Here is a 474,938-nt window from a genome sequence, read left to right as displayed (position 1 = left end):
TTTGTTTTCATTCATTCATAAACACCCACACACACACACACACACACACACACACACACACACACACACACACACACACTTTGGGAACCACTGGGTTAATCTAAGGTGTCTGCAGTGAAAGTAAGAGGAACTGCTGTTTGAAAAGAGATTGTTGTTGGTTTAACCAAACTCTGAGGCGGGTGCATAGTCCTCTAACCCCACCAGGCTGCATCCAGCTTGCTCGTTTGAAACAAACCAAGCAAAGAAAACTTGAGTCCCTTGACTCACCTCTAGAGATTGGCCCCAAAGCGAGTCCACCTCCATTGACACCATGTTTACTTGTCCAACTTTGCAGCAGAAACAAACATGTTGACAGCCTGGTTCAAATGAAAGGTGGTCTCTCTATAACTAGATTTCAAATCTATGACACCTGGATGGTGAAGGGAAGTTTCATGTACGTCATAAGGTGAAACTGTATAAATCTTCAAAATTGTACGTAATTATGGCAGTGTTGTTTTATTTGATTGCCGGCTGTGGTTAATGGCTGGCTGTCATCACTTTAGCACTTAGCACTTAGCACTGTATTTATTTAACTTCTGAGCTGTGATTAAAGCTCTGACAGTGCAGAGTCACTTTTATTTTAAAGGGGACCTATTATGAAAAACAGGTTTTTTCTTGCTTTAACATATATAAAGTGGTCTCCCCTCAGCCTGCCAACTCAGAGAAGGAGGAAAGCAACCAAATTCTGCAGTGTCTGTACAGCCGCCCGGATGAGCCGTCCAGTGTGATGTGGATCTACGAGCCGTTCAGATTCTGCTCCCTTTCGTTACGTAACCAAAATGCGATTTACATAGGTTGGCCTCCGATGTGTGAAACAACGCCCACAACTAACTCCGCCGGCCGGAGCCTCCACCATTTTTTCAAGCGGTGTATCGCATCATTCAGGCAGCCAATCAGCACAGAGCCTCATTATCATAGCCCCGCCCACTCAGAATCCCTCATAGATAATGAGGTTAGAGAATGGGAAGATAAAGACATGGCTCAGAGGCTGAATTTCTAATTTATGTAGCAAAAACAATCAAAAGCCTGTTTTTAAGACATACAAGACCTGTTTAAAATAGGTATTAGATGCCATAATAGGTCCCCTAAAGAGAATATGATTTGTTTTTCTGTTAATTGTACTAACAGACCCCCACGACTGACTGCAAGTTGGCCTGGAAAGGTCTGAGGACGACACTTAGCTTAGCTAAGCAGCGTTCACAGCTATACGATGCTACATGGCCTGCACCCTTTTGGACCGACTGCTTTGCAAAAACTAATTTCAAGGAAACTCGTCTTACTATTATTTTTCTAGTTTTCAGAATTCCAGTTAAGACATTTTTTTCTTACCCCATTGCCAGTTAGTTTTGCCTAATATAAGACAGTTAAACTAGATTTTAGGAATATGAAGCTTATTTCTCGAGGCTGTCTTTGCGGTCTGAAGAGCCCCAAGGACCAGAGTCAATTAGCCGCGCTGCAGCTCGTGAAGGGTCACGCTGCTACTCCATCAAAGCTCCCTCAGTTCTCCTCTCAGCTCTGGCAGTACTTGTTTCCAATATCATTTCCTGAGTAACAACAGAAATGAGGATGTTTGGACAGAATGAATGTGAGATAACGTTGATTAGCAACAAAGGTTGGCGTGAGCTAGCCAGCCGAGCAGAAATAAGTAACTTGTGGTAACCGAGCTGAGGTCAGCGTAGGTAAAGCAGCATTTCTGCATTAACCAGGGTTGTGTGGTGTCAGTCCCTGCCAGTATTATGAAAGTGGGGTGTTGTCCAGTTCTTTTTTACAATCTGCACTGTAACGACGACCAAGCTGCACTGGTTCCTGATAAAAATCAATCTGTAGTTTGTTATTCACACACAAAGTGTAACTCCATTAAGTAAATGCATGTACAGCCACGTAACAAGTGCAGTAGGAGATCATTAACATGACCTTTCTATCCACTGAGCATTAATCTGACTCTCTCAGTTTATGTGTAGCCCTTCAACATCTGCAGTGCCGCATTTTGATTTGCTTATCTTTAAATTACCCTGCTGTTTGAATAGATTGTCTCACTTCTGTAGGTTATGTAATCCAAGGAAGATGTACCTTTGGGATGAAAGGAATATTAGTCTGCTAACTAGTTGAGACCATCACAGCTTAAAGGCATAGTGGTCCGTTTGAGGCTACATGTGTTGTAATAAGCCTGATTTTTGATGCGTGCTTTGTTCTTATGTGGTTCAAACTTGGAAATGGAAATCACCTGCCTCAAATAATGCGGCACAAATGAGGCCTCAGTCAGGAATAGTTGGAGAGGAAAAGAGAAAAACTAGTCGCTATGAAGGAGGTTGAACATGGAGCATGAATTATCATGTGTACTGAATGGTAAAATGAGAAACACCCAAACTCACAGCAAAGAGAAAGAATTGTGGCTCATGTTAAAGAGAAACTGTCTGATCTTAAGATGTAAGAGAAACAAAAACACAAATATGCCATATGTGTATTTTCTTGCACATTCAAATGATAACTCCTCACAATCTGAAACATCCCAACAAAGTCATCCAGAAAATCATTTCCATCAGGTCTAGACTTTGTCTTTGAAATGGGATGATCTCCACTTTGGACACAGTTTTCTTTTTTTTTTTTAAGGAACTTAAACGTATCTGGATGTTCAAGTTGTCTAAATCAGATACTCTGGCTTTTAGATTAACTGAGAAACTCCCGGACAGGATCCAAAAAAGCTGACGAAAATCTCCAGAATTTGACTTTTTCTTTAAAAATTCTGGTTCTGTTGGCTATAAAAAAGATTTTCTGCACAATTTTACTTCATAATATTGAAATAACTCGAGTTAATGTACAGTATGAAGTCTGTCTTTGTTCAGTCGTCCAGTACGAAAAACCTTTGAGTGTCAAAAGCGTTCAAGGTAGAACAATTACACCCACCTTCATGCGTAAATTACTGTGAATCCTTGTGTGAATTCTTTGAAAGAATTTGGCCGCGGCAGCATTTTTGAAGGATTACAAGAGTCGATTATCTTCACCACATCAAGCTGAGTCATCAGAGTATGTAAACACGGTTTTACGAACCATGTTTACCAAATCATTTTAAATGTTTTCCCAACAAACTCTTGAGTAAATCCCATGTAAAACGTCAAACAAGTATAGATTTGAAGGTTGGGGGAGTGTAAGTCATTTGGGGGGGGGTGCAGTGTAAGACACTACACCCCCCCCCCCCCCCCCCCCCCTTTTCTTCCTGACATCTTGGTTCATATCTCTTTTGAACTATGTATGATGCCATTATTTACTTTTTACCTCCATTACTCTCATTGTTGGGTTTGATTAAGACCTGATGAGAAGTATTTGGTTTCACCAGTTCCCATGACTCTCTGGGGGTTTTGTTGACTGAAGAACCCCACCGAAGGAAGACATACTTTCACGGGATTTTTCTCTGGTTGTTCTCACGGTGCAGGTAGGAACACCAAAGCTGCTGAATAACTAGTTGATAATTGATGGACAAGTTGTAACTCCTCCCTTGTGTAAAATCTCGGCAATCCCCAGCTGTAGCATTTCTGCTGCCAGCCAAAAAAAACCCGTCACTTTTACTTAATTATTTATTTTCACAGATGGTTCCCATCATCATTGGAAAGCGTGAATTTTGGTGTAGGAGTTCAGTGAACTACGATCTCCCAGAATTCCTGCCGCGCAGATACGAACCAACGAGGGAAATTGTCTGTAGCAACTATGAAAACATTCCTGCTGTCTGAAAGCGCCTCTACGTTCAACTTAAAGACTTGAAATGCACTCTTAAGCGCAGCAGGTGATGCATGGAAAATTTGCAGTACGAGGTGAATTTTGAGAGTTACAACCAAAAATGTCATCCTTTTGTAATCTCGGCCAGAAATCGTGTATCCAGAACACGTGAGCAAACACTAGCAGCCACACTGCAAAAACTCTTTTCTAAGAAAGTAAAAACTCCTTGTTTCAAGAAATTTGGACAACAATCTTACTATTTTACTAATTTTAACAATTCTGGTCAATAATACATTTCATGTGTCATTAGCACAAATTTTTGCTTAAAAATAAGACAGTTTTAGGGATATTAGTCTTATTTCTAGAGGAGCTGTTTTTGCAGCGTATCAGGTACACAGGTTTGATATGGTGTCGCCCATAGACATATAAACGTAGACGCCGCACCGAGTGGTTTTGCCCGCTGCTGCGATACGTCAACGTCGCCGCCATATTGGATGTGGCAAGACTGCCCTGTAAACTAATACAAGTAAATTGACTTATTTTCATAAAGCGCCTTTCTACAAAGAAATGTACGTTTTACGTCTCATTTATTCATTCACACACGCACTAATATACTTGGGAAACAGTTAGGCACGAAGTATAATATATTTAATTTTCTGAGATGGCAAAAATAAGAATTTTATTGATCCCACATAGGAGTAATTCATGTTATATCAGCTTTAGAGAACAAGGTAGTGCCGAAAAACAATATATATCCCTCCTCACAAAAATAAGAAAAATAGAGAAACATATTTTCTCATCGACAAAACATATTTGAAATTTTTCAAGTAACAAAATAACATATTTTAACCCTTTTTCGGCCAATAAAATAACATTGTAACCATTTTTGAGACAACAAATAACATTCTTATTTTTGTGATGGGGGATATATATAGTTTTTCGGCACTACCTTGTTCTCTAAAGCTGATATAACATGAATTACTCCTATGTGGGATCAATAAAATTCTTAATTTTGCCATCTGAGAAAATAAAATATATTATATTTTGTGCCTAACTGTTTCCCAAGTATATTAGTGCACGTGTGAATGAATAAATGAGACGTAAAACGTACATTTCTTTGTAGAAAAGCGCTTTATGAAAATAAGTCCATTTACCTGTATTAGTTTACAGCGCAGTCTTGCCACATCCAATATGGCGGCGTCGTTGACGTACGGCTCAGCGCTCGATGGGGCGTCTACGTATATATGTCTATGGTGTCGCCTTCAATAATATCTGATGTTAGCTGAGTGGCTAGCTGTTGCAGTGATGAAGATAATTGTCCTTTTATATTGTCGTCAACGCCCCCTGAACCATATGTAATATGTGAAAAGATAGGAGGACATTTACCTGTCCGGCAGAAATACGGCCACCAGACGGGACATTGTCCGTCGGTCCCGTCTGTTTCCTGAACCAATGACACGTCACACCAGGATCAAATGTCAACTGTATCCAAGAAAAGAACATACAGACTTTTATTTCCCACCCAAAGTGGGTTTTGGGCGGTGGGTTTATGATATGTTGTGTTTTCCAGAAAAGTAAAATGTCAACTCTGGTGAAGAAGGTCTCATCTCATCATTATATAAAAAATGTCCAAAGATAACAAATCTCCAGGACCTTTCACGTGCCAACAGCTGCCCCTCAAATGGTTTACTCAGATCTTCAGTGCTTGGCCTTTGACATGTTTGTTATTAAATGCTGTTGTGACAGCCTCTGCCTGATCTATTTTTCATGCGGTGTGATTTAGTTTCAACATTGTACTTGTTCTTGCATCGCAATGTTTATTCCTTCCAAAAGCTTTGGTGGGTCTTTGACTAAGCTGTTTCAAGCCCGAGGGCGTGTTTCACCACGGTTTGAAAAGCGTAGTGTGATTCACCAGCACACACACACACACACACACCCATCCGGGTTGTTATGTTTTTGCCTGTGCCCAGCATTGTAATTCACTGTTGATTAGCTTAGATTTACTCTTGTTTGAGTTGCAGATTAGCCACAACTCTCTGCTCCGATCCATTCAGTATGAGAAGGAGTAATTGCACCAGCCCTCCCAGTAATCTCCCAGCCAGAGAATGTGGAGGGCTCTTTTGTAAAGATCCTCAATAGAAGGTGTTTTTTTTCTTGTCTTTTCTTTTTTCTGTCAGCGAGGTTGCCTAAGAATCTACTAAAATGAGTCCCCAGTGAATCCGTGATGACAGCTTCTTGCCCCGTGGGTGGCCTTTTCTTCTGTCTTCCAGATCGAAGGCATTTCTCCGGATGGGAAACAGGGATCCAAGTTCATATAAACAAGGCCTGTTTGCTGTTACTCTGAACAATTAAGCACATGCATTTTTTACTAAGCCTCTTAAACGCTAAGAGTTCATGTGCTGTTGGTTTTTCACACACAAAAGACGATGCGATGTACTTGTGCGGAAGAAAGGCTCGGTGCGATACATAAAAAACGTACATTCTCCCAGCTACAGTGCACTGACAGATTAAACGTAAGCATCGACTCATCCGGTCTACGGTTGCATCTTCCCTTTCTTCAGTCAAAGGAAGTTTGCTCATTCTTAAAAGCCAAAGTGTAAAAGTGATAATTTGTTGAATGGAGGCAGATGTTCCAGACTGGTTTTTGGTTTCAAGCAAAAGCTTCCAGGTGTCTCTGCAGGGTGTCTGGCAATCAGTCAGAGCCAAGAATAAATGTGCAGCAGTATCATACATTTATATAATTGTCTCCCCTCCTGTTTCCAGTCTTTTGGGTGAATCATCAGCAGGCTTCAGATTTGAAACCTTTTATCAGAGTTAAAAGGAGAGATGAGAGCTGGCATTAAAGGTTAATAGAAAAACAAACCAGCGTCGTTTGAACATTGTTAAAGGTTTTTATTTGTTAAAAAAAAAAACACCACAAAGACCCATCAAATCATAAAATTGACAATTTTGTTGTTATGGATATAAAATGAGTGTCCCAGAGAGACTGAGGGTTAGGGTTTTACAAGTAACAGTTCAACATTTAAGAAATACGAACATAATGTATAATACTACAGGATTCAGACACTCCAGTTAAATCTTTTTTCACCATACACAAATGAAGACCAGTATGGAACTGTTTTGATCTTTTTCAGACGGTGCTTCATTAAATGTATTGGAAACCACGGTACGGGCTCAGGACCACGTCTGAAAAACATCACTGTTTGTTACTGCATTTAAAAAAAAAGACAAAGCAAAAGTCAACCATGCAAAGGAGAAAAAGAACAAGCATCGCTCCTATTTACACCTGGTATTTAAGGCTGTTCTGAGTGACCTAGTCAGGCGCTGACAGCTCTCGGCACATCTCTTTACATCTGGTATTAACATGTCTCTGCTTATGTCTTGATTGACAACTCGTGCTCTGATCTCGCTCCCCCGCCATGTATCCGAATAAGCAAGTATATGATTTCCAGATGCATTGTTCAATGCAATAAAACCACGCCTTATCAGCCAGAACAAGAACACGCGTCCCGTCTGCCAAAAATTAATAGAAGACGAAGAACTTAAAGGGAAAATCAAACCAACACAGATCGTCACCGACAAGTCTTGGCGGTGAACTGTTGTTGGTTGTTGTCGCTTCCACTTTCATTATTACCGTTGTTGCATGAATGACTACGTCTTCCAGCTACACAGAAGATTTCATTTATGTAGCTGGTCCTTCAGTGTGGCCAACTCCTGCGAATGGGGTTTGAGTGATTGGACCTCAATCCATCCTCAGATGTGTTCACACCTTTACTTCAGGACTTCCACTTGTGTGATGGGTTCACTCAGGACTGATGTTCAACGGGGCCGAAGACCACATACATAAACACTTCCAGCTTCTTAAAGCCAAAACCTCTGCTGTATGAACTGATGTGAAGTTTAAACGGTGTATTTTAGTCCTGTGAAATAAACAGAAACTACACTCACCAGCCACTTTCTGAGGTATACCTCAGCTAAAACAGTATTATACAAGTTTTAGAGAAATGCAAACTGCCATCCCTAAATTTCATGGAAAGTCTGGATTATGTCAGCAAGACGATGCCAGATCACATTCTTCTATTCTTCTCCGGTGTGATTAGGAAGAATATGGCTGCCTACATTTCAGACTGTCACCTGAAAACGTATAACTGGTTATAACACCACAGGAAGCCATGGACCGGTAATCCTGCGGGATACTTTGGGAGCTATGAAAGGACATGGCGTTGGGCCCTCCGGGCCCAGGATGGCTTCACCTCCTAGTGCAAGATACAAGCCAGATTCAGATAAACGTCACACTTAACAAAACAGCTGAATCCCATTCTTTCTAGCTGGTTGTTCAGATAAACCAGACAGTTTTAGAAATATTCCATAAACATATGTTTTTTGCTAAAAGCACTGTACAGGAACTGCTCACTTTTCTTCCCAAAAGGGAAGTTGGATGAGGGAAAGGTGAGCGAGACTGCGTCTGTGTATGAGGCAGACCTCATTAGTGAACAAGCTATCTGCTGGCATATATATATATATATATATATACACAGACAGACAGTTAGCTAAGAGGGGAATATATTCAAGGAAAGTTGGTTGTAAATTATTCTCAATATAGATAGAAGTTGCAGTTGATTATGGCTAGGTAGCTAATGCTAACACAATGGTTTGGATACACCTTGTTAACAAAATAAATAAAAACTGGATGAGTAACAGTCAGCCCCTTCTCTTTCTTTCTGTTGTGTCTTTTTTTTTATTTCCAGACGTTTTCTTAGATGACACATTTAAACTTGACTGTGTTTTTCTGATGTCCTGTTGTGTTGGCTAGGAGCAGTGGATGAATGAAAATGTGGCGAACATCCTCATAATATTACCAGAATACAGAAATAACTTTAATTCATTTGGCAGATACAGTTACCCTTACTATGTCATTGGAATAATAGTACAAATGTGTTTTAAAATAAATTACAAACTGGTAAACACAACCATCGCTTTATTTTTTGTCTCATTCAAATAAATTGAGGATCCATTTGTTCTAAAGCTATTCCAACATTTTTCAATTATGTTGACTGTACGATGTACAAATACATTCACTAAAAATGAAACAGTATGAGTGTTTATTATTCAAATGATTTAAAAATCATTGCACTCTGCACTTGTTTGCATTTTTCCCAGCATGCATTATACTGTTCCTCTACGCTGTGTTTCAGTGCCTCATCAGTGGCTGAGGCTTTTTCTGCTACATCACACACTAACCACCCTGCTGCTAATGACGCTGGTGAACAGAGGAGAGGAACTAATCAGAGTAGATGAAGCAATATAACAAGCGTGGCATCGTCCAATTTCGAGCACCACCTGTTTCTGGAATAAGAACTCCTGCTGAAATTCCTGTCACTGTCCAACGTTCATCCACTTAACTGAGGTTTAAAATTAAATTAGACATTTTTTTTAATTTTTTTTTTTTTTTTAATGGGTAATTTGGTTATTCATCATTTTGGCTGACAAAGATGCCCAGATGAATTTCCTGATTGAAGTGAAATGTAATTGACTCCATTCCAACAGCGTGCCCTCCTCACCGTCAAGCCAAGTTTCCAGTTGTAGAAGCAGCAGGACCTTTGTGTGCTTGCTGAGAGACTGATTGGTCTGAGGGCACAGGCTCCCATCCCCCCGTCCTCACCGGCCCGGAACAGGATTTAGGCTTTGGAGCACTTTAGAAGAGGTGGTGGCAGGCTGGAGAACAATACAACTTGGGAAAAGCTTATGGCTCATCTAGCTCATAATCTGCTGCAGAGCGCTGCCCGTCGAAGCCGAGTGGCTGCACGGGGGAAATATTGTTGAGAAGGATATAATCAATATCTACTCACTAAAGATAATTTGACCTCAGAATTTGATAGTGTGGAAACAACTGCTGAGGTCTCATCTCCACAGAACACAAGGACTTTATATACACTCACCGTCTCATCGTCTTCACCATGACAACTGGCGCTAATCTCGGGATTTTAAGTGCAGATGAATGACAGGACTCGTGTGTGTGTGTGTGTGTGTGTGTGTGTGTGTGTGTGTGTGTGTGTGTGTGTGTGTGAGCCAGCAGCCTGCAGGCTTCATTCAGCTCAAATACAGGGATGCAGGCTTTGTTTACACCACAACAGCTACATTTCAAAAGGTAAAACTTTTATAACAGTTGGACCACACAGCTGTTGGGATCTACTGTGGATGGGCAACACTGAAAGGATTTTAAAATGAATTTGTAAGCTGTTTTCAACACCATATAATACACTTATGACACATACTAGTTTGGTTCAAATGTAGCAGGCCGAGTGAAGGATGCGATGCAGTTGGACAGTCTGCAGTATTTCAGAAATGTCTGGATGATGTGCCACTTTTAGGGGAAATTTCTAGCATCTAACTGACCAGTCTATGGCTGTTTTTAAATCCAAATACTACACTCACAGTGTAGTATACTGTATGTACTGCATACTGGTTCAGCCGTCATTGTTAGTACGTTGTATCCAACCATAAAAACAAACATAAAGCTGGTCGCCTGACGCTTCTGACCAGTTCCCACTACGGTGGTTTATTACATTATGGGATATAGTATGATATAGAGTATAATATGGGATATAGTTGACGGGTCATTTGCAGACTGACAAATCTTGCAGAAGTAGTAAACCATCTGAGTACTTTCCCCGTACTGCAGGTTAAGCCACTGTTCACAGTTACAGCGCATGATACATTTTGAGCAAATCGGTGCCCACTCGCAGTGAAGTGTGTAGTTTTGAAAATGCCTCATCACTCTCTCTGGCTGCGTCCAAAATTCCATACTTCTACCCTAATGAGTTTGCAAAAACAGTATGTGAGATTTTTTAGTGTGTCCGAACCATTAGTACGTACACAATAGTACGAGCTATCCATACTCGTTCCGGACTAAATGTATTAGTGTGGATTGATGGACACTAAATAAGCAGAAACTTCCCACAATGCAATGCAGCGGTGTTTGGTTGCTAAGTGCTGCGCAGATACGTATATGTCATAAGTATAATATTAAGTATAATAATATTATGATATAATATTAATATTATAATATTCGTATATAACAATATTATATAATGTCCTCTTGTTTGGGCCAGCTTAAACAGAAAGAGCGGAGCGGTGCTGCTACTGCTGCTGTGACAGGAGTTGTTACCATGGTAACAACTCCCCCTCCCAACGGCAGGAAGTGCCGTGTGGCTCTGAGTAGTACGTCCGAATTAATGCACACTACTGATATTTACTCAAAAGTTTGCCGAACTAAAGTATACTTTTTGAGTATATACTGCACCGTCTTTCTTATTGTTTTCCATGGCGGAAGTTGTCATAGTGGTCACTTGACAGACTTTGATGTTTACGGTGACATTTGATACCAATGATGACCGCTAGACCAGCATACATTATATGCTGTATTGTTTGTATGGTATGCAGTGTGCAAATTCAAAAACAGTCACAGTTTGCTCTTCTGGGTCACTACGAATCGTTATCTCATTCACCTTACCGCATTATTTAATTCAGTCTACAAGATATGGCCTTTACTGGAAGATAACAAACATGGAAGAGCCTTATCAATTGTGTAACTAGGGCACTAAAAAGATACAATTGTCCTTGATATCAGCTGTTATACAACTACATTTAGGATTTAATGGTGTGGTACGATATTCTATGTGACTTATAACCCAGAAAACTTTTCGTCACCTTCCTCACCCTCCGTTTACTGCCCATGTTATGAGTACACTGTAAAAAAGGAAACGGTGTGTTCATACCATAAAATGTAAAAAAAAAAAAAAAAACAATGGACAAAGCATTAGGTCCAATGACTCACTGGTTTATGAAGCCGACGGGAACACGCCTACCCCATGTCAATCAAAGTCAGCTTTGGATCACAGCTCCCTCAGCGGATCCTCACCGAAATATCTGCAGAGCTGTCGTCGGATGTTACAGCGTAGTATACTGGTTAACATGTTCTCGGCAGTGACATCAGTGTCATTTGTGCTACCGTTGGGTTAGCACAAACAGCTGGCTGCTTTGCTAAGCACAATAGCCTGAAGAATATGGATGAGGAAGTGATAAGTGGTTATCTTTGATTACATTTCTGACCAGTATCAAACAGTAGCTGTGAGAACTACTTGAAACTAAATACAGAGAATTATTTTATCACCCCTGAAAGCAGAATCTCTGAAATAAAGCAGCACCTCGGGCATTATGGTCATCTGCCCAGCCAAGCCTCAGAAACCTGCCTGTGTCTTATCTTTTTGTGTCTAATTTGTGAAGCAGTTTGTGGCTTTTAACCTATAGAAAAGTACTATATAAATACATTTTACTTACTTATTTTAAATAAATTCTTCTGGCACGGTACACAAAAAAAAAAAAAAAATCACCCCTCTCAGACAATTGAGATGAAAACACTTTTTTTGAACCAGGCTGTAAATATGTTTATTTCTGTAGTAAAGATGGACATTTTGACATGAAGATCAATGGACTGTGACTCACTTTTGCAATCGGTCTCTAGTGGCCATTCAAGGAACTGCAACAAATCCTAATCCTGCATGAGCTTCAACCAGGACGTGATATGGCTGGCGCTTGGTTCATACCAACCCTGTAAACTGGGAGTCCCAGCTAGATTTTTCGGGGGCCGGATCGTTGCCACGTATCTCCATTACCAGGAACAACCTTGTAAAAGTGGCCTTCAGAGAATCTTCCATTGTTTACGTGTTTCTTCTTCTCTTTCCTCTTTTGCTGCATTCTTCTTTTCCGTCTCCTTTTATGCTGCTGGCCGTTTGTGAAAAGTAAAATATTCGTATTACCGCCACCGCCACAGCCCACAAGCTTGTTTATCTCTAAAGAGAGTCATAAGTTTTCATTGGCAGGAAGGTTATGTTGTGTTTGGACAGAATCAAGCTAGCTGTTTCTGTTTCAACACTGCGGTCTCTCCAATGGTCAGATTACAATCCTGAAAGGTTTATTTCCCGATCGCATCTCTAATTGTCTGGCTGACTTTGATGCTTGACTTTAGTAGAAAACCTCCATTTGTATTGCGTCAGCTCTGTTCAGTCTAGTTGTTCACACTAAAGCCCGCTCAAGGACTGGAACACTGGAGCATGTGATCTCAGTTCAGTAAGAGTACGTCATGCTTCCTCTTAAATGTTAATTTCTATAAATCCCTAAAATCATTTTGAGCAGAGGAAATCTGTGCAAAGACCAACTATATTTCATAACAAATAAAAAAAACATTGGTTTCTAAGAGTCCTCAAAAGGAGCGCAGGTACATAATATCATTTTAAAAAATTGCTTTTATTTGTCGGCATAAAGATTAATCGATAATTGATCAATTTAGCCCACGACCTTTTGACTTTGAGAAGGAACCCTTATCTGTAATGATATGAGTCTGGTCAAGGGACATTTGAATACATCAATTTTCCAAACAGAAACAGCCCGTGAAAGTGCTCGAGCTAAAGACACTCCTGGGTTTTCACATCAGGATAAAATGGGGAACGCTGGAGAAAAACCCCCCACGGAGAAGTCTCCTCAGCTTCTCATGTGATGCCACAGTTCTGTTGAGCCTCGCTTCAAGGCCTCTTCTGTCAGGAAGGGTAAATATCTGAACATACTCTTTTGTCAAGCTTTGAATATGTAAAATAGTCCCTTCCAGCCTTCTGTTTTCACAGGGGCAGGGACTGTAACAGATACATAACATGATTACCCAGGATTAACTATTTGCATAAAGCTATGTGATCAACAACAAATGCAAACCTGAGTTTGCCAGGGGCTTACTAACGTGATCGCATTCTGCTGAAATTTAATGAATAGAAAGGCCAATTTGTGACATTTGAGGATGCAACAAAATAAAATATGAAAGAATGCATTAGAGTCACAAAACTGACGATAAAACTTTATTCTTAAGTTTCTGTATCTATTTGAAAGTGTCTTTTACAAATGCTTCATGATAGTGGTATGACTGCTGTTTGACTAATTGGGTCAAAGCTCACATTTGTCCCAAATAACACGCTTTAGACAAATTTAGAACAAGCAGTAAAATATGTCACTGCTTTCATATTTGATCTAATTTTTTTGTCAAGGGAGGGGCATAAATCTATTAATCTAGCCTGACCATCCATACAAATTATTTTCCTCTTCGATACCAAGAATTTGTCTGGTTCCTCTGGATTTGATTTCCATGAAACAATAAAAGGAATGCAGAAGAAACTGCCTCTGGACAACGTTGAATAAGTACACAACCAATCAGAGTAACGGAGCACGTGACAGCATTCTGGTTGTTTTGAATAGCAGTTTTTTGACGCACCAGAATGACTCCTTGCAAAACGCCCGTCCAGCTGGTTCGGTACGACCTGGACAAGTGGTGTGGTATCAGTTCAAAATGTATTGCGAATCTGAGAAATCAAAATCCATTATCTGAGAACCAGAACCCCGATTCTGTAACCGGGAAATCAAAATCTCTAACCAAGAGTGCAATCATCTTCCACTTTTCTTTTCCCGCCATCAGGTCTAAAACCATCGCCGTTTTAGACCCGTTAGACTCATATGGCGCTTTTACAGTAGTACCTACTCAGCACGACTCGACTCGTCTCACCTCCACTCCCCTTGCCCTCGTTTGTTTTTAAACACCCAGATGAGAAGTGGAAGCAAATGTGAACATGTGAGCATGTGAAGTTGGAGCAAAGCTGCTGTGACGTATTTGATTGTGTGATCTAAACGGAGAAGACACTAAAGATGTAGAACCTGGAGGAGATGATATATGTGCTGCTTGGTCTGTGACTTGTATTCGATATCAAGTTAAAAAATGAGAGTGAAAGAAGCTTCAAGCGGCAACGCTTTTTTTTTGTTTGTTTGTGTCGGCGCTGCTGAGAAATCAGCTGGTAGCACCGACCAATCGGTGGCGTGTAGTATGATGACGTCAGATCCAGGGCCGACTCCGCACGCTTAGAACCTCGGCAGAATAGGTACAGAAAAAGTATCTGCTCGGTACAATTCCACCCGCCTCCACCCGCCTCCACGCCTAGTGGGAAAAGCGCAAAACGGGGGCGTGGCAGGTAGAGGTGCGCTGAGTAGGTACTAGTGGAAAAGCGCCAATAGTGTCAAATCAGCCGCGCATCAGTCAGAGGGGAGGAAGGACATAGCTGACATTTATCGTATGTGATAAAGCAGAGACGGATGGTAACTTCAAGATGGAAACAAGCAAGGTTTTGAGGCTCTGACGTTGATGCATGAACTTCTACATCTCAGCCAAGTCCAGCCTCCCCGCTGTAGTTTGACGCGGCGCTGATTTGACACTCCTTTCAGAATTCCAACAGCAAAAAGAAAAAGAGAAACTGAAAAAGGATTTTGATTCTCAGATTTTGGGTTTTGATTCACAGTACATTTGGCATTGATTTGAGGCCATACTGCAGAAACTGCAACCGTTTCAGGAGAGAGGATTTTCACAAGAGAGTGAGTATGGTCAGGCTAGCTAGAGTCATGTGCTGAAGTCAAATGAACACGTCTTTAACCAGATGTTAAACGTTCTTGGTTCTTATCATGTTTAAGGAAAGTAATTTCTCACACCCTCTCCCTTAGGCACTAATAACAGGTGACCCTCACTGCTGTTTTCCATGCATTTCCTTGTTCATCTCAGTCTCCAGCAACAAGACCTCCTCATTCTCTACTCCCCTGAAGACATGAACTCAATGGTTCAGGCAAGAGTGAGCTGTTAACTCCACACCCAATCCTTTGCAAAACTGACATTTTTAATCAACTGAATATGCTTTTTATGTTTTGCAGTGTGATTATTGGCAGCAATAAAACAGTAAACTACTATTTCCTATCCATTGTGGGATGAAAACTGACTTCAGACACCTGTTTGAAATGGAAGAGGGTTATCTCGTATGTCGGGACTGAGTCTGCAATGTTTACTGAAGTGCCAACTTCTAGGACTTGAAAATGGAAGTCGGCATACATATACATATACATATATATATATATATATATATATATATATATATATATATATATATATATATATATATATATATATATATTAGTGGCGGGGAAAAAATCGATATTGCAATATATTGTTGCGCTCTCTGTCACAATAAATCATCGATAAACTGATGGCAAATATCAATATTTTATTATAACAGACATAATGGATTTATGCGGTTGTCACCGCACTATTGTTCATGAGCTTGAATTTGTCCAGCTGTACAGTGTTTACATTTACAAGACTAGGAGGCAGTGAGGTACTATGCAGAATTAAGTTGCTTACTGACTTTTCAGTATTAGAAACAAAGCAGTGCACTGTCCTGGTTTATAAAAAACATGTTATTAATGTTCATGCACTTTAATTTGTCCAGCTGTACGGTGTTTACATTTACAAGCCTAGGAAGTGGTGAGGCTCTATATAAATGCACTTTCTTTGTACATTGTATGACGTTTTGGCATTGAATAAATGCATAACTACAGACGTTTTCCTTTTTATGGGTATTTTTTCTTTTTCAGTCACATATATCGTGATATATCATTGATGAAATTTCTTACAATATATCAAATATCGTAGATATCGTGATATTATTGTTATCGTGGGCCACATATCGCTACAGTATTGAATCGTGAGTTACCCGTATCGTCCCACTCCCAATATATATATAGCTAATATAGCTCATTTTCCGTTCATTTTTGGGCTGAATTCAACGAATGCGGGTTACGTTAAGAATATGCGAGCTTCAGTAAGAAGTTAGCATCATGCCTGCATAGTTGCATGATGTACTGTGAGTTTAAGTCAGATCCATCCATTACATGTCACTACGTCCGACAATAACCCAATATGATTACAGCCAAGGGACAAGCTAAAGGTTTCAAAGTGATCACCCTCAAACCCGTAAATGAAGTATTTTTGGATTTACTCAAACACGTTAATGTAATTGCGTAGCTAAGCAGGAGTGGTTTGTAAGAAAACTTTCAAACGTTTCTAATGGGAATCCCATTAGTTATTTGTGTATTTGATCAGAAACCCAAGTATTGGTCAAATTAAAGATTCAGACATCATGACTGTGTTAATAACTTGAGGGATTGCCAGACTTCACCCTTTAAGGATCATTAATATTTGCGAAAAAATTTCCAGGATTTCCACCCAACAATTGATTGCTTCTGAGTAATTTTCAGTATAGGCGACACGACTTGGAGCAGTCACAGATGAATGATGACCATCATTAACGAATCAGGGGCCATATCTTTCATTTTAGCACCAAATTGGATGTCCTCCATCATACAGTGTGAGCATTTTGACAACAGTCATGTCATAAGTCCTCCAACAAAAAATGGAAAAACCAGTGAGAGTCAGAAACCTTTTAAACACAATTAAAAACATGAACTCATTCCTTTAACCCTGCCTGCGAAGCCACACCTCTAAAGTATGCAAACGTGCAGTGGCTGTTCATTGCAGAAAAGGTGAGTTTGAAAAAAACAATGATTGGCTAGTGTGTTTAGAGGTCTATCACTTTTATGGTGAGTGATATTTTTGACTTTGACATAAGAGCTTTTAGCTGTTTTCTATTGTTGTGTAGAGAGAATTATAGATATTATAGCAAAAAAGAAAAAAAGCTTTAGAAAAATATCTCCTTTCCATCCTTTCAGACAGCTGGATTCAAGAGATCAAGTTCACAAAGAAAAAAAAAATGTTTCCAACCTCCAAACTTTGTGTTTGAGGTTGAAAAATCTTCCGCATCTTTGTGGTCCTAAAAATATGTAGTACCTTTTAGCCGAGTAAAGCTCCTAATTTCCTTTTCAATACAACAAATAAACATGTTTCCTCTGGATTTGACGTTGATTTCTGGGAGAAAGTACCAACAGAATAATCTGCCTCTGGACACCACTGGATTGGTACCAGTCAGAGGAACAAAGCATTTGACCTAGGCAAAGACGTAGCCCGACTAAAGTCAAGAAATGGCATCCAAAATGGTTTTGGTTCGGTAGGAGAACCAGTGAATGGTTCTTGTTGGTTTTGCAGTAAAGACTTGTTGATCCAAAATCTTTATCTTTTATCTATTAGCAATTCTGCATCCATCTTCATTGTCCGGGGTAGTGGCTCTTGGACGCTCCTGTATAAGTTGTTTTATAAAGTCTGCCCAGTTACAAATGGCTCACTATGATCTGTAATTGGATTCCCGACTCATTTCTTGAGAGAGAATGTTCACAAAGGAATCAGTATGGCTGGTACTTCTATTGTTAACCTGGAGACTGAACCACACCTCCTCCAATGGAGTCGCCTGAGCTCTGACTCTGGAAACAAAGCACAAAGACAGCAAAATGAAGACGGAATACTGTTGTCCTAATTGGCTTTGGTGAGATTTTTGATTTTACCAACTGGACACATTCTGTTGGTGTCACTGGTTGAAATTTAAACACAAAAGATGGTAACTGGAAGATGATTTACTGTGTCACAGAGCAAGTGCACTTCTTTATAATACTTGCCCTTTTCTCACACTATTTTAACAAATTTGAACATCTAACACTAAGGTACCGAACGTCATACTCATTTATATCATTTAAAATTCCAACTTTTTTACTGAAAACTGATATTTCTTCCTATTTTTCTTTCTCCTTAGGTAACCTGAACCTGAACAAACTGAACAATAATGAAAGAAAGAAAGAAAACCGCAGACTTCATAAAGACTGAAAACGGATGAACATCAGGCAACTCGTTCTGTTTCCACCAACCTCCAAACGTAGGCATGTTTTCTGCTTCATAGAGCAAGATATCGTTGCTTCTGAGAAACCTTGACTTTATTAGTATCCTTGGTTTGAAGAAACAGAAAATGAAAACATTTTACACTGGAGATTGTTGTAGGTTGTAGCTGAAAGTAGCATAGTAATACAATAAAGTGAGAAAAATGGATGTATCCTCTGAGGATAATGAATGTCAATTTCATTGCAGAACATTTCAGTCTCAGCGGTGTGGTGAATAAAATTAGACAACACAAAGAGAAAAGTCACTCATGTACTGTTCAGTAAAATTCTACTGTATCTCATTCTTCTGTAGCATATCAGAGTCTAGGGAAATACATTTTTTCTGCCATTTAGAAATGTGCTACAAGGTTGTCACTTGACACATTTTTCGAAAAGTGCTAAAGATTAAGTCTCTTTAATATATTCTTCAGGGGTTTACAGTTTATTTTATGGAGTAATGGAAAGATGATCACATGAATCGAGCCAGCCCCTCTTGTGATTCCACATGGCTGGCTGATTAGCCCTTTTTTTCACTGATGGAAAACACATGGCATCCACACAGCTTGTTCGTTTCAGGATGGTGGATGGATGCTGTGACGTTCCTACTTGGTTTCGAGCCGCAGCCTTGAAGGGCAGCCATAGTCGGATATCTGTCCCCTCCAGTCCCCACCGGCTGCTGACTGTTATTTAGCTTTCCAATGAAGGCTGGCTGTTCCCTTGGGAAAGCTAGAGTGTGCCTGCCAGCAGGAATGCATCGGAGGCAATAGAAGAAGATGGAGGATGGTGAGTAGCCGCTGCTGCTGCGTTTCCCTCTGTGTGAAAATGAGTCCATTAATTCAACCCCCTCCCCTGCGTCTCCCCGAGCCCTTCCTGTGCCTGTTGTCTCTGTTTGTTAGCGAGATGATTCCTTCTGTCATGTCAAAGGCAACATTATCATATTCTTGTTGCCTGGGAAACCAGTGCAGAGTGAGACGACTTAAAGCCTTCGCTGTGTTTGAAGCTGGTAAACATGAAAGGTTATCTGTGGAGCTGTGAGAGTTGGGATTGTGATCTGAAAAGGTCTTATTGCTGGAATCTTTTATTATCATTTTTTTTTAATGGCACATTGCTCTCTGATAAATTACCCTTTGGTTGTTTGTTCACAGATTCAGTCAAATCAGAGCTTGGCTTATGCATTTGCAGAGATAAGATGTCCAATTTGCTTTAGACATAAAGATTGAGTTTTGACCTTTACATTGATTTTCTTTTGTGACAGAGTTTCTGACCAGCTGCACATTTATTTTCTAGTTTTTAGAACCAAATGTGATTACATGCATCATGAGGTGTTTACAAGAGACTAGTTTAATGTGGCCAATTTCCAAGAACATGTTGTGTACACGAGCTTAGCAAACTGCAATCGGTTGTGAAATAAAGGATGTCAAGATTTTTGATAATTGATAATCCACTGTTATAAGCAATGATTGGGTTGCCAGGTTATGAAAGATCCATTTGATTGGTGTTTAACCTCCTCTGACATGACATGGCTTTTTTCATTTTAGATAAGCTCTTTAGGTCATTGGGTTGAGTGCTCCAACTGACTGTTCAACCACTTATCTTCTAAAAAGATCAGCAAGATGAAAAACAGGATCGAGACCATTCCAGACTTTGGGTTCAACACTGCAGATGTATCTTTGTTAGCTTAGCTGTTGGGTTTTAAAGTATCCACTGATCTCACATCCTCCGTCCAGGTCCCCAAACATCTGATGTGGACTTTTTTTAACCAGGAGATTTCCAACATTTCCAAGCTGCCAAATATGAAATAGCTGTGAAGACCTGGCCTACGACATAGAGACTAATGCACTTATAGCCAAATTATTGATCAAAAACATCAACTAAACATTTTTAATCCCAAATATATCAAAAGCAGCCTTATTACAGAGCTTAAAATAAATGTTTTCACTGATCCTAATTGTGCACTAACACAAAACTGATGCGGACACGCTTGATGGTAGATGTTTCTTACATGCCTTCCATATATCAATAAACAACCAATCAAACCTCTCCCCACTAGATAAACAAGACAGCCGGTTGCCTTGGCGCAGTCCTGCTCTCATGTACAATTACATCAGCCACAGTTTGATTGGCTGAAAGTTGTGTCGTGGGCTAAAATGTTGGACCTTTATCAAATTCGGTAAACCATACAAACACATATGATGCCCAGAGATATGCAGCTTAGTGACGGAAATACCGTTTAGAACGGACAGATGTAGGAAAGATGTAGGAAAGATGTAGGGTTCGGAGAATGGTCCGGAGAATGGTCAATCATTTTCAAACTATCTGATGAAAAACTGATTGAGAAAGCAAATAGTATATGATTAAATGGAATGTAATTTTGCTAACATATTGTTGTTTCAGTGAGTATAAAAGGTTATCTCCCACATTATTTTCCCACAATCAATTCAACACCAGACCTGTCAGTGAGTTCTGCCCCTTTAGTTACTTTTGCAAACCAAGACAATTAATCAGTGGTGTTTATGGTCTTACAGTGGTGGTGACTGCTGGTGTGAAAACCTTGTCCTAAGATGTTTTAGACACAAGACACAAAGGGACAATCTTTTATCGAGGAGCGTTCAAATTGGACTTAAAAATGCAATGGACAGATATGTACATAATATGAAAAATAAATCTGACTGGTAATAAGATTAAATTGGAGGTAAGGGTTTGCATCTCACAGAGCAAGCCTGAAAAGCCTCACAGCTGTCAAAATAACAGATGACAACATCCAGGATCCACACTGTTCATGCACTGCAGCGAAAAGGCATAACTTCAGACACACTGTTAGCTATCTTAGATCTGAACTTATGAAGACATGGTACTACCAGCTAACACTAGACTTACATTTAAATTATGTCTGGTGCCCTGTAGCTCCATTATCTGAAGTAAACACACAATGCTATGATGATATTACTCTCTCTACAAGGATAGACTTTGGAGCATTTTTAATGAGCTCCAACAGATGGTAGCTAGACATACCTGCAAAGCAAATTTAAATTTGCCATTGGTACGCCTGAATTTCTAGGTTAATAAACTGCACAAAACAAATGAAAATTTGAAAACTTCCGATCCCTCTCAGCAAAATTACACTGAAAAAACAACAACAAAACACCTAAAAAACAACTATGCAGTTGTCTAAATAACATTATGATTTGGTTGAAAAGTGAAAGGTGGAAAACCATAATTTTCAACATGTCAGGAGACTAAACACAGATATTAGATATTATTATTGTTAATATTGTGAAACAATGACAGATATCCTGTACATGAGTCTAAACCAGGATATGCACCAGCATCTACAATGTAATTTTCTGAAGGGGGTGGGTGACTTCATGAGCTCATAACTATAATATGACTCAGGAAGGGTTATCATATCAGAATATCATCTACAGACATGGATCTTTTCAAAAATTATAAGCAAGTTTGTCACCTTGAGTGGTACTGATATGTGGTCTGGCCCATGGACTATACAGACGGTTGTGTAACTGGGCAGGATCGTACTCAGGAATTTTAGAAATGCTGAGGGCGCATCCCCATTTTTTTTTGTAGTTAAGTTTTTTTTTTGTTTTGAATTTAAAAACTCAACCAACTCAAATAATTAAATCAAGAGTTTAATTGAACTTATAGCTAACGTGGCCATATTTTTGGGGGCTAAATGTAGTCTACCTGTCAAAGATGTTCAACACTGTTCGGTCTTATACTGTTGAGATTCAGCCCAAAAAAAGGCATTCAAAATTGGTATTTCTTTTGCTGAAGGGGGGTGGGTAACTTCATGAGCTGATAACTATGATACAGCTGCCACTCAGGAAGGGTTATCATACCAAAATATAATCTATAGACATGGATCTTTTCAAAAGTAAGTTTTGTCACCTTGAGTGGTACTTACAAGTTAAATTTTGGGCTCTGGCCCATGGACTAGCTCGCTTTAAATCACAGTCCACCAGAGGTGTCAAGTAACAAAGTACAAATACTTTGTTACCTTACTTAAGTAGAAATTTTGGTTATCTATACTTCACTGGAGTAGTTATTTTTCAGACGACTTTTTACTTTTACTCCTTACATTGTCACGCAATTATCTGTACTTTTTACTCCTTACATTTTAAAAACAGCCTCGTTACTCTATTTCATTTCGGCCTTTAAAAAAAACTATCCAGTTAAATTGCTCCATCCGGATAGAGTGAATTTGGTTGTGGTTGTGGCACAGATGTTCTTGTCCAGTTTTGTTCTTACATCAGATTCCTGCAACTAAACTTGGATGTACATTCCTATAAAGGTTAGGATAAATGATAACATGCCTCTGAAGTTTGACTTTTTGCACCATTACAATACTTATAGGCAACTAGTCATCATATCTCCTGCTCTCTGAAACACATGTTAATGCTCAATAGTACACATATATGGTTCTTTAATATATTTGCATTATACTAAGATGCATTCATTTTCAATGCCTTTTGTCCTTAATGGCTTTTTTCCCCTTACATTACTTTTACTTTTATACTTTAAGTAGTTTTGAAACCAGTACTTTTATACTTTTACTTGAGTAAAAAACTTAAGTTGATACTTCAACTTCTACAGGAGTATTTTTAGTAGTAGTAGTAGTAGTAGTAGTAGTAGTGTTTATTTCGAATATGAATCATATAAAAAAGAAAGAAATAAGACAATCGTCTTAACATGAGACATAACAAAGTACATATTCGAAAGGGAGTGAGAAGAAGTAAAACTTATAAACTCTCACCCCCTCTCCTTAAATATGACTAGCTAACACATGCAAACATAACATTATGCAAACATAATAAAAAAAAAAATAAAAATAAAAAAACAAAAACAATCAAAACAAGACAATAAAAACATTGTAGCAACATAAGCTACTGACTAGTGTAAGAAAATAAGGATAAAAATAAATAAATAAAAAATAAACACTGTATCATTGCACCCAAGCATTTTGCTCATCCCTGTACCTCTGAAAAATAATATCTTTGTATTTTATTTTAAATGGTTTAATATTTGGACATTGCTTTAATTCCATTGAAAACTTGTCCCATAGCCTCACCCCGCTGACTGAAACACAAAAACCTTTCCTGTTTGTGCGTATTAATGTGACATTAAAATTACTTTTGCCCCTTAAACCATATCTTCCCTCATGAATACTAAATCATTTCTGTATATTTGTTGGTAACAGATCATTTTTTGCTTTGAACATTATTTGCGCTGTTTGATAGCCCACAATATCCAATACATTTGAGTATTTTGGACTTCAGGAATAATGGGTTTGTGTGTTCCTTGTAGTCAGCATTGTGGATTATTCTTATTGCTCTTAAAACTCTAGTATCTATACTTCTACCTGAGTAATAAATGTGAATACTTTTGACACCTCTGCTGACAAGTTAAATTTTGGGCTCTGGCCCATGGACTAGCTCGCTTTAAATCCCAGTCCACTAATCCAGCTCCGCGTTTTCCTTTGCTCGGGCGCTTTGAGGTGTATAAACCGGTCCAGTCCGGATCCGGACCGGGGTTTCCCGGCAGCTCCCGCTGCTGCTGCTGCTGGACTACATTGTATCAGTTCCCACACGAAGAACCCGCACGGCGCTCGTCCAGCACACGGAGAACACGGAGGAATTACCCTCGATGGGAAGCTACTCGCTGTGGGATTAATTGCGCTAAGGTCGCGGGAGAGCATCGGAGACTCTTGTCGGCCCTTGATAGCAGCAGCGACTGAGAGAATGCTCGGGGGACTGGTGTGCGGTGTTCTCGGACGGTGCGTGTGTGAGTGACGGCGGCGCTGGTCCGGTGAGCGGCTGGCCTCCCCTCTCCTCTGGTGCTGGATGTCTCCGGGGGGGGGTCGCTCTCTACAGGCACACGCTTTAACCCGCATTTAACTGCGCCTCGCTGATTTTTATTATTTTTTTAATTTTTTGCTGCATATTTTGCGGAGCGCCATGGACAGACGACGGTTCGGAATAGGAGTGTCGAGGTGAGTGTTGTTGTTAACGGTAGCCTGCGTTGGCCGCGGGAGCGCGCCGCGGCGAGCAGGCGGCCCGGTGTTCTGCCGATCCTCGCTCCCTGCTACTTTGTGGTTCTGCGCATGCGCACAGTCGATTTTCAAAGTTTGATTGCCACGCCAATCATTTCTTGCACGATGTAAAAAATGGATAATGTGGGATGTTGAGTAATTTGATCCTTCAAAATACACTACCCATGACATGAATTGCATTACACTTTGTGAACATTATATGATTAAGACAATTCTATGGCTTTATTTGATATTCATTCAGTCATTGGCCTTTTATTTAACCAGGCAGGTCATTAAGAACACGTTCTTATTTACAATAACGGCCTGGCAAGCTACAAGGACCACTTTAGGGGTGGGCTAGGGAGTAAACAGTAAAATTGTAGCTCTACAAAAGGTAGAAAACCATTAGGGAGCATTTTTTTTGGCAAAGCAGCAGAAATTGGCAGGACACCGGCGGCGGCGAGCAGCGGCTCAAGGCTGATTTATGGTCCCGCGTTACACCAACGCAGAGCCTACGGCGTAGGGTACGCGGCGACGCGCACCGTTACGGCGCGCGTCGCCGCGTACCCTACGGCGTAAGCACTGCGTCAATTTTACGCAGAACCATAAATCAGGCTTCATTGTCTCGCTGTAGCCCCGCTAGCTCCCAGCTAGCGCCTAGCTAGCGCTAGCTCCGTCAACTTCCAGCCTCAAAAACATGTCGACGACATGTCGACCGTTGACTGTAGTCGTCTAATTGGATGGACGTGACGGGTGACCGGGGGGTGGGGGAGGCAATAACAGTTATAGGAGGAAGAAAAGGGGAGAAAACAAAAACAAAACACGTGCCCCTCCGTGCTAACGAGCCTCCAAGAAAGTGTGTGAAACACGGTGTTATTGAGCAAAACCAGTGGTTAAAGACGCGTTTCTCGGGCTGGGAGCCGTGGACCAACACGGGGGGGATGACTTTAAAACACTCCAGGACTTGGAGAGACTGGAAATGAAACGTCTGGGAAACAAAGGGGGAATAAACGAATCCAGTCTCGGCACACGCAGTTAATGTCTGTTTCTCTCTTAAACACCAGAGGTGTTTAACTGTGTTACACTCATCAAGTAAAGTCTGCTCTGATTAAAGTTTAAATGTCACAAAATGGTGGATCGTGGCCAAATGAGTGTCTAGTTTGGGGTTTTTCTGACTTGAGCACATTGGGACACTTCTCTTTTCGTTTGTTGATGTTGTTGAGGTTAGTGAAGTGAGTCGTTTGGTTAAAGATCCCCTTTTCTTGTTTTCCTTTCTTTTTTCACATAAAGAACAGCGTCTGAGCTGTTCTGCTGAGTCTGACAGTAATACATTATGGGCTGTTCAAGTACTTCTTGGCAGCAGGTTAAAGTAGTCAGCACACTAATTGCTCAATATCTTACAATTTTGCTTTTTTTATGGCCAGAGTTGATGAGCTGGCAGAATGTAATAATTATGAACCAAACGTGTAGCATAGGGTTTCTTCAAACTATTCCCAATTATCCAATTGCCACGTGATGCCATTGAATTGGAGGAAGCAGGAAATATCAGTCCATATTTGTTGTGTCCTGCAAATATAGACAGACGAGGACAAAGGCAAAATATGAGGTTTTTGTCATATTTGTTTTAAGACATCCATGTAACATAAGCTTGTCACGTGGGTTGCACAACCTGGCTCATTGTTTACACTTCTAGTCAAATCTATGATTGAATGCTTGTATTTGTGTTGCATGTCTCTCTGATTTCCATGAATCTTTAAAGAATTTCCATATTGAATTACAAGAGTACACTCTTGCACCATTGTTGTATGTCCCATGCTTTGGATTGATGGTGGCCTCCTTCAAAATGTAGCTACTGCGACAAGAGTGAGTACCGTATTTTCGCGACCATAAGGCGCACATATACATTTATTTTTTTCTAAAATGTGCCACGCGCCCTATGAAACGGTGCGCCGTTTCTATTACCTGTATTACGGTAATGTGAGGCGGAGCCACCATGAGAACGGTAAAGGGAGAAGGGGGCGTGTGAAGCACCCGTGAGTTGCGGCTGAGTCCGACTGAAAGCAGTAGCGCTGGCGGAAGAAATGAAAATTGAACATTTTCATGGAGGTCCGTCCTGGTGCTTTCGCTTCGTGAAACGGTGCCAGCGCAGCAGCAGCGCCCGGCGGATTATATGGAAAAGATGGAGAGCTTCCGCTCATTCTGCAGCCGACACGTCCCCGACATGGACGAGGTGCCGCTCATGTTCCACATCCCGGAATCACACGGTGGAGTTAACGGGGACCAGCGCGGGGGAGCGGCCCGGGACCAGCGCCGGGGAGCGGCCCGGGACCACCGCGGGGGAGCGGCCCGGGACCACCGCGGGGGAGCGGCCCGGGACCACCGTGGGGGAGCGGCCCTGGTCCAGCGCGGGGGGAGCGGCCCTGGTCCAGCGCGGGGGGAGCGGCCCTGGTCCAGCGCGGGGGAGCGGCCCTGGTCCAGCGCGGGGGGAGCGGCCCGGGACCACCGTGGGGGAGCGGCACGGGTCCAGCGCGGGGGGAGCCGACCGGGTCCAGGGCGGGGGAGCGGACGGGGAGCGGACCCGGTCCAGCGCGGTCGGGATCCGCAGAACGGGGTTTGAGAAGTCGTCATTTACTGTTGTGCTTGCCTGTCACGCTGATGGACAGAAACTGCCGCCTATGGTGATTTTTAAAAGAAAAACGTTGCCTAAAGAGACGTTTCCAGCCGGAGTCATTATAAAGGCAAATGAAAAGGGCTGGATGGATGACGAGATGATCGAGTGGCTGAGGCAGGTCTATGTGCAGCGACCCGGTGTTTTTTTTTTAATTCTTTAATGCGGAAACAGAAGATGAAGACTTTGAAGGGTTTGATTGATGTGAAAAGTGAAATAAAATATCAAACTAAGTTTTGGTCCCGCTCTATTTTTAAATAATCACACTGCTTGTGTGTGTGTGTTCTGCAGCGCGCGTGTGTGCAGCTCCGTCTGTGTAGACTGCGCCTTTTGGGTCAGTGCGCTGTATGTGTGTTTTAAATCCAAAAATTACACACAAAACTGAGGGTGAGCCTTTTCACACGGTGCGCCGAATGGTCGTGAAAATACGGTAGTTTGTAGCAGCAGGTTTCAGCCCAAGTATTAGGTTTTTAGTAGTTCGAAATACTGCTTAAGCTCCTCTTTTCGCCTACAAGTTGCCACCCTTTCCGCACAGCGGCAGAAAGAGGGTTCATCCAGCTTTCTACTGTTTTGGTCATTCATACGGGCCAAAAAGGGATGCAGCAGAATTGGTTGACTGACAAGAACAATGCAACGTCGCTCAACGTCCTATTTCCGTGTTTGGCTATGGGAATTCAGTTTCCCAGTTTAGAGGTGTGCTTAAACTTGAATTCCCTATTTAAAAAAACATACATTCAGGGTGCTGGTGAGCGGTGAAAGGTACATGGGTCCCGCCTTGAACGTCTGTAGTGGATTTGCTTATAGTTTTATAGGAATCCATTGGTACCTGCTGTTCTGGCGGTGTTATTGAAGAACTTGGATGTGTTGGTGCTGTTCTAAGAATTTATGCAGATGATTAAAGCACTTGTGTACGTGGCCAGTACTTCCGTTAGTCTATGCAGAAATGAGACACAATCTTTAATGCAGGGACATTGTGTTTCCAGCTTTATCTTGTCAGAACATATTTGAGAAAATAATGGATGTAAAATAATAAGTCTAGCTCATCTCCCATGTGTAATATCTACTTGCACAAATGTATAGCTTTTTATATTCAATTGTTTTAGTGATAACAATGGAGTTAAGAAATTTCAAATTACAGAATGCAGATTAGTTTTATATTGGCTTTCTTGTTCTGAATATAGGCAGCTGCACTTTTATTAAATACTGACTTTGACCACACAGCAGCTGATAATAAGGACAACATGTCATCAGGGCGCCACATTGTTGTTTACACTGTCATTGAGGCGTGTTAATGTGTTATCTTCAGGTTATTATCATATGATATTAGCTTAGTAAGTTTGTGAAGGGTACACAGTGACCCAGCAGACCAAATCATGAAGGAAACATATACAATTTCTTTGTTTTTGGTAGACTTCAATAGTTCAATTAACAAATTGAAACAGGGTTTGCGGCAGATGAAACTGGATATCAGGTGTACTCACAATGTTTTACATTTTAAAGCGAACATGGAATAATAGACAGAGCCTTAGAACTCAAACAAGGAATTGCATTTTTGTTTTATGAATGCAAAATCTGTTACCGTTAAATGTTTCTTTGGGTAATGGGTGCATGTCTTTTTGCTTGAAAACAACACGGTGGAAAAGAGATCAGCATTTTATTGCTCTGATTTCACTGCTTTTGTCTCACAATCATAGCTCTCTTTTGATTCTGAGGATTGCTTGAGTTCACAGTTGATTGAAATGCATTACTAAGTTGAAATGCTTTTACAAACCGAAATAATTATTGATGTAACAGATTTTATGAGGTCTTGCGGGTGTTAAACCTGAGATAGAAAGCTGGAAATAAAAAGCTGGGAGTTTGCAATGCTGCAGGCCATAATCAGAGGGTTCCAGGTAATCTCTAAAGCACTGAAACGGTCTAAATGTAGTGGCCAAAGCAATAGACCACAGAAAAAATGTGAGGCGGGCGGCCACCTTGGTCAAAGTCCATGCTGCCTCAACCTTCCGAGATCAAAATTTCATTTTTCCATGCACACAAAATGGTGTTTGGAGATACCAGGTTGACATTTGAAACGGAAAATTCAAAATTTGATGTTTCAAACTGCAATTTCAGCTTTCTGCCTCTGCGGCAAAGTACTGGTGCAAAGACTGCAATCCAAACATCATGTAAAGTTGCTTAAAGAAAACAAATGCGGGCCCAATGAATGTGTCTGATGGCTGGGGATGGGCGGTATGGACTAAAAAATTAATCGCGATAATTTCTGATATTTATCCCGATAACGATAAAAATGACGATAAAAAAAATACCAATTCAACTCCATCTTTTTAACTATAAATCTATCACCACACCAATTATTACACCACTCTGGTGGAGACCTCAGCAGCAGCTGTTATATATAGTAATATGTTATATATAATAATATATAATGTAAAATATATAATAAATTACTTGTATTGCCATCGTTTGCATTCACTGTTTTTTTGCAGACTCTGCATATAATAGATGTTTGCTCCTCGTCACTCTTTTTAAATCCAAACCAGTTCTAGATAATGGAGCTGGAGCCTCGTTTAACAACGAGCTCCTCGCTCTCAGATCTGCCTTCCGCCATGTTTGATAAGGCTGATTTATGGTTCTGCGTTAAATCGACACAGAGCCTACGGCATAGGTTACACGCACCGTACGTTGCACGTTGCCACGTACCCTTTGCCGTAGGCTCTGCGTCGATTTAACGCAGAACCATAAATCAGGCTTTACACAAAAACCTAATCAACGGGAATTTATAGTTTTTACCGCGAGATGACAAATTCTTACCGTGGGGAATTTGTTTGAGGGAATTATCGTGAACGGTAAAATATCGCCCATTCCTACTGATGGCACTCTGACTTTGAGACCTCTTCAAATAGATAAATATAGAAGTTTAAGGCGGAATTATTGCCGTTTTCCGACTGATATCAAAGTTTTAAAAGCCATGTATACACCTTAGTTGAGCTGAACTGGAATTTGAGCTATTAAAGCCAAATAATGCAGCTCTAATTCAAGCTATTCCGGCATGTACACACAAACCAGGGTTAGCAGAGCTATTGACTGGCCTGGGACTTCCCCTTCCGGAAATGACGAGACCTTGGAAGTGGCAATAACAGTCACGGCATAACAACAATACAGTAGCAGAAGAACAAGAGGAAGACTTTGTGTGTGTCTTAGGTGCAACGCGACCAGGTGTAGTGTGTACGAAATGTCCAGAGCTGCTGCATCGTTGGCGTTGATATTTTTGCTTGTTGTTGTCCCTCCTATTGGCGCTTTTCCAGTAGTACCCACTCTGCTCTACTCATCTCAGCTCGGCTTGACCCAACTTGGCCTAGTTTTGTTTCCATTACAATCCAGTACCCAGAGCAGAAGTTGGAGCAAAACTGCTTTGACGTTTGGAGTGTGTGACACAAACAAAGAAAAAGAAAACACCAAAGATGTAGAACCTGTAGGAGATGGTATATGTGCTGCTTGGCCTGTGACTTGTCTTCATTATCCAGTTAGAAAATAAGAGTGAGAGAAACCTTCAAACGGCGAGGCTTTTTAACAATTTTTTTTAGCTGTTCTCTGCTCTGTTGAAAAGTCCGTTGGTAGCCGTAAGCAGCTATGGATCGACAAGGCTTCCGGTAGATCTTTTCCCTCCATATCGTCTCGTCTAGATCCCTTTTGAATTCTCTCCTCAGCCACCAGGTTTAGAAAAGTCTGCATCTCAGAGTTACCCTGGATTCACACTGAAAGCGTCACGGGCGTCATAGGCGTGCGGCTGCCATTCATTTTCTATGAAAGCGCGCTGCGAGACGTGTCGGAGGCAGAGTGTCAATTTGAAGTTTAAAAATCTCAACTTTATGCAAATGAGCAGCGGCGAGGCCGAGGCAACGTCCAATCACAGACTGGGATTCCCGAAGCAAGAAGTCTCAATGCACATTGTACTTTCATGTACACACAAACGTACACTCATGCACACATGAGCATAGCTGTGCACTAAAAAACCAATTTTATCAGGAATTCATATATTTCATCCAGCAAACTGACATTTTTGCTGTTTTTTTTTTTACCTGAACTCTGCTCATGTGAAACACGTATCTGATGGTTGAGGGGCTGTATGGTCCTAACGATTTTATTTGCTGCATCAATCCAACGCGAAATAATTAAAACCCGTGCTTATTAATCACAAAACACAGTTTAAACAATATGACCAAATCTGCTACGACCCGGTGTGTCAGTGCTGCTCACAGCAGACAGACTGCAGCTTCACCGGGAGCAACGGCTCTGATGGTTGCTGTGATTTGCGGACCGACCATGTTAAAGAGAGCATTAAACTCATTCGTATCTACGCGGAGATACCGCTAAAATATAAAGAAGGCTTCCCAAAGTGTGATCCATGGTGAAATAGGAAACTGAAGATGTGCACGCTTTATATAGGTATATGTAGACTACATGCACTTTGTTCCCTCCAGTTCTGCAGCGCAGCTTGAAAGCCCCCCCACTGCAGGCGTCAACAGACTTTCAGTGTGAATCTACCAAGCAGCGCGATGCAGGCGTCAGGCGATTTTTTACGCTTTCAGTGTGAATTCACCATTAGAGTATGAAAAAGACTGTTGTGTTGCCATTGCTTGTCGAATGGAATGAACAATAATTCGCCATCAGTCGCTTTTCAAACTGTGTCCACATCCTGACTCAGGCATCTGACTGGCCAAAGCCCTGACCGTGGCATGTACGGGGGTGATATCAGATTCAGCCCACTTAGAACCTCGGCAGAGTAGTTAAAGAAAAGTATCTACTCTGCACGGTTACACCCCTAGTGGAAATGCAACAAAACCAAGTTGAGGCAAGCTTGTATACTAATTGTTCAAACTAATCGGAAAAATGCCACGTGAAAGACCGTGTAGGGCCAGCTAGCATTGTGGAACACACCACACTCAATAATTCAATTCTCTTCCTGCGCATGGATACTTGGATTTCTTGGAAACTCCAGTTAAATCCTTAGCTCAATTATTGCCAATAGCTTGATTTTTATTTATTTTTTTATATATATATATTTTTTTTTTTAGATGTGCATGTAACTGTACTGACTGAATGAAAAATTGTGTTGCTTAAAAAAAAAATCAGTTAATTTGTCAGAAATTAAAGTATGATTCAATCGCAAGTTGAGACTCAGCCTGATTGAGGATCAGAGAAAGATATGAGTAGATTATGGAAGATTAGTGCATTGAAACTTAAGTTTAGTCCATGTAACTTATGTTTTATTCGGCTTTTCAGACATTAAAATAAAAACACATAAAAAAAACAGTGTGAATACATTCAGCTGGCTAGTGCACTATGAGGGTATGATTTGTAACATACCCCAAAAGCATTTCCTCTACATGCTGCAGGCACACGCACACATTTTTTTGTCATCTACCAGTTATAGGCTGGATGTTATAAATTACACGACACAACTATTTGCAATGAAGCAGTGGAGGAAAAGGGAAAAAAACAAAACAATCAGAAGCTAGGCTAAAGCGTTTTTACTTTCATCTGTTTTCAAATGAAAAATACAAAGCTGAGATGCTGGGAATCTGGATATGACCTTTGTTTGTGGATGTTTATAACAAAAATATCTATTTTTGTTTATAAAAAAAAAAAATTGTGACCACTACTAGAAGTGTTGTGTATCTTATACACCCAAACCTTGAACGGAGGTTATAGCTGTGCATTCCTTTGGGAAAGACTGACCATTTTTTCGTCAGTTTTAGTTGGTCAGTAAGGGCCGTTTATGTGCATAAAAGCACCATGGGAAATGCATGAGAAGCCAAAACGGAAAGGTAAACATTTGAATTGTTCCCAAAGAGCTGTGAGCATTCCTGGCTAATGGTGCAGTTACTTTTTTACAACAATTTGGTTAATTGTCTGGCTTGTAGAAAACATTTGATCATCCACTCTGGTCTGGTGTGTTACAGAATACATGTGGCTAATATGTAACAAACGTATTCAGTGTTTGGCAGTTTTAATGTATATTGTTCATTCAGCGTTTGGTTTGTCAAAAAGGTCAACAGAAATCTTGGTCAGGGTTGCTCAACGCTAGGGCTTGATGTGCAGCCACCTTTTGTTGACAAGACAGAAAATGGTTCAACACCTGAAGGGTTTCTTACAAAGTTGACTCCGCAGTTGTACATGATCATAAGCATATAAATATGCAAGTAAGTTGGGTGTCTTAAGATGGGTCAACAAAAAGTATGGGAAATGTAAAGCACAAACCTTTATTCAGCCACACAAGTGAAAGTTTTTAATCGGAGGAGCAGCAAGACCAGCCATCTAACAGTGTCTGTAATTTGTCTGTAGAACTTGTAAATGATTCAAGCATTTGAGCTGTGCCTTAAGACCACTGAACTGTATGCATTCTTTACTGACTTCTATTGCATTGATTTTTACTCATTGCAAGGGTGTTTTATCTTTTAGAGTCATTACCCTTTCTTTTCATGTGCTTGTCATACTAAAATCAATACAAAAGATGGTAATATAACAATGTCAGGCTCGGAGGACTTGCTCTAGCATTGAATTCATGCACATAGAAGAACTGTGGCTGCTGTTCACGGTGCCTCTTTAGAGCAAACACTGTCTAGCTTTTCTAGAGACATTTACCCTTTTCACTGAGATGAAAAGAGCTGCTTCCTTTCCAGCTGACCACCTGTTAAAAGGCAATTCCTTTTAATCTGATTACATTTTTAGTAGTAATTTGTTCTAGTGATTGTAAGGATATTGGCTTTGTTGTAACCCACCAGACACATGTGAAGTGATCTGACTTGAGCAGTGAAATTTAAGACTGGTGGACACTAGAGCAATGCCACTTGAGGTAATTCCCATTTCATTGTTCAGCAGCTTGTTTATGATAAACGGGCTGCTGGCAGGTAACGGTACACTTTTACATTGGCGGAAACCTTGTGTTTAATACTGAAATCTATCGTGTTGCCTGTCTTTTTTACATTGACTAACACAGGGTGGCATGTCGAGCCGGCCCCACCACTAACTCGCCTCTGAGGGCACACTTAATCGTGGGTCAGGGCTAACTTAAACAGAACTGACGCAGGGTGGCGGTTCATGGGTGGGATTTGTTGATGGCAAGATTAGGAAGTCTACGAGCTCCTTGTCCTCAGAGCCGTGGGCTTCATAAATCAGCCTTTTACACAACCATAGTTTGCAAATGGCTATTAAAATGACAGACAGTGGATTTGCAAGACATGAAGCTCGGGTCATTAACAAACCGAAGAGCCTCAGAAATAAGTTATTTGCGGTCAATGAACGCGGCAGTAGCAGGAGTGGCAGAGGGAGACTGCTGTTCATATATGTGCAACAAAATTTGGGCGTAGTCGTTACGTAAATCCCGTTGTTGTTCAGCATGGATCCACCACCCGCTCCATTTCTTGCGTCAGCCAGCTCTTCTGATGTTGGTGAAGCCAGAGAAGCCGACCAGACAGACATGGGCTGTCTTGTTGCATACTATCACTTGGTAACACCTTCTGAGTCGTCTTACCTCCCATCAAATCGGCTTCAGGGACCGGGGAGGCCATAAAACATGCCTTGCGTTTACATTCCCCAGCGCACGTTCTTCATCCAGGGATATTAGCGGTGTGTAATCTAAAAATGCCTAAGTAATTAGTTTATAAATTAGCTCTGAGGCACTCTCTAAAGTTTTTAATCAGGTAAATCTCACCATTCAGAGGCTTAAAAAAGTAAAGAAATTAAAGCCTTTTGTGGTAATTTTGACCAACATTTCATTATTTAAGATTAGTTCTGCACTAGATTGCATATAAAAGAAACATTGTAGAAGGAGAGTTTAACAGTGTTTGTTTAGAGGTCCAAGACATTAGATTAGTCCAGGACAAGGGGATTATGTGGGCTTTGTAAGGCTGCTGTCATCTCATGGCGGCACACCAGCTGAGAGTAAGCTAAGAAAGGATTTGGCCAGTATACTCAAATGTAGCTGGTCACCTCAAGTCTTCAAGGTATTTTCAAATCCCATGAATGAAGCCTTTTACTTGAACAGTGCTTTCATATGAAATAATGCTCCCCAGTTTTTTTATTTTGGTAAAGAAATAAATAAATGCTGGATAAAAAGCACTTTCTTGCTAAGGCAGCACAATATATTAAATATTTAGCACTACTACAATATCTGTCGTTAAAAACAAAATATATTGCACCATATGGTAGTGTTTTTCAAGTGCAATGCACTTGCTCTCTAAATATCTGATACATTTGGCCAATCCAATGTAACATTTCTGCCAAAGATGTCACTTTAGACGATGATTTACCAATTTTTTCCCCCTGCTCACTTTATTTACTACCAGTAGACAAATTTGAGCTCCAGAGCTAAAATATTTTAACCCTAAACAATGAAGTATTGGCTCATATATAGCATTGTAATTGTCATTGTATATTTATATTTTCCTAATATCTTGCACCATTAATGCCTGCCTGAAGTTACAGAGTCTGTGTTCAGTCTCGTAATTCACGAGTGGTATTAGACAGATTGAGCGTCTTTGTAGTTTGAAAACATCATACGGTGTCTCCTGAAGGTTAAGATTTATTTGAGGAGATCCTCTCTGGCAGGGACGGGGAGGGGGGCTTGTTTGAACATGGGAAGCTCCAACTCCCAACACTCGAGCATCTGCAGAAAAAGCAGCATTGAAAGCATAACTCACTTCCAAATTGCACTCAGTGACTGTATATTTCACTCACGTTTTAATATTTGATCATTTATAAATCTGCACATTTTGTAAGATTTTACAACAAACTGGACAAAACGTTGAGCCTCAAATGCAGCTTGCAGTTAATGGCAATTCTTGAGCTGAATACACATGACACAAACACAATCGGTTTACATGCACATCAAGTCAAGCTATTGGCAACAATCTAGCTAAGGATTTAACTGGAGTTTCTGAGAAATCCAGGTATACATGTGCAAGAAGACAAATCGATTATTGCATGATGGGTTCGACTCTTTATACTATGTCTCTCGGCTGGCCTGGGAACGCCTCGGACTCTCCTCGGAAGAGCTGGAGGAAGTGTCTGGGGTGAAGGAAATCTGGGCATCTCTGTTGAGACTGCTGCCCCCGCGACCCGGGAATGGATAAACGGCGGACCATGGATGGATGGATGGGTTCGACTCTGCGATGATAGGTGGCGCCACACGCACTTTTGCGTTGGCGTTCTTCTGCGTTCCTTCTTTGTTGGTCGTCGTCTTCTTCTCCTACTGGGTTGATATTCTGGCTTTGGCGGTGTCGTCACTTCTGGAAGGGGGAGTCCCTGGGCATTCACTAACTCAGCTAAGCGTGGGTACATGTCGGAATAACTTGAATTAGGGCCGCGTTATCTGACACTAATAGCTCAATCTCAAGAGCTTCAGTTCGGTTCGACTACAGCCCAACTAAAGTGTATACATGGCTTTTAAAAATTTGATATTGGGTGGATTAAGGCAACAATTCGACTTTGTTAGTGCATGTTAAACGTACTGAGTGAAATTTAAGGAACAGGTTTAATCTTGAAAAAAATGCAGTGGGGAAATTTTATCTTAAAAAAAAAAAAGTTTATTTCAAAATTTTGTAAATGTCCTTTTTCATGTCCTGAGGATACTATTTACTTTAAAGGGTGACACCGCAGTATATGACAGTTGCTGTTTGCTGCAAAGTCTTATTATAGCCAATGAATATGCAACTCTGCACCAGCTTTTACAGCATTGATTTGATCTGACTCGTGAATAGCCAGCTATGGCAGAAAAGAACACTCTCAATGCTTGTTATACAGTTGCAGCTTTGCCAGAAATTGGTGATCCATCTTTTCTCTCGGGATGTGAGCCCAGTTTGTACTCAGCTCTCCCCCACACAAGTCATAAAGATATTGTCAGCTTTTGTAGTGCAGCACAATCTTGACCGTTCCAGAAATGCTGTCTCATTTGCGTTTGCTTTAAAGAGTCACTCTTTGTGCTTTTGTATATGTAAGCCACAATATAATTGCTGGGTTCAAGCTGAGTTTTTCCTCTTTCTTTGTAGTATTAATGACACCCTGTCATTTTGCATTCTTGTGTTTAACACACTATTGTTTCCTGTACTGTCTTCATTCAGCCATTCAAAAGCAACATGACCTCATTCGTCAATCGTGCTTCACTTGCTCCTGACACTGGTGATCTTTTCACTACAGCTCAAACATGGCAATTACCCACTTGGAATAATTTGATTGATATTCCAGTTCTCTAATGTAGGCTTTCTCAACCTAATAAAAAGCCTTTGGGTTTGCCCAAAGAAGGCTGTTAAGCTCAGACAGTGATACTGTAGCAATGCATAATCTTTTACGAATATACATATTTAAGTTCAGATTAATGTAGAATAAAAGAGGTCTTTGAAGAATGATGTGCAAGAAATCCTCTGAGCACATCAGTTGTGCGTCATGGTGTTGCAGTGTGGGAGGATCTGTCCCCGTTGTCCTAATGAGAGCACAGAATCCACCAACATAAGTGGAATCAAAGAGAAACTGTTGTTTCTCAGATGACACCAGCCTCGCTTGTGATATTGATGAGTAAATGAAAGAACTTCCAAACATTGCGTAATTGCTGCAAACTAAAGCAGAAACAGATTATCAGTTTGAGCTGCAATAACTATGCAATTACTGAGCAGTGTCTTGTCCTTTTATTCTGAGCTTTATCAACAGAATCGTATCTAGCAGCCATGACAATGGATTAATGGTGGTTAAAAACATTCAGATTGATCTATAATTCTATCAAAATGGTCTATAGAATACTGAAGGGTATTGTTTGAGCATGATGGTCATGTCCAGCATCTTAGTGTGCTTGTGTCCTAAATTTACTGGGATCAAAGCTTGTAGTAATTTAATTTTCATCAGTTCTCTCTCTTCATATATAGCGTGATGACTGTATTTACATATTTTGACATTGATAAACAGAGACTTTCTTATAGTGAGGCTTGGACGTTTGAGCACCAGTGGTAATTTTTAGTTTATATGTTGTAGTGATTTCAGCAATAGTTTAGTTCTCATACTAGGAAGACTTCAGGAAATGTCAACTTGAGCCCTCAGGGTTTCACAGTAATTGCTGGCCAGTTGCCCTTGACAACCACATTTGGACCAGTTTCAACTTTCTTGTGAAAAATTGTTGCAGCAGTTTTTGATAACTCACCAAACTGATGGTGCTGTCTTTTTTTTTTTTAATTAGCCGTTTAAAGCAAATAAGAGTGACGCTGATTTAATAATGTAAATGGGCTATTTTTTTTATTTAATAACAGTCATAATCTGACTAAAAATATAGTTTTGTGGTGCACTGTGGATTGTGAGTCCTTGTGGAGCAGGAGGAACCTCAGAAGTCTTCCATCTTTTAAAACACCAGTATGGGAGCACTTTGGCTTGCCTGTCAGCAACTACACGCGTCATGCCAAGGCATAGTTGGATAGCTGGTGTTTTCCACATTAGGCCATGGCAGTAGGCAGTGGTTACACTGTGACATCCCCATCTTTGGTGGACATATGTCTTAAGCTTGAGTTATGGTTCTGCGTCAAAACGACGCCGTGCCTACGGCGTGTGGTACGCGTCGACGCAGACCACACGCCGTCACTGACGCCGTCACTGACGCCGTCACTGACGCCGTCACTGACGTCGTCACTGACGCCGTCACTGACGCCGTCACTGACGTCGTCACTGACGCCGTCACTGACGCCGTCACTGACGTGCACCTCCCGAAAATTGTAATTACAGACAGAGAGGGCTGTGATTGGTTCGCTTGGAAGCAACGCCTTTCCGGTTTGAAGCAGTCGTGAACTTTCAGCGATCTTTTCTTCGTGTATGTGTGATTTTTTTCTGTTTTTTTGCACAATAGTTGTCCTTTGATTTACTGTGACCGGAAAAAGTCAGATAAACCATTCAGGAAAAGATCGCTAACTAGCGGTCGCGGGGGGTAGCGGGGCGCGACGAAATGGAGTGTCGGAGAAGTCCGAAGGGTTCAGGACGGCGTCACGGCGACGGCGTGTGCTCTGCGTTGGTTCGACGCAGAACCATAATTCAGGCTTTATGGCCCTTTTCCACTAGTACCTACTCAGCACGCCCCGGCTCGGGACGCCTCGTCCCGCCTCATCCCGCCTCGTCCCGCCTCATCCCGCCTCGTCCCGCCTCATCCCGCCTCGTCCCGCCTCGTCCCGCCTCCACCCGCTTTGTCCTCGTTTGTTTTTCGACACCAAGATGAGAAGTGGGCGGGTTGGAGCGAAGCTGCTGCGACGTATTTGATTGTGTGATCTAAACAGAGAAGACAACAACACTAAAGATGTAGAACCTGGAGGAGATGATATATGTGCTCCTGGGTCTGTGGCTTGTGTTCGATATTAGTTAAAAAGTTAAAAAATGAGAGTGAAAGAAGCTTCAAGCGGCAACGTTTTTTTATTTATTTTTATTTTGTTCATCGGCGCTGATGAGAGCCTGAATTATGTTTCCGCGTTAAATCGACGGCGTAGGCTCTGCGTTGGTGTAACGCGGAACCATAAATCAGCCTTTAGCTGAGAGCCGCGAGCAACTATGAAGTGACCGAGTGCCTGGTAGATCTGGTCGTTCCTTATCGCCCGTCTAGATCCCTTTTTAATTCTCTCCTCAGCCACCAGGTTTAGGAACATCTGCACCTCAGAGTTGGATCACGAAACAGACTTTTGCGCTGCCATTGCCTGTCGGATAAAATGAGGAAGCCGTGGGCTGCTCTCGCACTGACTCCCCGCTTCCTGATTCAAACGTCTGACGGTGGCGTGTATTGTGATGACGTCAGATACAGGGCCGACTCAGCACGCTTAGAACCTCGGCAGTACAGGTACAGAAAAAGTACCTACTCAGCACGCCTCTACCCGTCTCGGCCCGTAGTGGAAAAGCGCAAGACTGGGGCGTGGCGAGTAGAGTAGGGCTGCAACTAACGACTATTTTAATAGTCGACTAGTCACCGACTATTGAAACGATTAGTCGACTAATCGGATAATTAGTAATTTTTTCTTAAATTTAGTATATCGCTTTAATTATGTGGCAAATGATAATAAACACGATAAAGATGGGTACTTCAATGAAAAATACAGGACTGTCTCAGAAAATTAGAATATTGTGATAAAGTCCTTTATTTTCTGTAATGCAAAAATGTCACACATTCTGGATTCATTACAAATCAACTGAAATATTGCAAGCCTTTTATTATTTTAATATTGCTGATCATGGCTTACACCTTAAGAAAACTCAAATATCCTATCTGAAAAAAATTGAATATTCTGGGAATCTTGAGCTGTAAGCCGTAATCAGCAATATTAAAATAATAAAAGGCTTGCAATATTTCAGTTGATTTGTTATGAATCCAGAATGTATGACATTTTTGTTGTTTTAATTGCATTACAGAAAATAAAGAACTTTGTCACAATATTCTAATTTTCTGAGACAGTCCTGTAGATATTTTATTCAACTTTGCCCCTGTTCATACCAAAAATTAATAAAATGTCCTATTTAAAACCAAGGACAGGCAGTGATCAGTCAGACATAAATCCATGAATAAATAAACCTCTGTCCATTATTTTTCATTTTTTAAGAACAGGCAAATGTGTTATATAAAAAATAAAATAAAACGTGTCATATTTTTTCTGTATCAAGTGGGTGAAATCGGTTCTGGATGGCAGGACGTTCTCTGGGTTGAACTGGTGTATCATTTGTTGAAACTCGTCACCCAGACCCGACGTGCTTTCTCTTCAAATGCTCGTGCATTACCAACGTGCTCCCGTGATAAGCAAGGTCGGCTTTGCAAACCTTGCAAGTCTTCTTTTTATTTACCGTATCGAGGCTAAAAGGCTCCAAAACTTTAGAAGTTTTGTTACATGCAGCTGCTACAGGACGGGACGCCGTCATTTCTGTTTACCCGCTACCGCTCGGCAGAGACGCTATCGCGCATGCCCGACTCTCGGCAGAGAACGTATTGAAGTGAGATGCCTCACTCCGTTGGAAAAACACGTCTGGCGACAATTGTCGACAATGGAATTCATTGTCGACAATTTTGATTATCGATTTTTGTCGACAACGTCGACGAATCGTTGCAGCCCTAGAGTAGCGGTGTGCAGAGTAGGTACTAGTGGAAAAGGGCCATTAGTGGTGACACCATGATCATGTTATGTTGACATTGCCACACAATGAAAGCATATGAACCTAGCAACATGATCATGGTGACACAGATTAAACATCACACTATGTTGTTAATAGAAGAAAAGCCTTTGAAACTGACTTCAATTTAATAAAGATTGTTTTTTTTAAATGTAGGGTTCTGATTTAATTTAAGAAAAAAATCCCAGGTTTATTGAATAGGTCTTTTTAGAAAGCAAAGGAGCTATTGAATAGCTGTGTGCAGTTTTTGTCTTGAATTGATTTAGTTCCGTTTAAATGAAGACAAATTCTTTGTTGTGAAAATTTTCAGATTTTAGCAGCTTTTTTCCCCTATATATTTGCACTTTTAAGATGGCATTGTTTTGTTACATAATTATTTGAACATTCAACCTGTTGAATGTTGTTTTTTGTGTTAAATATTTCATCGATCAGACTGAACAGTTGTAGGAAAAAATACATGTTTAAATTATATTTATGAACCAAAACATAAAACCAAATTTTGCGGACCATTAGGCACACCGTATTATAAGGCGCAATATCAATGAACGGGTCTGTTGTCATACATAAAGCGCACCAGGTTATAAAGCACATGATAAAACATATCTCAACATATCTTAATTCAACTCATTCACAATAACTCAGAATATCAGTTGTAACTATTACAGAAAATACACTTGCATTTTAAATTATTCGTCTTCCACGAATCCACAAATAAAAAGTGACGGAGGTAAGCGTCGTACTGCGTCCTGTATTCTGATTGGTTTATCGTTGCCAGCGAAAGCGGACGCCTGAAGTTAGTGTGAGGTTGGATTATGATACAGATTCGAAAATTGTGTTTACTCTAAAAACCTAACGTTGGCATGACATCTAATTATAGTAAGGTAACGTTGACTAGATGTTGGATGATGGTTGCTTGCCAGCACTACGTAATTAGTTGTAGAGCCTATACCTGTAGCGATGGGCAACAAGCGTATCTTTCAAGTTTGACGCGTAGGTGTCCACAAAATTAAATGGACAGAGTTATAGTTTTTTGGGATATGCCAATCCATTTACTTGCATATAAAGTCCAAAAATATCTATAATACTTCACAAAACACTACGCCACGATGCAGTCAAACTTTTGCCTTTTGCTCATTGCCCACACCTCGCTTTCATCACTGCCAGGTATAAATCAGCTACCATGGCAACAATTCTAATTTGACCTGACATCATAACATGGCCATTCTATTTCACATAAGTAAATAAAGAAAATAAAAATAAAACATGTATTTGGCTCCAACATTAGTCATCAAAGGTTGTCTGACGTTGCAACCCGTATTCAACCAAGGACTGACTTGACAGACTAAAAAATTGACAGATTTTTGAGCAAAGTGTACCATAAAATTGGTTTGCGGTCATTAAGCACAACAGAATTCATACATAAGGCGCACCAGATTATAGGGCGTGCTGATGTTTTTTGAGAAAAATTAAGGATTTTAAGTGCACTTTTTATAGTGCGGAAAATAAGGTACCTGAAAGCACGTCTGGCGACAATTGTCGACATTGGAATTCATAGTCGACAATTTTGATTATCGATTATCGAAATCGTCGCAGCCCTACTGAGGATGATGACACAGATGGCAGCTTCGTTAGGGTTTCAGTCACCGTAACATAACTTTTATTTATTTACCTCTGCTGTAACGCTGCTGTGCGCATGCACAGATCACCACAAACAACTTTATTGAGCTCACTTTATGTGACACAGCCCACACCCAGCACCCCCACCTCCTCCATAGCTTTCCTCATATTAGCAGCGTTGTCGCGCAACATTACGTGGACCCATTGTGTGTTGATGCACCAGTTGTTTAGCGTTTCTTCCATCGTTTGTTTGATCCGCTGATCAAAATAATGAGAATACAATGTATGTCCAATCGCTGATCGGGACGTCCGATTTCGATCAAGTCTGAAAGAACGTGATCTGCACCGATTGCCGATTACGTGATCGGATCGGGACATCCCTAGTAATGGGAATAGAATCTTTTATTTGGAGAAGAAATGTTCGTCATGACCTGATATACCAGTCCAGAGTGGTGAACACCTACAAGCAAATTAAGGAACACATGGGGGAAAAAAAATCAGTTCTGGCTTTATCTCACTGTGTGGCTGCAGAGAGTTTGTTGTTTTCTTTTGGCTTCAGTGCCATCGCCATGACGTTTGTTGCCCATGATTACACATTTGCATCGGGGGCATTTGTCTGAACAGCTACAGAAGTCATTATGTGTCTTTAACATGAGCGGTTTAGACTGTCCTGACCGGTTTTGGGGGGGAGGTCACATCATAATGCCTGTTATGTTTCATACAGCAGCTTAGGGCAGATTTGTGCCTTTTGTGTTGGGATGTAGTGGCATCTATTTTCAGGGTAACAGACAACAACAGTTGTAACTGAGCTGCTGGCTTTCTTTTGTATGTTCTACATTGTGATGTGTAATCTATCAGAAGGAAGTCAACGTGTATAGTGTGTTCAGACCGCACCTAGCTGTGTAACAAAGGTGAGCCTTCTGCCTAGGAAGTGTCATAAATGCACATTTTGGCTTGAAAAGGTATGATGCATGTATTTAGTAGCAGTATCGTGACAGTTAAAATACTCAGTTGAACTATAAATAAGCTCCCGCACAGTAGGAATCCATTACAGGAGCAGAGAAACAACGTAGAGAAGCATACATTCAGCTTTAGTGTTATTAGTTGTAAAGTGAAATAATGGAATGCCCCAATGTGAATATGTCAGACTTAACATGCCCCTTCTCAGCAGTACCATATGGGCCACTGTCTGCACTTCGAATGAATAGTTTTGGTTGCCGTTGTACTGCAACATAATCAGCTCAAAAAAAATTGGCTGTTGACATAAGAAGATTTAGGCGTCTCAAAGGTTATGCGTTTGTTTTGTATTTTAGCTTGACAGGCACCACAAAAGAACATTAAGGATATTGAAGAAAAGAAAAGCTAACATAGCTTTAAATTTGGAGAGGTAGATGAACAACTGAGGGAAAAGTGTTTGTTTGTTTTAGTGACAGTCTGAGGGTAAAGCAAACAAACCTGTGCTCTTTATGTTTTCTGGGTCACAGTGCATTTAAGCACAAGCATAGATGACTTGCAGTTTTCGCGGTGTTTGCATAGTTACCGTTATGGGTTACTTAGTGGTAATAGTGGAAGATTATATTTATATTTATGTTCATGTTCTGGATCTCTGGAAAGCGTCTAGAGACAACATCTGTTGTATTAGACGCTATATAAATAAAATTGAATTGAAAAGAACAAATCAGGAAAAGATATTTTAGCTAACACTTTGTGTTGTTCTTAGTGCAAGGATGTGTTAAAGATATTTCTTAAATGTTTTGCAGCAATGGTTGTTTAAGAAAGTGTAGCTCCAGGTGTTCCAAATAGTCTCTGTGAGACGGTTTGGGCTGCCAAAAAATGATAGAAAACTGTTTAACGAGTAAAAAAAACTAATTCTGTTAGATTGGATATATATTCTGTGTATCTCAGCAGCTGATTCTCCTCCAGGTTGCTGCTGTTGGCATCCTCTGTCCTCTCTATTTAATTGCTCCATGTGCTGCAATTTGGCCCAGAGGCCTTCTATAAAACTATTGCTAGTCTCTGAGTCACTTCTTGATAATCTTTTTTTTTTTTTTTTTTTTTTTTTTTGATGTCTTGTGTACAAGTGTGGTGTTCAGCATTTGAGTGATGTTTCTTCTTGGTAATTCAGATAGGTCATTTTATCCCAGCACCCACTGTTTGTCCAACATTTTGTACTTGATCCTCATTGGCCCTGTTTATAATTATGTAGCCAAAAAGTCACTCTTACAGCTATTCTTACCATGCTTTGTTTGTAGGTGTAATGCTAAGTAAAGCGGCAAATTGGGGGTTTGAAGTTGATGTACCACTGATACACATCTGAGTTTAGATGTTATTGAGCCCATTTGGCAAGTGTGTTCGGGTGGCTTCAGACTAAAGGCTGATTTATGGTTCCGCGTTAAATCAACGCAGAGCCTAAGCCGTAGGGTACGCGGCTACACAGGAGGCTCTCCGTAGCCTACATCGTAGCCTGACGTGCACCTCCCAAAAAATGTAACTACGTGTCGAGGCGACGCAGACCCAATGCACACCCAGAGGGCTGTGATTAGTTTGCTTGGTAGCAACGCATTTCCGGTTTGTCAAATGAACGCAGGGTACGCGTGGCGGCCATGATGCCAACGCGTACGCGACCTGAACAGCAAGTATATTTCCGGTCTTAAGTGGCTTGCTGTCTTGATGTCATTGTGTTGTTCACACTACGTGACTAACCTGCAAGAGGGGCTCACACGCTATATGTTTTGACAGTGACTTGGTCACTGAGGTACTCTTTCTGGTTTATATATCCATGTTTTATCATTGGACGATGTCAGAAATGACACAGGAAATGACGCAGCCTTGTGCTAAAGAAGAGTTGGTAATTTGAAAATGGACAATGGTAAGGAGTGACTGCCATTAGCTGTTTGTGTTCTGGGTCCAAACTCTTAGTTGTGTTCTTGCTCTTTATTGTCATTTCTTAAAGTTCTGCAGCATTCTGTCTCTTTTTTTGCCTTTATTTAAACAATACAAAGATGTAGTTTGGCTGCTTTTACCCTTTGAGATTTAGCAGATTGCTGGCTGCTCAATTGACACAACTTTGTTTGGTTTTTAATCGGGAGTGTTGAGGTCATTTTGCTGTTCAGATTTAGTGACTCATTGCCGACAGAGAGTCACTCGCTACATGATCTGACAGTACATTCACGTGCGGTAACAAAGTCGAATTATTGCCTTATTCCGATTGATATCAAAGTTTTAAAAGCCGTGTATACACCTTAGTCGGGTTGTAGTCAAAACCAACTGGAGCTATTGAAATCAAACTATTAGTGCCAGTCAGATAATACAGTTCTAATTCGAGCTATTCCGGCATGTATACGCAAACCAGGGTTAGCCGAGCTACTGATTGGCCTGGGACTCCCTCTTCAGGAAGTGGCGAGACCGCAGAAGCAGGATTTATAACAGTCACGGCATGATGACATCACAGTAGCAGAAAAGGAAGACTTTGCAGGCATCTTACATGCAACACCAGGGAGACACACGCATTTCAACAAGCTCACACGCCACACACGGCATTTCTCACGCCAAGAAATTACCAACTTCACCGCACAGAAATCCCAACAGCCTATTTTACAACAGAGTCAAAGGCAGACTATGCCACTGAGTGCTCATACAGCTCAGAACGGCTGTCTGGAGTTATCAATCTGTCAGCCAATCAGAAAATAGAAGTTTTGTTGCCGGATGAGGTCTGACTTTCAGCTTCAAGCACTTCATTGCCTGATAAACAACCCTGCTCTCCCTTAGCACACGCAGGTAGCAGACATCGTCTATGCTCCTGATGGTTCGTACTAAATAAGTGTCCTTGTAAATATAAACTTGCGTGCAAGATTTTCCCTTCAGGTTTTTCTACTTCATCTGACCTTAACTGATACCTTGCTGTTTTATTGGCTGTAGCTCAAAAGGGCATTCTCCTGACAGCTCCAGAAGTCTTTGAGTTGTTCACACATGATAAGAAATTAATCAAAACTTACTTTCAGAACCTATCACTGAGGTAAACTTGCCCCATATAAGTTATAATCATGTTTTTTTTAAATTCTATTATTAGTGTCGAGATATTTAGCATGCTACGTATCTTTCTGCCTTTTGAGATGACTTAGCTGTGTCTCGCCTAGCATTTTTGTTGAACCTCTGAGTAATAATGACAAAGATTGAACAGGAACCTCTCATTGATTGTCCTCTGAGTTTTTCCATTGAGCTCGGTGACTTGCTTATCTTAGATTGTGTGGTGTAAATGTAGCTTAAGTTGAATCTGCACAGCTCAGCGCTACGTTTTTAGCAAAGGCTTGCTATGTTGAAGCATACATTGATAAAGCAGTGCTAAATGACCTCTGTGTAGTCGGTGTCCGATTTCACATTAGTCCATACTGAGTATAACTGGGAAAGGCCATTTTATCATCACTAAATTGCAGCTTGCTGTCCTCTGCTCTGACTTACATTTTCTAGCGTTTCAAATGCCAGCAGTGATTGAGTGTGTACACATGTCAGCACTTAATGTCAGCAGCCTTTACTGCCTACTACATTTTAAAACTTTTATGTCCAATATTTCATTAAAAAAAATAAAATGGCTTGAGTAAAGGGCTGAAATATTTAAAAAAATCAGCTTCAACTTACTGTGCTGTCAAAGTTAATATTCTGGTCACTGGTAAACAGTTTAAATTATTGCTTAGTCCTGGTAGTTGTCATATTTTAGATGTGACACTTGTGCCTCTGAGGAACAAATCACTGTTGGATTGATTATGGAAAGCTGCCGTGTCAGAGTGATGATGTCCGTTAAAGCCCTGCTTGTTGATCTGGCCTCTGTTATGCAGCTGCTGGGAGGGAGGCAGGCATTTCTGTGTTAATGGTTGTCCACGCATTTTCGCCAGGCAGACATTCACATGGCAACATCTCTGCAGTCCAGGCTTCAAACAGTAGAGCTGTGCATTAGCCAGCGAGCAGCAGTCTGTTTTCTTCTCCATGTCTGCCTCTGCAGTAGCAATTACCCCACTGCTGTTTGTGGTTCTTTTGTGACTTTATTTTAGATTTCTGATGGGCAGTCTATTCATAGAAAATTTCATAATGATTTAACAAGGTTTACACTGAAATTGCCTTAGCTTTTCTATGTAGACGCCATTTGCCTGGCTGAGTGCACTGTGCACTGGTGGGTATTTTGGTTTTTCTGGAAGAATTTGTTGGAATCCTGCCTGGCAAGCTGCCTGTGCAGGAATGCATGTAATAAACAGTTCACAAAAGACTGGGGGAAAAAAAAAATTGACTTTATCTTTGTCTGTTTTGTGCGTACAACCTCACAGCAGTGTTTATCAAGGGACTGACTGCTCCTTTTCAACAGTCCTTTCACAGCTCTTTGTTCCTGTTTGTGAGTCAGTGGTGAGGATGATAAAATGCGCTTATTTTACCCGGCTCATTTATTGAACTACTTTAAATTCTAGATGGAGATGAAAACTGGTCTGCATTAACAATTAACTGATGGAGAGAAATATTCCCCACAGCCATATGAAAAACAGTTTTTATTCAGATGTGTTGCAAGTATGGGCATGACATATATAAATATATATTTTTTTTTACGTTTTTTTTTTTTTTTTTTTTTTTTTTTTGTGTGGCTCTAGTGGCCTTTTATTCAAGTTGTAGACAGGAAGGGGGTAGAGAGAGAGAATGGGGTCGACATGCAGCTTGCTTAAACCACTGTGCCAACCAGCGGCCCATATACAAATATTTCTGACTGCTTTTCTTTAATTAGTATACAAGCTCAATTTTAATGTCCCTCATAGACCTGGATTTAGAGTTAAAGGAAAAAGAAAAGCAATAGCTTTAACTGTAAAGTGGCATCTTGAAACACCTCTTAACAGTTCTCCATTGGGAATTTGAAAACAAATTACCAAAACCGTCTAAGTTATGGCTTAGATGGTTTTGAAGAAAATTGAATGTGATGTCTTTGGTGCATTTTTATCAGTAGTGTTTCAGTTTGTGTCACAGCGGGACTCCTGCAGTTTGTGTGTAAAATGTGACCAGTATAGAACTGGCTGTACCCAACAATAATGTGTGCCGGTCAAGACAGAAACCAGTTGCCTCTGGTCTCTGGAGGATCCATCAGCACATTTGCAGTTAATAGTCTTGGAGTCTAACTAAAGTAGCGCTAACTGAAGGCAGTCAGGCATGACGGTCACGCTCATAATTCTGAAACGAGGAAGAGTTTGAGCCCGCCTGTTTTACTTAACACAGCCGGGCTCTGACCCCCTGCCGATTTCTCTTGTCTGATAAGATCAAACTTCCTTGTAAACTGAGTCGAGCTCCATATTTATTTTTAACATGTCAGTGAATTGAGTTTGAGACTATCCCAGGAAAAACGGCCAGTGAAGTGCTGAAAAGCCAGTTCAACCGAAATGATCATATCCCATCATGTTAAAGTGAGTTAGCACAATTTTATTTGTGTTATTAGGACTATTTAAATTAAATAGACTTAACATATTGTTCTGGTAATGAAGCGTTTGTACTGTTACAGATTCTTGATACGTGACCCGAAGGCTGAGAAATCAAGTGGTGTTAAACAGAATTTGTACATTCATGTTTAGAACCTTAAAATGAGTTAATTCTTACAAGCAAACTTTCTGTTAAGCTATATTTGATAGTAGAACATCCTCTAAAAAAGAAATAAGAAGGGAAAAATGACCACTTAAAGTGATATACCTGTTTTTCCAATGCTGATGCAATTTCCTGAGGTTTTGGTCAAAATACTTCATGGATACAGTACAAGAACGCAATGTTCAGACATGACTTTAAAGCTCTGTTTAAAGTGTCTGGTTTAAGCGGGTTCTGTTTCTGCAATATAGGTAGCTAAACTGGATAATTCTGCTGTGACCTGGGTCTGTGATGTCGCTGTTTGCTGCAGTTCTGAAAAATTCTGACTTATTGAGTAAAACTGAGCCATCCATAACTAACAGGACTGTTGTCCGGTAAAATCGGTTGGCAAAATTCCAAATTCACAAAGAAATAAACTAATCAATTTGACAATTTCTTTTAAATCTTTTGTAACAAGTTTTAGGGCTCAAGTTGTTAATCAAATGTTTTTCCTCGTGGTAATGCATAAACAATAAATTGACAGCAAAATGAGAGATTGTCAAGATGAGATAATAAGTTAACCCTTTACATACCAGCCTATTCTCAGGCTTCAGCTCTTAAAGGGAAAGTTCGGTTTTTTACAACCTGGACCTTATTTCTGGCATTTTTTTATGGTCGTATACTCACCCAGGCAAGTTTGGTGTCATTTGGAGTCCTTCGGAAGATATTAGGGGATTTTTTGCGAGCCGCTTCTCCATATAACTGTAGTGAACGGGGCACAGCGGGATACAGACGATGCAGCGTCTAAATAACACATGATTGCCGCGAAACTCTTCATTTCTTTTATGAATCACTAGATCTGCTTCCAGGACCTGTTGTCTACATCTGGGGCTTTGTGTGTAACAAATAAATCAGTTTATAAACAAGACCTCTGAACTCATGACGTCATCTCTGTGCACGCACTCTGTCCTCCGTTCAGTGAGCTCTTCAGCCGTATACTCTGGCTCAAAACAGTAAGGACGTCCATCATATTCAAAGTCGTCGTCCACAACCTCAGAATTTGACAAATATTCAGACATGTTTCAAATAACTAAAAGTAAACTAACAGTAGCGAACTCCAGCTGTACACAGAGCTGTGTCTGCGATGCGCGCACAGAGATGACGTCATGAGTTCAGAGGTCTTGTTTACAAACTGATTTATTTGTTACACACAAAGCCCCGGATGTAGAAAAAAGGTCCTGGAAGCAGATCTAGTGATTCATAAAAGAAATGAAGAGTTTCGCGGCAATCATGTGTTATTTAGACGCTGCATCGTCTGTGTCCCGCTGTGCCCCGTCCGCTACCGTTATATGGAGAAGCGGCTCGCAAAAAAACCCCTAATATCTTCCGAAGGACTCCAAATGACACCAAACTTGCCTGGGTGAGTATACGACCATAAAAAATGCCAGAAATAAGGTCCAGGTTGTAAAAAACCAAACTTTCCCTTTAAATGACATGTGCCCCCTTTACAGGGGACCCTGGTTTAAGCAAATCGGGAAATACTTGAAAATTTTAGTTACACGGACGCTAAACATTTGTTTTTGAAGGGAATATGTTGTTTGGCATTAGAATCGATGTATAGCTCTTCTGGAGGTCGCTTATTTCCATTTATAGGTCTTTGAGATTTGTTTTCCAGGGTTGCTTAGGCGTAGATTAAATTAAATTGAGAAATGAACAGAACTGTTTATATTACTGACCCATTATTTACATTACACTTTCATATATGGTGCAGGTTTTGTAAACATTTATTTAACCATCCCCTTCTGCTGACCATTTGCTGTATAATTATTCTACGCAGGATTGTAAATGGTGTGGTAGAATTTTTTTTAAGCTTATTGTTTCATGTTTGCGCACCCATGAGAACAAAAAAAAAAATCTAAGCTGCTGTGATGTAAACAACCATTTCAGTAGCACTGCCTAAAATATAAGAACAAACAGTACTGGCTTATTAAATCATAATTTGTTCTGTGTAAGGCACCACAATACTTCATAAACGGTAAACAACTTTTCTATGACCCTGGCATGGTTCATTTGAAACAAAAACGCACATTACTTCCACGTTGCAAATTTGTGTGCAATCAGTATGTTACACTTTACATGACTCAAACTTGAAGGCCTTTGGTCAGTTGCTGTATGGGAGGAAAAAGGGGATAAAGATGCTCGTAATCCAAACATTGAGCATATGAATTCAGTAAATCAAATGCACCAATATGTAGGGGTGTAACAATATATTGTGCCACGAAATTTCGCGATACAAAAACGTCACGATATGTGTCGTGGAGGTGACAAACTGTATCGCGATATTGGGTTATTAATATGAATCTATTGTGTTGACTAGTAACGCGCATCCGACCGCGCGTGCCGACCGCGCCTCGACCCGCGGACCAAAATCTGACTACGCTCAGAAGAAACTAGTACCGTTTTGAGGTCCCGATCACTGAACTCTTGGGGGGGTTTTGAGCTCTGAACTTTTACTTATGTAAGGCTGGTGTAGAGTTAAGCCTTAACTTATTAAATTAAACCTTTTTCGGGTCGTGAGTAGGATAAACACGGGGACAACTTCTGCTGAGTTCAAATGTACTTTAATGTCCACTCAACAGTGTAGGATTTTAGAACATCAACACAGCACCTAGTGCCGTACTGTGGTGTATCACTCCGCCCAATCTAAGGCTGCTTTCACACCTGTGGCCCGTTTGTTTGTTTCGATTCAGAGGCTAAATCGATACAGTTGTTTCGTTTCTCGTTTGTGGGGTTTGTGTTCACAAGGCAAACGTCTGTACCGTTTCAAAGCTGATAACAAATGCCATGCGCGAACCAGCTGCTCTCTGATTGGTCAAATGAACGCGGAAGGAGTTTCCTCTTCCGCACCCCGGGATAAACAACACGCCCCTTTCAGCGCAGCGCAGGACGCAGCCGCCGGCTTTAGGCTGATTTATGGTTCTGTGTTACACCAACGCAGAGCCTACGGCGTAGGATACGGCGTAGGCTCTGCGTCGATTTAACGCGGAACCATAATTCAGGCTTTACCCGTTCATTTATGTGCTACCGGCGCAGAGCGGAGCTTAGCGGCGGGGGAGAGGGCGCCCGCAAACCCTGCCCGAATTGAACATTTTTTAATTTCACCGTGCCGCGCTGGGACGACATCTCGGCACGTCCAATAGGAGAGAAGGCGCCGCGGTCGCACATATACAATGGAGTTGTATCGGTTGCTGTGTTGATTATGTTCTCACTACAAATAAAAAAAAATGAACCGCTTCACGTCTCGAATGGAATCTCGCTGGTTTTGTGCCGTTTCAGAGCGCGATTGATGTGTTCACATATACCAAACGTTCCGACCTTTAGGAACGTTCCAGAACGTTCCCTGTTCCGGAACAACTGCTCCAAACGGGACAGGTGTGAAAGCACCCTAAAACATACTGTGTGAAAGCACCCTAAAACATACTAATCACTACAGATAAACTGACTAGTGTAATTATAGTCCCTGATTTACATCAGAATATAAAGAATATATTTATAAAATAATGAACCCTGAATTACCAAAATAACCTTCCTAACAAAAATAAATCTAAAGAAAGGGTTTATCTGCAAATAAAAAAATCATATGCAAGTATTTCTGCGTAACAAAATAATATATCTATTCAACAACGTGCATGAGGATGAGATGGTTATTTGTATTGTTAGTCAAATGTATAATAAAAGCACTGACTTATGTCAATCATAAAAAAGAATAGAGAGATCCTCAACAAAGACTTTATAAAATGATCACCAATTCCATTATTGTAGTTTTTTTATTTATTTTTTTGGTTAAAAAAAAAAAAAAAATGTCTGCAGTTTTTAAATGTCTGCTGAATGGGAACATCTACACTCCGTGTTTTTGTTTTTAGTTTTAGCGCTATTAGCAGCTGCTTCATATTTTAATGCAGCTTCACCAAGATCAAAACTTGTCATATGAGATACATCTGGCTGTGTTAAATTCCCGTCCTCATCTTTTCTCATCTCGAAATCTTTGCTGAACATGATTTATAAACAGCAATACTGTCATTGTCATCCGCCGCAACCCAGGAAAATTACAAAACTTGCGCTTTGGCTGTGGTATTGTACTGTTCAGCACTTATTTCCAGTCAGGCAGACATGGGGCCATGCTGGGGTCCTGCCAGGAAGGGGCTGCAGATGACGGGAACTATTTTAGAAGGCGCTACCCACCATTTTACGATCAATGTCACCATTTCCATTAATTATTGAATCCATTTATTTTGTTTACAGTGTCATCTTCCTCTCATATGGATTGATAATTTATCTTGCATCCTAATTAACATCATCACTGGGTCTGTTTAGAAATCACCTGATCTGTTGTTTTGCTTATTAAATGAGCCCCATGCATTAAAGTAGCCCTTGACTGTTAATTTAGTTATGTAGTTCTCTGTGTCCAGGTGTAAAGACGCCTTCACTTTCCCATCGGTCAAACCTGTTTCTAAATGTATGATGGAGAGATGCTCCACAAGGGAAAATTTTAAGCTTTTTTCGAAGTGGGCAGGCAAAGCATGCTTTCTAGGGCCAAAGTTGGTTTATTTTTCCGTGTGGGTCGTCTTCATTTCGGTCTGATGCATATGTTGGCTGAAGTTTGTTTGATAATATCTCTTTTAAAAGTGTGTACGAATTTCCAGCACAAGTGATAAATTGGAAAGATTCTGTGAAATTGTGTAGTAACCACAGTTCGACACCTGAAGTGGAGCCCTCTCCCTTACAGAGATCAGACTGTTCTGAGTCTCGAGCCAGCTTCTTTTTTTTTTTTTTTTTTAGCCATCAAATCACTTATTCATATTCAAAACAAGTTTAATACTTAACATTTAATTATTTTGCAGATGACACAAATTTTAAAGAGCTTCATCAAGAGCATTTTCAGAACCCATGGCAGAGGAATATAAATGAAGTGATGCAATGATTCTGGTTTTTTATGCATCAACAGTTAGCTCTCCTCTGACATTAAGCGTACAAGTTTAGTGAGGCTCTTTTAAACTCTCTAAAAGTGCAAATAGATGTGCTGCATTGGGTACTTTAGTTGTTTCTACATCAACTTGCATGGAAACCAAGTACCTCAATTATAGACTGGCAAGAGCAGAGATAATTATAAGTGTGCTGAGAATCTTAGGCAGTGGCTTTTGTAATTCAGAAATCATGATCGAGTGGAATGGCTCAGCATGCTAATGGAGCTGTTCTTGTTTCTGCTCGATGTCTTTCAACACAGGAAAAATCATTGTGGCACCTTGTCTTATTTTCAGATGGGAGCTGCTTCTTAAGATTGGAGCATGGTTTGTGTATGCGTGTTCTTTCCATATTAACCACGATTGAATTATTTGTTTATACTCATGGCTGAATTCAATTAGCAATTTCGACTGGTCACCACTTTCTAAGCTTAGCAGAATTATTATGGCCTAGGGGCTGTTTTTCCTTTTTTATGCCCCATTCTCTGCAGATAATTTTACAGGATTAAAACCTTTAAATTGTGTTTTCTTGTGGAATGGGTTTTGATAAACAAATGACAGTAAGTGCTCTTGATGTACCTTTTTACTCATGATTAAAAATTTGACTTCAGATGGGGAAGACATCCGAAGCTTATTTGATTTACAAATCCCTGAGCATCCTTCGTCTATCTACCACTTAAACCCTGAGAGCAAACTTTTTACTGCCTTTAAATCCATTGACATTACCGTCAAATTTTTTTAACTTATTTACCATGCCATTTTAATATTTTTAAAATGTGGTTTTAGAAGTGCAGGACCGTCATCTCAAGTAAACAACACAACTACAAACAACATCACTAATTTGGGTTAATACGATGTTAATTACTCGCGATAGCGCAGCCTTGAAAGGGACATCAGTCAGGTACCAGGTGTCCTCTTGGAGAACAGGGCAGCGTCATCCCGGGGAAAGGTAGATTTATCAGCTTAAGATAACTCGTGATAGATTTTACAAGTTAAATAGACAGACAAAATGAGAAAAAACCTTGAGGAAAACACTGACTTTTTTTTTTACATGTAATCTTTTTCAGCAAAGGTAGGAGTAGGGCATGAATCGTCTGACATGAACAAGAACAAAAATCTCGAAAAAAAAAATGTTGCAAAAACCTTTTTACACTTTTTGTTTTTCAGACATGCACAGTGTAGCGCAAAGGTGTAATGGAAACACCTTCCGCATTTGTATGTCTCTGGGATTCCTAGATGTGCGTTGTCAGTCGTATGACCAGACCAAATGACAATCTGATCATCCGCTGTCTTTGTCTTCTGTTGACGATGTTGAAACTAAAGATGTTTCAGTACATCTTCAAAGTCGAGATCTTCTTTGTTTTGAATAGAAGTCTAGCGTCTTTTCAGGTATTCAATTCAGTAATTCCACTCATTTCCAAAACTGGTGGAAACACTAGTCCTCCCGCAGCGGTAGCTAGTCACAATTTCATAATTGTTGATTTGAATATCAATTGGTGGATATAGGTGGATTTCGTTTTGGAAATCCACCTATATTATGCTATAATTCAGCGTTTAATGAAGTTGAACAAGTTGAACATCCATCCAATGCAGAGTGCGTTATATTACCATTGTAGATTGTAAATGGTCAGATTTTCAACGGCGTAGATTTTGAATACAATGTACTTCTGTTTTCCCATGAGTACAAGGTCCTTTCTGATAGTTTAATTCAAGGTCACAGTATCTAAATATGCTAACAAGAAGCAGAACATCCGTGTTGCGTGGCAACACATTTAAATGAATATTCAATGAACATGGGTTGCTAGTGTAGCTGTCAAGTCTGTCTGTTAATTTTTGATTAAAACCATATCATCACCCTCTTAAAATAAAGGCATAAGTTCTCAAGCTTTTCAAAAAGTGGAAAAAAACAGCCTAACATTGGGTCCAGTTATGTCTTTGTTTCAAAAATTGATAAAAAAATATACATTTTAAGGTAACCATTAGATGCCATACCATCTCCTTTCTCTGTTCTTCATTCTCTCTGTCTGTTCTCTCTTTTCCTGCTCTGCCCAGATCCCCTCCGGCAGGAGGGTCCCCTCTTATGATCCAGGTTCTGCTCAAGGTTTCTTCCCTCCTAAAGGAGAGTTTTTCCTTGACACTGTTTGGCTTAAGGTTTTTCTCCCACTAGGGGAGTTTTTTAACTGCCAGTGTTTGTTATGTTTATGTAATAATTGGGGTCATGTTCTGGGTCTCTGGAAAGCGCCGAGAGACAACTTCTGTTGTAATAGACGATATATAAACAATATTGAATTGAATAGATGCTAATTCCCAGCAATTTTTGTTTTAATTTTGGCACCTCTGAAGTTTCTCTGCACATAAATAAACTCCAACAGGCCAAAATGATTTCAGACTGCAGACAGCAATCGTGAGTTGAAAGACTACAAAAAGATGGGATTCTACCACAGTCAGAGCTCAGCTAGGTAGCAGAGTTAAATGTCATAAGTGTATCATGTTTGGTTGAATTGTGTGAGAACATTCATTTCCTGTGGACCATGACCTTATAAGGAAGTTCTCCTTATCTAGTGTTAAACAGAGCCACCGTTCTTTCAGTCTAGGGTTCGGAGACTTCCATCCATCCCTCCATCTTCTATTCCCGTTTTATCCTTTGCAAGGTCATGGGTGTCTGCTGGAGCATATCCCGGCTCATTACAGGCGACAGAGAGGGGTTCACCCTGGACAGGTCGCCAGTCCATCACAGGGCAGTTCAGGAGACTTCACAATTTCAATTTCTTGTACACTTTGTAAAATGAAAAAAGAAAAAAAAAAAAAAAAGTCAAATATGAACTCTACATGCTGTATCAAACTGTTTTTCTTTCTTTGCACAAATTGTACTTAAGATATTTAAACTGACACTTTTCCGAAGAACTGAAAATCACTTTGATTCAATTTTGAACAGATTTGTTTGAAATCTTAGAATTTCAATTAAATTGTGATCTCAAATCAGCATTAGTTGATCAAACACACGATTCTCAGCTCAAGGATTTGTGTGTTGGTTTTATATGGGGAAATGAAGACTTCTGAACTGATCAGATCTCTTGGAGCAAACTCTACATGTTGTCTGGAACAAACTGTTTTTTTGTTGTTTTTTTTATGTCCACCTTAGTGTGGATGCAGTAATGGTACAAAAGAGATGATTCACTTTTTTCACTTGAGCCTGTTTTTCTGTACACCTTATGGCAGGGCTGTGTAAAGGCTTTGTCTTTTTGTCGCATAGCAACACTTTATCTTGGACATTAAGTGCTAATTAGCCGGAAAGAAAATTGCACATTTTACACTTCTGTGTGCCATTGCGTTAAGTCCTACTGCTGCCAGTGGAAGATGTGCAGAAAGCTTATTCAGTGAAGAATCAGTCTTAATCTGAGCCTAAATGTAACATAATCATCGAGTTTTTAGGAGTATTAGTTGTTTGACGCATTAGTTTGCTGAAAAGCTAAAAGTGTGTGGGTATTGTTAACGAAACTGTCTCTGTAATGCATGCTTATCTAGGCCATTCATTTGAGCTCATCTTTGCTGGGAACTCTAAATTCTTGTTGTTGACGTATTAACTGATAAAGATACTGGCTGACTCCCAGACTTCTGATTCCCATCACCTGGATTGGCTAGATGCATTTCTATTTTGGTAATCAGCTCAAGCACACAATCCAATTACACGGAGGTTACTGTGGAGCCCTCCGGATGGGGAGCTTGTCTTTGAATAACCTGCGGGGAAAAAGATGTTCTTTGCATGTTTTTTTTTCCTCGTCTCTGCTTCTGCTGTTGCCATTTTCTTTTTCATGTGGGTTCAACTCATATTTTTGCATGATTGCCCAACCAGTACTGGATTGTTCTTTTTTTTTTTTTTTTTTTTTTTTTTTTTCTCGATATGTAAAGGGAAAATTGAGGGAAGATGGTGATGATATTGGGTCAAAGATAGAAATTTTTCGGGATAAAAAATCTTACCTACGATAAAATGAAAAAACGAGGCCATCACAAAAATGTCCATCTTCATGTCTGAACGTGTTGAATTAAAGCTTTCATAAAGCTTTAAATGTGGATTGAACTGATTTCTTTTTTCTTTTCTAATCGCTTGTTTTCTTTACATAATTTGTATATTGTTAAGTTATTTAAAATGTTTTAAATAGAAGTTACTGACCCAAACAGTATGTCATATAGCCACAGATTTTCAGTTTAAAAGAATATGATATTGTCAGAAGATAAACAAGCTCTTTCAGTGCTTTTGCCCTTTGGTTTATTGTTTCAGCAATTTGTGGGTTGTTGGCCCAGCCCCAGCGCTCCTGGATATCCTTCACTATTCAACCAGTCTGTGCCTGTTTAATGCACAATGCAGCAGCTATGCTGCATGTGTGTAGTTGAGATTGTAGATATGTCACAATCTCTCCAGCTTTTGTAAACCAGACTTCGCCTTCTTCTGTGATAAACACTTTAACTTCGGAGCCTCCCGGTCTTGAATAAGATTCTGAGCTCTAGGTAGGAGTAGAGGGGAGGCATTGATCATTAAGAATAGATCTGAACTGCAATAGAGAAGAAAACAGAAAGTGCACCATGTTGTAAGTGTTTGATTGTAACAACACCAGGGACTCCAAACATGAAAGGGTCTGACTCAATGGTATAGTTTCCAAATATACACCTAACAACTGAACTGTGATATTCTGAATGAATGTTTTTGGTATTAAAACATCTTGCAGTGAGTTTTCTGAAATTGGTATTTATTGTGCAAGTCGTATCTACAAATAGTTCTGGCCAAGATACTTGGACATTTTCCTGTGTTCTCATATGCCTTCAGTTATTTTTCTGCTTTTGCAAGTTGAAACAAAAAAAAAAAAAATCTATTTAGAAATGCTCCGATCCACTTTTTTCAGTTCTCATCTGATTCTAATGTAAACCTGCTGATGACTGAAGCTTATTCTGATATCAGAGCTTTTTTTTTTTTAAATATAATTTTTCTGATTGTTTTTTATGTGTATTGCTTAATGAAGATTTGGTGAACAATTTAAGAGTAAAACGTATACACTAGTTTGTAAAATTTAAATAAAAAATATTATTCAGAGTTAGCAGTAACATTTGTAGGGTTTCAACACTTCAAATCAGTTAAAAACTACAATATTTTGTCTGAACATGGGTAAATTAAACGGCAGACCTAACTCAATGCTTCAAATGAAAGTGAAAGAACTGTAAAGAGAAAATCAACATTATTAGTGTTAAATAATAATGAGGCAGTGCCTTTTTCAACCATTATGATGTCTGATATCCAGTATCAGCTCGTTATTATTTTTGATGCCTCTTTTGCACCGCTTCTAGATCTGCAGCCCTGTCATATTTAAACAGGCTAAAATTGAAAACGAAAAAGACTCTAGTATGTCGTAGCAACTGCATTATGGTATGCCTAATTTAACTGTACTCCATGTGAATCGAGCAGAAATGTCTATCCCCCTGTATTTCTGCTCTCTCAAGGCAAAGTCACCCTTACGGTGCATCACAAACAGCAGAGCGAAACTGGATCTGTGAAAAAAGGACAAGTATTCTAGGATCTGCACAGCCTGCATGCCTTTCGCTCAATGGGGGCCACTCACTTGGACATTTCCTCTGTGGAGCCTTTTCAAAAGAGGCTTGTGCTGCAGTTCTTACGAAGGGCAGTACAGTGGGTCAACTGCCAATAGAGTTACAACCTCTCTTTTGTGGAGGTGTTGGACAAATTAGACCTCACAACTGTTTACCCAGTCATACAGAGACAGCTGCGCCTCTCCGACCTCCAAAACCTGTCGCTGACTGTTGTTCCTTTAGGGAGCCATCTGTGAGGAGTAAGCAGCTACAGTGATCGAATGATTGTTCAACAGTTTTATCTCCATCACTGCGGGGGTGATGCAGAACACTGAATTAGCACTTTGCAATCTGGGATCCAGCTGCAATTTTGGACTGATAGCTGAGTAGTTGTAGCTGAAAATGATGGATTTTTCTTTCTGTCCAGAAAACAGTACAACTGGGTGTTGTACTGTATGTCATAACCGAAAATCTCTGTAGCAGAAATTTCTATGAGGTTATTAATTAAAGAGAGAGAAGCTGCCAACAGTAACAGAGCCAGAAATATGCCAATGCAGTATCTTTTGAAAATGTCACAGGTTTATGGAAAAGTATCAGGATTTAGTTTGATAAGCCAGTCAGAACAATCCATTTATGGTATGGTAATTTTTGAAATATTTCACATTCTTGATATCAGAGTAGCAGAGCTGAAACAGCTGGCTGAGCACTATTTTCATCATATTTACCCTTTACCTGCGAAACAGCTGATGGAGGAGAAACCCTCCACTTGAAAAGGAAAATATGGTTTGATTGGTAAGCAAAGGTCAGATCAGGCCCCACCTGCCAATCTGCATTCAAAATATGCATTGCATTTTCAAAATTGTGACATGTGGGGAGTTTTTAATAATTTAAATACATTTTCAGAGCATTGGAACTGTTGTAATAAGTACTATAGTTTTGTCTATGGGTTGTATTTAAAAACAAGCAAAAACAAAACGCGTCTGCAATGTTCCAGGAAAGAATAATCTTGTAGATCTAATAAGAGGCAATGCAGAAATATCCGTTTTGTAAGCATGCTGACCCATTTGTCAGTCTTGTCGATATCTCCAGAAAAAAAGAATTGTAAGATTGATCAATTAAATTGCACAGAACATACCAAATGCATCATCAAAACTATTAATCCAACATTAGAATGTAAATAAATAGTTTGCTGAATGGCTCTTTTCACAGCTACACTCTGGTTCTGTCCCCCCCCCCCTTTTTTTTTTCTTTTAAGACAGGCATTTTCAGTTCAAAGAAAATCATTTGAAATTCATGGCTCGTTGTAGACTTATTGATCTCATCACCCTCCTGCATCTTCAGAGTCTTTCATACTCTGACTACTTATCCCGCATGTTGTTAGTGCACAGCAAGAACAGAACAATAGATGTTTTTTACAATTTTTTGAAAGTGTAAGGGCTGATAGAAATGCACCAGTTTGGCTGGTAATTGGAGTCATTTTGTGGCTGCCATCTTTGATTGGTGATCAGCGAAGTATTCAAATCCAGTTTTTATTTCTAATTAAATCATTTATTATTATTATTATTATTATTATTATTATTATTATTATTACTATTACTACTACTACTACTACTACTGCTACTACTACTACTACTACTTTGAAGTTTCAGTAAAGGCTTTAAGTACATTGGTCGTCAATCACGATGATGCCATCACCTAGATGGACATCTTCCATGTGGAGGTGTTTCCTCTGACTGCAGGTCAACCAAAGATGGACATTTCTGCACCATGCAAAGTAAATATAACCTGTCAAGGAACAACCACCAAAAGATTCAGAACCATAAACTTAATCCAAACATATAAAGGCATTTGTCTGAAGCTCACAAAGGCCAAGAGCTTAGAAATGAAGTTAGTAGAACACACTACCAGCAGCCTCTGTTGTTTTTCCCTGGTGTGTTATGTTACTGTATGGAGTTTAATTTTTGTTCGTAGAAAAAGAAAAATCTGAATTGGCCACAATCAAAGTTGTCGGATCAGACTTTTAAGAAATGGAAAGAGCCATCTGCCAAGGAAATGGTGATTGGTGCATCTTTTACTTTGTGGAACAAAAGTAGTTCTCTGTTATCCAGTTTTCAAAGCCTGCTTCTTTACATCTTCTGTGGGGGTAAACTACTACAAGATTTCAAGGGTTCAAGCTTCAATACGGGGGCAGTTGAATTAAAATTTTACCAAAAGTACTGTTACATAGGGATCGGTATCGATTCAGATGTCAAGAATCGATTATCAGGATTTGATCGGATAGTGTTATTAAAATTTCTTTTTTTTAGCTGTTGCCTGAATTATGACTGTAGTTTGCAACATATGACTACTAGTATTATATTGAGATTCAACAGCAAATATTGGCAACTAATGAGGGCTCGCAGTATGCTGATATAATTACTTTCAGAAACATTGTGTGGGGCAGAATTACCAAATGGATCCAGGGCAGTTTTCTGTGTTTTTCTGTTTTTGATTTTTGAGAATTTGGATTTTAGCATTTAATGCAAATTTAAGAACAACACTTACAGAGTGAAAAACATAAACCTTACAACACAGAGGCTGACGATCATGTACTTTAATGGCGACGTCTGTAATAGGTGGAATCGTAATTTTATATTACAGTACGACGCACTCTCCTTGTGTGGAGCGGGAACGAGGTCCGTTTACAACGCAGCTGGTTGTCTGGGTGAACGGACGGGAACGCAGGCTCAAACGGCAAGTCCCGGGGAAGCTGCTCTGCCCTGTACCTGGAAGTAAACCGGTTTCTGTTGTAGCTTCTGAGCTGCTTTCTCAGGCGGCCACTTCGACATGTTTGTTTTGTTCACGAGGGCAGCGGGGGCAGAGAAGCGCACAGTTTAAAAACCAGCGTTTAACGCTGCAGCTACTCCTCGACGCCATGTTCATTGTTTGATTGTTTCAAACCACGCCTACGTGTGTGAATTAAATGACGTGACTACTGGGATTAAAGTTCACCGGGCGAAAATGTAATGAAGAAAAAAAATCGATCTTTAGACTTACGAATCGATTTTTAGGAATTTTTAGGAATTAATGACAATCGATTTTAGAATAGGAAAATCGTTTGTTTTTTTCAACACAGGCCTACTGTTACATATATCATTATTTAAGTGAAATCTAAGAAAATTTTAGTTTTTTTTCCTTTTTTCTCAGAGACCTGTACAGTTTGATCCTATTGAGAAGAGCTTTTAGTTCTGTTAATGCAACTCTAGGCAGCAAGTCATTGCTATATTTTTACAGTAATTTACAAATATTTAGATAAAACAAAAAGGCTCTTTAGTCTTTTAAACCCATGTTAAAGTTCTGCGTTAAAGACCAGAATAAACATTACTCTTTTACCCTTCATTTTGATGTATGGTACATCTAAAATCGCACACGGCTGCCCATCTGTATGAGCACTGATTCACTAAAACCTAAAACATGTCCTTTTGTGTGGTTTTGTGTAAGCAATTGCAACAACCTGGTTTTCTCCTCCAACATAACATTTGGTTCATGTTTTCGAGCCCTTCTGTTGATGCAAGATTACTATTGTGCTCTTGAGTTGAAAGGGCATGGCTCCATAAACCATGCAGGGCTTTGTGAGTCTGGTTTCTTCTTATTTATCAGCAGTGACACTATCAGCACTGCCTTGTGAAAAGAGAGCCAGTCATTCAGAACAGTGGGGCCACCTTGGCTGTCAAAGGAGGATTTAAGCTACATTTCCCATGGTTGCCATGACGACTGTGGGAAGTGATTATGAAGAGGGTTTCGGAGCAGTGTTGTCACACCAGTGGGTATTACCGTAGTGGTTTGCACAGAGATCATCAGAGAATTACTGGCTCACGATCAAACCTTTTTATTTCTTCTTGTGATGTCTAAAATAAAAAGCTGTGTTGTGTTCTGTGATTGCAGAAATATAGAGCTATGATTCTCTGTCTGAAGTATTGAATTAATGATTTTTTTTTTCTCTTTCTTTCTAGGGCAAAATGTGGTTAAATGGGACTGGAACGAGTAGACCGTGAAGATTCTCTAACCCTAGCCCTTGAGTCCCAACCGTCTGAGAGGGTGTCGGACCTCACTGAGGCAATCCTGGGCCGTTGGCACTAAAATGTCCCTAAGTGGTGGCACTGCAGGCGGGAAAGGTGTGGACTCTAATGCGGTGGACACTTACGACAGCGGGGATGAGTGGGATATCGGTGTTGGAAATCTAATCATTGACCTTGACGCTGACTTAGAGAAGGACAAACTTGAGATGTCTGGCACCAAGGACGGCATGGCGGCACCACCCAGTGCAGTGGCAGCATTGCCTGACAACATACGGTTTGTTAGTCCAGTGTCTGGCTCTCAAGGCAAAGAGAGCAAATCCAAATACAAGCGCAGTAAGAATTCGAAGGACAATAGTAGCAAAGCTTCAGCTGGAGATGTGGGTAAAAAAGAAACTACGGGACGGACTCAAGGGGAGCCAACAGGCACAGCAGCGAGTGCAGTCGCTGCTGGCAACAATTCCACCTCTGGGAAGAACATGGAAAAAGGGGGCAAAGCCCCCAGAGGTGTTCTCAGTGGTAAAAAAGACAAAGAAGGGGCTAGTGGGAAAAGTAAGAAAGACAAAACAGATGGCGCCCCGGTTGTGGCAATTGGTGTCACGGAGAAGGATGTGTCTCAAGCCCAAGTCGCTTTGGGGAATAGCCGTAATGCAGCCTTTGAGAACACACAATCAACAGACTTGGCAGATGCCAATCAAATGGGGAATATTGCACTTGAATCTGTTGGGATAGTACCCGCGTTGACCACAAAATCTGAACCAGAAGAGGTGGAAAATGGTAACGGTGAATGCAAGACATTGAAGAAGGTCAAAAATGAAAAGGTATGTATCTCTTTTTACTCTTTTGATATTAGATGGGTTTTTTTTTTTCCGTTAATGTTGTTTTTAAACAGCCTAAATAGGGACCATCATTGTGTTTTGTAAAAGCAAATCCTTTTATTTGTTGAGAACATATAAATCAGATGGATTTTGTAACGAACCTGATATTCTGATTATCTTCAAATAACCTTACCTGTTCAGAGGTGCTATTTTGCCCAAACTAGGAATTCATAGTATCAACATTTCTACCCTGAATACTTGATTTGAAGAACAAGAATATTGAAATGCTTGCAAGTAACAAGAACACTCACCTCACTCAGAAGTGTCTTTTTCCACACCCCTGAGAAATCTATCTTTGAAACAGTGCTGGCTTTCATCGATTTTAATTTAATACTGTCTGACCCAGTGCTTTAGACTTCTCGAGTTTGTGCTTGTGACAGCCTGTTGCTTATAGCGTTCATGGAGATGCACCGCGTTCCCTAAAGCAATCTGACATGTGATGCATAAAAAAAAAGACCTATTTCTGTTTTATTACGATACAAGGAATAAGGACACCCTTGACAATTTAATGCTAAGAGCAGCTACGGAAATGGCCCAAACAGTGGTGGGGATATTTTTCCTTCTTGACAGTAGAGATTTGAATCATTTCATTTTCAGAATGGACTGATGGTTTTGTATTTTAAGCGTTTTTTTTCATGCCATGTTAAGAATTGAAACTATTCATTGTTTGCGGTCATTTATGAATGTTTTATTTTGTACATTAACCAGCCAAGAATCGAACAGATACTGTCATCCTTGTACTGCACTGAGCAGGATGCCTCTGAACTGAAGCAAATGTCAAATCGTGTTCCACTTCTTTTCCTCGAACAATTTCAACAGTGACACAGTCATACAAGAGTAGTATAAAGATCTGTGTAGCTATTCACCCACACTTATCTTGTTCACTCACATCTGATCTATCATTGTGTCTATTGTGTGCCTCATAGCAGCCTTTTTATGCTCTTGCGGTATGAAAGACAGCAGTGCAGGGAGGTGCTAAGGACTGTTTTTGTCTGTCATCGTGTTCCATTCTTAATCCCACAAGCCCCAGCAATGCCTGGTGGAGCAGCGTGTGGGGGAGGGAGCTGGTGCACAGCACGCCTTCCTCGTTTTTCCTGCTGCTCTGAAAGTGGCGTGGGGGATGGGCGGCAAGGAAGCCTGTTTGATTCCTTAAAGCAAGGACACCCAGTCACGAACACAAGCTGTAGAGCCTCCTTGGTCTGACTATCAAAGGAATTTCACCAAAGTCCTTGTAATCATAATGTATTTACAATGAAAAGGGGAAAAACCAGTTGACAGGCAGCAATGAATAAGGGAGAAAGGTCACGACTGCTTCCACACTGCTAGCTGGTGAAATGTATCCCTGAAAGCATGGTGCTGTGGGGGCTGGGTTTCTGTTTGAATGCTGCATTCATCAATTTTGATTTAAAATCCAGCTTTTAGATCAGTAAAGAAGAAAATGTATCAAGAAGCATTTATCTCTTGTAGCGAGTTTATCATGCTCACTTTAACCTTGACACACTGGAATGTGTCACTGAGAGAGATCAGGTGCAGCATTTATATAGATACATTTAAACACGGTGCTGAAAGCACTTGGACTGATTTTTGTCATGCGCAATGTAAACCTTTGAATATCTGTAGCTATGGGATATTTAATGCTGAGGTTTTTCACACCACAGCACATTTTTTGTTCTAAGAGCTTCTGTTAGTTATTAGCAAACCAATCCATCCACTTACTATGCCCTGATTTAAAGACTGCAGCGCCTTTTGTCTTTCTTAAAATAACCTCTTATCGTGCACTGAGTCAGGACTCACTGAAACATAATGTCACGTCAGATGTTTCTGAATTTTTAATGTTTGGTGAGAGACAATAGTTTTATTTTTAGTAATACTAATCTACATTTTTAGGACATTTAAAATTTTGTGAAGTTCTGATCTACTGATTTTAAATCTCTGAAACATCTAAAACTATAGTTGACAACATACAAGAGATATTTGTTTCTTTCTCTTTTTTGTGTAATTGAACATTTAGCTGTGTTACCAGTAAAACTGACCGTAAACAAGTTTTAGATTATTGTCCAACGTCCCAGTAGCTTCTCTCCAGCACTGGAGATCCAATAATGGTGTTTCAAGCATCCAGTAAGAGCTACTGGTGTACATAAAAACACACTGAAAACCAAATATTTCCAGACTTTAATAGAATTAACCTTGACCTTTTTAAATAAGCAACTATTAGCAGGATCAAATCTTTGAAGCATTTGTGTAAGCTTTGTTGAATAAAGCAACAAAAGATCAATGTATGTAACTTAAAGTTGGTAATTCACCAACAGAATTTTTGGTAGGAATGAAAATGAACTTATCTCCATTTTCTTAAAGGCAGTTTTGCTGTTACGACCAATATTTTAAACCAAAATATCAGAATCAGAACTTTGTCACTGTACTGACATACTGTACAATGAAATTTACCTCCACTCTGTACTAAAATAAGATAATATGTAGATGGATATCTACCTGTAAAATAAAAAAAAGTGCAGACAGCAGCAGTAAAGTGTTCCAAAACAAGCAGCTAAATTGGGAAAAAAAAGCCCACTATATTGCACAATATAGCACATAAAGGTAGTGTGTGTGGGAGGAAGGAGTGCTCTTCAGGGAGGGTTTATCATTACAACAGGATACAATATGTCTAAACAGTCAGTCTAACGTATATCTTAACAGCATGTCTGTTAACTTGGTAAAGCACATTTAACACATTTTTTGGTACAATGGTTGATTTTTGTCAGTTAAAACTTGTTGATGTACATTGCTTGCGTGGGCAGTTTACAACATGGCATGTTTTTAGATTTTTCTAACTGTTTACATTAGAGGTAAAACATCACAAATCATACAGCTAATGTTGTTTTTCACTCTGCCGTGATTGCACATTAGTCACGTGAGCATTTCATTCACTGTCCGCTGGCTAATTTTGATTATTTCATTCTGCAGAAATTGCAGTGGTGTAATATCCATAGCTATTAACTTTGTCCTTAAAGCTCCCTAAAGGACTGGTTCTCAGATGCTGAATAAATCATTTCTACTTCCTTTGTACAAGTGCTAACCAACTCTGAGCGTGTCTCACTCTCCCACCTCTCATTATACAAATCTTGAGGAGTGAGGCATTCGTCAGCTTTCTCGACATGCCTCTGGCCTTGATAAATGGAGCAGCTCTGATGGAAAATTACATCGGCCGTGTTCCTTTCAAAAGGAGGAGAGAAAGGAAAGGCTGCACTTGAATGAAAGAGCACTGCCGCCACTCTGCTGCTGATGTCCAGCTTGGGGAGTGTAGAGCTCATGAGGGCTAGCTTGAGTTCTTTCTATTTGCCTGTGCCTGACTGCCTGCTATTGTGTTACAGCTCATTCCTTTTAACTTTAGAGGAATGCCAGAGATTTTAGAGCCTCTGGAATAGAAGAGAGACTGACTTGTATTGAGAACGGGTGCAAACTGCAACAAGCTCTCTTCAAAGCAAGTCTGTTAGCTGTTTGTGCTCTAGTAAAGGTAACCTTTCATTGTGAAGCAGTGTTGATACCTTATATCTAAACAATTAAACTTGAATAATTAACGCATCTGACATTAGTGAAAATGTGAAAAAAAAAAAAAAAGGTAATTGAAGAGCTTGTATAAACACTCAAATACTGCTTCGTTGGCAGTTAGATGTGCACCCTTTGCAGGTTCCTCAAGTTTTCTCTGTAGAGTTTGGCAGTGTGACGTCAATCAGGGAGACTTTCATTTTCAGTTTATTGTTCAAGTTCACCGTTGTCATCACACATGGACTTGACTTACCTCTATGGTATGTGTAAGCAATGGGATTATGGACTTGTTAGGTTGTAGGTTAGCGACCATAAAACATACGTTTTCTTGTGTGAAAGCGGGATCAAGTGTCAGATGTAACAAAGGAAGATGATACTTTCAGATGTCAGTACCTAGACGGGCACACGTCCCCTTTTACATCATTTTTTAATTGTTGACTTTGTACTTGAGACATTTTCTTGCAGGTGAATTTTAAGTCGTCGTGTTAGCATTGAAATGAACTCGAGTTGAAGGACCATTAATCCTACTTAAGCCGTACAGGCACTTGAGGCACACAGAAGATATTCAACACAAAGTGAGCATTTTTTTCTCTTTATTTTTTGGCATTTTATAAGGATTGATCTTTATGACAATCTTATTTTTTTCAGTCCCTCTGTTAATTTCCAGAGGAGATGGATTGAGCTGAGTATTGTTTGGTATTTTATCACATAATTCACGCTCATTTGTTTCATAATCTACATCACATTTTACAACGTTGCCATCTTTTGTGCTGCTTATTGAACAAAGGACCAGTAGTCAGTCATCGACGTGTATAAGATCAAATTAGCCTCTGCTAAATTTGAAGGGCTCTCATACCATCATATAAATGCTACACACTGTCACATTTACTGAAGATACAAAAAAAAAGACAGCTGAAGGAACTAACAAAGCTCGAAGGTGGTCTATTGGAATGCCTTTAAAATGCTACGGTCCAGCTCATAACTCGGTAACCTCACTAGTATGGTTAACCGTAGTCTTGTAAGATGTGTTAAGTCTGAAACAAAGCAGTGTTGAGCGTGTTGTGACCGGATGATGCACTAACAATAGAAATGGTAACCACAACGAAATCTAGGAACTGCTGGCTGCTTGTGCTGAGGATGAAATTTTTCAGCAGATTAGTCACACTGTATGGGGTGATGGCATCCATAAGAAAATTGTTTTTAAATGCCCCACGATGGAGGCGAGGTGATTAATACACTGAAATAACAGCGGCTAGAAATCTCAGGACATTAGAAATAATCATTGGCAGAGTCGCAGAGGGCGAGCAAGTTCCTGATGGAGCTACAGGACTCTTATATGGAGCCGGGGATGTAAGAGACGGGGGACAAGGTTAGCCAGTCGACTGCTAAAAGAAGACGAGGTTGCAGGTTCTGCACAAATAAGTCTAAATGTTGGCTTGCGTTATTTTTTTTTTTCTATTTAAAGGCTGGCTGAATGTTCACATTTTCTCTCTCCTGCTGTGCTGCAAACAGGCAAATAAACAGCGTTTGAGTCTGAGAGCTGTAATTGATTCAGTGTGTGTGTGTGTGTGTGTGTGTGTGTGTGTGTGTGTGTGTGTGTGTGTGTTTACATTAAGAAGGGAAGCGCCAGTGTAGCTTGTAAAAGCTGGGATGGAACTGAAATGCTTTGCTGCACAGAGTTCTGCAGCTGTACATTTCAGTGTTGCATTGTAAGAAGAGGAAACAAAAGTGAATGGATCACTACACGATGACCATGCAGGAAATTGAACAGCTCTTCTTTCAAAACATTTTAAACTCTAGTAAATTGTGTGACAGGCAGGCCAAATGTGAACAGCAGCTTCTGTTGGTTCATTATGATTCTTAATGACAGTGGAGCATTCTGAAAGTGCCTTTTCTCCTTTAGTTGGCCAGCAGTATATCTTAATTTACTTAACTTAATTCCACACCAAGAATGCCCTCCAGAACCTGAAAACTTAATTCCTATAAATCGTACGAACTGCTTCTTTTTATGGCTGACTTGAATTTTAGACGTATCCAGGGAGTCGTTGCATCTCAAGTCCGTGCAGTGCTTAACGGTATGACTGAAGTCATAAAAACTTGAAAATGATAAATTACATGTTCAGTGTAGTGAAAAGTGAACAAGTCAAATTGCTTTTAATCAGATCCTGCTTGAAGTCATTCATCTGAAACATTTTTTTCCACACAGCACGCTCATGTGATCAATGTTTGAAACTGCTGAACAGTTGATGGTATGCAGTCTACTGCTAAATTACCTCGCCTGGTTTATCGCTGCTGTGATTTCTGCGTTGTTGATATTTGAGGCATTCACCCTCGGGGAATCCTTCACTACCACAGGAAGAAAATATGTGACACTAATCATTTTCCACATCTGCCATTAGCTGCTGGTTTCACAATGACATAAATTGCTCTGAGCTTGTAGGCAAAACAAAACACCATGCAAAGAACAAAAATCAAAGATGCTCATTATGGAAACGTAGGATATTGAATCGTTTTACTAAAACCGCTGCTGCAGTTGTCGTTGATACAATTGTAAGCTTTACTCAAAGTTGCATTTGTGTGTGTGTATGTGTGTGTGCGCGCATTTCTAAAAAATGTGTGTCCCGGTAATGCTTTTTTTGGCAGCGGAATGTGACACATAGCACGCATACCACACGTCTTCAGCCTTCCCCACGCCCTTTCCCTCACAGACATGCTGGTGCAAATCAAGAAAACCTTAGAATCAGTCTAAATCAAAATGGCATGTGAACCATGATGAAAGGGCAACTACAGAAAACCACATAGTTTGAAAAGGCACAAATCTATGCGTGTTATACAACTGCTTGTCTTACATATAATAACATTGCGTCAAAGAATTTATCCCTAAAATGTTTATCTAATCCTATCAGTATACCTTTTTTGTATTTTGTTTTTCCTGGGTAGTTGCTTTTCCATAGAAGGATGGAGGCTTATCAGATAAATTCATGTTTTTATTTTTTGGTTAGCTTCGGGGAAAGCCAGTGTTCTCACTGGCTGCTGTGAACGTCACCTGCAATAATACTCCAGCTGTTTTTGACTTTGTTTTATACACACTAGCTTCCATCAAGTGCACCTCTTTTCCACGTATCAATAAATAGTTCACTTTCACGCTCTGTTCGTTTGGTCATGAGGACACGGGTGCCACAGAAGCACTCCACTAAGTCTGGGGGGAAAAAAACAACCAACCAAAAACTAAAACATTAACTACTCATAATCTTTGTCCAATAAAGTTCTGGAGCCCATAAAACAGTATTCTGCCAGCTCTGTTGTCTTATAGAGAAATTGATGGGCAGATTCAGTTAAAAAATTCTCTTATGTTGCCACAAATCATCTATTCACCTTCCTACCGGTAGTCAAAATTCCTCTTTATTTGACACAAAACCCATTAAATGCACGTGACCTTCAGAGTCTTTTCACACGTGGACTTTAAAGCCAAAAGCATCACATCGTTAATACTGTTTGAGGTTTTAGATTTATCCCAAGAACTTAAGTTTTTTTTTTTTTTCTCAAAAACCTCCTTGAATTAATTTCAGTAGCTTATTTCTGAGATTAATAAGCATCTGTAGCATGTTTCTGGAAAGCACTCCGTTTGAGTAGTCGATCATTGTGTGTTGCACTCTGCCAGCAGCTCGGTTTCACAGCTGTATAGACCACTCATCAAGCTTAATTATAGGAAACCATATAGAGAAGTGTTACATAACCAGCAATTATACAAGATTCCTCAGGCACCAGCAGGACACAAATCTATCTACTGATTTAGTGAAAATACTCTTACACATGGGATTTTAGTTGAGAAATATCTCATAGTTGAACCACCCCTTCCAAGTGGTGACGCTGTCTTCAGAAGCAGCTCAGAAATTGCAAATCAGAAAACTGAGAAATCAAATCAACGAATGCATCATAATGATAGTCCCTTGGAAGAGTGTTCAAGTTCTACCTCTGTGACAATGTTTTTTTTTTCTTAGAATAAAAAGCATAAATAGAAGTGGAAGCCAAGAAAATTACAATGGATGCATCTGTAACGATAACGTGATAAAGTGGTGCATTTACGGGAGATAGTTGGATGATGGTGGGTTTACATTTGTTGCAGCTTCAGAGCTGCATTGTATATGTGGTTGCTGTGCTAAATCGTTGCCAGAGTTGCACACTTGTAGTTTCAAGTATCACATTAGGTCATTCGCTGACATTTAGCGTTTTGTGCATTTTGTTTCATTTTGAATACATTTGGCATTATAATAATAATAATAAATAATCACTTTATTCGTCAGTATACATGGAAACGCACTGAAATTTGTCCTCTGCTTTTTAACCCACCACTAGTTAGACTAGTACCAGTGGGCTGCCTTTCTTTATTCTGGCGCCCTGGGAGCAATTAGGGTTAAGGTCCTTGCTCATGGGCCCAAAGTGGTATATTTTTGGTTGCATTAGCTCACATCTAAGGGTTGTCTTGACTGCAGAACCAAATACGAACACAAGTCAAACGTAATTGATTAGGGGTGTAACGATACACTAATGTCACGATACGGTACGATACACGATATTGAGGTCACGATTACGGTACGATACCTTGAATGAGGAACATATGACTGGAAAAAATTGTCTTTTATTTGAAAGACACAAAATACAAAACAATGGTGTGCATTTGCCCTATGTTACAGTTTGTAATGCTTTATAATTGTTAAGTTTTAAAGAGAAAGCCAGGCCAACCATTTTCCACAAACTGAACTAAAAGTAAATGTCAGGTTTGCATTATGCATCTTCAGTTTCATACAAGTAAAAATATTTAGTTTCTCTCATGTATGATTTGACTTTTTTCTTTTCCAGAAATGTAACAACTAAAATTGAATAAATAAATAAAAGTAAATAAATACATACAATTTTACATCATAAAAAAGATTGATTCATGCTCACCTTATAAGTGTAAGAGGAGATTTATTTTTGTTAAGAAGGTTATTTTGGTAATTCAGGGTTCATTATTTTATAAATATATTCTTTGTATTCTGATGTAAATCAGGGACTATAATGACACTAGTCAGTTTATCTGTAGTGCTTAGTATGTTTTAGATTTGGGTAGAGTGATACGCCACGGTACGGCACTAGGTGCTGTGTTGATGTTCTAAAATCCTACACTGTTGAGGGACATTAAAGTACACTCGAACTCAGCAGAAGTTGTCCCTGTGTTTATCCTACTCACGACCCGAAAAAGGTTTAATTTAATAAGGTAAGGCTTAACTCTACACCAGACTTAAAAGTTCAGAGCTCAAAACCCTGTAAGAGCCCCGTGATGGGGACCGCAAAACGGTACTAGTTTCTTCTGAGCGGAGTAAGATTTTGGTCCGCGGGTCGAGGCGCGGTCGGCACGCGCGGTTGGATGCGCGTTACTAGTCAACACAATAGATTAATATTAATAACACAATATCGCAATACACTTTGTCACCTCCACGACACGTATCGTTACGTTTTTGTATCGTGAAATTTCGTGGCACGATATATTGTTACACCCCTGTAATTGATGGACTTCGTCAACTTCGTCAACATTGAACAGTTGAGATGAAAACACTTTTTTATTTATTTATTTATTTTTTTGAGAGTGGAACTGTTGTGGACCTTTCAGGACAACCAGTCCCACTTTGAGGATCGTACTATGGTACCAACCAGCCAGAAGAGTTATTAAATGTCCATCCCTGAAATGAAATGACCAATATTAGATTTTTCTGGGTTTGGGTTCTCACATGCTCTTTTATTTTTAAACATGATTTCCACTTGACCTAGGGCTACCAATACTTGTCTTCTAAAAGCTCAGAGCAAAATTTATATATAAGATGATTCAACTACAGAAGTGTTGATCAAGGGTTTTGATCATGCTTTCTGAAAGCTTAATACATGTATATGAAAATGCGGAATTGGAAATACCATGTTGCTTATTTTAGAATAGCAGCTTAAGACACCCCCTTAAATTAGGCTTCTTTTTGGTCATAAGGAGGGATTTTTGTATTTTCTATCACGTTAAGCTAAAATACAGGAGGATATAATCAAACACAAGCTCTGAAGCTCCATTTGGAGTTAATGTGAAGGCTTGTTGCAAGAAAACAAAATATGATGGGCTTCTTTTTCCAAAAAGCAATCAGTGACGCGTCAAACAAATCCCCTGATGCAGTTTGTCTTTTCCTCCATATCTTTCTCTCGAAGCCTTCAAGGAGGACTGTTGTGCCTTGTCTGGCTCTGCTGCAGGGAGGGAGGTATGTGTGGGAGGGGGATGGGAGCTAAGGCGCGTACAACTAATTCAGCTCATGAAAGACTTATGCAGCAAGAGCAGCTGTCTTCCATTGTCAGCCTGCGAACTTCCAACGTGCCTCATTTCGCCTCTTAATGCGTGAGTAGCAAGAGAGCCGGGAAAGGGGAGAACCGAGAGGAAACGGACCAAAGATGAGGAAGAAAAAAACAAGCGAGGAAAGAGGAAGGCAGATAGAAAACTTTCGCAGCACGGACTCGATGTAGGCTTACTTCTGGTTTTCTATTTAAAACTGTGGTGGGTGTGTGGTTGGACGGTGGTCTAATAATAAACTGTGAACCTATTCAAACCCTGTGTGCAGTACGTAGACAGATTAAAAAGCCTCTGCTATGGTGAGAAGGGACAAGAGGGCACATGAGGGGTAAGATGAGGGGGAGGGGAACGTGGGGGGGGGAACTGCCTGAGATTTGGAGGTGGGGGGTGAACAGTGTTATGAATGGATAGAGTCTTTAACCCCCCAACACACTGAATAGTTTGTCACAGGCTGCTGCGGCTATATGTGGAATGAGAAGAGTTGGCTGAGAGCTCTTGGATTCCTGAATCCTTGAGGCATGTGGTCTGATTAGCAGAACAAAACCCACACAGTGGGGAGGAGCAGACGTTGCCCCCCCCCCTCCCGGGAATCTTCTCCCAGCAATGGTTCAAACTTTGTATTGACTTGCTATGGTAGTAAAAGAGCTTGTGGACTCTGTTTGGGGATTTCTCACTTTTCTTTCTGAAGGCTTTGTCTCTGCATGGACTCCATTTCTCTGGCCATGTGAAAACAATTTTCTCTTAATTCTTTGCTCATGCTAGTTCAACCCTTAAATTCGGATGTTATGTGGTGCAGGTTAAAGTAATTGTCAGTATGCAAACACTGGGGAAAAAAATCATTGTAGTCCGAGAGCTTAGTCCGTAGAAGGTTTTTGGTTTAACAAAGGGGAAGTTAACAGCAAGGCAGTGTTTGAACAACAGTGATATAGAGGATTACTTGCTTCCCGCCCTCCCCCCTTAATACTCCTCTAAAGGGATTGTTTGCAGCCAGTTTGTTGAGTGGAACAAGTTTAGGTACTTGCTCACGTTTCTGCTGTGAAATACAAAGTGGTTTGCAGGAAAATGATACCTGAGTTTGTTTTGTGTTCTTCATGAAGAGCTTTCAGATTTCAAAAGTTTCATTTCAAACCTAACATCCTCTGAATTAGTAGCGTCTTGGTTTGATGCACCACGTCTTTGATCAGTGAAGTGTCCCCTGCTTCTCGAGGCTTAATTCACGTCAAATTTAGTTTGACTATGTAGAGGTTTAAAAAGGGACTCATTTGTTTTGGATAGTACTGGCAGTTTGTCTTGTTCCTCCTATCTTTTGTCAGTTATGGTTTTAGATGATATGTTTTCTGACAGTCAGCCTGTTGGCTTAAAGTAACAGCCCACTGCTACAGAACATTTATTTCATAAACATGATGGTAATGATCCAAAACATTTTTTTTTCTTTCATTCATTTAAAAAAAGAATATATACTAAAAACTTTGCAGAATTCACTTGCGAGTGGCTGTATAGATGGCTCAGTTTCTTGGCAGAATTCAGTACACAAACTCCCACTGTGTGCTTATCTATAATTACCCTAAAAATACAGCTCAACTGGTTGTTTAAGTTTTTTGGGACAAGTTTACACATCTGTGTGTGGCGTGTTTTTAGTTTTCAAGTTCTGGGTGCTGGAACAGCAGTTTTTACCAGAGTGTATCCTCTTAGGTCATGCTGGACCAAAATTTAGTGAAGGTGAAATATCTATTGTTAGTATGAACAAAGAAAAGCATTTCTGTTTTGTTTTTTGCATCTGTGTTTGTGACTGGGTGTGAAGCTGGTTTTAATCTTAAAGAAGCTGGTTTTAATCTTAACTAAGTGTTAAAGTTTAAAAAGATATTGTTTCAGTATGTGAAATAAAGGCTTTTTTTGTTTTGCTTATTTGGTTAGAATGAAGACTTTAAGGCTTGTTCTTTTCTGTGTCTATTTTAATGCAGTTTGTCTTTTCAGGTTAGTTGTACTCCCCAAAGCTAGTCATATTTTACTCTGGTTTCTGTCATGTTGTATTGTTTAGGGGTGTTTTTTCCAGGCCGAGGAGTTTCTCTTGACGTTATCTTCCGTTTTCATTTTGCTGCATGTCAACAAGGTGTCTGGCTAAATTAGTGCGGCAGTCAGCATTTGAACATGAGAACTCGGGGAAGGAAGTACGATCTTGTGCATGTCCTCCTGGGTTCAATCTTGCGAAACTGAAAGGTCAGCCTCGACCGCAAAACTTCTACGAGTCACTGTCGTTCAGCGTTTGAACATGAAATCTCAATGGTAGTATCTTATGTTTAAATATAAAAAAACCTTAAAAAAGAGTTAACATAGAGGTCTTGAGAGTTCTTTTAGGAGAAGCGTGCATTAGAGCGTTGTGCATGTGAGAGTGTGTGCATGCTTCCAAGCTTGGAAGTGCAGATCTGAGATGAAAGGATTTTCTTTCCCATTCTAATCCACACAGACAGCTAGGCCCTTGTGATTATTCCCGCCCCCCTCTCTCCACTCATCTCTTTGAATACTGGGCCTTTCTAATTCTCCCTAAAAAGGGTTTCAAAAGGGGATTATACTGCTGATAGAAATTAAAGGGAGAACACGTCTGTCCTCTGGGACCAATGTCAAACATTTATGAGTGAACGATTCACATGCACCATATAGAAGCAAACTGATAGTCATATACGCTTTGATGTGATTGTTTACTGGTCAGAATCCAGTTTAATTTCTTGTTGTTTTGTGCAAACTGCTCTTTACGAGAAATATATATATTTTTTTTTTCATCCGTTCAAGTAAAGAAATTGTAATTATTTTAAAGCATTATTCAAATAATTTGAAATCTTTTTTTTTTTTGAACAAAGGTGTTTCTATAACCAGATTAACCACACACTTAAGGGGTGTGATGAATAAAATTTGTAATTATAGGGAGATATTACATTCCCTCAGTTTAAATTCAGAGGCTAATTTGAGTGATTAACAACTAATCAGTTTCCATACATGCGCTGCAGTCCTGAAATTCTCTACATTTTCTGGAGGAGCTGCATGTGAAAATGCAAATACCCAAGTTATCCAGCCTGCTTCCCCAGTCCAGTCTCTGCAAATGAGTGCATAAATGACGACGATGAGTATTACCTTACAATTTGAGGAGTATATTAAGAAAAAGTATGATACAAAATAACTAGGAATTATTTTATCATATTTTATATTTTCATGTGGCTTTGTACATATTTAGCATCTGTGCACATAGGACTGTTGAAACCTGTCTGTTGTTGTTGTTTTCTTTTATTATGGCAGTTGCTAATCAGCTTGGTGTCCTTGAAAGCGAGATTGGGACATGACTATTCAAAAATGATTTCTCATTATTTAATTGTGAATTTCACATCCACCTTGGGATTCCTGCAGATAAATAAGATAAAAATCATCAAGCAGGGCTACGGACTGCGTTCATTTAGTTGCATTTAACCACGGCTGCGACAACCGACCGTTTTTGCAGTTGATGGAGTTTATTTTTACGGCCCATCATCTAGTCAATGATTGATCACAATGCTGCTGTGACATGACAGTGTTCATCACAGCTCAACCGTGGTATAGTACTAGCGTTTGGACTATGGAGGATCTGGACAGATGATGGCTGACGTAGGTGACTATGGCAAGGTCTCGGTGGCATCCACACTGGCACACTGGATGCTAAGCAGCAGGAGTTATGTCTGTAGCGATGCCTGGTTTCCATCGCCACCTTTTTGTCCTGGTGTTCTTTTGTTAGCTACATGCTAGTTAGCTGTAGTGTGGTTCAATAACAATTACCATTTCTTTGAGTGACAAACGCCTGTTTCTGTGACATGAAAGTGGTTTTATACAACACTAAACATTACTCCCGATTTACTTTTTTTTCCAAAATTTGTTGCAGCCATAAACTTTTAAAACATTCTGTTGAAGCAGCTATTCAAATTTACAATTAGATGCACCGTTGAGGATTTGTAACACGTTAAACCTCCCCACAGACTACAAACAGTAAACCCGAGACTAATTACCAAAACAACGGTAGTAAGGTCAAAGGTCTGTCAGGTTATCTTCTAGTTCTGTGTGCTCCATAAGCACCCTGTTGTCGCTCTTGTTTCCTAGCCAAGCTTAAAGGCTCTGAATTGTTTCATTTTTCAAAATTAAAGATTTAGATCCTCATACAGCACAGTCTCGTGAGAATGCTTGCTGACTTTACCTCATGTTTTATGCCCAACATTTATCAGAATAACGGTTGCTGATTCGCATGTATACGTTAATCTTTCATCCGTAAATAAAGCACAAAACTAATGGAATACAATAATGGAATTTATGAATTGGCACTGGCCAAGAATCTTGGGTCATATTTAGTCATTTGGTGGCATTAAAGAAAGTCTGACTGAAATGACACAGTGGCCTCTGAAATCAGATTATTGAAACTGGCATTGATTTGTCAACCCGTTAGCCCAATTAGTCGACATGCAACTCAACCCATTAACATTTATGAGATATTCATTTACTAGTGTTGCATGGAAATGGCTCAGGTTAGAAATGTTCATACAAAAAGATATAGATATTCTTGATTGAATTAAAGAAAGGATTGGTTTGCTTGTTCAAAATGTTAAAAATGTGATCATTTGAGGGTGAGGTGCAGCATCTTGCGACCTCGGCCTCAGTCCAACAACTTAAGACTTCATTACTGCTGAATCCCTTAAATCCTCATTCCAATCTACTGCTCTTTAAGGAGGTTTAAATACACCATATGTGCCTAGTATGCAAACATTGTTGGGTTGTGCTCTTCTCCTGCCGTAACTGAACTGAGTCCTAAACCTTATCACAAGTGGTTTTTGGACTTTAGGCCTAAAGGAGTCAAACTATTGACATGAGACTTTAAATCTATGTAGCTGGCGGAGGCTTTTTGACCAGGGCCAAACTTGGTCTACAGGGGGAAAGGAGCATTAAAATTACAACATAAAAGGAGTTATTAAGCTATTATCAGCATAGCAACCAATTAAAGCACATACACATGGCAGTTGACTTAGCTAAATATTAACTTTAAAGTGTACTTTCAGTTTAGGAGTAACTTAATGCCATATGAGTTATTATATACAGAAGATATCTTAATAACAGACCCCAGTAAAGTGTAAATTGGATGGGGGACTGTATAAAAGCTTTTATGGGCAAAATGTTAAAATATATTGAATTTGACACTTTGCCCGAGACTTTCCCCCCCTTTGAACATTGTCCATTTATTGTTGGCCTCACTCAAAAAAAATCAAGTCTTTTAAATACTGCACTCATAATCTAGACGTTTGAACCCCTTGTCTTGTAAACTACTTGATTTAGTACACCAAAAACCTTAAATGTCACAGCGGATAATGCCGGTTGTTCTTTGTTTATGCGCTCTTCAGATATTGGCTGTGTCCCAATGATTTTTATAGTCTCCAGTGTATGAAGGTTTGATTTTTGTCCTTCTCCTTCCTTTTCTTAAATGAGAGTTCCACATGCATCAAAGTCACCTCTTTCACAGAAGAGCCCTCTTCTGAATGCTGATATGCACATGAGGCTGCACCAGTGTCCTTGAAAACAGAAGGATAACATTATCTATTTATGAAAAAGAGTCCCTGGTTAAAACGTTGTTTGTTTCATCAAGATGTGCACTTTGTCCTGTTTTTGTCCCCAATCCCTTTGGCCTGAAAACGTTTCAGGCTAATTTGTTTATTGTGTATAAAGGAGGGTGACAACAAAAAGGCGTTATGATGTGTAATTATTTGTTTTTTTAGCAACCATTATTAAGAAATAGATTATGGCAATAGCCAGACTCAGTTTCTCCTCCACCATCTTTAAATGAGCTGTTAAAGTCCAACCCTCTTCTTTATTTTGACCGATGTCAAACCTCTTTTCAATTGAAAACACATGAACACAACAAGGAGAAACGTCTATAAGCTCATCTATGCTGAACTTCAAATGAGACAGCAATCCACATGTGGGCCTATATCCAACTTGTTAACTTTATCGATAGTGTCACTATAGGCTGTTTTGCTCAGTCAGGTACAATAGTTTGATTTATAGCAGCCAGATGTTGCAACTCCATGGTAAAGACAAATCAAAGAGACAAACAATTGTACATTCAGTCTTGGGTATTCATTAAAACTTTCTTGGAGATGGGATGTTTTCCAAGATTTCCAACCACTGTGTAGTGTGCTGCAGGAGATTGTCAGATGTGCAGTGGAAAATTTTTCTTAAAATAGAAAAAAAAACATTAGTTAATGCAAATAATTTGCCAGTACTTGTACTTAAAATATGGTAGCAGGAGAGATTGTTGGACCCAACTGGCTACAAGGCTCCACAGTTCAGTGCATGAACAAAATCAAGCTAAGAGTGTGATGTCAGCATTCAAAGCCTGTTAATTAGGCACGGATAAGGGATGGAATGGTTTTAGAATGGGAATAAAAAGAAATGGGCATTCAGCAGCCCTTGGGTATTGGTGCAAAGTACTAAAGGCAGCCTGATGACTTGGCAAGCTAAGGCCACGTTTACACGTAGCCGGGTATTTACAAAAACGGATATTTTCCCCTCTACGTTTTCAAAAAAATCCTCGTTTACACGGACCCGCATGAAAACGCTCTTAACGTCATGCAAGCCAATCAGAATCCTGGAAAAACATCAACAAATGACACGTGTGTAACTTCCAGTTAAGGGCTGATTTATGGTTCCGCGTTACATTAACGCAGAGCCTACGGCGTAGGGTACGCGGCGACGTGCACGTACCTTGCGCGTCGCCGCGTACCCTACGCCGTCGATTTAACGCGGAACCATAATTCAGGCTTCATGCTGCTGGCTGACGCGCTCACAGGCTTGAATGAGCAGGAGGCTGGACGGGGGGGGGGAGTTACTTTTAAGTGTGACTTTAGAATATTAAACAGGTAAAATACAAGAAAATATTGACGGTGGCCAAACTAATTGTAAACACAGGTCGCACACATGACGCTGGTGAGTTTCTGGTGCATAATGTGACGTTCTGAAGCTTAAATCTCCGTTTTCCTCCGTTTAGACGCAAACGGGAAAACGGAGTTTTTGAAAATCTCCACTTTGGCCGGAGTTTTCAGAAATGATCGTTTTTGGTGACTTTGACCTCCGTTTCCGTGTAAACGGACGGCCAAAACGCATGAAAACGCCTCCGTTTTTGTAAATACCCGGCTACGTGTAAACGGGGCCTAAGAGTTCGTATGATTCCCCTCTAACAGCATGGCTTTCTTCCTGAATAATAGCTGCTGAGAATCGCTGCATTTAACTCTCTCGGTAAAGAGCGGACTCCAAACAAGTGCGCACGGTTGTGGTTGTGATGTGTTCTCAAATACTTGATAATTTCCAAATATCTTAAAAGAACTCCCCCAAAACAAAAAAAGTGTGGTTTGTGTTAGGAGTAGTGGATGCATTAGAGGATCAATAAAGGCGAAGTTAATATGGAAATGAGCTCCTGTTTGTTGTGGAGGCTGGGGAGTTGTTTAGTCCTTGGCAATAAGCTGAGCTCCCACATTCAATTATGTTTGTAAGAGGGGCTTCTGTGTCCATCTGGAAAACTAAATTATTTTTAATCACATCCATTTGGTTTATGTATCCCTTGAAGAATGAGACATTTAGCTCTTCGATCAATTTAAGAGTTATGCATCACAATTATTATTGTAATTTTGTTAATAATATGGCTGAAGGTATTATTCTAGAGCGTCAGGGACTTTAGTCTTTGGTGAATATGAATATGTTTGATATAACTGAAAAATATCATGCAGACTTTTTTTTTATTACTTAGTTTAGTTTTAGCTTAGTTAGTTTAAAACATACTACGTATCTAACTGTTGTCTGCAAAGCTTTGTTTTTCCATAGAAATCCTATGTAAGCGAGGAAAAACACATTAGTGACTTGTAGAAGGGAGTTTATTCATGAATGATACTCTTCTCAAATGTAGAGTTGAGTAGGAATTAACAAACATGCAAAGTAATTAAAAATGTACAGAAAAAAGGCAACATAGAAAATAATGTAATACTCTGTGTCCTGTTTCTAATATTTAAAGTAGTTCTGTAGTTGTAATAAAATGCTAACTCAAAGTATATTCCATACACAGATACATGACATACAGAAGACACCCCATCTTAAAGGGAATTTATCTTTAGCCAGCCATGCGTGATGCAGACCCCCCCCCACACCCACTGCTCTTCAAACTGTCAGTTTCACTCTTAAGTCCTCAGGATAAATAAAGATGGAGGTATCATCTGTGTTTATGGAGGGCAGCTGCAGACGAGGAGGAGGGGGGACTACAATGACTGCACTCACTGTTTATTTTTATCAGAGCATTAACAGATTAGGCACTCAAACTAACAAGGTCATCAAACTCTGATGGCTGAGAGCAGCAGACCTCTGCTAAGCGCCAAGCCAAGAGGATAGATTTGGTGTGATATAGTTGGGTTTCACTTGCCTCCTGCTTTCTCCATATCACCACCGTCTGACTCTGCTAGTGTTTTTAAGAATCAGATAGTTTTTTTTTGTTGCCATTTTCTACTTGTAATCTTTTCCATTACACTTGCACAAAAGATAAAAGTAGCGCTGAAGGGGGTCTGTGTTTTCATTGAACGCTGTTTTTCAAATAAGCGTAATTCTCGTAACTCTCCATCTTGTCCTAGAAGGCTTCTCTTCAAAACAACGAAAAAGAAAATCTATGTTGAAGAAAATGGACTAAAACATTTTTAGTCTTTAACAATAATGAGTAAGTAGTGCTACAGAACAACTACATTGTATTAATGCGCCCAAAAACAGCTGGAAACGAGATTTTGATGACTTTTTATTGACCGTCACATCCAACTGCCAGAGACATGGGAATTCGCAAAAAGGGTTTTCATTACACTTTTGCGAATAAGTGGAATATCGAATCGCCTTAAAAAGCACCTGCTGGAAGTGTAAAAAGGTGTGTTCAAAATTTGGGAGTTTTTTCTAATCAGTAGTGTATTTGATTTTGTGCAAATGTAGGGGTAATGGTAACACTCCTAGTGGGTTTAGTTTCTCAGCTTGATCTTTTCTCACATCGCCATGTTATTTAAAGCAAAAAAATTTTTTTTTTTTTTTTTTTTGTTTTTTAGAAGATTAAAATGTCATTTTCATTTGAAAGGATATTTGATCATTTTTGGGGAGAGTCAACTATCTCTCATGTTCTGTTATTGGCAAAACGACCCAAAGTTTCTTTGGACCCCTGTCCCTTGTTTCTCGCGACAACTGTGAATAACCTTATGGTAATATGTCCCGTATCAACAATAAAATGAGCTAACAAAGCTACCCTGGACATCGTGGCAGATGTGACTCAGGCCACGTTTACACGTAGCCGGGTATTTACAAAAACGGATATTTTCCCCTCTACGTTTTCAAAAAAATCCTCGTTTACACGGACCCGCATGAAAACGCTCTTAACGTCATGCAAGCCAATCAGAATCCTGGAAAAACATCAACAAATGACACGTGTGTAACTTCCAGTTAAGGCTGATTTATGGTTCCGCGTTACATTAACGCAGAGCCTACGGCGTAGGGTACGCGGCGACGCGCACGTACCTTGCGCGTCGCCGCGTACCCTACGCCGTCGATTTAACGCGGAACCATAATTCAGGCTTCATGCTGCTGGCTGACGCGCTCACAGGCTTGAATGAGCAGGAGGCTGGACGGGGGGGGGGGGGGTTACTTTTAAGTGTGACTTTAGAATATTAAACAGGTAAAATACAAGAAAATATTGACGGTGGCCAAACTAATTGTAAACACAGGTCGCACACATGACGCTGGTGAGTTTCTGGTGCATAATGTGACGTTCTGAAGCTTAAATCTCCGTTTTCCTCCGTTTAGACGCAAACGGGAAAACGGAGTTTTTGAAAATCTCCACTTTGGCCGGAGTTTTCAGAAATGATCGTTTTTGGTGACTTTGACCTCCGTTTCCGTGTAAACGGACGGCCAAAACGCATGAAAACGCCTCCGTTTTTGTAAATACCCGGCTACGTGTAAACGGGGCCTAAGACACTAATAATGGAGAAGGACACGAGTGAGTGAACCACAGTTATAGTAGTTTTATAGTCTATTAAGTGCATCACTAGTTTTAGTTTAGTTTTAGTCTTAGTTTTACAACAACAGAAATCTAGGATGAAAGAATCCTGTCAACAGTGCATATACAAAACAAGACTTTTATACTTTTGAGTAATTAGAAGTAGAAAAGAAAATTAGAAAAATAAAGCTGCAAACATTTTTAAAAAGCAATTTTTTTCGTTTCAGTTGGTTTTGTTTAGTTTTATAAAAATCTTAAGTTTTTGTTTTTATAGTTAAAGGGATCGTTTTTTTTCCACTGTTAGTTTAATTTTGTTAGTTTCAGTTTGTCTTAGTTTTAGTTACTATAATATCGTAGAAACTGGAAAAGGTAGATATCAGACAGTTATGTAAAAATATCTGTCTCCACACATAGGAGGGCCATCTGGGCCACAATTCACAAAAGTTCCTTTATCATTTTAAAGCCACGTTTTGTAACAATACAACTTGAGGTTGAATGGGAGAAGTACATCATGAGAGAGTTCATGTGTCGGCTCCTGGTGAAGGACGCAATCAAGTGCACCTCAAGTAGGATAAAGTGGTATTAGAAGGTTTGCCAAACAGTCCCCACTCATCAGCGCACAGTATTTTCATCGGCTGTTTCGTCAGCGAACATTAAACTTTTGTGGATCCCAAGCCTTTATTGTTATGCCAAAGTGCATCTAGTAGACAGCTTTAAGTAGAGCTCTGAATTTTTAGGTATCACACAGTTCAGTATCTACACAAGTTCACATTGGGTAAATGGTCCCTTTTCCCAATAAGAGGGGGAAGGGATCCAAGAAGTATACAAGAAACCACCACTATGGACATGTTATGTGAATCACTAAACAAATTGTGTTCTAGATCAGTCTGCTGCACAGCAATACTGACCTGCCGCTTCTCGTATTTCTTTTTTCTTCTCCTTTCACCTGGCACAGGGTGGAAATGTCATGTGGTATGAGCTGCAACAGTCATCACCCCAAGGTACATAAGGTGTACAAGTCTATAGGGGTTTGGAGGCTATAGTGCAGAAACTACTGGCACTCTGTAATAGTGCACATCACCAGTCATTACGATAGACACGGTTCAATGAGACAGGCAACAGCAGAGGTCAATCAGAGTAGCAAGCCCTGGATAAAGAAGCAGCTTGAGGGACAGAGCAGCGATTGCAGCTCGAGGGCCATTTGAGAACAAAGCTCAGTTCAGTCCTCCATATGTACAGACGTATATCTCTATCTTTACACCCATGGGGTTAACCTCCACTCATTTATCATCTCCTGCTTTATCTGAACAGCTTAAAACTTGAGTATTTTTCCAAAGAAGAGACACCATATGTGGATGTTGGAAGATGATTAAAGGGTTTCCTGATAGTTACCTACTGATTATCTAAGTATATTTAGTATTTTTGCCACTGTGTGATTACTAGAGTTGCCAAATCAAATAATACATGTCTGGCAGGCTTCCTCTAGTAGTGAGTAGTTAGTCCCGTTCTTGGCATATTATTCATTGCTTTCAAGTAACACAAGACAATAGATATTTGCCATAACTGTCTTTTCAGAAAAGTGTTTATAAATGTGTGGCTAGGGACTGTCTTTTTCTAGTTTTATATGGAGGCACCACCCACATTAGAGTGTTAACATAAGGGAAACAGACTTAACAGAACATCTATAAATAGTTTGAGGTTGGGGGCTCTGGGGGAATCTCATAGCCTGAATAACAACTTGTTTTCCTTGTATGTGATGCAGTACTAGTAAAATGTCTTCAGTTACTTAGCTGGTAAGGTTTCTGGGTAGTATGTCTCAAAGTAGTTGCTAATCCCCAACCTAATTTAAATTGCTTTGGGCTTTTGAATTCTGGGAGACTCATACAATAAACTGGCTTTTTGGTCATGGCTGTCAGTATTAAACTGTATCATGAATTCATAAACCACACAGTCAATTTTTCCCCCCCGGGCCAAATCCCTCAGACTTGTAAGAAGACTGAATCACTGGTATTTGGGTGGGAATCTAGGTGACTGAGCTGTTGACAGCCTCTCAGTTTCTTGTCAGGTTTCCCTTTACTGTGAGATAAGATTTATGACTATGGAGAGTCCTGGCGAGAGAGAAATCCTTGTGGGCTCAGCTTAGCTTATCTGGATTTCTGCTCCCAGCACAGCTTCTCTCTCCGTCGGACGCAAGTGGGTGACCTTGACAAGAATGTGGTTTATTGTTGTAATAGATACTGTTGTTGTCAACTGACCTATGGTCAGAGCAGGAGGATGAGAAATGTGAGAAGAGCAGCCCAAATCAACGTGTAGATGGGATTAAGTTAAAATAGATAACACTTGTTTTACTGTCTCTAACAGATTTTCAGCATTACAACAGAAATAATCTTTCTTACTGCAATCTTGTACAATGTTCAACCACAAAAAACATGTTAGATGAAATCTACCTAGAGATTTAATGAATTTGACATAATCGATTATTTTATTTTTAATTTTTTTTGAGTTCCGTGTAAAAACCCCATAAATGTCAAGCAAATGACAAGCAGAATAATTATGATAAAATCTCACTTGTCCATATGTGCTGATCAATTCCTTTACCCTTATTCTTTGCTCGGTGAGTTATCCAGAACATGGGCAAATCCACCCTTGGTGCAATTTTCAAATAATAATTGATGTTTTGCCTCATTTCCTGCATTTGTTGATAGAATGTTGTTTTAGAGTAAAGTCAGGCGACTCAGTTGCTGTCAAATTGCATATATGTGACCCTCGATTGTCGAATCGCCAAGACTCCTGTTTAGAAGACTGCAAATCTTGATATCTGAACAGACCAACAACAATCCATCTCTGAAAGTCAAATAGTCTGGAGCTAGCTTAACGTAACTCATTTGCATCCAGGTATTACAAGTTTTTAAGAACCTTTATAATTTGTTTACCCTATAACAAACTCCACCTTTTAACATTTTGAAAAGTTGTATATTTAATTGTTGAGAAATCACACCCAGCTTCAAATACCAAGGTACACTCTTACACATCAGTCAGAAAAAACAAATGAAAAGCACAAAACACTTTTGTTCATTGTTTGTAGCACAAGCACAGAGGCATTATATTCAGACCGTCCCTCATATATATACCCTCAACACATTTTGTCTGCAGTAAACATACAAAGATGTCCAGGCTGCCTTGCCTCTGCATGGAGAGCTTTCACTGCTAATGATAGCAAACAGCCTGCCCCTGCACAGTTTCCACCCAACCCCCACCCCGTCAGCCAACAAACAATACCAGGCCTAGTTTCAGAGCAGCCATCTGAGCCGGAGAAGAGAGGAAGGAATTAGGTTGACAAGGTCAAGCTGAACCAAGACAAGAGGAAAGTGCACCACTCCTCCACTTGCTCTGTTAGCCAGTCAACCAAGATGGCATTCTGCCTGCCTGCCAAATACCTCATCTAAGAAGCGCAAATGCTGCCAACTATTTTTAGTGAGTAGTTTACCATGTGTACTTGCCACTGGAATTGCCTTCAGCTGTAAAGATAATGTAGCTTCTCCATCTGCTTTTTAGCCTAAGATGATATTCGGAGCGTAGCCTGAGGTAATGATGAAAGGTGGATGCATTAGCTCAGCCTACATAATACACTCATCTCATTTCCTTCTTTAGTTGTGCAGGTGTTTAATGAGCTGGATCCTATACTCTGTAGTTTTTGCATTGGTAAATTATCTTAATGTGCAGTCGTCATACTTGCACAAGTAATTTGTGTTATGTAGATGAAATGTGATTAAAGTAAATTCTGATAGTTCCAGTTTTCTCAAGTAGCCCAACAGCACTGACAGATTTTAACAATTTCTAGTTGGTCATTTTAAGTTCCCTGGAAAAAGGGTCCAACAGGGTTTAATTACCCACTTCACATGGCATCTTTTTGAGGATTTTATTTATTCGATTTTGTTATTTTTAAATTGAATATCTCAATGACTATTAAATGGACTTTAATTTCCTCATCACAGGATTGATTTACACTTTTTTTTTTCAACCAGTACTATTCACTTCTTAATGTAACAAGTCACTTTACATAGAAAATTCTCAAAATGTATAAATTTGAATATAGTTCAATAAACACAATCCAATTAAACCCAAATTATATTCCAGGAAGGAACCTAACAGATATATGTATTGAATCTTTCCTTGGGTTTCATACCCATCATGAGCAAGCACGAAGTGACAGTGGAGAGAAAATCCCTGGTTAACTGGGCTCTCCATTTATGATTGTGACTAATCAACATTGTCACAATCGATCTCTGTATGGCACAGTACCTTTTAATCTTATGCCTTTTATAAAATTAAAATATTTTAATATTAAAAGGACATTTCTTTCACGGTTTTCATTGTTTTCTTCAGTGCCAAAGTGATAATCTATTCTATCCTTGCCTCTAGCTCACATGTATGTTTTAAATGCGTCTGAAATTGTTTCGGCTCACCTGTGTAGCAAGTGGGGAGAAATTTAATTGGTCCAGTTTAACAAAGGCATGTAAGCTACACAACATGTAGGCTTTGTAATTGGGAGAATACTGGGTTTTCTAGTTTAGTTCAAATATCCAACACCATTTAAGTAAAGTTAAATTGAGTTCAGATTTGTATCATTATTTGAAAATAACTGATGTTGAGCAAATTACGTTTTTTTTATTTGAAAATGTATTTACCAGCGGGTTAAAGCTTATCAAGATCCTTCCAGTTTTTGGCTGTGTCACATTTTTACCAGCAGCCAAAATAATACAAGCAGTATTGTAAACAAACTGCTAGTTCTGAGCTGAATGCTTAGTTTTTGCAGTTTGATCATCTTATTGAAAGAAAATTCCTTTTCCTCTGTGTGACTTGACTTGGTAAATTAGGCCAATGCTCGATAAGTGAGCAAATTGTTAAGCTCCACTTATCTTGGCTCAGTTCTCTGCCCCGCAGCCCCTTGTGCCTTCTGTCTTTTTATATCACTTTAACTTCCCATCATGTAGCTGGTAGCTGCAGGAGTGCTCTCCTAATATATGCTGTCCTTTCATCATCAAGTCTCTACAGGTCGAGCTTCTCATGTTCACATGAGGGGTTTGTCTTTGTCAAACTTGTGTGCCTTTTTACTGTTTTACCCTGAAAGGAATTGGTTGAATAGTGGCTCTGATTTTCAGCACACAGCTTTAATGCATCATCCTGAAGCAACATGAAATTTTATCTGCTGAAATCTTAATGTGAAAACATTGTGTACTTTTTGTAAAAGCTCAACTGTAAGTCCCAACTGCTCCTCAGGACGGAGGGGGTTTGAAATGTTCTGTATTACTGTTACTTAAGGACACACTTTTTTCTTTATTTCTATAATGAAACAAAGCAGTGGTTGTGTTTTAGCATAAAATACAAGCTGTAATTTGTCAAGTGAAAAAATGTGCACTTGACCATTTACAAATTACATGTTGTGTAAAGCTTGTTTTGAAATGTGTTTTACCCTCAGCTTTCATCCAACTGCATTTTTAGACGAGAGTGACAGTTGCATGTCCTGTGGCAAAAGGCTTCTTTGTCAGATAACTGTTTAGAATATTTAGATCCTGTTTTACTGCTTACAGCACAAGAGCTTGTAGGCCATGAACTGATGTCATCACAGCTTAGTTTCCTTTCTGTGATATTTCTGTGCTTACTCTTTCCTGAAAGCATAATTAGCAGCTGAAACTGAGAGGAGTTGCCTAGAAACTGAGTGCCTTTTGTCAGCTGCTGGTCTACAATGGATGTCAGGTGTTCCTGTTTGTATTTTCACTCTGCGTCTGTGATTTCTCTGAGCTTCAAAGAGAATGACAATGTGGTTTTAGAAAAGGAAGTGTGCAATGTTTGAAAGCAGTTGCATTGGCTTTCATGACTTGAAAGGCTAATGTAGTTCTTTTTTGTTTTTTTGGGTCCTCAGACTGATTTGAACATTTAAGCTTTCATTAGATGAGGCTTGTGCATTTGTTTTTAATTATAGCTTAATACAGCTCAGTAATGTAGCAGCCTAGTGATTCTATGCCAATAATCTGCATCTTAGTTGTCCAAAGTGGTTATAACTTAAATACAGCTATTGTTATATTCAGTAACTGAACTCCCGCATTGTGCAGCAGAACTGAGATTTCTTTTCATCTCAATTTTTCTTAGCTGTGTCAGTTTTGTAGAAAGAAGCACTGAGCAGCTTCTCGACTGGCCTTCATTTTTGGTAACTCACAGGAGATGTACACAGGGTTTGCCAATAGAGTCAAACAGAATTATATAATTGAACTTAGCCAGCTAAAGGCACTAAATCCAGAGTTATTTTGTTTTCTTTCTTTGATGATGGCTTGTCAGAAACAATTACATTTTCTTTGTTCACTGCAGATGTTTTCGTTCTTTTGATGTTAAAAAACGAAGTTGAGTTTAAACCTTTTAATGGTTAAACACTAAACACAAGTCAGATTACATTAGTTATGGTCCTGTTGGAATTTGTCAGATTTTGGTGTGGTTGGAAAACTTGACACGTCACAGGTCTAATGATTAGTTGGACTTCTGTTTACTATAATTGGAACATAAAATACACTTTCGGATCTCTTTCTTGCTGTTTCACACATTTGCATAGTATTTTTGGGCATGAAAAAATGTCAGAAAATAGCCTATTAATAGTCATTCTTTAACTTTTGTAGGTAGTATATTATACACACTTATTCTGAAAGGTAGGTCATTTAATGAATACGCAATGAATGACACGGTGTGAGAAAATAAAACAGGTTTGCAAAGAGAGAGAACGTAGTGTCACTGGTGATTTCACTCATGATTGCTTCACTAATCAACAGAAATATGTAAAGTTGGCCACATGTTCTTGTGCCCCAAAGTGAGCTTATAGGTGTTGACATGACATTAGGACATAGTTGCTCTCAAAATATTTACATTTTATCCACTTTTAACCACCTACTGCATTTTTTTGAACTGATGTTGGAAGCTGTAGCTCTGCCTTTGTACAGTACATGCTTCCATTTCAGTCTAGACGATAGTGTTGCAAAATGTTTTCATTTATTTAATCATTTTTGTACAGAAATAAAAGAAACATCCCGTATCTGCTTTCAGTCCAAATGATTCTGTTTTCATAAATCTGATTTTAAGGGTATTACTTCTCTTGAATGGCATTGTGGCAAACTATCAAACTGCTATTAAAAAAAAAAAAAAACTGGGCGCACAAAATATTGAGTGTACTTGAGGAAGAAACTGCTTATTGTGTTTATTTTATGGAAGATACTAATGCAGAAGAAGAACCACAAAAAATGTGATTGCGTGGTTATGCAGCGATGTGCCTTAGTTTTATCAGTGAAACTGGCTGTAATATTACTAAAATGTGCTCTTTGAAATATATTTAAAGAAACTATTTCCTAACATTTTGGTAAGAGATCCGTCCATAGACTAGTGATGGCACAGCCCCTTTGTCTGTTGAACACTGAATGTGGCCATTTGTTTTGCAAATCCAGAGTTGTTTCACACTGGCACCATTTATGTCGGCCTAAAACAACTGTGGGCATGAGTGCGACTCATTTCGGTCAGTGTAAACACAGCAGTTGCTCTCCGTTTTTTTCCAAAATAGCCTTACTGCAACTTCTTTAAAGATGTGGCCTTGACACAGCAATCTGGGGGGTTCGTTTGTGATTCATAAGCTCCATGACCTCAACCCAACTACGGGGTGTACTCCACCTGTTTTAGCTAAAGAGGCTTTTGGTCAGATTTGTCCATTTACGTGCTCCTTCACACCCACAATGCACTGCCAAAGAAAGTAATGCTAGCAGTCGTAGTTGCACTTCACTCTAGGCAAACTGTATAGTACAAACTAAAAATATAGATACCATTGGCCAATGCAGGGGTCAAAACATAGTTATGGAGATATGATGCACTGACTGATATTGATCTGTGATGGGATTGATCATTGTCAGGTGGCTTGTGGTCCAGCGTTTGGGCTAAAATGAAAACGCTTGTGAACACAAACTGAACTAATTGAAAATTAAAACGATGTTGAAGCTGCGCTAAAGGCCTGTATTTCACAATACCACTTAATTTCTAAACCTCTGTTCAATTTACAATTATCGTAATTATCTAAATAAATATTACATTTTTTTCTCGTTGAAATTTCCTTGGCTTCGTTAGATGTATAGTGGCTTACAAATAGTACACTAATTACCAATAATGACCAAGTTTTAGATCTACAGAAACGTTTCCTTTTTTTTTAAATTCTGAACTTTTAGCCGTCATGACTTTATGGATGTGAAGATGTAGTGATGTATTGATTGTAATGTTCGGAATTTTGTCACTTAATAAGACATGTCCGCGTGAAGCTGTAAAAAAATTATGAAAAATTGACCAGTGTATAAATGATGACTGTCACTCATCTGTTTGACAAGATTTTTAGAATTGATTCTGCTGCTGAAATTACAAGGTATACAAAAATAAATGATTCTTGTTTTAACTTATTGACATCACATTCGTTTGCCTGGTGTATGTGCTTTCAGTGGACCTGATAAGATAAGATAGTCCTTTATTGATCCCCACAGGGGAAATTCAGGGGATAGGACAGTAAAAGTTTTTAGGTCGCATTTCTCATGTTATACACACCAGTGTTTTCTGACATTTCTGACACAACTTGTTCAATGCAGAGTCAGTCAATTCTTCATGTACTATGTTATGTAAAAAATGTTTCCTGTGTCTTAGTTTTACCGTAATCTTCTTGCAAGAAACATTGTCTAAGCTAAGGGCACACAGGTCCATAGTGTTGACTCTTGGTATGTTTGGTTCTGTTGAAGCTCGGCTCGAGTCTCGGCTCAGTTCCAAGTGGACCAAACCATCTATCTCATTCATTGTGACCTTTTCCACATCTCTAGATTTGCATCTTTCGGTATGTCCAATGTTGAAAGGCCAATGTGAACACAAAATAAATCAGGGTTTTCTACCAGCAAACCAAGCTAAATTCTGTTTCCATTTAGGCCGGTAGCACTTAACAGAAGGTGTGAAACACCCAACAATATCCAGTATCTGTGAGAGTGAGGGGGTATATTACTCCTGTCACACACTGTCATAGCTGTATGCTACATATCTCCATCTAATGTTACAAGAAAGCCTTTTTCTACCTTTAGTACCTTCTTATGTTTCTTCCAATGTTATTTTTAAAACACCTTGCAGATATTACTTGAGATGCACCAACTGCAATTTCCTTTTTAACATCTGACTTGCTGATACAGTGTTTAGTCTATTCAGATTGTCTTTCTTACAACTATAATAAACTGTATACAGTCATTTTATCGAAAGTGAAATATAGCAGAGGCTGCAGATTGTGTGCTTGATTAGATTTAACACAAAACCTAAGACAATACAATTAACAAATTTAACAATGAACAAACATTAAAGCAGCACTGTCACTTTTCCACCTTAATATCATATTTCCAGAGTCATTGTGATGGTACATCAACTTACAACAGGTTTAATGACACCTCTGTCATGGTCTGAGGGGTCTGTATCGCCTTCACTGGCACTATGTAACTTCGAGGTGCATGGTAAGAACCCTGCCACACTAAAAAACTACAAATTTTTACGGCTTTGACTGCTTTACGGCATACGTCACTTCCCCCTCCTTCCCGATTCGTAGTCGAGACGAAAGCTGGGCGGGGCGTGGAGCGCAGAGCTCAGGTTGGTGGTGAGCCAAAGCAGCGAAGAAAACAAAGAAAATAAAAGTTTTTTCGGAGGAGGCGAAAAAAAGAAAGTGGGAGAGTAACAAGCTAAATGCCCGGACAAAAAAAAATGTAAAAAGATTTAAAAAAAATGCCCGGACAAGAATAAACATTGGCCCGGCGTTCACTCGCTGGCGTGAAATGAAGGACGAGGAGGGATGTCTGACAAGAGAGACAGAATTGTTATGATACAAATGTAAATGTAGAGTTCTATGTTCAATAAGAATCAAAATTAGAATTGTTTTCACATACAGGGGATTCGTCTTGGGTTCTAGTATTTTTCCTGAGAACTTTAAAATTGTGCAGGGCTGATCTGCAAAATATAAGGAATGGGCATTCAGTTATTCACAGGTTATAAAGTATTTTTTTATTTTGTCAGTAAGTATGTTGGACTAGCGTATGAGTTTGTAGGGCGCATTATCTCGCTGAAACAGGACAGGGGGGCGGGGGTGACTTCACTAATAAAACCATGTTGAACTTAGTGATTTTCAACATCGTCATATTATATTGTTTAGCCAAAAATAGATACATTACCTCTTTGCTATCCATCCTGCAAACGACCGCTGAAAACAGAAAAGTAGTTTTGAAAGTCCTTCCCGTCTTCTCTCGTTCATTATCAAAACAAATGCACGCGACGGGAACAGGATCTTTCCGGCAGTACGCGCTGGTGCTCATGGGAATGTAGTGTTCTTTCTGGTAAAGCACTACCGCTTTTGTCCAAAGGAGCCACCAAACTCAACAAAAGCTGAAAGTTACATTGTGCTGCTTTTAAGGAAAATCTTTTTAATAAAGAGCAGTTTCATTTGTGCATTTCTGACACAGTGAAATCCAACATTTTTAATGACGAACAGGGGCTGGTCACCTAGAACAATAAATTCCATAGTTTTGTCCATTGAAGTGGTTTCAGTCTGGAAACCACAGCCTTACATAATGAGCATGTTGTAGTTTTTCTGAGTGGATTTTACAGCTTCAGGAATGCGGTATTCAAAATGTAATGCTAGATTTCTAGCTCAGTCCAACAATTCACATGGGACTGCTTCCCCACCTGGGGACTCAAACCAGGAATTTCCAAGACAGTACTGATTTAACTTCCTGTTTTGTTTTTTAGAGCAATAAGGAAGATTTGAGACTGTTCATAAGAATTACATGGTATCGGACATTGCATAAATACAAATATTCATTGATATGATTATTTTTTGCAGTATCTTGGATTATTTCCAATATTGTCATCAGTATTAAAGCAAATCCACTGTTCGTATGATACAATTTCTGAGAAAACGAAGGTCTGAGGCCTCAAGAATCAGCCAAAACCAGTTAGAACAAAAATTGGCCTTAATTGGACTTCTATCACCAACCGATCAATCGATGCACTTCAAGATATCACAGATTGGGATGTTTAAGATTGTCCAAACTGTTAAAACTAAGGTACCAAAGATTTGTTAGTGCTAGTTTCTGGTCGTCGTTGTGATGCGTGATGCGTTCATTTTGACCCAGGGACAAAAAAATACAACCCAACAACTTCTGCTAGCCATCAGCCGATGCTGTTCACCAACTCAACAAATGGCGTAGCACTATTTAAAAAGAATACTTTCATCAGATCATCTCCCACTGATAACTGGGATCCATATCTTCATATGAAATATACAACTCTTGTAGTAACTAATAATTATAACTATGACACTTGGCAAAGTCTTCACAAGATGAACATGGTCGGGTCTAAAATAGTGACAACATGAATTGGTCAGTCGTTTATGGTTCTGCACCAACCACATACATAGACACAAGACAGCTGTCTCAATGTGACACACTGGTCCAATCAGTTTTCTAATCCCCCATGTCAGTGCTGTTTCTTAATCCCAATTCTAATAAACACATTCAAACTGAAGTTTATGTCTCCAGTTAAAAGTACAGCACTCGAGGAGTTGATCATTATTGTTCCTCAGTGAGGCTTGCTATTGAAGTTCATTTGGAGTTTCAGTTAAGCAAACAATGGTGAGACACTGAGGCATTGTGGGTTTCAAAATCCATTGGGAGGAAATCAGAGATTTTGGCATCAACTGAACGTTGAGTAAGGCGTTGTAATCTGACTGGTTCTGTAGTTGTGTTGTTATTTTTCCAAATGCCAGAAAAGCTGCCAAGTATTTTTTTTGTGTGTGTGTGTACACTCCATGCCTAGGGTGAAAGTCCTTTTGTTCACTTATCCATGGACACAACTTGAAACTACTATGGCATTGTTTGTACACAATGTAAACGTGTCCTTGCCTTTTGTTGTTCTAATATTTTGAAAAATGTATTTGAATGGTTGCAGTAGGGCTGGGTGATATGACCTCAAATCACTGTCACGATAAATTGGGCAGTTTTACCTTGATAACGATAAATGCATGATAACCGCATTCAAGGAACGCTTGAAACTGAAACTCAGACCAAGCACCACATATACCATCTCCTCCATGTTCTACATCTTTAGTGTTGTTTTTTTCTTCTTTGTTTTTTGTCACACAATCAAGTACGACACAGCAGCTTCGCTCCAACCCCGCCTACTTCTGCTCCGAATACAAAAGAAACTTGGGCCACTCGGTGGCGCAGTGGGTTAAGCGGCGGCTCATATACTGAGGCTACAGTCCTCCTCCTGCAGCAGTCGCGGGTTCGAATCCAGCCCGCGCACCTTTGCTGCGTGTCTTCCCCGTTCTCTCTCTACCCCTTTCCAGTCTGCATCTCAATAAAGGGCCACTAGAGCCCAAAAAAAAAAAAAGAAGAAACTTGAAGTTGAGTCAAGCCGAGTTGAGATGAGTCAAATAGGTACTAGTGGAAAAGCGCCATTAGATTTCCTCTGCTACGCATTCATGGAACACTTGAAGCTGAAACTCTGACATTAGTGGTAACAAAAAAATGTTATTTTCTGATTGGCTGAAAGGTTGGTAGCTCCAGACAGCTGCTCTGAGCTGAGAGCTCACAGTAGCGTACCGTGACTCGTTTGTAAAATCGACTGTTTGAGTTACTGTGCGGTGAATTTAATTTCTCAGTGTGAGAAATGCCATGTGTGGCATGAGAGCGTGTGAACTTGTTGAAATCCGTGAGTCTCACAACCCTGTCATGTCAGCCGCTTCTTCGTTTGAACCATGAGCCATTTTCTTGGGTTTCGCTTCTCGTTCAGACTGGATGGATGAAGTCAAGTGATTACATACACGGGAATGAAAATAGCCTATCAGCACACAGTCAAAACAGACAAAAAGACATTTTTTTTCTTTTATCCAAACACCGAATTTATGGACGTGGGAAAATTGACGGTTACCGCAGTGAGTTTTTCGGTTTATCGTCATGGGCTAGGTTGCTCTAACCTATCAAATTGATTTAATTTATTTCCTTTTATTCCCTGTAACACAAATTAAGTGGGGAAAGTCCATTCAGACAAAGTTGTAGATGATCTGAAATTTTAAGACATCATGAAATACATCAGACATAATTAATCTCAGGAATCTGAATGACGTTCCTCTAAGGATCACTCTTTATTCAGTGATTTTGATTCAGAGAATTTGTGCTGTATAATTATTTGAAAAGCTTCTGATGTGTACTATATAGGGTTGCACGGTATACCGGTACCAGTATAGTACCGCGGTACTAGAGTTTTGAAAACGGTACTATACCAGCTTTTAAAAACAAACGGTACTTTTATATATTTTTTGTATGCAAACGAATTGGTAAATTGGAGCCTGTCTCTTTAAGCACGGCGAGGTCCGCGAGTGTGACGTAGTTGCAGAAGCAGAAGCAGAGCCACTCCCACTCGCATGTTTAGACGGAGGAAAAAAGAGAGAAACGAGAAGTCGCGTGTTAGACAGACAGAGCGGGTTGAAATAAAGTTGAAATAAATAGAGATGGCAGCTGCAGAAAAGCCCGTACTTGTGGACAAAATGGGGGCCCGAAGTACGGTGTGGAAATATTTCGGGTTCAAACCGAGCAATAAGGGCGAGCCACTGAACCAGACGCACCGCAGTGCAAGCGGTGCGACAAAGTGTGTCTCGCAAAAGGAGGCAACACTTCAAACTTGTCCAAACGTTTAAAGGACAACCACGCGGACTTGTAGCACGACTTCAGTCAAGAACGACAGCTGATAACTTTGTTCACGAGTTCACTGCACTGTCATGTCAATGAAAGAAGTACAGAGCCTCTCCCAGCCCCGTAGTAAACCTATAGGTTTACAGCAGCCTACATACAGAGTTAAAACATGTCCATGGTTAATAAATGCAATTTTTAAAATATTAAAAAAGTAAAATTACATTCTTAAAATATTTAAATACATTCCACAGACTAGTATATAACTTAAATATATTTTTATATATTTTAATATTATTTAATGTTTAATATATATTATAAACCATTAAGGCAATGAATTATTATCATATTGAAACACACTTTGGTAAAACATTCCATTAGCCCACAATATCTAAACCTATCCTACCTCTGTCTCAGAAAATTAGAATATTGTGATAAAGTTCATTTTCTGTAATGCAATTTAAAAAAAAAAAAAATAAATAAATGTCTTACATTCTGGATTCATTACAAATCAACTGAAATATTTCAAGCCTTTTATTATTTTAATATTGCTGATTATAGCTTACAGTTTAAGATTAGATTCCCAGAATATATTTGAATTTTCTTATACCATGCCAATTATTTATTTTATTCATTGTTGTTATTGTTCCCAAAGTCTGCTCTAAAATAAAGGAAAATATTAACATTTGAGAGTGTTCCACCTTTTTACAAAAAGTATCGAAAAGTATCGAAAAGTATCGAAATAGATATTGGTATCGGTATCGAAACAGAAATTTGGTATCGTGACAACCCTAGTACTATATATTTAGAAAATCCGGGGATCCTTAAACTGCTTTCTCCCTTGACTCTTAATCTCTTTTTTCCCACAGTTGTCGGCTCTTATTAGCTTCTCGTCATTTAAAGTCAGAGAAGACTGACACTGTTGGGTCAATAATCAAATGGTACAAAAAAGAAATCAACATGAGAAGTCATGAGATGGTATAACTGAAAATGCTGAATGAAGTAAACTCTTATTTGGAACCAGTTCGACAACAGAAATGAAAGCCTACAAAGTTCAACTGCAACAAACCTACCAACCAAATCCTCCAAATGGAAACAAATGTGACCTTTGTCAGGGAAACTTGTGGATGATTGACCCTGATAACCATCTAAACAACAGTCAGCATAATCCGTTTGAGCGTAAGAATCTGAGGGCCTTTAGAAGAGAATGAACCTGTTTGCACCGTTCACCATCACTCTGAAAGGAGGTTTGTGGATTATTGTCTGCAGCTGTATCTCCACGAGGTTCAGAAACAGTGCGTGGTGACAGCTTGGGTGATTACCGATCGTGCCTCATTCACTCAACCGCCCCGAGGCCGGGCCACGTCTGCATCAAAAACTGATACGCACTGATTATGAGGCCATTAGCCCCAACTCCCCCTGAGCTGAAGAAGAAATGGGCCGTCCACACTAGTATCAGTAAACCATGACATTTAACGCTTCTTTGATGACAAGCCTTGAGCTATTACATTTCATCCACGGCAAGTGTTTGGTTTTCAAAGCACTTATTTCATCACAGTTTCAGATTTCTTATTCTGTGATAAATGCACACTGCACTGGAAAATTCACGGTGTCGTTCTATAAGTAAATGTTACAGGGTTTTTTTTTAGTTTTTTTTAAGTCATCTCCATTTTCAAGACATCAAAATTCCAATCAACTTTATTTCAAGCCAGGAAAAAAGGACCCAATGTAGCAGGAACAGAACACCCAGATTAATTACTTTAAGTAATTAATGCAAATAATTTCAAGTAAGATTTTACAGCCCAGCCGATGTCTCAGCTGGACAGCAGCACAGCAGTGACAATGCTAAGATGATTTCAGCTTGTAAATCATTTATTTCAGCATAATATTTAATCATTAGCTCCAAATATATCATTATGATCCAGCTGGAAGAATTGTCCTGTTCAGACCGGCTGCCAGCACAGTTATTAGGATTTTCTCAGTGATTAGGTTAATTTGTTACAGAAATTCAGCTGTTTGCTTCTGCGCCACAGAGGTGGACTGAGTGACGTGTCTACATTTCAAACTTGAGTATTTGCTGCAGTAAGTGTTTGTAGTTCACTACATCAACGTAAGTAGATTAGAGCAATCATTTAGAGGCTCTACAGGCTGATAATCCAATGTGTCAGTTGTTGTTTTGCCTTCTGAGCCTAATTGGATCCAGCATTGGTAGCATATTCCAGAGCACTGAGTGCTTTATGCCCAATTAATAAATGTGTGTTGTTGGCTGCAGCGTTGCATTCCTCCCGCAGTTCAGTGCTAATGATTTGGAGCGCTTTAGTGTCGACTGCCTTGAATGAAAAAGCCCTAAACCCGTTGTCACTGTGGTCCTTAAATCAGGATCAGTCGTTCTCTCTCCTTTTCCTCTTAAACATTTCCCTACCCCCTGTTCTCTACTCTGTTGCTCCCTTTGTTTCGCTCTCTCGCAGTTCTTTTCATTTTCGTTTTCCACACGGGCCCACTGACTCCACATGGCTGTCACAGTTTGTCAGAACAGGTGAAATCAATTACTGACCCTCCGTGGCCTGCTCCCTTACCACAACTAGCTCTTTAATTGAGGAAATTAATGAGTGATCAGTCTGTGAGATGATTTGGTGTCATGAATCTCACTTTGCTGTGTGCCAGAGAGGAAAAGCGAGGGAGGGATTGTTTGGCCGACCCCGCATATCTAATTCTGTCCTTCCACAGAGGCAGTCAAGGCAGTTCACATTCCCTCTCTCTGCCTTCCCTGGCTGCTAATCACTTCGAAGGTTGAGGAGAAAGGTTGGGGAAAGACACATTGCAGCATTAACAGCTGCATTGCTCTTTCTCTGCTGAGGATAGCTTTCAAGGGCCACTGAAATAGCAGAATGTCTCCCATGCGTTCAGCACTTTGTTCACTTCCTCTCTTTGTGGCATCCGTTGGCTGAATCTCAACATTGGGTCTGTATGTGTTTACAGAGGGGTTCTGAAGTGTTTCATGTGTTTCTTTCTCTCTCAACCTCCTCTTCTTCCTTTTACAGATGGAATCTCCTGTCTCCACACCAGCCCCTCCCCCCCTCCACCTCCTGGCCACAGTAGGCAACAGTGAAATTGCCTCGCCATGTGAGCAGATAATGGTGCGCACACGCTCTGTAGCGGTAAACACATCCGATGTTTCCCTGGCAACTGAACCCGAGTGCTTGGGGCCCTGCGAACCTGGTACCAGTGTCAATCTTGAAGGCATTGTATGGCAAGAAACTGAAGACGGTAAGAAAAATTGTTTAATATGCTGTTTAGTGACTCTTTTCTTTGTCAAACAAGCAAGCCCTGGATATTTTCCAGGATGGAAATAAATCAAAACATATGAGATTGTTGTTTTTCTTAAATGTCCATAGTGTGGTTAAGACATCAAAGAAGTACTATAGTTTTTGAGGCCTTGAAAGCAGCAATCCTGTGTTAATTTTAAAATGGTATCTTGTCATCATTACCATACATAATTTACCTGCTTAAAGGCTGTTTGACATGCCCAGATTGTCCCCGGAAACGGTGCTTACACCAATTTGTGCTTAAACAGTATGTATGCTGCATCATAATCTTGCAGAAAAGAAAAGCGCTGGCAGCTAGTTCTCAGTTAGCCTTGACCTGGTTTTGTTTTTTTTTTGCTTGTGAGCCTTGAGACGGGTTGTTTTTAGTTTTGTTTTCTGTTGGGTTTTTTTTGGGGGGGGGGTTATCTACTCAACATCATCATCCCCTATAACAAAGCACTTGTTTTCCTTCTTCAAACCTGCCAGCTGGGAATTGAGCTGGCTCATTTAATGCAGTGCGGTCCAAATGAAATTGTCTGCAATCAGTTTTTTTTTCTCTCTGATGGGAAAACTCCATCCTGCTTTTTGTAATTTAAGGTGCATCACTATCAGGTTCTCCTGGATCTGAAAAACTCCCCCATTCTTTCTGATGTGTGGTGTGAAATAATGCAAACACAGAATCTTCAAAGCAGCTCTCGCTCAGTCGCACTGCGGGCATGCTGAGTACAAATCGCCCACACATCCACAGAGCTGCTTGGTGGTTCATTTTAAGGAGCCAAACAGAAACAAGGTCCCTGCCTCATCAACATTCCCACAGCACAGTCACAGCCATTGATTGGCTTCTCCCTCTATCTTTCTTTTCTGATTTTTGCTCTGGCTCTGAGCTGTGTCAGCCCACCCCCCCCTTTCCACCCCACCCACCCTGTTCTCTTCTCTGTTGCAGCTCTTTTCTGTTACCAAGCATCCGGCCAGTCACCCCTTGACTCTGTTTCCAGGCAAACTGGGGGAGAGTGAGTGCATGGCGAGGGGTAGAGGCAGGGGGTGGAGGGCTGGCTTGCAGTAGACAAGGCCACTTCTGTTAGTGACACAAACATGGCTCGGAGCCAAAACCAGTACTGTGTTGTGCTGCCTCTTTCTCTGCCTCCCACAGAGTGACTGAGCCTCCCTCTTGCCCTGCCCCCTTCCCTTTCCCCGACCAAGTCTGTCCTCTGCTTGCACTCGCGCTCTCAAAGCTGGTATTTTGGCTGAAAGAGGTAGTGCTTTGGTCTGGTAGAGCTGTGTTTTCCTCTGATCCTCCTCTGTCTGGCTCAGTGGGGAGGAGGGTGGTGAGAGCTTTTTCGTGGTTTTAAAAGTGGAGGGGTAGGGGGTAGGGGTACCCCCTGCAGGTGTAACGTACAGGTTGTTGTGGCTGTCAAAGCTGCAGAAACTAGGGGTAATATAACAACCGTGTTCTCTGAGAAAGCCCTTTTTTTTTTTTTTTTTTTCTTTAAAAAAAATCTCAGATAAAATACTTGTCAAGCAGATATAAGTCAGTTCCACCTACATTTTATAGGGCTGGCCTGAATAACATTTTATGGGCTCCAGAGCTTCGGTAGTAAATTACAACGAATATTTGACACCTCTGCATATAATGCGAGGAACCCCTGTGGCCCACACAAGCTCAGCTTTGAACCAGTGAAGTCTGCACCCCCGTAACCAAACGATGAGCAATTTAGTTATTAATGTATGCAGGACCAATTTAGGAGTGTACAGCAGAATTTCTTAATGATTAAAAAAAAAAATAGGAATAATGAATAATGTGATGGGGAGGCGTTTAAGTAAGCGTGTGACTAACCATCTTTGACCGCAAGAACTAAAGCAATACTGTACAGCATTACAGCATTACAGAAAAGAAAAAAAAACAGATATTTTAATTGAAATCCTGATGTGCTCAAAATGGATGAATATCCAGACGCGCGTTGCGTCCAGGCCTATATAGTTACACTTGCTCTGAAATTAGGTTTTATAAAATGTTAGTGTAAAAGGCTAACTTTGGATAAATTTACCAAATTTTACGTTAGTACGCACGAGAGGTGTATATATCCCTTAGAAAGAGTTGATGTGGAAAAATGGAAGATGGAAATTGTTTCTGTAAATTCAGGCACAATTATACATATTTTTTTTGAAAGCTCAGACTAGAGTCCACAGTGTGGCTACTGGTAGTAATTATTACATTATATTTAATTTGCAGACAAACTGCAGGTTTAACACAATTTTTCTGGTGGTTTTATTGTCACTTGCTAAATTCATTGAAGATTGAAAATACCATGCATAGTATTAGCATAGTTGAAACTTGTGAACCTGGCAGATGGTCACATGTCAAATGACTGGTGTCTCAGTCTGATTAAATGTCCTCTGAAAACAACGAATAAAAGTTCCTGTTGATGTTTGATAATGATGGTTTACTATCTGTTACTTTAATGCCTGTTTTGTTTTTTTGCGTCAATATTTGTATATTATGGGGGTGGGGCGGGTTGACTATTGATTTTGCGGGTGTTTACCATGGCAACAGGATAAGCTTTAATGTAATTGGGTCAACCCTAATCACAATTTGCCTCACTATGTTGTTGTCACTGTGTATGTGACCAATGTGTTCAGTGTTCTTTGTTAGGTTTGGCTGTGTCTTTTCTGCTTCTTAGGCTACATCCACACCCAAATCTCCATTTCAAAACCAAACTGATCTGCATCCACATTAGTGTTTCAGCCGTGTCAGAAAAGATGTCTGTCCTCTTCACGCCTCTTACTCACAAGGCGTACATGCACATGCTGAAAACTCTGCTGGAGGTAACTTCAGTTGCAAATTGCTCGTGTAATGACCTTCCTCTTTTGCATTTAAGGGAGTTGCAATTTCTTTCAGTACAGAGTTTGGCTGCATGACAGCTGATACGAGGGACGACAGAGTCAGCAGCATTTGCTGCTCTGTCTCCACGCTGTTGTTGACTCATCTTTAAGGTGTGTCTGAGTGTTATCTTCTGGTGATGATCATATGATATGGGTTCAGCCATTCATGCAGGATTATGTTTGACCAAGAAGAGTAAATAGTGAAGTGAAATGGAGCAACTGCAATGTTTCCCAGTGTTTATTGTTTTACCTGTCCACATTAAACTGCAACATTTTGATTTACAAACTGAAATGCTCTAGCAGATCAAAATGTTTCAATTTTTTAGGGTGGCATTTGCTGGAGTAGTTTAGATGCCAGATATAACCGCAACAAAGGTTTCACGTAACAAATTGACGACTCATGTGACCGTCGCCTGCATGAAGACTTTAGCTGTATAACAGCTGATACCAAGGAAAATTAAGTTAGCTGTGCCTGTTGCTCTGTCAACACATTGTTGTTTACACCGTTTTGTCAAGCCGTAGCTTTATCTTTTGGTGGTGTTCACATAATATATAGGCCTGGTGAATCAGGAAAGGTTGCATTGTCACCCGAGAAGACAAATCATGAAGTGAATCTGAGCGGTTGCATCATCATCTCCAAATGGTTTTGGTTTCATCCATCCATTTTATACTAAAACAGTCTGCAGTGGATCGAAATTTTCCCTTTTTCAAGGGAATAATGTGGAAGTGTAACTTAAGTCAAATTTCACAGGAAAACATACTTGTGTGGGCACAGCCTTTACTGTTTTCTTTCTGGGTATCGATTGCTGCGTCGCTGCTGGGCGATATATCGAGATTTTAATATATATCGATATATTTTCAAACGCGATATGGTACGAGACAATATCGTTTATACCGATTATTTAAAAAAAAAAAAAAAAAATCTTTTTTTTAATGATTTTGATATAGCTTATTTTGTGACAAATTGACTTGAATGTTTTATTTGAGATTTGCACAAATGTTTTATTTGCACAACTGTCAACCTCAGTGGAAAAGTCTGCCTGTTACTGTCTACATTGTATTAATTGCACAGTGTATTTTAATTTAATTGTTATGCAGGAAAGGGATATTTGTTTTATTTTATTCAAGAAGCATTTTTATTCTATATATGCAGGCAGTTTATTTTTATTTCATTTGTTTTATACATTTTGATATTGTGCAGACCTCTGTTAATAAAGGAACCTGTGTGACATTTAGCACGAGGCTTTGTATTAAAACTGATTGTTTTTTTAAGGGTTTGCTTCAGAAAAAAACGAAGCTAACAGAGATGCTATGCTATAACGCTTTGGGGGAAACCCCAATTATGGCACAGAAAAAATATCGAGATATATATCGAGTATCGCCATTCAGCTAGAAAATATCGAGATATGACTTTTGGTCCATATCGCCCAGCCCTACTGCGTCGCCTAGTCTTTTAAAGAAATGAACATCTTCACCTGTACCACCTCCTTTTAATGACACTGTTCAACTATGGCTGATAAAAAAGATGGCCATTTCACTTAATACAAATATTCTGTCATCTGAAATGGGCCTGGTACCTCTCCATTCACAGCTGTCCACCTGTCTGAACGCACCAAAGCCAAAGGGTTAGGTGAAGGCTTACTGTATGCCCTCTTTAAGTGATAACTTAACGTCCAACAGGCATGGCTGGAATGGCTAGGAATACCTTCAATCAGCAAATTCTTATGTCAAAACCAACAGCCATTCACTACCATTCCCACTCCATTTTGGATGTGTTTATTTGGTTGTCACTCTGCCTATGTCCCATGCTTAGTTTCTCTGCTTGGTTGTATGCCCACCACGTCCAGAGGCAGATTCTTTTATATCCACTTACTGCCTCCTTGGAATCAAAGTGGAATCTAGAGGAACCAGACTAATTCTTTATATCCGACAGGAAAAGAACTGGCATGGCTGACCAGACTGCTTAAGCTTCCATATATTCCCTTTAGTATTTTAGTCATTTTTTTCTCAGCAGCTCATTTGCTGCTGACGGAAATCATGAAAAGTAATGCCATCATTTTCTCTCCATTGTGCCATCTCTGAGTTTTGACAAGGGTTTAATTGTTTGTTTTTAGGTGTTGTATCAACAGTAACACTTGTTGCCGAGATACAAGACTGCATCAGTGCTGTCTTTTTCAGCGAGTCCATTCTCAATACCCTTCATTGTATTGCATTTTGCACACCGCAATCAACAACACAAAGATGTGTACTGTCTTCTTCCTCCATCATTTTAATGGCACAAGCTCCGAAAAAAACCCACTGGCTGATTTTAAAATGAGACTGCGTAGCTGTAAATATCCCATTGTACTTCCATTCAGTTTCTGTTTCTTAACATATCTATGAATGTAGATTTCTCACATTGGGTGACAACTGAACAAATGAGAACCAACTCAAGCAAATCCACTCAGAGGAAGAGAGAAGAGAAACACAGGCCCCAAAGACATAGTGGAGGCATCCTGATTAGCAGTGAAGTTAACCAGTCCCCCACCTCTCTTCATGACAAGTCTCATACAGAGCTGTTTAGGCATTTAAGCATTGTGTGTGTGCGTGTTTCATTTAGCATGCCAACCAACAGCTGCTTCATCACCTCCGCCTTTTGGCCTTGTGGGAGTAAATGAACAACAGGCTCCCAGTAATTGTCTGTGTCAGACAGACAAACAGACGAGGAGGAAGCAAGCAATACGCAACAAAAATGATCACAGCAGCAGCACCTTTGGTCAGAGCTGACAAGAATCTTGGTTAATGAGGATGAATAATTTTTCTCATCTTGTGTAATATGAGGCTTTGAGAACAGATGTAGCCAAATCTGGACATGACAAGATTGGATCAGACGCCTAAATGGATTGCTGAATGAACAAAATAAACCCACGCAGCACACATTTAGACTTGCGCAGGAGGAAAAAAATGGATAATGTGAGAGAAACCTCTGTGCCACCGTTGTCACTCAGGGGACGAGTGAAGCATACACGGTAGGAGGAGGAGGGAGGTCAGATCTGTGGTATTTTAAGGCCCGGCACCGACACAAATCCCCCCAGTGAAGACAAGGCAGTGGCAGCTCCCAGGGTCGTTTCAGCAGAGCAATGGGCCAACCCCACCCAGGCTTAGCATGCTGATACCTCCAAATGCCATCTCTGAAATGCAGGAGAGGTTTATTTCTCTTGAAACGCAGCCCAGAACGCCTTGGCTCCTGCTCCAGGGCAGAGGGAACACAGAGGGGGCCCCTTTAGCCAAACACTGCAGCTTCATGCCAGTGGTGTATACACACCCACACACACCAGTTCACAGCATGCTTTTCCCCAAGCAGGCCCTACAGCTTCTTAAGCTCCCTAATAGATAAATAATACAGGCTGTTTGTGATAAATGTTTGTCTCATGGATTATTTATATAACACACATCACTGCAGCATTGCAAGCACCGGCTTTACTGCAGGAGTTTAAAGCTATTTGGCATCTGCATAGAAGAGAGGTCAGTGTGAAATGGATATTCCTGTGCAAACATTTGAGTTTTTCCCTCTTCATCACTGCAACCCCGTCACGAGAAATAGATATACTGTATAAAAAATGAGGACTCAGCTCTGAAGCTCACTTGCTGACTATGTTTCTTTGCTCCTTTTGAAGACCACCTGTCAGTGGCCTCATTGAAATGTTTTTATAGAGGCTGCTTTCAGTGATCTTGCTGTAGAAACCGTCCTTGAAATTAAATTGAGAATTGTCAGGAGACCTGTAGTAGTCTGCCAGACCAATGAGCAAAGAGGAGATGGATTGAAAAATCAATCGCAGAAGACCAATTCCTGTTAACAGAAAAGAGGGAATGATCCAGAAGAAAAGAGCCAAAGTAATGCCACCGTCTGTCTCCAACCCTCACAGTAGATTACAATTTGCCACTTACTTTGCTGTTTTTTTGTACAGTTTGCTAAGCCAGTCTTTACACTCATCGGTGCTTTTGCGTGAAGTGTTGGTTTTGGATTTAGAAAACATAACTACACTGAAACTGCTTTAGTTAAATCTAAAAATGGCTTATTTTCTCTGAGTGGTATTTCTCTGTACTGGTTCTTTTGGATCTCATTTGACACCACTGATCACAACCTTTTTTAATTTGAAAGAGATAGGCACTTTATTAGGATCCCAGCTACTGTTCTTTACTGATTTAAGTCATATTTCTGAATTAATTAATTTTCTAAATATAGATGATATGGTATTCCACTGAGTTCTGGACTTGGACCAGTTTTGTTTCTTATAAAAATTCTAAAAATTCCAATTAATTATGATTACATTGTTCCTTTAGGTATTATCGGATATGATGGCATTAATTTAGCTTTGTTGATCTATAAAGCCCCATGATGCTAAATGATTACTAGATTTAATTTTCCGCTTTTGAATTACTGACATCCAGAAACTATATTGTACTTTCTCATACCAATCCAGTACCCTTTAGATGCCATGTCTGAGGTACAGATGTCTGCCGTAAAGCTGACTGATGCACTTCTTTTAGCTTATATGAAATATGTTCATTCACATTCAATCACATCAGGAAGAGCAGTTTCAGTGACATATTTGCGACCCTCCCAGCTGTACTATGACTCCAAGTGTTCATTTAAGTGTTAAAATCGCATGTATTCAATGACCAATAAGGGCTGTTCACCTGGGACAATGAATTCCACAGTTTTACCCATTATTGCTGGCTTTCTGCCTTTCTTTGGGAAATGTCTTTCATTTTCCTGAAAGGCTAATTCCAGAGTTGGCTGCTGCAGTTTCCATCCTCAGCTTTGACTTAATCTCCTTATGCCCTTTTACCTCATTGCTCATGAAATAATTAAGGTTACTTCTTTTACATTTGGCAACATTTGTGTCACATCTGGAAACGACTGCCTTGTATAATGAGTATTCCAGCATAAAATTAACACCATATTGCCAACACGATTGAATTCAAGCAAAACTGAAATAATTGTCCCAAAAAATAAAAAAGATTCACCTTACAGCAATTTCATTGCTCTTTCATTGCCCCCACCCCCACTCTACTCACCACAGTTTTACAGTGAAAAACCAATCCTTTTTCATATGGAGACTGGACTACTGGAATGTCATTATAGCTGGATGTCCAAATAAATACTCAGAAAATGCTTCAGTTGATCCATAGTACTGCTGGAGGAGTTCTGACTGGTACTGCCAAGAGAGATCACATCTCCTGGACTCTATGTTGGCTGCCTGTTCAATTTTGAATGCAATTCAAGATTATTCTTATGACATAAAGAACCCTAATAAAGAGACTTGCTCTGTTTTATCTTTAAAATTTTATGGTTCCTTTTCAACCTCCAGAAAATACTTTTTTTTTGGTTTGTTTTTTGATTTAATGTTTTACTTTGTTTTATTTTTCATCTACTACTGTTTTGGTGTTTATTTTATAATTTAAAGCTCTTGGAGCTGCATTTGTGTTTGAAAAGGGCTCTGTAAGTATGAAATTAAAGCAAAGAGTGGAAGTAGCCAGTTTCCAAGGAAAGAATAAACACTCCCATGGTGTTTTCCTAAATATGCGGTTGAAACGGCACTCTAGGAACTTCAGATACTGATGGAACATTGTTCCTGACAGAAGGAGCTCGATTTTGATTTTTAGCAACGCTGTTAGGCGTCAGCAAGATAGCACCTGAATTAGCGCAAATCCCAGAAGAGCCGTTGGTTCCCTTTCTTGTTAACTGAGAACTACATTTTTCAAACTTTTAAGACCTTCTAAACTATAAATCATATGACCGGAGGAATCGAAACCTTTGCCAATGGTTAACACAAGATATCATGTTTTCTGTATTCATGTCAAGGACAGGCTGAGTAATGTTCCTTTGGCAGGCCCATGTATTTATCTCACCACCATCTCCTTTAAAGAAAAACACTAAAGGGGTCGTTTGAACAAGAGATTGTAGATTTATCCAGATGGCATTTAAGGAAACTGCTTCCTGCCTATGTTTGAATTATTTACAGGAATAAGTACATATAAAGCTGCTAGATATGTCAAATATTTATCTTGTGGGCAGCGGGCTGCCGTTTTTTTTTTTTCCCCCTTTTACTTTTTTTTCTTTGGTGAATAGAGAAACTGCTGCGTGCAGCTGATAATGTGGAACGATGTGGGAAGCATACTAATGCTCCCCTCTGTTGCCTCTCAGCGGTATGAGAGAATTGACCTTCTCGCGGGCTGTTTATTCTCGCCAGAGAGGCTGACTGCACACTTAATGTTTATGAACCAGAATGCAGCCCATACTTTTCAGGTACTGCTCACTTAAGCCCTTTAAAATCTTAAATGAAATCATCAACCACAACCTTGTCAGATCTGCCAGTGATCTGTAACATCTTTGTTCCTCTTTTAGATTGTCTGTAATTTTTTTTTTCTTCCTCTACATTTCTGTTCCTTTACTTTATTACTACAGACTGGAAGTGAAATACTCTGTACTGTGGCTGCATTTAACAGTTGTAGTTGTTAGAGATTAATCTGTAAAATGCTCTTGTCGGTTTATCTTGCGTAACGGCAGTTGTAACAGTATCACTTGCTGCACTTGCCAATGACCTTTCTGCAGTACGAAAGTGTTGGTAGTCAGTTTTTCAGCCGTTGAGCTTCCTGTTTATGGTGAAAGTTAGAATCTTCTTTACACTGACAGTTGTATCCACTTTGGGACGACATTAAAGCAAATATAATGGTTATATAACGCTTTCAGGTCTGCCAGAAATGTATGGCAATGAGATCATTTCTGACACACTCCTCCTGAATTAACTGGTTGCTTATATGAAACTGACAGCTTGTTTTTATTTTGCAATAAATAAATAAAATAAAAAAACACTGTAGACATTGTCTGAGCGTGTCATGTTGAGACCAGTTCAATCATGGTAATAAATGGGTACCAGCTAATAAGGTTTAAGTATTGGCTAGAAGAAATTAATATTGTCTGGTTTGTTAAGCAACTGAATATAAAGAATATAGTTAATGTAAACTAGTAGTGTATTGATTGGTTGCCAATGTCAAGTGATTTTTTTTTTTTTTCAGATTAGCCAGCTATTACCAATGACTTTATCTCTCTCCATTCAAAATACCCCAGCACGTGCATGACGACACAGCCAGCCATAATTAGGACTCGTCAAAACTAAAACTACCAAGTTGGATTATGTGTAAAGGGAAAATGTGACTCTTGGACGGGCTCACCTTCACGTACACGCACATGGAAGGTTCCTGGAAGTCGCTGTCCGTTCACCTTGAATGGAGTGATGTCAACCATTACCGACCTAGCTTTCGTGCATCACAGAGAAAGTGTTACTTCTGTAAAAAGTTGGGGAAATTCAACTTTTGCTACTTCAACACCACCGTTAGCCAATCAAATTGCAGCTACACAGTGAGCTCTTTCCACATTACCCGTGTGCCACTAGCTACAACCAACAGCGATTTTGGTAGTTAACAGTCTAAAACAGCGCCTAAAAAAACCCAAAACGACCCTTTTTAGGTATACCGCATTATAAGGTGCAATATCAATGAACGGGTCTATATTCATACATAAGGCGCACCATGTTGTGAGGGTCATGGTAAAACACATCTCAAGTGAAACAAAACAGTTGGATTAGTCTAACTTTATTCAACTCATTCACAATAAATCAGAATATCGTTCAGTTGTAACAAATACAGAAAAATGCACTCACGTTTTAAATCATTCGTCTTCCCACGAAGCCACAAATAAAAAGTGGAGGCGTCGTACTACGTCCTGTTTTCTGATTGGATTATAGTTGATAGCGGACACCTGAAGTTAGTGTGAGGTTGAAATAGTGCTGGGCGGTATGACCAAAAATTTATATCACGGTATTTTTCAAAATTATATCGGTTTCACGGTATATCACGGTATTTTTTTTTTCATGCACAACTGGGTGTTAACCACATTTTCTAATGATTTGGAAAGGAATTGCTGCAGTAAATTGGCTTAGAATGGCCTATTTTACTGTCATGAGGATGCATAAATAAAATTAATTTGATTTAGGCATGCTTTTCAAAGAAAAAAATCTTTTACAAAATTACAAAGTAGAAAATATTTATTGAACAAAAAAAAACTGAACATTTTTTAATTTCCCAGCATTATGTTGTTTTGGTTCCACTTCCTGGTGAATGTTAGGTAAAATTCTTATGTGGTTACTTTTTGGTTGGCCAACGATTTATGTTTGTGGTGCGCAACCGGTACGGGAGCGGCCAGTCCATTTCCTTATATTACAACGCCATTATTAATTGTTCAGTTTTTTTCCCACTTATTCCACTGAGCACCGAAAGTGTTTTTTTGCCATTTTCGGCCAAACAATTTCGGTTACCGAACAATCGGTGCATCACTACTGCTAAACAGTCCCCTCACAAACGGTGTCCAGCGGCGCTACGTTCCGCCGCGCCGCGTTCCCAACGTTGTGTACGCTACTGTACATACTCACCGGTATTACGGTATATGAAAAATTCATATCATAAGAAAAATAAACACCGGTATTCGGTATGAACCGGTATACCGCCCAGCACTAGGTTGAAACAACATTGTATTCCAACTTTTGATTATAATTGGATTATGATATAGATTTAAAAATTGGGTTTACAATCAAAATCTAACGTTGGCTTGATGTGTAATTACAGCAAGGTAAGATGTTGGATGATGGTTTTTTGCCAGCAACTATATAATTAGTTATCCAACGTTGTTGCCGTATCCAACCAGGGCCCAACTTTAATTCAACGTCCCGACAATGGTCCAACAATCAATCAAGTGGAGCGGCTTCGTCACTTACCAAAGTCGCACTAAAACATTTTGATGGATTTTTGAGCGCAGTGTACCACATAAAATTGGTTCGAGGTCAGTAAGCACAACAAAATTCATACATAAGCTGCGCCTGATTTATAGAGCACACTGCTGATTTTTGAGAAAAATGAAGGATTTTAAATGCTTCTTATAGTGTGAAAGATACGGTAATTTATACTGCTCCCTGCACTTTCTGTAGTGCATCACATTAACAGATGAATTTCCCACTCTGATCTGTAAAGGTTTTCAACAACAATAATGTGGTTCTTTAAGATCTTCCAAATCAAATATTGATCTAAATTGTTTTGACTTATTGTTTAAGCTCTACTGTTTATTGGTTAGCAGCAATAAATATATGAAGAAATAAAAAACAGTAACAGCAGTATGGATTATAACAGATCATATACTCTAGAAAAAAACTAATTAAAATTGTCCTCTATAATTATTATATACTACACGGAGTGCAGTGTAAAACACTCTCAGAAACAGCCGCATCGGCAGGAAATTGATTAGATTCCTTCCACTGGGGAGTCCAGCCATTTTCCACAGTTGAAATGTTGAAGCTTCAGAAATGTAATAATGTCATCTCAGCTCAAAATACTGAGGTTGTGATGTTGTTACCAGACTGTTTCCCATTTCATATAGATTTTACTCGTATTACAGTAGCACTAATAGTACTTTCAGTGGTACAAATACCCATGTCCAGGAATTTGGAACTTTTATGTTGCTCAGACTCAGAGACAAAATCTTGTACTCTTGTGCATTTATGGTGACACTTTAAGTTATTTAAAATCAGTCTTTAATTTAAATATTTTTAAATGCTTGATCCCTTAAAGAGTGAAGCCAGAAGTAAAAAAAAAAAAAAAAAGGAAGCAAACCACTAGGACTGCACAAAACCTAAATGTCACAAAGAAAAAGCTGTAATGGTCTCAGCCACACCTGTAATGGTTTTGTAGCCACACGTAGATTTGGAAAAAACTGTCAAATATTGTGGTTTTTCAGATGTGTTTAATCCCGTTTGATGCAAAAGTGTAATGAAAACACTCGAATTTGCATGTCTCTGGCAGCACTGGTGGCTATGTAATCAGTTAATCTGAAGTCATCAAAATCTACTTACCTGCTGTTTTTGGCCTCATTTGATTTAATTGTGCTATAACACTACTAAATCACTATGCATTACTGCATTACATAAGGGATTTGTCTTTGAACAATCATTTGAATGATCCACCGCAGCCTTTTTCATCTGAATATTTTCGTAACAGCGGTAGGGCAGTCCCAATAATATGTCCAAAACTAAAGATGTTTTCATCGCTGTTCTTCAAAGTCAAGATCTTCTTCGTCTTTGATTTGAAGCGAGGTCTTGCAGGATGAAATACGTAGAGTTACAGAGAGAGGCCTGTCCGCTCATAAAAGAAAAAGTTGGTTGAATTGAAACACTGACCCTCGCAGCGGTACCTTTGTCGCAATTTCAGAATTGTCCCTTTTTTTGTGTAATAGAAAGCCTTATTGTTAAAAGTTAAGTTGGGGAAACATTCAACATAATTTCTTCAATTTATTTTTTTTTTAGCTGGGCACTTTATCAGGACTTAAAAATATGGATTAATTTCTAGCTTAAAGAAAAAGCTGGTAATTCTGAGAAGTTTTTGCTGTTTCTTCAAAGTCTGTCGTTAAAAATGAAAAAACATTGACTTTAGTCATATATATGTTTGTGAAGCTTACCAGCCATTCAGGCAGGATTATCGTTTGTTCCAACAGAAGTTTTCAGACGGGAGCCCTCAACCCCTCGGGGTGAAGTAAAATTCTGCCAGTGCTAGATTCCACCACAACCACCACATCCAGTGATGTAATTTGCTCATACAGTTCGTCCTAAATAGCTGTCTGCACAGCATTTAAGATAAAGGTCAGTCTGAGGACTTTGTGTTTGACACTGACATGACCGGACAAGCTTGACATTGTTTTATGCAGCACAGAGGAGAATAACACGGTTAAAATGGAAACCTGCTCAACACTTGAGTGCTCGAACGCTTCATTTGTCAGTGTTACAGTTATTGCTCATGGCAGTGGCCGGCTATTTTTTATCTGCTGAAATGAATACTGACACTGTTTTTCTCATTGTTCTACATTCACTGTCTTGTCTACGCGCAGCCTCGATGATTTCTGCATTTATATGGAATGGAAGTGAAAGAGAGCTGTTTTTAGCAAGTTCTGTCAATTATTACACTGTCTCTAGCGGTTATTAAAGGTGATAATTGCTGATAATTGTTCTTAAAGTAAAACTCCTCCTCCCTCAAGGTTTGTCTATAATGTGATTTTTTTTTTTTTTTTTTTTTTTCTCTCTCAAATTTAAACAACTACACAACTAGAAAGCTTGTGAAGCAATGTCTCACACGGTGATCCCAGAGACATGATCTCCCATTTTCAAAGATAACAAAGACATTTTGACAGGGTCACTTGGTGAAAGTGCCATTAACCCCTCTAGATTCCTGTTGAGTTGGATCAGAGCGGGGGTCAGCCAATGAACTCGTGGCCCTCAGAGATTTTAGCGGCAACAAGAGGAGCTGATATTTTGGTCCCACTGCAACCTGATTAAATCAGCTAAGCAGGGAGTTGGGGAGGCTGAGGGCAGGACATGGCACTCACCAATGCAGCAAACAATTTGACACTTGATTTTTTATTTTTATTTTTTTTTTCCGTTTCAGGTAATGTCGTTTAAATATACGGTGGAGTTCAGAGCATAAGTAGGGCAGCCATTTGTTGTTCAACAGCACTGGAAGGAATTGAGTGTTAAAATTAAAGGCCAATCCCTCTCATTAACGTGGGCTTCGCTGGGTGACCCTATTAAGGCTGACACAAGGGGGGAAGGGCAGAGTGCAGGCAACTGGGTTTGCTTCAAATCACTGTGACCCTTTTCTCTCACCACACTGCGAGCCTCCTCTAGCAAACAAATCCCAAGTGAGCTGCAGCTCCACAGAGCAAGGTTTATTTTTTGATCTTTGAACTCCAATCTGTTTCTCCACCTGAAACAAATCCAGTGAGTTGAGAGAGATCACGGCCCACACAAATACTCTGATGCAACCTTGTGTGTGAACAGATGAATATGTGTGTAAAGTCATTTTAAGCCTTTTTCAAACTAGATAGAAGTGCGCTAACATCTGGTTCTGTCTTCAGAGGAGGAGAGAGTTTAATCAGCATTCATTCCTGGGCTTGGTGAACTTGGAGATGACCTTTTATGCGAAAGTAGCATACTTTTTGGGGGGTTTTCTTTTTTAAAAGTGTGTACAAAAGAGCAGATTAAATCTTTTCCTGAAACCAGTAGTAGCATGTTTATATTCAAGCTCCCACTGGGGCTGTACAGACCTGCCTCAGAGGACAAGCCTGCAAGCTCTGGCAACGCAAAGGGGAAGCATTACATTGTTTCTGACACTCTGTGTGAGACAGTTTCTGATAATCTTGACTTCTTCAGATAATGAGGCTAGGTTGTTTTTTTGTTTTTCTTGGTTGTAGTTTTTTACAGAAACTCGGAGATGTCGGTTAGATGGTCTGTCAGTGAGCTACAAGCTGTCTAGCTGACAGGTGAATTGATCAATATACTATTTTTGTCCATGAAATCTTGTCAGTTTCAGGGACTGTGAGACATTACAGCTGGTAAAAGGGTGGTTGTGTTAAGAACATGGGCGCTTCCCCCATTCTAGCAGCCCTGAGTGCACCGTTGAAAAATGGGATGTACACCAGTTGTTCCCACCAATGTTGATTTTCGTCTATTAATGCCTACAGAGTTCTGCAGGACTAAACCCAAACAATCTTTTTTTTCTTTCCTTTTTAAATTGATTACACCTCTGTTAATACAAGGAGACTGAATCCTTTCTGGTGGACCAAGGTTTCTGATAAGAATAACCTTACAAGTACAACAGTTCGTAGACTTGTAGAACAAATCCATCTTTTTCTCTTTATCCGAGTGTTGGTGCTTGACAGGTTCAGAGACTTGATGAAAAATGATGATGTCGGTAAACCCGTGTTAAGATATTCTGGGCAGTGATAACTCTTCTTGTAGCTCTGAGCATTGCACTCAATTAAAGTTGGCATGTCCATCCAGGTGTTGCCTCTACACCACTGCCCACCAGAGCTGGAGTCGATAAACACAACTGCAGCTGAGTTATTTGACACGGGATTAAATGCTGAGTTTACCTTTTTAGCTTGGAAAAACACCCAGATGTAGAAGAAGAAGTAGCATTTTTTTTTTCCCCCATCTCAAACCAGCGTTCCATCTTTATTGAAGCTCCACTCAGGCATCGTTCAATTGGTTTCAAGAGACAAGTAGAAGACAAAAACCGTAGCTGTTTTAACTGTCATTTTAACATAACATATATTGCTTTCTACAAAAACTGAGAAAAAACAACCTGCCATTTTCAGCAGGTTCCCTGGTGTCTAAAAGAAAAAACACCCTACACATTACTTTTAATGTAAAAATCAATATGTATAATTTATGCAAGATGTGTTAAGGTTGTTTTATTATACTATGTAGTCTTTTAGGAAAAACTGGGATTATAGGTTGTTATTGTGTCTTTGGTGAAGGGAATATGGCTGGAAAGAAGCCACTTGAAGGAAAAATGTATGACAGTGAAGGATATGATCTGAAGGATATTTGGTAGCAAACGTGAATTCTTTGTGCATTTTTCCATGACTACATGACACCATGTATCGGTAGTCAAAGCAATGGAATTTTCAAAACATGTTTTCATATAGTTTTTACTTTTAATGTGCACAGTGGTTTAGTTACTTTTGCACCCTTTTGCTCCTGACAGCACAAAGTATCTCTAGCCAATGAATCAGCAACCCATTTAGAGTAGAACTGTTCAATAAGATTGATTGCAGCACCTCTTCTAATAAGCCATCATCCTCTTTTGTTGTTATTAAGTTAAGCATATGCAACCCTACACTGTGAGCTGCTCTTCACTTCCAGACAGTGAGTTATAGTTGAGGGAAATGCAGGGAAATTCCTCTGGAAAACCCAACACAAAGCACATGCGATGTCAGATTGTGGAGAAGATTTATCTTGCAGCAGAGCAGTGATCCTCAACGCACAGCCAAATACAGCATGGAATTTTCTCAGAACAAGATGGTGAATGTCCTCGATAACTGCACCCCGGTTCAGACCTGAGTCATGATGGAAAATCCTGCTTGTGACTTGAAAATGGTCACATGTGATACTCCACATTCAACCTGATTGAGCTTAAGGAAAATCTCTGCGCCAAGTTAGTAGCGTTCTATCCAATCTGAGCCAAGGATTTTTCAGGATCGACTTGTTATTGTGGATAAACACTGTCAAAAAGTAATTACTCAGAATTTACATTCATGAGCATTTCTAGTATCCAATACCCAGTCTTTGTAACATGTTTTTACTAAAACTCTGTAACACATTCATACATTTTCCCAGGTACATAAAGTCAGTCCAATATAAATACTGAATGCTAATTCAAAACCATTAAAGACTAAACCCAGAGTATAAATTCTACCTTCTCAACAGATAGCACAGGGAAAGCTATATCCTGCACATCATGAAAAGCTAGTCATTAATGTGCATTGCCTTGATTTACATCCTGCCTCAACCAGCTGCCAGAGACATTTTGTGTGGAGTGTTTGGAGAGCTTAGGGGGCGGGCTGTTGGAGGCGTTTTAGAAAAGGTCTGGATTCTTTTAATGTGACAGAAATCCAAACTCAAGGACCTCTCCACGAGCCTGTGAACACACAATCCTAATTTTGCGGTTGAATTTAGCCTTGATCAAGTGCTTGTGTTTTGAAGCCATAGATTAAGGGAAGATACAGCCAGCCTAGTGTTGGTAGCTTCCTTTAAAATGTATATATATATATTTAAATGCCATTTAAACTTGCTACTTTATGTCAAAGGTGCAAGAGAACAATGAGGTCTTAACTGTGACTTTTGTGTGTGGGAGGGAAAAAAAGATTGTATGCCAGGGATGGTTATAGCATTGAAAAGAGGAAATGAGGGTGAGGGTGAAGGAGAGAGGGAAAATGGGGTGAGCAAGAGAGGTTTCCTAAGCTAATAAAATGCTCGGGAGGATGGAAGCTGCCAGCCAGCATTCCTGTGCCATTAGATAAGTTAGCTCACTGCAGCCTCCAGTTTCTCTGCAGTGCTGAAGTGGCAAGCTGAGGTCACCACTGGGAAGATAGGGGGATGGTCTGGGCAATGAATTTGCAACGTTGTTGTTCAGTCATTACTCCTAAACCTCAGCAGATCCTTAGTTGATTATTGATTCCAAATTCAAATATTTTCAAATGCCAAAATCTACACACCATCATCCACAAGCCTCAGTTGTACTATTTACTGAAAACAGTCTCCACAGGAGCCATACAGTGGTGTGCTTTGTACTTTGGCATGAATATATATTACTTGCATTTAATGTCTGAAGTACAGGAGTTGATTGATTTTTTTGTGTGCATCTGCATAATTAATGATAATCCTCAAGCTTTTCCTAACCTGATCTTATTTGGTTTCCTGGTGAGAATATAAACGGAGGATGAGAGGCTCCTCTGGAACTTTTTTAGGTTCTTAATGTGAGATCAGGTATCTCACTTTGCACAGGGCAGGTTGTGTGATTCACAGAGAGCCTCCAGATCCACAAAAGCGTTTTATTGTGACTGATTGCAGCAATACCATTGAAGTCAAGAGGTTTTTCTTGCACACAGTCTGTAAGCTGAACCGTTAACGTTGAATTGGTTGAACCCAGAAGCATGCTGCTTATTTTTTAGGAGCTGTAGTAGTCATACTGTCCCCAAGGCAGTAGATTTCTCAGCAGCAGAGAAAGATAGTGTTGCGAAGAAATATTTTCCTACAAGTGATTCTCCTTCAGGGTTGTCTCTTGTGCTGATGACTTATTTAAATGGAAAGGGTGTTCATTTATTCTCCAGTAACCTCGACGTTCATTCTTAGAAAGATCCTCTACCATGTCGTTTTTACAATGGTTGCTGCTGTTGAGTCTGTTCCACATCATTTAAAGGATATCAGTCAGTATTGTGCCTATGGCTTTATCTTGTGAAGAAAAGGTTAAAAAGCATCCTTTGCATCTTTTCCCTTTAGCAAACATTAACTCATTGATGCAGCAGCCTCATTGGATGCTTTGCTCACTATACTAACACTTAATAGTTTTGTGACAATAGGGCTGCAGCTATCGAATATTTTAGTAATCGAGTATTCTACTGAAAATTCCATCGATTAATCGGATAAAACATATATTTGTTTAGTTAAAGAGCAATTATAAATATACATAAGATGTTAGATGTTAATTGACATCAAGACTAAATTATATAATACAGTAGGTTCATGTCTGTGCATTTAAAAACCCTGAACTTACACCAGTTGACCAAATTCACTGCCTTCACTCAAAAAACTAAGGATCTTACCAAGAAATGTTCTTATTTCTAACCTAAAAATGCCATTACACCTGATATCAGACATAACTTAAAATGTTAGGTGTTTTCCCACGTGTTTCAATTGAACTTTCATTTGTGTCAAGCAAATTTTAAGTTGTAGTTAAGTTTTAAGTTAGAGTTTTGGCAGTGTTCAAAATAAAATTATGACACCTGCTGTATTGGAGCACATTAGACACCAGTGCTGCTTGTTTTATCCATGAATGACTACGGAGATAAAATGAAATGAAAACTACCCAGTTAGCTTTATTACGTTTTTATTTTTCTGACATTTTCTGCCTTTTTTTTTTGTTATAACTGTAGCGGGAACAGAGGTTTATATACTGGGTAAAGGCTGATTTATGGTTCCGCGTTACAACAACGCAGAATGGTGCGCGTCGCTGCGTACCCTACGCCGTAGGCTACGGCGTAGCCGTGGAGAGCCTGCACGGCAGCGCAGCATCGCCAGCCGGACCGGCGCTCTCCGCCCTCGCCGGAGAGCACCGTAGGCTCTGCGTCGATTTAACGCGGAACAATAATTTTGGCTTTAGAGGGGGAAAATAGGAGAACGGACCAGAAGAATATAGCGTGGATTAAAAATAAAAGTTAAGCACTGAACTCCCGTCTGGGCCATTGCAGACTGCCTGAGCACGGCATGTTACTAAAACCAAACATACCCGCCGCCTCTTTCTCCCCCCTTTAACGTGCAAAGCGCATGGATGTACGGCGCAGCGTGTGTCGCATTAAATGTGGTCCGGGCGTAATACGAGGCTTTGAGCTGGTGAAATTAAACGAAAAAATAAATAAATAAATAAATTAAACGAATTCCTCGAGGCAGAGAAAATTCCTCGATCATTTTTTGTAATCGAATTACTCGAATTATTCGAGGAATCGTTTCAGCCCTAGACAATTGACAGGTTTCATAGTGTTCTGTAAATAAATGTGGTACTAGTCAATCATTGTAAAATGTTTAAATGTGTGATTTCTTGTCTCGCAGGCATGCTGGTGGTCAACGTTACTTGGAGAAATAAGACCTACGTCGGCACCCTGTTGGACTGTACACGACACGACTGGGCTCCCCCTAGGTAAGAGCATCCCACCGCTCGGCTCATTCCAAGCTAAGAAAGCTTAGCATGATATCAAATTTATTCATGGGAGTTGTAAATGTCATGGTAGAAAAGAGTTCACAGTTGCCACAACTCACTGGTGAATACTCTCCATCTGTACTATTGGTACAAAGGCTCATAACCTTTTCATATTCCGTATGATACAAATCTGCTGTAGCAGCGTCAGCTCAAGCATACACAGCCTAATGCACTGACTGGCTTGTGAGCCACTGGACCATTGAGTGCATGTTAGTCTTTATATTGAGCCTGGAGAAACGGGATTCATTGGCAAGCAGCTGATGTCCCAAGAGGTAGCAGTGGAAATAGAAAGCTACTCTAACAAGTCAGATTGCAGAATCCAATTATTGGACCGAGAGCTTTTTTCTTCAACACTGGATAACATTCTCTGTCACAAAGGCTTCGTTTTCTTAGATCAGTCTCATGGCGATAACGTGAGGTGTACGTGGAGAAAGCAGAGGATTTGTAAAGTACATACACAAGCCCTTGCTTAAATCAAAATTATAGCACTGCGGGTGGAAAACGAGTTGCTACTGTATCATTGCAATGCTCACTACGTAAGATGTGAACATGCACCAAAAATGTCTGCCATTTTGCAACATGACTACATTATGGACACATCCTGAATAATTCAAAAACCTTTCAACAGACTGAAACCTTCGGTTTGTAATCAGTCTGAATTCCCGTGCCCCGTCAGATCAGGGATGTTTCACATCCTCTTCTGGGGCTGAAATCGTTTGGAGAGATTTTTAGAGAAATCTGTAAGTCTCATCAACCCTGCATCTGATTATTATTTTTTTCCCCCTCCGATTCCCAGTCTACTAATCTTTACTACATGGGAAAGAAAGATGATGACATTATTACTTTTGGACAGACAAAGGCCAGACTTCTATCTTGCATATCTGAATAACCTCATGCATGGTTCATTAGAAGAAAGCTTGTGAATATTTGTGGCTTTTCAATTGATGTTTTCATGTCTATATTTTAGAGAGTCATGTGGCTTTAACAAACTCACTTGCAGGAAATATCAGATTGATATTAGGGCTGAAAAATTTACGGATTTTAATAGACATCACAATTTAAATTGAATTGATATAAATTGATCCAATTAGTAACTCACAAAGGCTATTACTTAACGTGATTATGTGGAGTATTTTACTCCTCTGAAGCAACCCAATGAGCACGTGGCAACGTTTGAAAAAACACCATAAACAGTACAATTGATATGCAGCAAAGTACGCACTCTGAAGTGCTGCTCATCAACACAAAGTAATATTTCAGTCATTATTAAAGTATTATAGACTGCATAATGAACTGCTGCCTGGCTTTCAATTATTGTAACATAAATGAAAATCGGAATCGCAATATCTGTTAGAAATATTGATTAGCCAACCAATATTGTCATCGTGAACATATCATGTAATTTGGCATACCAGCAGAAACAATAACACTTGTGTAATGTAAACCAGTGTCAGCTTGTATTGCAACAATCTGCTTGTGATTAGTGTTAAGCTACAAATAGAAATATCTCTACCAAACTAGAAGAAAACTGACCTTTTTTATTGATTAGATGTTTTGGTGATGGGCTTGTAATGAATGAGTCCATAATGGGGTCACATTTGTGTAGTTAAAATGCTAACCCTTAGTTACACAGTGGTTGTCTCATTTACAGAGTTGATTGCTACACTGATAAGATTTATTGGTAATTTTTCATGAAAAATTGTTCATGTCCAAATAGCCAATCAGATTGGGAGTAATTTAAAGCTTTAAAACAATACAATCACAAAGCTTAATAAAATAGTATTTATTTATTTAACAGCGTTCTTTTCAATTCAACAAATCAAAATCTGAATCTTAACAAAAATAGTCTTCTGAAACGCAGCATTAGTACATTTACAGGACTAACTCTCGGATGTTTCTTCAACACTGCTACAGGTTTTGTGAATCACCTACAAGTGATCTGGAAATGAGGAATGGTCGTGGTCGAGGAAAGCGAATGAGACCGAACAGCAACACCCCCATGAATGACAACAGCAACTCATCAGACAATAAGGGCACCACCACCAACAAGACCCGTGCCGCCTCTAACAGCAAGGGCCGGAGGGGCAGCCAAACACCATCGGAGCGTCGTACCCCTCCAAACAGCAACACAGAGGACATCAAGGCCAGTCCATCTTCGGCTGGAAAACGCAAAGCCAAACCAGCCTCAGACATGGAGCCTAATTCCAGCTCGGAGGACACCAAAGGCAACAAACGCATGAGAACAAACTCCAACAGTGGAGGCGTGGGGCCGACAGGTCTCCCTATCCCCTCTGTTAAGGCTGAGCCACTTCCACCTCCCCTCGATCGCAGCTGCCCTTCCCCGGTTCTCATTGACTGTCCACATCCTAACTGCAACAAGAAGTACAAGCACATCAATGGTCTTAAGTACCACCAAGCCCGTGCCCACAATGATGATGACATAAAGTTGGAATTGGATGGAGACTGTGAATACGGAGAGGACTCGACTCTCCACCCTGAACCAGGAAACTGTAATGGAGCGTCCATCTCCCAGAAAGGCTGCTTATCTCCAGCACGCTCAGTTACTCCAAAAGGCAGGAACTTTGACGCTCAAGGTTCTTCCCCATCTCCTGGCAAGTTTGGTTCAAAGAGTAAAAAGAAAATGGCTGAAACAGATCCAGAAACAGGAGGCACGCCAATGGATGGCTGCGAGGATGGGCCATGTCTTACTGATGAGACCAGTAACGACGGTATAGACGATAAGAGAGGATCAGATAAATCTAAAAAGGCCAGTGCTGGCACGAAGGCAGATAAACTGGCCCAGAAAAACTTGAAATCACCTCGTCCTCTTGGCCCTGGCCCGGCAGCATCCCAACAGATGTATTCATTTCCTCCTCAAAATCCCTCCCCAGGGCTAACACCAATGATACAAGGAATCCCCAAGAGTCCCCAGATGAAAGGCGCTCAGCCTAAACCCCCTCCTATTGGTGATCCCACTTCAGGTAGCTCCAAAGACAAGAAGAAGAAAGACAAAAAGAAAAAAGATGGTGGGAAGGATGCTGACAGCCCCAAGCCTCCAGGAAAGGGTGGGAAACTCGAGGAAGGAAAGCTTCAATATTCTGAACCTTGTGATCAAGGGAATAAGGGGGATGGCCTCCTCAATGGTTCCTCAGATCCTCATCAGAGTCGCTTGGCCAGCATCAAGGCCGAGGCCGACAAAATATACAACTTTTCGGACAACGCCCCAAGTCCATCCATTGGCGTTGCCAGTCGAATGGATGGCAGCGGAATGCCACAGCCGCTCACACCACTTCACGTGGTGAACCAGAATGGTGCTGACAACTCTTCAGTAAAAACAAATAGCCCGGCATATTCAGACATTTCAGATGCCGGTGAAGATGGTGAAGGGAAACTAGAAAGCGTTAAAGTCAGGACGGAGGACCAAGCCATCAGGGAAAGTGTTAAAAAAGCGCTCTTTCCAAACCAGACACCCAGCAAAGATTCCCCGTACTATCCCGGTTATGAGACGTACTACTCCCCCAATTACGTCAACCCCAGTCCCAGCGGGCCAAACCCAGGTGCACCAGTGGCCGAAGGGCCGGCCAAGATCAAAAGGGACGACGAACAGGACCAAGTCGAAGAAAAAGTAAAGGTTGAAGTTCATGAAGATCGCAAACCTGACATTGCTCCCGTTCCACAGCAGCAACAGCAGCAGCAGCAGCAGCAACAACAGCAACAACAACAGCAACAGCAGCAACAACAACAACAACAGCAGCAACAGCAACAGCAGCAGCAGCAGCAGCAGCAACAACAACAACAACAACAGCAGCAACAGCAACAACAACCACCCCCTCCACCACAGCCATCAGTTATCCAACAGCGATCAAACATGTACATGCAGCCTCTCTACTACAACCAATACGCTTATGTGTCACCTTATGCATACAGTCCCGACCAAGCCTACCACTTGATGAACACCAACCCGGCCTACAGGCAGCAGTACGAGGAGCGGCAGCGTCAGATGGCCGAGCAGCATCGCGCTGCCGAAAAGAAGTCCGAAGTCGTCATGAAAGAAAGAGAAGCCTCCATAAAGGAGGAGTGGAAACAAAAGAACCCAATGCCCCCTAGCCTTTCCAAAGCCCCAAGTCAGTCAGACCTTGGAAAGCTGCAGCAGCCTCAAAGCAAATCCAGGGACTCGCCCTCTGAACCTTCCTCAAAATCCATGGGAAACATAAAGGGGGATGACCCCAAGTCCCAGCAAGCTGAGGGGTTAAAAATGAAGCTGACTGAAGGGGGTCACCATGGAAAGGAAGAGTCCATGCAAGTGCTGGAGTCCAGAGGACAGGGGGGAATGGAGCAGGCCATTTGGTACAGACAGGTACGTACTCATCCAGATTTAACGGTGCTTCTAAACCCGTGTTGAGAATGCTTTTGAGTAGGGCTGGGCGATATATCGAGATTTTAATATATATCGATATATTTTCAAACACGATATGGTACGAGACAATATCGTTAATATCGATTTTAAAAAAAAAAAAAAAAAAAAAAAAAAAAAAATTACATTTTTTTTTAATGATTTTGATATAGCTTATTTTGTGACAAATTGACTTGAATGTTTTATTTGAGATTTGCACAAATGTTTTGTTATTTGGACAACTGTCAACCTCAGTGGAAAAGTCTGCCCGTTACTGTCTACATTGTATTAATTGCACAGTGTATTTTAATTTAATTGTTATGCAGGAAAGGGATATTTGTTTTATTTTATTCAAGAAGCATTTTTATTCTATATATGCAGGCAGTTTATTTTTATTTCATTTGTTTTATACATTTTGATATTGTGCAGACCTCTGTTAATAAAGGAACCTGTGTGACATTTTGCACGAGGCTTTGTAATAAATTATTATTATTACTTTGCTTTTACGGGTTTGCCTCAGAAAAAAATGAAGCTAACAGAGATGCTATGCTATAATGCTTTGGGGGAAACCCCAATTAAGGCACAGAAAAAATATCGAGATATATATCGAGTATCGCCATTCAGCTAGAAAATATCGAGATATGACTTTTGGTCCATATCGCCCAGCCCTACTTTTGAGCTAATGATTTATTTAATTAGGGTAGATTTGAATTTGTGATCACCTCCTTTCTCGTGCTTTGCAGTATCCTGAGAGTCAGAAGCCCCAAGCAGAAGATGAACACCAGCAACAACAACTTAGAAGGAAAGATGAAAGGGACCGGGAGCGTAAGCTAAAGGAGGATAGGCCCAGGCCAAAGGACAGTCAGAGTGGACCTAAGGAGGACGGCAAAGAGGGTAGTGATCCCAGAATTATTTCTGAGGAGCATCGAGCCATGAGCAAAGACTCTCGTTCAAACCCCCACATGCAGTTCACGTCACCACTACCGCAACACCAAGGCTACATGCCCTACATGCACGGTTATCCCTACGGACAAGGCTATGACCCCAACCACCCCGGGTACAGGGGCATGCCCTCGGTCATGATGCAGAATTATGCAGGTATGACATAAGACTTAATACAAAAATAAACGGATAGATGTGATTTGAAAATGTGTGTACTAGTTTTAAAGTTCAGGTTGTCCCGTTTCCTTTGACCCGTGAATTTAATCATCAGTCTGGTCAGTGTGGTTTCTCCTGGCCAAACACGCTGGAGTAACTTTAACAATATTTATACTAATAATGACAACACTGGCTGAAGGGTGTGGAGTCCTTTACTTCTCTCATGCCTTGCTTTTTACAAGCACTATGGTTCCTAAGACCTGTTAGTAAAACTGTAGATTGTGTCATCACTTCATATATCAGCGTAAACTAGATCTCCAGAGGATGATGTGAAGATTTTCAATCTGAAAGGCTTGAATTGTCCCCATAAAAGTGTGCCATTTGGAGATATTCTTGTGGTATTTGAAAGCAATAAAAATGAACTGCAATTCTTTGGTGGAGCTTTTTGGAGGTACAGTATGGAAGTAATCTGCAGTGAAGTTGGATAGCTTAAGTCAATCAAGGACTACTGCGGTTTGAGCTCACTTGGAATATTGTAGGTAGAAAAGGATGTGTGAATATCAGGAATTTCCCTTTTTGTAAGAGATATTTAAGGGTGTTATGTTAATGCACACCTTTTTGGATAGTCTCGTGTATATAAATAATACTGTCTGAAAATGTAGTAATTAACAGTATATATAAAACTCCATGTCGAAACTCTTCCTCATCACTCTTAGGTTCTTATCTACCCGGAGGTTATCCGTTTTCTCCATATGGGAGTAAAATGGGTGGAGGAGAGGAAGGCAGCGAGAAGTCTCGGGCTAGCCCTACTGTGACCAAGACGGCAACCGACTCCAAAGCCCTGGATATCCTGCATCAGCACGCCAGCCAGTACAAGAGTAAATCCCCAACGGTGGGCGACAAACCTCCCCACGACAGGGAGAGGGAGCAGGAGCGGGGACCTGCTGGAGACAGAGACCGGGAAAGGGAGCGAGAACGGGACAGAGAGAGAGACGTAGACCGGCCGCGCTCCTCGCCCTCCCAGCGCATCATGCCCTCTCACCACCACCTGGGATACCCCCTGCTCTCAGGGCAGTATGACCTGTCTTACGCTACAGGTCAGTCCTCTATAATTAATATTATAATATTCGTATATAATAATATTATATAATGTCATCTTGTTTCGGCCAGAATAAACGGGAAATAGCGGAGCTACTGCTACCGCTGCTGTGACACGTCACTTCCTCCCAACGGCAGGAAGTGACGTGTGCGCTCTTAATAGTACGTCCAAATTAATGCATACTACTGATATTTACTCAAAAGTGTGCCGAACTTAAGTATACTTTTTAGTATGGCATTTCAGACGCACCGAGGGTTATCCCTGTTTACATGGTAATTAATCATTTGGGATATCTGGATCAAACTAGCAACGCGCGGAGAACATCATGACGCAATTCCCGTCATTTCCGCTTCTTCTTCCTGTATCCAAATTCAAAACAAATACTGCTTCGCGCAACTTTTCGCTCACCTTGTAAAAATCGCTATCCCGGTACTTTGTTCCGTCTACAAATGCCAAAATGTTCATATCCTTCATTACATTTATGAAGTGATTAGTCTCCTCCTCACTCCAAAAGTGTGGCGTGGTCTTGCGTTTCTCCGTGTTTAGAAGAACTTCCTGGACTCAAAATACCAAGATTCCTTGTGAACAGAGCATGTGCAGAAAACAAATTCATGTTCCGTTTGATGGGGATATCCCGTTTGGCGTTTACATGACCGAATATTCAGGTTTTAAAAGGAGTAACCCAGGGGTAATATTCGGGTTTTTAAAAACCGGAATAGTAAGCAAATTCCGGTTATTCAAAGGGGTTATTGGTGTTTATATAGCTGTGCAAATTTGAGTTATTGCCAATATTCCGGTTTTAAAAGGGTTATTGACTGCATGTAAACGCAGTCAGTGTGGACATTTTCCAGCTCAGAAAGGGCTTCCTAATGTGGCAGCAAATGATGCAAAAACTGAAACATGAGTCTCTTGAGTGTTTGCAAACCAGACAAATGCAGGTGGCAGAAAGATACTTAACATAAACACACACCCTGTATGATAAAAATAGCATTGGTTGTGAGTTGTGACACAAATGTAAATCCTTAAGGGGGGAAAAAAACTAAATCAAGTGGAAGTGCAAAGAGCCCCCTGCTGTACTCTTTGATTGCATTTATGTTGTAGACATAGCAACCTGCAAAGAAACTAAATCATGTCCAAACAAAGCCCTGGTTTCTCTGCTGCAGTATAACACAATATGCAGTGCAGCTTTTAGCCCCTCAGCTCATCCATCCTAAGTAGGTCCTCTGAGGACAAGTGGATCACAGTGTTGATAATGGAGACGTTGAATGAGCCGCCAAGACACGAAGCCTCTGCAGCCTGCAGCGACATCTAGTGGAAATGAAGGTTGTGCATCTGCTGCAAAGAGCCCTACATTTATGTAACTTACTGCTTTCAAATAATTCTGGTAGTTTCAGCAGAGATCTGAGGAGATTTTGAAGTGGCATTTGTTTTTATTATTTTGTCTGCGACCTTTATGGTCTAGATATAATTAGTGCTGCATTTAAAAAATGCCCATGCAGCATATGTGTAATGTATGCATATAGGACATGCAGCGGGGGTTGGCGGCAAACCTTTTCCTTGGTTTGGTTTTTAGAGAATAACAGAACAAACGGAAAGAAAGACAAGAAAAAAATAACGACCGTCTGAAAGAGGCAGAAACGAGCCCACCAGATACGCAACACTCAAATAAAGAGAAAAATAGCTGAAGATAAAGTACAGCGAAGGAAGAGGGAATTCCAATGAGACTTGAGGATAAAAGATAAAACCAACTCAAAATAAACAGGTTAAAATAGAGATACATTTAAATAACATCTGAAAACTCCAGTTTAAGAATATACAGACCAAAAACCAGAAGAAAGGCGACACTTCTGTTATTAATGGTATTCACCGATTTGCATTTAAGCTCTTTATTTCTGTCGTGGTGAAAACGCCTGGATTTACTCCTGTTAGCAAAGCTTTCCAGGGATAAGAAAAAGACGACTTCTGAATTTATGTTCAGAATTTTCGTTTTAGAAAAAAAGCTTAAAAAATGTATACAACCTATTAAATAACTTGGAGGGGTAAAGAAAGTGGTAAATGAGTTAAATACGTGTTACTTTAGTCTTTTTCTGCTTCCTTTCACAATGAAGACAAGTAACCTGTTGGTAAATGCCTTTTTCCTTTGTGTTTCTTGCAGGGAAACCTGACCGTCACACCTCAACCCTGCAAAGATTCATGTGACTGGCTCACATGAGAACAAGATCTCCTGGTTGTTACCTTTTAGACATCAGTTGAATGGTGTTTCTATAGTTATTTTTTAGTTCCTGTGCCCCACGGCTAGGCAGACTGTTTTTTTTTTTTTCCTTTCTCTCATAAAAGACCCCAAATTCTCCATCTGTGGACTGTAACAGGACTGACAGGAACCCAGGTTCAAAGCCATGACTCTGCCCCATCACGCAGAGGAAACACCGACCCGCTGATTATCTAGTCTTTGCACTGTCAACAAACACAATGCAAAAAGAGACTATTGGACTGCCAGAACAGCTTTTGTGGTTGTTTTTTTGTTTTGTTTTCCTTTTTCCTGACTGCATTGTTTTTTGTCACGCAGAAAGAAATTGGCAGGGGACTTTGGGAAGTTAGGTGGCTGATGGGGGGAAGAAGAGTCGTACAAAACTAAAGACTGGCTTATTGTATGTCGTGAAACAACAGTATATCCTTAACTTGACAAATGTTTGGCTATATTTTGTGGGGAGAGGGAATATGGCAGCAGCTGCTTTCTTCAGAGACTAAAAAGCCTGAGACAGAAGTTTTTCATCTTCCATCGTCATCAGTTCCCATCCTCTTTGAACCCTCACGTCTTGTTTCAGGGATGTTGTCATGTTTTGCGAAGGGACCGCACACACCTCAAAGGAGAATAAACACTATTCATGTTTTCTTTTCTCAGCAGTGCTTACGTTCTCTTTCATATCATCTCTGAATGTGTCTGATGCTGGTTTTTGGTCCTGTTTTTCCTCACAATGAAAGGGTCACATCTGTCTCCACACTCAAATAGTGAAGCCACATCAGCAAGCAACGAGTTCACGGGGCATTGTCATTGTTGCATCGGGCCACCTGTGTGGGTTTTGGTGTTTTACTTTGATTGTGCTTCTTTGGCTTTGATTGTTTCCTGTAAACAATGTGAAATTTCTCTCATGTATTTTTCTGCTGTAATATAGACCTTTATCTTACCTTTATGTGCATAAATGTTTATATTTATCCAAGCATGCAACTGTTTGAAAGACTGTTTAAATAGCTTTCAGCCTTCACAGCATTTACCGGTATGTGGTCAGATTATTACTGTTACTGTTGAGTCCCTGGACGTCTTGTGTACTTTTTATTTGCTTCATAGATTTACTCGTCTTGCCTCTGATATTTTTTTTTTTTCCCCCCTAATTTACTTGTACACGAGCTTGATTTGCATCTGCGTTCATCCCGACATGCTGTGTGTATTTAGACTGGCTCCACACCGCTCAGTTACTGCCCATTCAGTCAGATGAAGGGAAACGCAATAGATCAGTGATTTTCAGGATAATGTTCCCAGACGATATTTTTCTCGGCCCTTCACTTGCTTATGTGGCTTCACCATAATACACAGGCACCTCAGACAATTGTTAGCATTATTCTGTTTTTTTTAAATCAGCCACTACCTTTTTGTTTTTGTTTTTTCCTTTTATTGAGATGTTGCCTGTGCAGTAACATCAGCTTGCTCGTGCACGTGATGGCCCAGCTGTTGCGACTTCTCAACAAACACGAACCAGCCAGATGTTGACAGCTGAATCTAAATACAAAAAGAAGTGCGAGCCAGTGAAAATGTAACGGGAAGCAACCTGAACACAGCAAATGGAGTGAAATAGGACCTGGAACACGCACACATGACTGAAGTAGGAAGCCTTAAAGTTGTCCAATGAGCTGAAAAGCAGCAAATCGCTGCAGGCTTTCCTCTGAATGCCAAACAGGTGGTCGTACTCTGTAAATTCAGTCTGGTTAACTTTAAATCGACACAAAAGGCCTCTGTCAGCAGGGCCTGTTCAACCAGAGGCCCCTCTTGGCTTTAAATTAGCCGAGGCTTTAAGTGAAATTCTATCCAGATGATATCCGCATTGATTTCAGAGGGTTCCTGTTTGACGGTGTGAGGACGGGAAAAAAAAAAGAGACATTCTCTGCTCTGGGCTGGACGTGTTATGGCGGGTCATTCAAGAGAGGACATTGTTAAAAGTGTGAGGTCACACCTTGCTGTCGTGGGTTGTGACTAGTCTTAAAGGGTTTTAATAGGAGAAGAAAGTTGACCATGTTGTCATCAAATTTAATTTTCCAGATTTTTGGTTTTACAAACACTTTTATTGTTCCCATGGTTGTAGTTTTTATTTTCCCCCTCACGGAGTCCCCGAACCGCCGGTTAACCTCTCGTCCAACACCATCTGAAGCTGGTTGTTAGCTCTTTGCTGAGACACTTCTCATGTTTAAGAAACTGCAGCTCCTCATTTTGAGATTCTTGGACATTCCAAGTGACCGAGTTTGCCAGTTTCTCGTCCCATGAAAGTTTGCAAGATGGTATATATTTTGACTTAGCACTCATTTTAAAGAATGGCTGACATGAATAAGCTGAATGTGGTGGTGTGTGACTTGTACTTAATCTGTAAGGGTAATCTAGGCAGCTGTGATGTTGTCAATAAAGTCAGTGGGTTTTAGTACCAGCAGACTGCATACAGTACATATAGTTTTATCAGACAATGGTTGTGACAAGTGCATTTGTTCTCTCTCTGAGAGTAGTAATGTTATCTCAGTAGTAAGCAAAGCCCAGTGAAAGTCATTTATCCTAAAGTGTATGAAAAGCCAGAAAAGTAACGTTTGCTATCAACATATTGGAAAGTGCTTGGCTCTTGTATTTTGCAGGACTGTATTTGTTTCATGGTGAAGAGTATATTTATTGGCCAGCAGTTGTCTCAATTGGTGCCTAGTCGAACATTCTTCTGTGAAAACACAGAGACACTTGCTCGTTTGTCCTTCCCTAACCCGCCTCCTGACAAGCACCCCCCGCCCGCCCGTTACCCGTTACCCTCCCCGCGCCGCGCCCCCGCGTCCCCGCTCCCTCCACCCACACACCTTCCCCGAGCACCAGCACCGGTGCTTGCAAGGATGTTTACAATGTCTTCATTTTCTTTCTGTGTGAGAAATTCAGAACTCTTCTCCCTCTCCTCTTTCCCTTCAGGAGTTTGTGTAAAGTGTACATTACCATGGTTCTTTTTTATACAATACTCTGTAACTTGCCTTTGTAAATTTGGGCTGGAAAAAAAAATAAATCTTTTTATGAGACAATCTGTCCCGAGAGCTGCTCAGTGACTTCTGCTGTCAGGATAATACTGTTACGTGATCACGCATCGACTCTGTTTACAACTGTGTGTTTCTGTTCTGGTGTGTTTGTGCAGCTGTTGTCTTCGTGCTGTCAACCTTGAAAATCAAGTCACGGTGGAGGACCGATTTCACTTTAACGGAAGACTTTTTTTTTTTCTTTTTTTCCTCTGAGCGTCGGTAACTGACATGTTTATCCGAAAACAATATGATTGTGATCACATCCCAGTAAACCTGGACCCCCCCCCTCTCCTGGAGCAGGGTGTACTGTTGCATGTGACCACAGGAGAGCAGTGTCTCTAAAAGAGGCCTCCGTCAGTCTCAGGTTTCAGCCTGGCTCACAAAGTTCATTGACAAATACCTGAGGAGTACAACATTTATGCCTTTTGACAGCATCTGTATGATGCTGTTGTTGGGACAAGACTTGTATCTAAAAAGAAATGTGTAGAGGAGATATTCAATGAAGGAAGTCAGAAGTTCAAATTAAAGTTTTGCTTTTTCGTTCAACCAAAGTTCCATAAACGTTGGATGCTGTAAAATTTAACATCTGATGCAAGTGCAATAATTTGCAAATAAACCCATGTTTTATTCACACCTGGGGTGAACCATGAAAAAAATGTTTTGGAATTTGATGGAAGCAATGTCTTTAAAAAAAAAAAAAAAAAAAAAAGGTTTGGACAGGGAGATTATTTTTACCCCTGTGTATCGTCCCATCGTCTTATATTTCTGGGCCCTGAGGCCGCCAGTTGCTGGACGTTTGGACGACTGTTGTCCCGTTCTTCACTGGTACCGGCTTGAGTTGCTCAACAGTCCTGACTCTTTGTCGGACTTTCCATTTTCCCAATGTGCAGTGTTTTCTGGTGGTGAGAGTTCCCCTGGACTCTTCTGATGCAGAGCTCTGCTTTTATAATGGACCCAGAATGCATTTCAGCTTTGTCTTACTGAAAGACGCGAGGCCTTGCCGAGACGGTTCCTGAATGGGAGCCTGCGTTGCTCTCAGGCCTGTCAGCATTGATGTTTTCCAGTTGGACAGGCAACAATACTTCCTGCAGCATCAGAGATGCAGCCATTTAAACTTGAGTGCTGACAGCAAGTGGTCCCGCCGTTGTTCGGTCTGGAGCGTGTGGCCTTCGTGGTTTCCAAGCGGAAATGGAAATTTCAGTACGCCTGACCACAAAACCGTTTTCCAAGTTACCGCTGAAACAACTGAAAGGTGCTTAGAATCAGAGATGGTGGTTTTTTCTGGATCAGGTTGACATATAATTTCTTCTTACATGGTGGAGTTTGATCCTGCGTTTTCTGCGTTCATAGACGCTGATTTCTGGAGGGTTTCTGTTGCCCAGGCGGTGATTTCTATCCCAGAATCGTACCCGTTTTTGATGTTGCGCTGTCAAATGGCCCAAAGACTGAGGCCATCAGAACTGATTTTTACTCTTTTACTGTGCGCACAAAGATTTCTCCAGATTTTCTGAATGTTTGGATATTTTGTATTGTAGGTGATGACATATTCAAGGTCGTCACAGTTTTACGCTGAGGACCATTACTCATAAAATGTTCTGCCTCTCTAAAATGCTGTTTTTCATACCCAGTCATGTCACTGAACTATTGAGAGTTAACCTCATTGGTTACAAGATGTTTCTCCAGGTCCTTTTTTTTTTGTGCCACCTATTTCTTCTCCCTTTCACCCTTATTTTTGAGACATGTTACCGCTAAAGTGCTAAATGAGCTAATATTTTGATGACCTGATACATGTTTAATTTTTATAATATATTTTCTATGTTCTCCTGTGAATAAATATGGGCCGGTGTGGTTTGGAAGTCATTGCATTCTGTTTTTATTTAGATTTTATGCATCATCCCATTCTTTTATTTAAATTGGGTTTCCATTTGTTTGATACGGCAGGGCCACTTTCACAAACAAACTGTATATATATATCTTAATTTTAACTTTAATCCAGCAGGAAGACTGCTGAACCACAGTTTACACTTTTTATTGTTTTAATTTAAATTATTCATAGTTTTGTCTTTTAAACACGCTCTAAGGATCATGAAAAAAGAAAAAAATCAGCAAAAGCTTTTCCAATTGTATGGACTATTTTTCAGCTCGGATTTCCACCTTCAAAAAATGTCAAATTTGACCGCCTCTAATTAACACGGATGTGAAAAGTGAATATTGGTTTGAAACCCTGGCGGTGTGTTGAAGCAGCTGTTAACAGCCGACTCCCTCAACGTTCACTCTGTTACAACTTTTATCGTTCTTATGTGGCATTTACTCATGTGTGAGGCTGCTGGGATATTTTTAACTGCCCCTAATGCCCCCGAACTGACTCAGCTCGGTGCATTAGCATAATGCAACATCACTGACAGGGAGTGATTACGCTGGGGATGGTTTTGGTGAGTGGAAATGTGAAATCTGATTATCCTCTGTGCTCTCAGCAACGGCAGAGGGAGGAGGACCGGGGAGGCAGAGGGGAGTGATGCTGGCTGGAGGAGAGATTCAGAGGGAGGGAGGAGTTAAGATACCAATGTGCTGAGCCAATGGCTTTTCCACAGAGCAGCTGGCTGGCATCAGGACGGGACAGGCCGCTCGCAGGAAGGATACCTGCAGGACGGCTCTCGCTTCGCTCGCCGTAGGACACCACGGACGGTGACTTCCAGGAGGTGTTCATGGGATGCACTATCTACGCAGCCAGCCCTAAGGCCCTGCCCGCCGACGAGGCCTCGGGCCAGGACACATACTGCCAGCCCCCCCACTACCACCACCCTCATGGTAACTGCAGTCAGAGGATAGCAGCCTGCAGAGCCAGGTCAGTGCACAGCTCACTGCAAGGGATTTAAACGCTCCACAAACCAGATCAAACGGCAAGCAGAGGGTCTGAATCAGCACAATATCCATCACTGTATCCAGTTATTTACATCTAAAGTAGTGTCAGCTTTTACATTGGAGGGAGGATTACCGGCAGTTTGTTTGCAAATGAAGTGGTTTTAATTACTGGGAGTCACGTTGGAGAGCGACGGCGGATAACCGACGCTGCAAAGGTGGTTGACTTGTGGGTGATCTGTTACCTGGCACCTGAGGCTGTCACAGCTGCTTTGCTGCGCTGCACAATGTTCCCCTTTGCATGTTAAATCCTTCTGCTAAATCTGCTACAACTGCAGCGTGGACCATCAACAGTTGGCAATTTGCCTATCCATAGAAAATAAATTCAACTATTTACATTTATTTCACTAATGGAAAAAGCACGGAGGTACTCAAACACTAGCATTTAGTTTTCTGTTAAACTGTGTCTGCAGATGAGGAAAATGTCTTTCCACTCGTGTAACAGACGGGCTGTGACTAGTAAATACCAGACTACCCACTGAATTTAACTAAAGTTACAGCTCATTTCTCATGACTGTCAACATTACAGAGCCAGGCTCTCAATGCTCTTGAAAGACTGTTATTCCTTCAACCCTGACAAAACGTTGGACAATGTGTAAAATCCAAATAAACATGGACTGCCATAGTTATTCCCCCAAAAAAGTTCACACTTAAAAAAAAAAAGGCATTTAAACTGGGCAACTTGTGAATTAAGACTTTTTTCCCCTTTATTATAAATGAATGTTGAACGCTGCACGTTTCCAACACATCAGGTCAGGAGCATGTTTACCACTGTGCTCAGGGTTATTTTCTTTATTTCTTCCATAATGTGATTGCTAAAACATTTGTTAGCCGTTGTTATTTGCCCAATGTTTCAATTGCACATCTGGACTTCAGCAGCCATGGATTCTGGTATCTGAACTGTGCACCGACAGGACGGAAGGTCCTTCCCCCGGGCAGAAAATACAAGAATTAAAGCTGACATATTATGACCTTTTTTTTTTTCTTTGTCTTTTTCAAAAGGTAACACAATTTCCTGAGGTCTTGATGCAACATCTGTGACATAGTTTAGTCAAAATAGTACTAAAGCTCCCTCCTCAGTCGTCTTTGCTGTTTTGTGTATAGCAGCTGGTTTGAGGAGGACTTCGCTCCAAGCTGTTGATCTGCAGGAAGCATCTCTTTTGACATTGGTGTAAAACCTTAGTGTTGAGCAGGGCTCGCCTCAATCTATTTCACAGGCTCCAAAGCTTCAGCAAAAACCTCCACTGAATAATCTAAGCCTCATTTTCTGAGGTTGTATGATGCACCTAGAGATTCCCCGACACTGAACGATTGTTGCCCATGTTACTGAACAAACATGGTTCACATGTGCAACATCGAACCATTTAAAGGGGACCTATTATGAAAAACACGTTTTTTCTTGCTTTAACATACATAAAGTGGTCTCCCCTCAGCCTGCCAACTCAGAGAAGGAGGAAAGCAACCAAATTCTGCAGTGTCTGTACAGCCGCCCGGATGATCCATCCAGTGTGATGTGGCTTCTACGAGCCGTTCAGATTCTGCTGATTTTCGTCACGTAACCAAAATGTAAACCACGCTCACAACTATAAAGCCGTGTAACTGCATGCGAGCGTCCGACTATCGCGTCGCACTGCGTGACATCGGACGCTCTCTGTCCATCTCCCTCCAGCAGCTGCCACTTTATTGAGGTTTTTGTAGTGAAATGAGGAGGAATCATAGAGATAACTTCTCATTTCAACTAACTGGATCAGCCGTTCCTCATCCATGACCATTTCCTACAGCGCTTTCAACCGGCTTTCAACGGGAGTGACAGGAAGAAAATAAGCAGGGCGTCCGACAAATGTTCAGCTCAAAACGGCGCGCTGCGTCGTGCTGCGTAGCTGCGGCCAGTTAGGACAGTCCAATAGAAAAATAAAGCAAATGGATGGATGGAATTGATTTTGTTGCTGACGCTCACTCGCATCGCATGCAGTTATCACATGGTGTTAGGACACGGACACGCTGGCCGGAGCTTCCACCATTTTTTCGTAGCGGTGTATCGCGTCATTTGGGTAGATAAAGACATGGCTCAGAGGCTGAATTTCTAATTTATTTAGCAAAAACAATCAAAAGCTTGTTTTTAAGACATTTAAGGCCTGTTTAAAATAGGTATTAGATGCCATAATAGGTCCCCTTTAAGTCTACAAGCGTGAGTGAAAACACTGCACACATCCTACCCCTAATGTGTGTAGCGACTGTGTCACTGCCGCTGTCCATGATACAACACAAATTATAAAGATCATTTAAATTTTCCGTCAAACAAGGTGTGTTTTCACCCTAGCAAAACATCTTGGGAAGGCTTGCGCACCTTATTATACATTCAGTTATTACTTTCATAATCTTGTATAAAAGCACCAGCTATCAAACTTCCACATTGAGGCTCATGCAGCGCTAAGGTTCGTTCTAATTCCTCGTCTGACCACTAGAGTGGCTGCAAAAGCAGAAATTAACATATTTACAGACCAGTTCAAAAAGTTGTTTGACGTCACACTCATGACAAGGGGGGTGAAATTGTTTGTACCATGCCAGGAGAGTTTATAAAAAGCGATACATTTATTTTTATTATTAGCGATTGACAGTCAAAGGCTAGCCATTGCTAGCTGTTATCACTTCCTCATCCGTAATCGTTGTGTTACCGCGCTTAGCAAAGCAACCACCAGTTTGTCTGAACCCAGCCTTGGCTAAACACAATTATCTTTTTGATTTTGCCATCAAGTCAACAAGTTAAACGGTATATTCCGCTGTAAACGCCGGCGGGGTTCACCTGAAGGAGCTAACTTTGATTGATTGCGGTGGGTGTGTTCCTATCGGCTTCTCAAGCACCACGGCAGCACTCTCCACGAAGAAAATCGGGTTCAAAACTAGTGATGTGTGGATCAATACTGAAATATAGATGCTTCCGATATCAGATCTGTATGCTCTAAAATCAATAAATGAAAATATCGATACTTTTGATACTTCAGTCATTTGTGGTAATGTATATCATTAACAGGAATACGGTGGAAGGTAACTAAACTATTAATTTTTGTCTAAATGACACGCTGCTGGTAGGAACTAGGAACTTAGTTCTTATTTTTGTTTATTATTCTCTTATTTATTTGAATGGTTTTAGTGATGGAAACTCCTTTTTCAAACACTGTTTTTTCTGTTGTCTTAATAGCTCGGCTGTATTGTGAATGAGGCCGCTACCTCAGTATACTTCAGACTTTAAAATAAATAGCTAAATAAGTGACTCTGATGTCTTGTATTCTTTACTGCACATTAGGTGTATTTGAACAATGTATCGGTATCGAAATCGGGATCGCCGATACCAGCCTGAATTTGACTCAATATCGGATCGTAAAGGAACCGGGTGATTCAAAACCGGTCTTTAGAAACCAATGGATCATGTGACCAAATGCTCATTCATTGGTTTATACAGTCTTTGATTTAATAAGATATTTTAATACTTCATAAACCATTGGATTATTTTATTTTGCATTATGTTTGCTATTAAGTTTATTTGGAAATGGGGTTGTAGATTTGAGATAGGGACTTAAGTATGTAATCTAGTATTAGTGTCAGGGGCGCCTCCAAAACTGTTTCCTAGGGGGGGCCAGATCATTACAGGATTTTATTATACTGTTGTAGTATACAGGCTCAGAAATCTTTTTTTTTTTTTTTTTTTTTACTTTCTAACTTGTCTGCATATATATTAATGGTTAATACCATGTTGGTAAAAACCGTATGTATGTATGTATTTATGTATGTATGTATATATATATATATGCATTCTTAATATATATATATATATATATATGTGTGTGTGTGTGTGTGTGTGTGTGTGTATGTGTGTGTATATATATATGTATATATATATATATATATATATATTTATTTATATAGCGTCTAATACAACAGATGTTGTATTATATACAATATATAGTGGTAATAGCCGTTAATTTATACAATTTCCATTTAAATCGTTTATGTTCACCTATATATTTTAATACATATACATGGTGCTCAACATAATTCAAGTAACCAAGAGTTTTCTGTTAAAATAAATGTCAGATAAGTTTTTTGTTTTTTTTTCTTTTTTCCCCAGTCACACTTTTCACCTAACATTACAGATGTAGTGATGTATCTCCGTGTTGTTCTGGGCGTCTCTGGGAGAATATCCCTCTGTAATCCCAGCCCAGGCTGGTAGGTAAACTCAAACCTGAGTTATGGTTCCGCGTTAAAAGACGGCGTAGCCTACAGCGTACGGTGCGCGCTACCGCGTACCCTACGCCGTAGGCCCTGCGTGGGTGTAACGCAGAAGCATAAATGAGCCTTGAGCCCCGGGCTGGTAGGTAAACTCAGCCCACAGCAGTCACACACGCTGCTCAGGAGCTGCAGCGCAGCGGGACTGCCAGCTCCGCACAACATCACTCACGGGGGAACCGGGACTTTTTTCCTCTGTTTTTCTCCTACTAAACGCATTAAAATGATCTAACAGAGCAATGCGACGCACACCAGAGGACTTAATTGCAGTTTCAAGGGCGACAACACAACGGAAAAAAAGTCGGCAGTCAGTTACAGGTAGGAGACGGCGGTCAAGCCCTGGGAGGAAAAGTGGCACTTCCGGCCGGGTTTTCAAAATATTGTTCTCTTGAAAGAGTTGGCGAATAACGGGTGGAAACTTTGCCAAATAAACTACATTCCTTATAGTTAGTATTGTAACATTACCTACTAACCAGTGGGATAAAACATATTTTAAAATACACTACAATGTTTACCATTTTTGTCAAAAAAGGGCTGTGAAACATGTAAAACTATTGTAATAAGTTTTATGTGAATATGAACTGTTATTCTCGAGAGGTTATTTTCATTTTTCAGTTTTTGTTTTACAACCGAAAGTCTCCTTTCCAAAAATAAATTATTCCAGGCTTTTATTCTGAAGAGCCCGGTTTGCTTCGGGTCTGATCTTCTTGTCACTAACTTTGTATTTTTGTGTTTTCTAACAGTAAGAGGCAGCTTTTATATCAAAACACAAGAGTGCAGATACATTTCAGACTTTCAGGAACACATCTCGTGTTTGTGCGTTTGTAAAACAAGCCATTTAAATGTTATTATGTTATTACTGATAATAAACTGGACTGGGCTCCGAACACTGATGCCCTTTACAAAAAAGGCCAGAGCCGCCTCTACTTGAGGCTCAGGTCATGCAGTCTGCTGAACTATGCTGAGAATGTTTCCTGAGTCTGTGGTCTCTGGTGTGATCTGGTTTGCTGTGGCAGCAGAACGAGGGTCGCAGACTCGCACAGGCTCAAGAAACCGATACAAAAAGCTGCATGGCGATGTTGTTGGGGTGAAGCTGGACTCTTTAGAGACAGTGATGGAGAGACAGATGGTTCAGAAACTACGAAGCATCCTGGGTAAAACCACCACCCCATCCACCTGCTCCTGGTCCAACACAGGAGCACGCAGACTAAAACACTCACACCACCCACCTCAAAAAAGCTGAGCCCCTCTCACTGGGAAACCACTGTTATACCATATACAGCCACTTCAATTTTAACGGGTGCGCAATCTATTTTACAGTTTATCGATTCTTTTCACACTGCTAAATTTGCACTATGTTTATAGCCTGTTCTTTTTTGTATTTATTTTATTTATCTTAGTGTTGGTTGAATGGAGCACTGTTATAAATATAATTCCCCTTGGGGATAAATAACGTCATCTTATTCTGATTTCAGGAGAAAAATGAGTTTTTATTTGTTTTATTTCATTTCATACTGTAGTTTTTTTTTTTATCTTGTTTTCTGTGTGTGTGTGTGTGTGTGTGTGTGTGTGTGTGTGTGTGTGTGTGTGTGTGTGTGTGTGTGTGTGTGTGTGTGTGTGTGTGTGTGTGTGTGTGTGTGTGTGTGTGTGTGTGTGTGTGTGTGTGTGTGTGTGTGTGTGTGTGTGTGTGTGTGTGTGTGTATACAGTAATAGATAGATATCCCTTACAAATATAAACATTCATTATCATGGTGCACTTCATCTTCAGACAGATGAACATTTGGAGCCGTGTGCTGACTTAAAACACACCTCTGTCATCAAAGACTGTTTTGAGGTGCTCTCACAATGGGGAGGTTATTTCAGGAGGCTTCAAGCAGTGCAGATAGAGTATCTCAGAGTCCAAAGGCTGGACTTCTATTGCACTTTCATAGACTATTTGTGTCCTTGAGATACCAGAAGGCCAGATAAAGTTAATATGCAGCAATGGGGAAAAATGGTGAGGAAAAAAAACCCTGCTGCTGGCAAGTGAAGCAACAAATTTGTTAAAAAAGATTTACATGAGATGCAAACGTAGCAAATGATCTTATCCTACTTTGCATTTACTTTGGTTGTTGTTTTTATAGGAAGCCTTTGTTTCCAAAAGCTTCTGAGACATGATCAACCCTTGTTTTTCTGCTTGAGCCTCCTTAATAAAGTAAAAAACATTTGTCCTCTAGAGTAAATGTTCTAGTGTATTTTGTGCGTTAATATCCAGGACTGAGTCGGCTTATTTCACTGTTGTGATACACACAGTCTGTCTGTATGTAAATGTGTTTATTTAGGATGAGCTAAAACTCCAGGTTGTACAGTAAAAAGCTACAGTCGGTGCAAATCAGGATAGCAGTGTGGCTTTAATATCTACTTTAGAGTCTAAAGTTTTAAATCATTTGCATAGAATAACAACTACAACTTGGTTTGCAGAGAGAACTGAGTGTCTGGAGGCAGAGAGAGCGTGCAGCCATTCTTCACCACCAATCTCAGTGACTAACAACCTTAATGCGATTACAGTTTATTGGATTGGAGGATGTCTTGTGACAGTGCAAAATGTTTGTCCTGAGAGACAAAGGTGGACATGGTGGTGAAGGGACGGGGGCTTGAGTCAATGGCTAGAGCACATCTGAAGGCTGGAAAAGCATACATTTATTGACTAGTCATTCATCTATGATTTTGTGCCAACATCTCTTCATCTTTTAACAGCTTACCTGACATAAGTGCTTCATGCAGGGGAAAGAGAAGAACGCCCTTGCAGGTAGTGGCTGCAGTGTGTAATCTCACAAGCAGATTATCACTTGAAACCTCTGTCTCTCAAGTATCATTGATTATTTGGACAGGAAGGCACAGAGAGGGAAATTAAACTGCACTTGACCATTATAGGAAATGGTTTCAAAAGTTATTCATTATAACTATAAAGTCAATTGGAGATATTATATATCTCCATTGACTTTCACGTTAAAATGTCCTTCATTGGAGCAGAAGTAAACACATTCACAGCCTGGTTCAATAAACAGTTTTGATCTGTGTAGGTGGGTTTCACATCCATAACAACCTTGCAGGGGTTGGACAGACCAGTCGCCTACACCGCCAGGCTTGATTGACCGGTTGGTGGCTCCAGTGGATCTTCCACCAGCATATCCAAGCCATTCATGGGTAGCCGAGCAACCACGGCTCCCAGTGGAGCTCCAGTAGTACTCCTTCTTTCAGACCACATCGGTTTGATCAGAATGAACGTGTGGCAGCATTAGTTGGCATCATAGGTTAAAGGAGCTTGAGGCTCCTTTTAAGAAATGAGACTCATTAGCGCCACCCTTCACCACGACGGCCATCGGGGGTACTGCAGCCAACAGTGAAGCCGGCACGGGAGAACGGGGAGAACGGGGAGAACGCACATGCAGCGTCATGTGACGTCACATCCGCAGCCCAGCGCGGGAATTCGGGACCGAATTGCAGTATATTTTGCAGCACACAGCCCGTTCAAGGCAACGGAGAGATATACTAGAGGGCTCATTCTTTTGGGTTTGGAACGCTTCATCTGACATTATTACTAGAAAACTTAAAACGTATACAAATATTTTTCATAAATCCTGCCTCAATCCTGCCTCAAGCTCCTTTAAGTTAAGCTAAGCCAACCAAGCTAACAAGGGTATCTTGTAAGGTGCGTGTGTTCCAACCAGCTTCCAGACCTGCTTGGTCCAGCCATTGGTCGTAATGGACCGATTCATTGTTCAGTTCCTACCAACACGGTGTAGTGCAGTGAGATGAAAAAGAGGCTTCAAAAGGGCTCTTCAGAAAACCTCTGGGTGACATGGCAGGGGCTTTGTACAGTTGTCTTTATAGTCTCTGGACTTGTTTGTGGTGTACGTAGTCTATGGTCTGAAGATGTTTCTTGGGAAAAAATGGAAAAGAAAATAGCTCGTAACAACCAAAAGTAAACTTTGTGGCCCCTTTGCATAAGTTCATTGACGCGTTGTCCCATGTCGTCAATACAAAAAAAAAAATGGTATCCAAATGGTGAATTTGTTTCTGTGGCAGGGTGGAGGTGCAGCCACTCAGGTGATTGGGAACAGGTGTTCCCAATCAACCTCTCCACCCTGCCTGCCTTCATAAGAAGTGGCTGCACAGCAGCAAGAGGGCTGCTGACTGAAGCCGAAAGCACGTGTGTTGGTGTGTTGTGAATAAAGGTGTTCGTGCACTAAAACCCCGTGTTCTCTCTGTCCTGTCGGTCGGGCCCCGTAGCACTCGCTGTGCTACAGTTTCCTAAACAGTTCTGTGACCCGCTATAGCAGAACAAAACCATGATCCAAACAGACCTCGTCCACAACCTCAAAACAACAGCAAAATGGCAGCATCAGATACGCGCCGTCAACCTCTCATTCTCTAGTGAAATCTAAAAAGAACTAGATTATTTTACATCATGCAGCTCCGAAAGCGACATTCAAACCCACTTTGGCACTTTCAGGTAGAAAAACCTTTGAGCATTATGACATTTTAAACAGCAAATCACCTCATTTCTCAGTTCCTGCCTTCGGATTACCGTATTTTCGCGACCATTAGGCGCATATAAACGTCTTATTTTTTTTTTTTCAAAATGTGCCGCGCGCCCAATGACGCAGTGCGCCGAATGTGTGTTGTCGGGGGCTCTCACCGCGGCTCCCTCGCAGGAGCGCTTTGAGAAACACTGCGTTCCGGAGGAACCGCCGCCCGAGCGGCAGCCGATGCTTCCCCGCGGGCGGGGAGGTCGGCCTGCCCGGCGGCGGGCTCCGTCTTTTACTGTTGTGCTTGGCTGCCACGCTAGGATGGAGACCACAGTTTCACAAAGAGTGGAAGGAAGCGCCGGGCAAGTTACGCCACAGTTTGCGGATGGATTGTAGATGCCTGGGCTAACGTGTCTGCTGGGACTTTTGTTGAGATTTCGCAAAAGCCGGCATCATTTCCGAGGTGCCGCACGGCACGGAAAGTGACTGACAGCGAAGAAAGTGGAACAGTTGTCAGGACTCAGCCCGTCGGGCTTCATCCGCAGCCCGATCGCGCTGATCGGGTCAAATCTACTTTGACCCCTGGATACTGTTAATATTAGGGGTGGGTATTGGGAAGGACCTCACGATACGATACGCATCACGATACTTGAGCCACGATACGATACAAATTGCGATATCCCGATTATGCGATATATCCCGATATATCGCGATATTCTACATAGTTCACCGAAAAATTTAAAAATGCATTACACATCTTAAAATCCAAGTTGTATATATGTACATCAGATGTTAGTGATAATGCATTGGACAGACTGAGTCAAAACAATGTAATTCAAACTTTCCATTTTAATTATGCAACATATTTGCATGAAAAAACACACTGAAACACAATGAAAAGTGCAGTGTGTGCATTATTCTTAGATACAAAATACTCAAAATAAAATGCAGTGTCTCACCCACACTGAAATTGAAATCACAAAAATACTGTACAGCTACTTGCCCCTGACTTAAAATGACAAAAATAAAATGCAGCGTCTCACCCACACTGAAATCACAAAATAAAGTGCAGCTAGGGGTGGGCAAAAATATTGATACGGCAATATATCGCGATACATACATTGAATATCGATATCGTATCGGGAGACTATGTATCGCGATATATTGCCGTATCGATATTTTTGCCCACCCCTAGTTAACATAATATATAATGAATTACTCATAAATGCAGTTAAAGGGTTCTTCTGTGAGGTGGGACTTTAAAAAAATGTTTGGTGTTAAACCTTTGCCCTAGCTACTTGTAGAGTACAGCAAATACAGGATGATGTGGGCATAAATATGCAGATGAAGGTGTATATAATGGTCTGATCTGAGATAGTGATATCACAGTCCCCCAACCTACCCCCACATTAAACCACCCCAATAAATGATCTCAAACACAGAAAAGGTATTTTCTAAATAATATGACCCCTTTAAACAAGATTATTTGATAAGGACGGCATTTCACTCATCATGTCAGTTGAAATTGCAGATGTATGTTCTTCTGGTTGTTTAAATCTAAAAGGATTGCACACTAACTGATGTCCAAAACATCCTCGTGGCCACATTCACACAGATTCATAAAGATGGTTTATCACAAGGTTCATTGTGCCATTGATTTTGGGACATTTTAGACGGAGAGTAAACATTTTGTGGATGAGTTAACCAAAGAGCCAAAGTCTGTTCCCTCAGATTTAAAAAAACAAAGAGGAAAAAATGTCTTTCCTCTTAGATAATTTCAGATGTTTTCTTTTTGTTTGTTTGCCTTTATATATATATATATATATATATATATATATATATATATATATATATATATATATACATGATCTCAAAATAACACAAGCTCACTCTCTCAAGTCTGTGTTTGCAAGATGGTTTTCCTACTTAAGCAAACAAAGGTGATCTAAAGGTTATTTTCTGCTGTGCTGAGGTTTCATTTTACCTTAAGGCCACGTCTGGGGACACACTGAATCGCTTGAGCGCAGAGCTCTGGTGAGAATACCCCACAGCTCCCATCTTTATCTATTACGTTGAGGCTTTCACTTGCATTCAGTCCTCTGTGACCACAGATAAAAGTCAGGCCCGACCTCAGGCGTCAGAAAACCTCTGTTGTTTGAACAGGTCAGCGGCTGACGTAAAGCTTGTGTTCAATTAGAGGTAATATACTGGAAAGTGCATGCAGGTGCTTACTTCCATCAGCACCTGTAATTATACCAGAGCAGGTGGTAACAACTTCCCCTCTCCCAGAGGAGTTTACAGCACAGGTTGTCATGTGTTGTGTGCATGAGAGAGAGAGGGAGAGAGAACAAATGATTGTTTTAAGCCTTCCAGAGCTTGAACTGCAACATGATGACATGTCAGGTAAAGGCTAAAACATGATTTTTCCTTTAACATTATACAAATCTGTAATTACTTGGGGTATTTGTGCACTTATTTTTATTTGTGCTAACAGGGAATTTGTGCACTTTTAGTTCATGTTCTGGGTCTCTGGAAAGTGCCTAGAGACAACTTCTGTTGTAATAGACGCTATATAAATAAAATTTAATTGAATTGAACTTAGATTTTAGACTGTAACGGGTCTAGCAGCAGTCCTAGCTGTTCATCAAATACATCATATTAATTCAACATCAAAGAATGAGACACTTCTATTAAAGCAGAAGTTTTGGCACTTTGCTCGTCTTTCACAGCGGGAACATGTTCAAGACAGCTGTGAATGTTTCCCAGGGGTGGACATCCCAGCAGGTTCACTCACAAGTTGAGCTGTGCAGTGCTTAAAGAAAATTGTAAGCAGTAGAACAAGATGTTGGACTTTCCAACCATGAGTCAATATGTCAAGTTCATGTCAGCATCATTAGAAAAAGGCTAAAAAAGTATGACTATTTGGAAGAGTTGCAAGTAAAAAATCTCTTTCTCTAAAAAGAACATGGGATCATGTTTTTGTTGTTTTTTTTAAGCCATGATGAGAACAATCTTCATTCAGTTGTTGAGACCAAAGTGAAGCATTTGGCCACACCAAACACAGTGGTGAAGGGGTGATGGCACGGGCTTGTTTTGCAGTCACAAGACCGGGTCATTTTGTGGTCATTAGCCCCTTTTACTTTGCCGGATACCCTGTGTTTACATCCCCAATTTAACGCCTCACCTGTCCCTCTTACATTAACTGATACGGGTCAAGCTCGCCAGCCTCGATGATACACCCCTAAGGATGAACTTAAAGGAGACGTATTATGAAAAACACATTTTCTCTTGCTTTAACATATATAAAGTGGTCTCCCCTCAGCCTGCCAACTCGGAGAAGGAGGAAAGCAACCAAATTCTGCAGTGTCTGTACAGCCGCCCGGATGAGCCGTCCAGTGTGATGTGGCTTCTACAAGCCGTTCAGATTCTGCTCCTGTCGTTACGTAACAAAAATGTGATTTACATAGGTTGGCCTCCAGTGCGTGAAACCACGCCCACAACTAACTCCACCGGCCGGAACTTCCGCCATTTTTTCGTAGCGGTGTATCGCATTATTCAGGCAGCCAATCAGCACAGTGCCTCATTATCATAGCCCCGCCCACTCAGAATCCCGCATAGATAATGAGGTTAGAGAATGGGAAGATAAAGACATGGCTCAGAGGTTGAATTTCTAATTTATTTAGCAAAAACAATCAAAAGCTTGTTTTTAAGACATTCAAGGCCTGTTTAAAATAGGTATTAGATGCCATAATAGGTCCCCTTTAAACACGGGTACGCTCTGATGTGAATTGCGAGGGAGGGTGTGGGGAGTCCACGAGGTCTTCAGCCTGAGAGCCGAGGACAAAAACAAACAGGAACAATCAGAGATGGTCCATAGTTGGTGCAACCGGCTACTTAGACTGCAGCTAAAAAAGGAAACTCAGGCCATTAACAAACTGAGCAGCTTCAGAAAGAGGCCAACAACCGGTGGCAGGAGTGGCAGAGGAAGGCTGAACCGGACATGATTCAATTCGCGCTACACGATTGGGAGGTAGCCACTATTTAAATCCCATTGCTACTTAGGGTACCACAGACCCGGCACCAGCTCCATCTCCTGCACCCAGCGCTGAATCAGCCAGCCCCCCTGTTGTTGGTAAAGTCGGCTAGGACCACCAAACACACAACACACCATCGTGTTACGCAGCACCACTGGATAATGCCTCCTGACACCTCTTCCCTCGCTGCAACTTGGCTTCAGCAACCGGGGAGGCAATAAAACGCATTTACGCTGCCAATCTGCGTTTAACACGAGTTCTTCATCCAGGGAAAGTAGCAGGGTCTAATCTAAAACCGCTGATTGAGTCCAGCTCCTCAATGGTACCTCCTCTCGTCAAATGTGAGGACATGTCTGTCTGTCATATCATGCAACGATCCCAAACACACCAGCAAATTTACAACAAAATGACCAAAGAACCAAGTTGCAATGGCCCAAAGTCCAAAGCTCAACCCAATCTAAATGCTTTGGTGGGACCTTAAAAAGAGTGGGCTGCTGTTCCTTAAATGAGTGATGGCTTAAAACCATCTTTATCTGAACTTACCTGTATTTTTCAGCTAATATTTGTTGTTTCCGAAATGTGAGCATTTGAATTTTAAGCTTTTATTTTTACTAATCTCTTCAAGGAAAAATCCACATGTGAGTTATAATGGAAACTCCTCCAGATGTTTCACATGTTTCACATCCATAAAACTTTATTAGGCTGTCTGTACATCTGCAGGACGGTGGCTTAGTGGTTAGCACTTTTGCCTCACAGCAAGAAGGTTCGACTCCCAGGCCCAGCAGGACCTTTCTGTGTGGAGTTTGCATGTTCTCCCCGTGCTTGCGTGGGTTTCCTCCCACAGTCCAAAAACATGCATGCTAGGTTAATTGATCATTCTAAATTGCCCGTGAGTGTGTCTGGTTGTTTGTTGGAATTGCGGGTGGAAACTAGCATTTCTGCTAAACCTGGTGTATTCACACTGCTTAATGTAGTGTTTATGAATATAGATTGTCCCGTCTAAATAAACTTTGAACTATACATTTTTTATGAAATTGTCCACAAGCCTCATTTTCACTCTCTTATTTAGCCAAGCATAGTCGCAAACACTCTACTAAATTACAATGTGTCTAAAAAAATGTAATTAACTTGATAATTAGAGCAGCCTGACTCGCTCATCCCTGGTAGTTGAAACACAGAAGGACAGGAGTCCTCTGCTCTATCAGCGATTAAAAACAATTGCTAACGCCGTAATATGTAATGGATAAACTTCTTAACTGTTTAAATGACATAGATGTTGGTGGTAAGTTGAGTAGCTAGCAGCGGTTAAGGGGATATCAAAGTCTCCAGTTTCAAAGATTGTGACGTATTAAGTTGTGCAGAAGGTTTTTCCATATCCACATCAGTCCTCAATGTTTCTGTCCTTTTCTGATCTCGTTGCAGGTGGAGGTTACAAGGCTCGTCCCCACTCCACGACAAACCATTTCCAGCTGCATGCAAAGCAACTTCACCAAGGTGTTTATAAATGACTGGAGCTGCATAAATCCATCACAGTGAACGTGGAGCTGATTCTTTTTCCATCTTTTTATCATGCCGGTGCTCTGCTTGTAAACAGAAGAACACATTTGAACACCTCAGCTAATGGTTATATCCAAGGTGTGTGTGTGTGTGTGTGTGTGTGTGTGTGTGTGTGTGTGTGTGTGTGTGTGTGTGTGTGTGTGTGTGTGTGTGTGTGTGTGTGTGTGTGTGTGTGTGTGTGTGTGTGTGTGTGTGTGTGTGTGTGTGTGTGTGTGTGTGTGTGTGTGTGTGTGCCAGCTGATGGTGAATCTCACATTTGGTGCTAAAGTGTATTTTTCAAAATATTGGAGTCCTCTCACAGCAGCACGTCAGGTCAGCCATCTGCACAACCTCTGAGGTGCTCTCCCTCTTTGTAGACATCTGCGTACGGGAACACTCTGAACCCATTTACAAAAGCACAGAAACGCAGCTTTATTTTGCTAAGTAGATATTTTTTAATGTAGTGTAAGCAGGCTCAGTCAGACTTTGAGTGTTGCATCATTGCGGTGTTGATTTTTAAGGCAGAGTTCACTTGTTTGCCCCATAACCCACTTGTGAAGCCAAAGCCTCTTTGAAGCCAAACCTGGAGACAAAAACAAACATTTTTCACAGGCGAACACAGAGATGGAGCTGCGAGGTGCCTGCTGTTAACCCAGAGCCGTGTGTTTGTGTATTCAGGGCCAGGAGCATGACTGAGAAGCAGGAGCAGGCTGAAGAAACGGGCCTCATCTCCACACAGGACCTGGACCCGTCCAAGGACGACGACACACACGGCCACTTCAGGCAAATGTTGCACACTCAAAAACGCACACAAACACAAAACACTTGCTGTCTTAGCTCGTGTGTTTTAATTTTTGTTTTCTTCACACACCATCTGTATCCTGTACGTGGTCAGGGGTTACAGCCCGAGGAGATTTATTTTCACAGCACGTATACTGTTCTCTATTTGAAGTCAAACAATGGTCAGACACACACGTGCACATGCATACAAAGAGACTGCAAACAGAGGTTTACAAAGGATGTTTTTATTTTCCTCGCTCAACTCCCAAAAAGATATAGAGCCTGTCTTTATTTATAGTGATAAAACCGTTTTTGCACATCGTAACGTTTTAGTTTTTTCTTTCACATGCAAATTTCTTAATGTGTTTACCAACTAGTTTTTGGTTATATAAGAAGGGTTTAAGCCAGGAGCTGGATAATCTGTCCTGGATGGGGTGTTGTGCTGCTGGAGCATGATTTGTTGGTAAACTTGTTGAATGAGAAGGAATCGCACATGTCAGATTTGAACTTGTGGTCCTCACCGATCCTCTGTCGGTGCTGAACTCCAGTATGAACATAGTAAGCCGATTTTCTTCATAAGAAACTACCATGTAGATCCCAAACAAGATGTTATTCCAAATAAATGATAATTGCATTAAGTAGTTGAGTATTCTGATCATAGCCGCATCACAACAGCCGGTTCATTCAGGCTCTGTAGTGCCGGTATTTCGCCCTGCTGCGTGAAAAGCACAGAGGAGGAACACCATAGCATTTCTTTTTGTTGCTCTTACACCTGTGCACTTCCTCTGGAGGTAGTAAGAAGGGAGAAATGAGTGCTGTGAGAAGGAGCATTGCAGAAAGGTGTGAGGGGGGCGAACAGGAGATGAAATCAGTGCGTCACAGGCCGTGAGAGACGGCCTGGCAGCACTCAGGCTTACCATCAGAGCATCTAAGCAAGCTGAAGACACAGTAAGGGAAAAAAAACAACTGGTTTTCAAGCACAGTGGTCAGAGAGGCCGAGACCGGCTGGACTGGCCTTTGTCATGTGACTTTGGGCACTTGCTGCTCATCATATCCTCTTGCCTTGCTTAGCAACCTGCAGGATCCTCTCGAAGCCGGACTATCGTCCTCCTGCAGTCGACGTAACGCCCCAAAGCAGCACCAGCAGCAGGAGACCCAGACCCAGACCAGCAAAGTTGTCTGTCCCACAAGAACAACCAGGAAGGAACTTTCCTGTTTCATATTTTTTATTGATGCAAAAGTAACAAAGGCACTTACATATGCCAGGGCACATTGGTGACAGCAATGAACATGGTTGTATGCACCAGTGAATTTAAATTTACATACTTTTTAAGAACAAATAACGATAACACAAAACAAGACTAGATAAACAATACAATAAAATAGACATAATCTGTATGAAATAATTAACTGGATACATAAACATAAGGATAGACAAAAATAAAAAAGTAAAAATCTTTGGAAAAAAAAAAAAAAAAAAAACCCCAAGTAAAAAATAAATAAATAAAAAGGGTGTGTGTGGGGGGTTACGTTGTCGCAAAAAAGTCCATAAACAGTTGCCATTTATTGTACAATTTGTTCAAGTTTCCCCTTCTTGAGTATCTAATTTTCTCTACTTTTAAAAATGACATAACCTTGTTAATCCACTGTGTACTGGAAGGAGCTGTCGTGGATTTCCAGTTAAGAAGGAGGTGGCGTTTAGCAATTACGTAAGTAAACTTGCCAAAAGTTTGTCAGGGCTGGACAAGAGAAAAACATCTGCGTAAGACTGCAAGGTGAGCCTGCACATCTGTCGCAAACATCTAACATATTTGGGAAAATCCTTGCCAACCTTGTCTTTGAATAATGACATCTAAATACAACTTTAAATTGTATCAAGGTCAAACGGGCACAAATGGATGTCTTGTGAATGACCTTCAGTGCGGCTTCCCACCAATATTGATCAAAAGCTAATCCTAGTTCCCGCTCCCAAGTCTCTTTTGTGCTAGTGGTCAAATAACCATCATATGACTGAATAGGACTATACATTTTTGAAATTAAAGACCTTTGTAAAGGATTAATTTGCAAAAGGTCACCCCATGGCTGCTCAGGTGGAAGGTGAGGGAAGTTAGTGAACAGGGAACCAGGAAGGAACTTTATTTTTTTTATTTGCATTCATTGGGGGCGGTGTTTGATTCAGCACCAAATGAATGCAGCAGAAACCAGAAGCGTCGAGGATCTGCTGACTGTGGACTACAACGGGACCATCTTCAGATTGCAGAGTGCCATAATGCGTTGCCACAGCACACATAGACGTGCATCTCGAAGCTACGCTATGTAGTAATAGAACTTTCTGACCACAAGGGGGCAGCATGTGGCCAGAAGGTTCATGTGTCCACCCCGGGCGTAAGACAATGGAGGTGGGACAAGGTACAAGTACAAGACTTGTCGGACCATCTCTACTCCACTCAGTATTATCAGTGGCCCTTTGGCAACACCGTAGATGTAAGCACCCCCATGTGGTCAGATGTGGTATTCCACTTTCCAGTTCGACCATCAATCCTGGCACTCGTAGATTGTGTTTGAACAGAGAAAATTCAAAACCATTGTTTCTCTTCCCCACGAGTGGTCTATTTGGAGAGCATCACTGAAACCTTGTTTTCAGAGGAATCAAGCAGCTCCTGGTGAACTGACCATGTCTTGAGTCTGTTGAGATACTGCACTCTGAGGAGCCGTGTGTTTTCTTGCCACGTTTCCAAGCAAACCATATTTGTTTTTGCAAGGAAGTTTGTCACTGTCAATTATCGTGAGGCTACCCCTCATTCACCAACCCGTCCACTGCCACCTCCTCCCAAATCATCTGTGTCAGCAAACAGCGTCTTTGAAGCGTTCACAAACACTAATGGCTGACAACCAGCCTGCCTACAATCTGGGGCATTTGTTGGCGCCATCAGAATTTGTCTGCAACATGAAAATTGGGCTTAAACCCAGGGTAACCTCAAAACATAACACCTTTGTGCTGGTTTGCTAAACCAAATGACGTATGTACACGGCAGTTGTGAAATGATTGAGGTTTCGAGAAGTGCAAATCAAACATGGTTGCCAGAGGAACCAGCTACACTTTTGCGAAATCAGGCACCTCAGTACACGGTGGGATGTGAGGGATGTGCCACTCATTGACATATCTAAGGGATGTGCCATTAATTGGGCTATGCTCTCTTCCATGTGAAATGTCAAGTGCCAAAGCTGACATGTGCTGTACCAACGGAGGTAGGAGAAACTCACTAGACACGCAACAAATCAGAGAAAGGAAGCACGTAACGCAGGCAGAGCAACAACCAGACTAGCATAAACAAAGAATAGGTACAGCAGTGAGTGACTGTTGTCGGTTTTGCAGTTGGAAAAATTAAAATTAAAAAAAACGTCTCCATTGTTATGAACAATTGTTCTGACATCTTCCTGTTTGAATAGTGGCTGTGTGAGTCATCAGATAAAGCCTGACCCCGGCCTGCTGGGACTGGCTCGGTACGTTCTGTACCGATGGAAATGGCTTCGAATGGGAGAAAGATTTCGTGAAATGTCGTCTTGGTAATAAAAAAGCACGATATCACAAGACACCAACAAGGCGGGTCTTCATCTATCTGCATCTACTCTTATTGGATCCTTCTAAAGTTTAAAAGAGTGAGCATTATTATTGACAGACAGACAGACAGACAGACAGACAGACAGACAGACAGACAGACAGACAGACAGACAGACAGACAGACAGACAGACAGACAGACAGACAGACAGATAGATGGGTAGATGTTGCACAATCTGATTTGAATGTTAAAATAAAAAACAGGTGCAATAAAAAATGGCTCAAAAAAAGTTGTGAAATATCTTCCAATCATGATCGGCTTCTACTATATGATTTAGCTCTTTAATTTACGTATTTTACAATAGCAATGTGTTCAGTGGTTGCTGTTTTTTAAAGCGATTTATAAAGAAAGTTGGCTTAGCTATTTTGTTTACATTGCTAGACTTGTCAATAATACTTATAAAACACATCAAATGTACTCAAATGTATGTATCCCCCCCCCTGATGGTCCCTGTATAGCCCCAGTTTCTCCTCCTCCCCTGAAATGACTCCACCAGCGCTCTGGCCACCGATGGGAGGTGTTCGCTTTCTAATTTGGGATTCAATTTAGGATTCTTTGAGCTTGTAATTAGTTTCAGTATTCCGCCTCACAGCCAAGGGCGCTGTCTAACTGGGGCTAAAGCGCATGCGTGAACACACAAACACACTTTCAGCGGGCCACGTTCTGCTTTGCTCACAGGGGAACGAGCTGATTCACAGGTTTGCTTTCAGTGCTGCTTTTGAAACCATGCTCTGCATCAAAGAGAGCTCTTCTCTCTCTGTAAGGGTGTGTGTGTGTGTGTGTGTGTGTGTGTGTGTGTGTGTGTGTGTGTGTGTGTGTGTGTGTGTGTGTGTGTGTGTGTGTGTGTGTGTGTGTGTGTGTGTGTGTGTGTGTGTGTGTGTGTGTGTGTGTGTGTGTGTGTGTGTGTGTGTGTGTGTGTGTGTGTGTGTGTGTCATTGAGCCTCATTATCCCTTTTCTGTGGGACTTAGTTGAAATGCATGACATGATCCAGTGTCATTTGAGCTGTCCTAACACTCAGAGAAGCAACATTTTTTAACTCTGTGTGAAAATGTCAAAAGGCCTGCAGTGCTGGAACCGTTTTCAGGATTAGAGGATTTCCTTTTGGGTCTGCGAATTTCAATTTTCTAAACTTCATTTTGTGGAAATGAAACCATCCATGAATGCATTGCCACATCTTTGTTTATTGTGTTAATAGTGAATGGCATTCTTTACCAAGGGGACCTATTATGAAAAACACGTTTTTTCTTGCTTTAACATATATAAAGTGGTCTCCCCTCAGCCTGCCAACTCAGAGAAGGAGGAAAGCAACCAAATTCTGCAGTGTCTGTACAGCCGCCCGGATGAGCCGTCCAGTGTGATGTGGCTTCTACGAGCCGTTCAGATTCTGCTCCCGTCGTCACGTAACGACGGAGCGATTTACAGAGGTTGGCCTCCGGTACGTGAAACCACGCCCACAACTAACTTTGGCCGGAACAACAACTCCGTCGGCCGGAGCTTCCGCCATTTTTCCCCGCCCACTCAGAATCCCGCATAGAGAAGGAGGTTAGAGAATGGGAAGATAAAGACATGGCTCAGAGACTGAATTTCTAATTTATTTAGCAAGAACAATCAAAAGCTTGTTTTTAAGACATTCAAGGCCTGTTTAAAATAGGTATTAGATGCCATAATAGGCCCCCTTTAACACACCACATTCCCAGCTCTCCTAAAGGAGTCACCCAAATGTACCAGCAGGATCTTCAGACCTGGATCTTGAGTAAAAGAGAGAGAGATGGAGAGTGAGAGCGTAGACTAGAGAGCTAGAGAGCCAGTTAGTTCCCACAGGGCCGCCTGTGTTTTTAATAATCACCCTCTTCTCTCCACCCGAGAGCGTAGAGCTACTGTGCAGCCTATTTATAGGTGAACGCCAGCAGGACGAGAAGCACACATGCACCGTTGTTCACAACATGGTCACAAGACCAAGGGAAGTGTTTTCCGAGAAGAGGATTTCACATCTGGGTCAAGCCACATAAAATAATTAAATGTTGGAGAGGTTAAAGAATGGATAGTTTTTAAATCCTCTAATGACCCGTTTATAGCTCCAAATTACTTTAATTGTGGATGTCTTAGTACTTTTTCTGGTCTCAAATGCTTAAACTGTTTCGTAAGAAGTCTTAGCTTCACATGCGCAACATTTTAGACAGTACTTCTTTTTATTTAGAGTCACAATGAGAACCGGGTTAAACAGAGGAGCAAATGAAGCAAAAATGTAGTTCTGAGTCTTTAAAAATAGCATTTATCTTTAAGTTGAAAGGGAAGTTTAAGACATTTGAGGGTTACCTGTTAACTTGAGGATCAGTATGAATGTAGGTCTTACTATAACCAGAAGGGAATCTACCAGCTTTTAATCTTCACAGCATATGTTTGCTGAAACAGTTGTTGATGGTCATCAGGTGGGAAACGGTTATAACAAGTTTAGACTCCTCCCGTATAGACTCGTATAGATAGAAAATTCGAAACCATCCTTACTCTTCCCCTGGAGTGGTTTTCCAATAAAAAAAATAATTTCAAAAGCAAGGCAGTAAGCAGTAAGATGTCACTGAGGCGGTGCTGGAGTATGAATCAAGTAGCTCCTGGTGAACTGATCTGGCTGTTTCTCTCCGGGTAATCTCTCTTGGCTCTGTCGCGATGTTGCCCACTGAAAACGTCAAGGAGACATGTGTCTTCTTGACACATTGTTCAGTTTTGCTCACAGTCCAAGCGGACCATACTTTTTGTTTTAAACAGGCTCTCTTGCACTCTCATTTGTTGTGAGGCATCCCCCTCCTCCACCAACTCCTCCACCGCCTCCTCCTCTAAATTATCTTCGTGTCAGCGAGCCTCAAAAATGGCATCTCTGAAGCGTTCACACATGACAATGGATGACCACCGACCTGCCAACAAATGGGATCTGGGACATTCGTTGGTGTCCTCAAAATGTTTCTGCATCATGAAGACTGGGATTCAACCCAAAGTGACTTCTAAACATCCACCAAACACTCTCCCATTGATTAATGTTCATCAACGCAACAATGAACAACAGAAGTCCATGGCAGAGCTATAAGAAAGCTAGTGTACTAAACAGAGATCCAAATCAGGCCAGATAAACTTCAGAATTTTATTTAATTTATTGTTTTGCAGATACTTTTCCACAGAAGTTTTCATTTAAAGGCATATTTATGTGTACAAAGTTAAAACGACATTAAAAACTTGGACGCTGGTAAATCCTGACTTTGAACAGCAATGATCTGAAAACACGTCAATCACAGAGATGTTCAGATTTACAGGGTACTGTGACACCACAGACTGAGATCAAAGCAAAATTACCCAGCTGCCCCATCTTTTCCTCCACCCAACTTCACATAATCCAGCATTCACTTCTCTTTCAAAGCGGGTCTTGCAAACCTATAACACCAATTTCAAAAGAAGCACTCGCACCACAGAGAGGAGACGCACCAGGGTATGACGCACCTAAAAAGCTGGCTGCCATAAAATGTGCTGTAAAAACATGTTAAAAATTGAACTGTTGCCCGAAACACTTTGCAGATTTTCCATTGAGACCACAGGAAATGGTGTCAACTTTTAATTAAAGGGTGTGATACGTCTTTGAATGGGAAGCAAAGAGGAAAACATCCAGAGGAAAACAAATGGCTCCAAGGACTCCCCGAGGGCTATGTGGACTAGGGATGAAATGAAAAGGCAGGGTTGGTCATTATGTTAAACTACCATATTCTGGAAGTTCTGTAGAGGTTTGATTGCGCAAGCTGGAAGGCCGGCTACGACAGCATTGCCATAATCAAGGAGGGATATGACCATGGTCTGTGCCAGGACTGGAGCTGCATATTGAGTCAGGCAGTGTTGTTCTTTGAATGTTGCAGAAAGCAAAGTGTCACGACCGAGACACTGACGCAACATGGACAGAGAAGGTTGACTTGACATCCAACATGACACCCAGGTTCTTTGTAAACTTTGTGGGAGTGACAGTAGTAGAACCAATATATATGTCAATATTGAGGCTGAAGGAATGATGGACAGGGATAACCAGGCATTTAGTCTTAGATGGATGGTGATCCTTTATCCATGCAGATATAGGTCAGAGAGGCATGCTGAGATTCGTGCAGAGATTACAGGGTGTCTGGCGGGAATGAAGGGTAGAGTTGTGTATCGTCATAGCACGAGAAGCTGATATGAGAAGCTGTGTGAATGAATAATCTGGCCCAGAGAGGCAGTGTATATGGCAAAGAGAAAGGGTCCAAGTGCTGAGCCTTGGTGCACACCTGTGGAATGGTGATGTAATGAATATACAGTATCTCTGCCAATGGGGTGAAAAAAACATTTTTGACTATAATTCTTATAACTAGCAAAATAGTCCAAAACAATCCTTTTATTTTCATGAATAATTTTCACTTTCTTAGAAATTAGTTTTTGCAGTGTATCTCCTCGTGTAAACTCCATAAATCCTGGGTTTCATGGTCACTCCATTTCTCTGTTCCAATTAGTTTTTTAAGGGCTGTTGTGGACAACTGTAGTTTATACTTGACATGAATTACTTTTAAACCCTTACAAGGCACTAAGGGATGGGCACGCCCTCTGGGGAACTGAGGGCCTTTGCTCTGGCTTGGTAATTTGACCCAAGCCTTGGTGAGGTTAATGATGTTTACAAGTTTTATGTTCCTTTTTTTTGCAGTGGTGAGTTCTGGTGTTGCACCATCACATTCGGCCAATTGTGGTATATTTATGTCACCTAGACCCATCAGTGCAGAGGTATGGCCCCTGACCATACAGTAATGCCACAGATGGTTTGATGTATGCTAATATACTCTGCAAAATACCGCTGCAAAAAAATAAAAGAAACTTCAAGAACAGCAGTCAGCTGTTGCACAAAAAAAGTAAAGTGAAGTTCCTCAGATTCATGTGGTTTAGTGGTGGTTGTGTCACAGTTCAGATCTGTTGTGTTGTGCTTGGATTGTGGTGGCTCGTTTTCACTGGACCCAAACTGGGTCATACTGTAGGACAACAACCCAAACACACATGGAATTGTTAAAGAAGAAGGAGGATGTTTCAGAAAGTTTGAGTCAAAGTCCTGAGCTCAATCCCATTTAAAACGCTGAGGAAGACCTCAAATGAGCAGGTCGTGTGAGTAAAAACACCAACACCACAGTTGAATGAGTCGCAGATATTGCAGCAAAGCTCTCTGAAAATATGTCACGTTAGAGTCAGTGAAGGTATTTTTTACTGACTGGAATTTTTTGCTTTTCATCTACTTGCAGACCTTAAGTGGAAATCTGCACAAGTAGAGTAGTCCACAGCCTTCACTGTCAGTCATGACAGCCTAATATATGATGCACTAAATGTAAATTAGTTGAAGTGACTACAAATATTATGCAGGAGAGCTGGCAGCGCTGTCACAACTGCATCGACACGCAGTAAACAACAAGCCAAGTGTGTCTCACACACAGCAGCCAATCCCTGCTGCTCTTTGACACTTAAACCCTGCTTAGATCTTTTTCTAGGCTGAGCTGTGGATCACTCTCACTGTACAGTCACAACAGACGCAATGGGATTCAACAAACGAGAGCGAGCCAAAGAAGTGCTTGATAACAGCCCCAGAAAACCAAAAAACCCACTATTAGTCAGAGGATTCTTTGTATAATGTTAATAAATGACTTGGACTATCTCGTCAGATTTTGTATTGTAGTTTTTGTTCTTGCATTAACTCACATGTTTAACAATTGTACTGTGCACTCTGTCAGAAAAATCAACATATCCCTGACATTACAATGCTGGCATCACTGTGACATTCCCGGCAGTCAGAGGTAGTCACTATGACAAGAGGAAGAGAGGCAGCCAAGAGCTGTTAAAGGAAAGAGGTCAAAGCCACAAGAGGACACTGACAGTCCTGCTGCTACGAGAGGACGATTTTAACATAATGACCGGCCATGCCATTTCATCTCAAAAGTTCTCTCTCTTGTGACTGATAGCTCTCCGTTCACAGACATTTCCACCGGTTCAGAACGTGTCCAACGAGTCATACAGGTGCATTCAACTATTAAAAAAAAAAAAAAATCTATTTGCTAAAACTGACAACAGTCACCAGTGTTCTTACTCCATGTCACGACGTCTTGGATGTCTGTCTCAATAGTAGACTGGATGTCGCTCTCTGATTGGTTGTACGTTTATCTGTTTGGGTCCTGAACCAGTTTCTTCTGCGCTCTTTGGTGTAGGTTCCTGGAAATAAAAGTTGAATCCAGAGAAGCTAGACTAATTATTAGGGCCCGAGCACTGACAGCGCGAAGGCCCTATTGTATCTGTAGGAATTTTTTTCCTTGTTTTTTTTTTTTTTTTTCCGACGAAATGAGGGCCTTTTTGCCCCCCTAAACGTGCCGCAAAAGTCACAAAATTTTGCGCACAAACCAGGCCTGGCGAAAAATGTGATATTTAATGGTTTGCATTAATGGGCGTGGCCTAATGGCTCAACAGCGCCCCCTAGAAAAATTTGTACATCAAGTCCCACAATACGGTTTGACGTACATGCACGAAAATCGGTACAGACCTGTATCATGTCGCAACTTAAAGAAAAGTCTCTTGGCCGAAACCGAACAGGAAGTCGGCCATTTTGAATTTATTGTGTAATTTTGGCGCAATTTATGCCATTACTTCGGCAGTTAATGCGCCCCCCCCTTCATCTGATTGGTCCATATTTGATAGTTCCTACCTAAAGAGTCATGGGTGGTGTCATCTGACTTAGTTTTGAGTTCTTTACTTTTATTGGTGAAAATTGCACGTGCGAGGGCCCTTTCATCGCTGCTTGCAGCTTTAATTTGTATTGTTTCCTCCCCGACCCCAAAAACATCTATTCGGGTTTAATTGGCAAATGTAAATGGGCCTAAGCAGTGACAGTGTGGTTGTTGGTCTCTGTTATGTCTCTGACAACCTGTCCAGGGTGAACCCCATCTTTTGCCCAAAGACAGCTGGGATAGACACCAGTCAACCCCTTGACCCTGAATAGGAAGTGGCAGATATGAATATGGGATGGATGGATTTTGTACCTGGACAAAACCCACACAAGCACAAACTTGAAACTTCACACAGAAAAGCCCCAGCCAGGGTTCAAACCAGGAACCAGTGATCACCACCACCGGCCTCACTGGCCCGTCTGTTGTATTTGTGTTTATTTGCTGAAGGGTTGAAGAAATTAACAAATTACATCTAGGTTTTTGTTGTTTTTTTTTTAGAATAAAAGTCTTATTGTTGGAGTAAAGGACTCCAGCTGTGGTGATGTGAGAGAAGTGTGTAGCTGTTTAGTGTATCACAACATTATCTGGTTATTGTTCAAATTTCTTTAACTGTATTTTTTGACCTGACATTTTGAGAGAAGTGGCTGCGATGACGAGGATGAGTCGGTGGGTTTGGTAAACAGAACAGTCTCCTCGTCCTCAGCTGGACACCGTAACGATATCAAGCCTCACATTTGATAACATTCTTTTATGCAAAATACTGGAACTAGCTTCCACTGAATGAGATCGTTCATCACTGTGCATGTGGAGCTGCAGTTTGCCAGTGTGAGCGTTTTATCGGTCTCTCCCAGCAGCAGCCTTTTCATATCAGCATCGTGTTACATCTCACTGTGCTCACTTTCCATCACCTGGCACCCCCAGAGTGACACTGGAAGAAAGGACACTCTGTCACCTTCCTTCAAAACACCTTTACACTCTGTCTTTTTTGTTGCGCGCATGCCGTCCTTCTCAAAGCATCTTCTTTTCCTGGCATCTAGGTCCGATTAGAGTGAGTTTTATCCAGCTGGTTGATTGTGTCTGTCTTAGCAAGTATCACGCTGTGACATCTGCTGCACTGCTCTGCCTAATCATCCGGAGGCGAGCCTGATGCTGCTGATGTGAGTGCGCTCATGTGCTATCAAAAGGGCGACTGATAATCTCCTGGCGCGGTCACCACTGTGTCCGCACAGCTCTCTGTTTCTCTTTTATTGGGCGTTTTGTGACAACTTTCGACTCCGGGCACATGGAGTTGATTAATTGGTCACGTGGAAGTGTCGACCCAGCTGGGATTTCCATTCAGCTGCACATGCATCCACGCGTACTGTACATGTGCACGAATGCTAGCCCCCTGTCTTATCACGACCAGATGGAGGTTCAAACCAGGGGAAACAATAGTGTGGTTGATGGATGTCTATTGTAATAGATGCTATATAAATAAAATTGAATTGAAATTGAATGGATGCTATTGTTTAAATTAAGTTTATGTTCTTCTTACATCACAGGTTTCAGCTGATTGAAGACCTGTCCTATGAAGATGTGAAGAAATGTTACAGGGGCTCGGTGAGTTTTGGACCCTCTTTGGTCACTTGAACCTTTTTTAAAAAGCACATTTCCTGTTTACACATGTTGGAGACTGACAATGTACTTTGAGAATCTGAAATTCTTACCAAAGGAGTTGTTGTTGAGGCACTATGCAGATGCCTAATCTTTTGAATCTCATAAACCATAAACATTTTATTCACAACAAAACATTAAAAAAGCTTTTCTGAAAACATATTTGCTCAATCTGAATTTGGTGGCAGCATCGCATCTCAAAAAGGTTTGGACACGCTTAGCAAGACAGTAAAAAGGATGTGATTCTACAGAGAAACATCTGGATGAACATCTGTCAACTAATTATGTGAAGCTGGGAATAGGTCAGAAACATGATTGGGTATTTTTTTTAATTTATTTTAAAAAGAAAATAATCCTCGAGTCTTGTACATTTAAAAAATGGACAGAGGTTAAATAATCTGTGAAAAATTGTTTCTACAATTTATGAAACAATTTCAGAATAACATTTCTCAGGATAAAGTCGTGAAGACTTTGAATATCTCATCACCTACAGGACGTAAAATCATCAAAGGAACACAAGAATCTGAAGGAATCTCTGTGTGCTGGGGAGAAGGTCAAAAATCTAAACTGGATGCCATCCTCAGACCGTCATGCAGCACTCCGTTAAAAACAGACATGACTCTGTCACAGAAACACAGAGTCAGGAAAACTTCTGGGAATCATTGTCTGAGATGTGCTTCAACATCCACGAATGCAGCTTAAAAATCTACCATGTAAAGAAGAAGCGTATGTGAGCATGACCACGGAAAGTCACAGTTTTCTCTGGGCCAAAGTTCAATAGAAATGTGCCGGAAGCAAAATGGAACAACTGTTTAACAGTTGTTTAACATTCAATATGTTTCCTATGTTCTGTTGTGAATGGGTTTATGAGATTTGCTAAACTTTCCAAACGCAGTGTTCCAACATTTTTTGAATACCAATTGAAATAAAACAATTACTCCACAACTAATCAGATAATACAATTTCACAATGAACTCCGTCAGCACTGCAGGCAGTCTTATATGAGCATCAACTCAGTGGTGGATGAGCTCTATCTGTTACTGTAAAATCCTGTAAACTCTCTAGTCCTGACAGCAGGAGCGCTCTCTCTGGCATGAGCTATAAATAGAAAAAAACAAAACCCGATCTGGCACAGAACAACAGACTTAGCAGATCCGAGTTAAAGCAGTGATGGATGAGATACAGAGGAGGGCAGAAAAACAGGGAAAGATGCTGCTGGAACAGAGGCATCGGAGGATGGAGGATGGGGAATGAGAGAGAGAGACATCTTGTGCATGAAGGGATGGAAATCTAAGATTATTTTCTCAAAAGCGAGACATTTAGAGAGGAGAGGGAGTCAGGCAAAGGAAGGACTTCGAGTGAGGAGTACCTGTGTGTGAGCCTTTTCTTTTTTCAGCTGCTAGCGACGAAGGGCAGCGTGTGTGTATGTGTGTTGAAGGAAGGACGTGAAGAGGGAGGGAGTCAGCGAGGAGCCACAAACTGTAGAGTCACTGTAGGTGGATTTGAGACAGAAAGAGAATCTTTGCTGCTGAGAAAGAGCTCGGCGGCTGTAACTGATGCGTTTGCTGCTCTGTCGTGCTTGTGTGTAGTAGGCGTACGCATTAGAGCTAGGTGTGTGCGCCCGTGCTCGTAGCTGCAGGTAGACTAGAGGTAGATGTGGAAGTCCTCCAGTACTGATCGTCGGCAGGGGAACAGTGTGTGTCTTGCAGCGGTTTGCTCCAGGCCTTGGATGTGCGCGAGTGTGTGTGTGAGTACGGTGCCACGGTGCTGAGCCTGGTGCAGAGCTCCCGGCCGCTGAGGGAGAGGGTGGCGCCGAGCGGAGCCGGAGTGGCCGGAGTGGCTGGAGGTGGCGGAGGAGCCGGTGGGGCTGGTGCTGTGCAGGCAGGCCGCTCCACCAAGGAGCTGCTCATGACTCTGCCCTGTCCCTCTGCACAGACTGTCAGCAAGTACAACTCGCAATACCACAAACTGTTCCCATGCGTGCCCAAGGATGAAATTCTCATGAAAGGTACTGTGTTTCCTGCTCTTCTTTCTTTGACTTGCTGTCAACTACTTTTATTCTCTGTTTATGTCTTCGTCAAAAGCTGCTAATATGTAAGTACAACATTAAACATTTCTGAGAAATGTGGACTGTTGGTTCTGTTTAGTGGCGAAGTTTGCATGTTGACAGATCAATCATTATTGAAGTACTTGAAGTTAATGGGGACCTATTATGGCATAATACCTATTTTAAACAGGCCTTGAATGTCTTAAAAACAAGCTTTTGATTGTTTTTGCTAAATAAATTAGAAATTCAGCCTCTGAGCCATGTCTTTATCTTCCCATTCTCTAACCTCATTATTTATGCGGGATTCTGAGTGGGCGGGGCTATGATAATGAGGCACTGTGCTGATTGGCTGCCTGAATGACACGATACACCGCTATGAAAAAATGGCGGAAGCTCCGGCCGGCGGAGTTAGTTGTGGGCGTGGTTTCATGCATGACAGGCCAACCTATGTAAATCGCTCCCGTCGTTACGTACCGACGGGAGCAGAATCTGAACGGCTCGTAGAAGCCACATCAGACTGGACGGATCATCCAGGCGGCAGAATTTGGTTGCTTTCCTCCTTCTCTGAGTTGGCAGGCTGAGGGGAGACCACTTTATATATGTTAAAGCAAGAAAAAAAGTGTTTTTCATAATAGGTCCCCTTTAATGTTTCAGTTTTTTTTACCTGATTATTTTTCATGTTATCAGGTAAATGTGTGAAGACAGGTTCCCTTTGTCACCCTCAAACACCCAGAAATGGTCACAAATATTCCTGAAAAACAGAAAAGAAATGTTAGACAGAAAAAAGAGACTTTTATTTTATAACCCTCTGCAGTGTTTATTTTATGTCACATTATTACAGGTTTTTACCTCACTGAATATTCTGTCTTTCTAGACATGTTTCATTGATAAGATGCTTCCAGCTATCTGTTATCTACATCTGTTTATTCATATTCGATCCTATTGCGGTAATAAGAAACAAATTTTTAAGTATACAAATATATTTTTTCACGTTTCATTTCTCTCGTTCTTCACTCACATTAGCAGCACTGAGATGCTACGACCACGAAGTGAAACCTGAACTTTTACAGAAATAACCAACTTTTTTTATTTCCCAAACTTAAACAATCTCTTAACACATGATTTGATAAAGTTCATTTTGTCCATGGCTTTACAATTTAATTTGCTAATTATTTTTGTCTGATGAATACGAAAGGAATCGCCGAAACATGTCAGGTATTTAAAAAACCTAAATATTCTTGTCCAACAAAAAGAATTAGCAAATTAAATCTCTAACACAGTTTCAGTGCAATTTAAGATCAATTGATTGTGGCCAGTTTGCTTGGTAAAACAAGGCAGAAGATAAAATACTGGAGATGTGGGACGCAGCAGCAAGAGCATGCTAATAAGCTCATTAGCGGTTGAGGCATCGGTTTGTTTATCTCGGCAGGCAAAACACTTGTAAATATAGTTTGCTGGTGCTGCTTGTAATCTTAAACAATAAAATGACCTGGTTTCATAACATGGCCATGAGCTAAATCAAGGTTTTACACATTACTAACCTGAAACTAGAAAGGAGGTGGTGTCACTGATGGATATGATGAGTCACGATAACATCTGTGCGACTGCTTCAGGGTACATTTCTGAGCAGATTGTGGCTGTTTATCAATAGCAATAATATCTAGTTTAGGGTCGGGTAGTTCAACTCAGGAGGATGCAAGCTGGATGCAGCTTCACTGGCAGGAACACACAATGAATGTAGGTGAAGTAGAAGCTGCAGATCGTGGGCCTCATTCTGTCAGTGTATTGATGCTTTTCCTCAGAGCTCCACACAGCACTACTGCTACGTTATCAGCCGGTGGAGTAAAAGTTAATGACTATAACAAAACCCAGAGTCTGCCTCTGTAGTCTTGAAATCGTGAAAGAAACGACACAAAATGTAATCCAGGGTGTTTTTTTTTCCTTAAGTATTCTCAGCAAAAGATCAGGCATAATTTAAGGTGAAGAAGAAAGAGGGAAGCCTTGCGTTCACGTCCGTCACCACAGTCGTAATTTTCAAAGACGTCTGGCTTGCACTAACAGGGACTATGTGAAACAGCAGATGCAAATGCACCCATCCTGTCTATACCTTGAATTAAACATGTGGATGAGGCCTGAAGCGGATCTGAAAATATACAAATCCATGCGATTTATTACTGAACACAAGTCCACCGGTCACATCCAATCACTGCCAGGAAAACAAAAGAAAAACAGAATTGGGTGTCTTGAACCCTGCAGTGTGGATATCTGTCGCCTCTACCACGATGTGCAGCATCCGTCTGCGAGCCATCTTATAACCATCAATGATTATCACTAATGTGTGACACAGTACCATGAACACAGCAGTCACGAGAGACTGAGAGTCATGAGAGAATGTGGTACACATTATGTAGAATGCGTACCATTGTAGCATGCAACATAAATGAGGAATTGGATGGGTCCTATTTCAGGGATATTTCTAGTGTGTGCTGCACCAGTCTACCTCACAGGGTATATCCCACAATGCAATGCACCAGCAATGTGCAGAATAAGCTGTATCTGTACGGTTACTGTGCACTGTGTTATACTGGCTTAAAAAAAGAGTCACAACTGCCAGTTTAAGTAAAAATGGTATGGGGGTATTATTGTTCCAATATTATTTGTGTGTGCGTAAAAAGGATGTGTCCATGTTATAACGATTCGTATTCGTAATGATAAACATTTGTATGTAAATAAAAAAGTTGTACCCAAAATTCTGCTGTCACACACATGATTGATACATTATTAGGGTTAGGATTGTTTTTATGTGAGTATGAATCTAAAAGCTGTGAGTGCAAAGTCTTGTGAATACAACTCTAATTTCTACGACTACGAGTTTTCACTGTGAACACGAATTCAAGTTTATGGGTACGAGTCGAAAAACTGTTGTAATGACGTCACAGGCAGGTCACAGCATAGACATATATACGTAGACGCCCCATCGAGTGCGTCTGCGAGTGAGCCAACTGCCACATCCAATATGGCGTCAAAGTCGCCGCCATATTGGATGTGGCAAGACTGCGCTGTAAACTAATACAAGTAAATGGACTTATTTTAATAAAGCGCCTTTCTACAAAGAAATTTACTTTTTACGTCTCATTTATTCATTCACACACGCACTAATATACTTGGGAAACAGTTAGGCACCAAATATAATATATTTAATTTTCTCAGATGGCAAAAATAAGAACTTTATTGATCCCACATAGGAGTAATTCATGTTGTATCAGCTATAGAGAACAAGGTAGTGCCGAAAAACAATATAATAATAATAATAATAATAATGATGACTTGGATTTATATAGCGCCCTTCAAGGCACCCAGAGCGCTTTACATAGATCATTATTCATTCATACACATTCTCTCTGGTGGTGGTAAGCTACAATTTGTAGCCACAGCTGCCCTGGGGCAGACTGACGGAAGCGTGGCTGCCATATCGCACCAAACGGCCCCTCCGACCACCACCAACATTCATACACATTCAAACGCATTCACACGGGGCAAGGTGGGTAAGGTGTCTTGCCCAAGGACACTACGACAGCAAACTGGGACAGAGCGGGATTCGAACCGCCGACCTTCCGATCATTGGACGACCCGCTCTGCCACCTGAGCTACTGCCGCCCCCAAATATATATATCCCCCCTCACAAAAATAAAATAAATAAATAAATAAAATGGAGCCTAACTGAGTTAATTTTTAACTTCATTAGTCGTGTTTCAATGACACTTTGTCACAAAAGAAAAGCAAAGCTCTGAATTTACGATAAAGGAAGCGCTGCTAGGTGTTTCCATTGAAATGTGTTTTTATCTGCGTGAGCGTACTGTAACTCTGGTCCTGCGAGAAACTTTGAAGAAGATGGACAAAAACATCTTTAGTCTTTGACAAATTATTGCAACTGCTATTGAGAAAATAGTCCGATGATGAATGCAGCAGATGATCATTCAAATGATTACTTGGAGGCAAAGCCCTTATGTAATGCAGTAATGATTAATGTGTTAAAGCACAACTACATCGCATTAATGAGCCCAAAAACAGCTGGAAACTAGATTTTGAAAGCGTTTCCATTACACTTTTGTGATGAACAGGATCATTGAAATGTCTGAAAAAAACCAGCTTGTGAAAGTGTAAAAAAGGTTTATACGACATTTGGGAGTCTTTTCGAATTACAGAAAATTATTTTCTTTTTTGATATTAGGGTTTTGGGCAAATGTAGGGGTAATGTACCTGACTGTTTACTTGAATAAGCAGTTGATTGTTGATAAAACAGCAAAACTACAAACAGTGGTGTAACCTGTACTTATGTGACTCGTGTAACTTCAAACATCCACTTCTAGAAAGTGTTTCCTGGAAATCCCGACCGCAGCGTCAACACTCCCTAAAGGGTGACACCACAGCTGAGCCAAAATTCACTCCTCGTTCACTCATTCACACCTTCCTCCAGGATGGAGAGATTCTTGTTAATCTCCATATCTGTCAGCTGTCGAGTTACGTGCCGATTATTTTGTTGCATGTAAAGGGAAGCAAATGGGATGGTGGGACTGTAAAACACACCTTTCTGCACAGTGTTTGCAGTTATTGAGGTCTGTGTTGCCTCTTCTTCCTCAGTGTACTCCTGCGCCCTTCTCAGAGACATCCTTCTACAAGGCCGCCTGTACATTTCCAGAAACTGGTTGTGTTTCTATGCCAACCTCTTCGGCAAGGACATCAAGGTAAGAGCGACTGACGGACAGATTTGTAAAGTCAAACTGACTGAGGAGCTTGAACCGAGTGAATTACGGTCACAGTCTGACATCTCATATCCCAACTTGACAAATTATTTTACCGGAAGTCCGTCAGGATTATGAGCTGACTTCAAGTTTCCCCGTCTTAAACCTTCCCTTGTGTAAATGCCGTTTCACAAATATTTACTGTGAAATATTATCCCGAGAGCTCGTTGGCTTACTCGACCTTTAACTTTAAACCGCCGATGGGATTTTTCTCTTTGATGTCGGGCACTGTACCTTTTCCTTCATTTCCTTGAAACCAGACCTCTCCTGAGATCTCGGTGACAATAAGCTTCTTATTCAGACTGCATTCTTCACATTCTGTCTCAACGAGACACTTTACATGTTCCCAACTGGCTTTCACCAGGAGCTTTTCTTAGGCCTGCCACCACGTTCTCATGTCATGATGGTTTTTACAGCTTATTTTCTTTTTATATTGTTTTTATATTGTCATACTGTCCCTATGAATGTTATTTTCATGCCTATTTTGTGTGTTTCTTCCTGCTCAGGTGGCGATCCCTGTTGTTTCTGTGAGGCTCGTGAAGAAACACAAAACAGCTGGCCTTGTGCCCAACGGTTTGGCAATCACCACAGACACCGGCCAGAAGGTACACACCGTTATCACGCTCCCTCCAAACTGGAACACTCGTTCTGAGTGGCGCAGCGTGGATGTATGATCCCGGAGAGCTGCGATGGTGCAAAAAATAAAAAACTATAAAAGCAGAGCAAAGTAGAAAATGTCAGTGATGGGTATTTTTTATTTATTTATTTATTTATTATTTACTACTTAACTCACACCAGTTTCTCATGAAGTGACAGATTTTAATTTTACGATGTCCAATAAGCAACATTAGCATGGATTTATATCTGGGTAAATGAACCATTTCTATGCTTAGGAGAAAAGGGGGAGGGGGGGGGGGGGGGGGGTCATTCATTTTCAAGGATGATTTGGCAAATAAGGGAGATTTTATTTACAGGAAAAAAATTAATTAAACTGGGAGTTTTGAAAAACCTAGTAGATGTCTCAAAGTTCTGCAGAAGTCATTCAGAGGACAACAGTACGTGTGTTTTCCTGGTGCACAGTCGTACTGAACCGGAGCAACATCAAACATTAAAGTCTACGATATATTTAACGTATACTTTACATAATTGGGATATTTGCAGGTGACCTGATGATTTTTCTCGTTATATCCGGTAACACTCTATCACACAAATGATTCTTTTTTTTTTTTTTTTTTTTTTTTTTTTTTTATGCCTTGTCTGCACACATATTAATGATTGATACCATGAAGGTAGAAACCAAAGGTATATATATGTGCATTATTACTATATTTAATATCTATACATATATATACGCATACATATGCGTACACATACATAAATATACACATACAAACCCAGTGATTTTTTTTTTTTTGGGGTGGGGGGGGTGACGACATCCACTGCCAATCCAGGAAGCAGGAACACACGGAGACACACGTCAAGCACTGGAAATCTGCAACAAAAAAACCACAAACAAAACACGAAATGACACACAAATGATTCTTAAGAAAATGAAGAAATCCTCTCTTCCAGCATCGCTGTGAAGATCTAGAGTAGTTAATGGCTTGCACTTCCTGCAGAACCTGGATTAATACTGACACCTTTGTCAGCCCTTTCTACAACTGCTCAGGTGATCTTCCTCTCAAGAAGATCCACTAGAAGGTGATGTTAGAATGGGTCGACCCAGAAACATTGCATGCAGAGTTAGGTGAGATAATCTGTGGCACATCATATTTCAGGCATCAAGGGGTCAACTAATCTAAAAACCTTCCTGCTTCTAAAACATTTGATTGAAGTGTCTCTAACATCACAACCACACAGCTTATTCAGCTGCAGCTACCTGTAAGCCCTTTCCATGGATCTGAGAGCTCATAGGAGCCCTTAGTGCAGCACAACATGGTATGAACATCCTGCAGTATGAGCAGGTCTCCTGTTTCTTTGTAACAGCTTTAGGAATTCTCTGAATGACTTTCACTCTTTTAGGCAGTATTGGTCTGCCCTCAGCAGAGATAACACACCCCCACGAAATGTGACTTGTTGCTGCACAAACTGACCTCTGCAGCCAAGTGTTTTAAAAGCGTTATTGTGTCAGCCTCACACTGGTCACGTGTAGGGCACGCCAGCAGCACGTCATCTGTGCAGTACCAGGGGTCAACACCAGAGGGCCTTTTTTTTTTTCAAAGCAGCGTTATATATCGTAGGTGGCTCACAGTAACCTTGACAGAGATGAGTGAAAGTCCAAGGTTCAGCTTTGAATTAAAAGCAAACCTAAACGGACTAGCAGGATCTACAGGCACACTGAAAAAAGTATTTGCAAAGACCACTACAGAAGAAACATTTAGCTGAATTAGGAATCTGTGTCACAATTGTGTACAGATTAGAAGGGTACGCGCCAGAATAGCTTTACGAGGCCGCTTGCAAATCTTGAATGAATCGCCACTCTGTTGGTTAGCTTTTATCACGTGGTCTTTCACAGGAAATATAGGTGTGTAAACAGGAGTATTTGGACATTTTCTGTTGCATCTGAAACACATCTGGCCTTCATTACAACAAAACACAGTCACTGTTAATTTAGAAGAAATCATCCTCTCAAACTGCACAACCACAGAGACAAAAACGAATCAATATTTGCTGCCAGCCAATCATCAAATGATCAAAACAACAAATAATACCTCCTTTCCACCTCAGTTTAGGTTTATTCTAATATGATTCAACTCACGTTAAGTAATTTAAATTCACTTTTTTTTTTTTATTTATTTATTTATTTATTTCGTGCATGGTGGTCAATCTACACACCCATGACCGAAAAGGAGCGGGACGAAGACAAGTCTTATTTTACCTGCCCCTTATTAAATACCAAAACAAAAAGAACAGTCAATGTAACCAATATTTACAAAAATATACACTTAAATCGAACCAACCACAGATATTAATAATACTGCTTAAGTCCCAGTCTATTCATGATCATACAACTTAAATATTTTATCTTTATACATTTTTTTGAACCTAAGTAAATGTGTGCATTCCTTTAAATCATTCTGTAGAGAGTTCCACAGTTTTACTCCCACAACCGATGTACACATCTGCTTAAGAGTGGTCCTTGCATGCTGATGTTTGAAATTATATTTCCTTCTATGTTCTATATCTTCTGGATTTGAAAAAACAAACAACTGCTGTAGATTACTTGGTAATACTTTTCTTTTTTCCCTATGCATAACTAATAATGTCTGTAACTCAACTATTTCTTTAAATTTAACTTTACCTTAATGTTTATAAGCATAGACAGTTCATTTTCCTCTACTAAAACCTAAAATAGTGGTTTCCACCAGTTATGGTTCTCTAAATATAGTCATGCCCAGGGATTTGCCAGGTCTTAACTCGGCGTTGCCGTGACAGGTCAAGTGATCTTGAACAGGTCAGGTGATCTTAGCCCTAATGATCCAAAATAAGCTGGATTGAGGCCACTTATTAACATCACTGCAGAAGGAACTTTCCGGATCGGTTTTAACTCAGGCTTCAGCGGTTTAACTCCTCTATATACTATGTGTATGTACTATGTTGCCAGCAGGACAGACTCTCTTCTGAAGGAGCAGTTTTAGCCCCAGACACAGGGACATGTGAGACGTGTAGTAACAGTCTCTCTCGGCTCATACTGCGCAGCGCCACGTTGCAAATGGGAGGAATGAGCAGGTCTGGAAAGCTCCTGGAATAACGTGATGACAGGCGGCTGCAGGCTATGCCTGCCGTCAATCAAAAGACCACTCCCCAGGAATTTAAAATGTGGTCCAAAATGATCCACTCCCCGCGCAGTTGCCATGGATGTTACATCGACTTATTTACACCAAAACTGTTTTTAGCACGTTAGTTTGTGCTGTGAAGTTTTGACCAGGGGGATCAGGGGAGACTAGCTCCTGGCAGGCGGTGTTGGGGAGGTGCATTTTATTTTAACTTCTGGATTGGACTCAACCTGGAAAACCTTTGATGAACAGAACTGGTCAAAAACTACTGGTACTGTTTGCACGATAGATCCTTTATGAGCACCTCCTGAAACACAGCAGCATGCATGAAGGTCAGAATTATATCTGCAACCTGTCACTGACCTACCTTCTATAATTTAGTATGAAGGGATAAACTGGAACAAACACGTAATTCAACAAAATCCGCTTGTGTGTTCCAGATTAAAGCTTTTTGATTTCCTAAAACGATTGGGTTTTTTACCAGAAAACTCTTGTTTTTTTGTTTTTTTTTTTTGTTGCCCCTTTATCTTGATGTTGTGCTGCACACAGACATTCATATATTCATCTGCATCTTTAAATGTGGTGAATGGATGCGGCACCGATGCAAATCTTATGGATCCTTGTGTGATCCATGGAGAGACGATGCTGAGGTTTATAACCCCGATACGTTGGATGTTTGCAGATCTGGGTTAAGATTGAAAACAGAAAATGTTTTGCCTTTCATATCCACTCATCTTGTTCCTGTTTTTAACTGAAACCCTTTAAATCTGTGTGAATAATGAGAAAGTCATCCCATTTACAGGATTTCTGTTTCTCTCTTCTATGTCCTCAGTATGTATTTGTGTCTCTGCTGTCAAGAGACAGCGTGTATGATGTCCTCCGCAGGATCTGCACGCACCTGCAGGTCAGCAAGCACCCACGTCACGCTTAAATCTTGTTTGTTCATGCACTGGGTGTCGTATGTGTCGGTTACAGAGGTGCTTTCTCTGTCCAGGTCAACGGGAAGAGTCTGAGCTTGAAGCAGTTCATGGAGGAGCCGACTTTATCACTGGTGAGTGAGAACAGATCGAGGGCCTTTTATCAGCCACAGGGTTACAACCCGGCTCGTTGGGCTGCGACACAAAAAGGGAAAAGTCAAAGTATTTATTATTAAAAATGAATAACAACAGTTAAGAAACGTGAAGGACACGGTGTCATCAGTAACGTGTCAAACAGCAGCCAGATTGGTGAGTCTGGTGTGATTCGCGCCATGGAATTACATCCACACCCTCGCAGGTGCAGACATGAGGCAACTACTCCCATCACAGTAGCTGCGCTGCTGCTGCAGAGATGCAGGGGGGCGCAGCAGAGTTTACACATTTAACATATTCAGGTTAATGGAACTTAAACGTGTCGGGTGAAGAGAGGACAGCAAAGGTCGACTTCAGACCAGCGGGCAGAGTCATCGATCATTCTTTCACAGCCGCAGCCTTGCAGAGAAATATTTCCAGAGTCGGCAAGATGCTATCGAAGGGCTTCCTGAAGTCACCTTGTGTGTGTGTGTGTGTGTGTGTGTGTGTGTGTGTGTGTGTGTGTGTGTGTGTGTGTGTGTGTGTGTGTGTGTGTGTGTGTGTGTGTGTGTGTGTGTGTGTGTGTGTGTGTGTGTGTGTGTGTGTGTGTGTGTGTGTGTGTGTGTGTGTGTGTGTGTGTGTGTGTGTGTGTGTGTGTGTGTGTGTGCGTGCGCGCGCGCGCGCGCGCGTGCGTGCGTGCGCGTGCGTGCGTGTGCGTGTGTGAGGTACAAGCTGCTCTGCTTCAGAACAGCTTTCTTTTTTTTTAAATGAATAATTAGGTTTTCGCTGCTTTTCACTGACCACGCTCCAACCCAGAAAGATAATATTTAAACAAAGACAGAGGTTGTTTGTTATGTCGCTGCTGAAATATGATGAGGCTTTTACGGAGCTTTAGTTTTTTTCACCGCTGCCACATTGTGATTGGTTTGGTACCGGTGGGAATGGCGGTACCCGACCCGTTTCACAAGATAAACTTAGTGAAATGATTGAATGTCTCTGGCCAGGCCAGAGATGAGATGAGATGAGATGAGTTATGTTCCTTCCTGTCATATTGAGGGATAAAAAAAGTCATAATTTCTTCCTTAAAACAAGCTGTTTTATTTTTTATTTTTGTAATTGTAATAACCTTTTTAAGTTTAGTTTCAGTACAGGCTTCTAGATGATAAGCAGCTCTCTGAAGTGTGAAGATGAACTGGACGCCCCGTAACCATAAGCTTCACTGACTAGTAACTCCATCAATAGATAACAAACATTTGCCAATTCATTATATTTATTGATTATGGAGCTTGTTTGCATTGATAACATAGACTTGATTGTCTATTAAAGGGTGACAAACCACAAACAGAAATAATTTACATCAACAATGTAAACAAAAATTAATGGCAAATCCTTCTCTTAGCAACTCCAACATGGATCGTATTAACTTCACATAACTGAGAGTTTTAACACTTCCTTAACGTTGACAGCTTGTCCATTGCAGTCACACTTCCCTTTCCCCTCTTCTCTCCTGCACATCAGGATGAGTTCCCGCCTCCAGACGAGTTCCCCGTGGTTGATGAATTCCCATCAGTGTTAAAGTGGCGAAGGAAACCCTCCGTGGTGTCCGTGTCCTCCTCCCTTCCCGACCTCCTGGGGAACTCCACCAGCGCGTTGGGTCCGCCAGACACGTCCTTCAAGTCAGAGCAGCCGTTGGAAGGTGAGGATACGATGATCATGGTGATGCAGTTGGTTACAGAATCGGGAAAAATACCTTTCTGTGACCTGGAAATACAAAAACATGAAACAATGTCCATTCATTGAGTTGACTGGTTGTATATGTTTCTACTTTTTTTCGTATTTTGTGTATCAGTAACCTGCCTTTGGACAATTCTCTTACGCAACAAGAGGTTAAAGCTTCAAATGGAGATTAAATCACATGGTGGATTATATTAAAAGGCTTTGATGGGATGCAGATTAAATGTGGATTATAACAATGAGTGCAGTGAGAGTTGTTTGAGGTCAGCTTCATGCAGAGATGTGGGATCATCGCACCAACCCAACGCACCAGCATCACTGATGCTCCACTTTAGATTACAGCTCATCAAGTTCTGTTTCTTATCTTCACTGCTTACATGAAGCTGAGCAGTGATCTAATTACAAGTTCATTCTTGGAGTAACCCGAGTACGTATGAAGATTGTATCAGCTCTTAAGGAAGTATTCATTTAGACGGTGATAACCGGCATACGGCCTTGCTGCTCTGAATCCACCCAAACCCACCTCAGTTAAATACAGTCCAGTTCAATCCAATTGTAGCTCAGTTCCTCCAGATCTTTCTGTTTCATCTAGTGGTCACAGGAGATGGACCCTTTGTCCACTGACTCTGGGTACTCCCTCCGCAGTACAGGAGCCGTTTTAGTGTATACTATTGGATCTACAGTGGAGAGGAAGCACTCTCCTCTTTGTCACAGTGAGGATACAGGAAAACGGGCAGAGAGAGAACGGTTGAGCAGTAAATGGTAAAGACTACCTAAAGCTTCTGCACATGGAGCACTGGCTCCTTGTGAACTGGAGAAACCCCCAGACCTCCAGCAGAAGCAGACGCGGGGAGGAGGCCTATCTGCCGTGAATGGTTGGCTGGGGGTGAGAGGGCGGGACGGAGACACAAACAAAAACAAAAGCACTACAAGGAAAGAGGATCCGCCTCCTCGCTGGTGTTGAGTCTCAGGCATTCAGGTCGGGCTGACGCTCAAAGGCTTGGACTTCCTTTTCTTCGTTCTTAAAAGAACTGCTTTAGACAGAGAGGCTTCCTTTTCTTCATTCTTGAAAGTTCTCGTTTCAAGCCTCTACCTGAACCCTCCCTGTTGCACAACAGCCAAGAACACACAAATGAGGCTGAAAGCCACTTTGAAGCGAGTCTTCCCGGTTATTTTGTTCTATTTTTGTGGCTGCCAGAATCTCTCCTACAGTTTGGTTGCAAGCATTGCGCTGCAATGTTCAAGTTCACCACTAGATGTCACTGAATCCTCTGCACCAGAAAATCTGTGTCACCAGACTGTTCAGGCCAAGTCACTCACCGAGCTGTAGTTGTGGGAAAAACAGCAAAAGATGCACACATGGAAAATATGTTTTAATCTTTGAGAAAGCAGGATGTCAACGTTGATAGGTTACAGCTGATCGCTGTGAGTTCAGCTTTGATATACAGTTTTCAAGCTCCCTCTGACAGTTCATCTGTTTACCTGACAGACAGGTTTGAGGATTTATTCATGAGTCCAAATGCATTTGGATTCACACAATGGGGCGGACGAGCAGCAGTGGTATTAGAAGTGAAATATGCAGCACAGTCAAGTAATGTTAATGTCTTTGTGTCATTGTGTGTGCGTGACTCAGAGCGAGGTCTGCAGACAGACAGAGGTCTCTTATCAGAGCCCGTGACGGAGCTGGGCCAGATGGAGTACCAGCTGCTCAAGTTCTTCACCCTGCTGTGAGTACACAAAGGGGCACAACACACACACACACACACACACACACACACACACACACACACACACACACACACAAACACACACACACACACACACACACACACACACACACACACACACACACACACACACACACACACACACACACAAACACACTCACACACACACACACACACACACACACACACACACACACACACACACACACACACTGCGCTGTCGTCACCTCCTCCAACAGCTGACTCACAGCTCCACACACACTGTGACCATTAACATGGAGATATAAATAGTGGGTGAATCAGCGGTGCTGAAATACCTTTAATTTTTTGGTACAGTGTTGTTCCTGTCATGCCAAAAATACCATTAGAATAAAATCACATTCAAAAAAATGTATTACATCAAATGATTTGTCACAGTGTGAATGGTGTGTTTCCTACTCCGCCTGCGCTATATCTTAGAAGGTTGATGAGGTGATCAGGGAGATGTGGACCTTCTCCTGAAGTGTCCTCCAGTCACGAGTCTCTGTGTTCAAGCTTTGTCACATTTCTAAAGCTGGTCGCTGTCAGAGAGCATCGTCTCTGGTGGAAAACACATTACTTTCATTTATAAGGCAGGACGTATATGTTTAAAGAACAAACAAAACAAATATACAATCCTTACCATGTCTTAAAATTAAATAAATGTGATCTCAGATGATCAACAATAGATGATATTTTACATTTTCTCAACAAAAACAACCTAAAATGCAGAAGTAGCATTTCTTTAAGGTTAACGTCTGGTCCTTCGTTTTTGTTACAGATTTGCTTTTGTGCTTTGGATTGTTGCTTTACAGAATGTCAGCGGTGCTTCAGAAGTCAGACTGAGAGCCTCGTGTTTCACTCCAGAGTACTTTTTGGAAACTTTAAAGGCTGTCACACCTCCACCTTCATGCCTCATACCCGGCATGTTTCCACTGAAGCATTAAAATGACACCGTGTGCATCATTGCCAAACTTTTTTATTTTGGTCTTGTCTGTTTAAATCCCGCAGCCAGATTTTTCTGACAGAAGCTGCCCTCTCTTACAACCTTCCCTTAAATAGCCATCCTTGTGCAGTTACATTGTCGGGAAACATGAGTATTTAACACGTTAAATGAGGTCTTTTAAAGCTGAGGTGCAGCTTTTGGCCTTTTGCAGTTTCTCTGACCATTGCGTGGTTTAACATAGAAAAAAGCTAACAAAGAACAACAACAACCAAAAAGCTTGTTTATTTAGTCATTTTTTTTGTAGCAGGAAGTCTTGAAAGTGAAAAATAATAAGCAACTGGGTTTGTCCAGGAGCTTGATGTTGACAGAGAGTCAAATGTCGCCTCCTGGTGTTCATCTAAAGACATCACGCTCTCTCCGTCTGCGTCACCATCTGATGTCACTAATTGAAGGAAACCGTTTCTGATTTAACTAACACGTATGTCTCCTCTTATGTTGTCAGCATCATTCTGCTCATCCTGTCATCCTGCTACCTGGCCTTTCGTGTGTGCAGTCTGGAGCAGCAGCTTTCTTTCCTCAGTAATCCCAATCTACCCCTCCGAGAGAGGTGACATTTACTTTACTGTGGATGTGAAACAGCACAGTCCTACTCATCAGATTTACCTCTAACCGGGTCGTTCCCTCCTCTTCCAGGTAACCACTGCTCTCCACTTTGACCCGCCGGACTGGCCGCTGATTACTCTCCTCACGCTCGGGAGTCCATGATGCCTCCCAGCTTAGAGTCAGATCTAGGACCAGCTTAGAGCCCAGAATAGATCAGAGCGGCTGCAGCAACACGACCGGAGGAATCCAGGAAACCGTCCCAACGTGGAGCGACTTCCTGCTCACTGATCACTTCCAGACTATGCAAACAGACTGTATATTTATTCCTGAGTCTAAAGTATCTTTTCTTTTAGAGTTTGATTGTCTGAAAGGGTCTTTCCCTCTCACTGACATATAATTTATTAACAAATAAGTCTTCAGTGTAAAGACAACCTTAATCGTAGAGCAAACTGAATCTGCTGTTTGTGACACTGACGATGGTCGGAAGTGGCGACGGACGATGAAGGTGTTTTACATGTGGAATAACAACACACAGATGCTTGAATGGACTGAGAGTCGAGGTATTTCAGGTGTGTTGTGGTCGTTGCAGAGTCGACTCATCCGCTGGTAGGCTGAGACAAACGTCTCATTTTCAGTAGAAAAGTTCAAATTAGTTGCAACAATTTCATGTAGCATAATAGATCTATTTTTGCTTTATTAAAAAGGTACTAAACAGTCCTTTTTGAAGGTATTTATGGAAGAAGGTGAAGCTGTGAGCACAGAGGTTTCTCTGAATCATGCTGGAGTGATAACAAGAGAGATAATAAGAAAATATGAAATGATTTGATTTCTTGTAAAAATGTTCATCTTTCATTTCATTCCTTGTTTTCTCTGTAAAAGGAGCGCCGGGGTTGTTTATACATTTCAAAGGCCGACTTAAATCAAGGGCTTCCAATGACACGTCGGCACTCAGTGTTCATGTTATATCCTTGTCGTAAGATGTTTGATGGCATTTTTTTTTATTTATTGTTTTGGTGGACGTGGGTAACGTAGTCCTGTAGTCGTAGTTCGTAGAAGACTGTGTGATTTCTTACCCACAACACTTTTTGTCATATTCCCTCACCATCCACCAGCTCTCCATCTCATGAATCCTCTGTGAAAGAAAAGAAAAGCAATGTGGAAACAGTGGGTGGAGCCAGCCTTCCCCCCACAAACCCATAAAAGACGTTTCCCCAGCGTTGCCTCCGTGTGCCTGCGGGTCTGCACTTGTGTTATTGTGAAACTAATAATGGAGGGGAAAAGAGTAAAAGAGAAAGTTACAACTTCCTTTTTGGTGTGATGTGCAGTTTAACAATGTTTTCATGCAAAAAGATCATTTGTCTAACTTCAATTTTGATACGCTTTCAGCTTACTTAATTTGTTTTTTCCTTTTCACCTGAGCCTGAAGTTTATTCACGACGCGGCTGAAATACAAAAGCATGAATGACATCACATTAAAAGAGTCTGTGCACCAGTTTGTGATGTCATCAAGTTCAACAACATCCTCCAAACATTTGTTATTAAAAACGAGTATTTTTCCAGGGAGATCTGGAGGGAGGAGGAGCTAGCTCTGTGTTTTATTGATGACATCATCCTGAAATCGATTACCCTCCCTTTAAAATGACAAGAGTTCGTAATTTTTATTTTGGAAAAACTTTACTGGCAAGTATTTTATCCTGCCATAGTAGAGCAACACACATGACCAGAAAAAAAGGCTTGAGTACCACAGATTTATGAGTTTCAGTTCGGCCTAAATCATAAAGCAGCAGAATGATGTTGATAGAAGGTCTCCGTGCTTAATGAGCTGCACATGCGGCGCTGGCTGAACTCCACTGACACCGGCCTTGTTTTCAGTGGCTCTGTTTAAATTTAACACCTTGTCACCGTTTTAATGGCGGTTCAGCCTCGAATTTCTGATTCCTACCTGGAACACACGTCCCCCTCAAACTGAAGCTGGAGAGAGCCTGAGGTCCTCAGGCCACAGCCACAGTTTCCAGCTTCACTACATGTCATCAAATAGGTTTTTTTATACATGGAGAAGAATGAGGCCTAAAGATGAGGCTCGTCTTAATTCAGTTAAATGCACTTGTTACAGAAACAGGCCGAGGCTTTCTCACCGTCAATAAACCAGATATGATGGATTTCCATCCCGATTCCCTTCTTTTGCTTAACTCATCAGATTTTGAGTAAAATCAAAAATGCCTCTCCTCTCCTGATAGTACACATAACTCTGCATCAGCTTGTTCAAATGTTTCTTTAAAGGTATATTAAATCATCACTGGTTAAACATTGAAGTGAGGACTGAATACTTCATCTCATCATCAGTGGAGAGTAAATACATCATGTTTTCCACCCACTTGAAGTTGAAAACGTTGGACGCCATAATTAATGTATTCATTCAATGCACATGAGCATTAGTTTGTATGAAATAAAGAATATAACTTTAAATGAGGCAAAATGAAAGTCTTATGAAATGCCTTATTGCCATGTTTTTTAATTTGAAGTATTTTCAGTCTGCTTAGATTTTTGCATTAAAAAGTTTGTCCAAGTTAGCATGTACAGCATCGTTCAGCAACGTGGCTTCAGGCAGAATTAAAGTGGCCGCATTCTGGAAACTGATGCTGCAACACAGAAATCTATTAGAAGAAATACAGGTAACTGAACAGTGAGATTTCCTACTCAAACTAAAAATAATTCTAGTTACAGTTTTCTGGCTGCAGTTTCCGTCTCCCTGTAAAAGGTGAATATATGAGCATCCCTGACAGTCACGTCCTGGGACAGTGCTTACAGCAGTCCCAGGTTGTCTTCATCAACCCTCAAAGCGTTTCCATTTTACGTGCCAGTGATCTCATGCTCTCCTTTATCTGTTTTACTCCTATTCAACCTTCTCAACATCTTTACCTCAACCCATCTGGATTTAAGTATAACCTCAGCTTTAAAAAGCTCAGTGAGCTGCACCCTTGTGTAAACAACTTTCCCATTCTGATTGTTACTCATCATCACAGATGTTGAAACATACCAGCATTACCGAATGAAGGCCTTCAAGCTGCAAGCATCCAAACCAGCATAGTATTTTCCAAAGTAATTTCAAAATAATGGAAATAAAAACAAATCTCACAATGTTGAAAAGAAAACCCCAATATGACCAGATCTATTGCTAAAGATTCCCACTAGTGGGTTTCCATTTTATTTTATTGTGACTAAGTTCATCTCTCCTCTGAAAAATGACATTATAAAACTTCCCAGATTGATAGAGAGCAACAGTTGCTTCTCTAAGATAATTGCTGATATGGTTCGTCCTTGGCATTGTGTTAAATCACAGCTAAATGCTCCAGACCAGCAAACTGTCAAAACTTCTGCTTTTATGGAGATGGTCCTATGCTGATTATATAATGAAGTACACTGAATTAGCAGCACCTGGCTGTGACTTTCATTTTTGTAACTGTTACTAAAGTAGCAATCGTTTAAGCAATAGTTTTTCACAGTTTCAAACTAATGACTAATGTCCATATGAATGCAGTTGTGGTAATTAGCACAAATACAAGTAATAGTAAACATTAAAACAACATTTTCCTCAGTATTTTCATCTTAAGTCATGAAACCAACCTCCAGAGCCTTTTGTTCAATCTTAAAAAGATGTTGGCTGACCTTCAGCTCTGGGACCTGCGTCAGTTCAGTTCCCAGGTAGGGATGCAAACCTAATTTTCTCTGAATAATAAGAAGATGCAAAGATGGTTATGTACGTATGCACAGTTGTGTACTGCGTGGACTGTAACAACATGTCCCTCAGTATATCTGGATTTTATCACCTGCGTCACAATGTTATCTACCCACTGTATCTCAGTATCTCAAATGAAGCCGTTTCCTTCAACGGGTTTGTGGTTCAGTCATGTATGTGAAACTTTTACTGCTGTTAAAACCTTCCTGATAACACCGGCTGGACTGAAACTGAGGAGTTGTTGCTGCTTTGGCAACTTCATGCCAGTCTTGTTGCCTTTTATGGTTGAGTATCTGGTGGAAACATGTATATTCTAACTATTAGCTCATGCAGAATTTAGTTCATCAGTCTCTGTTGGAGCCTCCCGGAGACCTCGTGCAGCACGAGGGCCAGGGGCCAGCACTGTAGCTCTTTGTGCATGTGGGTGTGCATTTAGCAGCAGAGTAATGGGGGCAGGTCGAAGCAGATGGCCAGACAAGCTGCAGCTCCGTCCATTCCTCCAGGGAGTCGTATCGTCTGTCCTGGAATGCTCCTCGGGTGACCTGTGACCCCTGCAGTGTGAGCAAGAATGCTGACTGTAACTTCATGCATCGCGCACAGAAAAATCATTCCACACATGGGGCATAGCTGGAGGTTTCCCAAAAAAGCATATTATTACCTCAGTGCCGCATTAAATGTGCCCAGCTAAATGTGCTTCGCGAGCACAATCCAAGTGCATTACAACTGATCCATGTGGGGGGGGCGAGGGGGGCTGCGTTTTCACTGGAAGACAGAGAAACTATTGCATCCCCCTCTGAGGAGACTTGGGGTTTTAAAATGCAGTTGCATAGGGCATATATATCTCATGGATATATTCTCCAAATCAACAAAAATGACAGCATATGCAGTTTTCTGGCAGTTACATAAGTGTGTTGCATAAGACACAAATAAGACCTGGTTCAGGGAATTAGTCCATGCATTGTGTAAAAGAAATACAATAAAAAATTGCTTTGTTGCAAGTTGTACGTAGCTGAAAACGTAGCTGATTACATAAATGTCTCACTCGTAAAAAAGATTAAACATTTAATTTATCTCCTACCAGGCGACCTCGGAGGAACAGCATGCGATCCAGCCACATGTTAAACTGTGTTTGGATTAACGGAGGTTGGCTGGACCACAGACACACCCCAGAGTTCACAAACAGTTGGACAGCTTCACTATATTTATGAGGCTTTGTGCCCACCATTGACTGAGAGGAACACGTTCACACCCACTCCCTGGAGAGCTGGAAATAGTCGGAGTACATCTAACATATTTTTACTAATTCTTTACTCCAACGTACATCATTTCAGCACAAATAACAGCAGTGACAGGCTTAATGTTAATAGCGTCATATTTTTATGTATGATGAAAAATATGTAAAATGTAATATGTAAAAAAGGTTTAATAATTTGGGGAGATTTTTTTTATGTTAGGTTGAACTTCAGCTCCTGATATTAACCCATGAAGGATTAATCTTTACAGCTGAATTAGAAATGAATATGCAACATAATTATGCTTTTTATCAATTTCTTTACCCCCATAGTTTTGTCTGCTGTACTCTCAGTGGTACTCTCCTGTTGTGGCCAGTTGTTGTGGTTTTTAACTCTTTGCAAGCCAAATACTGTTGGTTAGCATGTGGCTAATCAGCTAGCTTTTACAAGGTTATTTATAAACCACAACATGTCAAGTTTAGGCTGTAGATGTGCTTAATGTTGAGCATTAGCTAATTCATAGTTAAACTCTGGAAAGCCTGAGCAAAGTTGTTGTTAGTTTATAGTTTCTCTTCAGCCCAAATTTCACCGGCTACCAACTTCAGGTTCATGAAGTCTGCTTCAGTTTCAACATCCTTTGGAGTCAGTAGAGCCCACATTAATGTAATACATTTTAAAATCTGTATTTCTAAAATCTTATGACCTCATGAGCCTACAATATTGACAAAATCAGTCACAAGCAACTCTTGTCATAACCTACCTGATCAAATCAAACACGCAGAAAACACATTAAGTGGTTGATGTTATTTTTATTCATGCATTTTTTTTCCAATTGGAAAAAGTAGCTGAGATCAAGCTAACCTTCAGTTGCAGGTTAAACTATAGGTTTAAGACATCAGGTTCTACATCTCTCAGTTATTTCTATGAAAACATAAAACTGGCAGTTGCCAGAAGAAATACCATTACAGCAATAATTAGCTATCACCAAGATATCTAACCTCTTAAATTGTCTCTGAACTAGGCTATGAACCAACTGGAGTGCTTTTTTGAGTACGCTTTAGGATGTTACATGGAAGTGTGCAAATGAATACTATCCCAATCTAAAACTGATTATAGTGAGTTTTCTCCTTCAGCTGCTTAACCCAGATTAAGGTCATGATCTGACTTTTTGTTGATCGTAAATTTAAAAAAAAAAAGAAAAAAAAGTGGAACAAATTTGATTGTGTTGGTCTAATCTCTCCTCCACTAAGTGAGTAAAGTCACTTTAACTTTGGGGCAAAAGACAGACTGGTGTCCTCTTTTTGACTAAAACTGTGACAAATGAGTGCCCGACCCAATGGGCTACGTCACCCTATCGAGGTGGATGCCATCCAAGAAGCAGTTCCTCATCTGACCACTGGGGGCGGCATCAAACGTGAGTCAATTTACTGTTAAACCTCCATGTTAAAATGTCCGACAGAAATACATATATTTACAGTCTGGTCTAAAAACAGTTGTGGACTCTATACGCCAGATTTCACATCCATGACAACTGAAAGGAGGTGGCATTTTTAAATACCTCGTTAGTGGGAACAATAACATGGTTGTTGTGCTGTTAGTTGTACTGACTCGGCCGGATTCAGCACCCCTGGGTTCAGCTGGATGCTACTTCAGTTTCCTGCTCCTAGAGAGTGAACTTCACAGCCGCATCATTCAAGGCTAACTTGTGAGGGTCTTGGTTGCAGTTTGCCATTGAATGGTGGAGCATGGAGCTCCAACAGTCCTCATTTCAGCTGTGGTTGTCTTCGTTTTGGATGTCGTTTCGGTAGCGACATCTGAAACAAGGACAGACTCGGTCACAATGAATGAGATGTAATGCTAGTTAGCATAACAGGATAACGTGAGCTAAGCAATAAGCCGCTTGTGGAAACTGAAGCCCCGTTTACACGTAGCAAAAACGGTGGTGTTTTCATGCGTTTTGGCAATTTGTTTACACGAAAACGAAGCTCAAAGTCACCAAAAACGATAATTTCTGAAAACTCCGGCCAAAGTGGAGATTTGCAAAAACTCCGTCTTAACGTTTGCTTGTAAATGGAGGGAAACGGACATTTAGGCTTCAGAACGTCACATTATGCGACAGAAACGTCATGTGTTTGCGACCTGTGTTTACAATTTGTTTGGCCACTGTAGTTACTCGTGTCATTTTTTGGTGATTTTTTCCAGGATTCCGATTGGCTAGCATGACTTTATGCTTCTCGTTGCACTGCCACTTGTAGGTTTGGCTGCTCATAGCACCTTAACAGCGTATTTATGAGGGTTTGTGTAAATGAAGAGATTTTGAAAACGATATGATGTTCCATAATAATGATGGTATTTTTCAAAACGTAGAGGGGGAAATATCCGTTTTTTTAAATACTATGTGTAAACGTGGCCTGAGTGAAGTTGGGCGTGTCGCTGAGCTAAGTGTAAGTGCACAAGTGAGCGATTTGGAGGTCTGCCCAGATTAAACTTGTGGCATCAGCTGAGCGAGAGACACTGTACCTGGTCCTGGACGTACTGTATGTACTACTTCTCTTAGTTTTACATTGGTTATATACACACTTATATACACTGTTTTAGCCGAGTGTATTCTGTTAAGTTTTGTTTCATGTAACGTTTGAGTGTCAAACCTTGGTTTTGGATTCATGATATACAATGTTAATTCCTTCCTCTTCATGCCGCTACCTGGTAGTTTGCATTTGTGTCCTCGTTGACAGATACCAGTCTCATGTTTGCATAAAATGCAAAGCTGCCGATGGCGATTGCCTAGTTCAAACAAATGCTGCAAACGGGATCAACGGCTCGAGTCTGTCTGACACTTTGAAAACCCTCAAAGCAGCCGCTCTCAGGTTCATTCATTTGAGCGTCCGTCTTGTTTTTTGTGAGACAAAAGCATGAAAAGGGGAATAAATAATTTCTGCTGACTCAGCTAATGCTTCTCTAAAAGCTGAAATCAAAACATGTGGAGCTTCTGGCATTGTTTTATATCAGCCCATAGTTCATTTAGCAGAGTCCTCTAGAAAAGATTCAGTTACATTTCACTGGCTTCCAAGAGATGCTGATAAAAGTCAAACATTATTCACACCACATTGACTGTTCAGCATTTCAAATGTGTTTTTAATTGTCTGGCTGTTTCGCATCAGATTCTGGGATTAATAAAAATGCCTCGCATGCTGAAGCAGGAACTTCCTCTTACTTTACTGTCTTTGCTTGGTGGATATGAGAAATGTAATTTCCATAACAATTTTGGGTTCATTCAGGGACTGGTCTTCGTGACACCTGATCCAGGAAAGTGAGATGGATGTATGTCTTGATTTGTTTTAAAAAGAAGCATAGATGGGAGATTCGACTCTTGGATGCAAGTGAGCATCTAATTGTTGCCTTCTGTTTTCGTCTCTGATATTGTGATGTGGACCTGACCTACTTAGACATCCTGGAGAAGCTATTGTACCACTAAAAACAGACACCTGGAAACAGGGCTGTCCAGGATAAACACTGTGAAAACAGCCTCTCTGGAAATAAGCCTAATATATTTTGCTAGTTTTATGAATTCCTACATGTAGTTCCTAAATCACTTTCCATACATGTTGCTGTCCATGAAGGAAAACATGGTTCCAAGTCTTTGTTGTTGGATGGAGGCGCGTTGTGACAGCGTGTGATGTACAAGGACCCACAACCCAGAATAGGTTTTATGTGATGCAGTCAGACAGTTGGATCAGCATGGTTTATGTACAGGATTATGTGTGCGTTTGTGTGCACACATGGACGTACTGCAGGCCTGAGAAACTCAGTCTGATGGGTAAATGTGAACCACCTGGATGTCCTAGAGGGAAACGCTGGCTGCTGCTCCTGACATCAATTACACACATCGCTGATGAGGAACAGCGAGGAGTGAGTTCACCAACGGAGCTCTGCATCTAAACAGCCTACGTCAAGCTACGGCTCTCGTCATAAATTTAAACCAGTCATATATTGTTTTGGATATTTATGCTTTCAAGTCAACCACTGGGAAAAAAGTCCCAACAGATATACTTTTGATGTTGCAGTGAGCAGATGAGTAAGTTAACTCTGAAGTTCTCACAGTCGTCAAGTATCACAGCAGACAACATTTTAAAATGTTTAAAGTACTCTCAGCCTGTTGGCTCAGAGGAACAAATTTAAACAAATTAGACTATACAACAACATGACATATGTTATCGTTACTTAATACAAATTAAATCATAACGCAGAAACAGAATTAGAAGAACTAGTTTAGCAGCAAGTTGCTTCTTATCGAATTAATTTGTTTAACTAATCATCTGAAGTGTGACCACCTCTATAAAGACAGAGGCTTTAACAGTTTAGTGGTCTGGAGCTTTCTAGCATATTTTAACACAATGCCAAGGAGGAAGGACATCAGCAAGGATAGTAGAGATATTGGTGCTAACAATCAATCGGGGAAGGGTTACATTTCTAAACAATTTGCAGTCCACTATTCAACGACTTCACGGGCATGGTTTGTCTGGAACGGTTGCTAGGAGAAGGTCTCTACACTCTTGAGAGAACATCACTGAGGTTTATAAGGTAGTGAACCTGAACAAACCACAAGACATCTGGACCAATGTGTTTGGATCGACGAGACCAAAGTCAAGGTGCTAGACTTTATACTCAGTTCCAAGAAAACCCAACACTGCGTATCAGCACACAGAAGGAATACCAGGTGTCCAGCACGGTGGTGGAGGGTTGATGATCGGGGCATGTTTTGAAGCCACAGGACCTGAGCACCCTGCAGTCACTGGGTCAGCCATGAACGCCTCTGTGAGCTCATCTGACCTGTAGTTAAAGCTTAGCTGAATTTGGGTCATCCAACCAGATAATAATCCTAAGAAAACCCAAGCGTTTTTTAACAGAAGAGCTGAAATAGGAAAGAACCAAGATGAAGCAATGGCCCAATCAAGATTTGGACCTCAAACAATGATGTGGCACATTGGTGATGTGCTTAAACAACCTCAATCAACTGAAACAACATTGTTGAGTAGAAAAGAAGAACCTGGAATGCTTCATTTTGTTTTAAATGATGACTCAAACTCTTGGTGTGCTGCATTAACAGTCAAATTCTGCTTAATTGTAAGAACTCACAGAGGAGACTTGATAAATTGGCCATTTCAAGTCAAGTCTGTGTAAATCATTGTGCCGTCCCTTGTTCACTTTGTTTCACTAGCATTGTTGTTGGCGGGTTGGGAAAGCCCAGCTTTGTAGCATTTTATGAGGACATGAGTAAACCCTTACAGCTCGTCTGACTGGTTACTCTGGGTGAAACATGTCTGCTGCATGTAAATAAGCCCCTGATGCCAGGAAGACGACGGCGGAGAATGTGATTGTTAAAAGTAGAGCAGTCTGCCAGAACATGAGGTGGCAATGTTCTTTTGCCTGTCGAACTGTTTCTGATGAGCGCTAATTACTTTATTATCCAGCATGTGGCTGACCGACTTTACAGAGTTTTAGTCCACCTTTGCTTTTTAACAGTTTTAAGAGGCTGATTGCTCTTCAACAACAGGCCGCTGTCAGAAACTGGAGGGAAAATTTAATCACAATGACAGACACACTTGACTCACTCAAGCTGATTGTAAATCACACAATTGTAAATTCTTGTGTCTTTTATGAACACATAAACAGTGGCAGTGCCGGAGGAGAAAAACACCTCGGAGCTGATACCTGTGTGGACCTCCCTTAACAGCGATGGCGTTGAGCTTTCAGCTGCTCTGGATCAGACTTTGTGGGACTTCAGGTGTGAACAGCTCTCGTGAGCTTCGGTTTCCGCCCTGACTGGGCCGCCAAAAGAAGCCATTCTGTCGTGGATTTACCTCGACGTTTCGTCTTTTCCCTGCTGCATCAACCAACTCCGACCAAGCTTCAATGACTGACACTAAAGTGTAGCATATTTTGGAAAATCTGGAAATGTATTTTTCCCTTGATGATGGGGCAGCACGGTGGCTTGGTGGTTAGCACTGTTGCCTCACAGCGAGAAGGTTCCCGGTTCAACTCCCTGGCCCGGCGGGGTCTTTCTGTGTGGAGTTTGCATGTTCTCCCCGTGCTTGGCTGGGTTCCCTCCGGTTACTTCCTCCCACAGTCCAGAAACATGCATAGGTTAATTGATGTTTCAAAATTGCCCGTAGGTGTGAGTGTGAGTACACACGGTTGTCTGCATATCTATGTGGATAGACTGCGATAGACTGGTGCTCTGTCCAGGGTGAACACCTGCCTCTCGCCTGAAATTAGTTGGGATAGACATAAGTACTATCATAGACATAGACTATGTTTACATGCAGTCAAAATTCGGGTTATTACTAATATTCCGGTTACTGAAACATTGGGAATATTCTGTTTACATGCGTGAGCAAACAGGGTTATCCCTGTATACATGGTGATTAATCATTTGGGATATCCCGATCAAACCAGCGACGCGCGGAAAACGTCATGACGCAATTAGCGTCATTTCCAGTTCCTCTTTCTGTATCCAAATTCAAAACAAATGCTGCTTCACGCAACTTTTCGCTCACCGTCTTGTAAATCTCGCTATCCCGGTACTTTCTACCATCTACAAATGCCAAAATGTTCATATCCTTCATTACATTTATGAAGTGATTAGTCTCCTCTTCACTCCAAAAGTGTGGTCTTGCGTTTCTCCGTGTTTATAAGAACTTCCTGGACTCAAAAGACCAGGATTCCTTGTGAACAGAGCATGCGCAGAAAACAAATTCCTGTTCCGTTTGATGGGGATATTTTGTTTGGTGTTCACATGACCGAATATTCGGGTTTTAAAAGGAGTAACCCAGGGGTCACATTCAGGTTTTTAAAAACCGGAATATGAGCAAATTCGGGTTATTCAAAGGAGTTATTAGTGTTTACATGGCCGTGCAAATTCGGGTTATTGCCAATATTCGGGTTTTAAAAGGGTTATTGAGAGCATGTAAACGCAGTCATAGATAGGTCTATATGCTTGTTGTTGGTGTGAAATGTATTGTTTGTTGATATGAATACTTGTTTGGTTGGGGGATGTATATACATTCCTGTGTTGCTGAGGGGTAATGAGAGCGTGTCACTGCTAGTGGATCGGATAGGGTTTGTGTGTGGTAGGGAGGAGTTATGTTTACTGTTGCTTTCTAAATATTGTATCTATGACATCTATTTGTTTTTATTGTAATTTGTTGCTTTTATTACCACGCCTTGTGTTCCTTCTGGCTGGGGGACTGCCAATGGAAATTAGCCTTTTGGATTCTTTTTTTTCCTTTTGGGTGCATTTACATTTTTAAAATTTACATTTTAAAATGTTCATTAATGTACACATAACATAATGTAATATATGTTATATATATATAATGTAATGTAACATAAACATAATGTACACACACACAATGTATACATAACAAATAAATGAGAAATGAAAATGAAAATGAGACTCCAGCAGACCCCCGTGACCCTTCAAAGGATAAAGCGGGTATAGAAAATGGATGGATGGATATCAAGTGGTCCAGACCATGATACTCTGTCCACCATGCTTCACCATTGATATCGCTCTGATGTCGATGAGACGCGCCCTTTTTGTAACATAAATACAGTGGCGGTGTGTATGACTCCAGGGTTTTTGCAGCTTGCTCGCTGTTAAAGTCCAGGTGTAGCGTCCTCTGTGCTGCCCTGCTGTTGACAGCCTGCCTCTTCAATGTCTTGTGTAGCATGACTCTACACTTTTTTTTTTGTCTTTGTAATTCCTTTCCAGCCTTTAAGTGGATCAGGCGTCTTCAGAGATTTCATTTATGTGAGTCACGGTTCACACTCGGTAAACGTCCTGCCATATATTTATAGCTCCGTTGTAACCTTGTCCAGGTTCTACAGAGCGCTTTGCACCGCGTTTCTCCTTCATCCGGTGCTCTGTTATAGCCATTATATATTCACTCAGCAGCACTTTTGTTTTGTGCAACGATGAGCATGCCGGGGGATGTGTCCTGCCCAAGGACACGCTGGAGGACGACCCACTCTTCCTCTGAGCCACGGCTGCCTCACATCAGCAGATGTTTCATCTGATCAGCAAACTTAAATGATCAATCTAATTTCATTAGCTTCACTCCCAGTGTGAAAACTACTGGTTCTGATTAACTTCTGTTGAAATAATTAGTTTAAAGGTCTCTTGTTTTTTTCCCTCCAGCACTGCAAACGCTCAAAAGGTGTCTTCACTATAGAGGCATGCAATTACAAAAAAGAGGGTTAACTGCTCGAGTACATTTTGTTTGTCAGTTATTGTAGACGACGATCATATTTTATGGTAACCAAATGCAGAAGACAGAGTTAATATCCAGGCGATCACACACTTTTCTAGAAACTGAGGAGTTTTGTTTGCACAGATATATGTTGAAGGCCACGGTGAGTCTGGAGAAAGTAACGCTGGTGATAGAAAGTTTACACTTCCTCACGTTTTTACTCAAAGAACGATGCTGGTGGTTATTTTCTTCAATGACACCTCACACCTTGTGTAACAGATAGTGATATTATTTTAGATCTCAGAAGTGAAAGACGGGGTGCAGCGTTTCTGCAACACTTTAGCAGAGTTCCAGCTTTTAGACTACAGTCATGTTTACACTCGCCCCAGTCTTTTGTTGTTTTTTTTTTAACTTTATTTTGCTGAAACAGCCCTCCATCCATCACCGTAGTGAAGTGGAAGACATCGAAGGTCTAGACAAAAGCAGTTCCTGCCAGGTGATATTTCCTTGGACATAAATTTTCAACGTATTTTAACTGCTGAACTTTTTTGCAGCACAGAAAACGCATGACCTCAAAACACAAAAACATACATGCAAAGAAAAAAAATAAAAATAATAATGCAGCCCATGAAGATGGACTGAGGCGAAAGAGAAACCTGCCCCAGGGTTTTACGAAGCAAAAACGCAGAGAGAGCAGGGTTTGTATGTGGATGGATTACTGCAGCATGAGATTTACAGGTTTAGAAGTAAGAGGAGCTGCCAACCGCATGAAATATTTTCTCACTTATTTGAGCAAGACGATGCCAAACCACATTTTACACGTACGACAGAAACACGACTCCGTTGCGAAAGCGCTGGGGTGCCAAACTTGTCTGTCTGGAGTCCAGGTCTGAAAACATTTGGCATAATATGAAATGGGAAATATGTACTTCTTAAATGTTTTGCATTTCAAAAGAACAAGGAGGGATCTCGTTGGTTCTCAAAGGTGGGGTTCGTGACTACCAGATCAGTTAGTTCTGAACAACCTGAAAATTAGTTATTTTTTAATTTCGTGAAGTCTGATTTACTTTATTTTAGGTTAAAGCTTAATTATCACCACTTTGTTGAGTTTTTAACATTTTTTTTGTTCCATATTAACAAAAGCACTATATTATACCATTACAGATATCTAAAATGTGTCATAAATATGATTTAAAACTGAAAAACAATTTAGCTGGTTCCATTCGTTCTGCAGCCAAACAACAAACGTTTAATCGAGCAGTTGACACACAAACAATGAAAAGAAGACAGCTGCGATTTGAAAAACCCCCCAAACGATTTTCTTTTTTTACTCCATAAACGTGTGACAACAGCCACATTTATTTGATCATCATTGACTCTGACACATCTGCAAGAACATAACATACATTCCAGCATTCAACGTCGCCTTTTGTCCCAGAAGCATGCGGCGCTCATCCTCTCACCACAAAACTCTTCTGTTGCGAAACTAAAGTACTTGTAGATAAAACAGCTTTTCAAAAGAAACAAAACAAAAGACCAGAACTGGTGAGAAATAAAAGTAGGAGCCCATTTAAGGGTTAATGTGCACATTCTTATTGTCAATTCATTAAAAATGACCCTGAGCAATAATCTGTGTAAACATTTCAAAATTTGCTCCAAACTAGTAAAATGGACAAAAGAAGAAAAGTCAGTTCTTCCTTTTCCACATGACGTACTTTCCATTCTCACTGAGCACGTATGTGGGTTTTGTAGGCATGCTGGTGTTCCTCTTTACATACTTTTTGTGCATAAACAAGAGATAAACATGACACCAACTCTTCTCAGAAGCATCATAGGTTCCTATCATTGCTTTATTTCTTTTTTAAATACTATTATGGAGTATGATAGAGACTGTAATAGAGATAAACTTCATGTGTATTTATTTAGTGTGTACAAGGAGTGCATTCAGATTCTCCAGCAGTAGATATGTGGGGCTGACGGTTGCTCTTGTGCTAAGGGAAGGACCGGGAGCAGCAGAGGTCGTTCTCAGCCAGACTCTGGATCAGTCTGCACCACTCAGCCCTTTTCTGTGTGATGTAGGTTGGGGTAATGATTGGCACGGGAAGGCGCGGTGAGCCCTCCACTCTGGTCTTCTCACACAAGGCCTCGGCGATGCAGACGACGTACATGCCGCAGTCATAGCTGTTCTGCTGTGACGGGCAGGGCTCCTCCACAAACAGCGCTTTCCTCCCCGCACCCAGGAAAGGCTCTAACTTGCTGGCGATGCGCCGTGCGTGCAGCGAATTGCTGCCATTTTGAGAGTCGTAGTGCGCAAAGTGGTTGGAGTTGTGGTGGTAGAGCAAGAGGCTCCAGTGCGAGCCTCCGGCCGTCTGGCTGGAGTTGTCGTTAACGGCCAGGAAGACCCATCGACGAGAAGCCAGATCCAGGGGCTCCAGGAAGAGGGCCAGCTCATCCGGAGAGGAGACACACTTGATGAACTGGGTGACCTCTGGGCTGATGAAGACGATGGCACTGCCCAGGACTCTGAAGCGCTCAGCGGCGAAATATTCAAAGGCAAATCCAATGACTTGGTCATTGAGCCAGAAAGGTCCTTCCAGGAGGGAGACGTCAGAGCGCCGCAGCAGGCTGTCCTGGTAGCTCAGAACCACAGGATCCATCCTGCAGCAGTTACAATATATACATATATGTAAAAGCAAGTTTTATCACTGATGTTTCACTGATTGATCAGTCATTCACCAGATGTATCAAAGACAGTTTTGATAATCAGTTAATTTGGCTCTATTTCAATAAATGACATCTGAAAACTCAGAGACTTTACATTCTCCTGACTATGCTTTCGATTTTTGAAAAAAAACAACAAAAAATAAATAAGATAAATAAGAAAATGCATTGATTGGGCAGGACATTCATATTGTATATATAGTTTCCTCAGTTTTGTCTTTTTGAGTTAAGCTCAATTAAAAGTTCAGTTTTAACCCTTTAATGCCTGATGTATAAAATAATCCACAGAAAATCAAGTGTTTTATTATATATTGAAATTAAAAACGCCCACAATTTTGTCTTTACGTTTTCGAAATCGCATTGTTTATATTATTATGTGTCAATATATATATATATATATATATATAAAGAAATAAATAAAATAACACCACATTCACGTTTGTGTATACACCCAAAACCGCGTGTTAAATTAATTGTTATCATATTTCTATTATTTTATTTTATTTGAAGCGGGTTTACGTTAGCACGAGCAAGCCGATCGCTATTTTCACCACATCACGAAGTTAAATAATTCATCTCGGACTGGTAATGGTACACGTTCCACCTTTGAATGAATATATACGTGGTTGGTTTAAAGAGCATACCTGAGAAAGACACATTCAGACAGTAGAAAGCAGGAAAACTGCAGTGTTGTCCCTCATCGCGCCGTAAAGCGCTCCCTCACAGGACCGTAAACACTTTACGACAGCGGGGCGGGAGCAAGCGGAGCAAGCCCCTCTCCTCTGATTGGCTGCTCACATCCGGGTCATCGTGATGGGGCTAAACTACACGGGTAACCTTTTTTGACATTACGTGCAAGGGCTGGAAAGTTGTCAGTGCTTACGTTTTAGAGGCTTAACGTTCATAAATAAAGCACATATGCGCACCATAGATCAAATCCTTTAATAAAATGATTCCCATACTCAAAATTTACGTCTGTATTCAATACATAGATAATCTGAAAAACACGGAGCGTCGCGGTTCAATCTCGCTGCCATATTGTTTTTGCCCCACTTCCTGTTATCCCTCCGCCGGGGCGGGGCTTGTCCGCTCCTCCCCCTCCGGCCGCGGCTCCGCCCACCAGCAGCGTGGACGCGCAGCAGCAGCAGCGCACTCCAGAGAGCGGCCGCACTGATTAGGAAGCAAAGAGGAGTTTTCTGTTCCAGACCAAGCTGCGCAGGACTGCCCTTCTTTCTTTCCGTCATTTTAATTGATTGCATTCAAACTATGAACACGCTCGGATTACAGACGGTGCAGGACTGCTCGCCGCCGACCTGAATTCCGGAGGAGTTTGTTCGGATGTGAGCGGACACAGGAGGAAAAAAAAATATTCAGTGGGAATGCAGGGAATTAAAATATAGACTAGGCATTTTTTCTTGGTTTTCAAGTGCGTGTGGTTCTGCAGGCCGTCCTGACAGGAGGAGGAGGAAAAAAAACAAACCCAAAAACCTTCACTTTTACTTCAGCCCAGGTCTGGAGGTAAGAGGGGGGGCTGTTCACCAGTGGGACGACTGAAGGCTGGTTTATGGTTCTGCGTTAAACCGACGGCGTAGGCTACGCGGCGAAGCACACCGTACGGTGTGCGTCGCCGCGTACTCTACGCCGTCTTTTTAACGCAGAACCATAAATCAGCCTTTACATGCACAAGTCACTTTTAGTCCCTGTAAGGAACTTGGTCATTTATGATATTGTTTTCAATCACAATGCCTGTCGGGTGTGTGTGAGTGAGTGGTCGCTGTTAAAGTCTGTGCGTGAGATGAGAGAAAGAAAGGGTGGAAAATAAAAAAGTTGTGGCTGCAGCTCCCTCCTAGGCATTACACACTACTTTGAGCTTCCTTTATATCTAAGCTACAGATCTTTGAAATGGACGTTATTAATATACACAAGTGAAAGCATCGATAGTTTTTGCAATTTCCATACAAATGTGTCAGATGTTGCTGGAATGTTAATGACAAGGTTGTCATCTTTGTGCTTCAGGAGAAGATGACATAAAAAACCCAAATCAGTGCACGTATAGGATGATTAATCATAGCCATAACCTGGAACCAGATTACACAACTAAACAAAGCCGTGCTCTTTGCCAGCATGTAAACATTAAAGTGTTGCATGTATTCAGTGTGATTAAGGAAAGGAAGGAAGGAGTGTGTGCTGGGCTGAGTGCTTGGCTGCAGAAGGGTGGGGTGAATGTTTACATGTATTATTTAGTGGAGGTCAGACTGTACAGCTTATGATGCAGTGAAAGCAGCTCGAATCAGACGGAGAGGTCTGGTGAGGTGAAGAAGATGCTGAATCACCGAGCCAGCATCAAACACACTTTCACCACGGGACATCCTGGGACTGAGCTCTCTGTGTGGCATTAATGCACCTAAATGTATTCTATTTTTATCTCACACAGAGCTGTTTCGGTATTCATGAAGCTATTTTGGCCTGCAGTTTTTGTGCCTTATTCATTGTGATTAGTGCATGTTGTTTTTGCTTGTTCCATGAACTCATATAGACATTTTAAACATTATTATGACTGTCTAATGGTTACATAATGCTCAAATTAGATCTTTACCATCATTTGTTTACTTATTGATGCCTGAAAGAGCTACTTGGCTTTGTTTTTTGTGTGTTTTTGCTCTGATGAAACACACTGATTTGACAATGAAAGCTGCCCCAGGCCCTCCGGACAAGCACAGGTGATGAGAGTGGAGTGGCTCTGTCCTGCAGGAATGTGATGCCTGAGAAGAGACAGCTGCTGTGAGCACGAGAGGCGGTTTGGGATGAGACTCTGGCAACTGGTCCCCGTTGACATCTGACACCCCACAGGCCTCCCGTCTGCTATTTCTAAAAGACTGGCCTCAGTTTCGCGTCACAGTGGGGTGTACTGAGTGATACCATCGAGACCGGTGCCGTGGTTTGAATAATTGGAAAGCTCAGATATACAGGACTGTGTCCGAAAATTAGAATATTGTGATTTTCTGTAATGCAATTACAAAAACAAAAATGTCATACATTCTGGATTCATTAGAAATCAACTGAAATATTGCAAGGCTTTTATTATTTTAATATTGCTGATCATGGCTTACAGCTTAAGAAAACTCAAATATCCTATCTCAAAAAATTAGAATATTCTGGGAATCTTAATCTTAAACTGTAAACCATAATCAGCAATATTAAAATAATAAAAGGCTTGCAATATTTCAGTTGATTTGTAATGAATCCAGAATGTATGACATTTTTGTTTTTGTAATTGCATTACAGAAAATAAAGAACTTTATCTCAATATTCTAATTTTCTGAGACAGTCCTGTAAGTCCTTGCCAGCAATGATTGTTGCTGTTGTCTTTCTTGGAGGGAAACATCAGAAAATCACTGAATATTTCTTGTAACGAAGCATCTAAGAATCGTTACGGGTTCTTCTGTAATGAAACGATGAATGACTTCAGGTTTTGCCAAACCTTTACATGCCATGACTCTTTGACCTCACAGTTGAAGCACAATCCTGGTGTTTTTGGAGTCGAGATCGACTGACAACGTAAAATGTTACAGATTGTTTCATAGCACCTGATTCAGGAGATAACTTCTTGCATGTTTGGCAACATTCTCACATATTTTTATGCAGTTTTGACCTTAGAATATTTCTGACGTTTGAGAAGAGGCATTTTGTTGCCTATTTTACAGTTTTAAAAAACATTGTGAGCTGATGACAACAGCACCAGAAACCCAGAGTTTTCCGCTGCCACTGAATGCAGCATTAAAAACAAGAAGGTTTTCAAAGAAGAGAAAGAGAGATCTTTCTCTTCCTCTTTCGGGTTTCCCTTCAGGGGTCACTACAGTGGACCATTCAAAGGATTGGAAGAGGTGACACGCCATTTACGGCATTGATTCTCAGCGGTTACGGTCTAAAGCCCGAACAAACGCATCCACACACAGCCTCATGGAAAGATAATGCATGGGTCAATGTCATGTGAAAGACCACGCTCAGTCTACAAAGAGTATGTTTGTATGTGTGCGTGATTTTGAACCATTTGCTATGTTTTAAAGTGCTCATCCCATCACGCAAAACAAGGAATATACAAGCCGAAGGACAATCACAAAGACGACTAAGCTGGAATAATAACTGAGAGGCATTTTTTGGTAGGAATCTGTGCTCTGGTTTTTTGGACTGTCGGGTATTTCATCGAATCAAGTGCTGCATTTGCATCCGGGACAGTATTTGAACTCCCATTGCAGTCCTCGAGGGCTGGTGTCCTGCATGTCTTAGCATGTTCTCTGCTCCAGCACACCTGATTCAATTGAGTCGATCATTAACAGACTTGTGCACACCCTGATGATGAGCTCATGGTGTGGTGGTCATTTAAATCAGGTGTGTTGGAGCAGAACAACATCCAAGACATGCAGGGGAGTGGCTGAGGACCAGAACGGGAGAACGCCGTTATTATGGGACAGCAACCTTCTTTGTTGCCACTAATTCATAGCGGTGACCCCATTCTCGTCCCCCAACCTGCCACCGAGTTGCATCTCCTGTCTCAGGGGAGGAGGGCGCGAGTGACGTGCTGCAGGCTCACATGATGGGGATGTCACTGAACTGTGTTGTGGCTCCATGATGGGATTGTATGGCGTAAGTGATTGGCATGCACATGAAGTCATTAAAGAGGAACCTGCTTGTGTTGCAGCGAACAAAGCTCCCCTTTCTTTAGCAGGCCTATTATATGAGCGAGGCTTTGGCCTCACAGGCTCAGCTTCCCCACGTTTTGCATTTCCCTTCATTAACTCACTGCGGCTGCTAACAGTAGCTGGAGTGAGATGCAGAGAGGACACTGCATTGTTTTGTTATTGGTGAGTTTGTTTATTTGAAATAAGCCTTTTTTAATTTGTTTTAAAGATTAACCCATTAAAATGGAACATAAATAACTAATCATGTTTGTATCCCTTCAATACATTTCTTTCCTTACTTTTTTTTGGACATTGAGTCAAATTTTGAATTATTTTAGCTTTTTTCTTCTTCAATCAAATGATGTCATAGATGCTCATTTGCCCTTTTATTTGTCTCTTGAGTGTCAGAAAGGATATTTGAGCAGGAGGAATATTTCAGATATTCTCCTTAATGTGGTAACACGACACTGAGAAAGTCTAACAAAAGATGATACTTATAAAAAGGAACATTAACTTTATGAGGAACAGCTGTTCATAACGGTATACAGTGTAAAAGTCAGAAACTTCTGGATATTAAACCTTAAAATCATGAAAGTCAGCCTGCATTTTGCTGGATTTGGTGTGTTGTGACACATCCGTGACAAAGGCTCCTGGCCCCCTGCAGGCTCGCGGTACAGGAAGGACAGGGACCGCTGTTAATCCCCAGGCATGCGCCGTTGTGTAATGGTACACAATACTTTGCAGAACGGTCCTCCGCTGAAACCACTTCCACTATCAGCCCAAAGTGTGATTACCATATCGAAACCTTCACACGATGGCACTGACCCCGTTTGATTTTACCGGCGTCAGGAAAACATTACAGCGTTCATTTGCATATGTACGCAAAAATGTTTTGCATGCATTTTCTTTTCATAGCTGAGGCGATATGAAAACCGCAGGAAAAGTGACCCGACGACTTTCAGTTCTGGGATGTAGGCGAGTGGAGAGGACGGGGAGGAAGACGGTTTGGAGGTTTGCCTCGACACTGTGCTGCCGCGCTTATCTGAGAGAAATTCTGGCAGCTTACAGTAGTCTGTTCACTGTCAAGACGAGGCAAAGGGGGAGGAAGAGTGGAGATAGCGCAGAGTAACTGACAACAAACAGGCTGTGATAAGGTGGGTTTGAATTCAGCCTGAGACGTGCTCGCTAATAGCAGGGATTCCTCTCCCGTCTAATCCGTACTAGAGTTATCAGCGTAGTAAACGAGTAGATGATGTGGGCTACTTACAGATTACTCTTAAGTCTTGCCATTAGCAGGGGCATCATGGGCAGAAGTCAAGATTCTGCTGATGGGGAAAATAAAACTCTGCATCAGCCCAATAGTTCTGACCCTGCAGGGCTTCCAGATGCAGTCCTCGCGTCACAAACATCACAAAGAGTTTTCTAATCCATCTAAAGGAAGTACCAGTAGAAAGAAAACGCATGTAAGAATTTAAAGATGCACACAGAATGTGTCAAAATCCTCTCCATCTGCAGGCTGGGATGAAACGGAGATGGACGCACCTCGACAAGACGGTGATGCGCGTAGATGTTTGTCTCATGGAGCAAAACGCTTTAGAGTTATAAAGAAATATGTTTGCGGAGAAATGGATTTAAGGTTAGTCCAGAGGGAAAGGGCCGTTTTAAACCTCTGACATGACCCAAAAATGCTCCTCCACTTGAGTGATGGTGTGGATCGGGTCCCTGCAGACCAACCCAGCTCATTCAATTTCAAGGAACTAGATCAGTACGAGTCTCAGTGGCCTGAACTCCCCTCCTCGTTCTGTCTACTCACAGTAGTATATCTGACGTGGGTCGTCAATTGGTGCGGAGTTAAGATGGTGGCGGGGAGAACAGAAGGAGTTTTTGTGCTCTCACAAGGTTAAAAGGACCTCGGTTTGTCTCTAAGGACCATATCCACTTTGACTTAAATTGAATTGCACTTTTGAGTCTTATCAGAGGTTTAAAATGACACTTCATTCTGCGGCTGCTACTTTGCCTCTGGGCTAACCTTAAACCCATCGTGCTGCAGACTCGTACTCCATCACAACTCATAACTGCTTAAGTTCATGTTGTTCTGCTCCCCAACAAAGGCTTACACTCGGCACCATCTAGTAATGGACCTATTATTGATTCAACTGTGGAATATTCCTTTAGGTAAAGAAAAGAAAAGCTTCTCAGTACCATGTGTGCACACATGGTACTGAGAAGCTTAAACAAACAATTAGCTTAAACTTAAAGGTTAAACAATTAGCTAAATAATTACAATGTTCTGGAGTATTTAAATAATAAATTGTATCTGATGCCTGATAAATGAATCTAACATGGCAAAATGAACATAGAGGCCCCTCAAAAGCAGTATGCCAAATCAAAATGTTTGTGTATCAGAGAAAACTTGCTGTTCAACTCAACTTAATTTATATAGTTCACTCCTTCCAAATGTTTCCATTCAATAAAAGCCAATAAAATAACAATAATAGTAATAATTATTATTACCCTGTTAAGGAAACCTGTCTGTGGTCAGGATTCTGCTGGAGGACGAAACGGTTATAGATTTAAATGAACTAGCATTAAATCTTATAGATTTCTTCTTCTTTCTTCTCTATTCTGAAAGTTTTTGTTGCATCCTTTCAGACTAACTTTCAGCTTTGCTTGGTTCTTGCCGTACTTTCCTGTTAGCTCTTATGCAGCTCTGGCCTCAATGTCCAGTTTATTATCACTGTCTTTCCATCCACGTGCACCTTCATCCACATGCTGATTACAGACCACAGACCACAGCACTGACTCGGTAGTCTGGCTGCGTTATACGGCACCACGCAGGTTCAGGTCCCCCACGGCGCGTGAGAAGGCTCTGTGTCACAGGGAAGTGGATATTTTGGCTCAGCTGGAGCTGGAACAGGTGAGCTGCGGACGCGGACCGGAGTGCCAGTCGTCCTACTTGTGGAGATGGAGCGTTCAGGCCAGTAAGAGCTCAACGAGGGTTCACATGGAGGGCTGGACTGTTCTGACCTTCTCAGCTGAGACAATGGGGGTATTGTTCAGCTGCTGGGACTAAGTAGTTTCTTTGTGATGCCTTTTTTTCCCCCTGTGGATTTGTGGTGTGTTGTGGTGCAATAATTTCATGAAAATGTAACCTGCAGATCTGTATTGTTTGATCGATGTTGACTGTAACATCTTTCATGTAAGACCTTTAGAGAGCCACGTCTGACGACCGGAGCGTGAGCGGTGGATCCCTCTGGTCGGAGGACTTTAGTGGGCTGGGAGTTATCCAGCACATTCTGAGGATCTTTGATCGGATTGTGATGTTGGGATTTAAAAGCTGGAGCAATATCTGGTGCTCTTTGTACTTGTCCTGAGTAATTTTTGGCACCTTTTGAGGGTGTGTGCTATTCTGCTTAGGGAAGGTGCTTGGTTTGCAGCAATGTTTAGGTACTTGTTTACGTAACCTTAGATCATATCAAGTGGTATGACATTAGAAATGTTGTGTCCTGTCTTGTTTACAGACGCTTGTTTTAGTTATCGCTAACGTACAACAGAAACTGGGATGACTAAAACAAGACCATGCATGTGTCTTAGAGTTAACAGAGGGCATTATGGGACATGTAGTCCTCCAGGAGGAGCCTGCAAAGAAGAGTTCAATGTTTGAACTCCTCAGAAGGAATTACAAAATGTTGCTGCACTTCATCGCCGTCTATGCGCTGAAGGCATACAATAAACCACGAGGCCACAACATTATACGTTGCCTCTCCAATGTCTTGCCAACGTCTTCCGTCATCCTCTTGAAGCCAGCAACCAAACTTGCTTTATCATCACACGGCAGCTCTTTGCAGTCTCTCCTGGCAGCGTCTCCGGCTGCACCACCGGGCTCGGATTTCAAACATCCTGTGATTTGCTGAAGGCAGAAAGACGGCAAGCGTCCCCCCATCCTCAGAGAAGACAGCGAGAGCCTCCGTAGCACTGCCCTGTAATTACAGGTCGTGTTTTTTCTCCTAATACGCTAAACAGATGTGCTTTAGGATTATTCTTAATGTTCAGAGCCGGAGTTAGACCTGATGACCCGTCATTTACATCAGCTGTCAGAGGTGCAGTCCGTTTGAAGTGCCTCGGTGATTTGGATGAGAGAGTCTCGGTATTGCTGTCACGCTCTCTGTGACAAAAGATTTGCAGCTTCAACCAGGGTCTTCTCAACTAGTCTGTCTTGTTTTCTTTTTTTTTTTTGTTGCTTTTTTGCTTATTAGGAAGGTTTCTAGCTGAGTGAAATGACCCGGATGTTTCTATGAGACAGCCATGATAAGAGCTGCTCAGACTCTCTGAATGCTACGAGGATGTCCAGTGCTTCCTCAAGTATTTCCTTCGGTGTAGGAAGCTCCAGACAATCCTTTCTGAAAGGAAAAGGAGTGAATTCTGGGAGAAAATCCTTCTGGCCTGAACGGTTTGAAGCGATGCTCAGCTGTTTTCATCTAATCTTACTCACTGAGATTCTTGCGAACGTGTGCGAGGGCAGGAGGGCGAGTGTGAGCAGCATGTGCCCGCAGTCTGCAAAAACAACTTTGACTTCGCAGCTTTTTCTCATGCGTGGGTGTGCATGAGTTATTTACTTACTTAATTATATGGGTGGCTGCAACAGCAGCAATATATATATACGCTGGTACGCTGGACACATTTAAAAAAAACTTTTTGAGGACTTAAAGATAAAAAACTCACACTGACTTTACACTTATCAATTTTAAAAGAGGTTGCAGATAAATCTCCACAGTTGGGAGAAAATCCTGAAGGGTCCTGCTTTATTTGGGTGGGCTCCTGTTATCCCCGCCGAAAGCCGGTATTCGAAGTTATTTTTAATACCACAACTTTTTAGTTTTGTTTCATGCAAAATGTGTTGTTCCATGATGCGTTTTGTGTCAACAATCATTTCAAATATTGACTCTGCAGGATCCCCATTCTTAACTCTACGACGGAAGTAGACCAGATGTAGGAGGCTGTCAATTAAAAATCTTAAGTTTTTGCCAAGTCGTCTGGTGTATAATCAGCAAAGTAAATGACACCCTGTCACATCTAAGGACTTGGGGTCCCGGTCTAAAGATTTCACAAAAGATTGGGGATCTTGCCGGATCACTGTTATCTTAAAGCACATCCCTTTCTGAAACAAAGCGCCTCCTGTTGACACTAATTATGTCAGGGAAAAGCAATACAAGAATTTACAGGAAGCCAGGTAAAGATTTGCAAAATTAAACATGTTTGATTTTTGCGTAATGGCAAAATATGGAAAAAACGAAACAAACTGTTATTCCAACCAACACCGGAGGTCCTGTTCACGCCTGTGGCCCAAATCTGATGTTTAGGATACGCGATCAGAATCTGGTCTTTCTGAATGTTACCATTCCTTATAGATCATATCTGATTTGTTCGTCCCCTAAGCCATGGGTTGCTATGTTAACCTACATGCATAGAACGGATAGCAACAAACCAAAAGGATGGTGAACCGACTCACAAATGTTACGTTGAGTTTCGGTGCAAATGTTCTGCACGTTACAAGAAAATGTCAGAGATGGAGGTCGCTAACTGATGGTAGCTCACTGCCACCACTTTTTTTAGATGCAGTGGTCGTTTGTGTTGCGTTGCAAATGACACAAAACGTAATTGGAAATCTTAACCGAGCGCCCGGATCTGCTCATATTGAGACGCATCTGTGAAAATCCAGTTGCAAATCCTTTTCAAGCCCCCACCGATATGTGGTTGGAGTCCAATTTGGGAAAAATTATAACCTTGGCCATTTGGACTGGCAGAAAAAGAAAAGAGGAGCAATTGTCTTGCACGACAATGATTTTCTTCTGACTGTAGAAACTTCTGTGCAAACGTGAATATAATATCCAAACTCTTTGTCCCATCTTAATCTGTGGTGTCTGATATTCGATCCGGGAATTACATCATCTGCCTTCGATACTGATACTGGTGTGTGTGTGTGTGTGTGTGTGTGAGTGTCATCTGCAGGGACTTATTTTCTTTCTCTACTTTATGTTGTGTTTTGTCACAATTCACATTTAAACAGAAGCTTTAACTGTTAATTGCTCAGCTAAAGGAGGTTAGACTGCTGAAAGGCTGCACTGTTTCACACTAGGATGTCAGAATAGTCCGGTTTTATGGCGTTGATCTAAATATCTGTAAACTGAATATAAAACCATACAATTTACATACACAACTAAAATGATTATTTTGTAACATTTCCCCTTTGATCACAGATGCCTACTCACGTATTACATGATTCACTGTGATGTTAAATTAATTAGCTGTGTTTATGAGTGTTCAATGCCCTGAAGGATCTTTTGTGTGCACCATCATGCAGCGCTTCACAAAATAAACCTTTGTTGATTTGATTTAATTGACCATGAAGATGACGCATCCACGCACATTACCTGAGGTTACACCTTGTATTTTCAAACGTCTTTTGTCTGTGTTGTTGTCTTGGCCTCGGGTATTTAAATTAACCGCGTTGATCTCTTCACGCACGTCTGTGTTCGCCACGATGAGGCGTCTCTGCACGGCGCCGTGTGAGCAGCTACATTCATCGCTGCTTTTCTCCATTCATCCGTGGAAGACACGATGAGTCTTTTTGGCATCTCCAGCATGTATCTGTATTGGTCTGCGTAGAGAAGAAAAAAAAAGAGACCCTGATCCCCTTCAGCCTGCCACGCATTGTGTGAGCACCGAGGTCTGGCATGTTTTCACACAATCCTCCATGGCCGTTGGTTTTGCTGGCTTTTGCGTGCCGGTTGTTTCTGGAGGAAGCGTGCTGGTGTCCTGGCCGTTCCTCGGCGCTGTCTTCCCTGAGGCCAGGGCTGCTGAATGGATCCGTTTGGCTCGGGAGATTCCCTTTCAGAAGGGGAAATGGAGTATGCCTAATACGGGCCAATGATACCTCGTAGTCCATCACTGTCTTCTTCCTCTTCTCCTCCCTCCTCATTTGTTATCGCCTCTCTTTGCTTCTGCTGATAGATTACATCTTATTATGTAATACCTGCTGTAAATTTTGGTTATCGTTTTTAGAACACTACAAAGTTTTTGCAGATGATCCCAATTAGAGATGCAGATGCTGCAATTTTCTTTGCAGATTCTGATAACGAAATATCTTGAAGCTCGGATAAGCCGATTCCGGTTTAGCCCAATTGCAGTTTTCTGTGTAATAACTGTGGCTGGTCTGAAACCATCTTATGGGCTCTGGAGAGATTACAACAAATATTTGAAGCTTTATTTTAGTGTGGAACCACTGCGCTCCTACTACACGTGACCAAGCGAATGTGGTTAACACAGACAGAACTTAATGAATGAGGTCCATACAAGTGGAGTGAGAGGGGTGCACAAGTGCAACGCTGATCGAGAACAGTGCACGTGCCTGAGGCCCCGTTTACACGTAGCCGGGTATTTACAAAAACGGAGGCGTTTTCATGCGTTTTGGCCGTTCGTTTACACGGAAACGGAGGTCAAAGTCACCAAAAACGATCATTTCTGAAAACTCCGGCCAAAGTGGAGATTTTCAAAAACTCCGTTTTCCCGTTTGCGTCTAAACGGAGGAAAACGGAGGAAAACGGAGATTTAAGCTTCAGAACGTCACATTATGCACCAGAAACTCACCAGCGTCATGTGTGCGACCTGTGTTTACAATTAGTTTGGCCACCGTCAACATTTTCTTGTATTTTACCTGTTTAATATTCTAAAGTCACACTTAAAAGTAACTCCCCCCCCGTCCAGCCTCCTGCTCATTCAAGCCTGTGAGCGCGTCAGCCAGCAGCATGAAGCCTGAATTATGGTTCCGCGTTAAATCGACGGCGTAGGGTACGCGGCGACGCGCAAGGTACGTGCGCGTCGCCGCGTACCCTACGCCGTAGGCTCTGCGTTGGTGTAACGCGGAACCATAAATCAGCCTTAACTGGAAGTTACACACGTGTCATTTGTTGATGTTTTTCCAGGATTCTGATTGGCTTGCATGACGTTAAGAGCGTTTTCATGCGGGTCCGTGTAAACGAGGATTTTTTTGAAAACGTAGAGGGGAAAATATCCGTTTTTGTAAATACCCGGCTACGTGTAAACGTGGCCTGAGACCGAAAAGAGCGAGAAAGCGAGCGAGATGTGAATATGTGAGGAGTTCGCAACAGAAGTGCGACACGTGTAAAGGAACTTGTATACATACATCTGAGGAAAAAAACAAGCTCCTTTCCTGGGCTTAGCGGTTAGCACTGTTGCCTCACAGCAAGAAGGTTCCTGGTTGGACTGCCAGGCCCGGCTGGAGTCCCTGTACTTGCTTACGTGCCCAAACTGGCCGTAGGTGTGATGGTGTGTGGTTGTCTGTGGCGACCTTACTCCGGCCTTACACCTGTAATGAGCTGGGAAAGGCTCCAGCAGAACCCCGGGACCCTGGATAGGATTTAGTGTGGATTGACTATGAATGAATGAAAAAGAAACACTCAATTGAAAGCGTACTGCACCACTCAGGTCTCTCTTTGATGGCTATGATGAAGTGAAGCATTACTGCAGTTGATGTTCACCATCAAGACCAAAAAAAATAAAAATTCAAAGAGGAATTTGAATGACATATCTTCAGTGAGTTGCTAAGCTGATGACATTAGTTTATTAGGCGCTTCAGACGCTCTCTTGTTCAAACAGCATGTGGACACAAGTGTCCCAGGCTTCCTTCAAATGCATCCTAGGGCTGAACCATTTTTGAAAATAATCTAATTGCGATTTTTTTTCCTCTATTGCGATTGCGATTTAATATGCGATTATTTTTTCAAGGTCCTGTTCTCATGTATTTTTCAACTACACAAGCAATAAATCTGTCTGTTTTATAATAAACAATGTCAGATTTATTTAAAGCACAGATTACAACAATAAAGAAAACAAATCTGTGGCTTTACCTCTTTAACACGTCTACACACGTCTGTACACACGAGTGTTATGGGTCGTTCTCTCTGAACCCAATCACACGACACCAAACCGGGTTAAACTTTAGCCAAAACGAGGCGTAGTTTAATAGAAAAACGCAAAAAAAACTCCCACAGGGAACAAAAAAACCTTCCTCACAGGGAACTCGGAACTCAAAAATCACAGGGAGAAAAAAACCACCAGCAAACTAACAAACAAACCAACAAAGCTCAGAGTACGAACCAGCAATGAACAACTGGCAGCCCCGCTCTTTAACTTCTCCTCCTGATGGTGACTTGATGACATTTTTTCCCTGCCGGCTCTGCTCTTCCCGCTCTGCTCACTCGCACATTACGTGACCAGATCACGTGCCTGGTCAAATCGCAGCCTTTGCGGTTAGAAAATCTCGCTTTATCACATCGCGATATTATCGTAAATGTAATTAATCGTTCAGCCCTTATCTTGAGTGATCAGATCTGAATCCGTCCTCGGATGTGTTGAGACCGTGTATCGGTTATTGTGATCGGTTTTTCCTAGGGCGCTTTTTAGGTCTGAATGGGGTCACAGCTGTACTTTCATATCAGCCTCTTCCTTGCATCTTATAAGCAGTGAAGAGGTGGAATACTTCACTAACGCTCATCGTCAGAGAGCAGGTTATGGAGATAGCCTGAAGGTCTCAGGTAGCTGCACCAAGAACTACAAGCACCAGTGCGGCTTCAGAAATGTAAAAACTATGAAACTTCAAAGTATGCAGATACAGTTTATGTCAAACTCATTTGTGGTTGCTGTTTGGACGTGAACCGGCCAGATTCTGAGGTCAGCCATGGAGTTAGATGCTGGGTGAGCGCTTCAAAAGAACCCCTTCTTTATGGGATTTCAGAAAATTGTTCTGAGGTTTTTCCGTTCCTTACTCTCTGCTGATGACCTATTTATTCTTTTAGAAATGTTTTAAAAACAGTCCCTATCAATTTAGGTTAATTTTTGTACCATTGAGGAACACAAACTGTTTAGTTTCCACACAGTTTTAGCATGACTTCCTCAGAACTTTTAAACCTAAAAAGCTTTCAAACAGCAGCTGTTGATGATGTGCCTGGCGGTTGCTGGCTCGCTTTATTGCAGGGTGGTGTACTTTTCCTTCTCCGTCGGCCAAATGACTGCTCTATGTCATATTGATATTTCCAGAGCTATAATGGAGACTGAAAGGAAAAACATTTTTCCACTCTCTAAAACAATAAAACACGAAGGTAGGGTCAGTCCAAGAGCGAGTGTAATACTCAACATATCAGCCCAGAGCTCACTGGCCTTCCCATCGCATACCAATTTTTCACCCTCAGAGGATTAAATAAACCGTAATCTCACTACGAAAGAATATTGATTACCAGGGAGCACAGAGTTGTTCATGTAAACAGAAAAGGGTACATTTAAGACAACGTGATCTGGTGTTTTTCTGAATGTGCGTCAGATTTATACGGAAGATTACTGCCTTTCCTTCTAACTTGTGTTTTATTTTAATGGAACTCACCAGTTTCCATACAGAATCCTTTGTACAGCTGGTTCCAGGAAACAACAAACCCGTGAAACATTACTATCACTGCTTCATGAGCGTAGGTAACACTGATCTATATTCAGTGTCTAATCAGGCAGCACGTAAGAGTAATATGACTCAAAACAGTCACATCAACAGACGGAGGAAACGCCTCAGAGTCCAAAGCATTCAGCTCATGCTAAGTAGGAAGGAATGATAAGTTAGTTTACATGTGCCTCAGACAGAGTCCAGACTGTTAGCGACGTGGAGCTGGAGATAGGCGGCAGGTTTTGAAGCAGGTGTTTTCAGGATCAACCGTCACCGCCATCTCCTCTGCTGCCTGAGCACGCAGGATGAAACGCATCATCTCATGGTTTTCTGTAATTGCTGGACTGGTTTACTGTTTTTATTGAACAGCACAACAATCCCACTTAGGGGTGGGTATTGGGAAGGACCTCACGATACGATACGCATCACGATACTTGAGCCACGATACGATACACATCACGATATCCCGATTATGCGATATCCCGATTATTATATTCTACATAGTTCACCGAAAAATTTAAAAATGCATTACACATCTTAAAATCCAAGTTGTATATATGTACATCAGATGATAGTGATGGATCTTAAAATCCGAGTTGCACGTTCATCAGATTATAGTGACAATTCATGGGACAAACTGAGTCAAAACAATGTTTTATTATAACTATACAAGCTAAAGTTACAACTTATTTGTATATGTTTTTCATATTATTTACATCATATGAAATTAACATTAAATTTAGTATGAGGTTGCTTTAATTATGTGGCAAATGATAATAAACACAAGAAAGATGGGTACTAAAACCAAGGACAGGTACAGTGATCAGTCAGTATAGATATAAATCCATGAATAAATAAACCTCTGTCCATTATTTTTAATTTTTTAAGGACAGGCAATTGTGTTATATAAAAAATAATTATAAAGTGAAATAAAACCTGAGCTCAGTGCAGGGCCCTCCCAGGGTTGGTAGAGAGTGGCAATGCCCAGGACTGTCACTTAGGTAGGAGCACTGGGTGATATAATGGGAAAAAAATCGGGGATAAAAAAAAAAAAAAAAAAATCGATATTCAAATTTTTAATATTGATATTGAATCGGCTGGAAAAATATCGCGATATATTGCCATATCGATATTTTTGCCCACCCCTAATCCCACTCAGCATGTATCAATAAGCATTAGTGGTAAAAACATGGCGCTCCGATCACCTTCGCCTCACTCGTCTTCATAGCTGTCCGTCTGAAATGTCACATGACTGATGATGTTGCATCGTGGAAAGCAAAACCTCTCCTTGATGCTTATGTGTCTGTGATACGCATCGACTGACCCGTCTGAACAAGCCTGAAATGGAAAACAACATTTATGTGGCACTCTCTGTCTTCATTTATCGAATGTGCTGCACTGTTTCACACAAGGAAGTGATCAGTTAATCAAACCCGTCTAACAGTGAATGGCTGGTGTGACATATTACATGCATCACAGAAAGTATTCACATTGGATGTTGATGGGTGTTGTTGTTTTGTGCAGCCTCCCTGTGCTGCACTTCCTGTCTCCCTCGGAGCGACTGCTATTGAGCAGGGAGTGGACACAGGAAGTGGAATTATCTATACCGACCACAGAGGAGTGGTGCTTTTTATTCTCCCTGTTCCTGGTGTTCTCTCATGGAAAACCACTTGGTGCCTTTTCTGAGCGCAGTCCTCTGCAGCAGCCTGAATCGGAGCACACTTTATAGGTTTAAAGGAGTTTCTTTGATTATAGTTATCAAGATTACGTGATTTTTGCGCACAACATTTACTGCAGAGTGCATCTGGACTCAGGAGTGAGATAGAAGGCTTGCTGGACGAGTAAAAGTCCATTTAGATTCAGTGTGTGAGTCAAACCACGTCTTTCTCTCTGAGTCTTTTTTACAAGGCTCCAGTAAAATAAATCCACCAGTCCTTTACAAGCTTTTAACTTAACCTTGCACCTTGAAGTTGTCGCTCTTCCATCGAAGCTGGTTGGATTAACTGAATCTTCTTCTGTGCATTTCTTTTTATTAAACTTCTTTTGTTTGTTTGTTGCAAAAGTCAAGATACTGACCAGCAAGACTACGCCATTAAAAATAAAAGAATGACTCAAGTTCTGGGTGCAGAATGTGCCGAGTGTGAATTTGAGAGTACACAGTAGCGCTCTCTTTCCCTTTCAGCCTTCTTGGGACTTCTGCTGTCGCCGGAGTTAATTTCCTTCCTCTGGTTTCTCCCTCCACTCTCTTTGGGTGCTCCTGTTTGAGCAGCAACTATGGGATAATGGGACCTTCACAGCTAAGCCTGCCTCTTAATTTAACTCATGGCACGTCCTCAAGTGTCGTATTTTCGTGCTGGTTGTGTCACCTGTTGGTGTTCAGCCTCAGGAATGTGGAGGGAGTCGGTGCTGCTGGGTAGACGCTTCATTCAGAGTGACTTTCCTCGGCCGTCGGCTGCTGTTAGCGCACCAGGAGGCCTTCAGTCATTTTTAATTGCAGTGCAGTCAGTGATTCCTGCCTGTCGATGGCCACGCTCACCGCAGCGTCATTGTGAGACGTTTGTGTGACCTAAAATACCATCGGCAGCGAGGGCAACCTGTTGCTTGTCATTTAATGACTTCATTTCATTATGTGAAGCTTTTCTTGAGCCTTAACCCTTTAATGCTTCATCTCATATGAGATACAAATGTTTCCGAGTCCTCTGGACCGCCCTCATAATCAGAGCAAAACAAAACGGTTTTATATGATTTAAAACAATTTCTAAAAGATAAATAATTTCAATACAAATAAAGTTAATGGATTGTGTTCATAGTGATTCAAAAATATCAAATAGATAGACAAAATTGAGGGTGGTGTTAATGTCAGTTTATATTTGACACTTCTACTATTCTTTTATGTTGGGCATTAAAGCCTTTTTTTTCTTGGATAACGTCAACAACAGTAGATTATTTACGACGGAGTATTAGGGCCAAACTAAGATGAAAAAAATTGGAAATTACGAGAATAAAGTCATAATATAATGAGAATAAAGTCGTAAAATTACGAGAATAAAGTCGTAATAGAATAAAGTCGTAATATTATGAGAATAAAGTCGTAACATTACGAGAATAAAGTCGTAATATTACGAGAATAAAGTCGTAACATTACGAGAATAAAGTCGTAACATTACGAGAATAAAGTCGTAACATTACGAGAATAAAGTCGTAACATTACGAGAATAAAGTCGTAACATTACGAGAATAAAGTCGTAACGTTACGAGAATAAAGTCGTAATATTATGAGAATATAATTTATGAGAACTCTAACAGGAAGAGCTTCTTCTCCCTGTGTTAAAATGAGGAATATTGAGCATCTTGTGAAGTTATATTTATGTATTTATAATATATTACGACTTTATTCTCGTAATTTTACGACTTTATTCTCCTAATATTATGACTTTATTCTCGTAATTTTACGACTTTATTCTCGTAATATTAGCCTATGACTCGTAATTTCCTTTTTTTGTTTTTTTGTTTGGCCCTAAAACTCCGTCGTAATTATTAAAGGGGTCAGATTAGTAAAAATAAATAAATAAAAGAGCATATATGGAGAGCATATATTTGAGTGAGTCCCAAATCAGAAATTCCAAAACTAGACGATCCTTTCACTTAGACTGAAAATATGTGTCAATCTGAAGAGTGATGTTAAACCACAGACCCTGACCAGAGTAGAGCGGTCCAGCTTTGTCTTCATCACCAACTGACGTTAGATCACGCTGCATTAGCTGCATGTTGGAAGTAGGTTGTGTAAAGTTGTAATGATGGCACCCATGAGTGTTGCAGCAGAAGTTGACGGTGTTTGTATCTGATGCCTTTGTCCTAGTAATAATCAACTATCAAGTTTCCTCCTGCTAGATGCACAATACATCCAGATGTGTTTGACTCAGTCCTTCTATGATAATTGGTGGATTATGTTCAGTGACGGTGGTCATCAATGTTTTGCATCGGCGACGTGCTACCTGTTGTTTTGGGATTGATTCTGTTCACCGTACACGGGGGCATCGATGGAGCTCTCTGATACTTACAAACTCTAGCTGCCAGTTACTGTCCAGTATAGAAAAGTAACGTCTGTCGTGAACCACACGGGTTCAGTGGAAACCAGATTCACCCACCTCTGCCACTTCTCTCCAGGCTTTCATTCTGAGTTCTTTGAATTACCTTGTGTTGAATTTTGCTATACAAATAAACTTGCCTTGCCTTGTTAAGATCTGATTACATTAAGACAAAACATTAAGATCTGAAAAATTCAAATTCTCTGAACTCCTGGTGCGAGCAAAGCCTCCAAAGTGATACGAGCCCCCACAATTCACCTCTGCAATGCTTGATATCATAGCACAGCAAAGCCGTTGAAGCCTCAGGCGCGTGCGAGCTCGTCGTAACACTGAATCCAGTGACTGCACCCCCTAAAGCCGGCTGCTGTGCACAGAGGTGTAAAGAATGTCTTTTACATAATGTTGTGGTTGCTTAATTCGTTACTTCAAGTGTTGCATGATTTACTTAAAGGGGACCTATTATGGCATCTAATACCTATTTTAAACAGGCCTTGAATGTCTTAAAAACAAGCTTTTGATTGTTTTTGCTAAATAAATTAGAAATTCAGCCTCTGAGCCATGTCTTTATCTTCCCATTCTCTAACCTCATTATCTATGCTGGATTCTGAGTGGGCGGGGCTATGATAATGAGGCATGTGCTGATTGGCTGCCTGAATGACGCGATACACCGCTACGAAAAAATGGCGGAAGCTCCGGCCGGCAGAGTTAGTTGTGGGCGTGGTTTCACACATCGGATGCCAACCTATGTAAATCACATTTCCGTTACGTAACGACGGGAGCAGAATCTGAACGGCTCGTAGATCCACATCACACTGGATGGCTCATCCGGGCGGCTGTACAGACACTGCAGAATCTGGTTGCTTTCCTCCTTCTCTGAGTTGGCAGGCTGAGGGGAGACCACTTTATATATGTTAAAGCCAGAGAGCATAATAGGTCCCCTTTAAAGTTGCATGAAAAATACAAGTAAAAGTGAAGCAGAGTTTTTCAAATAAATTGTGAGATGCTTTGAGTAATGTGGGTTAAAAGTAAAAGTCCAGCATACTTATTAAAAAAATAGAAAAAAAAAACAAAGTAGCAATTCCAATATCATAATATGTAATTTAGTGGATGCTTGGTGGAAAGATTAGATTTAATAATATCAGTCCTAGTAACGTGGCGTGGTAAAAGGTTTAAAGCGACTTGTTACCATGGTAATGTGACTTCTGAGGCTGGATTCATTTACCCTGACTGAAGCATGTTTTTGTTGTCCTGATCACTATCTGTCAAATTGTGTTCGCCAAGTGATTGTCCTGTAAGTTCAGCAATGAGCCACAAAATGCAGGGGAAGTGGATAACATCAGTCGTCTCCCTGTAATGGGAGGCTTTTGTGAGGGAACCTGGACGTAGGGAATATTTCGACACATGCCACCCGCTGAAGTGACCTCCCAGCAGGATCTCACGGCCCGTAGCTGGGCTCTGTAGCACCCACATAGTCTCAGGTTGGGGGTGTTTGTGCTTGCTACTTGGTGTTTGATGTGATTTCACGTAGGACTTGAAACCCTGAAGAACTCATAGTTGTGCTTGAATATGCTCAAGGTTTTATCAAGTTTTTATCTCAGAAGAACCCATAATGATTTAAGAATGGAGGGAGAAATAAAGAAGCACGTGCTTTGAGTTTAAGAGAGATTGCTGCTGTTAAAGTCTCCGCTGTTATTGAGATGGAGGGACTAACTTTCTGATTACTCAACAGTACCAACAGTGAGTATCTGTGCAGCATCGTCTGTCCACGTTGATGCTGAGCTGGCTAGAAGAGCTGCTCCCCATTTCAGTCCTCCCTCTCCTTTCTCTCACATTTCCAGAAGTCAGATTTTTGGGAAGCCAACATCTTCTTTCTTAGTCTTTGTCATGCCCGATGGTTCCTCTGAATCTGATTTAATCATTTTCACAGTTCAGTCTGTGGCTGAGTCTTTTTTATTTTCTTATTGTTCACTGTTTTCTCTCATTCCCTCTCTTTCTCGGTAAGAGCTCATATTCCAGGCTCCAGCCATTACTTCCTGTTCATTAGTAGTTATGGAGACAGCCCCGGAGACCTGAGAGTCGTGTGAGTGCACGGCATCGCAGAGTCTGCCTTTAGTGTGGGTGGGACCTCTCCACATTTTGGTCTGCTAAACATCTTCAAATTGAATTATGTTAAAAGCAGACATGATTTGGGTTGACTCAAGGGGATAATAACCATGTTTCACAAGGCAGAAAGCAAAAATTGTCAAGCCACGTGGATGCAGAGGCTGCAGGATGAGCACCATCCCGTGAGGCTTTCAGGTTCTGAGTGCTGACCTGTGCCTCAAGAGTCACTGCAATTACCCACGCGAAAGACGTGCAAACGTGTATTTGGAGTGCATTTGCAGCCTTTCATAATGACCAGCGTAGAATAACGCCATGATGTCAGCACAATGCTAACACTCGATAGCCAGCCAGCCGCTCGTGTCCCACCTCTTCTCCATCTGTCCACTCAAAACAGGAAGCTGCAAGGCAGTATTATGCAATTTCCTGGGTTTTCCTTCAGAGCAATGAAGAAGTGAGGCGGTACCGTACGGTGAACAGCCATGAATACTCAGATCCAGATACACCGACTTATTTATGGTATTTCCACAACTTGGAATCTTGCAGCATTGGAGGTTAAGTTTTTTTTTAAAACAATTTCACAAACAATAGGTTTGCAAATGAAATTGATTAAAAGTCAGCATTTAAAATATGTGTAAAAAAAAATGTGTTCCTCTGTGATCTGCAGTAATTACAGTAAAATACAGAAATATCACAACTTAGAAAAATATAAAAAAAATATCGGCATGTTTTCGATACCTTCACTAATAAATGTGTACGTCTAGATGATCAAAGTTAATTTGACTGAAAGCTGTTGGTGGAGAGCTTCCGGTTGCAATAGCTACAATTTTTAAAAAGATAACACACATAGTTTTCAGCCATCTTTGTTTTCCACTTACCGAGTGGAGCCGGGTCTTTCACCAGGGAGCTAAATACAGGCGGGAGGAGATCGCGCTACAGTCAGTTGAGCACACAGTCACCAAAACGTAACCTCTGTCAACTATTCACTTCTGGCGTGCCTCACTGGTACAGTCCCAACATGGTTTGTGCACTTTTCCAAAAGAAATAAAGCGGAGCAGCACACGGCTACATGAGATGTGGCTCTGCTGCTGCAGATGCAGGAACAGCTCTGGGATGACCAGCGAGCTTTATCTTCTCACTATTTGTCCAGGTTCTTTTGACGCCACACTGCTGCACATTTCCTGTTTCCAAAAGCCAACAACTCCAGCAGACATTTAAAATACTTGATTAACTTGTTTTTAAATGGATTTCATGAGTAAATTTGACTTTGACCTTAATTCGATGTGAACAGATAAACTTAACTTTACGAAGCAGCTGCATTTTTGCAGCGCTCACAAGATCTTGACAGTACATCTACAACACTAGAGCCTTTTTGTTTATTTCTTTGGAGATGTTTTTGCGTGTCTCGGGTTCTGGACTCGGCAGGAGTTTGAGTTTACCAGCCGCTCCCACCCCGTCCATCTGATTGGTTGAATATAGCACAGTCACAACATTAGATGGTTCAATTCAATCATTTGGCAGATATTTATCTTGAGGTTTTTGTCTTTTTTTTTGTCTTTTTAACACTGCAGCATTCACTCTCCAGATGGGTCTGTGTTTTAAAAGATAAAATTGTCAGGTTATGGCTGTATAAGAAGAGCTGGACAAGCTCCCTGTAACTTCACCTGCAGGTTTTCTGTGCTTTTAAAGCTTCTCTTTCCTCGTGCTGTTCGATGTTGTTAGTGGTGGAACGAGCCGCCTGGCTCCAACACGTCCTCCTTATTTCAGTCACACATCCATTTTAGCTCAACTAGCTTACATTAATTCTGATCAAAGCCCTCCAAACATCCTCATTTCAAGTTTAGCCAGCTAAATGCGATCTGAAGCGAGGTTTACCAGAGCTAATACGAGGACCCGCAGAGCTCTACAGGGACCCGTGGTCCCTCGGGTCACCCCTGGCGCTGAGGACTGATTGACTGCAGGTGCCAGGAGAAGTTCTGCTTGTAAGTGTCCTGAAATAATCGGCCGTGGATCCCGACTCCTTCAGCAGATCCACAGCGGAGGAGCTATGGAGCTGCCGGTGAACATTTTCAACAGATCTGTTGCATAGTAGGGCTGTGCGATTAATCAATTTTAAATCTAAATCGGATTTATTAATCAAGACGATGTTAAAAAAAGGAAAATCGGAAAATCGATTTTCCTTTTTTGCAGCTGTCTGCATTACAGACAGATCTCGTCTAGTCATCTTTGGTCAAGAAAATTGTAAATGTTGTCACTTTACTAAACTCAAAGAGGATTTACAGTATCTTTCAATTGCACTTCATTCCCAATAGGGGAATTTGTTTGCTATTTTTCTTTAAAAATAAAGATAAAATATTTGAAACAATTTATTCCATTGTCTTTTGTAGTTTTACCAAAAAAAATCGAAATCGAAAATCGGGTTTTCAGAGAAAAAAATCGGATTTTTGTCCAAAATCCCACAGCCCTATTGCATAGTTTATTTGGTGGCATTTGGCTGATGCACAGTTAGCACAAGCTGTGTGCTGCTTTGCTAAACTTTCAGACCAACCCACAGCCAGTTATGTTTGGTTGCTACTAAAATAACGGCACAACAAAACATAGAGGCACCTACTTTGACCGTTTTTAGAGACTGAGAGGACAGAACAGATTCACCCTCTCAGGTGGGGTGTAACCTTGACGAGTCGACAGTCCATCACAGGGACAAACAAGACAACCATTTATGCTCACACTCTTTCCTTTGAACGAGTCAGACTACCAAGAGAAAACCCTCACTGGCGCCAGGAGGACATGCAGAAAGACCTCAGCTGGGACTTGACCAGAAACGTCTCGGAGCTGAGCAACGATTCTGTTCGTTGTGTTCTTCTACTTTCCCGTCTTTCCTCCTGCAAGAGCATGTGATTCTGACAATTGTGCAACTGATGCCTGAATGAGTTTGGACTTAACTGTTGCAGTTGCACCATGTAATTGGAAGCTACTGATACTGCAACTCTTTTGTGTGATAAAGTTGAAGCATTTCTCTGAAACCCAGACTGTTTCGTCAGAGCTGGACGTCCAGAGGAGGAGTTGTTACTCACTGATACATTTCAGTTCAAGCAGTGGTGACCTTTTACTTATATGTTTGTTCAGCATGTTGGTGCTTGCAGGGCAGCTCCGCTGCCACATCAGTCCCCTGACCGTACCTGTCTGACAGGTAAGGTCAGGGGACTTAAGCTGGGCTTATTTCTTATTTAACTGTCCACTGATTTATAGTTGATTCATCAAATGCCTGGGAAGCAAAATGCAGCTAATCAAGGTTCTTTCCTTCAACTCTCTCTTCTCTCTTGATCACTTTCCTTCCGTAGCGTCGAGTTGATGAAACGGGTAGATTCAATGGTTCACAATGCAAATATGTAATTTTTTTCCCTTTTCTTTTTTTGTCAGTGATGTTGAACCAAAAAACAAGAGATCAATTTCTGTTGAATTAGATTTATTAGGAATAGCTTTAAAGACAACCAAATTATTATTATTATTTTTTAATAACATTTGTCGGATGTCTCAAATTCTTTAGGGAAATCTTACCTTTATGAGCTTAAAAAACTTGTCAAAACATCTTCAACATCAGTTCACTGTCCAGAAAACCTCACCCTGAGGAGCTGAGGCCACATTTTCATTTTCTTCACTGCCACCTCTCCTTTCCACGGGCTCGGGTCCGCCCCTTTGCTTTTCAGATGTTTTTATGACTGGTTGTTTTATGTGCAGTTTCCTCTGCCTGTGACATTGGGAGTAACAGGGGGTGGGGCCTGTTTTTGAAGGTTGTGTCGCTCTATTATAAGAAATGGGTTTCTCTGTGGTATGTGAGCTGCATAACACACACCGGCTCACCAGACTTTATCTGTGTCTAATTGTTGGTGTTATCCAATGACATAATTAGTACCTTCTTTTGATACAGTTAGACGCCGATAAACCAAAGACACGCTTGCATCCTCTTTAAAGAATGCCCTTTCGCGCAAGAGTATTATTACACTTTGCTTTCCAAATAATACGAAAAGGTATTTGGTAAATAACAGAACAACACAGTCAGCAGTTTAGAGGACACTCTACTGGGAAAGCCCATTTTCCCAGTTGTAATAAATCAACAGAATGTCCTTGAACAGGATGGAGTAGGTATAGAATGTAGATAAATAAACATTCAGTTGTAAAAGAACTTTCTTTTTTTTTTTTCATCATTTTTTCCAAACCAGCAGCAAGACACAGTTTCACCCATCGAGTCTTTGGATTCAGATATTTGTACAAAACAGCAAAGAATCAGATTATAAATCCTCTTTTTTTATTGAAACATAGAAATAACACTTCAGAAGGTTGCATTTGTCCATTTGGAAGCAACTTGGGTAAAGTAATACGGACGCCAGTGAAGATGTCCAGGCGTCTCTTGAGTCTGGATTCCAGCAGGTTGCGTTTTGTGGCAGGAAGTAACATTGAAAGGTTCTGTGACAGGATGTAAGCGATGTGTATACTGGGCAGGCTGACACATCAGGCTCTCCATGTAGCTGAAGTGGCCGGACACTTGTTATGATTTCAGTCCAAAAGAGGACAGGGGTCCGTCACGCAGCTTTAATCGCTCATAAAAAGGGAAGACGAAACACGTGGAAGAAGGAAAACTGGGTTTATTATAGTTTGGACGTTAAAATGGACGAAAAGTCTATTCTTGGCGGTAATGTAAGAGCTCAAAAGGATTTTCATGTTGGGACAGAAGTTGAATTTCGCCAGACATGTGAAAGGACACCATTTGGAGTTCAGTTTATTTTAGCTTCTTTAACAGTGTGTTGCTGTTTCGGATTTTGGATGAAAGGTGTTTTTCCAAATTTGTAGATTTTTGTTCTTCCATGGCTGTATGTTTACATTTATTAAAAAGCTTAAGTGTATAGTTAGCTTTGAAATAATGGTTACTACATTATTCTGCAACAAGGTTATTAGCTGTGCTAGCTTTGGTTGTTGAAGCCAAAGTGGACAAACTGCTCCACCGAAAGAAGAAAGAAAAAAAGGAAATTGTAGGTTTTACACAAATATGAAAGTGCGGTGGGACAAAAAGTAAATATTTGTTGCTCTTTGCTGATCTAAACTCTAACTGACAAAATGTTTAAAAAATGGTGGTAATCTTGTGGCATGTAGCTGGAAAACACAAATTTGACATCATGAAGTTGTCAGATTCACAAATGAATGAACCCTAAATGTGGAAGTTGACAATTCACTGCCACCTCCAACACCCCCGTACACCACATCCAGCTGTTAAATGTTTAATGTAGAAGCGCTGCAGCATTTTGAGGCCTGAACGCACCATTTCAGCACAGATAACGGTTGCATGTTCAGCTTTTCAGAATGAAGACTTTTCACTGTAGTTGTTGATCCTCGGGCTCATGTTACTGAACCTGGGCTTGGTTTCCTGTCAGGTGACACCTCCAACAAGGAATCTGTCTTAGAAAATCTTCTATTTTCAGTCCCATAAAAATATCAGTATATCGTTGAATATAAAAGTGTTCTCAGCACAGACATCCAGAGAATGAATTAGAAATTATTATATTGTTCTTGATTAAATCTCCTGCACTTCACAAGTTTGGGACTCCGTGTATGTTTTTGTGACCGTAAGGCGCTTTTGGACCAAACTTGGGGCTTCAGTGTGGTTCCAGGCTTAGCTCGTGTGTTGAACCAACCAACGCAAACTTGCATCATTTGGATAATTCCCTGTGCAGATGTGTCCTGTTGTGTTGGGGGCCTAACTACTCTGAGGCAGGAGCTATTAAAGCTTGTTGTTTCATAAGCTTCAGTTGTTGCTAACTGCGCTGCACACATTTAAAAAAAAAAACAGAGGGGATACTTGCTTCAACAGTTATAGGAAGCGTTTAAACAGTTCCTGCAGTCTGACAGTGGCTCTCGTTTCCATGGTTTGGTCACGGTACATGTTGCGTTAACCCACTGATCCAAGTACAGATAAAGTTCATCACCTAGTCTAAGTTTCACTTCCACTAATAACTCAAACTTTGTGTGGGTTACCTGAGCAGAATTTGCTTTGTTCAAATTCCAGCCTTGCTCCTCTCTGCTATTTTAGCTGAGATTACATCTGCATTGATCGACTGTGTCTCTGGAAAATTCTCATACAGATTTCAGGTCAGATTACTCGTGTGTGGTGCCTTGACCCCGACCATTCACGTGTCATAACCAGATCAGTTTCTGGTTCAGTTGTCTGAGAAGAGCCGAGACCAGAGGAGACCACTGCAGGTGTCCTCTAACTGCACAACACTCAATCTTACCTACATCAGGCCTTTTAAAGGTTGTTTGTTTGACCCTGTTTAGTTTTTTCTGTCTCGGTAGTTTTGCTAATATGATCATTTATATATAGCTTTAAGTTAACAGAAGTCCAACAGCGTTGATTATTTCAACTTTTTTAACTTTCTTAGCTTCAAAGCTGACCTTTTTTTTTTTTTAAAAGGCACCTTTTTTACAGTCTCAAGCACAAATGAGTTATGAACGGATGAAATGAGGTCCGCTTGAGGTGAGATTGCGAAATGTAAACACCTGTTGCACCTTCGCCCTGTCATTACAGTTGATTGTTTAGCCAACCCACCACCATGGTTGCTTTTATGGCTCCCTAGAGGCCATTCTACCAAAAGTTGGCGCAGGTCCCCCGTCAGAATAAAATAACTGCTGTTTTTCTTCTCCATTTTTAAAGTGGAATAAAGCTGTAAAAGTGAAAAGAAAAAAAAAAAAAAAAACTCACTGAGCTGCTTCATTTACAACTTCTTCCTTGTAAAAACGAATCTGCCAAATATTCTAAAACCAATAAAACAGATGACCGTTTTATTTTTCTTCCGGGTGATTTGTCTTCATGGTAAGTCAGATCGGCTTCAAACCGTGACGGCACGAAACAGTGGCAAGGCAGGATGACACAAGTCACGGCCAGCTAATTATTATGGTACATTGTTTTTACTGTTTTATACAAATGAAAACCTCAGATGTTTCGTGAGAAGTCTGTGCGAGACCTGGTTAACGATAATGTAATTTACTGAAATGTAAGTGTTCCTGGATCCAATTTTGTATTTCTTATTTATAGAACACAAATCTGTGTCTTCCAAAAGAATAACAGCTGTGTTTTTTTATATAGTTTGTCTTAATCTTGCTTTAAAATCAGAATAATATATTGCTGTTTTCTTTATTACAATTAACTTATGTTGCCACTGAAATTCAATCATTCCTGTTTTTTTCACTGACAAATTATAAATGGCATTTCCTTTACTGATCATTAAAGTGGACATGTGCTAATCTTCAGACATTACATTTTAAACTCTCTTAACTCTAGAGGCCATTTGCAATGAGCACAATTTGAAAAGCCTGTTATGTTTTTTCAGAACCTCAGAAACTGGATCACAAGGAGAGGGTCAAAAAAGTGTAGAGGTAGCCCGACTTTGTGTTGATTGGTTGAATTCCTGGAGACTTGCTGATCATGAACACACACCCCCCATCACTGGTCAAACACACATCTTTCTTTCGACGAGACTTTAAAACTTCCTGCAGTTGACCTCAACATCTCATGTCTTTGTGCAGTTTTTTTACCTAGAATTGGGTTCAGTTTATCAACGCGAACAGCACGATTAACTGTCTACAGCACGATCGATACATACAATACATACTTGATCAGTCTGTATGTACGTTTTCCCGCGTATACCTGCATAAAGATAAAATTAAACTGTTACAAAATGTCTTGTGCCAAGTAACAGAAAAGCCAATAATGCTGTCACTAAATTGCTTTTGACTCCAAAGTTGACACGTTTGTGTCGTTGTCTTTACGGGATAATCATTAAAACTGGTTGCATTTTTGCATCAGATAGGCTACATTGAAGTGAATTTTGATTTTATCATTATTTTTCTCGTTGGCGTGACACGGAGCATGAAAATGGGACATTTGGTAACTATAATCACTGTGACCATGATGTTCACGCTCAAACTCAGGCACATGCCGGTTGCCACAACGCGGGCTGTTTCCTTACTGCTTGAGGTTCACACTCGCAACAATGCAGAGTTCAGCTTTAGTCTCTCTGCAAATCCAGTGGCGTACTGGGCTTTGTCCATAAAACAGTCCTCCGTGAAGTGTTGCGAAAAAACAAATACATTTGCTTCGTTACAGGCCCGGAAAAACAAACTGCGTCCACTGAGCCGTGGTTGGCCGGCTTTCCCTCACAACCAAGAACACATTTCTGTGGAGGCGTCTTGGAAATAAAAGCAAACTGCTTAGTAACTTACTGCTTGTGAATGCGCACCGCCTGGAGAATATGACCGTACAAGGAAATTCCACCCTACAACATATGTTTACCTCATGTTTTGTGGCTCTAGTGGCCTTTTAATGAAAGTGTCATGACAGGAAATGGGGCCAGAGAGACGGGCAAGACCACAGGCTGGGAGTCAAACCTGGGCTGCCTGCACGTCCACTGTAGCCTCTGTGCATGGGACGCCTTTTAAGCCCTCAGTCAGACCTAAGATTATAATTCATCATAATAACACTCTAGATAGGTCAGTACATGAGCGGTCAATAAAGAAAATCACCATCATGTCCTCCGGTTTGAGGATTTGATCTGATTCCTGGTCAGTTCTGTGCTTAATGCATTTAGTCTGTAAATCTTTGATGGGAATAAAGACACTGGTGGATGTTTTGTGAGTGAAAATCCATCAGTTAATTGTCATCATGTGATGGTGAACAGAGAGATAGCCAGCATGGCCTTGGGCTGTCGGGCACTAACGCAACCCTAAATCCCTCCCTCCCTATCCTTTAAGCAGGGAGCTGACCATCTGTTCTGGACACCATAACTTGACACGCACACACTCGCACACACGCTCAAACATGCAGACACAGTCCAGACACACGGGCAAGGAAGCAGGCGTTCACAGCAGTGATGCAGGGCTTGTGTTGAAATGCAGCTCCATGCAGTTTGATCAAGTGTTTGGCTTGAGGTAAAAAGGTTACTGTGTGTTTTCCTGTTTTTACTCATATGCGAGTGTGTGCGCGCCTCCTTTGGGAAAGGGGCGAGGTCTCGTGTGCACGGCTCTTGTCAGAGTTGCCGAGGTAACACATGGCAGGTTGGACACGGGGCAACAGGAAATGATCGGGCCTGGGTGCAGCGTTGTATCATTTCCCTGCTGGAGTCCTTTATGTACTCGTCTCTTTGCACCAACAATATGTTTGTCCTCGTTTCACTTCCTGCGTTCACTTGTTTCCTGACATGGTCGTGACCCCCTCGCAGGTAGCTGGGGAAGAAACTTTTTGGATGTCACAATCCATTCATGTGAAAATCCAAGAGAAATTGGGTTTATAATAATAATGCCTGTAAAGACAACTGGTTGTAAAAGCAGTGATTTATAATAGTAGGGTGCGTTAAGTCTCAGATTTTGTTGAGTGAAATTTTTATGCCTTTTAGTGATAGAAATGTGTTCAACCTTCATATAGATACCTGGATATATATATATTATACTTCTGAAATAAGGTTCATAGAGCAAGAAGAGATACCTCATCCATTACTTGACAATCTATACCTCCGTCTGCAGGGTCACCGGGGGTCTACCTTAGGCTAAACTGGACAAACCTCCTTGCTCATAGGTTTTCTGAATCCTCTTTCCCTTTCATATTCTGTGGTGTCACGTTGTAAGTGGCTGAACGAGGATGTTAATGTGTTTTTTCTGCTACAAAGTTTGGCGTTTTAACTTGGGGGTCAACTGAGATGGAGTTGCTTTTGGGATGGTGGTCAGCTGAGGATCTGCATGTTGTCTCACTTAAACCTGGGTAGACCAGATCTTGCCCCTTGGGGTCTACTGGAGCTTATCCCAGCTTTCTTTTTGGTGTAATTTGGGGATAAACCTTGGACAGGTCGCCAGTTCATTGCAGGATGCCGATATTCTCATTTCTGTCATTCAAGAGAAAAGTTTTTGAAGGAAAAGCTACGTCCCCAACATGAGCCAGGTATTAGGGGGGTCTAAATTGCCACAATACATCATTCCTTTCTCTACCAGCATGAATAAACCACAGCTGATAACAAGTTGAAGCCCATTCCTGTTTGCTTTGAAAATCAGTATCTAAAGATGCGAGATGTGCTCAAAGAGTGCTGGTTTACCACACAAAGGTAAATTGCAGTGCCTCTCATAATGACTCCTGGAATGCACTGAACATTAAATTTTTTCAGTCTGATGATACACAAGACTGAAATGTCGTCTAGGTAAGATCAAAGATAGAACTCGCTGGTCTCAGGTGATCAAAAGAAGGGTTTGAAAGTGCATTTAGTCTGCGTCAGCATCAATCAAAGCATCGACTACAGGAGAAAAAATCATTATATTCCAACAGAAATATGGTGCTTAGCTGGCTGATAGCCAGACTGAGCAGTAAGCTAAAAGCGATTTTAATCCCCACATCTGTCCCCTGATGTGCCAACTGTTAGTGGTTAGAGTTGATTATTTCCATTGAGAAATGTCTGTCTGTTGTAGGAAAGTACCTCCTAAATCCAGCTACACTCATCTGATGTCGTATCTCACGTTTATTTGTGACAGAGCCGTCCGAAGCCCAAAGATCACAAAGAAATCACTGAGTAAGAGTGTTTTTGTAGCAGCAGGGTCATTTAATCCACCACCATTTCTTGTCTTTCATTCTCGGTGGCCCCCGCTCTCCCCATGATGTCTCTCCGCTGTGCATTAAAGAGGAAAACTTCTGAATGGCGTGATTGTGTGTTGAGAAAAGAGGATGGCAGCTGCTGGTCTCGGGGCTGGCGAGAGCTTATGTCTGTGCTCGGGAGTGGGTTTGTGTGCTCGCGGTAATCCTGTCGATCCAGATGACTTATCCCTCATCCTGTATGAGTATGCATGTCGGGCTTCAGCAAAATAATTTGGCCCTTTGGCAGATTACGTAAACAGCACATGAGGCGACAAATGGCAAATTTCGTAATCTGCTGGATTGGAGAGGGATGTGCAGAAATCTGTGCTCGTGTATCTGTTAGAAAATGTGCTCATTCAGTGAGATGTTGGGAGTGGTATGAATTTCATCTGCTTTTTAAAGAGGTCCTTTATAAAATACATATAAAACATGTTGTAAATGTGTACAAAATATATTTTGCTTAATCGGGAACTAGTCTTCTTGAATTGTCAATCTCCAGAGTGTTGATCCTTTTGTGATCTTCTCTTTTACAGTGGTTATGTCTTGAGGTGGCGGCCCTTCCATCCCAGTAAAGGACGTGCCAGTGCCGAGCCGCTGCTAATGGGAACTCCTGCTCCGCCATGAGTGCTCGTGATGGCGTCGGTGGTCTCAGTGGCATGGGCACCCTGGGCCGGCGGCAGCGCTTCGAGAACTCAGAGTTCACCGTGCGCATCTACCCGGGCGACCTGGTCGAGGGGACCATCTACTGCCCCATCAGCGCCCGCAAGACCACCACGGCCGCGGAGGCCATTGAGCGCGTCATCGAACGGCTGCAGCTGGACCGCACCAAGTGTTACGTTCTCGCCGAGGTGAAGGAGTTTGGCGGGGAAGAATGGATTCTGAACCCCAGCGACTGTCCGGTGCAGAGGATGATGCTGTGGCCCCGCGTGGCTCTGGAGCACCGCCCTTTGTCCGGCGGCGAGGATTACCGCTTCCTGCTTCGGCAGAAGAACCTGGACGGCTCCATTCACTATGGCGGCAGCCTCCAGATGTGGCTGCAGGTCACGGAGGAGCGCCGGCGCATGGTGGAACGTGGACTGCTGCCGCAGCCCGAGTCTCAGGGGGACCACGCAGACATGTGCTGCCTGCCGGAGCTCACCGAGCGCTCGCTGCTGGACAACCTGCGCTCGCGCTTCCACCAGGAGAAGATCTACACTTACGTTGGAAGTATCCTCATCGTCATTAACCCTTTCAAGTTCCTGCCAATCTACAACCCCAAGTATGTGAAGATGTATGATAATCATTCACTGGGACATTTGGAGCCTCATATTTACGCCGTGGCGGATGTGGCTTATCACGCCATGCTGCAGAGACAGAGGAATCAGTGTATTGTTATATCTGGGGAGAGCGGCTCTGGGAAGACGCAAAGCACAAACTTTCTCATTCATCATCTGACTGCTCTTAGTCAGAAGGGTTTCGCCAGCGGAGTGGAGCAGATAATCTTGGGGGCGGGGCCAGTATTAGAGGTAAGTACAACACATCTATTGTAACTGTGCTGTTCGCAAGATTCCCATCTGTGTTTGAGAAGTGTGCCGGCATGAGTTTGACTTAAAGATGACAACTCGAGGATGTCAGTTTAACTTCCTAATGGCCCTTTTCCATTAGAAAGAGTAGCAGAGCTCAATTTGACCCTTGGGTTTGTCATTGCTGTTAGATACATTCAACACTTCTTAGTTTGAGTTGAAATATATTGCAATGAGAAAAACCCTAAAGACCAGTGATTTGTCAGAGAGATCCAATCCGTCCCATATAGTCCCTCTGCCGGTGGTGGGCCTACAAGAGGCTGGATTCCCATCATTTGTTCAGTCTGGTCACTAAGTGCTCTCAAATGAGTCACTCTCAAGCCCGGCTCTGGGGACCCCTGTAACCCATGCCTGGGCAAGGGGCACCGTCCTCCTTGTTTTTTCGTCTTTATGCATCTGATAGAATTACCCTCGGTTTGGCCCGTCCCCCAGGACCTTGGGAGAACCTTTCAGCGACAGTCCTAGGATCATTTAGTCAAGCAAAACCCTCCACTATGAGAAATGTAGCAATTCAGGGAGGGGCTATTGGTCTATCTCTGGTACAAGTATAGTTTTTTTTGTTTTTACACCCTTCTGTAGATGTTGCAGAGGCTCATCCAAAGGTTGTGAAGGAAACGGGTTGTTTTTATATCAGTCAAGACATTCCACTCATATTCTTTCTCTCCTTCGGGGATCTGACAGTATAATACACACCAGTCATGAGTCTTTGACAGGTTCACAACTGCACATTGTTTTCTCATTTGGCCAGCTGAATTCCTGAGAATTGCACAACTCCCCTCACGTGTATGCAGAGTGCACATAGTCGGAGAAGAAAATACATGTTGAATGTTGTCAGGATTGTTGCTGTATTCTATAAGCTACTAATTCGCTCAATGTCACATCACCTGATCGCCAGATATATACTTCTGGACCTCTTAGAGTAAGCAGGGCCACACTCACAGATGACCATACTGTTCTTTGTTAGTGTAGTATAACCAGAGATGAGTGGATGCACTCATGATTGAAACAGTCTGCCAGCCGAAAGCATTCAACATGTCTCGTGTTTATGTGCTCTACTGAGGTGGAGGCATTACTCTCCTCATATACTGATTTATTTCCCTTTAATCCTGTTTTAAAACACTAAAAAGTGACTGTTTTTTTAGCATCCGTGTTAAATTGAAAGTCACAGCCGAGTCCAGAGGGAAGAAGCAAGGCGACAAGTCACTCCGACTTGGTATTTCTCTGCTCTTAGATCGGCAAACACAGTTCTGGGGAATGCCATTCATTTGTGCGTCTCTCGGGTTAATGTGTGAGCATGTTGTGTTAGTTCTGAACACGCCAACACGAGTGAGTAGTTTTGAGTGCAGAGGAGCAGCCCGTAATTGTTTGTACAGTAAGATTGCATATCTGCCCGCTGGTGATTGATTCGCAGACTGGAACTGCTGCGCTACTGGAGCGACGGATACATGAGAGGAGTGGAGGAGCAGCAGCCAAAATTACCTCAAAGGAATCGTTTATCTTCATTTCTTTGAAGCCTTTCATGCAGGAACGTAGAAAAGCTGCAGGTTGATTTAGAGTTGTCACATTAATGTATCGTATAAGATGATTTTGTTTTTTTTTGTTTTAGGTGTTCTTCGTAGGGGGATTTTGTCACTAACAGATCCAATGCCATTGTTGTAGTAACGTTTTCTTTCTTTTTTGTTTTTACTGGAGTTAATGTTCCATCGGTTTAACGTAAATGGCTCTGAATTCCTGATCTCTAACTTTAACACAGACCACTGGTTTTGAAAGAACTCGTTGGTTGTTCATCTACACATATTTTATAGTCACAGTCTCTTTCAGTAGAAAAACATCCCAGTTTTAACATCATCTAATAATATCAGCCTCTCATCATAATGTTCTGTGATGGGAAGAAAAAATGAAAACTTATAATTACTGTTCATTAGTAGTTATTAAGGTAAATGTTCAAATGATTGTGATGAATGTATTTAAATTGAGGAAAGTCTTGTAGTGAGAATCAGTACAGTTTCCGACATTCGTGCAAGAGAAGAGGCTGACAGGAACGAACGGGAATAATATTTCACCCACTTTTTTTTGTCAAAATGTATCATTATTATCACATCACAATTAAATGTCTCATTTTATTTAAAAGGAAGGATCGTAGACTGTATATAACAATGGGTACCCAGATAGCAAAAGATGTTAAATAAATGTTAAATTATGGTCTAAAAGGTTTTTTTTTTTTTTTTTTTTTTTTGGTTACGTTCTACAATTGATGGTGGATCAACCATCAATCAATCACCCATTCTAATGCCAATGTGTAATCAACGTTGAATCAACGTATTCTGTTTGTCGCGGACCAGCCTTCAAAATGGATTCAATGTTTCTGCCTAATCATATTTCAACGTTGATTCACTCATATAATTTGCTATCAGGACAAAGCATTTGGTTTCTGAAGACCGATTTTTGAAGTCCGTTTTCCTCAGTATAGGGTGCAGCCCTGTGGGTTAGCAAGACGACGGGAACACGCCCGTTGCATGTCAATCAAAGTTAGCTTTGCTCCTTCAGCCGAAACCCAACTGAATACTTGCAGAGGTGCCGACAAATGTTTCCAGCGGGATATACCCTTAACATGTTGATTCAACGGCGATATGAGATATGACCGTCATGTTTAAACAACGCTGGGTTAATACAAAGCGCTGCTTGCTTCGCTGAGCGAGAGCGAGAGCGTTGACGATTATGGATGAGGAAGTGACAACAGCCAGTGATTGGGCTCAACCGACTGGAACTCATTATTAGAAATAAATGTATTGCTTGATATAAACTCTCTTGGCGTGGTACAAAAACATTCACCCCCTCAGAGTTGTCATGGGTGTGAAATCAAACAATTGAGACCAAAATGTGTTTATGAACCAGGCTATAAATATGTTTATTTCTGCTCTAAAGTTGGACATTTTAACATGGGAGTCGATGGAGTTTTGCAGCCAGCCTCTAGCGGTCGGTCAAGGAACTGCAACCAAACTTAGCATGAGCGTCCATACAGAAGTGAGATCATGTGCTTAGGAAGGATATGTGGCGTGAACAGTGCAGCCTGTCCTGACGTAACGAGCTGCCAGGTGCTGCAGTGATTTGTGTACGCTTCCTGCTGCTACGCTTTGATTACAAATGGTGTGCGGTCACGTTGGGTCTATGCCGCCCAGAAAGATTCCTACTGGTCAAAGAAGCTGAAGACATGCCCAGGCCCAAAGCAAGTCAGAGCTCACAGAACAAGTCCCTAAACCCACAACCTGCTAAGTGACTTTACAAAGTGAACAAGCCCAAAGTTGGTCATAACTTTGGGCTTGCGGCATCCCTGCAAACTGTCCCGACAGAAACAACAGAACGACGACAGCACGCAGGCAAAGACTGATGAGAGATTTTGAGTTGATGTAGGAGGAAGATTTGTTGTTGTGGAAAAAAGAGTTGTGGCACCAACGTCCGCACCGGCGGAAAAGCGGGGGTGGCCTCTGCTTCTCAGCATTAACCACACCCACTTCACATTTCTGACCAATCACACAACAGTTCTCAGGCACCTTACAAGAAAAAAGTTCTGCCCAGACGATGTGTCGAGAACAAGGTGTGAGAACCCAAACCAGAGCCGTGAGAAAGAAATTCTTTATTCTCGCAGCTCTGGGGGCGGGAACAAATTCCTCTGGTACTTGTGGATGTAACGGCCTTAACAGATGCAGTTTCACATCATGCAAGTGGACTGCAAAATATATTGGTTGGAGTTAAATCATGAAGTTTTCACTTCATGTTTTCTGATGTAACCTTAATTTTGTCAAGTGACGAGGAAATGCGTAGATGATGGCAGAAAAGAGTCCAAATCATGTTTGTTCTCATTCAAACGCCAAGAAAGTTATAGTTTTACTTAATCGTCCTTACTTGTGTTTTGGAGCACCAATATGATCATTTTTACATTTCAAGTTCAGTTGTTAACACATAAGTTTGTAAAGCATCACTCATTACATGGCTGTAAAATTCCATCGTAGATTTGCAGAGAATTCAGTGTTCACGCCGTGAAATACCTTCTAAGTTAATCATAGTCCGTGTTTGCCACAGTGGCACTTTTTTGTCATGTGAAGTCTTCTTTAAAAGCCTGAAGTTGACTTGACCCGGTCGTAAAAACCTGTGTCATGTATGGAGCGCATCTCAGGCCCTTCAAGGGTTAATGTTTGATCAGGTCATCTCTCCAACTCGACCGAAAACAGCGAAATGGGCAAACGCGGTCAGTTGGGGGACAAATACTGTATATCCTGAGAGAAATGGGTTTAATTAGGAAAGAGTTGTGTGAGCGGTTCAATTAAAAAGCCTCAGAAAAAGATGAAAACAAGCTTTGTAAGGACATGTGCTGATTAAACCCAGTAAGTTCAGCATCTCAGATGGAGGTGTTTTCAGTCCCGATGAAGGTTGTTAGAAGCATGACAGGCTTCCACTATAGGTTGGACTTTAAAGCGTAATAAAATATTTTACTCGTGCGCTCAGCTGCTGTGGACTTCAGTTGACCCTGCAGATGTAAAGATGAATACAAACATAGGTGAAGAATCTCAAGTACTTCACGCAGTTATGCTTTAAAGCTTATCTGCTGTCTGTCATTCCTGACGTTGTTTACCTTCAACATTTAACTTGACATTCTTTTGACTGCGCGCTTGTACGGGGGAATTCACAGTTCGGCATTGTTTGGGTTTTCTTTATCATCTTTTGTCTCCATGGGGATCACTCTTTGTGGTACGTAGGTTTGGACTCATTCTCTTGAATGCAGTACGCGCAGTCTGTGTTTAATAATAAGACTCGTTCACACTTGAACACTTTAGTTTCCAGTAACACTGTAGGTGTTTGATGACATTTTAAAGGAAGTGAGTTCATTAAGGTGTTTTCTGACAAATCGATGATATGGTTATCAAAGAAAGAGCGTCACTTTTGCAATGTGATTGTGTCCCTGTGTGTAACAATGAAAATCAGTAATGAGAGGCTGGACTGCAGACTGGGGCAACGGTTGGGTCGCCAGGTGGTTCATAATAATCCTTGTTGTTCGCATTTCTGTGCTGCCATTTGTTGAGATTGTCATGGTAAATGATAATTGGTCCTCAATTGACTTACCTGGATAAATATAGGTCACAAAAAATTAGTGGTGCACCGATTATTCGGTAACCGAAATTGTTCGGCCGAAAATGGCAAAAAAACACTTTCGGTGTTCGGTGGAATAAGTGGGGAAAAAAAACGAACAATTAATAACGGCGTTGTAAAATAAGGAAATAGACTGGCCGCTCCGTCACGTAACGTTGCGCACTACATAAATCGTTGGCCAACCAAAAACTAACCCCATAAGAATTTTACGTAACATTCACCAGGAGGTGGAACCAAAACAACATAATGCTGGGAAATTAAAAAAAAATCATTTTTTTTATGTTCAATAAATATTTTCTACCTTGTAATTTTGTAAAAGATTTTTTTCTTTGAAAAGCATGCCTAAATCAAATGTATTTGATTTATACAATGGTGAAAAAATTGGCAAAATAAATGAAAAACTGCGAAGAACCATGTTCGGTATTGTTCGGTATTCGGCCAAGTGTTTATTATTATTTTCGGTTTCGGTTTCGGCCACAAATTTTCATTTCGGTGCATCACTACAAAAAATAAATGCATTTCCCTTTCCCTTGTTTAAAAAAATTATTTAAAATCAGCGCCGCTTCAATCTACATCGGGTAGGCGGGACATAGCCAAGATCTAATAGCTCCCTAGGTAGTGAATGATTCAGTGCCTTGCGTCAATGTGAAAAAAGCCAAAAGCTCACGTGTCTTGGTCACGGAGAAGCAGCAAGTGGAGGCAAGTTGTTCAATGTCGGCCCCTTCTTTATCATATATGAACAATTTGTCTCTGTCAATGTCGACATAAGGCGCTGCTGAGTCATTCAGTTGCCAATGAGCTCCTAGACCTCGATGTCTCGCCTCCCAACTGTAGATAGACGCAACACCGGTTTGACTCGCTTCAGAATTGAGACCGCAAAAAGAAAAAGTGCAACTGAGAAAAACGCTTGGACAACGGAGTTGGTTTCAGAGCTGATGGTGATAAAAGAGCAGCGTAACTGAGAAAGATGATCCGTAATACATTTGTCTTGAATTGAGGCCTCAGACATAGCTGGTAAAAGGAGGGGTACCAGACCCATACTTGTTTTGTTCCTTTGTGGCAATCTTCATAGTCTTCATTCACTAGACATGGGCCTCCTCTGAATTTATATGACAGCTTGTCGAAGTTTTCAGGAAGTTACTCAACATTTAATAATAATTGAACACATAGTGGAGCACTGAATGCCAGTTGTGCTTAAATTCCTACAGTATGAGGCATCCTGGTGACCTGATAGTTAGGTAGCAGAGCACATAACCACATATTTGGATGTATTCTGGTCCAGTACCTCTGTACTCTTTCCAGATGTTTTTTCTCCCCCTCTGGATGGTCTAGTATTTAACGTGAGAGCAAGACTTGCTCTAAAATTTAAATTTAAATCAGTACAATAATTTAATATGTAAATGTTGATTTATTATAAAAATGCAGAAAGCAGCAGTAGTCAATGTTTGATGTGGATTAAAACATTTCACCAAAGGTGTCCTAAGACAGGAATGAATATTGTTCAAAATTCTTGCATAAGGTGTGTTTTTGATCCTCTTCAGAAGTTGTCTACCGTAGTTATAGGAACCGTTACAAGGAATTACAATCATTAGAAGTCCCGCCCCCCCCCCCCCCCCCCCGGTCTGAACATGCAAAAAGTTCTAAGAACTTCAGTAAGTACTCATGGTATGAAATGCCCTGTAGATGGCTCGATGGATGTAGTTTATTGATCTCAACTGTGAATTTCCGGTGTCACAACATCGTGGTTAGACATAAAAGGTTAACCATGTACACAAAACTATAAAAAATATATATAAAACAACAACAATACAGTATAAGACTATAAAAGATTCTGGGTACAAAGGTTAATCTTCATATAAAACTATCAGTTACCACATGCTAAGAGATTCAGAGCTCCAGAGTGTGGGACAGAGGTAAGTTGTTGTAGAGTGTGATGGTATGAGGTTGGAAAGACTTCCTGTACCGGCCGCTACGACAGCAGCGCTGTAGCAGCCTCTCTGGTCAGAGTTTTGTGAGGGTCATCCGGGCTACATTATCCGGGATGGATAGCGGTTTGTTCAATATCCTCTTCTCCACCCCAGCTTCAAAAGTTGTTTCAGCGTCTTCCCATGCACAATGCGCGTGACATATTTTACTATCTACACTCTCCATGAGGGTCTTCTGGGATCTGTTTGCAGCTGATGGTGTGCAACAAATTGTAACCACTTAGACCGAGCACAGGGATTTATGCATGCACCTCTTCTTCAGAGAAAAAACAAGACGATGAAAGAGCAACATAGGTCGTTAAAAACGTTTGTTTTGAGGAGACTTTGAGGCAGACGGCTGTCCTCCCTGAGTGTGGTTCAGCTGCACGTTCTTCTCGTAAATCAGGGAGTTTTTCTTCTCTACTGTCGCCTTGTACTTGCTCAGGATAGGGATTGTATCAAAGTAAAGATTCATTACCATCTATCGGGTTCCATAAATAGGATATTTTTTCTTCGATTGTCACGATATGACTATTTATGGGTTTGTTGAACTTGTTTGCTTTCTGTATGAAGTTCATTGAGATGACTGTTTTGGATTGGAGCTCTGCAACTTAAGTGAATTGAGGTGAATTACAGCTTTTCAGGAGGATTACCATAAAAATGTACTGTAAATTGGTAAGGAATGTCCTCCCCATGCTGGTCTTGGTCCGTTGCCTGTAGCTCAACCGGGCAGTCGCCTCACAGCTTCAAATATTTATCATGCTAGCTCTGTCAGTCATCTGTAATAGCTCAATGATGCATCAGTGAGCAGCTTTGCGTCTTTGAGTTGCTCCCACATAACAACTGGCTGACTGGCAACCACCGACTTGCCTCCAACTTCAAATCATGTGGCGCCTTTACGTGACAGTGCAGGGAATGTTCAACACAGCTGAACCAACACTAAAGAAAAGCTCATTTTAACCATTTGTGGAATATGCACAATGACAAAAAAAACAAAACAATATTTGGTTAGTAAACCAACGTAAGGGCCTCTACGATCTCGATTTGTACATGAGCTATTGATCAGAGAATTACAGATATTTAAAATTATAAAGATGGTCTCAATATGATTTTTTTTTTTTTTTTTTTTTTTTTTTTTTTTTTTTAAAGACGTAATTAACCCCAAAAGGGTAAATTAGTCCTCTGCTTTTGAACCCATTGCTAGTTAGACTAGGAGCAGTCCCAGGACTTTAACCTGGGTCCTCCAGACCCAAGTCCACCTCTGTAACCACTAGGCTATCACTCCCCCATTTCGCCAATTATCTCTTCCAAATACATCTAAATGTATCCAAATATTCATTGTTATATTGATTTTTACATTCAATATATTCAATATATTTGTCATTTAACAAACTGTCCTATTTGTTTTCAGTTCATCTGACATTTGTTCACTTGAATTAGCATTTTAGTTCATCTTCTTCCAATGTTCCAAAATGTAAAAAACTGCAAACGCACGTAAATTCCAAAGGGGGAAAAACCATTAACGTCCTTTTCACATACCTCTTGGAGACTATGGAGGTTCCCATGGGAATGAATGGTCTTCCGGTTGACTCCCATATCATCATACACACGCAGAAGCGGGGTTTAATGGTGTGTATATTAGCAGAGGGTTTCGAGCGGCTGATCTGCAAAACTCTGTTGCTGTTTTGCCAGATCTCAATGGCCCAGCAAGTGCTGGGGGCTCCTGTTGTGCTCTGCTGAGTTCCTGGCCAACACAAATAACCCGTTGTGAGTCATCCCAGGTCAGCAGTTTCACTGCTCAGCTTCTCCTCAGCTGCTACCTCAGTACACTCCTGCACTCACACAGAGATGAGCACATTTGCACATTTAATACAATCTTCCAAGAGACCCCACACACCCTGAACAGATTAGTATGTATTACAATTCCTCCCCAGCTTAGGTGGAGTCAGGAAAAATGACTTTGCTCTGAAAGTGTTGTTTTCATTCAGCTGAGATGGGAAAGAAGGACAAGATGAAAGGGAATTATTGAGCACTTCGTCATGTGTTGCATCAATCACATGAGTGTAAGTTTGCAGAACCGTGTGTGTTATTGAGGTTAAGGAAGGGTAGGGTGTGGAGTTACTGTAAATACTTTCATATTTAGCTGAGTTTATACTTCATGTCCACGTATTTTTTTTACTTTGCCTGTTCTTTCATATTCAAGCATGGTCACCCCTGAATCAGTATTGAGTTGCTTTCAAAATTCCATTCACATGGAAACTTGTAAATGAAAATTGAATTGATTCCAGGAAGTTGATAATGACATCCACTGTTGAAATGTTCATCCTAAAAATTACAGCAAGAAAATCCAAGTTGCATGTGAGCTGTTGGAGGGGAAACTCATAACCCCCAAGGGCTAGAAACAAGGCAACTGCACTTCCTTTGCTTTTGACATGGGACATTTGAGATTCAAAAGGAAAGGAGATCCAAAGGAAAAAGAGAAGCTGACATTTGAGTTTCGAAAGAAAAGGAAGTCCAGTTCCCTTGTTTCTAGCCTTTTGAGAGTTACCATGACCTGGATGACTGAAAAGCTACACCAGAGAAACAGCTGAGGCAGCCAATGTTTGTACTGTATGTGGGGTTCATCTGATATAAATGGCTGAAAAATGGGCCACACAATAATTGTTCAAGGTCTCCATGTTGGCTCCATGAGAACTGCTCACGTACATGGGTGATGAATGTGTAGGTCCCAAATAGGTGTCTTACCCAGGTCCACTTGGGCCAATCACGTAAGCAAACCCATGTGAGCAATTCACCTGGAGCCAGTGAACGTTTCACACCATATCGGACAACAGTTTCCAGCCCTTTTATATCTCAGATGCTCTCGCAACCGAATGTTGGTTGGATGAGTGATGGTTTGGAGTAAAAATATTCAAGGAAAGAAACGTTTATTCATAGGGAAGGATATTTAAAGAGCGATGGAAGTAAAAACATGTTTTCTAGAAGTTTTCTCTAATTTTGGACATTGGCAGTGCCCAAAGGACACAGTTGACATTGGAGTTTCAATAGTAAACAAGGAGATAAGTATGCTAACTTGACTTAAAAAAAAAATATCTACAGCAAATGTTGCAGCCAAACCTGATGTAGTTGAGTAACTAGCCTTGAAATCTGGCCACTGATTGAACTGATTGAGGGAGCACCTCCTGACGTGAAAGCACAATAATGCTCCACATGTGGAAACTCTCTATTTGTCCATCAGTCTAAGTGCCATCGATGCTTTTAAGAACAAACTTAAAACCCACCTGTTTCTCCAAGCTTTTAAACATTAGTAGTGAGAGGGTTGTTTTATGACCACCATGTTGATTGTATTTACTTTATTCTAGGAGCTTTTATCGGTATTGTCTTGTTTTTATCGTATTTCTACTTTTATTGTGGTTTTTTATTTGTGTTATTATTGATGTTTTATTTTTTGTGAAGCACCTTGTGACATTCCGTTGTCTGTGAAAGGTGCTATATAAATAAAATGTACTTAAGTGCAGAGCTGATGCTGACGTGGCCCAGGATGAAATGCATCCCTGCAGTAGAGTATTGAGCCGACCTCAGTACCATTTCATTTGCTCAGAGCTTTTGTAGAACATTACAACAGCCATTCAGAGTTCAGGGATGGGTTTTATTGGTTTATGAGCACCTTTCCTTCTCACCATGGTGTGATAACGTAGATATGGTGTCTATTTTCAAGATTGACCTATATATTTCAGGGATGAGGGTTGACTTGTGTCACCATCCATAAAGTCCTAACCTGAGAGTTTTATCAGTGCCGTCATCCCTCTGTAGTTTTCTGTTGTTGGTTGAATGAGCTACGGGGAGGCCAGAAGTCATGCCCACTCATTTGTACGAGTTTGTCTTCTTTAACTCAAATACACTAATGGAGGGAGTACAGCTGTGGGTCGGGACAGTCCAGCATGAAGCAAGCATCCTCCATAACAACACAATCACTTTTTTTGTAAAACTTTTACTGTATAATCATGACATTTCTCAACACTCGTATAGTAATTTCCCGTCTTTTTTTAGCTCTCGTCTCTGTTTGTTAAAATCCCCAGCAGCGTTTAGTTTTTCAGTCCACCAGCAACAAGACTTCCTTCTTTTGATAAGCCCTAATGTTCAATCCTGGGTCCATTTCTTTGAAAATCCTCTAAATGAAAAATGCTAAAGAAAAATTAACTTCCTCACAACACAACAGGTGTTCTGCCAAAAGGTTGTATTTCTCGTGTAAAGATCTGTCGTTTTTACTTGTTTTGATTGTTCTTACTTCTCCCACTGTGATCATCCGCCAGTTCCCAATAAATCTGTTTCCTTGGGTTGTATTTTAATTTACAAAATAATAAAAGCTGATAGATTACCCGTGGATGACTTTTGCTCCCTATCTCCTTCAGATGGTCATGTCATTCCTCTGATCTTTATAGGCCTGGAAATCGTCATCACTCACGCTCATAAAGACAGGCTTCAGGAAATGAATCCAAAAGCTTTTCTCTTGACCTTCATACATTCAAACATTTGTTTATCTTTTTAAATAAGGCAATCAGTCGTAAAGTAGCACCAGAGAATATTGAATTTATACTATTTGGGTTAAAGTAAAATGTTTCCAGAATAGTGTATATAGAATACACCTTCCTGTATTTATGTATTTTAAAGACATTTCCCATTTAGATTTTTTTTAAATTTTAATTAACTTTTGATTAATTTGTTCTAGAAAGCATGATTAAACTTCAGAGTGTTGGTTTGTAATATCCTCATTTTAAATGAATTATTCAGTTCTTTGTACAGGGTCACGTAGCACCTCACATGATCAGCGTTTCCCAAGTGAAAAGAAAAGATCCAGATTGGCGCAGCGGCGTGGCTTTAACGTGATATATATGTGTATATATATGTATATGTATATATATATATATATATATATATATATATATATATATATATATATGGCAAGCAGTATTATCGAACATGCAGCGAAGCTTAAAAGACGTATTTCAAGTCTTTGCAGTATGGCCACATTTTGACTTCCTGTTGATGAGGATCCGCATCGAACCAATGGGGTGTACGTACATCTGGCAGCACCTGTCACCTTTTATCTGATTATGCTTTATTTAAAGGTTGACAAAACGGTCACGGTACGTCAGCATTTTAAATGTAGGCAACTGATTTGATTTAAAGAACAGTTAAGTTGTCCAACTGGTTTACACAAAGCAGGCACAGTGTCTCTTCACTGCAGTTTTTTGAGCGTTGCCGTTTTATTTTCTTCTTGGATGAATATTTTGATTTAAAGGAAGACTTACACCTACTTTTGAAAACATTCAGATTTAAGCAGGTATCATCCCTGATGCGTCATCTGCATTTTTCTTTTTTCAAAATGGCATTATTTTGTTTAGTAAGTTTAGTCGAGCATTTGAATGTTTTTCTTTGCTTGTTTACTGTAGTCTTTTATCTCCAACTGGAAAATGGAAAGTAAAGTAACATTTACCTCCTACTTTCTTTTTCTGAAATTTGGCAGTCCTAAAAAACAGTCCGATCTGGTTTATGCTTCAGGGGTGAAATTATACCGCATCTGATCTAAAAGCGTGATTCGATCTAAAATCGTGATACGATCTAAAACCGTGATACGCTCTAAAAACGTGATACGCTCTAAAACCTTGATACGATCTGAAATGTGAGTTATTTGATCCGTCACAGCCTTAGTTTATTTAGCAGTGACTGTAAAGGGGAAAAAAAGAAATCCCATCAGTCATGGAACCATGAAATATTATTATCTATAAGCAATTACAGATGTAATCTTCGCTAAATAAATTCAACTTGCTTAATTAGGATTTATTTCAAAGCCATGTACAAACTGTATTGCTATAATTTACTGTGAATAAAATGTTTCTTTAATTGGTTTAACTCGGTGAAAGAGACAGAGACTGCTGACTTTGTAACAGCAGAGTTTCACTTTGGTATTTTGCTCGGATGATAAAGAATTCTTGCCGCTCCAGCTGTTACTTTTCACTGAAAGTTTATCTCGCCACCCTGGTGCCAGGCTCTTCTTTTCCCCCAGAAACTGTATACAAGAGCGCTGGTACTAGTGGCTGTGGAAGCAGAGTACATACTGTTCCTGCTTTGTCATCCCATCTGTGCAAAAAGATACAGCTTCTGGCTCTGCAGCAGCTTGAGGCCAGAGGTCACTGAGAGGTCTCACGGGGGTCTGCAGCACTGTTTTCTTTGGCTTCTTGTGGAGGCTGAACGCAATCCGGATTGGTGAAGGAAGTTGAGACAGTTGTGACTTCGACAAATCCTAAAATCATTCATCATTTGGGGTGTGGCGCACCCAAACATGGTGAAGTTATTTATAGTTGTAGTTTGTATTCAGAATGGTAGATGAAACCTGCCGCAGCTGCGCAGTGGCATCAATTCAGTCGAAGCTAAGGTATGGCAAGGTTACGAGTCACAGAACTTAACTAGAGTATCAATCAACACGTCCAGCAAATACTCATCACAGAAGTCTGCTATGGAGCTTATCTGTGTGGTCAAGAAAATTTGAACTTTTTCAAATGCAGTCTCGCTCACTGCAAAAACTCAAAATCTTACCAGGAATATTTGTCTTATTTCTAGTTAAAATGTCTAATTTTTAGTCAAAAAATCTCATTACACTTAAAACAAGAGTCATTACCAGAAAAATAACTTGTTATTTGACCATTTTCACCTGTTTCAAGTAAATTTTCACTTGAAATAAGTAGAAAAATCTGCCAGTGGAACAAGATTTATCTTCTGATTACAAGCAAAACAATCTTGTTCCATTGGCAGATTTTTCTACTTATTTTAAGTGAAAATCTACTTGAAACACGTGAAAATGGTTGTTTTTGAGTCTTGTCTTAAATGTAATGAGATTTAAAAAAAAAAGAGACTAGAAATTAGACATTTTAACTAGAAATAAGACAAATATTCTTGTTAAGATTTTGAATTTTTGCAGTGTATAATAACTAGTGAAATCGATCATGTTGTTCTTATTTGCATTTGTAGTTATTCCATAAATGTATTTAAAAAAATAAACATTTTCATTTAACCCTTGAAGCAAAGGTGTGGCGGCTGCCATACCTTGCCATACCCAATTGACGCCCCTGCAGCTGCGAAGAGCTGAGACGGTCAATCTGTCAACTGATAAATAAGCTTCAACATCTGTGCAGATGCATATCGTCAGCGGATTTTCATAATTGATAAAGAAGGTTTTCTTAGAAGTCTTGTGGCCCCGTGTCGTATATTTCTTGTTAATTTCTTTAGCCATCTATTCAGTCGTCAGCAGCAGATGTTGGCTGCAGTCTGACAAAGCGCCTGCTTGTATCTCCTCACAGGCTCTTCATTTATGCTGTCTGCAGGTGCATCTCTCTTTCACACACACACACACACACACCACAGATCAGTCAGCACCTGCTGTCAGACTTGAGCAGCTGTCCTGATGTACTGACTACACCTGCGGCAGTGCATCAGAAACAGGACGGACAGAAAGAGCTTTCTTCCAAACGAAGTAGAAGCCACGAAGCCGAGCGCAATCACAGAAGACCTGCTGTCTGGAGTCACTGCGGTCTGAATAACGGCGACCGAAGAAGTGTTTCTGTGCTCCTACAGTTGTGGTATAAATGTGTCAGTGGGGAGTCTTTCTCATTTTTACTAAACGTTGTGATGCTAAACAGAGTGATTGTCAGTACTTATTTTAATTATCCATCAATGGCTATTAGCCATTGAATGCCAAATATCAGTTTGCAGCTGCTCGTGGTGACATTAGTTTCTTTGTAACGTGATAGTAAGCTGCTCGTTTGTACCAGTTGTACGAATCCACTTTGTCTAAATTCTCTCTTATGAAAGGGGTCTCGTTCCCCTCCCGTTCACAGCGATTTCCACCGAACCAATCACAACAGAGTGGAGCTTTATGTGGTGACTCATACAGGAGCGTGAATGAGAATCGCATTAAATACGTTGTTTTTACCGCGCCAGAGACAACAGTCAGTCACCAGCATCCCTACACCACTACACGCCACCCTGCTACATGCTGCTGGTGTCGCGTGTCGTTTCTCCGATCGATTGTTTGCCAATGACCTTCGGAGCCAGGTTCTTCTGCATCTGTTGGCACCGCCTCCTGGGAGTCAAAGGAACCAGACTAAATCTCAAGAGGAAAATAACACTGATATCTGGCTGTGCTTTACTTTTGGGTTTTCAGGCTGTCTGTGGATGAAGGAATATTGGCGAACCCGGGATAATGGACTTAAAATGTTACCGTATGGGTAAAAATTAGGGCCGGCAAGAATATCATTCTTTAGACTCTCTGCAGCTTTGGTAAAAGATTACAAAAGATATATGGAGCTCAAAACCAGGTGTTCACCCAACAAACGAATCTTCAAATATTTGGGTCCAACAGTGTTGAAATTTGCCAAATGTGTTACACCCACTGAGATTTGCAGTCTATGCACTCATCTTTGTTGCTGTAATGTGGTCTCTCTTCAGCTGGCTGGATGATGTTTTTCCAGTGTCATCCATCACTGACAGATTTTGAGCTGCAGGAGCAGATTGAGCTCATGTTTGAAGACGCCTGCCTGGATGCTCAGTCATGTCCTCCCTCACTCTCACCTTTTTTTTTTAAATTCTTTTACAGAAACTGTGCTTAATTTGCTCCTTATAAGACAAAAATATCTTCTTTTTCATCGTCTCCCTCTCTTATTGGACTTATGGTAGCTTCCCTGAGACGCCAGCTTCATTCATGTCATTCAGTCCATTTTCCATCCTCATGATTTTAAGTCTGTTACATAAATGCTCAACACACGCCCTGCACTCCCCGCTTGGGTTACATAAACCTTTGCAGGTGATCTCTGCGCCGAAAGCTTCTCATGTGGTGTGTGAGGTTTGTGGTCATCTTGTGCTTTCCACATGTCCAGATGTGGTGTAATAAAACATGTGTGAAAAGCACACACATCTGGAATGGAGCAGAAAACATGAGATGTCACCCCGGAGCTAAACACGCATGGAAATATCATCCCAGCTGCTCATGTGCTGCACTGTAGATTTTTCCGGTAGTTTGTCTTGGATTAGTTGATGCCAAGTTGAGGAAAGGGCGATTTTCTTCTTTTTTTCTTTTTTTTTTTTTTTCTTTTTGTCTCATCTCTCCCATGGCACATTTAAGGCTGAGCATGAACATTGTAGCAGGAATCAGATCGGACTTTTGCATTAATGATAAATTATCATTGTTTCATCATCATCAACTTTATTCGCTGCATCTCCGTTCCTTTCCCCCCTAACTCCCCAACTAATCTTTTGGAAGATGAAGAGCAATCACAAACAGGCTGAAAATAAGTTTTCATGCTTAGTAAAAAATAGTGGTAATGTGACAAACTCTGCGACTGTAAACTGATGGTGGGTTCAGAAAGTGTGGTGATGCGATTCCCTTCTATCATAAACATCTAACAGCTGCTGTCTCCCAGACATGACGACTTCTGCTCAGTAAACACTGAGCTCAGGGTTGCGTCAGGACCGAGGCAGGAGCTGGAATTTTCTTCCGTGCCGTGGTTCATCAGTACCAGAGGTCATTAATGCACAAATTTGCACATCGTTGCGTGCCCCCTCAACTGATGTTTCCAACCACATGGTTCCTTTGGTGTACTAGAATGTGGTTGTCTGTCTTTGTGGTTCTATATGTTGCCTGATTCTGGTGTATTTTGAGGGAACTTTGAGGGGGTTTTGAGAAAGTTTCAGAAACAAGGTCTGCAGAATATAAAAAAGTTACATTTTTAATGGTCAAGGTCACTGGTGACATAAAAGTTTTGCTTTTAAAAACCGAAACAACGTATTAATGTAGCGATAGTCTGGGATTCACGCAACTGGACTTGAGTCAGGATGATTCTCAGGAGCATTTCGTACATTACCTGGGGCAATTTTTTTTTCTAATCTGCTTTCCTTGGGTCTTTTATGAAGCAAAGCCATTTTGGCTACCTGAGATGTAATGATGTCTTCCTGATGTCTCCACCTGCAGAAAGGAGAACAGATGAAGACTGACAGCTATTGTGAGGACAGGTCTCAAATGTCAACCTAAAGATATGATACGTGAAACATGCCAGGAGGTCATGTTTAGAGATCTTATTTAGCTCTGCAGTTCACAAAGGTCAAACATTGGGCAAGTCCAGCTTTTTGGATTAGGCGGTGGGTTATTTCCCCCCACTGCATACCATAGAGTTTGAATGTGCATCCTCTTCAGTCATTTACTTTTTGACTCCTGAAAGTGATAAAAAGTGCTGGTTTTCCACGCCTGTGTGTGAGGTAGCACAGAAGATTGGGCGGTAGATCAGCTCTCTTGGACAGGGCTGCATCCCAATGTTTGTCTTGCAGAATTAACTAATTGGATTGACCTCCTTTCTGGTCTGACCACATTGCTCAGCTTTAGCGTCGTGGTTGTGCCAAGTCACTCACCTCACCTGGTTGCATTGCAGTGGAGCTCAGCGTTAGCCTAGCGCTGGCCGGCTAATGCCTGACATGTGGCTCGCATATGGCCGCGCCGGGATAAAACCACCTGTCCCGACTGTGCTCCGACATGGCTGGCTGTGCGGACAGAGGCCCTGCTAATATGACGTAGGCATTGGCTAATGACGGAGAGGTCACCGGCGCACATGCTCGAGGGTACAACCCTCACCCACCCACTCACAAACATCATTCTGTTAGCTGAAGTTAGAGATTAACAGAAGCTTATATTAATCACAGCCTTTCTATCTAGTTATTGCTGACAGCCTGCACGGGTGACGGTCTCATAAGCTTTTACTCTTCTTCTCATTTTAAATAATAAATCGAAAATTCCAGTCTTTTTGAATATGGAAAGTTACAGACACGTCCAAAAATTATTAGAACCTTTTATGTGTACTTTGTTGCATCACATGTCAAAAAACTTGAACCGTGTAGTTAAAGAGAAAAGATAAAGATTAATATATACTTTGATTGATCCCTCAGGGGGAAATTCTAGTCTCACAGCCGCATACAACAGAATAGACAACAATGAAAGGGAGGGAGATCAGAAAAAGTCCATCCTGAGTAGGGAGAGGTTAATTCCAGCTGTTATTATGAAGTCTGATGGCTGTTGGTATGAAGGAGCGTCTGAGTCGTTCAGTCCCGGAACCTGGCTGAATGAGCCGCCCCTCAGCCACAGCTCGTTGGACAGAATGGGGGGGAAGGATTGTCCAGGATTGAACAGATTTTGTCCAGGATTGAACAGATTTTGTCCAGGATTGAACAGATTTTGTCCCTTGACCTCCAGGCTGTCCAGCTCCTGTCCCACCACAGAACGGGCTTTCCTCACCAGATTATTAATTTAAATTATTGTTCTTTTCGAAACAGTGCAACTTAGTTGATGTTTTTAGCATAAAGAAAAAAGCACAACCTCCACATCACTAAATGTAACAGTTAAGAGGATCTTGTTTGCGTGTGCAATGGTGGGTAAAAAGAGTTTGGTAAACGTTTTGGGATTATATCAGAGTACGTGCAAAAGTCCAGTTCAAAAAATCTTCAGATTTAGATCACTAATTTAAAATTAGTTGCATTTGTTGCTGAATAGTCAGATTTAATAAATAAAAATTAAGGGGAAAAAAAAGAATATCGGTCTGTATCCATGAGGGCCGGCCTGAATACCATTTCATTGCCTTTGGAGCGTCGGTAGGAGATTGCAACGAATATTCAGTGCTTGGTAGTCATGAGGGGAGTTGTCAGACACGTGTAACTGGTGTGGCCCATGTTCAGTCGCGGTATTGAATGAATCAAGTCCATATGCACATGACTGAATAAGTAAAGTGCATACACCCGAGACTAAAAGGAGTGTGAGAGCGACCAAACCATTAATGTGTGCGAGGTCAGCTGAGGAGTGCACGACAGAAGAGCAATACTTGAAATGTAACTATTTGCCAGGAGGAAAAACAAAAGACAAAAACTGCGGGTACTTCTCTTTAGCGTGTTAGTTTGCAGTCCCGAGCTTCCTTTTGTTTACCCTCTACATGTATCTCAGACATACAGACGTACTCACTTATGTGAGCTGGAGCTGATGACTGTGGAGCATCAATAATCTTAACTGATAATGCAGGAATCAATCTTTCTACCCGGTTGCAAAAGCACAAAGAAGTAGTTGTAGCGTAAAATACAAAGATGCAGAAGAAAGTTGATGGTGTTTCTTTGCTAAGACGTCGACGCGCCGTAATTTCACAGTTGAAGCATCAACCAGGCTTTGAAGGGTTTGTCGGACGCACAGCTGAGGTCTCCCACATGGTAAAATGAAGTGAAGCATTGCTGCAGCCGATGTGCTGCCAGTCAGGGTGGAGAAAAAGAGCTGAAGTCTGGATGTTCACGTAATGAGCAAGTAGCTCGGAGTGTTTTGGTCCAGCCTTGGCATAGGTGTTTGATACTCCTGCAGATGCTGCTATCTACAATCTAAAGCAAGACATAAAGAAATCTAAATATATGAAAAGATTGAAGTTTTAAGTTTATTGCAGTTTTTCAGTAATTTTTCTCCTGGTTTGTCAACGCAATAAGACAAAGACCTAAGTTGCACTAGTAAGTAGGAGGACTGTACCTGTTTAACTAATTTAAATGAAACTGAAGTTATAGGTGTTTTTCAAAGGAATACAATAAGGGAGGATATCCTAGACTGGTACAGGTTCATGCAATACTAAAGCTGGACTCAGAGAAATGACGCTGATAACTCTCCGTCACTCTGAGATGAATCATATCCATTTAACTGCATCAGGTTGGCTCATCTGTGTTCTTATTTTTAACCTCGATGAGGACGTTTTTTTCTCCATTTTAAGTAATAAATGTACATTTTATTTGATGCTTAATATATTCTTTGCTCTTAAAAAAATGATATAAGATTGATCCAGAGCCCCCACTGTACCCTCCCCACAGCTTTACGTACTCTGAGCACAGAACCGGGTTTAAAATCACAGAGATATGTCTAATGAGTACAATTATAAGCTAAATATGATGACAAATCAGTTTAGAAAAGTCTCATCCTGCTCTGCAGACAATGCATCTGTGTTTCTAGTGTTTGATGGAGCTCATCTGCTGCTCAGAGTTGAACAAAGGTGAACTCTGACCTGCATCTCCGCTGGAGCCAGCTGGACATGGCAGGAAACACATGCTTGGATTTCTCTGTTGTTTTTTTGCTGTTAATATAAATGAGGGATGGAGAGTAAATCTCTGTAGGACTGATGGATGAGGGCGCTATCCCCCAAAACAAGGAGAAAAGAAAAAAAGGGTCAGTTCATGAGGACATTATCTGGTGTTACTTCCAACGTTTGTCCCGCCCTGTTGTGTCCTCTTCCACTCTGGATAACATAAAAGTTTCTCTCAGATACCTCAGAGCCTGAAGTTGGCTGCACTGCTGGAATTGTAGACAACACTGTTGTCGTTAGTCACAACACTTTCATAGTTTCTGTTGCTTCCTGCCCGTTCCTGTGTCTGAACACTGTGAATCGGGACGTGACTCCATGTTTTCCAGGACATTATGCCCCCGCCAGTCACTCCCTCACCATTACATTCCAGTTGAGTGTATGGCGGCCAGATTTGGGAAGCTTCTTTCTGCACCTCATGCATTTCCTCTCTTTCTGCTGATGTCTGGACTGTAAGTGTCTCCAGGTTTTATGAGGCCACTATTGAGAGTGGCTTTTAGCTATTTATTTATTTTTTTAGCGGCTGTATAGAGTTACAGCCAACACAGCGATGTTGCACATGATGAAAATAACTAGTACTGTATGTGGTTATTTTGGGTTCTGTGTGTATGGCATTTTTGCATACTTTAAGGCGCTGGTGGTCACAGACTGACAAGACTTCACAGTCTCCTTCCACTGTGCACTGGTGTTTTCTAAAAGCTGCTATAGTTTGTCTAAATACAGCCAGAATGTAAAGTTGGATTAAGGTTTCTCCTCTACCTCGGTCGTCTGTCACCACTCAATAAATCCACCCGGGCTTCCTGGCACACCTCGACAGAAAGCAAGCAATGAAGCCAGGCACACGCACAGAAGCATGTGTGTGTGCAGATGCAAACATAGATGATTTAATGTGGGGGGGCCTCTCTGTTGTCACTCCCAGAAGTGTGAAGCAGTGGCCTGGCCAGCATAGCCTCTCACTTTGTGAAAATTCTCCTGTCAAGTGTGTCCGGTGCCCTTCCCATTCACAGCCACTGGTACAGAATATACCGGACCAATCACGATGGGGTGATGGGGTTTATGTGATGGTTCATACTTAAGCATCCAAGAGAATTTTTAACACCTCGAATGACTAAGTTTTTACTGCAAAACCGGCATTCCTCCATCACAGCATGCCACCTTTTGTTGCTACTAGCCTGGCTGTCGCTCTGCCTCATTCACCCGCTTTGTTTCTCTGAAAGCGTCTCCAATGTTGTCCAGTTTCTTTTGCATCTGTTAATACTGTCACCTGGAAACCAAGCTGAAACCAGCAGAGTCGGATTAAGTCTTTGTATTGAAGCAGAAAATAATTAGCATGGCTGGCCAGGCTATTCATGTAGCTCAGCTCATCTTCTCTTTTATGTTCGTAAGTGACTCTGTTCAGCATCAAATGTCACTGTTTTTGGGACCAGTACACTAAAATTGCGAATAATTGGTTCACACTTTCCTCCTCAATCCTTACAGGGTGTTTTAGGTATTGGTGTTGATGTTAAGGAATGGCAGTCTCAGTAACAGAATATCAGATGGTGATAAAACTGACACCAATACCACAATCTCCTGCTGCCAGTAGCTTGATTTATGAAACAGGTACTGGCATTTCCTGATAACCCTCTTTTTGATCATTTTTTAAAAATTAGACTTTTAATTGTAACTAACGGTGATGCTAAGTCAGTTAACTTCATGTAGGTGACTATGTGAAAAATACCTCAACCAGATTTATAATAATTAATATCAATTCTGTTTCCTAAATCTTTGTGTGAATACCGTGGACAGCAGTTTCCTTCAACCCCACGCAGGTAGACACAATAGCCCTTTGTTGCTTCTTCTACATTAAATTAAGAAAGATAAAAAGATATACAAGGGACGATTGTGCACCTTGAAGCAATTATTGAGAAAATTAGAAAATAAATTCTGTTCCATTAAATTTGATGGCTGCTATTTCCAAGATATGACTTTTTTTAATTGATAAAAAGACATAGAAATCCATCCTCTTCACTGCTCATACAGAGAATATAGGTTTCTGCACTTTAGACAGTTTCACAAAGAGTCATGTTGGTCTTGACCAACCCGTTTCCTCGATGCTGAGCAGTAATGGTTTTGTGAATGTTTTTATTTTGAAATTGTGACAATTGGAGTAGTCATCTTTTCCATTCACAAACTACGTGCTTTTTACCTCCTTATCAACACCTCAGAACTCTCTCTCTCTCTTGACTGGTTGTAATTGAATCATTGTATAAAAAGCCAGATGTGGATCCTGATGTTTTAGATATTGTCAAACCTTTACTTTCCACTTTATCAAAACTAATGAACACATCAGTTGCCTGGTTTGCAGAATAATGGCCTATAAGAACAGTTGATTAGCTTAGGATCTTTTTGTGATGGTTCTGATTGATTCTAATGGATGGACACCACTGAACTTGACATTTTATTGCTAAGGCTTGACAGTTATGGTGCACTTCATTGGGCTGGTTTAAGTGGTATTTATCTGCTAGAATTGAGTTTTCTTATATGAATTATGCATCATTCATAGATATCTATACACCAGAGCTACCTATGGTGTTCCACAATGGTTCTGGTCTTAGACCGGTTCTGTTTTCTTTATACCTGTGTTATGATCAATATCCTCAGGATTATAGAAGTGCTGGCTTCCAATACTATTGTAAGGACCATTGGAGTCATTTCCGAAATGATCTTCATCTAGTCTATTCATCTGAGTAAATCACTAAAAATAAGGTGCGTCCTATCCCAAGATGACAGTGAAAACATGTTTATACATTTATCACCTCCAGGTTGGACCATTTTAGCCGGGGGCTGTTTTTAACCTCTTTACATTGGATTATTGTAAATTTTAAGATTTTTAATCAATCTCTATCTGAAGCCCTCAAAAGCCAAATTTTGTCCTATATTCAAAAATGTCATTATTATTCTTGCTCCACATGCAGTGTTCAGTCTCAGAAATGTAGGCTTCCTTGTCCTCCATACTAGTTCCAGGACTTGATATGCAAAGCAAAGCTTTTTGCTTCCACTCTCCTCTCTTTTGAAACCAGTTGTCAGTTTGGGTTCATCAAGTTCATCAAGTTCATGGAGCCCTGTGGGGCCACCAGGACGGCTGTTGTCTGGTAAATAGCAAGGTCTCAGACGTGGTTTGACTGCTGGAAGCCCATCTTTGAATAGAACCTGTCGCAGTCAATGTTTTACAATGGCTGACAGGGAAAAGGATGAAAGTCCCAGGAGGCGGAAGACTTCCTAGCCCCTCAGGAGACCCTGCACTTGAACCCCAGAGGGGAGAAGGGAGCATCTGCAACCAAAGAAAGGAGGCCAATGACCATAGTAAAGTAAATAGGCTGATCAATACCAGGATTTGTGGTTACCATCACAGCCTTAACTTTGGGTAGTGGAAACTACATTTGAAAAGAACACTTTATGTGTGAGACCTTCAGTATCTGAATATAATTGTTACTGTTCCTAGAAGCCGATGGGAACACGCCCACCATATGTCAATCAGAGTTAGCAGTGGTGACCTGCCCTTTAGCCAATCTCCATCGAAAGAGCTGCCGGGAAACATTCACAGCAGAATATGCCATTTCAGATGTTAAAGGGGACCTATTGTGGCATCTAATACCTATTTTAAACAGGCCTTGAATATCTTAAAAACAAGCTTTTGATTGTTTTTGCTAAATAAATTAGAAATTCAGCCTCTGAGCCATGTCTTTATCTTCCCATTCTCTAACCTCATTATCTATGCGTCATTCTGAGTGGGCGGGGCTATGATAATGAGGCTCTGTGCTGATTGGCTGCCTGAATGACGTGATACACCGCTACGGAAAAATGGCGGTTTTGGTTACGTAACGAAAGTGTGCAGAATCTGAACGGCTCATAAAAGCCACATCACACTGGGCAGCTGTACAGGCACTGCAGAATTTGGTTGCTTTCCTCCTTCTCTGAGTTGGCAGGCTGAGGGGAGACCACTTTATGTATGTTAAAGCAAGAAAAAACTTGTTTTTCATAACAGTTCTCCTTTAATTTGATGACAAAATCAAAAATGACTGCTGCATTTAGCCTACACAGGGTTGGTACAAACTGCTGGCTGCTTCGCTAAGTGCGGTAGCATGACGATTACGGATGAATAGGTTATTATGGCTAGCCATTGGCTGATCCAACTGTCACTCAATCATATTAGAAATACATTTATTGCTTTATATGAATTCTCCTAATGTGGTACAAAAATTGTACCTGGAGAATTTTCATGGAGTTGTCATGGCTGTAAAATCAAACTATTGAAACCAAAACCGTCTTTTGAACCAGGGTGTAAATATGTTTATTTCTGCCCTAAAGTTGGACATTTTAACATGGGAGTCAATGGAGATTGGCCTGCTTTTGGAGCGAGCCTGTAGCGGCCAGTTGGGGAACTGGAGAAAGTCTATTTTGCCGATGTTACATTAGGGTTTTTAAAGTAGGGAATGGCATTGTGTGCTCAGTTTTTGTTGTACATTTGCTTATACAAAGATTCCCAGTTCTTTTCCTAAATTAAATAAGTAAAAATAAGCTCCCTGCTGTTCGACAGTGGAAGCAGAGAGAGATTGCTTCTCTTGCTGCAGCAGGTTATTCAAGCAGATTGCTGGCACCGAGAAATCACATATTGACACACGCTTCTGGAGTGAGTGGGATTAGTGTTTGTTCTAAAAGATAGGCCTGTTTTCCTAATGGCTGAGCACATTTACTTAGCACTTGTCAAACACTTCCTGTGCAGGCCGGCAAATTGACTGGGATCACTCAGCCCTCTGTCATCATCAAAGCAGAGTGCTGACTGGAATGTCTCAAAATGTGCTACATTACATGCACACATTTTTGTTCCTCCAGGTTTATTTTACTCTGTGGCACTTGAGTTAATCCACATTTTAGAGAGAGTAGCAACAGCTTCACTGTGTGAGGCTGCACTAGTCTACTATGCAATTGTCCGTTTCAAGTAAAATAAAATACTTTTTTTCTTGAGACACTTATTGAGAAAGGAATACATTGCTTTGGATGTTCAAAAAGCAGGACTTGTTTGGAGTGCTCGGATATCCGGATGTTTATTAGTTAGGTGAGCATCTGACTTTGTACCACATTAGGAGAATTCATACAAAGCAATACGTTTATTTCTAATATGATTGATTGAGAGTCTGCTCAGCCAACACAGCTAGTTGTTATCACCTCTATATCTATAATTTTCATGCTACCAAGCTAATCAAAGTAATCAGCAGTTATTACTAACCCACTATCGGCTAAAGGCAGCAGAAATTTCTGATTTCTCCATCATATTTAGGTGTAAACGTCCGCCGGCAGATCTGCAGCTATTTTGGTTTGAGATCGGCTGAAGGAGCTCGTAGCCACAGCTAACTTTAAATGACATACGGTGGTGGTTTTAGTTTTGACTTCCCTGACAACATGATGACTTGATATTTCCCCTCTAATTTGCCGCATTTTATTGCAAACTATTTAAAAAAGAAAAAAAACCTCTTTAATTCCAAGTAGCCACAATATTATTTTTAGATTGCATAAATATTTTGTCCTCATCTTTCCCCCATCTTTGTTTTCTCCCATGCTCGAAATAATGAACAAAATGTACACATTTTTTCTGACTGCACCTTTTTTTTCCCTTTTATGTCTTTAAATTGCTTTGGCATTCCTCTAAGCACAGCAGTTGGATTTTAATCACTTTTACAATCTGTTAATGTAAACTGATTTAGTTTAGTTATCTGTAAGATTATGACCTATTTGCTGAATATTGAGTAAGTCCCGCTTTTTAAAAGTGTTTTTTGTCCCAAAACAGCCCTGGCCGGTCTGTTGAAAGAGGCTTTAGTGAGGCCACACCCACGTCTGCAGTGCTGCAGTGTGTTGGCAAACGTTCAACCTGAGATCTCTGACTCTGTGAGAGTGAAATCTGTGTGTGTGTGTGTGTGTGTGCGCGCGTGCGCGTGTGCGCGTGTGCGTGGATCAATACATGTGATGCTGGCCTGGCTGTCCAGTCAGCCTGTCTCGCAGTGTTCGCCAGCTCAGGTTATTTTCTGGTTCATTGTTTAGACGGGTTGTACTCATCACAGCTGGACATGATTTACGTAAAGAAACTGCACCTCTCTGCTGAACACTCTCCAAATCATAATGGTTTTGAATAATAGTTTTATTGCACTGTCTAGAACATGTTGGAACGTTGTAAAAAGACTCTCAGCGCAAATGCATTTTGTTGCCAAGAAGTCAGCTAATGGATTAGTTGAATTATCTTTTCAACTCTGGTTCTGATGAATTTCTCCTGAGATTCTTTACATGACTGCTGATCGTAGTGGGTTCAGTGGTCAGCGTGATATTTAACACAACAATCAGGTCTTGTTCCTTCGCATGTTGGTGGAGTGACTCAGCGGTGAACTTGTGGGCGGAGTGGAAGGAATGACAACATTTCATCAGACATCCAGTCACCCAACTCAGGCAGAAGAGCTGGCCTGTGTTCATACCGCTGCTCCATAGTTACATCTTTTAATCAGCCATTGATAAGTCCAACCATAAATCACATTCTTTTTTTTAGTTATGTTCACCTGTAAGGGTTCATATTTCTCTAAGTTTCCCCTTTTTACCACAGACCAGTTTTGGAAGTCCAACATTTAGATTAATCCCATCCTGGGATGACAGAGTACTATTGTTCACTTCTTGGGATAAAATCTTATACAATTATGTCCTCTGTAATTTTCTAACAATCTCACTGCAGTTAAAATATCTATTTAGTCTCGTTTCCACTTCCTTCAATGCGTTTATGGGACATTGACATTGTGTTAGCATTCGGTGCAAGCTGAAAGCACACCACAGATAACTCGGAGGATCCTGAAAAACAAGACTTCTGTCAGTTTTAAGACTATGTAGCTACATTTTACATGCTAAAAGGGTTGGTTTTTAGAAACTATAGAATACGTTTCTCTTCCACAGCAGGAAGACAATGACGTTTATTTAACCCTGACACCAGACAACGTGAGCCATATTTCAGAGGGATTGATGGAAGGCAACTGGGAATGATCATGTCTCGCACTTTAAATGAGTCAAATCGAGCTGCTTCTGCAGAAAACTGTCAAATCCAAAGATTGTGCAAATATGTGCTTTCATAGAAGTCGGGACTGACTTCTTTTCTTTGTTGCAATTTAATATTGATGACTGACCTGATGTAACGGAGATCTTCCACAGCAACATTCTCAGAAGCCGGTTGTTTCCTAAAGTGGACATCAGACACTGCAGAACAAATTGTAATTACTTTATAATGGTAAATAAAACTATTGTGTCTTTCTTAAACAAGATTACGTTGTCTGAAGTGTTTTCTGATTTCTTCAAGCTTTCTGTGAAAGCGGAGATACTTCATGAACAACTCCTGTTCAGGTCAGGGAAAGATTTGTTAAAAGAAATGCAGTTAAAAGTGGAAAATGTTACTATTGCATCCTTATAAAAAAGGATATTACTGAGACAAAGACAGCACAAACTGCACGTTCCTTGGTGCGTTTTGACAAACTTTTGCTGGTGACATCTTCACACAGCCAGACGTTGTTCTGTTCATGAACAACTCGCACAGCCCTTTCAGTCATGGTTGAATCTGACCAATCAAGACCATTTCAAATCACAACACTTAGATACATTTAAAATAACACATAAAACCATACCATGTCAACTTTAGGTTTTTGGAGACTTTGGAGCACATCCTGGTGCTTCTTTAACCATTTAAAACCATACTTTTTTCTCCCACCCTTGATGCCCCTAATAAAATTATTTAAAATACTTAATTTGAAGTAATGTTTTGAGTCTGAAAAACACAATATGCATTTAACCAGTTTCACTGGTGCTTATCTAAGTATTTAAGAAAACAGGACACTATTATGAATAGGTAATGTGACATCACAGGAACAGTACTGTTTATACTTGCAATGATGTTCTCCATATTTTAATGGTCAAAATGAACATTGGGAAATTGTTCTTTTTCCCTTTTTGTTTACAAAATTGTCTGTGGGCTTCAAACTGATATGATCTGAGCATGTTTAAATATTAACTAAGCATATAAATGGAAAATAACAGCTATCTTTCCAGTGTACCTTAAAGACGCAGTAAAGCTGGAGGTTCCACCTTCTCTGCACGTAGAAGGAAACATCTTCAACCTCAAACAAGCTCCAAAGTTCCTTGGGTTCCTTAGATCTCTCTTTTTTTCTCATCTACTTCTTCTGCCTCTCTGCTCCCTCATATTTTATCCCTTTTTGTGCCTCTCATTTAGCTCATCTCATTACTGTGAGAAAACACTGCACCATTGTTTATCCGCGAGTGTCCCTGTGAAGTTGGTGCTGAAACCTGAAGCTCTCAGGTCCTGTTTGCTCTGCCGCTCTTTGGGCCTCTTTAGGTTGGAGGAAATTAGTTCCTGTGGATTTTTTCTTTCTACATTAACCCTCTTCTCCTAGAAAACCGAAAAAAGAACCCAGACGGAAAACAAATCAAACAAATTGAACTTTCTAAACTAAGACGGAGTCAAAAGTTCAATTAAGTCTTTTCGTTTGAAGCGGTCACCTGGTGGAGGGAGCAAGAATAATGACCCGACTGAAGAACAGAACGGACTCTGTTTAGATTGAGAAGTCACACTGCATCAAAGGCATCTTGACAGTGTTTGTAAAATAAACCCTGTAAGGCAGGACTCACACACATCCGTTACGCGGTTTAACTCCGTCAGCTCTTTCACTGCTGAGATGTCCTACGTTTATGAATTGAACCGTGGGTCCATTGTTTTGCTTTGAAAGGTTGTGGTGGAAATATAAGAACAGTTGAGCTTTGCAAAGTACAATTTGGGCGTTAGCCAATATGATCACCCGACTGATGGTGTCTCTGGCCTTGTAATTGTTGCTACAATCCCAAATATCTGGCAACAAGCTTTAGCACTCTGTGTGAATCTTGGGTAAGGTGGAGAAACAAAAGCGGCCTCCACTGTAAACATTACTGGATGCACAGCTGAATGTGAGTCATCTAGTTATGCTGGAAAAGAATGTGGTCCACCTTCTTTTTGTAAGATAATAAAAGCTCACACCTGCCTTGTAAAGTGGACTTTTTTTTTGGGGGGGGGGGTCTTTATTTGTGTTTTCCAAGTGACTGCTAACTCGAAATACCCCCAATAACACAACTTTGTCACTTTACTCAGAGCTGACCTGGCCTGAAAATATGTAATTCAGTGAGCCATTCAGTCTTATGGTTCTGTGACATCATGGAGCCAGACCATCTTTTATCTCCAGCCAACGTCACATCATGCTGCATTCACTGTAAGTCAGGTCTAGGAAGCACAAAAAGCTCTCATCGAGCACATCCCGTGGAAGAGTGTGGTGGAGTCGAGTATTGTTTAACTCCTCCAGAAACCAGCCGTGATGAACGGAGCTGTAAAGACATGGTTGAGAAGGGAGCAGTCGTACCACGTCTCAGTTAACAGGACATGGGGCCTTATTTATAAGCTTGCGTGCGCACAAAACAGGGCTTGAAAGATGCGCACGCCACTTTCTACGCAAAGGTTGGGATTTAAAAAAAAAAAAACTAACGGGAAAATGTGCGTATCTTTACGCAAACTTTGATCCTAGCGCACAAACATTTTGAAGATATGGGGAACTGGCGACTCAGACGGTGAGGTGGTGAAATGAAGCCAGATTCATGTCATACTTTTAATGTCATCACATATCAGACTTGTAATATAATAGCGCTGATCGTGTCCCTCTGTGTTTGAAGCACAGCATCAGCGCTTGGATCTCTGGTGCTGCTGGTGCTGCAGCCGCGGTGCAGGACACGCCGGGCCGGTGTCGCGGCAAAAAGTGATTGCCTGCCAGAATCTGATTTCTCCCATGAAAATGGGTCTTTTTACCTGCCAAAAATTGATTGAAGGCCAAATACAGTTGATGAAAGGTTGTTTCTGCCTAAACATGATTTGATCTCATTCTTGAGCTTCATAATCTGAAAGATCTGAAAGATCTGTCCGTGGCACTCACAGCGTTTACAGCAGCAACGACGTGCTGCCACTCACTCGCTTTATTTTTGTTAGTGATGCCACTACTGTGACCATCAAATAATGTAATTTTCCTGGCCTCCACCTCATCCACAACATTTTGATCTCAGTCTCCGTGAAATTTAGTGGCACGGTTGCCTGGCTCGACACGTCTCATTCATCCTGACACGCAGCAGAAACAGGCTGCAGGAAGCCGCAGCGCATGCTCAGCAGGCTCATTCATATGCAAATACAGTCATGAACTACTTTGCATTGCCCATTTATGGTATAAAGTGGGCGTGTAGAGGGCGGGATATGTGGCAAATTCACGTGCGCAACCTTCCAGCTGGACTGTGATTTATAAAGCGAACATTGCGTGCAAGTGTTCGTGCACACGGTTTTATAAATCAGGATTTTTTTGTGCGCACGCCATTTTCGGCTTTTGAGCGCACGTACACTTTTAGTATGAATCCTACACACTCTTTTATAAATGAGGCCCCAGGTCCTGTTTGTAAATGAGAATTTGTTTTTAAAACTTTTACCTGGGAAAATAAAGTTGGAATGAAATAAATAAAACAGTGTTTACTTAAATTGAAAATTCTTGAAAATTTTAAGATTTTGTGATTATTACTCTTCTGAATTTGCATGTAGAATATGCAGAGAGACGTCTGAATGTTTAAAAATGGAGAGAACTGAATACATCAAGTCCTGTCATTGTGTATAAGATGTTATCTAACGTGTTCGTCTCCTCTCTGTCTGTGTTTGTCAGTTCTCTGTGCAGGAACTATGTCAGTATGTGGTTTGAAATATATGAAATTGTGTCTTGACCAATAATATCTGTGCATTGGTGTGTTACGTCAGCTTGTGTCAGTGATTTTGAGAGTACGTTTGAAAGGGTAGAATGAGTAAAAAGACGGACAAAGCTGGGATCAGGTGCCAGGACGAGGCTGTCAAAGTTGACTGATCTCAATTGTGGGTTTGTTGACTGCAATCACTTACTCCAGATAAGGAAGGACCGGGCAGCTAATTGTGCTGACCCTCTGCTCAAGAAAACCACAAGAATAAACATCCTGCCAACCGTAAAGGGAGAGAGCAGTTGTTCATGCAGTGAGCAGCTTTTTCTCCAGGTTTTTGTCAAATTGGAAGAAAGCTGAGCCAAACTGGATCATGATGTGGTCTCTTCACCCTTCTTGTATCAGTGTGCCGTAAAGGTCCAATTCTGTGAAAGCTAAACATTGGTCGTGTTTCCTGGGAGATACTGGGTGGTTGATGGCCACAGCTCCTAGTTTTGATTCCACCTTCTTCCTCCAGTTTTCTGTTGTTACTACTACAGTCTAGTTTAGTCATTTCAGCCAGGTCATGGAGATAAACATGATGTGGCTGGGTTTACTTTAATCCCCCCTCAGTCTTATGACTTTTAAAAAGTTAAATTCAAGTTTCCTGGGTAACCGGATGTAGACATAGCTAGTTTGTTAAAGCAGAAGGTCCTGTTGTATTGCATTCAGGTAAAAAACACATATTTATATATATTGTTATTTTGTCTGGAGTGGCAGTAATTTGCTTTGTGATTAAAATGTTTTGTTGTTTCTCGTTTTATGAGTTATTTGCAAAGCCGTGTTCTAAAACAAACAAAAAATGAGGCTCGTCTCTGTATTCTTAGACAAAGCACTGCTAATTAGCATTGCACTGTCTCAAACAACAACTACTGCAGACGTTAACATCTTCTCCTTTAGGCTAAAGGCTCAGTTTATTTTGGTTTAAGACTGTCTATACATTCCAGATATTATCATTAAATACATTCAGATATGCATATCCTGAAGTATTTGCTTTTTTGTTTAGTGTTTTTGTTGCTCCTCTGCCCGCACAATTTCCTGGACAATATAGTCTCACTTTTCAAACAAAGTAAAGTGGTTTAGAGCTTCTTACATGTCCCCGGGAAGAAAAAAAACAACAAAAAACGGTCTTCTTCGAGGACATGCACCCACAAGTCTGCGACGTATGGGACAACACAGGAAATTAATTTGTTAATTTAGAGTTGGAGTAAAGGTTTTCCTACTCATCTCTCTGAGGGAGGTTTTGATTTAGGAATGCAGCTATTTTCCACTCATCAACTCTAAATCAGAGAGGTTTATGTTATATGAGAGCCGTCTCTGATAGCTGAGGAGTGCAAGAGATCCATGATTATTTTTCTATTAGGCCTGGCTTTCATCTCCCTCGCTGTGACTGATGTTTACTTCCTTTTTACTAACACAGGAGGCCTTTCTGATTGAGCCTCATACTTTAGTCGAGCTTTGCAGCGATCAGGCAGTCACTGCATTTATTATTGGGTTTTCTCTGGTTTTTTTCCTTCATGTTTTCATTCTCTCACGCTTTGCCTTTATTATATTCCAGATTATTCTTACTTTGTCTTTCTCATTGTTGGTAAAGCATTTGCTTTTTAGTTGCGTTGGATGTGAATATTAATATGACCTTCATATCTGTGATTTACCGGTGTATTGCTGGGCTCTGGGCCATCGTGCTAAGCTAAAACAAACAGAGTTGGCTGTTACCTCAAAATATATTCTGATTATCTGTTTTTATAAGATGAAAATTATCAGGCAATCGGTGACCTTATTTTATTAAATTTTTAACTGGAATGTGAACTTGTGTGACTGAACTGATTCCAGGCGTTTTTATCTGTTTTTTATTATGTTTTCACCTTTATTCTCTAATTTCTAATTGGCCAATCATGATATAAATAATGGCACGTTGTAACATTGCTATATAAACAGAGAGCGCCTGTATAAACTGATATGAGTGCAGCATCAACAAGATTTGAAGCTGAAGTTCAAACTCCAAACAAACAACATCAGAGGTTTTTGGCAGTTAAGTGGAGCTGGAGTTGTTCAACCTGCGGGCCTGACGTCGTCCCGGGGCTGTCAGGTTTGCCCTCAGCTGTGTTTGAGGAAGAGCAACGGGGAGATTTCATAGAGATATGTTTGTGGCAGAAGTGCAGTTTATTTACATTTTTTCTTTCTTTTGAAACCAAGCATAAAACTGGAGTTCCTGTTTTTAAATGTTGAATCCCTTTTCTTCAGTTCCGGTCAATTCATTGCATCGCTTCAATTCACAAAATAAACCATCTTAAGACTCTTAAGGCAGAAGTGAACCGGTTCATTGCGGTCCAGTTCCGTACCGTCCAGTTCAGTGCGGTTACAATTCAATTATATTTCAAGGAAATCCAATTTTGTGTCATGTGGTGGTTAGAAACAATTTTGCAAGAGAGAATGCTTCCTGCTCCTCGAAATCCCAACTGTTTAGAGATTTTGATGTCATTTAAAAAAAAAAAATCAATTTTAGGAAGAAAATTTCAATGTCATGCTTAGTTCAGATTTGGATCAAACATTTTGAAAACTGAATATCCACCTAACATACGAATATCTGAGTGTTCCGGTTCAGCCTAATTTTTCCTGACATGACTGACAGGAAACTGTGTGAGCTCGACGATACTTCCTTAAAGTAAAGTTGCTGTAGAGTAGTGGAAATGGGGTGTGCTAGGCAGAGTTATTATAGTTCACGAAAACGAACGAAATAACGAAAACTAAAATTGAAAAAACTATTTCGTTAACTGAACTAAATAAAAACGAAAATTAAAAGACAAAAACGATAACTAACTGAAACTATATTGTGTGTTTAGAAAACTAACTAAAACGAACTGAAATTATAGATATAATTTCCTCCGTTTTCGTCCCTGTCAATATAAGCCTCTTGTTATGATCAATTTATTCTGCTCTGGCCGTTTATCTCCAACTGGCAGCTACGGCACCTGAATGCCTCACGGTCCGTGACGTCAAAACTAAAACTAAAACTAATAAAAACTAAACTAAAACTAAGCATTTTTGAAAATATAAAAACTAGCAAACCCACACTAAAAACGAATTAAAACTAACTGAATTGAAGGAGAAAAAGTCAAAACGAAATAAAACTAAACTAAAATGAAAAATTCAAAACTATTATAACCCTGGTGGAAGGTGATTACATCCTAGTTACTGTACTTTGTGCTCAGAATGGAAAAAAAAGTAGATTTTCATATGTTTGTTGCACTTGTTGCTAGCAGAGGAAACAAACGCTTCTGAATTGTTTTCAAAAGGCTGTGACCTAAACCTGTACACATCCCGCCTCAAACACATTTCTGAGAGCTGTTTTGACAGGAGCAGCCGCTGCCAGAACCCACATCCCACTGTGCTCCCACTTCAGCTGGGACTCGTGAGCGCAACTCCCCCCTGCGATTAAACAACCACAGCCACCACAGTCCGGCCCGGGCCCCGCTGGGCCTCAGGTGTGAGATCACACGGGGGGCACGGTTGTGAATTAGCCCCAGGAGAATGTTATCTGCCCACACACGCAGTGAAATAGCCGCCGCGCACGCCGGGCCGAGCCGGGCCGCTCCTTTTACTCTGCTGTTGACATCCTGTCCGCATACTGTGGTGGATGAGTCAGCGTGGTAGTGGGCTCCAGAGGATGTGAATCGGCACAGGTCAAATGAGCAATACTTCATTGAGTCACACAGAGCCAATTTGTCGGAGTAATTTTCACCGCCGCTACTGCAGGACAGGAAATGTTGAGAGTTGGGCGACTTGCTCCAGAAAGCTGTTTTTATCTTATAGGCCATTTGTTCGAGGCCATTCGGTGCTCAAACAAGGCAGTTCTCTGTGCAGCTCACATGACCTCAAAAGACAACGCAGCATGGAAATCCATTTGTGTGCCCCAAGCTATTTATGACTTGCTAAAACATAATCCCTTTTGTACGTAAAATCAAACAGCCTTTATGTCTGCTTCATCTGAGCGCCTCTCTCCTCTTTTTTTTTTTTCTCCAGAAGCTAATGAAGTCATCCTCACATGATTAAAGGCCATGTGATAAATTGTGTTTAAAAACACACTACTCACTCCAGACAGGCCTTAAATGACTTTGAATAGCTGTGCCTGAAGTGTTGACTGAAATCTAATTAATAAAAAGAAAGAAGCATCCTCCTTTTATTAGCGCTTTCCTGTTGATGATAGCGCCCCAGTGTCATCTTGAGCTTTTGACAAAATAGAAGCACTATTTTTAATGCTGACTTTATATGCGTTACTAATATTGGGATGGAGATTCAATGAGCTGTGTCGGCTTCTCTGAAATAAGCAGTTTACATGAACATATTTATATAATACACATTATAACTACACAGTTCTAACAGCATACTTTTATAGTACTTTTTATAGTTCTTAAGAAGTGGGATAAGCAGTTCGTAATGTTCGAAATGACCATATAAATAATGGACAAATCTTGTCTCTGGAGGTTAGATTAGTAAAAGTCCAATAATGTAACTTCTTTGCTCAAGTTTGGATGTTCAGTTTTATATCAGGTTGCTAAATAATTTAATTTAGAAAATGGCAGAGCTGTAGAACATGTTGGATTTAAAAAAGAGAGCACTGAAAGCCGCTGACTTAGAGAGCACTTAATTTTAAATTGGAAACCAAGTGCTGGATCATAATTGGAACAGTTGCTGCTTTTGGATCAACAAGTGTTACTGTCGCTTCCTGAGGCAAAACCAGAGTTAATTTCAAAGTTACACAAGCGTGTAGTTGGGAAGGTTTTCTCACAGCGAAACCGAGCAGCGTACGGATACATGAAAGCTTAGTTTATGAACATACGACAACTTCCAAGTGGTGGCTTCTCGGTCTCTGCTCCTCTGGACGACTCTGACAGAGTTTTTATTGGGAAACCCTACACCCAGAACACACTGGCACCGTCTCAAGTCTGGCACTGGGTCGCCATTGGCCCGTCTGTGGTCTGAAGCCAAGAATAATGTAGTTGACCCACTGGAGTAGCTGAAGTCACGCGAGTCATGTCTGTACAAACAGTGTTGGTGCTGGTGTCCGTCTGGCTCTTCAGCACTTGAAACGGGAGGAGGACGAGGTTTGCATTGGCATTGTTGTGGCACATTTGTGCTTGAGATCAGAACTGGTCTTGTTACGGCTCTGTGTTCAGGTCCGTTTGGGGAATCTGGGGATCAAACCTTTTGTAATAGATCCGCTGCTATTAGAGCCGTTAAAGGGCGGACAGTTTCCATTCAATTTCCATAAACCTTCTAGAAACGTCCATAAATTTATAGAACTTCTAAGTGCAGCCAAGGAGAGGAGGGCGTGCAGTCCTCGGGATTTATGATTTTTTTCCTTTTAAGATGATGAGTGTGAAATGGCAGCAGCTCCAAAACTGAGACTGCGGCTCTCAGTTTGAAAAAGGGTGGAATCCCGTCCTCGGGTTTGAAATGAGGAGCTGCCAACGGAGGAGGAGTTGAAGTGTCGCTGGGTTGTTTGATCGCTTGTTTATGGTGCGATGAAGTCACGTCAAGGATTACCATGGTGCCGCTGCGTGAACCCCCGGCTAGAGATGGCGGTGAGAAGGTCTGCCATTCAGGGGGCAATGGGAGTAATGTCACATCTCCTCCACGTTGAGAGGAGCCAGTTGGTCAGCACCCACATGATGCCTCGGTATTATCCCAGATAGGGCTGGGCGATATGGACCAAAAGTCATATCTCGATATTTTCTAGCTGAATGGCGATACTCGTTATATATCTCAATATTTTTTCTGTGCCATAATTGGGGTTTCCCCCAAAGCATTATAGCATAGCATCTCTGTTAGCATCTCTGTTAGCTTCATTTTTTCTGAGGCAAACCCTTAAAAAAACAGTCAGTTTTAATACAAAGCCTCGTGCCAAATGTCACACAGGTTCCTTTATTAACAGAGGTCTGCACAATATCAAAATGTATAAAACAAATGAAATAAAAATAAACTGCCTGCATATATAGAATAAAAATGCTTCTTGAATAAAATAAAACAAATATCCCTTTCCTGCATAACAATTAAATTAAAATACACTGTGCAATTAATACAGTGTAGACAGTAACAGGCAGACTTTTCCACTGAGGTTGACAGTTGTGCAAATAACAAAACATTTGTGCAAATCTCAAATAAAACATTCAAGTCAATTTGTCACAAAATAAGCTATATCAAAATCATTAAAAAAAAATGTATTTTTTTTTTTTTTAAATCTATATAAACGATATTGGCTCGTACCATATCGTGTTTGAAAATATATCGATATATATTAAAATCTCGATATATCGCCCAGCCCTAATCCCAGAGGACCAAGAGGAGCTGGTCAGCAGAGGTCTGGCCATCTTCTGAGGCCTTTGCCATCTGGATGGGAACTTGGATAAGTGGACATTTAGTGGATGGAAGGAAAAATGGGGAATTGTGGAAATATTTTAAATTTTAGAGTTAGCTGTAGTCGAATTTCAACTGAATTTGCTTTAAATGTGTGTTGTTCTGAATGTAAATTGCACACTAACATGTAGTTTGACAAGTTTCCAGTCTTCAGTCTCATCAATTCCCATCAAAATATCCAACTTCAGCAATTCCTGGAATCATTAAGCCTTTTGTTTTTAAATCGCTTCTCTGTTGTTCTTCAGCAGAAGTTCTTCTTTATCCGAGACAGTAAGACTGAAAATATCATCTTACTTCCCAGAAACTGAAATGTGACATTTCTGAGAAACTGATTATACGTGTTCATGTTCCTGATATGAAGCTCCGGCCCTCCAGAGATTAGCTTTGGATATCTCTGATCCCGTCAGAGGATTTAGGTTTTATTGCCACTGACGTGGAGCTAGCCAAGTTTAGAAGGAATACAAACCGTCCGCTATAAAAGTGTCTTTTTAAACTATGCATTTCTTTTATACGTAGCAGGTGGATGAACACGGGGTTCTCGAACATAAATCAAGTTTCAGTGTTTTACTTTTTCCACATCCTGCTTCCTGCTGGCCCCATACAAAATGTTGAATGTTAACAAAACGTTACTGACAGGACCGGTATCTAAGGTCTCCGCTCCGAGAGCCGCCTGAGCGCTCCGGTGCCTGGTTTGTATTGGCTGTCTATCGAGGAAGTTCCTAGCATGTAGTGAGGGATGTTGACTGATGTTGGTTTGTCCTCGTCTGACCTGCACTTCCTGAGCGAGGCAGGTTAGCCGGTTCAGACGCAGACGGAGCTGTGAGCAGAACGCCAGCTCCTCCTGGAATATCAGATGCATCAGGCGTCACATTTGGAAACCCACATTCTTGGATGTGCAACGATATCATCGCTGTTTTGAACTTATGTGCTCCGTCTTTGTCCAGACAGCAGAGCTAAAAAATGGTTTTCCCCTGTGTCTGCCTGTTTCAGTGATTTGTTCGGCCTCGTGAGTCATGATTTAAGGCCAACTTTATGGCTTAGCTTTATATATATATATATATATATATATATATATATATATATATATAGATAGATGTGTGTGTGTGTGTATGTGTATAATATATATCTTTTTAAATATGCTCTGCTGTGCCAAGTGTATAAAGGCTTCGGTCCTCGTGCTCCGTGATTCCCAAGCATTTTCATGATACGATGCCCACAGACCTTTAAGTGTAAACATGCTTTTGGCCAAGAGCGCTGTCCTGATAATCGGAGATCGTTCGGTTTCTGTTGAACATTTGTCCATGTATTCTTGCAAAAAGCTTTAATTATCAAAAGGTGTTTTGAGATGCAAACAAAATCAAAGTACACGCACTGAGAGGAAACTCTGAAATGTGAAGCTTTTCTTTTAAAAAGGGAACAGCCCATGTGATACCGTTTCTTCTTTTTGCAGCAACTATATGACAGAAATAAGTGAAATCGGGGCATTCCAGTGAGTTTGCATCAGCTGTCGACCAGTTTTTATTGCGTGTTGGTAAGCAGCATTGTGAAGGGTGGGGTCAGGGAGGGGTGTTGTCCTTTTTCACAGACGCAGGGTTTGGGACGGCTCTAAGTGCTTCACAGAGGAATTTGTTTACTTGTGGTGGAGCTACAAATAACTGCAGGGTTTATATAGGAAAAAAAAAAAAGATACTTCCCCTCCAGGCAGCCATACAACATAAACAAAGTTGTGAGGGGAAATACTGGCCCATCTTATTAAAGCCCAACCACTACACATGTTCCACACGGCCACATGGATCCCATTACTCATTGAAGAACCTTTTTTTTTTTCCATTAGGCCTGCTGGTATTGGCTCTCTCATCCTCACTCAGGCAATTAGTCTGACTCCCACTTTAATAGATCCTTAAAGCATGTCGTTAGTCGGCCTCAGGCTGACGCTGTTTGAAAGTATGTGAGAGGAAAAAACCATCGGGGCTGGCAGTGTTTTAGACACCATGTTGGGGATGAGGCCGGAGAGTGTCTATGTATTGACCCACGGGCAGATTATCCGCACCTGTAAGGCAGAACGTGACCTCGAATGTCTGGCACCTACTCGTGTGTGAGATATGTAACACAAATCACAGCATCTCCCTCTTTCACCCACAGGCATTTGGGAACGCAAAGACGGCACATAACAACAACTCCAGTCGTTTTGGCAAGTTTATTCAGGTGAACTACCAGGAGAGTGGCACTGTGAGAGGGTAAGGAGGCACAGACAATACTCATTTATCTCCTAAAACAAATCATTTTTACATTGTTCTGAAAACTGTTTTTTGTTTTTGTTTTCTTTACAGCGCTTATGTGGAGAAGTATCTCCTGGAGAAGTCGAGGTTGGTCTATCAAGAGCACAATGAGCGGTGAGTACCTCTCAGACAGAGTAAACACAACATTTATTGAGCAGGAATTGTTGTGATCTGCATGTAACGCTGACATTTGGACCAATCTACACGCAAGTTTTCATAGTGGGCCGCATGTGTTTGACATATTCTTCTTCTGCATGCACATTTTACGTGAACGTGAAGCCGACACAGATGCTTTTGATCGCCGTCCTGTGCAGGTTTGATTAAAAACAGTGGAAGAAGCCTTCACCCACCCCAGATCATGACTTTAGTGATCAGCTGACATTAATTTAGGCCTACTACCAAATCCAGGTTTCTATTTTGGTTGAACACTTAGAATGAGATAACGCCTTGAGCATACAATTGTTTTTTTCTTTGTGGCTGAAATAAATACCAACCTTTACATGCTAAATACTTATTTGTTATATGAATATGCTAGATTTGAAAAAAGTTTTTAATAATCCATTTTAACATATTCCAATGCATTTGGGACACTGTAAAACATGAATAAAAACTGAATGCACTGATGTGGTAATTTCATAAACTTCATGGCAAATATAACATTAAAAAAAGGGTTTTCTATGTTGCATTATAAAAAAAATTTAGAATTTTAATGATAAATATTAGCTCAGTTTGAATTTGACCCCAGCAATATGTAAAGAGAAGTTGGGAAATGACCAGCAAATGTCTTTAAAAGTAAGTAGTTCTCAAGAGAAACACGTGGAGGGAAAATGTCTCAGAGAAGCAGATTCTTTCTGAAGCAAATGTAGATGTTCTGTGAAGAACAGTCTACAAATTGTGAAACAATTTTAGTGTAAATCGACTTGGTATAATGCATGAGCCCCTTGGTTCAGGAGCACTTCTTGAAACAACTTAAAGCGCCATCATGTAAACAAGAGGACGTACGTGAGCGTGATCCAGAATTGCCCCGTCTTCCCCGGTCCAAGCTTATTTACAGTATAATGCAGTGCAGGAAATTGGAGAATCATCCTGCATCGAACAAATCAAAATTTGTAGATTATTTTGAAAACCATTAACTCTGTATGTCTGTATGTTTATGTTTATTGGATGTATCCCCATTAGCTGTCGCCTTGGCGCCCACTAATCTTCCTGGGGTCCATAAAGTTTATAAAATATATGTATAAGCTGCATACAGGTCTTACGGCAGGGAGGGCATGGCAACAATCAGCAAGGCGATGCTAAACTTCGCTCTGCATCCACGGCAAAACTATGGCTTCAAAGTAGAACAGTCTGTCCGGACTTAGTCCAGACCTTTGACCAAATTAAAATGCTTGGTGCATCATAAAATGAAAAACACAATAAAGAAAATCCAGGACTTTGAAGCTTTATCGAATCCTACATCTAACAATAATGGGACGGCCCTGCTCTCTTAAAACTTCAGTACCCACCTCCTCTGTTCCCAGATGTACAGTAAAGCTTACATGTCTTTGAAGGCCCTCTTTTTGTGCTTGATGATTTACTTTGGACCAACACGAGCTGCTCCCAGATGATGTAATACTCAGGGATTGAACGCTGCCTTGCAAAAAAAAAAAGTAATGCATTTTGGTGAACTACACTTGGCTTTGATTACAGCACACATTTGCTGTAGCATCGTTTCAATAATATTACGCAATGCAATAAAAATTTTATTTCCCTCCAGAGTTGCATTTATTTTTATTTGGTCCTCTATTGATGATGGAACCTCGCAGTCAATCCTGGCCAATCCTGGCATTGTTGTCTTGGAATGTATCCGTGATAGTAGGAAAGAAAAAAACCTGTTTGAGTTGAGACTTTTTCATTTAGTATGTCACGGTCATTCACTGACCTCATTTTGGTCACATAATTAAAAAAGAAAATCAAACTTTATAAAACGTCAAAGGGAAATGAATGTAACAGGCTTAACTTGGATGTGAGAAATGAAGCTACACCGTATCAGGACCTGCTCCGACAGGCTTGTACAGTAGACACAAGGCATGATGAGTGCGTTATTTCATCCACTGCTTTTCACGAGTGATGCCCCCACCCGTCTGCAAAAATAATGGATAAATCTGGACTCATCAGACCTCATGACCTCCTTCCGTTGCTTTAGAGTCCAATCTTTATGCTCCCATGCAAATTGAAGCCTTTTATTGATTAGCCTCATTGTAAAGTGGTTTTAAGCCTTCACAGCTGTTTAGTGCCAAAACGTTGAGTTCTCTCCCCACTTTGTGTGGAAATGCTCTTAGCGCCACCATTACGTGTCATGGGGAGTTTTGCTGTCAAATTTGTTTGGGTTATATGTCATGAAACATTTATGTGATCTATGATCAGTCAAAATGTTTTGTGCGATTATGGTTGTTTACAAAATGAGTAACTACTCAAAGAATCAGTCAGGGTTAAATAACTTGGTTCCCACTGTAACGTATTGCAGCGCCGGGAGGTGTGTTGCAGCAAAACAGCACACAATCACAGTCTTTAAGAGACTGAGTGCTGAACTTATCTGCCTGCAGTCCACGCCTGTACCATATTAAAACCATTTGCTGAAAAAATGAAAAAATGCATCAAAGACAGCGCTGATCTTTTTTGAGAACCTGAACTTATGTATTGAGCAACAATGGGCAAAGCTGAGCCTACGTTCCCAGACTGGTATTAATAAAAGTTTATGCGATGCAGCACACTAGCAAACCACGCCCCCTACTCCTATTTTTATTGAATGTGCTTATAGCGTAAAATTCAAAATGAGGACAGTAAAAATGAACGCTGGCCAAAAACTGAGTCACTACAAGAAGTATGCAAGTCAGGGTATTTGTGCTGAAGGTTAATATGGTAACTGATGATGTGGTAAACACGTTTTCTAGTCTGGTTCTGCCAGAGGTTTCTCCTGTTAAAGACAAGTTTTTCCTTTTCACAGTCGCTTGGTGCTTCCTCGGGATGGGGGGTTGTATTGAAGACAGGTTTTGATGCAATCTGTGGGTTTCCCAGGCAAAGCAATTGTTATTCATAGTATTTTATTGGTCTTGTATTAATTGGACTCATTCGGAATGAGTTGAACATTATTGTTGAAGACTTGAAGTGCCTTGAGATGACATGTCTCATGAACTGGGCCGATATAAATAAAGCTGAATCTTTTGCTAAGCACTGAATAGGATTGGTAACTCCTACAGGTTTGCTGTTAGCCTGTTCATGCTAAAGGTTAATATTCCATCTGATGGTAAATTTATGGTAAATTTTCACTGGTTCTTAAAATAAATCTATTATTACTTGCACAGCACTCTGACAAAGACAGCTTTGTGAGTGTAATTTTATTTATTTATATTTTGGGACTTATGATTGCAAGTGACTAATAAAAATTCAAAAGACATTTAAAAAAAAAATCTTATTGTGCTATAGAGGGTGTACATTGACGTCACTTTCCCACTTACTCAGTGGCAAAAATGGCTGCAACTAGTTGGGGAAACTGTGGAGAAGACAGGATAATTTAAGCCGATTATCGGCTTAAATTAAAGGCAGTTGGACTTGATAGTGACACGTACAGTTAACCCAAGAACCCAAGGTCCATGGACATTAATATTTCTCCACAAATAGTTTCCTGATATTTATATGAACTTAATTTCTACGCCGGGTAAATACACGAAGCTAAGTTTGAAGGCATACAAAAGTCTTGACGCTTGGTCCTACTTCAAGGCAGGATTTGTTGGCGAAATTAAAGTGATGAGGACACCAAACTATAATTTAACCGTTTAAAATTGGCTACCCAAAAATCCAACATTACCTGATACAAAATGGGAACCGCAAATCCACGTTTTGGTGCCTGGAATCCAGTTGTTTCTGTGAATTGCAGCGATGCATTTGTCTCTCTTAAGCTTATTTTTCAGCAGTCTGTAAAACGATAACTCCGATTTCTTGCTAAATCTATGGGTACAGTTGATCGCACAACACCTCTTTCCCATTTTAGATGTTTTCCAGTTGCTCAAACTGAAAGTTTACGCTGCCACTCAGTCTTTCTGCCACTCAGTCTTTCTGACACTCAGTCTTTCTGACAATCAGTCTTTCTGCCACTCAGTCTTTCTGACAATCAGTCTTTGTGCCACTCAGTCTTTCTGACAATCAGTCTTTGTGCCACTCAGTCTTTCTGCCACTCAGTGGGCGAAACCCGCTGTGAAGTTGCATCTGTGACGTCATGCGCATTCCCTCTATTAGTTATAGTTTTTTTTAAATACATAATCATTGCTTTTTAACCTGTTGTTTTTTATATATAAAAAAGGATCCTCACATAAGTCTATATTGAACTACTTGTATCTGTTTTGTCTCTTTTTTTTCTTAGAAACTACCACGTTTTTTACTACCTGCTGGCAGGAACGAGTGAAGAAGAGAGAACAGCCTTTCACCTCATGAAGCCTGAAGAATATCATTACCTCAGTCAGGTGGGACCTTCAGCATCAGGCATATTTAATGGGTCTTTTATAAAATGACAAATGATACCAAAAATTAATCCTGTCTGTGTATACTGTATGTGGTAATATGTTTTGTGAATGTGTACAGTTGTGAATGTCGACATTTCTGCCTTCAACATGCCATTCTCCATGTCCGGAAACAGGAAAGCGAGAACTTGGGACACAAAGGAAACAGTGTTGGTGGATTTCAACACCTGCCACATATTTGCTCCTCCCCTCAGAAACACACTAGACCAGTATCAGATAATTCCCCCCAACTGTTTGAGTTACACGGTCTTTTTTTGTACTGTCTTGTGTGTCTGTCTGTTTGATTGAAGACGTTCACAAAGGCCAGAACAAGACGAAAAAAGAGCATTTGTGGCTTTTCTCTCTTAATTCTGTAGCACAAAGGGGAAACAGGTTTCATATAACCACCACGCAAAGCCACAATAAGCACAAACACACGATCCACGTATGGAATGTGGATTATTTGTAAACGTCGTTGCGTCTCCGCCTCTGGGCTTTCAAAGTCACGCCACGACAACCAAGGACCTGGTCCCCTCCTCCTAAATCCTTCCGCCTACAGAGACGAGAGCGGGGAATTCCTCCCATTCCTGCCGGCCACTGATGTGCACATCCTAACACACTAGCACATGTGCATTTGCATATTGTACACACATTGTTCACTCTTCTCTTGTCACTCTTTTCTCTCTCTCTATTCTGACTGTTGCACCAGCTCTCTGCACAACTTCTTCACAGTAACATTGTTTTGTTTACAAGTACTACAGTTTTTATTTTACACTTTCTGTTACTGCCATAACTCATTCTGAGCTCGTCTTTGAGAACAGCACATCGTTTTAATGTTTAAATTAACTCCATTTCACTGATGTTCAATGCAAACCATATGTTTTAGTTATTAGGAGTAGAATTATAGAGTCTTTTTGAGACAAAAATTGGCTTCTACTGCATTTTAATAACAGCTGAAAATTTAAGATCTGTCATTTCAAACCTTCTTCAGATTGTAAAAGTCTGGAGAATCATCTTCTGCGTTAATTTTCTCCAAAGTTACGTTAATATTGCAGGATAATGCAGTTGAAAGAAACAAATCTTTTCAAAACTAGTGTGCTTAAACCCACTCTGGCTGATCTGCCACAAAGCTTTGCAGTGACAAGACTGCAGAAACCCCCGAGGAGGCTCAGATGAGCAGATAGGATGTTTGATCCTTTTCAGAGATAAAGGATCTCGTGAATCTTTGCAACGGATCTTGCAGGCAGACCCGGAGAGTCATTTGAAAATGTTTCCGCTTACAATATGTGACACCGTGTCATAAACGAACATAAGGGAGAATCAATAAACGTCACATGTTTTATACAGTACGTATAAAAGCTGAATACTGCCTTGTAAAGCAAAACCAATTAATTATTCCGATCTTTCAAAGAGCATGTGTTTTGCGTATCTGCAGCTTTCTTTCCTCCGCCTGACCCTTCCGCGCTTTGATCTGTTTCATCGTAACACTGACTGCTTTTTTCTGCGCCTGCATCTCTGTGAGCTCCAGATTTTTATCTGTAACTGTAATAAACAAAGCCGCTCAGCCTTTTTTCATATATTACCATCTTGTCATGCTGCTGCTGCTGCTGCTGTTCAGCAGTCTCTGTTTGCGTTCATGGTGTATTGTATGTTGTCATTTGATTGCTGCTGTCTAACCCTGACCTCGCCGCCTGTGAACTCTGCCCTAACATTTCCAGATGACAAAGAAACCCCGACAGCTGCACTGGGACAATTACTGTGACAGTGAACCGGTCAGTATGTGATCCTCGGCTGAGTATGTACTGTCCGCGTGTCTGCACATCCTGGAGAAAAAGTAGATTACGTCACACTTTCTCTCCGCATTTGCACACTCCCTCCTTGCACCTTCCTCCGCTCATTGTGGTGCTTTTTTGGGTATTTCCTGGTTTGGTTTGGGTCAGTGTTGCTTTCTCCTGTTGTGCCTGCTCTCTGAGTTACGGTGTTCTGTCTCGTCACACCCCTGCCACAGTATGTGCTCTTTTGGTTGTTTCTACTTTATGTACATGGATTATTTTTGATCATTGACTTGTGCAGCATTTCAGATTCTGGTCCCCTTATTCTGAAAACGAGGACGAGTAGTTTCAAGATCACGTCCTCTTACGCTTGAAAGCAAAAATCATTTAACTAAAGACGTGTCCTCACCTTTCGATCAGTGAGTTGGTCTAACATCATGCTCTGCTGCAGAAATGCTGGACTGACTGATGTCGATGATCAAAAAGATCTTGGGATTTGTGGGGGGATGAAACATGGACCTTTACTCTCTAGATGCATTTAAAAAGTTGTTTTCCATGAATTTCTCCTCCTAAATACTGCTAATGGTGTGTGATAAGTTTTAGTTTATAAAATGCACTCCACTGATTTAATGTATTTTAAATGATTATTTTGCTCAACTTCCACAACACAGCTGGAAAACTAAAAACACCTTTAGATTAAATGTGGATTTTCTTACACTAAAAGTTAAAATACATCACTCTGAGATAAAGTAAGACCACATTAGTTGAACCATTTGTCTCCATGAGGCTTCGGTATGCCGTAATGTTGACCGCTAGAGAGGAATGGATCCAAAAAGCAAAAGCAGCACTTGCAACATAGATGATATAGATTTGTGTAGACTTTGTAGCTGCTTCAGCGTTTGTGGACCTGGTTGTAGAAAAGCCCTTCTTCCCTTCTGACCTTCACAAATGTTCACATATTGAGCAAAGCTTTCTTTTGGATATGTCCACTTATGCTATATAAGTACATTTCAGATATTATATACAGTATATACATTAAAAAAACAAAGCCTCTGTCTCCTTACTGCTATTATATTTTATCATCCACCACTCAGACACAAGCAAAGCCATAAATTGCCGCTCTGCTCTGCTCCGGTCGCAGCTTGCCAGGTTTCTGTGGACTGGTTTAAATGGGAAGCCAGGCCAGATTTTCCACTACATGAGCAGAACTTGCACACGCTGCTTGTTACGAGTCTTTCTTCACATAAGACCAGAGTGTTGCTTTTTTTTTTTATTTTCTCCTTTTCTGACCCCAAGATTTTTAATGATAGCCTAGTTAGCATGAGTCATTCATTTTGTCCGCTGCAGCCAACTTTTGCTGTATTTTGTTTCATCTACAAAGTAAACTAAAACTCTATTTTAGGCATCTTCTCTAGACGGTCTGTAAACACTGAAAACATTAAGGCGCTGCGTATGTCAACAGGGTTTACCGAGTCCTTCTAAACCTCATAGAAACTTGCCATTTAGCTCTTTTGGCTTCCAGGCCGCTGTGTCGCAACGGTCGCTGCAGGATTGATAACACGTGGGCTTTTATTTTGTAGGACTGCTTCACCGTTGAAGGAGAAGACCTGAAGCATGACTTTGAGAGGCTTCAGCTGGCCATGGAGATGGTGGGCTTTCTTCCCGCCACGCGTAAACAGTGAGTGACAGACACACTCTGCATTTGCCGTGTGATACAGGCCCGGGTCTACGAGGGTGCAAAAGCATGCATTGCACCCTCAGTTTATGTGTTTGCATGCTCAGTTGAAAAGACGAAAAGAAAACTGACAAATGCGTGCACGTCAGCCTGATTTATGGTTCCGCGCTAAATCGGCGGCGTAGCCTACGGCGTAGGATATGCGGCGACGCACACCATACGTTCGCGTCACCGCGTATCCTACGGCGTAAGCTCTGCGTTGGTGCAACGTGGAACCATAAATCAGCCAGTGCTGCTCTCTGCTGCTCCGTTAACACAAAGTAACGATGGATATTCAGAAGTGGTTCAAACACAACGACGCAAGCAAGTTTACAGGACTGTCTCAGAAAATTTGAATATTGTGATAAAGTCCTTTATTTTTCTGTAATGCAGAATAATGCAATTTAAAAAAAAAAAAAAAAAAAAAAAGGTCATACATTCTGGATTCATTACAAATCAACTGAAATATTGCAAGCCTTTTATTATTTTAATATTGCTGATTATGGCTTACAGTTTAAGATTAAGATTCCCAGAATATTCAAATTTTTTGAGATAGGATATTTGAGTTTTCTTAAGCATGATCAGCAATATTAAAATAATAAAAGGCTTGCAATATTTCAGTTGATTTGTAATGAATCCAGAATGTATGACATTTTTGCATTACAGAAAATAAAGGACTTTATCACAATATTCTAATTTTCTGTGACAGTCTTGTATATTTATGGTTAGATTTTTTTTTTTTTGCTGTTTTATTTTCTGTTGCTATATTGTCTGATGGGTGAGGTAGTCCAGACTAAATGTAGCATTTTCTTTGTTCTGCAGCGATATTGCTGCAAAAATGCACTTGAAATACACTTATCAAATATTCTTGTTTTGCTATTATTATTCTGCTTGAAATTATGGGAAGATGCATAATTTAGTGTTGAATAACGTGCCAGGCATGTGCACCCCCTCCGATCTGAAATGCACCCCTAGTCATCATTTTCTAGAACCGGCCCTGGTGTGATAAGATAAACGTGGATAGTCCCCAGTTACAGGTGTGGTTCATAAATAAGAGGGCGGTGATGCGATACAACTGCATCCACATAATTACCCACACGTGGATGATATAGTTGGCTTCCACTGACGTATCTCTCCAACGCTCCTGTTTAGGATCTTTTCTCTGCTGTCGGCCATCCTTCACCTGGGCAACATCGGCTACAAGAGGAAAACCTACAGAGACGACTCCATCGACATCTGCAACCCGGAGATGCTGCCTGTGGTCTCGGAGCTGCTGGAGGTGCCGCACGCTATTACTATTATCTATTACCGCACTGCTATTACTCTACTTCACTCACACACTTCCTTATGTTGTGTTTTCGTCCAACGAGAATGCAACAACTCAAGAAAACAGGAATCAGCCAGCATTAAATTGTTTAATAAACTGATGCATGATTTAAGGCAGCTGTTAGACATAAAAGTCCAAGGTTTGTTTTGAATGAGCTGGAGCTCTTAACGTGTTCAGGATCCGTTTCACTGTCATCTCCAGGTCAAAGAAGAAACGCTGTTTGAAGCTCTGACAACAAGGAAAACAGTCACTGTGGGAGAGAGGCTGATTGTTCCCTACAAACTGTCTGAGGTGAGACTGCAGCTGCTCTTTGCTTTTCCTGAGCCGTAAACAAAAACAGCTGTGCGTTACAGATGCAAAAGCTGCAGTTTTCTGAATGTCAGGCCGAGTCTTTACGTAGGAACTGTTGAGACGAGAGGTTCCTGAGGTTTCTTCAGGGTGAGTAGGAACTTTGCAGTGTAATAATAGTTGGTCAGAAGTAGCTGGACGAGGAGAGAGAAGAAGAGCTGGACAAGCGCCCTGTGTTGTCGCCCAGGTTTTTCCTGAAGCCTCATTTTTCTCATGGTACCATGTTGGAAATAGGCGAAAACTGTCTGGAACACGCCCACTTTACAACTTCTATTCTAATATGTCCAAACATTCATTTCAAGCAGTTGAAATCTAAAGTCCACGCCCCTTATTATACATACATTTTTCAATTAAAAAAAAAACAACAACCTGAACCTGAAATCTAGCTATAGAAACCAAAGCCATTGTGTTTTGTTTTTTTAAACCAGGCTATAAATACATTGATTTCTGCTGCGCAGTTGGCCATTTTAACCGGGAAAGCCCGAGGAGATTGGCGTGGTTCCTCAGTCGACAGTCGATAAACTTTTTCTCACAGAAGCTGGAATGTTGGCACCTGTGGATGAATCAAAGTCGCTGGGAATTTTGTGTTTCACAAATTTCCACCAAAGCGGTTGCAGTTGCCTTGGTGGAAGAGGTCCTTTTTTTTTTTTGAGTTTTTTTTTTTTTTTTAAGTTTTTTTTCTCCAACATTTTTTCTCTTTCAACATTCCCACTCGGGGCCTAGGAGACCTGCTGGTCTGGCAACACCAACTCTGCTGCAACATTGAGAGAGAGTGAAGAACTGCACATGACAGATGCTGGTAACGGGGTCATGAAGACCAACCAGACACCGTTTATAAATGCAGACTTGTGATATTAAAACACTGGTTTACAATAAAAACAAGGCAAAGATTGTGATCTGGGTAAATGCGCTGCCAGACTATCTCAGACACCAGCACAACATTCAGAAACGGACCTTAAATCACTGCTAAAACATGTCTATAAATACTGTTCATTCTTTTCAAACCCGCAGATTAGTCTCCTCCCTTAGATGAAAACAACTGATGTAAAAGTTCTCTGGGGAGCATCGATGGTTTTCTCCGTTACCTGGCCTGAGCGTGGACACAAGCACACGCTGTCTTGATGGGAAAAATACTTGACTGTCAGTTTCATTCTCACAGACTGTGATGGTCCTCGTCTGCATTTTAGTGCACAATGTTGTCACAAGTAGGAAGAGCCAGTCAGACCTGTAAAAATGTTGCAATCAGTCATTTGTGACGTAGGCCTGATCAACTCTGGGCTTCACTCTTAAACCATCCATCTGGGTATTCATTGGAGTTTCCGAGTTCATCGTCACTTCAGACACCCAAATAAATGCTCAGCATTTCATAACATTGCCACTTCACAGACACACAAGTATCGACGTCCAGTTTTAGTATGTCTGAGAATTTTTCTCATGTGACCAAAGGCACTCGGCCGACTCCCCGAGCATAGCTGTGGCTCCTCGGCCTGACCCGGCCGTGTTTACAGGACAGCCTGCACCAGCTCCAGCTCTCCTCCCACCGGCTCTCTCTCTGTGCAGCTCCCCACGTCTGTGGCCGCACACACTAACAAACACACACTCACCAAGTCCTCCAGTGTGTTTAGAGAGAAAGGAAGGCATTTCAAGCCCCCTTACAGTTTTCATTGGGACCTCCTCTCTGAAAACAAACACAGGTCACGGTCTGCAGATGAGAGGCCTCAGAAAGAGAAGAGGAAGCAACATGGACACATGGGGTTAAATTCCAGCCCAAAGAAATTGTGATGCATGCAAGTTTCATCAGCTTGAAACTCACCCTCATGGCCCGTTTTTTTATTGTACAAACGCTTCTGATGTTTTCTACAGGATAGTGTTTAATAGAGAACAGTCATAGTAGCACTTTACTTAAGACTCTCCCAGAAAGTAGCCTCGTCTTGTCCCTCCGAACCTCATCGTGACCTGCTGGACGTTAAAGGAGTCATTTTATGTGAACAAACAGTGGTTGTTGTCGTAGTACGCTGGGTGGTCTCTAAATATTGCTTTAACAGTCTCAACAATCTTATCGCCCCTAAACTGAGATTCTGCACGTGAAAACTTAAAAGAAATCAGAGATTAAAAAAGAAAAAGAGTCAGGGTATTCAGGCAGCTGAATGGCTTAAATCCAACTTTCATATAGACAGTGTTTGTGTGGTTTCAGAGTAATATCGGTCCTGATGCAGGGAAGGGTGATTTGGTGTGATGGGGTGAGGATGCTGAAAATATCCTGGTTAAAAATTTGATGATTGGGGATTTTCAACTCAGGGTAGCTGCTGAGTAAATGGTTTGGTTTCTGAAGAGGGTGGGGCTTATTTCTTGCAAAAAGGTAAAATCTTCACAGGGGATTCAGGAACTACACGGTTTCTCTCAAAGCGCTGACAAGGAAGCTTTAGTTGTTTAAAGAACGTCTGTGTTTATTAAACCAAACAAGATAAGGGGAGAAAAAAGTTTATCCCTAACTTCGAAATTGTTTGACTGCAAGTGTTAAAAAGTAAAATGGGTTTTTTCATGTTCTGTTTACCTTACGAAAGTATTTTTTTTTTCAAATTGCAATCATACAGGAGTAGACGACTATCTATGTGATTATTATGTCATATATTATCATCGACCATTTCCGCTTAATCCCTCTGAGCAGAGACACAGTGAATCAAAGTCCGCACATCGATTGGCCCCGTTTTACAACAGATGCATTTCCTGATGCAACCCCCTGAGCCTGTGGAGAGACGAACAACCGTTCACGCTTACACACAAACACACACTTATTTACTTATTCGCACACAATTTAGGGTTTTCAGTCCACCTAGACATATATGTTTCTGTGCTGTGGGCAGAAGCTGGAGTACCTGGAATAAACCCATGCAAAGAGAACATGCAAACTCCACATAGAAACAGTCCCATCGGAGTCGAACCAGGAAACTTCTTGCTGTGAGCAACATTGCTAACCACTTAGTTACCGTGTCATGTATTATGTATTATATTTTTAGCTTTTTACATTTTTTGATATCCTATCTTGTGTTTTCCATCGAAGCACCGAGCACTTGGGCTACAGGGGATGACCAACAGGACTTTGGAGATGCGATTTTTTTTTTTGTCAGGTCAAGACGCCTTAAAAGAGATGTTTTTGAAGTAGAAATGCAACTGGCTGCACATACTGACTTAGAAGGAAAAAAAAAAAATGTCCAAACCGTGCCAGTTCGGCCTGAATTTCCCATTCTACCTTGATATAAATCAGGGTTATTGCCTGTATTGAAATGAATCCATTTGTCGTTTCTCATGCTGGAACTGCGGAAAAGAAGAACATTACAAGGCTGGGTATTCAAGACCAGGCTCTAATGTGTTGAACAGATGTGTGGGACACGGAGCTTGAGGAGGTGACTCAGGAGTAATGTCAGCAGGAGTGCAGAGCTTCAGCTGGCACGTCAATGGGCCCAATGGACACACCAACTTTGCTGTTTAAGCTCATTTATTCTTTGTCTCTGTGGTGCATCCTTAATAAGAGACTTTGCAAACATCTGCACCCCAGTTAATATTTTTCACACCCATTCTCATGTGAAGATTTTTTTTTAAATAAATCACTGAAATAATCACCTTGATTCATGTGTCAGTACCCACTAGAAGTGTGTGGTGGTAAACTTCTTGCAGTGACAGTGCCTCGGCTTGTATTTTTACAGTATCTGAACTAATTGTGTTAATGATGGTTTGTGTGTCTTTGTGCATGCACGCGCATGCATACACACACAGGTAGGGTGCTGCAGGGTCTTTAGCTAAATTTACAACAATGCAGCACTTTTCTTCCAGGGTTTCTTGGAGTTTTGTAAATGGGTCGACATATCTGTTGTCATTGATATTCCTCTGTTCTGTACACTGCTGTGGGTGGATGTTTTTGAAGGTTTAGATAATCTAAAACAGTTATTTTTTTTAAACCAGCGGTACTTAACCGTTACTGATACTGTATTTCTCCCTGCAGGCTAGTACGGTGCGAGACTCCATGGCCAAGTCCCTGTATAGTGCTCTGTTTGACTGGATCGTCTTCAGGATCAACCACGCCCTGCTCAACATGAAGGACCTGGAGGAGACCACCAAGGTAAGATGACAGAAAAACATGTAAGACGTGAAATCACACAAGCATCACTCATGTTTGTTGTCTGTAGAGCATCACATATTTTAGGCCACTATTAGGCTATGCAACTGTCAGAGTCGTTAAACTGCTGGGCGGCTCAAATTACATGACTCATTATTTTGTAATCCTAGTCTTGAAGTCATTTTGCTGTTCACATTAGCTGATTGAGCAGGTCTCCCACTAAGTGATCTGACAATGACTCCATCACTCGACTGGTCTCCTAACCGCATTTGTCAACAAAGCACTTGTGGAAAATGAGGCATAACCATTGACAAAACAGGAGCTGAGTGTTTGAAAATGTTCCCAGGGAGGAAATGAGCACTGCAAGCTATTTATGCTATGATTTGTTCAGAAATACAAATGGAGAAAAAAAAGACAAAAACACAGATAAAGTCATGGATTAGCACACGTGGGAAGTGCAGATTGTCTATCTCACGAAGGCGTCTTAGCCTCGCTTCATGGGCTTTGCTTTTTGAAACTTGGATGAAAGCTGAATTGTTTTGTATTATATGCGTGTGTCTTCCTCAGACCTTGTCCATCGGTGTGCTCGACATCTTCGGTTTTGAGGATTATGAGAACAACAGCTTTGAACAGTTCTGCATCAACTTCGCCAACGAGCGTCTTCAGCATTACTTCAACCAGCACATCTTCAAACTTGAGCAAGTGAGTCATTCGTTAACTGGACGAGGAGATGTTTTTTTATTTTCCCAAAGTCTGCAGACATAAAGGTGAATTCTCAGTTCCCAGCTTCCTGCTGGAGGCCCTGAGCAACAGTTAAGCTGCTGTCGTACTGCAGCTATTATTGCCCAACACTGAAAAATCTGCTGGCTTACAATACTCTTGAGGCCGTGTGTGAGGAAATCTTTCATGTTTGTTCATCACGTAGTGCACATACATTACAATGACACCGGAACAATGGATGAGGCCTTGATCACGCTAAGCAACGGGGTTGGACGAGAAACTCTGAGGGCTGTGTGACTCAGCCTTCCTTGTGGCCACCTGGTTGTAGATCCATATCCTCATAAGTGAGCAGATTAACTTCAAAGGGCCTTTTAAAGTCACGCTCTGCAAGATTTACCTGCAAGTTAAACAATTTTGTTTACCTTGAGACGGACTGAATCAGCGGCCTGCGCTGACATGTTTGGGACTCTGGAGTTGTTTGAAAGCCTCCAAGGAGTTTTGGTAATGACACCGAGATGCAACAGTTTGTGCCTTCAGCCATTCTTGTATATACATAAGCAGCTGCTCACAAATCACCCAAGAATTATAGGTTTGAAGATTTATAAAAAAAGAAAACAAACAGGATCTCAAACCAGCTTGTGTTCATGCAGCCGAGGCAGAGATGCATTGCAGCCAGCCTCCTTTACACAACATTAACTGTCATAGTTGATATCTGTCTTTGTTTTAAAACTCTGACATGTCTGTTTTGACTGTTGAATCTCCCGCTCTTCTGGTTACCAGCGAGTCCCAATCTGACCACTGTAACCTTGCCTTCAGTCCTGATCTAAATACAGCATTTTGTAATGCATCGTCCTGTTTGTGTGGGTATTGTAAAGAGAAAGATGATTGTCTAGTAATAATGAAGCACGTGGGTTGTTTTTTTCTTTGTCCTCTATCAGGTTTCTCTGTAATCTTGACATCATCAGTTCAACATTCCTTCCCTTTATTAAACTGTAACTTAACCCTGCATTGACTTGAATATACCTCCTTCACAGATTAACGTGGGATTGGTTTATGCCTGGAGGATGCAGGGTGAAATGTGCTGTAGACTAGAAGCATTTGTGGATACTGAGGCATATTTTCTTTGCTCCAACTCCTTCACAAGTCTTTTTTATTTTTTAAATAGATTTGGGCATTGTTTTTGGCTACCAGACACACAAAAGTGTCGTACCAGCCATATATCCTCTCTGCCAGAAGGAACAAGAGTCTTTTGAAGCCGATACCGATCAGACATGGACATTGGTGGTTCTGGGCTTAAAAGCTTAAAACTTCTGAGTCGTCTTCCAGTCTCAGAAGTGTCGGCTCGTGTCCATCAGTGGGTTCACAGCAGGTTTTACTGGGAGAGGAATGGTTGCCAATCTCACCTTAAATAATTATTCAGCTCTCCAGTAAAGACCCATCTTTGTCACGAGCGGCTTTAAAACCAGGGGTCCAGTCAATGCATCTTACTGCTACCTCAAGTTTAAGTCCTTCTTTTTTCTTTATCAAACATTTGGGTTTGATCAGACCATAGCATAACTTCTACATTTCTGGTAATATTTCAGCTGGTTCTGTTCAGTGAAATTGACCATGGTTGTAATGCAATAACGGCTGATTAAATCTGTACTAAAGCCTTGAACAGGGAAACTGGAGCTCTTCATAACAGGGCGGGAATGGCAGTGCTAGCTGACTGTGGGAAAATCAATGAGCATCAGTGAGACAGTCCGACAACCTCTGAAAACCACTTCGACCAGAAGAAGTTGCCCAAAAGCTTGCATGCGTTTCTATTTCTGCAGAAGCCAATACATGATATTTCCATTAATCTGACGACCACAAAGACTGGAATCAAGCGGAGACAGATACTCACTTTAAAGGTGGACAGTGACTAATATTTATCTCGGTCTACATTTCAGTCTTTCCAACAGTCTCTCGGCAGCGGTTATCCAACTTTTCAATCGGTTTCTCTGATGAGAAGATATGAGAAAAAAGATGGATGTTAGTAACAACATACAGTAATCCTGCCATTGCTCATCTGTGGCCACAGAAAAGATACAACTGCCTACTCTAATTCCCAGATTGCTCAACCACACGATACACAATTTGCCACACATAAAGTCAATTGTAGACATCTCTTAATCTGACTTAGCAGCGCCCTGATGACTAATATATAACAGAAATGACTGTAGTCTTACCATAAGACCTGGTGCACTTAGTTTTGTTTTCCATCAGTCTGAAGTCTAAACTGAAACCCATTACTGAAAAAGATGTTGTCATGTTTATAAAACACATGGTTAATGTATGATCTACCCTTCATTATTTAAATGCAACATACATTTTAGTCAGACAAATCTTCAAGTCCCCAAGAAAGAGCAACTTCCCCGACTCTCCTGTTGTTAGAGGGATAAACGAGTATTTAACTTCAGCACTGCTGACAGTGACACACTAAACCCATAATAGTATCCATACTATCGTGTGGATACTATCCTGTACACAAGTTGAAGCCCCCACTTTTATTTATTGATTTGTTTATTTTTTCCTGCTGTCCCACCACTTATTTAAAGGGATTGTGACATGAAAAACACATTTTTCTTGATTTTTTGTGTTTTGTTGGGTGTCTTGACATCAATTACACCCAAAAAACAACGAACTTTTAACATTCAGTGTATTGTGTGCTTTCTGGGATTTTCCGCATAACTATGCAAAAACGGCGCATGTGGTTTGGTGGCGGATCGTTACGTAACGATCCGCTAAATCACCGCCCCCTCCACCCAGATCCCTGTCTCCTCTCCTCTCCAGCGCACCATAAAGGCTGATTTATGGTTCCGCGTTACACCGACGCAGAGCCTACGGCGTAGGGTTACGCGGCGACGCGCACCATACGCTGAACCCTACGGCGTAGGCTCTGCGTCGATTTAACGCGGAACCATAAATGAGGCTTAACACGCCTCTTTTGTTCTAATCACCGGAGGAAAACTGCTAAGAAGACCCGCGGCCACTGACTGGACCTAAGATAAGGGGACAGTGCTGCTTGCATGCCTTTATTTTTATGATTGTTTGCTGTGGTTCGCCCTCCTGCTTTTCCGTGCATGCTTCGCCTGTCGCTCCGACGCCGCTGTGAGCGTATGGTTGGGCTGGAGGAGGTTTGGAGGAGGAGCGGAGCAATGATTGACAGGAAAGGGGAGAAAGGAAGCATTTTTCACGGCGCAAAAAAACACTGTAATAAAAAGCCAGGAAAAGATTACTAGAGTGAAGTTTTTCTTGTTACACTCTTTTAGACACATTTGAGGGATGTTGCCCAAGACTTTTAATAGTGTTAAAAGCATGTTAAAAATGATGTCACAATACCTTTAACAAAGAAGATAAACCAAGTGGGCATTACTACTTTTAAGTATCCAGTTACTGCTTCCATATGATTCATGTGGGTGATGTGCTGCCGACAGACGATGGAAAACCTGATGTGCCAGAACATTTATTCATTGTGTATAACATAATGCAAAGAGGGAATGACAGAAGTGATGGTCTTACAGAAGCAATTGTTGCTGCCCATCAGTCTGGAAAGGGATATAAAACCATTTCCAAACAATTTAGTCTAATGTTCTACAGTGAAAAACATAATTTACAAGTGGAAAGCATTTGACACGGTTATCAAGCTTCCCAGGAGCAGATGTCCCAAGACAGACGTTTGCTGAAAAGCAAACACAGACCTTCAGCAGAAACACCTCAGACACACCGTCCAGCACGGCGGTGGGGACGTGATTCATGGAGTCAAGCGTGACCATGCTCTAAAGGCAAATGTAAGACCATCTGTCTGATGGCTAAAGCTTGGTCAAAATAAGACCATGCATCACGATCACACCAGCAAATCCACAGCAGAATGTTTTTATTTTTTTTATTCAAATAAACTAAAAAAAGACCCAAGGTTTTTAATGGTTTTGTCAAATTCCAGACCTCCAGCCCAGTCAAATGCCTCAATGGGGCCTTTTAGAGAGCTGTGCGTAAGAGAAGGCCCTCAAACCTCAACGAACCGAAGCAACTATGTGAAGAAAAATGGGCCAAAATTCCTCTACAATGATGTGAGAGACTGATAAAGTCATGCAGGAAACAACTACTTCTCATCGTTTCTACTGAAGGTGGATCGACCGGCCGTTGAATCGTTGGGATATTTCGTATTTTTTCTCTTGGCTTCATCCTCTGTCGGACGCATTAAATTTACTTTACAGTGATTCATAAAACGTTGTAATTCTGGCAGTTTTTAGGAACATTGCAGTAAAGCTGATTCTGCACATTTTCATGTTTTTTCCCCCCCTTTTCATCAATTTAGTCAAAATATGAGTGAATCATGGCATTTATAGGAAAATGATATGAAGACATGACTTGAGGGGGGGGATAGTGTATCCCGAGCCATATAATGCAATCCAGTACAGCACCCCCACAAACCACAGTTGAGTGATTACCAAAAAGCTGAATCAGCTCCCATATGACTCACAAATTGAATACTATAAGATACTCACATACTTATTCCAAGGCTGTAACACTGCATTAAACTGCATTAGGGTGCATTAGTCAGACGTCCATTTCAGTGTCTCAAGTATTTAATGTTTTACTCAGTCAGAAATGTCCTGTTTTCCAGTTTCCCTGAAAGGAAGAAGTGCACTTTATAGAATTGTGCTTCAAGTTTGTAGTAAGCTTAAAGAAATTACGCATTTTTCTATAAGTATGGCCAACAGCAAGAGTCGTACAGCTCGACCCAAATCTGTTTTTTCTTCCACAGGCTAAAAGAAGAAAATATTCCCTTTTTAAGAATTTTCTTCCCAGTGAACTTCATTTTCTTCAGCACAAATAAAATAAACAATATCAATTAATTTATTATTTTTTTCTTTCAGCCATCTGACTTCAGGGTAACAACAAAAAAATACGGGAAAACACAAGATTCCAATGACTTTTATTAAACCACAGCTGGATTAAGGTCTTTGCTGGTGAAATCTCTTTCCCAGGAAGGCCGGGAATGAACATGTACGGGGAAGAGCGCCGATAAATGCTCTGAGCGCTTCTCCCATTATTAAACCTCTAAGAGTCCGGGAAAGTCTGCAAATATGAAAACATGCAAACAACATTGTTGCTTTGATTGTGAAATTAAAAACGGCTTCATCCTTAAAAAGGCTGACAATCTCTTTTAAATATATATCTTAATGATTTATGTATTTTTGTCGTTTTTTTTTAAGTCACTGGCTTTGATGTCCCATCTACTGAGGGCTTTCCAGACAAAACCTGAATTTCACTGAAATGCCCAAGAACATGAAATGAAAGTTCAAATTACAGTTCACTAAAGCAAAGCATTGTGGAAGACGGCGCTGACGCTGAGCTCTCCGTTTCTGTCATGTGACCCTGCAGGAGGAGTACAGGGCCGAGGGCATCAGCTGGAGAAACATCGACTACATTGACAACACGGGCTGCATCACCCTGATCAGCAAGAAGCCCACGGCGCTGTTCCACCTACTGGATGAGGAGTCCAAGTGAGTCTCAGCCTGTTTGGCTTCCAGTTTGACCGGTTCATTCATTTAGAAAGTGCATATTCTCTTGTGAAACGTTCTCATTCACTGCTCTTGGCAGTTAAAAAAAAAAAGGCAGGCATGCTGGTACAACTGCAAAATCGTTGGTTTGATCCCTTCTGAGGCCTTGCTGTCTTCATGCTGTCAGCTCTTACAGAAAGAGAGCTCAAGGAGTTAAACTTGCAAGCTATGAAACACGGATTGCCAAGGGAGAAATTGTGAATGTGCATGATGAAGCCTGGAGCGGCAGGGAAGTGTGTTAAATTGGTTCAGGACATGTCGGAGGATGGTAGGAGTAACAGAAGGGTTTCGGGTGAAGGTGGGACTGCTCTGAGGCCCTATAGGTTTGTCACGGTGGTGAACAGGTTGACAGATAAGGTCAGACGGGAGTCTCCATGGTCCGTGAAGGCGTTGGGATCTGTAGTGACTGTAGGAGGCCGGAGGAGGAACACTGAAGAGGGCGAGGTATGAACTAGAGAGAAGAGGAATGAAAGGTCAGTAGCTGTGAGAATGAAAGTGAAGCAGGTGGAACACAGAGGATGTACAGAGTAGAGTGTTTTCTGTGGTGGAAGAGTAGCTATGAGAGTCAAAGAGCAGTGCTGACCAAGAGACAGGAAGTAGAGCTCAAGGTGGCAGAGTAGAGGATAAAAAGATTTTCGTTGGGAATGATGAGGATGGATAGGCTCAAGATTTCGTACATCAGAAAAACAGGCAGGCTTGGTCGATTTGGGGATAAAGTAAGAGAAGTTAGACGGGGATGGTTTCGACATGCAAAGAGGAGGAATAGTGAGTACATTAATAGGATGATTTATTTTTTTATTTATTTAACCTTTATTTAACCAGGCAAGCAAATTAAGAACAAATTTCTTATTTACAAGTGCAGCCTAGGGGGGTAAGGGGAGGGAGCTAAGATGAAAAAAACAAAGTTATATAAATACACAAAAAGACATTAAAACACAATACAAAAGATAAAACAATTAATCAAGTAAAACAGTCAGTATGCCTGAAGGAGGACTAAAGGCAAGTGCAGGAGTCGGTTGTACTTAATAAAAGATGTAGTTTGAAGGTGGAGATGGAAGTGAGAACAGAAAGTTTAAGGGTTTAAGGATGAGGGAGGTGAAGCTGGCAGACGGGAGCATAAGTGGAAGACCAGAGGATATTCATAGAGCTGGTGTATGAGAATAAGACGTCGGTGGTGTGACCAAAGGAGATGGAGATGGGGGATCTAGCGTGGCGACCCCTGAAGGGAAAAGCCGAAATAAAAACTTTTTCTTAATCAAAAGCTGGAAAAGTCCCCAATTTGTCACTGAATTCACCATTAGCCTCTAAAAATATAAGCAAAACCCAGTTAAGTGATTACCGACAGAGGGACTGTGACAGTTGTTCGGATGTTCCGTTATCTGCGATTTGGTATTTTATATAATGACAAGATTGTGTCTAAAAGAGGGATCCATATCCATTACCTGAAACCACGTCAAATGTAAATATTTACAATATTGATGGTTGCAGTATCTGCAAGAGTCTGGGTGTCGTCTTCGACAGCGCACTCTCCTTTACTTCCCCCATTAACCACATAAACCGGTCATCTCGTTTACATCGCAATGGCATCAACCGCTTATGTCTCTCCCTCACACCTCGCACCACCACCATACTGGTTCACAGTCTTATCACTTCTCGGCTAGACTACTGCATCTCACTTCTGATTGGTCTCCATCAGAGAACTCTACGCAAGGGCTTCAAGGGTTATTGAATGTAATTTGTGTCCAAACTAAAACGTCACACAAGCGCAAAGCTGTAGGGCAAATCTGAAAAGCGGCGCATCCTGCTGATGAAGAGGGTTGAGTGGAGTGGCTCATTCCCTCCGTTAAAACTGCCTGCTTGGAGAGCACCGAAGGCATATTTGAAAAAGGTGTGGTTATGTCTCTGTGGTGTTTTTATCAATTCACGTCACAGAAACGTCATTAAGACCAGATGCCTATTATTTAATCCATAGAGAAAATAACAGCTGAAACTTTCCGGTTCACAACTGTGTTTTGAGGAATTTTGTAACATTCTCTCCTCTTTAAGCGCCCCTCTTTTTCCACTTTGACGCTGAATTAAAATCCCTCCCTCTTGGAAAAAGCTGGAAAGCACTGAGTCTTTAGCTGCACTGTTTTTATAGCTCAGGTTTCACAACCCCTGGTGTCTCATACTTCCTCAGCCCTCTTCCTGTAGACTATTGATTTTCTGCAGAATTTCAAGCTGCTGTTTTTCAAGGACTGGAAGGAAATTTGAACTGAAAATGAGACTTAAATGAGAATCCTCGATGTGTGGCATCAGAGGATGAAATACCTCAACTGATTCCAGATCAGATGATGCTGACAGGCCACGTTTTCAGGGGTCCACTATTAATCCTGCTGGACTTGGACTGGATCAGGGAGTGGAGAAGAAAACGTCTTCGTTAATTCATCATGTTCTGCACAGAGAACACAAATTTGTTGAACATTTTCCATGTGACTGATGCTGCAGTATGCATGGCACCTTGGAACAAACTCATCAACTTATTGATTTTCTGGCAGGTTTCTTTTCCTTGTGTGTATTAAAAGCAGCTGTAACAACCTCTGTTTTTCAAAGCTAATTCTCTTGTCCTTAATTGCAGCTTCCCTCAGGCCACCAACCAGACTTTGTTGGATAAGTTCAAGCGGCAGCATGAAGGGAACAGCTACATCGAGTTCCCTGCTGTCATGGAGCCCGCTTTTATCATCCGACATTATGCTGGCAAGGTCAAGTACGGTGTTAAGGTCAGTTTAACTGTAACAGGAAGTGCAAAGGGCAAGCAAGCAGCAAGATATATATACATATATGTACAGTATATATATTTTTTACCTGCAAAACGAAAGGGCCGAGTGTCTTTAACAGTGTCTCATGGATTATCATGGATTGGTTGCTCATGAGAGGGCATAGTTGACAAAGGGGTGTTGGAAACCGAAAGAAGGAAAAAGTTCACATCCTGTGAGATACTATGTTTAATAAATGGGTAGTGGTCGTGCTCTCAGTCACTGATTCATAGGAAATCCCCTTTGGAGCAAAGAGTTAGACTTCACACTGCTTTTTGGATCAGACGACACACAGAGCAAGTGCTGTTAACAGAAATGAAACAAATCTGGACTTTTAAGCTATCTAATGAAATTGGCTTTCCAGGATATGCTTTGACAGACGACCCTTATTATTGGCATGATAAAGGAGAAGTGCAATCCAAAATGTCAAAAGTCAGCAGATGCTAACTCCACAATAAACTGAGCCGAAATCAATAATTAAATAACTTTAATTCCAGGTTGCATGAAACATTCATGCAACGGATGTCCCAGCTTAAAAATAAGAGTTTGTGAGCAGGAAATGTGTTGCTGGCAGAGGGAGTGAGGCTGCAAGCTTGTCAGGACGGAAAGCAAGCTGATGGCTACTCTACTGACTCAGGCTATTGCTTTTGAACATGTTGTCTTTATTAAACCAGGTAAAACCAACAGGTTGTTCAAAAGAAAGAATGGGGGGGGAGGGGGTCACTTAATTCACCCCATCCACCCCAAAGAACTGTCTGAGTGTAGTACCTCTGTTGGCCACTAGGTGCTGGCTGCAGCACACTTTACATCCAAAGGTGTTAATCAGTGAAAGCAGTTTTATATTAAAAGTTGTTGTTGCCTTCTTTAATGTATCCACATGTTTCAATCATTGAGAGGTATTTATCACACACATATTTTAGAAACATTAAAATATTCCAGCTCTGCCCCTTTTTTATCTAAATATTGATAATTCTGCCTCTAAAAGACCAAAATTATGATTTACAAATACTAAGCTCAAAATGCAGAGGATTCAAAACTGTTGTTCACAGATCAATAGGAGTCCACTTCTAATGTGGAGTCAAGTATGGACTTGAGTTCTTGAGAAGTCCGTTCTTGTAAGTGTGAGTTGGGAGAAAGTACGAGAACGCATCTCTGTTTCTGCCACTGGGACAGCAGCGTTCTTGTGTTCTTGATAACTTTAGATTTGCTCCTCTCGCATCCTCTATTACTTTCCCTCGATGGCGCGAGATACTTGGCCGACTAGAGTCCACCGGATGCATCCTGGATAAAACTGGCAGAACAGTCCTTCAGCTGCAGGTGGTGATGTTTCACAAGAACGCAAGAAACGATCAATGTTTCTGTACCAGACAAGAAAAAACATCACACAAACTCATGAAACAATAGAAAAGCATAACATATAAATGTAAAGGTTAAAAGAAGATGTTTATATACATAAAGAGGTAATAGCAGTAAAACATTCACTCTTTCAACTTACAGCAAAAGTGAAACGTATAAACCATGTTACAAAATATGAAAAGCAGTCATCCTCATTTACATTACGTTTTTTGATGATCAATTACAAAAGAATCAAGACGTGACAAGGCTTTCTTTAATTTTGGATCAATCTTTGTTTGCCTGCCAGGTCACGCTGGCATTATTTGCATATTTGAAGAAATGTCGGCAAGCTGAAATCACATGCACGCGCAAGCATTGAGATTTTTCTGTAAAACCTGGGCCCTGTAATTAGTAAATGCATTTTAGGAGTTACTAATGATGGGTGGGATGGCTCTTGAATGAACCAGTGTGTTCCAGACAGAAGCTGCTGAGCTGAATCACTAATATCGTTTGTGTCTCGGTCACATATACGCAGGATTTCAGGGAGAAGAACACGGATCACATGCGCCCGGACATCGTGGCTTTACTAAAGAGCAGCAAGAATGCCTTCATCTGCGGGCTGATCGGCATCGACCCGTCGGCTACCTTCCGCTGGGCGGTTCTCCGAGCCTACTTCAGGGCCCTGGTGGCTTTTAGAGAGGCTGGGAAGAGGCACAAACACAAGAAGACCGGTGAGACACCACGCAGACAGAAACTCCCACCAATATGCTCTTTACAGGGAAGTGAAAAGGCAGGTACATTCTGTAAACACGTGAGTAGGAATACTTTCACTGAGCTTATATAATCAACGGAAATGTGCACAAGTACACATGTGCTATAAACAAATGTCAGGGGACCTTGTATTGTATAAGGTTCCTTCTTTGATTTAACCTGCAGCTGAAGCTGAACCTGACCCAGGTTTAAAAATAACATTCTCCAGTAAATTATAAATAAGTAAATAAATAAATATTTAAATAAGATATCCATGTCACTCCCCCACTTAGTTTTTTCTTAATCCGTGCAAACAAATAAAACATTAAACTACAAATAATAGCATGGCTACATGTCAAAAAAGCACTGCAGAGGCAGTGTTTTGCTTCGTACGGAGAAGTACAGGAAAGGGTCAGGTTTGTAGATGTGGACAAAGTGTAGGGAGGAACCGTGGTGCCAAACCAGGAGTTGGAGGAAGAATAGTATTTTGTAGTGTTACGGGAGATCTATGAGGGCAGCATGACAGCAGGGAGGCGTGCAGTAGGTGTAACAGATGGGTGTTAGGTGGACGTGGGACTGCAAACGCGAGACACAAACCTCTACGGACCGGAAGAGAATTCCATAGATTATGGAGAAGAGAAATGAAGAGAAAATCGAAGGGAAGCAGGATGAACAAGGAGGATGCCAGCAGCAGGCGTAAGTAAGCAAGTGTGGAAGAGGGTGGAAGAAGAGAGGGGAGTGGGTGGAGAAGAGAGTCTCCAGTTATCTGTGATGGAGCAGCAGAGAGAGTAAAGGGAACGGTTCATAAGATGCTGTTGGATCCTGAGACGGGACGTAGAGCTGGAGGTGGGGAGTTGACGCTGGAGTTCATCATATTTCACAGACTTGATGTTAGTTTCCCATTTATAGCTTTGATTCAGGAGTCGACTAACTTACTTCCAAGTACGCTGTAAAATTGTGAATGAGCTGAACTCAGCTGCAGGTTAAACTCCAAATGCTTCAGTCGGACATTATCTCATGAAGTAGCAGCGAAGTCACGTGAGCTCACAGTGCACTCGGCTAGGCATGTGCCAATATGAGAATTAAATAAATAAATAAATAAATAAATAGAAAGTTTGATATGTTAAAAATATAACAATACCACAATATTTTCATGGAGCTTGCTGGGCGCTCTCGCCCATGCCTACACTTGGCCCGCGGTGTTTGTAAAATGATGTTGTGTCTAAACAGTATCAGCAACTTCAGAAAAAGGAATAAAAAGATACTGACGTTATTAGACAGCGTGTAAACACTGAAAACAGAGAAGAATCACATTGGCAAACATTTTAATTTGAGTTTTTAAATAATGCTGTTCAGTATTTTCCTGACATGTACTGTACTAGACGCTCACATGCTCTATACTTAGTTTTGTGCTCTTGTCTTCACCGTATTCCATGTTTCGGTAGCTACTCCTCTGTAGTCTGTATTTGCATAGTGCTCGTAGCGTTTTCATCTAGTTAGGGCAAGTCTGGCCTGCTGTCTCTCTCAGCTTCATCTCTCTACGAATGCCTTCTTTTCCTCTAGTTTGCTCCGGCCCTACCTCATATGCTGTTGTAATTAGCCGATTGTTCTTAAGGCGTTGCCGGTGTGTGAATCTAACTTTCTGCACCCTCTTGAGCTTTTCCTACGCAATTTATGTGTAGATGTTTTCCCTGGAAAACGGGCTTCTCTGCTGAAGTCTTGTATCCTTCGCGTAGACTTCCTCCAACTTAAGATGTCAGTGTCTCCCAGTACCTGTCTTCTGAAACAATTCTGCAAAAGCACGGTTGGATTTTTGACTTGATTGATTGATTGATAGAAATTACAATTGGCTGAAATTTCAACTTCTCATCTAAATGGACGAGGAGTTTGCATAATAGCCTTTAGAAGACGATGAAGGAAAGGGGCCCTTGGGGGCCGAGCACCTGAACATAGGCCGACATTGACAAACTTTCTACTGCTGTTTTGAATGTCAATCATCTTTTCTCCAAAAGTCTTGCACAGGTATCTCTTCAGTAGACGATTGCATCTCCTGACTGCTTCTTCACTGTCTAATCTGTCGTTTCTCTCTCTCTCTCTCTCTCTCTCTCTCCCTCTTTCTCCCTTCTATTTCCTGATGTGTTTTTTTCTGTCCTCTGTTTTTTTGTTTTTCTTTTGTTTTGCTTCTCCAAGGGCATGATGACGCTGCTCCCTGTGCAGTATTGAAAAGTGTGGATAGTTTTAGCTTTCTGCAGCACCCTGTGCATCAGAGAAGCTTAGAGATCCTGCAGAGATGCAAAGAGGAGAAGTACAGTAAGGCTGCAAATACAACAATAACTCCTCCTGCTTGAACATGACTTGGGAAACTGTAGGGATGCCACTGACCAACATCATCAACTTTTCTGTACTGTACTGTACTGTAAGCCAAAAGCTGCAATAGATCAGCAACTATGCTCAAAACTTGTTGTAGAGACATAGTTGGGCAGAATTTGTATTTAATTTTCTGCTTTTTTTTTTAATTTGACGTACATCTTTGACTGTGGACTAGATGCTTGTTGGTCTCTGCTCCCTGTGGCTCCATCTTCACCCTCTCCTGCATCACTCTTGCATGTCGTTCACTTGAACCCGTCAGTCATTCTGTCACTTGCATGACTCTGTTAAAAAGCTTTTAGAAACGTACGCGCTTGTGTTGTTCTGCTCTGTCTGCTCGCTTTAGTCTGGGGACGCAACACTTCTGGGTGTCCTTTTTTTTGTCAATAATACCCACCGCTTTGCATTTATGGATGGTGTTTGTGTATTGAGCTTTGGGTTTAGTCACGGGTTCACCAACATGTCATTAAAATTAGCCGTCTTCCTCTTCCACTAAAACAGTCTTGAGTGGTGATGGAGAACTCTGGGGGGTGGAGGGGTGTTTGACACGGCTCACACACACATGTTTACAGTAGAGCGGGACACACGCCACACTTGACACACCTCTGATCTCACACACTGCTCACAACGCCCCCCTCCTTCCCCAATATTACATTATGCTCAAATGTCTGTGTGTCTGTCTGTTTTGTGCCACCTTACAGCTCCAGATGAGAGTGAAAATGTTGCACAAAGTGATGATGAAAGTGAAAACGGTACACTGTTAAGCCAAAGTTTACTCTCCGAGTAGGCTAACACACTGTAGATTTGTGATTCCTCACACTGCGATTGATCGATTGGCTGCAGGTTCAGAGGGAATGCTGGTGTGTGAGTTGCAATCACGCTATCGTAATGTAACACAGCAACCTCAATTAAACCCACTTAGATTTGAACTGTTCCTGATCATTACATTTGGAATTTGTTCAAAAAATAGATTAACTAATCAGTGTATAAGACAAGCTGTAACTCAACACTAATCTAAATAACTCTTCAGTATCACCTTCCATAATTAAACACTAACCAGAGCACCTCGCTGTTAACCTCACAAATCTGTTTTAATGTTAAATCACCAACAGTTGGTTGTATTTCCAATTTAAAACACACACATATAACACTCACTGCAATGACACTGGCGTGTCACATGATCTGAGAGAGTGTGTTTGTGTGTGAAAGGGTTAGTGTTGTGTCTGAGTGTGGGTTGTTGTGGTTTCTGGGGTAATGCCAACCTGTTTATCATTATCAGGTATGACCCGAAAGAGCCCGCGAGCGCCTCTGTCTGACATTCAGGGAAGCAACACCATCTACGAGAACGCACCGCGGTAAGTGTGTGTGTGCGCGTGTGTGTTTTTGTCACGAGAGGTGAACTAATCGGAAGGAACAAATCAATGCTGCATTTCTTTTTCAAGGGTAAACATGTTAACACACAATCACATGTCAATTGTGCAAAGTTTTTTTTTTTTTTTTTTAAATTAAAATAATTTTGTAGGTAGATCAGCATATCAAAACCAAAACTTCCAAGCTCGAAACTCACCAGTCGTAGAAACCTACAATCTAAACGACGGATGTATTATTAGGTGGGAATGAGTTCCATACATCTGGATAATTACTTCTATATCTGTGACAGAACAGGCGCGTGTTGGAGCAGAGGCCGTGAACTCTCCTCCTTTTGCATCTGCTGCCGTCTCTCCAAGCGACACCAATCGCCTGTTTGTACCAACTCGTGGTTGGAAGAAAAAAGCCCCGGAGTTCATTTCATTCACTTTCTCTACACTTACAAAGTGAAAATGACCTCTGTTTGTCTTATCCAGCTGCATGTTAAACCACATGTGCAGTGAGCTTTCAGAGGTCACATGACCTTTTTAAATCACTTAAGGGTGCAAGAACCCTTAGCCAAGCCAGAGAGTGAAATTGATCTTCCAGTCTTTGTTTAATTTTTTCTGATTTGTATTCGCGAGGTTGTTAATTAGTTTTACTTATAAAAATGTGAAGGTTTGAACATCCACTCATCCAACCATCCAGTATTCACTCTTAGATACACAGACAGTCTCACACTAAGGATGCTGCTGTTGCTCGTCAGAGTCCCTTTTCAAAAGGCCTCTGGTATGCATCTTCCTTTTAAAGAGCTTCTAATTGTCATCTGAGCATTTGCTGCTCCTCTAAAAGATACTCTATCATCCATGCAATCATCGTGATATGACCTCTGGGCATTGTCACGGACATGCTCTGGCTTGTAAAGAGTGATGACTGTGCTGTGACCTGAGCCGTTGCTCTCCTACCACCCCGCTGTGACCACGGTCCACCACTTCCTTTATTTAGCTGTGGACTGCGAGGTTAGCGGGCGGCGACCGTGACTAACGGTGCTCGTGAGATCGCAGCTCAGTCCGGACTTGTTAAAGCCCCCCCCCCCCAAAATGTAATGTCTAACCCCTGCGCTGCTTCTGTCTCCCCCTCCACATACTGAGAGAGCACTAAACCCTGTCCAGCTGCTTCCTCCGTGATGTAAAGTCATAGCTATGCACTGGCGAGGAGCACTCGGGGAGAGATAAATATTCAGTCCCTCAGGGGTGCTTGTCGGCTGGACGGATCCACAGACAGTGCTGTGCTTTATGTGACGCTGAGAGAGACTACAGAGATAAACAGTCACGACAAAAGGCATATTGTAGTATCACCATTTACCAAGATCGATGATCAACTGGGGAGAAACTTCTCCTTCGTGTTTTCGGCCTGATGTAAACAGAAGATATGTGCTTTGCTAGATATTTACGCTTGAAAATGTACTGATGGATTTGATCAGAGACGATAAAGTCTTTACATTTGACCCAAGATGGTGTGAGGCTGGAGTATAAACCAAGAAATGCATGTAGATCCAAACATTTATTCTAACTTAATGCAGGGTTGTGGGTCTTAATATTGTAGTGTAGAGCAGGTTGGTGGAGCAAATCATCCGTATCTGGACAGCAGTTTTCACAATTTTTTCTTACTTATTTATTTATTCTCAAACATTAAAACTCATATGGTTATGTCCTGGCTTTGCTAATGGTTAACCTTTTTTAGTAAAAGGTTTAAATCAGTTTACGCAGCACATTTAGCTAAATGCTAATACCACCATGCTAATGTCCTTACTTGCTGATTATCACAAAAACTCGCTTGTGAGAGTTTTATAACCTTTATGACCTTTTTTTCTTTTTAAATTTCAAAATGTGGTCAAGATGAAGAGTCTGGGAGTTCCACGAGTGAGTCAGATTGGTCATCTGAGGACTTTCTCCCTTTCGCGGTCTTTAATTTCAGGACTTGAACAGTTTTTAATGTCAGCAATGAAACAGTGAGATAAATGGGTGTGATGCCCATTCTGATAAGTGACCTGGAAACCTTTCTGCATCTTATTTCGGTGGAGGAAATGTCCCATTTAGAACAAGTAGTTGTTCGTTGAAGCTGCTGTACAACCGTTCTTCTCTTCTGCTGCTTTGTGTTTGTGTCGACGTTTATTTTTGGTCGACGTAAACCCCTCCACCCGTCGGTGTCCCACCTCATTTTCTCTCTAGGAATGATTCAACTTCCTCCCAATAACCCAGCAGGAGCAACCAAACACGTTGCCGGTGTTGACTGTGTGGCCTGCAACTGCTCTGAAGGAATTCTTGTAAATGTTCAAAACGATGATGGAAACTAAATAAACAGCAGCAGCGGATCCAAACAGCTGAAGCGGTGATAAACTGCTACTCCCACAGCTGAACAATGATCTAGGACATTTTTTTCCATCACTTCTCTACCACCGTGTGTTCTGTGCTTAAAAAAGGCTTCTGGTTTCAACCGTGACCTGACCACTTGTATTTTTGTTTGCGTTCTGGACGAGCGGCTGGGTTTCACCTTGAGGCTTGAGGTTTTAAACCCATCATTAAACACTTCTTTGTAGAAGTGTCACTTTTTCTCTGGGGGGAAAAACGAAAAGAACAAGACCAAAACAATGAATCTGCTGCCTCTGCTGGTTACATTTCTCATGGAGTAAATATCCACCAAAAAAGTGCAAATACACTGAATAATACGTTGAAATAAAGATAGTAATACATTAGCTTGCATGAAACTGCGGGATCTCATCCTACAGAAACAGGATTCATTGAGTTTGGACAGCTTTAACTGATTTTAAAGGTGTGAACAACCTTATGCCTTTTTACATGTCGGCAGCAAAATGTAGAACAACCTTTGGTCAGAGGTATAAAACTAAGGAGCGCAGATCCGGGATCAAGAAACTGATGTGACTCGAGGTTTTTAATGGAAATACCACTGACTGGCTGAAATGAAGCAAGTTTTCGAGCAGGAAGTTGTTTACACTTCTGCATCACATACAAAATCAGCATATATGCATACACACCCCTACACACACGTGCATGTACACACACGCACCTCAGAAGCTAAAATGTTCACTTTCTGTGGTCCAATGCTGAGTTATGTTGTGTCAAAAAACATTTGACTGTATTCATTTATTTTACTTGGTATGATACCTTGTTAAATGTGTTTTAATCGTGAAGATCCAACCAGGGAAAAAACCTGTATGAACATCATCTACTTTACATTTTATTTGCCTTTGTCCCTGTAGCAGAAAGAAGAGAAACGTTACAAATCAGAGTTCTTAAAGGAGACTTATTTTGCAAAAAAAGGAAAAGGGGGCTTGAGGCTAATCTACAGAACTACTGTAACGGTTTTTAAGGGGGAAATGCATGATGCTTAAAAGAAACCTTGAAGAAAGTCACAGTATCACATGTTGTTGAATCTCTACGCTAGATTGAAAACAATAAACTCCAGTGAAGTTTTCCACAGTCGGTACTGACATGATGAGTTGACAGGGTTTTTGATCTAAATTTTATGCAGAGTTTAGAGGTTATCTGGAGCTCATTCTGTTCTTGAGTTTGTTTTCTGTATCCTTTTTTTCTGCAAAGTCATGCTTGAGTATGAAATTACATCATATTAATTATTTTATAAAGAGATTGAGTATAGAAAATGAATTATGAGTAGATACATTTTGAGAAAGAAACAAACCATTGTGTCTCACATGAAGAGTGAGACACAACGTTATTTAAAAATGGTGACTGTCAAAAATGTTCTTAAATGCATCAACAAAAATCCGTATTCAGATGTTTATTGAAAAAGCAGAGATGACGTACGTAATAACTTTCATTGGTGCCTTTTGATTTGGTCCGTCTGCAGGACCTTAGCGGGGCTCGGCTGGAACGGGCGCACCGGTCGACAGAGCCGCGTATCATCCAGCAGCTCCGCTACCGACGAGGAAGGCATCTTCGTCAGCTCTGCCAGCAGCAGACTCCTGGAGAGAGCCCAGGACATCCTCATGTCAGTGAAGAGTCACATCCAGTCTCCACAACATCTTATCATAAACTCTTATAACTGCTTATCTGACACTCCTGCTCAAGTTTGTTTATGTTACATGTTAAAATGTAAAGTGCCTGACGCTGACTTCTAACACATGAAGGAGGATTTTATCTCCAAAGGGAAAAAATGTCATATTGTCAGAAATTTGACTCTCAGGGAATGTTTCTGGAAATGACAAACTGCTACTTAACAGTAAAAAAGGGAGAAAAGTATTTTCTTGCCTGCAGATTTTAAGGAACTGCTTTAACTTTGTCTTGTTTTCTGTCGTTTATGTTTTTATTATAAACAGGAGAAACAAAAACTACAAGTCGCGGCCATTTCTCCCAAAGGTACGGTACTGGATGTCTTTAATTTATGTTTTTAAATGTAGTTTACACTTGTTTACTGACTTGGACTTTTCACTCAGCATTTACTGAACATCAAGTCACTGAATCACCTCAGCAACCTGACGCTTCACGACCGCATCACCAAGTCGCTGCTTCACCTCCACAAGAAGAAGAAACCCCCCAGCATCTGCGCACAGTTCCAGGTAGGACACACTCTTACCGTTAGACCTCGCTGATTTACCCCCAGATGCCCTCACTGCAAAGATAAAAGTATTAGCCGGAGTTTGGACCGAGTTCGGACCCCCCCACGTTACTCCGTCCTTGTGCCTGTCCACCGTCCGACGCCTGCATCTGCTCAAGACGTTTGAGGCTCCTACTGAGAAAAAAATACCCACCCACCCCAACAGTCACGGATGTATGACGACATGTCTGGTTTAAAAAAACACCCAAAAAATATTAATCATTTGTAAGATAGTTGAAAAATAGCTATTACTCATTCACTGACGCACCCATTTTAAAATCCCTGAGCTGAGATCATAGAATCTCAAAAGGGAAAAAAAGGAAAAACAAAAAAGGAGCATATTCTTCCTATTTAAACTTCTGAAATGCTAAAAGTTATAGTGGGGATGTTTGTTTCTCCTGCAACACTACATCAATCATGAGAGAGATATATTTGTCCCAATGAAGAGCAGCTCTGGTTTGCAGCTGGCAGCAGTTGATACTCTAAAGAACAATGTCCGGCACCAAAAACGTCAGTTTCCCCGTGACTTGTTTAAAATGAAACTGAGCGCTCTGACTGTTGGCGGTAGCAGCGTCGGCGGCCGAGGGCCCCTCTGGCTCGCAGGCCGCCCAGGTCCATGTGTGGATGACTTCACTTTCCACATCCTGTCTTGTGTTGATTGCTTTAATCTCCCATGGAGGAGGAGGAGGAGGAAGAGGAGGAGGAGGAGGAGGAAGAAGAAAAAGAGGAGGGGGGGCTGAATTCCTCCCGCCGCTGAATTATCACACACATGTTGATGTGTTTCCATGCAGGATAACTGCACAGTGCACATCACCTTACTTCATGCTTTTATCTTTTCTTTTTTTTTAAAGGTTTGTGGGAGTAATGATGCCAGGCTGCAATTTAATTCTTGCTGTGTCACAACTGATCGTTGTTTCAGTCTGTCACGGGCTGCCAAGTCTCATGTGCTGTTTATGCATCTCCTCCTGCAGGCCTCTCTCAATAAGCTAATGGAGACTCTGGGTCAGTCTGAGCCTTATTTTGTCAAGTGCATCCGTTCCAACGCTGATAAGGTACAGTGTGTTCAGACTGCGGCCACTCACGCCGTCTTCGGTTTAGTTTTCAAAGCATTTTTTGTCTCCTTTGAAGTCAGACTTAAAAAAAAAAAAAAAAGAAAAGCTGTTTATCATTTCCTCTTCTTTTCTGTGTGTCCTCACTTCCTCCTCTAATTCTCTCCTCTCCTTGATCATCTTCATCCGGCATCCTCTCCCTCAGCTGCCTCTGCGCTTTAATGACAACCTGGTGCTGAGGCAGCTGCGTTACACAGGTATGCTGGAGACGGTCCGCATCCGGCAGTCCGGTTACAACATCAAGTACAACTTCCAGGTAACACACATGCTCACGTGCTCCTCCATGCTGCCCACATCATTTAAGTTTGATTTTAATAAAAAACAAAACAATAACTGGGCTTTATTCCACTAGGGTTAAGGCGCTTTTGTTACACATATGATTATTCTGGAGTTGGAAATAACAACTCCAGTTCTACTATTGGATTATAAAGAATATAAACCTTCGTAAGGGACCAAAATGGCATAAATATGGAATACGTCTTTGCAACAAAATGACACCACATGTTTTGCACAAGGGGAAAATCAGCCTAGCTCAAGACTCAAAAATGTCCCTCTTCTGAAGTGATTGTGGGTTTAGAGCTTCTGCAGATCAGCTGACATCATTTTAACTATTTAAGCGTACAGAAAAGGCATCAAAAGGACTGTTTGCCCCGACAGTCCTTAGAGGTCGACTACCGAGTGTTGCAAAGAAGCTGCTCAGTCATGACCTCTGCCCTCAGTGCTAGAGGTTTACAACGGTGCTGGAAGCAGAGGTTATGACCTCTCCCACTTTTGCACCTTTTGACATTTGACTTGGACACTTTAGCTACTTTTTTTTGTTTTTAATATTGATTGAGGTGATTGAACACCACACCACAAGTAGTAATCCAAATTTCTAAAACAATTGCAGCCACAGATGATTTTATTTCTGCATTTTGGCCTCAGTTTCAGGATCTGTGTATGTTCAACATAAAACACACACTTCTGTGCAAAATACACCCACTTTAGACAATTAGAGTCCAAAATGGTTATGTGACGTCACAAAAACGTCATCCATGCCTTCCATAGACACTGCAAATCAGTTGTCTGTGGCTGATTATTATTTGATCTGAAATACTTTTTTAAGTGTGTTTGATTCCGAATAATTTACTTCATTCATTCATTTTTTTTTTAGGCCTCAAGATGCCAAGAATCATGTTTTCCAGAAAGCAAACAGTCAGTAAACCACATTGTAAGAGCGGCAGATCGCATGAACATATTTCCTCCGTGCGGGCCAGAGCGCTGCTGCTCTGCAAAACACCAAACTGAAACATTTCTAAGTTTTCCGAGAGTTTAGGCGCCAACGATGAATTCATGTCCAGGAAACTTGTCACCAGTGTTCATTTAAGCGTTACGTTAGAAGGTAATTATATGAAGAGGGAGACTGCCGCCTCTTTAACCTCAGTGGCTCTCACAAGTACGGTTTATAAACTCTGAGAAATACTCAGGGACTACTACAGTGTACCGGGTTAAATGCAGGTTGAAAGTCACTTTTTGGACAGAAGAACATCAGGAAGTGTCTCACTCCCACTCCAGCTTCTTCTTCCCATGGTAGCTTCCAGTCCGTGGTCTTAATTGCTCATACATGTCAGTTTTGGTTTGCCAAGGGTTTAGACAATGGTTATTTCACTTTATTGACTTATTAAATAGTCTCTTTACCAGATAAAAACCTTTTTTTTTCCACATTTGCTCTCAGAAATGGTAAGACTTGGTTGCATTTCAGTCATAGCTCTGAAAATGACTCGAATAAACCTTTTTTTTGTTAATAGTTAGTGTAGGGAAAATCAACAATGTTCAAATACAATGTAAAAATACTTAAAGTACAGAGATAATACACTTTATTAGGTACTTTTCTGAAGGAAATCAGTTTTATGCTCTCTTACAGTTCATGGTACTTTACAGAGTTACAGGTATATTATTTTAAACTTGATATTGATGTTCTTTGATGTTTGATCTTTATTACTTAAAAGGACGTTTCTAACCAGGTAACTCACCTTTCTAAAAAAGAATGATGGAGTCAACATATCATTCAAAACAGCACATTTGTATATCTTCAAGTGTAGCGTATGTTCAGAATTTAGGATTTTACATTGAAAAACATGATGGTTCTTGATAGTAAACTACAGTCTGCTGTGAAAGATGAAGCCAGAAGCTCTCTGCCTTTTTGTTTTGTCACATTATCACAAAACATCACGTAGTTTTGTCTTCTTTTGTTTTAGAAACAACAGCTGTTACATGTCTGTTTGACATGTAAAAACACGTAAATGTGGACCTACTTTGAACAGCTGCTGAATCGTTTATACCGTATTTGCTTCCTTGACGGGATTGTTTTAGTTCAGCTGACTCTCATACTGTTAAAGTTCAATTCAGTGTAAGTCACCAAGTCTGTATGACACCAGTTCACAACAAACGTCATCTGAAGGACTTCAGCAGTCTCTTACTCAGAAATCAAACGCGTTGTATTTCACCTATAATCCAACTCCTCCCAGTAGAGTCCAACCTCTGGATCTATACCATGCCAATTTATTAAAGTAAAAAAAAGAACTTGCCTTTCAACCCATAAGGACTGCAAACCTACTGATGGGTGTAATTGTCCGTCCTGAGCAAACTCAGCCAGATGAATCCAGGGATGTCTGACACGGTGCAGTGCTGCGTGGGATAGACTCCAGCAGACCCCACGACCCTGAGATGATTGAAGCAGGTGTAGATAATGGGTGGACAGACAGCGCAGGTCAAAACTCAAAAATCCAAAACTACTTGATCAATCTGCGAAGAGAAATGATGAACAAAAGCTGCATCTGCAATGGAACAGGGGTGCGAAATTTCACATGCGCATCTGCTTTACGGACGCATAAATATGCAGGTTTTGGAGCAAGACATGATTCCATCCACAGGGAAATGCTTTGGAAGCACATTTGATGGGTTAAGTGGACACCAGAACAAAAGAGGTCCAGAACTGTGGAGCAGCTAAAATCAGACATTAAACAAGAATGTGGAAAATATCCCACTCTGAAAACCGCCATTAGCAGTCCCTTGGTGTCTGAATGCTCAGGTATTTACTTCTGTCATTATAGAAATAAAAGCATATACAACCTGTGTCAGAATATTAACTTTTGCCTTTTTAGAGTTGAAATAACACCTGGAGCTGATGATGATGATTGGCAACTGAATTGGCAACTTAATTTAATTTAAAACAACTTTTTTTTGGAGGACTGGTTAGAATGATCCTTTACATTTTGACGTGTTTGACGACTTAACTTTGACTCCCAAAGTGGAAGTATTTGGATGATGCTACTCGGGTAATTCCAGCCACATTTATTGTCATTTAGCAGGAATTCCTCCCAACGTATTCAGCGCTGCAGTCAGCACTAATGAGAAATATCTTGGGGATGGTATCAGCGCGGAGGGCTCTGCTGGCCAGAACAGAGCCTCTTCATTGTCTCCCAGTCTCAGAATCACTCCCCATGCTTGTGATTGTATAAACACAGCATCTGTTTGCCTGTCCACCCCCTACAGCCCAGGGTGCAGGGTGTATTGAATTCAGACAATGAGCCTCAGTTTGAAGAGTGGGAGTTCTGCATATTTATGCCATGATGTTTGAACCCCTGCAAATATGGACTTTTACCTGAAACCACATGTTCCTGGACAGCTTATTCACTTGAGGGGCCGCTCAAGAGTCGTCACACACGACTGCTGCCGCCGTTTCTGCTGCAAGTCAAGAGTTACGATTGAAACTCCAGGATCAGTGATGGAAAACTGATGACTTTGGGAGATGCATGATTTGATAGAAGCAGGAAAAGCGGAGAGCTGTGGAGTAATGCATAAACCTAACACTCGTGTCTTGTCTCATTCTCTTGAAAGGATTTTATCCATCACTTCAGGGTGCTGCTGCCGGAGGGCGCCAGCGCCAGCCGAGAGGGCATCCAGCAATGCCTGGGTCAGATAGACCTGTCGGCAGAGGGGTATCAAGTGGGAAAGACAAAGGTATTTATCCTGCCCTGTCCTCAGGCCCTTCATGATCTTCATGCTAGTGCACGAGTGCTGAAACATACAGACGCCATCATGAAAGTGCAACCTCGTTCAGATCTAAGATTTATATGTGAGGAAATGGTTTTAAAAGATCAGCTGGCCTTTGTTAGGCCTTAAAATGAGGTAAACGTCTCAGCTGAACAACAGATGAAATATTAGACTCTAGTACGACTGTTTTATTTATCAAACAGTAAGGCAAAAAGTCATCAAAGTATCTGTCTTTACATGTATACATCTGTCCAACTATACAGCTATTTATCTCCCCACACTGCGTCTGCATTTTAACTCGTTAAATACAGTAGATAATGACACACTGTGATATCAAGTGTGGTTGTTTTTATCTAATTCCACAGCCTGCTAAGAACCAGGTTAATTTTTATTATCATTAAAGCCTGAAACCTTATAAACAGAGGGCGCACTTTTCTTTATCATGTGACTTTATTGTGTGAGGAAAAACTTTTTCTGCTTGAGTGGAAGCTAAAAGGACTGCCTGGGTTACATTTATCCACATTAAGGTGACTTTTTACAGGAGAAACTGTGGTATTTATGGTATTGTTTAATGATAAAATAAAGCAGAGAGGCTATGATAGCAGAATTAATTTAAAACCTGGTGGGTTTTTGTTACTTTTTTAAATTCTTTTAAACTACAAGCTGTAAATAAAGTGGTAAACTGTTGTTTGGAATGACCTGGATTTACCTGAAGGCATCCCGACTTTAATGAGGCCGTAATGTGGACAGTTCCCTGCGTTGGGTGTGTGTATGTGTCCTGCCGGTCGGCTCCTGGGCAGCTGTCTATATAATTAGAGGATACCTGACATCCTCGTGAGCTTGTATCCAGCCAGGGATTTCTCACTTTAGTATGTGTTTGTGATTATTTTTTTTGTGGAATGTGGTCGTGTCTTCGCGTGGGCAGTCTCGCTCCCAATAACCGCTGCTGACCCCACGGCCGTCCCTCCCCGCAGGTGTTTCTGCGGGAAGCTGAGCGTCAGCAGCTGCAGGCCTCACTCCACAGGGAAGTCCTGCGACTCCTCGTCACGCTGCAGCGCCGCTTCAGAGCCCGCTTGGAGAGGAAGCAGTTTCTCAGGATGAGGGAGGCGGCGACATGCATCCAGGTAGAGCGCAGGGGTTTTCACCGTCACCCCTCTAATCATCTGTTCACTCTGTTTGTTTCTGTTGCTTCTGGTTTGGATCACGACTAACTCATTAGTCCTTGTTTACGTTTTTGTTTGGAGTCTGTGTTTGATTCTTGATGGTGCCGCACAGTTGGATCATCTTGTGTGTTTTGCATTGTTTTACTTACATTTGCAGTATTATTGTGGCAAAAATATAAGATGTACTTTCATCCATGTTGATCTATCCAAGAGCAATGAAAAACATAAACCCAATCAAATGAAAGTGCTGCAAAAGTACCAGTTCCTGCGTGTATTTCACCTTTGTCCAAATACAGCTCCAACACGTGAAATGGGGTTTTGACGTCTTGAGGTTCTTGTGGGCATAGCATTTAGTTTCCAGATTTGGGGCTGTTTTGACTCAATGACAGATCATCTGTTTCATCTGTTGGACATGTGCACGAATCAGTATTTATTTATTTTATTCAGCGTGGACTGGAGTAGCCCTGGCCTCCATGTGTTGAGTTGTCTCTCTGCTCCAGCGCACCCGAGTTAAACGACTTGAGTCACTGACAAACTCTGACGGCAACCTAATGAGGTGGCCGGTTCATTTTAATCAGGAGGATCAGAGCAGGAAAACGTCTAAGTCAATGAGTCATTTATATGACAGGATATTTTGAAATCTCATTTTCTGAGATGGAAAGAAAATACTTTTTTTCTGGTGGTGTAGAATGTTTATGGTGCTGCAGATGGAGCTCAATGTGTCTGACGGCAGGATATGACTGTTGTCATTAATTTGCTCATAATGACCTTATTGATTCTGAACTAACTTTTGAATTTCATAAGCGGCATAATTTCCACGTCCCCTTTTATTTAAGTCGTAATCAAAGCTGTTGGATCCATTTAGTAAATGGCAACGCTTTCCTTTAAAGGGATTGTGACATGAAAAACAAATTTTTCTTGATTTTTTGTGTTTTGTTGGGTGTCTTGACATCAATTACACCCAAAAAACAACGAACTTTCAACATTCAGTGTATTGTGTGCTTTCTGGGATTTTCTGCATAACTATGCAAAAACGGCGCATGTGGTTTGCTGGCGGGCCGTTACGTAACGGCCCGCTAAATCACCGCCCCCTCCACCCAGCTCCCTGCCTCCGCTCCTCTCCAGCGCACCATAAAGGCTGATTTATGGTTCCGCGTTACACCGACGCAGAGCCTACGGCGTAGGGTTACGCGGCGACGCGCACCGTACGCTGAACCCTACGGCGTAGGCTCTGCGTCGATTTAACGCGGAACCATAAATGAGGCTTAACAAGGAGCTGTTTAGAGCCTCTTTTGTTCAAATCACCGGAGGAAAACTGCTAAGAAGACCCGCGGCCACTGACTGGACTTAAGATAAGGGGACAGTGCTGCTTGCATGCCTTTATTTTTATGATTGTTTGCTGTGGTTCGCCGTGCTGCTTTTCCGTGCATGCTTCGCCTGTCGCTCCCGGCTCTCTCCGACGCCGCTGTGAGCGTATGGCTGGAGGAGGAGGAGGTTTGGAGGAGGAGCGGCGCAATGATTGACAGGAAAGGGGGGAAAGGAAGCGTTTTTCACGGCGCAAAAAAACACTGTAATAAAAAGCCAGGAATAGAGTACTAGAGTGAAGTTTTTCTTGTTACACTCTTTTAGACACATTTGAGGGATGTTGGCCAAGACTTTTAATAGTGTTAAAAGCATGTTAAAAATGATGTCACAATACCTTTAAATTATATGGAATAACAAGAGATATGGAAGAATTATTAATTTAAAACATTTACTTGGATGAATTAGTTACATTCTGTTACTTTAATCTTTTAATTTTTCGCCTGAAAATCTCACTGAAATGTCTAATAAAATTTTAAACTTGGAAAAATCCGGTTCACAGGGGAGATTATTGTCAAGTTTTGACTTTTCATAAAATTGTGAAAGTTTCTGACGTTAGCCGACTGTTGGAGTCGAGTGCAGCGGGTCACCGGGGGCGAGGCAAGTGGAGATATGACGTTTTTCTGGGATCAAATGGATTTACGAGGTTTAACAATAAGCCCATGTTAATGCTTTTCACTGGTCTGAAAAGAAATCACCTCACCGATGTAAAAAAAAAAAAAAAAGGTGAGCAGTGGCAATGAATTAATATAAAATACATGTTTTGATGTATTTATTATTATTTTGTCCACTGGCCATTGAGAATATATTCGGACTATATGAGATTCCATTTGTAAGCTGATTCACTTTATTGTCTTCTTTTAACAGATGATGCCTAAATTAATATTGCATCACACAAAAAGGAATAATGTTAATTCAAATTACAACTGTGGGAATTTTGATATTGACAAATTTAGAATAAACCCTGTTCACTTTTCTGAGCCAAACACATGAGGTGATATCGTAGTATCGAGTAAATGCCTTTATCATCATCTCCCTGCAGAAATGGTGGCGTTCTTACCAGTCACTGGAGGACCAGGAGGGTTACGACTGCAGCGTCCAGGAGGGGGCGGCGTTGTGCCTGCAGGCTCACTGGCGCGGCTACAGGGAGCGGCAGAGGCTCCGGCTGTGGAGGCAGGCTGCTCTGGTGCTGCAGAGAGCATGGAGGTTCTGGCTCCACCGCCGCTGCTCGGCAGCCCTGCTCATTCAGACCGCCTGGCGCTGCCACCGAGCCAGAGAGGCCTACCTGCATCTGTACGCCGCTGTGGTCCAGCTGCAGGGGGTTGGCAGGGGTTACCTCGCCAGGCAAAGGTAAGCTATACTGTTAGGGTTGCCACCTTTCAGAAATAGAAATAAGGGACGCCCTGATTTCAGCAGCGCAGGAGCCAAAAAAAAAGCCCTAAAACTTCTAAACTGAATAAAAATGTGTTTATTTTATATGAAAATGCTTTAATAGCATTGAACTTTCATGACTGTAGAGACAGACAACCATATAGCAACTGAAATAGCCTCCTATGCTACGTATGTCCACATCAGCCCAGATGTATAATAAAGCCTACAGGTGAAGAATATGGTGTAAAAGTTAATTTATTTCAATAATTCAACTAGAATATGGTGTAAAAGTTAATTTATTTCAATAATTCAACTAGAATATGGTGTAAAAGTTAACTTATTTCAATAATTCAACTAGAATATGGTGTAAAAGTTAATTTATTTCAATAATTCAACTAGAATATGGTGTAAAAGTTAATTTATTTCAATAATTCAACTAGAATATGGTGTAAAAGTTAACTTATTTCAATAATTCAACTAGAATATGGTGTAAAGGTTAACTTATTTCAATAATTCAACTAGAATATGGTGTAAAGGTTAATTTATTTCAATAATTCAACTAGAATATGGTGTAAAAATTAATGAAAATACGGGACAAATCGCGTCCCATATTAGTTCAATACGGGACGCAACATTTTTTTCTCAAATAAAGGACAATTCCGTATTTTACGGGACGGGTGGCAACCCTATATACTGTTAAACCTGTAATGATATAACATTACAGTTCCAGCAGAGAACTGAGACTACTCCCTAAAAATAGCTTCCAAGGGCAGTTGACTGCATGATTTTGCTAAAGCTTGTGGAAAAAGCAGATTAATCTTTGCACCCAGCTCCTGCAGTGTATTTGGGCTTTGTTCAGTGTGCAACCCGACTGGTAAGAGCATACATTACGCAAGCGATCCAAGCCAAAGCAGCTCTGCGGTCAGCTGAGCTGCTGAGAGCAGGACCCGGTGTATCAGACTCTCCGGTCCTAACCGGTAACTTCAGCTGCGTGAAAAGGCGAAAGGAATTGCTTCAGATAACAATGTAACTTGTTGATTTGCAGATTCAGGAAACGGAGAGAAAAGTGGCAGAGGGAGAAGGAGGAGCAGCAGCGGGAGAAGCTGCTGCGGCTACAGAATGGCCAGGTGAGACTGTCGCCCGGAGCGGAGGAGGAGGAGCCTGAGAGAATCATGGGCCTGGACCTCAGCACCTGGGAGGACCGCTCCTACGAGCAGCGAGAGCGGAGCCTGCACGGCCTCAGCAGCCACGCCGGCACGGCTCAGGAGGAAGGAGAAGAGCATGCTAGAACAAAAGAAGAAGCGGAGACCTCGGCCCCCACGTCCTCCGTGGTGGTGCGAGAGAGAGCCAGGACGGTGGAGGAGCCCAGCCAGAAAACCACCCGGGCCAAAAGAGAGAGCCGGCGGATGAGAGAGTTGGAGCAAGCCAAGTTCAGCCTGGAGCTCCTCAAGGTGCGGGCCAACAGCGGCGGAGCGTCGTCTCCCTCTGAGGAGCGGCGCTGGTCCCTGGAGTTCATGCCCCCGGGGAGCCCCCCCCTCCTGTCCCCCGAGGGCACTCCCGACAGCCAGAGCTCCAAGGGCAGCTTCGAGCTCCTCATGATGGACGACGAGCCCCCCAAGGCTGTAGAGGAGGTGATGGACAGTGAGGACACCTGCTCCCCCCCTCCCCCCGAGCCTCATGTGGACGGTGTTTCAACAAGCCCCAAGCCAGCTGAGCCACAGAAGATGGGCCTTTCTGATGCCGTGGCCCCCCAGAGGAGCCAGAGCCCGGCCACATCGGCTCTCCCGGTCGGCTTTACCCCCTCACATCCGCCCAAGATGGAGAACTCCCTCCCCACCTTCTACATCCCTGCTCGAGAGGCAGCAGCCTCCCACCATCCCGCTGAGGAGGGAGCCGTCTCTACAACCTCCACCTCTGTCACCAAGCCCCTCAAAGAGAGACGAGAGTCGGCCCGGCGGCCCATGGTGGTGGTGATCAGCATGCAGAAAGAAACGCCACTGAGTGAAGAGCTGAGTGGAACTATCCGTCCTCCTGCACCTCAGACGGGGCAGAGACCGTCTCCAGCTCTGCCGCCTCCAGGTTCCGTCCCTCTGCGTGACCAGGCCGTCATAGACAAACTGGTGCGGCTGAACGAGGAGAAGGAGGAGCGCCAGCGTAGTCAGCAGCAGCAGAACGAGAGGGAGATGATGGAGCAGATACGACAGCAGAAGGAAGTGCTGGAGAGGCAGCGCCTTTACTTCGCTCAGTACGAGAGAGACATGTTTGAGAAGCAGCGGGAAGAGGCTCTGCAGAGGATACAGCAGAGCCGGCAGGGCGGACAGGACTCCACTGCCAGCGAGCCCCTCAGACCCAGCTCCCAACTGTCCGAGAGGCCGGCGCGGCAGGCTCCTCACGGCAGAACGCTGTCGGACTCCACCCCGCCGCCGCAGGGCTCCCCCCCTGTGCACGGCCGCGGGGGCCCGCGCCTCCTCCGGCTGCCCCCTCCGCCGGCCTCCGCTCCCACGGAGAGGCGGCGGGATGGTCGGCCCGCCGAGGGCTGGGCGCCCAGACTCAAGCTGGAGTCCAGAGACGGAGGAGGAACCAGAGGGAGGACGGCCGCCAAGAAGCCGCCCGCTCATCAAGGCAGCACAGTTAGTATGACAGAAAAACCCACCAACATCTTCTTCTCTCCCAAGGACAAAGTGACATTTACAAAGTGAGTAGTAACCGGTCAGTGTTTTTTAACTGCCTGTCTGATTCTTATTTGTTACATCATATGTAAAAGTCAGTTTGGTGGTTTTTATTTACAGGCTTCATTTAATATAAATATTAAATAATGACACCGTGGAATATGATAAACAGATTCAAAGACATCACCATTTGCAGGCCGTCCTGTAAGTGTGGAGGCTCAGTTAATCCTGTTTGCTCTTCTTCAGCCTCTTGCTCGGTCAAATTCGTGCAAAACAAAAGGTCAAACTTTGATGTCTGTGACATCAAAGTTTGCACAAGTGATACACTTCTCACCAACAATGACCGTTAGTTATTTTGTGTGTTTTGCTGACAGCAAGGACGAGAGACTGCAACAGCTACATCTCACTCCCTAAAAGTAACCCAGTATTCCTTTGCATCACATTTAGACTAACATTTCCTCAGGACTATAATCAGATGGTTACATTTAGTTAGGCAGCAGTGACAGGCTACAGCTGCACATTCAGCAGGATAGTGATCCTTTTTTATTTTTTTTTAAATATTTTTGTCCCCGATTTATTTCCCATTTTATCACCCAATGCTCACCCAGGATGGTGATTTTTAAAGTGGATGAAACATTGTACAGATTGGATTTGTCAATTTTCCGAGCTTATTAGCTGACACATTTATTAGCCTTTTCCCCCAAAGGCTAAGCATGTGATACATCTACTTACGGGCAAAAATTATTAGTTGATATCGGCAATAATACTGATGATTTAGAAAAAGTATATTGGCCAAATACGTGTAAGATTAAAGAAAAATCAGCTGGATCTCATTAACGGCCAATCCGTACACATCTACCAGTTTTGTTTCAGCTCCCTAATGCAGCACATGTGTGTAAGTAAATTAAGTACATTTTATTTATATACGTAGCACCTTTCACAAACAACAGAATGTCACAAGGTTCTAAAAAAATAAATAAAACAACATCAATAATAACACAAACAAAACACTATAATAAAAGTAGAAATACGATAAAAACAAGACAACACCAATAAAAACTTCTAGAATAAAAGTACATAAAATCAACATGGTGGTCATAAAGCAACTCTCTCACTACTAATGTTTAAAAGCTTGGAGAAACGGGTGGGTTTAAGTTTGTTCTTAAAAACATCGATGGAGTCTGAGAACGTAGAGACAGCGGGTCCTTTGTCTTTTCAAGTCCGAGTGACTCGTTTTCAAGATCAGCTAATTTTTAAAAATGTATATGGGTACACAATAGTAGTTACAGTAGCTTTAGCGGACAAAATGAGTTCACCAGGTTTAGGAGAGATAATGGTTTAAAGGGAAAAGAAATCGTACCACGTTATCAGAAGCACAAATCATTAATACACAACGTCACCCCGGATAAATCTGTGTTCAGTTTGGTTGTGACACTTAGATGCTCAGTGTCACAATATCTCCCTCATCAATTATTTATCAAATTATTTATTGTAATAATAATGAATAATATTTGTGTTTCTTTCTTTGGCGTTGTCCAGCTGTAGTGGTGCAATGACAGATAATTTTGCTGCAGAGATGGCACTAGTTTTACCTGGACAGTGGAAGTACCATCAAACCATTTTTAAGTCTCCTCCTCGTGAAACTCTCCTCCTCGCATCTGGTCTTTGTACTGATATTTTCTTTCCTTTCTCTGTGCCTCAGTTTTGACGGTGACGCTAAAGAAACGCCTGCAGCTTCTCCCAGAGAAGGAGGTGCACCGACCTCGAAGTCCACTAAAGGAGCAAAATCCCGGGATGTAAGCACGCTCCACTTTGTTTTCTCAGCACCTTTATTCAGCATGTGTTTGCATATTCGTGAATGAATCTTGGCAGGATGTCCTAATCTTGCACTAAATGTAGGGCAGCTGACCAACATGAAGAACGAAATGCTGTGAAGATCTTCAACAGATCGTTACAAGCACTTTTTTAAAACATGCTGTTATCACCTCTGGTAAACTCCAGGTTGGCAGATTGGGCCAAAAAAAGAAAGCCAGAATGGCACGGACCCGCTCCGACTTCCTCACCCGCGCCCCTAGCCACTCGGTTGGGGGTGATTCAGACGAGGATGACTATGATGGCGACAGCCTCCTCAGCCCCCGTCATTACACTCTCCCCCTCTCCAAACAGAACTCCACGGAGGCAGGCTTAAGAGAGGCCTGTTTCAGTGACTCAGACATGGTAACAGGCCCATCCACGCCACCAGTGGCCCTCTTTACTTTGTAAAAGCGTGCCTTCTCTTTGACATTTCTAACCCACTCGGCAGAGAGAGCCTTGGTCTGCATCTCACCTCTGACTCAAACTGAGCTTCAACAGATTTCTCATTTCTAAAACAGTAGCGTGACTCTTCTTAGGAGTGGAAGACATTTCAAAGGCATTATTTTAACCTGCTGAAACAGTGTTGTGCACTTAAGAATAAAAAAAAACTACCCTTGCATTATTTGTACTAATAATGTTAGTTTGGGTCCTTGAAGACTTCAATTTAAGGATGTAACAGATTAAATACAAGAACTCTCCAGAAGTCAGTGCCAACAGTTTAAAGTTACATATCATCACGCAGGACATTATTTGAAATGTATTTTCCCCTGAAAACATTAAACCGTTAACATAGTTGCTTTTCTAACAATATTTTGCTTCTCTTTTATTAACAGCTTGGATTTTGTTTTTTTGTTTTTCATTTATCCTTGGTCATTTCCTGTTTAATCAGAACAATAGTGCATGTCACTTGGTTATACTTCCTCCTCTTGCACCTTCGTGCAAGTCGTTAGTGAAACTTTGAAAATACTTCAAAGGGGAGCTAATATATATATATTTTACTAATCAAAAAAACTTCCTGTCTTTTCTTCTGAAACTTGATTTATTGACATATTTCTTTGTTGTGTAACCGCTCTGTAATCTGGGTTCTTGCACTCGCAGTGACCAGAAGAGTGATAAGTGATGGGACGGTGCCATCTGCTGGCTCAAATATGTCCTCAGATCAAAGCGTCTGAAGTGTTAGTTTTCCATTTGCCCTGCATTTTAAAGAGTTATTTGACTTTCCCTCGTTTCAGCCTGCGAGCTCTGAGCAGCAAAAGAAGTTGCACAAAGCCATGTCTTCAGGAGATCTGGGCAAAGTGGACTCGCTGCGCAAGAATTCCCAAGATGGAAGGTTTGTTACAGAGCTGGAATAGTTTTACCGAGACTCTTTCCTTCACGTCTTGTCCCTGTGTAAAAACACTTTCTTCACAAATGTTTTGCTTTAAATGTCGCCGACCAGGGTCCGTGGCAAGATGCGTTTCTGGGGCAAAACCAAGTACGGGGAGAAGAAGACGTCCCGAGAAAAGCTGATCTGTGGGGGTGACTCCCTGGACGGGGACTATGGAGACACCGGGCCGTTGCTGGGAGACGGTGAGAGATCAATGTGAAATGCTCTTGTGGATGTGTTTACTTTTCAGCTGCTGAAATGGTTTAAAAGTTTACATCTGCCTTCCGAACGTCTCATCCACGGGGATCATCTTTCACCCCGCAGGTCAGGAAAACATGTCGCCACCGTGCAGCCCAGAGCCGACGCTGGACAGAGGCTTCAGAGACCTGAAGGAGAACAAGGACCCGTCTCCAAAGGTGAAGCGGCGGCGGAGTGTGAAGATCAGCAACGTGGCCCTGGAACCTGCTCAGTGGCAGAACGACGCGCTGCAGATCCTCACCTGCACCAACGACTACAGGAGCATGAACGACTTCCTCATGAAGAAGGTACGACCCAAACCATCTCTCTTCTTCACCTGGTGCATTCAATCCCAGATTGAAAAAAGCTGGGATAAATATGAAAAAATGCATGTTAAAATAAAATGTAGACGTTTTATCTCTTTACAAACGGCATGAACCGAAGTTAACTGATGTTTTTTTTTTCTTTTGAATTTAATGTGATATTAATATTGGGACATTTTTACATTTAAGACTTTTGAACACCTTCAAAAACAGGTAATCATAGCATAAAACCAAAAACTTGAGACATTTGGGAGCAGTGTAGGGTAGGAAAGGACTGAAAGGAATGTGCATAAAATCATTAAACCAGTCAAGGAATCTGTAGCGGTTCAGTGTGTGAAGGGCAAGGGCACACGGCTGAGCTGGACGCTGCAATCTCCGATCCCCCAGGCCGCCCTGTCACTCATCCATAGCTGCAGGACAAGAGGTCACGCAGTAAAACCTTCGACGATCACTACAGTACCAAGCTACAGTCACAAACGCCAATTAAATCTTAACTGCGTGACAGAGAAGCGTTATGATAACCTTGTGCAGAGGTGGTGTTTGCATGTGATGTCTGGAAGGCATCTGAGAAGGACAGTCACCCCCTGAAGATGTTCGTAGACAAGACTGCACTGGTGTTCCAGATCTTTTTGTAAAGAATCTGTCCAGAGGAGCGTCCACACTGTTATCAGCAGCTAGACCGTGGGCCAGGTCCTGGGATGGTTTAGGGTTGTGTCAGTGTTCTTGGCAGAGGTCATTACAGCATCTCTTGCAGCAGAATGAATGCAGGAAAGTGGATTGGGATTTAAGAGCAACATATGGTGCCTTCAAAATGACGTCTTCTCCTGGGACATCCGTGCCTTTCTCCACAAGACGATAACAAACCACACGGTCCACAGATTAGAATAAGAGGGTGCCGGTCCTGCCTGCAGCGCTGACCTGCAGTCCTGAGCATGTGTGAAGAAGTTTGAAATGGAAAGTTCAATAATGAATATGCACAATTGCACACTTCGCACTGTTTGTTGGAAGAGTGAGAATAGTAGCAATGCTTCATTGCCTGATATCCCCAGGGTCAGAATTAAAATATGTGAACAAGTGATACAAAGCTGCCAATTAAAAATCAATAAATAATCTTGAGTCAGTGATTCTCAACTGTTGGGTCAGGACCCAGAAGTGGGTCACAGACCCCGGGCCCTGTGCCTCAGATGATGGTAAAATTCTCAGGTAAACCTACATAAGTGTCAGCCTTTTTGGATATTCCCTTTTTTATGTATTTGCAGGAAAAAAACACCAGAGTCTCTTAAAAGTGGCTGTTGAGATATTTTGATGGTCACATCAGCTTTCTGTTTGAAGCTTTATTAATGACTGAATAACTTCACTCCTACTGTAGTCGTGCATTTAATTAGTGGATGCTCAGCTAAAGCCATATATTCTGGGAAATATTTTTCATTTGCACTTTTTAATTTCACGTTTGTACGTGAAAACACTGTTATTTCTCTACAATCTGAGGCTTAAGCTACACTACCTTTTCAATGAATTTGAGGACTAGAAAAATTGTCTTTGATTTGGGTCCCGGCTTGTAATGAAGAAGGAATGAAGCCGGACCAGTTGAGAACCACAGCTCCACACTGCAAAAAAATAAGGGCCAAAGTAAATTGATGAAGCACATCATCCTGTGGTTTTATTAATTGGAGTTGTACAAATAAAATGTATCAGTTTCCAGGTGAACTTTAGCATCTAATAATGTCCCTTTTTTAATGTGATTGTTGCATCATATTAGATCGGCGACTTGGACACAGAGGACAGTAAGAAGGACACCATGGTGGACGTTGTGTTTAAAAAAGCTCTTAAAGAGTTCCGTCTCAACATCTTCAACTCCTACTCCACGGCGCTCGCGGTAAGTCCTGCTCACGCCCTACATGGCCATTCATACCTGAAAAACATTGGAGGGTTATTAGGAATTATTGGACACTCCAAATTTGAGTCAATTGACCGGAGCTTGTGGTGCATAAAGAAGTAGTTTGAGTGTCCCTCTATGGCCTCTCCCTGTGACCCTGTTGTCTTTCCCTCCAGATGGATGATGGGAAGAGTATCCGCTACAAAGACCTTTACGCTCTGTTTGAGCACATCTTGGAGAAGACCATGCGACAGGAGCAGCGGGACTGGAGGGAGTCTCCTGTGAGAGTGTGGGTCAACACATTTAAAGTCTTCCTGGATGAGTTCATGACCGAGTACAAACCTATGGACAGTACGCTCAGCAAGGTAAACGTCGGGTTTCAAAGCTGTAAACAGATGTTTGAACTACGTTTTGTGTTAACGTTGAATAAAATGAGCACTTATTCATGTGGCTTTCATCACATGCTGGACTTGCATCAGATTTTGTGAATCTTAGACATTGTGTTGATGTATATAAAGATCCTGTGAGGAAAAGGAAAATACATATTATTCTGATTTGTCCCTTTTTCTTTTTCTTTTAATCTTACTTCAGCCGCTCCCGAAACCTGAACGTAAAAAGCGAAGGAAAAAGGACACCGACATCGTAGGTTCCTTCATTGTCATCAGTACTGAGCACATGATGCTGAAAAGAACAGATACAATACTTTGCTTTATTATCCTGTCTTCTCTGGCATTTTGGAGAAGAGAGAAGTTTAAAAAAAGACGTGTACAGGCTGAGAAAAGAAAGAAAAACATACAGTTGGTGTGAGTGTGAAGGGAAGTGCGTGTCACCTCATGCTGTGCTTCTCTCCACAGGTGGAGGAGCATAATGGACACATCTTCAAGTCCACCCAGTACAGCATCCCCACATACTGTGAATACTGCTCTTCTCTCATCTGGATGATGGATCGAGCCTGTGTGTGCAAATGTAAGCTCAAGAAATGCGCAAGAAAAAAACTATCCCTATATGTATATCCTGTTTTGGATAATCTTAGATGAAAAATTAATCAGGACAAAAAAGAATCACATGAGAAGTCAATTTAAGTTATTTAGTAACAAAAGACATGGCTGGTTATACTTCTGTTCAAGATTGGGACTTAGGTTGAAGGTCTGAAATTTAAAGGAAAGATATTAAGCTCATGTTTTTAAAGGTTGACACAAAATATTAAGGTCTTCATGAAACGTCTTGTTTCGGTTAAAATACCACTTAATTACAGTACAACAGTACAGAACAGTACAGTACTCTTTCAACTGTTTTTCGCTGCTCTGTTCATAACGTCTGGTTTTTATCTTCATCATTCTCCGCCTTTTTTAGTTCAGAAGTACATTTAAATGTGGAAATTGTATTATTCCAGTCCAATGTGGGTCTGTGATGTCACAGTTGTCTGTAAATCTGACCGACTTACACAATGACTTATTTTTAAATTAGGTCGCCCCAAAAAAAGGGACATGGTTTTGTTACTTGAGATTTTGAGGCGGTACTCACAACAAACACACACAAAACTATCAAGCAGTGGCGGCTGGTCAGTAGAGGGCGCTAGAGCACCGCCCCCATCAAATCAAGAGATATAAAATAAAAAACATGTAAGATGCAAATCATTATTAAAAGAAGGTGTTATTTCGGTGTTAAGGTGTTATTAAATGTTTAGATATTTATTTGGTTCCAAAATGTTTTTATTTTTTAATTTTATTTACTTCTGGAAGTAAGGGGCGCCGGTCAAACAGAATCCAGTGTAAGCTCTCGAACATTTGATAAGCAGGTGACCTGAAGATCTCTTTTAATTGGTTTAAATTAGATTCGTAAAGGGACGTGTGCGTCCCAGAAACTCAGTTATCAGCAACGAATCAGCGATCAGTATCGTGACGTACTCGTATGTTGTTTTTTTTTTATTTAATGTGATTGGACAATTCATTCCCCGTCTTTTTTAGAAAATCATACTGAACTACACAAACCAGATTTTTGTGTTTGTTTTGAAATAGGTTAAATAACACTTGCTTTTGAAATATTTGTTGATCAAATATCAAATAATATAAATTTCAGACAGTACAATGGAAATTTTAATGCTTTTCTTCTCTCTAATGTGTAAAAATAAACTGAACCCAAACCAGGAAAAAAATATATATAAAAAACAGTGGACTTGATGAAATGTTAAACCCCTACTTTATGTTCAGTTTTCTTTTTCCCATGCAGCATAACTGAACTGCATCACTATAACTTACCCCCCCCCAAAAAAAGATTTTTGCACCAGCCGCCACTTCTATCAAGCCCAGAAAAAAAGGATTTTCCTAATATATGTCCCCTTTAGCAAACATTTCATGTTGTAATGTCATGATCAGCTTGGAAAAAGAGGAAAACCCTGTGATGAGAACATTGTGATTCCTGAGCAAAACCGCTGAACTCCATGCTGCTCCTGATGTGTTCATTGGTGTGTGACATGGTGTTCAGACACAAATTGTATTTTTTGACAATTTGCAACTCAGTGGGAGAAAGAAAATGTGACCACTCAATCAGACCTTTAAATACAATTCAAATAACGCCCCCCACCATTCACACTGATTTGCACTAAACTGGATCATTCATACCTTCTCCTTCATCATCACCATCATCATCATGCTGCTGGCTCCTGAATTGTCCCTGTTTCTCCTTTCTCGTATCCAAACTGTTCACAAGAGCAGCAGGACTTGCTGACAAAGCTGTTGGCTCACATCCTGGAGCTGCACCTCTGAACATGTCCGCTTCTTTTGCCCGATGCCACTTCGGCTATACTGAGTACATTAATCACTTCCAATTTACTTCTGTAGATGCTTCCTTTTGCGGAGCATTTACATTTTTTTTATAGTAGATGACTGCATCCCGTACAGTACCACTAATGTGTCGTAAAACTGACCTATCAGTAAGTCCCGCCCCTCCTTAGTTACTGTTGCTAACGGAGTCAATCTACCGGCACTGCTTACAGTTTTATAGTAACTGTATGGAAACCTTGTCCCAAGATGTTTCTAACAAATATTAGACAAAAAAGGGCCACCTTTTGTTGCGGAGCATTCAAATGAGACTTGTCATAGAGGGGTATGTACAACATCTAACAATAGTTCCAGTTGGTACTAAGGTTAAACTGGAGGCCAGGGTTTTGGAGATCACAGTGGAAGGAGGAGAAGCCTCAGTTCATGGTCCTGATGATGGCGTAAGATGAATGAAACCGTCTTTCAGTGTTTGTACTAAGGAGCTGAAAGCTTCCCATGTCCCAGCTCTGGTCCCTGCGTAACCGACGCTCAACATCCATTGGCTCATTTGCATTCAAGGGGAGGAGCTTACCTACAGAGCAGCAACCCATCAGCAGTTCCGCGTTGATGTTGTCGTTCCAGTTTCCTGCCGTCTCTCCTTCCAAATATGCCGTCTTCCTGAATGCGTGCTCTGATGGATTGTGTTGCTTGTATGCGTCAGTGATAAGTCGTTATTTACATTATATAATCTGGTGATTACACAATTAACACCCTGCTTTGTTTTAGAGTCGCAACATTTTGAAGGATTGCTGTTTCTCTACCCGACTTCAAGCCACGAGCACCGCTGCGTTAAATTAGCAGCTTCTCTTCTGTCTGTGACTGAAAAGAGCACTGCAAAGATGAAGGAGAGGAATAAAAAGTTTTATCTACTAAGAATGCTGCGTTTAAATGCACGTGTGAATGAGGCTTGTTGTGTAAAAGCGCTTGACGTTTTCAACACGATTGGAAAAGCTCCAGGTAAATGATGTCCCTTTACCGCCTACGGTGGAAAAACCTCTTTTTCTTGCCACCTCTTTGTGATCACTAGCACACAGGAACAGTGAGATTCACGTGAGCTTGCGCGCACCATTTCTGTGGCTGACCCGTGTTTGGCCCGGCCTCAGGGATCCGGGCCCGCCCCCTCTCCCTACTCAGCCCTAATCAGATTGTTTTCAACTGGACTCATGGGGTCTGCGGCTCCTTCCTTCCAGCGACTTCTCCGCACAGTTTGTTCTTTATTCACTCAGGATGTTTTGCTCTCGCCGGCCAACGCAACTTTGGTCCCTCAGACCATAACAGTCTATTTTTTTTTTGTTTTGTTTTGCTTTTGTCCCAAATTGTTGTGAATAATGAAGAGGCACTGCCTTTCTGTGGATAATGGAAATCACCTTCTTGATCTCTCTGGCTGTGTTCATCCAGTGTGCCGGTACGCCTGCCACAGGAAGTGCTGCCAGAAGACGACCACCAGATGCAGTAAGATGGTGAGTGATACCTGCACCAGGAATCCTTCTTAAAAGACAAACAATCATCAGCCTGAGATCGTGTTCTGCATTTCTAAAGCGCACGTGTATTTAAATATTGTATTACGGATGTGTTTTTGTTTATGAGCAGTTCGATCCGGAGCTTTCCTCGAGGCAGTTTGGAGTGGACGTTTCTCGCCTGACTAACGAGGAGAGGACGGTTCCCCTGGTGGTGGAGAAGCTCATCAACTACATCGAGATGCACGGCCTCTACACCGAAGGAATTTACAGAAAGTCTGGCTCCACTAACAAAATTAAGGAGCTGAAGCTGGGGCTGGACACAGGTACGTTTGGCTGGTGGGTTTTTAGGGGGGGGGGGGATTACATGTGGCTGCTCAGTGGTGTGACGTCTCTCTGCGCTCTCCGCGACCACAGATGTGGACAGCATGAATCTGGACGACTACAACATCCACGTCATCGCGAGCGTCTTCAAGCAGTGGCTGAGAGACCTGCCGAACCCGCTGCTGACGTTTGAGCTGTATGAGGAGTTCATACGTGCCATGGGTAAGTCGTCAGCACCAACATCTCTGCACACGCTAACGCTTCAGGTGCAGCATGATAAGGCGATGCTCTTGTGTGAATACCTCCTCAGCTCTGCAGGATAAGAAGGAGATGATCAGGGGGGTGTATTCAGTTATCGACCAGCTCAGCAGAACTCACCTGAACACTCTGGAGCGCCTCATATTTCATCTCGTCAGGTAGAGAATAGAGTTTGCATTTGTTGTTGTTTCAGGAGAAATGTTAAAACTATTACGTTTACCCCCCGATAGACTAGTCTAACGACGAACTGTGCTTTTAGGATTGCCTTGCAAGAGGACACCAACCGTATGTCAGCTAATGCCTTGGCCATCGTGTTTGCCCCCTGTATCCTCCGCTGCCCCGACACCATCGACCCGCTGCAGAGCGTCCAGGACATCAGCAAGACCACCGCGTAAGAACAAACCTGCTTTGTTTTTACCTAAAACAATGGAAAATGTTTGTGTGTGTGCTGTTGGGGGTCATTTCTGTGGCACGACTAAGAAGAAATGAAATGAAGCTATTTCACGTGAGAACAATAACTGCCTTTTTCTTAATTCAGTTTAGCAGATTTGTCGAGCAGGGCGACAGTTTGGCAGCTTTGAGCAGAGCGTGCAGACCGGCCACAGCAGCCTTCTCAAGCTCAACGATAACATGATATTAATTTAGAATCAAATATACTGTTTAATTTACTGTTTACTGTGTTGCAGCTTTACTAAACCAGTGGTGGGTGCAGTGATGCCATGAGCACATGAGTTTATTTTGGACATAAGCAACCAGGCTGCTAGGCTCGTGTTGGGTTGTGATTTTTGGTGACTCAATATGAGCTTTCATGAATGTCCTGTCGTGATTTTGAAGAGTTTTTTTTGTCTGTTATGTGCCTGCAGGTGTGTAGAGCTTATCATCTGTGAACAGATGAATAAATACAAAGTGCGACTAAAGGACATCAGCACTCTGGAGTTTGCTGAGAATAAGGCCAAATGCAAACTGACCCTCATTCGACGGTCGATGGTAAGATCAAACACTTCTACCCAACTCAATCCTCCTCGGTTATGATTTCCTCCTTTACTAGCAACTTCTTCTCCCCTTCTCAGTCTCCTCCTTTCCGTGTATTGTCCTTTACCGCATGGCTCACGCTGCAGATCGTCGTCGTCGGGATCAGCGCTCGCTCTCTGACCCGCAGACGTTCATTTCTGTCTCCTCCATTCACAAAGTCATGGCATCACTTTTAGTTTGCTTGACTATATTCTGCAACCGTCTCTTGTAGATGAAATTAAGGACATTATGCAATTATGTAGTCACCTCTGATTAGATTTACTGAATGCTATGTGGAGCATGGAACATACAAAGCAAATAACAAAGAGCTCAGATCAGTTTCTTGCTCTCATAAGACATCTAAAAGGAGAAGTGGGACAGGATTTCATTTCTGTCTCTACTTTTCTCTGGAAAACTGAGAACAGAAACCACTACATTCTTCCTTTTAATTCGTATCAATCTTTCATAATGCTTTCTCCCACAAATGGGAATATTTACAATATCAGCTCAGTTGTGTAAAGAGATTAAGGCAGCAGTTTATTACCTGTTGTTTCACATTTTAGATCTTGCTTTTCTGATTTTTTTTCTCTTGTCACTTTGTCTCAAAGCAACTAAAAGCAGCTACAAAGGTAAAGTCGGTGCGTCATTGTGCTGTATCGATCATGTTTGATCAGTGGTGCTGTCATGTGCTTCAGTCTCTGCGTGTTGGACTGCTGTTTCGTGCTTATTTTAGGTGTAGATCAGTTGCTGTTTTATTAAGAGAACAATACTCTTTGCTCCTCAGGGAAAAGGCCAAGTACAGCGATTAAGCTACCACACACCTTCGCCGCCGGTCAGTCCTCGACTGACATCTGTGGCTGACGCTGGGAAAGAAGAGAGCAGCGGCGAGGAAGGGGCCGAGTCCTGCGACATGTCTGAGCACCAGCAGGCCGCCATGCAGCAGGAGGAGAGAGTCCTGACGGAGCAGATTGAACACTTACAAAAAGAAAAGTACGTAAACTGTTGCATTGCCTGTTAAGTATCGGATAGAGAGGGCTTTGTGTTTCCTCAGCGGGCTTGCTGATGCGGTTAATGTTTTCCTTTGACAGAGAGGAGCTGACTTTCGAGATGCTGACGCTGGAGCCGCGAGCTTCAGATGACGAAACGCTGGAGTCCGAGGCTTCTATCGGTACAGCGGACAGCTCTGAAAACCTCAACATGGACTCTGAGGAAACCATCTCCGACTTCTCTGGTATGTCATCAAAAATAGTTTTTTTTTTTTTTTTTTTTTTTTTTTTTTAATTGATCTTTTTAGAAAAAAAACAACATACAATGACAACATGGACACAAATAATCAAAAATACAAATTATGCATTATACATTGTCCCTTTTTTTTTTTTTTTAATAAACACACAGAACTAAGAACAGAGTCTCTGTAGAGTTAAATAAAAAATAAACAGATGAGCAACAAATGAACAATGGAGGAGAGTAATGGATGAGCAAATGCGGCATACAAAAACAAATGCAGTGATAAATGCAAATGCCCATCACTAATATCCCATTAAATGGAAATAATAAAAAAAAGCATAAAATGCAGCATAAATAACAATAATCAAAACAAATAAATAAATGAAAGAAATGAAAAGAAAATTAAGGTGAGGGGGAGGGATCAGTCGGTGGGTAGAGTCTTCAATGAGTTAAAATAATCTACGAAAGATTGCCATTTGTCATCAAAAATAGTTTGCTGTAATCATGGTGACCAGAAAAGATGAAAAGTGACACGCTGGTGTTTCTCGTTTCAGACAGAGGTCTAGTGCTGACTTCCCCGTGGCCGCGCAGATCGGACGGAAAAGGCCCCGGACAGCGCTCTCACCGCAGGCAGCCCGACTCTCTGGACTCCGTAGACTCTTGTTCCACCGCCTCCTCCTTCTCCTCCGCCTCACACTTCAACCCCTCCTCTGCCGCCACCACCCGGCGGTTTCGTTTCCACTCCAAGTCTCCCGCCCCGGGCTCCGGTCCGGCCCCGTCTCAGTCCCAGGCTCAGAACGCGTCCCAGACCTCCCGATCCGACAGCCTGGACGGCGGCCCTGCGGGAGAGCAGGAGGCCACGTGTGACGAGAGGCCCCAGTTCTCCAGCCGTGGCACCTACAACCCCGAGAAGGGCAAGCAGAAGCTGAAAGGGTCCAGGTATTCGACGCAGAAGCACTCGAGACCGGGCGGCAGCCACGGCAGGGACCCTCCAGACATACCGCAGCCCCTGGTGCTGTACGGCAGTAATGAGTTCATGGTATGAAGGACACTGGGACACCAAAGCACTCCCTGTCCAGCTCCCAGGCCAAGCATATACATTCTCGGCGAGCGGTGACGTAAAGGCAACTGATCTCCAATCCTCAAAGCACTCCTGCTTTGCCTTTTTTTTTTTTGGTCTTTTTGTTGAGGCCTGTGTTGTGGGAGAGAAAACGTGCCCCTAAGTGCTGCGTCCCCCGACAGAGGGACAGGAATCAGTGGTAGAGCCCCCCCCCCGACCCCCCCAGTTGTGGACATAACTGCTACCATGCTCTCACAGTGCCTTGGCAGCTCTTCCCTCAGCACCAAGAGGACACACACAGCGCAGGAGGACGGAGAAAAGGGAATGTTGGGATATGCCGAAGACCACTCAGCATCAGGGAATGTTACAGAGCCGGAAAGCTAAAGCAGTGAACTGCGGTGAACGGGAGAGAAAACCAGGCACCACAGGGCTCACGGAGAATCCAGTGGACTTAAAGCTCAGATTTATTAGCTGCTTTATAAGTTTACAGTTCATAACAATCAGTGTAAGCAGTGGATGCTCTGTTATTACGAAATATTTTTCCCTTATTTAATAAATTTTAATGTCACAGAAATTCTTTATAGCATATAATATACAAGTATAAATACTGTACAAAGACGGAACACCAGCCTCTTGCTGGGTAGTTGAAGTCAAATATTTATCTTTTTTTTTTTTTTTTTTTTTCTTGGGAGCATCTGGACGCAGATGTTCAGAGACTCGGGCAGTGGATTTGTGTGTGTGCATGTGCCGAGAGCCCATGCGTGCTTGTATGTATGTGTGTGAAAGAGAAAACCACTTCATTTGTTCAAGTTTGTGCTGCTTTTTTTTTTTTCTTTTTTTTTTCTTTTTTTCCCCCTCACAAGGGAGATACCACCGTCAAAGGGACCAAGTCAGCTGGTGAGTGTTCCAGCCAAGGGGATCCCAGCTCTCTAAGAATGTCAGAACGTGTAACAGGTTCCTGCATTCACTGCTCGACAGCCATACAACACTACATTTCACTGTGATGTATGGTACAGTGCATACGTACAGCGTAGCGGAAAAATGCCATTCTGTTCTTGAAATCTGTTGTTGCCCACCCGCTCCCAAAGCCACCCCTCCTCCCCCGAAATGTTTGCTCAATACAGACCAAGCAAGACTATAAAAAAAACATCTTGTCTTCTGTCGTTATTCACGAGTCTACAGTTAGGATTTTACTTTAGGTGTTGTGAAAGTAGATACGCTGGGACAAATGTATAGGTGATCACCAAAATGATCACTGAAATAACTTAAAACTGACAAAAGTAATAATGATGCACTGAAAATCAGATGCTGCTTTTGAATTGTGGCTCAACTGTATCATTTAAAGAAACAAACTAATAATGAAAATGGCCTGGGAAAATTAGTTGGTGCTGCTTGAAAAGATGTAAAATAATTTGATAATGAGTGTGTCCTGTAACTAACATCACAAGTGTCTTCAATCTTCAGTCAATCTTGACTGTTTAAAGGAGAAAAGAAATGTCATCAGTCTGCTGTTTGGTGTCATGGTGTTTACCACACTGCACATGGGCCAGGGAAAGAAAAGCAGAGAGTTGTCTGAGGAGAAAAGAGAGACATTTATAACCAAACATGTTACAGGTAAAGGCTAGAAGAGCAACTCCCAGCAGCCTGATGTTCCTGTGGCTGCAGATGCTAATTTAATTCAGAAGTTCAGGCCTTACGGGACAGAACAGGAAAACGGGTGACTAATTGAAGAGACTGATGCTGCATCAGTGTCGGATCACACCAGCTGTCACTGTGTGAACCGGAGTGGACGAATGAAGAGGACTTAACAGTGTTTCTGGTTAGTTACTGCCATCTGTGATCTACCATGAGTCGTGTATCATTACATAGTTTGTATGAGACAAACAGAGTAGAAATAATGTTACTTCTCTTACATTCATAGCCACTATTCAATTCACATGGACTTTGGTGCTGTTAGCTGGAACATTACTGAGGGTCATTTTAGCAAACTGTTTTGTACCTGACTGTTGTGACTCTTTACTGCTTGTAATGCTTTTTCACTGCAGAAGTGCATTTACCAGCATGCTATAATTCAGCGGTCATTTATTTGTCACATAAGAGGTCACCAGTAAAACAATATAAGAAAAAGGGTTTGAAGAAGCCCTTTTAATATACTGTAGATACATCCTGTATTTAATGTGGTGTCAGTTACTTCAGCTCATCAAGAGATACATTGCTATCGCTTGTTTCTTTTTATTGATTTTAAAATATGAACGAGAACCAATCTGACAAAAGAAGATAAACTCCTTCCCAAATCTAATGCTGCAAGAAAAAAAGAAAAGAAAACTGCTGTACATACTATGAGTTTGTAGACCATCACTGTCTTATAAAAGTTCGAAATTTGGTCAAAGAGTGCAGTGCTGTCCGTGTGTCCTATCATGTTTGAGGATTTTGTTGCAAATCATGGGTTTTTTCCCACAGTAGAAATCTGTGTGATCCACGTGGAGGCCGTGGGGACCTGTGGAGCAGACTATCTTAATAACATACATTTATTTGTGAGAAAGAAGAAAACTTGGCATGCTTTTTAAGCATGTGGAAGGAAAACTAGTGAGGTAAATGATTAAATAAAATGAAGGTGACATTGGAAATAATGTTTAAACCTTGGTTTTAAAAACATGCTGCTTCTTTTCATGATACTTTTACCACTTTGATGGATGTGCCAGTTAACTAACTATATCCTTTTTCTCTGTCGCCATCCATCCATCCATTCATCCACCCATTTTCACCCGGTTGATCCGTTCCCGGGTCGCGGGGGCAGCAGTCTCAGCAGAGATGCCCAGACTTCCTTCACCCCAGACACTTCCTCCAGCTCTTCTGAGGGGAGTCCGTGGCGTTCCCAGCCGAGAAAAATAGTCTCTCCAGCGTGTCCTGGGTCTTCCCCGGGGTCTCCTCCCGGAGGGACATGCCTGGAACACCTCCCTAGGGAGGAGGGACATGCCTGGAACACCTCCCTAGGGAGGAGGGACATGCCTGGAACACCTCCCTAGGGAGGAGGGACATGCCTGGAACACCTCCCTAGGGAGGAGGGACATGCCTGGAACACCTCCCTAGGGAGGAGGGACATGCCTGGAACACCTCCCTAGGGAGGAGGGACATGCCTGGAACACCTCCCTAGGGAGGCGTCCATCTTTCCCTCACTCGTGAACAAGACCCCGAGATACTTGAACTCCTCCACCTGAGGCAGGACTTCTCCACCTACCCGGAGAAGGCACGCTACCCTTTCCCGGTGGAGAACCATGGCTTCTGATTTGGAGGTGCTGATTCTCATCCCCGTTTCAGACTCAAACCGCCCCAGCACATGCTGAAGGTCCTGGCCTGATGAAGCCAACAGGACAACATCATCCGCAAAAAACAGAGATGAAATCCTGTGGTTCCCAAACCGGATCCCCTCCGGCCCCTGGCTACGCCTAGAAATCCTGTCCATAAAAATTATGAACAGGACCGGTGACAAAGGGCAGCCCTGCCGGAGTCCAACATGCACCGGGAACAAGTCTGACTTACTGACGATAATGCAAACCGACTTCCTGCTCTGGATGTACAGGAACTGACCAGCCCTTAGCAGAGGGGCCCCGGACCTCATACTCGCAGAGCGCCCCCCACAGAATACCATGAGGGACGCAGTCTGCCCTCTCCATCTCTACAAAGCATGTGTGGACTGTTTTGGCAAACTCCCATAAACCCTTGAGTGCCCTGTGAAGGGCATAGAGCTGGTCCAGTTTCCCATGACCAGGACGAAAACGCATTGTTCCTCCTGAAACCGAGGTTCGACTATCGGACGAATTCTCTCCAGTACCCTGGCGTAGACTTTCCCTGGAGGCTGAGAAGTGTCTTTTTCTCTGTCACTAGCCTTTACATTTTTTTTTTGTTGAACCCAGAATTGAAATGTAAATTTGGGGTAATCATTCCCATAAATAACCAAATAAAAAATGATTTTAATCTAACCATTGGAATGCCTCCCTAAGTGTAAGAGGTGCATTTGCTTTGGTTCTGATTCTGTAGAGTAAAGTATAATTTAAAAATATCAATTTCTATTTTGAGTTGCCAACAACAATGAAATACACGATAAGATTTGCTTTAATTAGAGAACGTTTGAAAGGTTATCAGTCAAGTTGTAGGTGCTGATCATAAATAATTTGTCAATAAACAGGAGCAAAATGCCTGGCAAACAATACGACATAGTTTGCTGAAAGAGATTACTGTCTTCAATCTGGCCTATCAATTGAGATTCCGTTTTTTTCCTCAGCACGTTATGATCTTCAATATTCCGACAGCACCTGAAGGCAACTTGCTGACAAATTTAGGATTTAAGTGCGGTTGTACGACGGAGTATTAGGACCAAACTAAGACAAAAAAAAAGGAAATTACGAAAATAAAGTCGTAAAATTACGTCATAATCATAATGTTGCGAGAATAAAGTCTTAATATTACGAGAATAAAGTCGTAATATTAAATATAAATGTATAAATATAACTTCACAAGATGCTCTTCATTTTAACACAGGGAGAAGATGCTCTTCCTGTTAGTTCTCATAAATTGACACTTTGTTCTCATAAATTACCACTTTATTCTCATAAATTATCACTTTATTCTTGTAATATTACGACTTTCTCATAAATTACCACTTTATTCTCGTAATGTTACTTTATTCTCATAATATTACGACTTTATTCTGATAATATTACGACTTTATTCTATTACGACTTTATTCTCACAACGTTATGACTTTATTCTCATTATATTATGACTTTATTCTCGTAATTTCCCTTTTTTTTGTCTTAGTTTGGCCCTAATACTCCGTCGTACGGTTGCAGTCGTGGATTGGTTCTCTAATTCATGACTACATAACAGGGTAGAGCAAACTGTCACGAGAAGCGCGCGTTTGAAACTGATTCACATTACTTTCTAAAAATAAATTTGGGTTAATTGATTAGAAATGACTCGCGATAAACTCAACTGACGCGACCTGCCCACCGCGCCGCGCATGCGCAGAGGCCGGCTAGCAGCAACCATCGCAGCAGGGACGGGAGACGCTGTTGCTCTTTATTTCACACAAAAAACAGCTTTTATCCACAATGTCTGGATTTGACAGCAACCCCTTCGCGGGCCCGGTGGACGTAAACCCCTTCCAGGTGGGTTTTGTGTTTGTGAGAGGACTTTTAGCCGCTTATCTTTAGTTGTAAAGTGAAGACAGGTGACAGACTGGTATGAAACCTGTTTGGTGGGTTGCTGGGTTTGGCCCACATCTAGCTTTACTGTGTCGGCCTGGGAATACTCACAAATATGAGATATGACACGTATACGGCCATTTATAGGCTGATTTACTAATATCATGGACGTGCGGCTGATTTAAAGCTGTTGGTGGGATTTCAGCTCACCTGGGCAGGTGTGTGCTCCAACCTGGAGCCTCAAGTAGCAATAAAGATGTTTTTGTTTCATGGTTAATTTCTTCTATCTGATAATAACAACCTTCATAGACCTGATTAAATAACACCTTGTGTGATTTTTACATAAGGATGAGCCCCGTCTACCTGTTCACGCCTGATAAATTCAGCTCTGACTGAAACAAATATGCCACTAGTCCATAAATAGTTGATGTTCTGAGACGATTCCGGGTTCAAATGGTCCTCCCGGGCTGCTTAGTTTAGTTTATTTGCACATAAAAAAGTATACAACCGCCAAAAATTCAGACAAACAGTAGGTAGAAAAAAGGAAACAACAACAAAAAAAAGAAATACAATGTAACAACCAAAAAAACCCATAAGGGCTTGTCGAGTGGTCCTCCTATAAGGAAACAAACAATATCTACAGAGATATGTAAAACATAGGACAACTAAGGAGAATAAGCTAAATTAATAGAAAAACAGGAATCTGATGAGGATGTGCAGAGAAGTTCTGGAAATTAGTTGTTAAGTTTTGCTAAGCTGGGTTAGCAAAAAATGTGTGATTTGTTTTTGAAATTATTTGTACTCGAGCATTCTCTAATATTGAGTGGTAAGGTGTTCCAATAAAGAGGAACCTCTGAACCTAACTGAAAATTGGGAAAAAGTACTCCTGAAAAAGGGTGGGATGGAGATTGTTTGCAGACCTAGTATTGAAGTGATGAATTTGGGAATTGAAATAAAGAATGAAAACAGGTTGGAAGTAGCTTGTGGATGGATTGATAGACAAAAAGACAAATCTGAAAAACATTTACCGCAGAAATAGGGAGAATACTTAGGGATTGGAACAATGGGGTGGATTTAGTAAGTCTATTGGAAAATGTAATAATTTTGCTAAAACGTTTTTGCAGGATTAAGATAGTTGAGGTTGCTTCTGAAGGTACTTGCCCAAATGACATTGCAATATGAAATATAAGGATAAATCATAGTATAATATAAATTAATACAGATTTTTCTTGGTAATAGATGCCGTATACGTCTGATTACTCCAATATTTTTTGCAATCTTGTTCGAGATGAGTGCAATATGATTTTTCCAAGTGAGATTTTCATCAATCATAACACCTAGAAATTTGGTTACCGTAACTCTTTCCAAAATGTTATTGGAAATATGAACATTTGGAAGGGCGTTAGTAGCTTGTTGGTTTCTAGGGGAAAATAACATGTATGAACTTTTCTTCATATTAAGTGATAATTTGTTGGCCTTGAACCAGGTGTCAACCTTGATCAATTCCATGTTCATTTCAGATATTAGTTTATGTCCATTGTTACCAGATAAAAAAATATTGGAGTCATCTGCAAAAGTGGCATCATAAATACTTGTAGGATATCCTGATCAAGTATGTTGGGTCTGTGTTTCAGGATGCCTCGGTAACAGAAGCCACCAGCAGAGCAGGGGAAACCATTGGAGACTTCAACCCGTTCTCTGCAACTGGAACTGGAATGGTGAGACTCTGAGTTTGTTTTTTTTGTGATCAAATTTTTATTTCATTTTTCCTTTTTCTGATGTGGTGCATGTATTTGATATTTTAACAAACAAGCACAAATACATAACAAAAACAAATGAATGGATAAATGTAATAACAAAAAACAAATACAAAAAAAGAGAGAAAAAAAAGTAATGCCCATATTAATAAGTATAACAATGCAAAATTAACATAAATTAAGGGCAAAAATAAATAAATGTGTTCCCCCCTGGATCCAGGACATCATCTCTCAATCTGTGTTAGGCTAAGAGGCTATGAAGTTTTGATAATAGTGTATGCCAAGCCTCTATTGCTGACTCCTTTGCACGGTGAACTTGCACAGTTGATAACTCTAAATAAACAATATCCATATAAGATAGAACCCATGCATAAAAGGATAATGTATGTGGGGGTGTCCACCGGGTTGCCACCAGTTTCTTTGCTGCTGTAATACCTGCTACTTGTTTTTTGTTCAGTGTCAAGCCTAGTTTAGATAAGTGGTTTAAAATAAGAGCATCTGGTGAACAAGGCAACTCGACTTCAAACATCTTAGAGAGATTGAATGCTACTATTTTCCAGAAACTGGACACTGGGGCACACTCCCAAAACATATGAAAAAAACTGCTGATCGTTTTTAAAGAACAGAAAGTACATGTTGGATCGTCAATTGCTTTCATTAGATAGAGCTTCCTAGGTGTTAAATAAACCCTATGTATACAATTGTGAGCCTCTGAGTTTTGATGTATCTGCTGCTGAGTCATATCAGCGTTTCACAACGGAAAGTTCACTTATACAGAAGGTGTTGCTTTAATCTTCTCTTAGGGAAACTACTCTGGAACAACCATCCCCATCTCTGGTGCTCCCTCCCAACCCGCCGTACTGCAGACTTCTGTGGAGCAGAGTGCAAAGGTGGGGTTTTTAACCTTGATTTTTACATGCTGTATTGGGAGAAAGCCTTGGTTTAGAAATGGAGGAATACTGTAAATTAATGATGCTTAAAGTATATCATTTTATAAAGTGCAAACAGAAAAAAAAAATGAATATTTGGTGTGACCACCCTTTGTCTATGAAACTGCATCAATTCTTGGGACACTTGCAGAAAGTCTTTTTGTAGGAGAATAATCTGTGTGATCAACCACTTTTACTTAACGTTAATGTGGGGGGTTAGTCGGTCAGTCTGACCAACAACAAACCGGACTGTGCAATAACCAGGACAGTGCAATAACTTTGTGCAATATTTTATTCTATTTATCTTTATCTTTTATATGGGTGTTGGTTTTTGGCGTGTTTTATTTCTCCTTTCTTGGTTCCTGTATACGACAGTGCTGAGTGAGTGAGATGGAGATGTCAATCTCCCAAAGGGATTAATAAAGTCGTCTGAATCTGAATCTGAATTAATGACTGTCAGTTTCATATGTATCGGTAGTTGAAATGCAAGCGGCTTTAACTAAAATAAACAGCTGTGTTGAAAACTTTAAAACTAGGTTGGGAACAGTGAAAACTGCTACCAAAATAAGGTTGTGGACTACAGTTTAATGTCCCAGTTGCAAAACTGAGCTCTGCTTTTGAAGAAGCTCAAAGAAACAGGCAACTTTGAGGACCACAGACCCACCGGTCAGCCAAGCAAACTCAGGCCAGCAGATGATACATGTACTTCCCTTTCAAAATCCCAAGATGTCCAGCAGCGCCATCAGCTCTGAACTAGCTGTGGAAACGAGGCCACGAAACCCAACCAAGCACAGTTACATCAGAACTGGGGTGCAGAAAAATTAGCAGCAGGTGCTCCGGACTGATCAGTCAGAATGTGAAGTAACTGGAAGTAGCTGTGAAGCATGGTGGAGTTTCATTAAAAGTTTGGGGGATTTGGTCAGGATTAATGATGTCCTCAGCGCTGACAAATACAGACAGATGCTTATCCATGATGCAGTAACATCAGGGAGGCATCTAATTGGCCCCACATTGAAACTGTAGCACAGACTTTCCAAACTCAAGGCCTGAGGGCCAAATCCAGCCCACCACCTCCTTCAGTCAAGCTCAAAAGAACATGCAAAGACGATTATGTACTTTCAATACAATTCTGTAACGAGTTGTAGATTTTAATTAAATTCTCCAAGGATAAAAAAAACAAACAACAAAATTATAAAGAGCGAAGGATTTCTTAAGTGGTGGATTTGTCAGTTTAATATTTGCTACATCTGTACATTTTGAATGGATTTATAACAATTTATTAATAGTTACATGCATATAAGTAATTGTGCAGTTAGGTTATTTATTTTGTTTTAAAGAAGAAAAAAAAAAGATACATTTTAGTTGTCTTGCAGTTGATGTACAACTATCCCTTTGACACTAACCATGATGCCGATGTGGCTTGTGATGGAACGGTCTGAGACCGCTGCTCTAGCAGGACAATGACCACGGACGTGCAATCAATGTCATAAAGAACTAGCTTCAGCATCAAAATAACAGTCTTGAAAATGATGCTACAGCTTCCAGAGAACTATGATCTGACATCTTCCATTCGGTCTGGGATTACATTAAGAGAGGGCGATATGTTTAAACAAGCTGTTTGTAACAACACACCTGCTGAGTTCCTCAAAAGCTCTGCAAGTTTTCCACCAACAATTAATGCTGTTTTAAAGGCAAAAGGTGTTTAAAGGTGCTCACATCAAATATTGACTTGAGATTTTGTTCCTGTCCACTCATTTTGCTCTTGTTCATTGATTAAAAATGACCGTATTGTAAATGTATAATTTGGCAAAGATGAGTGGAATTTTAGATCTCACTAAATTTAATCTGAAATGATTTGGAAACTGAATTAGAGAACGTTGACGATAATTAATTATTTGCCTGCCGCGTGGGTCATGAATTTCTTTTTGCTGCGCTAAAAGGAAAAATACAGCAGGGAGTAGTGATGCAATGCCAATAGCTGACCCAATGTTGAGCGTTCTTTTCCATCATTCATCAGGCGACTGCAGCTGCTGCTCAGGCTGACCTGATAAAACAGCAGGAGGAGCTGGAAAGGAAGGCAGCTGAACTAGATCGAAAGGAGCAGGAGTTAAAGAACAGAGATGCAAGCAGAGTACCAAACTCTGGTGGTAAGTTCCAGGTCTTACAAGTAGTTGCATGTGAAAAACTTTGTGTGAACCCCTCTGTGTCAGACTGTACATCTGGGTCATCGTCATACACAATCATAATGTGTTTAAGATGATTAAAACACAGCTATTTTGAAGTTTCTATTGAACACAAGCAATGAACATTCACAGTGCAAGAGGAAAACTAGACCTGCACAGGAGGAGTATTTTGACCATTTCTCTTGACAGAACTGCTTCAGATCAGACATGTTTGTAGGTTGTCTGGTGTGAATGGTTCTTCCGGAGTCATTCCACAACATTTCTGGAGGGTTTAGGTATGGACTCTGGGGCACTCCAAAAGGAAGATTTTCTTTTTTCTGAAGCCCCTCGGGGTGGGTTTAGTTTGACGTCAGTCATTGTCTTCCCACCAAGTTCAAGTGAGCTTCAGCTGGTGGACTACAACCCGAGTGTTTTCCTTGTGGGATATTTCTGTAAACCTGGAAATTAAGTTTTCCTTTGACAAGCAAGCCCAATCATGATGCTCCCGTCGAACGCTCTGGGTCTCGAGACAACTTATTTTTAATAGCCGCCATATAAATAAAATAGAATTGAATTGAAAGTTGGGATGATGTTGTGTGATGTGTTCTTTGTGAACGATTCAACTTTTGTATACAAGACAACAAAACATTTTACCAGTCACATTTAGAGTTGTTAAGGTGCTTTTTTTTTGTCTTTTAAACATTAGGTGCATGGCAGTGTTTTTTTTTTTTTTTTCTTAATTCATTTTTTTGTTAGTTTTCTCTGAACAGCAGCAGCTTCCTCCGTGGTCTTGTATCATGGACATCCTGCCAGTTTAATGACTAGCGTGTGTTAGACTCTTGAACAGAGAGATGTTGTCGGTTCCACTGATTGTCTTCCGGCTCTCAGCGGGAACTCGCGGGCTCCACTTTACTTCATTGAGAGTTTTATGTTTTGCCTTTTAGTCATCTCGGTACTTACTCTACTTACTTACTCTACTTACTCTCGGCAGAGTATTCGCAGTACTAATCTGTCTTCACTTATAGACAGTTTGAGTAACTGTACTGGTAGACGTTGACATTACTTTGTATCTCTTTCCAGCCGAATGCAGATAAACTTGTCATGACTTAATGTCAAAGGTAATCTTTTTGTGAGGTATGGTTCACGTCAGCAGATGCTTTTTATGAATAGCAAATTTAAAATGTTTGTGTTCTTTTATCAACCCGAGCAGCTTTAAGTCTATGCTAAAATGATGCATTTGCTGAGATGACGATAAGATCATATCCTATGAAATTGCAGAAAACTAATTAATTCCAGTTGGTTCACATACCTTTTCTTGCCACTGTATGTAGTGTACATCTGTCTGTGTATATAACTTTGAAATGTGCGGCCTATTTGTGTCTCAGCTAAAGAAAACAACTGGCCGCCTCTGCCAAAGTTCTTCCCTGTGAACCCCTGCTTCTATCAGGATTTTGAGGAGGAAATCCCAGATGACTTCCGTGGGATCTGCAAGAGAATTTACTATCTCTGGATGTGTATGTAACCGGCTCACTGAATCCTAGTACGATGAACCAGAAAGATTAATTTAAGTAATGGGTGGTGTAGTTGGCCCTTGATGGATTTGTATGTCAGTCTCACTTGAAAACAGGTGCATTTAATTAAGTCTTATCACTGGTTTCCTGCATCTCTCCCCCAGTCCACAGTGCCACCCTCTTCCTCAATGTGCTGGCCTGCCTCGCTTACTTCACTGCAGACTCTCAGAACGGTGTTGATTTTGGCCTGTCCATCCTCTGGTTCATCCTCTTCACACCCGTGTCCTTCATCTGCTGGTACAGGCCCGTCTACAAGGCCTTCAGGTACTGATTCTACGGTCTGCATTACATACAGGATAGGAGGTACCAGTTTTTATTGTACAAGCAAAAGAAATGGAGGCACAAAATGATGAATTAGGAGTATTTTTTTTTTATATTATGCTTTGTGAACACCTTGCAGCTCCAACTCTGCCTCAGGGTGAGAGGAAGTGTATTTTTAAATGTGAAATATTGGGAAATGCAAATGTAGGTTTTCCAGCTTAGACTTCAGTGCTTTGATCCTCCCCACCTACCCCGACATGAAAGTGTTGGTCCCAAATGTATATTCTTGGCAGAGGAACAGCGCCTGGAACATTTAATCTTTCATTCGACTCAAACAACACCTTTAGCATCTTAAAACAAAGTCTGCAAGCCATTGTTTATTTCTGAGAGAAACATCTTATTTTGTTTACTTCCTACATGTATGCAAGTCCGTTCTCGAGGTAGATGTTCTCCTGACTCATTGTGTAACATGTATGTTTGGATTTACAACGTAACTTTGGAACGGCGACATGTTAATGTAGAAGAAAAAATGCAGAAACTGTGTTGTTGCTTCACTTGAAGTGGTTCACTTCAACACAGCTATAATATATTTATTCCTTCTTTACTTTATTAATCCCTTTGGTGAAATTGACATCTCCATCTAACACACACAGCACTGTCATATACAAATCAAACACCCCAAAAAACCAAACACCCATATAAAGATAAAAAGATAAAGAATTTAAAAATAAAATAAAAAGTGCAGTGCCATAAAACAGAATTATATGGATAAAAAAGAAATACGTTTCATGTAATATTGTATAAAGTTATTGCACTGTCCTGGTAGTAACAGACATCAGCAAGAGGACCAGAAACTGTAGTTGAATGCACATTTTTATTTACTGTGGTCCTCTTGTATTAATGTGATCTGTAAAGAAAATCAGAAGAGTAGCTCCACATGTTTGCATAAGGAAATGTGAATTGTATACTGTTGCCTCTGCAGTTACCAGCTCTCTGAGTGAGTAAAAATAGTTTCCTCCTCCCAGTTTAGTTTCAGAAACTTGTAGAGTTAGTACCAATGATTACTGAAATCTCCCAAAGACGCCTCTCAGCAAATCACCTGACTAACATCCTTAATTTGATCTTTTAAGTTTAATTTTGAGCATTCAAAAAGGAAAGGGACCTAGTGAAGAACCCCTCAAAATAAAACAAAACCACATGTAACAGTCAAAATATTCAATCAATTGTTATATATCAAGTCAGATAGATTGATTTTGTTCAGAATGAGGTAGGAGGAAGTATAAATGTCTGTAATTTAGTCCCCACCTCCCCGTTAATGGAAAAAATAATGAACAGCATTCATTAGCCTTCAAATAAAGGGCTTGTCCTGTGTGTACTTAGCCTGGACCCACAAACGCACACATACATTCGCTGGTCAATAAATATACAAACACATTTACTTATGTATTTTACTGCACTCCTTTCTCAACCATGCTTTTTATTTTATTTTTTTAATTTATTGATGTATTTTTTTTCAGCTGTACAGTGAGTAGCTGTCAGCTGTCACTATAATCTGATGTACAAATAAACCTCTTCAGTGAGAGAAGTCATCCATCATGTGTTTGTCCTTCTCTTCTCCCTCCAGGTCTGATAGCTCCTTCAGCTTCTTTTTCTTTTTCTTTGTATTTTTCTTCCAAGTGGCAGTGTACATCATCCAGTCAGTGGGGATTCCCAAGTGGGGAAACAGGTCAGTGAGATTTTGACTAAAGATCTGCAAGTGAGTGTCTGTGTGTGGACCGTTGCTATGGTAACACAGGTTTCTGCGCTTTGTCACATAAATGTGGGAATGCATGAATTTATCACAGCTGTTTGTGCACCTGTATTCTTCCGCTGCATCTCCTCTTCCATTTCTTTGACAGACTCCTGTTGACCTAACTTATCTGGGTTGCGGCTTTGTAAGTGTGTGGAACTTTTCTCTTTGCATCCTTGATCCTTTCTACATCATACACATCAATGTTTTTATTTTTTTAAATTTCCATCTTGAATTGTTTCAGACTTAATTCTTGCTCATTACTCATCGGGACAAATGGGGATGTGGACTCATCTTTTTTGTGTTGTTTTAACTCTACCCTTGCTGAAGAAGATTTGTCACATACTGTGCTATTCTATGAAGAAAATGTTTATTTCTTTGCTTGTCTTTGTTTTCTTTTCAGTGGATGGATTTCATCAATCAGTATGATCGGCACAAACCTGGCAGTTGCGGTGGTTATGATGGTTGTGGCTGGTTTCTTCACCGTAAACGCCGTTCTAGCGATCATCCTACTGAAAATGGTACGCTCAAGTAGAACTTCTCTCACATGTTTCACACTCCTGCAGACTAGAGTTGAATTTTATGTACATTATGTTCTGTACCTCGTGGGCTACTGAAACCTAACTTTGCTAGTAAGTAAATTGCAGTGTCCACAACTGAATGTTTGTAATAAAATTAAAGAAAACGGTGCCTTGTAATTAACTGAACCTGACCAAAATAGAAAAGCTAACATGGTGCAGTTCACATAAATGTTTTTTCTCACTCTGGCTGCATATTGTTAAACTGAAAAAAAGTGTATGCATACAAAAGACTCCTGTATAAAGTCACAACTGTAAATCTGTCTATGAATCTATTAACACTCAGGCCTAGAAATGTAATGTTGTTCAATAGATGTTTAGAAATCTCCTAAGCATATTTATCCATAGCTGTATTCAGCCATTTTATTATTATTTTTTAAATCATCAAATATCTGTTTTTCAGAAAAATGCAGTACTTTTAAAAAGCATTTAAGCTACATGTAGTTGTTAAAGTCTGATAAACTAAACCTAAGTGTCTTGTTGCACAGTTTAAAAGAGGGAGGTTATTTTAAAAGAACATTTAGACAAAAAAACAAAAAGAATAAATAAAACTACCTGGTGATTTGATGAAGCACTTCTGTCACTGGAATAAAATTTAATTTAATAACACTTTTATTAATGTCCATCATGCCAATTATGTTAATCAATTATGAGCAGATATGGTCAGTTTACAAGAGTCACATTTGTTCCCTGACATCATGCCTCCAAAAATGAAAAAACAAAAACCCACCAACATCTGCTGATGCAGGATGGTGATGGGTTTTAACTTTTGCTCTGGTTGAAAAACGGACAGTCAAATCCTGTCAACGTGGACTCTCTTGACTTGTGATACTGATGTATTGATCAATATAAACATGAGTAAATCATCATTACAAGAGTTCAACTTTTGAGCTATAAAAATCCTGCATAAATACAAGGAGTTGACGCCTATTACTTATTATTTGATGTGATGTAAAAGCCTGTCGTTCTCGTAACAGGTCCATGCCAAGTACAGAAATACGGGCGCCAGCTTCACCAAAGCCCAGCAGGAGTTCTCTCAAGGGGTCCTGACCAACCGGACCTTCCAGAACACGGCTGCTAGCGCTGCCAGCTCCGCCGCTCAGGGAGCCTTCGGCAGAAACCAGGGAAATTAGACTTCTCTCAGGCACTCCCAGGCGCACCAGGCAAGCCGCGCCTCTACGTCCATCACTGATCTTAGGGGACTGGGATTTGATACTTTTAAAGGAAAAAAGCCAAATGCAACAAATGATAAACTCAGACTAGTGTTGTCCATATTCTCTAATCATAATTCAGAATTTGAAAGTGACTGTAAGAACGTGTTGAACTCAAATAAGAGGTCATGTTGGAGGATGCACTGCTCTGCACGGGATGGTGGTTATTGAATTATTGAACTACATTTTTTTTTAATGTGCAGTTGGTCAAAGTTAATACTATAATAGGTTATTTTGGAAAAAGAAATGAAGGAAAGAAAAAATTGCAAGATGTTGTTACGGCATTATTTCCATTTTGCTTTAAATAGGTCAGATTTATTCAAATCCTTTTATTCATAAAGACATTGGCAATAAGTGTTAAGATTTTTTAGATTATAAAAAAACAAAAAACTTGAATGGCAGATGTAAACACTGCCCGATGAGTCTGGTTTATATCAAAATCAATACTTGTCACAAAAATGTTTTCCAATCACTGGTAAAGTTTCATGATGTTCCTATATACCGTATGTCGTTTTTTAGACATTACAGCTGCAAGAAGTTAATTATACTTCAATACTTGTTGCGCCCTCTGCACATGAAGTTGGGGTATATTTTTGGCATGACTTTTTTCTGTGACTAACTTTTCTGACTAAACATTTGGTTTCATGTGAAGGAGACTTCAGGAGGAGCTAATGAAGGTGATGGGATGAAGGTGTTTGTTCAGTTGGAAAACTGACTTTTGATGAAGTCAGGTGCAGACGGTAAATGAAGAGGCGCAATGTTACATTTTAATTTAATTCATGTCAAGTTGTGAAGAAAACCTTTCTGCTGTTTCACTGAGGTTTTCTGTGATCGCAACGAAGATTTGTGCGTTTGTAAAATCATTGACCTTTGACCTTATAGGAGTTAAGTATATTAGTGAGCAGGAAGAACAAAACACTTACACCGCACGCAGGACTTTGAAGTTGTTACTACTTGATGGGTATTTGATGTTTTCAAGCCTTTACATGTAAATAATACTGAAACTGTCTGTCTCATATTTAAACATTGAATCACTTTGTTGAGACGTAAACTCTGTGCCTTTGAGCAGGTCTAGCCTACCAATTTTAGTGGGGAGGATTTGATTGTTCAGTCTAATTCTGTATTTATAGGAATCTTTTTATCATGGTGAAGTTTTTATGTCTTCATTGTAACATGTCTAATGGTGTGTATATATTTGTGACTTGTTTTTAAAAGCATTTACTGGATGGGTATATGATTTTTCGGACTTAAAATCCAATAAACTTTTAAAATGTTGATCCAAAATAACCTGTAAAGACTTAATTATTCTCTGCATACTGGATTTATCTGAATAAACTCTCTTATAGCAGCGTTTCATCTGAACGTTGTCAAATAAAACAGTTAAAGCCAATGTAGGAACACGTGACCGGTGGAGGGAAGAGGTAACCATGGCAACGGCTTCTACTGTTGATCCCAAGATGGCGGACGAGGAGCGAGCCATGTCGGTGAGTGGGGAAACGAGTACAGTCCCCGGGTTTCTTTCTGTTGCAGTGACTTTAACACGCCACTGAACAGGCCGACAGTATGACAGTTCTGGAATATTTGTTCGGCCCCACCAGATTCCAACACGGCTTGTTTTACTGCTTATCTGAACGTTTGTTAGCTGCCCGGCTAACATAAGCAGCAGCTAAGTTGACTAAGCCACAGCTAACTATAACTTTGAAGTCTAATCTCACTCATCGTGAAGCCGGAGCGCCTTTAAGCAGTAAATACAGTCAGGCCACAGCGGAGAAATGCAAGGGTTCTGTGCAGCATTGTTGCTCATCCTCTTTAGTACACATAATTTACTATGAGGAGTAAACGACCAAATCGCTTTATTGTTTTGTTATTGTTGTAAGGCTGAGCGTTCTGGATGTCATGGAATATAAATAATATAATTAGCTAAATTACCTAAATGTCTGCCACTGTATTCGAAGAAATCAACAAGTGTTTTTAAAAAGAAAAAAAAGTGTGCGTGTACGTAAAGCGAAACGGATTGCGCATGCGTACATGCTGGATGTGAGTGTTCTGTGCAATTATCCTTAGAAATTGCCCTCATTTGCAGAAAAAACTGCCTTTGTCACTTGTTAAGAATTCAATCTGTGGGGTATACGTAAAAAAAATAAACTCCACATGAAAAGCTTTCTCATAAAAACCTCAGTTCAGCTTGTCTGGAGCAACAGCCTTCTGCTGTTCACTTACATTACTGCTGTATGTATTCAGATATGAGAAGGACCTTTCTGAGAGCCAGAGGGCTACAGAGCTAATAACAGTTTAACCATTTACTGTTTGAAGCCTTGTTTTAGTAAATGACAGGGGCAGAGACTAAAATTTCCAAATCCATCTGGCATTGTTAGTCGAAAAAGGTTTGAAAAGGTGCCACACAGACAAAATGGGTGTTTATTTGTCAATTCTGTGTCCTTTCCTATCAATTTCACACAAGGTGTTTCATGCAGATGTAGTCTTACTGGGCCGACAATATTTTTAATACAGATAAAATGTACTGTAGAGTGGAAAAATTGCCAAATATGCTTGCGCCTTGCAGGAATTTGACCTTGAGATACTCCAAACTATAATATAAATATTGCCTCAGTAAATGAATGTTGCACAGGTCTGAAGGTAAATATAATTTTTCTCTTTTTGTATTTATTATCAGCTACAGGAGCTGGAATATTTTAAAAGTGACACGTGCAGACAGTGAGTAGTTATTTTACCAGACAGCTCCAGTATGTACACTTAGTGTAGAGTGTTATGGCAAGGACTATTTTATTCATTTATTTATTTTTCATGTCAGGGTCGTTCAAGAAGCACATGCTGTGTAATATAGACTACAGCAGCAGTTCATTTGCATGACAGTTAAAAACAGTAATGAAGTAAAAAATACTTGATTTCTTGAAGTAGTACTTTTAGGTGACTATTGAATTACTTTTTTTAAATACAAAATTTGTATACACTACATTTAGTATTTCATACACTGAGCTGTGCTGATATATAAAAATGTATTTTTATTTTTCTTCATATGAACGTATGGCCCTATGTCTTCTGCTGATATTCCAGTCCGTCCACCTGCACTGATATCAGACTTTTATGTTGAGTCTTACCATATATATATGTATATATATATATACACACACACATTATGACTCCTTTTATTTTTGTTTTTATTTGCTTTTGTTCTGTTTTTTATATTTCAGGTCCCTGCTTCTGCTGATGCCAAGAAACGGCGTGCACCTAAAGGTACAGCCACAAAGCAAGGGTTATCATACAACACCAACACTTTCACTGCACATATTATATTGTTATTCATTTATGTTGGTGGATTATTTTTGTTCTTTTTTTAAAGTAAATTGTGGTGCTGGTTGGCCAGCAGAGGCCGCTCTCAGCCTTCTGTCTGCCCTCTCAGGCTGAGTTGCAGAGTATTGTTAATGTTTCTCCAAGGTGAATATTTGTAGATCGGAGGGGAAATATTTTCATTTAACTGCGATCTAATGTTCCATTTATCAGTTGATGCTTCTGCCTATAGATTAAATGTTCCCCTTTGTTGCTTTATAAGGCTTTTTAATTATCATGAGTTTAAGGAAGCAATGGAAGCAATTTTCTGCATTCCACAAGATGTTATTGTATTTCTCCTGCAGTGATTTTTCACAGGTCATGGGAATCCTTACTGGGGTCGACTTAATATCATTTGAGGAGACAAATCAAATGGAATTGTGTTAATGTAATGTTGGATGACTGAATGATAAAGTAACACAAAGTGAAAGATTTGATTTTAGGTAGAAGTGAACCACTGGTGATAAAAGAAGAGTATGAAACATAAAATTCTGAACCTAGAAATGCATATACAAGCCCTGGTGGAGTATTTTATATAGAAGCAGATTTTAAACACTAAATAAATGTATCATGTAAAAGAATAAACTTCTTTTAGTTCAGTCTTGTGAAATGTATGAAATTGCTGTTTTTCCTTTCAACTTTGGGGAGTGTAAGCTTTGTAATGATATTTCTTTGAAAAAGAAAGTCTTTGAGCTCTATCTGATAAACAACGAGCAGGTACATGAAAACAGTCATTATTTCCAGCCTGACACGTCATCTTTGAGCCTTACCTCCATCGGTTATGGATGTGAACCCCTTCATTAGTTGAATCTAGCTGAATAATAACTTAAATGATTCTCAAAGGAAAACTATAATGCATCAAGGAAATAAGTGGTATTTGGAGGTACTGAGAGAGGTGGGACTGAAATCCCCAAAACTCACCATGAACGCATTTGAGTGTTGGGTTTGTAGCTTAGCAACAACTGAGCTGAGGATGTCACATACTGTACACCGTTGGCAGGTAAGCCAGGTAAACAGTTGTGTTGGAGTCCACATCATGTCCTGTTGTGGATTCCAATTTATTTTTTTATTTTTATATTTATTTAGTTTTACATGTTTTGACAATTTTTTACAAACTCATCCTGATTTTATATTTTATACCAAGCATTTGAAAAGCTCAATCTGCAATCAGCTCCCAACTGTGTAAAACAACATTCCCACTTTCATAACGCCACATAAAATTATGAATAAGTGCTAGAATGAATGTCACTCCACAGGCTTCCCTTTGGCTTCCCTTTGTCCAACAGAAATAACAGGAAGAAGCTGGTTTCAACAACAGAACTGATCCAGCGAGTTAAAATATGTTGTCAAAAATTACAAAAAAAAAAGCTGATCGGAACAACTGAACACCATTTCTGCCTTACTTTGACTGAGATGCAGAAACTTCAACCAGTTTTTCAGTTCAATGAAGCTGGTCGTCAAGGGCCACACTAAATTAGAACCTTTAGATTTAATAGCGAAATATATTTTTAAGTTATCTGCTAAAGAACGCATTTTATTTCTTAGAGTTTATATGAATATGAAGTGACTTACTGCAACATTACAATTGCATGTTAAAAATGTTCAGTTAAAAAAAACTATTCAGCTATGAGGCAAATATATTGTTTCAGTTTGTACATTTTAAAATCATGTTCTTAGCAGCATATGTAGCAGCTGTTAATTAGCTCAGATTTTTAAAAATGTATTTATTTTGTCTTGAGGAGCTGCTTAATTCATACAGAACCGTGTACCCTGAGATGAACTCAAGTAAAATACCAGAAATGTCAAAACAAATCCAAGCTAAAGGTATACAATTAAAAAATATTTATAGTGACAGAATATGAAATGATATTATCTAGAGCAAACATAGAAATTAATTGTGACAAAGGTTTAAAAACATGCCAGAATCACCAGCAGAAACCCTACAGGGAGGATGGCATCAACACCAGCATGGCTAAAGTTTCAAAAATCACAGTTTAAGCTGCATCGTCTAGAGTTTGCCTTTTTGTACGTATAAAAAGTCTTCTGCAGGAAATACAGCTACACCAAAAAGAAATACCCCCACAGGTGTGAAAAAACATATCCGAAATACAAAGTGTGTTTTAATGCAATAGCTTGTTGTGCGAAACTTTAAATTCAAGAAATAAACCATGTTTTTACTCAAATCTTAAATGAAGGTAATCAAAATATATGCCAAACATTTCAGTGTTGATTTTATAGGAAACTGAAGTTGTCATTATTTAAGTAACATAATGTAATATAATTTTGTATATATTTATTTAATGCATCCACAAAGTTCATAACATTATCAGAAGAAGTATGGTAGTTTTTGTTTTAAGATTGTGTCCAGTACAGTTCCTGCATTTTCAATGGTTCACATCCTGAAAGGGCTTATTGGACAGACAGGTTTCCACTGCCGCATGTTTTAGTTTACTAGTTTTTGTTAGTTTCTCTTTCAAGATAAAAAAAATTCTTTCCTGAGCCATTGCTGAAAGGAATACGTCTCAGTAGATAAATGCAGAACTGACTTGACGAGATTAGTTTTTTTTTTTTTTTTTTTTTTTCAAGTTTTGGGGTAAAACTTTCAAAATAACTGTCATCCCATTTTCGTTTTTTTCATTATGATTCTCCCCATGTGCCTTTTGATCTCAGCATGTCTCTTCTCTGCTCTTATCCTCTTTTAACACATGGCTGAAACACACGCAATGCAAAGATGCCTTAGCATTAGGCAGATCAAATACAACAATGAGAGAATTCCTCCACGTTTGGGATGAAGTTTTTCTCACAACTATATTTGGGACACATCATGCTGGGCTTTTCTCTTCTGCTCCATATATGTATTCCAGCTCTCTTCTCCAAATCTTCCCTGCTTTATGCATGCGGACACTGGAGCGTCACAGGACCACAGCTGAATCCCGGAGACAAGAATATTATTGCTGTCTCAGCAGGAAGGAAGAGGATTTGGTCTCTGCAAATAGGACCATTTGAATTTTGACGAGGCAAACATGTAAAACCCGCGCAGTTTCACGCCCGGCAGTGTAGGGGATTTCTGTGAGGCATCTAGAATAGGCCCCAGCTCTGCCAGCAGATCAGCAGAGTTTTGCTTTAACTGTTGACACGTAAAAACGGATGGAAGCTGTAATTTATACCATTTATATATTTGTACAGTATGTGCACTCACGAGCTACTTTTATTTGGTAGTGGTTGTATTATATACATACATTAACCACTTTAGTCAGAAGGGGCCGGGAGTGTGCGCGCGCATACACACATAATCTTTTCATGAATGATATTGCCCTATGTCAAATGTAACAGGTTAAAAACTTGCACTTTATCTCACAATGCCTTGAATATTTCTTTTTTAATCTTGGACATAAAGGTAGCAGGTGCAAAATAATCAGACTCACTTTTGCCTCCTTGTACATTTAAATGTTGCACTTTACTAGAGAGAGGACTTGGAGCATTGTGGATTACTTCTTGAGGTGACTTAACCCTTTCCAAAGCTTTGCATTGTGCTGCTCACTCCCTCAGCTTCATTCTCTCTGTCCATCTTTACACACTGCTGTCACAAGCACCCAGCTTCTGAGACACATAGTTGCCCTGGCAACTGGAAGAATATCTCAACCTGCTAACGCAGATGTTAAGTGAGAAGGGGGGGGGGGTTGTAACACAAAACTTGCTTACCAGGTGACATTTACAGCCTTGCTTGTGATTTTGATTTTGTTTACGCCTCTGATAACTGTCACTTCAGGAGTATGAGTTATCTGAATTCTTTATGTATCTGTCACATTAAAATAATACATCCTACATAGATGTAACTGCTGAAATCTGAGCCACCCATTCATGTGTAAAAACAATTTCCAGTGTCTGGTAAATTTAGTTTATTTTAAATCTTTGTTCTCTATCAGGTCAAACCTCCTAATGACTGCAGAAGGAGACCACTTTCAGAATCAATCATTCAGGAGTCGACAAAATTAGGCATTATCTGAACAGCCTAATATAATGAATCAAAGGCTTTCCCTAATTTAATGTACTGTTTTTATTTTGTCTTCCTATCAAGCCCCAGAGCTTCCTATTGTGGAGAGGAGAAACTGGCTCATCCACCAGCACTACCTCCGCAAAGACTACGACACCTGTAAGGTAAAGTATCTTCACTGCGTTGCTCTTCATTCCACCTCCACTCTCCGTCTCTGCACTCGGTGATCCCACGAAAGTGCAACATTTTCCTACCCAGTGTGTTAATTCACAAAGCATCACGGTCTTCTAAAATGTGTGAAACCCCCATTCCAATGCATTGCAGTTGGCAGCAAGTCCTTAATATCAGTCTTTATGCAGTTAGAACTGAATAAAACAAAGCATTTAATAAAAGAAAGGCAAGGCACGTTTATTTTCTATAGCATAATCAAACAACAAGGTGATTCAAAGTGCTTTACACCACATCACCCGCGTTCCCTTGACAGCCTGGGATAGGTGGGTCGTGATGCCCGGGCCTGGCGGGGCTGGCCGTGCAGCCTGGGGTGCCTTCTGGCGGTGCTGGACCCCCCCGGGGAGGGGGAAACGGTGCGTGATTGTGTGTCCTGCCATGGAGGATTTGAGCCTCCATTGGCAGGACAACAAAACTTAATAATTTATCAATATTATATTATACAAAGATGGTTGTTATTATTATTAGTAGTAGTAGTAGTAGTATTATTAGTATTAGTATTATGTATAGTATACCTTATTATTAGTATAGATATCGGATAGGTGAATGGATGAATGAATGGGATGCCTGGGTCTGGAGCCCTCCGTTGTCGGGTTTCGCCCTGTTGGGGGGTTCCCTCTCTCCGGGCCCGTCTCCAGTCCCCTCCGCAGCGGGGCGCCCCTCTGGTCTTGGAGGGCCACTTTTGTGGGGGCGGGTGCACCTGCCCGCATCGGCGGCCGGGGCGGCTCTGTCTCTCCGGGCAGGCTGGCCCCTCGCCGGGTGGGGGTCGTTGGCCTGGAGGGTGAGGGCCTACTGGCCACGTGTCCGGACCGGGTGGCCGGGGATTGCCTGGGTCGCGGTCCGCCGCCGCGGGATCTCTGGCTGCTTCTTCCCGCGCCGTGGGGGCCCCGCCCGCGGGCCCCCTCGGCCGCCGCCGGGGGGGGGCTCGCAGGCGGTGGGTTGCCTCCCTCCTATTTCTCCCCTCTGTGGGGTTGCTGGTGGCCTGGGTTCCGGGTTCTTCCATGTCGGCCTCTGGTCTCGCGGGTGGCGGGGTTGCTCCCCCCCTCCCCCACTATAGATACACTTCAGGTGGAGCTTTGTTTGGTTTATTACACACACACATACATACATACATACATACATACATACATACATACATACATACATACACACATACACACATACACATAGCTACATAGACATATACACACTCACGCACACCACACACACACAGCCACAAAGACATGTACACACACACACACACACATAGCCACTCAGTCACATACATATACACACACATACACAGCCACACAAACATATACATACACACACACACACACACACATAGCCACAAAGACATGTACACACACACGCACGCACACGCAAACATATACATACACACACACACGCATGATCATATACATACACACACACACGCATGATCATATACATACACGCATAGACACACATAAACATACACACTGGCTTGTTCACCTGCATGCTTGCTCTGTAGTTTTTGGGGTTAGGTAGCGGTAGCTTAGCTCAGACTGCGATCAGATCTCAAGATTTGGGTCGATTGCTGTTCGTGTTTTGTTTGTGGTTTTTTTGTTGCAGATTTCCAGTGCTTGACGTGTGTTTCCGTGTGTTCCTGCTTCCTGGATTGGCAGTGGATGTCGTGGATTTTCACTTTATTGACCTGAATTATACACCTCTACTCAACAGAGAGATCAAAACATCATCACATTGTAGAAAATAAAAAGCATGATTTAGAATTTAAACAAACGAGCAATAAAGAAAGACAGTGGTTGAAATATAATCAAGTTTTGAAACTGAAGCTCAAAGATAACAGTGCAGATTTGGAACTTCATGCAGCAAAGGCAGCTGAGAACAGGTTTGTTTTCAACCTGGACTTAAATACACAGATTGTTTCAGCTGGTCTGAGGCTTTTTGGTAGTTTGTTCCAGACATGTGGGGCATAGAAGCTGAACACAGCTTCTGCATGTCTGACTCTGGGAACTCACAAAAAACTAGATCCAGATGACCCGAGGGGTCTGGGAGGTTCATACTGGGTCAGGAGGTCACTGATGCATTTTGGTCCTAGACCATTCAGAGCTTTGTAGACCAGCATCAAAACTTTAAAGTCTCTCCTCTGATGGACAGGCAGCCAGTGTAAAGACCTCAGAGCTGGACTGATGTGGTTCACTTTTCTGGTCTGAGTGAGGACTGGAGCAGCAGAGTTCTGAATGAGCTGCAGTTGTTTAACTGATTTTTTTTTTAGGTAGACCTGTAAAGATGCTGTTACAATAATCAAGCTACTTGCTACAAGCTAAAGATGAGTGCATGGTGTAGATTTTCCAGGTCTTGCTGAGACATCAGATCTTTTAACCTTGATATATTCTTAAGGTGATAGTAGGCTGACTTTGTTATTACCTTAATGTTCTTTTCCAGAATTTCTGGCCTGGTTGGTAGTTTTTAGGTGTAAAGATTGAAGCTCTATGATTACGTGTTATCGTTTCTCTTGGCTCCAAAGACAATTACCTCTGTTTTTGTTTAACTAGAAAAGGTTGTGGCACATCTGGTCATTAATTTCCTCAATGCATTTACCAAGAGCCTGCGCAGGGCCTCTGCCTCCTGTGTGTCATCTGCATAGTTATGGTAGTTTATTTTGTTGCTCTTTATAATCTGCGCCAGTGGAAGCATGTAGATGTTAAACAGAAGGGATACCAGGATGGAACCTTGGGGAACTCCACATGTGATTCTGTCTGCTCAGATGTAAAGTTACCTATTGACACAAAGTACTTCCTGTTCTCTAAGTATGTTTTGAATCAGTTTAGTACAGTTCCGGAAATATCCAGCCAGTTCTCCAATCGTTTGACTAAAACATTGTGTCAACTGTATCAAATGCAACAGATCCAGTAAAAATAAGACTGACATTTTCCCACCGTCTGTATTAAAGCATATGTCATTAAACACTTCAGTCAGAGCACTCTCAGTGCTGTCTAAAACCTGACTGGAAGACATCATTGCAGTTGTTTTGTGTTAAAAAGACATTTAGCTAGTTGAAAACTCACTTTTTCAATTATCTTATTAATTAATGGAAGCCTTTAGCTCAGCCTGTAGTTGTGCATTAGTGTCTTTTTCAGCAGAGGTTTAATTACAGCTGTTTTTAGTGGCTTTAGGAACACACCATACATTAAAGATCACAACCTGTAACAGGTCTGACTCATATATTTTAGACATTTTTGTAAAAACACTTGCTTGCATGATGTCTAAACAGCAAGAGGAGGAGTTGTAGTGCAGTAGTGCTGGCTTCAGTCTCCACATTGCTGCTGGTTTTATGGATGCTACCAAGGCTCCAGGAGGAATATGCATACCCAGCTTCAGTGGTAGGAGGATGCCAGCTTAGTTTCAGCAAGCATAGACTTCTTTAGGTTGCCAAGCAGCGTGACAGGGTTTGCAGAGTAGCTAGAGCCCCAGTTGAGAGACAAAGTTCATAATACAGCTAGTTGGTCTCTGCCTCTCTGACCACTGTGGTCAAAAACCTGTGGGTTTAAAAAAAAAAAAAAAGTGTAAACTTTGCAGCTAGTCTCATGCTTATGTTAAGCCTCTCCATACTTCTGATTCACACAGTACTCGTTTCACCCCCATTACACCTCTGTTGTTATCTCCCAAAGAGAAGGTAACAACAGAAATGTTATAGAAATGTTACCTCGTTCTGCTTCCATGTAGTTCACGCTACACTGGCGGGCCATAATAAAGGTGTTATAGTGGCTGTGTGAATGGGGCTCAGCTGATGTCATCCTCACAGGGAGCTATCTACACACCCCTTGTTACACTTTTTGGCATTTCCAGTTAACACAGGACTCATTTCGACCCCATTATGCCCTGTTATTACTTCCCATGGAAGCAGTTTCAGGATGAAATGTTGGGCAATTTGGCATCTATGTCATTCAAACAGCACAGCAGTGCGGAATAAACAAACTCCAGTCTAACTAAATATTGTCTGTGTGAATAGTGCTTATGTTTGCTCAAAGATCCAACAAAACAACAAGTTTGTTTCTTTTTACAATGGGACTGATGACAAAACATTGTGCCCTGTGTTTTTTCTTATAAATAAGTACTTAACAAGTAACTTCTACTTCCACGGAAGCAATATCAACAGTGACAAGATCCCCCTCTTTTGCTTTTCTTATTCTTGTTGGATTCATGAACCACTACATCTCCTCATTTCCCCTAAGAAACAGTGCATGAGCCACTTGGAAGTAAGCATGAATATCATTTAAAGTTAGTTTAGTGCAGATCATAACTGCTTTAACAGATTTTTGAGTGAATGCAGTTGAAGCACTTTTCCTTCATTAAACATCTGTGTGATTCTGCCCTGGAGGAACGAGATCAGTGATCATGAGAACAAAGCATTGAATCTTAGTAATAAAACATTAGTCTCCCACCGTTTTTCAGTAGTTAGACTCTTTAGACAAAAAAATAAAGTCATCCTTACAGAATCTAACATAAACCATCTAACTTAAGTTACATTATCCAGCCTGTACATTCAATTTCAACGGAAATGTAAAAAGATGGCCTAGGGCTTAAATAATCTTTTACTAAAAGCCCCAGAGCTTTTGTTAAGGAACGTTGTGGTGTTTAAGTTCTGGGTACGTTTGGTCAAAAGGCACCTATTATTATTATTGCTTGACATAAAACAGCTCTAGGTAATTTATTACGTTTTTTAAATTATATTGAGGTGGATATGTTCCCCATTTCTGAAGCTTGACCTTTGCCTGGTGTTGGGTGTTTTTCACCTACGGTTAACCAGCATCACTATAGTGTGATTAACTGTAGAAAAACAAAGTAATCGACTCTCAACCATGCTGGTATTTGTTTCTTGAACCCAGCACGCTGTAAGCTGGAAAGCTATAGCAATCAAAGTTAAAACCCTCACAAATATACAAATTGAATTTAACAGACACCAATAACTTCTCACCTCCCAACACTCCAACCTTCATCTTGAAGAACATTTCCAGTGACAACGTCTTTGACACTCATGCTGGCTGCGCGAAGAATCTAACGTTGACCGAATGGGAGTTGTCATTTGTGTCAGGATCAGAGACTGGGTCTACTACTAGACTACTAGTCTGTATCTTTTCATATGAAGTTTTTGTTTTCTTTGCAGTGTAAGATGTAAACAAACAAATCACATTTACCTCCATTTCCCATTCTGTCTTGCAGGTGATCATCAAAGAGCAGCTGCAAGAGACAAATGGGATGTGTGAATATGCCATCTATGTTCAAGGTAAGCCTCCCATTTTATTACAGTCTGTCCTTTTTACACATGTACAGTAATATGTGTGATGTGCATTTTAGCAGCTACATCGAATAAAGCCTCTGTGCCAGTTTCTCAGTATGTCTTTGAATTTCTGCAGATCTGCTCTTTGGGTGCCATGCTGTGCCTTTGATTTTTAATGGCGCCCCCCCCCCCAACCCCCAGTACATGAATATCCTCTCTTTTTTTTGTTGAATTTCTTTATTTCTTTGCCAGCACTAATCTTGCGTCTCGAGGGCAAGATCCAGCAGTCCCTGGAGCTGTTTCAGAGCTGTGCCATCCTTAATCCCAGCAGCACTGACAACCTCAAGCAAGTGGCCCGATCACTGTGAGTGTGCGCCGCTCAAGCATGCTTAAGCACATGAACCCTTCTCCATTAGCGAAGAGAGAGTTTTACAGTAATTACTACAAAACTGCAGGCAGGTTAAGAGCTAAACTTTCACTGATGGTCCCCCAGTGACTATTTTATCACTTTTAAATATTATACAAAATAGTTATTCTAAGTGTAGTGATAAAATCTGTTTAATTTCTCTTATTAATCATTGTTAATTCTTCCTGTAGATTTCTTCTGGGAAAGCCCAAAGCAGCTATTGAATTTTATCACGAAGCTGCCAGACTCAACCAGAAAGACTGGGTAAAAGACAACACACACTGGTACAGAGTTGATGTTTTCTGTTAAACATTTAAGGCAAAGTGTTGAGAGACACTGCCTGGCGTCATTCACACAAAAACACAGCCAACCCCATTTCTCGACAAATTTGTCCCACTTTTACTACAGAAAATTGCCCGACTAAACCTAATTTTCTTTATAACCATTTGCTAAAAACGAACTTCATGGCTGCACTATCAAACTGGGCCAGGGCTGTTTTTTTTTTTTTTTTTTACCAAAGAGCCTGAAACTTGTGATAAATTTGTCACAAAGGAATGTTAATCAGTCCCACTCATGCTGCTATGTTTTGGAAATCGAAACTTTTTCTCTCATATTCTTGCGTGTGTGTTGCCTGTTCAACTAACATGCAACAAGCCATGTAAAATGTGACTTCTGAAATTTCCTCACCCTAGGAGATCAGTCATAATCTCGGTGTGTGCTATTTCTTCATCAAAGACTTCAGATACGTGAGTATGTTGAACACTACAGGGTGGAGTTTTGTTGCCTGGGGGGTTTGATCATTTTGATCTTCTGTCTCTTTCAGGCTGAAGAACATCTAAACACGGCTCTCCAGATAAATAAACATGACAAGACTTTCATGATGCTCGGGAAGGTTCATTTAGTGGCAGGAGAAATTGACAAAGCCATTGAAGTGTATAAGAGATCGGTGGAGTAAGTGAAATTTAAATGTTGACATTTTGGTTGTTTAAAATGCATTTAAAGAGATTCCTCTTCAAATGTCATTTTAATGCTCGCTCTGACATTCAGGTTTCTGTGCGTACAGTATGTGTATACATATTCTACACATATATATAGATGTATAGTGATCTATTTGCATTATCACCTGTCGAATGTTATAATGGCCTTATTTCAAAGTGGTTATGAGTGTTCATACTGTTCCAGCTTAACTTCAATGGATGATTTTCAGCCTCTGGAGCTTCTCTCTGGAGGTGGTCGCCTTTCATTCTAACCCAAAGCTCCACGTTTGCCACATTTTTTACCTCGGGTCCTTTTCAGCTCATTTAGAAATGCAGCTCATTTTCACTTTGCTGAATATTCAAACATGATGCCATGGTGTAGGTAGGAAAATAACATCAAAGTCTGTAATAGAGCTCATTACAGCTACCTCCTGTTGGGGGTAAATGAATTAATCAAATGCCCTAATACTTATGTCACTTTTAATGAGACTTACCGCTGTGATTCTCATTTTAATGTCGATCTGCCCTCTCTATACTCATAATTAATATACAACAATTATGCTGAATCAAAGCCTAGATGAATATTCTGCACAGTCTCTGAATATCAACAATGTATGCTTGCACGAATGAGTCCAGGCCTTGCATGCAGTTTCAGCTCGTCTCCTTCTCTATTCAGGTTCTCCCCAGAGAACACCGAGCTGCTGACCACGCTCGGTCTGCTGTTTTTGCAGGTCGGTGGAAGTTTTCATCACCTTCTTTGGAAAATTCTGTGTGTATATGTGCCAAAAGTGACAAGTAACCATTGTTTTAACAGCTCGGAAAATACCAAAAAGCATTCGAACATCTTGGAAATGCCCTCACTTTTGACCCTAACAGTTATAAGGTATGTTGGTTTGTCACTAATCACCTGAAGACAGGTGAATACATTTCTTTTACTGGAGTTCTGTCTAAACAGAAGGTCATTCACGGTCATGTCACTTTCATCATGTCCTGTTTCAAAGCTTCGATCTTCCTCTCAAATCTCTCTAATCACAGTTTTTATTTCCAGGCCATCCTGGCTGCAGGCAGCATGATGCAGACCCACGGTGACTTTGATGTGGCCATGAACAAGTACAGAGTGGCAGCTTGCGCCGTCCCTGAGAGCCCCCCTCTCTGGAACAACATTGGCATGTGCTTCTTTGGGAAGAAGAAATATGTAGCCGTGAGTAATGCTGTTACTGAGTTTGCTTGTTGTTGTCAAGGTTGAGAGAACTGTTAAACTGCAACACACAGACCAGGACAGTGCAGTGTAATCTGTCCACAAGATATGGAGATTGAACCATTACAATATAAGTGTGCAGCAAATCGCTTACCGGTAAGTAATCAATGTGCATAACCAGGGATGTGGCTATATGTTCTAGTGCAGACCGCTCAAAAAGCTTTTAGCATAGCTGCCGATGGGCTGCATCCCAAAATATCCAAAACACTTTGAATGTAATGGATGTTGCAATTTAAATCAAACTCAACACTTTATGACTTTTTTTTTCATTTCAGAGAGTATAAACATGACACATCTAATCATGTCAGCATCACTTTATTTTTTGATATACATTAACTCCAGAAATCCGGGTGTGTGAGTATTTAAAAGGCATCCTGGCATTTCAGGTGTTGTTTTGTCCCATTTTTGTGGCAAATGTGTCTTTGAGGTGTGCAATAGTATGGGGTTGTTGTTTCATTTTTCATCTTATAATAAGGTAGGGTCCCGTACCTGAGCCTTTTCGTCTACAGCTGAGCCTTTGTGATGTGTGTAGTTTGACATCAGAAAGGCATAATGTTACCCTGTAAGGGTCCGAGCTCAGATAAGTTGATGTCTGTCTTCTTTTAAGTTCAATAAAGTTATAATTGTCAGTTTTTTAATGTAACCGTCTTACAGTACGTGGTCAAAGTTTCCCAAATGTATTTGTAAGCCACATGGTTTAGTTACCGTACCTGTTGATGAAAGATGCTGCGTGATGCAGATCCATCTGAGGAATCAGAGATCACCTGACCAAAAACATCACACACAGTTGACAAACGGTAGATCTACATTTTTAGCATGAGTTTGTCAAAAAGTCATCAATATAATCCAAAATCAAAGTCCAAACTAGTGTGTGAACTGCTGCTTCCTGAAACGAACTGAATTACAAATGCATTGTTATATAATAGTTTATACTATTATAGATGGGAGGTGTAATATTTTTGGGCTGAACTACCTCAACACTTTAAATTTAGATCTCTAAAAATAATCTTTGCATTTATTTACAGTTCAGTAAAGAGTGATTTGTTTCACTCTAACAGATGAAAGCTTGTATTGCAAATACGGGAAACCTTTCTGGAAATGGGGTTTGTGTTATTAATCAGTGTCCGTCCCACTCTCCTTCTCCCCCGACCTCATTAATCCCACAGGCCATCAGCTGCCTGAAACGAGCGCACTACTTGTCTCCTTTTGACTGGAAAGTGTTGTACAACCTTGGTCTGGTACACCTGACAATGCAGCAGTTCGCTTCAGCCTTCCACTTCCTCAGCGCAGCCATCAATCTGAACCCACGAATGGGGGAACTCTACATGTTGCTGGCAGGTACTACGTCACAGAGACAGAAAAATCGTTCATGATTTAATTCTACGTTGTAAAAGAAAAATCCATGAAATCCGTCGCTGCTGTTTGACTCTGTTCTTGACTGACAATGTTGCTGCTGCCAGGATGTCCTTGAAACAAGTGTAGTCGTATTTCCATCTTCGGGAACATTTATTGTTGGATACTCAGTCTGTACATTTTCAATAACCTAAACATGTGGAGGACATTGGATGGTGCAGCCTGTATCTAAGTCCTTTTGTACATCTCTGATTAACAGTGGCTTTGACCAACTTGGAGGACGTGGAGAACGCCACCAGATCCTATGAACAAGCCGCGAATCTGGACGAGTGAGTGTGTTGGATATTCTCCCCTGATTTAACATTATTTTGAATTTGAAACTGTATCACATCATATTATATTTGTTTTTATCTTGCCTTGGGATCATTTTCCCTCAGATCCAACCCCCTGGTCAATTTGAATTTTGCAATCTTCCTTTATAACCATGGTGATAAGAAAAGCGCTCTGGATCAATATCAGGAGATGGAAACGAAAGTCAATCTACTGCGAGACGGCAGCAGCAACTTTGAATTTGATCCTGAGGTGCTGTAGATCCTGTCTTTGGTGTCGTAGAAGTAAATTGCTTTTACGTGTCACAACTTGTCGTAAAGCCTGGCCTTTTAATCGCTGACAGCTGATGGATATGGCTCAGAAGATGGGCACTGCCCTGCAGGTGTCGGAGGGTCTGGTGTGGACTAAACCAGGCAAGGACTCCAAATCCAAACCACACTCGGCGACAGCAAGTAAAACCCCCGGGGCTCCTCTCGGCACCAACCAAGCGCTGGGGCAGGCTATGTCGTCTGCTGCGAGCTACAACAAGAACATGCAGCTACCGGCAGGTACAAACTACCAAGGACGGTTTGTAGAAATGCCAGTTATGATCTGATGCAAAAGAATCAATTACATATATGTTAAACCTGCTACTTTCAAGCCACATCAGATGAGTCTCTTGCATTTTCTTGGACCACAAACTCAATAAAAGAAGAGATGTTTAACCAAGCAGTCTGGTGTAACACCAGCAGGATATAATGACATTTACAGCCTTAAAGAAGATGCCCAGTCATGACAAATGTAAAGCTGAGAAGCCAACCTCCTTCACGTCATGTTTAAGAATAAGGCAGCCGCTCAAATGAATTCAAGGCTACTGTGACGTGAATGTGGGAGCTTACACAGAGATACATTGATAAGAGGGCTTTTCTTAAGCTAATAATTACTCTACCACTCACACCTAAAACCAAAACTATTCATACAGAATGTTGGTGTTACATGTTACTTTCAATCCGTCTGACACTCTCACACCTGTAAAGATTTTATGTTTATTGCACTTTCTTGACAGGTCATGGAAATTATCATTGAAACACGATCAGTTTTTCAATATTTTCCCACCAGACAGTGCTGTCATTACAATTAAAGAGTGTGACTCAGGTTCTACACCACTGGATATCATAATGTGTATTTGGTTGAGTTCTAGTCCTAAGGGCTCTTTGAGGGTTACAGATGCTGAGAAGCCTCCCAACGTTTGAATTTACGTTGCAGACAGGAATGCTGCAGTGATGTGACAGCAGGTGTAGCACCCGTGGGGGATGTGAGTAGGCGCTCTTCCATTACCCCTAGATTTGCGCTAAAACAAATATCGAAACAGAAATCCTGTAATGGAAACGGCACTAATTTAAAAAAAAAAACCTCCAGAATATTAGATAAACCTTTTTACGATTTGATAATCCACTTATTCGTGAAAGTGTAAAGAAAACGCTTTTTGGGAATTTCCACGTGTCTGGCAGTGCTGGATGTGACGTAGCCGGTCAATCTAAAGTCATCAAAATCTAGTTTCCAGCTGTTATTGGCCTCATTATTATGATGTAGTTGTGCTGTAACACTACTTAACCATTATTAACATTACAAAAGGGAAAACATTGACGTCGGGAGGCGGTCCATTACTACAGTATGTACCACAGTATGAACCACATCCCCCGCACTTTTGAAAAGGTTGCTACGCCCCTGCATAACAGCAGGGTCCTTGAAACATCCTGTTGAATTTCTCCACACATCAGATCAATAAATCCTGAACTTCTCTGCCAGTTTATTCTTTTGTTTCTTTTAGCTGCAATGAGCCTAGTTGTTCTTTATGTGGCTGAGTGACATGTGGACAAGGTTGTTTTTCTGATTACAGCATTGTTCTCGTCTGAGGTGAAAGCAGATTTAATTTCCTGCCGAAACCACCACACGTCCTTTTATCCCTTTGATATTGGAGTGTGTATTTCCCAACATGCTTTAGGCGGTGTCTTTGTTACAGTGTGAGCTTGGATCACTTTTTTACAATATATAATCTGTTCCTGGTATTGATTCTGTTATTTACTCTTGCACAAGTTGAACTGTTTTATGTAGTTTGCGACTGTGTGGCCCCAAGAGTGAGTGCGTGTACGGTTATTAGGAACTGCATTATGTTTGAGTAACGATGGACAGCAGGACACCTTTTTGACGCTTGAGTCTCAGTGACGGTGCACGTCTGTCCCTAGTGTAGTGTTCATCCTAAGGTCCAGGTAAACTGGAGTTGAGTCAAGCGATAGCTTTGAAGAACTCTAATGGTTCATGACACAGACTTGGGGAACTCGGAGGTAATGTGCTGCTGTGACTGATTCAGTCTAATAAACCACACGAGCGGTCATTTTACACCTACATGGTCTGCACTAGCCATCATACACTTAGTTTCAACAAAAGCAGTTCTAGGAACTAATGGGATTCAGTAGGGGTGTAACGATACACTAATCTCACGATACGGTACGATACACGATATTGAGATAACGATACGATATTATAGCAGTATTTTTTTAACAACCTTGAATGAGGAACATATGACTGAAAAAAATGGTATTTTATTTGAAAGACACAAAATACAAAATAATGCTGTGCCTTTGCCCTATTGTTACAGTTTGTAATGCTTTATAACTGTTTAAGTTTTAAAGTGCAAGCCAGGCCAACCATTTTCCACTAACTGAACATTATGCATCTTCAGTTTCATACAAGTAAAAATATTTTGCTACAAACTGAATAGTTTCTCTCATGTGTGACTTGACTTTTTTCTTTTCCAGAAATGTAACAACTAAAATTAAATAAACAAATAAAAGTAAATAAATAAACTATGAAAAGTCCCAAACTCAAAATGCTAGTTTCTTCTGAGCGGAGTAAGATTTTGGTCTGCGGGTCGAGGCGCGGTCGCCACGTGATCCCGCTGCACCAATAGGATGTTACTAGTAAACACAATATATTATTAAGAACCCAATATCGCGCTACAGTTTGTCACCTCCACGGCACGTATCATGACGTTTTTGTATCGCGGAATTTCGTGGCACAATATATTGTTACACCCCTATGATTTAGCTACTTAAATGTGGAAGTCCCTCCAAAAGCTTAAAGAACTATGAAGATGTGTTTGCTCTGAAATGATTAATATTTACCCGGCAGGTATCAGTCTCTGTTCAAAGCTACAGGCCTTTTTGAGCTCTTCAACAACCAAACAAATCAGCTGGATTTCTGTTGTCGTTTCCAGGAGCGTCCAAAAGCTCCGCCAGAGCTCCCCCTGACCCAGAACTTGAAGGAGAGAACGACCCCAGCCCACCGGCCGACCCGCCGGGCTCCCCGGAACCTGCAGTCTGACGACTCCACACCCAAAACCTCCAAGAAACCTAAAGGTGGAAGAGTAACTTTACTATCTTATAGTCTTTTACATCTGTCAGTAGATAAGCACTCTTATGTTACTGGGGGTGATTAAGTGTCTTTGACGCCAAACAAGTCGATGTGTTTGTGCTTTTCTAGCTCATTGTAGTTACACGTGGTCCTTGGGGTTAAAAGCTACACACAGACATGAACATCTCCAACGACACTGCTGAGTTCACAGCTAAAAGGGCAGGGTCATTGTTCGTACCATTATGAATGTCAATTCATTTCTCAACTGTAGACCAAACTTCTGCGGTGACACGGTGGTTCTTCCTCAACTCTGTAAATGTGACGGGGTCAGTGCACGCGAATGGGGTCGCAGTTCAAACAAAACGGTCGTATGGGAGTTTGTGGAATTGCCTGCATCAATATCTGGCAGAGCTTAGCAATAAGGTGATTTTAATGAGTTTTCCTTGAATTGACCAGGAGAACTACAATCCAATACATGTGAAGGAAATGCTGCGACAATCGTTAAAACAAGGAGAACAGAGAAGGGTGAGTTAGTTAGACGCTGGGAGCGGCTTGATTGTACAGTAGGATTGAATGTATAATGCTATATGCGCTTTTATATGTGGATAAATGTTATGTTTATAGGATGATGTATTTAATCTTGAATAAAAGACTTAAAGAAATAGCTTCTTTCTCCTTTTGTAAGGTTCATTTTGTGTGTTTTTATGCATTCTCTTGTTGGGTTATTTAATTTCAGGAATCATCTCCAACACTGTGTGAAAATTGTTTTCCCACCACAAACGCATAACACTGTCTGTTTTTTTTTTTAAATGTAATATATTTATTATATACATAGTTGCGCGTGGCTTTGCATAAACATGATCAAGTAAGGACATCGCAGTTTGTTCTACAAAACCTTTTCTAAAACTCAGAAGGTTTGAAATAGTCTTTGCATTTTTGCTTCAAATATTAAAATAATGGAAAATAACCATTCCCCCAGTTAACACATTACTATATAACGTTTGTCTATTAACATGACACCCCTAACAACCTCAGTAACACACATTACATGCACTGTAACCCAAAATTAAGTTTCTTAGTTTGTCAAGCATTCACCTAATCGGCTTTGTGGGTTTAATACTCGTTTATTTCCAGTTACTGGAATTAAGTGGTTGAGATGAAAAGCAGGAGCAGATATTTATCTTCGGTCCCATCGGGAAGCCAAGCGCTGCAGAATGCTGCCTGCTCATGATCAGGCTCTGTTTTTAAGGTTTAAACACAGATTTCTCATCACGTCTTGGCCTCTCTGCTATATTAGATATGAAGAGTACGACTGCTGGTAAATGAATTTGCCAAAATGTTCTTTACTGGATGTATGAACACCTGAAACAAACAGAGTACCAATGTCATTTCTGTGGTTCTTTTGGTAAAAATAACTCAAAAGTAATTTAAAACATTAAGTTCGGATGAATTCAATAGTTTTTTCCTTTTTATTGCAGTTTCATGTGTGACTTTTTTTTTTTTTACTTTTCATATTTGTATTTTGTCTTTGGCGTTGGAGAGGGGTCTAAGTGTTTGACCTCCAACCACACCTTCATCTAACCCTGATGATGAAGCGGCAGCCACTGATCAGCTGGTGTTGCATTTTTTTAGTTTTCTTAAACCATCTACATTCTCTGCATTTTATTGCCAGGAAACTGTAGCTTTTTCATGAGGTGCTTGTTAAACTCAGCTGCCCGTGGTCATAAGTTTTACAAGCCGACTGATGGCGTTTAAGTTACCACCGCTGCTTGAAGTTATGTTTCAGTGGGCCTGCAGATGATTGGTTTTCCATTTCTCATCTTCCTACAACGAAAATAGCCTCTGGAAGAGTCTCAGTTTCCAGTGAAAGTTTCACATAAAGTTGTCTGACTCTAGGGATTTGGTTATGTTGGGTTATTTTTCATCTATGGATATTTTTCTACTCCAGTCTGGTATTTTGTGAAGGACGTACCTCAAACTTAAGCCCCTGTTGTGGTTGTTGGGGAAGAAAAGAAAGCTGAAGTCACGCTGATGTTCCTGGACAAAAGCTTTTTCAAGGAATATTCAAGTCAGGAGTTCCCATTTGCTTTTCTTTTTCTTGTAAATTTGACGAATGGAAAATGTTTCAGATACTAGTGGGCAAGCATAGTTGTGATTTCAGTGTTCACCGAAATCATCATGATTATGATTTTATTCCATAATCAAAAACATATATAGATAAAGATCAGCTGAAGGAGACAATAAAATGTATAATCTTACACAAAGCAGTTGGTGTCGTATTTACTGAACGTGGATTTCCAGCTGTAACCTCGTTGATCTTTGGCCGTCCAGTTTCATCAATTCTGGCTTGAACGTGTGGTCATTGATGACGTGTTTATATGTTAAAATACATGCTTGTCTGATTTTACATGTATGGATGTCTGACCAAAAAATGTAGTCGTGTGAATTAATTAGCCGCGCCCACTGCCAAGCCTCCAGGAATTTAACCAATCAGGAAACACTTGAGCTAAATCTGCTGCTTTCTTTTTTTCTGAAAAATTCTGATTTTATATCATTCAGTAATAATTACTAGCATTAAACTATGCTGGGGGAAAAGTTTCACCAGAGATTATGTTTAGATGACTAAAACCGAGCTTAATATGTTGATGTCTGTGGTTAGAAAATAGTATGTTGGCAACATGAACTCGAAGAATCGGGTCCCAAAAATAGAATTTTTCTGCTCCGTTTGGTGTGACTGTCTCATATTTCCCAGAAACAAGCATCTTGTTCAGGCTCCTGTTCTTTATATAAGAAGATGATTGGAGGAGACTTCCAGCCTTCCATTGTGCTTTGAGGGAAATGTTCAGCAGAATAATCCATGAATTTCTTCATGCTTTACATATATGGTCAAAAATGGAGTATCTGGTTTGTCCGTGATCCTTCCCCGCGCTAGGGAAGCCCCGGCCTGCTCACTCCTCAAGCAAGGAGGCTTGAGCTCCTGGCTGGCAGAGGGAAAGCAATGCCCAGGATTGACACTTAGTAAGGAGCACTGGGTGATTTAAAAAATGGGGAAAAATCAGGGGATAATAATATATATATAAAAAAAGACCTCCTTAGATGAAATAATATGAAGCAAATCAAATGTGCCTCAATCTTTGATGTCAAGTTTAATTTTAGCCGCTCTGATCAAGTATCTTCACTTAAAGAGCTTAAGATGGATAAGAGAGTGATGGAAACAGAGGAGGAATGGATGCAGTCTAACACCAAACGGTTCAAATCAGAGGCTCGGCTCACGTCTCTTTGATGTTCGGATGATGTATAACTCTTGCAATGATTGTACATTTCTGAATATTGTGCACGTGCGATGTTGTAGGTTGTGGTTGCAGCTGCCGTCAGTCTCGGTTTATCTGCTGTTCACACCTGACAGACGGCGTTTTTTGTTTGTTCCGCAGCTGAAGGAGGCTTGTAAACAGAGATGAACATCTTTATCTGCTTTGTCCATCAAGTATTATCTGTTTAAACTATGAAAGTTGTTGTCTTTTAATTTTAGTTTGATGAGTGTTGATTCTGGCTGACTGGAGTTCAGATCATTTGCTGACCTTCCTCCCAGGTTTCCCATGAGGTATCTCTCTAAACCTCAGGCTTAAACTTTTACCCAACTGTTCACAACTATTATAATTCCTTCTGCAGCTCCTCATGCACTCACCTTGTCTGGCTCATGGAAATGGTTCCCCAGGTAATCCCACCGTCTCAAGTATCAAGATCAGCCCTTCCCACTTGGGGAACTTCTTAGTGTAAAACATGTTTTCCGAACAGTCTTTAATCGTCACTTTTTTCTAAGCTATCTTACAAGAAATGTGTGTAATTCACTAAAGATGAGTTGAGTATGCAAGTGTGATCAGTTTTTTAATGACCTCACCATCAATCGATCATCTTCTGCTTATTTTCATCTAATTTTAGGGTCTGGTACCTCTAGAGTAGCTTTGCACTCAATATAATCTAAACGTGAGCACGTTGTTGTTTCTGAACATCAAAGACAGTCCTGAGGTGAGGATCTTCCTGAAAACCTCAGGATGTTCAGACGTTTAATGATTGGTCACCTTTTTGGAGGCATGCAGGTGGGCGGGTCATTTTCAGGTCATATTCATAATTTCCTGTAAAGGAGCTTGTCTCATATCCTTCAATCCACAAACATTTCAAATACCAAGAAATCAATCAACGTTAGCCAACATCCAGACTTAATTGCGCTAAATGTGGTATTTAAGGGCGTCTGACCTCTTGACTGGCTGCTTGTCAACAGTCTCTTCAGTCCTCGTATCTAGATTACTCACAGAGCTGCAGGGCTGTGAGCAGTTTGGATCAAGAGCTGGTTGGCGAGTCCTGACTGATATTTTCAGTCCCGTGTCAAGTACGTCCAGCTCTCGCCTGATGCTTTCTCCCCCCTGAATCAAGAGAGGCTGAGACAGAATTGTTTCATGTCAGTGACATCCAGCAGAACCGCCGGGGGCCGCAGCTCCTCCTGCAGCTCCTCCTGCAGCTCCTCCTGCAGCACAACGTCCTGACAGACGTTTCAGAGGAAACGCTCATCTGGTACTTAAGTGATGACGATCACTGATATCATGGTTGTTTTTTAAGAGATTTCCGGTTACTAATGATTTGTGATTTGGAGTTGATGCTGAAAGGTAGTTTATACATCTTCCAGAAGATGACTGCATCAGCATCGCTAATCTGAAGACAAGGTTCACTTCTTTGATTTGTCTCCAGCTTCAAGCCTTGAATGAATCTTCTGATGAAATGTGGTGACTTTATGGTACATCTGACATGATCAACACATGTTCCAGTAACCAACATGTGGTCACAACATGCTACACGCTCAGACTCAACAGTGTTAGAGGGTTACCTCTAATCATACTAGATAGACAACCTTAGAGATAAGCTGGTGGCTTCTGCCCTCTGTCAGACAAGGGGTAAACATTGATAAGTTACAAAGTAATAATAATAATGACTTGGTTTTATATAGCACCCTTCAAGGCACCCAGAGCGCTTTACAGAGATCATTATTCATCCATACACATTCTCACCGGTGGTGGTAGCTACGTTTTGTAGCCACAGCTGCCCTGCAGACTGACAGAAGCGTGGCTGCCATATCGCACCAAACGGCCCCTCCGACCACCACCAACATTCATACACATTCAAACAAGTAGTGCTACAAGAGAAGTTTAATGTCTGTTTATTGGAGAAAGTCCATATCGGATAACGTTGGTACGTTTGAGTTATGTTGCCATCCAAAGTTCTGATGGAGTCGCATGAAGAACCAAGAGGTCCAAGTATCGTGAGAAGGAAAACGCTGTTGCAGTGTCAGGGGACCGAAGATGGTTTGGTGATCCTCCCGCGCTGACAAAAGTCAGCATTTCTGACATTTTAATAGGTTTTTTTCTTCTTTATATTACAACTAAGCGTTTTCAGTTTTTAACTCTGAAGATTACATTCATCATCTGAAAGCTGCTTTGACATGTCTGAGCTACCTTATCTATCATTTATTAAAAAGAAAATGTCATCCATCTTTAATCGAATTATAAAATAAATTCACATTTTATAGAACTTTGATTTATAAGATTATACGACTCGGTCTTCCCATTTAGAAAACTTGTATAAACCACCGCAGCAACTGTTAAATAAAAATAAAACAGTCATTCAGGACCATGTGCATCTTAATTTCGTGTTGCACAAATGAGCAATTCCATCATAAATTCAGATTTTCTTTCCTTTGAAGTCTAAAGTTGTTTTGACAAGCTTTTCCAGCCGTTTCAAATGCACTTAACTGATTACGGAGGCCGCACGCAGCTTAACCTCGGATTTCCAACACCTGGAGAAAGCTCAGCAAGCAAGTAATGCACCACATCAGGTGCAGGCCTGGTTTAGCGTTGACGTACGTTAAGGTGATTTGTTGGAGAAATCAAAGTTTTCCACCACGCACAGGAACAACCGCTTAAATATGGAGAAAGCACAACACAAGTCTCTCCAGAGATATAAAACTGTAGCAAATTCATATTAAATCTTGGCTCTTCTTTCTGCTTCGCTTGCAAACCAGAACATAAAAGGTGAATGTGTTCCCATCATCATATAAAACTAACTCTGAAAGAAATCTGACGTTGTAAAGTTGTGGGTTGGTAAATGTTTTTCTGAAGCTCCTCAACCTCTCTGCAAGCCCATCTGACATGAAACTTTACAGCATAACCCTTGGGTGGCTGTTCCCTTCTAACCCTAAAGGCTGCCTCATCCATCCCTGCCGCTGTCACGTGTCAAACTGTCCCTGGCCTGGATGCTGAGGCCCACGCGGTCGCCTCACGGTGGCCACAAATCCAGATAAATGGGAAGGCGTGTCAGGGAGGACATCGGGTTTAAAACCTTTGCCAAATTCCCTTTCCATTTTCTACACCTGTTTTATCCCGTGCAGGGTCCCGGGCAGTACTCGAGTTGAGGGGGGATGAGGGGTGATGGCATCCCCCCTTGAAATAAAAACGGTCAAAATCATCCCCCCTGTAAAACTGTCATCCCCCCTTTCCATCCCTTATGTCATTTCATCAATGAATGTGGTTTTACTGCTATTTCAACATTTAGAGTCATCACCAGAAAAATAACAGCAGAAAATAACTTATTTGACAATTTTCACCTGTTTTGAGTAAATTTTCACTTGAAATAAGTAGAAAAATCTGCCAGTGGGACAAGATTTATCTTCTCATTACAAGCAAAAAAATCTTGTTCCACTGGCAGATTTTTCTGATTTTAAGTGAAAATCTACTTGAAACAGGTGAAAATTGTAGTTTTTTCCAGTGATGAGTCTTGTTTTAAGTGTAATGAGATTTTTTTTTTACTAAAATGAGACATTTTAACAAGAAATAAGACAAATATTCTTGTTAAGATTTTGAGTTTTTGCAGTGATCCATTTTACTTATCCTGTGAAGGACAGAGCCATATTGATAAGTTCAGAAAACTGTTTTTTATTGTTGTGTTTTGATGTATTTGATGTAAGCCCAGTGGATATTTAAAGCTTACAGAAGGCTGCATTTAACTGCTGCTATGTCCTTCCTGCAGTATTTCTGCCGGTTTTTTGGTCAGTGCTATTATTTATAATATATTATATTATTTGTAATTAGCACAAATTATCTGTCCCTATATGATAAAATCCACCATCCCCCCTGATTTTTTTTTTACAACTCGAGTACTGGTCCCGGGGGTCTGCTCATCACAGGCGAGAGGCAGGGGTACAAAATTAATATGTAAAATATGATGATCCACTGTGGTGAATTCTTACTGAAGAGAAAAGCTGAAAGGGTGGGGGGTAAAACACTCAACAACCCTACGGACAGGTTAAGTGAAATGTTTTAGCACTCTGAACAATGGAGCTCCTTTGTTACCCAAAAATATCTCAAAGTATTAGTGAAACCTTACCATTACACTGGATGACATAATTGTGCTTTATTTTGACTCAAATCCTGTCCTAAATACCAACTAGAGCAGAAAACGTATACTAATCCACAGATGAAAGTAATCCGCACTTAATGCACTTTTAACACTTTTCAGTCATGTTTTCTTGAGTGCGTTGATCGTGTGCCAGTCAAAACTTCACACTTCTGCTCACAATGCTGCAGATGGGTTGATGAGAAGGATCTGGACAAACCCGTCACTCTTTCTGATCCATTAGTCAGATCTGCTGGTCACTGTAGAATATACAGCAACACCAGCCTAATCCTCTATGATACAATGAGAAAAGCTTTCTGGGATGGAAAATCCTCATAAATAAACCGGTGTTTCAACATTAGTGGTGGCTGCATGTGGAAAGTGAGGATGCAAGGAGCATTCAGGAGCCTGAAATGAAAGCCATCTTGTTGTGGTATGTTTACCGTGTTGGAGGTGTCCTTCAGCAGGAGTTCAGTCAAATCAGCTGAGAAAAACAGTTTCCCCACGAAGCATTGGTGAGGCCTTGCAATGTAAACACAACATGTCCCCTGTGTCATTGCTATTATTACTCATGACGGATCAAATGGTACCAGCATTTGAAGGGCAACTTCACTTCTGCATCTGTTTATGATTAAAAATGTATTCTTATTCTCAGTGCGATTCGTGTTCAAAAGACTCATCAAGATGGACCCAGGGCTGTGAATAAAATAGTCATGTTTTCTCAGCCCTACGTGTTTTCTTCAAAGAGTCAGGTTTTTGGAGTTTTCCCCCTTTCCACATATGTGTTATGTAGTTTGTTTGTGACCGTTAAAGGGTATAGAGACACAAAGCCCACAGTAGGAGGAGTTTTTAAACTCTCTGATTGGACACTCTTTCTGAGTTAGTTTGCCATGAAAAATGTTTTCAGAATACCTAATGATTGGTTTGAGACAACAAAAAATAAGCAACTGTCTTGTTTTCTAGTATTCTTGAGTAATTAGCTGACCGTGAATGGGTAGAAGGTAGGATGAGATGTGTGGCAGAAGGTGAAGAGCCCAGACTATATAAGAACTGGACAAACTCCTTGTGATGTCATCCATAGGTTTTCTGAGGAGTGCTTTTGAAGCCTCTTTTTCATCTTACTGGACAGTGCCAGGGTTTTTTGAACTAGGCTGTAAATATAGATAGATAGATAGATAGATAGATAGATAGATAGATAGATAGATACCTTTATTTGTCACTGTATCAGGACACAATGAAATTACAGCTGCCCAGTCCAGTAGTATTGAAAAAAAAAAAAAGACAGAGACAAACATACAGTCAAACAACAAAGCCACACATTGTACAACACGAAAACAATAAGGTACAAAAGACACAAGATACTGACTTCACAGAGAGCTGGATAAAGTGTTAAGTGACGGTATTCCACTAAGTATAAATAAGTTAAGTCTAAATTTGCACTTATAGGGAGTATATAGCACGGGATGTTTGGAGTCACTATGTATATTTGTTGAGAGACTGAATGGCTGTGGGCAGGGGTTAATTTGTGCCGGATCCTGCCGGAACAAGATCCGGCACCTCTCGATTTTGGCCTCCCTGCACATAGGCGCCGGAAGTGGGGGTGCGGCAGGGGCTGCAGCACCCCCTGGAAAAATTGAAATGACAATAAAAGATTATAAATATATAAATATTTGTGGTTGCTGTTTCTGTTCCAGAACATTGTAAGCCACATTTGAGATGAAGGCTGAATATAGGGGTAATTTTAATTAAAAAAAAGAAAAGTAGCCAGTCACACCCCCCTGGTCTGCGGACCGCTCAGGTGATCAGAACCGCAAATGTTGTTTGTAAACATCCGCATTTTTGTCCGCCAATTACAAATGCACAGCCAGCAGCGCTCCTTTCAAAACACAACACAAAGCTCCAAGTCAAGACCAAGATGGATATACGTTCATTTTTTAAACCAAAAGAGAAACAGACACAAAACATTGCCGAAGCTGCTGCCAATGTGACAGTGAGTCGGAGGAGAGCGACTGCTCTGCAGCCACCGCGTCAGCGACCCCCCCCCCAGTGTCTTAACACTGGCTCACCTGATGGTGCAGCCGGTCATATGAGCAGCGATGACCCGGGAGGAGGAGGAGACTGCACTGCCGGTAATATTGGTCAAATTATGCTCAAATCATTGTTATACAACTGTTTTGGGTGAAAAAAAACTTCAAAATGTTCGCGCGCACAGCGCGGGCGCAAGGATTCCTCCCTGTAGGCTAGGATAGCTTCACCAAATATTTTCTGTCACCCGCCGCCTATGTGACTATGATAATAATTATAGTCATGTTCCTTTTTTACTGTAGATGGTTGGTTCGCTATGTTTTGGTAAAGCTTGTGCGCACTGTCAGCTGTTCTTCATGCAGGGGAGGGGCAAGTGATTTCTTAAGGGAGAACCCCCGCACCCCCTGGCAAAAACGTCTTCCTGCGCGCCTGTCCCTGCATTCCGGGACTTATTTGGGCAGATCCGGCACCTCTCGTATAAAACAATAATAATATAAAAACGTTTTTTTTAATGTATAAAAAATAGTAATATGCATAAATTCATTTACAGAACAAATCCCAAGCATTTCATTTTGTTTATAAAGATTTAACGTCATTTGAAAGAGTCGGAGATTTGTTGATGCAATGAAAAGATGGGCCAGCAAACCACGCCCCCGACCAAAAAAACTTTGGAAATTTGCTGGATCTGGGGAGCCAGCAGCGAGCAACGCAAACATGTCAAAAAGACAGCTGAATTTACTGTCTTTTTTCAAAAAGAAGGAAGAGTTGCATGATTCTTCAAAACGAATCAGAAAAGCAACAAGCGGCGATGAGGGCAGCTGCAGCACAATCAGTGTGATCCTTGCGCCGCGGACACATACACATGAATGGATTTCTGTCGGTTGCTGTGGATTATGTTCTCAATACAAATAAAAAAACGGGCTGAAGCCCCCCCAAATTTGATCTCAGCCCCCCCAAAATTAAGAGGACATTTTTCCCTTTCCAACGATACCAATATTGTGTTTGTACAATTTAAAACGGCGTTATTTTGGGACTGATGCAGCCGCATCTCTCTGCCTGGAGTCACTGCACTGTGCAGCAATGTCCCGCCCACAGCCCCATCTGATTGGTTACACACAGAGACAGGCACGGGAAACAGCCAATCAGCGGTGAAGGCTGTGCATGCTCTGTGAGAACAAACAGAGGAGCGGAGAATAAGTTATAAGTAATAAGTTTAGCCGGGTAGAGAAGCTCGGAGAGGATATGTTTCCAAGGTAAGTTAAGGCAGCAGACACCCTATTTTTGTTATTCAAGCTTACCAAAATGCACCAGATTGATGCATTTCAATGCATTATGCTCAAAAAATAAGGACAACTATTGTGCCAAAACAAAAAACCAAAACAAAAAAAATCACACATACACGAAGAAAAGAGCACTGAAAGTTCACCACTGCTTCAAACCGGAAACCGGAAATGCGTTGCTACCAAGCGAACCAATCACAGCCCTCTCCGTCTGCGTGTGGTCTGCGTCGCCTCGACGCATTGTTACAATTTTCGGAAGGTGCCGTCACTGACGGCGTTTGGTCTGCGTCGACGCGTACCCTACGCCGTAGGCACGGCGTCGTTTTGACGCAGAACCATAACTCAGCCTTTAGTCCCCCGAAGCCGGCCCCTCGTATCCGTAGTCCCCCGAAGCCAGCCCATCGTATCCTTTGTCCCGGAAGCCGGCCCCTCGTATCCTTAGTCCCCCGAAGCCGGCCCCTCGTATCCTTAGTGCCCATCGTATCCTTAGTCCCCCGAAGCCGGCCCCTCGGATTCAGTCTGCCCGTCTGCTACGTCCCAAGACCGACCCTCTGACCCGTCCGCTCAGTCCCGAGAACGGCCAATCCGCTCAGTCCCGAGGACGTCCCCCGACCCGTCAGGTTGTTCTGCCAGACCCCGAGGACGGCCCCCTGAACTTTGACTGTGTGTTGGCCTGGGCCCTCCTCCGGACCCCCTCCGCCCACCCTGGTTTGGTTTTTTGGTCTTTAGAGACATCTGGGATCTGTCCTTTGAGGGGGGGGGGGGGGGGGGGGGGTTCTGTCATGGTTGGTCCTCCAGCCTTCAGTGGTTTTCCACTCCCCTCTCTCCTGCTCACTCCATCTGCCAGCCACGCCCACCTCGTCACTCACTCCCTTCACCTGCTCTCCCAGCTGCAGCTCCTCAGCAATCAGGACAGCATAAAAGCTCCACTCTCCTGCAAACTCACTGCCAGATTGTCACTCTATGCTTAGATGCAAGACCTTCCAGCATTCCCTATCTTGACCTCCCGTTGCCGACTCCGCCTTGTCTCTGTCCTCCGGTGCCTGACCATGTCTTCCGAACCTGACACCGATTGCTGCCTGATCCTTGTCCTGCATTCCTGCCTGCTCTTCGCCCCTGTTGTGGGTAATAAAGCAAACCAGACAAACTACTGCTGTGTGCTCCGTGTGCTGCATTTGGGTCCAAAACCTCACCCTGTAACACTTTGGGTTTTCCCCGTTAACCTATTTAGGTTACCTGGAAAATATAAATTGCCCCCTCCTTAAAATCATGTGTTTCAGTAATATAAGATGCTGTTTGTTGTTGTTGCTTCAATAAATGAACAAAGAAATCATTTCAAGTTCAGTTGTTCTGAATACACAGACACCTCCTTGCCTACTGGATGAGCGAAAGAGATATATTGTTCTACATGCGTAACTTTGTTGTGTTGAGACTCACTGTTGTTCTGTAGCTTTATGTCACATATACACCTACTGTATAATCTAGTCCATGTAAAGTTGGAGAACTGCCTTGGCTGGAAAAAATCTCACCTATACTATTACTTTGAACTTCTCTGCTTGCTGTCAAGATCCACCGTCTCTGCAAGGTTGTTTTATTAATTCACGACAGCCTTCTGAAACTCATTCCAGTTATACAGTAACTCGGCGCCTCGGTGGAGACTTCAAAGCAGCACAGAGACGTAACTGTTTCACCAAGCAGAAATATTAGGATTTCTTATGAAAACCAATCAATGTTCAGATTTTAATTATGACAACAAGAGTTGTAATAGTTTAGAATTTTTTTTTTAATAGTTTTTATTCTAATTTCCTATTTCGGTTTGTTGGATTTTTTTCAGTTTAGTTTAAGTTTTTTGTTTAACAAGTACATCAGTAGTTAATAAATAAATAATAAAAGAAGAAATGTAAGTTGAAAGAATACTATCGATAATGCCATACCGTACAAATGCCCTTTATTTTAAGTAGTTGCAAGTAGAATAAAATAATAAGAAAAATGTAGCAGCAAACATTAAAAAACTATAGCATGAAATGAAAATGAAAAGTTAATTTTACATGCAAATCTATTTCCTCCCCTTTTTTGTATTGTTAATTTTCTAGTTTTTATTTAGTTCTATAAAAATCTTTAGTTTTTTGTTTTATCTCGATTAACAGGATATGTTTTTCACTGTTACTTTTAGTTTTAGTTGACTATAATAACTTTGTGATTAGTTATTAAAGCCACACATTTAAGCGTCTTTTGATTTCTTGAAAATCTTTTCCACATCGGCGTTCAAATGTAGTCGTTTTCTCCTCCAGTGCCGCAGGTTCAGGGTGTGAGGTGGATTGCTGCTCTCTTGTATGCACGCATCATTTCTGATCAGGAACAACAAACCGAGTCAAAATATACTTTCCCAGAGGAGGACTGCTTGTTCTCTCTGCTGGGGATGATGCAGCTGCAAAGAAGGACATTTCAGTCCTAGAGATGGAAATAAGACTGTTGTCCTGACTTCAGAAACATATTGTTTACAGCAATGCGTCATTACAGACGAGGCAGCGTATTTCTGTCTCGATGAAATACCGTGTTGGTGTTCAGCTTGTGTGAGCAGAGCCTGGAGATATGACCTGATTTCACTGTTTCAACAGTTTCAAATGGAAAGCAAAAATAACCCAAATACATTACAGCACAGTAATATATTTAAAATATGTTATATCTCTTATAAATTAGGTTTTGCTGTTTTGTGTTCCATACAGACTATTGCAAAACCTCTAGCAGTAGTATATAATTAAGTTATATAGAGTTTGCAGACTTTTGTTTTCCACATGTTGGTCTTTTAAGAGTTTTAGTAGAAAAGTTTAGTTGGTTCTACCCCTTATTTACAGCACTTTATGTGACATTCAATGAACATCTCACCCCACTATTCACTATTTGCCCATCTCTTGAGTATTTGCTAGAAAAAATAAATAAATAAAATGAAATTCCTAGTCTTTATACACAGCCCTGGGTATAACAGCCATCACCATAACGTATGGCAAGTTGCTCCATCCAATTTCTTACTATTTATATTTGCGAGTTTGGCAAATAGCAGAGCTGGTGCCTTTTCTCCATCAAGTGGTTCAGAGTGCTAGTTTGCTAGCTCAGTAGTTCCTACCGGGTCGACACTGAACAGGAGACACAGCGGCTGGAAGGTCAGCGCGCCTTCAAGGTTTTAATCCCAAACCTTCTACTCATGGCAACCTGCTTATTAAAAACCACCGGGGAACGTGTCTAGTTCTAAGTAGTTTTTCTGATCCTTAATCTAAGATGAAGCATCAGGGAATAGTGCAGAGCTGCAAACAAGAAAACCTGTTGATCATCATGTTATTTTTCCACAAGTGCCATACAAGCTTGGCCCTGATCAACTGTCAAATATTTAAGTTGTGCTCATTGACCCATTCCTGGTCTGACCCATTTCTGTATCCGAGTTTCCAGCGGTGGTTCAAAAGGAGTGACAGCAGCAGAGCTCTGGAAATATGATGAAGTCCACCCTGAGTTTCCTCTCCTCAAGGCTCTGGATGTTGAGGAGCTGTCTTGGTTGACAAATTGCTTCAATGTTTCATGAACATCAGAGGCAATGACTCTCGACTGATTTTTAAAAAGGGAAATTGCTCTGGTGTCGGTTATTCACAGACATGAAATCATGTGAATATGTGTCACATTCTCGCAGTTTGGTAACGTTTTCTCCTCTGTGCTTTGGGACAACAGAGGTGTGAATGTGAACGATGACATTCCCACTGAAGCTATCAGATGTCTGCTATGATGAAGATGGTAAGAGCTGAAATTAAAAAAAAAGTGGGTGCAGGGACTGTTTCTGGGGTCAAGTCTAGTAAATATTCCAGGTTGGCATCGAGTTCCTCCAGTCAGTTAAAAACAATCAATAAGGCCATCAATTTATTCTAAGATCCATTTCCGTAACTGCACATGAATGTATAAGTGGGGACTATTTTCCTTGACTGGCTCCTCCAGCTTGCTTTGTGCAACACGTGTGTGTCAACCACTAAATTTAAGCATCCTTTTGTAAGCACTAAATAACAGAGCAAACGGCAGCGAATTACCAACGCACTGCTGAGTATATCAGTCTGTCAGGGACTTATTTCACTCGCCTGATTTAGCCCTCCAGAAGGGAAACATCTGCATCAAGGACAGGCGTAAAGACCATGCCGCACGCCTTTCAGGCGCTAATTAATCAGTGTTCGCAAATAGGCCCTTTCTGACATTTAAACCGAGCTCGTACCAGGTGCAATCGGACAAATGAAATACCCCGAATTACTCAAAGTTATTAACGTACCAAAATAAATAAAGCCCTGTCCAGCACAACAGTTAAAAACAACAGGTTTATCAGTCTTTTTAAATGTTTTAAGCAACTGTTGTGTAACACACACACACCACGTTCCTGTGCACATCTTTTGATTTCCTGTCCTCTGACTTCTAAGGAAATAACTAAATCCTCAGTTGTCTCAACACAAACCAGTGTTTGAGATTTGGGCCTGAGAAAAGACATGGATTATAACGTACACACAGGAAAGAGAAAAGCCTGTGAAATCCAGTGCGTCTGTGGTGCTTTATCGTGTATTTGTTCTGCCTAGTTTCTCTCGAAACTCATGCCATGTTTCACAATGACACTAATAGCGCCTAATTATATGATGATACAAAATCTTAGTTGACGTTTAAACATGTAATTTATGTCGAATAATGATGCATATAATGCATCTTCCGCTTAATCATTCCGGGTTTTCCTTGAGACGCTGAAAGAGTAAAGCTTTGCATTTCAATAAAGCCACTAGATCAGGGAGAATAGTTGTAGCTGCCGTTGTTTTTCAGCAGATAGTGTTTACTCTGAGCTCTGACGCCCAAAATCCCCTCCTCCGCTCCTTTCCCGGAGACAACTCAAAGACCTCCTGCTGGCAGCTCAGCGGAGCAGCTTTATCTGGGTTCTCCGCTCTCCCGTCTTTCCTCGAGTCTCTCCTTTTTGTGTTGCCCTAATGTTCCAGCCAAAAAGCTGCAAGTAGCAGCCACAAACTGTGTGTCAGGGATAAGACGACTGCTCCTTGGAGTATCACCACCACTTCTTTCAACAAAGGTTCACTGTTTCATCTCTCAACCCTCTTCATGCATGTAAATTAATATAATAAGGAGGCAGGAAAGTGGAAGTCTGTGCCGAAAAGCAGATGAGCAACAGAGCATGTGCAGAGCAACAGAGATCATTTTCAGTTTGCTCTTCAAAGGGATACTTTGAGGCATAAAAATGCTACGAACATGCACAGCGCTATGAGTGTGAATACGCGCCGCCATTTCTGTGCAAAACACGTGCACTTCTAATAACTGCATAAAGCTGAGGTCGGTGCATCGCTTTGGTGAAGTCCACGCTGATGGCCCAGATATTTAGCATATCTGATCGTCCTCACGAGCTGCAGTGCACATTTTCTACCAGTTGCATGAAAGCGCCTGAGTAGGAGGACATTTCTGCATACTGCTTTGTTTAGTGCAGCTGTCTCCTCCAGGGAGTCGTACGGGGAGGTGTTCCACCCGGGGCCCCTGTCCTTTCTGTCACTCTGGTAGATGTAGTTATTGTTTGTTGCAAATGACACTAAAAGACTATGTGAAATCCTATATGAGCGACCAGACCGTTTAGATTGATTTGCATCTCTGCAACACTGATTGGATTCCCACTTGAAACCCCCTCCATATGTTTTGAATACAGCTTTGGAGGATAAATTGCATTTCATGTGGTTTCTGTTTCAGTTGGGACTACAGGGCTCTGCTGGAGCCTGTCCCAGCTGTCTTCAGACGAAAGGCAGGATAGACTGTGGACACGCCTAGATTTAACAAGCATACGCGTTCACACTCACTCCTACCGGGAACTTAGAATCAATTATCTTGTTAACAAAAAAAAACAACCAAAAAACAACAAAAGCACAGAGAAAACTTTCAAACTCACTTTCAAACCCAGGAACCTTTCGTCTGGTCTTTTATTTTATTTTCTTCTAATCATCATCTTTTCTAGATGGTCGTTTGTGTCATCACGAGCGTAGCTGGATCTTCATCACTTTGTTGACTGTAAACATGCTTCGAAAAACACTTGATGCCTCAGATGATCCCTCACAAGAAAACTACAACATGACCCTCATTCAAGGTTTCATATCAAAATCACTGTTGCATGAATGTAGCAGCCCTCCATCTACTTTCCTCCACTTATCTGAGGTCAGGTTGCGGGGGTGGTAGCCTAAGCAGGGAAGCCCAGACTTCCCTCTCCCCGGCCACTTCATCCAGCTCATCTGGGGGGATCCCAAGGTGTTCCCAGGCCAGCAGAGAGACATAGTCCCTCCAGCATGTCCTGGTCTTACCAGTGGAACATTCCCAGAAAACCTCATCGGAGAGGTTTACTGGAGGCATCTTCACCAGATGCCCGAGCCACCTCATCTAGCTCTTGATGCAGAGGAAGCTCATTTCTGACGCTTGTATCTACGATCTAATTTTTTCAGCCACTTCCCACAGCTCGTGACAATAAGTGAGGGTAGGAACGTACACCAACTGGAAAATCGAGAGCTTTGTCTTTCGGGAGATTGAGATTGCTGCAGATCCTGTATCACTGCGGATGCCGCACCGATCCACCTATCGATATCCTGCTTCATTCTTCCCTCACTCATGAACAAGACCCTTGAACTCCTCCACTTGGGGCAGTACCTGGGTACCAAACCGAAGAGAGCACTCTACCCTTTTCTTACTGAGGACCATGGTCTTAGATTGTTGCTGATTCTCATCCCAGCGACTTCGCACTCTGCTGCTAACCGCACAGACGAGTGAAAGGTCTCGGCCTAATGACGCCAGCGGAACCACATCATCTGCAAAAAGGGGAGACCTGATTCTGGGGTCACCAAACCAGACTCCCTCCGCCACTTGACTGTGCCGAGAAATTCTGTCCATCAAAAATTAACATGTTTATCCATTTTAATGGCCACATGAAATGAAACTGCTTATCTTGCAGCAGATGGTTTCTGTCTCACAGGAACGCCTGATCCAAAATAAACCAAATATGACAGTTCAAAATAAGCGCGAGAAAGCCTTTTATCAAACTGCCAGATCATGTTCCAGCTATATTTACTGCTGAGATATGTTTAATCAAGCATGCTTTAACACCGGTACTTATGTGAAATGTGGACAAAGACGCAAGTGAGGTTTTCCACATCATAAAAGGCTCTAACCGAGCTTCTAAACATGAAACTACGAGTAACTATACATTTAAGCTCTGTGTTAAATTACGTGAGTGAAATAAGTGATTTTGAACATCTGAATCATGTTGACTGTCTAACAAGGAAACAGCTTTCTCTCATAAGCCAGCTAAGGAAAAAAAAACAACCCTTTTCTAAATGAAGCTAGTTTGCTGACTCATCTAAGAGAAAGTAAACGTATATCACCACTTTCGTCAATACTGCATCCCATTTCTGCAGAGTATTTCCTCTGGATTTTATGAGATGTGACATCGCCCTACAGGAGTCCTCTCACACACTGTTTTTGTGACTCTCTCTCCGCAGAAAACCCGATTTCATTCATGTAAGCAAAATACTGCAGTAATCTGGTAACAACTATTTATTTCATTCTGCTCCGGCTGCATTGATCTGCGGAGATATCCCAGGGCCGTGGTGAGATTGTATTTCATGCAGATTCCAGGCAGGCTGGACCTCTGCAGCATAAATCAACGTGTCAGCCAAACTGCCATTCAGTGAACCCTGCACCTTCTTGATGAATACATTAAGGATTGCATGGCAATACTCCCTGTCTGACATGTTTTACCGGTAAATTACAGATATTGAATATTATGTTCTCATTTGCTGATGACGATGGTTTCTTGTGAGTCAAATGAGTTTAGCTGATTTGTGTTTTCAAAGGACATGAAAATGAGGCCCTGAATGAAGCAGGAGAGGTTGATGCACAACATACGGTAATGGATCATTCCATCATTTTCTCCAAAACTACAAGGATTTTTAACACAAAGGACGAAGGTCAATTTAAGACCAGTGATGAACATTAGATCTAGATCCATGTGTGAGTGTGTGTAACCACCACTTTCTGAAAGGTAGAAAATCTGATCAGCCCTTTTCCCCCATATCCTAGGGAAAAGAAAAGAGGGTCAGGAAGGGGAGGTTTGTACTCGTTCTGGGAGCAAACGCTTTTCATGTGCGGAGGAAAGCAGACAGAAACGCCTGTGTCTGTCTTGACGGTTTGCATGTATTCTTCTTCACTCTTGTTAAACTCACCAGAGTCGAACTGGAGAAGAACTGAAATGAACCCTTGATAACATAAGTGACACAGTTGGAGTGATCACACCAGGGCTTACATCACATTTGATGCCCACAACATTGAGTCATGCTGATCACACTCTTCTTTCTGCTCTGGTGTGTAATTAAGGCCATGTGGGTGTGGGGTTCCTCTGTATTGTTTGATTTAGTATGTGAAAGCACATGCAGGGAAGTCAGCATCTTGCTGTCAAATTTACCAAATGTTAGTGTGTTATGTTATGTAACAGAGTCCATTTGCTAGGCCTATTGTTACTGCTGCTGAAAATTAAAAACACCAACTGGTAACGGCCCAAGAAACAGGCTTTATGAAAAAACCCAACTACTTACACAAACATCAATGAACACTCTTTAGGCACAAAACAAATATTCTTTAGGTGCAAACACAAAGAAAAAAAAGTTAAATCCTAAAACTACTGCACATTTAATGTTCTTCAGTCCAAAAAAGGATATTTATATATGATTTTACTTTAATTTATATATATGTATATATATATATATATATATATATATATATATATATATATATATATATATATATATATATATATATATGTATATATATATATATATATGTATATATGTATGTATGTATGTATGTATGTATGTATGTATGTATGTATGTATGAAATCGGCTAAAGCTAATCTCCTTCATCACAAAAAGCGGATGTGAGGAGACCCCGTGTGGACACTAGATCTCGACCCATCACACATGTATGGGACTATGATTTCAGACATGTGTGAGGACTTTCCTTATGACTTGAAATACCATTGTTTTGTTTTTAACATTTTATGTGTTGACAACGTTATAAATAAAGGTTCCACGTACAAAAGAAATGTAAAAAGTATCACAGGGTCAAGTAGAAAATCGTGCTGTGACGTCATCTCATGTCTGCGGTGGGTCATGGATTTGTACAACCGGAGAATCCGAGTGACTGCAACGATACCATTTGACGAGGAAATAATAAGGCTTCTGTTCAAGTTCTGAAAAATCGCTCTAAGTAAATCAATGTGTATTAATTCAGCTTCTAGATCACCGGGATCTCATTGCTATGACAACCCATGAGGTCCCAAACGCTGCTTCAGGTGGGAGGACACAGCTAGGAGGAACACCAGGAAGGAGGATAACTTCACAGAGTCAGTTACCATGGTAACAGACTCGAGGTAAGACTAACTTCGCTGCCTGGAATGAAAAACCAGCGTTTCCCCCAACTCAGGGTTACTCAGCGTTTCAACATAACCTGCTTTCTGGGCCACCTCACTTATGACGCTTTTCCTCCACTGGTACCTACTCGGCTCGTCTTGGTTTGAGACAGAGTCAACATTGGACCTTCACTTTCAACAAAATCTGAACATTTCCTGGATCCACCAATACAAAAAGAGCAACTTAAATAACCTGAGCTGCTACTTTCCTACTTATGTCAGTTAGTGTACCTTGTTTGTGGCTCGCAATCAGTTGCCTCTAAAAAAAAAAAAAAAAGAATCCATTCATTGTCTTCACCTTTCTTTCCCACTTGTGGTTACTGCACGCATGTGCAGGCTAGTCTTCTCTTCTCTGCTGCATCCGTGCAGTTTATACATGTTCGCTATGGCACAATAATGCATAAATCTCCACAGAATAGCAGCCCGCTTAGAATCCACTGGAGCTGGTATTTTAATCTGTCTGCTTTATTTGACTTTGCAGGTCAGCGTAAGACACCGTCTTCTGTCACTGTGACTGTTAAGCCTGTGTCACCGTATCCCTCACTGCTGGATGGTGTACTTATACCGGGGCACAGAGGAAAACAACCCTCAGGAAACATGGTAGATTGCAGTCAGAGTAGTAAATACAGCATTCAAGTGCGAGTTAAGAAATTAGAGAGATAAAGCAGTTGAAGAGTGGAGGATTTTCAGGAGCTTCTCTGCTCTTGTAGCAGCTGGTAGCTCGGCCCACCATTAAGGAGCCACAAAGGAGAACAGTGTCGACTGAAATCTCCTTTTCTGGACAGGTGTGAGGGTCATGGTTCTTTATCTTTGGCCCAGAGACCTCTGCTCTTCTCTGATGGCTCCCACCGTGTAAATGGCGTACACTGCTGCCCTCTACGGTGCCTGTTGGCACAACTATTGGAGGTTTAAAGAGTGTAAACTCATGGCTTTGAAACATACAGCCGTTCTCCTGATTGAAAAAAAAAATAGCATTCTTTATCTTTAGGAAACACAAAAACAGCAAACAGCTCGGTAAAATGTTTAGTTCAAATCCATGCAAATCTTACGTGGGTTTCCTTTTGTCTCTGTCCTGTCACAAGGCAGATGGTTGCTCTCCCTGACTCTGCTTCTCCTTGAGGTCTCCTCCTCTTCCCTCTCCTCTTCCTCTCCACCGTCGCCTGCTGAGGATGGGAGGATTTATTTGGTGCAGTCTATTACATACAGTAACCAAACACAGTGGATTTACAGTTATTCTGAACTGGATTGAGTTGAATTGGACACCTTTGCTGTCACTCTTAACTGAAATTCATTTAGATGCAAATTGGAAATTTATTAATAAATGGAACTGCAATAATAGGTGCAAGAATGGGAACGTACCACCTGATTACTTCTAGTGTCGCAGAAAAACAGATTAAGTTGATGATGGGAATCCCAATGACCATTCTTGCTCCATGTTAGCATAAACAGCATAAAATAAGGTATGTACGCATTGAAAGAGAAACTTGTAAATGACTCAAGGGAGAATCCAGTCTGACTGGACTGGTTCCTCAGCTGGTTCAGGGGATGTAATCCAGCAGGACAATGTGGGATGCAGATTGTTCTGATGGAAGGACCGGATAATCTACTCTCACAAGAGGCATTTTATTTCACCATTAATTAATTTTCAGTCCTGCTTTTAGATAAATCTCCTCTCAACACAGGTGTTTTGTAACTGCACACAAACTGGGAAGTCCTTATTCAGTGAAAGAAACTAGACTAAGATTCCTCGGAGGGTAATGTTTTGTTTGATAAGGACTGACCAAAAAAAAAGAAGACTACAGAAGTCTACAACCTTTTTTTCTGTTTCTGCACCTTTTTATTCTAATCTGTTTGCTTCATGTGATTCCAGTGGAGTATAGAGAGTATATAAGGTTGGCAGGTGGACTCTTGGCTCCTCGGGCGGCAGGAACCCTGAGGCGGCCCAGGAGCTCGATTGGTAGCACTGCTGCCGCTGATGTATGAGAGTGTGCAGGACTGGATGAATGAGGAGCTCTTTGTAAAGCACTTTGTAAAACCCAGCTAAGGTTAAAAGGTTCTGTATAAGTGCTGAGCATTTACTCAATGGGGTATACGTCAGGAGTGCACAAAAAAAATCTTTCACCTTCACTTGCCGGCTAACAGTTATCAAAAATGAAACATCACAGCTTTACAAATGTATTAAAAGTATTGTAGGTCAAAGATTAGCTGCTTTTATTTGCCGGCGGGGTGACCGACTGCCATATTTTCTCCTCGGGCCGCATGAATTCACAAACTCACACCCTCTACGCCAGCTGTCACACACACTCCAACCCCCTGCCTCCTTCACATACGCGCCAAAATACAGCCTGAACACTCAGAAATGCCAAAGATGCTGCTCTTATTCTTTAACCCCTTCCTAACAAGACATATTTTTCAAGATTTCTGCTAGAAAATGAAGGAATAATTGATATATTTCAGTGTATCACATGTGACACATGTGACACTACAGCAAGTGAGAAATGAACTAAAATTAAGTATGCGTACACTAAAGTAACAGAAGATACACAATATACACACTTATTGTACCAATATTTCTTTCTCTCTCTCCTTTTTTTTTTAAGAGGTTTTTGATGAGGAATTTTACACTGCCCAAATTGTCCATTTGTCACATTTTCATACATTCTGCATTATTGCGCCATCATTTTCCAGGTACTAATCTATATAAGTTGTTTTGTTTTATATAAATGCTGCTAAGCTTTTTGTTTGGATCCGTTGACCTCTTTGCTTTGGGCCCCATGGAGCCGTGGCTGTTTACACACTGCCATATCTGATGATGCACAAGTTTACTTTTTTGGTTTCATTTTGAAAGAATACACCTGAAATGCTTCGCCTCTTGCTTTTGACATCATAAACCATGCTAGAACTCCTGAACACATGAACGCACTCGGCCGGGGAACTCTGTGATACAGTCTAGCGTCTGTTAGTGAACATTGTCCACAGCTAAACTAACTGCTAGTCAGTGTCCCTTCTTTCCACCAACTGTTGTCACTGAGGGAAAAGCACAGCGGTATTAAAGGCAGGGTAAGTGATTCTATCAGATCTGTAGCCCAGAGCGCTTACGGTTAAGTTTGGTGAATGTTTACTCATTATCCGCTGGCTAGCTGCCATCTCGTTAATACACAAATTAAATTATATATATAAAACAACCAAACCTTCAAACACTACTCTGGAACCATAAAAACAAACAGAACCGCCTCCCAAACCCATAACAAGCGTTCTCTCAGCCAATCACCAACAGGGGAACAGTTCGTGCTCACGGTGGGGCTTTTATTTCTGGAGCAAACACCAACAGATGTCACGTCATCCAGAAATTGCTTACCCTACTTTTAACCCTCCTTTAACTTCTCCCAGGATCCTGTTTTTTTCTGTTTCTTCTGATTTCTTTCTCTTGCACACAGTAAAAAAGGGATTTCTTCATGGACAGATAGACAAATTATACTACTTATAATAATAATAATACATTTTATTTGTTAGGCGCCTTTCATGGTGCTCAAGGTCGCCGTACAACAATCAAAATATAAAAACGCATTTAAAACAACAGAAAACAGCAGAGTTTGCAGCAAAACATAAAAGACAGACATTATAATTCTGTCTGAACAAGTAGGTTTAGAGATCTGACTTAAAAACTGAGACAGAGTCAGTATTTCTGATGTCGGGGGGGGTTCCAGAGACGAGGGGTAGAGCGGCTGAAGGCTCTAGACCCCACGGTGGAGTCAGACTGATGGAGGAGGCAGATCTGAGAGGCCGGGTGGGGATATTGGTGCATAGGAGGGCAGAGAGGTACAGTATGAGGAAACAGGGTGATGGATGGATTTTGAGGTTGATACAGTGATGGGAAGCCAGTGGAGTTGGTGTGGAACGGGAGTGATGTGACTGATATTTGATGGCCTTTTTAATTGTATTCAGGGTGTCAATTCCTGGATGGCAAAAAAATGTTCTACAGCTCAACCAGGACAAAACTGAAGTTTTAATTATTGGACCTGAGGCTCAGAGAGGGAAACATTTGTTGAAATTACAATCTTTATCACTAAATCCATTAAACCAAATCAGAAATCTGGGTTTCATTTTTGATTCTGAGCTGAGGTTTATTCTTCACATAAAGCAGGTTGTTAAAACAGGATTTTATCACCTTAAAAATATAGCCAGAGTCCGCCCGTTTCTCTCTCTGGCCAACACGAGGATGCTAATGCATGCTTTTATTTCTAGCCGATCGATTATTGCAATGCCCTGCTTTCGGGTCTTCCCAGAAAAAGCATATCACACCTTCAGTTGCTCCAGAATCCTGTTTTAACTTTTTAAATTGTAGAATTTTTAAACATGTAAAGCAGTTTGTGCTGCATATAATGTATGAAAAGTGCTTTATAAATAAAGTTTGATTGATTGATTGATTGATTGATTGATTGATTGATTGATTGATTGATTGATTGATTGATTGATTGATTGATTGATTGATTGATTGATTGATTGATATGGACATATAGAAATAGATTCATGGCCTTTAAAGTTAAAGTATCCTATACAATTAAAGTCTTCAGGAGCCAGTGTTTACTTGCTTGCCCCTGCAAGAATAAATGAGAGTGGTAAACAAAATGAGAATGTGATGCAATCTCTGTAATGGTGTGTGCACATGGATGCAGAATTCACACACATGTGGCTGCATTTGTTGTTCCGTTCAAATGGGTCATAGATCAGCCCTGCCTGGGTTTAATTGCCCCCTGAGCAGTCGTTTCTTTTTTTTAAATGCCTCTCCACCGTGGCCTGAAAGCACAGTGACTTCCTGCTGCTGGCTTTTTAAGACGAGCCTGAAACAGAAGTCACTGTTGGTGCCAAAAACGATGTCTTGAGTCGAATTGAACAAGCAACCACTTCATTACATCTCATCACAGAATCGATCTCCTAAAAGGAATATTGCTTTTATTAGACGTCTTGCTCTGAGGATGTTTCTAAGCACTAAAGCAGAAAAAAGCTCAGAGTCCAGTCAAGCATATTTAAAGAAATCTGAAGTTTACATTCACATACCTGATTAAATGATTATTGGATTCATTTTATTTGCAAGTGACACAGATGTGGGGGTTATTTTACTCTGTAGATCTGACTTCTTTTTCCAAAGCAGCAAAGATGATATAAATTGCTGGATGTCTAGAAACCTTTGAGGCTAGACGGAGACTGCAGTGAAATTCTTACAGATGAGTCTCTCTGGCCTGGCTGTAAAAATGTGAATCCCTGTTCAAACCTGTCATCATCGCCTGAGAGACAGAAAACAAAACCAGAACAGTGTTTTGGAGACTTTACTATTATAACCAGAACTGATTATCTACCACTGCTACCACTTAAAATGTTTATGAAAATGTGTTTCTCCGACTGACTGAGAATTTGGTTCATGCATTTATGATAGGCAGGTTAGAATACTGTATCAATGCATTTACTGGATTATCCACTGAGACAACTTGAACTCATTTAGAACATAAAAACCAGAGTTAAAGCATCAACAGAAATGTTTACATAATACTCCAGTTTTACACCTCAAGCAGTTAAATACGAGGAAAGGGAGGTCTGGGCCTCTGCTGAGACTGCTTGTGACCTGGATAAGCAGAGATGGATGGATGGATGGTCTTGTCTTCAGTTACTTCATTGGCTCTCAGTTCCTAACTAACTTACCTCCCTGGACCACCTACTTATCCATAAAGCACTTATTGGTTCAGAAAATCTCAGATCATCATGGAAAGCTTGTTTTTCTTTTCTATCTGGTCAAATCAGGATCTTGATTTTACACTGGAGTCTGATATAGGTCACATTTTTAAACTAATGTGGGAAAAAAAATTGGATATGGAAAAGAAATGAAGCACCAAAGCTTGCAGTGCTTGACTCTCAAACCTGCTTAATAACTGTGTGTGTACATATAATAAAGACATACATAAGTGGGATTTCAAATATGCTGCTTGTTCTGTCTTTCTGTGTTAAGCACGTTTAGCTTGTATGTAATAAAATGTGCAATACATTATAAAGGAAATGGCCATGACAGTAAAATATTAGCTCACAATGTCCCAGCTATACTTCTCTACACATTACATCACCAGCATCATATAGAAGTAAAATACCATTAAACAGATTTTTTCAGCAACCTTCTTATGATGTAGTGTCATAAATGTTATCTGATGTTTTTACTGTCCTGGTTCTCGACAGCACTGTCAGGTTGGAGAACCAGGAGGAGCTCTGATAAAGAGCGAGACGCGGGGTCATTGATGATCACATTTTAACCACTCACAGCTCATAAATTTCATCGTGGTTCAGGAAAAGCTGCTTAAGTATGTTTTCACTGGGTCGTTTTTCCAGCGGACAGTATTTTCTTTGTTACTAGTTTCTTTACCAGAGAATATCCACGTAGTACACGTGACAGCACCATGTGACCTGAATGCTGTCCTGCTTTTAAAAAGTTCATTTTAATGTAACCTGTAAAAACTTCACTTGCTGGTTGGTTAGGTTTAAAGGCACCCAAATCAATTTTTAATTTCAACATGAAGAATAAAACTATACGTTTTCCTCTTGAGCAGTTGTTGTACATCAGCAGTTTGTTAATGATTTTTAAATGTTGTCGGATCATTTGCTTGCCCTGCACGGTCCTGGTTGTGGGTTTGTACTACAAAACTGATCAACTATAGGGGGCTCACACAACACAAGATTTTCCAGACTTTATCCCCATTTCTTCTTTCTGGCATTCATGAAACAGTTACAACAGTTACTGCGTATAAACGTAGTAGTTTCTGTCCACACCTTTCGTTCTTTCTCTAAACTTGTTTGCAAAAATGTGCCTAAATTAACTTCATGTGATCTGATGGTTCTTACTCTTCTCTATGTTGCTTCGGGTTTGCTAAATAATATTCTGGATAAATTCAGCTGCACAGATATAATTTCGCAACAGGATGGAATCTTTTTGGATCAAAGTGTCCCTCCATAGATGTGGAGGTTACGTGGCTTTTATGACACTGTCCAAGAATGACTCTTGTCAACTACAATCAATTACTCTATTATTTTCTTTTCAGTCATTGCTTTTTTCACCCATTTTTCAGTCTGTCATTAAAATGCATCCTAGGAATTGCGATCAGAAAGGCCAACGCCGAGGGAAGGTCTGAGCTCCTTCTGGGGCGGGTCCCCATCAGGACACATTTTAAGATGGTCAGAAACAGTTGCGTCGTCCAAATCGTCTTCGTTATGTAAACATGAAGACGTCACGGATGAATTCAAGGACGGCTTAAGAAACCCATGTCATTTGATTTCGTGGTAATTTATGCATTGTCATAGTTTCTTCTTTGTGAATACGACAGATCTATTGTAGTATACACCCTCACTTGTATACACGGCTACATATTCACCATTTAAAGTTATTCTTTTTCTTTATCTGGGAGTTATGCCTTTGTATTTTTCAGCTGCTGCCTTTGGCAATTCAAAACAACATTTCATGTTTGTAAGTCATGATAACATGCATGTTGATGTGGATATAGAGCAGGAGGGCCAGTAACTCCAAATACATTTTAATGCCAGGCGTGAAGGCTTGCACGAACCACTGACCCCTAGTGATAGGATTTCTCAGGACACATGTTAATGAAAGGTCTGATCGGGGGTTAAGTCACCTCTGCCATGATGAGCACTGTAGCTCTGTGAGCTCATTTCATCATTGTTATGTGACATAGAGCCATAAATCAGTACACAGCGGTTAGTCCAAACAGGCTTTAGGGGGGTTTAAGGGGAGTTACTAAAACACAGTGTTTTATTTTTGATGTACATGTATGTAGACTGCAATATTTATATTTATTATTTTTTTTAAATTCATGATAATATGGTTTTGTTCATCCAGGAAACACTGATCCCACAAGCGAAACTGTTGCCCCTGACGATGACTGTTAAAATAATGTTTGATATCATTTAATTAAAGGCTCAACAGTTGCACGTTGTCTTCTTGACATTCCGGCGGATAAGAAATGTGAGCAGCTGAGAAAGAAGTCTGTATTGAGGTCAGATTTTCAGTGGAAGTGCAGCAGCAGCCTTCTGAAGCCAGACCCCCTGGCATGTATTTTCTCTCTGCCAGCCTCCAGCAGCTCGCAGAGATGAGCTGTCTGGAAAGAGTCCTCGTCTCATCGTCTCATCTCCTTCTAATCCAGTCTGCCCCCCCTCCTCGCTCAGCAACACTATCTACCCCCCCTCACCACCACCAACTCCCCACCCCACTCAGTGACACTTTGCTCTGGACAAACCATCCACTATATTCCACATCCTATTTTCTCTGACTAATTGGAAACCTGGAGTCACTCTGCATATCTATCTCTCGTGATTTCTTCATCTCCTTTTTTTTAATACCGTTTCTTTGTTCCTCCCCTATCCTTTTTTCTCTATCGTCTCGGCATGATTAACAGACAGTAAACTAACGCCCCCAGACGTTTATGTAGTAGAGAAATGAGAGGGTAACCTGTGAAACTGAGCGCAGCTTTTATATTGGTTCATCTGCATGCGAGTGGGGGCCGACAGACTGCAGGCTTTATCAGAGCAGATGACCTCAGCTTTATGTTTCACACATCATTATCACAAAGACGCTGTTATTTTGTCTTTTAGAAAATGCACGGGCCTAACACACTTTATCTCCGTCTGAATTTATCTTTGTTTCTTCCCATGTTTATCATGCACACACACACGCAGAATGGAGGAAATAAATTGTGCTTTCAGGGCCTGAGTCTCGAGAGTGACGGTGGACCACTTAGACTAGCAGCAAATACCTGATGTGGAGACCATGTGGAGAGTCCTGGGAAAAATCCATCAAAATGCAGAACACCTGGTGGGTGTGCAATGGTGTGTAGTGCATTTCACAGAGTCTGAAACACTGCATCAGTCACGCTCAATAAAAGGCCAATCAATGCTTGTGTGGATATTTAGGAATTTGTTGCAAAAAATGTCAGTAGAAGTTCGACCAAAGACGCAAAAGGTTTTTGCAGAGATCTTTATTATTTTCAAATTCCAAAATTTTGGAAGGACACATTTTTTTAAAAGTGGGTCTTCAGATTTAAAGTGCCCAAATCGGTGTAAAAAATATATATCTATATTTTTTTCGTTCAAGTGTTTCATTGTTAACCTTGAAATGAGAAATGAGAAAAGATTCATCCAGAGCTGCCTGTAGTTAGCAGTAAAACATTTAAATAGCAGCATATCTTCTATAAAGACATTCAATTGATCTCAAACGTGTGCACCGAGCACTGCAGGGTCTGTGAACAGCAGGTTCTCTCCAACCTAAAAAATTTTGCAGTCTTACAAAAATGATTCATGACACAAATATGATTGTGTCAACACTTCTATACTGATCTGAGGTATGGGAACCGAAAAACATTTCAAATATTGTACATTTAGACAATTTACATAAACAATATTGCATATTGTAAAGCATACTGGGAAAAACTGGGAAAAACCTCATCTCTGTAAAAGCTTGGTCATTGTGTACCAAATACAACCTGCAACCAAATACAGATTTCTCTCGGGTACAAAAACAAAACATTGTGTATGGAGCAAAAGATGATCCTTCCCTCCCTGGTGCATGGTCGAAAACGTTTCCTTTTAAAATGAGAAGCATCCGAAGACATCTTTAAGACGTCTTAACAATGATAGCGGCTGTGGCAGTAAAGTTGCCCCTTTAGTCTTTGGTAGAATCTGACCAATCAAGGCAAGAGCCACCTTAAAAAGTAGTTTGTTGACCTGAAATAACGTCTTGCAGCGAGACAAGGATATATCTTGTTTTTTTAAAAGAGAAATATAACAGCCCATTGTACTTGTATTGTCATTTTTTTTTAGCTTACGGTGACATCTAAGGTAAGTATTCATCATTTTAACCATGAGATAACTAGATACATTTCAGAAAAATGTGACCACTTTATGTCCACTTTGAGAAAACGCACATGAGGTAAAGCTCCCTCTTCTCGTCTGTCTGCAGTCAGAAGTGGAAAAGGAAGAAGCTGTGATTTGTGACATTGTTGGACAGAATCCAGGCTGTTTCCCAGGCTACCTGTCAGAGAGGAAGCAGCGCTGAGTTATGGCCTTATCTGTTTGAGCTGAATTGTTTTTTACATTTAACGGCTCATCCGTGTGCGGTAGATTGGTCCCAGATTCATACATGTCAATCACTTCAAAATATAAGAACTATATTACAAATGTATACATTTTCATGTGTCTTTCTTTGAGCTCCACACTTCCACAGCTTCGAGAGGTCCAAAAAAGAAAAAGAACTTGGCCCAAAAAGTTATGCTCCAGTTATTTTACCGTCCAAGTGAGAACATATTTCACCGCCAGTGCCAAAAAAGGATTTTCTCTTATGAGAAAACATCCAAAGCATCTCCATTGAAAGTCTGGTAAACGACCAGGTCAGGAATGAGCTGGGTGTTGGCGGTAATCCTCAACTCTATCACCGCGTCTCTGCACAAAATCAATGCTCTGGCCTCCACTGGCGCCTTTCTCCTGATACTGTCAGTGAGTCTGCTGCTTTCCAACTTCCACGCTTTGGTGTTTACTCGCCACAAAAGTAATCCACGGTGTGTTATTTAGACACGACATAAATCTGATTCCCCCTCTGGCATGAAGCCCTCCAGCATTTCGTCCCTCACAAAAAGCATCCAGTTCTTTTTCCTACCATTAAAGTTTAAGTTTCTGCTACTTCTGAGTTAGCTGTCGGATCCAGCGCTGTATTACAGTTAAAAGAATAAAAAACAAATCAGTGTGCGAATGACGGCGTCTCAATTTAAATCTGTCATTGTGCTCTTAAAGGCAGTGATGAAAGCTAACGTTCTCCTTCAGCTTCTCCACCTGAGTTACTGCCATGTTCCCACCAAGATCCAACTTCTACTCGGCCGTAAATTCTTAGCGAAATGAACCAAATGTCGCTGCCATGAGTCTAATTTTTCACCCTTTTTTAAAAAGGAGACATTAAAATTGGTGACAATTGAAAGTCTCACCAGTCCCCCCACCACCTTGACAAGATGGCAACAGTTAAGGGCGTGGAGTGATCCACTCTTTCCTGACTGGTTTGAATGCACCGTGCGGGTGCTGGCAGAGTTCCTGGATGATGAGACTGATGTCATTGTGAAGCAACATGTTTAAGCCCTCAAAAAGCAAACGCACACGTACATGACTTGGAACATAGCCTGAAGTATTTTAGATATTTAAATACATGAAATATTTTACACAAAATTTCCCATGATGCTTGAGCCAGATGTTGAAATACAACTATGTTATAGGCATAGAATTAAAATAATTAAAATAAGCATCACCACCAAACAATATCAAAAGAGTGGAAATTTGCAGCAATCGCCGTAAAAATTTGAGAATTAAGACGACTTTGTGTGAACACAGGAAGAAGAATCGGCCCATTGAAACAGTCCTAATCTTCTAATTTAACACCGTTCTCACGTTGTGTTTCATTGTGTAAATGTATCATTTAAATTAGTCTTTTTATATTTGGCTTGCTCAGTTTATGCAAAATGCTGCGAGGTGCTAGTTTTATTCTTCATTTAATATGGCTGAAAGGACACCTCTGTTTTAGAAAAAAAGGACATGGAAAGAGAAAAATGAAAAAGAGAAAACCAAAGCAATGTAAGGAGTAATGTAGACATTTGTAAAGTATGGCCCATTTCTTTACATTTTGTCAAATGAATGCAATTATAATATTCTGAATGAACCATCGGTGTTTCAGACTAAGTTCGTTTATTCGAATCCAACCTGAGAGCAAAGATTAAATTAACAGAGGACTGCGGTGCAACTGTAATATTTGTTATTTTACTTCAGACTAATTGCTCTCACTGAGTGAAAATGAAATTTGATCCGAGAAATAGGATTTAAATTTCAAATAGACAATTATGATAATGTGAGTTGGACTGCTGATGTAAGACTGTGAAGCATTAAATGGACACATGGTCAAATCCATATGTGTCAGCGGTCGTCAGCTGAGTATTACTGCTGGGTGGGAGGTGAGTCTGTGGGGCGCTTGATGCAAAGGTGATGACACTTGGCTGCAGTAGGCAGCGATTCTGCCGCCGCTGTGCACCAATACACTTAAACGTACGCACACAAACATTCACGGCAGGATCTTCTGGGCTTAAGGGCATATGGGAGAGGACGGGACTGGTGTCTACAGGGACAGCTGTGAATGTCTGCCCTCCTCACCGCCTCACACCTGTTATAGATCATGTCCGCTACAGCACACACAACACCTTGGCTGAACTCTGCAGCACACGGCCGCACGGAGATCAGAGCAAATAAAGTCGTATTAAATCAGGGAAAACCAACTGATTCCTGTTATTATGAATTGTGTTGTCTTTTATTTGGGAATGAGTTCGGAAGGCGATCACTGTAACATGATCATTGACCAGAATCCTGCAATCATGCAGTCGTTTCATTCATTGGCCATGATATTCATCCAGAAAGTCTGTTTCTCTGTGTGATTTCACAAATGAATTATTCAATTTTCCGTGTTCCGCTAGTTCTCTTTAAGCTGACATTAAAAGAACCTCTGGCAAGTATTTCATATTTTACAGTGATTTAAAGTTAATCATGAAAGAGAAATTGAAATGAAAGCCGTGTTTGGTCTTTTTGCAGAGGCGTATCAGTTTACTTGATATTCCATACATGAAGACGTCGCACTGGATAATGAATAAAGACAAATATCATCCAAAGGCTGATGTTAGATCTCAGGGAGTCAGTTCTCTGCTTATTCCCCATTTCTCAAAACGTAAGATTAGTAAACTGATATCACTCTAATGTCCTAATAAGGGTGCAACAGCCAGAAGCCAGGTAGCAATTTTCTCTAATGTTAATTCAATCAGATTATTCCTATTGATGTTTTCCGCTTCCTTCAGTGTGTTATATAACATTTTTGTGACATTTTACACAAAAAGGCCCAGTTGTTGGCTGATTTGGCTCACTCTCAAACGCAGTTAGAAAACGATTTAACAGATGCACCAGCTGGTCGGCATTTCAACCTGGCACTAAACTAAATAGTAACCATTTCATCATCGTAATCAGGACATTATGTGGTGCTTTTATTTATGTTTTTTGTTTTTTTTATTTTGTTTAATTTACAAAACCAAAATGCCAATAGCCTCTGTGAAGTGTTAGCATCGTTGAGGCTAATTTGGCTAAAAACACCCACATAAACTGTAGATTTTTAGAGAAACATTCCTCATAAGATAATTTATCAGTGCTCATAATGAGCTGTGTTGTTTGGGGGAGGACTTGAGGGAGGAGGAGGGAGAAGGAGGAGATAGCTATCTATAACCTCTTTTACAGTGGCAGATTCCCTATGTTTAACACCCGAATCTGGCATGTCGCAGGTCCTATCTACATTGACTGACACAGGGTGGCGTGTCGATCTGGCCCCACCAATAACTTGCCTACTACTACTACTAGTACTACTACTACTACTACTACTACTACTACTAATAACTACTACTACTGTCATTTAGCAGATGCGTGCAGCTTAGTGCTGAGTGCTGAGTCATGCAAAGAGCTGGATCTTCTAACTCTTCTTGATGATCAGAGAAGTTTACTAGATGCAGAAGTGCTCCTTAAAGAGCTGAGTCTTTAGTTTGCTCTTAAAAGTAGGAACAGATCCTGCAGATCGGACAGAGTTTGGTAGGCCATTCCGCCATCAGGGAACAATGGAGGGGAATTCACACCACGTTGTGGTGGAAGCACCAGGTGTCTTTCACTGGCTGAGCGGAGCTGTTGAGTAGGAGTGTACTGTAGCTCTGGATGAAGGTGTGAAGGTAGGCAGGAGCTGTTTGGGTAATTGTTCGGTAAGCCAGAAGCAGAGCTTTGAACTTGATGCGCGCTGCAACTGGAAGCCAGTGCAGAGAGATTGTAATGTAAGAAAGACAACCAGACGTAAAGGAAAAATGACAACGTAAATAACTAATGAAATTATGTTTCTTAAATATGTATAATAAAGGATTTGCTTGGGAACAAATCCCTTAAAGGAACATGTGATAAACTCATCAACTGCTACCAAGACGTTCCATAAGAGCTCCACGTGAATCACTATATGGATTATAGCGATGAGCTACTGGAGAAGACACAGGCAGAACTGCATTAATTAATTAATCATTAGTTAATTAATAGTTCATGACTAATGATACATTTACATTTCTTTCATGAATCACTCCTGCTTCGCACTTAATCAGCCTCTAGCAACACAAAACAATTAGCTACTCTTTAAATTACTGCTCACAAAAACATGAATATTTTTATTTTCCCTCAAGTAAAATGAAAACAGACACTCAGACCGAAACATTTCACTAGATAATGAATCAAGAATGTCAAGATTTGAAGAGATGTCATTTGAGAGCACAATGACTTTAAAGTTTAGTAAAAATGATGTCAGGTGTGGAGGAAAGAGTGTTAAAGTTAGGACTTGTTTGTTGATCTCCAGTGGTCCTTTGACGTTTGCTCAGGCTCATTATGTTGGTGCTACGTAAAGGTGCAGGCCAGAGGGTGCAATCTGTGTCTGACAAATGTGGTGCTTCCGCTGCCCGGTCAGGGTGGAGATCCTCTGCTGCAGCGGGACAGATAGAGATAATAATATTAATTTACGAAATCTAATAAAACAGACTTGAGAATTCCTTTGATTGTTGCATTTTTCACAGTGGATTCATCAGACTCTGGGTACCCTAATGCTGTCCATCACAACCCTGCATCTAAACTTTGATTCATAATAATAATCATGATAGTAATAATAATAATGATGATAATGCATTTTTTAATAGGTCCTTCCAATATACTGAAGGTTGCTGTGCAAGCTGTAAGAAACATGATGCAACAAAATAAATGAATAAATAAATAATGGCAACACATTAATCAATTTAAGTAACCAATTAGTTAAAATTTTTTTCCCTTGTATGACTAATTGTTGACTTTGTTCACTTGCTGCAGAGATCCTACTTAGCCACTGAGACAGTGTAGAGTTGTAGAGCAAATTTGGCAGCTTTGAAGCAAAGCTACGATACCCAGGTGTTAGAACCAGCCGCATCTTAACACCAACAAAACAAAACTGATTTTATTTTTCTCAATTTTAATCAAGAAGGAAACACATACCAATAAATGTCTGTCAATTTAGAAAAACAAATTCCAAGTGGGTTATTTATTTATGATTTATTTATGTATTTATTTGTTAACGTTTGTTTAACCGAGTTTGTCCTGATCAGGACAGGCAGTAGTAAAGAGCAGAACATAAAATCTGTAAATAAGCACCACAAAATAACAAAATCATCAAACATTGCAAAATAAAGGCCTAAAATGACCATTCATTGCAGACCTTTAATAGTTTCAAAGGTCATTGTAGTCATGACAGCTGCAGCCAGAAGTGGATGCACGTAGAATATTTAAATCATTATTATTATTATTACAGATTCTTTAGGTTCTAGGATCCCAACTTTGAGGTTTAGAGCTGATTCCAAGTGTTGGGACCAGCATTTTTTTTTCATTTACTCTGGGAAGAGTTAAAGGAAGTGAGTCTTGGCAACGAAGACTATACCTACCAGAGCAATCAAAAATAAGACTCTTATTACCAAGTCATGCTTTTGTAACGATGCAGTGTCCAGTTTAGCATCATCTTGCTGAAGATGCAAGGCTTTCCCTGAAAAAAGATGCTGTCTGAATGTTGCTCTGAACCATGTTTATGCACCTTTCAACAGGGGCGATGTTCCCCTTCAAGATGTGCAACTGACTACTCCATAGTGTGTGTATGTATATATATATATGCACCTGTGTTTGGTAGTATACAATTATATTTAGCTGACACTTAAGCATAAACCAAATATAAGTGGTATTACTTTACATTAAGCATGTACATTAATTTGATAATATAATACTGATGGTCATTGCATGGCACCTAGTACCAAAAATCGTAAAAAATTAAATGAAATACTGTCACTGTGAAATACCGCAGTACATCCCTACTCCATAGGGACAAAAGTGCCTGTATACCATCAGTGATGCAGGCTTTTCAAGTGAATTCTGATAACAAGCCAGATGGTACCTCCCCTCTTGCTGTGATGTTTTTGCTGCACATATAAGAAGGTGACATTTGTTGATTAGGTTCACGCATGGCTTCTTCTTAGATTAACTTGCCTTTGTGGATGGTTGAGTGAACTATGTTCCTACACAGAGACGGTGACGTATTCCTCTGGACATGCAGTGATTTACATTACAAAATCAATACTGTTTTTAGTGCATGGGCATCCAATATACATTTTTGACCTCGCATACAGAGATTTCTCCAAATTTTTGGACTCTTGATGATATTATGTGCTGTAGACGATATTTATAATGATCACAATTTTATGATGAGGAATTTTGGATGCAGTTCACAGACTGTTGGACCTTTGCCTATCTCAATACCTCTCTAAGATGCTCTTTTTACACACAGTCATGCCACTGACCTGTTTACAATTAACCTAATTAAGTGCAAGATGGTCCTTCAGATGTTTCTTTTTTAGTGCCTCTTACAGACTTTTGTTGCCATATGCAAACATTTTTGAGTTGTGTTGCCATCAAATTCAAAATGTGCTACTATTTTTTTCATGAAATTGTAAAATGTTTCACTTTAAACATTTTACGTTTCTTATGTTTTAATCTAAATTAAATGTGAGTTTATGATATTTGCCTACCACTACATTGTGCCTTTATATATATTCAAATACAGTGTTGTAATACTTTGATGTATTTAGAAATGGATGTTAGGTTTTAGCACATAACAGATTTTTATTCCCTTTCTTTTGGTTATCAAATACATGTTGATTTCTTCATCCACAGGTTTTTTTGTATTTAGTAGTTGATGGTGCATCTCAAGTCAGACACATCCACCTGAGTAGGCGTGCTCAGGCATGACATCTGGCATGATGCCCTAACAAAAAGGGGGGGATTTCTGAAAAGGACAAAATGTCAGTGAGTCATGCTTTTAGCAGTGTCTTGTTCTGCTTGAGAAAAAGCAGTGCACCTTTGAAAGCTGGCTTGCATTATGGTCCATGGCATGAGTGTAAACATCAGTTGTGAACCTAACTGACAGAGGGCAGTGATTGGTCAGGTCACAGAGAAATGAGGTGACGTGACAGAAAGAGTAAAGGTTTCACCACAATTCTTTACTTCCCCCTTAAGAGAAGCAATTAAAGTGTTTCCTGGAATGGAAAAAGCCTTGAAAAATGAAAGGAGCTCAATATACATTCAACCTGACAAAAAAAAGAAAAAAACTCTATAGAAATGATGCAAAGACCAAAATTGATTAAATGTCAGGCTTTGTAAGACTCGCATGTCTTTGCTTCTTTCACGATTTTTACAGTTTTCATATTTGTTTTCAAAAGTTCAGTTGTTCTGAGTGAAGGTCGATCAGTATTTGTTTTTTTTCTCTTCTTTATGTAATTAAATTCTGTAATATTCTTTATTTAAACATAAAATAGCATGCTGGATGCATATACAAAGTACAGTGTTTAAAATTATGTGACTACAAATAGCATATGAGGGAAAAAGGGCTATTATACTACTGCTGCAGTGCTGTTTTGATGCTGCTGAAAACAACATTCTTTTACACAGGATTAAATGTGTTATTCAGATTTTGAAAATCACAATAATTTATCTGTTGGTCATAGCGTTCCACAGGGTTCTGTACTTGGGCTCACATTATTTTTTACTCCATATATCCTTCCATAAGGTACATTTATTAGGCATACACTTTCATTGCTATGCAGATGATCCACTTAACTCTCCGTGAAGCCAGATGAGACCTGTAGAGTACCTGGACTACAAACATGATGTTCAATTTCCAGCTTCTAAGCTCAGATATGACCTAGGTGGTCGTCTTTGGGTCTTGATGCTTTAGAAATAGACTGTCTCGTCCAGGGTTGTCCAGGATTCTCCATGTTCTTACCTCACCTTCTTACCAACCAACCTTCACACATATTGCCTCATGCTTATATTCACAGGATCCAAACGGTTTGTTCGTCCGTTGAAAATTGGGTCCAATTCTCCATTTTCTCCTTTATCTATTCACAAGTGTCTTTTAAAGATTTGTGTCTTTTAGGAGGATTAATGCATGACCATGTTTACAATCACACGATGTACTAATCATGACTGCGAACCAGTATTGTTTTTTTCCCTTATCGCTCACACACCTTCCTTGATTGCATAGCATTTGTTGGTAAACGTTCAAATCAAGATTCTTAGAAATGACAAAGTTGATTCACATTTTTTCGGGGATGATGAATGTATGTGGTTTGTGAAGTATTTAATTTTTAACCTGATATTTTCTTTCATAATACCCTTAAATTGTTGCATTTGATATATTTATAGTGGTCATTTTTATTACGCTTCAACTCTTTATATTCCAACATCGTAGACATAATAGTGTTTCTAAGAATCGGGCCACTTTTCTTGTGGTCTTCTTTGTTTTCTGGTAATAAATAGAACCTGTTGTGTTTTCAACTGCAGCCAACAGAAGATGGATGTGATCAGTATGAAACCCATTTACCATCCAATGAGTCCATTCTCCAGCGACAGTGCGAGGAATTTCTAGTTTAATAGTTCACATTTTATCGTCCTTAATGTGATGTCAAGTGTGATAAAGTATGAGAGAAAAAGCCCACATGCTTTGTTTTTATTTTTATAAATAATCTGTTGTGACATTGCAAATGAGCTGTTAGTTCAGGGTTGGGAGAGCATGAACTACTGATGACAAGAAAACAAAACTGCTCCGCCAACCTTACGAAATAATCTTCCTGTTTTCCTGTCAAAACACGGCGAAAAAAGCATTACATCTCTTCAGCTTCACAATAATTATCACACCCATCCCATTTGTGGAATTGCATAGTGATCCATTACACGGAAATAAATAACGTGAGCATTAAATTTCTGCTCCTGTCTCGTTGCACTCTCGTAAAGAAATCCGTCTCTGCCAGTGTCCAGCTGATTTCCCAGCAGACTGAAAGCTGCTTTAGTTAGTGCTGCCAGCTGCCCTGAGGCAAGTTTATAACCTGAGAGGAGAGCTGCACCTGCACAACACTAAGATGGGATTGTTGCGCTCAAGCTCAGTAAATCTCTGTCCACTCAACAGGTATCAACAACAAAACCGTGAAGCGGCTGCCAGCGGCTGCCAGCGGCGCTGAGCACATCTCCCCGTCTCTTCTGAGGAACCCCCGCTCTCACATCCGGCCTGCCAGTGCAGTCAGTCAGCTGGTCTGGGGATTATTACCGGAACGGTTTGTAAACGCTGCACGTTCACCAAACATCAGCCGAACATGATTTCCTGCTCACTTGTAAATATTGCTTTGTTTGCATGAACTGAACAACATACTTATGTGACCCCGATTATTGTGTTATTGTAAATGTTTGGTAACATGTATTCCCCAGACACGTACACTTGCGTGCAGTGAATGGTTTTGATTTTGAAAGAGTTTGGGACTCACGGCGCGGGGTTCGTTGCAAAAGCCTCCAAACATCCTGCCATGTGTCAAACAACCGTCTGAATCTACGAGGCCAGTCACAGATGTCCAAATCATTCTCTGCCATTGTTTATCTGGAAACGTATCTGTGATTTACTGTGGTGGCTAAATTACAGTCTCATATGTTTACTGTTATATCCACAAGCTGTGATTGATTTTTTTCCAACACTTTTCACCCCTGAGGCGCTTTACAGACTATGTACTGCTGCTAAGTGAAATACGTTTCAGCTTGGTTTAATTCTGAAACGTTCAAGTTTACTTTCGTCTTAGCACAGACTTGTTCCTAGAGAAAACTACTTAAATGTGCTGTGTTTTCCCTCCTGACTCTTTCTTGGGTTGCTTTAATCAGAAGAGAGCCCTTTTGGGCCATCAGGATAGTGGTCTGTGATTGATGTTGTGTGGCGATCATGATGAAAGCAGGTCAAAGTCACAGAGGTTACATTCCTCTAATTCATCTGTGTCTCTTTATCTGTAATCGCCGTCCCTGCCATACAGGCCTCCACAGACTACCATTGAAATACGTTTTATCAACTTCACTCAGTCTAATTCGAACAAAAAGGACTATTATGATGAATTAATCTGCTAAGAGTGAACACAGTTTGTACGCAGGGAGCAGTGCTCAAATAATACATAAAAAATACGGAGTCACGATTTAAAAGAGAAAGATTAAGGCTTATAAGATAAAAAAGACATGAAAAGGGGAGGAGATAAAACAAAGATTGATGTAAGACCACACTATGTTTCCAGAGTGAAACCATTCATTTATTTACAAGAGCAACACTCTGCAAACATGTCACTACCCACATAACTGCCGGAGATGAAATGGGAGCAGACCAGAATCCCCATTCCCATGTGCTTCAGGTTTTTATTAACCGTCACTGCCCTCACCCGCTGCAGCTCGTTACAGCTCACAGCGGAGAGAGGTCTGGAGAAACAGCCAGCAACACCGCCTGCTGTACAACTTTCCTTCAGGGCATTTCCCTTACCACGGTGGAGACTTTGTAATCTGAGTCCAGCAGGTATGTTGATGGAGCTGACGTGTGTGTGTGTGTGTGTGTGTGTGTGTGTGTGTGTGTGTGTGTGTGTGTGTGTGTGTGTGTGTGTGTGTGTGTGTGTGTGTGTGTGTGTGTGTGTGTGTGTGTGTGTGTGTGTGTGTGTGTGTGTGTGTGTGTGTGTGTGCACAGATGCATGTTTGTGTGTATGAGGGTGTGCCTGTATAGCGGATAAAAACTTGAGTGCAAGGTCAAGACAAAGAGAGGCGGACGGGCCTGGAACCAAACACGGATTTCACAGGTAAAGACTTTTATGATGCCGGCATTTTGAGCTTCAAAAAAAAAGCATCATATTTAGCAACCCTTTCCTTATGAAAATGTCCAGATACATCTTTCTCAGACTAAACATGAAACACATGACCACAAATGTAAAGCCCACCCCCCCCTTTGGAGCCTTCCTGGCTGGTGTGGAGTCAAATATCACTTGAATACGTAAAAGGTCACAGGTCCCTTCTAAACTATGAGGAAAGATGGCATGCATAGTAATCATTTAATCAGTGTAATGAGATTCATCATTTGATTACTCTTTTAATGCTTTAATAACAAAGGCTTGACGCCAGATGAAACCCCAGATAGCTGTGAAAACACCACCAGAGGACTAAAAACTGATACGATTTTCACTATAATGTGGACCTTGGGTAAAAAGTGATGCACTTGTCGAAAAGGCCCATGATCTTAAACAAATCAATTATTCATGAATGACGGGGGAATTTCATTACAATCAAATATTTGTAATTGGACCCTGTTATGTGTCTACGATGACATTCACTGTCTGATGAATAGTGTGAAACACCTTTTTTTCCCTAACATGAAAGTTAGAGATAAAAGGAGGAAGTTAACTGTTTGTTAATTTATGAGCTTAAGGAAAGTCAATTCCTCAGTTTTGCCCGTCATCTTTATCAGAAGATTTGCGTTTCACAGCTCTGAGGTGGAACGGCTCACTTTGTTCGTTGGGAGGTAGTAACAGCGCTGGGATGAGTGCTGTGTGAACCGGCTTTGCAGAAAGCTGCAGTCGGGGCACAAGGTCAGGTTTAAAATCTGTGTTGAGATTGAAATCAGTCTGATGTGGCAATGGTGTGACAAAGCCCAGTGGGCCATCCCACAGATGCATTAAGGAGAGGGGGAAAAAAAAGGCAAAACGTCCAGGGAGAGGGAAGTCTGGGCTTTCCTGCTTCAGCTACTGCCTCTCCAACCCGACCCCGGATAGCGGTAAAAGATGGATGGATGACTGAATAAACCACTCAGACTTGTGACTTGGGACTTGATGCTGACTGTGGACTGCAAGCCAGAGGAAAGGGGTCATCTTCAGATATTCACAACACTGTAATACTTTGCAAAAGCACACTGGAGATAATACATGATGCCTTTCTTGGATCACTGTGACTTCACAGCTGTAGAGTGGTAGCGGATTAAGGACGGGATCACCACCACATCGCATGTTGAATGTGCCGACATTTCAGTCCTCACACTGACGCAGTCTAACTTTACTTGTTATATTAGATAGAACTTCATTAATCACTTGAGATGCTACATTCAGGGAATTTAGGGTATATGCATAAGCACTCCATAACGAGACACTACAAAAGAGAGATGCGTTTTCACAACTGGAAATACTCTATGGAAGGATTTTTGTTTCTTTATTATGAAAGCAAAGAAAAATGAACTTTCAGAAATGAGATTTAGAGCAAAACTATACAAACTGTAGTACATTTGTTTATATTGCAAGTGAAAAAAAACATATTTCATTGAAATATAAATCCAAAATCTTTGTTTGAAAACTTTAAAGTTTTGTTTGTGATTTTAAAAGTTTTGTAAGCTTCTATGCTGTATTTCCTGGGCGGGACTTAAACTGGCCAGTTCTAAATAAAACCATCGTATCGTCTTAACTAGTAAAACAAAGGTTATCTATATTCGCCAGTCAAACCATGAAGGTCCTGCTGGCAGTAAGACAGAAAGTTTGGAGAAAATATACTATTCGTACTCACTCTGTGTTCTCCGCTCCTGCTTCAGCCGTCCATGAACTCGCACTGACGCGACTATTGACGTAGCTACCTACCGTCGAACCATTGCTTTATTTGGAACTAGCCAATTAACATTTGTCTTGTGTGAATGTGGCTGAAGACTATAGACGTAATAACAGATAATGAAAGAGCTAAAACAACACACATTCTGCTAAACTTACAACCTTTGTTCTATTTTTTTCCCCCTAAAAACACGAAACTGCAACAAAATGAATTCCCACCATTCAGTGTTCGGTAGGGGCAGTATACGACATCAAATGTCTGTAACGTGTCATCTGCTGACCTTTTTCCCACAAAAGTATTGTAGGAGGACAGACTCAAATGCATTTTATCATCAAGGAGACGTACTGTAGGTGCCATCGTCAATGAACAAACAAAACACAGCTATTTCAATGTCTTATGTTTTTGAATCCTGTTCTGAATCCTTCGTGCTCGAGACAGACGTCATTCCCTGGTATTTCCAGCTGTGAAAACGCATCTCTCTTTTGGAGAGTCTCCCATTATTGAAGTGCATGTGTGAAATTGGACTACAGATAATGTCCAGCCTGAAATGTCATTCCTCATTAAATCTCAAGTGTTCATGTGTGGAAACGGCTTACTGCAAATCTTCATCTGGAAACAGAAAGTGGGAAAAGATTGGATCTCCTTTCAGCCAAGCTTTAGTTACCCAGTCAATGCTTTGGTCTTATTATCATAAACAATATACTTCTTCCTAGTATTTATGATAAATGAATAAAGAAACATGAATCACAATAAACTGAAATTTGAATTTCTATTATCATCAATGTACTTATACAGTATATAAAGCATAATACTAAATACACCTGTATAATATGACATGATATGGAAAACGTAGTGTGTAGCCTTCTTTATCACTCATTTATATCATTTGACACCATAAACAGGAGGTGATCTTTTTCAAAACAAATGGCGGAGGTAGTAGAGCATGTAAAAAAACAAATTGAGAGGCTTTAAAGTAGAGGTAATTAGCTGATGAGGGATGAAAGATCTAGGGGAGTGTTGATGGAGCATAGTACTGACTGCTGCTGACCCAGGAGAGCAACATGCTTGATATCTTACATTAGTGTTTAGTCGTGTAGGGGGAGGCTCATCTGTTAGAGCCAGCCACACGTTTACTGTCATATTTAAAAGAGACAGCGCTGTTGCTGGAAGCAGTGAGGAGTCCCTCAGGGCTCTGATCTTAGACCTCTTTATTTCTGCCAGCTTCTTGAAATGTTGCATAAGGGGAAAAAAAGTTGATGTATTTGGAGGCTATCCTGTGGTCCATTCGAACTGCTCGTTAATCATTTGTGAATATCACACATGGGCCTGAGAGAGTATCGGCGAGCATGTCATTAGAAATGTGTCTGCAGCTGGCTCTGCTCCACATGTTGCTGCCAGGCTGTCCGCAGGGAGGTGTGATGGCAGAAAAAGGAAGAGACAAGGATGATACCAAGAAAAGAGAAGGCTATTCCAGAAATGACACTGAATAATAAGCTGTTTCATGTGAAAGATTGATAGAGCTTTAATGTGCTCTTAACGACAAGCTCTTATGAGCCAGTTGAATGTTTTCCTTCATAAACTAAAATAGCCTGACATGGATGAACAGAATCAGAAATAAACCCAAAAAGAGCAAAGGTCATGTTATCCTTGAGCCACATGAAGAAGCAGAAGTGAGACTTAATGGAACTGCTCTCCTGATGTGCATGGGGTCAAATGGTATCATTAAATAGGAGCCAGGTAATCCATCTGACGTACACATTACTGGATCAGTGCAGCTCCAGCTTGTGTGTGATCCATATGAATGAAACCGTTAGGTTAATCTGTATAGGAGGAGGCAGTCCTTGAGGCTGAAGCAAGGACGGAGGGAGACGCAGCTTGGAGAAAGGCTGCCTGGCAGTCCATCAAAGACAGAGATTTTGAGAGGTTGCCTGATCTGGAGCTGCTCCCTCTTTACTCTATATTAGTATTTTTGAGGAATAAGATGCAGCTCTCAGACATCATATTGAGGTAATTCAAGTCTGATTTCTACAAGGTCGTGGTAAATGGAGGAGCAGGGAAAGGTACAGGTCAGCAGTGCAGGCCTGGGAAAGGAAGTGCTTGTGTCAAGATGCTGTGGAAACACTATTTCCTATTATTATTATTTTTCCCTTAATATAACAGCTTTCCCATCCCCCTGTGTCGACGTTATGAAGTGTGCACTGTTATTTGTGCTTGTCCAAGGTATAAAGTAACCACGAGGGACACTGGTTAAACATTTGTTGTAGCACTTTAAATGACTAAAATAAACACCAGCATTCATTAGTGCACAACCATTACGTCCAGCTATGTTAGTCATGAGATCAGCAGTTAAATCGCTCCGGTTGCGCTGCTACTGTCATACGTCATGTTTTACAACTGCCAGGTTTTATTATGGGCCCTGCGGCTTCTATTCAACGGGCCTCACTGTGGAATGCAGCATAATAGCCGACCAGCTCGGTGTTTATGTACGCTCACATACAGCCAAAGTTGCACAATGTGTAATGGAGACAGTTATATCAGGGCGAACGCAGCATGGACATGTCACCGTGAGTGTATGCTGTTATTGGAAACAACAGAGAGCTGAACGGGGTCAGGGCTGCTGTGTAGCACCTCATCAGTCAGCCCAACAGCCCAGGAGGAATTGTTTAAATCTGGCCCCATGCCTCTTCTTGAGCTGCGTCCAGATGGCTGATGAGATGTTGCAAGCTGAGTTCCTGCCTCGCTGGTTGTGGCTTCAATTTCAGATCGGCCAGTTAGCTCACATGACATCCTGTAAGTTTCTCCTTAAGAGAGAGTGAAAGAAAGAAAATATCACTGCTGGCACCTCTATGTTTGTTGCATTGTGTGAGACCACCGCACAAGGTCAGAGAAATGTGTTCTGGCTTATTTCATCAAAACTGTGTCAGATGGTCTTCTAGCACACATGAGAGGTGCTATCAACTGCAATCAAGTCAGACACTGAGGTAGAGAGGTAATAGATACTGGGTCATTTCAAATGTGCTGTATCAATAAACATCCATTGAGGGCTTCAGCTTTTTGTTTGGATTTTTCCATCATTTTTATGCCCAAAATTATGTGTTCATCTGGGTAATTTTCAAAAACGGAGGAACCCTATAAGATTCCTACAGTAAATATCTCAATAGCTCAATAAAGTATGATTCACTGTTTTCCCCTCACGAAGAAAAGTTCATATTATTTTTTATTCAACTTTACCTCAAATATTTTTCCAACATATAACAGAATTATTCATATATCAGCAGCCAGGTAATATTAATAAATTATATATATATATATATATATATATATATATATATATATATATATATATATATATATATATATATATATATATATATATGTATATATATAAATTCACTTATATTCAAAGTGCAATTCCCTGTCTTCAACTAGTAAATCAATAAGAAAACACCTACTGTATAGTTGAAATAAGAATGGCATAATCAGTGGCTTGTGTCTCTTGCTTTCATGCTACCTTGTGATTTACCTTGTGATTTACTGATCATTTTTCAGATCAATCTACTGTGAAACAACCCAGAAATGTAACATTTCCATTTTGTACTTACAATATGTTCCTTTTAGAACTTGGAGTAGTTATTTCTACCCATTTTTATACAACTATTTACCCCCAAAAAGGAGCCCTCAATTTAAATTTTTGAGACCATATTTGCTTAGTCTTGCCATCGTGGTACTCCATCTCCATCTGCAAAACCCATCCAAAATACCTGCGGACTCCAGTCCCAGGTGTCTGTTGTAGCGACTACATATTCCTTCCAGCATCGTACTGTCACACATCACCAACAATGTAACTAGCTCACAGAGCACTGTAAAGGCGATTAAGATAAGATTAGATAAAGTTTATTTGCCATTTGTACATTTGTTAAAGTACATAGGAATTCTTAAGCATAGGACACTCACCCAGAGTACAAACATGAGAAGGAGTAAACATTTAAAAACTAAAACAGGAAATAAAAACAATAAAATAACAGTACATTTAAATAAATATAAGACACTTTACACTATACCTAAGCATATTGCACGTTTCCCGGTTGGTTGTCAATAAACAGAGGTGGGTTAGTCAAGAGGACTGATGGTACTTTGCTTTTGCCATCAGTCTCACTGTAGCAGGGAAGAAACTGTTGAAAAAGCCTGTGTTCCGTGTGATGATACTGTCCGTTCTGCTCTGTCTAAAGCTGGATTAGGTGGATTAGGATTAGGTGACTCAAGAAAAGCATGACGGTAAAGAAATTGAGAGTGTGAGAGAATGAGACCAAAAATGAGTAATACTGGATGCAAAGTTATGATTCCTACCACACCAAGCCCTGCCCTGCTCTGGCTCTGATTGGCTGGCTATGCATGTCATATTTATGCCTGACACCCTTCTTTACCCCGATGTTCACCTCACTGTGGACCAAACAACAGACAGAAGAAGCTCTTGGCTTGATCATAGTCAGGGTAAAAAACGATCATCCTGTAAATGCAATTTAACCTCGGTGCCTTTAAGGGGAGACACTTGGCTCAAAAATGACAAAAGTTCCTTTGTGCTGGTTTAAATAGCATCTCAGAGAGGCTGAATCATTGAGAAATAAAGATGTTTAGTGATCAAACACCCCATAAAAGAGTAGATGGATGAAAAATCAGGCTAGTGAATGTCAGTAGTTGAGGAGCTGCATGGGCAAAAACTGTAGGTAAACTCTATTCATCACTACACACACACACACACACACACACACACACACACACACACACACACACACACACACACACGTAAAAAAAAGAAAAAGAAAAAGCTCACTAAAGCAGGGAGGAAAAGAGAAGACGTTACCGTCTTTCCGGGCCTGATGCCAAGCAACAATCTGCTGCTGCTTCTCCAGCATTACTCTGCAGAAAGAGTCAAAGAGTTTAAATGGCTTGCTCAGAGTTCAAAACTGTCACCCTGTCACTTTTGGTGCAAAGTGATACAGAACGACATGACAAAGGAGGCTGTGAACAGTTGAAAAGCTGAATAGACAATTTTCAAACAGCTTCCAAACTACAGCGGCTGGTCTCTTCAATTTTCACCTCCAAAGTGATGTTAAAGGAGCGCATGCAGCTCACCGGTGAGAATGTCCCCAACTCCTCTGGAATGTTGAATCAGCATTTTTTTTGGAAAATTTGCACATTTATTCCAGAAGAAAAATGTACCAGTTCTAACATATTATATCTTGTATTTGTTTGCACCATTCGCACTGCCACATGCTTGGGTGAGGTCTAAAGTTTAACCCTGTGTTAAACCCTTTTGTGATGACAGAAAGTCATGTGACCACTCAAAACCCCAATGCAGTCATTATTACATGTGGTTTAACCTTAAGTTGAGGGTGAACTTTGGCTCAGTCCTTTGTCCTAAAAAATTTGACATCAACCACCAGATGTCTTTTTCTCATTTGCATAAACCTGATGGAGGTCAGTTTTAACAGTTTTAACAGAGTTAAAATGGTTTCTTTGACAAAAGAGAACAAGCACGGATTTCATTAGCGAGTGATCAGTCGGTTTAGGTGAGCGTCTACGTGAGTTTCTGGTTTGGTTTTGCACACTTGATTGCCTTTGTTAGTCTGAATCTCTGCCGTTAGCGGCTCTCTCTGACTACAGTTGAGGTCGTAGGCGCGGGCCACACCCACTGTTTTATAACTGCTTGGGGGAAGCAGAAAGAGGCGGTTTCAGCCAGATGCAATAGCCTAGCGATTGCAGCTGACTTCTGGTATTTCACCACACTCGGGGCACTGAAGCATCAGCGTGGTTGCCCACTAAGACCACATAGAGTAAAGACCTGCGAGTCCACGGAGCAGAGTTACAACCAAAGTAGTGCAAAATGTGTCTCAAAACCATCCCGGTCAGACTGTAGCGGGGCCAGAGTGGGGGCGATCGCCACCGGGCCCACACGCCCATAGGGCCCAATGATAGGGCCCCGTTTTGTGTGATACGTTCATATATAATCGTAAATTGTAAGTGTACTCTGTACTGAGACCCACGCTCCGCCACTGCAGTCAGATGTAGGTACAGACCAAGACGCGCCTCCCATAGGCAGCACAATCCACCAAACTTGTGTTGTCCAGTGGTTTACCCATCTGCCACATCCTCTGTTACCTTTGGTCTCTTTCCAACCTGGCGACACGGCCGTCTCAATGCAAATATCGGCCAGACTTTCTGATATCTCTGCATGGATGAAGGGCCGTCACCTTCAGCTAAATCTGTCCGAGACTGAGCTTATTGTCTGTCCAGCCAGTCATTCCTTACCTCCTCAGATAAGCGTGCAGCTGGATTCCACCACACTTGTGCCCACGTCTTCTGCCAGGAATCTTGGTGTCATGTTAGACAGCCAGCTGACCTTTAAGGACCATGTTGCCTTTGTTTCCCTGTCTTGCCGATTCGCTCTTTACAACATCAGGAAAATCAGACCCTACCTGACAGAATATACGACACAGCTCCTGGTTCAGGCTCTGGTCATGTCACGCATTGACTACGGTAATTCCTTGTTGGTCGGCCTCCCTGTGTGCTCAGTTAAACCTCTGCAGATGATCCAGAATGCACCAGCACGTCTTGGTTTTCAATCAACCCAAGAGAGCTCCGCTGCTAATCTCTCTGCACTGGCTTCCAGTTGCAGCGCGCATCAAGTTCAAAGCTGTCTTACTGGCTTACCAAACACTTACCCAAACGGCTCCTGCCTAACTTCACTCCTTCGTCCAGAGCTGCACTCCCTCTACCTTCACTCCCTCTCAACAGCTGCACTCAGCCAGTGAAAGACGCCTGGTGCTTCCACCACAACGTGGCGTGAAATCAGTAGCTAGACTCTTCTCCTCTATTGTTCCCCGATGGTGGAATGACTTACTAGACTCTGTCCGATCTAAAGGATCTGTTCCTACTTTTAAGAGCAAACTAAAGACCCAGCTCTTTAAGGAACACTTCTGCATCTAGTAAACTTCTCTGATCATCAGAATTAGTTAGAAAATGTGTCCAGCCCCTGCATGACTCAGCACTGAGTAACTCACTTATGCCAAGATGATATTATGATGGTGTCTTTTTAGATGTAACTTTCTTGTATAAAAAGGGACTGTTGGGTTGGGCGGAAAAAAAACTAAACATTCTAGCACTGGCATGGCAGCACCTGTATCCAACTGGACTCTCAGCAGGCTGACCAGCACTGATCCAGCTGGACCCTCCTATGTGATTTCTTGCTTGTGTTGTTCTCTCAGATGTAAGTCACTTTGGATAAAAGCGTCTGCTAAATGACAGTAGTAGTAGTAGTAGAAATAGTAGTAGTAGTAAAAGGAGGCATGTATCTCACTATTAAGTCCTATTTTGGGAATATCCTTCTTATTTAGGCCTATTCAGTCAAAAATCTGTGAATTCCATTTTTAGAAACAGCACTTTCATGAAGCCTGCGTTGGATCCAAAGGCTTATGGTGTATTTAATATCCATTAAAAGTCAGAACTTTAAACTTTGCAACACAAAAGTTGACGGCTTTCTTGTTGCAAAGTTGCAAAATGAACCTTTACAGACATCAGACTAACTGCCATTGTTGCCAGCCGTTGTTAGCTGTACTAATTAATAACAACACTTTTTCAATGTTTTCACATACAATCTAGCAACAGTCCAGTGGTGATAAAAAGTCAACAGAATGATGTGTATTTCTGCCTTTTGCCAACCTCAGACTAGCCGTTGCTGCTGCTAGCCATAGATAAGCTAAGCATTTACTTTGTTGATGTGAGTATAGCAGCCATGTTGATGCTGAAACTGGAAACTGTCCGTTTGTCAACTTTCAAGCACGTAAGTACTCACTTGTGTTCTTGAGAAGGTCGTACTTGTAAGTATGAGTCGGGAGAAAGTACTTCAGAGGACATAAGAACGTAAAAGAAACATAGCAGAAAGAGAGATGCGTTCTCACGCATCTCTCTTTCTGATACTGAGACAGCAGAAAGTTTTCTTGATGACATCAGGCTAACTCATTGCACCGTACACATAATGTCTACAGTTTACTTGGTTATAAATACAAACATCCTTAACACTGAAACAACTCAGAATGGGCCACATATTGCTCCCGCTCAAGTCTTTAAAACCATTACTTTACACAATGTGTTTTTATTGAATTTTACGCCCGTGTATGCCAGCCGCATCTATGCTCGGTAGAGGGGACAAGAAGACATCAGAGGAAATTTTAAAATACCTTATTTATAACTTTACCACAATATAGTTATAATACCTATATTCTCACATTTAAAAACTTTAAAACTGCAATCTGTCAAACAAAAATAAAGTAATCGAATCCTCTATTACTATCCCTTGTTGGTGTGAAATGCATTCTGGGATACTTGGCCTTCTCAACTCTACACAAGCCTCCGCTTGATGCATCGTGGGTAGAACGTGCCGAGCGTGAACACATCCGGCCGTTTTCTTCTGTACTGGCGTTCTCGTGTTCTTGAGGTTGGAACAGTACTTCGGCTGCAGCCAGTGACTTTTCACAGGAACACATGCACAAGAACGCGTATTGATAAACGACCTGGTATTCAGACTTCGGGGGCGTTTAATTTCAAAGCTACAACTAGGTACAAACAGAGCAAACTATTGCCCCTTTTGCACTAGTCTTTACTCGGCCCGACTCGGCTCGTCACGCCTCTACCCGTTTTGTCCCCGTTTGTTTTTCCACAGCCAGGTGAGAAGTGGGGGGATTGGGGTAAAGCTGCTGTGACGTACTCGATTGCGCAACCGCTTTGTTCATGTTGGCGCTGATCAGAAATCAGCTGGAGCCGCGAGCGGCTGAGAGTAAAACAGCCCGTCTACATCCCTTTTTTAATTATCTCCTCAGCCCCCAGGTTTATGAACATCTGCACCTCAGAGTTGGATCACCAAACAGACGTTTTGCGCTTTATAATAAAATTGCTGCGAGCCGCGAGTCGCGCTCGCGCTGACTCCCGCTTCCTGATTCAAACGTTTGATGGCCCCGCCCCCCGACCAATCAGTGGCACGGAGGGTGATGACATCAGAAATAGTCCCGGCTCAGCCCGATAGAACCTCGCTAGAATGGTGACAGAAATAGTATCGGCTTGGAGCGGCTCTACCCGTCTCAGCCCTAGTGCAAAAGCGCAAAACGGGGCCGTGGCGGGTAGAACCGAGGTGAAGCGGGACTAGTGCAAAAGGGCCATATGACACTTGAAATCATAGTGTACGTCGAACCCCGACATTAGCTACCCATTGGACAGTTGGCAGAAGGACTACTACTGAATCTGAAGGTGAGTTCCAGCCCAGTAGCATGTTTAACTTTAAGTGTTTTGGTTTAGATTGTGACATGCTCAAACATAGCCACATGCTAAACAATGAGGCCATTTGACCTAAATGGTTGGAAATCATTATATTCTCTTTGTATTTTCACTCCACTGAGCCTCCCACTTGTTATGAAAAACAGGGTTGTATGTTGTTGCATTCTTTAACTGTTTTCCCCTTTCTTGCATCTTTCATGTCTTTTGAATTCAAGTCAGGTGACATGGTAGATTAACTGCAGCTGTGTTTAATTAGGAGACGCCTCTTGGCTCTGGTTGTGATTGGTCAGTACCAGTTTCTACTGCCCAGGAAGGAAGATAAAAAGGCACCATGAAGGGAAAAGACTGAGCTGTCGGCCCATGAAACACGGTGGAGTGCTGTGTGTGGAGATAAGAGGGCATAAGAAGCCTCTAGGATCCAGCAGGTGGGGAGTGAGTCTGGGGAGTTGGTCGACAGCAATGATTATGTCGGTGATAAAGGTGCAGATAAAAAAATGGGTGGAAGGGCTGAGTTCTGGGAGAGTCTTGTGCAATGAAAGAGAAGCAGAATATGGCAGTCAGAGAGAAAATCAAAGGCCTTGCCCACTTTGAGAAGATTCACAGAAGACCACAGAGGAAATATTTTCAAGAGAAAACCACAGGAGAACAGCAGGCTTGAGACAAGGAAAACCAGATGAAAGTGAAAGGAAACATTGGACCAGTCTAGACAGAGGAGTGCGATGGACCCCTGGACGAGTTCAAACGGACTGCGATAAATATAAACAGGATTTTGTTTCAAGTTGGAGTCGCTCTAATTTGGAGAGCATGTTTTGTGTTAACATCCAAGTCAACTGTGGCTTCGAAGCCGTTTGATTTTTCTCAAACTTTTATATATTTATTGCTTAGTGTGAAAACTGGTGGAGAGTGCTGGAAAAAACTCTCCCATGGATGCCTCATATAATTGAACTCTAATTGGAGTTCTGTGTTGACGGTACACGGTATGTTTCACTGCCACAGAACAAACACTGTGGTGAATGCAGTCGGCGTGAGTTGATGGAAACCCAAAGTCATAAATATTGGACTCTTCACCGTCACCCTCCCATCACAGGGGACATGAAACTGGTCTAAATAAAAGCAGAACTTGCATTGGTTTGATTTATGATGTACTCGATGCCTTTACAGGCCTGACAGCAGGTCAGTATTTATTGCTTAAATGTTAATTAAGACCTTAAAGGACTGGTGTGATTAAAAATATGATTTGAGTAACTGTCCTGGTTTTGATATGGAGCTGCAAATCAGTATTGCACACTCTAAATATGTATCTCAATCAATGACCACCTATCCAAGCAACTGTAGGGCGGGGAAGTGTTTTACACCCCCCTCCGGCAGGTCGCCGGTGCAGGACGGGCCCACACAGACGCTGTAGGTGGAAAACCACCAAAAACCCACACAGAAACTCCCAACCATGGTGCAACCCACAGTAAAACCCAACAATTATAACGCATCAGACTATTTAAACATCTCGTTCATCACAAGTCGAAACAGACAACCATAACATCTACAGCTCCGTGCGCTCGCTGTTCGAGGTTTTGTCGACTTTACGCCTCGACCCAGGTCCCTGAGATCCAGGTGAGATGCAAATGTTTGTAGCAAAAGGTGTAAAATGCTCCTTTACCCAAAAAATGCACAAACTTAACAGGTAATGAAAAAGAATAAGACGATGAACACAACATTTCACTCTTTTCTGAAGGATGCATTTCTGCACGGAGCAAACCGAGAGGGGACTTTTGAGTTAAGAATATTTCAGTGGTTTGAGTCTTGGGAAGGAACACATGCATTTACATGAAATGCAACGGTGCGTAACAGTTTTCTGGGCGATGTTATACTTTAGTACTGTGAGGTAAGAATTGCAAACACTCATGTTTGACTCTCCAAAGCACCCACATACAAGTCTTTTGTCCCCAAAGAATTTCACATGAAACCGTGTTGCTCCCACTCGGGGGCTGTTTAAGAAATGTGTCTAACAGTCTATAAGGTGGAGAACTCTTTGCTGTGTTGGTGTGGTGTTGCTGAAGCTTAAAATAATGACCATTGTCCAGTGCAGCTATTTTCTCTGCTTTTTTTGTGCTTCTTCCTCTTTATGAGGAAACCAACTGTTGCAAAGTTGTTCCCAGCTCAAAGTAACTTTTAACCAATCTGGATTCAACTCATGCATAGATTCATCTTTAACAGGCTTCACACGCTTAGCTGTTTGGAGTACTGCGTGTATATTTGTCTGCATTGTTTTAGTACTCATAATCCTCCCCTCTGGGTGGGTTAGACTGTTGCAGAAAGATACAAAGCCTTAAATTTTATTATTTATACACTAGGTAAACTTTTGTACTTATGCAATTGAATTTCTTAGAAAGTAAAGTAAAAGGCTTTCATGGTATTTTATGAGCAAAATCCAAACTGAATAGCGACATCAAACTACAGATAAACTTGGACTCATTAAAGGTGCCAAATTAGACTAAACCTGCTTTTCAAAAGTTAATGTATCCATCCATCCATCCATCCATCCATCCATCCATCCATCCATCCATCCATCCATCCATCCATCCACCCATCGGGTTTAAAGCCATGTCTTTCAAGCTTTTTTTATCTATCTATCTATCTATCTATCTATCTATCTATCTATCTATCTATCTATCTATCTATCTATCTATCTATCTATCTATCTATCTATCTATCTATCTATCTATCTATCTATCTATCTATCTATCTAGTAAATATAGTACCACCTGTAAATAAATCTATATAAATAAATGTATGACTCTACACAAAATAAGTCTATAAAATAAATCTATACCCAACAATACACATTACACATAAATCCCATTTAACATGTCTGATAGGGGGGAGAAGTATAACTTATTTAATCTTACCTTCTCCAATATTTCATGATTACACTTTATATTCATCCCATTTCTCTAAATATTATGAATTCATGAAAGAAAGAAAAACATACAGTATATACATATAAAGTAATGCAGGAAGTAATCTAATGTTATTTTAATGATGAATTTTAGAGTGGTAAATTCACGTTCAGATAGACATTCACATCCAGCTACACACTGATACCCCCCATGCTGCACTCCGGCATCAAAGCCCCCAGTAACTTCCCAGGCATCGCCACCAAGGTTCCCGGACACTTTTATATATATTTTAACTCATCTTCATACTATTATGGCACGGAAATCACACTTGTGGAGCACAACCAGACAGGGACAGTGCGCACCGTCTTTTCACACAGAGACATGATATTTAACTGGTGTCTGAATCTCATTCATCATCATCATGTCTGTCTATAGTTGAGAGGAACAGAAGGATCATTTCCACCAGCTTTTCTTCATCTTTCATCTTTTCGCTCTCTTTAGTATAATCATCTCCGTGCAGTTGGAAGACACCTCTGATGCCTTTTCAGCTTCAAGCTTTTAGCCTGAAACGCATATTGTTGCTGCAGGATTAATGCAGATGGCCATCAAGTTTCTTCAAATGACCAAAGAGGCATCGCCACATTTCTATTTTTAAAAGTAACCCTTTTAATCTAGCAAGGAGAACAGCATTCTTTGAATTATGTGAATGTTGAGCATGTCAACTTCCCGTCACACCACATATTTAATGCAAATGAAGACAGCACGCAAACACATAAAAGGCTTTATATGTCACCAAAGAGCATGTATCCCAAAAGCTTTTATAGTAATCCATATGCTATTTGCTCCTCTGCAATTAAATCTGGCCGCAGTGGAAGAAAAGGATCAGCGGTAAGGAGGAGTAACATGCAGATAAAGCCGTGAATTCTTGTTTGTTGGATAAATCACTTGCTTCCTGAGGTTGTGGCAGATTCACAGTGCTGATGTTCAAGGTTAAACTCTATCTTATAGAAGAAGGAAATTTATTCCAATCATATGCAGTCCTGCACAAAAAGAACCACAAGGGAGGTGTCTGATAGTCCCGAACTCATTCTGCATCATAACAGCTCGGTGATAAAGAACCATCTTCAGCAACAAGATAAATGGGGAGTCTCTTCCAATAGATTACATGGCTCCCACAGAGTCCTGATCTCAACATAAATCTGGAATTACATGAAGAGACAACAGTGTGAACGTGTTCCCAGGAGAGTTGGTGGATTTAAAGCCAAGGAATGCACACACTAAATATTGACTTAAGGCCTTTTTTTTATTTTTTAACTGCACTAATTTAAGCTACTTGATAAAAATCTTGAACTACAACTTAATTTCTAGGAACTCGTCGATAAAAGAGGAGCCTGCTGCAACAACTGTGGAAATGGGTTTTAAACAAACATGAAAGCACAACATTTCTGTCCAGGATGAAAAAGCTATTGAGTCCAAAATAAATGTAATGGACTCATCAATTGGGTTTCCTCTTTTCCTCACTTGTCATGTGGATCTCGTATCAATGGGGTTCTGACATTGCCGTGTCAGAACCGGGCCAGGAGTCTGCCGGGTCCTCTTCATTTTTTTAAAAATTATTATTATTTTTATGGAGAGTTATTTTACTGCAGTTGCGGATGAGTTGCTGATTATGCAGGAACGCTACGTGGCTGATGGATGAGTCTGCTGGATCGCTCGTCTGTGCTGAATCCTTTTCTGGGCTATAAAGTGCTTTATTATGCCACTTCTCTCGGATGGAAGATCATCAGTTTTCATGCTTATTTAAATTCAAATGTATGTTATACGTCATTTTTCACCTCTTCTGTACATGCGTGTTTGACACAATGAAACAGCCTGTTGTTCCAGTGATCAGTGTGGGTTTACGTTGCCTGTGTGACTGTGGAGTGTTTTTTTTTAGAAAACTGCATCCTGAAACAAACATTGCTACCTCTGTGGATCCGGGACCCCTCCTCTTTCCACCTGGCATAACTGTGAGCGGCATGGCTCTGTGCCTTTGGCGCGCAGCATGCCATCTTCCTGGCACATCCTCTCGTCGTGGGACCAGGGGATGGGACCGTGCCAACCAGGGCATCTCCGATCACCCCGCTTGTCCGCACTTCGGATCTTAGGATGCCCGCAGGCTGGCCTTTCCACCTGTTCAACAGGAACACGAGGTGCTCCACCAGTGCCCCCCCATATGTCACCAGATTTACTCGCTGTGACAGGCGAGTCTTTATTGTCAAGTAATGCCTCCGTCCGTTGTAGAATCGGAGAAAGCACAAGGGCAAAAGGACGGACGTTATTATTAAGCCATTTTGCAGTCTGACTAAACATCATCTGTTTTCAGCTTTGCAGTACCAACAATGGAAGAGTTCTCACTTTTGTGAAATGCTACTGAACAGATATGGAGCAAAATGCTTTAAGCTGCTCAGATTAAAAATGTTAAATTAAAAATGTACAAACGGTATATCTAAATATAACCCTATCATGAGTTTCAACATTTGACTGATTGACTCCTTAATTTATTCATGGTCCAGTTGCTGGTGTCAACTCAGCTGATCCAGGTTCAGTATATGCTCGGATCTGGTCCCACTTCTCCCTGGCTTCTTTGTCTGCATGCAGTTATTCTTTTTCTTTCACCACTCTCGCCTACCCTTGCCAGTTTTTATACTTTTTTTTTTTTTTAACTTGGCACGTGAATTTTTCCTTCAGTCAAGGCTCTTTTCCTCTACACCAGCCCTCCCAGTTAACTTTTCGGGTACCTTTCCTGCGAACATAACAGTATTTGGCACACATTAACATGTTTTCCAATTTCCCCAAAAGATGTTTTCTTTTTCAAGTCTGTAAGTGTTGCTCCAGGAGTTCTGGCACAGATGACTCTCCTGCTTTGGAGCTCTTTTTTTCCCTCGTGTTGCCTTGAAACCCAGCAAATGATTTTACCAAACATCGTTTATAGTTGATAAATGGTGCTATTTAAAATCAAATGGATTATGACTCAGTGTTTGAAATTGGGACTGGTACATCATACGTTTTTTCTTATTTCATTTTTTTTATAGAGTGAGTATTATGGTTTCATATTGGGGGCAGACAGGACATGGTACATTTGAAGTTTAATCTGCAGCTGTCTTCAAAGTTGGATGTGTCACAACGAGCACAGACTTGACTGATCTGCAGCTACGTAAGCTGGAAACCGAAAGTACACAATGATGTCAATATTTACCTTTCAAGTCAGTATAGCCTACATTCAACTGTACAAAACCAATTTCACATCCATCAAAGATGATATTTATTCTCTGAAATAAACAAAGGGGACATACTAAATCTGTCATCGTTAAAGTGTTTGAAAGGATCTGGGATGACGATTTCATCTTCTCCATCCAATCAAACACTTCTTCTGCTTGAATCTTTTTTTTGATATTTTTATTAGGGGGTAAGGCACAGTTGAACAGGAATAAACAAAAAAAAGATATACAGTCTACCTCCTTTTTTTTTTTTTTTTTTTGGAATTAAGAACAGAACAAAAAATCCACACAAAACAATGACAAATACACGAAAATTATTATATTCTTATATACAAGTAATATTTAAGTATTTAAGCTAAACAGTATGAATTAAAAAAATAGATGAATAAAAAGGGGAAGAAAAAAAAAAAAAAAAAAAAAAAAAAAAAAAACCCAAAAACAAAAGAAAAGTAAAAAGATAAATAAAAAGGAGGAAGAAAGAAAGAAATGAGAGAAGAGAGGGAGGGGGGGGATCCGTCAATCAGGAGGCAGGGACTGGAGAGAGTGGAAGAATGTAAGAAAGGGAAGCCACTTATTATAAAATTTGTTGCAACTACCCTTCAGTGAATATTTAATCTTTTCCAGCTTCAGAAAAAACATGGTGTCGTTGAGCCACTGGGTACTAGAAGGAGCCTTAGTCGACTTCCAGTGGAGAAGAAGGTGGCGTCTTGCCAGTAAGGAAGTAAAAGCCAAAATGTCTTTTTGGTTTGAAGTAAACCGGCCATGGTCCTCTGGGAGCCCGAATATGGCAACATGGGGGGAGACTTTTATATTCACCGAGAGTATTTTTGACATGGTATCAAAATAATTCGACCAAAAGCGAGAAAGTAGTGGGCAAGAGTAAAACATATGGGTTAAATTGCAGGACGAGGCATGACATTTGTCGCATTCGTCAGTGACACTGGGATAGATCTGTGAGAGTCGAGCTTTAGAAAAGTGGACTCTAAACAGTACTTTAAACTGTATAAGTGTAAGACGAGCGCAGGATGAACTTGTGTAAATTTTTTTAAGAGCAGCGTCCCACCAGTCATCCTCCAAATTTAGATCCAGTTCATCTTCCCAGGCAGCCCTAACTTTAATAACTGGAGAGAGATCGTAAGACAGAAGGTCATCGTAAACCTTAGAGATCAGTGATTTTTGAAGTGGATCATGGTTTAAAAGCACCTCCCACTGTAGAGTCGGCGGAGAGGATGGAAAAACTGGAAACAAAGCTTTAGCGCAGTGTCTAATCTGAAAGTATCGAAAGAGATGAGAAGGCGGGAGATTAAATTCACCTGAGAGATCTGCAAAGCTGCGAAAGATACCATCCTTGTAAAGATCTCCAAAACTTTTCAGGCCCTTATTATGCCATCTTCTGCTTGAATCTTAATTGCTAGTTAATTATTGCACTGAAGTTTTGAGTTAGATATACGTTTGTAAGTTACACAGAATGATAAGACATGAAAGGACATCCCAATGCTTTCTGTGAGCTACTAAAACCTGTCACATGATATTGTGCTTTAACAAAGAAGCCTGGAAACAGAATGAATAAATTTACAAGGCTGAAGTTGAAATAGGCAAAAATTCAAATGCCAAACATGATGTGTGTTTCTGCACTTTGTAATGAGCCTGGTGAACAAATAATCATCTGTAAATGTTTCTTCTTCTGTTGTTTCTTAGAAGCATAGACCTAAATATCAACGTTAGAGTGCTGGGGGCACCACGGTGGCTTGGTGGTCAGTACTAATCCCTCACAGCAAGAGTTCAACTTTGAATTAGGTTCATTTGTGATGATAAATTGCCCATAAGAGCGAGAGTGAAGATGTGTGGCAGTGTTTCCTCTAAATACATTTAGTGGTGCCGGGCCACCCTTCCCAAATCCTCCCCGCCGCTCCTTTACATTTTCTACGGCAGGCTGGAGTCGATCAATCTAAAGTAATCAAGATCTAGTTTCAAGGTGTTTTTGACACCATTAATATGATGTATTTGTGCTGTAACACCACTTTACCCTTGCAAGGCACTAATATTTAGGCAAGTCCTCTGGTGGAACTGAGGCCTTTCGCTCCGGCTCGGATCATTTTGACCTGAGCCTCAGCTCTTTGCAAGGGTTAATCATTGTGTATTACTGCATTACATAATAATAATCATTTGAATGATCATCCACTGCTTTCTTCATCCGTCTTTAGCAGCAATTGCAGTGATTGGTCAGAGATTAAAGATGTTTTTATCCACCGTCTTCAAAATGGAGATGTTCTTTTTCACTGAAGAGAAGTCTCGCAGAACGAGGAGTGGAGAATTAAATTCATAGAAAGAATTGCTTTTGTTTTGCAAAAAAGTGTAATGGAAACACGAATAATATCAGATAGCCCACCAGGCTGTGCCTCACTTCACCATCCCAGTGACAGAGGACTGTTTTCATCCTCTGCATAGAGTTTTTAGTCATCCTCCCACCCGCGTTATGACTTTCCACACTGCCAGTTCACCCAGCACTCCTATCACCTCTCTTACGGCCCCCTTACTACATGCAAAGCATTACAGCTGAGGAATAAAATGTTACGCTGTTCCACCCTGTGTGATATTCACAAAGCATAGTGCAGTGACTTTAAACCACTGTGCTGCTGCACACTGGTGGAAGATTGCCATGTGTGCTGTGGGAAATTATCCAATTTCACTTAAATAGTCCAAAGAATATATACATAAATATCTATATAATTCAGTTACTGCAAAAAATGTGCCATTGTTGAGTGCCTGTACCCAAAATGTAGTGACTAGCAGAGAAATGAAATACTTCCATGTCAGGCGCTGGGTGTAGGTAGCGCCCCAAGGGTTTTATAGAGGTGGTGACAAACCATGCACTTCTGGGTGGTGGTGTGCTGCAGGATTTTATTTTACTGTGCCATGCCTGAAGATGTCTGAAGAACACTGACATAGCAAGATGTGATAAAGGTGTAACAGTGTGTGAATGGGGCTTATGAAGCTAGCTCACTGAGTTACAGTGGCCATCATGGCAAAACCGATACAGAGACTTACGAAAACAATGATCAAAGAGAAAATAAGGTTGTGGTCAATTGACAGACTCAGCAGGAGTAAATCATGAACAGTGTCGCAAAAGGGACGTAAAAGGGTGATCCTCTGAGAAATAAAAACCTTTATGCTGCATTAAGCAATTATGCCGGAGAAGGGATTTAATTCCTGTGACTTTTTTGAAGCCGCAGCAATTGAGATCAAGCTAACATTCAGCTGCAGGTTAAATCACTGTGCAACAGGAAGTCAGGTAACTTCCTTGCATCACGTCGGGTTTAACGCCTCTCAACCTCAGCAGGCCTTGCAACGGGGAAACTGACCCAGCGTGTTTCCACGTTATAAATAATGGAGTGATAGTTAGTGAAGCGTGAGCACAAACTTTAGTAAATCACTCTCTAGCGATCCATTTAAATGACCCCCTCCTTGATTTTGCAATCTAGAATAAAAACTGTTATAAATACATGTAAAACAGGACGGGGTCACAATTTCCAATCACTCTTCCATCACCTGAATTTAACAATTTAACAGTGCGCCTTGTCGATAAATCCCCACAGTCACTCTTTTGCTCACAAACAAAGTTTGTGTCGGGCTCAAAGCAGTACTAAATCTGCCCCTTAACCTCATGCATTTTAGAAAAGTAGTTCCCAGCATTTTTAGATCAGAGTGGCATGCTGAAATATTCTTTTTGTGTTTCACATTAATGTCTGAATGAAGATTTTCTCTGTGTGTGACTTATATTCATGACTCTCCCTGAAAGTCACATCAATAATTGAAGATTTCCAGAGCATGAATTAGCAAAACTGGTTTTAAAAATACATATGTTCTCGATAACAGCTCTGTTCGAGCTTGCGGGGTGAATTTTGTAGTCGAAAGTAGGATCTTTTGGACTGATCCCACTAATAAGGAGCAGAAGTAATTGCAACATCCCCAAAAGACCTCAGTAAAACAGAGATGTGTTTTTCTGCAGATGAGTACAGCACCGAAGCGTTCATGAGCTAACGTCAACGTCTTTGAGTTTTGAAGGTCTTAATTGGCAGCGAGTGTCACATGAAGTGTCAGCATTGAGAGAAATGCTTCGGAGCAAACTCGTCTGCATGGTGGCGATGTCAAAAGAGGCTTTTTCTGTAAGGTGCACACAGTTCAGAGAACAGTCTATGTTTATTTCCTGTCATTGCGAGCAGGCAATTACTTCAATTGTTGAAAAAGAACCGACACAGCTTCAGTGGGAAAATAGTTTTCTTTTGCTTTTACTTAAAGAAAACTGCAACCAAATGCTACAAAATGGGTTTATATACGGGGCAAAGTATTTCATTTCTTGAAATATTTGACTGCGTGCTTCATTTAGTCTGTTTTATTTTTTGAGCTTAGTGTTCAGAAATAAATTAGGTTTTAAACCTCTGGGTCTGATAACTTGGCAACCTCGTCGGTTTTAAAAGTCCCAGAAACATTGTGCTGAGATCAAGTTTTCAGCAGCTGCCCCCAGCTTCAAAACAGTGAATCCATCCATCCATCCATCCATCCATCCATCCATCCATCCATCCCAGACCAGCAGGGCTACAAACTTCCAAAACACTGGATGATAAGCAGCCGGCAAAGTTGGCATTTTACCAACCCATCAAAGGGTTGATCCACAAAAGCAGACACACTCTCACATTTACATGTTAAGATTCTAACATTATTATGACCTTCGTGAACCTGTTGCATGAATATGGAGCACCTGAGGGAGGCCTGTGTTCTTTGAATACATCAGTGCTGTTTGTGGTACGCCTGCTGCTTGTTATCGCTACTGTAGCCCACACGTTTGGCAGTCTGTGAACCTTTTAGAAATATCCCATATTTCTGTGTAAATTTGAAAAAAAATAATCCTATTTAAGATAATTCCTAAAAGCAAATGAAAACAAAGAAAATTGATAACATCAGAACAATAGAAAAAAAACTAGTAGGCTACTTAGTAATCAAGACATTTACTTAGTTTGGTCATTTGTTTTTTTCTGGGAATGTTTTAAGAACGATTTATGCAGAGATATAAAATACCCATGATAACCTATTCATACTCTCCAACTGATAAAGAGCTCCAAAAACAAAGAAAAAAAAGAAGAGTGCATCAAAATGTAAAACGTTCCTCCAAACGGTGCTCGGAGGGTTTTGTTCCCCTCGTTCATGTTCGAATTTCACTGCCAAAAATCTCTCTGGTTTGAAAGGTTAATGGTATTAAATTACTAGAACTGGCAATGAATAAGAAGAGAAAAAAACAACTACAGAAAGTACATTCCTGAAGCATTATGAGAGAAGACAAGCAGCCTAGTGCCTTCAGTCACACTGAGCAGAGATGCAGGTACCTTTCGTGACATCGCAACTTCAACCTCCGTACAGTGCCTTGTGAAAGTATTTGGCCCCCTTGAACTTTGTGACCTTTTGCCACATTTCAGGCTTCAAACATAAAGATATAAAACTGTAATTTTTGTGAAGAATCAACAACAAGTGGGACACAATCATGAAGTGGAACGAAATTTATTGGATATTTCAAACTTTAACAAATAAAAAACTGAAAAATTGGGCATACAAAATTATTCAGCCCCCTTAAGTTAATACTTTGTAGCGCCACCTTTTGCTGCGATTACAGCTGTAAGTCGCTTGGGGTATGTCTATCAGTTTTGCACATTGAGAGACTGACATTTTTGCCCATTCCTCCTTGCAAAACAGTTTGAGCTCAGTGAAGTTGGATGGAGAACATTTGTGTACAGCAGTTTTCAGTTCTTTCCACAAATTCTCGATTGGATTCAGGTCTGGACTTTGACTTGGCCATTCTAACACCTGGATATATTTTTTGTGAACCATTCCATTGTAGATTTTGCTTTATGTTTTGGATTGTTGTCTTGTTGGAAGACAAATCTCCGTCCCAGTCTCAGGTCTTTTACAGACTCCATCAGGTTTTCTTCCAGAATGGTCCTGTATTTGGCTCAATCCATCTTCCCATCAATTTTAACCATCTTCCCTGTCCCTGCTGAAGAAAAGCAGGCCCAAACCATGATGCTGCCACCACCATGTTTGACAGTGGGGATGTTGTGTTGAGGGTGATGAGCTGTGTTGCTTTTACGCCAAACATAACGTCTTGCATTGTTGCCAAAAAGTTCGATTTTGGTCTCATCTGACCAGAGCACCTTCTTCCACATGTTTGGTGTGTCTCCCAGGTGGCTTGTGGCAAACTTTAAACGACACTTTATATGGATATCTTTAAGAAATGGCTGTCTTCTTGCCACTCTTCCATAAAGGCCAGAATTGTGCAGTATACGACTGATTGTTGTCGTATGGACAGAGTCTCCCACCTCAGCTGTAGGTGACCTCTGACCTCTGCAGTTCATCCAGAGTGATCATGGGCCTCTTGGCTGCATCTCTGATCAGTCTTCTCCTTGTATGAGCTGAAAGTGTAGAGGTACGGCCAGGTCTTGGTAGATTTGCAGTGGTCTGATACTCCTTCCATTTCAATATTATCGCTTGCACAGTGCTCCTTGGGATGTTTAAAGCCTTGGAAATCTTTTTGTATCCAAATCCAGCTTTAAACTTCTCCACAACAGTATCTGGGACCTGCCTGGTGTGTTCCTTGTTCTTCATGATGCTCTCTGCGCTTTAAACGGACCTCTGAGATGATCACGGTGCAGGTGCATTTATACGGAGACGTGATTACACACAGGTGGATTCCATTTACCGTATTTTCGCGACCATAAGGCGCACTTTTTTTTTTTTTTCTCTTCTAAAATGTGCCGGGCGCCTTATGAAACGGTGCGCCGTGTCTATTACCTGAATTACGGTAATGTAAGGCCGGCCACCATGAGAACGGTAAAAAGAGAAGGGGGCGGGTGAAGCCCCCGTGAGTTGCGGACGTGAATGAGACTCCACTGAGCTGATTAATGCGAAACAGATGATGAAGACTTTTAAGGATTTGCTTGATGTGTAAAGTGAAATAAAATATAATCAAACTAAGTTTTGCTCCTGCTCCATTTTAAATAAGCACACTTGTGTGTGTGTGTGTTCTGCAGCGCGCGTGTGTTTTGCATGCAGCCCGACTTCCTTGTTCCCAAAGCGGGGTCCGATTGACCTGGTTCCCACCCGCTTTGGGAGCAGAGATTTCAGGGGTCTGTCCCAGGTCAGATCAACTTCAACCTCCAAGATTTTCAGAGAAATCTGTCGGTTACAAACCCCGTTACCGGATCCCCGACATGCGCGTGTGTGTTTCGCCATACTGGTTTATGTTGCGCTTGCCTGCCACGCTGATGGACAGAAACGCCTATGGTGATTTTTAAAAGAAAAACTTTGCATAAGACGTTTCCACCCGGAGTCATTATAACGGCGAATGAAAAGGGGTGGCTGGAGACGGGATCCGCGCCGGGGGAAAGACCGGGTCTGCGCCGGGGGAATGACCGGGTCTGCGCCGGGGGAAAGACGGGATCCGCGCCAGGGGAAAGACCGGGTCTGCGCCGGGGGAATGACCGGGTCTGCGCCGGGGGAAAGACGGGATCCGCACCGGGGGAAAGACGGGATCCGCGCCGGGGTAAAGGCCGGGTCTGCGCCGGGGGAAAGACGGGATCCGCGCCGGGGGAAAGACCGGATCCGCGCCGGGGGAAAGACGGGATCCGCGCCGGGGGAAAGACCGGGTCTGCACCGGGGGAATGACCGGGTCTGCGCCGGGGGAATGACCGGGTCTGCGCCGAGGGAATGACCGGGTCTGCGCCGGGGGAATGACCGGGTCTGCGCCGGGGGAAAGACGGGATCCGCGCCGGGGGAAAGACGGGATCCGCGCCGGGGGAAAGACGGGATCCGCGCCGGGGGAATGACCGGGTCCGCGCCGGGGGAAAGACCGGGTCTGCGCCGGGGGAAAGACCGGGTCTGCGCCGGGGGAAAGACCGGGTCTGCGCCGGGGGAAAGACGGGGTCTGCGCGGTGGAGGATCCGCACAACGGGGTATGAAAAGTTTATCTACTGTTGTGCAGAAAGTGACTGACACCGAGGAAAGACGTTTCCAGCCGGAGTCATTATAAGGGCGAATGAAAAGGGGTGGCTGGATGAAGAGATGATGATCAAGTGGCTGAGACAGGTCTGGAAATTCGGACTGGCGCAGCTGAACTAGCGGAGCTCTTTAATGCAGAAACAGAGGATGAGGACTTTGAAGGGTTTGATTAATGTAAAAACTGAAATAAAGTACAATCAAACTAAGTTTTGCTCCTGCCCTATTTTTAAATAAGCACACTTGTGTGCTTGTGTGTCTGTTCTGCAGAGCGCATGTGTTTTGCGGCGCGCCTTTGTGCAGCTCCGCTCCGTGTCTGTGACGGCGCCTTTTGGGTCGGTGCGCCGTATGTGTGTTTTAAAAACAAAAATTACACACAAAACTGAGGGTGCGCCTTTTCACACAGTGTGCCTTATGGTCGTGAAAATACGGTATCATCATTAGTCATTTAGGTCAACACTGGATCATTCAGAGATCCTCACTGAACTTCTGGACAGAGTTTTCTGCACTGAAAGTAAAGGGCTGAATAATTTTGCACGCCCACTTTTTCAGTTTTTTATTTGTTAAAAAAGTCCAATACATTTCGTTCCACTTCATGATTGTGTCCCACTTGTTGTTGATTCTTCACAAAAAATTACAGTTTTATATCTTTATGTTTGAAGCCTGAAATGTGGCACAAAGTTCAAGGGGGCCAAATACTTTCGCAAGGCACTGTACATGACAATCAAGTCAGACATGTTTTCTTTCCTCTTATTTATGGTTCAATCATCCATCTAAAGTCTAACCTTATCTTATGTGATGCAACGCTTCTTCACTCATCTGTACCAGGAACCGCCTGCTGCTTTCTTCAAGTTATCACTGAATCTCTGAGGCTGATGTTTTTTCATGGTATAGGATTACTGTATCCCACAACTGCACCAGCGGCTGAATATTCTAACAAAACTCCAAGTGTGACTATATTTCACCTTAAAACCCAGCAACTGTTCAATCTCCTAGCAGCGTTTGTCACACCACACCGCACAAACGCCTCGATTTATGCAGCAGCTGGTGCAGTAAATGTGTTGTAATTGCACAGTCACACATGGATTGGGTTGTGTTCATACTATCGCACCAGATCTATTCATCTGCAGTCCATGTGATAATGATGCCACAGCACCCGTCTCTTTCTCAGGCCTTCCTCATTCTGCTTAATGCTGTTATTTTTATGCCCCTTCATCGTCTGCACATACTGCATGTCCCTTTGTGCATTTGTTGATTGGAGGAAATACTTTTGTGTCATGGTCTGATTGGGAATCAGCGCTGCTGTCTGCAGTAATGAACCGTGCTGCGAGGTGTTGCGAGAGCAGATTTGGAGGTGCTATCCTGTTAACAAGGAGCCTGCTGAGACAAGCTGTGAGCAACGGCGCTCTAAGATGTGCGATTTCAAGCAAGGGCTGCTTGTGCCACACAGTTGGAAATCTGCGTGTCACTGTCTTTTTTACTCATTGAATATTTCTATGGTGGAAAACTGGAAGACTGTATATTTCTAGTCTGTTGCATGCCTTGTAGCTATAATTGGGACTTTTAGTGGAGATATTTGGCTTTGGTATGTCAGTCATGAGTGAAAACTGTCAATATGTGAACAGGGTTTATTGCATTTAATGTGCTATCTCCCTTCTGTCGCTTCACATTGTAGGGATAAAGGTATCAAAAAACCACTTTAGACCTCGTGATTCACAGAACAGTACAAAAACCAAGTAAAGGCACGTTTTTAATCAGAAATATCCACAAGGAAACTGTATCCATCATGTAAGCAGAGCCTTTGCTTACTATTCATGTGCAGGTAATGCACGTTGAGTGCATGCAAACGACCAAGCTTCAGCTGCATGACTGATACTCACATGGAAGGAAAGAACATTGTTTCCTTAACAGAACTAAAGACAATCTATCCATCAATGCTGCAAACAGCCCTGGCTAACCCCTGTGCTTCGTAAGCTACATGCAGAGTGATTCTCCGGGGTATGTATTCCAGACATAATGAGAGAGAAATGTTGGGGTAAACAAATTGACTTTTTTTTTTTTTTTGCCCGCAGGTCTAATTACAGGGCAAGAATAAATAACTATGAGAGAGGAGGCAGGCACGCTGGTGTAATGCATTGTAATGGACCATGGGGAATAAATGCGTCATTTTTTCTGCCTGACATTGTTGCTCTGGCATGTTTGGTTCACATAGAGGTGCTGTTTTCATACCAATGCTTTGGCTGCGCTGGCATGATGCTGTGACGTGTAGGAAGGAGACTCTGGAGCCATTATTGTCATAATTTACTCTAGAGCCATTATTGCCATAATTTACTGTCATGGATATACTCGCTGCCAGAGTTACATTTTGGCCATTTAAGCTTCATAACATCAGAAAACAGCTTACAGCTCGTAAAGTTAGATGATAGCAACCTCAGACGAACAAGTGGTGATTATGCAATGTCACTGTCTAACAAAAACCAGGGTAAAATGCAGATGCAGAGTGTGGACATCTAAGTAAATTCAAGTATTCAAAAACTTTAGCAGCATAACTTGAAGTATTTGGAGTATGATATCAGTCTGTTCGAGAGGAATCGCAGCTTACTATTCTTTACCATGCGCTTCAGTTCATTAAGATTTCCAAGTGTTCATTAAAGCACCGCTCTGTTAATGTCACGCCACAGAGCCGAGGTCTGGACCTTGACTGGGCCACTGCAACACTTTGATTCTTTCCTTTTTCAGCCACTCTGTTGTAGCTTTGCTGAGATGCTTGAGATTAATGTCATGTTGCATGACCTATTTTTTGGTCAAGCTTTATCCTCACATTTTACACCTAAAAATAACTTTATTATACAAATTTTGGCGAAAGCATATTTAAAGCAGCAAAGTTATATGCAGTTATTTGTGTTTCCATCGTCAAAACAAGTGCAAATATATGTATCACACTGGTTTCTAGCACCCTCCGATTGGGGTATCAAAACCAGTGGTGCAGTACGTTTAAGGTGGAGCTGGCAATAAACATAAGATGCACCATCTTTTATAAATCGCAGCTCGGCTTCTGTTTTTGCAAAGAAGAAAGAATATGATGTGCTGTCTGTCCTTCATTGATGTTCTTTCCCAGTGATGTCCATTATTATTCCTTGAGTTCAATGAAAAAAATTCAGAAATGCTTTATTAATCCCCAAAGGGAAATTAACCGTTGCAGTAGTTTTCATGATTTAAGTCTCTTCCAAGAGTCATTACAGAGGTTTATTCCTATGGGCAGGGAGGATGTAGCGGTCTGTGCTGCAGCAGATCTGGAGACGTCTCTGACTGAAGACTCTGTTGCTGATTCACTGTGTTGTGAAGAGGATGCTCAGGGTTGTCCATGATCTACATTTTATGAAGTATCCTCCTTCACACAATCAGCTCCAGAGGCCCCAGAACAGAGCCAGCCTTCTTTATCAACGTGTCCAGTGTCTTTAAATCACTGGCTCTTATGCTGCTCCCCCACAGATGACTGCAGATGTGATTGAACTCTCCACAACAGACTTATAAAAGATATAAAACATCTTGCTGGAAACGCTGAAGGACCTAAGCTTCCTTAAGTCTGCTATGTCGTTTCTTGTAAACAGCATCAGTGCTGTATCTCCAGTCCAGTCTGTTGTCCAGGTGAACAACAAAGTATTTACACTCCTTCACTTCTTCTCCCTTGATGGAAAAACTATTCAACTTAATCCAGGCTCTGCTAAAATCCAGAATCAATGCCTTTTTCTTGTTCATATTTAATATGGGATGATTGCTCCCACACCATGCCACAAAATGCTCCACCAGTTCTCTGGACTCTCTCTTGTCCATCCCTGATTCACCCCACATCTGCAGAGTCATCTGAGTATTTCTGCAGGTGACAGACAATTTATACAGGAACTCTGAGGTGCACAGCTGTGTGGTGCGCCTGTGCTGCTGACTACTATTTTATTGACTACAGGCATTGTGCCACACAGGTATGATGTTGTGCTGTTACATAATTTTTTTTAAAATTTATTTATTTATGTTTTGCACAGTGATAACTCAATAATTTTATCATACAAGGACAAATAATTTGTGCAGGAGAGGAAAAGAAGCCCGAAGGGCTTATAAAAAATCCTCCCCTCAATACAAAATCACCAAAACAAATCAGTCAATAGCAAAAGAATAGAAAGGAAAAAAGAAAAGGTAAAAGAAACAAAGAAAAATACAATAAGTACACAAACAAAAATATCCATGAAATGGCAATTTCATTTCAGTAAGAATAGCCTGATTAATTTTGTCTAAATAAAAGATACCCCACCAAGCTGGTCCTAAACATTTTTAAGGATGACGCTACCTTAAGAGATCTATCTAAACAGTTCCAGAGTTGAGGGCCATGGAATTTGATAAAGGATTGGTGACTGCATGTACGACAAAGAGGTAAATGAAAGTTCTTCCCACCTCTAACTGAATAAGAATGAATATCTGATGATAACAGAAAAAAATTATGAAAAGTATAGTAATAATAGAGGTAGCTACATCCTTCCAGCCAATACACCCGGCAGTGGAAGGTAAGCAAGATCAGGGCTTACCGTTCCAGACTGAGCAGCAGCTCAGTGGAAACCTGGTTCTGAAAGAGCATTCCAGTGGTAATTCATTGTCATTCACTGTAATGCCTTAAACATCAATTGCCAATTTCCTGCAAACATATATTCAATTCTCACTCAAAAATGCTTCAGTTCACATAATTTTGGCCACTAAGAAAAGTGTATACCCCATGTTATCAAATAATAGACCTAGGGTTGTTTTAAATCTGTAATATTCCTATAATGACTGCAAGATACTCAAGTTCTGTGGATACAAAAAAAGCCCTTATCAAGACACCTCCATCGCTGTGCATGGTGGTTGGAATTTGTTTTGAATTGGGTTGAAATGGTTGAAATGACCAAAAACCAAGAAAAATAGGTCCAGTTCCCTTGATTCAAGCCTTTGAGGATTACCATGACTTGGATGACTACACCAGTTTGTCAGAATGGCACAAAGCACACGACCAAATGTCCCTACTTTGCTCTAGTCCAGGGGTCTCCAACTCCGGTCCTGGAGAGCACCTATCCAGCATGTTTTAGGTGTCTCCCTGCATGAACACACCTGATTCTAATCAAATGTCGCCATTAACTTGTCATCAAGGTCTGGACAGTTCTGTTGTTGACACAGCTCCTTGTATCATGGTGTGCTGAAGCAGGAACAGATCTAATACATGCTGAATAGGTGCTCTCCAGGACCAGGGTTGGAGACCCCTGCGTCTGTCCAAAGGACATCGTTCCAGAAGTCCTGCTGCTTTTTTTTTTCTCAGATGTATTTTTGCAATCTTAAGCTGTGCTGCCATACTTGTTCAGTCTGTTTGTACTGTCAATTGTACTGCCACCATCTTTAATATTTAACATGCTAACTGCGGCCTGGAGAGACTGAGATGTAACTCTCGCCACTGGGTAATTCATTCCTGATTTAGTTTATTCCTCCTCGTATGAAATGAATAATCCAATATTTGATTCCTGACAGTCAACATAGCCAAAGCATCGGGATTTGACAGGCAGAGGTGCAACACAATCCCCACCTCCATCAAGTCCAGAAACCACAGAGCGACAAGAAAACCAGGCATACAGTAGTGGCAGTCAGAGCTAAGAAATAAATATTTCAAAACAAAAGAGCACAGGGCAAGCATACCCCAACAAGAGATACGTTTCATACTAAACACTCACCGCTGTCAGAGATAGCTGCAAAGTAACGTCATTGTTTTTAATTGTATACTTTTATATAAACAATCTCTAGAAAACCATACCCAACAGAGATTTTTGTGTCACGTAATTTTAAAAACTCAGAATGAGTTTTCAGTTTTCAGACACAGTCAGATTTCAGATGTTTTTTGTTAGTCAAAGTCCAGACCTGATGAATATTAGTAGTCTGAACAATATTAGCAGTGTGACTTCTCTCTTCACAGATGTAATTCAGAAAGAACGATTGTAAAAGCTGGAAACGTTTAAGGCCGGTTTTGGCTGTTACGGTCTTCGTCACTGTGGTCGGATCATCCTTCCACTTCATGACAGATGAGGTGGAAAGGAGGGGGTAATAAAAAAAGACAATTGAATATTCCTCTCTGTAATCTTTTCAGTCTGTTCGACCAGAACAGATTGCAGTATTTTGCTTCCCTGTTGGAGTGCTGTGTATTTCTCCCACCCGCCTCACCCCTTTCTCCATTATTGCAATATGGCACTCTCCATTTCATTGTGGCAGTGTCAGCGTAGACTTGTTAGGCAGCACCTACCTCACCAGCCGACTCCCCTGTGAAGGTTTATGATCATCCATTATGGAGAAAGAATTACACAACACCCATGTGGCCACGGGTTCCTGCTTAACTTGGAAACAGAAGACATGAGCACAGAAAACAAGAACGTGTTAATGGCCCTCTCGGACCAAAATTAAACACTTAGCAAAGTCTCTGCGCCATTTGTCACGTTAATGTATTTTTCGGATCATCAAAAAATAAGTGATCCCTCTTCTTTTGAATTTTGCTGAGATACCCCAACCTTTGTAAAGGAGTCGCTGTCCCCGTTGTTTGACAGAGAGCCCCTGTAAGTGGCCGTGGCAATTCCAACAACAACAGTCGGGCTCCTTTGGCAGGAAAAAGGCCCTTAACCACAAGAGCTGGAGGGCTGGAGGGAGGTTGGTGGGAGGTGAGCCAGGAGGGAGACAGCTTGCGGTCGTACATCTTGGGAAGGCTGCATGTGCTGCCCAGACAGCCCCTTAAGTGACTTCACCCCATCTCAATGGTGCTCTTAATGAGCGATAGAAAGCTATCCATTCCAGTAAGCATTATGAAACAAACCAGCCCCATCTGTAAAGAAGACAAGAGGGTGTCAATGTGGGCCCCAAAAATTGATTGGGGTGTGTATAACACTGTAAACTGTTAAAAACTGCACTCTTTTCTCCTTGTTCTTACAATATCTCTAAATATTTACTCACAAAACAGAACATTCAAGAGATTCCCCAGTTGGCTCCTTTAAGCATATCTCCATGGATGTAACTGAAAGCAAGGCACCATCGCAAAATCCACACAGTATTAAGTATTCATTTTGAAGCCTGCGTTCACGCTTTTCGGTTTGTTAGCCAAGCCTCTCCAAGCAGGAGGATCCTGATGGGATGTAAGGGAAGCATCTGCCTTCACAAGATGGAGCCTGACGGAGAAGAAGATAAGACGGACAGCAAACCCTCGAGACTGCATTATCTTCTGCTGTAAAATGTATTACAGAGGCCAGGCTGGACAAATTATGCCTTACGTTAGCCTAATATCCCTTTGTAAATGTCTTTTCTTTTTAAAGAATCGTGCTTGACATACAGTAGAGGGCTTTGAGTACAGAAACTGAGCATGTTTGTGAAATGACCTGCAGAAATGATCGTTCATGTCTGCACAAGGCTCAGATATAAAATGAGCTATAATCTGCTATAAGATGAGCAGATTAAGCTCTTGTGAAGGGCTCTCAGGCTTAATAGGTTTGATTTGAATTTCAGCTTCTTTCAATAGAGAGCATTGACATTTCACGTATACCTAAAAGCTGTTGTTACTGCCTAACCTTTAGAAAGAAGAATGATGGATCTCTGTTGGAGAGACAAAGCCCTGGGGATAAAAAGAGAAAGGAAGAAAAAAGCTGGATTCATGGATTTTGAAAAAAAATTGCAGTTCCTTGAACAACTAGTAAAGACTGGTCCCAAAAGGGAGGGGATCTCATTTTCCCCCCTATTTCAAAATGTCAAACTTTACCATGGAAACAATCATACAATGTGGTCGTCTCCATAGTCAGTTTTTACATCCATAAGGATTCATTTTTATATATTTTTTTCTTTTATACTTTTGATTGACAGCTGCGTTGCACTCTGTGGTGTCAAATGGCTCATTCCCGTTTTAGCTACTGAACAATTTATTTAAACTTAATAAATAAATAAATCTGAATAATGACCTAAAAGAGTATAATAATTCTCATTTTTAGGTTACATTCAGCTATAACACCACTGATGTTACAAGTACAAGGCAGCAAAATGCAGTTTGCTCCTAACCAGAAGTGCAAACAAGTGGGGAGCACGTATATAATAATATAATTAAAGATATTGTTCTGAATTATCAGAGGTGTTACGTACAATGTGTACAGGCAGTGGCTGCATATAGGTGAGTTTTTTACCTGCCATTGTTTATGTTATGTTTATGTAATAATTGCTCGGGGGTCATGTTCTGGGTCTCTGGAAAGCGCCTAGAGACAACTTCTGTTGTAATAGACGCTATATAAATAAAATTGAATTGAATTGAATATAGAAATATGAACTGTAGAGCAGGCATAAAACGATTACAGATGAGAGTAGATAAGTGTATGACAGGTTATTTACATTTGCTGCTACATCTTCTTCTGGTCCTCTGGTCAAACCACTTTCCAACCCTTCCAGGTTGACTAACTGGACCACTAGCTGACCACGGCACGTTGGGACAGTTCTGCCACGAGTCCTGGTCCCAAATGCAGGTCCAGGACTGTGTTTTTCTGGATAAACTGGGCAGCTAAACGACTGTGAGTCAAAGCAGTCATCACAACGCTAGTTTTTGTTTCAACTACAGCAGCACTTGTTTCGTATGTTGTTTCATATGCAGTAAAATCTGAAATGACGATGGATGGAAGGATTCGATCTTAACTTTAGCTAGCATTATAGGTCAGCATGTATTAAGCAAAGCTAAAATAGGTAACTTGTAGTAACTGAGGTGGATTCATCTCCTGCCAAAATGGCACTGAAAATCGGGCTTCAAAACGACTCTTTAGAAGAACGATACTGCAAAATCTAATTTCTAGGTACGTTTTTTTTTTAAAAGCCTTGTTTTCAGAAAATGAAGACTATTTTGGACTATACAATTCCTTACACCACCAAAGATATTTTTGCTGAACGTTTTTTCACTTTTGATGAGATTTATGCAATATAAGACTTATTTCGGGCGTAGTTGTTTTTGCGGTGTATAGGTGATATAACAAAGGGTTTGCTTTTCATATAACATCCATGTAACAATGAAGTTTCTGGTTTCAATCGTGCACAAAGACTTTCTTAGTTCTCCATCTGTGTCGGGTTTCTGTGTGCTTTAGTCATCTCTAACAGTCCACCTCCAACCATCTTAGGTTGATTAGTGATTCTGAATGAACTGCATGTCTTTACACATTTCTGTAAATTCACAGTGCATTTGCCCGCTCACTGTATTTCATAAGTGTACATAACAGGTAAATATACCTATTGCACATATACACAAACATTTAATGTGGTAACATGACCTCATAATAAGCAGGTCTGTGTGAAAGTGTGTGTGTGAGTGGTTTGATGAGAAACACATTGTAAAGCTTTTTCAGAACCTCGGTAAGAGTTGTAAAGCGCTATATAAGTGCAGACCACTTACCATACAAATGACTCTATCCTGTGTTTATAATCAGTCAAGTTTTTTTTGTTCTACTCACCTTGAAAATAAATCAAAGCCGTCTCAACCGGTGTAGTAAACACAGAGTTGATCTAAATTTGAGCAAACGTAGACCTTCATCGAAACGGACTGTTCTCCTTGACATATGGAATAATTTAGTTTTTCTTTTCACAGATGTACCTGCAGAAAACCTAGGTTTGCCAGAGGCATTTGCAATGACCAAATTCACATCTTGACTCATATTTCACATCTGTTATTGATCAGATTTATTTTGCCATATTCCAAAATGTATACAATATATTCCCACATTACAATATTTATGAATATGAGAATATTTTTTACGTTGTCCCAGATTTGCGTTTTTGTTAATTGCTTATCACTGGCTTCATAGAAAATATTTATGATTGTTGTCTTGTTTTCACCCTCACTTTTTATCTTTTACCACTTTGAAAGAGCACAAATGATGCTGATATTGTGCTTCATGCTTTGTTTGAGGTGTGTATGGATACATCCTCGGCAACATGATCTTTGTCAAACTGTCGACTGCAGTAGCTGGTCTTGTCACCTCCTGTCTCTTTGCGGCCCCCCTTGACGACGCAGTCTGCTCTGATTGGTCAGTTTCAGAGATGGCAAACAGACCACTTGGCAGACGATATGCAAATGCATTTCACCATATCTACATATCAAGGGGAGGGAAAGCTGGATGATTATCAGGCCTGTTTTTAGGAATATTCTCTACTGTGGGAAAAGTTTGGTGTCAACTTGTTACTTTGCAGGCCTTTTGCCAACAAAATAAAAAGAAAAAAATGCAAATTACTTTTTAGCTTAACTGATTTAATGAAATGTACTGTTTCGTCTGGGTTACATGATAAGACACAAGGTTAAATTACTTCTCAACGCAGTTACACTTTTGTCTATCTATATATCCAACCTCAAAAAATGATTGTGTTTGTTCTTTTAAAAAAATTATTTGCCATAATCTGAATTAACAAAACCGCAGATCTACATATCTGGTGACTGTGAGGGCAAATCTGATTCTCTGACTTCAGCGCTGTGAGTGGGCCGTAAACTGCAAAATCTCAGCTGCCCACTGAGAGGTAATTAGAACAATGATTACCAGTATCCAGGAAAAGAGTGAAGGCAAGGAAAAAATGTGCAGACATGTGTGAGGTGAGCAGTGCCAGTTTGTGAAAATGTGCTCAGGCAAGCACATGCATGATGGGTGTGTCAGTGCACGCTGCCTGCTTTCTGCTGAAGCAAGTTGTACGCTGTGTGGTGGCAGGTGGGGACTGGCCATGACGCCGCGTGCTGCTGCCTTCTTTAGCTGGGGGTTTGGACCAAGCGAGCAACAACTGAATTAAACTGACTTGAATTACAGTTCATTAATCCTTAAAAGGAAATCATATTATTGCAATATAAAGTGAGATTAAACAAATATAATGAATATATATGCAATTATTTTACTAACTTTAGAAAGGCTGGAGGTGTAGTAAAGAGAGGGGCCTGTTTGAAATCTCTAGACAATCACAATGAATGCACAGGGGATTTGGGAGTTGTTGCCCGGCAACTGAAATGGGGTGCTTTTCCCAAGTTCATCAGCTTGACATAGTTGCTGCCATGTAAGTGTTTCCCGAAACCACACTTCAAATGATGGAGGTGACGATGTTGGTGACCTATAAACTATGATCACTGTTAAAAGACGCAGGTGTTTTCCAAAACCATCGTTGGAATAAATGTTTGCAAAGTTGTGTTGTTGGAACAAGTCGTCCAAACCACCAAAGTCCAAGTGTGGCCCAAACTACCCTGTCTTACATCACATCCTCCACTGGATGGAACAATGTTTGCTTCAAATTAATAAAGTGCTGAGTGTATGTACACTGGGAGTGTGTATTCAGTGTGTATGTACACTGGGAGTGTGTATACAGTGTGTATGTACACTGGGAGTGTGTATACAGTGTGTATGTCTACACCGGTGAGCGCATGTACACACTAACCACTTGGTATCTTTTCAACTATGGTGGTTCAAGCCAACACGGTTCAATCGTACATAGTACAACAGTTTTCAGACACAGTCAGATTTCAGATGTTTTTTGTTAGTTTAAGGATGCATCATACTATACTAGTTAAATGTTAACTTCCATCTTTGTGCAAGATAAGCACTCTCAATGAAAATGCATGCAGCACTGGCTCAGCTGAAATTAGAAACTTGCAGATCAACCGTTCAGTATCTGGGGTGCATAGACCCTCTATGATGGTAAAATGTCCAGGATTACGCCTGACATTAACAAGCACTGCAATTCATCTTCCTTTTAGTGTCCCTGTTCTGTTTGTGGTTTCTGTTTCCTAACAGTCTTGTTTGGTCTTGACCACCACTCCAAGCTTTTCCCATTTTATGTGCCAGCATGATCACATCATCGTCATCTCCCTGTTTTATTCCTGCTCTACTTCCTTGACGTCTCCTCTTCAGTCCGTCTGGATTTGGGGTTTATCACTATTATTGCTTTGGAAAGCAATTTCTTTTTCTTTTAATTTGCATTTTTGATAAAAACGGTATATAATCTTGGGATGATGCAGATGAAGACACAACCGGACCAGGCATGTTGCATCAGGTCGGATATATGTGTTGTGGACTGAAATGCATGTTTTTCTCATAAGGCTTCTGTGACAGATATGCAGCAGTGCTGCACATAAACTTATTAGGGGGGCACAGCTACAATCACAATGGCTCTTTAGTCAGTTAATGGGTCACAGAGGCATTATGGCCGCTCTTCTAAGCTTATTGGTCACTGAATGAGGTGGCATTTCATTGAGAATGTAAATAATGCAAAATGTCACGGTAAGGACTGTTCATCTGACTCTTCTAGCAGCTGAGCTGTGTGCCTCTTAATCTGACTCTAAATAAGATCAGGATCATGCCGGGCTCGCATTCAGCTCAGTGCCGACACTGATAATCCACACAAATCATGTGAACAGAAGGACTTATTTGGAGATCTTATTTGAGACGCAGCTCCGTTAAGCTTGTATATGACCTTTAGAAAAGAAAAAAAGAGGTGATTCAGGTCTCATTTTCTTTTATCATACTGACTTTTTCACTAATGTTTTGCATCACCTCGGTCTTCTGAAAACACATGTCCATGCAACTTAATGACGCCTGATTAAGCTACATATGGTCACGACTGAGTGGAGTTCAAAACATTTGAAAACATTTAAAATGTCACCCGTAATAGCTGCCTTAAGAGAAATTTAATCCACCGTCCTTTCCATGGAGTATAATCTTCCATCATAAATCAAGGTTGGCATTACTATATTTATGTCATGAATATCTCTTTAATGTTTGCTATTTGACATTGGTATGACCTTGTTCTTTAATCTGAAAAAAATATGTTCTCAGGGAACGGCGCAACAGGCTGTCGGGGGAAAAAAGAAGAAAAAGAGAAAAAAAAGAAATGCTGTCAAGTGTGAGCGCAGCTGTGTGAATATACATAATGTAATTGGCCTGCAGATGTGAACCCAGTTTAACAGAGAGGTCTGCTGTGGAATATATCGCCTCATTATAATAAGCAGAGCATATGTGAGAAGCTGAGGTGGGGCTTCTGGGAGTGTGAAAATATGTTTTTGGTTTTAGGTGACTTGAAGGAGAACAAATGTTGGCCATTAAATTACAATAACTGGTTATGCAAACCGAGATAGAAGTAAAAGCCATAACAGTCTGTCAGAGCATCCTGTTGCTCCGTCTTTGCTGGCTGCCTTAAAGGTGTCGTCACCTGCAAACGGAGAGCGAGAAGTCGAAGCACAATCTTACAACCTTATTTGCAAAATCAATTTGCCTGCAGAAAATATTTCAGTGTTTAGTGTTTATATTACAAGGCAGCCAAGGATGTTTGTACAAAATATCAGATACAAAAATACAGAAAATATAGTAAAAAAAAAAAAACAATGTTTTTTTTTAATTATTAAATCATAAAGAGAATATTATTTAATTAGATATCATCATTCATCAGTATTTGACCAGACATATGGTGGAGTCATACTCATCAGATTTATGGGATGGAAGATATAGGTGTATCTAATTAGAGACTTTTATTTAATTTCTGAATGTATTGTGGTCTTTGTGGAATTTTTGCCACATATTGATTTGGCATAGGTATTAGATGCTCCAATATTTATATATATGCTCATATTTTTCTTGGGCCACCTTCAGCTTTGATTATGACATATTTACTGTGGCATTAATTCAACAAGGTGTGGAGCATGGGAGAGAGTAGTCTGACTGACTATTGCATGCTCTGATATGGCATTGAGAAGCCTAGTTTTGATACAAATAAGATCTACAATCACCGGCCACTTTATTAGGTACACCGTGCTATTGGGTTGGACCCCCTTCTGCCTTCAGAACTGCCTTAATCCTTTGTGTCATAGATTCAACAAGGTACTGGAAAAATTCCTCAGAGTTTGGTCCATATTGACATGATAGCATCACTACTACAGATTTGTCGGCTGCACATCCATAATGCGAATCTCCCGTTCCAGCACATCCCAAAGGTGCTCTATTTGAGTGAGATCTGGTGACTGTGGAGGCCATGTGAGTACAGTGAACTCATTATCATCTTCAAGAAACCAGTCTAAGATTATTCACGCTTAATGACATGGCATCCTGCTGGAAGTAGCCGTCAGGGGATGGTTCACTGTGGTCATAAAGGGATGGACATGTTCAGCAACAATACTCAGGTAAGCTGTGGCGTTGACACGATGCTCAATTGGTACTAATGGGTACCAGGAAAGTGTGCCAGGAAAATATCCTCCATACCATCACACCACCAGCAGCAGCAGCGTGAACCGATGATACAAGGCAGGATGGATCCATGCTTTCATGTTGTTGAGGCCAAATTCTGACCCTATCATCCGAATGTGGCAGCAGAAATGGAGACTCATCAGACCAGGCAACGTTTTCGTTCTTCTGTTGTCCAGTTTGGTTAGTCTGTGTGAATTGTAGCCTCAGTTTCCTGTTCTTAGCTGACAGGAGTGACCCAGGGTTGTCTTCTGCTGCTGTAGCCCATCCACCTCAAGGTTTTACATGTTGTGTGTTCAGAGATGCTCTTCTGCAAACCTCGGTTGTTATAACGATTGGTTATTTCAGTTACTGTTGCCTTTCTATCAGCTCTAACCAGTCTGGCCATTCTCCTCTGACCTCTGGCATCAACAAGGCATTTGTGCCCTCAGAACTGCCGCTCACTGGATATTTTTTCTCTTTTTGATCGTTCTCTGTAAACCCTAGAGATGGTTGTACGTGAAAATCCCAGTAGTCAGCAGTTTCTGAAATACTCGGACCAGCCCGTCTGGCACCAACAACCATGCCACGTTCAAAGTCACTTAAATCACCTTTCTTCCCCATTCTGATGCTCAGTTTGTACTGCAGCAGATTGTCTTGAACATGTCTACATCCCTAAATACATCGATTTGGGGCCATGTGATTGGCTGATTAGAAATTTGCGTTATGAGCAGTTGCACAGGTGTACCTAATAAAGTGGCCGGTGAGTGTATGTGTAGAAAAATCCATAGTTCTTATCTTAATGTTCTCTCCATATTTACAAAAAGACAAATATCTGACTCAGGATCACGGGCTAACACTAAAAATTCACACTATCGGTGCGTCCGAAATGCCATACTAAAGTATATACTAAAAAGTATACTTAAGTTCGGCACACTTTTGAGTAAATATCAGTAGTGTGCATTAATTTGGACGTACTATTAAGAGCGCACACGTCACTTCCTGCCGTTGGGAGGAAGTGACGTGTCACAGCAGCAGTAGCAGCACTGCTCCGCTCCGCTCTTTCCCGTTTATTCTGACCGAAACAAGATGACATTATATAGTATTATTATATAAGAATATCATAATATTAATATTATATAATAATTTTATTATACTAAATATTATACTTATGACATATACGTATCACTTAGCAACCAAACTCCGCTGCATTGCATTATGGGAAGTTTCTGCTCGGCTGGTGTCCATCAATCCACACTAAAAAAATGATCCGGAATGAGTATGGATAGAGCATACTATTGAGTACGTTCTAATGTTTCGGACGCACTAAAAAATCTTGCATACTCATTTTGCATACTCATTAGGGTGGAAGTATGCAATTTCGGACGCAGCCTATGACTCTTCTAAATGCTGGATTATGGTTCTGCGCTACACCAACGCAGAGCACACGCCGTCACCGTGACGCCGTGAAGCCCTCCGGACTTCTCCAACACTCCCTTTCGCCGCGGTGCAATACCCCGCTAGGGGGTGTGATCTTTTCCTGAATGGTTTATCCAACTTTTCCGGTCACAGTGAATCTAAGAGATAAGGACAACTATTGTGCATAAAACCAAAACAAAATAAATCACACATACACGAAGAAAAGAGCGCTGAAAGTTCACTACTGCTTCACGAACCGGAAACTGGAAATGCGTTGCTGCCAAGCGAACCAATCACAGCCCTCTCTGTCTGCGTTGGTCTGCGACCTCTCGACGCGTAGTTACAATTTGTGGGAGGTGCACGTCAGGCACGGCGTGGCCTGCGGCGTGGGGTGCGCGACGCGGCGCGACGCGGCGTGATGCGGCACAATCTGCGGCGTAGGCACGGCGTCGATTTGTTGCAGAACCATAATCCAGCCTTTACTCTACAATCTTCTGCTCTTGGCAAATAGCTGCGATCCTGTTGAACTCTGGCTTCCATACATGTTACTCTGGCAGCGTCTGTTTCATCAGCTCTGCTTTTCCAAATGAATGAGGATGAGTCCTGAGTTTCACACGTGTCTAACTTGGTGACTGTCTTTATTTTGAAAAAAGATTTTAAACCAGAGGTAAATATTCCAAACACAGATTAAGTCTTCATGATGTTTGTCTTATCAACAACACCTTAACATTTGAAAGGAATGAACTAGCAGTCCCGACGTCCACCTGTCCACAGTGATTTAAATCAATACACCACTATTTCAATCACGACTCAGTTTAAGTCTTCTAAATTTCAGAAAATGTCATTCAAAGTTATTTATGAGCACTGAACAACTTATGGAGACATTGTATTTCCTCCTGTTCTTTTCAAAACAGCTGATAGAAACAGAAAAAACTAGTATCATATTATCAAATCAGTTGAAATGTGTGCATGTTTTTCCAAAATACAACCTTAAATATAGTATTGTACGTAAAAATAGAAATTACCAACCCTACTGAGATAAAGACTGGAGGAAGTATTAACACAGCAGATCCCTGTGATTTGGGGATGCTTTAAGAATAAAAGTGTTGATGTTGACACAACCCGATTTCAGTATTTGGAAAGTTTATGTAACTTAACGGATCTTTAGTGTCATCATTAAACAACAGTTGTTCCCGGGTAGTCCTAATACAAGTTCTCACAGCTAAAACACAGAAGAATAAAACACAATGTGGCCTCAAATAAGGTAGCAATTGTACGGTAGACCTCCAAAATATGCCTGACATTTTCCTAGTTTTTCTACAAATCTTTGGGTGACTCAAATGTATTAACACAATAGCTACAAAGACTGCTGGAGCACAAATTCATATCAACAAAATAACAAAAAGGTCAATGTGATAATTATTTTTTTTAACACAGCAGAAGACGCTTTCACCACTTTAAAAGCGGTCATAGTCAACAGACAACACTGTCATGTTCTCAGAAAACCTTCTCCACTCCAATCAAAATAACTTTTTTCAAAGTTTCCACTGCCTTGTAGGATTTTTTTTTCTTAAATTAAGAACCACTATAAAGTTTCCCCGGAAACTAAAGAAACATGCAGTCTGTTATATTTCCAAATGAGAATGGTAAACCTACAGACCAAGGACCAGAGTAACTTCAGTTTCTCTGCATGACAGATCCTTCACCATGTCCCTCCCCCCAACGCTCCTTGAGAAAACAACCTCTCCCCCACAAACATCTGCATGAGCATGAACACTCCTCCTGCTGGTGACTGGTGGAGCAACGCTTTCTTGTGGTTTGGGGGCAGGCTACACCCATTCTGCTTGATTCCAGTTTCTAGTGACAGTTTTGGGTTTTTGTTTTCTACAGGGTTTGTGGGAGATGGGAAACTAGCAGGTGGTGGGAAGATATTTATTGTGGGTGACAAAAAGTGTTCTGTATTAGAGTCACGTAGAATCCTTTACTCCCCCCTTTAATGACATATCCAACTGGACTGTCTGAAAAAAGCAATCTTATAGCCCTAAAAATGACATTAACTTAGGCCAAGGCCCTCCTGGCCCGGACAGAGAATAGCTGAAGCAAAGTCTTATGTGTATTCTGTGGAAAAAAGCCAAATAGCCTGATAACAGTCTTTAGAGCCTTTATAGTGAAGTCTGTTCTTGCATGGCATGTGATTGCAAGACAAGATTAATGGTATTTTACGGCTAAAAGTCTTGGTTTTTCTAAGCATAAACCAAAGGTGAAATGCAAACAGGATTGTGATTTTACACTGCAAGGCCACCCAACAGCTTGGTTGTGTTGATTACTGACTTGTTATTCAGCCACAACATTCACTGGATTAATTATAAGGTTACGGTGAATTTAGAAAATACTAATTATTTCATATATCCCAGTTAAGCATGGCAATAATCCTGAATGTGACTCTTTGGCATCACTACTAGCTGTTATTAGGCTTTCCTCTGAGTGACTCATTTATTAATTACGTCCAAATGATTTTAGCCTGTTTGGCCTCTTTTGAACCTTTTAAACTGTGGCAGTATTCACATTATCTGTGTTTCTGCTAAAGTGCTCTACTACAGCTTTGATTTATTGGCAAGTGTTCAAGAGCAATAATAACAATACAAAGTTAGCCTGAGCTGGGTGAAGAGGACGTCCCTCTCAGCTCAGCTGTTAAATCGCTAAAACGTTTTAAATTCAGTGGGTTCTATACTTGAGGCAGCACAGTGATGTGGTTGTTAACACTACTATCTTACTTTTAAAAGATTTCTGTGTTTGATTCCGGGCTGGATCCTTTTATTGAGGAGTTTCTCTGTGCTCCCACTTCCTGTAAGGTTTTTCCTCTGGTACTCCGGCTCCCTTCCATAAGTCCAAGAACAGGCTTTGTAGTTGATTGGACAAGAGACTTCTCCATGTGACTTTTTAAACACAAGGCCACTGACATACAGTTGATTATGTTCCCCCACTGAAGGTACATTTGTACTGTTTAATTCTTCTCTGACTAACACAAAAACCAAGAACAGCTCATTTGTTTTGTTGTCTGAATCTTTTGCACAGACAAAAAAATGAAAATTTGAGTGTGTGTGTAACATTTTCTTTACACTGGTGGGTGGTGCTTTGACACTATTACCTCTGATTGGTTGGTATATTTTGTCTGTTATTTAAAATGTAACCGTCCAAATAAAGTTAGCTTTGTCTTTGACGGTATAGTGTCAGCATGTTTCATAATCAAAGATAATAATATTCACAGGTAGCACTTATACTGGTAGCCTCAATGCCCTTAGAGTCGTTATAACCAAATAATGATTATAATATTGACATAAAATGGTCCATATAATGCTTTTCTATTTTTTCTGAAATATCTAAAATCTTAATTACCATGTTACCCTTTATTGGAACTTTAAATATACCAGTAGCCTGTCTATGAAAACATGTGCCATGTCTCATAGTCCCGGTCTTACCCAGGAGAGCAGAATTACCTTATAAGGTCATGGTCTCCAGGAAGTGCACATTCCTACAGGAATTCAACCAATCAGACGACACTTGAAGTCTTTTGACTGAGCTAAAACCTAAAAGTGCGTTTCCACTAACGGGAGTTCCCGATAGATTTTTGGGGGGCCAGATCATTGACGCATCTCCGTTACCAGGGACAACCCAGCAAAAGTAGCCATCAGGAACCTTAATGTCAATATTATAAATATTAGCTGTTTATATGAATTAATGATCACAGCCACCAGAATTGATATTATCTGTGCTAATGACCTGGTTTCCTTCCATTTCATATGTTTACACTCAACTGTCCAAAGAGTAGGATATAGGTATTTTGAAGAGTTCAACTACGAGAGAGAAACAAACCAATCAGAAGCAAAGGGTTCTAGAAGCTCCACCCACCAATGAAAATGTAATATTGAATAGTAATTGTGTTGAATAAATAAATAAATAAAATAAATAAATAAAAATCTCACAAATGTTTCTTTTTTAATTTTTTTCCTACAAGCTCAGAAAATAATAAAAGAAGCAGATTTTCTTTATTTTTTCACAAAATATTCAGAAAACAAAGAAATACAGACCTATTTTTGTGACCTTTGTGAGTCATTGACACAGAGGTATAAAACAGCCCAAATGCACCATTGTCTCCTCCCATCTTTGCCTGGCACACCACCCCGAATGAACACAATGAAGAATTTCAGACAAAGTCTGGATGGAAGGATTTCTTTTACTTCAGGTCTATTTGCACATAAATTGTTTGTACAATATTATGACCCCATTTATTACAATACAAATAAAAAAAAGAAAGGAAAACACATTCATTTTAAAACGTACTTTGACTTTTCATTGCAGATGGTAAAAACCCACTATAATTCACATTTTGTTGAGCCTCCTTTACTTCATTTGTTAGAATTCCTGCAATAAATAATTCTTATCTTATCTTATTTCAGACCTGCAGCACATTCCACAGAAAACTGAGATGAGACCATTTTGTACCAGGAATCAGGTAAAAGTAATGATATTATTTCAAAAACGACTGCATTTGTAAAAAAAAATAATTGAAAGATTTAAGCTTTAAGGAGGAAAGATGAATCGCTGATGCAGCCTTCAAGACAACACTCTTTACAAATTACAAAGGCACGAGAAAGAAGAGGGTTTGGGTACCGGCCTGGCATCACTGCAGTCCTGATAGAAAATGTGAGGAGACTTTTGTAACGCACCGTGGGACAAATAGTACAAAATAACACCTGGAGCATTTCATTTCTTGGTGTCCTCACAGTCAGACCATCTTTGTGAGAACAAAACATTTCAGTATTATATAGTGGTACAAGCTTTACCGTCCCAACTCTGAATGGGAAATATGCTGCAGGTCTGTGATGCATATTATGAGCACTCTGTCTACTAACACGTGAAATTATACTCTGTTCTCCAAGTTTTTTTTTGGAGCTGTATGATAAAAGCACAAATAAAACACAGTTCATCTAGTAGTTGAACCTGGAAAAACAGCATGCAGAGCGTCATTATCAAGGGAAGTGAAAGAGCAGTGGCTGACATTTCATATTAGGACGAGTCTGAGGCAATGACTGCTGCCAAGGAAAGAACAGGATCTGTGTTTCCCATGGGGCACCAGCGCTCATAATTAATATGTCATGGAGAGCTCAAGCCAGCGGGGGGAGCTGTCTGAGTGAAAGTCTTTGTTTCAGGAATGATACAGCAAACTTGGAATATCACTGGTTTCCGACCAAGACAGGCTTCCATTTTTTTTCTTGTTTCTCCTCAAGCCAAGTCACAAGCTGAGGGTAAATGCAGCACTTGTGTTTCGAGCTTTTGTAATTATTTTCCATTTAACTGCAAATAAGCAGCTACTTGAGGAGAGGAGAGACGCAAATTCTACAGTTGTTTTTTCTTTAATTCCCCATCCCTTAAACAGGAGATGTTTACTTCATCCCCTGCCCTAATACTACACAGACCACTGGGGAGATTATTGAAACATCTTTATCTTAAACTTAAGGGACCTAATCCCATCTGCTGATTTCAAGCCATCGTGTGACCTTATCTGCAAGAGTCAAGTTGTACATATCGGTCTCTCTAGACAAGACAATATTGTCCTATTATTATCTACAGTGGGATGTGTAGAGTTGTTAGTGAACAGTCTCAAGTAGGATGGATGTGTCACTCCTGCTTGTTTTTGCCATTGGTCTATTGTCGGACAGCTTTTCTTTTTTTAATTCAAGGAATATACCATCAGATGGTAAAATGACCTCCTTGGAGAGGTGGATGTGGTAGGGGAATGATGTGGCCACGTTAGGGGATGTGATTACGCTGCAAAAACTTTGAGTTATGTGGCAAGTGCCAACAAATGTTCATGTGAATGCCGGGATGCAGGTTTTCCCAGCAGAGTGATGCCCTGTGGCCAGCTGAGCAGCGTCTAATCACGTTACTAGGTCATAACGTTGCAGCTGATCGATGCATACACTAGTAACAATGCCAACAAGAAACTGGTTAGTGTGCAGTGATACAAGTGTATGCACAGGTTTTAAAAGGATTAAAGAATGAAACCCTTTGGGGAAGATTAGAAAGTACCTGGGGGAGGAACAATATTAGTGGAATCACATCAGCTTCCATAATCCAGTTAGAAACAAATATGATGTTCTGTAACACAAATACTCTTACTTTTGATGTTTTATAACATTTTGGCTGATCAAAGCACAAAACCGTCTCCTATAGAAGCAGCGCAGCAGCTTTCTTTGACGTCAACGAGGGGCTAATGCACCTTAATTGGTGGGATTTAAATTGTCATGGGAAAGAGATAGTGGGAAAAACACATAGCTCAGACGCAGCTAATTCCCTGCCGGATCCTCCATTTGTGTTACTGGATGCAAGACAGAAAGGCCAAGTTAAAAATAATAAAGTAGTGCTTGTGTTGGTGTTGTCTTAAAGAAATTGAAATAGTAATATCAATATTGCACATGTTGTATGACTATGATACTGTACAAAGATTTTGGGATAAAATGCTGGGGCCTCATTTATAAAAGAGTGTGTAGGATCCATACTAATGGTGCTTTTCCACTAGTACCTACTCAGCCCGACTCGCCTCGGGACGGCTCGTCACGCCTCATCCCGGCTCCACCCGTTTTGTCCTCGTTTGTTTTTCCACAGCCAGGTGAGAAGTGGGCGGGTTGGGGTGAAGCTGCTGTGACATACTCGATTGCGCAACCCCTTTGTTTGTGTTGGCGCTGATCAGAAATCAGCTGGAGCCGCGAGCGCCTGAGAAAAAAACAGCGCCTGTGGATCTGATCGTTCCTTATCACCCGTCTACATCCCTTTTTTAATTCTCTCGTCAGCCACCAGGTTTAGGAACATCTGCACCTCAGAGTTGGATCAACAAACAGACAACAAACAGCGCTGTATAATAAAATCGCTGCGAGCCGCGAGTCGCTCTCGCGCTGACTCCTCGGCAGAATAGTTACAGAAAAAGTATCTGCTTGGCACGGCTCTACCCGCCTCGGCCCGTACTGTAAAAACGCAAGACGGGGGCGTGGCGGGAAGAAGCGCGCTGAGTAGGTACTAGTGGAAAAGGACCATAAAAGTGCACGTCCGCCCAAAAGCCAAAAATGGCGTGCGCACAAAAAAATCTGAATTTATAAAACCGTGTGCACGCACATCTGCATGCAATGTTCGCTTTATAAATCACAGTCCAGCTGGAAGGTTACGCACATGAATTTGACTCATACCCTGCCCTCTACACGCCCACTTTCTACCATAAATGGTCAATGCAAACTACATGATCATTGTATTTGCATATAAATGAGCCTGCTGAGCAGCTTCCTGCAGCCTGTTTCTGCTGTGCGTCAGGATGGACTGTGATTTATAAAGCGAACATTGCGTGCAGATGTGCGTGCACACGGTTTTATAAATCCGGATTTTTTTGTGCGCACGCCATTTTCGTTGTTAAACAGTGGAAATCGCTCAGCGAAAGGAGCCCCTTTTCAAGCCCTATCAACAAATAATGACTATTATCTAACTCCACAACATATGACACTTGTAGTGAAACATCAGCAACTGTTTCCCCAAAGTCCACAATTAAGTGAGAGGATACATTTATTTTCTGTATCTATGTATTTTTATTTCGTACAGTATTTTTTTTTTATTTTAGAATTTTTTGGCAAACGTGGAAACATGATTTCTCCGTAACATGTGTTGTCTAATGGGGACTGTTGTAATACATTATTAATATAACCATATATTATATAACCATACATTATATTGGAGATATTCTAACTAATACCTGAATGCCAAATCAACCCAGAGTTGGACAAAAGTTAGATTCGCTGCAAGACGTTGCCTGAAGTTAGCGCTCCCAAAACTAGCCTAAATGAAAGGCCACGAGCCACAACAAGCTGTTAATAAAGACACAATGGGCTGTTTAAGAGGATAAGGTTAACATATCTTTTGTCGTGTTGAAAGTACTGTAACTGTTTTTGGATGTAGTTTTGGAGAAGTAATTAACCTACTGGTAAGACATGCCCCTCACACACAGATGAACCAATGGTTTTTGAGTGTCAGTTGCACAATGACCAGAACTGGACACTGTACCTTTCAGCTTCATAGTAAAACAGAATAAATAGAAAATACTGAAATCTAATTTGTTTTATGGCTTTCATTCCTAAAATATTCAAAAATGATTCATCTGGGTACTTGTAATACTGATTCCATGTTTCCTGAGATGAAGGGAAATGGATTTTATTTTGCAAGAGCTAAATGTCTACTTGAGTTGCAGCTTAACATCCAGAAGATCAACAAAGATGTCTATATTTCTTCTCAGGTAACTCAATGCAATGATGCTAATTCTGCTACCTAACGTTGCAATCACTATGTAACGACAAAGCCTTTGCTTGTGCTCCAATTAGCTAACAGTCGTCACCAGGGTCTGGCTCCAAAAGCCAGTTGGTCTCCACCAACTACCATGTTCAAATGTCCAACTTCACAGCAGAAAAACATTTTACATTCTGGTTCCAAAAACAGTTTTGGTCTTCATAGCTAGTTTTCAAATCCAACTTTTTCTTTTGCTTATAAATGTATGTAAAGCAATACATGTATTAATAATAAGGGGGCTGGACTTTTGATTGGCAATCCATTTGTCCAAAGGCTAGCCATCAACCATTTTTGAATAGGTCATCATCAAGATCCAAAGCTTAGCAAAACAGTTTTTAGTTTGTGCCAACACAGTTGTAATTTCTGATTTCACAGCTGAAACAACATCCTGCAAACAGTTATGGAGTAGCTCCATAACTGGCCTTCAGAAAACCTATGGATGACGCCATGGATAGTCTACTATCACCACTAGTCTTGTGAGTCTCCCTCAGAGAATCATTCTGCCGGGAGCCAGAAACAGAGTTCTAACTTTAAATCTAGTGCTTAGTTGCTGGCTGTGTCATGTCTTCATACCTTCAGATCCGGTCCTAGAGTGTAGCTCTAACACCACGTAGCACTACAGATCCAACACTTGCTGAGTTATGCCTTTCCAAATGTAACTAACTAAAAGTAAATTCATTTAATCTTACTCCATGAGGCCTGCAGTGTCGATCCTGGATCGTGTCATATGTGATAGCGACAACCCTAAGATGAGGCTTCTCCCTCTTGGACCCTCACCTCCAATTCAACGCTATTACCAAGCATATTGATTTTAACATTTTGTATGTAACTGTCTGTAGAATATTTAAGTACCATTTAAAAGCTCCTCGGATGCATTTGTGTCCAAAATTTGTCTAAAACATCTTGGGCTATTTTTTTCCACAAAGACAATCCAATTAAAACTTTAAACAACTATTGATTGGTCAGCATTTTACTGGAAAGTACTTGCTGCAGTTCTGGTCTACTTTTTTGGCCCTGAATATTGCCAACGTAAGTATTTTATTATGGAGGCCCAAAACTGACATAATTAAAAATAAAAGCAGAAATATATGAACTCACCACTCAACAACAACAAACAATGTTAATACCTTTCATGACAATGGGTATGTCAATCAAACGTAACCAACATATTACATTATATTTCATTATATTTCCTTAACATACTGGCTTTAATTGTTCTTTTGAATGTAATGTTTGATTTGGATTCTTTGCTTTCTTTGTTCAGATTGTTCCATAAATTGATTCCTTTCACAGAAACACAACGTTCCATCAATTTAGTCCTGAATCTTGGTTTTTTAAAGATTTCTGTTGCTTTTAAGTTATACTTAGTTATGCTTTCTCTTTTTTCAAATATTTTCTGAATGTTGATTGGTAAAGTTTTCTTATGAGCTTTAAACATAATTTGCAGAATACTATAATCTACTAATTCATGAAATTTCAACAATTGTAACTGAAGGAATAATGGATTTGTTGGATCTCTATATCGTTTTCTACTGATTATTCTTATGGCTCTTTTTTGAAAAATTAAAATTGACTGAATATATGTTTTACAGGCATTTCCCCATACTTCAACACAGTAGGTCAGATATGGAACAATCATAGTGTTATATAAAATATACAATGCTTTTTTGTCCAATGAATCCTTTACTTTGTGTAACAGAGCAATTGTTTTTGCTATTTTTATCTTTGTATAATGTATATGTGATTTCCAATTCAAACTCTCATCCAGCACGACACCCAAAAACTTGGTTTCCCTTACTCTATTAATTTCAATACCATCTATATTAACTGAAGTGTCAGTGTCTCTCCTTTTGTTACTAAATATCATGAAGTTTGTAAATGAAGTCAATTCAAGAAGAAAAAGGAAGAAACCAAGCAGGTAAGGTATCAAAAGTGCTCAGGGTTATTCTCGGACCTTGTGCAGTTACCTGTAATCCCCCCTGCCCCTCTCTGCCAGTCCCACACCAGGTTTTATTTGCCACCGGATCCGCAGCCAGCATCCCGGGATCCGCGCCCTGTTTTCCGGGGCTCCGCGGCAGATCCAGCCCTTCAACACGCTGCTGCTGCTCTCTTACGTCCCGGCGGTGAGCAGAGAGCTGGCCGCGGCGGAGATTTCTCCTTCATGCTCGGATCTTATCATTTGTCCAACCTTTTCTAGTCATTAGTGCGCTCGGGGCGTGTAAAAAGACCAGCGTTACTCGGCACACCGGCGCGTAAAACAGCGCAGATCCATTCTCCCGAGCCTGCGCCTCCGCGGTAATGGATTGATTTCACAGTGTTGGGGCTTTTTTTTTTTCTCCTCTCAACCTCAGCTTCGACCAACTTGAGAAAACAGTCTCTTAACCTGCGGCTCTCCTCTCCCCCGGCCCCCACCCCCCCTCCAGCTACATGTTTCATCCGGCCAGTTTTCAAACTACCTGGCTCCGGATGTCTTTGCGCATTTTGGGACTTTGAACTTTTTTTCTCCCCCTCGTTTGTGCATTTGCAGGAGGCGAGCGCGGATTTTTCTGAGGATTTATATGTGCACAGCTCTTCTTCTCCGGGGGTTCCTGAAGCCTGCAAAGATTTATTTGTGAAAAGTGATGGCCGAGCGGGGAGCTCTGTGGCTCCTCTCTCTCCTCTGTCTCACCTTTCTCCTCCCGGAGAGCAGCGCGGCCAGGCATGCCGACAAAGGTAAGCCGGGATCTCTCTGCTCTCTCTTTACGCGGCGACGCACACCGTGCGGTTCCCTACGCCGTAGGCTCTGCGTTGGTGTAACGCGGAACCATAAACCATCCTTCACGTTCAAACAACTTCCCCGCATTAGATAACAAGTTGGAAAAGGAGGAGAAGCACACAAGGAGCGTTTGGGTGAAAACCAGACGTCGTGCGTCTTCGGCCGCTATTTCTTGAGACCAGCCGGCGTTTAGATAACTTTGAAAGTGGGCTACTTTTTCATAACGGAGAGACAGTTTAATGCCAGGCCGGCCCTGTTTGAATCAGGGAAAGCAACACGCTTTTTCTGCCCAGTCCTTTTGTCTGCAACACAGGCTGGTTACAGCAGGACTGCTGCTAGGTTTCTCTGCTGTGTCTTTCAAATGCTTCACAGGCTGGCAGCTGTTGTCCTACATGTCTGCGTTTAAACAAATACAAAAAAATAATCTTTTCTCCCTTTTTTTTTTTTTAATAAAGAAGCCAAGTAACATGGGTTCATTCACCTATCTGAGCATAACAAGCTGTGTGGGCTTTGATCCAAGGGGGGGAAAAAACAACAAAGAGAGACAGAAATACCCAACTAAAAGAGTCGTTAGTGTTGGATAATAAGCTTGCATCATCAGTCCAGTAGACATCTCATTACCTGGGCGTCAATACATGTTCAGCTGATGGATAAACTCGACCGAATTCATTTGCTTCTGGTAAGTATTTCAAAGTGGGGTTATTGCACTGCAGTGTATGCAAGTACCTAACTTACTCACTCCAACCGGTGGTGCTGGCATCCAATATCTGTATTTGATGAGAGTCCTTGTTATTAGAGGTGCAAACTTGCCACACCGTGTAATAAGATCTCCAAGAAGCCCCCCCCCCAAGTGTTCCAGATGAAAGGGAAAGTCATGAGAGATCATGTCTTTGCAGCGGTTATGGAAGTGCACAGATCTACACGTTATCACACCCCATCTTGACAAAGTCGTATCTTTATCATTTTAGCTGGATGAAACAGTAAAAACACAGCAGCACGTGGTGTGGAGAATTTGAACATTTCTGGCTCTTGTGCAACATGGCCCACTTTTTTTTTTTTTGTCATCATTCTTGTGATATGCAAAATAGTTGTAAGCGTGTCAAAGAAACTGTGCTTTTGAACGCTTTGAAAGTCTGCTGTTTGTTTTTGTCAGTTTAAAAAAAAAATGAATATAGGGAAAGAGGTGGTGGTGGTGGGGGGTGTAGCCCAGCCCCGGAGTGCCGGGCCCCTACTCGCTGCTGGGCTCTCTTGCGTGTGGAGCCTGATGAAAGACCCTCTCCTGAATGAAAAGCCGGTCTGCAGTGGAAGGGGAGATGGAGAGAGGGGAAAAAAAGAGAGCCCCTCCTTGGCCTTGCTGGAGATCAGTACAAAAGAGAGATGGGGGTAGGGTAAAACAGGCCGACTGTCTGGAAAGTAATAAAACCAGCAGATTAAGGGGTCCGGGAGTTCCTTTGGGAGCCTTGATTGATTCCAGAGAATTGGACAAGGACCCACACGCAGAGTCTCACGTTACTAATTGTGGGGTCCCCCTTCTCTGAAAATATCTGTTTATTCAAAACACATTTCTCCAAGCTCCTGACAAACGTATCTCTAAAGCTCGAGGGGTTGTGGTCCAGATGCAGAGTTTGGGTCTGTTGTCTGGTTTTGGGGACAAAAGTCCCACTCTTTTTGTCTACGCTGACATTATCTGTGAAAGTTGGGTCAAAATGCTGATCTTTTCTTCCTCATTGTTGGAGACATTAAGATTTTGAAAAAAAGGGCTTAATAAGTTAGACTTTAGTAAACAATTCCCAGTCGGGGGATTGTAAAATCCATTTAGGCACTATCTTATCTCGGTAACTGTGCCGGCAAGGAATTGTGTGCTGATTGTCTCCCAGTGGACAGTGCAAATAACTTGCTGAAATGTGCAAACATTAGGCAATCCTCTGCTCTTATAGGGCATTCTCCAGGCATTTATCCCCACAGACCACCTGAGATGCAACAATGCAAAGACTTTCTAAACAACTGTTGTTATTTTTGGTGCATTGGAGCTCCTCTAAGCACACTCTCTAGCTTAGGAATATAAGTTGCTGCATTTGTTTTGTTGGTTTGAGAAGCCCTGGTGGTCCTGCATTCCATCTTAGTGAAGAAGGACTCAGCTTAGTCTCTTTGCATGTCATCTGAAATGTTTCTCAAGCCACTTATTGATTTTTTGCAACCTCATCCTTGGATCAAAATATAAAATCTTTTCCATGTGTCAACATCGTAAGAGGATGAGTTGGGAAGAGGCGTCATGCAGGCTTGAATGCTGTCTCTGCAGTGTAGAGTGTGCTGTTTACTGATCATTTATTTATGGCCTCCAATCCCTCATAAAGTCCTTAATGACCTCCATCCACCAATAGATGGATAACTGCACACTTGGCCAAGTACTTGATTCATCTTCCTCACTAATGAACCCACCCCATTAGGAAATGATGCTCATCTCCTGTTGCTACTGATGGGAGGGGAGGAGGAGGGAGGGGTATATATGGGGGCTTGTGGAGGCTAAAATAAAAGCAGTAACTGAAATAATTTGTTGTAATTGTCACAGCAGTGTATCACATGTAATTGGCAGTGTGCGGGGGGATCGATATCCTCTGAATAGATGGATTGACATCTGTTGGTGAATCGTGTTGGTGGTCGGGGGCTGTTGCAATTATCCCCTCACTGTGCTTCTTCTTTTGTGAATTTACTTGTCTATACTTTTGTTTAAGCCGGAGATGTTATGGAAATGTATTGTGGATTTCCTTGTGCATGCTTTTGTTTTAAAATGGAGATGTTGGGGAAAATGTAAGAGCTGGATTAGTTATGAGCGGTTATTTAAAGGTGCGAGAAGATTATTAATATTAAATAGAATTGTTCATGGAAATGATTAATTGTGGGGCTAATCTGACTAATCAGGATTTAATAACAACATTAGTGCTTTTGAAAAGAATGGTTTTCAGGGTGCAGGCGTGTGCTTGTTGCATTTCATTTGGTATAAGAGGGCCATTAGGAAGCTGAGACCAGGGGCCCGCCACAGGAGGACTGATGTGGAGAACATGGAGGTCTGGGCTCCTTCAGAGCGTGGACAGGAAGTGAAAAAGCTCTGTTGGGACTCAGTAGAGTTGTTTACAGGTCTGCTGGTACCCCTGCGGGATACAGGTCATTCAGGTCATAGTGGTCATGAAAAGCAACCAGACTTAATTTTTTTCCCGGTTCTTGAAGAGGTTTCACCCTCCATTCAGAGGGCTTCCTCATTTCAAGGCGAATTGTTGAAATATCCTCAATGAAATAAAGCCCCGTTGCCTTTGTTTCAGACCTCTGAGGAACTGGGTTTAATTTGCACAAACAAACAAGTTCAAGATGGAGATCACGTTCTTAAGAGGTTGAATTCAGGATGTCATGCTTACAGTTGCTGTCTGCCTAACACTGCTACTCTAACTGGTGTTGTGAGTCCCTCATGCATTTGAGGCACAGGCGAGGCCAGCTTTGCTGATTGCTGCTGGTGGTGGTGGAGTGGGACTGTTTTGAGTGGAGAAAAGCCAAGCTTGCATCATGGTCTAAAACCCAGAGTGGATTACGGGCAGCTCCGTGAAACTGCCTCTATCAGAGCTGCTTCCAGTAGTGTGGTGATGCAGTGAGAGGCAGATCGGCTTCTTCTGCTATTTTCTGCAACATCAATCCATCCATCCAGTCCCAAAACTGCTTAGACCATGTCATGGTCGCTGCAGAAAGGGGGGGGCTATGTCTCCCCGTCAGCGTGGGCCTCCTCCACTTCCTCCTCGGGGATCTCCAGCCTCTACCAGGCCAGCTGGCATATGTAATCTCTTTAGTAAGTCCTCCATCTTTCCTGGGGCCTTCATCCATTTTGCTGTAAATGGTAATCCCCTAAAAGAAAGTAAAAATCCAAGCATCTTTTAAACTTCATGCCCTGTGTCGGAGAATAAATCCAACAACCCTGCAGAGGTTTCAGACGCTTGTTACCGTTCTTCAAGATTATTAATGAAGGTTCATGGCAATAGATGATCATGTTGACTAACTTACGAATGTTTTGCTTTACTTTTCATTGCAGGGAATATTTAACCCGCTCTTAGGAAGTGCCGTCTTCCGCTTGAAGCCTCGTGTCCCTACCAGCAGCAAAAGCCTCTAATAAAAATTCTTACTCCAGTCCCCGTCTTGTTGCTTTACAGCATCATGTTACTCCATGTCACACGTCAACAGCAATGAAACTACCTCAGAGTTATGGTGGACGTCAAATCAGAGACTCAAGAAAGTAATGATGGAAGAAAAACGAGAGTGACTGAGTCTGAGTAAATCTGCAGCCTCGTAGAGGGACTGGCTGTGCCAAGTTCCTTTTGGACTGCTTTAAATGTTTTCCCCAAACATCTTTTTATCCTTTAAGCCACTCATAACTATGCTGTTTATTGCTCTAATAATAAGTCTAGATTTTTTTGTGGGTTAATAATGTAAGATGTTAAAAAAAAAAAAATGGTTGTGTCAGCAGTGAAATAGTTTTACTTTTATTTCTGTTCTTCTTTAGTATATCCTTTTTAGAGCCAGTTCAGTAAGCCGCAGCTTCAGAAAGAAAAGTGATATTTACACTAGTGTCTGTAAGTGGGCGGGAGTATTTACTTTTTTCTTGGGAAGCGTTTGTTCCCCTCCCTGTGGAAAATCCAGTCCCTGAATACAGGAAAAATCCTTTAATTTGATATGCTGCAAAGGGATGTTCAGGTATTGTCCGCCATTGTTCCCTTCGCCAGTCGAGCCAGCCCGTGTCATGCTGCGACTGGTCCGAGAGCTGTTCACATCAAGTGCACTTTTCTCAAAAGCAGAACTTCTGTTCGCCTCAGAAATGCTCCTGCTGCGCTGAAAAAGATATCAGAAACGGCACCTTTCCAGGTCTGCAGCCTGTTGTCTTTATGTCTGCCTGCCCTTTCATGTCAGAGCAAACAAAAGACTTTCAGACTGAGGAAAAGTTGAGTCGTGTCTACAAACCGAGAGGCTGTCCATACGGCCCTGTCATGTCATGGTTCCTTTGAGGATTTTTTTTTTGTAACCTGAAAGACATCACATCAATCACAGTTTTATCTTTTCCAGGAGACATTGCTGCTGCATGTTCACACCCTCACTAATGATTAACCCCACGGTCCCCTTCCTGCAAAGATGAAGCAAAATGCAAACTGCTTTCCTCCTCTGCTGTGATTTTACGATGCTTATGTTTAAAGACCTCTGAGAGTATATAGACGAGTCTCCATTTTTCAAAAAAATATCTCATACTTAAGGAAATTGTCTTTTTTATTATTTTTCTTTCCCACTCAGATCATCTTTGCCTGGTTTGTTAGTGGGTTTGTGAGCTACTGGACGATACATAGTAAATTGCACTTACAAATGAACATTTACCCATGATTTTATGAATTAATGAATTCATTTTTTTTTATAATTAGGGGCGTGGCCTTTTAATTGACAGCAATGATAACAAATGGCTAACTGCCACCACTTAAGGCCATCTTAACTTCTGAATTGTGAATAAATGCATAACGCAGCATAGCCAGTTTTATTGTAAGGACTTGTGCTGTTAACTGCGCTCAGCGATGGCTGCGATCGGTCTGGAGGTGGTCTGGAAGGGCTCCGAGGTGAAGGGAAGGAGCTATCTTTGCTCTTGTTAGGATGCAGCGAGCCAGGGCTATATACATGAGACGAGCCTTAAAACCTCCACCTCGACGGCTTCTACCGCTTGCAGCATCCGTGTACTTTGGTTGAGTGAGCTCAGCCTGGGATCAGGCTGGGAACCCTTCCAAGTTGACTAACCAGACCACCAACCAACGGCATGCTGCTGGAGCTGAAATGAGGAGAAGCGGCGGTCCACCGGGACCCACGGTCACTCTGCTCTCCGCCCACGGACCTGCTTTGGTAGGCTTGCCCGACCCCCGGGCGACTGCAGCAGCCTAGCCCAGCGAGCTGTAGGCTGAGTGGCGGCTGTTCCCAGCGGAGCTCCTCGCTTCAGCTCCCGCTGCACTCGCTTCGGATATGTTTTTGAAATGATGCTGATTGGGCAAATTTCATCAGCACGAAAGTAAAGTAATATTAAATGGCATCATAGTTTAACATGAGGTAAGCCATTAAAGATAAAATGGCCAACTTGCAGTGGCTGAACTAGTCTGACACACGTGGCATCATATCATCAGTTGAGGCTTCAGTTCAACATGAGTGATGAGTTGTCAACTAATTGTTGCAACCTTATTAAATCCTATGACAAGACCACTCTTTTTTTTTTTTTAGAAAATAATCTGTACAATTCTGTAGTTATTGGTTTAATTATTAAAGAAACAAACCACGAAACTACTCGTCCGTACCACTGGAGCGTACCGTCCGTCTTTGAAAGATTCCTTGCATGACCTCAGTCAGAGAAGTGTCAGCTTCAGCTGCGTGTAATGAACCCACCACAGATCATCTGACTGTGTTACACTTTGCACAGCAAGTCTTTGTGTGTCATGAGCATTTTTTTTTCTAAAATCCATCATTAAACGGATTAACCCCAGTTCTTGATAACCATCCAGAGAGCAGAGTCTTGTCAGTTTCTCCAGAGCCGATGTACATTTGCAGCAGTGTGACCCAGAGCCGATGAAGAAGAGGCGACATGTCAACAGCAGTCTCGTTTGTCATCTCTGTCAGTATTCGCCGGTGCTCAAAGCTCTGAGGCGGCTGGTGTTATAATCTAGAGAACTGGACCGCTCTGCTTCTCAGTCCTCAGTGAGTCATACATGCCAGAGGCATTCGTGTCACTGAGCCGTGTAGCTGGTTTTAATGTTTACATTGCCCTTTTTTTCATTTTGTAGCGTGGTAGGAACAGTTGTCTGTTTTTTGGAAGCCTTTATAAATGTCTAAAATTCAAGCAGCCAAGCATATATCTATGTAAAATCTTTGTTTTTATTGAGTCATAGAACAGTTGAAATAAAGATGATTCTGCCTTAGAAATACCAGCTTCTGGCAGAGATACACACTTGACGTGTCAGTAAGGCTGTGTGAATAGCAAGCTGCCATATTTTGGCCTGACATGTTCTGTAATATTTATGTGCTTCTATGCCGCAGTCGCAAATGGTTATAGGCTGGAGGACAGCGTGCCTGTCGTCCAGTCCATCACGGCATACAGAAGGGATACAGCGGCCAAGGTTTCATGACTGAATGTGCATCTTTTATAACTGACAAACAGCAGAGCACATGACCATGTGAATGTGTATTGATGTTAGGTGGAAGTAGTTTACCGCAGGAAAATAGGCATTTTTTCTTCATTCAAGTAAAACTTGAAGGAATTTTAAATTTTTTCTGTCATATAAACCAATTGAATACTTTACTTGAACACGTTATGCTGAAGTAAAAACTTTGGGAATCTGATAATAACTTGTTACTGATGGACCAGTCAATATCACAGCTATTTATTTCGGTTGTATGTCTGCACATAGTGTGTGGGAGATGCAGTCGATTCATTTAACTTAGATTTTTGTTGTGCAGTCATCACTTGAGTCAGGCTTTTTTCGACAGGAGACTGGGGTAGTTTATGGGGCACAAACGTAGCAAGTGTTCCCATTATCCGGAATGGCCTCACAATAACAATTTTTAGTAACTTGTATTGGGGCCTCGGCAAATCCTTTACTCGGATTACACAAGTCTGTAAAACTGCAGAGCGGAGGTGGTGTTTTTGTTCCTCCTCCTGAGCTGTTGTCAAATTCCTTTATTTAAAGCAGCACAACGGAACTTTCAGCTTTGTTGAGTTTGGCGCCTCCTTTGGACAAAAATCGGTAGTGCTTTACCAGAAAGAACACTCCATTTCCCATGAGCACCAGCGCGTACTGCCGGAAAACCCCCGTCCCCGCCGCTGCATTTGTTTTGATGAGAGAAGACGGACGGACTTTCAAAACGACTTTTCTGTTTTCAGCGGTCGTTTGCAGGATGGATAATGAAGAGGTAATGTATCTATTTTTGGCTAAACAATATAATATGACGATGTTGAAAAACACTAAGTTCAAATTGGTTTTATTAAGTTGTTTCAGCGAGATAATGCGCCCTACAAACTCATACGCTCTGCACCTTTTTCCTGTCACGTTTTTTAGAGGGACTTCGTCATAAATTAGTAGTCCAACATACTTACTGACAAAATAAAAAAATACTTTATAACCTGTGAATAACTGAATGCCCATTCCTTATATTTTGCAGATCAGCCCTGCACAATTTTACAGTTCTCAGGAAAAATACTAGAAATGTTCTATGCATTTTCTTCGCATTGCATTATTTCCTCTAGTGCTGTAATTCTATTCAATTGTATTATTATTTTATAAAGCTTCCTCATTGCGAATTACACATTTTTATGATCACTATTATTTCTCTGTCTGTTGTTGATGTTGTCAGTAATTTTAGAATTACCAAAACCCAAGACGAATCCCCAGTATGTGAAAACATTCTAATTTTGATTCTTATTGATCATAGAATTCTACATTTACATTTGTATCATAACAATTCTGTCTCTTGTTTTATCAGGAATCTGCTGTTCGTGAGAACACCTCTACCTCTGCATCATCAGAGTTTGAACCCCCACAAAGACAGAACCGACACGCAGCATATATATCATATATATATGCATATATAAACATATCGCCAGTTTGTGCTCTGGCAGCATGATGTTTGGAAAATAAGAGACACCTTTCCAGACCCAATGGGACAGTACACTGGTTTCAGGGCTCGCCGTCTTCTCTAGAATGGAACCTTTATGAAGATTACTGCAAATATTTTGATATTGTTTTTTTTTTGTTCCATTTTTTCCTGTACAGTTGTTTTTGTGTGTTTAAAATAAAGACATTTGTGCAAAACAAGACAGACTTTTATTTACACACCTTTCAGAAAATAGAACATTCTTGAACTTTGTAATTTGCATAGTGACAGCAGTTATCCCATACATACTTATTATAAACAATAAGTAATCTGTATCACAGTAGCAGTAATGAACAACTGTATTACAGGATAAATCACTGTGAATAAAGTAAACAAGTGTAAATAGAGTAGTAGAAAAATAAACTAAAAATAATGAACTGATAATAAAAAATGAACTATGAAGCAGTGTAAGAAGTTACTGTAAATAAATACAATGACTATAGTAGCAGTAGCATCTTGTGTCCATCCTTGTTTGGTGCTGGGAGAGTCCGCGTGCGATTCACTGCTGGAGTGCAGGAGAAACGCTTCCCTGCATGAGGATTCTGGAAGTTTTCCAGATCTGATGTAGTCCTGCAGAGTGTGAGAATAAAGATACAAAAACATTATGTCTTTCTGATAATTACTGACCTATAAATCATTCAACATATTTTGTTGATCACAAGTTTGAATTTTTTTCTTTGTTGAAGTCACTGTAATTATGCAGAAAGTAAAAGCAAGTAATGTATAGCTATAGAAAAATTAGAGAAATGTATATATTTATACACTCACAAGATAAAACGACACATTATAAACACCATAAGGTTTCTTTTACTACTCTTGTTATTATTTTAATATAATTCCAACAAAGTCGATTTATTTTATATGCTTATATGGTGTTTATATTGTATTTTTTTCATCTGGAAGTGTATACTTTGCCTATATATTTCATTTTTCTGGCTATATTTTACTATATCTACAAATGTGTTGCTTTTACCATCAGTGTATAAGTATCTGTATATACAGACCTGAAGAGTCAAAAGGTTTACATAGATATTGACATTTGATACAGTAGCAACACTTACAGCAGCTGTAGTAGTTTCAGGATAATTGTTTTTGTAAAACACACTGACACAGGTGTTGACAAAAGTGCATACCTGGAGGTGATGAACGTCTTTACATCCTTCAACCATCTCGTCCAAGACGACGGCGCTACAAGGGCTTGTAGCGAGAGAACGCCGGGCCAATGTTTATTCTCCACCGGGCATTTAGCTTGTTACTCTCCCGCTTTCTTTTTTTCGCCTCCTCCGCTCCGTTAAAACTTTTATTTTCTTCGTTTTTTTCGCTGCTTCGGCCATGATACCAGCTCCTCGTTTCGCTCAACACCAGCTTCTGCTGAGCTCAGCCTCTGCACTCCAAGCCCCGCCCATTTTTGTCTCGACTACGAATCGGGAAGGAGGGGGAAGTGACGTATGTGCCGTAAAGCAGTCAAAGTCGTAAAATTTGTAGTTTTTTAGTGTGGCAGGGTTCCTACCATGCTCCTCAAAGTTACATAGTGCCAGTGAAAGCGATGCAGACCCCCTCAGATGATGACAGAGGTGTCATTAAACCTGTTGGAAGTTGATGTACCATCACAATGACTCTGGAAATATGATATTAAGGTGGAAAAGTTACGTAGTGTCGCTTTAATGCTAGTTGACAAAGAGGAAAAAACGGTGCACTACCGCTTCCAAGTGGTATAGAGTGGCAGTTTGCTGAGTCAGTGGATCCCGCCTGGTCCGCCGCTGTAATGGAGACACAGCGGCTGAAAGGACCAAAATAGAGGTCTTAGCTCTGCTAATGGAAACTCGCCTGTTGTTGCAACCTGTGTTTTCCAACATGACACCTCTAGTATTGTATATGTACCTTTTATATTTGGGCAGTCATTGCAATTCCCCATATATATGGTAGTGCACTGCAGATATTTTTAAGCAGTAAAGCCTGCCATGTGGGCAAAAAGAAAATCTGTTTCCTGAGAGTGGTGAGTTCTGGCCCCCGTCACAGTAATGGCGCTTACCTTATTTACAAAAAAAACAACTATCAACGAAAGCATAATTGAAAAAGAAGGAAAAAAAACCACTTTAAAACTGTCACCACATGAGTTGTACTTCTTTCTAGTACACCTCCCGAGTCTTGGTTATCTTCTTGCACATTCTTCAGTTTTATGAAACTCTGCACACTCTTATCTAAAATGTAATTGGTGCTATTTATAATTTTGACCTAATTGTATGGAGTTTGGTTTCATTTCCACTAGCAGCCTTGGTTGTAAATTATGAGAAACTAATACCCTTCTTGAAAGATGGATTAATAACCTTCATTTACTTGCACGCTAGCTGCTGGAGGTCCAACATCCTGCAGCTTTCAGACATGAATTTATTCTCAGCTGTCTTTTTGGAGGACGTCCAAGGTGTGATGAATTAACACACGGGTCTTAACAGTGTAGTTCAGGGTGCAGTGCAGTTAAGTACCATCAAAGCACATCTCCTAATATGATTTTTGTTGAGCCTAATTGCTCTGTATGAGCAGTTTAAGTGGAACCATGTAATTCTCTAACACTTTTTTTTTTAAAACAAATCTTCAAGTCTTATGAAATCTCATTTCTTTGTCTGATTTTAATTTTTGTAACCCCGCAAGCTTTAAAGTCCTTGGCAAAAATACGGAATTGTCACTCTTGGAGGATGTTTGTTCAGCTCTTTACCTTTTGTACAAAAGAAAATCCATTATGGCCCCAAACGTTGACAACTCTGACAGCCAGGGGAGTGGCGTTGAAGCGATGTACTTTGAAACTAGAAAGTGCACAACAAAAGAAGAGTTTAAAAGAACAAGCCCTGACTTTCACTGAATTATAAAAAAAAAAATCAGTTCAATGAAATTTGATTCCTGAAACTGATTTAAGGCAAAGGTGATGCAGGGACCTTATTTGGTGCTGGTCTAATCAAACACATATGAATGAAGAAAACAAGCAAATATCCAAAGTCATTGCTACAAGGGGTAATATCAATGGAAAGACCGGGAGGGATGGCTGTAATGAACTCCACCGTAAATACACATGTATATTGAATTTTGACACTTGTCTCTTCCCATAAATCAAAAGTATGATCAATGTTGGGTTGCAGCCAACGATTATTTTGGTAGTCAGCTGATTTGTTTATTTTCTCAGCTAGCTTATTAGTCAGCGATTATTTTTGTCCCCCCCTCCACATGCCCTGGAGCGACGCTCTAGAGACACAACAGCTGTTTATCGCAGCTGCCACAGGTAACCAGAAGATGTGAGCGGAAGATGGCGGGCGTGGATGATGGCGTTACCAGTGTCACGTGGGCCGATGCAAAGTCCTTCGCTTGTTTACTCCCTCCGTTTTTAACAGTTTCCCTCGTCACCATTCATATATTCAAAAAAAAAAGTCTATTCTTCTTTAGTAGTCTAAAATCCTGAAAGACACATCATTGTCCGCATTCACGTTTGAGCTATAAAGACCCGTTTGAATGTGACAATTATTTTGGTGTGTTGGAACCTGACTAATTAAAGGAAGGAAATAAAAGTTAAACTCTCACAAAAGCTAGAGGAAGTTGAACAAATTGTAATTATTTGATGCATGATTACATATTTTTTACTTCATCATCCTCCGGAAAACAAGAATCCCACTGGATGAAGAAAATTTGATTTAGTGTTTTTAAAAAACTGTAACGTTCAGCTGTTAAACAAGGTTTGTGCCATAAATGTGATTTTGCTTGTTTTGGTTTCAACAGCTGAATAGAAATCCTTAAAAGCTGGTGAGTCCTTTCTCTTCCCTTTGCCAGGAATTGTATAATCTTGCACTTTTACTCTGTTTTTCAGTGTTTGTTTATTGAGAGGTCTTATAAACACACTCTTTAAGGTATCACTTTGCCAAGTACACAGCCTTCATTGAGTCAAAGGAACGCTTCATTTGTTGAAAGGGTGGTGGTGGTGGTGGGGCTCACAGAGAGAGGCCTGTGAGCGCTGCTCAGTGGAGATGGCTGCCACCGTCTTGTAACCGGCTGTGGCTCTTGGCAGTCCTGCGCATGCTTTGGTGTCTGTGTGTGTATCTTTGGGTGGGTATTTGTATAGGCGTATGCCACCCATCTGGGGTTGAACAGCTGTTTTATCAAGAAAGTTCAAAGAGTTTCCATGCTAGAACTAATTCTCACCAAAAACGATGACCCATCAAAAAGAAAGTACAAAAAAACCTGGTTTACTTGCTTCCACTTGGGGCATTTTGTTTGTTGTTTGGAGCAGTGTGTATAAATGGTAGCTCTGATTCAGGCTTTGAGCTTATTCTGTGCAGAAAAATATCCAAGGGAAGGATGCGTTGATCACCGGACTACCTCTGTGGTCAAAGGCTTTATTTACTTTTGGATAAAATTATAGTTTTGCTCAAACCTGTGAATTATAAAGTTGTGTGCTTTGAGCCTAATTTCTAAAAATGTGTATGGCAGAATGGATTTTCTTTTTTTTCCAAGATTCAATAAATGAAAATCTGACATTTCGTCTCCTTGAAAAATATGGTCATGAGTATTGATGACCCAAGCTGAGGTTTTTGCAGTGGATGTGCTGTTTTCTCCAGACTTTAACTTTAAACTCCACCACACCTTAAAGTGTGGGTATAATAGGCAGAGTGTTTCAGAACAGGACAGAAGAACACACTGCACTTTTCCATGGCGCTATTCAGAGGGCAGCAGTGTGCTTGATTTGTTAAGTCTCAAACATTGAGTTTAAACAATTTAAGGTTTATGGGTAGGATCAGTGGAAGCACTGTTCTGGTCATGTATGTATCCACTGGTGTCCCATTTCCTCTTAGAAATCTTCCAGTCAACCTTACAGTTTTTATTTTGATTTCACCTGCTGCTATGGTGACCTCCTGGAAAAAAAAGAAAGGGGGGAGAAAAAAGAGAAATTCCTAGTATTAACCAATGTTTCTGCTGCTGAAACGTCTCTTTGAAAAGTTCAGCTTCAGATAGAGGCTCCTTTGTGCTGGAGGGAGCTCCCCTCTGGCGCGGGGCCCTACTGACTGTAGTGACTTTGCAACGTGTTATTGGAGCCGATTCGTCCTCCCCTCTGAGCTCATTCACAGCTAACGGAGGTCAGGAGACACAGTCGAAATGGTGAAAATACCAATTTAATAAGTTGCCATGATGTCATGGAAGTGTCCGTCTCTTTTTATTCTCTGCATTTGCCCCCTCAGTTGAAGAAAAGTCGTTTTCCTGCAGTTCTTACTTGCAAGATGCTGTTTTTTTCTTTTTAATGCTTTTATTTTGGGAGTGGTGGGGGTGGTCTTGAGCATCGCGAAATTGCAATTTGATTTACAACCGGGGGGGGAATACCTTTTCAAGTTTTATTAGAATTTCATTTGATGAAAATCTGAAGCCTAAAGTGCACTATGAGGGCTCTTTTTATCATTGTGGAAACCAGGAGCTGAACAGCTTGGCCAAGACCTCCTCAGATCAGTGATCTGAGATCGTAAATTTGGTTCCAGTCTTTTATTCCTTTTCAGTGTTTTATAAAAAAAAAATTGTATTTTCTTTATTAGTGTGACACAAATGTGATCTTAAACAAGGGCATTAACAGTGTATTGGTTGGCCCATGACGTAAACGCTTCTTGTTTCTAGCCCATCAAGGTTTTCATGCGTAGCACAGGACTTCCTTGCTCAGAAGTGGCACTTTTTTTCACCATCAAAAATAGTCTTGCGCTAGCTCCGAACTTGCACTGGTGTAAGTGACCAGTTTCAAACACTTTATGATGGTAATCCATCCATATGAGTCTCTCTTTATAGTATTTCAAATGACTAAGTTTGACGGTAATTATGATGCACAGCAAATGTTTCCGAGGGATTATTACAACATGAGGCAAATGCACCTTCAGTTGAAAATATATTATGCAGGATATTTTATTTACTCGGCACAATATAAGGCTCCTTGTTGTACTGCTTTCATAGAGGGTGAGAAGCTGCCAACTTCAGCTCATCAAATGGGTTTTTTGGGACTCTGCTGATCTAGAACATTCTGCTGTGTTAACACAGTGCCAAAAAGGAGGGATATCAGCAATGTTCATAGAGAAGCAATTGTTACTCACAATTGTCAATCTAGGGAAGGTTATGAGACCATTTTCAAATGACATGGCATCGTATTCTACAGTGAGAGTGATCATTCACAAGTGGAAAACTATTCTGCAAGATTTCAACAAGGTCAGACTTTGCAATGCGTAGTGAAATTACAGAAATCTAAGAAATATATCTCAAATTCTACAGACCTTATTTAGCATGTTAAATACAAAGGTTTATGGCAGCGCAGTTGGACAAAGTTTGCATATTTTTTTCTTCATGAAGGGGTTTTGTTCTCTCCTAGTAAAACAATGAAATGTGGTGATAACTTGAGGCAGCGTGTGGTTTTGCATCATGATATGATATGCTAAATCTTAGTAATGAAGCAAAATTGCACTTTTTACACGACTGCACAGTAACTGTAAACAGCATCTGGGCTGTCTCCTGAGCCGTCTTGAAATACTGTCGTGACTTTCCTCTGTCCGTTGAGGAGGATTTGACATTTGAAGGATAAGCTAGGATGAGCAGAAATCTTTAAGGGGTAAGTATTTTCACCCGGCTTCAAATGTACACATGGAGAGCAGCTATATTAGTGCCGTCTGATATCCCGAGCATTGTCCGTTGAACCTTGACTCCTGTGCCACCTCCCCACCATGCCTCAGCCTGCGACGGGTCACTCAGCCGAAGCAGCGGCATGGATGTGGAATTGGACGGCAGCCAGCAGGGATCACCTGCGGAGGAATAGCAGGCGAGCAGCATTCCATCACAGAACCCGGAGACACAGATGTCATATGAGACACGAGGGAGGTGGACGGGGTGGGGGATGGGCGGGAGGGCCAGTGGCAGAGGTTTTGGCATAGTGGGGCCGTAATGGGCTGGGATAGCAAGCCAGCTGCTACCCACAGATTCTTAATGAGATTTCCCATCAAGAACACAGGGAGATGAACATTAATGACTACGGTTAAACCTGTCTGTTCATTTATTCCCCCCCTTTCAATCATGTCAGGATTAGGTGCCCGACATAAATGTGCACATGTTAATTGTTTCTTTTTTTTTTTCAGGCCATATTTTAATTTAATAGGGCTCCAGACAATAGCAATTATTCTAATTATAAATTGATGAATTTTTATTTGATTGGTTGATTTAATCATTAACTCCATAAGTAATGTTGCTAGGGCTCAGCTGAAATTTAAAGGAAGAATTTTGCTTGACGAATAGTACCGAACAAAATTTCAAGTTTATGAATAAATACTTTCCTCAAATTAATCAAATTTAATAACTTTGGAAGGCCAGACACTGTATTTGTACAACATTTTTGAGTTTTTTTGTTTTGTTTTTGACAGTGACGAATCAAACAGCTGTGATTGAAGTATAATCAAAAATTATGTTTTTGATTACTGTTTCACTCCATCTTTGCTGCCAGTAAGCCACCAACTATGAATATCATGTAGAACCTGAATACCTCCACACTTTACTTCTTGGAGGCTTTTGATTTTTCTTTGTACACCCAGGACATATTTTCTCCTGTGTGTCCTCCAATCTTAGAGCAAACAGCATGGCATTAGTTTACTGATCGGTCAG

At 41.0% G+C, this 474,938-nt stretch overlaps 7 protein-coding genes across 20 annotated transcripts in view; 6 read left to right on the top strand and 1 right to left on the bottom strand.

Moving 5' to 3' along the window:
• The first annotated feature begins 24,071 nt into the window (after positions 1-24,071).
• LOC133459475 (zinc finger protein 609-like) lies at positions 24,072-134,319 on the top strand. 2 transcript variants are annotated; one of them, XM_061739443.1, is made up of 8 exons: positions 24,072-24,487; positions 64,150-65,033; positions 101,874-102,099; positions 122,267-122,354; positions 124,329-126,771; positions 127,551-127,905; positions 128,622-129,002; positions 131,160-134,319. In XM_061739443.1, the coding sequence occupies exons 2-8, from the start codon at positions 64,278-64,280 to the stop codon at positions 131,201-131,203; spliced, it is 4,293 nt and encodes a 1,430-aa protein (XP_061595427.1). In that variant the 5' UTR covers positions 24,072-24,487; positions 64,150-64,277; the 3' UTR covers positions 131,204-134,319. The 2 variants fall into 2 exon arrangements, with proteins under 2 accessions (XP_061595427.1, XP_061595436.1); XM_061739452.1 differs by lacking the exons at positions 24,072-24,487; positions 64,150-65,033 and adding an exon at positions 75,060-75,163.
• Positions 134,320-136,868: 2,549 nt separating this feature from the next.
• gramd2aa (GRAM domain containing 2Aa) lies at positions 136,869-181,708 on the top strand. Of its 3 annotated transcripts, none has more exons than XM_061739411.1 (13): positions 136,869-137,156; positions 151,482-151,553; positions 152,274-152,378; positions 164,291-164,348; positions 166,098-166,410; positions 171,091-171,194; positions 171,758-171,856; positions 175,860-175,931; positions 176,022-176,078; positions 177,595-177,772; positions 179,444-179,537; positions 181,004-181,108; positions 181,195-181,708. In XM_061739411.1, exons 1-13 carry the CDS (start codon positions 137,017-137,019, stop codon positions 181,196-181,198), a joined length of 1,401 nt encoding a protein of 466 aa, XP_061595395.1. In that variant the 5' UTR covers positions 136,869-137,016; the 3' UTR covers positions 181,199-181,708. The 3 variants fall into 3 exon arrangements, with proteins under 3 accessions (XP_061595395.1, XP_061595412.1, XP_061595405.1); XM_061739428.1 differs by having other exon boundaries at positions 136,872-137,156; positions 166,338-166,410; XM_061739421.1 differs by lacking the exon at positions 136,869-137,156 and adding an exon at positions 141,621-141,832.
• Positions 181,709-195,623: 13,915 nt separating this feature from the next.
• senp8 (SUMO peptidase family member, NEDD8 specific) lies at positions 195,624-197,763 on the bottom strand. The gene is made up of 2 exons (XM_061709404.1): positions 197,690-197,763; positions 195,624-196,982 (listed from the first exon to the last, which is right to left on the bottom strand). Exon 2 carries the CDS (start codon positions 196,979-196,981, stop codon positions 196,316-196,318), a length of 666 nt encoding a protein of 221 aa, XP_061565388.1. The 5' UTR covers position 196,982; positions 197,690-197,763; the 3' UTR covers positions 195,624-196,315.
• A 452-nt stretch (positions 197,764-198,215) lies between these two features.
• On the top strand, positions 198,216-330,936 carry myo9aa (myosin IXAa). The gene is made up of 43 exons (XM_061739399.1): positions 198,216-198,563; positions 229,613-230,584; positions 270,360-270,454; positions 270,548-270,610; positions 274,896-274,995; positions 276,750-276,803; positions 278,384-278,481; positions 279,670-279,796; positions 280,046-280,135; positions 284,193-284,309; positions 284,874-285,008; positions 290,436-290,557; positions 293,232-293,373; positions 295,280-295,475; positions 297,685-297,804; positions 299,141-299,216; positions 303,097-303,237; positions 303,566-303,605; positions 303,683-303,805; positions 304,815-304,895; positions 305,098-305,208; positions 308,832-308,954; positions 309,962-310,111; positions 312,555-312,862; positions 313,929-315,578; positions 317,255-317,348; positions 317,554-317,769; positions 318,639-318,736; positions 318,845-318,975; positions 319,097-319,317; positions 321,092-321,208; positions 321,385-321,573; positions 321,800-321,850; positions 322,063-322,174; positions 325,426-325,487; positions 325,618-325,810; positions 325,902-326,030; positions 326,119-326,224; positions 326,326-326,457; positions 326,930-327,053; positions 327,862-328,067; positions 328,166-328,308; positions 328,859-330,936. Exons 2-43 carry the CDS (start codon positions 229,700-229,702, stop codon positions 329,347-329,349), a joined length of 7,962 nt encoding a protein of 2,653 aa, XP_061595383.1. The 5' UTR covers positions 198,216-198,563; positions 229,613-229,699; the 3' UTR covers positions 329,350-330,936.
• A 3,458-nt stretch (positions 330,937-334,394) lies between these two features.
• On the top strand, positions 334,395-346,096 carry scamp2l (secretory carrier membrane protein 2, like). Its single transcript, XM_061739385.1, has 9 exons — positions 334,395-334,532; positions 336,203-336,286; positions 337,129-337,215; positions 339,272-339,401; positions 340,802-340,930; positions 341,092-341,251; positions 342,873-342,974; positions 343,441-343,558; positions 344,593-346,096. The coding sequence occupies exons 1-9, from the start codon at positions 334,476-334,478 to the stop codon at positions 344,746-344,748; spliced, it is 1,023 nt and encodes a 340-aa protein (XP_061595369.1). The 5' UTR covers positions 334,395-334,475; the 3' UTR covers positions 344,749-346,096.
• A 157-nt stretch (positions 346,097-346,253) lies between these two features.
• Positions 346,254-366,038, top strand: bbs4 (Bardet-Biedl syndrome 4). The gene is made up of 16 exons (XM_061739371.1): positions 346,254-346,310; positions 348,039-348,081; positions 352,253-352,332; positions 357,602-357,665; positions 357,912-358,023; positions 358,257-358,329; positions 358,758-358,811; positions 358,889-359,016; positions 359,719-359,773; positions 359,857-359,925; positions 360,091-360,243; positions 361,467-361,638; positions 361,913-361,982; positions 362,091-362,235; positions 362,327-362,531; positions 365,240-366,038. Exons 1-16 carry the CDS (start codon positions 346,254-346,256, stop codon positions 365,344-365,346), a joined length of 1,587 nt encoding a protein of 528 aa, XP_061595355.1. The 3' UTR covers positions 365,347-366,038.
• A 91,886-nt stretch (positions 366,039-457,924) lies between these two features.
• Positions 457,925-474,938, top strand: part of neo1a (neogenin 1a) — a 187,395-nt gene continuing 170,381 nt past the window's right edge. For all 11 annotated transcript variants that reach the window (XM_061739309.1, XM_061739294.1, XM_061739288.1 and 8 more), the window contains exon 1: positions 457,925-458,539. In XM_061739309.1, coding sequence (XP_061595293.1) covers positions 458,449-458,539 — 91 coding nt within the window. In that variant the 5' untranslated portion in view covers positions 457,925-458,448. The remainder of the gene's footprint in view (positions 458,540-474,938) is intronic.

This window comes from Cololabis saira, chromosome 2, assembly GCF_033807715.1.
Source record: "Cololabis saira isolate AMF1-May2022 chromosome 2, fColSai1.1, whole genome shotgun sequence".
NCBI lineage: Eukaryota > Metazoa > Chordata > Actinopteri > Beloniformes > Belonidae > Cololabis > Cololabis saira.
The sequence above is the reverse complement of the archived record's forward strand: the minus strand, read 5'-3'. Positions and strand labels throughout refer to the sequence as shown.

Coding starts and splice junctions, on each gene's coding strand:
- LOC133459475 (XM_061739443.1), top strand. CDS start 64,278: ATGTCCCTAAGTGGTGGCACTGCAGGCGGGAAAGGTGTGGACTCTAAT. Junction 102,100..122,266: donor ATGGCAAGAAACTGAAGACG/GTAAGAAAAATT, acceptor CTTGTCTCGCAG/GCATGCTGGTGGTCAACGTT. Junction 129,003..131,159: donor TGACCTGTCTTACGCTACAG/GTCAGTCCTCTA, acceptor TGTTTCTTGCAG/GGAAACCTGACCGTCACACC.
- gramd2aa (XM_061739411.1), top strand. CDS start 137,017: ATGGGATGCACTATCTACGCAGCCAGCCCTAAGGCCCTGCCCGCCGAC. Junction 171,195..171,757: donor TCTTCGGCAAGGACATCAAG/GTAAGAGCGACT, acceptor CTTCCTGCTCAG/GTGGCGATCCCTGTTGTTTC. Junction 179,538..181,003: donor CTCAAGTTCTTCACCCTGCT/GTGAGTACACAA, acceptor TTATGTTGTCAG/CATCATTCTGCTCATCCTGT.
- senp8 (XM_061709404.1), bottom strand. CDS start 196,981: ATGGATCCTGTGGTTCTGAGCTACCAGGACAGCCTGCTGCGGCGCTCT.
- myo9aa (XM_061739399.1), top strand. CDS start 229,700: ATGAGTGCTCGTGATGGCGTCGGTGGTCTCAGTGGCATGGGCACCCTG. Junction 303,238..303,565: donor AGAGCCCAGGACATCCTCAT/GTCAGTGAAGAG, acceptor TATTATAAACAG/GAGAAACAAAAACTACAAGT. Junction 317,349..317,553: donor AAGGAGCAAAATCCCGGGAT/GTAAGCACGCTC, acceptor GGTAAACTCCAG/GTTGGCAGATTGGGCCAAAA.
- scamp2l (XM_061739385.1), top strand. CDS start 334,476: ATGTCTGGATTTGACAGCAACCCCTTCGCGGGCCCGGTGGACGTAAAC. Junction 342,975..343,440: donor ATTCCCAAGTGGGGAAACAG/GTCAGTGAGATT, acceptor TTTTCTTTTCAG/TGGATGGATTTCATCAATCA. Junction 343,559..344,592: donor CGATCATCCTACTGAAAATG/GTACGCTCAAGT, acceptor TTCTCGTAACAG/GTCCATGCCAAGTACAGAAA.
- bbs4 (XM_061739371.1), top strand. CDS start 346,254: ATGGCAACGGCTTCTACTGTTGATCCCAAGATGGCGGACGAGGAGCGA. Junction 352,333..357,601: donor AAGACTACGACACCTGTAAG/GTAAAGTATCTT, acceptor TCTGTCTTGCAG/GTGATCATCAAAGAGCAGCT. Junction 358,812..358,888: donor TCATCAAAGACTTCAGATAC/GTGAGTATGTTG, acceptor TGTCTCTTTCAG/GCTGAAGAACATCTAAACAC.